Consider the following 576,716-nt stretch of genomic DNA (forward strand, 5'->3'; position numbering starts at 1 on the left):
CTAGCATAATCAGTCCCCTTACCATATGATACACTGCATCAGGACTCCAGAGAGTCTCCACTAGCAAGAAGACCCTCACCAGATGTGGCCCCTCTACCTTGGACTTCTTAGCATCCAAAACTGTAAGAAGTAAATCCCTCAGACCAGGTGTGGTGGCTCACGCCTACAATACTAACATTCTGTGGGGCTGAGACAGGAGAACTGCTTGAGCCAGGAGTTTTGAGAACAGCCTGGGCAACATGACGAGACCCTATCTCTACAAAAATGAAAGCATTAGCTAGGCACAGTGATGTGTTCCTGTGGTCCCAGCTGCTTGGGAGGCTGAAGTGGAAGGATCACTTGAGTCCAGGAGGTCAAGGCTGTAGTGAGCCATGTTTGCACCACTGAACTCCAGCCTGGGCAACAAAGCAAAACCCTGTCTCAAAAATAAATAAATTCCTCTTTTAAAATAAATTACCCAGTTTCAGGTATTCTAAGTAACAAAAAATGGATTAAGACAAGCTTGAACTGCTCATTATAAAGTTTCTTTTCAACCTTTAACCTAATAGTTGGACATCCAGTTCTTTTTTATAAAACTCCTTATGTGATTCTCATGTATAGCTAGGTATGAGAAACAGAGCCACTAATACCCAAATCACACCTACATTAATTAAATTGGAAACTCTGGTGGTGGAACCAGTAGTTCTGAAAGCTCCCAGTGATTTCAAATTGCAGCCAAGGGTGTGAACCACTGCCCTACAACCTAGGAGACTCTCACTTTTAAGAGGAAAAATGCTCTTTGCTAAGCATGAGGCAGGCAAGCCAAAGGCTAGGCAGGGAGGCAACTTTAGGAAATCCCATGAGAACTGTGGCCCCCAAACTGGTAAAACCTTATCAAGTGTGACAGTCAAGATTTAGCTAGTCTTTGGGAATTAAAGGTAGTACCGAGGTCCTACGTTAGGGTTGGAATTGGAAAGGAGAGAGACAAGCTCCCTGAAGTTTATAACACTGATGGTGGCAGCATTGCTCAGAGAGTTTCTAAAGATCATTCTCCAAAAGGAAACTAGGGTTCCTTGGAGAAATAGTTGATTCTGGGGTTAAAGTGGAGATAGTAAGAGCTGATCCTGGAAAATCTTGTGCCAAAAAATAAGGAGGTGTTTAAAAAATGATGAACAGCTGGGAAAGGTGGCTTATGCCTATAATCCCAGCAATTTGGGAGGCCAAGGCAGATGGATCACTGGAGCCCAGGGGGTCACGACCAGCTTGGGCAACATGGCAAAACCCCATCTCTACAAAAAGTACAAAAATTAGCAGTATCTAGTGGCGCACACCTGTAGTCCCAGCTACTTGGGAGGCTAGGGTGGGAGGATTGCTTGATCCCAGGAGATTGAGGCTGCAGTGAGCCGTTATCACAACACTGCACTCCAGTCTGGGAGACAGAATGAAATCCTGTCTCAAAAATATAAAAATGATGAAGGCATGTCAAAAGGATACAGGAGCCAACTAGCAGGAGTTACCAATGGCCAAATCTGGGGCAATTTGAACAAGGAATTAATGATAGTAGATAACAACTCATAAAATTCTTATTGATATGAACAATATATATATTTTTTAACACATGAGAAGGGCTAGGTCTTTCTTATAGTAGAATTTTAATAAAGTTAGGAGGAATTATGGAAATAGAAACAGTATTTGGCAAATTCCACAGTAAAAAATTTTAGTGGGCTGAATGATGGTCTCTAAAGACAACAGGTCTTGATCCTGGAACTTGTGAATGGTAACTTATGTGGTAGTTTTTGCAAATGTGATTAAATTAACAATCTTGAGATAAGTGGATTATCCTGGATTATATAAGTGGGTCCTAAATGCCATTATACTCACACCTTTCCTTATAAACAACAGATAGAGGGAGATTAGGCACAGTAGCAAATGTGAAAATGGAGGCAGAGACTAGAGTGATGTGGCTATAAGTTGAGGAATACGGGCTGCACCAGAAGCTGCAAGAGACAAGCAATGGATTCTCCCCTAAAGCCTTTGGAGAGAACATGGCCCTGCCAACACCTTGATTTGAGCAGAGTAGCTGATTTGAAACTTCTGGCATCCAGAATTCTGAGAGAATAAATTTCTGTTGTTCTAAGCCACCAAGTTTGTGATAATTTTTTATAGCGGCCATAGGAAACTAATACACAAGTGCTGTTGGCAAGACTCATCAAAGGATGCCAAAATTAGTGGCCAAAATTATGCTCAAAACCAGAGTATTTTCACAGTCTCAAAGTATCTCCCCACAAAACACTAATTACAAAAGAAAAACTAGTGACCAGGCGTGATGGCTCACACCTGTAATCCCAGCACTTTGGGAGGCCGAGGCGGGCAGATCACAAGGTCAGGAGATCAAGACCATCCTGTGAATGGTGAAACCCCATCTCTACTAAAAATACAAAAAATTAGCCAGGTGTGGTGGCAGGCACCTGTAGTCCCAGCAACTTGGGAGGCTGAGGCAGGAGAATGGCGTGAACCCGGGAGGTGGAGCTTGCAGTGATCCAAGACTACACCACTGCACTCCAGCCTGGGCAACAGAGCGAGACTCCGTCCCAAAAAAAAAAAAAAAAAAAAAGAAAGAAAAACTAGTAACATTACAGTGGAGAAACTAGGCAAATGTCACCTTAACTGCCTGATCAAAGTTAATATTACCAGTAATAAGTCATACAGACTCATGCCTGTAATCCCAGCACTTTGGGAGGCCGAGGCAGGTGGATCACCTGAGGTCGGGAGTTTGAGATCAGCCTGACCAACATGGAGAAACCCTGTCTGTACTAAAAATACAAAATTAGCCGGGCATGGTGGCACATGCCTGTAATCCCAGCTACTTGGGAGGCTGGGGCAGGAGAATTGCTTGAACCCGGGAGGCAGAGGTTGCGATGAGCCTTTGCATTCCAGCCTGGGCAACAAGATCAAGAGTCCGTCTCGAAAAAAAAAAAAAAAAAAAGTCATACTGACATCATGACCTACAGATAGGCACTGAGAAGGACACCTCACTTCCAAAGGTCACAAAGATCCTGCTAGGGCCTTCCTGACGTCCTTTTCAAGGATAGGGCACAAGGGCAACTGATGTCCAGTACTAAAGAGGCCAGAATCCTAGGGTATGGCAATGGCACATGAATGCCAATACAGACTCCAGGGCTTGTCTGGGGTCAAAAGGGTCAGTGTAAAGGTGTCAAATTATCCTCTCTTCTGAACGAGTCCTTTATTCTGAGATTATATCTTTCTTGTTTCTTTGAAGTTAAAATATACTTTATTTTATGAAATAACGATTTTGACAGGTGGTAGTTTATTGTACTTACTTTGCCAAAAGGTTGAAAAATCTATACCAGCCTCCAAAAAATATGTTGAAATTTACTGTCTGGGAATTCCAAACATCAAGTCCAAGCGTTGTCCAATAGAACATTCTGCCCTAGCTACCTATGGCTATTAAGAACTTGAAATGTGGCTAGAGCAACCAAGGAACTGAATTTTTCCTTCTACTTAATTAATTTAAATTTAAATAGCCACAAATGGGTAGTAGCTACTGTGTTAGTGCAGTTCTAGGTATTAGTGGGATTTTTTTTTAAATTATTAGGAGTCCTGCAGCCCACAAGGGATTCCCTCCCACTTTGTAAAGGTCAGAGGCGTTCTGATGTTTGACACCAAACAGCACAACATACAGTCATATCTGGCTGGATGGCTCAAGACAACCAGGGCCAGACAGTCACATTGGGAAGGAAGACACATGTCTGAGTTTCCAGGCTCCTGTTTCTGTGGCCTTTTCCCCAGTCCTGAGCCTGCTCTCTCCCCTAGAAAGCAATAAACTCTACTATAGAAACTATCTTTCAACTGATACCTACTCTCACCAACCTATGGCTTCTCCCAGATCATGCATGGAGTCTTTCAGGGAGGAGAAAGATCAGACAGAAGGCATCTGTCCAGGTTTGAGGTTAGGAATCCTCCCCATTGGCCCCACAGTCATTCTTAGGCTAATGGCAGCTCTAGGTTTAATATGACTTAGGCATATATGGTCCTAGAAGCTGAGGTAGAAGGGACCATTTAGTATCATCAATTTGAATGTTGTCTTAGAGAGTGGCAATGGCTAGGACAAGCCTGGTCCCTGGAGCTGTTGAGGGACAGCTGACTAGGTTCTTTAGCTACAGGATGAGACCCTGAACTTTGTATTTTTAATCATTGTTTCCCCAAATTCTCCCATGTGTAGCCACAACTTTTCTTGCTACTCAGTTGATCATAGCCTCCATTTTCTCCAGAGCCTAGATACTTCTCAACCTGCGGTGTAGGGTCCTAGAATGCAAACCATCTTCCCAGTTGCTCTGAGACTCTCAATCCTTACCAACCTTCTCCATTCTGCACCAATCCAGCTGGACCAGTCCACTTTTCCCCTCACACCCTGTGCAGATGGTGGCATGGCATCAGTTTTCCCTTTGCCCTTGCTTCTCCCTGAGTCATCAAGTCAACCTGAGTCTCTGGCACAAATGCAGCAGGACTGTCTGCCTCTCAGAGGAGATTCTCTGTAACCCCATGAGCAATGGAAGCTGGACTTGGCAGAATGGAAATGGTGACGGGCAAGGCAACAGGGAACTATGGCCTGGGCTTTGGGGCAGGTAAAGGATTTAAGGAATCCCAGCTGCAGGAGTATAAGCTTGGTGTCTTGACTTCTCCCTGTCACCTCATGTATCCAGTTACTGCTGTGCCTCTTTTGCAACTCAACATGTTCCCTGTCTGGCCTTGCAACTTCTACCTTTCTCTTCCCAAATATCATCCTATTTTACTGACCTGGAGAATCATCAGCCAAAGTTCTAGTTTTCTTTAGTAGCCGCTCCTATACAGTGAGAGGGTCTACAACAAATGACAGACATTTGGATTGGTTCCATTTTCTGGCTATAACAAATAAATTTGCTATGAACATTCACATACAAGTCTTTTTCTGAACATGTTTTCATTTCTTTTGGGTAAATGCCTAGGAGTTGAATATTGGATTGTATTGCAGGTATATAATCTTTTGAAAAACTGCCAATCTTTTCCAAAGGAATTGTACCATTCATTTTGCTTTCTGCCATCAGTGTATTAAAATTATTACTCTCCAAGTGGAGGCTCCATCTGTGAATAAGTTGTGAGATTTCAAGTTCCAATACTTACTATCACAGCCTTTTAAATCTGTAAGAATATATTTAAACTCATTTAATCCTTAGAAAATGTTCATGGTGAGGCATAATATAAATTATTGCATGTGAATTATAATGATATAATTAACATACGTATCTTTGGTGTTCAGTTTGGTAAGTTTTGACAGTTGTGTTTACCTGTGTAGTCACCACACAAACAAGAAACTACAGAACATTTCAATCATCCCAGAAAGTTCCCATGCTGAGTGTGTATTGGTAATTTATTTGTTTATTGCTGTGTAATACTTCATTATATGAATATAGCATAATTCTTTTTTTTTTTTTTTTGAGATGGAGTCTCACTCTGTTGCCCAGGCTGGAGTGCAGTAGCATGATCTCCACTGACTGCAACCTCCACCTTCCAGGTTCAAGCAATTCTCCTGTCTCTGCCTCCCGAGTAGCTGGAACTACAGGCACATGCACCACTACACCTGGCTAATTTTGAGATTTTTAGTAGAGATGAGGTTTCACCATATTGGTCAGGCTGGTCTCAAACTCCTGACGTCAGGTGATCCACCCGCCTCGGCTTCCCAAAGTGCTGGGATTACATGTGAGCCACCATGCCGGCCATGCATAATTTCTTTATTCACCTGTTGATAGACATTTGGGTTGTTTCCAGTTTCTCACTATTAGAATAAGGCTGCTATATACATTCTTCTGAAAGTTTATTGTGAACATGTTTTTATTACTCTTGGGTAAATAAAGACTCGAACTGCTGGATCATAGGCTAAATGTATGTTTACCATTTTAAGAAACTACCAAATAGTTCTTCAAAATGATTATACCATTTCATTTATTTATTTATTTATTTATTTATTATTTATTTGAGACAGGGTCTTGCTCTGTCACCCAGGCTGGAGTGCAGTGGCGTGATCTCGGCTAACTGTAGCCTCTGCCTCCCAGGTTCAAGCGATTCTCCTGCCTCAGCCTCCCAAGTAGCTGGGATTACAGCTGTGTGCCACCACACCCAGCTAATTTTTGTATTTTTGGTAGAAACAGGGTTTCACCATGTTGGCCAGGCTGCTCTCGAACTCCTGGCCTCAAGTGATCTGCCCGCCTTGGCATCCCAAAGTGTTGGGATTACAGGCATGAGCCATCATGCCCAGCCAAAATGAGTATACCATTTTAACTCCCATAAATAATGTTTTGAGAGTTCCAGTTGCCACACAAATTCACCAATATTTGGGGTTGTTAGTCTTTGTTTTAGGGACTTAAGAACATATGAAATGTATCTTGTTTTAATTTGCATATCTCTGATGACTAAAGATGCCATATTATCATGCACGGTTCTCCACAGAAACAGAACCCATAGATGGGGGTAGAAAGAGAGAGAATTATACAGATTGACTTTATTTTAAGGAATTGGTTACATGCTTGTGTGGGCTGGTGGCTGGCAAGTCCAAATTCTGCAGGGCAGGCCAGCAGGCTGCAGGCCCAGGGAAGAGTTGTTGCAGCTCAAGTCCCAAGGCAGTCTGGAGACAGACTTCTTTCTTCTTCAGGGGACGTCAGTCTTTTCTCTCTTAAGGCCTTTAACTGATTGGCTAAGGCCCATCCATATTATACAGGGTAATCTGCTTTACTCAAAGCCTACTGATTTAAATGTTAGTCACATCTAAAAACCAACATCTAGACTGATGTTTGACCAAACATCTGGGCACCATAGCTTAGTCAACTGGATACATAAAATTAACCATCACAGACACTGAGCATCATATTCATGTGTTAATGGCTAGTTGTATATCTTTGTTTAAATGTCTCTTCAAGTCTTTTGCCCATTTTTAATTGGGTTGTTTATATTTTTATTTTTCCTTAGTAGGAGCTGTTTATAAATCTTGGGTGCAAATCCCTTGTTAATATATCTGTTATAAATATTTTCCCCGGCCAGGCGCAGTGGCTCACACCTGTAATCCCAGCACTTTGGGAGGCCGAGGCGGGCGGATCACGAGGTCAGGAGATTGAGACCACAGTGAAACCCTGTCTCTACTAAAAATACAAAAAATTAGCCGGGCGTGGTGGTGGGCACTTGTAGTCCCAGCTACTTGGGAGGCTGAGGCAGGATCGTGTCACTGCACTCCAGCCTGTGCGACAGGGCAAGACTCTGTGTCAAAAAAAAAAAAAAAAAATTTCCCCAGCCTGTGGTTTGTCTGCTAATTTTCTTAAAGGTTTCTCTTAGTGACAGAATATTCTTCATTTTCATTAATTTATTGATTGTATGAAATTATATTTTTAATTTTATGGCTAATGTTTTCTCCTGTCCAACAAATCTTTGCCTACCTAATGTTTGCAAAAATAATGTTCTAAAATTTCATTTGGAGCTTTATGGTTCTGGGTTTTATGTATACATCTAGGATTCATCTCAAATGTTATTGTGTATTTCTTTTTTACAGAAGTCCTGGAGTATTATTAATAGTATCTCATTTCCATTTTACAAATAAAAGGGGGCAATGTTCAGAACTTTACCTAAGGCCATACTTCTAGGGCTCAAACTCTAGTCTCATTATAGCACATTTTCTGCATTCTCTAATATATGCCATGAAGCTTTGACTGAGCCACCATCAAACCCAATGCCCTACAGAGTTTTTCTGAGACAGAGTCTGACTGTCACCCAGACTCTAGTGTGGTGGCAAGATCACAGCTCACTACAACCTCGAACTCCTGCACCCAAGCGATCCTCCTACCTCAGCCAAACACTGGAATTACAGGTGTGCACCACTGCCACCAGCCTACAGATATTTTTATAATACCACCTTTACTACCCTAAAATGAAAATCCCAGGAAATACAAACCACCTACATACATACATTTTTAAAAATCAATAAATCACCTAGCTTAATATGAAAAAGTCCTAAAAACAACGTAATTTATAATAAAACGATACATATTTCAGTATGTACAGGCTTGGGCATGACCGCAATAGAACACATAGGGAGTAAAATGCTTGATCCTATGCAGAATCACTATGAATGTGACAACTACATTGCAAATGGATTCAAGTGTGTTATGCTGGTTACTCAAATAACAGTTGGAAATTTTTTATTTTCATTTTCCAATTTTTGTGGGCACATAGTAAGTGTATATATGTATGGAATAAATGAGATATTTTGATACAGGCATAAAATGCATTAAAATCACATCAGGGTAAACAGGTTGCTTGTTTGTTTTTGAGGTCTTGCTTTGTTGCTGAGGCTGGTCTCAAATGCCTGGGCTCAGTTGATCCTCCTTCCTCAGCCTCCTAGCTAACAGGTGGAAATTCTGTCAACAATGTGGGGTGAGTTTGAAATTCAAAAAAATTTTTTTGGTACCAAAGAATTGTTGAGCAATTGTTTATTTGCTTTACTGAGCACACCTCTCATCTATTGTCAGTAGGAGGATTAACTAAACATCTGGGAGGTCACAATCTCTATCAAAGCTACCAAGGCATACTTCTTCTTCTTCTTCTTTTTTTTTTTTTTTTGAGACATAGTCTTGCTCTGTCGCCCAGGCTGGAGTGCAGTGGTGCAATCTCAGCTCATTGCAACCTTCATCTCCCAGGTTCAAACAATTTCTCCTGCCTCAGCCTCCTGAGTAGCTGGGACTACAGGTGCCCTCCACCATGCCGGCTAATTATTTTTGTATTTTTAGTAGAGGTGGGGTTTCACTATGTTGACCAGGCTGGTCTCGAACTCCTGACCTCAAATGATCCACCCACCTCAGCTTCCCAAAGTGCTGGGATTACAGGCATGAGCCACTGTGTGCCCAGCCTGGGAATTATCTTATAAATATCTTGCACATGTGCCTAAAGACAAGGATGCTGCATATGCAGTTTTGCTTACAACAGAAAAATAAAAGCCATTAAATGTCCACCAATAGGGAACTAATAATGGTCTATTAAGACAATGACACATTGGGCAAGGGTGGGGGAAAGATCTTTATTTACTGATACAGAACAATCTGTGAGATGGAGTAGTCTTAAAAAAATGGACAACTGTGTATATTATGCTACCATTTCTTTAAAAAAGAAAAAAGAAAAAAAAGTAAAGAGAAGGAATCAAGGATTGAGAAAATAAGCCACAGCCTGGGAGGAAAATATTTGCAAAAGACCTATCTGATAAAGGTCTGTTATACAAAATATATAAGGAACACTCAAAATTCAACAATAAGAAAATGGGCAATCCAACTAAAAATGGGCAAAACCTCTAACAGATACCTCACCAAAGCTATACAGATGGCAAACGTATGAAGATGCTAAAATCGTATATTATTGGTGAACTGCAGATTAAAACAATGAATACCACTACATACCTATTAGAATAGTTAAAATCCGACCAGGTGTGGTGACTCACACCTGTAATCCCAGCACTTTGGGAGGCTGAGGCAGGCGGATCACTTGAGGTCAGGAGTTCGACACCCACCTGGCCAACATGGTGAAACCCCACCCCTACAAAAAATAAAAAAATTAGCTGGGTGTGGTGGTGTGTGCTTGTAATCCTGGCTACTTGGGAGGCTGAGGCACAAGAATCACTTGAACCTGGGAGGTGGAGGTTGCAGCAAGCCGAGATCACGCCACCACACTCCAGCCTGAACAACAGAATGAGACTCCGTCTCAAAAAAAAAAAAAAAAAAAGTTAAAATCCAGAACACTAATACCACAAAACGCTGGCAAGGATGTGGAGCAACAAGAACTCTACTTCATCACTGGTGGGAATGTAAAATGGTACAGCCACTTTGCAGGCATTTTGGCAGTTTCTTACAAAGCTAAACATACTCTTACCATACAATCCAGCAATTTCACTCCTTAGTAATTTACTAAAATGAGGTGAAAACACATGTCCACACAAAAACTTCAAGCAAATATTTACAGCAGCTTTATTCATAAATGACAAAACATGGAAGCAACCAAGATGTTCTTCAGTCGATGAATGGGTAAATATAGCACATCCATACAATGGAATATTATTCAGCACTAAAAAGAAATGAGCTGACCAGCCATGAAAAGACATGGGAGAATCTTAAATGCATACTACTAAGTGAAAAAAGCCAACCTGAAAAGACTACATACTGAATGGTTGCAACTATATGACATTCTGGAAAAGGCCAAAGTATGGAGACAGTTAAAAAGATCAGTGGTCTGAGAGGCCAAGGTGGGCGGATTACGAGGTCAGGAGATCGAGACTATCCTGGCTAACATGGTGAAACCCCATCTCTACTAAAAATACAAAAAATTAGCCAGTTGTAGTGGCATGCACCTGTAGTCCCAGCTACTCAGGAGGCTGAGGCAGGAGAATCACTTGACCTGGGAGACAGAGGTTGCAGTAAGCCGAAACCATGCCACTGTACTCCAGCCTGGGTGAGAGAGCAAGACTCCGTCTCAGAAAACAAAACAAAACAAAACAAAAAAAACAGTGGTTGCCAAGGGTTACCATGGAGGGAGGGATGAATAGGAAGAACACAGAATTTTTAGAGAAGTGAAACAACTCTTTGTGAAACTATAATGATGGATGCATATCATTATACATTGTTAAAATCCATAGAATATACAAAACCAAGAGTGCACCCTAATGTAAACTACGACTTTGGGTGATAATGATGTGTCAAAGTAGGTTGTACCACTCTGGTGGAGGATAGGCAGGCTTTGCATGTCTTGGGGCAGGGGATATATGGGAACTTTCTACTCAATTTCACTGTAAATTCAAAACTGCTCTAAAAAATAGTCTTTAATAGAGAGAAAGATGTTTGCTTAATTATACTTATCTTTGTAACAAAAACAAAAAACAGGTAATATTGGTTGTCTAGGATAGAATGAGGGGACAAGTGGGTGGCTGAGTGGAAGATTTTTCACTGTTCAACCTTTTGTATTTTTAGAATTTTAAGCCATAAGCTTGTATTATCGAGTCAAAAAGATGAATGAAATTTTAAAAATGAAAAGATTGTACCCTCTGAAAATCCTCAGGAAATAATTTTAAGATGGTAAAAATGTTATATACAAAGATATTTCACTGCCAAATTAATATTACTAACAGGAGCTCCTGACAGGCACCACTAGATTCTCTGATTTATAAGAAAAAAATATCAATATAAATATCACACAGATGGGGAACAGGTCAAAAAATTATGAACAGACCAATGAAATGTTGGGCAACCATTAAAATAAAGTTTATAGAAAGTCTGTAACATATTGCTAAATTGTTATGTTAAAAAGCAGGCGGCCGGGCACGGTGGCTCACACCTGTAATCCCAGCACTTTGGGAGCCCAAGGCGGGTGGATCACAAGGTCAGGAGATAGAGACCATCCTGGCTAACACGGTGAAACCCCGTCTCTACTAAAAATACAAAAAAATTAGCCAGGCGTGGTGGTGGGTGCCTGTAGTCCCAGCTACTCGGGATGCTGAGGCAGGAGAATGGTGTGAACCTGGGAGTCCTGGAGCTTGCAGTGAGTTGAGATTGTGCCACTGTACTCCAGCCTGGGTGACACAGTGAGACTCTGTCTCAAAAAAAAAAAAAAAAAAAAAGCAGGCTATAGTACTCTAATATAGTACAAGTATAATTACTGTTAAAAGGGAAGAAAAAAGAGCTATGCAGAAAAGAAAGGCTAGAATAAATACACTAAGGTGACTATTTGCTGAAACCATGCAATTATAATTTCTTTCATTTCTCTAATTTTATCAGTGTATTTCAATAAGTACACATTAAGCTGAAAAAGAAATGTCTTTTTTAAAAATGGTTTTCACAGATTTGGCATCTCACACCAACAGGAAGGTTCAATGGTGGGAAATTACCTGTATGTGACTTTGGTATTATATAAACCAGAACTGCAAATCTATAAAGATATAGATTTGAGATTCAATTGTGACATTACCTGCTTGACTTTGAGCAAGTCAAACATCTTCTCTTTTTCCTTGACTCTAGGATGTGAACAGTAACTCCTACCTTTCTTGCAAGGGTGCTTTTAGCATTAGAGGTGCTTGTTTACATTAAAGAGCTTAGCATAGCCTAAAGCTCCATCAAAAGTATCCTTTGATCTCTTCGCTTTTCTATGGCTTTTAACGAGCCATTAGGCACTCCAACCCATCAGCATCCCCAAGACACTGTTCTCCCCTTCCTTTGACAAGTGGCTAGTTGTTAGTCAGTGGCATCACTTGCTGGAACCTGGGATCTTACCATCTTCTACCCTCATCTTCCCTTAAGAGACCACATTTGGTGCTGTGCTCCTAGAACTCAAAATAAATACAGCCACATCCTCATCTACATGCTTATATTCTCCTCTATATTCCAGTCCTCTCTACTGTCATATGCCTTCTCCTAATCATCTGCTGCCAACCCTAAACAAACACAGAAGTCCCACAACATGAGGTTTTATTCAGTTAACGTCAGGGAGGCTTTCCGTTTAATGGAAAAGTGAAACTTAGAGCTTAAAGTCAAATTAGATCTAGTAATAGAAAGTATCAAAATTTAAATGAAGATCTTGAGGGAATCCAGAAATACACCCCACAACGTCCAATCAAATCCCAATCAGTACATTTTTCTTTGATTAAATCTGAAATTTCTCAAGGACAAACCAGTCTTAGATTGTATTATCCTATTTAAACCAAGACATTATATTTTAAATAGACGTCTGTAGATTAATCATAAAATCATAGCCCAATTACAAAATGTTCTTAAGAAATGATACATTATGAGAACCAAACAACAATACTGATTTACTTGTCAGATTTTGATATTGTAAATAAACTTTTAGAATGGCTAATTAATTAATGGCAGTTAACTGTCACACAGAACTCATTTTATTCTCAGGACAACCCTAGGAAATATCCCCATTTTTCTATTGGGGGGGATGGGGAAACTGAGGCTCAGAAGGGATAAGGCTACACCCACTGAGCAGCAGATAAGGCATCAAACTCCAGACTAGGACACATTAGGACACAACATTTCTTGTTCAAAATACAAAATATTCATACTAGCTACAGACTGAGTCTTACATTCCTAGGAATTTAGGAGAAAAAAAGGTGCTTCCATACAAATCTTCCCATACTCATTATATTCCAAATTTTACTCTCCAGCATGAAGCCTCTGATGTCGAAGAAGTGCTGAACTGTGCCTAAAGGATTTCCCACATCCAACACACTCATAAGGTTTTTCTCCAGTATGAATTCTGTAATGCTCACTAAGGTGTGCTTGTTTGCAGAAAGTTTTTTCACACTCACTACACTTATAAAGTTTCTCTCCAGTGTGAGTCCTTTCATGTTCAACAAGGGAAGAGCTCTGAGTGAAGGCTTTACCACATTCAGTGCATGTGTAGGGCTTCTCTCCTGAATGAATTCTCTGATGCTGCACGAGACATGCACTCTGATTAAAGGCTTTCCCACATTCATTACACTTAAAAGGTTTATCTCCAGAATGACTTCTCTGATGACGAGTAAGGCATATGCTCTGACTGAAGGCTTTGCCACATTCTGTACATTTATACGGTTTCTCTCCAGTATGAATTCGCTGGTGTTTAATAAGGGATGGGCTCTGACAAAAGGCTTTTCCACATTCATTGCATTTATAGGGTTTCTCTCCAGTATGAATTCTCAGATGCTGAACAAGAATTGCTTTTGTTTGAAAGGCTTTCTCACATTCATTACATTTATAAGGTTTCTCTCCGGTATGAATTCTCAGATGTTGAGTAAGATTTGACTGTTTACGGAAACAACTTCCACATTCACTGCACACATAGGGCTTCTCTCCTCTGTGAATCCTCTGGTGCTGGGTAAGAGATGATCTCTGAGTAAAGAACTTTCCACATTCACTACACTTTGAAGGTTTCTTCTGCATGTTAACTCTCCCATGTTTCATTTTGAGTGATATTTGGCTGGAATTAATGCTGCTTGTAACACCAAATTCATACTTACAAGTTTTTTTCCTCAAAGGTGATTATCATTAGAGTAATAAAGTCCTCCTAGGAAAGGTTACTGTGTGTGTGTGCTCACAAACATCACACATGCATTGTCCTCTCATTCATCCCTGCAGGATTCCCCTTCCTCTTCCTTGTTCAGCCTGCATTCTCAGCTTCTCCGAAAGTGAACCCCTGATGATCAGCCTCTCTGAAGAGACTAAGTAGTGAGAGGTATTAGGAATTCTATAAAATTCCATATCACAATTGATTCTGAAACAATCAAATACTAAAAACTAACCCAGGTAATTTGGGATCATCCAGATTTGCATCCACAGTGATAAATAACTGGAAAATATAAAAGGAATAAGTATCCTAGACTTGGGCATATAAGTGTTATGGAAACTTACTGTCCACTTAGTCTCTACTCCTCAAAAAACAGAGGAATAATAATTCTATTTCCTTAGGTTACCTATAATCATGGCAGACTAGTGATAAAGAGTTTCCTGTCTAAAACTTCAAACGTGATCCAGGCTGTAACTTTCAGTAGGCCATCTCACCAATCCTTTCTCATTCAGTCACCTTTACAGGTGCCTCATTGGATCTCTCTTTCTCTCCAAAACATTCACCATCTATAGTTCTCTCCCTAGGCCCAACTGGAAACCTATAGGTTTGAAAACTAAGAGTCCTGCTTCCTGAAAGAAAGTAAGATATCGCTGTTTTGTTTCAGGAAAATTAGAGAAGTGGTCCTTAAAGAAGAAAGTTTAATTGGACAGTAACTTGACTACAGCATCATGGTCCAGGTGCTGGCCCTCACCTTTGTAGCCAAAGAAATCTGAAGTATACTAATCAGATTTATAAGGGGAATGAGAGAGAAAATAAATGAGAGAATAAAATTCACTTCATTTATTTACAATGAAAAACTATGCTCAATATGGAGCTGGTTAACACATTCTCTGGACTTTAGAAAAACAGTATGTGAACCAAATCACTGTCATTAGAGCACTCTTTGGGAAACAAAGAACTGGAGAAAGAACAAAATATTTAATTGATCATAACTGAATGATTATCAAATTTTGAAACCCTGGTGCCCTAAATAAGCCACACAGAATTAAAGAATGAATATTCAGGTGCTGCACATCAGAGCAATCTCTTCCCTAGGTGGCGCAGGAGACACTAACACATTCTTCCGCTCTGAGGCCCATTTTTGTCTTAGTTTTCTAATCATGTAAATTACACAACTATATATCCTCACTTTAAAATATTTAGATAATATAGAAGTATATAAGATAGGCCAGGCATGGTGGCTCGCACCTACAATCTCAACACTTTGAGAGGCTGAGGCAGGAGGATCACTTGAGGCCAGGAGTTTAAGAGCAGCCTGGGCAACATAGTGAGATGCTGTCTCTACAAAAAATAAAAAATTAGCTGGGTGAGGTCATGTGCACCTGTAGTCCCAGCTACTCAGTAGGCTGAGGTGGGAAAATCACTTGAGCCCAGGATGTTGAGGCTGGAACATGCCATGATCATGCCACTGCACTCCAGCCTAGGATACAGAGCAAGACCCCTTCTCTAAAAGAAAATTTTTGTTAACAAAATAAACCTATTCCTTTTCCCAGAGATTATCACGTTTGAAGTATCTTCCTTCATTCCTTTTTTCTTCGTATTTTTCTATACACATATAGCACTTGACTCTCTTTACATAAATGAAATTGTTCTACAGGTTCTGCTCTGCAATTTGCTTTTATTTTCCACTAAAAAATGTGTCTTAGAGATCACTTCATGTTGGTACATATGGATCTACCAGGGCTGAGAGTCAACTGATACACACTGCTATATCTGTACAAATTGTTCACGACTACCTGCTTGGGCAATGCCTGTACCATACTGTTTGTTAAATATGTTGACTATCTTACCTAAATCTATCTTTATCTGATGTATTAACTTACAGCATGGATATGCTACATACAAAAACAAACTCCAGTTGGTTTAAGCAACCAGATGTAAAACCAAAACTCTAAGCACATTTTTAATTCCTTTACTCTCATTTTTCCAAAATAAAAAGGTTTTTTTCTTATCATACAAAGAATGCATGCTCATTCTATTAAATGGTCAGCTACTCCAAAAAGGAAATCATTTGAAACCCAGCCACAGAAAATAGAGTTAGTATTTTAATGGACTTTCTTCTAGGTATCTCTTGATGCATATAAACATAGATATGTACATAAGTGTACGTATATTATGCATACATATTAAACTAGACCAAATTCTTCAGGACACAGTCATATTCTCTTCACAGAGTTCCCATAACCTAAGAACACAATTTATCCAGAATTATTTTACTGAGTTTGACAGACACCCAGGCTCCATGTTGCCTTTTGATAGCCAGTGACAGTGTCAGTTGCAATAACTTAAGCTCTTGTTCTAAACACGGCCAGAAGCCCATTCCATATTCTCTGAGGAAATACCTAATCACATTTGCAATGGGTTTTCCAATAATTTACTACCCATATTCCTTGATCCAACCACTACACCATTAAGGCATCATACTGAGCAGTTCAGTAAGTGGTTTAAAGATGTGCTACCAGATGACCGTAGAGTCTTCAGTTCAGGTACTCTGATAAGAACTTAGTGCACTCTAGGACCTGTCCCATAACCAATTATCCCATAGCCTTTTTCACAGTGGGCCACTCTCACTGATTTGAGTAAAATCGTATCCATTTCTGTGTGGTTCTGCATTTTCTGCTGGGTCCACATTTAGTGGACATTGGTGGGTCCCACTATAGGTCTGCCATCACTTCTGATGGCCGTCTCACAACCACCACCATCCTGGGCTCTCTAGTTAGAGTTAACTTACCAAGAGACAAGTTGTTAGGAGCACAAGCAATACTGGCTTTTCTCCTGGAGGCTCTTCTCTTGAGGAAAGGCAGGAATTTGAGGCACTGAGGGAGGAAAAAAAGCCACTCATAAATTGCCAGCCTACTTCCTACACATTCTGGATTCGGGGTAACTCAAGAACATCCCATCTCTAACCAAATGACCACTTTAAGTTCAAATGAAAGAATATCGTTATTATCCTAGAGGAGCATCTCCAATGACAAAAATCAGTGAGTGGGCAGACTTCAGAGAGATGTAGCAATGCACAAAGAAAGAGGGCAGGTCCTTTCTAGGACTAAGCATCTGCGGGTAAAAATTTCTTTATAGGATATCAGGTTGGAGCCCAATGGCTCCCCTAAGCCTACTGGAAAAGCCATTGATGTCAAAAGTCAAAGGCTGCAGGGCTACAATAGAGGGCAGTAGGACCAGTAATGGACTCAGTCAAGAGGTGTGGATTCTAGTCTCAGCTCTGCCACCAATTTGTTCAATGACCTAACGCAGGTCACTCAGCCTCATCCATTTCTTATTTGTTAAATGAAATTGAAAAGCTAGATAATAGTTAAAGCTTCCTCTAATACCAACATTCTACGATGCTTTGATTCTATATACAGATGGGAAAAGAGCACAAACCTCAAATCAAGCCTTTCCAGTCCATCTTTGATTGAGTCTGTTTATTCATTTATCTGAAAAGTACTAAATGAGCTAGCAGTGAGGTGAGTGGGTCTTGTTAAGAACGGGCTGAATCAACAGCAAGGAAACTTCCTGTCAGTTATCCTCCTACAATAAGAATTGGGGGAATTTCTCGAAAGTAACAAGAGATTGCCTTTGTGTAAGGAGTATCTGCTGTAAGATGTTAAGGACTCTTCATAAGGGAAAGGTTTCAAGAACCCCTCCTAATGCAAAGAACACTGTATTCAAAGGCAGGAACCTGGTTTCCTGTCTAATACATCCCAATCCACTAGCACCTCTTAACTGACACTGAACAAACTGTTTAATTATTTTCAAACGTCTCTTTTATTTCCTCATTTGGTCAAATAAGCCAGCAATTATTTTCAAGCTTGCAGTCAACCTTTAATATTTAGCTCAAATGTGAAACTTCACACCTCTTCCTTGTGGGAAAATTTTGACTTTTCCAAGGCCCTTCCTCGTCTACATTCTCAAATAATTTTAGAACTTTCTACTGTAGGACTTTCTAGTCTGATTACATTCTGTCTTCCACCACCAAACTTACAAGTATGGCATGGGCTCCGGGACTAGGACTTTTGAACAAGTTACCTAACCTTTTTTTGCTCCAGTTTTTTCAACTGTTAAATGGAGACGATACCAGTAACTACTTTATAGGGTTGTCGTAATGAATAAGTGGGTTACGACATAGCAACTACTTAGAAGAATGCCAGCTGGTAAGCATTCAATAAATAGTGCCTGCTGTTAAAGTATTGAGTCTACATGTCTTCATACAGTACCTATTTTGTTGTTGTTAGAGAAGAATAAATAATAAAGGGAAGGCACTAATTCTTGCATATACTTATTTCAACCCGCACAACTTTGGGAAACGGCAAGGCAGGAAACAGCATTTACTTCTGTAAACCAGAAAACTAAAGTGCCCAGAAGTTCACTGACATGCTCAAGTATGTATAAATCGAACCCAGGTCCTCCGACTCCCAGCCTAGGGCTCTCGAACAGCCTCTCCTTTCTTCACGGCAAGTTTGCCCTAGGCCTCGGGCCTCCGCTCCAAAGGCCCTCCAGGAAGGAAGACGCCCTGCGTCCCGAGGGAGGCGCTGGAATCGACCCGCGGCAGCAGGGCACAGCAGAAACCGCTTACCATGCGCTTCCCGCGGCGTTCCCCTCTCGCACATTGCAACACTCAGGTCCCTGGGTGCTGCCCTGCGGAAGGGAGTAAGTCCCGGACGCGCCTAGCCGGCGTGACGTCAGCAGTCCGCGCCTGGGCTAATAACCACTACCGTCTCCTCTCTAGGAAGGTGGGAGCGGCTTCCTCTCGGTGGTTCCTCCCCGCAGGCAGCTACGGGTTTCGGTGCTGCGCCGGTTAAGCCCGCACCAGAAACAACCTGCGAACGCACCTGACGTGCATCTTCCAGCACAGGGAAACGGAATGCAAGTCAGAAGGGTCGACCACAAGGAGCTCTTACTGTGCATCAGTTCATCCTGCAGGTCCGCCACATTTAGCTTCCTATGTTACTGTCCTTTGGGGATTCTCAAGGCTTTTCACAAAACTGGCTTCCACCTTCCTCACACACATCCTCACCTGGAAGAAAACAGACCTCCTCACAGAAACCCCTGACACCTTACTGACCCAGGATCTTCGTTCAGGTGGCCAAAAGAAAAAGCTCTGCAGGCCAGGCGCAGTGGCTCACGCCTGTAATCCCAGCACTTTGGGAGGCCGAAGCGGGCGGATCACCTGAGGTCAGGAGTTCAAGACCAGCCTGCCCAACATGGAGAAACCCTGTCTCTACTAAATACAAAAATCAGCCGGGTGTCGTGGTGGGCGCCTGTAATTCCAGCTACTCCAGAGGCTGAGGCGCGAGAATCACTTGAACCTGGGAAGGGGAGGTTGCAGTGAGCAGAGACCGAGCCACTGCACTCCAGCTTGGGTGACAGAGTGAGACTCTGTCTCAAAAACAAACAAAACAAAACAAACACTGGTTTGGGCGCAAATCCCTGATTCTCAGTGTATGAACTTTGCAACTTTACCTCTCTGTGCCTGCTTCCTCACTTACCAGGTATAATAATGGTACCACGGGGTTGTTGTGAGGATTAAGTAAGGTTAATACGTGTGAATTACTAAGAACATCTAGTATTTTTTTAATCTTCAGTAAATGTTAGGACTATTATCTGTTTCTCAAATCCCAGCTCCAGTACCTATTGCTCTGCCTTGACTTCACTGACCTTTCAGGGCCTCAAGGTAGCACACCCATCCCTTTCTACAAAACTTCAGATCTTGCTGGCCCTAACTCAGGAAATATTTGCACACATGGGCTCATCTTGACAGGTAAAGTCCAGAGATAAAGGCATGAGTGGAGAGTACCTTATTCACTTCCAAGCATTCCTACTGATCTGCAAGCTCAGGACAATGGGGCTGTGTGCACACCATCATATCCCTAGTGTGCAGCATATAGTAGTGAACACTTGCTTTGTAAATTAATGAGATGCAGCGGAGAAATTATCCATTCCAGGCCAGGCATGGTGGCTCACGCCTGTAATCCCAGCACTTTGGGAGGCCATTGGCGGCAGATCACAAGGTCAGGAGTTTGGGACCAGCCTGACCAACATGGCGAAACCCCGTCTCTACTAAAAATACAAAAATTAGCCAGGTGTGGTGGTGTGCCCCTGTAATCCCAGCTACTCAGGAGGGTGAGGCAGGAGAATCGCTTGAACCTGGGAGGTGGAATTGCAGTGAGCCGAGATCATGCCACTGCACTCCAGCCTGGGTGACAGAGCCAGACTCCATCTTAAAAAAAAATTATCCATTCCAATCTTCAGATTGGCTGTTTTCCCAAAATGGAGTCCCTTTTGGACACAAATCAGGAATGGTGGTGCCACACACTGAGGCCATCGCTCTTTGGCTAAAAAGTGACCCTTTGTAAAATTGTCAGTTGACACGCCATGTAACAATAATGTTAAGTTTCCCCTTCCAGGTGTCACATTCTCAGCACTTATTTGGAATCAGATAGCAAGTTCTTCCCTCCAGCCCTAACATCTCACAGGCCAGACAGCCTAGGTCTAATTATTCATTCCCCAAACATTAGGCTTCAAAGAATCTCCAAATCAGCAGGGTGTAGTGTGTGGAGGACATTAAGTCTAGAGGGAGGTACCTGAGGTAGAGCAGGTTACTAGAAACTGTAATCTGGAGTTTAATAGCAGTTTGGGCTGAGCTTCTTTCAATGAGGTGGAAAACGGATGGTAGGGATGGACACCAAAAACATTCCAAAACACTAAAATAACCTTAGCCCTGATGTGGCCACTGGATAAATGAAACTAATGCCACGTATTGTCAAGATTAGGTTTCTGCCTTATGTAGAAAGTAGGGGCCAAAAGGTATAATCAACTTACTTGTCACCCTCACACTCAGGAAAGTGTGAGATTCTGAGAACAAAGAGCTTCTCAATCTTATACAAGTGAGCTCCTCACATCCTCAGGATAAGATTGGAGCACTAAGTGGTCAATTCTAGGCTGGATGCAGTGGCTCAGGCCTGTAAGGGAGTCCGAGTTAGGAGGACCATCTGAAGGCAGGAGTTTGAGATGAGCCTGGGTAACATAGCAAGAACCTGTCTGTACCAAAAAATAAAATAAACTTTTTTTTGAGACAGACTCTCACTCCGTCACCCAGGCTGGAGTGCAGTGGCATGATCTTGGCTTACTGCAACCTCTGCCTCCCGGGTTCAAGCAATTCTCCTGCCTCAGTCTCCTTAATAGCTGAGATTACAGGCAGGCGCCACCATGCCTGGCTAATTTTCATATTTTTAGTAGAGACGGGGTTTCACCATGTTGGTCAGGCTGGTCTCAAACTCCTGACCTCGTGATCCACCTGCCTTGGCCTCCCAAAGTGCTGCGATTACAGGCGTGAGCCACCGCACCCAGCCATAAAATAAACTTTTTAAAAATTAGCCAGGCGTGGTAGCTCACGCCTGTAGTCCCAACTACTTGGGAGGCTGAGGTGAGAGAATCGCTTGAGCCTGGGAAGTCTAGGCTACAGTGAGCTAGGATCACGCTACTGCACTCCAGCCTGGGCAACAGACCAAAACCATCTCAGGAACAACAAAAAAAAGTAGTCAGTTCTATAAAAAATAAAGAGGCATATGGAATAGAGGTATGACCAATACAGGGAAAAGTAAATGAAATGCAAGGACACTGCAGTTTAAACCTCATCTGACACTGGTTGTGTGGTCTTGAGCAACCCCAACCACATCTTTTCTCTTTCGTTTTGAGGATCGGATGTGGCTCCATCCGTGTCCTTCTGAAGTCATGAATTAAATTTCAGTGCACAATAAGCAAGATACTCAAATTCTTTATCATCCCAGGGCCCAAAATCTCAGGAAGTGCTTCCATTTTGGTACTTTTTTTTTTTTTTTTTTTTTTAAAGAGAGGGTCTCAGTCTGACACATAGGCTGGAGTGCAGTGGCATGATGCTAGCTCACTGCAGCTCCCAACACCTGGGCTCAAGCAATCCTTCCACCTCAGGCTCAGCATCCAGAATAGCTAGGACTACAGGCATGCACCACCATACCTTTTTTTTTTTTTTTTTTTTTTTTTTTAGAGACAAGGTCTTGCTATGTTCCACAGGATGCTCTCGAACTCCTGGCCTGAATCAATCCTCCCACCTCCGACTCCTGAGTAGTTGGGAGTATAGGTGCAAGCCACCATGCCTGGCCCAGTTTGGGATTTGTAAACTGCAAATGCCCTCCTGCTAGGCCAGCATTACTCTTCAGTTCCTGCTATTTCATAGGCATTCCAGTTGACACAGGTATGTCTCTGCAGTTGCATGCATTTTCCTCCTCCTGTTGACTGTGACATCAATATAATTGAAAGCGTTTTGTTAAATTGTGATAGGACTTTTAAATCTCTAATTGAAAAATACTGTTTCTTATGGGATCTTCTGTTTAACACAATCTTAGGGAAAGTTTCAGAACTGTTGCTCCTGGCAGACACTTCATGGACATGCATACTCACCATGCCTCCTTCCTGCTGACAACTGGGGACCTAAGTCACAACCTGCAGACTGGCACAGAGAAATGTCTGACTCTTCAGTTGAGTTCAACAAATGCTTATTGAGCACCTCCTAAGTACCAGGCACTGTTGATACAAAGGTAAACAAATTTCACATTGTTCCTTCCCTAGCAAAGCTGACAAAGGGAAGGATGTGTGAACAAACCATTATAATGTAACATAATAAAATGATGAAAAATACAAGACAGAATAAAAAATACATGAGGTTAGAGACAGCTTTGAGATATTGCCTGAGCACATTCCTAAGTGAAAAATGGGAGTTTTGCAGGCAAGCAGAAGCAGGGAAAAGGAACTGAGGCAATAGGAACACTATGTGCAGAAGTGCCAAAATAGAGTCCAGAGGTGATATTCCAGAATCACAGGAATTTGAACTATGGAATAGAACATGCCAGGCAAGGAATGGCAGCTGAGGATGGCAATTCAGGCATGGGCGAGATGAGGGGCCTCACCTGCCTCTTTAAAGAACTAGTGCTTTATTCTGAAAATAAGCAGCCAGTTATGCTTACAAAGATCAAGAAGAAATATGAAAGATGGCCTAGTGGGGCAAGAAACTGGAAGACTGGTAGATAAATTTTAAAATAGGAAGTCCAGGCACAGTGGCTCTTGCCTATAATCCCAGCACTTTGGGTGGCTGAGGCAGGCAGATTGCTTGAGCCCAGGAGTCCAAGACCAGCCTGAGCAACATGGTGAAACTCATCTCTACAAAAAAATACAAAAATTAGCCAAGGATAGTGGCACATGCCTGTAGTCCCAGCTACCTGGGAGGCTGAAATGGGAGGATCGCTTGAGCCTGGGAGGTGGGGTTTGCAGTAAGCAGAGACCATGCCATTGCATTCCAGCCTGGACAACAGAGTGAAATCCTGTCTCAAAAAAAAATTAAAATTAAAAATAAAATAGTCTGGAAAATAAACTACGGAGTAGGGGACTGGACTACAATAACTGCAGCAGAGATGGCTTCCAGAGACAGGAGATAACTTCAACAAGACATAGTGGTTGAATGGATATGAAGATCGAATAAGAGGGCGAGGGCAATGCCTAGGTTTGGGGCCACGCTGGAGTGACTAGGCTCATCACGGGCCAGCAACTGAGAGAAAATCGGGAGCACGTAAGTGCAAGTGTGAGAATATGGGGTCAGGGTAGTGGAAAGAACAGTAATTTACCTTTCTGTTTCCCCAGAAAGTAAAAACATGCCATGTTTTCTCAGCCTGAGAAAAATTCAGGATCAAGTCTGTTCCACTTGAGAAAATCTTTCCCACAACAACTTATAGATATCATGTTTTTGTTTTGTTTTGTTTTGTTTTGTTTTTGAGAAAAAGTCTCACTCTGTCTCCCAGGCTGGAGTGCACAGGCACAATCTCGGCTGACTGCAGCCTCCACCTCCTGGGTTCAAGTGATTCTTGTGCCTCAGCCTCCTGAGATATCTTTAAAGTTTTCTTGTTTCTTTCTTAAGAAAACTCTCCCTAATCTCCACTCATAATTCTCAAGATGGTGTACGAATATTGCTATAAATAACTATTCATCGGGAAGTTCCAAGAAAGGTTCTGTTGGGCAATGGTTGATATAATTCATGAAATAAATATTTACCAAACGTGTATTATGTGCCAGTAATTATGCAGTTTTTATCTAGGAGGTATAAATACATTTTTGCTTTTGGTAAAATAATATTTTCACAAACATATTTAGAAAGCTTTTACAGCATTATTTTTACCCATAATGTATTAATCTTCTCAATTATGACTTCACTGGTGGTAGGTTTTAAGAATATAATCTTCATAGAAAGTGAAAAAGATATATATTTATACCATATTCCCATTAATGGTAATTCATGGCCCAAACCTATCCCTACAAGGCAACTGCTCTAGAAAAAAAAAAAAAAAAAAAATCGATGAGTTCCAAATAACAAAGTATTCCAGAATCAACTTAATTTAGTGTTTTTAATAGCCATACTTTAAAAATGCTATAAGCTTCACAGCTTAGAAATTATTTTAAATACAAATCAAAGGCTATCCTCAATCTTCTGGAGCTCAATTTCTGGGTAGCAGTTAAGAACATGAAAGGAATTTGGCAAATAAAGGGAAAACTATGTCATTTCTCTCAAAAGAATAAAGTACTGTCACAGTCAGTAGCAAAATGTGCTATCCTGATTTTCAGGGATTTGAAAAAGATTCTTTTAGAAGTCTTTCCAAAGTCATTCCATGACAAATGTCAATACTTTAAGTGGCCCCAATGTCCAACCAACTGAAAATTCTTTCTTCTTTCATCACTAATGCTTTCTCCTAAAGACCAACAAACTAAGTATCATTTTGTTAGGACACTGTTAGTCCTAGTGGGTCTCTCCCCTCTGGTCTCTATACACCAACAGCCTAGGCAAACTTCCAATAGACAGGTGTACACCTTAGTACAGGCAGGGTTATGTAGGTGACTTGCTCAGTCACATGCAGACTTCTGTTCTGAGTCTTATCACTCTAGCAGACCATTTCTTTCCTAGGTAACCATTATTCCTCTGAGATAGATATTGAGTCTTCCTGGTTCTCTGAACAGGTATGACTGCCTTCCCATAAACCAACATCATGAATTCTAACTTGGTCTCCCGTTTCATTCTTAGCTCTGAGTCACCTCAAAGCTTGGAAGAATCAGGAAAGACCTTCACCCTGATAATGAAAGAAAGACCTTCTTTACTGGCAGATCTATAGAGGTCAGCCCAGTTGTTGCTTTATATCTCCTTATTTTTTTAATGAATGGGTATGGATTTTTTTTTTTTTTGGCTCTTGTTTCTGTCTCCTTTTCACAGGACGACTTCCACAGGTTGGGAGCCTCCCCCATGGTAGCATGGTCAGGGCTACCTCAAATCTGGAGGCTTCTTAGACTTAGCACTACATCAGAACTGTGCCACTTCACATTGACAGGCAGTGTTTAAGACAAACATCTCAATCTGCCAGCCAACGAAAATGGGTGACAAGTCAGAAGATGGGACAGGGTGTAGTAAAGTGAACAGAAATGCTAACTTAACAAATGCCTCCTCAAGCTGTAAGAGTCACACGGGGAGACAGTGGCAATGTGTAGGCTTTATCTCAAAAGCAGGAATTTCTTTCTACCCTGTATTCCCAGATGCCCACCTCAAGTAGGCTCTGCATTCCCTAAGCTCCCACCTCCATTTCTGGAAACATTCCTCTGAGTACAGTAGCCAAAGCTCCTTCATCCTTCCCTCCAGGAACTCTATCTGCCCCTCTACTCCCAGTCAGATTCGTAGTCATCCTCACTAGAGAAACTGTCATAACCTAAATGGCAGCATTAGTCACCACTGTGAAGTTTCTGATGTCTGAAAAGGACTGAACTATGTCTGAAGAACTTTCCACACTCAATGCACTCATAAGGCTTCTCACCAGTGTGAATTCTGTAATGTTCACTAAGGTGTGCATACTTGCGGAAGGTTTTCTCACACTCACTACATTTATAGAGCTTCTCACCAGTGTGAGTTCTATGATGTTCAGTAAGAGATGAGCTATGAGCAAAGGCTTTCCCACATTCTTTACATTTATAGGGCTTCTCTCCAGTATGAATTCTCATATGCTGAGTGAGGCAGGTGTTCTGATTAAAGCCCTTTCCACATTCATTGCATTTATAGGGTTTTTCTCCAGTGTGACTTCTCTGATGCCGAATAAGGCAAATGCTCTGAATGAAGGCTTTACCACATTCACTGCATTTGTAGGGTCTCTCCCCTGTGTGTATTCTCTGATGTTTAGTGAGTGGGGTGCTCTGAGTAAACGCTTTGCCACATTCCTTACACTTATATGGTTTTTCTCCAGTATGAATTCGCTGGTGTTTAATAAGAGATGGGCTCTGACAAAAGGCTTTGCCACATTCTTTACATTTGTAGGGTTTCTCTCCAGTATGAATTCTCTGATGCTGAGAGAGGTTTGCCTTTGTTTGGAAAGTTTTCCCACATTCATCACATTTATGGGGTTTTTCCCCAGTGTGAATTCTCTGATGTTGTGTAAGATTTGAGTGTTTTCGAAAAGAAGAGCCACATTCACTGCATATGTAAGGCTTCTCACCAGTGTGAATTCTCTGATGATGAATAAGGTGTGTATTCTGATTGAATGCCTTCCCACATCTATTACATTTATAAGGTTTCTCTCCAGTGTGAATTCTCTGGTGTTCAATGAGATGTGAGTGATTGCGGAAGGAATTCCCACATTCATTGCATTTATAAGGTTTCTCTCCAGTGTGAATTCTTTGATGCTGAGTAAGAAACGATCGACATCGAAATGTTTTCCCACACTGCTCACATCCATATGGTTTCAATCCAGTGTGAATTCTTTGATGTTGAACAAGGAATGAACTACGACTAAAGGCTTTCCCACATTCCTCACATGCGTAGGGTCTCTCTCCAGTATGAGTTCTCTGATGTTGGGTAAGGGATGAGCTCTGAGTAAAGGTTTTTCCACATTCATTACACTTCCAAGATTTTTTCTGTGTGCAGAGAGTTGGACATTTACTTTGGTCTGAAATATCATTGGTTTGTATATTACTTGTTTCCCACTGATGCAGACTCTCTTCTGTAGAAACCCTGAGACGTGTAACAAGGCTTGAGGTCAAAAGCAAGCTTTTCTCAAAATTATATCCTTGACTAATAATTTCAGGGTGTGCTTCTTTGTGGATGAAAGTTATTCCCCCAAAACCGCCTTCCTGGAAAAGGCATGATTCAGCAATCTCCCTAGGAGACTTTTCCTTCATGCCCTCACATGCATATTTTTCTTCAAATGTAGAATCTTGGTATTCATCCTCTTGGAACCTCTTTCCTGCTATCCCTGATGAGTCAATTTTACAGACATCCTGCTCTGGAGCAGGCTTGTTCTTGTTTACCCAGCCTGAAAGAAAACAGCAGAATGAATATCTCCTGTACAGGGCAGAGTGAAGACCCCTGAAACTGTAAGACCTTAACTTTTGGCAGACCTCAGTAATGGCCTATGACGAAGGGCCGGTAACAGCAAGTGTGGCAAGTAAGTTAGAGTTGCAACTGGTGGAAGAGATACGCATTAGGGTAATGTTATCACCATTAACAAGGAACTCCCACGGGAGTAAGTAGCTACAGACACCCAAGGAACAAGAGAATGAGACAATGGAGATAAATGAAAAACAACAACCAACACACAGGCTGAGATTAGGCAAGACAGGAAACATGAATGGTTTGTAACCAGAGTGAAGAGTGGGAGAATGTAAACAGGAAAATGCTAGAAATGAGAATGATAAAATTAGTACTGGGGAAAAGTTGGCCCCAGATATGTTCACCCACCCCTGTCCCCAACATCCCTATAAGAGACAGTTATTTTATCTCCTGAGCCTCATCCAGCTTCTCCTCTAAAATTTCCAAAGGCTTCCTGTTGGCTGGCTATTTCTCCCACTGCTTGTCCCTTGCACACTCACCTGGACAAGTCTCTCTTCTAATGTCTCTCTCTTCAGCTCCTTGCATATTCAGCATCCACAGATCGTCTCTTCGCTTTGACTGGAAAACACTTCAGGTCTGGAAAACTGGGCGCCCTGCTCATGGGGAAAAAATGTGCAGGGAGGGAGGGAATATTACTGTCCCAGTAAACAGAACAAAAACAAAGATCTGTTGCCTAGGGACACTATCTAATAACACACACAATAACTCTCAGGATAACAATGTGGAAGCATCCACAAAAATCAGCATTGGCTTGTAGCCTCCTAGGTTCACACCCCATTTGTTAGCTGTTCAAGAAGTGGTAACATCAGACTAACATACTATCAAATATTTAAGCACTTGATAAGTAAATCAGAATGTTGTTCATTACCTTTTTATAATGATAAAGATTAAATGAATAGGAATATGCACATCAATTAGTACACTCTGGCCATCATACAATAATCTATATGAAAAGCCAGTTAATATAGTTAAAAGTTGTATAGCAAAATGTCCTCATAGCAAAGCTTGTGCAGTAAGTCTGATTTACCCACTTCTACCAAATGCCAAAGAGCTGAGATAGTGTTAGGGAATGCTATCTACTTGATACAAACTAGAGACACACTAATTGTCCCTTCTTCAAGATGTCATATCAATTAAACAGTTTTTCTTCAGGTATAGCTCAGTGTCAGAGGATAGGCTGCAGTTAAAAAGAAACAGAAATAAATTTAACTGTGAAATAAGTTTTGACTTACAAAAAAGTTGCAAAAATACCAGTTTCTGTAAATTCTGCTTTTTAAAAATGTCAATACCAAAACTGTTCATTCAAAAATCTCTCTCCATTTAACCTTGAAGTGAGAAGCAGAACTGGCAGCATTATTCAAGGAAAAAGGGAAGATCCAGATATGATTTTACCAGAGTCAAGAACTTGGAAGACATGAAGGAATAAAATAAGTCTGCTCAAGTACATAAAAAGCTTGGTCTTGTGGACTTCTCAGTGAAGTCTGTGCTTCTCTGCATTGAGTTTTAAAGGTTTAAGAAGATCCTTGGCCGGGAGCAGTGGCTTACACCTGTAATCCCAGCACTTTGGGAGGCCGAGGCAGGTGGATCACCTGAGGTCAGGAGTTTGAGACCAGCCTGGCCAACATGGCAAAACCCTGTCTCTATAAGAATACAAAAATTAGTTGGGCATGATGGTAGGTGCCTGTAATCCCAGCTACTCAGGAGAATGAAGCGGGAGAATCACTTGAACCCAGGAAGCAGACATTGTAGTAAGCCGAGATTGCGCCATCGCACTCCAGCCTGGGCGACAGAGCAAGACTCCATCTCAAAAAAAAAAAAAAAAAAAAAAAAGGAGAAGAAGATGATCCTACCTGGTTTTCCTGATTCTCATTCACGGGAAGAACATAAAGGGACCAGTAAGCTACTATACAATCCTACAGAGACTCAGAGACTCATGCAAGCAGAGTGGCATTTGGGTGACTAATCAGTGCTAGACGCTGGAAAAAGAAGCCAGACCCCCTATCTGGCTCCAACTTGTGTCATAGCTGGACAAAGACATTAAATGAATCATTTCAAATATGGGAGTTACAAAACTGCAAGTATGGGGTGCTACAGAATGTAAAGCAGAGGGGACCTAATATAGTCTGGGTCCCCTTTAGACGTGTGAAAGGGAAAAGAGAGACAAAATGAACATACAAAAGGAATCAAGCTCAGTACTTTGGAGGAATAAAGGAGACATAGTAATGCCCAAGTATTAAACACCAGAAATGAGACATAAAGCCTGAGGCAAGCCAGTTCAAACAGAACCCTAAAAAACATTTTAATGACTTTATCCTAAAGTGAAGAGAAAGCCATAATAAGGATTTGAAAAAGTTTGATAGAATACATGACATGGTTAGATCCACTGTTTTAAGGAAACACATTCCTCTGTCTACAGCAACAGATAATATGCATAGTGGTGGGGAGTGGGAGGGCAAGGTGAAGGCTTGAAGATCCCTTGTGAGGCTATTTCAGTAGTCCAGTATGGGGACTGAATTAAGAGAAAGGATCAACCAGAATGAATGAATATTGGTGGGAGGGGTGAGAGAGGGAGATATCAAGGATAATTAGCCAGTTTTGGGTGACGACAGTGACCTTTAGTGACAGTGGTTACACTGGTCTGGAAAGGAGTAAGTTATCTTTAGTCTCAAATATCTAAACAGAAAGTAGAACAGGGCATACATAGCTGAAAGAGAGGAGAGAGGTGTGGCCTGAAGAGTTTTAGACATAAAAAAAGTACTTGAAATCACAGGAGTAACAGATAAAATCTTTAAAGCAATGTGGCTAGGAAAAGTCCAACAGTGAGTCTAAACACTTAAAAGATCTCCAATCCCAGCAAGGTGAGGTAGCTCACACTTGTAATCCTAGCACTTTAGGAGGCCAAGGTGGGAAGATCACTTTAGGCCAGAAGTTTGAGACCAGCCTAGGCAACATAGAAAACTTCATCTCTACAAAAAACACAAAAATTAGTAGGGTGTAGTGGTGTGTACCTACAGTCATAGCTACTAAGGCGGTAGGATCACTTGAGCCCAGGAGTTTGAGGCTGCAGTGAGCTATTAATACGATTGCCTTGGCCAGGTGTGGTGGCTCACACCTGTAATCCCAGCACTTTGGGAGGCTGAGGCAGGTGGATTACCTGAAGTCAGAAGTTCGAGACCAGCCTGACCAACATGGAGAAACCCTGTCTCTACTAAAAATACAAAATTAGCCAGGCATGGTGGCACATGCCTGTAATCCCAGCTACTCGGGAGGCTGAGGCGGAAGAATCCCTTGTACCTGGGAGGTGGAGGTTGTGGTGAGGATGGATTGTGTCATTGCACTCCAGCCTGGGCGACAAGAGCAAAACTCTGTCTCAAAAAAAAAAAAAAGATTGCATCACTTCACTCCAGCCTGGGCAACAAAACAAGATCCCGTCTCAAAAATAATTAAATAAAATATCTCTAATCCTCTAAGAGATGTAAATAAAAATAATTTAATATATGATAAAAGCAGCATTTCTAATCACAAAAAGATAATTCATAAATCAAGTTGGCACCATTGCTAACTACCTGGAAAAAAAAGTGCGATTACTATATCGCGCCACACACCAAAATAAACCCAAACCAATTAAAGGGTTAAATATAAAAAATAAAACCACAAAATAAAATATGACCAATAATTCGTTCTAGGGTTAGCACTTTCAAGCATGATGCAAAATGGATAGGACAAAAATTGATAAATCTGACCACATAAAAACAATACTCTGTATATCCAAAATACAAAGAAAATGAAGACAAGCTTTAAAAAAGTATTTTTCAGTTATATATCAAGGGATAGACAGACCTAATAAAGACTTCTTACAAATGAGTAAGAAAAAAAGATGAACTGAGAGAAAAATGGAAAATACAAAAAATACACCAAGAATTACAAAAGGCCAATAAACATATCAAAACAGTGTTCCATCTTTATGGTAAACAAGGAAATGGAAACTGAAAGAATGAAGAATCAATTTTTATATCAAACTGGAAAATCTATTTTTTTTTTTTTTTTTTTTTTTTTTGAGACGGAGTCTCGCTCTGTCGCCCAGGCTGGAGTGCAGTGGCGCAATCTCGGCTCACTGCAAGCTCCGCCTCCCGGGTTCACGCCATTCTCCTGCCTCAGCCTCTCCGAGTAGCTGGGACTACAGGCGCCCGCCACCACGCCCGGCTAATTTTTTGTCTTTTTTAGTAGAGACGGGGTTTCACCGTGGTCTCGATCTCCTGACCTCGTGATCCGCCCGCCTTGGCCTCCCAAAGTGCTGGGATTACAAGCGTGAGCCACCGCGCCCGGCCTGGAAAATCTATTTTTAATGCTACACTCAAGATTCACAAAGGTGCAGGGAGTTTCTCACACACCAGTGTGAATGTAAGTTGGTACCATCTTTCTGGAGCTAATCTGGCAACATACATCAGGTGTGAAAGTTGTAGCTTCAGTTATAGTTAGGATGCTGTGATCAACATTTTGTGGATACAAGAATTCAGAACAGAATGCTCATTTTGTATATACACGACTTGTAGTGTACCTCAGAGTCATCAGTATGCCATAAAAAATGACTATATTCAGCTAGGCGCAGCGGCTTACACCTGTAATCCCAGCACTTTGGGAGGATCCACCCACCAAGGTTGGTGGATCACCTGAGGCCAGGAGTTCGAGACCAGCCTGCCCAACATGGTGAAACCACGTCTCTACTAAAAAATACAAAAAAATTAGCCAGACACAGTGGCAGTCACCTGTAATCTCAGCTACTCAGGAGGCTGAGGCAGGAGAATTGCTTGAACCCGGGGGACAGAGGCTACAGTGAGCCGAGATCACGCCACTGCACTCTAGCTTGGGTGACAAGAGTGAAACTCCATCTCAAAAAAAAAGACTATATTCTTTGACCTAGTAATTCTATTAACAGAATTTTCTCAGAAAGAAGTAACTTTCCAGAGAGAAGAAAAACAGAATTTTTCTGTTACTTGTAAAAATATCCCCTGAAATGTACATGGAAATAAAAGTTTTTCTACTGGTGGACACTGAGGATTAGCAAATTATGGTACTTCTAGTTGGTGAAAATTATTTAGACATAAAGATAATTAAAAATGAAAACATGTGTTTATTGGGAAAAAATATTTATGCCACATGTTGAAACAACCCAGTATAGTAAAATTTCAAGTATTAATATAATGTAAAATATATGTTTGTTAAAATATACATGTGTCGTGCTTGTGGTTCCAGCTACTCAGGAGGCTGAGGTGGAAGGATCACGTGAACCTGGGAGGTAGAGGTTGCAGTGAGCTGTGATAGCACCATTGCACTCCAACCTGGGTGACAGAGTGAGACCCCTCTCAAAAATTAAAAATTAAAAATACATCTGAATAAGATCAAGAAGGAAAAATAATCATCACTGTGGTAAAATAATGAATTGTGAATAATTTTCCCAAATGTCCTCTATTATCTATATTTTGCTCTACTTTAAAAAAAAAAACTAACAAATCTATAAGAATATATAACAAATTATTTATTGTGATCATTTCTGAAGAATAAAATTATGGTAAACTTTTGCCTTAAGGCCTCTCTTTTTGTAATGTTTGAAAATTTTCCCATAGGAATAACTAACTTCTGTAATCAAAGAAAAAGTGAAAAAGCATAATCAGAGATGGCACAGAGATTTATGTACAAAGATCACACTATTACTACAATTGTTAAATAAACGGGCAAATAAACATTGATAGACTAGCAAAGATAGATTATGAAAGTATCAAAAATCATAATTTCAAAGAATATTCATGAGAAAATATAATATGTTAAAACAGGAAGATACAAAACACTAAAACAAAAACAAGAAATATGCACACATAAACTGGGATTAAGTAAGCACTCAATAAACAGAAACTATTGTTAATAAACAGATAAAACACACACATTTAAAAAAGACATAAAGAAAACCCGCCAAAATATTAACACACTTATCTCTAGATCAGTTAATGGGTCACTTTAGTTTGTCCTTTATACTCTTCTATATATTTTTACTTTTCCTTCAATAAACATATATTACTTTTATAGTTAGAAAAAGTTACTTTTTAAAAATCCAGAAATAAAAACAAAAACAAAATGCCAGATCCAATGGCTATGGTATTGGCCTCCCATTCACAAGATGATAGTAGACTGGACTGGGAGTCAGGAAAGTTTGCTGTGCCAATAGCGCATGTGAGTAGGGCCTACATGACAGGCTATTTATCTGAAAAGGGTGACAAATTAGACAATATTTATGGGTCATTCCAGCTCTGATAATCCGTGAATCCTTGATGAGTTAATTCACATAAAGCATTCAAAAAGATATCTACTCGATGGCAGGCACTCAACAGGGGTTAGATGCTATTATGGTTGATACTAAAACCTATGGAGAAGGAAAGACATCTTGGTGATGACCACATCCTTCCAATCATGGGTCATCTGAGCTGTCAGCAGCTTGTCAATGTCAAGGGTCAGCAAACATTTTCTGTAACAGGCCAGAAAGCAAATTTTTTTAGGTTTAATGGGTTAAATGGGAAATATAGTCTCTGTCTCAACTATTCAATTTTGCCTTTGTAGTCTGAAAACAGAAATAGACAATATGTACTGAATGAGCTTGCCTGTGTTTTAATAAAACAGTTTTACCAAAAAAAGTGGCAGACCAAATTTGGTCCGTATTTGCTGACTCCTAGGTCTATAAGTTGCCCAGAAAATAATATACAGGTGCTTCTACAAATGCCTATTGTGGAATAATCTGGCTGTTAGTGATTTTAAGACGCTAAAAAGATGCCTCTGCAGATCTGGGGAAAGCTGAGTATTACGAAAGGTAAAAGGAAACAGGCTCTTAATAGCCCTATCCTGCTAACCTACTAGAGAGCTGGCTTCCTCCCTCTACCTTGTAAGCTTTTTCCCAGATGCCACCTCCTTACCCCTCGATAATTAGCTAAAGGAATCTAGGCAAGCTAGATGAAGTTTTTCAAGAATTTTTAACAATCCCTCCAATGAGACCACATTGAAATGTACTCCTCTCTGCAGCCCTTCTTGGTCTGCATTTTGGCACCAAACAGTGCACTCACCCAAGCTGTGGCAGTACACTTTATCTCTTATGCAGCCTTGGGTCACTTAGCAATGTGATCTGGCACAAGTTTTCTATTCTCTCTGTATCTCAGTTCCCTCACTTAAAAACTACACATAGGCCTGGCACGGTGTTTCACACCTATAATCCCAGCACTTTGGGAGGCCAAGGCGGGCGGATCACCTGAGGTTGGGAGTTCGCGACCAGCCTGACCAACACGGTGAAACCCCGTCTCTACTAAAAATACAAAATTAGCCAGGTGTGGTGGCGCATGCCTGGAATCCCAGCTACTCAGGAGGCTGAGGCAGGAGAATCGCTTGAACCCAGGAGGCAGAGGTTGTGGTGAGCCGAGATCACGCCGTTGCACTCCAGCCTGGGCAACAAGAGTGAAACCCCCTCTCAAAAAAAAAAAAAAAAAACCAAAAAACAAAACCCTACACACAATACGCTGTTGTGAAGATTAAATCAATTAGTACAAATGCTTCAAATAGTGCCTGGTATACAGTAAGTGCTAAATATTTAAAATATTACCACCAAAATCTGCTTATGCACTTATCGTCCTACATAAGACTGGAAGCATCTTTACATTCGGCAGTCTCCGACGTCACTCTTTTGTAGCCTAGCCACTAAATTCGGGGTAATGTTTGGCATGTAATGGATAGTAACCCTTCATTGGGAGGCATTAAGGTTTGCATACATGCTATCACATACAAGCTGTCAACTGAGCTTTCTGAAGAAGCAAGGAACAGACTTTTAGACAGTGCTTTAGAGATTTCTGTACCCTCCAGAATTGTAACTCAGGTCTCAAGACTCCCAACGAGTGCGCTTTACACTATTTGCCGTCTCCTATAAAAACAGGTTCTGAACAAGTTTCGGAGCTACAGGATCAGCCAGGGGAAGAAACTGGTATCGGAATCGAGAATTCTGATTCCCAGGACCTCGTTTCCTGACATGGGTCCTAGGTCTGTCTTGATCGTCTATCCATCATTCACTCACTCAATGTCATTCATTCACTCCGCCATTTTCCTAGGCATCTCCTCTGTGCCGGGCACCGTGCTGGGCCTTGGGGTCTGCAGTGCTGAGGCTGCAGGCTGGGCGGGCCGAGCCGCTAGGAGTGCCCTAGGTCCGGGCAGCACGCGTAGGCAGCAACTTGGGGAGGACCGAGGCCGGGGCTGACTTCCCAGATGACCCTCCAGCCCGTCGCCCCAGCCGTGGCTCGCCGGGGTCCGCTCTTTTCCCTTCCCTGGGTCCCAACTCGCTCACTGTGAGATCCAGGGACTCTCCGCGGAGCGGCGCAGGCGCTCCCAGAGGTGGACCGGAGCCAGCACACCGGCCTTAACTTCTGAAACCGGAAGAGTGGTGGCGCGGCCGGTAGTGCGTCAGCAGCGGACTCGCGCATCCTTTCTCTGATTCTCTAGGAAGCAGGAGGAACATCTCTATGGGACCCTAGAAGAAGGCGTTCCCTCCAAGCCCAGCCTGTAACTCCAGCTTTGTTTCCCGCCAAGCCCAGCCTGTAACTCCAGCCTTGTTTCCCATTAAGCCCAGTCGCGTTCCTGATATCCCATTAGCAACTATCTTGGCCTGAAACACAGTGGCTACCTCAACCCTCAGGAAAACTGTAGAGGGAGACGTTGGGGATGGAAAGGATGCTGGGTAGGAGCCGGAATGGGCCATCTCAACAAGAAACTAGTATATTCTATCTGCTTAAAATAGTCTCTATTAAGAACCTTGAGTGATCCCCTGTTATGTTAGAATAAAGGACAAACTCCCAATCTAGGCCCACACAAACTGACCTCAATATCAACATCTCTTATTTGGCTATCATATACATTCTGCTCTAAAGTTACTGAATTCCCATTGGCCCCCTGAAATCCCTTGCCTGTTCCTGACTCTAGATCTTTTTCCCAGGATTTTCCCTTTGGAATACTCTCCCTTCCTTCTACTTGCTCTCCCTAACCTCAGCTATCTAATTTATCTTGGTTCTTCAAATCCCAGTGCCAATTCTCACTTGACCACCTAGACTGTTGCCCTTATGGGTCTTTACACTCGCATATCACTATTAGTTATTCTAGCTCTAGCTAACCTTCTATTCAGTGCCCCCTAAATGCATACACTTGTACTTCTTTCGTAGGTATTGTTAGGAAGATACACACAAGTAGCATCCCACCCAAGGACAACTGTGAAAGACCCAATCAGTTCATTTTTATACAACTCTACTCAGCTATATGGAGCTATTATTTATCATTATATCTCAATGTTTAGCACAATGATTGGTAGAGAAGGCATTCAATAAATACTTGTTGAATTCATTAATCAGAAACAGGTGAAATTTAGATTATTTGCATTTTTGATAAATTGAAAAATGAGGATGCCATAGATTAAATCCTGAAAGCAAGCTCTCTGCACATCTGAAAGGATGTACCACCTAGCTGGCATATTCCCATTTCTTTGGCTCACTCTATCCAATTGTTATCTCCCTTGGTAGAATGTAAGCTGTATGAAGGCAGGGGCCTTTTCTGTTTTGTTCATACTATATCCCTAGCACCTAGAGCACGGCTGACATACTAGGCATTCAATCAATATTTGATGGATGACTAGGTCACCATCAACTTCCAACAAGTACAGGAAATAGTTACTCCACATAGATGTATATTGCTTGTTTGAGAGCTAAAACTGCTGGAAAACTGTCTTTCTTCCCCCAGATTACCTAAAGTGTACATTCCAGAGATGAATGTTGCTTCCCTGTGAGAAATAGAAACTCCTTCTAAATCATATTTACCTGACCCCCCCCCCCCCCCAAAATAGATTATATGAAGGTATTTTCCATTCTGGGTGGGGGGGGGCGGCGGGTTAAGAGGAGAGGGGAGGGGAAACGGGTGCAGAAGGGGAGGCAGCAGGGAAGGTGGTAGGGGCCTGGTGCGGGCATCCGGTGGAGCTGGGGTCCCCAGGCTCCGTCCATAGGAAGCGAGGCTGCGCTCACTGGGCAGTCGGAGGGGACGGGACACACCAGAGGGTGGGTGGACTCGCCCTGTCGGTGACTGTGCCGTCCAGGCCCCTCCTGCCTGGCCTTAGGTGTCCTGGATGAGGCCGCCCCGTGCGCCCCCGATGATTTTATAATCAATGGATAAAGTGGGAAAAATGTGGAATAACTTCAAATACAGGTGTCAGAATCTCTTCGGTCATGAGGGAGGAAGCTGTAGTGAAAATGTTAACATGAACTCCGACAAATGTCTGTCTGTCAAAGAGAAAAACATCAGCAAAGGAGACTCAACTCCTCAGCAACAAAGCAGTCCCTTAAGAGAAGATGTTGCCTTACAACTGGGATTAAGCCCTTCAAATAATTCTTCAAAGAGAAATCAAAATTGTGCCACCGAAATTCCTCAAATTGTTGAAATAAGCATCGAAAAGGATAATGATTCTTGTGTTACCCCAGGAACAAGACTTGCACGAAGAGATTCCTACTCTCGACATGCTCCATGGGGTGCGAGGAAAAAACATTCCTGTTCTACTAAGACCTAGAGTTCATTGGATACTGATCAAAAGTTTGGTAGAACTCGAAGTGGACTTCAAAGGAGAGAGAGGCGCTATGGTGTAAGTTCTGTACACGATATGGACAGTGTGTCCAGCAGAACTGTAGGAAGTCGCTGTCTGAGAAAGAGGTTGCAGGATACTGTGGGCTAGTGTTTTCCCATGAGAACTTACAGCAAGCAGTCAAAGCCTCTCTCTTCCAATAAAAGAAAAATCCATCTTTCTGAATTAATGCTTGAGAAATGCCCTTTTCCTGCTGGCTCAGATTTAGCCTAAAAATGGCATTTGATTAAATAGCATACAGCTCCTGTGAGCCCACATTCAACATTTTTTGATACATTTGATCCATCTTTGGTTTCTACAGAAGACGAAGAAGATAGGCTTAGAGAGACAAGACGGCTTAGCACTGAAGAAGGGGTTGATCCCCCTCCCAGTGCACAAGTACATACATTTGAAGCTACTGCACAGGTTAATCCATTATATAAACTGGGAGCAAAGTTAGCTCCCGGAATGACTGAAATAAGTGGGGATAGTTCTGCAATTCCACAAGTTAATTGCGACTCGGAAGAGGATACAACCACCCTGTGTTTGCAGTCACGGAGGCAGAAGCAGCGTCAGATATCTGGAGACAGCCATACCCATGTTAGCAGGCAAGGAGCTTGGAAAGTCCACACACAGATTGATTACATATAGGTCTCGTGCCTGATTTACTTCAAATTACAGGGAATCCCTGTTACTGGGGAGTGGTGGACCGTTATGGAGCAGAAGCCCTTCTTGAAGGGAAACCTGAAGGCAGGTTTTTGCTCAGGGACTCTGCGCAAGAGGACTACGGGAAACTCTCTGAGTTTCCACCTCTACAATAGATCCCTGCATGCCCGAGTTGAGCAGTGGAATCACAACTTTAGTTTCGATGCCATAACCCGTGTGTATTTCATTCCTCCACTGTAACTGGACTTTTAGAACATTATAAAGATCTCAGTTAGTGCATGTTTTTTTGAACCATCGCTTGCTATATCACTAAATAGGACTTTTCCTTTTAGCCTGCGGTATATCTGTCGCGCAGTAATCTGCAGATGCACTACATATGATGGAATTGATGGGTTCCCTCTACCCTCAATGTTACAAGACTTTTTTAAAAAAGTATCATTATAAACCGGGCATGGTGGCTCACGCCTGTAATCCCAGCACTTTTGGAGGCCGAGGCGGGCGGATCATGAGGGAAGGAGATCGAGACCGTCCTGGCTAACACAGTGAAACCCTACTAAAAATAAAAAAAAAAAAAAAAATTTAGCCAGGCGTGGTGGCGGGGGCCTGTAGTCCCAGCTACTTGGGAGGCTGAAGCAGGAGAATGGTGTGAACCCAGGAGGCAGAGCTTGTAGTGAGCCAAGATCGCGCCACTGCACTCCAGCCTGGGCGACAGAGTGAGACTCCGTCTCAAAAAAATTTAAAAAAAGTATCATTATAAACACAAAGTTAGAGTTCACTGGTTAGAACGAGAACCAGTCCTGTCCCCAAAGGGTGTTAACTAGGTCCGCTTTCATGTGCATCAGACAGTACACCTACAGCAAACACACGTAGCAGTGTTAGGCTTTTTCATACAGTATGTAAGTTTAGTGTTAGTATCTGTCAGATGCGACCTGCTGTTCTTTATTCAGATAAACATGGTGCCTATTGGAACAACAGAGGATAAAGCTACAGGTGTTCAGTAAGACTACAAACACATTTTGCGGATTTCACCAACAATTTGGTTTTTAATGGCTGTAGTATTTGAGTGAGGCAACACTGGGGCATTTGTTATGAAGAATTCTATTTCTTACTGAAGAACAAATTATTAATATTGGATGAGTATTTCAACAGTGTGACTAATTTTGGAATTATTTTTTCTAAGAGTTTTTCTATAATCTTCCAAACGTAATGATGTTTGTATTTACTATAAATCAAGCTTTGGAAGTCAAAAAAATAAATAAATAAAAGACTGCCTTCATTTTAGAAAAAAATGCAATTTTCTGGCCACAAGGGCATAGTGCAGTTCACTTAAGTGTTGATGTAGTTTATAATCAGATGCCTTTTCTCTTCTGCAAAAGGTACTGTTAAGTAAACCAGATTTTCTAAATAATCATTCTTAAAATTTCAGACTTACAAAGCTAGTAGTAGAATTTTATTGAAAGGCCTTAGATTTTTTTTTAATGAGTGCTTTAATTTAAAATAGGCATTTGAAATACCTGCTGCAATGTAGTCTTGCGTGTGATTTTTTTTCAGTTGATGTGCAGTCTAATTGTTTCATAAAAGTTGGATCTTTCCTATTTCCAGGATGATTTTGTGAACTATGAAGTACATGAGACTAGAAGATGCCCAAATAAATCAGATAATAGTAACTACAATGGTTGCTGATGTTGAGGTTATTGTTGAACTGTAATTAATAATTTGGATGGCAGTATTTATCTCTTTTTTGTAAACTCTCGTAGCTGAATTGCTTAAATATAATTTATAGAATTTCAGTGCAGTTAATTCTTTTTTTTTTCTGAGACTGAGTCTCTCTCTGTCGCCCAGGCTGGAGTGCAGTGGCGCGATCTCGGCTCACTGCAAGCTCCGCCTCCCAGGTTCACATCATTCTGCCTCAGCCTCCTGAGTAGCTGCGACTACAGGCGCCCGCCACCGCGCCCAGCTAATTTTTTGTATTTTTAGTAGAGACGGGGTTTCATCGTGTTAGCCAGTATGGTCTCGATTTCCTGACCTCGTGATCCACCCGCCTCGGCCTCCCAAAGTGTCGGGATTACAGGCGTGAGCCACTGCGCCCGGCCCAGTGCAGTTAATTCTTTATGGAAAATCAGAAACCTAAATTGCAGATTTAAAAGGTACCGTACAGCCATTGTATCTGTAAATAACTTAGCACGTTTTTGTTACTTAGAATAATATGTGCTACTATGTGAGTGAGCTCTTTTGGAAGTTATATCAAGTTCTAGTGTTTGCTTCTTAATAACTGAACTGAATTTGCAGTTCTGTCCTAGACATTTTGCACTAAAGTAGCCGAATCCATTCTTGTGCCTTTTTGTTAATGTGGTCTGTACCACTGGTGAGTGCTTCATAGTTTCCTTACCTGCTGCTACAGAATGTTATTTTACATCCTTATGGCTATCGCCAAGGCTGCAAAAAAGAAAAGCTATATTTGTATGCAACACTAACCCTTTGACTGCTAATGTATGTTTCTGCTTGCTGTGCCTTGTTATGACTGCTTTTTTGTGCTAATAAAGTATGTTTGGTGTAAAAAAAAAAAGAGATTATATGAAGAATATGCCATAGGGAGGTTTGCTGTTTTTCTATGCAAGATGTAACTATTAGTAAGTTTGCATTTGCTTATCCAATATCCATTTCTCCCTTTCTAACATTCCATCACCATCTTACAGACAAAGGTAACAGGCTTATAGAAGTTAACTCAACCAGTGTCACACAGTTTGTACATTACAGAATCAGGTCAGAAAACTAGAACTTTGAATTCCAAGCCCAGTGTCCCTTGAAGGCTACAGCAGAAAATCCTCTTTCCTTTTCATCATTTCAGTTGTCCTTGTCTAAATTTTCTCCTTTTTCCCCACACCATCTGTAAGCGAGTCAGAACTATATCCATGAATTTTAGATCCACTGGCCACCAGTTTAACAAGGATATCATAGCAAGTACTGCAAGTTGCCCATAAAATATCTGTTCTCCTCATCCTCCTTACTAGCCAAACTGAATTTTGTTCAGAGTGGCACTGTGCGCAGATTTCTCAAGTTCTTTCTCAGCTAAAGCTGGCCATGTGATACATCTCTAGCCTAGAACATATAAATGGAGGGCCAGGCATGGTGGCTTATGCCTGTAATCCCAGCACTTTGGGAGGCCGAGGCAGGCAGATCACCTGAGGTCAGGAGTTCGAGACCAGCCAGACCGACGTGGCAAAACCCCATCTTCACTAAAAGTATAAAAATTAGCTGGGCTAACTGTCGTCCCAGTTACTCGGGAGGCTGAGGCAGGAGAATCACTTGAACCTGGGAGGCAGAGGTTGTAGTGAGCAGAGAATGCGCCACTGCACTCCAGGCTGGGTAACAGAGCAAGATTCCGTCTCAAAAAAAAAAAAAAAAGAAAAGAAAAAGAAAAAAGAAAGAAGGAAAGAAAGAAAGAAAGAGAAAGAAAGAAGGAAGGAAGGAAGGTAGAAAAAGAAAAAGAAAGAAGGAAAGAAAGAAAGAAAGAAAGAAAGAAAGAAAGAAAGAAAGAAAGAAAGAAGGAAAGAAAGAAAGAAAGAAGGAAAGAAAGAAAGAAAGAAAGAAAGAAAGAAAGAAAGAAAGAAAGAAAGAAAGAAAATATAAATGGAGAGCTTATAGCTTATAGATGGGCCCTCCAGGAAAGTTGCTTTTTTCCTAATTAGAAAGAACAGACTTAATTGGAAAATGTTTTTTGTCCTTTGCACTTCCTCCTTCTCCCTTTCTGGAACACACTTATGAGACTGCTGATGCAGCAGCCATCTTATAATCAAGCAGTGTCACGCATGAAAATACTAACCATATTATAAGGTGAAAGGACTTGAGGAAAAAATGAGCCTGGTTCTGGAGCTGCTATAGCAGCCCTTAACTGCCTCCCCTGGGAACATTGCTAAATAATAAAAAATAACCTTTGGACTATCCACCAAGTTGGTTTTTGTTACACACAGGTAATGCTTTCCCACCTGATCACCTCTCCAAAGGGAATATATAAAAAGGGACATTCTACAGACATGAAAGTTGTGACTTTAGGAGAGCTAAAACTGCTGATAGTTCGTCTTTCCAATCCAACCAGATTATAGGAAATACAAAATCCATATGAGTGAATTTCTCTTCTTTTCTTTTCTTTCTTTCTTTTTTCTCTCTATTTTTTGTTTTCTGAGATGGACTCTGGCTCTGTCATCCAGGCTGGAGTCTACTGTTGTGATCTTGGCTCCTTGCAATGTCTGCCTCCCAGGTTCAAGTGATTCTCCTGCCTCAGCCTCCTGATTAGTGGGGATTACAGGGGCACATCACCACACCTGCCTAATTCTGGTATTTTTAGGAAAGACGGAGTATCACCATGTTGGCCAGGTGGGATTCCTGGATGAAATGGTAGATTTACTTTTAGTTCTTTAAGAAATCTCCACACTGTTTTCTATAGTGGTTGTACGAGTTTACATCCCCACTAACAATGTAAAAGTGTTCTCTTTCAACACATCCACACCAACATGTATTATTTATTATGACCATTCTTTCAGGAGTAAGGTGGTATTGCATTGTGGTTTTGATTTGCATTTCCCTGATAATTAATGATGTTGAGCATTTATCCATATGTTTGTTGGGTATTTGTATATCTTCTTTTGATAATGATGTATTCATGTCCTTAGCTCACTTTTGGATGGGATTGTTTGTTTTGTTCTTGCTAATTTGTTTGAGTTCCTTGTAGATTCTGGATATTAGTCCTTTGTCAGATGAGATTGCAATGATTTTCTCCCACTCTGTGGGTTGTCTGTTTACTCTGTTGGTGAGTTCTTTTGCTGTGCAGAAGCTTTTAGTGTAATTAAGTCCTATCTATTTATCTTTGTTTTTGTTTGTTGTGTTTGCTTTTGCGTTCTTGGTTATGAAGTCTTTGCCTAAGCCAATGTCTAGAAGGGTTTTTCCAATGTTATCTTCTTTTTTTTTTTTTAAGACAGAGTTTCGCTCTTATTGCCCAGGCTAGAGTGCAGTGGCACCATCTTGGCTAAATGCAACCTCCACCTCCCGGGTTCTCCTGTCTCAACCTCCTGAGTAGCTGGGATTACAGGTGCACACCATTACACCTGGCTAATTTTTTGTATTTTTAGTAGAGACAGGGTTTCACCATTTCACCCAGGCTGGTATCTTCTAGAATTTTTATGTTTTCAGGTCTTAGATTTAAGCCTTTGATCCATCTTGAGTTGATTTTTGTATAATGTGAGAGATGAGGATCCAGTTTCATTCTTCTGCACATGGCTTGCCAATTATGCCAGCACCATTTGTTGAATAGGGTGTCCCTTTTCCACTTTATGTTTTTGTTTGCTTTGTTGAAGATAAGTTGACTGTAAGTATTAGGCTATATTTCTGAGTTCTCTATTCTGTTCCATTAGTCTATATGCTTGTTTTTATACCAGTACCATTCTGTTTTGGTGACTACGGCCTTATAGTATAGTTTTAAGTCAGGTAATGCAATGCCTCCAGATTTGTTTTTTTGCTTTTGTTTTTTGTTTAGTCTTGCTTTGGCTATGCGGGCTGTTTTTTTGTTCCATATGAACTTTAGAATTGTTTTTCTAGTTCTGTGAAGACTAATGGTGGTATTTTGATAAAAATTGCATTGAATTTGTAGATTGCTTTTGGCAGTATGGTCATTTTTCACAATATTGATTCTATCCATTCATGAGCATGGGATGCGTTTCCATTTGTTTGTGTCATCTATTATTTCTTTCAGCAGTGTTTTGTAGTTTTCCTTATACAGATATTTCAGCTCCTTGGTTAAGTATATTCCTAAGTATTTTTATATTATTTTATTGCAGCTATTCTAAAAGGAGTTGATTTCTTGATCTGATTCTCAGCTTGGTTGCTGTTGGTGTATAGCAGGGCTACTGATTTCTGTACATTAATTTTGTATCCTGAAAGTTTGCTGAATTCATTTACCAGTTCTAGGAGCTTTTTGGATGAGTCTTTAGGGTTTTCTAGGTATAAAACCATGTCATCAGCAAACAGCAACAGTTTGACTTCCCCTTTACCAATTTGGATGCCGTTTATTTATTTAAGTTTTTTCTCTTGTCTGGTTGCTGTGGCTAGAACTTCCAATACTATGTTAAAAAGAAGTGATGAACGTAGGCATCTTTGTCTTGTTCCATTTCTCTGGGGGAATACTTTCAACTTTTCCTCATTCAGTATAATGTTGGCTGTGGGTTTGTCATAGATGGCTTTAATTATGTTAAAGTATGTCCCTTCTAAGCCAATTTTGCTGAGTGTTTTTTTGTTTTGTTTTGTTCTTTTGATATGGAGTTTTGTTCTTGTTGCCCAGGCTGGAGTGCAATGGCCTGGTCCCGGCTCACTGCAACCTCCGCCTCGCAGGTTCAAGCAGTTCTCTTGCCTCAGCCTCCCGAGTAGCTGGGATTACAGGCGCGTGCCACCATGCCTGAATAATTTTTTTGTATTTTTAGTAGAGATGGGGTTTCACCATGTTGGCCAGGCTGGTCTCAAACTCCTGACCTCAGGTGATCCGTCCATCTTGGCCTCCAAAAGTGCTGGGATCACAGGTATAAGCCACCACGCCTGGCCTTGCTGAGGGTTTTTAATCATAAAAGGATGCTAGATTTTGTCAAATGCTTTTTCTGCATCTATTGAGATGATCATGTGATTTTTGTTTTTAATTCTGTTTATGTGGTGTATCACATTTATTGACTTGCTGATGTTAAACCATCCCTGCATCCCTTGTATGAAACCCACTCGTTAATGGTGGGTTATCTTTTTGTTATGCTGTTGGATTTGGTTAGCTAGTATTTTGTTGAGAATTTTTGCACCTATGTTCATCAGGGATATTGGTCTACAGTTTTCTTTTTTTGTTATATCCTTTCCTAGTTTTTGTATTAGGGTGATACTGGCTGCATAGAATGGCTTAGGGAGGATTCCTTCTTTCTCTATCTTTTGGAGTAGTGTCAGTAGAATTGGTATCAATTCTTTGAATGTTGGATAGAATTCAACTGTCCATCTTTCTGGTCCTGAACTTTTTTTTGTTGGTAACTTTTTAATTACCATTTCAATCTTGCTGCTTGTTATTTGTCTGTTCAGAGTTTCCATTTCTTCCTATTTAATCTAGGAGGGTTGCATATTTCCATTTCTTCCTGGTTTAATCTAGGAGTGTTGCATAGTTCCAGGAATTCATCCATCTCCTTGGTATTAGTCATAATATCTCCTGTTTTGTTTCTAATTGAGCTTATTTGGATCTTCTCCCTTATTTTCTTTGTTAATGTCACTAATGGTCTATCAATTTTATTTATCTTTTCAAACAACCAACTTTTTGTTTCATTTATCTTTTGTATTTTTTTTGTTTCAATTTCATTTAGTTCTGTTCCGATCTTGGTTATTTTTTATTTTTTCCTTAGTATTTATTGATCATTCTTGGGTGTTTCTCGGAGAGGGGGATGTGGCAGGGTCATAGGATAATAGTGGAGAGAAGGTCAGCAGATAAACACGTGAACAAAGGTCTCTGGCTTTCCTAGGCAGAGGTCCCTGTGGCCTTCCGCAGTGTTTATGTCCCTGGGTACTTGAGATTAGGGAGTGGTGATGACTCTTCAAGCATCTGTTTAACAAAGCACATCTTGCACAGCCCTTAATCCATTTAACATTTAAACATGTGACAGAGCACATGTTTCAGAGAGCATGGAGTTGGGGGTAAGGTTATAGATTAACAGCATCCCAAGGCAGAAGAATTTTTCTTAGTACAGAACAAAATGGAGTCTCCTATGTCTACTTCTTTCTACACAGACACAGTAACAATCTGATCTCTCTTTCTTTTCCCCACATTTCCCCCCTTTTCTTTTCGACAAAACTGCCATCGTCATCATGGCCCGTTCTCGATGGTCGCTGTCTCTTCGGAGCTGTTGGGTACACCTGCAGAAAGGCTGTCACTTCACACTTTGAAGGTTGCACAGCAGCCAGGCAGAGGCGCTCCTCACATCCCAGACTGGGTGGCCGGGCAGAGGCGCTCCTCACTTCCCACACGGGGTGGCGGGGCAGAGGCGCTCCTCACTTCCCAGACGGGGTGCCAGGCAGAGGTGTTCCTCACTTCCCAGACGATGGGTGGCGGGGCAGAGGCGCTCCTCACTTCCCAGATGGGGTGGCGGCCAGGCAGAGGTGCTCCTCACATCCCAGACTGGGAGGCTGGGCAGAGGCACTCCTCACTTCCCAGATGATGGGCAGCCGGGCAGAGGCGCTCCTCACTTCCCAGACAGGGCGGCCAGGCAGAGGCGCTCCTCACATCCCAGACGATGGGTGGCCAGGCAGAGATGCTCCTCACTTCCTAGACGGGGTGGCCTCTGGGCAGAGATGCTCCTCACTTCCCAGACGGGGTGGTGGCCGGGCAGAGGCTGTGATCTTAGCACTTTGGGAGGCCAAGGCAGGTGGCTGGGAGGCCAAGGCAGGTTGTAGCAAGCCAAGATCATGCCACCGCACTCCAGCCTGGGCAACATTGAGCATTGAGTGAGCGAGACTCTGTCTGTAATCCCAGCACTTCGGGAGGCCAAGGCAGACAGATCACTCGAGGTCAGGAGTTGGAGACCAGCCTGGCCAACAGGGCGAAACCCCGTCTCCACCAAAAATACAAAAACCAGCCAGGCATGGCGGTGCGCGCCTGCAGTCCCAGGCACCTGGCAGGCCGAGGCAGGAGAATCACAGGAGCCCGAGGCAGGCAGGTTGCAGTGAGCCGAGATCATGCCACTACACTGCAGCCTGGGCAACAGAGGGAGACCGTCTCAAAAAAAAGAAAGGAAAGAAAGAAAGAGAAAGGAAGGAAGGAAGGAAGGAAGGAAGGAAGGAAGGAAGGAAGGAAGAAGGAAAGAGAGAGAAAGAAAGAAAGAGAAAGGAAGGAAGGAAGAAGGAAAGAGAAAGAAAGAAAGAAAGAAAGAAAGAAAGAAAGAAAGAAAGAAAGAAAGAAAGAAAGAAAGAAAGGCGGTTATTTCTTTTTTCTGCTGGGTTTGGGTTAGGTTTGTTCTTGTTTCTCTAGCTCCTTGAGGTGTGACCTTAGATTGTCTGTTTGTGCTCCTTCAGACTTTTTGATGAACTTTGCTCTTAACACCACCTTGCTGTATCCCAGAAATTTTGATAGGTTGTGTCACTGTTATTGTTCAGTTCAAAGAATATTTTAATTTCCATCTTGATTTCACTGTTGACCCAACAATCATTCAGGAGCAGGTTATTTAATTTCCATGTCTTTGCATGGTTTTGTGGGTTCCTTTTGGAGTTGATTTCCAGTTTTATTCTACTGCAGTCTGAGAGAGTACTTGCTATAGTTTCGATTTTCCCATATTTGTTGAGACTTGTTTGGGGGCCTATTATATGGTCTATCTTAATGTTCCATGTGCTGATGAATAGAATGTATATTCTGCAGTTGTTGGGTATCTGTCAATATCTGTTAAGTCCATTTGTTCTAGGGTATAGCTTAAGTCCATTGTTTCTTTGTTGACTTTCTGTCTTGATAACCTGTCTAGTGCTGTCAGTGGAGAATTGAAGTAATCTCACTATTATTGCATTGCTGTCTATCTCATGTTTTAGATCTAGTAGTCATTGTTTTATAACTTTCGGAGCTCCAGTGTATATATATTTAGGATTGTGACATTTTCCTGTTGGACTAGTCCTTTTATCATTATAGAATATCCCTATTTGTCTTTTTAAATTGCTGTTGCTTTGAAGTTTGTTTTGTCTGATATAAGACTAGCTACTTCTGCTTGCTTTTGATGTACATTTGCATGGAATATCTTTTTCCATCCCTTTACCTAAGTTTATGTGAGTCCTTATGTGTTAGGTGAGTCTCTTGAAGACAGCAGATACTTGGTTGGTGAATTCTTCTCCATTCTGCCATTCTGTATCTTTTAAATGGAGCATTTAGGCCATTTACATTCAATGTTAGTATTAAGATCCAAGGTACTATTCTATTCATTGTGCTATTTGTTGCCTGAATAACTTGGTTTTTTTTCATCATGTTGTTGTTTTATAAGTACTGTGAGATTTATGCTTTAAGGGGACCCTATTTTGGTGTATTTCAAGGATTTGTTTCAAGATTTAGAGCTCCTTTCAACAGTTTTTGTAGTGCTGGCTTGGTAGTGGTGAATTCTCTCAGCATCTGTTTGTCTGAAAAGATTGTATCTTCCCTTCATTTATGAAGCTAAGTTTCACTGTATACAAAATTCTTGCCTGATATTTGTTTTGTTTAGGAGGCTAAACATAGGACCCCAATCCCTTATAGCTTTCTGTTCAGAAATCTGCTGTTAATCTGATAGGGTTTCCTTTATAGGTTTCTGATGTTTTTGTCTCACAGCTCTTAAGATTCTTTCCTTAGTTTTGACTTTAGATAACCTGATGAGTGTGTGCCTACGCAATGATCTTTTTGCAATGAATTTCCCAGGTGTTCTTTGAGCTTCTTGTATTTGGATGTCTAGATCTCTAGCAAGGCCAGGGAAGTTTTCCTCAGTTATTACCTCAAATATGTTTCCCAAGCTTTTAGATTTCTCTTATTCCTTGGGAACACCAATTATTGTTAGGTTTGGTCATTTTACATAATCCCAAATTTCTTAGAAGTTTTGTTCACTTTTTAAAATTCTCTTTTCTTGGTCTTTGATGAACTGGGTTAATTTGAAAGCCTGTCTTTGAGCTCTGATATTCTTTTTCTACTTGTTTGAGTCTATTGCTGAGACTTTCCAGTGCATTTCCAACTCTCTAAATGTGTCCTTGATTTCCAGAAGCTGTAATTTTTATTTATGCTATCTATTTCACTGGAGATTTTCCCCTTCATATACTGTATCATTTTTAAATTTTTTTAAAGCTGGACCTCACCTTTCTCTGATGCCTCCTTGATTGGCTTAATAGTCGACTGTCTGAATTCTTTTTCTGGCAATTCACAGATTTTGTCTTGGTTTGGATCCATTGCTGGTGAGCTGCTGTGAAAGTAGTGAAAGTACAGCTACACCATAGACAAAGTAGGGTGTCCCTGAAAGTAAGAGGAAGAAAGTGTCCACCCTAGGTGCAATGATCATATATACGGGGAGATGTGATCTGCTACAAGGGTTTGTGATGTAGGATTAATTTTTTAATTACTATATTTTGTAAGAAAGGATATTATTATTATTATTATTATCATTATTATTATTATTTTCAAGATAGAGTTTCACTCTTATTGCCCAGGCTAGAGTGCAATGGCGTGATATTGGCTCACAGCAACCTCCGCTTCCTGAGTTCAAGAGATTCTCGGCCTCAGCCTCCTCAATAGCTGGGATTACAGGTGCGCGCCACCACATCCAGCTAATTTTTGTATTTTTAGTAGAGACAGGGTTTCGCCATGTTGGCCAGGCTGGTCTCAAACTCCTGACCTCAGGTGATCCGTCCACCTTGGCCTCCCAACGTGCTGGGATTACAGGTGGGAGCAAGCCACCATGCCCAGCCTTTTAAGGGAAGGGTTTTTTTTTTTGGTTTTTTGTTTGTTTGGTTTTTTCTTTTTGAGACAGAGTCTTGCTCTGTTGCCCAGGCTGGAATGCAATGGTGTGATCTCGGCTCACTGCAACCTCTGCCTCCTGGGTTCAAGGATTCTTCTGCCTCAGCCTCCCTAGTAGTGGGACTACAGGCGCGCACCACCACACCCAGCTATTTTTTTTTGTATTTTTAGTAGAGATGGGGTTTCACCATATTGGCCAGGCTGGTCTGGAACTCCTGATCTCGTGATTCACCTGCCTCGGCCTCCCAAAGTGCTGGGATTACAGGCGTGAGCCACCGCGCCCACCAAGGGAAGGTTTTATGGCCTGCTTTAGGGGAGAATCATGGGAGAAGGTCAGAGAGACCATCTTGCTTCTGCTGTTTTCTCAAATGGCAAGGTGCCATATTTTATGATAGTGTGTCATGAGCCCTATCACAGCCAACAAAGAATAGAAAACCTAATTTTCCCCAAGAGTCTGATAATGTTAAACTTTACCTGAGCCTGCTCTCCTGGAAAACAGTGACAATTAAAAATACCCACACCCTTTAATGTTCTAGGAAATGACTTCCTGCAAAGAGCCATCCTTCCCCATATGACTTAGATGAGACTCACAGATAGCCCCACCCCCTTGTTTGTCTAGACACAGACCCTCCAGATGATTTGCTTTACAAGTGATTAACTGAACAGTTTGTACCCATGACCAATTTGGACAGCATACCTGATAATTTAACTTGACCAAGCTTTAGTTAAGCTCCTCTCCCTCCCCTAGGTCCTTAAGTTTTGACCTATCTTTGGCCCGAGCCAGTAATGAGATGTAGAACAACCCGTTCTTATTTTAAGAACATGTGATGGTTAATTTTAGGTGTCAACATGACTGGGTTAAGGAATACCCAGAAAACTGGTAAAGCACTATTTTGAAGGTATGTCTGTGAGAATGTTTCTGGAAGAGATTGGTATTTGAATCTGTGTTCTGAGTAAGGAAAATGTTCCCTCACACAACATGGGTGGGCACCATCCAAAGGGCTGAGAGCCCAAGTAGAGCAAGAAGAGAGAGGTGAATTCATTCTCTCTCTCCTGGAGCTGGGACACCCATCTTCTCCTGGATCTATGAGACAGGAGTAGCACTGGGTAGTCGCAGGAATATGGAAAAATCTGAACAACAGCTAAAATAAGAACTAGGTAAAGAAACCACAGGATAACAGAATACTCAAAATAAGGGAGGAAAATGGCCAAAACCCTGGTCAGGCTGACATGTCCATGACTCTTCTTGGCAAACCCAAATAAGGGAGAAAGGGGGTGGTAATGGGGAGATTAGGGGGCTGGGAGGAGTCTCTGAAATCCCTTTCTTTTCCAAAATACTGAATGATTATTCCACCCCATAATTAAATAAACACCCATAAAATTAGAAACTCATTGTGTGTGACTCATTCTCATGAGCACACCCACACTTCTCTCTTAAGTGTGTACTTTGGTTTTGCAATAAAAGCTTCTTGCCTTTCACTTCATTCTGACTTTTCCTTGAATTCTTACTTGCAATGGTGTCAAGAAGCTGGAGACCAGCTGGAGCTAGGGTCTCACCGGCATCTGGAGACCCTCCTAAGCCCTCCGGCAACACTAGGATGTTAGAACTCCAGGTTCTTCAACCTTCAGACTCTGGGACTTGCACCAGTGGCCCTCTCAGTTCTCAGGCCTTCAGACTTGGACTGAGCTATGCCACTAGTTTCCCTGGTTCTCCAACTCGCAGATGGCATATCATGGGATTTCTCAGCCTCTATAATCATGTGAGACAATTTCCTTAATAAATCCCTCTTATATATCTATATATCCTATTGGCTCTGGTTTTCTGAAGAACTCTGGCTTATGTGGTCACTGGTAATCAGCTGACTTCAAGGAAAGACATTTCCTGATTAACTATCCAATTATGACACTGGCTCATTCATTCCCTTACACCAGTCTGCTCTAACCTAATTTATTCCTACCTATCAGACATACCCACCAGTGTGTCATGTCAATTTACCATTGCCATGGCAACACCCAGGAGTTACCACAACTTTCCATGGCAATGACCCAATGACCCAAAAGTACTACTCCTTCCCTAGAAAGGTCTGCATAAAATTATTTTCTGCCTGACCTTTGAGATTGTGAAAGTTGTCAAAATCAAAATGGAGTCACTTGTGTCAAGCCCCAACAAAAAAATAATAAATAAATAAAACCAGAAGGTTAAGAAGGTCCTCATGCACATATGCCTATGTTATGAAATATTACAAGAACTTTCTATGCATAGATGCCCATAATAAGAACTTCTGACAAGGGCTTTCTAAGCTGCAGCTTGCTACATGAGTAAAAGGAAGCTACGTGGATGCACAAGAACACTTGCTTGACACACTCTCTCTGTTAATAAACTGGCATCAACCCCTGTGATAAGTCTTGTAACCAATATTCTCTTTGTTTCAAAACAAATTACCTATGTTTCCTTTTTGTCTTTAAAAACTTTCCCTTGCTTCAACTGATGTAATGCAGGTCTCAATTAATTGAATAACTGTCTTTGTTTTTTGCTTCTGTAATATGTTTTTCCCTGCACAGATTTTCTCCCACCCCACGGAATGCTTAAAAGGTAACTTAACACTTTGTTCAGGGCTCAGTCCTTTGGATGTTAATCTGACTGGGCCAGTGCACCTAAATAATAAATATCCTTCTCAAGCCCATCTGTCTCTCTAATTTTTTATCAATCCTGCTACACAACCTCTTTGGATATGCCAATGGTCTGCATAGCTCCCATATACTGGATTTGTGAATTCCCTGTGCACTCCTGAATAAACGCCTTATCTTTAGAGAGTCTGTCTGTTATTTGGGTTGACAAGATGTTTGTGGATCTTATGGTCTGAGCATTCTCTCTACTGCAATAGTCCTCCTCTCCCTATTGTAGTAGTACCTTTCTCCCATTTGCAATTGTCCTTTTGAATAAAGCCTGTCTTATCTATGTCTGAGTTTGTTTTTTATTTGACAACTCAAGTAGCTTCACAGTGATTCAAGGCAGGCAAGCCCCAAAGTGGAGCTTAGCCCACAAGGGTTTCTGGCTTTGCCTGGGAAAGACTTCAAGGACAAGCCAGAGGTAGAAGAAAAAACCCCTTCGAAGAGGCGGTGTTATAGCTCTGTAACTGCTCCTGCAAAGGAGGACTACCCTGTAGGCAGAGAGTAACAGCTCAGGGCAGTTTTGCAGTCATATTTATACCCATTTTTAATCGCATGCAGATTAAGGGGCGGCGTATGCAGAACTTCCTAGGGAAGGAGTAGTACTTTTGGGTCATTGGGTCGCTGCCATGGAAAGGTGCAGTAACTCCGGGGTGTTGCCATGGCAATGGTAAATTGACATGGCACACTGGTGGGTGTGTCTGATTGAAAGCTGCTTTCACCTGGCTCTGTTTTAGTTCGTCCTCAATTTGGTCGAGTGTCTGACCCGGCCTCTGGAGTCAAGTCCTGCTTGCTACCTCAGCAATTCCATCCCACTCCTGCTGCAACGGGTTGGAGAGCATTGACTAGAGAGACAACCTGAATTTTCTAACTTGAATCTTCTAACCTGAGTCGTATCTTCTATAAGCACCTCTCAAAAAAAAAAAAAAAAGGAGCTGTAAAGAGACACTTTTACATAGTAAAAGAAGTAAAAGTTAAACATGTCAATATCTAAGACTTTAATTTTTTCCCCAACATTCTCTGAGGACTTTCTGTAGATGGTAGATTGTGTTCCCACCCCCAAACACATTGCAGATTTTTAACTGGAACGGATAAGTCAGATGTAGGAGACCCAGATAAGGAGGCGTCGAGGTCAGAAGACCTCCGAGATTCCTAGAGCGGTCGGCGAGGGGCCTGCAAGGCGCCCCGGCCGCACTTCCGGGGCGGCCCACCTTCCGTGGGTACTGAAGCTCGCGAGAGGATCCTGGGGGCACGGGCGTCGCAGTGGCAGTGTTTCTTGGGTGTGCGGGGCCAGGCGCCCCGTAGCCTCTGGTGAGCGAAAAAGACCGGGGCCGAGCGGGCTCAGGCTTGCCGGGGCTGCGGGCTGCGCTGGCGGCGGGGCCGGCTGGCGGCAGTGGCGGGAGTGACGGGCGGGAATCCCAGCGGCCCCGGCGCTTGAGCTTACTGTGCACTTGATGTAAGGGGAAAGTCGCTCGTCAACTGCTTGAAGGGCAGTTTTGCAGTCATATTTATACCCATTTTTAATCGCATGCAGATTAAGGGGCGGCTTATGCAGAACTTTCTAGGGAAGGAGTAGTACTTTTGGGTCATTGGGTCACTGCCATGGAAAGGTGCAGTAGCTCCGGGGTGTTGCCATGGCAATGGTAAATTGACATGGGCACACTGGTGGGTGTGTCTGAAGAGCTTGTTGTTAGGGTGAACTGGGGACTAGAAATGGGATGCGAGCGGGAGGAAAGTAGTGTAGGTGCAGGTGGCAGTCATAAGTGTCCCATAAGTCTGAATGTCTGAACTGTGTAGATTTAAGGAGCATTAAAGACGCAAAATAATAGCAAGTGCTTATGTAATGCTTAGCATGGGCCAGACACTGTTCTAGATGCTTGTTTCATTTAATCCTGACAGCAACCCTATGAGGTAGGTACTATTATTCCTATTAAGAAGAAATGAGAGGGGTTAATCTGCCTAAGCGCAAACAGCCGCTAAGTGGCAGAGCCAGCATGGAAATCCAGGCCCTGAGGCTTTTTTCAGGCTGTGTTACCAGCTCTTCCTCTCAAAGACGACTTTGAAGAGTAAGGGAGAGAGAGAGAAGGCAAGGACTCTCTCAGGTTTCTGGCTTGTGACAGGATGGACGATAGTATTGTTAACTGAGATGAGAACATAAGAGGAACAGTGGGACGTTTTAGGAGAAAGATAATCAGCTCAGCTTTGAACATGGTCAGTGATGTCACGTTCCAGAAGACATTGGCTGATGTCTTTGGGGCTAAAGAAAAAGTTGATGAGATGTGAAATTTGGAAATCATAACTAACAGGTGATGGTTACGACCAAAAGAGTGAATGGCAGAACTTAGCACAGAGACCACAAACTAGATGCTCATGGGCCAGATCAGATTCACTGATGTGCTTTGTTTGTCCTGAACAGTAGTTTTGAAAAATTGAATTAGTCACCAGCTTTTCATCATTAGATGCTATGTAAAAATCTAGATTTGTGGGGTTTCTTGCAAGTCTGGAAGATTTGGCAACACTTGGCTTACATTCTTGTAAGGCATTAGGCTAGAGTGAACAGCAGGCGCCCCCTTAGAGGGGCATGCACACTCCCGTTCATCTCCCTCTTCCCTGTTGTTTAATATAGTCCCACTCATTTCATTCCTTTATATTCCCTGCCTGGTCCCCAAGGCATGAGTCTTTAACCTCTGCCTTAGATCTAGAGTGAGAGGAAGAAATTGGTTAAGATAGAGTCCCAGGGACACTGTCATTCAAGAATATAGAAGTCAATAAAGCAGTTTGGGGGAATATAGTGGTTTATATACTACATAAGAGTTAAATAGGGAGAACTGAAAAGCAACTCTTAGATTTGACGATTAGGAAAGAAAGCACTGGCATCTTCAGATTGTTTCTATAGAGTGGTTGGGACTAGACTGTGTGCAGTGGGTTGAGGAGTGCCTGAAAGATGAAGTACTTAAGTTTTTTTTTTTCTTCTAAGGTTTGGATGAGAAGAGAAGACATGTGGCCTGAGCTTGAGAGAAACAAGTGGTAAAAGAGGGTTGTTTTTAGAGTGCGTGAGGTTTGAGTATGTTTATAGGCAACCAGGAAAAGACTCAGGAGACAGCAAGAGGTTGGTGGTACAGGGCAGAGAAGAAGGGTGGTACAGGGCAGAGAGGATAGTGGAGTTTTCTGAGGAATCTGGAAGAATGGGATCCAGGGCTCCAGTGGGAGACATGGCTGTGAACAAGGGAGACACCTGCTCCTTTGAGAGGTGTGTTCTTATTCAAGACCTCTTCAGTATCTTCATTCTCCTTCACAGGTCGATCTCTACACACTACAGAAGTCACATGCCATGAGAGACCTCTCATCACTTGGGAGGGAACATAACAATAACACTTCTTTTTTTTTTTTTTTTTTTGAGACGGAATCTCGCTCTGTCACCCAGGCTGGAGTGCAGTGGCATGATCTCTGCTCACTGCAAGCTCCGCCTCCAGGGTTCACACCATTCTCCTGCCTCAGCCTCCCTAGTATCTGGGATTACAGATGCCGGCCACCATGCCCAGCTAATTTTTTGTATTTTTAGTAGAGACAGAGTTTCACTGTGTTAGCCAGGATGATCTCGATCTCCTGACCTCGTGATCCACCCGCCTTGACCTCCCAAAGTGCTTACAGGCGTGAGCCACGGCACCTGGCCAACAATAACATTTCTAACCAAATAGACACTGGACATAGAAAAAGCCACTGCTGGTAGGAACTTGAAAAGCAAAAGTGGGAGAACTGATGAGACAACTTCCTGTTTTTTTCTTGTGTTTTTTCTAAAATTTGCCTAAATATTCAGAAATTTTAGAGCCAATATGATTTCCTCCCCTAAATGTTCTGTGTTTTTCCCTCAGCCCTCCTCATTCCCCTCATCTCTGGTGGTAGTGACAGTGCCAGCTTCCCACAGTCACCTGTCCCTTGGCTCCTTATACCCAATGGGAGTAGGAACCAAAACAAGCTCCATCAGTGGAGATGAAGAAAAGAAACTCCCTGTCTGCTGTACTCTGGGACTTCCTGCCTGTCAGGCCCAGTGCATATCATTAAAGAAGATATGCAAAGGGTTCTGTCTTCCTAGAGTCGGGTTTTTTTGTTTTTAGAATTTTTAGTAGTCGTAGGGCTAGAAGAGACGTGAGCCATCATCTTGTCCAGCAGTGATGCTTTTGGACCCACTGGCAGGACTGTCAGGCAGCTAAGCAGGTAGATCTGGGGCCTGCTTATGTGTTCACCAGAGCAGCTCTGGATTTTATATCCTAGAATTTATAAAAGATTACCAGATTCATTAAAAAGAAAAGAGGTCTTCTGCTAAGCAAGGTTTTGGCAGACATCCCAGCAGTTTTGGCCTCAGACTCTCTTCTTAGAACTTGGGAGTCAAGGCCTGGTCTTGGATAGCTGGGCCAATTATGCTGGGGGCCCCCAGCTGGCCATTTCTCTTTGTCAACAGTGGTTTCTGATGTCTTCTTCCTTAGTTGACCACCCTTTGCCTGTCCAGGAGCCACAGAAGTTCAGGAGGTGTCCCAGGGCAGGCCCTCACCAGAGTGAGGGTAATGTTTACAATCATCACAATAACGGAAACCTTTTTCCTAGTGGCAGGACCAGGGACAGTAAAGGAGAAGAAGGACTACAGGGATGCCTGGAGCTAGGTGAAGACCCAGGCCAGGGTAACAGGGGGTGGGAGTTACCTCCAGACAGGCCTGTTGTCAATAGGCTAGGGAATACTTGACTTGCAGGAGGTGAACAATAGAATGTTGAGACACCAGAGAGAACATCCCTATGCGAATTCTAGACCTTTTAAATAAAGTGTGAAGGTTTTAGTGTGGCATTCCAGGCCCTACCTGATTTGACTTTGGTTTCCCTTTCCAGCTTTGTTTCCCACTACACTCCAAATGACACTGACAGACTTCTGCTTTTCCATTATTCTGCCTTTGCCCATCTTGTTTTCTTTACCTGAAAGAAAACCTCCATGCCCAACCTCCAAGCTTTATACCCTTTCAAATCCTAGCTCCTTTCAAGACCCAGCTCAATTGCCACCTCCCAGGAAGTCTTAGTCAATTGCTGTCATGCCCTCTTGAGCTATAAGTTGTCTTTTCCTCACCAGCCTTCTCTTAACTCAATTCGACTTGTACTTTAATTATCTCTTTACATAACTGTCACCCCACTGGACTTTTAGTTCCTGGGAGACAGGCAAGTCTTGGCTAGCTAATACTTTTTGTTAACCTGGATGAAAACTTGAGAGAGATGTCTTGACCTCCTTCCCATCCTCACCATTCCCTGGGGAAAGAGGACAGGGACTCCTTTCCCTGTAATGAAGTTTAGTCTCCAGTTTTTCTCTTCCTCTTCCTTTATTTCACAGTCCTCCACAGCTTGAGATAGGGCTGCTCTTGGAATTTTTTTCCTCAAACCTCATTCTCCCTGAGGATTTTTTTGAGGCTTGTTGGCTGATATGGCCCCTACTAACATTGAGGCAAGGAGCAGACATGGGCAAAGGGGTGGGGTGCCAGGATGCCTTAGGGTCTTGCTAAGTGGAACAGTCGCATGATGGAGATTTGAGGGTGTTATTATGAAGATCCCCAGGAAGGAGGAGACTTGGAGTCTGGGCCCAGCTCTGCTCCCTGCCTGCCTGCCATGGAATGTGGGCAGGTTGCTTCACTGCACCACATCCAGTGGTTAATCTGAAATGAAGGGAGAACATCAACCCTCCTCTTTGTCCCAGGCTCTTAAACATGGGAGTTGAAGGTGATTTGGTACCCACTTCTTGTCTTCTGACCCAGAGGAAGTAGCATCTCTCCTCTGGGGGTTAGCTTAGTTCCCATAGGACACCCTTAGAGAACCTGGGTCAGGGCGGCTGGGCGCAGTGGCTCATGCCTGTAATCCCAGCACTCTGGGAGCCGAGGCGGGCAGACCATGAGGTCAAGAGATCAAGACCATCCTGGCTAACACGGTGAAACCCCATCTCTACTAAAAAATACAAACAATTAGCTGGCGTGGTGGCAGGCGCCCGTAGTCCCAGCTACTCAGGAGGCTGAGGCAGGAGAATGGCGTGAACCCAGGAGGCAGAGCTTGCAGTGAGCCGAGATTGCACCACTGCACTCCAGCCTGGGTGACAGAGCGAGACTCCGTCTCAAGAAAAAAAGAGAACCTGGGTCAGGGCTGCTGGAGAGAAGTCAGAGGCAACAGCCTCAGAATTGAGCCTGGAATTTCTATCTCTATCTGGTGGCAGCAGCTCCTTACCGAGGCCCCATTTGGCACCTGCTCTGAAACTGGAACTGGAAGCTAGAATTTGGCGGGGATGACCTGAGTACAGCCCCGTCACCCTTGCCACTCAGGGCTGCCTTCTCTGCAGAGGCAGTGGGGTCTCTGCTGGCTCTCAGTGCTGGGGAGGGTCTGCAGTTTCAGGGATTTTACAGCATGGAGAGCCCTGAGGGTCTTTACACTTCGGTATAAGATACTTTTCAGTCAGCTCTGGACACGGTTGCAAAGTACATCTTCACAGCCCTGAGAACTCAGGAGGATATACTATATTTGGGAGTCTCCCCAAATTCTGAGGCTTACCAAGCCTGAACAAATTGTTGAGTGGGTGAGTGGCTCTCTTCAACAAGTGTAAGGCTGACCTCAGTGATGATGGCACAGAGAATTAGAGGTTATGAGAGTTTATTCCAAACAGGAATGAGAAAAGAGTTTATTTTAATTTATTTTTTATTTTTCTTGTAGAGACAAATCTTGCTCTATTGCCCAGGCTGGAATGCAGTGGTACAATCATAGCTCATTGCAGCCTTGAACTCCTAGGCTCAAGTGATCCTCCTACCTCAGCTTCCCAAGTAGCTGGGACCACAGGTGCACACCACCATGCCTGGTTAATTTTTATTATTTTGTGTAGAGACGGAGTCTTGCTATGTTGCCCAGGCAGATCTTGAATTACTGGCTTCGAGTGATCCTCCTGCCTTGGCCTCCCAAAATGCTAGGATTACTGGCATGAGCCAAGAGAAGAGTTTTAAAGTAAAAATAGAGATTAGAGGAGGAGTGGAAAGGATGACAGGAGTTGAGGAAGAAAAAGGGAGAAAAGAGGAGGAAAGCAGAAGGGAACAGGAGAAGTGAGGGGAAGGAAATAATGCATAAGAAATGGGAAAAGGAAAAAGGGGAAGGAATGGGAAAAAAAGCCCAGAAGGCTCTTTCCAAGCTCACTTTCAGCAGAAATATGAAAACTTTCCCTCAGGTCTGTACATCTTGAGTTCCCCATAATACACAGCCTCCTGAGCTCCACCTGGCTGAGAACCAAGCAGCACCCCCAAAGGTTGTGCAGCACTTTGAGGTGCAGTTTGGCTCAGAAACACAAGAACATGGATAAGGAAAGGTTTGAGCAGTCCATGGAATCCATTCCCTGTCCCAAATTGAGAGGTCTTTATAACCTACCAGAGCCTCACGCTGAGGAAAAGGAACATTTTCATCCTTTGCAGATCTGTGAATGCCAGACACTGCTGCCTCTCTCCTCTGCCCTTCCTGGCTGTTTGCTGACCTTTTGCATTCACACTGGGAGTGTACATGTGCTGTTGATATGTAAGCATCACAAATGTCTAGAGTATACATTAGTATCACTTAAAGATGTTTTGTCTCCACCATAGGAAACAGGTGATGTTTCTGTTTTCTGTATCTTTTGTTAGATTATGAAACCAAATCAGATATCAAGGAGTTGGTTCCAAAGCAGGAAGTATCAGAAGAAACAGAGATGCACTGAGCCACCTCCAGAGCACTCTGGAATAATGATTCCCAAGAATGCAAGATTGGAGCATTCAAAAATTGGGAAGACAGTTTGAATATTCATCAGAGAGATTCATCAGGGAGATGCTGAGGACGAGGACTAGAAATATAAGGCCAGCAGAAATCAAGGATATAAAAATCTCCCTAGAGAAGGAAAGCCAGAAAGGTAAAGAATTTGATAACTTCTTTAATCTAGGCTAAAAAAAGTATTTCACATTCGAGAATTCACAGGGAGAAGAACAAGGGGCCAGTTTCAGAAGTCAAAATACAAGTCACAACTTAGGAAAGGCTTCAGAGTGTAGCCCCTCTGGCAGCCAGGTTTAGAGAAGCCCTAGCGAGGAAGGGAAGTGCAAAGAGGCATCAGGGAAGCCAGGCAGGACCCAGAGCAAGGAGAAGGAAGAGAGTTTCCAGAGGTGTTGCCTTCAGAGACAGGAGTGCTCTTGACAAGAGGGCAACAAAACTACCCAGGAGAGAAACGCTTTATCTGTAAGGAGTGTGGAAAAGCCTTTAGTCAGAGTGCAAACCTTATCGTGCACCAAAGAATTCACACGGGAGAAACCTTTCCTATGTAATGAATGCGGAAAAGGTTTCAGACAGAGATCACACCTCATACGACATCAGAGGATCCACACTGGTGAGAAACCCTATGAATACCAGGAATGTGGGAAGACCTTCAGCCAGAGCTCAAATCTCATAGTTCATCAGGGCATCCACACTGGAGAGAAATGTTTTGAATGTGGTAAGTGTGGGAAAGCCTTCAGCCGGAGTTCAGGCCTCACTGTCCATCAGAGGATCCACACGGGGGAGAAGCCATTTGAGTGTAATGAATGCGGCAGAGCTTTCAGTTGTAGTTCATACCTTATTGTGCATCAGAGAATTCACACAGGAGAAACCCTATCAGTGTAATGAGTGTGAAAGAGCCTTTGGCCAGAGCTCCCATCTTATTCTCCATCAGGCAACTCATGCCCAGAAGAAACCTCAGCTGGCTACTTGGGTTAGGGCCCACTGTTAATGGGGCAGAGTTGAATGGTCATGTTATATGCTTGCCTTCAGCCAGGCCAGCATCTCATAAATACTAGGAAGTATGTGAGAGGTCATGGACTGTTCACTGCTGGAAATCTGGGTCCACAAACTCACTCTGCTTGTATGGTGTTTTATTCACTTGCCTTATTTTTGTACGTGTGCCTCCAGTCAGATTTGGAGTTCCAAGAGGTAGATGCCAGGTCCTGTCTTCCAGTGTGATTGACAGGAAACTGAGGAGCTCTTCATTTCTACAAAGTTGATTAAATTTTAATTCATTGAGAAATTCCTCGTATCAAGAAACTCTTAATCTGATAATCTTGCAAGATCCCACCTGCTTTGAAGATTTGTAATTTTTCCAATGTAACTCCAGCACATTAAAGCTTACTGTACTTTTCATTGTTATTTCAAAGCTTTAATGTGCTAGAGTTGGGAAGCTTAGAAGGCCCACTGTGAGCAGTACTAAAATTTAGAATGTCACATCCTCATTCAAATGTAGGCTGCCTTTAGGAATGGCCAAAACAGCGAAGGATATATAGGATGATAGAATCATGAATCAAAGGAACCCTACCAGACTGGAACTGCAGACCAAAGTTAACAAGATGAAGTATTAAACCCTGTCCATAGGGCTAAGGAGTCTGAGCCTCTCAGAACAGAAGTGTTCTGTCAGAAACGTTGCAATCCTTGACCATTAGACATGCTAGAGGGGTGTCTAAAAATATCCTTCTCTCTCATCTTCAGTTGCTAGCTGCTCAGGGATGAGATCCTAGTCTTAGGGCCTGTTCTCTTCTCTCTACACCATACAGCTTGACTTTTCCTTACAAGGAAATAAAACAGATCATGTGTGTGTATAAACTTAAGAAGTAATATCCTAATCATCTGCCACTTCCACAAAAAGAGATTACCTTTAGACTAAAGGAAAAATATAATAGGAATGCAATATGTCTCAGTATGTGCAGTCATGTGCCACATAATGATGTTTTGGTCAACAACAGACCACATATTTGATGGTAGTCTCATAAGGTTGTAATGGAGCTGAGAAATTCCTATGGCCTAGTGACACTGCAGCTGTCATAATGTGGTAGCACAATGCATTACTCACATGTTTGTGGTGATGCTGGTGTAAATAAGCTGACCATGTTGCCAGTTATATAAAAGGATAGCACATGCAGTTATGTACAGTGCATACTTGATAAATAAATGACTGTGCTACTAGTTTATGTATTTTACTGTACTTTTCATTGTTATTTCAAAGTGTGCTCCTTCCACTTATTTTTTCAAAGTTTACTGTAAAACAGTATGCTGTGTTTGACCAGCAGCAGCCTCATCTATCTCATGTTTACCACATCTCGACTGCATCATTTCCTCTTGTGCTTGATTTAATCTCATGTTTTGTTCATCACGTCCCCTAAGCATTCAAAATCCATGGCTAATTTTGCCAGTAAGAGGCCATGTTGAGTAATTGACCTGGAAACAAAAGTGATTAAGGACTGTGAAGGTGGAAAATCAGGGATGATTATTGCTCACCAGTGAGGCATGTCCCATTTTACCATAGCTGCCATCCTAAAGAACAAGAGCAAAGTGATAGAAGCTGTTAAAGGATCTGCTTCATTGAAGGCAATGAGACTAACAAAAATTTGAGAAGGGCCAATATCAGATATGGATAATATCTGATACTGACCTAGACTGAAGACCAGACACACAAGCATTTCCCTCAGCACCATGACAATCACAGCTAAAGCAATAAGCTTGTTTGTTACGTAGATAGAAAAGACTGGACCTGACTATATTGTTGGATTTATTGCTAGCTCTGGGTGGTTTAAACAATTCAAGAATTGTTATTCATTACACAATTGTGAAAGTGAGTGCCAAGTCTATGAGTGCTGATGTGAAGGCAGCTGAAGAATTTTTGGAAACTCTAGATAAGCTGATTGTGGAGGAAAATTACTTGCCAGAGCAAATCTTTAATATGGATCAAGCCTCCCTATTCTGGAAAAAGATGCCTGAAGGGACTTTCATCCATAAAGAGGCCAAGTCAATGGCAGGTTTCAAGGCTTTGAAGGACTGGATAACAATGTTTGGGGGCAATGTTGCTGGCCACAAATTAAAACCCTTTGTGATTTGACACAGCGAGAACCCCAGGGCCTTCAAGCATATCAAGCACACACTGCCAGTTTACTACAGGAGCAATAACAAGTCATGGATGACCCAGCTTCTCTTCCAATATGCCCTCCTGAATTGCTATGCCAGTGAAATGGAGAAGTACTGTTTGGAGAATAACATACCTTTCAAGATTTTGCTTATTGTTGATAATGCTCCTGTACATCCTTTTATTGGTGATCTTTATCTTAATATCAAACTGGTGTTTCTTCCTCTAAACATCAACTCTTTGATCCAACCAGTGGATCAAGGAGTTAGAGCAGTTTTTAAGGCTCAGTACTTAAGGAGGACGTTTCCCCAGGCTATTTCTGCTATTATCTGAGGGAGACACTGAGAAGACACTAATGCATTTCTGGGAGGATTACAGCATCTAAGACTGCATCAAGAACCTTGCTTGGGCTTAGGGTGATGTCACCAATGAGTGTATGAATGGCATCTGGAAGGAGACACTCGAGGTTTGTTCATGACTTCAAAGGATTTGCCACAGATGACCAGGTTGCAAAAATCCACAAGGCTGTGGTTGAGATGGCAAACAGCTTTAACCTGGGTGTGAATGAGGACGACATTGATGAGCTCCTAGAGGTGGTTCACTAATGAGTTGTGGGAAATGGAACAGGGACACAGCTGAAGAAGAGGCAAGAGAAAACAAAACTGCAGAAAACCACCATCAAGAAAATTCGCAGTAGGGAGTTTAGCAGAAGCTTTTGCAGACCTCAAGAAACTCCTCAAAAAGTTTGGGCCGGGCGCGGTGGCTCACGCCTGTAATCCCAGCACTTTGGGAGGCCATGGTGGGAAGATCACGAGGTCAAGAGTTCAAGACCAGCCAGACTGACATAGTGAAACCCCATCTCTACTAAAAATACAAAAAAAAAAAAAAAAAAAAAGGCTGGGTGTGGTGGTACGCACCTATAATCCCAGCTACTAGGGAGGCTGAGGCAGGAGAATCACTTGAACCTGGGAGGCAGAGGTTGCAGTGAGCCGAAATCATGCCACTGCACTCCAGCCTGGGCAACAGAGCAAGACTCATCTCAAAAAAAAAAAAAAATTGAAAACATGGACCCCAACACTAAAAGGTTTTCATTAATAGAGAGGAATGTTCATGGTGCATTATCTGTTTACTGGCAAATCTATGATGAAAAAAGGAAATACCAAGCAAACCACCATGGACATATTTCTGAAAAGAGGGACACCTCCTTAAGAAGAGTCCCAGGCAGGTCCTTGATGGGTATTTCAGAAGAGAGCATTGCTATCATAGGAGATGACAGCTCCGTGCATGTTACTGCCCCTGAAGACCTTCCAGTGGGGCACGATGTGAAGGTGGAAGATGATGATATTGATGATCCTGACCCTGTGTATGCCTAGGATAACATGCTTGTGTCTTAGTTTTTAACAAAAAGTTGAAGTAAATAATTTAAAAAGAGAAAAATGCTTATAAAAATAAAATATTTTTGTATAGCATTACAGTACATTTGTGTTTTAATCTAAGTGTTATTACAAAAGTCAGAAAATTTTAAAAGTTTATATAGTAAAAAGTTAGGTTAACTTATTGAAGAAAGAAATTTTTAAGTAAATTTAGTGTACTCTAAGTGTACAGTATTTGTAAAGTCTACAGAAGTGTACAGTAGTATCCTAGGCCTTCACATTCACTCACCACTCACTCACTGACTCATCCAGAACAACTTCCAGTCCTGCAAACTCCGTTCATGGTAAATACCCTATATAAGCATACTAGTTTTTATCTTTCATACCATATTTTTACTGTACCTTTTCTAAGTTATTTTTAGATATACAGATACCATTTTGTTACAATTGCCTACAGTATTCAGTACAATAATACACTGTACAAGTTTGTAGTCTAAGAGCAGTGGGCTGTACCACATAGTTAGGGTGTAGTAGGGTGTATATCATATAGCCTAGGACTATACCACAGAGCCTAGGATGTACTTAGACATGCCATCTAGGTTTGTTTGAGTACACCCTATGATATTCGTGCAACAATGAAATCACCTAACAATGCCTTTTTCAGAACTCCCCATTGTTAAGCAGCACAGGACTGTATTGTAATGCTGGTTGCTGCCCACTGCTATGAGTTTAGCCCTCCAGTTAAGTCAGGAACTGGTCCTTTCTTGGGTATGGATCTATAGTCCCCAACACTAGAGGGTCAATTTTAGAGATTTTTAACAAACTGGAAGGTTGACTTTCAAAATGTCTCCAGTTACTTCCAGGTCAATTCCAGGATGAGATATACTTTATCTTTCAATCACTAGTAGGCAAAAAAGGGGTGCTAGGAATCAGTCACTGGCTCGACTTCTGGCAACAAGGAAAGCCTGAGGTGAATTACAGTTGCAAATCTGTCAGCTCAAGCTGCATGGCGTCCGTCACAGGGAGTTGAAATTTCAAAGTATAATAATTTTTTAAGTATAAGAATAAAAAATGTCCATCCAAAGTATAAGAAAATCCTTATTTCTTGCCAAATCATCCTTCTTTTGGCAAACACCAGGACCCTTTCCCTTGTTAAAACAGCCTATTTTAACAAAGGCAAGGTGTAGGGTGTGCACAGAAACCCAGACATTCATGAAAGCAACTGCTAATCTTGTGTGTTTACACAATAAGCATCTGAAATGAGCTGTGTGACTCCTTGGTTTTGGTTTGCATGAGACTTAGCATCTGTGTGAAACTGCTAGTTGTCTCGGGCAGACACCTAAGGATTGCAGGCCTGAAAATGAAGGGAAGTTAATTTTTTACTAGAACAAAAGAAGAGTAAAAAGCGTTTTGCTTTGGACATAAGGGCAAAGCAGAACTAAGTGGTGAAAGGACCAAAACACCTCTGCCTGGATGGAGACGGTGGCCAGGAAAGTGACCACTGCAGCTGTGCATGGCTCGGTGTGGGCTACAGGTGGCGTATCAGGGAGACAGTAAATTGAATGGAGCGATGTCCACCCCTGGTGGGGGCTGTGGTGTCCAGACTCAGCAGCCACTCAATGCCTACAGCCCAGTCCCTTCTCCACTTACTGCATACCTACGGGCAAACTTCTTAACCTCTCTGTGCCTCACTGTCCCTGTCTATAAAATGGTGATATTAACAATCTATATAAGGGATGCAGTGAGGATTGAGTAAAACACATTAAGAAAAGCACTGCACAGAGTAAGTGCTTAGTAACTACTATATAAAATAAAACTATTATTAATTTGCTTTCCTGCTCTGAGACATGGCCTAACAGTACCTTATCTCTAGGGCAGGGCAGCAGGGGATAACCTGTACAACCAGATAAACTGAAATTACCAGGTTTCTCTGGGGGTGGGTGTTGGGGGCTGGGAGGTGGGAAGGGCCAAGGGTTTACTCTCCCACTCATTTTAGAGGAGCTGTGCCATTCAGGGAAGTGGCAGAGGTAGAAATTATAGAGTAGAGAGATCCATGTCCTACCAGAGGCCAAGCAGCTCTGGGTAGAGACTGGTCTCTGCCCCACAGAGTTATTCTTTGACTCTCCACTCCTCGGCCTGCATACTGGTTATTCTTGTCTGCACCCCAGATCCATCATCTACCTCTTTGCCCTGGGGCAGAGATCCCTGTGGCTGGCATCACCCTGGGTCCCTTACTTCTGGCTTCCTAGTGGGATACACTGGTATGTCAGAGGGAGGCATGAGAATGGGATGGGGTACTTCTGTCTGCTACCATGGTTCTGGCAGTGGCTGTGTCTCTCTAACCACAGCTGCATGGCTCCAGCTACACCATTTCCTTCCGTGCCCTTTCAAGCTAGGAGTGGCAGAGGCTCTAGTTCTTGCTGGTATCTGGTGTCTCCCCATCCCCTCCCCAAACCTCTGTAAATCACCCTTTCATTAAACTCTCTCCTTCCTGCCAGGTCCCAGCAGACTGATAATTGCTGGCAACTAGGGGATCTGGAGAGCTGCACTGTATATTTTATTTACTAGACCAGGCTGCATGACATTTTAAGCTAAGCACTGCTTAGTGATGGGGGAAGCACAAACCTGTTCTTTATTAACAAAATATCCACACTGTAAAAGGAGCCAGTGCTAGGAAGGGTTTCAGACTAGCTGTACCTTACATCTCACACAGCATGAACATTGGCAAGCACCCAGAGTGTCACTGGCATGCCTTCCATCTATCAAGCCAAGACAGTACACTGTTCCCAACATGCTTCATGCTTTCCAGACAAGTCCTTCTCCTAGACACAACTCCTCTCCCATCAGGTTTTGGGACTCCTACTCACCCTTTGAGGTTGGCTTGAATGCCACTTTTTTCTTGATCCACCCCAAATCAAAGCAGCATCCACCCTCATCTGAACTTCCCTGCAATTATCCTCAGCTGTCCTCCTGCTCAGCATGTTCTGCCTTGTGGTGGTCTTACTTCCCCTGCTGGATTGTGTTAAGAGAAGGACCAGGTCTCATTCCCTGTGGGCCCCTTAGTTCACCTAGCAAGGTGCCTTTTACATAAAAGGTGCTCAGTAAATTGCTGAATGAATGGACAATGACTAAAGAGCATCTTTGACCTACTTCAGCTGAGCAAGGTCACCTGTTGTAGGTACCAAAGTCTGAGAAGAACCAACTGGATTTCCCCACCTGCCTCCCACGTGGTCTCCCTTGTCTCCTTTTCCTCCTCTTTGCCCATCTACCCTGAGTTCTCCCAACTTCTTCTCCCATCGGCTTCATTCTCCCAACACTTCCCTCCTCCGTCTATTAGTCCTCATTCTAACAATGGATTCAAAGCTCTGAAATCACAAGTGGCAGAGAGAAGAGAGCTCAAAGTCCCTCATGTCCAACTCCTGTCCTGCACAGGTGTGGAAAATGATGCTCAGTGGCTTGCCCAGGGTTAACCTGGTACATGAAGCCCAGTACTGTGGGCAGGGCTTGGCCTTGGTTGGTACCACCCACACACCGGGGCTTTTGTCCTGAAACTTCTCACCTCCCCATGTGCATGTCAAGCCTGCCACTCCTAGTGACTGCACAGCCAGTCTCTCTCCTCACTGGGGCCCACCTGGAGGCATTCCTTGTTTGCTTAGTCCGCTCCCTAGGCTGTCCCATATCCACCCACTGCCAACCCATTCTCCCAGAGCTGGCCCACTAAAGCTGCACCCATTTCCCCTCCCTGCTGATCTTGCTATCTCTGCACACACTTCAGCACTTTAATCTCAGCTTGTCACCTACTGTCCTTTACTCATTTGTGTGTTTACTGTGTATGTATCTTGTCTCTCCAAAGACACTGGGAGGCCCTTACAGGAGCCTACCTTAGCCTGAGAGCTAGGTTGATGACAAGGGCTCAGCTTGCTCTCATGTGGATTCAGTGCTGGACCTGAAGCCCTGACCCATCAGCACTGGGCTCTCACCGGGGAAGTTGGCTGGTGTTTCTTCCAGGCATGCTGCCAGGTACCAGGCACTAGGCAACCATGAGGGACCCTTCAGGACATGCTCTGCCTCTGACTGGTTGGGTCATCTCAGATAATTTGCAAAACTCTGAGTTGATTTCCTCACCCTGGAAAGGTGGGGGCCCTGGCCGAAGGCCTTTCCATACTGGGTGCAGCAATAGGGCTTCTCCCCAGTGTTGCTCTACCAGTGAACCAGGAAGCATGAGCTGCAGCTGAAGGTCTTGCCACCCTCTGGGCACATGTGTGGCTTCCACCCTGTGTGCACGACTAGGCTTGGTCCCTGACTCAAGGCCTTGCCACACGTGCCACAGACAAAGGGCTTCTTCCCCATGTGTACCCTCTGGTGCTAGGTCAGGTGGGAACTCTGCATGAAGGCCTTGCCACACTACCCACACCCACACGGCTTCTCCCAGGTGTGGATTATCTGATGCATGATGGAAGTGGAGCTCCGGCTGAAGGCCTTGCCATACACAGTACATGCTTAGAGATTCCTGCTAGGGGCAGCCAGGCTGGAGTTGCGGCACACCTCTTTCTTGAGTTCCTTACCGTTCCGGCCCCTCTCTCCTGGGAGACATCTTTTCTTTTGTTGGGGCCTGCCTGGTGTCTGGCTTATCTCTCCTCACTTGCTTGTCTGCAGGCTGTTCTGAATGCCCTGTTCCCCTACTCCCCACTTTTCAAGCTTCCAGTCTTCCAGAGAATTCTCCTTTCACATTTGTTTTTTCTGGAATCAAATCTTCCTTTTCAACTTTGGTCTTGATATCTAAACAAGACATAGAAGATAACAGATATAACAAAAGCAAATAAAAATAGAATCAGCTTTATATTCTAGATGGGAAACATGAGACTATAGTGGGATTTGAGGGAATTAATAAGTAACACCCTTCTCTTCAGAGGCAATATAGCATTGAGACCAGGGGTGTGGTCTCTGGGGCCAGACTGTCTGAGACCAAATCCTGTCTTTGCCATGAACAGTTATGTGACCTTTCTGTGCCTCAGTTTCCTACCTGTAAAATGGGTTAATACTAGTACCTATGTCATAGTGATGTAAGAATTAAATAAGTCAATGTACATGTACAATGTACATGAGTCAAATAGAATGTACATGAAGTGTTTAGCTAGGTATTATCTATTATTATAATTTTATACTCAATATTCGAACCAACTGAGAAATAATATGGAGAGACCAACATATCACTTTTATTAGTGAAAGCCTGATATTGGTGAATGTGGCTGCATCTGCAGGCAAGTGGGATTATGAATCCCAGGATTAGGCAGCATTAGCCACCCAAGAACATAGTGCTGGCTGCCATGGGTTTGCTCCTGAAACACCTGCAGCACAAAGGGCCAGGGTGGAATGCATGGTTTCTGTGAAGATGCCAGACCCCAAGGGAGAGGTGGGAGGAGGACTGGCTTTCCAAAATTCACCAGTCAGATAAAATCCCTTTTTGCAGTGTGGCAAGAGTGCGTGAGGATCAGAGTGAGGCCCCAAGTGTTACACCAGTAAGCTTCCTGAAATATCAGGGGTAGGAAGCAGAGTACTTACAGTCATAATTGTCCTGTAGTATACTATGGTTTCAGAGCATGGGTAGAGAAAAAGAAAAGAAAGAGTAGTCAAAACAAAACAAAACAACAAAAAAAACATGCATTCTGGGAAAGAGCCAGGGATGGCACTGTCACCAAACATTTGTCTGGTGAGGGCAATGTCTGCACGCATGAAGACTGCCAAGCTGAGAGGGGGAGACAGAGGCACCTTGGAAACTGGCCAAGGCAGCAGGTGGTGGTCAGAGATGGGCTGGGCTGTGGACATGGCGTCCTGGGAGTCACAGAGCTTGACCAAGTCACCTTCCTGGCTGGAGAGAGGCAGGATGAGAACTTGTGACTCAAGAGAGAATTCAGGGATCTATCAGATAAAGTGGGGAAAGGGAGAACAAGGGTACTGCACAGAGGGAAGGGTGTTGAGGGCTGCCAGGTTTGGAGAGGCAGAGAGATGTGACTCCTTAGCCTCACAATCCACGAGCTCAGTCCAGGCAGGAAGAGAAAGCACAAAGCAGCAGGGCAAGCCAACCCTCTGAAGTATGGGGAGGGACACATGCAGGGCCCTTTCCTCCCACTAAGCTACAGGAAATACAGCAGGAAAGAAGGACCCTGTTCTAGGAGGTCCAGGAGGAGGAGCTCAGGCTTTTGCTTCCAGGAGGCCTGAAGAAGCAGAGGAGTGTGGAAATGCTAAATAGCAGAGCACTGTCCCAAGGGCAGAGATGGCCATGGTCCACTCTAGGCCCTAGCCCTCCAGTTAGATCTTGATATGATTTGGCTGTGTCTCCACCCAAATCTCATCTTGAATTGTAACTCCCACAATTTCCACATGACATGAGAGGAACCCAGTGGGAGGTAATTGAATCATGGGGGCAGGTCTTTCCCGTGCTGTTCTTGTAATAGTGAATAAGTCTCACGAGATCTGGCAGTTTTAAAAACGGGAGTTTCCCTGCACAAGCTCTCTCTTTGCCTGCCACCACCCGTGTAAGATGTTACTTGCTTCTCCTTGCCTTCCGCCATGATTGTGAGGCTTCCCCAGCCATGTGGGGAAGTCCATTAAACCTCCTTTTCTGTTTTTTTTTTTTTTTTTTTTTTTGAGATGAGTCTCACCCATCGCCCAGGCTAGAGTGCAGTGGTGCAATCTCAGCTTACTGCAAGCTCCACCTCCCGGGTTCACGCCATTCTCCTGCCTCAGCCTCCCAAGTAGCGGGGACTACAGGCGCCTGCCACCACGCCCGGCTAATTTTTTGTATTTTTAGTAGAGATGGGGTTTCACCATGTTAGCCAGGATGGTCTCGATCTGCTGACCTTGTGATCCGCCCCCCTTGGCCTCCCAAAGTGCTGGGATTACAGGCGTGAGCCACCACGCCTGGCCTAAACCTCCTTTTCTTCCCAGTCTTGGGTATGTCTTTATCAGCAGCATGAAAATGAACTAATACAGATCTTTTCTCCTATTCCCCAACCCTCTTCTTGGCTTCCTTGAGCTTTCTGGTTGTACTCATGCTCTTCAACAAAGATTTCCTATCTCTGTATCTTTCCTCTCACCTTCTGCATGGCTTGGAATACCCGATCCTTGTCCTCTAAAACTGCTCATCCATCCACCCACCCATTCAACCATCCATCCATCCACCCACCCACCCATCAGGCCTGGCACAAGTCACCTCTCCTTTAGGAAGCCTTCTCCCATCCTTCCCACAGCTCCCAGTGACTGCTCCCTCCTATCCTTGACTACCTCTGCCATCCTTCCCCATTTCTTTGGCAATGACCTTACATGATTTTTGGTGAATTAGATTTCTCTTTCCCATGTATCCATCTTATCTTCACAACTAGGCTGTGTGTTTCTCCAGGGCAACATCTGAATCCTATTATGGCCTGTAGCATTTTAATCTGGTGCACTTGTGCTAGTATCTGTGAAGGCACCATTCTGGTTGGCACAGTCCCTGCCCTCACATCTGCCAACAAATAAAATATGTTTATCCTTCCTCCCTTGGGCCCCAGAATTAGCACTAGTGCACATCTGGCAAAATGCTCAGGATGGCTCTGAATGACTGGTTTTGGCATGAAGGTCACCCTGAGGACCACTATGCTTGCCAGACAGCCACAGCTAACCAAGGGGAAAGAATTTTGGGGGGTTTGCTCTTTGGGGCAGTTATTACAAAGAATTTGGGATCATGACCCAGGAAAACAACCTAGGCAAGTTCTTTGTCTAATCAATGTGAAATTGTGGTGCCATGATGGGCTGGCAACGGGTGTTTGGTAGACAGAACCCTTGTGGCTTCCAGCCTGGCCTGGCATCTGCAGCCAGGTCTGCTTACAGAGCTGGGGGACACATTCTCTCTGGTGCTTTCCTCCACGGACAGCTCAGCACCTTGGAGTAATTCACAAAGAGATGTCTGCTAACTGACCAGGAGGGAAATGGCTTTTCCCAAGACATACAAAACCTGTTTGGCAGCCCTGGGGATGGCTAGGCCCTGAAGCCTGGGTTCTGAGAGGTGCGCTCTGCTGAGAGTATCAGAGGCCCACATTTCTGAGGTGTGGTGGTGAAGGCCCAGTGGAAAGCGGCCTTACCCAGGCTGGCTGAGGCCTCTCAATTCAGCCCTAGCAGCACTTCTCCAACAGTGGCCCTTGAGGCAGGAAACAGATGGGTCCCAGGTAGCAGGTAGCCTTAGAGGGCTGAAGTCAGAAGAAGCTCCGGCCCTACTTTCAGGGTGCCTTTCTTCCAGAGCTCATGCTATTGTCACCAGGCTAGTACTGAGACCTGGAAAAAAAATTATGGAGAAAAGTCCACTGATGGCCTTGGGAGGGGAAGCTAAAGAAGGTCACAGTGCTGACCCTACCTTCTCCTGCTCCTTTTGCTGGTGGGCAGTGGCGAGAACCCATAAGTAAAGGTAAACTTTCAGGGAGGGTCTGGTGTTTAAAGGCAAAAAAGACTGAGTTGTCATCTCCAGGAGGGGACCCTGGCCCCATGCAGCCCACAGAAGCATCCCTCCCAAAGAGCATCCCTTCTCTTCTTGGACAATGACCCCACCCTGGTTAATAACCACAGCGATTTCAAATGACTGAACTGTTTACAGCCCTGTCCTGTCCCAGTCTCCTTTAATGCATACCACCCAGTGAAGCTGGCAGGGCAGGAAATGCTGCTTCATTTGACGGGCAAGGACATTGACTTCTCTGAGGTGACCTAACCAGTCAGAAGCAGAACAGGTCCTGAAAGGCCCCTCTTGGCTGCCTGGTGCTTGGCATTTGGTAGCAGCTGGGCAGCTGGACACTGAGTGAATGAGAGAGAATGAAATTAGCCTGCTGCATCTCTCACAACTAAGGGCCATGCCTTACCTGGGAATAAAGAATGGCTTATGAGAAAAGTGGCTTATGAGTTGCAGCCCTACCCTGGCAACCCCTGGTCCTTTCACCACACTCTTCTAGGGCCAGCCATATTCCTACCTCTCACCTTTCGTTGTGGCCTACCAAGCTAAGATGGGAAATGCCAGCCCTTAGCCCTGGTGGGGATGTTCCCAAGGCAAGAGCCACTGGCCCGGGGCTGCTCCTCCTTCAGGCTTACAGGGCTCATCCTCATCTGTGTGTACCTCACTCTCATTCGAACCAGTGATGGAAGAGAGAAAACCCTTTGGGTATTTGGGATCATCAGATGTCACCTAAAGGGACAGTAAATACTGTTCGCCAGAGAGCTGGCCCATCCCAGGAGGATTATCAGCTCCTTAAGGAGGCAGGGGCATCTTGGGACCAGGCCCCTGTGAATGCAGTTCATGACCGTGGGCACCTGTTGTTTCAAAGGCCTAGCTTTGCCCACCAGGGTGGAAGAAGGAAAGGTGCTCCAGCCCACCCCAGCGTCTGGAAGCCACTCTGGCCTCCACAGCTGTCACGGACCAGAGACCATCCATCCTGCTCCTTCCTCACAGGGCTTGTGTTGGGGGAACAGGTGTGGTCCAGACCCTACCAGAGACTCTTATTTCCAGAGAAAACTCCCCATTGCTTCTTCTGGCCCAAGGGGTCACAGAACTATGTGGCTCCTTCTTCAACACCGTGGCCCCTTAGGCTCTATTCTAAACAGATTCTCCCCCTTGGGACCTGAGTGGTGACTTCACATCTCGCCTCCCTCAGACAAGGCTTCTGCTTACCATTCGCTAAGCATCCACCACAGAACAAGGCTCTGGAAGCACGGCTGAGGCCTATGTGTAAGGCAGTCAGGGGCAGGCGCCCCGCGTTGCACTATGAAAGTAAAATGTTTTCCAATCAGGTAAGGCTTGGTTTTCTTTTATCCATGCCTACCATGTCCTCCAGAAGGCCACAGCAGGCCTGTGCAACCAGGCAGCCTTTTAATTGTTACAAAGCCATTTCCTACCCCTCATTTCACCCCAGCCTCACAATGGCAAGAGAGGACTTACGTTAGAGAGCTTAGGGATCTGTCCTGGGTTGGGAGGTAACGAACAGGGCCAGCCTAGAATGCCCTCTTCCCCACCTGCCCTCAGGAGTATGGTCTGGTTTCTGCCCTGCCCACCTAAGGCCAGAGAAAGCAGTGGGCAGCACGAGGGTCCCAGGGTCCTGGAGGAAGCCGCCCTTTTCCTCCCTAGCTCTTCCCTGAACTGGGCTCCTCCTCCAGGCCACCACATCTGATCCTGACTCCCACCCTTGCTGCCCATCTGCACGTCGCTGCTCTTCTCCTTGCACATTCCCGATTCTTCCCCCACCCCCGTGGCTGCAGCCTCCTCCTTCGCCTCCCACATCTCAAGCTCTAGCCCCTCCTTCTCTTTCCTTCCCCCAACACGCCACCCACCCCAGATTTGGGCCTGTCCCTAGTCTCCAGGCTGCAGGTCTCCACCAGCCCCAACCCCACCCCATGGGAGGGTACAGGCCCTTCTGTTCTCCCTTTCTCGGACTGCCCATTCCTCCCTCAGCTTGCTCCACTCTTCGCTGGGCTCCCCGAACACCCAGCTTTTGACTGGCTCAATGAGTCTGGCGAGGGCAGAAGGCCCTGGTGCGAGCTTCTTGCCTGGCTGCTCTAGGAAGTTGGGAGATGTCTTCGTCTATATGTTTTTCCCGTTTGGTTCCTCCACCTGGGTGCCAGAGGAAAAGGGCGGGAGGCAGGGCCAAGACCTGACTCAGTCCTTATCCACAAAGAATTTCAAAGGGACCGATCTCAAAGGACTAGAAATCATGGGAGAACATACCATCTTGAGGAGGGGAAGTCCTGGATTTGATATTAAATTTTAAATATCCAAACAGCAAAATTAAGTAAGACAAACAATAAACCTGGGAAAATATTTGCAACACATATAGCAGATAAGGATAATTTCTTTATAGTTTGTACAAATTGATTATTAAAAGGATGAACAGAAAAACTGCTAAAGAACGCAAGTAAGCAAGTCACAGAAAATAAATACACATGGCTTTTAAACATGGGCTGTGGTACCCAGTTTCACTAATAGTTGAATGCAAATTAAAATATGAGAGCATTTTTCATTTATGAGATCAGAAACAGCACAATAGTTTCAGAGGATTCAGGGAAATGGGCATTTTCATACACACACTGGGAACTACATTTCCAATTTCTATCAAAATAACAAATGCACCTACCATTTAATTTCATCAATTTATCCAAGGACGGTGTGCGGGGATATTTGGCACTGTATTGTTTGTAACAGCAAAAGGCAGAAAAGAACCTAGAGGCCCATCAACAGGGGGACTGTATGAATTATGGTACATTCATACAATGGATATCACAAAGCAGTGAAAAAAATGAGGTAGATCTTACAGGCTAATAGCTATCTCCAAGATACTGAAAAAAGTAAGGTGTAGACTGTGTATCCTAAGCTTTGTTTTTTTGTGTTTCTTTAAGGGGGATACATAAGTTTGTAAATGCTGGGACTATCTTGAGGAAAGATCAAGAAATTTAAAAATAGCTACCGCTGGGGTAGGAGACTGGTTGTGTACACTGGGAGGGAGTCTCACATCTCTTTGTATGCTTTTGCACCACTGACCTTTTTACTACAGGCAAGAACTGCTCTTTCAATTTAACAAAAAACTCTTACACGTGGAGAGGAGTCCTTGGGGGTGCACTGAGAAGTTCACCTGGGAGACAGGGGCACAGACTTGTACATCAGAGTTGTTCTAATCCTGACCGGGACTACTGGCTTTGCAAATGGCGTAAGAGAACTTCCCTCCTCAGGTGAGGATTAAATGAGATAAAACACATTTGGCATTTAGTATGGTGCCTGGCACACAGGAACCCCTCAACTAATAGTAGTGATGATTACAACCTTGCTATTGGTTCATTAGGGGGACTTGCCTTGAGGGAACCCTAGTCCTTGGAGGGAAAATACCAGAGATTACAGGAATCCTGGAAAACCACACATGGTACAAGTAGGGAACCTAGTCAGTGTCAAGGTAGCCTACGATAGCCAGGTAGCATGCTAGGAGTTGGGTTGTCTCCTCCCTTGTCTCCAGCCCTTCCCAACATCAGAGAGGCATTAGCCACTGTGAAGACAGGGTAGCTCCAGAGAGCTGCAAGGAAAGCAGTGCCTCTCGGACCTGGGCCTGGCCTCATTTGTCATGTCGTAGGTCTCACCAGGATGTAGAGGCCCAGACTTCTGGCTTGGGAATTTGCTGCTTGATCTTCTGTGTCCCTTAAGGTCTGCTCATTTTATCTTCAAAACATCACATCTATTCCTTCTCCTCTGGCCCCCTTCTAGTGGCTGCGTCAGAATCCCACTGTCTCTCTTGGGCTCTGAAAAAAACTGCCAATACGGTCTCACCAGCTCAGCCTCCCCTGTCCAGCCAGAACAATGTCACAAATATATATTCCTCTGCTGAACTCCTTCACCTGGTATTAGGTTCTTGGTAACCATAAAATGCTAACAATGGATAAAAATAGGGATCTTATTTCTCCAGACCCTTATTCTATTATCCCCCACTACCCATTTCACACTTCACAAGAAAGTCTCACCACTCTGAACAAGCCATGATCTTTCTCTTTTATTAACCTTCCCCTCCTGATCATAAAATACAGGCTCATTGTAGAAAATGTAGACAATGCTGAAAATTTAACCACAGTTAACCCCCAAGTTCTTTCTTTCCTATGCACGTGCATCTTAGAAAACTCGGCTCTCTGTACAGTGTTTTATTTTGTACTTTGCATCATTTATTTAATATTACTGTGTGCTATTATCGTATCACTGTTCTTTTAATTATGACCTTTAGTGGTTACACAATATTCCATAGTATTATAACTTATTTAATCATTCCCCTATTGTTACTTAGGTTAGTCACTTTTTTGTGAAATGAGTAACATCGACATGTATATAAATCATTGTACAAACATTCATTCTTAAGATAGCTTTCTAAAAGTGGTACTGCTGTATCAAAGGATATCAACATTCTTTTAAAAATGGTTTAACTTCCCCTAAAATAAGAATGAATAAAAATGGTTAAAATGTGTAACGATGAGGCTGGGCGCGGTGGCTCACGCTTGTAATCCCAGCGCTTTGGGAGGCCAAGGTGGGTGGATTACCTGAGGTCAGGAGTTGGAGACCAGCCTGGCCAACATGGTGAAATCCTGTCTCTACTAAAAAATACAAAAAACAATTAGCTGGGAGTGGTGGCATGCATGTGTAATCCCAGCTACTCAGGAGGCTGAGGCAGGAGAACTGCTTGAAACCAGGGGGCAGAGGGTACAGTGAGCCAAGATTGCCCCATTGCACTCCAGCCTGGGCAACAAGAGCGAAACTCCATCTCAAAAAAAAAAAAAAAAAAAAAAAAAGTAAAACAATGAGATAAAAGGAACAAATTTCTAGAAGATGGAAAATGAATGATGTGGTAACTAAGACAGCTGGGTGGAGGGAGTAACAGCTTGGAACTCTTGCTGAGGGCTATCCAATGGAAGGAGGTAGCTGATCTACCCTGCCCAACCCCGGAGACTTGGAATTTTGAAACCCCAGGTACAATGAAGGCTGGGAGGCAGAAGTGGGTCTAAAAATAAGGGCATTAACTGGAAGTCTGTAATAACACTTGGCTTCCTTCCCTCCACTTCTACAAAAGCACTTAACAGCATCTAAACCCCAGACAAAAATATCAGAGGATTTTTGCTAATTAAATGTAAGAGCCCAAGGCAAAATATTCTGTATTCTGGCATTTAGGGTTCTCCAGGGAAATAGTGGGCAAATCTCACTCCTACACACAGAGGTCTCAATTAGGCTTTTAATTCACAGACACATGGGCACACACACACGTATATGGGTGTAAGAATCACAACACATTTGAGGAAAGTCTAATGAGAGTAAACAAGGTAAACAGAGGGAAAAAAGGACCCAGTGGCAGGGGCATGAAGGGAATGAGATAATTCATGTGACAGAAGACACTTTTAAGAAAAGGCTCTCAGAAACTAAACTAGTTATTGTTAAAATTATTATGGTTAAAAATATTATTCATTAGAAAATAATCAAGGTACTCTTCTCATAGTGGCATGATACAAAGAAATGGAAATAATGAATGCAGCTAAGGATCAATCCACAAGGTCCAACATTAGCAGGAACTCTATAAAGAGTAAAAACAGAAGGAAAAATAAACATGGAAACGGGGAATAGTCATATAAATAATGAGAAAATTTCCAAGAGTAGGAGTACCTGAGTCTGTAGATTGAAAAATTCCACTGGGCATTAGGGAACTGAATACATCAAAGATAAAGAAGAGACTTTAAAAGCTTCCAGGCATAGGGGTGGGAAAACAGATCACTGTAATATAAATACTATTTACTGATTGTCAAATAAATAAGTATCAGATTGGAATCAGGCATCTTATTAGCAGCAGTGGATGCAGTAAGTCAGTGAAGCGATGGCTACAAACTTCTAGGGAAATTTTTCAACCTAGAATTCCAGAGGCAGCCACACTACCATCAAGTGAGAGGTCAGAGAAAGACATATAAACACTCAACAACTTTGCCTCCCACGTACTCTTTCCTGACAGGAGACTTGACATGTACTATAATAAAATGATGAAGTAAATAAAGAAAAAGGAAGACACAGAATTCAGAAACAGTTGAGTCCAGTGTAACAACAGAATAATAAGCAGAAAGGGCATCAAAAACAGACTAGAGCAGGAGGCTGAAAGGGGAATATACAGAGAGAAAAGAAGTGAATTCAACAGAGTATTTAATTGAATGGAGAATTTGAAAATGACTGCAAGTGTGTGGAAAGCAACCAGTACAAGGTAAAAACAAAGGCAACTAGAAACTTCAGTAAAAACAAAAAGCTGATCCCAAAAGGAAATATAAACACAGTAAGCCAAGATCTGCAGTCAACAATATTCACATGGCTGTAATAATGTTCATGCTGTTTATTTTCAGCTTTTGAAATCAATCAATAAACAAACCATAAAATCCTAACTGGTTACAGAATAGAATTTAAGAATTATCAGACTTGACAATGTAAGAGACAATGATATGGAAAAGGTAAAGCGAAAGGAAGGGAAAGGTCCCTCCAACATACCACAAAATGGAGAATTGAGATATGGTTTATGGTTAATATAATAAACTAGATATGTAAATATAATAATTTATTATTTTTATAAAATTCTTGCTCCTTATAGAAATACAGAAATTGCTAAAACAAACAAAACCCCTCTTAGTAACCCATAATCCTATTATCCAGGGTATATGGGTTTGAATGTAAGCCTGGAATTAACTGTCTGTATGGCTGTAAGTCATTTAACCACTTATAATATTTTCTTTTTTCCTTCAGGTAGTTTATCTATATACTTTTAAATAGTATATAGAATATATAAAAGCAACAGTATATGGGAACTGTATTATATACACAATTTTTAATCCAGACTTTTTCACTTTAAAGCAAAAAGGTAAATCTCTGAATACATAGCATATCATGCACTTGTATATGCGTATTAATAAATATACTTCTGAATATGCCTTTGGCCATAACGCATTCAGGGGTTTCCCAGAGATGGAACTTGAACCAAATATTCAAAGAAACTAAGCTTGCAAAAGTAGAAAGGGACTGAAAGTAGTGATGAGGTATTATAGGCACTGAGAAAAGTGTGAGCAAAGGCACAGAGGAGAGCAAGCACGTGCCTCTAGGCTGCAGTAAAAGGTGCCTGAGAGTGAAGAGATGAGGCTGGAAAGAGATTATGAAGAGCTCAGTAAATCATGTTAGGGATCCTGATATTTTTCCCATAACAGACATGACAACAGGGATAGTGGACCAGGTTTGCTTTGGCACTACAGAATCTAGCACGACGTTCACCACAAGGGAACACAAAATGTTTTTGTAATGAATGATGCTTAGGAAGGCAGAAATAGCTTCTGGACATTCAACCTGGGTGCCCCAGGTGGTGGGGATAATGTCATTTGATAAGGGAAGGAATCTAAGAGAAAAACAAATTTTAAAGGCTTAAAGAATGTCTGGGCAACATTCTTAGTGATTCTGTAACCTAACCTCATTAAAAAAAAAAAAAATCACTGGTGATTATGTAATACATCCCCAGATTAGACTTTAGGCCCTAGATTTATGTATTGTCTTCAGGAAGCCTGCATAACCTCCAAGTAAGCACAAGATTTAATCTGTAACGTACATTTCTTAGGGGAAGAGGATCCACAATCTCCCCAGGATTCCCAAAGGGGCTGCAACCCCAGCAAGGTTGCAGTGCCTACAATGGATGAGCAAGTGGAGAGGTGACAGATGTGGGAGAGGGACAACTACCTGAGACAGGGAGGGGATACAGAGCAGATGAACAATTAGCTTTGTCCAGACACCTCTTCCTAAGCCTGGAGGAATTTATAGCTGTGTTTGAGTGTGTAACTTCGTGTTAGGGATTGAAGTCTTTCTCCTGTGCTCCCAGATTACTGTACGTGATTTCACCATCAGTTTTGCATCACTGTGCTCCATTTAATGCCTATCTGTTGGTCTCATTTGAGGATGAGGACAGATTTCCTGGTCCTACTCTTAATGCCAATCACTAGGCCTGCAACAGAGCTCTTACCCTGACAGCTAAAAGTCTGATAACTCTCAGCAACTTGGGAAAATGGGGCTTCAGAGTTCCCGACCACTCCTAGCAAGACTACCCAAAAAAGATGGGAGATGAGCCCAAATAGGAAACTAAGCAAACTGACAAAAGGTGGTCACTCCTCCCTTATAAACCATAAAGAAAATGGCAGGCTGCAATTTATTTTGAGGACTGGAATCAGGAGGCAGAGTTATTACCTGGGGAAGGATCTGATCTGTCTAGTAATCAAACCACTTGGCTCACATGATCTGTGCAGAATCAGAGGCCCTGAACCTGGATGCAGGTTTGTGGAAACTGAGATCTGAAGATGAAATACAAGTAGAAATGTAAAAAGTCATAATACATACCAAAAGTATGTTATGTAAAACTTGGTTTGCTCATATAAATGGTTGGTATATTCACTTAAATACAAATAAAATAAGTTAGGTGGCAGAATCCTCTAACATCCAATGGTTGGCAGAGGCACTGATGGACACCTAGTTCAGCTAGTGTAAAGTAAGTGTCCTGTTCTGCTAAAAATACATAGAATGCTTTGCACATACAGATCCTTATACTGGAGCACCCCCACCCCCTCCACCTTTAATCACACACATTCTTGGCCTGCAGCCTTTACTTTTTGCTACAGTGGCTCATAACCTTTGCTTGTCATTGTAATCCCCTCCAGAGTTTTAAAAAACACTGAGGTCTAGAAATGGAAATTTTAAAAAAGTGCCCAAGGTGATTCTAACATGAAGCCAAGGTTTAAAACCACTGCTTTACTGCAAGGTTGGGTCAGTGAATCTCAAACCTAGTTTTGCATCATAATCCCCTGCGTAGCTTTTCTGAACTACCTATGAGTGAAAATCACAATCATCCGTAACTGAATATTCAATCATGAGGATAAACATATGTGATAGTAGAATGGTTTAACTGTCTTAATGGTCATAAATCCCAGCGGTATTCTTTAAGCAAAGTAGTTTCGGTCTCTTGGTGGGTCAAGGTCACAGAGTTATCTCAAATCTTCAGACCTGCTCTCCTGATATTCTCAGCTTCCTAGTAAGGCAGGGGAAAAAAACTAACTTGTTCCTACTCTCAGCAGAGACAGGGAGTGGTTTATTTGGGTCTCTCCATTCCGTCAGGGAGACTGGAACAGTCACTGTTAGGATTGGTGAGGGCATGAGTATTTGATCCTACTTTTGAATACTTTTGATTTCTTTTATTTGTGTCTCTATGATTTAGAGTGAAACTGGGAAAATAAGTTGCATATGTTTTGAAAAAAAAACTAGAGGAGGGAGGAAAAAGGAAATTAATAAGCTTTCTTGTGTATGCCTTTTGTATGTGAAAGTGCACTGTAGGCCAGGCATGGTGGCTCATGCCTGTATTCCTGACACTCTGGGAAGCCGAGGCAGGTGGATCACCTGAGGTCAGGAGTTTGAGACCAGCCTGGCCAACATAGTGCAACCTCGTCTCTACTAAAAATGAAAAAAGGCTGGGCGCAGTGGCTTACTCCTGTAATCCCAGCACTTTGGGGAGGCCAAGGCAGGTGGATCACGAGGTCAGGAGTGCAAGAGCAGCCTGACCAACCCCATTGCTACTAAAAATACAAAAATTAGCTGGGGGTGGTGGCGCGCACCTGTAATCTCAGCTACTCAGGAGGCTGAGGCAGGAGAATCGCTTGAACCTGGGAGGTGGAGGTTGCAGTGAGCCAAGATCGTGCCACTGCACTCCAGCCTGGGCGACAGAGCAAGACTCTGTCTCAAAAAAAAAAAAAAAAAAAATTGGCCAAGTGTGGTGGCACGCACCTGTAGTACCAGCTACTCAGGAGACTGAGGTAAGAGAATTACTTGAACCTGGGAGGCAGAGGTTGCAGTGAGCCAAGATTGTGCCACTGCACTCCAGCCTAAGCAACAGAGCAAGACTCCATCTCAAAAACAAAAACAAAAACAAAAGTGCTCTGTCAACTAGAAAACACTATGTGATTAATATTTAGTCTTGCAGAAATGTGATAATAAATGCATGGGACTTCTGCATGAGAGGTGCATCAGGCTCAGCATTTATGATAAATGCTCTCGCATGCCCTGAGGCATTGGAACAGCGTGGAGGGACAGAGCCAGAAATCAGGAGACCCAAATTCTAGTCTTAGGTTTGCTGATTTCTGGTCACAGTGCCTAAGGCACACTCCAAAAATCTGTCACATCAGCTTCCTTACCTGAAAAATGGGACTACATACCCCTTTCTTTGTCTCCCCCACAGGTCTGCATGGGGATTACAGGTGTTTGGCAAGTGGCATGGCAGAACAGAGAATCTAGATTCAGGTCCTGGACTTGGATATAAGCTGTCACTTGTTACTTGGCCTTGCACTAAATGACCATTCTCAGGTAAATGGGCAACCACCTGTTTCAGTGTTCTAAGGACTAAGGTAGGTGATCTATGTGAAAGCGTGATGTATGTGCCAGGTATCATGATCAATACATAAAGGTACACAACAAAGAATAAAAGTTCTATATAAATACAGGCAATATTATTACATAACTCTACCTATTGCATAGTTTTATAAATCATTTTTCCAGGAGTAAAGGCTGAATGGTAACAAAGATATCTTACCTTAGCCAGTTTCTTCATCCTTCTAAAAGTTTTCATATTCCAATACCTCTGAATTTCTCAAAAAATCAAATTAAGACCTTAGGAATCTTACTTCCACCTCCCCTCTCCCTTCACTTTCCCTCTTTGGTCTTCTCAGTATGAGAAGAGCTCCACTATTTCTTCTAAACACCATCCAGAATGTGAGAATGAAACCCAAACTGAGACCCCTGGCTGGACTTGAGCAGAATGACAGCAGAGACAACTGGGGCATGCCTCTAGGCAAGCTTTATTCTTTGACTCCTTTATCCAGGAAGGGGCTGTTAGTTGCATCTCACCCAAGTGGAATGCGATGGGAATAGGGGGCTTGAGTTGTTTGGAGAAGGAGCTGTCGATCTTGGCAAATGAATATAGCTGGTGTGTGGTGTCCATCAATCCTTGAGTGCTTGGCCATGCAGACTAGGGAATGGTCAGAACAGACTCAGAGGTCCCCAGATCTTTACAATACCAAGGTTCAGGAGGTATAGACAGTAAGGAAAAAGTCCATTTCCTATTTCTGTCCATTTTCAGTAAAGTTTTTGTTTTGACTGGCTTTTAAAAAATTACCTAGGAAATGGAAAGCTTATAAACGTTCTTAAGTGAATTGTTGAACTGCTACCCCAAGTGGTTTCCTTACCTAGCCACCACTTAACCAGAAATATTAGAATACACGGTTCAACCAGAATTCAACCAGGCAGATAACCTGCCTGTTGCTCAAGCAATCATCAGAGTTTTAAAAAACAAAATTAAGCAAAAAAGACCTTTCCCCAAATAGCATCATTACTACTTAGCTTTGTATGACCCATTCCTAGGAAAGCCACATTCCACTTCAGAGAACATGACTGCTTAAGGTACAGTTAAAACAAAGTCCTTGCCTTTTAGGTGCTTACTTTTTGTTTTCTTTAAATTAGCCTCTGAAATGCTTTTCTTGTGTCTTGTGCTGCATTCCTGAAAACTCTAACTTTTAAGGACATAGCCCTCACTTTTATAGAGGAGGAAGAAAACAGCAGACGTGTCTCATTAGGGAGGTGGAAGGTTATGACCAATGCTGGAGGTCTTCCTCTTCCTTACTTGTTATTCAACAAGATGGGTTCTATGGTGTCGCATGAGGTGTGAGTTGGAAATGAAAGCTGCACCACACTTCTCACATTCATAGGGCTTCTCCCCAGTGTGGGTTCTCTGGTGCACAGTGAGGCTCGACCTCTGTCTGAAGGCCTTCCCGCACTCATTACACGTGTAAGGTTTTTCTCCATTATGAATTCTCTGATGAATAAGTAGGTATGAGCTACATGTGAAGGCCTTCCCACATTCATTACACACGTAAGGAAGATCTCCACTGTGAATTCTCTGGTGGACAATAAGGCAAGAGAGCTGACTGAAGGCTTTCCCACATTCGCTGCAGTCATAAGGTTTCTCTGCAGTGTGAATTCTCTGGTGCACAATAAGGTGTGAAAAACAACTAAAGGCTTTTCCACACTCTTTACACTCATATGGCTTCTCACCAGTATGGCTTCGTTGATGTACAATAAGATTTGCACTCTGGGTAAAGGCTTTGCCACAGTCGTTACAGGCAAAGGGCTTCTCCCCAGTGTGGATCCTCTGGTGGACAATGAGGTTTGAGCTCCTAGTAAATGTTTTCCCACATTCATTACATTCATAGCATTTTTCTGTAATGTGGACTTTCTGGTGCCGAGCAAGTTGTGAGCTGTAACTAAAGGCTTTCTCGCATTCATTGCACTTAAAAGTTTTTTCTAAGGAGTGGATTTTTTGATGTACAGTCAGATTTGAACTCTGAGTGAAGGCTTTCCCACATTTTGAGCAAACATAAGGTTTCTGTCCAGTGTGGATTCTCTGATGCACAACGAGGTTTGCACTCTGAATGAAGGCCTTCCCACACTCATGACATTCAAAGGGTTTCTCTCCAGTGTGGATTCGCTGATGCACAACGAGGTTTGCACTCTGACTAAATCCTTTCCCACACACGCTACATGTAAAAGGCTTTTGCCCAAGCTGGGTTTTTGGATTTTTAACAGTGCCAGAATTAAGGCTGTATTTTCCGCCAGATTTCTTACATTTCTGGTTTTCCTCTTCTTTGAAGCTTTCAGGTAAGTGACAGTCATTCACTATCACTTGTCTGAAATCTTTCTTTTCCCTCTTTATTCTCTGCCTCTTTAACATGTTTCCTTTTTCACAAGCTTCTCCTAACTCAGGTCCTTGAGGATCAGCTTTCTGGATTCTTTCTGATATGATGAGGGGTTTTTCAGACTCCTCACATATCTCAGTTTTTGGAACCAGTAACTGTAGGTTCTTGGTTTCAGCACCTGAACCAAGAAACAGAAAATACAAATGTTAGCTTTCTCTGGCCTAGAAAAAGAATAGGATCATCAAGTCATAAAAGGAAGTATGTGATTTCAGCACCTCCACAAAATGGCTTCATCAAAGAAGAGAATCCCATCACATGTTACCTCTCCTCTCTAGGTTCTTCAGCTAGGGCTTTGCCCTACCCTCTACCTACAGCAGAATCCACTGACTCATGGTCTTTCTAGCACTTCCACTTGCCTCCATTAGACACTTAACCCCACTGCCTCATACCAGGGAGGCCCAATCTCCAGACAGCGCTCCTCCTGGCTGTATGATGACTGCCCTTGCAATGAAGACCAGTTATGAAGGACACAAGCCTCTCCCTAGGCTTGCCTTCTTACCTTAGCTACTTAGTGTGGATTTGCTTGCAACCCACCAGTTAATTAGGGTGATTTGCTACCTGTAAACAAAGATCTAGCAACTGAGGTTTCTGTGTCTGAGGATGCTGGATATCAAAGGATAAGCATGGACAGAAAGGGTAACACTGGCTGCCAAGACAGCCACAGCAGCCAAAAGCATATGAAACACCGCGAGGTCTTGCAGCATACAGGTTAAGAACATGGATTCTAGAGCCAGGCTGCCTGGTTTCAAATCTCTGCTCTGACACTAACTAGCTCCATGACTTTGGGCTACTTAACTCCTGTGTGCCTCAGTTTCCCAATCTCTAAAACAAGGATACTAATAGTATCTACCTCATAAGGCCGTGAGTAGATTAATGGAGTTACTCTATGTCAACTACTCAGATATTGCCTGGAATACAGTCAGTGCTCCGAATGTGTGCAGCAACTTTCAGGCTGACTGATGATGTTGTGAGGGGCCAGAAGGAAAGATGAACCCTTAGGAGAGGGGAGTTGCTATGGTGATAGACAGCTACACTGGGAGAATTAAAAAAGAAACTGTACATGGCAAACTCTTACCCTTTTGTCAGGGGAACAGCTTAGCATTGTGTCAAGGAAAGCTGACCTTGTTGAGTTATGGCATAGCCTGCTCCACAATGCCAGAAAATATCATGAGAACATCAAAACACCCTGAAGCTTTATGACACTGATTAGTCTCTGGATGCTTTACATTGCTTCAGAACCTAATGGCATCAAAAAGGGGTCCTGCTATCAGTAACATCATAGTTCTTTATGTTTGCCTCCTCTGCACCCTCACTTTCCTTGACCTTGAAATGTGCACCCATGTAACCCAGTTTTGGCACAGTGAACCCTTAAGAAGTGTTTGTCAATTAAACCAAGCTCAAGAAATCAGGCAAGTGAAATAAAGGGTAACAGGAATGGGTGGCAAGCCTGTAGAGGAGGGAGGTATTCCCACTGGTGATGTCAGCTCAGAAATAAGCAGTGGTGCTGTGAGCTTCAGGTTATAACTGCTGCTACTGCACAAGGGAGAGACTAGCACCCATCAGAGGGAAATATCCTACAGGATGACCATCCAACCAATGATATGAGTGGGTGGGACAAGGATGTTGGGGTGGTACAAAGCAATACTGGGGGCAGGAAAACAGCCTGGTTTGAATGCCTGGTTGAGACTATGGTAATCTGAAATTCTATCACAATCATTCAGACAAGATGAGCAGTGTCAGAGGAAAGAAATGCCCAAGTGCTGGATACAGTAGAGCCCCAGATATGACAAACAATAAATATCTGAAATGCTGGCCAGGCACAGTGGCTGACGCCTGTAACCCCAGCACAGGTCAGGAGTTTGAGAACAGCCTGGCCAACATGGTGAAACCCTGTCTCTACTAAAAATACAAAATTAGCCAGGTGTGGTGGCACATGCCTGTAGTCCCAGCTACTTGGGAGGCTGAGACAGGAGAATCGCTTGAACTTGGGAGGTGGAGGCTGTAGGGAGCTGAGACTGCACCACTGCACTTGCACTCCAGCCTGGGGCAGACAAAGCAAGACTCTATCTCAAAGAAAAAAAAAAAAAAGCCAGGTGCAGTGGCTCATGTAATCCCAGCACTTTCGGAGGCTGAAGCGGGTGGATCACCTGAGGTCAGGAGTTTGAGATCAGCCTGGCCAACATGGTGAAACCCCGTCTCATACAAAAAAATTAGCTGGGTGTTGTGGCAGGCACCTGTAATCTCAGCTGCTCTGGAGGCTGAGGCATGAGAATCAATTGAACCCAGGAGGCAGAGGTTGCAGTTAGCCGAAATTGTGCCACAGCACTCCAGCCTGGGCAGCATAGCAAAACTCGTCTCAAAAAAAAAAAAAAAAAAAAAAAAAATCTGAAATGCTAAACTTTTTCTGGTTATTTCTATTCCTACGGTTCTGCTATCTCTCTCTTTTTAAAAATGTACTGTTTTTCTCTCTGTAGTTTACTTGCTTTTATATCTTTTCTTCTGCTGCTTATTTTTTCCTGCTATCTTGACCCCTTACTGACTCTTCATCTCTCTTCTCTCCTGTTTTTTAATTTTTTCTGTGAAATATTTTGAATTTTTCCATATACAGTTTCATGCCTCTTCTGTTTTTCTTTTGCTGACTGCTTTCTTCTCCTTATGTTCTCTATTGTTACTTTATCACCTACATCCCACTTTATTCTTCTCCCATCCAACGTCTCCTCCCTTGGTTCTTTTCACCTCCTCTTTTGCTTTAACTCCCCATCACTGACACCTGGGCCTCTCATCCCCCAGCTGGGCATCTCTCCAACAGAAACAGAGCCCATGAAAACTTTAGTTAATAGCTGCACTGTCTCCCTGACCTTCACTCCTACCCTCCTTACTGGGAGATTTAGAATGTTGGGCATGAAAAATGAAGATCAATGGGAACTACTAAACTGATTACAGCCAATAACGGAAACAATTCCTTCTATCTGAATAATGTCTCATGTCAAAACCATTACAAAACCGGGTTCAACTGTAGCCTAGAAGGTTTTCATGCAAGTGATTCATCACTGAGTAAAGTAAGACCTGGGGTCTTGGCAAGTGCCTAAGAAAAGAGAATTAGGGTCCATCTGGTGTAGTCAAGTTCAAATTTCTTTGGGTAAAAAGATTAATCAGCAAATAATCCGGGCGTAAAACCTTAGCTTATTTGAAATGGTATTTTTCCTTTTTTTAAAACACATGTAGGATTACTGTAGCTCTAGAGAAATTAAATTAAGTACAGAAATAATGAAAAACTAAACCAAAAACTAACTTGTGATCAACTAGAACACAGGCATAGCCATAGTTTTGAAATCAATACTCTTCTTTCACTCTTTTTTTTTTTTAAAGATACCTGAAATGCTACATGAGCCTGCCATCTTAGCTGGTGACTATATTCTGAGATAAGAAGGGTAATTTGATTTACTAAATTTATAAGTCCAATTCATTAGATTTATAACAGCTGTGTTTATCAAGATTTTATTTACAAGATTTGTAAATCTGCCCAGTTAGGTGTTTGGAATGTTTTAAAGAACTAAAGATATTAAATTTGCAATTATGTTTTATATAAAGAAATTTGATAAGCAGGTAGAATTAAATGTTTAAAAATTTTAATTAATGTATTTTTTTAGACAGAGTCTTGCTGTGTTGCCCAGGCTGCAGTTCAGTGGTGCAATCTTGGCTCACTACAACCTCTGTCTCCCGGGTTCAAGTGATTCTCCTACTTCAACTTCCCGAGTAGCTGTTACTATAGGCACGCACCACCATGCCTGGCTAATTTTTGAATTTTTAGTAGAGACAGGGTTTCACCATTTTGGCCAGGCTGGTTTTGAACTCCTGATATCAGGTGATTCACCCGCCTCCGCCTCCCAAAGTGCTAGGATTACAGGCTTGAGCCACTGCGCCCGGCCAAAATGTTTAAAAAATTTAATCTGTAAAATTTGAAGCTTAACTGAACATAAGTTAAAGAAGAAATACAAATGTTCTCACTTTTATACAAATATGTCTAGATGTATTGATGAAGTAAAAAGTTATGCTTAACGGCTTAAAAATTGGTTTTTAAATGAATAAACTTTAATAAATTCAACATTAATTAAAATATGAAAACTACAGTTAAAACTTGCTCTGACATTAAAAACCTAATAACACATCACAATTTCCAAAGTACTTTCATGTATATTATACAATTTCATCATGAAGATGAAACTGTTCTCCTTCAGCTAAAAAAAGAGCAAGGTTGTGTCTTATTCATTTCTGTATCTCCAGCACCTATCACACTGCCTGACACACAGGAAGGAGGCCGCCAACAAATCCTGTACTTAATGAATGAACACACCCAATTTGTAGAACAGGAAATGAAGGTCCAGAGAGAGAAGGGACTTACTCAAGGTCACAAAGTTATTACAGGCAGGGCAGCAACCCCACTCAGCTATCTCTCACAAGTACAGCTCAGTGTTCCCACCATCGCCTACTGACATTGCCATGGAAATAGTGTTGGCAGCGTTCCTGCCATCGCCATGGAAATAGCTGGCAGCGCAAAATGGCAAGTCTTGGGTATGAACATGGTCTTGAGGTAAGAGGCAAAGTAGGAAAAGGGAGCCCATTCCTGATGAGGTGCAACTGTTGGGGTTAAGACTATGAATGGCTGATAAAGCTAAGAGACAGAAAATAAGTGACATGCAGGGGAATGCACCAGAGAGAATGGAACAGAAAGCAGAAAGTGGGGTACAGAAGCTGCTAAGGGTTTGGGAATAATTAAATATGAGACAAGAAAATCTAGGTGGAGATCCTTGTCTTCCCCATAGCACTGGTTTAAGAAAGTGACTTGGTCCCCAGATGCCTGAGGAACTGGTTAGGGAGGAGAGTGGGTTCAAAGTATTCAATATCTGGCAGACTCATAAAAAGAATAGGGCTTGGCAATCAGCCAGTAAGTGCTTTGAAACACAGGACTCATGGCTACTGCATTCTTGACCCTCACTTATATATCACTCCTCCACAGGCAAGCTTCTGCCACTGCCAATGAGATCTTTAGAACATACTACCCTTTCTCTAGTCCTAGCTTAGAGAGAACAAGTTGATAAGCCATCAGTACCCTCCATGAAGACCTAGTTTTGAACATCATTATGGTTGACATAGCTGCTCAAAATCCTCTATAATTTGCACAAAGATCTATGAAAACAGAACATCTCCAGGGCATTTGCTCAAAATCACCACAAAAGTTGACTGTTCCTACCTCGGCTAGCGTCTCTTGCAGGCTCACCAACCTATGCTAACTACAAAGCATATAAAGAGGACATGTGCCTACATGTGTGCACAGAGATGAAACTCAATGAACAATAAATATCACTAAAAAGTGAGTTTGGAATTTGCCTATTGTATAGTAAATACACCTGATGGCAACAACTTATGCATACCCCGAGAATGATCCTGTATGGCAGACACACCTGAATATAGTTTGGAGTTCCAAGCAAAGGAATCCAGAAATGACCAACCTGGAGATCCATTCCTTATCCATTCCCCACCCCGTTCAGTGGAATGTGGGCCCTAAAGGGGATTGAGGCCCCTTGTTTTACGTTAAATTAAGGCTGCCAGGTGGAGGTCATTAGGGGGAGGGTGTTAAGTGAAAATGCGACATAAACTGCACGCCTTTTGCAAGCGGTTGCAGCTTTCCTGTCCAGCCTATGCCGCTGGGCCATGTGGTTCTCCTGTGCCCAGTCCACTGCCTCTAGACTGTCTACCCTGTACATAAACATCTAGTAAAATTCTATGTCGTTTGCTGGCTCTGGGTCTCTTCTTCAGCCTCTTGAACCTGGTACCATATTGGTGTTGATCAGGTTTCAGCACACCTATGTTTGTCTAGTGTCTTGAGCCTGTGTGCAAAATAAGCCACTTCACATGACAAATGCACAGGCATTGCAGCATTCCTCTTTCCAGCTTTCCTTGACACTTTCAATACCTCAGTACTCTGTTGGTCAACCTAGGAGACTGGATGCCCACCACAGTCTCTGAAAAGATTTTGAGAAACCCCAATGGTCAGATTCAGAATCAGGGAACTGAACCATACCTAGAAAGTTCATGGTCCCATGAGTCTCCAGTATCTCACTCTTGGCCAGAGTCCCTGGTAACGAGTAGCTGCCAAGGGGTGAAGCAGCAGGTGCCTCCTGAGTTGCTTTCAGGACTACCGCCATGTCCCAGGATATGTTCTGACCCTAGAGACAAGCAGGCACATGTTTAAGAGGGAACTGGTGGTAGGGGGTAGTGTGGTTACAATTTTGAGAATGAGAACATAATTATCTATTCCTGGAGGCCATAAAACAATTTTTAAAAACAGAAAAGGAAGCCAGAGTCTCCTCCAACCCCCAGGGTGAGTTGGGCAGAGAAACAAGCCAGCTACTTTCTTCCTTATTACTTTGATTGCACCTCACTGCTCACTCCAGAATCTAAAACTAGCTTACCAGTGAGTACATGATAAGAGGAGACAGCATATGGGAAGAATTTTCAGAGTGAACTTTTGTGGGATCTAAAGATCAAAGCAGCAAGGTTTTGATGATATTATTACAGAAAGGCTCTGGGGGACCCTCTGCCCTCATTTGACTAGTAATGGTAAGGGGTGTGTTTGAAACATTAAGGACAGCACAGTGTACAGCCTCATGAATCAAAGTGTGGTGCAAAGATCAGCAGCAGTATCTGCATCACCTGGAAGCTTGCAAAACAAACAAACAAACAGACAAAAAACACAGAATCTCAGACCACCCCCAGACATCCTCAATCAGAATCTGAATGTTAACTGTTTTAACAAGAACCTCCTAGGTGATTCCTATGCACATTAAAGTTTTAGAAGCTCTGGTTAGCACTGTCAAAACCTGACTGAAATCACCTGAAGAGTTTTAAAAAGCATGGATACCCAGGTCCCACCTTTAGATTCTTTTTTTTTTTTTTTTTTTTTTTTTTTTGAGACAGGGTCTCACTCTATTACACAGGCTAGAGTGCAGTGGCATGAATTCGGCTCACTGCAACCTATGCCTCCCAGGCTCAATCAATCCTCCCACCTCAGCCTCCCAAGTAGCTGAGACTACAGGCACGTGCCACCATGCCAAGCTAATTTTTTGTATTTCTGCATTGCAAAACACGAGGTGTGCAATGTTGCCCAGGCTGGTCTTGAGCTCCTGACCTCAAGTGATCCTCCTGCCTTGGCCTCCCAAAGTGCTGGGATTACAGGTGTGAGCCACTGTGCTTGGACCACGGATTCTGATTTAAGAGAATACAGCATGGACATCAAGATTTTATAAAAAGCTCTCCAGGTTCTGTGTAGCAAAATTTGAGAACCACTGGTTTATAGAAAGTACTGAAAGTCACATCAGTCAGAAGTGAATGTTTCTATCCTATTACAAGAGACTGGAAGCTAGAATCGCACCCAAGAAATAAGACTCTAGGTGTGGAAGTAGAGGGGCAGAGTCCCCTCTCAAACTGCTTGAGGTCTTCAAGTATCTCCTCCCCTCTTCGTCTCAGGCCCCCATTTACCTTTTCTTCCTCTTCTGATCCATCAAGGCCTGTCTGAAGACCCTGCACTGGGGCCCAGACTTTGATGTTCTCAGACTGCACTTGTTGGCTGGATGCCTGACCCGGGAAGTTTTCTTCTTCTTCCTCTTCCTTTTTCACCTTCACTGGGCCCCATGGGGCTAGGGCCATGGCTTCTCTCAATTCTGCAGTCATCTTCTCTGCTCAGCAGGAGAACTCCTATAGCCGGGAGCTGCCCAGCAGAGGTCAAACCCCATCTAAGCTTTATGTTTCAAAAGCTTCTTCTTGAGTTTCTTCCCAGGGCCAAGATGAGCACTGCCTACTGAGAAATCAGAAAACACTGTTAACACCAAGGAGAGATTTGCTGGATGCCACTTAGCAAATCTGCCGGATGCCACACCGGCAAATTTCACCAGAGCCTAGCCAGGGGCCACTGTAGGACATGGAATCCTCTATTCCTCCCTCATAGGATGAAGAGGTTGGACCGTAAATATGTAATGTCTTCCCATAATAACCACATTGCAAACAGCTTTATATAATGTTTATTGATTTTTTCCTGATTAAAAGTTAACATACTTTTATTGTAAAAACTTAAAAGCAGCAAATGATTAAGAAAAATCATCTCGGTCTACCTCCAAAGAGATAACCACTATACATTTTGAGATTTAAGATATTTCTTTCAAAGGAAAATCTCCAACCATACTACTAATAATTATGATTTTATAAATTCTTGTTTTTGACTATGGGGATACATAGTTTCACAATTATCATCATAGCATTGTTTTAAAAGGGATTTTACAACAAAAAGATTTTTTATTGCCAAGGATACAAAATAATGTGAACAAAGGATCCCAAGAAAAAGACTGGGAGTCTTCATACCAACGTGTTAGCAGTGGTTAGTTAACTCTGGATGGTGTAATTACAGGTAGTTTTAAGGTTCTTTTCATTTTTTTGTTTGATTTTTACATTTTCCATAGCTTCCAAATGTCCTGTGAGATAAAATATTACACTTAAGATTTAAAACAAGATTACTTTCATGTTGCCATTCTTCATGCTTATTTTAAATGCTACACAATAACTTATGGTGTTGATAAATCTTCACTCTCATTGAAAAAGGATCAATACAGAAATATATAGAATTAAATATATAACCTACACACACTACACACACATACACAAAGTACTTATCAGTTTAGATGGGAGTCCTAACCCATTTTCTCTGCATTTACATATTTATATGTACACCTTCACACATATTGCTTATTTTTCAAAAACATACTTTAGATCATCACAGTTATACACTGTTCAGCAACCTGCATTGTTTTTTAACTCAATTTCTGTACTTCACAATAGTCTTAACAATCTTTCAATACAATACATATAGAACTACCTCATTCTGGCTTAGTATTCTAATTGTGGCTATATTATCATTTACTTAATCATATTCTATTTATGAACCATGTATTTAGTAAAAGTTTATATTTCATTTTATTAATATTTAAAAAGTTTTTCTTTGTAAATAATTTTTTTTTTTTGCTGAATTATTCCTTTAGAATAATCAGAGAATTACTGGTTTCAGGATTTGCTGATTGACATGTACTGTCAAATTGCTTTCCAAAAGCATCATGCCAATTCACATCCCCACTAATTAACAGTAACCCTTTATCACAGCTAAGCCAGCAGGGTTTTTGTTTTTAACCTGTGAGCAAAATAACCTTACTAGTTTGATTGCTTATGAAGAGATTGAAATTTTTCTTTCTATCCCCCTTTGAATGTTTTACTGGAAAAGGGTGCGAAATCTTATTCAATCCCCTGTTGCAGCTATTGAAGTGATCATATTCTTTTCCCCATGTCAACTTACTGGCCACTTACTGTATACACTGAATTTATTAAGTAATGCAATACTTTCATTCCTCTGACAAACCTTAATTCTGGAGCACTATTCTTTCCATCACTATCCGAATTCAATCTGGTATGAAGGTCCTTAAGACTAGTTCCACCTTGTGTATGTGCAAGACTGCCTACTGTGAGTACTCTCATCAGACTTCTGATCAGATTCTGACGGACCGCCGGTCCCAGACGGCACAGGGCCCTCTATCAAAGGCTCCCTTTCAATGTCCTTTCTGTATTTCCAAACGTGGCAATCCATTCTCTCCACGTATAGGCTCCTCGCGGCCCTGTCCCTGGGACCTATCCGGCCCCTTGGCCAGTCTGTGTCCATCCTCTCCCGGGCCAGGCCCCAGGTGGGCGGCAGCCGGGATTCCGAGGCGGTGGGGAACTCACAGCCCCCCGACCCCGACAGACAAGGCTGGTATCCCCGGGGAAAGGACGCAGGGGCCGCTCCTAGGGCCATGGCCCCTGGGAGAGCCCTTTTTTCTCCCTCGACGTTCGTGCCCACCCCCTCCGACCCCACTCACTGTGCGCAGCTGAGAAGCCCGACCTGAGTTCACTGGCTCTGCAGCAGGAGGCTGGCTGACCGGGACCTCAGCTTCTACCGGCACGAGAACAATGACCGGACAGGAAGTGCCTCGGGATGGGCTTCCGGCTCCCCAAGTCGCCAAGCCGGCCTCTCTAGGAATCTCGGAGGTGCTTTCCTCTCGATGGGTGTCCAATGTCGCCCCAGACCAGGTATCGGGCAGAAGCGCTTAGGAGGATTGTGCGGTTGGAAGCTCTAAGTGAGCCTCAGGGAGGGGCGCATCCCAAGCAGGGATGGGACACTCAGGCGAGGCGCGCACCCAAGAGCCTGAAGCTACACAGCATTAATCTGTAGAAAGCCCTGATAATTTCCCCTCAAATGTTTTATTTTGAAAATATCAGAGTACAGAAAAGTTGAAAGTATGGCACATTGAATACCCGTATTTTCCATCTGGACTCAACAATGAACATTTTGCTATGTTTGCCTGATCTCTCAATACATACTTAAAATCATTTTTTTTTGAAAGTTGTAAACATCAGAACACTTCATTCCAAATACTTCAACATGCATCCCTTAAGATTAAGAATATTCTTCAAACTACCACCACCGTCACAGGTAAGAAAATTAACAAAAATTCCCCAATATCATCTAATAACCAGTCACATTCAAATTTCCCAACTGTCCTAAAACAGGTATTTTATAACTTTTTTTCAAATCAGTTTCACACACTTTAGTTGGTTATGGCTCTTTAGTTATGGGTTTTCGTTGTCATTGTTGGTTTTTACTTTTTATTTTGAAATGAGAGAATCACAGGAAGTTGCAAAGACAGCACCCTTCACCCACTTTCCCCTCATGGTTACATCTTACATAATATGAAAAAGGAAATCAACATTGGTACAGTATGTGTGTATAGGTATAGCACCTATAGATTTGTGTAACCACCACTACAATCAAAATACGCAAGTGTTCCATCACCACAAAGACCTTTCTGGTGCTACCTCTTTATAGTTACATCCAACCCTCTCCCCATTTTTCCTCCCACCATCCCTAACCTTTGGCAACCATTAATCCATTTTTCATCTCTATAGTTTTATCATTTTGAGAATGTTATATGAATATTTTCATACAGAATATGGCCTTTTGTGATTATTTTCACTCAGCATTAATTCCCTTGAAATTTATTTGAGTTGTTATGGATATCAATAAGTCAGCCAATTTTATTGCAGAGTAACAAGTATTCCATGGTAATACATAAACCACAATTTGTTTTAACCACCTAAGGAAGGATATATGGGTTGCCTACAGGTTTTGACCATTACAAATAAAGCTGCTATGAACATTCGTATACAGGTTTTTGTGTGAACGCGTTTTAATTTCTCTGGGATAAACGCTCAGCAGTGCAATTCCTGAGGCATGACATATACATGTTTGGTTTTACAAGAAACTGCCAAATTATATTCCAGAGTGGCTGTACCATTTTACAGTGCCAGCAATGTATGAAATCCTGTTTCTCTTCATCCTTGCCAGCAGTTACCACCATTAAAAAAAAAAAAGAAAAAAAGTCAAGCTATTCTGATAGGTGATATCTCACGATTTCACTTTGCATTTCCCTCATGCCTAATGATGTTGAACATCTTTTCATTTGCTTATTTGCTATCTATACTTCAGTGAAATGTCTGTTTTTTGCTTATTTTCTAATTGTATTTACTTATTACTGTTAAATTTTGAAAGTTCTTTATGTAGTTTACATACAAATCCTTTGTTGGATACGATTTGCAAATATTTTTTCCCAACCTGTAATATCTTTTCATCTTTGTAAAAAGGTCTCTTACAGGGTAAATTATCTTAATTTTGATGAAGTCCAATTTAAAATTTTTTTTCCTTCTAAGGAGCATGCTTTTGAGTCATCTGAGCCTTCTTAGCTCAGTCCTAGGTCCTGAAGTTGTTGGTTTACTGCCTATGGATATCCAATTGCTCCAACAGTATTTGCTGAAAATGCTATCCCTCCTCCATTGAATTGCTTTTGCTCCTGTCAAAAATCAATTGGCCATTTATGTGAGTCTATTTCTAGTTCTTAGTATCTAACGGCTTAGTATTATCTTTTAAAAACAAGCCTCCTCATCCATGTTTTAGACCTTTCATATCGAAATTTTCATACATACACAAAAGCAGAGAATGGTATAATAAACTCACAGCAGACTCAAGCCAGCTTGAACAATTTTCACTCCCCTCTCTTTTTCATCATAATAATATTTTGAAGAAGAATCCAGGGCAGCTTTCTTATACAATATTCCATGTTCTGGATGTGTCTGTTTCTCGTGGTGTCTTTTATTTGTTCCTCTGCCTCCTGTATTTCCTGTAACCTGGCAATGAGGTCCAAGAAGCTTGATTAAATTCAGGTTGAGCATTTTTCAGCTTATTACATCACAGAAGATGGCACGTTATGTGGGCTGTCTCAATCTAAGCAACGTGCCATTTTGTTACTTGGTGAAGAGGTAAATGACAGCATTCTCCATTGTTAAAGTATATATGTCCTTTGTAATTATTATATAAGCTGGGGTGATTCTTCAACAACATGGATGAAGCATTTTTATATTCATTATCTCATAAGAACTTTGTGAGGTAGATATTCTTCCTCCTGTTTAACAGATGAGGAATTCAAGGCTCCAAGAACTGAAGAGATTTTTTCTGAGGCAGATGGCAAAACCTGACCCCCATCCAGGTCTTAAGACTTTAAGCCTTAGGCCCCTTCCAGTTTGCACTCTTGGCTACCTTTCACTCTAATGAGGAACCAGCCCCCAATAAACCGTGGGGTTGAATTAATAACATTTATGATAATCAAAACACCACTTTAACATTATTAAAAAACGCAATCTTCACATTCAAGTATTATTCATAGTCCAGCTACATAAACAGAACTTTGAGAATTACAAATAAAAATTACCAACTCAAGAATATAGACTGAGTTAAACCCACAAATGTACTCAAGGGCACAGAATGGTTCACAAGGGGTAATGGGCACTGACTGCCCAAAAGTGGATTCTCCATTGGCTTAATCAGTGAAGAGCTTGGCTCCATGTGAAAAATTTACGTCCCAGTAAATTTAATGCTGGGACAGAACGTTGTTTCATGAGTAACAGGCTATCATTTGGCAGCAATGATGAAATACTGATTAGAATTCACAATGACTGTGGCAGGGATCATCAGCTCAACTGCTGGGTCAAGGATTTTTTCCCCTCTGAATAGGGAAAGCAGGGTACCACTGCTCTTCCATTTTGACACTCTCCGTCTGTTAAGTTTCAAATTCAAAAGCTGGAAAATAAATTGTTTTCCTTGGCATCACTGTTAATGGCTGGCCATAACATTTTTTTTCATACACATAAACTAGATATATAATCTATTAACTCCCTTAGATATTTTTAAAGGTAAATTTAAAAAATTATTCTTACAGCACTAAATTCCAGTTTGCTATTCACCATACTTCCTCTTATAAAAATGAGTATCTTTTAGGTTCATGGAATCCCCCATTCTAATATTGACTTAGTACACAAACTTACATGATCCCATGTTCTAAACTTTTACCATAACCTCTTTTATCCAAATTTATTCACAACTGAATGACTTCAAAACGTACTTTCACAAAGATCCTTTCACTTAACCCTCACGACAACCCTGTGAGGTAGGTATCATGTCAACACTTGACTGACAGGAAACTGAGGCTTTAGAGGCTGACTTAATAACATCGCATGGCCATTAAGGGAAAGCCAGGAATCAAAGGTAGGTCTTCTGATTTCCAGATCCAGTGCTCTTCTTAGGTTGTCCTCATCAGCAGACTCTTGTCCACCCAACTCCACACCTGACATTCTGGATCATACTGTCTGTTCAGGTTTTCTATAGCAGTGACACTATCTTTAAAATGCATACTATCTATACACATTTTAAAAAACAATGTCCACTTTTTATTATTAAATTTTTAATTTTATTAATAAATTTATTTTTATTTACTAAAGATGGGTCTCCCTGTGTTACCCAGGCTTGTCTCGAACTCCTGGGCTCAAGTGATCTTCCCACCTCGGCTTCCCAAAGTCCTGGGACTACAGGAGTGAGCCACTGCACCCAGCCCATGTCTACTTTTTAATACAAAGATATTGTTGCTCTCATTTACAACTATGTTATTAGATTTGGATTATGTTTTTGTAGACTTGAAAGTTGAGATGAACTTTATTTTTTCAGACAGAGTTTCACTCTTGTTGCCCAGGCTGGAGTGCATTGGCGCGATCCTGGTTCACTGCAACCTCCACCCTGCCGGGTTCAAGCGACTCTCCTGTCTCAGCCTCCTGAGTAGCTGGGATTACAGGTGTGTGCCCCCATGCCCGGATAATTTTTGTATTTTAGTAGAGACAGGGTTTCACCACATTGGTCAGGCTGGTCTCGAAATCCTGACCTCAGGTGATCCACTTGCTTCAGCCTCTCAAAGTGCTGGGATTACAGGCATGAGCCACCAAGCCCGGCCTATTAACTTTCTTCTATATGCTACTCATTTGTCTAGTAAAGAGTAAATAATAAACTTTTTCCTTAGAAGAAATATGTATCATTTGTCCAACAGTTACTTAAGTAGGCAGGGATTCTATTCCATTTTACATATGACACTAGATTTTCTGAATCTCAATCTTGGACTCATTGGTGTTTTGTAGCCAAGAGAATTCCCCAATGGTATGGATTTTCTGTTGAAGATGAAGGTTGGAAGTCTGAGAGAATTCTTTTTCAGACACATGACATTCACAAGGTTTTTCATCTGTGTGGATTTTCTGATGTACAGTAAGGTTTTTTCTTTGCCTAAAAACTTTACTACAATCATTACACCCATAGGGTTTCTCCCCTGTGTGAATTCTCTGGTGGCCAACTAAATTCCTCTTAGAAGTAAAGGATTTCCTACACTTCTCACACTCATAAGGTTTTTCCCCAGTGTGCATTCTCTGATGTACAACAAGGTTTTTATTCTGACTAAAGTCTTTTCCACACTCATTACATTTATAAGGTTTCTCTCCAGTATGGATTCTTTGATGTACCATAAGATTTCTACTAGAGGTAAGGACTTTCCTACATATATGACATTCGTAGGTTTTTTCTCCACTGTGAATTCTTTGATGTTCGATCAGGTTTCTGTTGTAGGTAAAACCTTTTCCACACTCATTACATGCATAGGGCTTCTCGCCAGTGTGGATCCTCTGATGGGCTATAAGGTTTGAGCGGTAACTGAAGACTTTCCCACAGTCATTGCATTTATAAGATTTTTCCCTCGTGTGAATTCTCTGATGTCCAATGAGGCTTTTCTTCAGAATGAAGCATTTGCCACACTCATCACACTCATAGGGTTTCTCACCACTGTGGATTCTCTTATGCTCAATGAGGTTTCTGTTTGAACTGAAAGCTTTTCCACACTCACTACATTCAAAAGGTTTTTCTCCGGTGTGGATTCTCCGATGTACAAGCAGGCTTGAATTGTAACTGAAAGCCTTCCCACAATCCTCACATTTGTAGGCTTTCTCTTGTGTATGGAGTTTCTGATGGACCATAAAACTTTTGCTCATAATAAAGGTTTTCCCACACTCTCGACATTCATATGGCTTCTCCCCATTGTGGAGTCTCTCATGGTCAATGAGGTTTCTGTTTGAACCGAAGACCTTACCACAATCTTTACATTCATAGAGATTCTCTCCAGTGTGGAACCTTTGATGTAAAATGAGGCTCTTCTTCAGAATAAAAACTTTCCCACATTCATTACATTCATAGGGCTTCTCCCCATTGTGGAGTCTCTGGTGATCAAAAAGGTAAGCACTTTGAGTAAAGGCTTTCCCACATTCAGTGCATTTATAAGGTTTCTCTCTGCTGTGCATCCTCTTATGGTCAATGAAGTTTGACTTAGAACTGAAAATCTTCCCACACTTTTTACAACCAAAGGTTTTCTTTTCTGTGTGGACTCTCTGATGTAAGAGGAGGCTTTTGCTTCGAATGAAAACTTTTCCACATTCTTTACACTTGTAAGGGTTCTCTGCACTGTGGAGTCGCTGATGGTCAATAAGATAAGTGGTCTGAGCAAAGGTCTTTCCACATTCATCACATTTATAGGGTTTTTCCCCAGAGTGGATTCTCTGGTGCAGAATGAGGCTCTTCTTCAGAATGAAAGCTTTCTGACACTTATTACATTTATAAGGTTCTTCCCCTTTGTGGAGCCTCTGATGGTCAATGAGGTAAGCATTCTGAGAGAAAACTTTCCCACATTCATTACACTTATAAGGTCTCTCCCCTGAATGGCGCCTTAGATGTATAATTAGGCCTGAGTGCCTATAGAAGCCCTTTCCACACTCCTTACACTTATAAGGTTTCTCCCCAGTGTGGATCCTCTGATGGTTTAGAAGGTAAGCACTTTGAGAAAATGCTTTCCCACATTCATTACATTTATAAGGTTTCTCCCCTGAATGGTTCCGTAAATGCATTAGAAGGCTCGAACGCTGAATAAAGCCTTTTCCACATTCCTTACATTTATGAGGTTTCTCACCAGTGTGGATTCTCCGATGGTTTATAAGATGGGAGATTTTATTAAAATGTTTACAACATATATCACATTTATAAAACTTCTTTCCTTCAGTACCTATTAAACTTTCAGAAACAGCTGAACTGAAAGTCAAGTTGTCTCCTAATTCCTTCCACTTTTGGCCTTGTTTCTCTGGTGGAGTCCTTTTCTTCTTGTCTCGTTCACAAAGGGAACCTTTCTTCACTGTATCTGCCCTTTCATCTGTTTCATTTCCCCACTGACTTGCCAAAACTTGCCATTCACACTCTTCTTCAAAATCAAGGACCCGGGGAACACTTCCTTGAAGTCTTTTTGATGTTCCTTTATGAGAGTCTGCTCTTTGAGAACTACTTGGCTTTGATGTCACCTCCTCATTCTCGGTCATGGTCTCCCATTCTGGTAAAAGGAATTAAAAATGCAAATGTTACCACGTCCCTGTGTTTGGAAGAACAGGATCTTCAAATGACTTTAAAACATTCTAGGAAGGCACACTTTGATATGCATACAAAAAGGAGAAACTTTTCATTAAATGAAGGTACAAAGAATAATGCTACACTGACAAGATGCTGTAAATGGATTAACATACAACTCAGGTTGAGACATTTTTAAGTGCTTTGTCTTCAGGAAGCAGATAGAAAAATAGAAATAATGCTGAGAAAACAGAAGCAAGGAAAACCAGAGAGAAAACATAGGATCTTATGGAGGTGGTTCATATCTAAGGAACTTGGATAGAAGAGCAAGAACCATTGGATTAGAAGTAACTTTCTTTATTATTTTCTTCATGTTAGAAAGATGGAAACTTTAAGGGAAGGAAAATACACGTAAGGGCTCTCAAAGGCAATTTTTAATTTTTGAAAAGTCAAAGGCATGAATACTTTTTAACTGGTTGAAAGCAATTAACCAACAGAAAAGAAATCCCTTGAAAAGCAACTTAATTCTTAGAATTCATATATAACTCCTACTCCGTTTAAAATTAAGAAATGGAAATTTTAAAATTCATTTTAAAAAGCCAGGTCTGTTATGAACTCCCTTAATTACACACAAAAGGTAAGAGAAGAAATACAGAAAGAAAAGGGAAAATAGAATAAAAGTATGAAAACATCTGTAAAATGATGAGGCTGAACTAATCTCCAAGGTTCCTATCTACTCCAATATTCTCAACTATTTTAAAATATGAACAGTATGAAAATGTTTTGGAAGTTTACTTTCAAACTACCCAAGTGTGAGAGAAATTATGAGCCAGTTCCCCCAAACTGTCTAGTAAGTAAAGTCATGTGAATAACAGTAACATCATCTTCTCTTTGAATATAACAATACTTTTCTTCTATCTAAACAGAGAGAGAAGAGAAGAGTGCAGCCATTTTATTTCATTACACATTTCTTTAAGATTATGAGAGGATGAGGATGGCAAAGATCCAACAAATATTAACTTGAACTACAGACATTCTTAGGTCAGGCCCTCATATCTCATCTCAACTGCCCTTCTCTCTAGGACTCAGGCAGGACTGCCAATCACACTACCGAACCACCTGGCTGCAGGGACGGGTATGTGTCTTAAGCCTATCTAATGCTGGTACTTCAGTTTCCCTATTCACAGTGAGGTTTCAAACATAAGGAGAGGCCGGGCACGGTGGCTCATGCCTGTAATTCCAGCACTCTGGGAGGCTGAGGAGGGCGGATCACTTGAGGTCAGGAGTTTGAGATCAGCCTGGCCAACATGGTGAAATCCTGTCTCTACCAAAAATACAAAAATTAGCTGGGCATGGTGGTGCACACCTGTAATCCCAGCTACTCAGGAAGCTGAGGCAGGAGAATCACTTGAACCGGGGAGGTAGAGGTTGCAGTGAGCCGAGATCACACCACTGCATTCCAGCCTGGGTGACAGAGCAAGACTCCATCTCAAAACAAAACAAAACAAGAACAAAACAAACAAAAAACAAAGACAAAGAGAATGCTGATGGAGTGGGGGGCTGCTTCTATATAATGAAACAAACTTTAAGGAAATTAAGTGTTACAAGTAGTTAATCTGAGATGGAAAATAGTTAAGAAATTAGCAACTCTTTTATCAGTAGCTAATTAGCTGGTTAAACTATTTAATGTTTTTAGCTTAGGAATCAGACTATATATGGGCCTCTTGAGCTTTTTAAGACTTTGTAGACTACAAAGTCTTAAAAAGCTCAAGAGGCCCATATATAGTCTGAAAAATGTCAGAATGATAGAGGGAGCTGGTTACTTTCCATAACTTTTGGTGAATGAAGCCTGCAAGAAAGAGACACAGGCTTTCCTACCACTAACACCCCCGCCTTTCATCTGCCTTAATCTATGCGTACCTTCTGTCAATGACCTTTCCAATAGGTAAATTTGATCCTGTCACTTACCTGTACAAAATACCTAACTCTTCATTGCCTACAGGACAAAGCAGAAATAACCACTGGAGTCAAAGAGATATCTTCACCCACTGCCTGTTTTTCTGGTATCAACTATTGTCAGTATCTCTTATGCCCCTAGACTCTAGCCACAGTGAACTACATGCAGCTGCCCAAACATGTCATTTCTTGCCTCTCTATCACTGCCCGTGTCCTTTCCTCTTCCTGAATTGCTCTTCCTCTTTCCAACTCACTACCCAAGCCCGTACCTACACCCTTTAAAACTAAGCTCTAAAGTCACTCTCTGGACATTAACATTGATCTTAAAAAAATAAAAAGGAGTATAAATGATACTATCAATGATACTGTGCCAATAAATTAAGACGACTTAGATGAAATAGGCAAATTCCTAGAAAGCCACAAATTACTAAAACTGACTCAAGAAAAAAATGGAAAATCTGAGTAGGTCTACAACAGGGAAAGAAATTGAATCAGTAATTAAAAAAAAAAATTACCCCCACCACCTGCCTGCACACAAAAAGCCCAGGCCCAGGTTGCTTCACTGGCAAATTCTAACAAACCTTAAAAGAATACCATTTCTTCACAAATTCTTCCAATAAACAGAAACATTTCCCAACTAATTCTATGAAGCCAGTGTTGCCCTGATAGCAAAACCAGACATAACCATCACAAAAAAGAAAACTATAGATAAATATAGCTTATGAATACAAATATAAAAATCCTCAACAAAATGCTAACTAACCAAATCTAGCAGGACATAAAAAGAATTATACACCATGACCAGGTGAGATTTATCACAGGAAAATAATGTTGGTATAACACTAGGAAACCAATTAATGTAATACACCATATCAACAAAATGAAAAACAAAAACCACATCATCATGACAATAGATAAAACACTCCATGGTGATAAAAACACTCAACAAAGTAGAAATAGAATTTCTGGCCAAGCACAGTGGCTCATGCCTGTAATCCCAGTGCTTTGGCAAGCCAAGGTAGGTGGACTGCTTGAGGCTGAGAGTTTGAGACCAGCTTGGGGAACATGGTGAGACACTGTCTCTACAGAAAAACAAACGAACAAACAAATAATTAGCTTGGTGTGTGCCTGTGGTCCTAGATATGTGGGAGGCTGAGATAAGAGGATTAGGAGGATTACTTCAGCCTAGGAAGTTGAGGATGTAGTCAGCCGTGATCGTGCCACTGCACTCTAGCCTGGGCAACAGAGTAAGACAGTGTTCAAAAAAATTAAAATAAATTATATTTCGTGGTGAAAGACTGAATGTGTTCTCTCTAAGGACAAGAACAAGAAAAGGCTGTCTGCTCTTGCCACTTCTAGTCAACATGTACTGGAGGTTCTAGCAAGAGAAAGAAATAAAAGGCATCCAGATTGTAAAGGAAGAAGTAAAATTATCTCTTTGCAGATGACAAAATCTTGCATATAGACAATCCTTAGAAATCACTAAAAAACTATTAAAACTAATAAATAAGTACAGCAAGATTGCAGGATACAAGCTCAACATATAAAAATCAGCCTGACATAGTGGCACACACCTGTAGTCCCAGCTATTCAGTAGGTTTAGGCTGAGGACTGCTTGAGCCCAGGAGCTCAAGGTCAGCCTGAGAAACATATAAAACCCCATCTCATTAAAAAAAAAAAAAAAAGTGGTAGTTCTATGCATTAGTATGAAATAATCCACAAAGAAAATTAATAAAACATTTATAATAGTCTCAGAAACAATAAGATTAGGATAAATTTAACAAAAGAAGTGAAAAACTTATATTCTGAAAACTACAAAACATTATTGAAAGAAGCTGAAGGCCTAAATAAATGGAAAGAAACCTCATGTTCAAAGATTAAAAGATTTAACATGGATAAATGGCATCAGACTGATCTACAGATTCACTGCAATCCCTACTAAAATCTCAGCTTGCTTCTTCAAAGATATTGACCAGCTGATACTAAAATTAGATGGAAAGTCAAGAGACCTAGAGTAGCTAAAACAATCTTGAAAAAGAACAGTTGGAGGACTCACACCTTTTTATTTCAAAATGTACTATGAAGCCAAAATAGTAAGAGAGGGTGATACTGACATAAGGGTAGATAGACATATAGATCAAAGGACTAGAATTGAGACTTTAGAAATAAACCCTGATATTTATAATCAACTGCTTTTTTAAAAGGGTGCCAAAACAATGCAATGGGGGAAAGCACAGTCTTTTCAACAAATGGTGCCTGGGATAAATGGTGCCACATGCAAAAGAATGAAGATGGATCCTTATCTCATACTATATACAAAAATTAACTCAAAATGGATAAAAGACTGAAATGTAAGAGCTAAAACTTAAAAGAAAACATAGACATAAATCTTCCCAGCCCTAGATTAGTGATAGTTTCTTAGACATGACACCAAAAGCAGAAGCAACAAAAGAAAAAAAAAACTGGAACTCATCAAAATTAATGACTTTTGTCCTTCAAAGGATACCATCAAGTAAAGAAAAAGTCACCAGGCCCAGTGGCTCATGCCTGTAATGCCAGCACTTGGGGAGGCTGAGGCAGGAAGATCGCTTGAGGCCAGGAGTTCAAGACCAGCTTGGGCAACACAGTAAGACTCTGTCTCTACGAAAAATTTTAAAATTAGCCAGGCTGGTGGGGTGCATTTGTAATCTCAGCCACTTGGGAGGCTGAGGTGAGAGGATCGCTTGAGCCCAGGAGTTCAAGGCTGCAGTAAGCTATGATCACACCACTACACTCCAGCCTGGGCAACAGGGCAAGACCCCACAGAATGGGAGAAAATATTTGTAAGTCATATATCTGTTACGGGACTTATATAGAGAATATATAAAGAACTCTTACAACTTAGTAATAAAAAGACAAATAACTTAGTTAAAATATAGACAAAGAATCTGAATAGACAGTTTTCTCCGAAGACATACATATAGTCAATAAGAACATAAACAGTTGCTCGACATCATTAACCATCAGGGAAATGCACATCAAAACCACAGTGAGATATCATTTCAGACCCACTAGGATAGTTAAAATAAAAAAGACAGATAATAACAAGTGTTACAGATGATGTAGAGAAACAGGAACCCTTATACACTGCTGGTAGGAGTGTAAAATGGTGCAGTTGCTTTGGAAAACAGTCTGGAAGTTCCTCAAATGATTAAATACAGAGTTATCATAAGACCTAGCAATTCTACTCCTAGGTAGAAATGAAAACATATATCCACACAAAAAATTGTACACAAATGTTCATAGCAGCATTATTCATAATGGACCAAAAGTGGAAGTACCTAAGTGTTTATCAACTGATAAATGGGAGATATATCCATTCAATGGAATATTTGGCAATAAAAAGGAATAAAGAACTGATAGCTGATACAACATGGATGAGCCTTAAAAACACTATGCTAAGTAAAAGAAGCCAATCATAAATGACCACATATTGCATGATTCCATTTATATGAAATGTTTCAAATACACAAATCTACAGAGGTAGAAAGTAGATTGGTGCCTGCTAGGGCTGCATTGGAGGAATGAGTTAGGTGAAATGAAGGTGGACTGCTGAAGGGTTCAAGGTTCCTTTTGGGGTTGATGAAATTCTTTTTTTTTTTTCTTTGAGACAGAGTCTTGCTCTGTCACCCAGGCTGGAGTGCAATGGCATGATCTCGGCTCACTGCAAGCTCCGCCTCCCAGGTTCAAGCCATTCTCCTGCCTCAGCCTCCCAAGTAGCTGGGACTACAGACAACCGCCACCACACCTGGCTAATTTTTTTATATTTTTAGTAGAGACAGGGTTTCCCCGTGTTAGCCAGGATGGTCTTGATCTCCTGACCTCATGACCCACCCGCCTTGGCCTCCCAAAGTGCTGGGATTACAGGCATGAGCCACCACGCCGGCCGCAAATGTTTTAAAATTATTGTGGTGATGGTTGCACAACTCTGTGAATACACAATAACCACTGAACTATACACTTTAAATGGTGAATTTTATGGTATGTTAAATATACCTCAAAAAAACTGTTATAAATCTTTCCCTCCTGGTGGAGGAACTGGGAACCATCCACCTCCTCCTCCCACTGTCCCAATCCTTCCATCATTCCCAGGCTCCTATGGGCTCACACAAACTTATGCACCCTTTTATTATACAGAATGTGCCAAATTATATTCTAATTATAAGTGGAAATGTCTATCTCTCCAATTTGAATGTACTTTAAGGCAGGGGCTAAGCCTGACATGGGAGGTACTGAATATTTTTTAATACTTTCCTTCAAGTTTTAGTCCAATCTCCTAAATAAACATATATAAATATTTTACATACTGAAGTAGTATGTACAAGTTATCTTGGAGTCTGCTTTTCTACCACAGTTTATCGATGCATGAAAATTGAGTACACAGAGTTGTCATAATATTTGATAGTGTCATAATATACTGTTAGGTCAAAACACCATGCTCTGCTTAGTACTTTATCTTAGAGAATTTGTTTTGCCCAACTTTTAACCATCATAGTTACCTGGGACTATTTTTAGACATATAACTTTTATTTTCTCTTTCTGAACCATTTCTTTAATGTATCTAAAATCAGAGTTACTAAGTCAATGGGAATAAACATTGGGCATCTGCTTGCCCAAAGCCCCAACAACATTGGAGTGCACATTTTTAAAAAAAATTTATTAAAGTAGGTTCAAGTTTCTTTTTCTTCAAAGAGCTAGAATAATCAAGCAATTACATTATTTTATTTTATTTTTTTTTTTTTTTTAGTTTAACTCTTAGACCTATCTGGAATTTATTTTAGTGTACAGCATGAGGTATGGGTCCATGGTGAGTGTTCTTCATAAAATTAGCCAATTAATCCATATAGTCTATTTTAAAATTTTTAGGAAAGATTGATTATTGAGTAAATAGCTTTGGAACTACTGAAAGCTACTTGGGTTAAAAAACAAGCTTGGAGGGTGGTGCATGCCCAGAGTCCCAGCTACTTGGGAGGCTGGGGTGGAAGGTTTGCTTGAGGCCAGGAGTTTGAGGCCAGCCTGGGCAGCATAGTGAGACTGCCATCTCAAAAAACAATAAAACCCCTCCACAAGATGTCTATGTCATTCTATGTATCAAGATAAATTGATAAATATCAAGATGGATTAAAGCTTAAATGTCAGAATAAAATGATAAATAAGAAAATACAGCTGGGTATGGTGGCTCACGCCTATAATCCCAGCACTTTGGGAGGCCGAGGCGGGTGGATCACCTGAGGTCAGGAGTTCAAGACCAGCCTGGCCAACATGGCGAAACCCCGTCTCTACTAAAAATACAAAAATTAGCTGGGCGTGGTGGTGCATGCCTGTAGTCCCAGCTACTTGGGAGGCTGAGGCAGGAGAATTGCTTGAACCCAGGAGGCAGAGGTTGCAGTGAGCTGAGATTGCGCCATTGCACTACAGCCTGGCTGACAAGTGGAAACGCTGTCTCAAAAGAAAAAAAAAAAAAAGGAAAATATAGGTGGATTTACAAAATAATTTTATGCGGAAAAAGACCACTAAGACCATAAAGGAAAATACTGCTAAGTTTGACAACATAAAAGATTTTCTAAGGCTTAAAAAAAATTAATAAATAATACTGAAAGGCAAACAAATGGGAAAAACATATGCAACAACTGACAAAGCATTAGCAGTAGTTCTATATATAAGAAGTATATGAATAGGAGTAAAATGACCAATAAACATATGAAGAGATTTCAATCACACTAATAATGAAAACATGAAAAACAAACAAAAGATGGTATTCTTCATCTACCTAGCAAAGATTTAATTAAAAGACTGACCAAATCATGAGCATATCCAGGGGAAATTGGCTCTCCTGTGTGCTCTTTCTGTGGGAGTTCAATTCAAGTATCATTGGTAGAAAATAATTTGCTAATATGTATCAAAGTATAAAATCTACAGACTGTTTCACCCACCACTGCCACTACTGAGATACTAAAGGATACAGTCTCAAAAGTATGAAAATGTACAGTTTAAATTATTAAAGACAATAAAATAAAGTTGCTAGGTACAAAATTAACACACACAAAAAGTACTTTCATATATGCAGATGACAGTCAATTAGAAAATAAAGAAAAGACTCCAATTCCAAAGAATAAATATTACCAGAAATATGCAAGATCTAGGCAATTTTAAAACATGCCTGATGCATACAAAGGCAGTACAGAAAAAATGGAATGTTATGTAATGTTCTTGAATAGAAACATTCAGAATCATAAAGCTGTCAATGTAAAGCATGATACACAGACCATGCAATACTCTGCAGCCATTTAAACTGATACTGTAAATCTGTATTTCAGTCAAAGTTAGTTCCTGTGGCTGATTACCCAGTTCTGAACGTTGATTTCTCCAAAGAGAATTCTACTCTTTTCTTCAAGTTCCAGTATAAATGCTACCTCCTTTATGGCCTTTGCTAATCCCTAGGAATGAAACTGATTGCCCCGTTTTCTGCATTTTCATCACACGAGGTTTATGCCACTCTTGTACCAATTATTTTACTCTGCCTTGTATATTTAATATTTCTGTAATCATCTCCTAAACCATCGTAAGCTATTTAAGGGCAGAATCACATCATTTTCACAGCTGTACCATGATAGGTATTTAATGTTTGCTGGAAGCAAAAAAGGCTAAAAATTTTTTTGAAATATTCTTTCATTATTTATCAAAGAAATCTATTTTAGAATATATATTATAACTTTAAAAATATATTAGCAACAATTTAGAATTGTGGGATTACTCAGTACAAATGAAGGCAGAGCAAAAGGAGTGTTCTTATATACCACTTCTAAGAACTGAGAGGACAGGGATCGCTACAGAAAGTAATTTGGCAATATGAAGCAAGAGCCTTAAAGCCATTCAAACACTTATGCCCAGTAATTGTACCTCTAAAAATAATAAAACATTTTAGAAGGCCTTAGGCACAGGGACAGATGATTATTACAGCAATTATCCAAAATAAGGAATGGCTGACTGAATTATGGTACAAATCACATAGCCAATATAGATAATAACTGCAAAGAGTTTGTAACATGTGAGAACACACACAAGGAAAGCAAGCTATAAAACTGTGCAGACACACACATACACATGTTTGAACAATGTAAAAAACCCCTCAAACATACAGAAAAAACAGAAAGGTAATATATCAAAATGATAATAGTTATCTGGAAATAGCTCTGTTAAGGAAGGCTTTTTTTCTTCTTTGTAATATTCAGTGTTTTCCAAAATATGTATACGCTACTTTTATAATCAGAAAACAAATAAAGGCTGGTGAAATAAAGGTAAGCATCATAGAAAGAAGAATCCTTACCTAGGGAGGTCACATTTCCATAATTCTCCAGCATCACATCCCAGTACAAGGCCCTCTGGATTGGGCCCAAACATGCCCATTCCTCTGAAGTGAAGCATACTGACACCTCCTCGAACATTACCAACTCCTGAAATAACAAGTGTGTGTGAGATTACCAATGCCCAGGAACTTGCCTGTCAACAGGTTCCCTTCACTTCTGGGGAAGGGATATGCTGTGAGGCCATGAGTGCATAACAGACATCAGGGAGACATAAGGAGATCACATGTAAAGTCTGTCTTCCAATAGCACAGACCTTGATTTAGAAATGGGAACTGACTGGACATCGAAGCACAAGGATGAGAGAGGGCACTTCAGCCACAGTTACGCTGTGCAGATGGGAAGGAAAGAGAGTGCAAACCTTACCTGGGGCTGGGCTGTTAGGAGCATAAGTGCCATTAATTGATTTCTTGGGTTCTCTTCCTGGGAAAGGGCAGAAGCTTCAGGAGCAGGAGAATCTGAGGAAGGAGAAAAAGCTGCATATGGGACCTACAAACCTTTTCTGAGTGACCCCACTTGCAGAGCTGGAATAACACAAAGAGTAGCAATAAGAATGATACAAGGCAGGGCATGGTGGCTCACACCTGTAATCCTAGCGCTTTGGGAAGCTGAGGTGGGTGGATTGCAAAGTCAAGAGATTAAGACCATCCTGGCCAACATGGTGAAACCCTGTTTCTACTAAAAATACAAAAAAATTAGCTGGGCGTGGTGGCACATGCCTGTAGTCCCAGCTACTCAGGAGGCTGAGGCATGAGAGTGGCTTGAACCCGGGAGGTGGAGGTTGCAGTGAGCCGAGATTGCGCCATTGCACTCCAGCCTGGCAACAGAGCAAGACTCCATCTCAAAAAAAAAAAAAAAAAAAAAGGCCAGGTGCAGTGGCTCACGCCTGTAATCCCAGCACTTTGGGAGACCAAGGCGGGCGGATCACGAGGTCAGATCGAGACCATCTTTGCCAACATGGTGAAACCCCGTTTCTACTAAAAAAAATATTAAAAAACTAGCTGGGCATGGTGGCAGGTGCCTGTAGTCCCTGCTACTCAGGAGGCTGAGGCAGGAGAATGGCGTAAACCCGGGAGGCGGAGGTTGCAGTGAGCTGAGATCGTGCCACTGCACTCCAGCCTGGGCGACAGAGTGAGACTCCGTCTCAAAAAAAAAAAAAAAAAAAAAAGAATGTATACAAGGTCAGAGGGGCCCAAGAAAAAAGGAGAGAACAACAGAACAGCAGAAAGAAACTGGCACTGTAAGAGACTCCTAGACATGGTAGCAGAGGAAGCAACTCCCTGGAAGTAGGGGGATGAGCCACAGAAAGGGTCCTGGAACAGCCCAAAACCCAGAGCACTGAGTAAATACCATGCTGAGGATCCTGGAGGTTGAATGCCACTAGGTCAGTAGGAGGATGCAGGCAAATTTCAGCTGCTATGTGGCTGCCAGGAAGTACAGGAGGAAGTGTTGTTCCTGGGGCACTCACTGCCTTCTGGAGAGTGTCCTGATCCTGGACAAAGACTGGAACCTGGAAACAAGTAAAATAAGCTAGCTCTTCTTGTTCCTTAAGAAAATAGACTCACCTAAGCACTGTGGACCTCTTTCTGCCCACAATTTAGAACTGTGAGATCAGAGAGACCCACCTCAAGTATGGAGCATCAAAACAGCAGTAAAGCTTTGCATTGAGAACAATGGAGCTGCCCTCGAGCCCCACTCATGGCACTGGTGACCTCTCCCAGAGGAGACTGTACACAACGGTGGGAACAGAAGCCAGACCTGGGTGTGGGTTAAGGAGGGAATGGGAAGTAATAAGCAGTAATTAAGAGCATGGATTTTAGCTTCAGACTGTTTTAGATCGGACTTCAGTCACATCTCTTCTACTTATTTACCATCTACTTATTGACCCCTTTACCTAGCCCTTTGTGCTCAAATACAACTAACACTAAAATTGGCACCAAGATACTTGGTTTTGCGGCCAGCTAGACGTCTGCCTCAGTTTCCTTATCTCTCAAATGAGGATGTATTAGTAATTTGTAATGAAATATATAGCTCTAAAATTGTTCACGTTATGATTAAAACAAACAAGCCCATCCTTAATGCCACACCCAAGTTTGAGTTATGATTCAGACGTCTTATACAGAAATGTTTCTAGTGAGCTACAGATGTACAAAAAGAAATCTCACACACATGAGAGGCTACATTAAGATCCCAATCTAATGGTCAAGGATATCTTATCAGAAGCAAATATCTTAACCCAGTCCCTTGGCTTGCAGATCCCTAGTAGGGCACACAAGAGGAGATCTTACCAAGATTTGGAAAGCTTCATTCTTGTTATGCTACTGCCATTTTATTTATTTATTTAAAGACAGGATCTCACTCCATCACCCAGGCTGGAGTGCAATGGTGTAATCATAGCTCACTGCTGCCTCAACCTCCTGGGTTCAAGTGATCCTCCCACCTCAGCCTTCTAAGTAGCTGGGACTATAGGCACTCGCCACTACATCTGGCTAATTTTTAAATTTTTTGTAGAGATGGGGTCTTCCCATGTTGTCCAGGCTGGTCTTGAACTCCTGGCCTTAAGTGATCCTCCCACCTCAGCCTCCCAAAATGCTGGGATTACAGGCATGAGCCACTGTGCCTGGCCTGCTATTGCCTTTTATACTCTAGGCTTACATCACCATTCCAAACAGAATTATAGAAACAATACATACGCTTCTGTTTAGGGAAAAACTTATCAACATTTCTTCTTCAGGTTCTTGGTCCAAACTCAGCATTAGCAAGCATTACCCAAGGGACAAAACAGAGTCAATGTTTTTATGCTGCTTCTGAGTTGGACCCGAAGACCTCAACATAAATCCATTTCTCTACAGACATATTCTATGGTCTGAATACTCATGGACCTGCTTTAATTATCATTAAGGTTGCTAGTGTGCTATTAATTTTTAATGAGAATCACAAGATCACCCTCTAGCGTAGCCGCAATTCTTTCCTTCCTTTCAACCCAACACCCATCGCCCCTCCCAGTCTTTCTCACTTGTATTGCTGGTCCATCAAGGTCTTTCTGCAGCTCCTCCACCAGGGCCACAGCCTCCTCGCCACTTCCAGGGCGATGGAGCTGTACCCAGGTCCGAATCTCCCCAGGCAGGATGCTCAGAAACTGCTCCAGCACCAGCAGCTCCAGGATCTGTGCCTTGGTGCGTGCTTCTGGTCTCAGCCACCGGCGACAGAGTTCCCTGAGCCGGCTCAGGGCTTCCTGGGGTCCAGATGTCTCATGGTAACGTAATTGTCTAAAGTGTAGGTGGGAGGTCTCCCAAACAGAGGAGCTACTTCCTTGGAAGCTGGTTCCCCACTTCCAGGTATCATCCTTCCCCTTCACAAGGCCCTCTTGTCTCAGAGCATTGTGGGCCCAATTTTCTCTTGTCATTGTTGTTTTTTGAAAAAGGCTCCTCACCAGTCCAGGTCTCCTTAATCCTTGACTTCTTCCTTACAGCTTGGAGAGTATCATCTACAAGACCTCAAGAAATCATTGTTAAAGTTAGCCCAGAGAAACAACTGAGCTTTCCAGGCCCCAGTCAGCTCCCAGTAATAAAGAGAACCTTTGTGAGTGCAAGGTTCCAGGTTCTAGAGTGCTTCCTCTGACAGAAACCCCCTGCCTAAGGCTCTGGGACACAAAACACTAACGTTACCCATGAGACTGCTGAAACCAAACACATGAACTTCCTTTGGTCTTTGTTCACAGGATCCCTTCAGCTAATTACAATAGACTCTTTACCACTCTAACAATGAGCATCCTGACTACTCCTGTGTAACCTGGAACAATTACCTCACTTCTGAGCCTTAGTTTCTTAACCTGTAAAATAGGGATAGTAACAGTTCCTACCTTATGGGGTTGTCATGAGAATTTGATGTATAATACATTTCAAGTTTTTGAACAGTGCCTGGTATATGGGTTTAAATGTTACTTATTACCCTTCTGTAACTAGCACTCTTTCCTATGTTCTCCAGAGTTAACAAGTGATCATTAATCATGATACATATGAGAGAAAATCCTAACCACCTCCTCAATTAACAAACAAAGGATGAATTAAGTTCTGTGTAGTTTTGCTCTACATGCCTTTAATTCTCTGAAAATTGTTCTTTCTGTTAATCAAAATATTTGGATAAATTTGCCTTTTCTTCTTTTCCTTACACACCTAGTCCCGACGGATAAATATGAATAGGGTTTTATTATACAGAACTTAGACTTGCTCTCTAGAAATCATCTGTTCTTTAGAAATAACGTTTTTCTAATTATAAAACCAAAAATTTATAAAACCAGAAAACACGCAAAACCAGAAAACAATCACTGCTATTATTGTGAACTATGTCCTTACCATAGTTTAATTACCATAGATTAATTCTAACTTTCTGCTATTATTAATAAAGTCACAACGGCTGTCCTTGATAACAAATGTTTAGTTACATCTCTGCTTATTTCTTCAGGATAAACTCCTAGGAAAAAATTGTCGGGCTGAAGGATAAAAACATTTTTAAGCTTTTAAGGGTATAACAGTTATATCACCATCAGTGACATATGAAAACATCCTCTTTATTTGAACACATAGACCCTTAAAGAGAGCTTGCTTATAACAAACAGGGGAGCCAGAAATATAAACATAATTTCAATATAATGTTTAAGTACAAGTAATAGAGAACATAAAACTACAGAAAGGATTCATGAAAGGAAATTTTTTTTTTTTTTTTTTAAGATGGAGTCTCGCTCTGTCACCCAGGCTGGAGTGCAGTGGCGTGATCTCGGCTCAATGCAACCTCTGCTTGATGGGTTCAAGCAATTTTCCTGTCTCAGCCTCCCAGGCAGCTGGTACTACAGGCTTGTGCCACCATGCCCAGGTAATTTTTGTATTTTTGGTAGAGACGGGGTTTCGCAATGTTGGCCAGGATGGTCTCAATCTCTTGACCTCGTGATCTGCCTGCCTCGGCCTCCCAAAGTGCTGGGATTACAGGCGTGAGCCACCGTACCCAGCCATGAAAGGTACTTTTGGATTGGGCTGTTAAGGAAAAATAAAAGGATCATTGGACTACGAGGAAAGCCATTCCAGGAAGAAAGAAACTATTTTCAAAAGCAAGGAAGGGCACATAACTCTGTGAAGGAAGACCAGAGAAGGAAAGTAAAATAAACTTCAGAGGCAAGAGTGGAGGAGTAGAGCAGAGAGACGAACAGAAGTTAAATTCTAACTACTGCTCTTGAGAGGCAGTATTCTGAGGAGATGATCCTGTCCTGTAAGTGAAGTGATTTTACTTACATTTCAGCATTAAAGAGGTTTTACTTTACATTTTTCCTTATTTTTAAAAATAGTAATATATTCACTTGGTTCAAAATTTAAAATTATAAAATGCATACTGTGTAAAGTTTCCTTCTCCGTTAGCTTCTTTTCTATCTTTCCAGTTATTTCCGCATATGTGTGTGTACACATATTGTTTTCTAGTTCCCTTTTCACAAACGGTAGGACACCATGAATGATGTGCTACATTTTCCTCTTCTCAATAATAATATGTCTTAGAGATCTTTCCTGTCAATACACAGCCCCTCTCTGCATTTTTATGGATGCATAGATATATCATAATTTATTCATGCCAGCACTGATGGAATGTTTGGGTAGTTTTTCAATCATTTCTTATTACCAACAATATAATCATGAATAATCTTGGGCATACATCAGTTTGGATGTGTGTAGGCATATATAAGAAAAATTCCTTGAAACAGAATTGCTGAGTTAAAAGGTATATGCATGTATAATTTTGATATTGCCAATTTGACCTCATTAGGATTGAACCAATTTAAAATTTATACTCCCATCAGAAACAGCTGTATGGGAGTGCCTTTCCTCACTTTCACCAATATGGTTCTCAAAGTTGGTGCTCTTCACCAAATTTTTAACTTGCATTTTGAATGAATTAATATAGTCATTTGTATATTTTTAAAAGTAACTATTAATATATTTTGCCCATGTTTCTATTGAGGTATTGGGTCTTGTTAATTTGTACACACTTTTATCACAGGAAAACTAGTCCTTTGTTTACAATGGCAGCTGCAAATTTTTCTCAGTTTGTCAAGTGTCTTTGTGACTATATATGCCATGTGACTTTGCTTAAAGTGTTTTTTGCCATGCAGTCAATCTTTTACGACTTCTGTGTACTGTACCACAATTAGAAAGACCTTTTTCACAATGAGCATGAAGAGAGTCTTAAGTGGTGTCCGGACTCTATTAGTGAGAAATGGTGGGGGTGGGAGGGCTGGGTATCAAGAAAGGTCAGTTAGGTTTTTGTAATAGTCTAAACACATGACTTAAGTTCTAAACGAAGTAGGAACTTACTTATCCCCCAGTAGGGATAAGGCAATTGAGAAAAACTTGGCAGTCCTTGGTAACTGATCTGGGGGTGATGGAAAGGAATTTTTAAAAAGAATTTTGAATAATTTTCAAATAACATAAAAATAACAAATTCTTAAACATACATTTTATTTGTTTCTCACAAAAGGTTTTCAAAGCAAAAGTTAAAAAGAACAAAAGGATCAGAGGAGCGAATCCACTCAAGGCCACTTAGCTAACTGAGACATGGGAGCAAATTCTGAATTCAGGGATTCTAATTCCAGAAATCCAAAACAATTCCATCTACGAAGAAACTTATGAAACCCAAACAACCCAAACTGTTCTAAAACAACAGTTTCCAAACACCAGTCCACGACAAAGCTTTAATCTGGTAAGCTGCAAAAAGAGAAAACCAGTAACAATCGTCCCTGACAGGTTGGCAATGAGTGTGTGTGTGTGTGTGCGCGCGCAAAGGCCAGCATTTATTCTGAGTTTACGGTCTTAGTACTTTGTGTTAAAACGTATTGCCTGAAGTAATGTTGGTATGGGTGGTTTCAAGTTTGAGTTTTTCAAGTTTGATTTTTAAATACCATTATATTACAAAACTAAAAGACTAAAAAAGCTAAAATCGTTCCACTCCTTAAAACAAACAAAAAAATCCGTCCTCAAGAGTCTGGGCGCCACCGGTATAAGGAAACCTCAGAATGTTTCTGTGGATTAGCCTCAGAGAAGACTGAGGAAAAGCAGAAAGGCCTGAGCTGGGGGAGCAGGCTACTGAGGCAGCTCCTCCTCAAAGCGCCAGCGGAGTCCGTTAGACGGGAGCACCGGTCCACAAACATACACAGACTCGGAGCTGCTGTCCTCAGTACCTCCCCCGGGCCGGCTGCGTGCCCAGCCGAGACCACGACGTCGAACCCCAACACGGAGTTGGGGACGGACCATGCCGGGGGTCAGGGCCCGGGAGGGGCTGCCGAGGGCTGTGCAGTCCCAGCAAGCTCAGGCCCGCGTCGCGGGCCGCCTTCCCTGCACGCCCACCCGCCTCCGAGCCCACCCCGCTCACCGGGGGCTCCCGCTGCTGCTCCAGCCTTGGGTACAGCCGCCTCGGCGCCAGGCCGCTAGGAGATGACACAGGAACGAGCCCTTGCGGCAGCCGAGGCACACAATAATGGCCGAGCCGAGGATACTGCGACTTCCGGTTGCACCCCGCCCCTCATCCCGGATCTCTAGGAAGCCACATCTCTATGGTTCGTTTCTTTTCCCAGAGCTGGGGAAGCGAGGAGGAACTCCTGAGCCCTTGGGTACTAGTGTTCCTTACATCAAACAAGAACTGGCCGCTGTTTCAGACCGGAAGGGTGCAGAGATGAAAGACAGGACCCAGGGTCTCAGGATGCTTGTTGCCTCCTAAGAGAGTTGGACATTTCTGTTTTGATTTGCATTTCAACCGAGGTTGATAGGGAGTAACCTTCACGTCTGAATGACCTGGTAGGTGACTTTTCTGGTCTCTTCTTGAACTTACGCAATTCTCACTATAAATAATAACATGGCTTATAAATCACCCTCTTGTGAATTCGCTTACTGTGGTGTATCTCTTGCCCACATGATGACATATTGGAGCTATGATATTAAATAGTAATCAAGTTGAAGGTGCAAGGTAATGTGCAAATGGTAGGGACATCTCTCCCCTGAAAGAGGTTATTCTAGCTGTCCATCACCCTGGGTAAAGTCAGGTGTATATAAAGGAAACTGTAACTCTGATCCTCTCTTTGGTCTTCAGTCTCTTAAGTTTGGACTTCTGGAATTGACACCCTTATATGGGACTATGGCTGGAACAAGTCTCCGAAAGGGCAAAGGCCATGTCTGCATGGATCCCATGTATTTAGCACCTAGTACAAAGCCGAAGCCATATAGGTTGTAGATGAATGTTTATTCAATGAGCAAGGTTCATGTTATTCTGTTTGTCTTTTTTTTTTTTTTTTTTTTTTTTTGAGATGGAGTTTCACTCTTGTTGCCCAGGCTGGAGTGTAGTGGCGCAATCTTGGCTCACTGCAACCTCCACCTCCCGGGTTCAAGCGATTCTCCTGCCTCAGCCTCCCGAGCAGCTGGGATTACAGGCACGTGCCACCATGCCTGGCTATGTTTTTTTGTATTTTTAGTAGAGATGGGGTTTCACCATGTTGGCCAGGCTGGTCTCGAACTCCTGACCTCAGGTGATCCACCCACCTCGGCCTTCTAAAGTGTTGGAATTACAGGCGTGAGCCACCGTGCCAGGCTTATTCTGTTTATTTCTTTATGTTCTCTCTTGGCATTCATTAAACAACATACTTAAACTTCAGCCTTGATTCATTCATTCATTCAACTACTGAGTACTTACCATATGCCAAATACTGTTCTGGGCACTAGGGACATAAATAAAGAGGTAAAGTCTCTGTTCTCATGGAGCTTACATTTCTAGTGGGATAAACAGAAAACAAATATAAAAATGTGTCAGGTGGTGGTAAATGCTAAGAAATGTGAAAGCTGATCATAAGAATTGGGTCATTCTTGTCATATCTAATAAAATAAAGTTGAGAAATTAGCTGGGGGAAGCACTCAGGGTACAAAACATTGCTCCAGGAATGTTATTCTCTGTGAGCTTGACTGCTGAAACTGCTTATTATAAGCCAAAACCAGTTTTATCTATAGCTTCTGAGATAAGTTGCTGCAACTCTAGGACTAATTTTGCCCACTGCAGTTGCTCACCAATTGGAGCTTGCCAGCTCCCCACACCCTTACTAGTGCCAATGAACTTTCTCAAAGAGCAATATGTAACATTCCTCCTTTTTGTAAAACCTCTAACCTTCTCTTTGTTCTTCAGAGAGAGCACCACTTTCAGTTCAAGCCAGAGACTATCTCTCCGAGTTTGTAAACTGATGTTGTGAATAAAACTTTCTTTTCTTTCTTTCTTTTATTTTTTGAGATGGAGTCTCACTCTGTCGCCCAAGCTGGAGTGCAGTGGCGCGATCTCAGCTCACTGCAACCTCCGCCTCCCGGGTTCAAGTGATTCTCCTGTCTCAGATTCCTGAGTAGCTGGGATTACAGGCGCACGCCGCCAAGCCTGGCTGATTTTTTGTATTTTAGTAGAGATGGGGTTTCACTGTGTTGCTCAGGCTGGTCTCAAACTCCTGAGGTCAGACAATCCACCCGCCTCGGCCTTCCAAAGTGCTAGGATTACAGGTGTGAGCCACTGCGCCGGCCAACTTTCTTTTCTACTATCTAGCCATCCTGGTGGTCCTTTGGATGACATAAAAAAGGGTAAGGAGGACCCAACAAAGGAGACTGAGAAGCAGCAGCCAATCAAGTAGGAAGAGAAGAAGGAAATAGTACTTTATGGGTCTCAAAGCATGAATGAGTAGATTTTGAAATATTGATCAATGTGATTGCTGTTCCCCCTACACTAAATTATAATTTTACTTGTAAACCAAGGCTCCCTTCTCCTCCCCTGCCCTACCTAGGTAGACAGGAGTTAGACACTATGGGACTGGAAACAAAAGGGACAAAAATTATAGTGAGTTAGGCCATTAGAAGCCTTTAGTAAGGTGAAAAACATTCTTGCCTTGCTGGGAAAGAAGAAAGGAATGGGAGGAGCCAAAATGACCAACTAGACTATGGACCACTGACCAGTGAGCCTGTAATCATTCACTCTCCTACTAAGCAATGGTCTGGAAGCATGTAACCAAAGAGTTGTCAGCTGGTAAGGACCACCAGTTGCCAGTGGCCAGCTCAGAACCTCAGTTTTGTCACTCAGTTTGTGCCCTGAGATTCTGCCCATCTGACAAAGAATTTGAAGCACCCTCCCCACTGCCCCAAGATGAAAGACTTGGTAACCTTGTGGAATGATGGTGATAGGAAAGGAACACCGTATGTTTGACCAAGGTGTAACTATACAAAACCTGTTTAAAGTGGGCCAGTGCTCTGGGACAGTGGTATAATACAACACACAGCCTTTGTTTTACATACACACACATTCCTGGTATTTAAAATTCCCAAATGTACAGGTGAAAAAAACTAAGCAAACAAGAAATAAATGGGTTTGAGATAGGCATATGAGAAGAGGCTGGAAGCAGAGGACTGACATTTCAAGATGGGCTAAGATCTTAGACTATTGATCAACTAAAATGGAAATCCCAGTCTGAATGGAAAGTTTGTATTTCTCATCTTTCTATAAAACCCCACTTTGCCAGAGTTGTTTTTAATGCAAATTGGAATGTGATTGACCTATGACCAAGGATTATATGTATATAATATATATGGCTAAGAAATCTCAAGACATGCAATCTGAAGACCCAGGAGAGCAGAAGGTATAATTGTAGTCCAAGAACTATAGGCCTGAGAAGCAGAAAAGCTGCTGGTGTAACTTCCAGTCTGAGTCCTAGTCTCAATCCAAATGCGTTAGTCTGTTCTCACACTGCTGTAAAGAAATGCCTGAGATTGGGCACTTTATAAAGAAAAGAGGTTTAATTGGCTCACAGTTCTGCAGGCTGTACAGGAATCATGGTAGCATCTGCCCCTGGGGAGGCCTCAGGGAGCTCCTGGGGGAAGGCAAAGTGGGAGCAGATGTCTTATGTGGCAGCAGAAGGACCAAGGGTCTGGGGAGGAGGGAGGTGCTACACACTTTTAAACAACCAGGTCTCACTATCTCAACACAGAGCCAAGGGGTAAAGCCATCCCTATGATCCAATCACCTCCCATCAGGCCCCACCTCCAACATTGGGAATTACAGTTTGACATGAGATTTGGGCGGGGACAGAGATCTAAACCATATCACCAAAGGTGGGAGAAGACCAATGTCCCAGCCAGAAGACAGGCAGAAAGAGCAAATTCTCTCTTTCTCAGTCTTTTCCTTCTACTCACATCTCCAATGGCTTGGATGAGGCTCACTCATGTTAAGGAGGGCAATAAGTCTACAGATTCAGATGTTAATCTCATCCAGAAATACCCCCACAGACACTCAGAATAATGTTTAGCCAAATGTCTGGGCACACTATGGCCCATTCAAATTAACATGTAAAATGAACTATCACATATGGATTCTTCCAAATACAGTTCAGGGCATTTGTTACTTAAAGATTTTCTAGGTGCTGAAGGGCATCCACAGTGGTTAGATTAGGCCAGTGTCACTTAAAAGGATCCATTTCAGATCCGAATGTCTGTCTTGGACAACCTCACCCCCTTATCTTTACATCCTCAGAGAGGGATCTTGTAGAAATGAGGGAGTAACAGCGAACAGAAAGTTGGAGAAGGGGACAGGCCACCTGTGAAAGGCCAACCATGCTGGGAGCAGAGAGGGGTAAATCCAGTCCAGACTGGAAAGCTTGAGGGAAGACAGAACAGCCATATTATTTGCGATTTGGAGGGAGGTAGAAATCCCATTGCCTATCCTTTTACCCTCATCAGAGGCTGACCTGGAGAGGCTTTAAAAGGCACATAGTCATTGGTAGGAGTAGAGGGATCACAAAATCAGAGGACCTGAGCTTGGAGTGCCTATGGCTTTGACGGGAGCTTTAGAATCTGAAAGGCTAAAGGGGCTGTTATGGCCCTAGCAGGAAAGGAAAGGAAGTGGGATACTAGGGGATCTGCTTTGGTCTTTCTGTAGCCTTTCTCAAGGGCTAGATGAAAATGAAAATCTCAGGTTGTTCCGAATTGGTTTCTAGGCCAGCCCTGTATTACTAGGCTGGTGATGCTACAATGAATCAAAAGATCATTGACCCCTGATAGAGGTCTTTACTAGTGCCAAAATCCACCCAGCTGCACTTTCTGCATCCCACCGCCAACACACACACACACACATACATGCACACACACACAGAGACTCAATTTTCAACAGTATATAATTGGCAATCACAGAACATTTCAGTTGAATTAAGCTAGAGTTCAAACCAGACAGTGAGGCAAAGCTAGAATATTAGAAAACAAAATAAAGCATATAAAAATGACTTGCTATGTGTCAGCCTCTTTCACATGGTTAATTTCATTTACTCCCTTACATGAACCCTTTGAGACAGATAATATTGTGACAGTTTTGATGATACTGAAACTAAGGGTAAGTTTAAGTAATTTGTTAAAATACCTTCCTAATAACCAGTGAGGCTTTGAAATCCAAGGCAAATGCTGTTTCCACCACTATATTTAGGCTTTTGTACACCCAGAAGCAAGAAAATCATTCAGGAGACTGAGGCAAGACACAGGTAGGGAAAAGGGGGAGAAAAGTCAGGACAGCTAGCATGAAGAGTGTCTTCAGCCTCCTGAATACTTTAGCTGTGGTCGGGCCTTGGACATCTCATGCTAATTTGAATGCAAAGAAGCATTAATATGTTGTGTTCACTGGGAATGCATCTAAGGCTTTGATAATCGTTAGAGGTGGGAGGCAGGGAGGCCTGCTATCTTGGCTTATACCCACGTGGACTTTTATATAGAAAGTCATGACTCTTGAATACATTCTGCTCTAGAGAGGCCCAAAAGTGGTAATTCTAAAGTCAGTCTAGTATCTCCTAGCCTTAGAGGTGTCTGGGTGTCTGGGGAGTAGAACAAATGTAACTGAGGCCCTTCCCAGTCCAAGGTATTCTGCAGATACTTTACTTTTGGGTATTGGAAAACAATGGAAGTAGTTACTACACAGGTAAAGGGCATATTTTAAAACACTAAAATTCTTTGATGCTAAAAGCATAGTAAAAGAAGCGTCTGCTTATTACCTAAAACAGATGTTCTTTGTATTCTCTACCACAGTCACCTCTGCCCACCTCTGATTTTCGTGCAGCTGTGGGAGAATGGATGTAGCCATCCTGACAGAGTCCTGTCTCAAGCACACACCATAACATCTTAGGCTATTTTGTTGAAGGCTTCCTCTGGAAGTTCAGAAGGCTGTTCAGCCAGGTCTTAGGCACAAACTGGAAGAAGTGGATGAGAATAACATCCCCTCAGGCAAACCTGAAAGAATGATAAATAAGAATTGGTATACAAATGCCCCAACGTCCTGTCCTTTGACAAGAAAAGTCTGAGCTATGTTCTACATGGGCCCTTAGAGGGCCCCTAGTGAAAATGAGCCTCAGTTGCCCACAGTGGATCCAGCTCAACTCATTCTTTGTTGGCTTTTGACTTTCCGTGTCTTACCCTTCCTGCTCACTCCCTCTTGCTCCTTAAGATCACCTTCAAAATAATCTACTCCACCTACATCCTTGTCTCAGGCTCTGCTGTTGGAAAAACCTAAACTTATAATCAATCTTTGAAATTTAAACAAGGTTGGGGGATTTGACAACGCCCAATTTTGTGAACACCCATTTATTAGTCTGAATGAAGACTAATGGCTCCTTTTTCATTTTTTATTTTATTTTAGTCTTCTCTCATTTCTTTGTTTAGTCTAGCTAACGATATCCAGATCACCTTTTGGTTCAATGATTCACAAGATTCAGCATAGATTCATACTCATAGCCATGATTTGCTACATCAAAAGAATTCAAAGTAAAATCAGCACAGAGAAAAGGCTTATAGGGTGAATTCCAGAGAGTACCAGGTGTAAGTTCCAAGATTCCTTTCCCAGTGGAATTACGAAAGACAAGCTTAATTCCTCCAGGAACAAACTGCTACAAGTGTAAAATGTTGTGTACTAGGAAACGGACTAGAGATTCAATGTGAGAATTTTTAGTGTGGGCTGGGCACACATGCACACTCTGCCTGGCATGTACTAAAATTCTAAACTCCCAGAAAAAAGTAGGTATTCAGCATAAACCATATTGTTTGCACAAACAATTTAGGTATAGTGATCCATTCTTATCAGGGAATGGTGGAAAATCTCTCAACATCCAGGTTCCCAGATGCTGACCAACCTTGAGAGTAGACCTTTCTAAGGATAACAGTCGCAGGCATACAGACTTCACCATTTTAACTGCACAGGGTCAGGCTTTTTCCTGTGTCTTTGCATGTCTCATCATTTTTTATTGGAAATAGAACATTTTAGATAACATTATAGCAACTCTAGGTACTGCTCCCCTCTTTCCTGGGCTTTGTATTTTCATTTGCTTGTTTATTTATTTAGTGACTGGCTAGATTAATTTAGTGAAGTCCATCCCCAACACTACCAAATGTGAAGCCTCAACATTGCTCCTTAGAGAGCTCAGCCTTGGGAATACACAATGTCACCCCAAAAAGAGAGTGGATTTATCAAGATTCACATTGTCTCTTTCCCTTATCAAACCCAGCTATTAAGCACCACCAATTGCCAGATGATTGTTCTGTTGTTTTCTACAATATCCTGAGGCTAAAATTGCTCCACAGACTGATCTAATTAATTTGGGGTTCCTTTGCAAGAATAGTTTTTTTTAAAGACTTTAAATTTTAATTGTGGTAAAAAATGCAAAACATAAAATTTACCATATTAATTATTTTTAAACCTACAGTTAAGTGGTATTAAGTACATTCACAGTGCTAGTCAATCTCCAGAACGTTTTCATCTTGCGAAACTGAAACTCTATACCCATTAAACAACTCACTATTTCCCCATTCCCCAAGCCCCTGGCAATCACCATTCTACTTTCTGTTTTCATGAGTTTCACTACTTTAGATATGTCTTAGAAGTGGAATCACAGTCTTTGTTTCTGTGTGACTGGTTTATTTCACTTAGCATAATGTCTTAAGATTCATCCATGTTGTAGTGTATGATAGAATTGCCTTCTTTTTTTTTTTTTTTTGAGACGGAGTCTCGCTCTATCGCCAAGCTGGAGTGCAGTGGCAGGATATCAGCTCACTGCAGCCTCCACCTCCTGGGTTCAAGCGATTCTCCTGCCTCAGCCTCCTGAGTAGCTGGGTGTGTGCCACCATGCCCAGCTAATTTTTGTATTTTTAGTAGAGACAGGGTTTCACCATGTTCGCCAGTATGGTCTCGATCTCTTGACCTCGTGATCCGCCCGCCTTGGCGTCCCAAAGTGCTGGGGTTACAGGCGTGAGCCACTGTGCCCGGCCGAATTGCCTTCTTTTTTAAGGCTGAATAATATTCCATTGCATGTATATATGATATTTTGTTTATCCATGCATCCATTGATGGACATTTGGATTTCTTCCACCTCTTGCTATTGTTAATAATGCTACTATAAAAGTGAATGTGCAAATATCTCTTAGAGATCCTGTTTTCAATTCTTATGAATATATACCTAGAAGTGGGGTTGCTGGATTGTATGGTAATTCTATTTTAATTTTTATTTAATTAATCAATTAATTTTTTATTGAGACAGGGTTCCACTCTGTCACCCAGGCTGAAGTGTAGTGGTGTGATCCTGGCTCACTGCAGCCTTGACATTCCAGGCTCAATCAATACATCTCCCTCAGCCTCTTGACTAGCTGGGACTACACGTATGCGCTACCATGCCCAGCTAATTTTTGTGTTTTTTATAGAGATGGGGTCTTGCCATGTTGCCCAGGCTGGTCTTGAACTCCTGGGCTCAAGCAGTCCAACTGCCTCGGCCTCCCAAAGTGCTGAGATTACAGGCATGAGCCTCCGTACCCAACCTGTTTTTAATTTTTTGGGAAATTGCTATTCTGTTTTATGTAGCAGCTGTGCCATTTTACATCTGCACCAACAGTGCACAAAGGTACCAATTCTGCACATTCTCATCAACGCTTATTATTTTCTTTTCTGTTGTTGTTATTATGGTTTTGATAATTGCTATCATAATGGTGTGAGATGACCTCTCATTGTGGTTTTGATTTTTACTTCTCTAATGATTAATGATATTGAGCATTTTTTCATATGCTTGTTGGCCATTTGCATATCATTGGAGAAATGTCTATTTAAGTCTTTTGCTCATTTTTTAAGTTTTTGTTATTGAATTGTAGGAGTTATTTATATATTCTGGATATCAACTACTCATCAAATGTTTAATTGCAAATATTTTCTCCCATTCCATAGGTTGTCTTTTCAGTCTGATTATGTCCTTTAGTGCACAGAAGTTTTAAATGTTGATGAGTATACTTTATCTATTTTTACTTTTTTTTTTTTTCAAGACGGAGGCTCACTCTGTTGCCCAGGCTGGAGTGCAGTCGCACAATCTCAGCTCACTGCAACCTCCGCCTCCCAGGTTCAAGGGATTGTCCTCCCTCAGCCTCCTGAGTAGCTGGGAGTACAGGCACACGCCACCATGCCCGGCTAATTTTTGTGTTTTTAGTGGAGATGAGGTTTTGCCACATTGGCCAGGTGGTCTCAAACTCCTGACCTCAAGTGATCCAACCTCCTAGGCCTCCCAAAGTGCTGGGATTACAGGTGTGAGCCACCGCACCTGGCTTTACTTTTATTGCCTGTGCTTTTGGTGTCATAGCCAATAATTCATTGTCAAATCCACATTTAACTTTCTAAACAACAGCCAACCTGTTTTCCACAGCTGTTACACTACTTTACATTTCTGCCTACAATGTTTGAAAGTTCCAGTTCCTCCACATACTTGCCAACATGTGATGTGAACTATCTTATTAATTTTCATCATTCTAATTGGGGTGTAGTGGTATCTCCCTGTGGTTGTAATTTGCATTACCCTAAAAACCAGTGATATTGAACATCTTTTCCAGTGCCTATTTGCCATCTGAATGTCTTCGTCAGTGATGTATCCGTTCAGATCTTTGCACATTATTTTACTGGGTTATTTGTTTCCTTATTGTTGGATTTTGATACTTTTGGATACAAATCCTTTATCAGATATATGCTGTATTCATATTTTTCCCAGATCATGGCTTGTTTTATAATTTTCCTAACAGTACTTTTCAAAAAACAGATCTTTTACTTTTGATGACATCCATTTATCAAATTGTTCTTTTGTGAATCATACCTTTGGCATCATATGTAAGAAATGTTTGTCTAATGCAAGATGACACAATTTCTCCTGATTTATTCTAGAATTTTCATTGTTTTAGGTTTCCTACTGAGGTATACTATTCATTATTAATTTTTAATATATTGGGAGATATTGATCAAAGTTAATATTTTTACATAGGGATATCCAATTATTCCAATATGATTTGTTGGAAAGATACCATTTATCCACTGATTGCCTTTGAACATTTGTTGAAAATCAGTTGCTCATATATGTGTGGATCTATTTCTGAATTTTTTATTCTCTTCTATTTATCTATTTTTCTATCACTATGCCAAAACTACACTGTCTTGACTGCTGTAGTTCTACATACGTTTTAAAATCAGGTTAGCCCTCCAAATTTTTTAAATATTTTTCTGATTTGTTTTGGCTACTCTAAGCTCTTTGCATTTTCATATAGAATTTAGAGACAACTTTTTAATTTTTACAAAACACACACACAACTACTAGGATTTTGATTGAGATGGATTTGAGTCTATAGTTCAGTTTGTGGACAATTGATATATTAACCATACTGCATACTCTGATCCATGAACAAAGTGGATTTCCATTTAGTTAGGTCTTCTTTAATTTCTCTCACCAAAGCTTTACAGTACTTAATATACAGATATTTTGCATTTTTGTCATATTAATTACTGTATTTCATATTTTAATGCTATTATAAATGATATCATTATTTAAATTTTGATTTCAAATTGTTCATTGTTAGTATATTAAAATCAAATTGATTTTTATAAAGTTATGTGTCCTGCAACCTTCCTAAACGCACTTACTAGTTCTAGTAGCTTTTAAAAGAGATTTTTTTTTTTTTTTTTTTTTTTTGAGACGGAGTTTCGCTCTGTCACCCAGGCTGGAGTGCAGTGGCGCGATCTTGGCTCACTGCAACCTCCTCCTCCCGGGTTCACGCCATTCTCCTGCCTCAGCCTCTCCGAGTAGCTGGGTCTACAGGCGCCCGCCACCATGCCCAGCTAATTTTTTTGTATTTTTAGTAGAGATGGGGTTTCACCGTGGTCTCGATCTCCTGACCTTGTGATCCGCCCGCCTCGGCCTCCCAAAGTGCTGGGATTACAAGCGTGAGCCACCGCGCCCGGCCTAAAAGAGATTTAATTGGATTTTATACATAGCGAGTTGTGTTGTCTACAAAGAAGGACAATTTTACTTTGTTCTTTCCAACCTGTATGCCATTTATTTATTTATTTATTTACTTATTTTGTTCAACTGCCCTGGCTAGAACCTGCAGTACACTGTTGAGTAGATGAAGTGGTGAAAGCACCTTATCTTGTTCCTGATCTCAGGAGGAAAGCTCAGTCTTTCACCACTAAGTGTGATACCAACTATAAAATTTTTGTAGATACTTTTAAATCAGATTTAGGATCTCGTTTACCCCTAATTGGCTGAGGGGTTTAAAATTTCAAAATCAAGGATGGATGTTGGATTTTGTCAAAAGCTTATTCTATACCATTATAGTGACCATGATTTTTCATTTTTAGCTTGTTAATATGGTGAATTACACTGATCAATTTTCAAATATAAAGTCAACCTTGCATTTTTTGAAAAAATTCCTTTGGTCTTGATGTATTAACCAATTATTGGATAGTGATTTACTAAAATTTCATATTGTTGGCTTTAATTTGCTAAAATTTCATTTAGGATTTTTGCATTTAAGTCTATGAAGGCTATTGCTCTGTACTTTTATTGTAACACTTTTATTGTATTGGATCTGGTTAATGGCCTCACAGACTAAGTTGGAAAATATTTCCTCATATTCAATTTTCTGCAGGAGCTTGTATAAAGTTAGTACTATTTCTTCCTTAAACATCTGATAAAATTTACCAGTGAAGCCACCTAGGTCTAGATTTTTTTGAATTTTGAATTTTTGTGGGTACATAGTAAGTGTGTATATTTATGAGGTACAGGAGATACTTTGATACAAGCATGCAATGTGTAATAATCACACTGTGGAAAACGGGGTATCCATCCCCTCAAGTATTTATTCTTTGTGTTATAAACAATCCAATTACACTCTTCTAGTCATTTTAAAATATGCAGGCTGGGCGCAGTGGCTCACGACTGTAATCCTAGCACTTTGGGAGGCTGAGGCGGGCAGATCACGAGGTCAGGAGATCGAGACCATCCTGACAGGTGAAACCCCATCTCTACTAAAAAAAATTACAAAAAATTAGCCGGGCATGGTGGCGGGCGCCTGTAGTCCCAGCTACTTGGGAGGCTGAGGCAGGAGAATGGCATGAACCCAGGAGGCGGAGCTTGCAGTGAGCTGAGATGACACCACTGCACTCCAGCCTTGGCGACAGAGTGAGACTCCGTCAAAAAAAAAAAAAAGCAATTAAATAACTATTGACTGTAGTCACCCTGTTATCAAATACTAGGTGTTATTCATTCTTTCTATTTTTTAAATACCCATTAACCATCCCCACTACCCCCACCCCCCACTACCCTCCCCAGCTTCTGGTAACCATTCTTTTACTCTCTATCCCCATGAGTTCAATTGCTTTGATTTTTGGATCCCACAAATAAGAACATATGATGTTTGTCTTTCTTTACCTCGCTTATTTCACTTAACATAATGACCTCTGGTTCCATCCATGTTGTTGCAAATAACAGGATCTCATTGTTTTTTATAGCTGAATAATATTCCATTGGGTATAAGTACCACATATTCTTTATCCATTCATCTGCTGATGGACACTCAGGTTGCTTCCAAATCTTGGCTTTGTGAACAGTGCTGCAACAAACACAGTAGTATAGATATCTCTTCAATGTACCGATTTCCCTTGTTTTGGGTATATGCCCAACAGTGGGATTGCTAGATCATATGGTAGCTTTATTTTTAGTTTTTGTCAGAACCTCTAAACTGTTCTCCATAGTGGTTGTACTAATTCACATTCCCACCAACACCGTATAAGGGTTCCCTTTTCTCCACATCCTCACCAACATTTGTTATCACCTGTCTTTTGGAAAAAGGCCATTTTAACTGGGCTGAGATGATATCTCATTGTAGTTTTGATCTGCATTTCTCTGATGATCAATTATGTTGGGCACCTTTTCATATGCCTTTTTGCCGTTTGTATTTCTTTTTTTGAGAAATGTCTACTCAAATCTTTTGCTTATTTTAAAATCGAATTATCAGATTTGTTTTCTATAGAGTTGTTTGAGCTCGTTATATATTCTGGTGATTAATCCCTTGTCAGATGGGTAATTTGCAAATATTTTCTCCCAATCTGTGAGTTGTTTCTTCACTTTGTTGCTGGTTTTCTTTGCTATGCAGAAGCTTTTTAACTTGATGTGATCTTGGGCCTAGATTTCTATGTCCGTGGGGAAGTGTTTTAATTATTTTTTATGGTTATAGCACTATTCAGCACTATCTATTTTTTTCTAAAGTGAGTATTGGTAGTTTGTGTCTGTCAGGGAACTGGCCATTTGATCTAAATTATCAAAGTTATTGGCATAAAGTTGTTTATAGCATTCCCCCATTATCCTTTAATTGGTGTAGAATCCATAGTGATGTCACCTCTTTTAATCCCAATGTTGATACTTAGTGTCTCTTTTCCTTTTTTTCCTGATCAGTCCTACTAGAAGCTTATGCATTTTATTTATTTTTTAAAAACCACTTTTGGCTTTTCTCTATTGTTTTCTTGTTTTCCATTTTATAGGTTCCCATTTTGATCTTTATTATTTCTTTTGTTCTGTTTACTTTGGCATTACTTTGCTCTTTTTATTCTAGTTTCTTAAACTTTACTCTTTTCCTTTATTTTTTTTTTAACACTGAGATAGGGTTTCACTATTTTGCTCGGGCTGCATTTGAACTCCTGGGCTCAAGTAATTCTCCCACCTCAGCCTCCCAAGTAGCTGGGATTGTAGGCATGCACCACCACACCTGTGTGTGTGTGTGTGTGTGTGTGTGTGTAGATACAGTCTAAGATACAATTTTCTAATGTAGATATTTAGTGCTATAATTTCCCTCAGCTAATGTTTTAACAACATTCCATAATTTTTTTTGAGATGGAGACTTGCTCTGTCACCCAGGTTGGAGTGCAGTGGTGTGATTATAGCTCACTATAGCCTTGAACTCCTGGGCTCAGTGATCTTTTCATGCCAGCCTCCCAAGTAGCTAGGACTACAGGCATGCACCCCATGTCTAGCTAAATTATCTTTTTTTTTTTTGTAGAAACAGGGTCTCACTATGTTACCCAGGTGAGTCTTGAACTCCTGGCATCAAGCAGTCTTCTTACCTTGGCCTCCCAAAGTGCTGGAATTATAGGTGTTAGCCACTATACCTGACCATAACATTTTTTTCTTTTCTTTCTTTCTTCTTTGTATTATACTGAGACAGAATTTTGTTCTGTTGCCCAGGCTGGAGTGCAGTGGTGTGATTATGGCTCACTGCAGCCTCAACTTCCTGGGCTCGAGTGATCATCCCACCTCAGCCTCCGGAGTAGCTGGGACTACAGGCATGTGTCACCATGCCCAGATATATACATATATATATAGTATTTTTTTGTAGAGACGGGGTTTTGCCATGTTGCCCAGGCTGGTCTCGAACTCCTGAGCTCAAGTGATTTGCCTGCCTCAGCCTCCCAAAGTGCTGGGATTACAGGTGTGAGACACTGTGCCTGGCCAATAACTTTTTTGATCAGCTATAATTATTTTTTTTTTAATGATTGCTTTAGGATTTACAGTGTATGTCTTTAGGTTATTCGTCTACCTTCAAGTGGTATTATACTACTTCCTGTACAGCAGTGGCATATAGCAATGGTTCTCATTTGGGGGCAATATGGACAGATATTTTTAATTGTCATGACTGGGGGTAAAAGCCATTGATGCTGCTAAACATCCTAGAATGCTAGGACAGCCCCCACCACAAAAATTATATGGTCCAAAATGTCAATAAGGCCAAGGTTGGGAAAAATCCATATTTCTATCAGGTGTCATTTTGCTTTTGCCTAAAAGACTTACTTTAACATTTCTTGTAGTGCAGGTCTGTGAGTGATCCATTATTTTAGCTTTTTAATGTCTGCAAATATGTTTTGCCTTTGTTCTTGAACAATATTTTCACTGGTCTGGAATTCTAGTTTGGCTTACTCTGTTGTCCAGGCTGGAATGCAGTGGTGTGATCATGGCTCACTGCAGCCTTGAGTTCCCGCATTCAAGTGATCATCCCACCTCAGCCACCGGAGTAGCTGAGATTACTAGTTTTTTTTTTCTTTCAGTACTTTAAACATGCTGCTCCACTCTCTTCATGGTTGCATTGTATCCAGTGAGAAATCTATTGTGATCCCTGTCTTCTTCTCCATACATAATGTCTTTGTCCTCTGGTCATTTTATTTTTGAATGTTTTGAGCAATTTAATTATAGAGTAGTTTTCTTCAGATTTATTTTGTGGCTTAGTGTTCTTCCCTACTGAGACAATCCCTTCTGAGTACTCTACCTAATGCACAAAGCAATGCAGTGTTTTCAGTCCAGCTTGTGAGAACAGTCACTATTCCTGGCCGTATTTCTATGCCTGGCACCATTCCCTCTAATCCTTTGGGATGGTTCTTTCTTTGGCCTCAGAAAAGTTTTCCTCATATGCCAACCAGTAATCTGTGGAGTATCCTAAGGGACCCTTCAAAGATCCCCAGAATTCTCTGTGCAGGTCCCTCTCCTCCAGAATTCTGTCTTGTGAACTCTGTCTGCCTTGGTCTCCTTAGATTCTCAGTTGTCTCTTCAACTCAGACAGCTACACCTGGGTCTCCCATCCCTGTGCAGCTGTCTGGTAACTCTCTCAGGACAATAAGTTAGGACATTTGTAGGGCTCATCTCATTTGTTTCCCATCTATCAGAGATCATCATATTTTGTTGTTGATGCCCAATGTCTTAAAAGCCATTATTTCATCTATTTTATTTGAGATTATTTCAAGCAGGAGTGTAATTCTGGTTCCTGTAACTCTTCTATGACCAGAAATAGAAGACTGTCCTTCAGTTTTCTTCATGTCTAAGTATTTTTCCTTTTTTAAATTAAGTTTTCTTCTTAACCTAGGAATTCTTTAGAAATGCATTAATTTCCAAATGTATTTTAATTTGACTTCTATCTTAATTACGTCATGTTCTATGCAGAGGGCATTGTGCTGCACTGTCTGGATTCGTCTTCAGATTTTCTCCCAGCAACCACCTCACTAGAGGGGCAGGCCAAAAGCCCTCAAATGTCAGCCTTCTCCAGGAACTATCCTCATCTTTAATCTACCTCACCCACTTAAAGCACAGGACAAATCCCACAATCCTCCTTGCTGTCTTCCATTGCTGCTGGCTGACTTTTTTCTAATGCATACTTTCACTGAGGGTGTAGCCCTGTAAGCATCTGGGCTTCTTGTGGAGACCTCAGTTCCAACTTTCCACCTCTTGCAAGCCCAAGGACTCAAATCCTCTTCTTGCATGGCTGATAAAATTCAAGTCCATTGGATACCAAATCACCAAACTGCCTCTTGGCAACCAAAGACACTATCCACAAACTTACCTTTCTAACTTCCATTTCGTCTTCATTTTTGGCTCTAAGGATTTATTTCACTTTCTTGAAAATACTTTAAAAGGATATTTAAATTTTATTCAGCATTTCTGTGTGTTTGTAGCCAAAGGGCTCTATGAATACCCAGCTTGCCATGTTGTTTTATTCTTTTTTTTTTTTTTTTTTTTTTTTTTGAGATGGAGTCTCACGCTATCACCCAGGCTGGAGTGCAGTGGCGCAATCTCTGCTCACTGCAACCTCTGCCTCTTGGGTCCAAGCGATTCTCCTGCCTCAGGCTCCCAAGTAGCTGGGATTACAGGCATGCACCACCATGCCTGGCTAATTTTTTTATTTTTTTAGTACACGGGGTTTCACCATGTTAGCCAGGCTGGTCTCAAACTCCTGATCTCAAGTGATCCGCCCACCTTGGCCTCCCAAAGTGCAGGGATTACAGGCGTGAGCCACCACGTCTGGCCTATTCTACTTTTTAAAAACATGCTAAATTCTGTGGTTAAACTAACTGCAAATGTGACAGCACTTTCTTTCTGACTCGGTTAACTGCTAATTTGTCATATGATTGTATAAGCTTTGGTATAAGTCTCAATAATTTTGTAATTTGTCATAAATCTTCTGTGGGAAGAGTCTTCTGTTCTTCCAAAGGAAAATGGATAATCAGTATAAAAACAGTCAACAGTCATGTAAAGAGTCAAGGCTCCTGGGCTGGACACAGTGGCTCATACCTGTAATCTCAGTACTTTGGGAGACCAAGGTGGGAGGATTGCTTGAGGCCAGGAGCTCAAGATCAGCCTGGGCAAGGCAACATAGTGAGATTCCTTCTCAACAAAAAAAAAAAAAGAAAAAGGAAAAAAGAACAAAAACCTTAAGGCTCCTAATGGAAAATTTTCTCTGATCCCCATTGCAAAGTTTTGTTTTATTCCAAGGCTCCACTATAGATATGCTGATTTGGTGGGCCTGGGAAATTTATCTGTAGGTATAAAATTACCTCTTGTGAATCCCAAACTTGGAGTCCACTAGCCTTGGTTTCAGAGACTGGTTACAGCTTCTGTTTGTCTGTAATCCATATAGTCAAATTGTGCCATCTGGATTTGAAATAATCAGAGAGAGGAATGGGAACTAGTCAGGTCCTGTAACTATGCTGCACAGAAAGGAGTCTGCCATCTCTTTTTTACCCTCTCAAACCTACCTTCTGGAGCAGAGAGGGACTTCAGAGAACATGGCTGGTTTTTATACAGCCATCTGAGGTCTGCATAGTAGTAGGGGTATGAAGCACGTGTGTGGCCAGAGAGAGGGTATGGCACATAGCCCTCTCAAGAAATAACAGAAGGAAAATTTCTAATGGCTACAGAGTGCTTACTTATGTATTACTAGTGTGAAAATTACAAACTTCTTTTAGTGTTTGAATGAGAAACCAGCCAGAATCACTTCTTTATTCTAAAAACAGCCACTATTATGGTTAATATTAGGTGTCAACTTGACTGGATTCAGAGATGTCTAGATGGCTGGGGAAGCACTGTTTCTGTGAGTGTCTGTGAGGGTGATGACAGAAGAGGATGACATTTGAGTCAGTGGACTGGGAGAGGAAGACTCACCCTAAATGTCAGTGGGCATACCTAATCAGCTGCCAGCACAGCTAGAAGAAAGCAGCCACAAGAAGGGGGATAAGAAGCTTGCTGGGTCTCCTGTCTCTTCCCATGCCAGGTGCTTTGCTTCCTCTCTTCCTACCCTTAGACATTCTAGGTTCTTCAGTCTTTGGACTCTGGGACTTGCACCAGCAGCCTCCTGGAGGTTCTAGGGCCTCTGGCCTCAGCCTGAGGCTACACTTTAGTTTCTTTGGTTTTGAGGCTTTCAACTTGGACTGAGCCACTCTACCAGCTTCTTTTTTGCCAGCTTGCAGATGGCCTATGGTGGGACTTTGCCTTAAGCCAATTCTCCCTAGTAAAATCCCTTTTATATATACATACATCCTATTCCATCCCTCTGGAGAAAGAACCCTAATATAGCTACTTAAAGCAAAGCAGATTGAACTATTTTTTCCCACTCTGAACAAAGAAAGTAAGCAAAAAGAAAAAAAGTGATATTTATAAGAATAGCAGATGTTTATTGAAGGAATTATCACTATTTCCTGCGAAACAATTTCATGACTCCAGTTTTATAACATCAGAGGCTATTAAAGACAGTCTGGCGACTAAAAACAACCTGACAATATGGGGATCTTTTAAATTTTATATTAAATGGAAAAAACAATCAAGAAAGGAAGTCTTGCTGAGGGTACAGAGCTGCAATGAAATTTAGTCTTAAGGGATTTAGATTCAACAGCTACTAATTAATCCTAATTACTCAGTTACTTACAGCTGTTTTTTACTTCAATTTTCTTCCAAGTAAGACCTAACACAGGACACACCATCTATGAAAAAAGATTTCTAAGTCCAGGGTGACACTTTCCTCTCTAAGCCGAATTTTTTGTCTTACATATTGCCCTCTACTCAAGGCTATATAAAATGAGATTTTCGTATTTTCCTCTCAACTAAAAAGAGCATATATATTTTTATTCTACACAGGAGCAATTCTATATAACCAGGATGTCTGTGGCTAAAATTATTGCCTCTTTATATTCCTCAGGAATATTCAGGGTACTAAAACTGTAAGTGAATAAATGTGAGTAGACAAGAAACCAAATAACAAGAATGAGCAATACACAGTAGTTTAGTGATGTATATTGCAAAAGCACTGGGTTGGGTTTTTGTGGGTTTTTGGTTTTGTTCTGTTTTGTTTTTGAGACAGGGTCTTGCTCCGTGGCCTAGGCTGCAGTGCAAAGTTGTGATCATAGCTCACTGTAACAGTGAACTCCTGGGCTCAAGTGATCCTCCCACCTCAGCCTCCTGAGTACCTAGGACTACATGTGTATGCAACCATGACCGACAGAGCTGAGTTTCTGATGGAGAAGAGAGAAGAAATGGCAGTACAGAAAAGTACATGAGTTGAGAGACACATAAACTAGCAATTTAGGAATGCAGAGTAAACACTGCCCTTGGGGAACAGCCAAGTTTCCATTGGGACAAGAATGTGAAGAAAACACATTCATTCAAGACCAGCCTGACCAACATGGCAAAACCCCGTCTCTACTAAAAATACAAAAAATTAGCTGGGTGTGGTGGCAGGTACCTGTAATCCCAGCTACTTGGGAGGCCGAGGCAGGAGAATAGCTTGAACCCAGGAGGCAGAGGTTGCAGTGAGCCAATATCGCGCCATTGCACTCCAGCCTGGGCGGCAAGAGCAAAACTCCATCTCATAAATAAATAAATACATACATAAATAAAGCCAGGCGCGGTGGCTCATGCCTATAATCCCAGCACTTTGGGAGGCCGAGGCAGCTGGATCTCCTGAGGTCAGGAGTTTGAGATCAGCCTGGTTAACACGGTGAAACCCTATCTCTATTAAAAATACAAAAATTAGCCGGGCGTGGTGGCAGGTGCCTGTAATCTCAGCTACTCAGGAGGCTGAGGCAGGAGAATTGCTTGAACCTGGGAGCTGGACGTTGCGGTGAGCTGAGAGCTGAGATCACACCACTGCACTCCAGCATGGGCAACAGTGCGAGATTCCGTCTCAAAAAAAAAAAAAAAAAAGAAAGAAAGAAAAAGAAAACACATTCAAAGAGACAGTTCCTGGTTTCCAGAGGGTATTATTAAAGGGCTTGAAAGGATGGTAAGAGCTGCATGCCTAAACTCTGACTGAGGTAAAAGTTGGTAACCCTGGGAGACTCCTGGAGAAAGGTGGGTGATCAGTTCAAATTACAGCTGAATGTTTATCTGAAAGGATGCAGGGACCCGTTGTCAAATGTTTATTCCTACAGCTCAAGGCAGGTATTAGCCTAGAAGATGGGTGATGGCCTCCTCAAGGGACTATAATCCTCACTTGCCTGGGGCAAGAAATATGAAGCTCTCCTATATTCAGATCTCTGGGTATGAGATGGCATCATATCCTTCCTTGAAGATATATACTCTTGAAGATCATAGTCTTCTAAGACAAAAAAGAAAGCCTATCTAAAGAAAGAGTTTTAGGCACTATGACATGGTGATGAAAAAATGTTTTGGTCAGAGAATATCTGCTCATCAATATATAAAGCATCAACAATTCCACTCAGGAATGATATACCAGGCTTGTCCCATGAATGCTGCAAATCTGTTCCAGGCCCTCCAAACCCTGCTTGGAATGACCACGCAAAGGACTATTATATCACAAATTATGTGCAAACCACTATCCTATCAAAATAGGACAAAATCAGTAATTTTTTTTCACACAAATATACAACCTTCACCCTTCACTTCTTTCTTTCCAGTAACAGCAAGAAAGAAATATATATGCCTTAAAACTAAATTACGAGGTACAGAGATAGGCCATAAACCTCATTCACAGAACACTGACAGCATCTTCCCTATAAAACCATGGTCAAATATCAAATAATTGTGATACAATCACCTTTCATACAGGCAGCTACCCGGGAAAACGCCAGCTGGTCTCCTACTCACATACAGAACCACCATGGTGGGCAGAGACACTTTGGTATAATGAAGAAAGCATGAATTTCAAAGTCAGATCTGAGCTCAAATCCTGGCTCCGACAACTTACTAGCCAGTCACCTAACCTCAATGACACTCAATTTTCTTGTATAATAGTGGGAGGACTAAATAACATATTATCAAAAATTCCCCAAACACTAATTCACTATGTGCATAAGACAGATAGCAGTGGGCTTAGGGATTCACTGTATACACAGAGGAATGGCTGAGTTAAAAATAGGGAGATTCTAAGTGTTCCAGATTGACTTTGAGCTAAGCACTTAAAAATGTTTTAAATATTGGTGGAAGATGGGCTAAGACCCTCAAGGAGGGCTGGTCGTAAAGAAAGGCAGAGGAAGATAGAAAACATCTGTTGTATTGATTGCTCAACACCCCTCCCTCCCTTCTTCAGGGAAAGATTTTTCTCAGTGACAAAAGGAAGAAACCAGATGAGAAAGCCTCAGCTCCTTTTCCACTTCCCAATTTGAAGGAGTTGTGTGAAGGCAAGATGCAGCTGTGGCCACTGTCTTGCCACCATGAGGTTATGAAAAATGAAAGTCAATATGCTGAAAATTATGGAGTTAAGAGAGAAGTTTGATGAAGTGCTGAGTTGCCAAACCAAACATAGCACTGCTTACCTCTAGATTTCCCCTTAAGCAATCCATCAATGTTCTTAAGGTCTAGGCTGCTAGTACTTGGTATTCTGTTCAATACATCTGAAAATATCCTAAGTACTACCTTACACAAAAATTCTCTTTAATCACTCTCCCTAAAGTGTTTAGAAACACTGCTCCAATGTCCTATACTTAAGATTTTATCATTTACCATGTGTCTGGCTTATCATATATTTCATGCATTACTCACTTAATCCTCACAACAACCTTGTAAGGTAGGTAATTATTCCTTTTTTACACACAGGTCTGAGGCTCAGAGCAGTTAAGTGATTTGTCCAAAACTGACAAGCTAGTTCATGGTAGAACTGGGGTTAGAACATGGATCTCTCCAACCCCAAGGTTTGTACTTTTAGCCTTTAAGCTCTATATACCATGTGAAGGCAGTCTCCTACTAGTTTTATATTAATTGGTGACTGTATCTGAAGTTTTTGAGTCTACAATTGTTTCAATTTCATTTTTTTCCGGTTGTGTAGACATAATTGAAAAGACGAAGCCTAGGTAGTTCTCCATCATCTGCAGATCCTTCCAGAACTGTGGGAAAGGAGGGTTCAGTGAATTTTTGCTGAGTTCTTTTAACCTAACAGTGTTATTATATATTTTGTTGACAACTCTAAAGTCAGCTTGTCTTAAAACTAAAAAAGACAATGGATCAGTGTTTATGATTTTACTAAACAGGAAACATGCTCTAAAAGGAAGGGACTTGCTCGCGGTTCCACTGCTGCTAAATGCCAGTGTCAGGGTGCAATCCCAGGGCTTCGGGCTCTATATACTATGTGCCTTTCATAACACTGCTGAGTGAAAATGAGCATGTCTTCATTGCATTTAAAAAATACTGTGCTTTTTTTCTTGCATATAAAATTAGTATATTCTCATGTAGAAAATCTAGAAAGCATAGAAAAGTATACAGAAGAAAATAGAAATCACCTATAATCCTATCGCCCAGAGATGATCACTGTTAACATTTTGGTTTACTTCCTTCTCAATTTTTCCTATGCATAAATATTTTTTTAAATTTTGGATTGTATATCATTATCTTCCATCTTATCCAAATCATTTCCCCATGGCATTAAATTGTCTTTAAAAATGTTTACAATGGCTGCAGAACCATCATATGGATAGCTCACCATTCATTTCAACCCTGTAATGTTGAAAATCTAGTTTCCTTCTTTCAGTCATATATGATGCTGCCACGAACATCCCTTTCATTAATCTCTGTCTACTTCTAATTATTTTCTTAGAAGTAGAGTTGGTTGATACTAAAGAACTACTTTTTAGAAAAGCAGCAGTCAGCCCTACTACCCACAATATTTGTTATTTATGAGGTTTCTTTCTCCTCATTATGTTTCCTCTGGTGTTGAATAAGCTGTGAGCTATACCGATAGGCTTTCCCACACTCACTACATTTATAGGGTTTCTCCTTAGTGTGGGTTCTCAAGTGTAGAATAACTTGAGAAGTCTGCCTGAAGGTTTTCCCACATTCGTTACATTTATAGGGTTTCTCCCCAGTATGAACTCTCTGATGATCAACAAGGTTTCGATTAGAAGTAAAAGCCTTCCCACACTCATTACATTTGTAAGGTTTCTCTCTACGATGAAGTCTCTGGTGTTCATTAAGGGTTTTCCTTAAGATGAAAGCTTTTCCACACTCATCACATTCATAAGGCTTCTCTCCAGTGTGAATTCTCTGATGGTCCATAATCTTTGTATTTGAACCACATGTTTTCCCACACTCCTTACATTTGTAAACTTTTTTTCCTCTGTGCATTCGCTGATGTTGAGTAAGGTTTGAACTACGGCTAAAGGCTTTCCCACATTCAATACAAGTATAGGGCTTCTCTCCAGTGTGAACTCTGTGATGTGATATAAGGCCCGAACTCCGACTAAAGGCTTTCCCACACTCTTTACATTCATAAGTTTTCTCCCCACTGTGGATTCCCTGGTGCCGAATAAGATGTGACTTTCCACTGAAAGATTTCCCACATTCACTGCATGTATAGGGCTTCAGTCCAGTGTGGATTCTCCGATGAACAACAAGATTAGAGCTATGACTGAAAGCTTTTCCACACTCCTTACACTTATAGGGTTTCTCTCCCGTGTGGATTCGCTCATGTACTGTGAGGTTTGCACTCTGACTAAAGGCTTTCCCACACTCAGTACATACATACTGTCTCTTTTCAGCCTGAACTCTCCCATTTGTTGCAAGGTCATAGCACTGACTATTGTCTTTTTCAGATTCTTGGTCACTCCCTTCTGTGAGTACTTTATTAACTGTCTTATGTTTGAAATTTCTTGTCTTTCTCCTCATTTTCTCCTGCTTGGAACATACCAGTGTCCTCTCTAGTCTTCTCTTTCCCTTCAGAGGAGCCTTCTAAATTTTGACTTCCTGGGCAACGTCTCTGTGGAATTCTCTTGAAAGTATGTATGATTCTGATTTTTCAGGAATGATGCTTTGGAATTAACTCCTCCTCAGTCCCAGTTTCACCATCTGACAGGAGAAACAGAAATTGCACATGTCACCTATTCTCTGTACCAGAGGAAGGAGAACTATCCACGGACAAGATGTGGTAAGTGTTCAAGGGCAGGGGAACAGATCAAAAAGATGACAAAAATGTAGTTAAATATAGAGGCCAATGTAAAGGCTTATGGAAAGCCAGGGGCTGAGGGGAGCCCAGCAGGTCCAGCATCAGAATAAGCAATGAATCATATAAAATCTACCCTAGTTCCTTCCTGCCTCACCCTCTACTCCCTGAATTGGAGCTATCTAACTCCTTTTTTTTTTGAGATGGAGTTTCACTCTTGTTGCCCCAGCTGGAGTGCAATGGCACGATCTCGGCTCACTGCAACCTCCGCTTCCCAGGTTCAAGTGATTCTCCTGCCTCAGCCTCCCTAGTAGCTGGGATTACAAGTGCCTGCCACCACGCCCAGCTAATTTTTGTGTATTTTTAGCAGAGATGGGGTTTCACTATGTTGGCCAGGGTGGTCTTGAACTCCTGACCTCAGGTGATCCACCTGCCTCAGCCTCCCAAAGTGCTGGGATTACAGGCATGAGCCACCGCACCCAGCTCAGAGCCATCTAACTCCTAATGGCAGGCTCAACTATAATCTGGTCCTAGAAAAGGTGAACTGAAAGATGACTAAACTTTAGTTCAGTTTGGCTTTTAGTTCTTGCTAACCTATTCCCCCAGTACTAGTGATATTGTGGCCAGTATGTAAAAGGTGCTCAAAATGGTATTATAGAATAGCAACTAGGATTCTGTCTTAGGTTGTGAGTAGGATTTCGTCTTTTGCTCAAGGTCCAGGTACTAGACCCCAGTCTACATCCTTGCATGTAAACCCTATCTTGTTAAGTGGTGACACAATTCTTCCACTATTGAGCCTAGTCACATCATAGCCTACTTCATAGGGGCTGGCCTGTAGTTGGATCCAGTTTTTTTTCTTTTTTTTTTTGAGACGGAGTCTTGCTCTGTCGCCCAGGGTGGAGTGCAGTGGCATGATCTCAGCTCACTGCAAGCTCTGCCTCCCGGGTTCACACCATTCTCCTGCTTCAGCCTCCCGAGTAGCTGGGACTACAGGCACCCGCCACCACACCCGGCTAATTTTTTGTATTTTTAGTAGAGATGGGGTTTCACTGTGTTAGCCAGGATGGTCTCGATCTCCTGACCTTGTGATCCGCCCGCCTCGGCCTCCCAAAGTGCTGGGATTACAGGCGTGAGCCACCGCACCTGGCCAGTTGGATCCAGTTTTATATGCAAGTTTAGTCTGTCTGCTTTTCACCATGCTGTCACTCTGACAGAGACTACTTAAGGGGTGAGTCTGAGAGGCTAAATTGGGAAATAAGGTTAGTTAAATCATGGCAGACGAAACTCTCACCTTGCATGGCATAATAGTAAAGTATCTAATGATGGCAAAAGCGTCAGAGTAGGGGCAGCATAACCAAGGGTGCCAATACACAAAACCAAACATCAGAATAAGCAGGAATTTCCCAACTGGTTTGACGTGAAACTCTGTTCATACAGGTAACCATGGCAAACCTTAAAGGGAGTTGGGATGTAAAAGAAAGCAAAAAGATAACTACATGATACTAACACATGACTATCCTCCTTTATAGACTTGCCCATATGTATATTGTTAGACAATTAAATATATGGTAGATATTATTTTGCATCCTACTTCTTGCAGTTCATTTCATTTATTTTTTAGTTGATAAAAAAGTATATATATTTATGGCATACAACACGTTTTGATAAATGTTTACACATGGAACAGGTAAATCAAGCTAATTAACATATATATTACTTCACATACTTATTATTTTTTCATGGTAAGAACATTTAAAATCTCTCTTAGCACTTTTCAAGTCTAAATATGTTGATATTAACTATAATTACCATGTTATACAATAGATTTCCTGAAATTATTCCTCCTAACAGAATTTTTGTATCCTTTGACCAACATCTCCCTAATCCCTGCCTCACTTTTTTTTTTTTTTTTTTTTTTGAGAAGGAGGCTCGCTCTGTCACCCAGGCTAAAGTGCAGTGGCACAATCTCTGCTCACTACAACCTCTGCCTCCTGGGTTCAAGCAATTCTCCCTGCCTCAGCCTCCTGAATAGCTGGGATTACAGACGTCTGCCACCACGCCCGGCCAGTTTTTGTATTTTTTAAGTAGAAATGGGATTTTGCCATGTTGGCCAGGCTGGCCTTGAACTCCTGACTTCAGGTGATCCGCCTGCCTCGGCCTCCCAAAGTGCGGGATTACAGGCGTGAACCACTGCACCCAGCCTCCATTTAATTTTTTAATGCATGTTTTTCCACATTGCTATTTAATCTTCATATGATCATTGAATTCTTTGTAATTTACGTACCATTTTGCCAGCGTTGGACATTTCTGTTGTTCCTTGAAGTTAACTACAATCAATAATGCTATAATAATCTCCTTATACACACAAAATTTTCTTCCTATTAAAATATATTCCCAGGACAAAAGTTCCACAAATGAGTTAATTGGGTCAGGAGTGCAACTGTTGTGCAGTATTGCTTGTTGCTATTCAAAAAAGTTTGATGGGCTGAGCACGGTGGCACATGTCTGTAATCTCAGCACTTTGTGCTGGGGCGGGAGGATCACTTGGGCCCAAAAGTTTGAGACCAGCCAGGGTAAGACAGGGAGACTACATCTCTACAAAAAATTTAAAAATTAGTTAGGCATGGTGGTGTGCACCTGTAGTCCCAATTACTCAGGAGGCTGAGGTGAGAGGATTGCTTGAGCCCAGGAGGTCCAGGCTGCAGTGAGCCCTGATTATGCCACTGCACTTCAGCCTGGGCAACAAAGCAAGACTGTCTCAAAAAAAAAAAAAAAAAGTTTGACCGATTTCCATGTCCCATAGCTTTCTGATAAATGGAGCCACACTTTCTGGAGAAGGGAGATAGCAAATGGTGGTACTCGAGACTGGCAAAAAGATAACTGCACATATTCGAGTTCACATCTCAGAAGTGCGGGTGGCCACTGATTCCATACACAGGCACATACACACAAACTCATGCCCAAGATATGAAGGGTAGGAAGAGAGAATGGTGAGGGAGGGTGGATTCTTGCCAGGATCCTGGCCTCACTCACATCCAGCTGCTGCTACCTCTCCTAATCATAAAGGATGAAGCAGGTGGAGAAAACAGTGCAAAGCCAGGGGACTGCAATGTAGAGCAGTGGAGCAAGTGAACTCACCTTCAAAGTTCTGTGAGAAAGTTGACAGTTTTTTCTGAATTTCTTTTCAATTTCTAATCTTCTCTGGAACTTCTCTTTTCTTCATACATTTCTTAAACTCTTAACTAATGAGCACCCTACTCTGTATATATCCCTGTTCTGGGTCTGACACAGGGAAAATTTAAAGAAGCATTGTTATGGACTGAATGTTTGTGTCCCCCTAACATTTGTGTGTTAAAGCTCTAACCCCCAATGTGACTGTATTTGGAGATGGGGCCTCTAAGGAGATAATTAAGGTTAAACGAGGTCATAAGGGTGGGCCCTGATCCAACAGAATTAGTGTCCTTATAAAAAGAAACACAAGAAAGTTCTCTTACATGCTCTCCCTCTCTCCACACACATACACACAAAGGCCATGAGAATACCTAGCAAGAAGATGGCCAGCTACAAGACAGGATGAGAGCCCCCTACCAGAAACCAAAATGGCAATGCACATGGATCTCACACTTCTAGGCTCCAGAACTGTGAGAAAATAAGTTTCTGTTATTTAAGCCACTCAGTTTATGGCATTTTGTTACAGTAACCCAAGCAGACTAATATAAGCATGAAATATCATACTTCCCTTAAAGAGCTTATGATGGAGTAGTATGGCAAAACAATAAGAGAGCAAATTCAAATTTACAATTTACCCAAGCAGAAGATGAAGGGGGCTAGGGGAGGGAGGGAGCAATTACTAAGGCATGGAATGATGGAGAAAAGCATTTTAGAAAGGCAGAATTTAGGCTGAGCCCTGGAGAATAAGCAGTGTTTTCTCAAAAAAAAAAAAAAAAAAAAAGGGCACAGGGTTGGTATACATGAAAATAAATGGGAGATCATAATATTATATAAACTTCAGGTAGGCAGAGATTTTGTCCATCCTGCTTACCCTGTATTCCTAGCACTACCACAGTCCCAGGCACATGGTAAGCACTCAACATTTTTTGTTGTTGGAATGAACAAATGAAGAAAGAAGCTGCCTGAAGTGATTCCAACCAGAATACTGAAATTACAAGATGAAAAATATGGATATAAACTGATGGTCAAAGGGAAACCAGTTCTAAACAGAAGAGTGAAATCTATCCTTAATTTTCTTTCTCCATTCTATATTCTTTTTTGTACCTTGCTATTTTCCATTCTTGTTATTTTCCTTCTTTTTCTCACTTAACAATACAGTTTTTCAAGCATTACCATGCACTTCCCCTAGTTCCCATAGTTCCTCCTCTACCACCTCCCAGAACATTCATGTTTCTCTCAGCTTAATGAAATGGAAAACAGAGGAGAGAAGCAGCCGGGATAACCCATGGGGAGTAAATTGAGGGAAACAGAAAGTAAAGAATCCAAGAGATGTCAAGTAGGGCAATCATATATCCTGGTTTTCCCAGAATAGTGCTAGTTTAAGCCTACTATCCCAGCATCATATTTAATAGTGGCCCCCTTAACTCACAACAGTATCCCTGTTTGGACAATAAATTTTGCATTACCCTACCCAAAAGTGAAATTAGGATAAGAACTCTTTAGGAAGATTAGCCCAGATGGATTAGAGGGGGTTAAAAAGAAAAGAGGAAGGGAAATGAATTAGGAGACAACACTAGTAATGCAGTACGGGTGAATACTGGAGGGTCTGGCACATCGTAGGTACCCAATAAATGTTTGTTGAATGAATGAACAAATGAGTAAGATAGCAAGACCCTAATCCAAGATGAGGGAACAGAGAACAATGAAGTCTAGCTATTTTCAGGAACGCATCCAGATGTATAACGCACACATCCATATTCCTTTGAATACAGAGGATGGACTGAAGGAAACAATCCAAGGTCATCAGATCCATGTCTGAATACCAAGAATGGTAGTGTCACTAAGCAAGATGGGGACATGCAGAAACATTTTAGACAAGGGGAAGAGGAATATATCATGAAGGCAAATTTGAGAATGATAAGACAGAGAAGACAGAGGGAGTCATGAAAATGTGTAAACTTACTGAGGGTCGGGCACAGTGGCTCACTCCTATAATCCCAGCATTTTGGTAGGGTGAGGTGGGAGGACTGCCTGAGCCCAGGTGTTTGATCGGCCTGGGTAAAAAAAATTTTAAAAAGTGAGCCAGGTGTGGTGGCACATTCCTGTGGTCCCAGCTACTTGGGAGGCTGAGGGAGGTCGAGGCTGCAGTGAGCTATGATCACGCCACCACACTCCAGCCTGGGAGACAGTGAGAACTTGTCTCAAAATAAATAAACACATTTTAAAAATAAAAAACAGATAAGCTTACTGAGAAAGGGATTTGGGTTAGAAGAGTGATATCATTTAGATGTTCCTTCCAAATTTCACATTGAAATGTAATCTTCTATGTTGGAGGTGGGCCTGTTGGGAGGTGACTGGATCATGGGGGTAGATTTCTCATGAATGGCTTATCGCCATCCTCTTGGTTCTTTCCTTGTGATAGTCAATTCTCATGAGATCATGTTGTTTAAAAGTGTGTGATATCCCTCCGCCTTGCCTTGCTCCTACTCTCACCATGCTCTGCCTCATCCTACTTCACTTTCCACCATGAGTAAAAGCTTCCTGAGGCCTCCCCAGAAACTGAACAGATGCTGGCACCATGCTTCCTGTACAGCCTGCAGAACAGTGAGTCAATTTAAACTCTTTTCTTTACAATTTACCCAGTCGCAGGTATTTCTTTCTTTTTTTTTTTTTTTTCTGAGACAAAGTTTCGCTCTTGTTGCCTAGGCTGGAGTGCAATGGCATGATCTCAGCTCACCACAACCTCCACCTCCCAGGTTCAAGTGATTCTCCTGCCTCAGCCTCCCGAGTAGCTGGGATTATAGGCATGCGCCACCACGCCCAGCTAATTTTTTGTATTTTTAGTAGAGACGGGGTTTCTCCATGTTGGTCAGGCTGGTCTCAAACTCCCAACCTCAGGTGATCCACCCATCTCAGCATCCCAAAGTGCTGGGATTGCAGGCGTGAGCTACTGTGCCCAGCTGGTATTTCTTTATAGCAACACAAAGGGGCAGGTAGAGAGAAAGAGAAATGCACAGCGATGCACAGTAAGAAAGCCCAGGGTGGTGATGGAGGAGCTGAGGAGGAAGCAGGACCAGACAGGAGATCAAAGAGGGCCAAATGAGGAGAGTTTGATCAAAAAGAAACCTATTTGCTCCCTTCTGCCTGATTGGATAGGAAATTCCCTCAAATCCTGGAAGAATTCCTAGGTACTAAGGAAGTAGGGTCTTGGCTGGAGAAGTTTGGAGGGAAACATGAGGCCATGGGCCAGTAGGACACTAGGGGTATCTAGGCAACTGTACAGAAAAGCAAAATCTCAGACAGCCAGTGAATGTATGAGGACTGATAAGGCCCTGCAGATCTCTAACCCACAAATCTCTGAGACTGGTAGGTAAGTGTTCTAATCCTAGGACCACTATCCATTTCAGGCTGTGAAAAATACATAAAGGGTAGAATCCTATTGAGAGAGAGAGAGAGAGGCTTTACTTGGAGGCTGTCTTCCTTTAATTCACCAGCATCATCTGCCTGTTCAAGTCCCTCTAAGCAATGGTTACATGGTTCTTGGTTATTGATTAGGTGCAATGGAGTAAGGAATAAGAGGAAATACCTGAAAATAAATTCAAGGGATGCATAAGTGAAATGTAAACATTGAAAGAAAAGAAAGAATTAGAAGAAAATATCAAGGGACTACTTGATCTCAAGCATAAAACAAAGGCTAACACCATGTAAAAAAGCTGATATATCTGACACATAAAAATTTCTGTATTCCAAAAAATGCCATAACAAATCTATAAAATAGAGTTTGCCTTATACTGGAATTGCTTGTATGTCTGTGTCCCTCCTCACATGTATACATTAAGCTCTGTGCCCTCAGAGAGCAGATCCCATGAGATTTGCCTGTAGATACCACACTGTCTGACACAGAGAGGGCTCAGTCAGTGTTGTTTGATTTGAAATGGTAAATTAAACAAGTTTAAGATTCTAACACCTGGAGTGCACATAGGGATGCTGAGAGCCAAATCCACACATCACTACTACCATCCCTCCTCTACATGTTTGTCCTTTTTGTGCTTCATATTATCTGGGAAACACCATAATGGTGTATTTGCATTCTTGGCAATTCTGTCTCTCAGGGACTAAATTCCCTAAGAGATTGACCTGGTCCCACTATTCAGAGACTCTCAGTATGTCAGAGCTGGAAGGAACCTCCCAGTCTATCCAGTCTTATATCCAAATATACAGAAGGAAAACTTGGAACTCAGAGGAGGGCTGGGACTCAAATCCAAGTCCCATGACACCCAATTTTGAGTTCTACTACATCACCCTTATTCCCATCTGAAACAAAACTCTACTCCTCCAGGTCCAGAGGCCTCCTGCCCACTTCAGTGCTTTCCTACTGTTTGATAAATACCACTGAAAAAAGCTCCTTTTCAACCCTGGTGCCCACAAGCAGGATTCCTGTGCCCAGACCAACTTCACAATCTAGGCCTCACCTGCCCAGGAGAGAATGGAATGACTCACCCATATTCCTGTGCACAGCAGCCTCAATCCAAAGGATCTGCCCAGCACAGATCTTGCCTGATCTCCTCCTTGAGTTCAGTGAAGAAGTTCCTAAGAGGGTCTTGAGTCACTGTAAACAGATATAAATGACTGAGTTCGCTGTACCCGGAACTCCAAGTGGACACTCAGGGCAGTGTCCCATCTTTGGGTAACTTTCCTTCCTATAGAACTGTGGGCAGTAAGAAGGATCATTTCCAGTGTAAAGATGAGGGAATGAAGCTCCCAGGGATTGAGTGACTTGCCCAAGGCCCTATAGCTAGTAAGTGATTAAAAAGCCTTCTGTGTCTTCAGGAAATCCTAATTCCATCACACCACAGCCTCCCCTTTTCACCCGATCCATTGATATCTAAAAGCTTCCATATTCTCATCTAACTGCAAAATACAATGCAGTGGAGAACTTCTTTGCAATCCAGCTTTCCACAGAAAGTCTGCACAAGGGGGATGAGAGGGAGAACTTTGCTGAGTCAAGTGTCTTTAGGAAGACAGAAAGAAACAAGGCTTTAAAAGAGCACTAGAAAAAGAATGTTCCTTTTTTCTGTTTACCCATTTCTTAGGATTACTAAGCCTCAAATATATTTTGTGTTTCCCCCTCCAGATCCCCAGGCTCTGCTTCTAACCCTTCAAGTTTGTTTCATTTCTCCCCTACTAGAATTTAGTTCTGCCCTGTACACAACCAAAACCCCAGGACCTAGCACACTACTGGGTTAGTGCTCAATAAATATTTGTTGAATGAATGAATGAATGAATGGGTAACCTTGGGCAAGACTCCGCCCTCCTCTCTGGGCCCCAGGTTCCTCACTGGTCACGGGAGGGATATTGGACTGGTGATCTGAGTCAAATACTCAGGGGCTGTGGAGTCCTCCGACAGCCTGGGCCGGACTCGACTGCTATTACCCGGACGGCCCACTGCCTAGGAGCGGGGACGACACAGTGCTGTCACCACGGCCAGCCTGGTCCAAGCGAGCAGCTACGAGGAGTCGGAGACTAGACCCAGGACAAAGGGGCAACACTGAACGAGAGAAAGGGGAGGCCCACAACGACCCCTTGGCTGCCGCGCCCATCTCAGCAGCGGGCAGCCGCAGAGGAGCCCTCGCCTCCTGACCTGCGTCTCCCACACGCTCCCAGAACCCGGCCCGAACCCCCACACCAGACTGTAGAGCACCCCTCACCGAAAGCGCCAGGCCCACATCTTGAACAAAGCGCAGAAGGAACTGCGTCAGCAACTCCCAGCTAACTCCCAGCCTGTCCCTCCGGCCCTTCTAGGCTTCGTGAGGTTTCCACATCTCTGTGCCCGCGGGCGGAAGCCCCGCGCGGTCCGCAGACGCTCTGGCCCTGCCTCCCTTCCGGGCTTTGCCCTATCATTGGAGGGAAGGGCTTGGCGACTTCAGCCAATGTGAGTAGGGCCCTGGAAGTGGTGGAAGCTGGGCAGGGGGCTTGGTTAGGGCGGAAAGAAACCGAGCAACTGGGTGGCCAGGCTGCCAGCCTCAGGCTGAGACTCCCTGAAGTTACACCCCTAGCTCCGGTTGCTGAGCAGAGAGGTCATCTTTCCTTCTACAGATCTGGGTCATTCAGCCTCAAAGCCAGGATCAGCTGTGGTTTATTGGCAGCATATGAAAAGACGTTTTGGGTGCGTACTATGTCACTCACTGTTCCAGGCGCTGCGGATACAGTAGTGAAGAAAATGAACTCTCTGCCCCATTGGGTTTACATTCAAGTCAAGGGAGACAATGATAAATAAATATGCAGAACGTAGTAGTAAGGGGAGAGAGGGAGTAAGGGGAGAGGGAGATAGTGGTGGGACTATTTTATAGATGACGGAGGGCAGAGACAGGAAGTGGGCAATTGAAGCATGTGGCTATCTGGGGAAAGAGTATTCCCATAGTGGGCCATTAGGAGCAAAATTCTTTAATCAGGAGTGGGGTGGAGAGGCGCACATTTAGGACCTTGTAGGCTATGATAAGGGCTTTGGATTTGCTCTGCATAACAGTTGGAGGGCTTGGGGACAGAGGAACGACATGATCTAACTTTTTTCCCTTACCACATATTCAAAGACTTGTTAGCTATGAGACATGAAAGAAGCCAAGAAGCCTGTTACTATAAATTCTGTGAATTCTTTGCTGCCTGTCCTTAGCCATTCTAACATAAACCTTGCATGAGTTTTGCTCTTTGACTTGTATTTTTAGTTTGCATGGGCTGTCCTGTTGAGAATGGTCTGAAGGTGTGTAAGAGTAGAATCAGGGAGATTAAGAGGCCATTACAATATTCCAGATGAGGAATGATAGTGGCTTGGACAGGCTTAGAAGTGATGGAGGTAGTGAGAAATGGTTCTGCATATATTTTGAAGCCATGGCCTGCATGATTTGCTAATGAATTGAATGTTGGTTACTGATGACTCCATGGTTATTGATCTGAGCAACTAGCATGGGATGGTCTTTTAGAAATGGAGTAGCTTGAAAGGAACAGGTTTAGGGAGAGGGATTAATAGTTTTGTTTTGGATGTGTTAAGTTAAATTAAACATTCAAGAGGAAATGCCAAACAGGCAGTTGGAATAGGAGTCTGGAGTTCCGTGAAGAGATCACAGCTAAAGATGTAAATTTGGAAGTTGTCAGGACAGGATGAGACAATCTACGGAATGATTTATCTAAGAAGGAGTCTGAGAATCAAGCTTTTGAAGTACTTCATCAATTGACAAATATTCAATATTTAATATTGTTGAATACTTAAAGTATACCAGGAGCTTTCTTCTCCATTGGCTCATGTAGGTGGCACAACTCCACCACATTGTATAGAGACTGAAAAAGAGATTCGGACATAAGTCCTCCACAAGTTTACACCCTCAGTTGATGTGGGACGTAGAACTCAGGACACTGCTGAAGAGCACAAGACTATTACCACTACATCAAGAAACTTAAAAAGAATAGGCTGGGTGTGGTGGCTCACGCCTGTAATCCCACTGCTTTGGGAGGCTGAGGCGGGTGGATCACCTGAGGTCAGGAGTTCGAGATAAGCCTGGCCAACATGGTGAAACCCCGTCTCTACTAAAAAATACAAAAATTAGCTGGGTGTGGTGGCAGGCACCTGTAATCCCAGCTACTTGGGAGCCTGAGGCAGGAGAATCGCTTGAACTCGGGAGCCGGAGATTGAAGTAAGCCAAGATCACGCCATTGTACTCCAGCCTGGAAGACAAGAGTGAAACTCAGTCACACACACACACACACACACACACACACACGAATATTCATGTACATTAGGGGGGCTGTAATCTTCAACTTACTTAGTCTTCCCTTTCACCTACTCTTTCATTTGGGTGGGTGGGGCCATTCATTCTGATTCAAGCTGCTAAGCCCACATCTGGTCCCAGGGAGGAATGATTACTCCGTAATATTCTAGTCCAGTAATTCTCAAATTTTAGAGAACATAAGGGTCACTAGAATGTATGTTAAAAATAGATTCCAGCCTGCCTGTATCCAGCTTCTATTGCCCTTATCCACAAGCATACTTTTTCCTACAAAAATCTATTCATTCAGTCAAGTATAATGTCACTGCTCAGAAATCAGGGTGTTTTTTGTGTGTCATAATTGCCTAAATACTCAGCAATTCCAATCTTTATTATGACATCTATCTGCCAAAGAAATTCTAACTCATTTGGGTAAATGAAATCAACATCTAGTTGGTCAGGTCTTTATAAGTTTGTGGACTAGCCCATCTAAGGGGAAAAAATATTGTAATTTTAGTCAGTTGACAATTCTTAACCAGGTGTCATTTCAGGAATACCCATAGGCCAGAAAGGTGGGCCGTCATACATTGCTCTCCTATTGTGTTTTCATGTAAAGCACTCACATGCCTTAAAAGGGAGTCTGCATCTCACCCTACTTGGCATCCACCTGGGTAAAGTGACCCTGTGCATATATTAGTGGAGGACTGTTATGGTTTGGTGAATAATAAATCTAAAATGTCCTATCCTGGATCAAGTACTAGCACCACTAGGTGCTTGTGGAGCCAGCTGTAATCATAACACCTTCCCTGTATCCAGCTGTGGCAAATTCTACTGGTCCCCATCAGGGCAGAACATGACCTGATGTTAGGGATAGGGGATTTACTTTCAATTTTTTTTATAGTGCCACCATGTGCATATTCACAATTGACAAATTCACAATCTGTCCCTAACCCCTAGAGGTTTTCAGGAATGCATGCTCTGTAGTACTCCAGAAAAAGGTCAACACCTTGACAGAACTGTCTCCCAACATGGGACAGTAAAAGAACATATGAAAAAGAATATTCAAGAAAAATGAAATTTAAAAAGAGAAACAAAATACACTGCCTTTGGTAATCCTGAAAGTAAAAAAAAACTGAAAGGAAACCAAAATGTAAAACATCATACAGTTGGCCCCCTGTATTCTTGGGTTCTGCATTCACATATTCCAAGGATATGGAGGGCTGACTGACTGTAAGGGAGCATCTGAGGGCTTCAATATCCGAGGTAGGGGCATCCTGTGACCAATTCCCTGTGGATATGACTATATATGGGAAAGGAGCTCAATTACATATACAAAACAGAGGAAAAGAATCTTACAGAATATTAGGTGTAACTTTATGCCAATGTTTGACAGAATAGTAAATATTATTTCCAGATACATATTTGAAAAATTTACACAGAAGTAGAAAACCTGAAGAACAAAACCATTGAAAAAAACTGCAAGGATGCTAAAATAAGTCCCTTTACCCTGCCACATCCAAACACCAGGAAAAAAAATTTATATATATATATCAGAATGCATCATTTCTAGCTAGCCTTCAAGGAATAACTGCTATATTATGCACACTGTTCGAGAGTAATAAAAGAAAAAAAATCTTCCAAATTCATTTTGCACAGCCAGCAAAATATTGGCAAATTGAATCTACTTCTGAACTTTAAAAAATAATAATAAGGCCAGGCGCAGTGGCTCATGCCTGTAATCCCAGCACTTTGGGAGGCCGAGGCGGGCGGATCACCTGAGGTCGGGAATTCGAGACCAGCCCGACCAACATGGAGAAACCCTGTCTCTACTAAAAATACAAAATTAGCCTGATATGGTGGCACACGCCTGTAATTCCAGCTACTCAGGAGGCTGAGGCAGGAGAATCACTTGAACCTGGGAGGCGGAGGTTGCAGTGAGCCGAAATCACGCCATTGCACTCCAGCCTGGGCAACAAGAGTGAAACTCTGTCTCTAAATAAATAAATAAAATAGATTTATCCCAGGAATACAAGAAAATTTCAATTATTTGGGAACTTTTAGATTTTTTATAACTTGATAGAACTTCGCAACTATTCCTAATAAAACTTTAACATTTATTATAGTGTATACTATGTGTCAATCACTGTTTTAAGTACCTTACTCATACTAATTCAATCCTCGCAACCCTATGAAGTAGCTCCACTTTAGAGACGGAAGAGCTGAGACACAGGAAAGCTAGGTGATTTTCCCACAGTTACACACCTAACGAAGTGGTGGACATGCAGATTATTTTTTTAAGACAGGGTCTCACTCTATTGCCTAGGCTGGATTGCAGTGGTGCAATGATAGCTCACTGGAGCCACGACCTCCCAGGCTCGGGCAATCCTCCTGCCTCAGTCTCCTGAGTACCTAAGTCTAAAGGCATGCACCAATACACCCAACTATTTTTTTTTATTTATTTAGGGACAGGGTCTTGACGTGTTGCCCAGGCTGGTCTCAAACTCCTGACCTCAAGTGATCCTCCTGCCTTCACCTCCCAAAGCACTGGGATTACAGGTATGAGCCACCACACCTGACTGGACCCAGAATTTGAACCTAGGTTGCTAGGCACAAACATGTGTTTTTTTGTTTGTTTGTTTTGTTTTGTTGTTTTTCTTTTGAGATGAAGTCTTGCTCTTGTCACCCAGGCTGGAGTATAATAGTGCGATCTTGGCTCACTGCAGTCTCCTCCTCCCAGGCTCAAGCAATTCTCCTGCCTCAGCCTCCCAAGTAGCTGGGATTACAGGTACCTGCCACCACACCCAACTAATTTTTATATGTTTAATAGAGACGGGGTTTTGCTATGTTGGCCAGGCTGGTCTTGAACTCCTGACCTCAAGTGATCCACCAGCCTCAGCCTCCCAAAGTGCTGGGATTACAGGCACATGCCACCGTGCCCAGCCCAAACCTGTGTTGTTACCTACTATATTACCCTGCTTCCTCTAGAAATAAGATTAGATGCTAAATGACGAGTTAATGGGTGCAGGAAATCAACATGGCACATGGATACATATGTAACAAACCTGCACATTGTGCACATGTACCCTAAAACCTAAAGTATAATAAAAAAAAAAAAGATTAGAAGGAAACTTCCTAAATGCAACAGAATATTTATCAATATCCAACAATGAATGCAAATGAAAATGTGAAATACTAAAAACATCCCTCCTGAGATTTAAGAACAAGACATAGAAGACCTGTTATCTACTACTCAACATTTTTGGAAGTTCTTGCTAATGCACAACATAAGTGGCATAAGATTGAAAATAAGACCAGCTCACACCTGTAATCTCAGCGCTTTGGTAGGCCAAGACAGGCGGATCGCTTGAGCCCAGGAGTTCAAGGCCAGCCTAGGCAACATGGTGAAAACCCATCTCTACAAGAAATACCAAAAAATTAGCTGGGCATGGTGGCATGCGCCTGTAGTCCCGGCTACTTGGGAGGCTGAAGTGGGAGAATCACCTGAGCCTGGAAAGTTGAGGCTGCAGTGAGCCATGATCACATCACTGTACTCCAGCCTGGGCAAGAAAGTGAGACCCTGTCTCCAAGAAAAAAAAGAAAATTTTAAGCTAAAGGAGCCATTAATTAATTATATACCTAGAAAATGAAACTAAAAAACCGTTAAAACTAAAAATAATTCAGCAACATAACAATCCAGATTTAAATTTTTTTAAAGGTTTATACTAGAAATAACCAATAGAATTTGAGGTATGGCTTTCAAATGCAGCCAATTTTCCTCCATTCAAAAGCCTGAGGCTTTTAAGGATGTCAAGGCACACACTGGTGTAGAATTCCCTACATCTACTCTTTTTTTCCCTACTATTCCCACCTTAGTTATGAATAGTGCAGGTTCCCAACCTCTAGAGGGTTAAGTGTGGTAGGCGATGAGCAGACAAGAACCAGAAGGTAAAACTGCAACATCCAATTAGCAGGATCGTTCTACTGAAGACTTAACCAGAAATGTCCAGCTCAGGGTACAGGGCTGGACCCATGTGCTCATATAGGGTTGGGCTTGTCTCTGGGATCTGGGAGCTTCCAAACTAAAACAATGAAAAAGTCCTATCTGCATATCTTCTAAAGGAAAATGGAAACACATACTAAATATAAAGTTGAAAACAAATTTAAAATATATATTCATAAGTGGCAAATTTTCAGTTCTGTCCTGGGTTCAATGTTTTCAGGATTCCTATTATTCTTTCTAAACTTGCCTGAGATATGTCCCTAGAATCACATTGAATCTTATTTTCTTATGCCTCAACTCCACCCTTTCTTCTATGTTAAAACATACACCACACCTCAAAAAATCTCCCCTCCAGATTATATAACTCACATGGCTCCTCTAGCCTCCTCCGGCCTCCTCCTCTACTCTGTCATACTGCAGATCCTCTAAACCTGTTAAGTTTAGGGGATGGAAAGAGAAGGGGGTGAACAACAGAGGCAAAGGTCCCCCAGATCTGGGCCATATTGCAAGGGTGGAAGGGAAAAGTTGTTCAAGCTCATGGACTGAAATGTGATGGCAGAAGGAGAGAAAATCTTCTGAGATTTCTTTTCTTATGTCTTCGGGGAATGAAAGATGGTCCAGAACACAATTACTATAATTAAGGGTACAGCTCTTTAAATTAAGATGGCACTTGTAGGTAGATAGGACTAGTTGATAAGGAAAACAGATTACTGTGAATCTATTATCTTGCCACAAGCCTGTCATAGTGAATTCCAAGCATCAGGGGATGCTGCTAGCTGGATTTTCAATAATCTGTACCACTGCTATGAAAGTCTTCTGTGCAGCAAATTTTGATACAGTTCTTTTTTTTTTTTTTTTTGAGACAGAGTCTCGCTCTGTTGCCCAGGCTGGAGTAGAGTGGCGTGATCTCGGCTCACTGCAAGCTCTGCCTCCCAGGATCATGCTATTCTCCTGCCTCAGCCTCCCGAATAGCTGGGACTACAGGTGCCCTGCACCACACCTGGCTAATTTTTTGTATTTTTTAGTAGAGACGGAGTTTCACCGTGTTAGCAAGGATGGTCTCAACCTCCTGACCTCATGATCCGCCTGCCTCAGCCTCCCAAAGTGCTGGGATTACAGGCGTGAGCCACTGCACCCAGCTGACACAGTTCTTAATCTGTTGATTTAGGAAGCAGGGTACAGTTAGTAAATTCAGAACTAGAATCAGCATGTAGGGGAAAGTCTGTATCAGTGGGATATGACTGCCCAACCCAATACCTAGATACATACACATTCACACAAACACACTCTCTCTCTTTCTCTCTTTTGCATACATACACACATACACAAAAAAAGAATCCATTTGCATTTTGAGGCTGAAGTAACAGTAGTAAGACTTCCAGGAGTATATGTAAAAGATATCAGTAAGATCTCTGTATGTGATATTCTATGATGAGATGGACTTCCATCTTTAGAAGCAGCTGGTCTAGCTGGGGAGGAGAGAAAGATTGTGCATACTTTAAGGATAATTCAATGTGAGAGTTGAGATTTTAAAAATTATTTATTTAACAACTGGTATGCACAAAATACTATCTATATGGGAAAGAAATACATACCTGACCTCAAAGAGCCTACAATAAGTTGGTATAAAAGTATACAGACATGCAAAATTTACAAGGCAATTTAACAACAGTTACACATTGTAGCACCAGTGAATTCAAAGCAATGAGGTCAAATCAAGAGAAGCTGAAGAAAAATAAAAAAGTACTTAAAGAAGAAAGTATTTCAGTGATGAGATGGATTTCAAAAATTGTGAGGGACAAAGATTAGCAAACAGAAGAAAATGTTTTCTAGATAGGGAACAAAACTGATGAAAGGCTATAGAGTAAAGTTTAAAGAGTAGATAGGGAGGGCCATAGCCAAGAGGCAGGAAGGCATGAATCAGCCTTGTTGAATGACTTTGTATAAATGGTGAAATGGAGGAAGTAGAATAGAATAGAGAAGATATTATCTCTGTCTTTGAAAAGCATGGAGTCTGATTATGAGATGCATAACTAAGAAATGAAATAGATTTTAAAAGTTAAAATTTAAAAGTAACGAAAAAAAGGAAACCTACAATTAAATGACATGTGCAGTCCTTACCTTCCTAATAATGGGTAAGAACTGGAATAAGTTACTCCTACTGTCCCCTCTTAGTGATCCAAGGGAAAGCAAGTAGGGAATGGTCCACTGTGACTACTGGCTCCGGGAAATCACTACGAGCATCCTGCTTATAAAGACAGCTTAACTCAAAGGTCCTTGCTCTCTGTCTCAGAGAACCATACCTTAAGAAACTGACCAAGCCAGACCTGAGGACTTCTCTCCAGTGTGAGTTCGCTGGTGGTGATTAAAAGTGGAACGCTGACTAAAGGCTTTCCCACATTCACTACATTCATAAGGTTTCTCTCCGGTGTGGACTCTCTGGTGTACAATAAGCTGTGAGCTGTCACTAAAAGCTTTCCCACAATCATTGCATTTATAGGGTTTTTCCCCAGTATGGGTTCTCTGATGTACCATAAGGCTGGAGCTATAACTGAATACCTTCCCACACTCATTACATTCATAGGGTTTCTCACCAGTGTGAATTCTCTGGTGTATAATAAGGTGTGAGTTTTGATTGAAGGATTTTCCACACTCATTGCATTTATAGGGCTTTTCACCTGTGTGAAGTCTCTGGTGCCGAATAAGACATTTACTCAGACCAAATGCCTTACCACACTCGCTACATTCAAAAGGCTTTTCTCCAGTATGAATTCGCTCATGCTCAATGAGTTGAGAGTTCTGATTGAAGGCTTTCCCACATTCACTACATTTGTATGGCTTTTCCCCAGTGTGGAGGCTCTGATGTCGAATAAGACATTTACTCCGACTGAAGGCTTTGCCACATTCACTACACTCATAAGGCTTCTCCCCAGTGTGGATTCTCTGATGGTCAATGAGATTTCTATTGGAACAGAATGCTCTCCCACACTCGTTACATTTGTAAGGTTTCTTACCAGTGTGCAGAACCTGATGTCGAGCAAGACTTTTGCTTCGAATGAATGCCTCTCCACATTCATTGCATTCATAAGGTTTCTCCCCAGTATGGGTTCTCTGGTGGTCAATGAGTCGGGAACTCTGAGTAAAGGCTTTTGCACATTCATTACATTTATAGGGTTTCTCCCCATTATGGAGTCTCTGGTGTTGAATGAGATGGGAGCTGTGCCTATAGGCCTTTCCACACTCACTGCATTCATAGGGCTTTTCCCCTGTGTGGGTTCTGAGATGAACAATGAGCTGGGAGGTTTGTCTGAAGGTCTTCCCACACTCATTACACTCATAGGGTTTCTCTCCAGTGTGGATTCTCTGATGGCCAATAAGGTGAGAACTCCGATTGAAAGCTTTGCCACATTCATCACATCGATAGGATTTCTGTCCCTTTAAAACTCCTTCATGTTCAACAGGACTGGAAGACAGATGTGGATGTTCCCCAACTTCCTTATATTTGTCGTATCTGTCTTTTGTGGATTTTTTCTTATCTTCATCTGTTATTTCCAAGAAATCATTTTCTAGTCTGCTCCCTTCTTCATCTGAGGTTTGTCCTTCTAACTCCTTGAAAGTATCTTCACAAACATCTCCAGTCTCTGCTGCCCCAGGAACCACCCCAAAGAGTCCCCCTGATGTCCTGTTAGATGATTCTGATCCTTTAAAAATTTCCTGCTTTGGAGTCAACTCTGAACCCTTCATCATGTTCTCACCTGCTGCCCAAAGAAAGAAGACAACAACTTTTACCCATTTCTTATTCTGTTTAAGAAAGAGGATCATTAAGAGCTAACACACCTGAAAAAAAAGTCACATTATGGTTAAGAAATGAGATGACACATTGAGAACAAGAGCAAAATGGGAAATATTAATAGCTCAATTTTTTTTTCCCTAGGGACAGAAAAACAAGGAAGGGGAAGGTGGTCAGTGAAGACAGGTGGAAAAAAGATACTAAGCCAGCACAACCGAGTCAGAAGGGCCACTGGAAAGCAAAAAACTGGATTGCAAAGCATGCTGCGATCTTACAGAAGTTACTCTCGTGCTATGTCTCCTTAGTAAAGTGATGAACTCTAAAATCCCTTCCAACCATAACATTGCATGGTTCCATTGTTCTCAGAAAACATGTTGGGAGAGAGGAGGCTGGCAAATACCTCAAGCCAAACATAAGAAAGAGACAGGGAAAAAAATGAGAGTGAATTGCCTGGAAATTTGTATTATGGAGGTATGATAAGGAAAGTGTACAAAAAGAACAGATCTTACATGATAGGACAGTAAAAAGACTGCCCTAAACTCATCAACCACAGGATCTGCCCTTCCAAGAAGCCCTTTCAGGAAACTGCTCTGCCCCAGTGTTTGCAGAGAGGGATGCTTAGACAACCATGCTTGGTGCCAAGTGACCCTGAGCATCCCATGATGGGCCAAAGGTGATTGGACCGGCACCAGGTACTAGACTCAAGGGCAGCTTATCTGTAGGTTAGGCTTCAGCCTCTGCTGTGGCCTGGGCCAAAGCCCTGTGCCCAAATGAGATGATGGGTAATGGCTATAGCAATAGAAGTCCATCTCTGAGGAAATTTGGAACTGGTGGTAGGGCAAAATTAAGGCACTTACGAGTAGCAGTGGAAGCTGAAGTGGCGCAAGGAGAGAAGCCAAGCCATTAGGAGACACAGCAAGCAACAAGTATAAAAGAACAGAAAGTACAATTAGGAAAGAGCTATGAAAAGGACAAAAGATTCACAGTGAAGAAAATGGGCAGCAGGAGGAGGACAAGCAGAGAGAAAACAAATACACTGCGAGCAGCTGCATTACATTCACACCGGAACACAGGCATCAACATGCATTTGCTTTTGCTGCTCAGGCTCCCAGGTCAAGGCCCTGCTTCCCACAGTCTGGTCTAGCTCATCAGTTTCTTCCTGGTTCTCATTCCTTTAAGCCTATGACTCACAGCTCCTTACTTACAATAACTTGAGTGGCTCTCTATTCCTTACAACTAAGAAGCCCTATCTAAACCACACTATATCAATTCATAATGAGGTGCAGAGTATGCTGATCACTGTTGAATCTCAGTGATGAATGCAGAAAGGGTCCCTATATTATTCACTCTAGTTTAACTATGTTTGGAAATTTTCAGGGTAAAAAGTTTAAAGAGACAAGGAATATGGAAAAGAAGAGAATGTGCAGCATGCAGACTCTAAGTGACTAGGAAACAGAATCATTACCCAAGGAGGCCATGCTACGGTCATTTTCCGGCATCATGTTCCACTGCAGGGCTCTCTGACTGAGTGGGAGATCTTTCCATTTCTTCTGAGTATAGTCTACAGATAGGTCCTCATATGCCACAGCATCCTGGAATGACAAGGTCCGATCGCTCAGGAACATTCACAGCCTGAAGGGCAGAGTCATCAGGGGTACAAAGGGCACAGGGTATGGGCTCTTCGTGGGCAAAAGTATGGGAGAGAGGAGCTGAGATGACACCTCGAAAAGGACAAGTCCAGGGCAAGATAGAGTCCATTACCTCCAGGGGAAGCAATGAGGCAGGAGAGCCACAGGAATAGTCTTAGATGGGGCAGAGTCCTGGGGGTGAGACCTCTAGCCATTCCTGGACCAGACTCATGGGGACATGGTAAAAACACAAAGAACCAAGCTCACCTGGGGCCTGACCATCCGAAGTACAGTTGCCCCTGCTTGGTCTCCTGAGTTCCCCACTTGAGGAAGGGTAGGAACTGGAGAAGCACATTGAGCTGAGGGAGGAAAGAAAGCTATGAGTGGGACAAGCCCTGCTTCCGGCTCCCATAAGCTCTATATTCCCAATAAGTGGATTCAAGAGAGCCCAGGCACCTACACACACACTGACTCTTAACCTCTTCCATAAGGCATTATCCCAAGAGTGCTGTGAATTTTCCCTGGAGGGCACAGTACAAGGTCCCGGATCAAGCTGAGAACTGGGTGTTCCTCCGAGCCCTCACTCTCTTCAACCTTTTTCAAGGAAACTATTCTGGCCACACTCTCTCTCCCATGGCTTCCCTAGCACCAGGCAGCCCTGATTTTCCCCTCACAGTTGTGGTTCCTCATGCCTTGGTTCCTATTCCTGCACCTGCCCTCTCATTATGGACCCCTTAAAACTCAGGCCCTAGTGCTTCCCTGTTTTTTCCGTCAGCAATCTGACCAACTCTCATTGCTTTAATACTGCTCTCACAGTTCTTACTTCTCTCCTAGACCGCTACCACATGCCTCCTGTTGCCTATGGGACATTTCACTCGGGTGTCCTGCAACACCTTAAGTTCAGTGTCTAGAATGAATGGATATTCTAGGCTAAGGTGGGAGGCTGGCTTGAGGCTAGGAGTTCAAGACCAGCATGGACAACATAAGGAGACTTCTTTTTCTCCCTTCCCTTCCTTCACTCTTCCCTTCCCTCTCCCTTCCCTTCCCCTCCTCTTTTCCTTTCCTTTCCTTTCCTTTCTTTCGCTCCCTCCCTCCCCTCTTTCTTTTTTCTTTCTTTCTTTTTCTTTCTTTCTTTTTTTCTTTCTTTCTGTTTCTTTCTCTCTCTCTCTTTCTCTCTCTCTCTTTTTTTTTGAGACAGAGTCTCACTCTGATGGGAGTGCAGTGGCATGATCATGGCTCACTGAAACCTCTGCCTCCCAGGCTCAAGCAATTCTCATGCCTCAGCCTCTGGAGTAGCTGGGATTACAAGTACCTGCCACCACGCCTGGCTAATTTTTGTATTTTAGTAGGAAGGGATTCATCATGTTGGCCAGGCTGGTCTCAAACTCCTGACCTCAAGTGATCCACCTGCTTTAGCCTCCCAAAGTGCTGGGATTCCAGGTGTGTGTGCCACTGCTCCTAGTAGGAGACCCCATTTCTATAAAAAGTTAAAAAAAAAAAAAAAAAAAGAGCTGGTCATGGTGGCATGCCTGTAGTTCTAAGAGGCCATGGTCGGAGGATTTCTTGAGCCCAGGAGTTCAAGGCTACAGTGAGCTATTATAATTGTGCCATTGCACTCCAGCCTGGGTGACAGAGTGAGACCCTATCTCTCTTAAAAAAATAAATAAATAACATTAAATAAATAAATAAAATGTTCTTATCACCTTTCTTTCAGATTTCTCAATTTCCCTCAATGATTCCATCATTGGCCAAAACATTCTAATTCCCCTGCCTCTCCTTTCAAACTGAAGTCCCATGGATGTTTCCATGATAACATTTTTCAATTTTATCCTTGCCTGTTCCTCTGTTTGTACTTCAGGCATTAATCACATCTATTCTACTGCACCAGCCTTTAACTAAGGCTCCTTCCCCTTCAATCCATAATGCTCACCTGTGCCAGAGTAATCCTCCTGAAATACTATTTCTAACACATTATCCTCTGACTCCCAAAATCTTCCTCCTCAATCTCAAGGTCCTGTAAAAACAAGGCCCAGGTTCCCAAATACAGTCTTCCCTGACTCCACCTCAATCAGGGCTCAAAGAATCTCCAGCTTAGGGTCTTTGTTGTATCTTCTAATGGCATGCCTACTACTTTTTTCTCCCCTTCAAAATTCTTCCACATTTTTACTGCCCAATACTCTGCTACCTCCTTCATGAAGCATCCCTCACCAGTTCCAGCCCACAATGATCTTGCTTTTTACCCAATGATCACTTTTTCCAATGCCCACATTGCTCATTTGTGACAGGATCAAATGCGTGAGGACAGATATCATTCATGTGCATTTTATGAGGTTGCCTCTTCTTACACATGACTAACTCATCCTACCACCTAGAAAACAAGCTCTTTGAAATCAGTGACAATAGATGTACTACATCTCTCTGGTCTCTGGCAGTGCCTTTCCTATGGCATGTCCTTGATGAAAACTTACTAACTACATGAATGATTAGAGAATAAGCAAAAGGAACAAACAGGGTCACCAGGGAAGGAGGACAGACAGCAGAGCAATGAGGGATTCCATGGAGTAGGAGATGGGCAGATAAAGGAAAGGAGACTCCAGAGGAGAGAAGGGAGGCATGACTTAAGGCCAAAGCTGGGGAGGTAAGTACCGAAGTCCCCATCGGAGAGGTGGTGCGTCCCTGGGTCATAAGGAGGCTCCAGGTCAGCTCCAGGGGCTGAGCCCCCACTGAGGGGCGATGTAGGAGGAGATTCCTTTGTTGCACCCAGAGCTGTTGTCTCCTCCAAATGCATTTCCTGTTTCTGTGCTGGGGCTGAAACCTAGAGATAGGGAAATACAGTTGGGTTCAAAAGAGCATCCTTGAAGGTACTGAACCCAAAACCTCTAAGCAGCCCCCTCCAGAACGAAAGCCAGGGAAAAGAAGAGCCAGAGTGTCCTTCCAGCCCCACCACTACAGCCTACTGGGGGAAAAAAACTGTGAAAGCAGAATCTAAAGCTTGCAATTGGCCGGGCGCGGTGGCTCACGCTTGTAATCCCAGCACTTTGGGAGGCCAAGGCGGGCGGATCACGAGGTCAGGAGATCGAGACCACAGTGAAACCCCGTCTCTACTAAAAATACAAAAAAAATTAGCCAGGTGTGGTGGCGGGCGCCTGTAGTCCCAGCTACTCGGAGAGGCTGAGGCAGGAGAATGGCGTGAACCCGGGAGGCAGAGCTTGCAGTGAGCCGAGATCGTGCCACTGCACTCCAGCCTGGGCGACAGAACAAGACTCCGTCTCAAAAAAAAAAAAAAAAAAAAAGCTTGCAATTCTACCTGCCATCCCTCTGTTGACCCTCTTGGTAGGGGCTTGAGGACCAGATTCTATAACCATTTCTACTCTGTGTCAGGTCTTCAGACACATATTTTCTTATGAAGAACCATTTAAAAAGGGAGCCAGGAGAGCAATTCAGTACATTCTCTAGGGCCTTGGCTGACAGAAACGAACAATCAGTAGTACAAAGGATAGGCCGGGTGCAGTGGCTCACATCTGTAATCCCAGCAGTTTTGGAGGCCGAGGTGGGTGGATCACCTGAGGTCAGGAGTTGGGGACCAGCCTAGCCAACATGGTGAAATCCTGTCTCTATTAAAAGTACAAAAAAATTAGCCACGCGTGGTGGCACGCAGCTGTAGTCCCAGCTACTTGGGAGGCTGAGGCAGGAGAATCACTTGAACCTGGGAGGCAGAGTTTGCAGTGAGCCGAGATCACGCCTCTGCACTCTAGCCTGGGAGCGAGACGCCGTCTCAACAAGAAAACAAAAACAAAAACCAAACAAACAGAAAAAGAAGTATAAAGCACGTAAAAAAAGATAAGTGTGGGTATGTGCATGTGCACAAATAATGCTACTGGCACTAACAGCTGAAGCAATACCCAGAACAGTGGCTGGCACACCAGGAGAGCTTTTCCAATTTCTCTGAGCAAAAGTGTCTCCTCTTCAGAGAAGCTTTCTCTGAGCACACTGACAAAGCAGGGATAGTCAGACTCAATTAACCAATTATAATTTCTAGATTGCATGTATTAATCTTTAAGTAATCTTACTGACATCTTTATTGTCTATGTTTCCCCAACAGATTGTGAGGTTTTGAGGGTAAGAACTTTTGTCTTGATCACTAGTTCCAAAACAACATATAGCCCTACAATGGTGTTCAATTAATATCTGCTGACAGACTTCCTGTTGATATTTTGCTAAAAGACTTTAAGGTTATCTGCAAACTCAGTTTTCAATATGTACTACTTCTCCCCAATAATTTATATTTTAAAAGCCAAATAAGATCAGACACACTAACCTGTAGAGACCTTGGGAATACCTCAGAACATAGACATTTTATTTCTAACCCTTGCTTATTGTCATCAAACCAGCTCCTCACAATCTCGTGGTTGCTCCTTTTACCAGCATGTAGGGCAGAAAACCTAAAATATTATCTAAATAAGGCACATTTTAAAGTTCACTTGCTCTGGTATGTACATAGCACAGCATGAGGTAAAAATAACTTCTCCTTCAATAAACCACACAGGATTCGCCCTATTAGGCTACATCTGCTGAGATGTTAAGGGACTCTCTCCTTTAATATATATTTCACCAGTGTAGTGGTAGGACCAGCAGGGTCCCTGGATTCTGTAGTTCCCAAGCTCTCCTACTGAAAGGTTCTTTAAACTGAAAGACTCTCTAAAATGGAAGTCACAGCTCTTCAATACAGGAGCTTTGGGTACTGGCGCAGAAGATAGAACTTACTGCACTGTGATAATTCAACTTTGTAATTCACTAATAATTTAATCCTGGTAAAGTTCCTGTTCATTATCTAGGACTTTGATATGGTTTGGATTTGTGTCCCCACCCAAATCTCATGTTGAATTGGAGGAGGGGCCCAGTGGGAGGTGACTGGATCATGGCAGGGGGTGGGGGGGGCGAATTCCCCATTGCTGTTCTTGTAATAGTGAGTTCTCATGAGATCTGATTGTTTAAAAGTGTGTGGCACTTTCCTCTGTGTGCTCTCTCTTTCCTGCCACAATGTGAAGAGGGTCCTTGCTTCCCCTTCACCTTCCACTATGATTTTAAGTTTCCTGAGGCCTCCCAGTCATGCTTTCTGTAAAGCCTGCAGAACTGTGAGTCGATTAAACCTCTTTTCTTCATAAATTACCTAATCTCAGGTAGTTCTTTACAGCAGTGTGAAAATGGACTAATACAGAAAATTGGTACCAGAAAGTGGGGCACTGCTATAAAGATACCTGAAAATGTGGAAGCAACTTTGGAACTGGGTAACAGACAGAGGTTGAAACAGTTTGGAGGGCTGAAGACAGGAAGATGTGGGAAAGTTTGACACTTCCTAGACACTTGTTGAATGGTTTTGACTAAAATGCTGATAGTGATATGGATGATGAAGTCCAGGCTGAGGTGGTCTCAGATGGAGATGAGAAACATATTGGGAACTGGAGCAAAGGTCATTTTTGCTATGCTTTAGCAAAGAGACCGGCAGCATTTTGCCCCTGCTCTAGAGATCTGTGGAACTTTGAACTTGAGTGAGATCATTCAGGTTATCTAGCAGAAGAAATTTTTTTTTTTTTTTGAGACAGAGTCTCACTCTGTCACCCAGGCTGGAGTGCAGTGGCGCAATCTCAGCTCACTGCAAGCTCCGCCTCCTGGGTTCATGCCATTCTCTTGCCTCAGCCTCCTGAGTAGCTGGGACTACAGGCACCCGCCGCCACACCAGGCTAATTTTTTGTATTTTTAGTAGAGATGGGGTTTCACCATGGTCTTGATCTCCTGACCTCATGATCTGCCTGCCTTGGCCTCCCAAAGTGCTGAGATTACAGGCATGAGCCACTGCACCCAGCCCTCCAGCAGAAGAAATTTCTAAGCAGCAAAGCATTCAAGAAGTGACCTGGCTGTTTCTAAAAGTGTCCACTCATATTTGTGAACAAAGAGATCTGAAACTGGAACTTATATTTAAAAGGGAAGCAGAGCATAAAAATTTGGAAAATTTGTAGCCCGGCCATGTGGTAGAAAAGAAAAACCCATTTTCTGGGGAGAAATTCAAGCCTGCTGCAGAAATTTGAATAAATAAAGAGGAGCCAAATTTTAATGGCCAACACAATAGGGAAAATGTCTCCAGGGCATTTTAAAGACATTCATGGCAGCCCCTCCCATCACAGGCCTGGAGGCCTAGGAGAAAACAATGGTTTCATGGGCCAGGCCCAGAGTCTAGCTGCTCTGTGCAGCCTCAGGACATGGTCCCCTGTGTCCCAGCCACTCCAGCTCCAGCTGTGGCTAAAAGAGGCCAAGGTATAGCTCAGGCTGTGGCTTCAGAGGGTGCAAGCCTCAAGCCTTGGCAGCTTTCACATGCTGTTGGGCCTGCGGGTGTGCAGAAGGCAAGAGTTGAGGTTTGGGAACCTCCTCCTAGATTTCAGAGGAGGTATGGAAACACCTGGATGTCCAGGAAGAAGTCTGCTGCAGGGGCGGAACTGTCATGGAAAAACCTCTACTAAGGCAGTGTGAAGGGGAAATGCAAGGTTGGAGCCCCCACACAGTCCTGCTGAGGCATTCCCTAGTGGAGCTGTGAGAAGAGGGCCACCATCCTCCAGACCCCAGAATGGTAAATCCACAAACAGCTTGCACCACGTGCCTGGAAAAGGCACAGGCACTCAATGTCAGTTGGTGAATGCAGCCATGGGGGCTATACCCTGCAGAGCCACAGGGGCCAGGATGTCCAAGGCTTTGGGAACTGATCTCTTGCATCAGCATGCCCTGGATGTGAGACATGGAGTCAAAGGAGATTATTTTGGAGCTTTAAGACTTAATGACTGCCCTGCTTGGTTTTGGACTTGCATGGGACATGTAGCCCCTTTGTTTTGGCCAATTTCTCCCATTTGGAATGGGAGTATTTACCCAATGCCTATATCCCCATTGTATCTTGGAAGTAACTAACTAGTTTTTGATTTTACAGGCTCATAGGTGGAAGGGACTTACCTTGTCTCAGATGAGACTTTGGACTGTGAACTTTTGAGTTAATGCTGAAATGAGTTAAGTCCAGGGGACTGTTGAGAAGGGATAATTGTATTTTGCAATGTGAGAAGAACATGAGATTTGGGAGGGGCCAGGGGCAGAATAATAGTGGTTTAGATTTGTGTTCCCACCCAAATCTCACAACGAATTGGAGGAGGGGCCTGGTGGGAGATGACTGGATCATGGGGTGGATTTCCCCTTGCTGTTCTTGTGGGTTATCATAAGATCTGATCATTTAAAAGTATGTGTCACTTCCCCCTGCATTCTCTTCTGCCACAATGTGAAGAAGGTCCTTGCTTCCTCTTTGCCTTCTGCCATGATTGTAAGTTTCCTGAGACCTCCCAGTCAGGCTTCCTGTTAAGCCTGTGAAATTGTGGGCCAATTAAACCTCTTTTCTTCTTAATTACTCAGTTTCAGGTAGTTCTTTATAGCAGTGTGAAAACGGACTAATACAGAATCATAGCTTTCCTTTCCTTGAAGACATGAAAACCTCATTCTAATATGGCATTCCACAGCAAGACCCCAGAGAAAAGCTGTGGCCTTAGAAACTAGGGAGATGGAAAATCCTGGTCCTCACACTTGATGGTAATCAGAAACAAGCACACCTCAGCTAAATCTTTTGGGCAAGGGAATGCTTACTCCATGTGCTCACTTCACTTGTCAAATGGAGATAATGATTACTGCACTGCCTGTTTTGTAACCCTGGCAGGAGAGGAAAAAAGATACAGGAAACAGGCCAGGCGCGGTGGCTCATGCCTGTAATCCCAACACTTTGGGAGGCCGAGGCAGGAGGATCATGAGGTCAGGAGATCGAGACCATTCTGGCTAACATGGTGAAACCCTGTCTCTACTAAAAATACAAAAAATTCGCTGGGCGTGGTGGCGGGCACCTGTAGTACCAGCTACTCAGGAGGCTGAGGCAGGAGAATGGTGTGAACCCAGGACTGGCGCTTGCAATGAGCTGAGATTGTGCCACTGCTCTCCAGCCTGGACAACAGAGTGAGATTCTGTCTCAAAAAAAAAAAAAAAAAAAAAAGATGCAGGAAACAAAAGAATTCTGCAAGTTGCATGACTCTGCAGCCCAGCAGGGATCACTCTACAACCCTTTCCCAGCCACAATGTGCACACATGTACATGCTCCTTCTGCAGCAATAAAGTGGCTTGCTCCTGATAAGCAAAATGACTCCAATTTACCTGGACCCTCCTTAATCTCCTCTTGGCAAACTTCCATGGAAAAGCTTGTTTATTCATTTAGCCATTCTGTAAACATTTTCTGAACCCCTGCTGATGAAAGACAGTCCTGCCCTTATGTCTTCATGTCAGAAAACGTAACACTGACAGTAGTGGGAGAGTAAGAAATGGACTCCAAAGACCATACACCCAGGCTGGAGCCATGAGCATTCAGCTGCCTCACCTGTCAACTGTTAGGCATTTTCTTGGGTTGTGACTCAACAGTCACCCTTTTCTGAGGCTAGCTGGATAAAGCACTAAAAGTTTTAATGGAGGAAGCATTCACTTCTTAAGCAAAACCAAGCAGGAAATAGGGAAATTTTCCTTCTGCCACCCTCACTAAATGGTTCTCTATATATGTCTTCAGCCACCTGTCATTGCCATGGCTGGCCCAGCTGCTCTCTAGACCCTTGTGATGGTTGATTTACTCGTATGTGCTTACTCGTTTACACAAAGAAAATGATGGTTGATAATGACAAATGTGTACTGCTGATAATCCTGGAAAAATGTCTAGCCCCAGGATCCTGATCAACTAGAACTGATTCCCTAGTGATATATAATCATTTTTTAAAAAGCATTGAATAGGCTGAGCGTGATGGCTCACACCTGTAATTCCAGCACTTTAGGAGGATGAGGCAGGTGGCTTTCTTGAGCCCAGGAGTTCAAGACCAGCCTGGACAACATGGCGAAAGCCCATCTCTACTAAAAATACAAAAATTAGCCAGGTGTGGTGGCTCACACCTATGGTCCCAGCTACTAGGGAAGCTGAAGTGGGAGGATCACTTGAGCCCAGGAGGCAGAGGTTGCAGTGAACCAAGATTGTGCCACCACACTCCAGCCTGGGCGATAGGGTGAGACTCTCTAGGAAAAAAAGCATTGAATAAAATGATATATTGGGTACTTGGGAAATTCTCTATACTGTTTTCTCCTGATAAAGTACAAAGGGGTAGAGGGGACCTCTAGTTCACCCTGCTTCTATTATAGGGGAACAATTTGAAACTCATTAGGAAGAACTAACTTATCCATGGTGTGATGATCTTTTGATGTGTCAACTTGGTACTAATCAAACATCAATCCAGGTGTTGCTGTAAACTATTTTAAAAATGTGATTAAAGTACATAATAAGTTTAAGTAAGGGAGATTATACTAGATAATGGATGAATGCATGAGCCTGATTCAATCAGTTGTAAGCCCTTAAAGGCAGAGCTAAAAGTTCCAAGAAGAAGAAATTCCAGACCAGGCATGGTAGCTCATGCCTGTAATCCCAGTGCTTTGGGAAGCCAAGGCAAGAATATCATTTGAAGCCAGGAATTCAAGAACAAGCCTGGGCAACATAACAAGACCACATGTCTACAAAAAAAAATTAGCCTGATGTGGTGGCACATGACTGTGGTACCAGCTACTCAGGAGGCTAAGGTGGGAGGATCACTTGAGCCAGGAGGCTGAGCTTGCAGTGAGCCATGTTCATGCCACTGCATTCTGGCCTAGGCAACAGAGCAAGACTCTGTCTCAAAAAAAAAAAAAAAAAAAAAAAAAAAAGACGGAGAAGAAAGGAGAAAGCAGACGAGGAAGAAAGAAGAAGAAAGAGAAATAGAAGGAGGAGGAGGAGGAAAAAGAAGAAAGGACAAAGAAGAAAGAAGAAATTCCACCTGTGCACTGCAGCTTCAGCTTGTGCCACTGTTTTGGGCTGCCCTTGTCGATGGCCTGCCTATGGGTTTCAGACTTGCCTAGCCAGCCTCACAATTACGTAAGCCACTTACTAGCGCAATACATCTCTTTTTTTCTTTTGAGATGAAGTCTCGCTCTGTCACCCAGGCTGGAGTGTAGTGGCCTGATCTTGGCTTACTGCAACCTCTGCCTCCTGAGTTCAAGTGATTATCTTGCCTCAGCCTCCCCAGTAGCTGAGATTACAGGTATATGCCACCCTACCTAGCAAATTTTTGTATTTTTAGTAGAGATGGGTCTTTGCCATGTTGGCCAGGCTGGTCTCAAACTCCTGACCTCAAGTGATCCACCCGCCTCGGCCTCCCAAAGTGCTGGGATTACAGACGTGAGCTACCATGCCCAGCCACCAATAAATCTGTTTACACATGCACATGCATGTGTGTGCACGCCCCCCTCCCCCGCCCACACACACACCTCTATCCTACTGATTCTACCTCTCTGACTGAACCCTGACTGAAACACATGGGCACAGAGCTAGTTGGCTCTATGGTCCTAGAAACCAGATTTTCCAATGTGTCTTACTGCTCACTCTTCCCAACTATCCCTCTAGTTTAAATTACCTTGGTATTACATTTGTGAGAACTCCAGGAAATAGGGAAAACTTAAATTAGAATTAAAGATGCAAAAAGATCCCAGTTAGGTTTGGAGAGCTACCAAAAGGAACAAATAATTACAAGGCCCAAAAATGTCACCTTTCAAGGAATCAAAGAGGCAGGAAAAGAGAAAATTGACTCTGAGAAGTCCAAGGAAGTGAGCAAAGAGAATGTCTCAAATGAAGTCTTGTATTATCAGCATACCCAAAGGCCCGCCTTCCCCTGATCACCCTATTCTAACCAGCATGCAGATCCCCAGCCTGCCAGCAGTACCATGAGAATCTCCAGGATGAAGCTAGGCTCAGAACACAGTATTTCACAAGGTGAATCACAGAGCTTAGCTGGGATGTGCATTTGTGTTTATGGCTTGGAGCACAAAACTATTTTCCCTCTATCCACAGGACAAGTTCAGGAACCCTAAAGGCAAACTGGCCTAGGGCCTGGGAAGTGGAGAATGCCTATTCCTAGGCTAACCCAAGCATTAGAGAAGCATCAGGCCGCCATTCTAGATTCAACTGCTCACCTCCTCTGGTCCACTGAGGTGTCTCTGGAAATCCTCCACCACAGCCACAGCCTCCTCACCACTCTCAGGGTGATGCAGCTGCACCCAGGTCCGGAGCTCCCCAGGGAGGATGCTCAGGAACTGCTCAAGCACCAGCAGCTCCAGGATCTGCTCCTTGGTGTGCACCTCTGGCATGAGCCACCAGCGGCAGAGCTCCCGGAGCCGGCTCAACGCTTCCTGCGGCCCAGACATCTCATGGTAACATAATTGCCTGAAGTGTAGCCGGAAGATTTCATAGACAGGAGGATGGTTCTTTTGGAGACTGCTGCCCTGTCCCCAGGTCTGGTTCGCTGGCTCCTGCTTCACAGTCGGGCGCCCCTCTTGCTTCTGGAAAGCAGTGCTCCTGGGGATGAGGCCTAAATTTCCCCTGCCTGCAGTGGTCATTGTGACCCCAAAGAGAAGCTTGTTCCAGCTGCAATTGGTCCGATTAAAATGATGGTCTATAGTTCAGGTCTCAGGAGCTGTTTTTCAGGGTTGGAGAAAGGGGTGATGGTAATGTTGCCTACAGAAACAAAAGTGAAATCAGAGTTCTTGGAGTATTCAGCCCCAGGCTAATGACAATCCTCCACTGAGTTAAAAAACAAAGCTCCAGGAAAAAAAGAACACAACCAGGCATTCTTGCTAAGCATCTCTCCAAATGATGCCCTTCTTAAAGTTTCAGTGGCTCCCATTACCTACAGGATAAAATCTAAATGTCTATGTCTTGCATTCACAGCCCTTCACAACCTGGCCTTACCCCCTTCACAACCAGCCACACGCCCTACCACTCACCCCAAATACCCATGCTAGAAAGACAGCAATGGTCTCCAATGTGGGAAATGCAGGATATCCCAAAGGGTGCAAGAGAAAATACTTAGTTATTTAACTCCTATTTAATGTATGTTTTATAATGTGCATTACAATTTGTATAGTAGTACTCATGTTTAAAAGACAAACCAATGTAGGGAGTAGGTGATCAAACCTCTTCTACTGATAGAAATGCAAAATAAAGAAAGTTTGGAGCTGAAGCTCTAGAGACAGAGCTAGAAGCCACACATACTCTTTCTTTGCATTTTTCTTCAACTTTTGACAAATTTGTCTGTCAAGACCATGAACAAAGGCAATTTTTTCTTGGTTTTCCTGATTGCCCCATCAGGAAGAGTGCTGGTAGCTTCCCTTTGTGTACCTCTCACTATAACCCTTTAACTGGCTTATGCACACCACTCTCACCCTCCAAACTGCTGGATGGCCACCAAAGGAAAGGAACCAAATGGAATCAGAAAATACCAGACATTTTTTTACTCAATGCACCTCCCCTGGAAAGCCTTCCCGATCACTCTAGGCTTAGAGGGGTGGTTATTGTCTCAGTGATCCCAAACTATCTTTTTCATTCAAACCTCTAGTAGAGAATTCTCACACTGTAATCGTTTGTGGTTTACACGACTGTCTCCCCTGCTTTCTGGGAGGATACAAAGCGCAGAGCTGACTTCCAGTCATCTTTATACACGTGTGTACGTGGCACACATAATTGGGAAATGAATGAATATGATACATTTAGCTGATACTGAAGTGGAGGAAAACTTCGAACGTTTGAATATCAGCACCTTACTGGTAACTAGGGCATCTGTGCTGTGCTTCCAATTCACCAAGCGCCCCAGATCCCTGTGTCTCAATCTCTTTAAAAAGACAAAGAAGGACTTTAAAATAATCTGTGAACTCTGCTCTAAGATCCCATACATGTAGAAAGTTCAGGCCATTCTCCCGCTCCCATAGTGTTCCGAATGCTCGGCACTTTAAAATCTCAATTGGATTTTTGCATTTCCAAGTCACTCTCCACGTTCGCGATTCTGAGCCTGGGTCTGACCCAAATATGACGGTTCATACAGTTTCCTACTGAAACAGCTGGGAAAACAGCGATCTACCTTTCGTGTTAAACCAGGCTTCAGCAGCGCCGCTCACCTGGCCACGTCTGCCCTGTTCATTGCTGTACCCGCAGATACCCGGCTCCGTGCCACGCACGAATGGTCAGGGGTATGGGACAAAGAAGCGGCTCTACATTGGGCGGCTTCTGAGAGTCACGGGGACCGCGCCGCCTGCCGCCGGGAAGAAACGCGGTTCCGGCCAGCGTCGGCGACCCGAGCTCCGGCCGCGCCTCCCTCCGCGTCTCGGCCCACTTGCGGTGGCACTCGGCACCGAAGCCGGACACCTCTACTGCCCGTTAGAGCAAAAACAATGGCCGAGCCGGAAGCGAGACAGGCCTCGACTTCCGCCCCCTCCGGGATCCCGGAAGTCTCGTTTGCGAAGGTGGGCGCGCGCGTCCCCGCACCCGGGAGAGCTGTCAGGGCTTTATTCTCGGCTGTGCCCGGCCACCTGCCGCGGGCGGGGGCGGGGTCTCGCGACGGCTCAGGCCACTCACATCCCGCTCTCAGGCCATAGTCGGGGGATCCAGACGCGTCCCAGCTCTACCCCCTCTCCTCCAGGTGTCCTTCGGAAAGATACCCAACCTCCAAGCCTGTTTTCTCATCTGAAAAAAATGCAGAGCATAATGCGTACCTCACAGGGCTGGGAGCACCGAATGAGGTAACATATACTACATAGCAAAAGGCCTGGCATATCCTGGGCGGTTATACCATGTGTGATGCCCAATCTGAAGTCTCAGTGAAGGGAGCAGCAAGCATCTCCTATCTTAAAAATGAAGAAGCATGTCTAGAAATTGTGATATTTTGGCCCATAAATGTGGTTAATATTTCGTAAGACAGCACCAGCATTCTGGTGTCCACATAGAGGTTCCTAGGGAGACCAAGGAGCAGATAAATTGAGAAGGTGTGGGGACAGTTTGTAACCTAGGAGGCAGTTGTCTAGCCTCTGGGTGGCAGGTGGTACCCAGGTGACCTTCACTTTGAAGAATAGTTTGCATACAGAAGTAGGATATGAACTGGTCCTTGTTACAAACACGATTGAGCAGGCCCTGTGTGTTAATGACCATGGGTGAAGGGCAAAGGGTGTGATGAAGTTAATTGTGTATCTTTATTATAGTGCAGGAGATAGATCCTTTACAGGGCCCAAAGTAAACAGTCTCCTGGACTGTCTAGGGATGGCAATATTTAAAAGGTGTCCTGGGCCTAACCCTGGCCCTGACATATGTTCCTCATATATCTGCATGAGCCAAGATAGAAACAAAGACACCGGAAGTCCTGCTCCAGAGTTTCCACAAGCTTAAAAGTAATCTCTTGGAACAATCTTTGTCCATTGATCCTAATGGGTGGTTTCCTGTCATCAAGGTCCCCCTCTCCATTTGGAAATCTCACAAGGAGATTTTGGCTATTTAAAACCAGGAACTGCAGCCTCTGCCTGACATTGATGCTAGACATTGCCTACTGGCAAATCAAGGCCTCAGAAGCTTAGGATTCTTGAAGTGGAAGGCAAATCAAGGCCCCAGAAGCTTAGGATTCTTGAGGAGGAAATCTCCCAAGGCCAGGCTAAGTGCTCTCAGACCTGATTTTCAGGTCTCCTTGACCACATGTTGTCCTGCAGTCCTGGCTTCCTACTATAGGAGACGCAAGGATTTGGAAACCAAGATTGGGGTTTTTTACTCTTCAGAGCTGTTTCATGCACAAGTGTTGGCTTTCATTGGCTGTAAGGACCAGGCCCATCTGAGCAGTGTGTTTAGAGTTCAGAGGCACTTCTGTGACCAACACTGTGGGCCTGGCCTGATCTACCATGACTGGATTGGGCCCCAGTGGGCAAGACACTCGATGATGCCTCGATATAGCACCTTAGGACACCTACCTTTGGGCCAAAGACAACCACAGAAGGCCTTTAGGAATTCTGTACTCCAATTCAATCTCTCTTGAAATTCATCACCCAAGCTTTGGTATGAGAGCTAACAAATAGGTAACTTAAGTTCTACATGCCTGAAATGAAACTTACCATCTATCCACAACCCTGAAGCTCCAACTCATGTTCCCATCACTGTAAAAAGTATTATCATTCACCCAGGGACCCAAACTAGAACGCTGGGTGTCAACCCGTGAGCTGAGTGACCATGGACAAGTTACTTAGCCTCTCTGTGCATAGCTTCCTTATTTGGAAAATGGGGATAATAATATACTTGAATTGTAGAGTTGTTGTGAGGATTGGATGAGATAAAATACATAAAGCACTTAGAATGGTGCCTGACACATTGTAAGTATTATAGGTGTTTTCTAGTATTGTGTTTACTATCCTTGTTTCCTCTCAGTTCATCCCCTTTATCCATATTAATGTTAAGGCCTGCCACATTTGCCCTATATGTATGTAATAATAAAAAAAGAGAATATCTATAGCAATTACTGTGCTGCTCTGCATCATCACTATCACTTCCCGTGTTAAATCCTGCTTGGAGTGAGGGCAGCTGTGAGAAGTGTGTCCCCAGGAACTTCCTGGCTTTAAGACCACAAACAGGCTGGGCACGGTGGCTCATATCTGTAATCCTAACACTTTGGGAGGCCAAGGCAGGTGTATCACTTGAAGCCAGGGGTTTGAGACTAGCCTGGGCAACATGGTGAAACCCTGTCTGTACAAAAAATTTAAAACTCAGCTGGGCTTGGTGGCATATGCCTGTAGTCCCACCTACTCTGGAGGCTGAGGTGGGAGGATCACTTGAGCCCAGGAAATTGAGGCTGCAGTGAGCAGTGTTTGTGCCACCGCACTCCAGCATGGGCGACAAGACCCTGTCAAAAACAAAACAAAACAAAACAAACAAAAACAAAACAAAACAAAAAACCCACAAAGAGAGGAGCACAGGTCTGGAGAGTCTCTGCCCCCAAACCACTCAGACATTCTGACATCATCTGTGTGGATAGTCCCTTTTCAACAGCCAGAACACTCCTACACACCCTGAAAAGAAGTTGGGGCCCTAGACACATGGGGTAGGGGGACTTGCCATGATACGGGAAGAAAACCCCAGCCCACTGTGAATGGGAGTGAATGGGGCCCAAGCCCTAACTAAGAGAATGGAGAGACCCTCCTTTCACCTTGAAAACTCCTACTTATCCTTTAAAACACTGCCAAGAAGCCCTTTCTCCAGGAAGCCTTTTCTGCACCATACCTAGATTAGGTGTGGCTTCCTTTTTGCTCTGGTGGTGGCCTGCAATGCTATGCTATTGCCATAACCAGTAGGTTATGGTCCCTATTGGACATACTGCATTAACACTGTCTACTTATTGGCCTCCCTACTGTACTGTAAGCCCCATCTTGGCTGACACCATATCTCTCTGGTTCACAGTCGAGTCCCCTGACACTAACTCTTGACGTGGCTGTTTCCTTAGCTGGATGTGAGTGCCCTATGATCAGGCCACCATTGTTTTCGTGGCATCCAACACAAAGTCCAATCTAGCTTCTAAGAAATGTCTCCTTGATCCAGGTTGCTGTGGAAAGCTTTTAACAGGAAATGAGCTGATCAGTCTAGGTTGTAGAAAGTTGCCTGTGCTGGCCGACTGTATTGAGGGGCTTGGAGGGAATGAGACACAGACATCCCTTATAGCTGCTTATCTGCTTTGCACTCCCAGTGCCTCTACAACAGTATCATAGGATCATTAGTTTGCAGATGAGGATCCTGAGGCTTGGCAAACAGCCTAGTAGCTGAGTAACATTTTACTGGCTGAGACAGGTAAGTTAGGCTTTGATTTCTGGTCTTTAGACCATTCCTCCTCTTCTTTCTATTGCAAGATGCTTTCTCTGACCTTCATTCATTCCTGTTTCTTAATTCCTGTCAGGCTTCTTCCTGCCAGTGGTGTGCCAGGCCCTATTAGGAGAGTGGGGAGGGTCAGTGATGGTCACCAAACATATCCTTGGGGGTGACTTGGTGAGAGGAAGGGTTTTCTCAGTGCTGGGGTCTCAGGGACTCCCTCGGGGAGCTGATCTCAGGTGAGTGAACCACCAAACCCCACAGGTCTCTGAGCTACCTAGAGGGAAATGGAAGTTGTTCCAAGTGTGCAAAGACCATGGAGGGGGTGGTGATATGGTTTGGATTTGTGTCCCTGCCCAAATCTCATGTCGAATTGGAGGAGGGGCCCAGTTGGAGGTGATTGGATCATGGGGGCAGATTTCCCCCTTGCTGTTCTCATGATAGTGAGTGATGTCTCATGAGATCTGATCATTTAAAAGTGTGTAGCACTTCCCCCTTTACTCTCTCTCTCCCCTGCTACCATATAAAGAAGGTACTTACTTCCCCTTCGCATTCTGCCGTGATTGTAAATTTCCTGAGACCTCCCAGTCATGCTTCCTGTTAAGCCTGCAGAACTATGAGCTGATTAAACCTTTTTTCTTGATAAATTACCCATCTCGATAGTTCTTTATAACAGTGTGAGAATGGAGTAATACAAATTGCTTCTGGTGCTCTTTAGTTCAGGACTTGTCCCAGGCAATTGCCTGTGGGCAAGCCATCTGGGACTCCAGCATGGGAGCTGTGGCCCCAGGCTGCCCCTACTTGCCATTGGCACTGGTATGGATTCTCCCTCATGATGAGAGGTGAAGCCAGCTGGACTTCCTGGGTCGAGTGGGGACTTGGAGAACTTTTCTGTCTAGCTAGAGGATTATAAACACACCAATCAGCACTCTGTGTCTAGCTAAAGGATTGTAAATGTGCCAATCAGCACCCTGTAAAAATGCACCAATCAGTGCTCTTTATCAACTAGAGGATTGTAAATGCATCTATCAGCACTCTTTAAAATGGACCAATCAGCACTCTGTAAAATGGACCAGTTAGCACTCTGTAAAATGGACCAATCAGCAGGACATAGGCAGGGACAAATAAGGGGATAAAAGCTGGCCACCCCAGCCCTCAGTGGCAACCCACTTGGATTCCCTTCCATGCTGTGGAAGCTTTGCTATTTTGCTCTTCACAATAAATCTTGCTGCTGCTCACTCTTTGAGTCCATGCCACCTTTAAGAGCTGTAACACTCACAGCGAAGGTCTGCAGCTTCATTCTTGAAGTCAGCGAGACCAAGAACCCACCAGAAGGAATCAACTCCAGACACATCTTGTTGAACATGAAGGGACTATCACCAAGCAGTGAGTACTATTGGACTCCTTTCACTTGCTATTCTGTCCTATTTTTCCTTAGAATTCGGGGGCTACACGCTGGGCACCTGTCGGCCAGTTAAAAGCGACTAGCGTGGCAACCAGACTAAAGACACGGGTTTCAGGCTTTCTGGGAAAGGGCTCTCTAACAATCCCAGACTCTTCAGAGTTGGGAGCGTTGGTTTGCCTGGAACCCGCTTCCACTTTTCCTGTACTTCTGGGCTGAGCCAAGGGTTGACAGAGAGGAAAGCCATTCAGCTCCAGAGTCCTGACAAAAAGTTAGTTGACGCTGTAGCCATGAGTGGAACTCTTAAAGTCATGTCGCCCAAGTGAGACTTGCCCATCTATCCTATCTACCTTGACCCTTGTCTTCTCGGTTCTAATGCCTGTCAGACAAACTTCCCCCTGCCTCTCTTCTCCAAGGCTAGTCCCGCTTCTAAAAACCACTCCCTGTCTCTGGTGCTTTTCTAGTTTCTCCTATAAGAATGATTTCTAGTATAAATTTTGGGACTTTGTTCTTTTCTTTAGGCACCTGGCCTCAACAATCAGAAAGACATAATTTTTGCCCAAAGCCCCATCAGTTGGGGGGGACTATCTGGAATTTTAGGATCCCTCCTCTGACTAGCAGGCCTAACAAAAGCTATTCCTGAAGCTAGGATATGGGGAGCCTCAGAAATTATATCCTTCCTATTTGTATGATGAGAATTGAGGACAAAAGGCATCACTCTTCCAATCCTGGAGATCCCTTCCCTCCCTCAGGGTATAGCCCTCCACTCCATTTTGAGGCATAACATCTTTATAGGACAAGGGTAAGGTCCCAATACTAACAGGAAAAAATGCTTAGGACTCTAACAAGTTTTCAAGAATGTGTTGGTAAGGGCCAATAAATCCAATTTTTCTCGGTCCTCTTTGTGGTCTAAGAGGATAGGCAAGGTGCAGGTTTTCGAGAATGTGTCAGTAAAGGCCATTAAATCTGACTTTCCTCAATCCTCTTTGTGGTCTAAGAGGAAAACTAGTGTTTCTGCTGCTGTGTCAGTGAGTGCAACTATTCTGATCAGCAGGGTCCAGGGACCGTTTTGGGTTCTTGGGCAAGAGGGGGATCTGGTGCTGCGTGGTGAGCACAACTATTCCAATCAGCAGGGTCCAGGGACTGTTGCAGGTTCTTGCAGAGGGGGTGGGGGGAACAAACAAACAAAACCATGGGCACTTTTTTATTTCACATGGGAAACAGGCGTCAACAGGCTTACCCTTGAAATGCATCCTAAGCCATTGGGACAAATTTGACCCACAAACTCTGAAAAAGAAGTGGCTTATTTTTTTCTGCACTATGGCCTGGCCCCAATATTTTCTCTCTGATGAGGAAAAATGGTCACCTGAGGAAAGTAAAAATTACAATACTATCCTATCCTGCAGCTTGGCCTTTTCTGTAAGAGGGAAGGCAAATGAAGTGAAAGGCATTATGTCCAAGCTTTCTTTTCATTGAAGGAGAATCCACAACTATGCAAATCCCACAGGAGGACCTCTCAGCTTATCCCCATATACTAGCCTCCCTATAGCTTTCATTCTTATTAATGATAAGCCTCCTCTAGTCTCCCCAGCCCAGAAGGAAATAAGCAAAGAAATCTCCAAAGGAGCCGGGCGCGGTGGCTCAAGCCTGTAATCCCAGCACTTTGGGAGGCCGAGGTGGGCGGATCACGAGGTCAGGAGATCGAGACCATGGTGAAACCCCGTCTCTACTAAAAATACAAAAAATTAGCCGGGCGCGGTGGCGGGCGCCTGTAGTCCCAGCTACTCGGAGAGGCTGAGACAGGAGAATGGCGTGAACCTGGGAGGCGGAGCTTGCAGTGAGCCGAGATCGCGCCACTGCACTCCAGCCTGGGCGACAGAGAAAGACTCCGTCTCAAAAAAAAAAAAAAAAAAAGAAATCTCCAAAGGACCACAAACCCCCCCGGGCTATCGGTTATGTCCCCTTCAAGCTCTAGGGGGAGGGTAATTTGGCCCAACCTGGGTACATGTCTCCTTCTCTCTCTCTGATTTAAAGCAGATCAAGGCAGATCTGGGGAAGTTTTCAGATGATCCTGATAGGTACATAGATGTCCTACGGGGTCTAGGGCAAACCCTCGACCTCACTTGGAGAGATGTCATGCTATTGTTAGATCAAACCCTGGCCTTTAATGGAAAGAATGCGACTTTAGCTGCAGCCTGAGAGTTTGGAGATACCTGGTATCTTAGTCAAGTAAATGATAGAATGACAGCTGAAGAAAGGGACAAATTCCCTACTGATCAGCAAGCCATCCCCAGTATGGATCCCTACTGGGACCTAGACTCAGATCACGGGGACTGGAGTCATAAACATCTGCTGATCTGTGTTCTAGAAGGACTAAGGAGAATTAGGAAAAAGCCCATGAATTATTCAATGATGTTCACCATAACTCAGGGAAAGGAAGATAAATCCTACCGCCTTCCTTGAGCAGCTACAGGAGGCCTTAAGAAAATACACTCCCCTGTCACCCGACTCCCTTGAGGGTCAATTGATCCTAAAAGATAAGTTTATTACCCAATTAGCCCTAGATATCAGGAGAAAGCTCCAAAAGCAAGCCCTGGGCCCTGAACAAAATCTAGAGGCATTATTAAACCTGGCAACCTTGGTGTTCTGTAATAGGGACCAAGAGGAACAGGCCAAAAAGGAAAAGCGAGATCAGAGAAAGGCCGCAGCCTTAGTTGTGGCCCTCAGACAAACAAACCTTCGTGGTTCAGAGAGGACAGAAAATGGAGCAGGCCAATCACCCAGTAGGGCTTGTTATCAGCATGGTTTGCAGGACACTTTTAAAAAGATTGTCCAATGAGAAACAAGCTACCCCCTCGCCCATGTCCACTATGCTGAGGCAATCACTGGAAGGTGCACTGCCCTAGAGGACAAAGGTTCTCTGGGCCAGAAGCCCCCAACCAGATGATCCAACAACAGGACTGAGGGTGCCCGGGGCAAGAACCAGCTCATGTCATCACCCTCACTAAGCCCTGGGTACTTTTAACCATTGAGGGCCAGGAAATTGACTTCCTCCTGGACACTGGCATGGCTTTCTCAGTGTTAATCTCCTATCCCAGACAGCTGTCCTCAGGTCCGTTACCATCCAAGGAATCCTGGGACAGCCTGTAACCAGGTATTTCTCCTACCTCCTCAGTTGTACTTAGGAGACTTTGCTCTTTTCATATGCCTTTCTTGTTATGCCTGAAAGTCCCATACCCTTATTAGGGAGGGACATATTAGCCAAAGCTGGAGCTATTATCTGTATGAATATGGGGTACAAGTTACCCATTTGTTGTCCCTTGCTTTAGGAGGGAATCAACCCTGAAGTCTGGGCATTGAAAGGACAATTCAGAAGGGCAAAAAATGCCTGCCCAGTCCAAATCAGGCTAAAATACCCCACCACTTTTCCTTATCAAAGGCAATATCCCTTAAGGCCTGAAGCTTATAAAGGATTACAGGATATTGTTAGACATTTAAAAGCTCAAGGCTTAGTAAGAAAATGCAGCAGTCCCTGCAACACCCCAATTCTAGGAGTACAAAAACCGAATGGTCAGTGGAGACTAGTGCAAGATCTTAGACTCATCAATGAGGCAGTAATTCCTCTATATCCAGTTGTATGCAACCCCTATACCCTGCTCTCTCAAATACCAGAGGAAGCAGAATGGTTCACAGTTCTGGACCTCAAGGATGCCTTCTTCTGTATTCCCATGCACTCTGATGCCCAGTTTCTCTTTGCCTTTGAGGATTGCACAGACCACATGTCCCAACTTATGTGGATGGTCTTGCCCCAAGGGTTTAGGGATATCCCTCATCTGTTTGATCAGGAACTGGCCCAAGATCTAGGCCACTTCTCAAGTCCAGGCACTCTGGTCCTTCAGTATGTGGATGATTTACTTTTGGCTACCAGTTCAGAAGCCTCATGCCAGCAGGCTACTCTAGATCTCTTGAACTTTCTAGCTAATCAAGGGTTCAAGGCATCTAAATAGAAGGCCCAACTCTTCCTACAAGTCAAATATCTAGGCATAATCTTAGCCAGAGGAACCAGGACCCTCAGCGAGGAATGAATACAGCCTCTGCTGGCTTATCCCTGCCCTAAGACATTAAAACAATTGCAGGGGTTCCTTGGAATCACTGGCTTTTGCCAACTATGGATCCCTGGATACAGTGAGATGGCCAGGCCACTCCATACTCTGATCAAGGAGACCCAGAGGGCAAATACTCATCTAGTAGAATGGGAGCCAGAAGCAGAAACAGCATTCAAAACCTTAAAGATGGCCCTAGTACAAGCTCCATCCTTAAGCCTCCCCACAGGACAAAACTCTTTATATGTCACAGAGAGAGCAGGAATAGCTCTTGGAATCCTTACTCAGACTTGTGGGACAACCCCACAACCAATGGCATCCCTTAGTAATGAAATTGATATAGTAGCAAAAGGCTGGCCTCACTGTTTATGAGTAGTTGTGGTGGTGGCCATCTTAGTGTCAGAGGCTATCAAAATAATACAAGGAAAGAATCTCACCATCTGGATTACTCATGACGTAAATGGCACACTAGGTGTCAAAGGAAGTTTATGGCTATCAGACAACTGCCTGCTTAGATACCAGGTGTTACTCCTTGAGGGACCAGTGCTTCAAATATGAACGTGTGTTTCCCTCAACCCTGCCACTTTTCTCTCAGAGGATGGGGAACCAATCGAGCATGACTACCAACAAATTATAGTCCAGACTTATGCTGCCCAAGAGGATCTCTTAAAAGTCCCCTTAGCTAATCCTGACTTTAACCTGTGTACTGACAGAAGTTCATTTGTGGAGAATGGGATACAAAGGGCAGGTTATGCCATAGTTAGTGATGCCACAGTACTTGAAAGTAAGCCTCTTCCCCCAGGGACCAGCGACCAGTTAGCAGAACTAGTGGCACTTACCTGAGCCTTAGAACTGGGAAAGGGTAAAAGAATAAATGTGTATACAGATAGCAAGTATGCTTATCTAGTCCTACATGCCCGTGCTGCAATATGGAAAGACAGGGAGTTCCTAACCTTTAATGGTGGAACCCCCACTAAATACCACAAGGAAATCATGGAGTTATTGCACACAGTGCAAAAACCCAAGGAGGTGGCAGTCTTACACTGCCGAAGCCATCAAAAGGGGGAAAAAGAAGGGAGAACAGCAGCATAAGCAGCTGGCAGAGGCAGAGAAAGTCAAAGAGAGAAGGAAAGAAATAGAGACAGAAAGAGAGAGAGAGAAAGAAAGAGAGAGCGAGGGGAAGAGACAGAGAGGGGGGAAGAGTCAAAGAGAGTCAGAGAGAAAGAGAGACAGAAAGTCAAAGAGAAGGAAAAAGAGAGAAGAGACAGAGAGAAAGAAAAGTAGTAAAGAAAAACAGTGTACCCTATTCCTTTAAAAGTCAGGGTAAATTTAAAACCTGTAATTGATAATTGAAGGTCTTCTCCATAACTCTATAACACTCCAATATCACCTTGTTGTCAGTGTAAACAAGGGTGTAGCCCGAAAGCACTGAGGCCACTGATAACCCATAGCCTTCCTATCAAAAATCCTTAACCCAGCAGGTTTCCTAACAGGGGATCTAAATCTTAATTAATTACCATACAAAGGTCCAAGCAGACCTAGGAGGAACTCCCTTCAGGACAGGAAGATAGATGGTTCCTCCTGGGCAATTAAGGGAAAAAGACACATGGGTATTCAGTAAGTGATAAGGAAACTCTTGTAGAAGCAGAGTTAGGAAAATTGCCTAGTAATTGGTCTGCTCAAACCTGTGAGCTGTTTGCACTCAGCTAAACCTTAAAGTACTTACAGAATCAGGGAGGAGCCATCTATACCAATTCTAAGTTAATATGGACTGAATGAGGTCTTATTAATAGCAAAGAATAATTGAAATCCCAAACTTACAAGGTTTTCAACAAAAGTAAAGTTTGCTGAAAGTTAACAGTGTAACATGTATTATCCTACTACCACACACTCTCAAAGGATTTCTCAGACAGTTTACAAGAAATAACAAAATCTATCCTTATTCCACAATCCCAAATAGACTCTTTGGCAGCAGTGACTCTGCAAAACCGCCGAGGCCTAGACCTCCTCACTGCTGAGAAAGGAGGGCTTTGCACCTTCTTAGGAGAAGGGTGTTGCTTTTACACTAACCAGTCAAGGATAGTATGAGACGCTGCCTAGCATTAACAGGAAAAGGCTTCTGAAATCGGACAATGCCTTCCAAACTCTTATACCAACCTCTGGAGTTGGGCGACATGGCTTCTCCCCTTTCTAGGTCCCATGACAGCCATCTTGCTATTACTCATGTTTGGGCCCTGTATTTTTAACCTCCTTGTCAAATTTGTTTCCTCCAGGATTGAGGCCATCAAGCTACAGATGGTCTTACAAATGGAACCCCAAATGCTCAACTAACAACTTTACCGAGGACCCCTGGATCGACCCACTGGCCCTCTGACTGGCCTAGAGATTTTCCCTCTGGAGGACACTACCACTGCAGAGCCCCTTCTTCACCCCTATCCAGCAGGAATTAGCTAGAGTGGTCATCACCCAATTCCCAACAGCAGTTGGGGAGTCCTGTTTAGAGGGGGGATTGAAAGGTGAAGCCAGCTGGACTTCCTGGGTCGAGTGGGGTCTTGGAGAACTTTTCTGTCTAGCTAGAGGATTGTAAATGCACCAATCAGCACTCTGTGTCTAGCTAAAGGATTGTAAATGCATCAGTTAGCACTCTGTAAAAATGTATCAATCAGTGCTCTCTGTCTAGCTAGAGGATTATAAATGCAACAGTCAGCACTCTGTAAAATGGACCATTCAGCAGGACATGGGTGGAGACAAATAAGGGGATAAAAGCTGGCCACCCCAGCCAGAAGCAGCAACCTGCTTGGGTCACCTTCCATACTGTGGAAGCTTTGTTCTTTCACTCTTCACGATAAATCTTGCTGCTGCTCACTCTTTGGGTCCATGCCACCTTTAAGAGCTGTAACACTCACTGCAAAGGTCTGCAGCTTCATTCTTGAAGTCAGCAAGACCAAGAACCCACTGGAAGGAACGAACTCTGGACACAATGACAGGTGGACAGACAGGCCTAAAAAACAGCGGTGACCTGCTGGGGACTAACTGCATTTGGGATCCTGTGGGCCTCTGCTTCCTACCCCAGTACTGCCCCTGCTCTAAGTGCTTCCTTCCTGGGGGTTCTACACATTGTTCTTCTGGGGGTGGGGCGAGGAGGGTAGAGCCATCCTACTTCTGGTACTCTGTCCTGACTAAATCCCTGTCCTGGGGTCTGTTGTCCCTTTTCCAATCTCCCCACTGGCCCTAGAGCTCGGCTTCTGGCCCTTCCTGCTACAAATCTGTGAAGGGAAAGGAGCATTTTCAGGCCAGCCTACCCACAACTCCCATATACCAGTTGTTAGCATGCATGCAGGGAGGATCCTTAGAGTTGCTAATCCAGTCACTACCTTCCTATTTTACAGGTGAGGAAACAGGTCCATGGAGCGATAGGGACCTTGTCTCTTTTTGGGCCAGAATTCTGTGAGCTTGCTTCTCCAAAGGCACAGTTTTTTTTTTCTTGGAAATAATAAGCTTGACATCATAGGTTGTAATCTATCCGTTTCTGGGTTTTGTCAGACCTCAGATTTGAAATCCAGATTCTTCCAGAAGGGTCTCAAACATACACTGGAGTTTCTTTCCAGCCTGTAAATATGGCAGAATCTAGCTCTGCCACATACCAGCTGGGATTGAGACCTTGAGCAAGTTAAATATACACTCTGAGTCTTAAGTTTCTTTATTTGTGAAATGGAAAAAATATCCATGCCTGCTACCCTCTCAGAGTTGGGAGGATTCAGTGAGGTAAGGCGAGAGCTTTGACACATCCTGTTAAGCACTATACATCATCACTTACTGAAGACATCTATGCAAAAACTGTTTTAATTCTAGGGAGAAGGCCGTAAGCCCTGGACCTTGGAAATATCAAGGGCAAGGGCAGGTAGATACCAGTGACTCTAACAAAGTCGGTAGGTGATACCCAACATAAGAGAAGTTCAGAGAGCCAAACAAGGGATTAATCTAGAGGAAGCTTAAAAGGGAATAGCACTGAGTTGGGCCTTGAGGAAGAGGGAAGAGCATTTCTGGCAGAGGGAACAACATTATCAAATTGCTGGGTGGGGGTGGGAGTCATTATTTCAGTACAAATTGTTTCCTGTTATAGGCTGTAGGAAATTAACAAAAACAGTGATTCAATCTCTAGATGCATACAATTTGTGTGCCCTTAAGCCACCATAATGTCCCCAGGTGATCTGGTTCTCCCATCGATTTAGAAAAAAAATTTTTTTTTTTTTTTTTTTTTGAGACAGAGTCTCGCTCTGTTGCCTGGGCTGGAGTGCAGTGATGCAATCTCGGCTCACTGCAAGCTCCACCTCCCAGGTTCACACCATTCTTCTGCCTCAGCCTCCCGAGTAGCTGGGACTACAGGCGCCTGCCACCACACGTGGCTAATTTTTTGTATTTTTAGTAGAGACGGGGTTTCACCATGTTAATCAGGCTGGTCTCAATCTCCTGACTTCGTGACCCACCCGCCTTGGCCTCCCAAAGTGTTGGGATTACAGGCGTGAGCCACCGCGCCCGGCCCATTCATTATTTCTTACTTGAACAATGGACAACAGCCAAGGAGAAGCTGATACCCTAGTGAATTTTTAAATTCCCTTCACCTATGAGGCCTCCAGGATGCCACCATATGCCCTTAGAATTCTTCTGTGGCTAAGCCCATATCTTCTAATAGTATCTAGAAGATTACCCCGTGCCCAATAACACCAACCCTCCACACACAAATGTTTCTACAAATTAAGTGTGCAGAACTCCCAAAGTGAGGGGACGTTTCATCTTCCCTCAGTGTAGGCATTCTGGAGGGCCAGGCTGGTTTTCCTCAATTAGAGGTGGGCAGGAATATTGTTTCCTTTTTCCTTCTTCTAGTAAGACCTGGAACAAACCTAGCCCCAGGGTTGAGGTTGAGCCTGTTCCCCTTTCACCCTAATTTCCTGTCATTTCTGGCTTCTTTCACCCCAGAAGCTGTCAGAACTTGGAAAGGTGATAACCGTGAAGAAACGTGATAACCGTGAAGAAAGGTGATAACCATGAAGAAAATTCTGTGATATTTCCCTAAGTATTGTTTAGGATTAGAAGAGACTTTTTTTTTTTTTTTTTTTCAGTCATTGGTATCAAGTTTACTGAGAGGGATGAAAAATAACGCTTGGAGAGTAAAGCTCTAGTAGAAACTACTCTATGTGAAAAGGTCAGTTGTGTATTGGAATTTGTCGTGTTTCCTCTTTGCTCCTTGGACTAGGATAAATGCTACAACTCTTCTCTAAAAGAAACGCCCCTGATGACTTTATGTATCCTTTCTTTTAGGACTTTTCTAGGCCTATCACTAGAATTCTGTTTCATCTCATTAATCGTAGTCATCCAACCCATTCTAAACAATTCTGCTCTGCTGTGATACCCTCCAATCTCAAAACCCAAGGCAAACACCAACCTCTAAAAACTTCTGCAAGCACTATTTGGAAAACAAACATGTCGTAGCTGGCTTCTGTCTGCGGCTTTGGATTCCTTCCTCCAGTTTCCATTATACCAAGCAATTTCTAGAGTGTCAGCTTCATTAGTTCAGCCTGTTATTACATACACATATTTGTATTAGGGTTCTCCAGAGAAACGTCATATATAGAACGTTTGCATATTATATACAAGACAATATGTAATAATATGATAAAGTTATAAAGTTATATAATATATTATAAAAATAAAAATATATATGATATATGCAAAATAAAAATATATGTACAGGGGAAGCCTTCACTTAAAGTCATTGATAGGTTCTTGGAAGCTGTGACTTTAAGTTAAATGACATATAACCACCAATTTTGCCATAGGCTAATTGATATAAATGAGTTAAGTTCCTACAGCATATTTCTGGTCACAAAAACATCACCAAAATTTTAAATAAAGACCCCAAACATTGCTAATATTAAGCATTGAAAAAAATGTGAGTTATACATACATTTTAAGAGATTATTATTTGAGTGGGGTGCAGTGCCATGCACCTATAATCTCAGCTACTCTAGAGGCTGAGGCAGGAGGATCACTTGAGCCCATAAGGCTGCAGTGCACCATGATTGTGCCTGTGAATAGCCACTGCACTCCAGCCTGAGCAACACAGCAACACCCCATCTATAGACATTTTTTTTTAATTAAAAAAAAACTATTCGGTAAGAGATGCCTCACCAAGGACTTTCTCCTACACATTAGAACTGTGCATTTGGCCACTTCTAGTTCTAAGGGACTCTGGGAGACCATTTTAGGTTTCCAACCTCTAGAGCAGCTTCGTCCAATAAAACTTTCTGTGATGATGAAAATGTTCTATACCTGTTCTAATAGAACAGCTTCTAGCCACGTGTGGTGACAACACTTGAAACCTGGCTAGTATGACTGAAAAGCTGAATTTCTGATATTATTTGACTTAAATTAATTTGAATTTAAATAGCCATATGTGGCTAGTGGCTACCATATTGGACAGCCACACTTTTTTGGAGACAGGATCTTGCTCTGTTGCCCAGACTGGAGTGCAATGGCATGATCAGGGCTCACTGCAGCCTCGACCTCCGCAGCCCAAGTGATCCTTCCACCTCAGCCTCCCAAGTAGCTGAGATTACAGGTGTGTGCCACCATACCTGGCTAATTAAAGAAAAAAAATTATAGAAATGCAGTCTCACATGTTGCCCAGGCTGGTCCCAAACTCCTGGGCTCAAGCGATCCTTCCACCTGAGCCCCCAAAGTGCTGGGATTACAGGCGTGAGCCACCGCACCCAGCTACAACAGCTACACTTTTGAAATGAAGGAAGTTCAGGAGAAAGAGGGTTAGAAAAGATGTTGGGTGAGCCAAGCTATGGTGCTTGTCACAGGACCACTCTTAATTTATTGCACTTCTCTTCTGTCTTGACTTCAGTAATAACATACTTTGTCAGTTCTACTTCTTTGAAACAACTCTCCTAATACATAGCATCAAACATCTGGGCTCTCAAAATGGGCTGATCTCTTCCTCCATCCACCTCTTAAATGTTAGTGTTCCCTAGGGTTTCACTGACCTTTTCACTTCACTGTTAACACCCTCCCTCTCTAGATGAGCTCACCGACTCCTTGCTTCACTCACCTCTCATAAGCTGTTGACTTCCACATCTGTATATCTACTTCAGTGTACTCCAACTCCATGCATCTGTCTCCCTACTTGTCTCTCCCTAGATGTCTCACAGACACCTCAAGCTCAGCACATCTCAAGTTGTATAGATACTGATGGAACAAATACTCATTTTGCACCAACTGAATGCCAGGCAGTGAATTAGATGCAAGTAGGCTAGACATGAGCCCTTTGGGTGTTTGCAGTTTAGCCAGTCCAATAGGCAGGTTTTCTCTACTATACTGGCTTCAAACTGTCTTCTTCTGGTTCCGTTCATTCTCACCCAAGTGCAGAGTTGGTAATTGTTGTTGTTGTTGTGTTTTTACTTTCACAATACTGTCCTTCTAGATCAGAGGTTCTCAAGCTCTTTAGTCAAAAACTCTTTTTTTTTTTTTTTTTGAGACGGAGTCTTGCTCTGTCGCCCAGGCTGGAGTGCAGTGGTGCAATCTCGGCTCACTGCAAGCTCCGCCTCCCGGGTTCACGCCATTCTCCTGCCTCAGCCTCTCCGAGTAGCTGGGACTACAGGTGCCCGCCACCACGCCCAGCTAATTTTTTTGTATTTTTAGTAGAGACGGGGTTTCACCATGGTCTCGATCTCCTGACCTCGTGATCTGCTCGCCTCGGCCTCCCAAAGTGCTGGGATTACAAGCGTGAGCCATGGCGCCCAGCCCTCCAAAACTCTTGACACCCCTAAAAATTATTCAGGACTGCAAAGAACTTATCGGTGTTGACTTATAAGTAAGATAGACATTTTAAAATATCTGTTAATTCATTCGAATGCAATAATAAATTCATTATATGTTAATATTTACATTATTTACAACATTTTAAAATGAAAATAACTGTATTTTCCAAAACCAAAGATTAGTTAGAAGAGTGGTACCGTTTTACTTTTTTGTAAATCTCCTTAGAGACTGGTTAATGGGAGTTGGCTGGATTGCTATATATTCTTCTGCATTTAATCTGTTGGGATATGACAAATATGTAGCCTCTATACACTCATATGAGAATGAGAATAACAGAGGAAAAGAAAATCTTAGTTCTTTAAGAAAATAGTTTGTGAAATTATTGTGAAAATAGTTTGGGCTTCACGGAGCACCTGAAGGGGTTCCAGGAGTCCCCACATCATATTTGGAGAACTGCTTGCTCTCCAGAACACCAGGGCCACTTTCTTATTTTAGGTTTGCAGATGACCTAGACTGTTGTAAAAGTGGTTTGTCACACAGGGTGGTTTGGTTGGGCTGTGCCTACCTCAGGTCATAGATGAATTCTCCCTTGCTGGTTGACCTAGGGCAGGCTGCAGGTAGCTGTCAAAGGAAGACCCTCAACAGATGGCTCCTGGCCACAGGAGTGTGCACTTGAATTGCAAGGGGTGGTCTTGGGCCACTGATACAAACTCGTGAACTGGTGACGATTATGCATGCACATGCGGGAAACTGGACACACTCCACATCTGTGTTCCACCTCCTCGCTTTGTGGTCCCCCCCAGTTCGAAAAGTCCTCACAAAGGTCCTCCCTCCTCATGCTTCCTCATTTCTCTTGTGGTCCTCAGGTCTCTCCCCAGTCCCAGACCGCATCCCCTCTTATATTATTTTCTTTCCATTATAATGTTAATTTTAAAAAAAATCACTTGTTCCTTTTATTGGCTTTTGTTAATCAACATCTTGGTTTTAAAAACTTATTTCTGATGTGCAGTTTTAGGAATCTTATTTGGATATCAGAACTAAATATTGTTTTATTCTCCTTGCGTTCCTGCTGTAACAATGCCAAATTCTTCCTGAACTGCCTCTAACTGAACAGGTAAGGGACACCTACATGGCAGGACAGAGGGAAAAAATTAAGTCAATTAACATTTCAACTGATTATCCGCCAAACAGGGAGTTGCAGACTTCATCTCCCTGTCCCCATAAACCTATTCCTCCTGGGATCCCCCCTCTGATGGATGGCCCCAGTGTCTTTCCACCCAAACAGTGGCAACAAGGAGAATAGAAGCCAGATCTCCATTCATTCATTCATCCTCTCATTTAGCATAAGAATACTTACTATGTGCTGGGGATAGAATGGTGATGAAGAAAAACACAGGCCTTGTTCTCATACAGCTTACCTTTTAGTGGAAGAGACAAACAATAAACAATTTCCATTATTAAAGATACTGTGAAGAAAAACAGATTATAAGGTCAGAGATGGCTGATGCCAGTGTTGGAGTGTTCTCAGTACACTTATAGCTCTCTGTAGCTCCTGATACATTGCCTGGCACCAGTGGTCATACATTGAATGAAAGTACAAGAAAAACAGATGAGCTCATACAAGTACGGGTTAGTGAATGGGCCTCTGTGGCTGAGCTGTGTTTACCCCTTTACTCCTGTACAAGCTGTTCTTTTCTGACCTCCCTTCCACAGAAAACCTCCAGGTTTCTAGAATGGGATTCCAACTTAATGGCCTATGTAATTTTCAAAATCAGAAAAAAAGGAAGGGGTTCATTGTTTTGGGCTAACTTCTAGGTCCAGGAGTGGTGAAGATGTAAGACCTTGTTGAATTTTGGAAACTAATCTACCATTATTGAGGTGGTTAATTTTACATGTCAACCTGACTAGGCAGAGGGTGCCCAGATATCTGGTTAAACATTACTTCTGGATGTGTCTGTGAGAGATTAGAATTTGAATTGGTGAGCTAAATAAAGCAGATGGCCCTCCCCAGTGCAGGTGGGCATGATCCGTTGAGGGCCTCAATAGAAAGAACAAAAAGGCACAGGAAGGTTGAGTTCTTGCTCTGCCTGACTGCTTGAGTTGAGATATTGATCTTCTCCCTCCCTTGGCACTCCTGGTACTCAGACCTTCAGACTCAAACTGGAATCCACACCATTGGCTCCCTGGTTTTCTGGCCTTCAAACTATGCCACCAGCTTACCTGGGTCTCCAGCTTGCAGTTGGCAGATTGTGAGATTTAGCCTCCATAATTTCATAAGCCAACTTCTTAAAATAAATTTCTCTCGGTGCATCTATATCTATATCTAATCTGTTGATTCTGTTTCTCTGGAGAACCTTGACTAATACAACCATCCTTATGAGATTTTTGAAAAGATGTGGAGATGTGGCCGAAGGTCACTGAAGGCTTCTGATCTCCTGCATGGTTTCTGTGTAGGTGGAATAAAAAGAATCTAGAAGCTTGGGAAGGTGGCGAAAGAGGAGTTTTGGTGTTGCATTCTCTTCCTGGGAAAGCTCCTCTAGCCCCAAGGTTATGAGAGAAGTTACTGCCTCAGGGTGATGACAGCAGCTAAGGAATGAAGCAGGCCCTTCCAATGTGATGGCTGAGCCATGGCACCTTTGTGTGGAGCTGGCAGTGTTTAGACCACATAGCAATGTCACCACCTCTGAGATGATTCTAGTAAATAAGAACAACCAGCAGGGCTGTCCAGCCACAATGACTGGGCACAAGCTGGACTTGGAAGGTGCCAGGGACCCAGCACTAATGAGACTAAGGAATCCCCAGAACAGTTTCCTCTTGAGGAGAAACTGTAATGCATCTTTACAGGATCATTTCTCGATGCTGTAACTCCTAATGTAAAGTTTCCTAATATTAGGAAGTGTGTGATCTTGGGCATGGGGAGTCATCTCTCTGAGCCTCAGTTTCTTCTATCTGTAAAATGGGCATAGCTATACTTAGGTGGCCATGAGGAATAAATGGGATAACAACGCCAAGGAACCAAACACAATGCAAGGTGCACAGTAAGATTCTCAACAAATGTTGTTCTTTTCAGTTTCCCTTGTGTCTGCAGGCAGATGAACCCCATGCCAATTTCATTCAGCTATTGGAATAGATACAGCAACCATGCTTTTAAGATCTTGAAGTTTGAACACCAAAGAGCCCTGAAGACCTCCCAGCTTCCCAAAAAGAGGGGGCAATGTTATTAGTGGGTTAGCAGGGTTATGTGCATGAATTGTGGTTGGGCTGGTGCCAGGCCTAAAGGGGTTGTCCTGGGAGGGTTCCATTTTTGTGGGGCTTGGGGGTGAGTGGTTCTGTCCAACTGGGAGTAATGCAGAGGAGGGGGCAAGGAAGATCCCAAGTGAAAGGGGATGGGAGGAAGTCCCACTCCTCCTGGGAGCACTTTTATAGCTGCTTGGTCTGGCTAGTCACAGCTGGAGGGAGGACAATTCAGTCAATTTGACATTAATTCACATCTACCAGGCCTATTGGAAGGGAACATCTATTAAGACCAATTTGTCCTGGTCTCAATCACAGAAATTTAGTTTGCCCACACTAGAAAAAAAGCAATGAACATTTTGGATTATCCCCAGGAAGATTGTCTGTGATTTGCAATAACAACATAAGGAAAATAATTTAAAAATATGGGCCCGATATGTTCTTTATTTGGCTCCCCTATGAGTCCTCAAACAGAAGCACCCCTGGGTGGAGTCAAAAGAGGGAACAAAGGAAAGGAGGTTTTGGGTTTGTAGAAATGCCTAAAGTCGTCCTGCTCCAGTGCCTGGAGGGCACTGCAGAATCACTGGTGCTGCTGTTTAATCTAGTGCAGAGGACAAGTTATGAGAAAGCGTATTTATGTTGCCTTATCTGTTACAGTGATTGTTGGGGAAACCAGCCCCACAACACCCGGCAGGTACCCCGAGTCCAGCGGAGACAAAGGAGTTAGAAAGAGACAGAATAAGTATTCAAAAAGCAGGTCCAGGGAACCTGAGCATCGGAGGCTTGCTCATAGCCCAGGCTCCGCCTAATTTATTGGTTTACAAGCTCTTTGTTCTTAGGGCAGATGGGAGGGGTAGGAAGGGATGAGGAAAAGGATTAATCAGTGAAGGAGAACTCGTGAGTCATTCAATAAGATGTATAGCAGTGGTGGTTTCTGTGACTTTCCTTTAGCAAAGGCATGTGTCTAAACTACTTAAGATCTTTAACTTATAGGGACTGAAATGGGTGGGAGTGGCTTTCAGGAGAGGCCAAGATGTTTGATTATACTCCACTGCTTCAAGGGAGTGTTATCTCCCTGAGCAACCTGTGGAATGCTGCTGAGCGGTTATGCTCTCAGGGCATAAAGACATGAAGGCAATAAAAAGAATTTTCTCCTCAGAGGCCGTCCATGGCTCCCCATGGCTGTCTCACACAAGGAAGACCAACTCAACTGGCACCCCAGAAACTCTCTTGCCCACAGTGATCAGCATAGCAACCCAAAAGATACTGTGGATGGAGGGGCCAGCTGCCACATACCCTCCGATGGAAGTACTGAGTACATTGGCCTGAGACCGGAGTCCTCTCCAATAGCCCACTGTCCAGCCCCTGGCCTTACCAATGCTCAGGACAGATTAGAAATGGACCAGAAGTCAACAGCACCCTCCTTTCCTCAACTTGCCACTGGGGTGGGCATTAGCTCATCCAAAGAATTTGATTTGGCAGATACCATGCTTCTTTTATATCATTTCTTTGCCACCTAATTTGTACTTATTATTGTAGAAATATAAGAAAATATAAATAAGTAAAAGAAGAAAATAAAAAGAAGTTATATTTCAAAGATAACCAGTTAAGCTTTGGTCTTTTTTTAAATAGACATTTAAATTAAGTAGTGCTAAAAAAAAATACATAGAAGCATATACTTTTTTTCCTTACAAAACCAGATGGTGGTAGAAATGAAGCTCTGCAGGGCATTAAATCAGATCTTCCTGTCACTTTATTGTAGAGTAGCCTCCACTGCAGGGAGATAATTCAGCCTGGCATGTCACCTCATGCTATGCAGTGAACCCTGCCCCTCACAGAACACAATTCTGGTCACTCTGGGTGACAGAAGGGGACTTGTAGTCAGTTTCAGCTGCAGAAGGGGTTACTAGCCATGTATAGAACTTTTTTAAGTCCAAGAAGTTATGATTTTTAGAATAACCCTAAACAGGCTGGGTGTGGTGGCTCACACCTGTAATCCCAGCACTTTAGGAGGCCAAGGTTGGCGGATCACCTGAGGTCAGGCATTTGAGACCAGCCTGGCCAATATGGTGTAACCTTGTCTCTACTGAAAGTACAAAAACTAGCTGGGCATGGTGGTACAGGCTTATAATCCCAGCTACTTGGGAGGCCAAGGCAGGAGAATCACTTGAACCTGGGAGGTGGAGATTGCAGTGAGCCAAGATCATGCCACTGCACTCCAGCCTGGGTGACAGAGCAACACTCTGTCTAAAAAAAAAAAAAAAGAATAACCCTAAATATAATCCTAATGTTATGCACCTTCCTGTCACCTTCCATCTTGGTGTGCACTTAACACCCCTGAACAGGTTTGACCAGCTCCTTAGAACCATAGTAAAATACTTTACAACTTGAGAAGGGAACATAAAGCAAAACTTAATCTCATTTATCAAAGTAATACATATTAATCGTGAAAAAATAATTCAGAAATACAGAGGATAAGAGCACTCATTCTACTTTTGCATTTAAGAAGTTCTTTGTTGTTTTGGGTTTTCCTAGTATGTTTCTAAGGGGTGTGGGTTTGCCTCACACTCGTCTCTTTCTTTTAGTAGACCCATTTGCCTTATATATTTTAAAGCTGTGCTGATAGGTTCATGTTGCATGTAAGTTTATGACAAATTATTCAATAGTTACGGAACGTTTACTATACGCCAGGCACTGTCCAGGGTCCTGAAGAGTCACGAACAGGATAGAACAGAATAGAAGCGCCATCCAGTGGACATAAAACAAGTAAATATACTTGTTTTATACAAAATTTAGCCGGGTGTGGTGGCGCACGCCTGTAATCCCAGCTACTTGGGAGGCTGAGGCAGGAGAATCGCTTGAACGCGGGAGGCAGAAGCTGCAGTGAGCCGAGATCGCACCACTGCACTCCAGCCTGGGCGACAGAGCGAGACTCCGTCTCAAAAAAACAAAAAAGAAATAAATTGGACTATTTGAAGGAGAATCCTTAGTGTTCCCCCCACCCCCATTTGCTCTCGCTGTCTCTGAGACAGGGTCTTACTCTGTCGCCCAGGCTGGAGTGCAGTGGTGTGATCATAGCTCACTGCATCCTCGACCTCCTGGGCTCAAGCTGTCTTCCCTCCTCAGCTTTCTGAGTAGCTGGGACTGCAGGCGTGTGCCACCATGTCCAGCTGATTTTTGTATTTTTTTTTGTAGAGATGGGGGTCTCACTATGTTGCCCAGGCTGGTCTCAAACTTCTGGCCTCAAGTAATCCTCCTGCCTTAGCCTCCCAAAGTGCTGGGATTACAGGCATGAGCCACTGTGCCCAGCCTCTCAGTTCTCTGTTTTCATCATAATTCAACATTTCACAGATTAATGTTAGTAGTCTATGTCATAAGAAGTTTATTTATAAAGGTAACAAATAGGTTGGAAGACAATTACAGTAATTCTTATGCTCCTCTATTAACAAGTGTTGAAAAATTTCACCCTCCTTTCTTAGGGGGTGCCATTTAAACTAACAAATGAATTTTAAAGGACTGCTATGCCCCTGAAGGTGTGAGAAAGGAGCATTCTATGCGGTGGGAAAAGTTGCTGCAAAGGCTCAAGATGTAACTGATTGGGCTGATCAGGTGACAGAAGGGAGGCCACTGTGCCTGGATGAGAGTCACATGTCAGAGGTGCAGTCAGAGTTGGGCAGAGGCCTGCCTGCTGAAGACCACGTTGGCCAGGTTAACCAATTTGAAGTTGCTTGGGGGAGATTAATTTCAGTGTCAGGAGGTCAGTTAGAGCACCATTGCAGGAGTACATTTGAAAGAAGATGGTGGCCAGGACCATGGGTGAGGTGCTGTGGAGATGGAAAGAAATGGGTGGATTTACAATGTATTTTGGAAGAAGAATAAACTGGACTTGCTGATGTTTTAGATGTGAGAGGGTGGAGAATTAAGAGCAACTTCTAGACTGGGCGTGGTGGTTCACGCCTGTAATCCCAGCACTTTGGGAGGCCAAGGCGGATGGATCACTTGAGGTCAGGAGTTTGAGACCAGCCTGGCCAACATGGTGAAACCTCATCTCTACTAAAAACACAAAATTAGCCAGGCATGGTGGTGAATGCCTGTAATCCCAGTTACTTGGGAGTCTGAGGCAGGAGAATCGCTTGAACTCAGAAGGCAGAGGAGGTTGCAGTGAGCCGAGATTGTGCCATTGCACTCTAGCCTGGGCAACAAGAGCGAAAGTCCATCTCAAAAAAAAAAGAGTAACTTCTAGGTTTCCTGACTTGGACATTGTTCAACAACTTAGGGATTGATTGTTCATTTTTTATCAACATGAAATATTCCATTCTATGCCCATTAAATGCTTAGCCTTAGAGTCTGTTTTGTCTCATATTAATAATTCTACACAGCTTTTTCTCTTGTTGTTAGAACTTGCTTGGTATACCCTTTTTCCTTCCTTTCTTTTCAACCTTTTCTATTGTTTGGTTTTATTATAGGTAAATCTCTTGTAAAAAGTCTCTTCCCTTCTCTGTCTCCCTCCTTCCTTTTAATGAGGAAACATAACATGTTTGTAGACATTGTGATTAAAGATAGACTTGGACTTTGTAACACTATATTAGTGTCTTTTATGACCCATGCTTTCTCTCCTAGATTCCTCCTTGTCTGCTCTTTGGTGCAGTAAAAATTGAGTGGAAAAACCAGAAACAGGGAGACTTAGTAGGCTTATACCCGTAGGCACACTGGGTCTTTCTAGAGTCTCCTTCGTCTTTTCTGGGCCCACCTCACGGGCAGAGGGTTCTGGTTTAGGACACAGCGAGATAGCTCTCTCTTCATGGCCTCTACCCACTCCCCATTGAAAGCATTGTTTCTCATTCTTTCAAAGACTGTGTTCCTTTTGAATTTTTTTTTTTTTTTTTTTTTCTGAGACAGGGTCTTACTCTGCCACCCAGGCTGGAGTACAGTGGTGCGATCTAGGCTCACTGCAACCTCTGCCTCCCAGGTTCAAGCGATTCTCCTGCCTCCGCCTCCCGAATAGCTAATTTTTGTATTTTTAGTAGAGACGGGGTTTCACCATGTTGGCCAGGCTTGTCTCGAATTCCTGTCCTCAGGTGATCCACCTGCCTCAGCCTCCCAAAGTGTTAAGATTACAGTCATGAGTCACCACGCCTGGCTTGAATGTTCTTATTTCCATCCCTTGCCCCCATTTAATTATTGGGCCTCCCAGTCCAACAGAGAATCACTCCTCTTGTCCTGTATTAGAAATGAAATATTCTGACCAAGAATCCAGGAAGACTGACTCCTGCTCTGCCAGTCCCACTTGCTCCATGCTGAATTCCCAAAGGAGATCCATGCAAGGAACAGTAGCCTGTTAGGAAATGGAACTTACCAACTGTATCTCGTCATTACTGAGCCGGCGCCTGTTTCCCTAATTCAGGCCCTCTGCTGAAGATGAGTTTGATGACATGACTCTTGGATGACCATAATTTATTGTCCAACCTGGGAAACTCTGTAGAATAAAAATATGTGAATGAAAGGGTCTGCCATTAATAATCGTACCAAGAAATCATGAAGATCAGTTTATGCTGTCCTGCTTTTTAGATCAGACTCAAGTAAGACTTCTACTGCCCTCTGGAGGCTGCAACTAAATCTCAGGCTATTACCCTCTGCCCTGTCCCATAGTAGAAGAACAAAGTCACAAAAAGAGAGGGCAGTGAGGGTCCCAGCTTTAAAACAAACATTTATCATGTCCACTAAATAAGGTTGGCCAGCTGACGTCTGGGACTCTGACTCATCCAATTAGCAACGGCCCCTCTTTTGCTGGGGAACTTTAGAAAGGGGGTGGGAAGGGCAGTTGTCAAAGTAAGCTTTCTCATCAGGAAGAGAAAACAGAGTTTTCCTCCCTGTACAGTTCTCTACTGTGAGAGTTCCTGTCTTGGCTTTCCCTCATCACCTGCTAGCCTTCCCTTGTTTGCTACCGAAGAGTTCAATTCCTTGTAGTTGGTTTGCTGACCCCATCTCCTTGGTGTGCTCTCAAGACATATTCCATTCATTCCATCTTCTCTGCACTGAGTCTCACAATGGTCTCTGACCTACTCTGTCAAAGGGCCCCACTAGTGTTCTAGTAACTTTCCTGTATGCCTCTAGTATTTGCCTTTTCTATTCTTGGCAGAGGGTTAGAACAGAACTCAGAGCAAGATGTTGATTCTGGTTCAGAATATGATGATAAATTCACTGACATTAATATCGGGGAAAAACAGATGTTTGAATCTGGAGCAGCCTGTGAAATGAAAAAGAACTTAGAAAAGATACGGGGAGGCCGGGCGTGGTGGCTCACGCTTGTAATCCCAGCACTTTGGGAGGCCGAGGCGGGCGGATCACGAGGTCAGGAGATCGAGACCGCGGTGAAACCCCGTCTCTACTAAAAATACAAAAAATTAGCCGGGCTTGGTGGCGGGCACCTGTAGTCCCAGCTACTCGGAGAGGCTGAGGCAGGAGAATGGGGTGAACCCGGGAGGCGGAGCTTGCAGTGAGCCAAGATTGCGCCACTGCACTCCAGCCTGGGCGACAGAGTGAGACTCCGTCTCAAAAAAAAAAAAAAAAAAAGAAAAGATACGGAGAAATCCTTTAGGACAGAACATAAATAGCAAGAGATCTCATGTGAAAACAACTAAGGATTAAAAACAAAAATCTCCACAAGTTAGGGAGGCCAGAAATATAAGGGATTTGGACAAAGATTCAGTTCCAGCTCCAACTTAGTTAAACATCACAAGGTTTCCATAGAACAGAAAGCTGTAAATATGATGAATGTGGTAGAGTTCCCCTGCATCTAGCTTTTCATTATCAAGAGAGAATTCACAGTGGGGTAAGGTTCTGTCAATGTGAGTGTGGGAAGTCCTTCACTCTGAGCTCTATCCCTCATGACCCACCAAAGGAGACATTGTGGGGCTAGAGTCCCCTGAAAGATTTGCCCAGCTGTGGAAAATCTTTCAGCCAGATTTCAGATCTTAGGCAACATCAGCAAGTGCATACTGAAGAAAAATCCTATGTATGTAATGAGCATGGGCAAGTTTTAACCTGGAGCTCAGCTGTTGCTGCCCATCAGAGAGTCTACATCAGGGAGTGTTCAGTAGGGCCAGGGGTCTCATGGTGTAACTCAGGGCAGGGCCAGAGAAGCCCTTTGAGGGGCATTGAGTATGGGAAAGGCTGAAGTTGGCACCAGAGGCTGTGCCTGCATCAGCGACCACACTGGGGAGAAACATGTGAATGTGGGGTGTGGGAAAACCTCAGCTGGAGCAGAAATCTGACAAGGCACTCACACTGGGAGAAGCCCTAAGGAAGAAGTGGGTTATGCCTTTGCCACTCTCCCTGCAGGCTTCTCCCCACTGAGGCTTCTGTGATATGAGAGGAGACCTCCGACCCAGAGGAAGGCTTCCCCACACTCACTGCACTGAGTGCTTCTCCCCAGGGGGATTTGCTGGTGGGCACCAAGAGCAGAACTCAGAGTGAATGAATGTTTGCCCACCTTCACTACACACATATAATTTCACTCCAGTGCATGATTTCTGACATTTCCTAAGGCCTGAAATCCACTCTAAAGACTTCCTATAACCAGAACAGGTATAGCCTTCTCCTCTGAGTGACTTCATTGGCGGGTGAGCAGCAGGCGTGGAGCGGAGGAAGAAGGCTTTCCCACACTTGCTGGAGGTTCTCTCCAGTGTGGAGTTTCTGATGCTGACCCAGGCTTGAAATTTGACTGAGAGCTTTCTCATGCTCCTCACCTACATAGAGTTCTCTGTGGTATGGATTTCCCGATGCCTCAGGATAGATGAGCAATGAACAGAGGCCAAGGTCTTGAGGTATCTGCAGACATCAGAATTGCTCCGATGCCCAGAGGTAGTTCTAAGACAGCCTGCTTGAAATCTGACCAGAAATGCCTTATTGGAAATGACTAGCAAAACCATGCTTTGGGGGTTTGCCCTTCTTTTTTGTCAAGAGGTTATTTGGTCTCCTCACTATAAAAACTGGTTCAAGAGTCATGTTGGCTGGAAGAAACAAAGCATTTTGATCACATAAAGACGGTATATCTCTTTCTCACTTTCCCATTAAGCAGTTGCTTAAATGCTAGCAATAAAAGGCCTTTCAGAGTTGACTGTGGATACAATAATATGGGTTTTTATTTTTCTTTAAATTTTTTTTTACAGACAGGGTCCCACTATGTTGCCCAGGCTGGTTTCGGACTCCTGAGTTCAAGAGATCCTCCTGCCTCAGCCTCTGAGTAGCTTCTGAGTGCTAGCTGACTACAATGGCACCTGGAGCCCAGCACAATAGTAACTTTTAAAAAATAGCTTGGGCCAGGCGCAGTGTCTCATGCCTGTAATCCCAGCACTTTGGGAGGCCAAGATGGGCAGATCGCCTGAGGTCAGAAGTTCGAGACCAGCCTGGTCAACATGGTGAAACCCCATCTCTACTAAAAATACAAAACTTAGGCAGGCCTGGTGGCAGCTGCCTATCATCCCAGCTACTTGGGAGGCTGAGACAGGAGAATCGCTTGAACTTGGGTCGGGAGGTGGAGGTTGCAGTGAGCCAAGATTGCACCACTGTACTCTGGCCTGGGTGACAAGAGTGAAACTTCATCTTGGAAGAAAAAAAAAAAAAGCTTCCCCACTCCAAGCTTTAAGCTCATTGGCACTTCTCTGTCACAAACAAGAAACTTCAGAACTCTGAAGCATGACACCAAAGCCTCTCCGTGCTCTGATTCACACCCTCTTTTCTGGCCTTCTACACCCACTGCCCCTCACTTTGTTCTCAGGGCAAACCTATCCACAGGAGATGAAATCTCACCAGAAGTTCCCATTGGAACCGCCAATCTGCCTCTGTCACCCATGCTTAACCGAGAGGAAAGCAGCAACCACTCTTTCTGTACCTTGGGCTACATTTATAGGGCCCAGTCCTTTTACATCCCCTGGTTCCCACTAACAATCCTTTTTGTTGTTGTTGTTGAGATAGGGTCTCACTCTGTTGCCCAGGCTGAAGTGCAGTGGTGTGATCACAGCTCACTGCAGCCTCGACCTCCTGGGCCCAAGCGATCCTCTCATCTCAGCCCCTCCAGTAGTTGGGACTACAGGCATGTGCCCCTATGCCTGGCTAATTTTTGTATTTTATGTAGAGATGAGGTTTCGCCACATTGCCCAGTCTGGTCTTGAACTCCTGAGCTCAAGCACTTCCAAAGTGCTGGGATTATAGATGTGAGCCACTGTGCCTTGTCTGGTTCTTAACATCTTTAATGTCAATGGGGTAAAGAAGAGATTTGGTCCTTGTTCCTCCAAGCGTGGCCCTCAGACTAACAGCTCTCCATCACCTGGGAGCTTGTTGGGAATGCAGGCTTGTTGTGAGACATTGAGGATGAAAAATAAAATTTTAAAAAGATAATAATACTAATACTAACAAGAAAAAGAAATGCAGGCTCTCAGGCCCTACCCTAGTCCCACAGTATCAGAATCTTCTTCTTAACAGGCTCGCCAGGTGATTTGTATGTACCTTCAAGTCTGAGAGGCACTGGTCTGGATGAAAACTTTTATTTATAATTCCTACTCCATCTCTAGGATCCCTGATAGTCCCAAGGAGGAGAGATTGAGAAGCAAAGGGCACATAATAGGGTTAACATCATCTCCTTCACAGCAACTATCAGGTCATGCTGGAAGCTGTGGGCTCTAAAATCCCAAGGCAAAGGAGAAGGAAGCTGAAACCAGTGGAACCATTGGCCAGCCTTGGGGCCAAAGATTACTGGGAGTGGAGCAGTTTTTTGTACGGCCCCACTCTCCAATCAGGCAGAGGCCAACCTTATAACCTTATTGGTACAAACTGAAGAGGAGGCTTCTACTACCTTTTTCATAAGAAATCAGTTGGAAACCTTTCCAAGAGGCCAAAACAAATTTAGAGCAGTGCTTCTCAACTTTAATGCATGGAAGGACCACTTGGGAGCTTTGCAAAAATCCAATGCCTGAGCACCACCTACAAGATTCTGATTTAATCAGTGTGAAATAGGGTAGAGAATTGCATTAAAAAAAATCTCCCCATCTCTGCAGCCCAGGCATGGCCAGTGTGGGCACAGCACCCCAGCCCTGGGAGTGCCCCGGTAGAGCGGGCTGCCTGGCACAGAGGAGCCAACTGGGCCCGTGGTGGTGGGCGAGGGGCCAGGCTGGAGCCGTGGTGGCAGAGCTGCGGGGTCCTTCATGATGAGAGATTGGGGGCACTTCTATCTCCTCCGCATAGTTGATAGTTTGGGTACTGACAACATGGCTGACAGTGTCAAAACCTTTCTCCAGGACCTTCCCAGGGGAGTCAAAGACTCCATCTGGGATATTTGTACCATCTCCAGCTAGATGCTCCAATCCATCAAAAGAGAGGAGCAGTGTGGAAGAAGGGCAAGCATTGTCCTGGCACAGAGAATACCCCAGAGTATAGAGCGGGGGCAAGAGAGTGAGCCAGCAAGTGGTAGAATTTTCCAGTGTTGTGCTTGGGGTGGTGGAGTGCTCTGGTTCAGTCTACTCTTGCTTTATCCAGTGTTTGTTCCTAGGCTTCAGTGAGTAACAGCGTGAATTACTTACGATCCAACACTGTGTGGAGATGCTTGGTCATGGCTGGAATTTTTCCTCATATAAATTTCCAGGGCTTTTCAGGTGCTCCCCTTGTTCACGCCTAGCAAAGTTGTGAATGCCATTTGGTTCCAAGATACAGCTGACCTGGTATTTGAAGCATCAGGGAAGAAGCCTCACCCATTCCCTAGTGTCCACAAAATAACTGCCGACATGCTTTCCAATCTTTTGCTGCAGGCTCTTTTCCCCATTCAGGGAATGTCTGTGAGTCTCTTTCCCACCCATCTTGTTGGTCAGCTGGTTACTCTCCGGCATTTGTCTCTTCTTGACTCATTCTACTGCTTCAACTATGGTTGGTTCAATAAAGGAATTGAAATGCACCAGCGGTTGTCTAACATAGAGAGGAACTGGCTTTACTGCTTTGGGTTTGGTTTGCCCTTGGCTTTTCTCACAGCAATGCAGTCCTCATATATTATCCATGGCTGCCTTTTCTCTATCCTCTTTCCTTTATTCATTATCAGTGCAACGAGGCAAAGATCCCCGGCCAAGCATACCTCTTCGAGTTGCACCTCTCCTCCTTCATGGTCTTCTTAAGCAACAGACTCTTCCACAAGACTGTCTCACCTGCAGTCTGCCTTGAGCAGCTCAACCTCTGCAGAGAAGTTCCCTTCACCACATACATCTTCACCCAAATTGAAGGTTACTGCAGGCCTGAGTCACCTGCCATCGAGGGGATGGGTGGGATTGGAAGGAGGCTGTGGCAGCTCTTTTACCAGTTCACCTCCCCCTGCCAGGGAAGGCATGATTCATTCTGCCAAGAGCCCTCTGCATATCCCCTCTCTGAGGAATTGGAATCTTTATCTCTGGTGCACGTAAGGTAGAATCTTCCTGACACCAGTGTGTGGATTTTTAACACCACTGAGAGTCTGAAAAGACCATAGTTTTTTTAGTTTTTTTTTTTTCTACAGCTATTTTTCTAGCATTTGCCATCCCTATGGCTGGACTGATTTGAATATTTTGTTTTTCTCCCTGTGCCATTTACCTTCCCACCTTTCCTTCCTGCTGAATGAAATTTGTAATTCCAGCTGTTGCATTTTGTGGATTTGTTATTTTTGTTGTTTTTCTGTGAAGCACAAACACTGGATGTGGGAGGTAAAGGAGTGTCCCAGTTGCTCCTGGTCACTCCCTTTATAGCTATCACTGTCTTGTTTCTTGTAACTCAAGTTAGGTTTTGGTCTCTCTTGCTCCACTGCCAAAAAAAAAAAACAAAAACAAAAAAAACAAAAGTCTGAAGAGATGGGGACAGGAAGAAAGACCTCACAGCCAGATCTTCAGACCTTCTGGGTTTTGAGGAGTGATTTTCTTTCTTCCCTTTGAAGGAGAAAAAGCTATTTTCACTGGTACATTTAAACTCCCCCAACTAGGCAGAGGTACCAATTCTGGACAAGTGCCACTGCAACACAATGCTCAGAGAGCTTGAACTTTTCATCTCTGTTGTGGGGTGCGGGGTAGAAATTTACTGTTGGCCACTGCCGGGTCTGTTTCATATTTCAAAGGAATATTGGGTGCTGGGGGCTACAAAGAGGAACTGAAGGGGTAAATTTTTTAAACTAATTAAACCTGTGATTGGTTGGTGTTTTCCTGTCGTTTTAAGAGACTAAATGTGAGGGGCAGATGTCAAAATACTTGTACAATTTCAAAATGTCACAATGAAACTTGAGCTGGTTACACACACACATATTTTCCGTGTTTCTAAGTGCAGCTAAGGTTGAACTACCAATTTAGAAGTCTCCGGAGTGGTTCTCCAAGCATGGTGCCCCAAATGGCTGTGTCACCTGGGAACCAGTGATAAATGCAAATTCTCAGGTCCCTCCGTAGACCTACTCAATCATAAATGTGAAAGTACGGCCCAGTGATCAGGGTTTTAACACGCTCTCCAGATAAGACTAATGTGTTTCTGAACCATGTCATAAAGGCCAAAGAAACACACACAGGATGCAACTTGAAGGTCCCTTTTGTGGATTTCTTTAATAACCTACAAGTGTTATTGAACCCTGATATTTAGATCCTTGTACCTGATGTGCAGTAAGCCAAACACTGACACATCAGCACTTAGGAGCAGAGAAAGGTTTATTTAATTTGACCAAAGAGAGTGGGTGAGAGACCCTCAGAACCAAGTCTTATGTTCAAAGACTTCCCTTTGAACATAACTGGGGGCTTTTCTGAGTAAGGTAGGTAAGCAGGAGGTGGAATGCCCGACAATCAAAGCTGTTTGCGTCTCTTGGTCTGATCAAACTTCTGGATGCCATCAAGAAGGTCTGCATCACCTAAGACTCATTGTGATTTATTTATTGTCACGTGTGTCCATATAGAAGACCACCTAAACAGGCTTAGTGTGAGCAACAAGGCTGTGTATTCACTTGGGTGCAAGTGGGCTGAGCCCAAAAAGAGTCAGCAAAGGGAGATAGGAGAGGGGCAGCTTTACAGGACTTGGGTAGGCAGTGGAAAGTTAAGGTTGAAGGTGGTCATCTGTTGTCAGCAGGGGGAGGAGGTCACAGGGTGCATGGTGGGGAGATCATGAGATCCATTGTCCTGGAGAAAAATGTCATAAGGTTGATTGATCAGTTAGGGTAGGGCAGGAACAAGTCATAATGGTGGAATGTCGTAAGGTTGGTTAATCAGTTAAGGCTGAAACTGGCTGTTTCACTTCTTTTGTGGTTTCTCGGCTGCTCCAGACTTCTTGGCTCCTGCAGGCTGTCTGGATGTATACGTGCAGGTCACAGGGGTTACAATGGCTTAGCTCCGGCTCAGAGGCCTGACGTTTATTTGTTTGTTTATTTTTAGAGGCGGGGTCTTGCTCTGTCACACAAGCTGGAGAGTAGTGGTGGAATCATAACCTACTGCAGTCTGCAACTCCTAGGCTCAAGTGATCCTCCTGAGTCACTGGAGCTACAGCATATCTAGCTAATTTTTTTTTTGTAGGGAGGGTCTTCCTCTGTTGCCCAGGCTGGCCTCAAACTCCTGGGCTCAAGCAATCCTCTTGTGTTGTCAGCCACCCAGAGTGCTGGGATTACAGGTGTGAGCCACATGCCTGGTCTCCTTGTTCTTTAAAAGAAAAACAAGGCCAGGCGTGGTGGCTCGTGGTGGCTCATGCCTGTAATCCCAGCACTTTGGGAGGCCGAGGCAGGTGGATCATGAGGTCAGGAGTTAGAGACCAGCCTGACCAACATGGTGAAACCCCATCTCTACTAAAAATACAAAAGTTAGCTGGGCGTGGTGGTATGAGCCTGTAATCCCAGCTACTCAGGAGGCTGAGGCAGGAGAATTGCTTGAACCCAGGAGGCGGAAGGTTGCAGTGAGCCGAGATCTCACCACTGCACTCCAGCCTGCGTAACAGAGCGAGACTCCGTTTCAAAAAAAAAAAAGAAAAGAAAAGAAAAGAAAAAAAGTATATCAATCTTGCAGGTAGCCACAGGGGTTAGGATATGAAATTAATCAATTACTAGTGACTACACTCTGCTGAAGTGACTATGTGCAAGCATGCATGGTGGAAGGAGAAGGACCAAAACAACAACAAAAAGTAAAACAACTTATGATTCTTTTAATACAGGCTTGGTTACATATGTTCTAAAAAGAACTTAAAGAGCTTAATCTAAACTCCAATTTGTTTAATGCCATGGCCAGCAAGCTTCATAGGGGATTTTGAAATCTGCCTTGGAAAGGTCTCATAAAACTTGTTTCAACCTCTTGAAGAATCTTGATAAAGGTATTTTTGTTTGTTTTTTGGTTTTTCTGTTTTTTGTTTTCACAGGAAATATGCCAAGTCCAAAAGGAGATCCCCCTACCTCCTTCATACCCATTATATCCATTTTCTCTTCAGTGAGACCTTCAGGACCTGAACTGCCAGCCTTCCATTAGCCCTTCATTTATTCTGGCCCCTCAGTATTAGTCACTCCAAATCCACTGTGTGGAGTGAGAACTCCAGTTGGCTCAGGAGGCTTATTTCCTCTTCCCTCCCCCTTTTCTCCCTTCTTGGAGAATTGGCTCAGCAGATCTGAATGGGCTTAGCAAAAAACAGGCTGATACCAGCCTTGAAGTTGAGATTCTGCTAACAAAAGCTGTAACTCCCTGCAGGAAGCTCCCATTTACATAGGCGAGCACCTTGCTGGTGCCTGTGGGTGATCCCTATTGATACACAGACCATTGTGGAATGGCACAGTACCTTTCTGGAGCCCTTTCCATGATGGGTGGAATCCTGGTATTTTTCTTCACTCTTCTCTGGGGGATGATGGGAACTCGGGAGCTCCTGTAAGGTCAATTTCTTTATTTGTTTGTGCCTCGTTCTCCTGCTCCTGAACTCTATAGCAGTAGTGGTGAGGATGTCTGTGCCACTGAGGGACTGTCTCTCTTCTGTTGTGTGTCCCCACAAGGAAGCAGAACAGAGCCTAGACCTGGGCACTGCAGGTGTCTGGAGTTCAGCAGTGACACAGGCCAAATGTCCCACTGTGCCTCTCTAGAATGTCTCTGTCCTCTAAAAGAATTAAGATAGGCTGGGCTCGGTGGCTCACGCCTGTAATTCCAGCACTTTGGGAGGCCGAGGTGGGCAGATCACGAGGTCAGGAGTTAGAGACCAGCCTGGCCAATATGGTGAAACCCCATCTCTACTAAAAATACAAAAATTAGCCAGGCATGGTCGTGCACGCCTGTAGCCCCAGCTACGCTACTTGGGAGGCTGAGGCAGGAGAATCACTTGAATCCGGGAGGCGGAGGTTGCAGTGAGCCAAGATCACACCACTGCACTACAGCCTGGCAACAGAGCGATACTCTGTCTCAAAAAAAAAAAAAAAAAAAGAATTAAAATAGATTCCAGTTTTCCTTTCTTCAGAACTTTGCCTCTTTTCCTTTTTTTTTTTTTTTAAAAAAAAAAACCTTCTCCCCTGCCTTTGTTGTCTTTTCATTTCTTTTCTTTTTTTTTTTTTTGAGGAAGTTTCATTCTTGTCACTCAGGTGGAGTGCCGTGGTGCGATTTTGGCTCACTGCAACCTCCGTCTACTGGGTTCAAACGATTCTCCAGTGTCAGCCTCCCGAGTAGCTGAGATTACAGGCGCTAATTTTTGTATTTTAGCAGAGACGGCGTTTCACCATGTTGGTCAGGCTGGTCTCGAACTCCTGACCTCAAATGATCCGCCCGCCTATCCCCCCACTCCCCTGAACCTTAACTAGCATTAGTTTATAACAGACGACCTGCAAAACTTACAAAGATAGCTCTCCAAAGAAGTGTCCTGAGAGTTGCCAAAAAGAAATTGCACCAAGGATCCAGAAAAACAGGCATTAAAAATCAAACACATGCTTCCATTCCAACCCTAAGCTTCACAGCAGTTACACATAAAGAAAACTGCAGCCAGAAGCAAGAGCACAATCTGTAGCCTTCTCTTCTCACCTTACAAAAACTCCAATGTTTCTTTGGCTCAGAGATTTGCCTAATTTCGAGGTGCTCACTGATACACACATAAGCTGAATACAGCCTTTACCAACTATTTTATGCACTTTAGTGTGCTTTTTTTTTTTTTTTTTTTTGAGACAGAGTCTCGCTTTGTCACCCAGGCTGGAGTGCAGTGGCCACGATCTTGGCTCACTGTAACCTCTGCCTCTTGGATCCAAGCAATTCTCTGCCTCAGCCTCTCGAGTAGCTGGGATTACAGGCGCCCACTACCATGCCTGGCTAATTCTTGTATTTTCAGTAGAGGCAGGGTTTCACCATCTTGGCTAGGCTGGTCTTGAACTCCTCACCTTGTGATCCATCCGCCTCGGCCTCCCAAAGTGCTGGGATTACAGGCATGAGCCACCGCACCTGGCTAGTTTGCTTTCTTGACAGTAACATTAGACTTGGTGCCAGAAGGAACTTGGAACATAATTCTGTTCAACATTCTTTGGAGAACAAGAATCTCAATATAGTTCCCTGCATCCCAGGTAAACTATCGCCCTCTCATAACCTATAAATTGATAATAAAGGGGTATAACTGCAGCTGACACAGACAGAAATAGGGAGCTACCAGAAGCTGTAGGCAAGCAACACTGAGGTAATGAGTTCAGGGTTTTCCAGATAGCAGAAAACGAAAACCAAGCCAGGGTACGGTAGTTCGTGCCTGTAATCCCAGCACTCAGGGAGGTGGAGGCAGGAGGATCGCTTGAGCCCAGCTTGGGCCACATAGTGAGAACATTCCTGTTCTCCACAAAAGGAAAAAGAAAGAAAAGGAAAAACCAGCTTTGAATGAAGCAGTGACTGACAGTGCAATTTTATAGTACAAGTTAAATTTATATCATTGTAATTTTACCCTAAACATATCTTTAACAAATATGAAAAAGGTAGCTATTGGTATGTAAATGTAAGGTATTTTTATGACTAAATCACGTGCTCTTCTCACTTCTCTGCTCTCTATGCGGAAAAAAGGTTACTTATAAAGGTCACACCTATGAAGAGCTCTTGGACTCATAATCGCCTCAGAGAACCATTGCTGTTTTTAGTTTTGACAATGCTGAATTTTACCTGAGCCCTGTGATCCTGGTTAACAGTGAAGGTTAAGAAATCTCCTCATTCTCAGCGCCTCTGCCTGGCCGCCCCGTCTGGGATGTGGGAAGCGCCTATGCCCGACCGCCCCGTCTGGGAGGTCTACCACGGAGGCCAGAAGCAATGTGGGGGCTGGACGTGGTGGCCCACGCCTGTAGTCCCAGCACTCTGGGAGGCTGAGGCGGGTTGATCACTTCAGGCTAGGAGTTTGAGACCAGTCTGGCCAACATGGCGAAACATATGAAAAATACAACAGACAAACCAACCAACCAACCCGGTGACAACAAAACAGGTCTACCCTGGAGTCATACTCTAATTTTTTCTATTTTCCTCCCTTTCTGATCCTTTATCCCACTTTCTTTTTCTTCCTCTTCCTTCTCATTCTTCTTTGTCAAATAGAGGATTGAGTTATTATCACTGATCCATATAAAGTCCCTCTCTCATTTATTTTCTTTAATTCCCACTCCCCATTTCTATTCCCCGTCTTCCCATGTGCAACCTTCCTAATATGTTTGATACGCATCTTTTTGTTTGTATGTATTTTTAGAAAATGTTTATTGTTTTGTGTGCAAAAAAATTAATAAAAAAAAAAAAGAAATCTCCTCATTCTCCTGTGTTCCAGAAAATGACTTTCTACACAGAACCACCCTTCCCCACGTGACTTATGTAAGACTCCCAGATACCTCCAGTTTACCGATGACAAGGCCAGTAACAGACCCTCCAAATTCCCATACTTTGCCCCGTGAATGATTAGCTAAACTGCTTGTCCCCACTGATCAAGTGGAACAAAATACCTGAGAGCCAAACTTTCCTCAGGCTTCTCTCCTTCCTATGGGTCCTAGAATTCTGCCTGACTCCACACCTAAGTGAATACAAACAGTGGAATAAACCCCCTTATCAGCCTCTCCTGGGAACTGGCAGACCACAGGAAGATACCGTCCTGTCAGACCTCACTGGTTATTTCCGTTTGCTTGCCCAACTTCCCCTCAAAGATTCTGCTTATCTCTATTTACCTCCTCCTTGCCCTATACAAGAGAAACTTCTTCCTTTTGATTTGGAGATACTTGCATATCTTATGGTCACAGTGTGGAGTGTGTTGGGGTGTGGACTTAATCAGATGCTCAAAAAGAGGAACTGATCAGCTTCTAGCCAGGGTCTCAAACTGAATCAAAGCAGCATTTTAAAAAGCATTTGCGGCTGGGTGCGGTGGCTCACACCTGTAATCCCAGCACTTTGGGAGGCCGAGGTGGGCGGATCACCTGAGGTCGGGAGTTCGAGACCAGCCTGACCAACATGGAGAAACCCCGTCTCTACTAAAAATACAAAAAATTAGCGGGGTGTGGTGGCGAGTGCCTGTAATCCCAGCTACTTGGGAGGCTGAGGCAGGAAGAATCACTTGAACCCGGGAGGTGGCTGCAGTGAGCCGAGATCGTGCCATTGCACTCCAGCCTGGGCAACAAGAGCGAAACTCCTTCTAAAAAAAAAAAAAAAGAATTTGCTTGCCTGGCAGGCACAGTGGCTCATGCCTGTAATCCCAGCACTTTGGGAGGCCGAGGTGGGCAGATCACGAGGTCAAGAGATCAAGACCATCCTGGCCAACATGGTGAAACCCTGTCTCTACTAAAAATACAAAAATCAGCTGGGCGTGGTGGCAGGCGCCTGTAGTCTCAGCTACTCGGGAGGCTGAGGCAGGAGAATCGCTTGAACCTGTGAGGCGGAGGTTGCAGTGAGCCAAGATCGCACCACTGCACTCCAGCCTGGCGACAGAGCAAGACTCTGTCTCAAAACAAAACAAAACGAAAAGCATTTGCTTTTTAATATTATATTTATGTTACAAGCAGCACCTTCGGCAGAACCAGCAGCACGCTTATGCTGGGAACATCAGTGATGTGTGTATTTGTTAATGGCTGCCAGTGTTGAAATGATACTTTGCTGTGACCCCCACTTCAGGAGTATGGACTGCTATGTCTGTTGGGGGAGGAATGGAACAATGAAGCAAGTAGCCTAATTATCAAACTATAACTGGGGATAGGTGCCTGTTTCTGGTCCCTGTCAATCTAAGAGGAATGTTGACAAAAGAAACTTTAACCAAAAGAGACTTACCAGGCCTGGACAGGATGCATGAGAAAAAACGTTGATATCTTGCAATTTCACTACAGTGTGTCTAGGTGCAGATTTATATTTATTTATCCTGTTTAGGATTTATTGGGCTTTCTGAATCCAAGGATTTTGGTTTTCCAATAATTTTGGAAAATTAACAGCTATTCTATCTTTGAATACATATGGTTAATTTTTTTCTTTTCTGGAACTCCTAACAGCTGTATGCAAAACCTTGTAATTTCTTCCTCTATGTCTCTTAGACTCTTTCATATTTTCTTTTTGTGTGCATGAACCTATGGATTCTATTGAAATTTTCATATTTTAAGTCTCTACATCTCTGTGCAGGAGAGTTTTCAGGTCATCTAATATGCAAAATTACTTGAAACAGAAGTCCTGTCCACAACTGTTGATTGGTTTTGAAATGGGCACGTAACCGGCCGGGCGCAGTGGCTCACGCCTGCAATCGCAGCACTTTGGGAGGCCGAGGCGGCGGATCATGAGGTCAGGAGATCGAGACCATCCTGGCTAACACTGTGAAACCCCGTCTCTACTAAAAATACAAAAAATTAGCCAGGCGTGGTCACGGGCACCTGTAGTCCCAGCTACTCAGGAGGCTGAGGCAGAAGAATGGCGTGAACCCAGGAGGCGCAGCTTGCAGTGAGCCAAGATTGCGCCACTGCACTCCAGCCTGTGCGACAGAGAGAGACTCTGTCTCAAAAAAAAAAAAAAAAAAAAAAATAGAAATGGGCATGCAACCTCAACTGACCAACCAAAGCCTTTTCCTGAGATTGTTTTGAATTAGAACTAAAGGCAAAGCTATTAGATGTGTTCTAACTGACTTTCTAGTCTCTGGTTTCAGGGATTTCTAAGATCCAGCTGCACCCCTGCTGCTCAAGTGTTTATGTAAGACATTTCCTCTTACAACTAGTTTGACCTGTGGCTCTTACGTATGATGAAGAGAGTCCTAACTAATGCATAGGATTATTTCAAAATTTCCAAGTACCATTTCAGAGAGCGAGTGAGGAACTGCAGACAAAGGATGATGTGGGAAATTTGAGAGACTTTTAAAAACTTTGTATATTCATTATCTGTGTGTTGCTATATAACAAATTATCCCCAAACTTGTGGCTGAAACAACAAACATTTCCTGTATCACCGTTTCTGTGGGTCAGGCATTCAGCAGTAGCTTAGCTGATTTGTTCTTGCTCAAAGTCTGTCCTGAGATTTTAGCTGTGATGTTGACTGGGGTTGTCATCATCTTAAGTCTTGACTGGCACTGGAGGAGCCACTTCCAAGATGGTTCACTAATGTGACTGTTGAAGAGGGGCCTGAGTTATTTGCTAGCTCTTGGCAGGAGTCCTCAGTCTCTTGGCACGTGGGCCTTCCACGATGCTGCTTAAGTGTTCTCAAGGCACGGCAGCTAGCACTCTTTAATGTGAGTGATCTCAGAAACAGAGGACAAAGGAAGCCATAGACATTTTATAACCTAGTCTTGGAAGTGACCCATCATCACTTCTGCCTTATTCTATTTGTTAGAAGCAAGTCACTAAGTCCAGCTCCATCTCTTGAAGGGAGAAGTAGCAAAAAATTGTGGACATATAGTTGACCCTTGAATAACTTAGGGATTAGGAATACTGACCCACCATGAGTAGAAAATCTGCATATAACTTTTGCCTCCCCCCAAATTTAACTACTAATCATCTACTGTTGACCAGAAGCCTTAGAGATAACATAAACTGTTAATTAACACATATTTTGTATGTAACATGTATTATAGACAGTATTCTTATAATACAGTAAATTATGAAAAGAAAATGTTAATGAGAAAACTGGGCAGGTGTAGTGGCTCATTCCTGTAATCCCAGCACTTTGAGAGGCCCAGGCAGGATTGTATGAGGACTGGAGTTCAAGACCAGCCTTGGCAACATAGTGAGACTCCATCTCTACAAAAAATTTTTTTAAAAATTAGCTGGGCATGGTGGCATGCACCTGTGGTCCTAGATACTTGGGAGGTTGAGGCAAGAGGAACCCTTGAGGCCAGGAGTTTGAGGCTGCAGTGAGCTGTGATCATGCCACAGCCTCAGCAACAGAGTGAGATCCTATCTCAATTAAAAAATAAAAATCTTCTCATACCTGTAATCCCAGCACTTTGGGAGGCCAAGGTGGGAGGATGACTTGAGCCCAGGAGTTCGAGAGCAGCCTGGGCAATATGAAGAGATCCCATTCCTACAAAAATTTTGAAAATTAGGCCTGTGTGGTGGTGTACACTTGTGGCCCTGGCTACTCCAAGGCTGAGATGGAAGGATTGCTTGAGCCAGGGAAGGTGAGGCTAAAGTGAACTATGATTGTGCCACTGCACTCTAGCCTGGGTGACAGAGCAAGATCCTGTCTTTAAAAAAAAAAAAAGTCATAAGGAAGAGAAAATATATTTACTATTTATTAAGTGGAAATGGATCATCATATAGGCCTTCATCCTCACTGTCTTCACATTGAGTAGGCTGAGGAGGAAGATAAAGAGTAGGGGCTGGTCTTGCTGTCTCAGAGGTGGCAGAGGCAGAAGAAAATTCATGTATAAGTTGACCCAGGGCATTCAAATTCACGTTGTTCAAGGGTCAACTGTATTTGAAAAATACCATGTCATTCCTCCATGGGTTATAAAGGTCACGTTAGCCCCAGTGCCCCATCCAGACCACCATTCCACCTGAATTTACAACCTTCCTTCTTGGGAGGATCCTGATGTCAGTCTTTACGCACTCACTACTCCTCATGTCAGAAACTACACCCATGTTTGCCAGTCACGAAATCTGCATGTTGGCCATGGCCAAGGCTGGAAGGCCTGATGAACTGTAACATTTCCTCCAGACCCCAGACAAACCTCAGATGGGTTGCCCCAGACCTCATCACTGACCTACATCCTTCACATGATGGCAGTAGATAGTATGCGCACACTTCACAGGAGTCCCTCGTTTACACCAGTCACGGTGTTCAGCAGGGAGATGCCCTGCCCCTGTGACTACCCAGCCATTTGATTTCTGTCTACTGTCTGCAGTCTGTCTCCTGATTTGGAAGGAACAGTTGAGGCATTCTGACTCTGTAACATTTAACTGTTCTCTGCCACTGTCCACTGATTGATGACTATACATAAAGTGTCAACTGGATACTCAATGGTACACATCTTCCTACTAACAACTCCCCTAGTCCTTTCATCTTGCCTTTTATAAGTCTGCATCGAATTTGTTACACTCTAACACCCCAACAGAACAACTATGGTTTCTGTATCTCCCTGCTTCTCTGCACCCACTTCCTCCACTAACATCCTAGCAGCCAGGCCATACAAGATAAACTATTTTCTGCTGGTCTTGACATTAAGGTAACCAGAGCCAGGCCATGTGGGAGATCATAAGCACAGGACACATCCAGCTCTCCTTTTAGCAAGCAACCCACTCATCTCCAACCCACTCAGAGAACAACGACCTAGGCTTGTTGAGAATAAAACAGGCCCTTAACCCCATGGCCCTCTGACACCAGCTGTCCCCACCTTGTGAATCCACCTCATCTTTCTGACAGCAAGGCCAATCCTGAATCATTCATATGGTCCAGCAACTAAAGGGTTAATTTGGTGATCGGGGAGGGGCTAAAGGAGCTGTTTTTCCACCTTGTCTCATTCTACCTGTGAGGAGGCGCTGCAGGAAGGGAAAGAAATTGGCCTCCTCAACAACTTCCTTCCAGTTCACAGACGGAACTGAAACGGTTACCAAGGTCTCTTTTCTTCTCAGGGATGATATTTAAAAGATTAACAACCAGTGGCTGGGCGCCGTGGCTCACTCCTGTAATCCCAGCACTTTGGGAGTCCTAGACAGGTGGATCACCTGAGGTCAAGAGTTCAAGACCAGCCTGGGCAACATAGCAAAACCCCATCTCTATAAAAAAAAAAAAAAAAATTATCCGGGTGTGGTGGTGTGTGCCTGTAGTCCCAGCTCCTCGGGAGGGTGAGGTGGGATGATGGTCTGAGCCCAGCAGGTGGAGGTTGCAGTGAGCCGAGATCCTACCACTCACTGCACTCCTGCCTGGGTGATAGAGCCAGACTGTCTCAAAATAAACAAATAAGCCAGGCACAGTGGCTCATGCTTGTAATCCCAGCACTTCGGGAGGCAGAGGCAGGCAGATCATCTGAGGTCAGGAGTTCAAGACAAGCCTGGCCAAGATGGTGAAACCCCATCTCTACTAAAAATACAAAAATTAGCCGGGCATGGTGGCACGTGCCTGTAATCCCAGCTACTCAGGAGGCTGAGGCAAGAGAATTGCTTGAACCCGGGAGGCAGAGGCTGCAGTGAGCCAAGATCGCGCCACTGCACTGCAGCCTGGGTGACAGAGCGAGACTCCATCTCAAAATAAATAAATAAATAAATAATTATAAATAAGGCCGGGCGCTGTGGCTCACGCCTGTAATCCTAGCACTTGTGGGAGGCCAAGGCGGGCGGATCACCTGAGGTCAGGAGTTCGAGACCAGCCTGGCAGACATGGCAAATCCCGTCTCTACTAAAAATGCAAAAATTAGCTGGGGATGGTGGCCTGTGTCTGTGGTCCCAATTACCGGGCGGCTGAGGCAGGAGAATCACTTGAACCCAGGAGGGGAAGCGTAGGTTGCAGTGAGCCGAGATCACACCACTGCCCTCCAGCCTGGGTGACAGAGGGAGGCTCCGTCTGAAAATAAATAAATAAATAAATGAAGGAATTCCTAATGCTAAATGCCACATAATCAAACTGAAATTTTATGGAAGTATGTGAGTCCCCTAACAGACCAGTTTTTCCTGCAAACAGGAGATTCATAGCAACCATTCAGAAACAGCCCAGTTAACCCGAGTCAGCACCCCTCTGCTTTAATCCTTAAAAGAAAAGTAACCTGATGTTAATCTATTTTTTTCTGTTGTTTGGTTTTCTTGTTCCTACCTTTAAAAACCCACTGTTCTGCTACATGCTGTTAGTCTATTTTATAGAAGTTCTTACTATTTTGTACCTGCTTCTCCAACTCATAATGTTATGCAGCCTCTCCAGGTTGTAGCCCAAAAAGCAGCCTGCTCTTTCTCGTTCTTTCTCTCTCTCTTCCTTCTCTCTTTCATTCCTTTTCTCTCTTTCTCCCCTCCCCTCCCCTCCCTTCCCTTCCCTCCCTCGCTTCCTTCCTTCCTTCCTTCCCTGGGTCTCGCTCTGTCGCCAACGCTGGAGTACACTGCCCCAATCATAGCTCACTGCAGCCTCGGCCTCCCCGGCCCATGCGATCCTTCCGCCTCTGCCTCCACAGTAGCTAGGACTACAGGCGCGCGGCACCACGCCCAGCTAATGCTCTTTCTGGTATGAGTTTTGATCCTCATCCCAACCTGTTGTTCTTTGAGTACACTCTGGGCCTTGATGCGTTGGGTCATTCCTGCTTTCCCAGGTGGTAACCGTTCCTGGGCAGGGATTTTAGTTTTCCTTGGAATCTTGCCCTCTTCACTATCCTGCCCACAACCTTCTATCCCTAGCTTCTGGGATCCCAGCTAGGAGCCATGCTATCCCCAACTCTCCCTCTACAGGGACATGGGACGGGAGAGCTTTTATGAAGCACCTTAGTGAAAAGACCAAAAGATTTGGATTCAGTGGCTATTCCAGTTACTGACTCTATTTCCTTGGGCAACTCAAATCAATGCATGGCAGCCAGTGTGTTAGGAGCTACCGGAAGTATACAGAAAAGTACCAGAAAAAATACAAGCATTATCATCAGTCGCTCTCAATTAAATAACTCTGTTACATTTCAACGCAGTGTTCATAACCACTTGACATTGATGTATTTGTGTAATTTCTATTATCTGTTTTTCCCACAAAGCTGCAGCTCCATCCAAAGTGGGCAATTGAGCGTCTTGGTCAGTCATGTGCAGCCTGATAACCCTTGAACAGTTGCGAAAGTGTGCCTAGGGATTGTAGCATTTACTTAAAAGGGGATAATGAGCTCTCACGGCCAGTGCTGGGCTTATTGCCTTGTTTGGGAATTTCCCCACTCAAGGGTTTTATGTTTGGGGATTTTCTGGCCCTATTTTTTTGTTTGTTTGTTTTTTGAGACGGAGTCTGGCTCTGTCTCCCAGGCTGCAGTGCAGTGGCACGATCTCGGCTCACTGCAATCTCCGCCTCCCAAGTTCAAACGATTCTCCTGCCTCAGCCTCCCAGGTAGCTGGGATTACAGGCGCCGCGCCACCACACCCAGCTACTTTTTTTTTATTTTTAGTAGACACGGGGTTTCACCGTATTAGCCAGGACAGTCTCGATCTCCTGACCTCGTGATCCGCCCGCCTCGGCCTCCCAAAGTTCTGGGATTACAGGCGTGAGCCACCGCGCCAGGCCGCTGGCTCTATTTTCACTGCTAGCTTTGGATCCCTTTGTTCCCTGAAGGGAAAGAGGCCTCCAGGGCAGCGGTGCAGACCCGATGGGAGGGATGTAGGATAATACGCCAAAGCCAATAGAGGTCTGGAGCGCACCTGGGCATCAGAGGGTGGAAGAGAAGTGTCCAGCGGAGGGAGGCGAGGGATGTTGGCAAGCCCCGCCAGCGGAGGGAGGCGAGGGATGTTGGACAAGCCCCGCCGCCCGCCGCCCGCCTCCCGCCTCCCTGGGGCCAGGGAGAAACAGAGAGGTTGGCCCTCCCAGTTTCCTAGAGAGGCCGCGGAGGGCCCGGGAAGGCAATGCGCGTGCGCAACTGGGGCAGCCGGGAGGTAGGCGCGGGGCGGTCGGCTGCGGCGGCGGCGTTTGGATGATTGTCTCTTGGCGGCGGAGTCGGTGAGCGGCCCGGCGGGGCGCGGGGTGCGGAGCGGGGGCGGCTGTGTGTGCGACAGTGGCAGGCGAGGCCAGGCCTGGAGGCTGCACTCGGGGCGGTGGTCTGGCGGTGGATCCCGCCCCGCCACGCCGAGGGCGTACCTCTTCGCCCCTCGGGCGTCTGGCGCAGAGAATCTGGAAGAGTCCCGGTTTCTCCTGCCTTTATCTTTTCACTCAATTATGCGAATAAAGCGTACTTATTAGAGACAATTAGATAAGTGGAAGAAAAGTGAAAGTAGCCACCGTCCGGAAATCTTAGTCTCCAGGTCTCCTGACATTGAAAACATCTGGCATAGACTTCTCCCTTTTTCTTGTCTTATTTCACTTCCTGGCACCTGTCGCCGTCTAACATAGCACGTATTTGTTTATTGGTTGATCTTCCCATAAGCCCCTTGCCAGGGCAGTGCTTTTTGTTTGCCTTATTAACTGCTGTTACCTTAGTGTGTAGGAAATAGTAGGTGCTCCTAGGAGGTGTTTGTTAAATTAATGAAAGAAGGAATATCTAAACTGGGAGATAAGAATTGACAGTTTTTAACGTCTTTTTTTTTTTTTTTTTTTTAATAGGCGATTGCCAAGTTAAGAATGTAAGTGACATTGAGCCTGTAACATTTCCTTGCAGAGTTAGAGCCCTCACAGCCTGTGCTGCTGCATTTAATGCCTTGTGTCGTTCACTGTTTCTGGCTTCATATGTACTCCTTTGTTATGTTTAATCTCTTAAGTCAGTGGCCTTCATTCATTCTCTCAGCTTTCTGTATTTCACACCCCATAGGAGTGGGGAGGGTGGATTGAGATCTTTCTTCCTTACTAAGTGGGGTGTGTGCATCACACCAGCCCTATTGCTGTGGAGTGGATCTGCTGGCTGTGGGGGATCTTGGCATTGCAGGAGCCTGGATCTTGTTCCCTGTTTCTCCTTTTGCTGTAAGTATACACTGTACCTCTTGGGGCCCGATGTGGTTGGTGTCTGTCCTCAGCGACCTCAAATCATATGCTGCGCCTTCCTTGGATGGCCTTTTAATCTTGGCAGCACAGCCTGACCACCTGGTGAATAGTGGAACAGTCATGGTGATGCATAAGGATCTAGTATGTTCCTTTTAGGTGCTGTATGGTATTTCATCCTATAAAAATGCTACTTTTATTTAGCCATATTGATGGACAAGTAGGTTAAATCCAGTATTATGTTATTACAGAGAATATTCTAGTAAATACCTGCGTAAATGTCTGAATACCCGTGCAAGTGTTTTTCAGGGCAAATTCTTACAAGTTAAATATCTGTAGCGTAAGGAATATGTCTTTTTAGTTTTACTGTGGACTTTCAAACTATCCTTCCTGTTGGCTATTACATTTCCACTTCTATTAGTGGTTTGTGTTTGGTGTTTTTTTCTTTTGCTTTTCTTTTGGACAGAGATTTTTTTCATATTGATGTATTCAAATATATTCACTCTTTTCATTTTGTTGTCTTAAGAAATTCTTGCTTACACCAGGGTTCTTAGAGTCTTTATGGTTTTTTTTTTTTTTTTTTTTTTTTTTTTTAGCTTTTAGCTTTTTTTTTTTTTTAACGGAGTCTCACTCTGTGTCACCCAGGCTGGAGTGCAGTGGCACGATCTTGGCTCACTGCAGCCTCTGCCTCCCGGGTTCAAGCAATTCTCTGCCTCAGCCTCCCAAGTATCTGAGATTACAGGCGCCTGCCACCACATCTGGCTTTTTTTTTTTTTTAAGTAGAAATGGGATTTCACCATCTTGGCCAGGTTGGTCTTGAACTCCTGACCTCGTGATCCACCCACCTTGGCCTCCCAAAGAGCTGGGATTATAGGCGTGAGCCACCGTGCCCAGCCTTTTAGCTTTGTTTTTTAGGTTTATTTTTTGTGTGATTTTACTTACTATTTTTATTTGCCTAGCCAATTGTCCCAACACAATTCATTGACTAGTTTAATTTTTCCCACTGACTTGTAATGCTACTGTTACCAACTCTCAAGGGGAGTCGTTTGACTTCAGTGGGTCCTTTACCTGCCTGGTGGTGTTCATGCCAATAAAATGAGACCAAGTTTCGTTAAGCAGTGCAGAAACTTTGTTTGTTGATGAAGGAATGGAGAAGGAAAAGCTCATGCTCAAAGTACCCTCCTCTGCGTGTGGTGAAGAGGGATTTTTAAGGTCTCTTAGGGCATGTAGTGGGGCAGGGATCCTGGAAAGAGGTGGGGCCCTATGGGAAGAACTGGAGTGTGCTCAGTCTCATTCTTTTTTTTTTTCTTTTGCAACGGAGTTTCGCTCTTGTTGCCCAGGCTGGAGTGCAATGGCTTGATCTTGGCTCACCGCAACCTCTGCCTCTCAGGTTCAAGCAGTTCTCCTGCCTCAGCCTCCCAAATAGCTGGGATTACAGGCATGCACCACATGCCTGGCTAATTTAGTATTTTTAATAGAGACGGGGTTTCTCCATGTTGGTCAGGCGGGTCTTGAACTCCCGACCTCAGGTGATCCACCCGCCTTGGCCTCCCAAAGTGCTGGGATTACAGGTGTGAGCCACCGTGCTTGGCCAGTCTCATTGTTTCTTTTGTACCCAGCACTATATGTGCCTAGCAAAGTGTATTTCTCCCTTCTAGGTGGAGATTTTAATATGGTAATGAAGCAAGGATTCAGGCCCGGGTAGCACTGCTGAGCTAAGTTCTCCTTTGTGGTCACAGATATTTGGCCTTTGTCTCTCTAAGCAAGCACAGCTGCTGGCACAGGTTAATTTTACAGGTTCTGGGGCTCTTTTTAAAAAAAGGTCTGTAAGTAAGACAGAGAGGGCCTCCAGGGATCATAGGAATTTAATCAACTTGAGCCTGTAAAAAATCAGTTTTACAGCCTCCTGCCCTGCAGCCTGTTTCTTCCTAAACCCTGTGTGGATTGCAGTCACCTAGTTAGTTAAAACCAGCCCCAGGCCGGGCGTGGTGGCTCACACCTGTAATCCCAGCACTTTGGGAGGCTGAGGTGGGCAGATCACAGGGTCAGGAGATCGAGACCATCCTTGCTAACACGGTGAAACCCTGTCTTTACTAAAAATACAAAAAAATTAGCTGGGCGTGGTGGCAGGCGCCTGTAGTCCCAGCTACTCAGGAGGCTGAGGCAGGAGAATGGAGTGAACCCAGGAGGTGGAGCTTGCAGTGAGCCGAGATCGCGCCACTGCACTCCAGCCTGGGCGACAGTGAGACTCTGTCTCAAAAAAAAAAAAAAAACAGCTCCTGACAGACCCCAGCACTTATAGATGAACCTGAGTGAACTTTTCTCATTACCATGCTAAAGTCTCCACCTGGGGAGTAGCTATAGCTTCATTACCATAACACGTGACTTACGTGCTGGCCTAATGACTCACTGCGTCTGTACCACTGGGGCCCCTCCTATACATGGGATGATGTAGCCTCTTGCCTTCCATTGCACCATAAAATTCTCCTATTTCCCTCGGAGAGACGCTGCTTTGGAAAGTACTCCCAGTGTCCTCCTTACTTAACACCAAGTAATAAAACTCCTATTGATCCAAACTTGCATTCTCACAAACAGTCGTTTGTTACTCGCCAGGTGAATGAACCCCATTTTTTTGTTTTTTTTTTTTGTAGGTAACACTGTGGTGACACTATCTCTGTCATACATCAAACTTACAAAATTGGCTGGACATGGTGGTGCATGCCTGTAATCCCAGCTACTTGGAAGGCTGAGGCTGGAGAATCACTTGAATCCAGGAGATGGAGGTTGCAGTGAGCAGAGATTGTACCACTGCACTCCAGCCTGGGCAACAGAGCAAGACTCCATTTCCATAGAAACAAAAAAACAAAACTTACATATGTGTATAAGCCTGTCAGGATTCTGTACTTTTCCTTTTATCTACAGTTTGCATATTTATATTTCTTCAGTAATACACGCTGTTTTAAGTACTACAACTTTATATTAAGCCTTATTGTCTGGTAGAACAAAACTTTCCACATCTAAAAAGTTTTCTTAACTATTATTTTACTCATTCATTTGAATTTTAGAGTATGCTTATCAAGCTCTGTGAAAAATTACATTGTGGTTGGCTGGGATTTTGTTAACTTTGCATGTTAATTTAGAAAAAACTGACATCTTGAAGGAGTGTTTTCCCATACAAAATGTATTTATATCTGTTATGTCTTTAGGCAGAGTTTTCTATTTCTGCACTAAGGTCTTGTACATTTTTTATTGGCTTTATTTCTGAGTACTTTATATTTTTGTTGCTATTGTATTCATTTTCTGATTGGTTGCTATTGTGTTGGAAAGTTATTGAGTATATATTGATTATATATTCAATCTCTTGAATGTCTTATGACCTGTTTTTTTGGTTCATTCTGTTTAATTTTTTAGATGATGTTTCATATCATTCATGCGTATATTTGCTTTGCATCTTTCTTGTCTATTTTCTGCATTTTTTTTCTGGTCTAATTACATTGTCTAGGATTACAATGTTTGATTGTTCTTTTTTAATTGCAAAGCTTTTTATGTCTTTACCATTTAGTGTCACGTCTGTTGGAGATTTCTTTTGTCTATTCTGCATGTCAGTTTAAGGATGTGTCTATTCCTGGATTGTTAAGAGTGTGCACAAAAAGAAGATATAGTTATTTAATTTTAAGAGAATACCAATACTCTAAATAGCTTTATGCCAATAAATATGAAAAGCTAGATGAATACTTGGATTGTTTCTTCCTTTTTACTATTATGTATAATGCTGCTATGAACATTTGTGTATGAGTTTTTGTATGGACATCTATTTTCTTTTATCTTGGGTATATATATATATATATATATATATATATGAGTAGAATTGCTAGGTCAATTAGTAAATGTATGTTTAACTTCGTGAGGAACTGTCAGACCGTTTTCATAAGTGTATGGATCAATTTACCTTTCCACCAGCAGTGGATAAAGTTTCAATATCTCCACATTCTCACTGATTTTTTATTTATTTTTTTGAGACAGAGTCTTGCTCTGTGCCCCAGGCTGGAGTGCAGTGGTGTGATCTTGGCTTACTGTAGCCTCGACCTTCCAGGCCCAGGCCATCTTCCCACATCAGCCTCCTGGGTAGCTGGGACCACAGGTGCGTGCCACCAGGCCCGGCTATTTTTTTGTATTTTTTGTAGAGAGAGGATTTTGCCATGTTGCCCAGGCTGGCCTTGAACTCCTGGACTCACACAATCCACTCACCTTGGCTTCCCATGATTGCTTGTTATTATCGGATTTTTGTTCTAGCCGCCTTACTGGGTGTGAAGTACTATCTTATTGTTCGGTTAATCTGCATTCCCTGATGACTATCCTGTGTACTTATTAGACATTTTAATATTTTCTTTGGAGAAATGTCAATTCAGACCCTTTGGCCATTTTCATTTTTATTTTTGAGATGGAGTCTTATTCTGTCACTCAGGCTGGAGTGTAGTGGCGCAATCTCAGCTCACCGCAACCTCTGCCTCCTGGGTTCAAGTGATGCTACTGCCTCAGCCTCCTGAGTAGCTGGGATTACAGGTGCCTGCCACCATGCCCGGCTAATTTTTGTATTTTTAGTAGAGACGAGGTTTCACCATGTTGGCCAGGCTGGTCTCAAACTCCTGAGCTCAGGTGATCTGCCTGCCTTAGCCTCCCAAAGTGCTGGGATTATAGGCGTGAACCACTGTGCCCTGGCCCTATTTTAAAATTTCTTATTTTTTGCTTTTTATTACTCAGTTATATAAAGAATATAAATATATATTCTCTATATAAAGAATATAAATATATAAAAGAATATAAATATATTATTTATATATTCCAGATACAAGTTTTTATCAGATTCATGATTTACCAGTGTTTTCTTCCAGTCTGTGGATGCCTTTTCACTTTCTTCTTATTTTCTTCTATGCACAAGAGGTTTTCCTTTTGGTAAAGTCCAATTTATTTATTTTTTTATTATTTTTTCCTTGTTTTAACATGATTTTCGTGTTCATGAATCCATTGTCACAAAGGTATAAGTCACAAAGACTTATACACAGGTTTCTTATAAGAGTTTTAGAGTTTTCGTTCTTTTTTTTTTTTTTTTGACCTAGAGTCTTGCTCTCTTGCCCAGGCTGGAGTTCAAGTAGCTGGGATTACAAGGGCCCACCACCATGCCCAGCTAATTTTTTCTATTTTTAATAGAGATGGGGCTTTGCCACGTTGGCCAGGCTGGTCTCAAATTCTTGACCACAGGTGATTCACCCACCTTGGCCTCCCAGAGTGCTGGGATTACAGGTGTGAGCCACTGCACCTGGCAAGTTTTAGTTCTTATATGTAGGTCTTTGATTTTTTAGAAGTTATTTTTATAGATGGAGTGAGGTAGAGCACCATCTTCATTATTTTGCAGGTGCATATCCAGTTGTCTCAGCACCATTCGTTGAAAAGATCATTCTTTCCACTTTGAATGATCTTGGCACCATTGTAAAATAATGACTAAAGATGTATGAGTTTATTTCTGGACTCTTAATTCTAATCCATTGAACTATATGTCTATTCTTATGACAGGAATACAATAAATTGAAGACTGTTGTTCTGTAGGAAGTTTTGAAATTGAGAAGTTTGAGTTCTTCAACTTTATTCCTCTTTTTCAAGAAGAATTGTGACTGTATGGTTCTCTTGAGTTTCCACATAAATTTTAGGATCAGCTTTCGGCTTCTAAAAAGATGCCCCCTGGGAATCTGATAGGGATTGTGTTGAACCTGTAGATAAGTTTTGGGAGTATCCATGGGACTTGTGTTTGAAGAAGAGAGAGGAATTAAAATGTTTTGGCCAGTGCGTGAATTCATTGACATAACTTGGGAAATCCAGAGAGGAAGTTAGTAAGAACATGCATTTTAGACACTGAACTTAAGGTGTTGCAGGACACCCAAGTGAAATGTCCCATAGGCAACAGGAGGCATGTGGTAGGGGTCTAGGAGAGAAGTAAGAACTGTGAGAGCAGTATTAAAGCAATGAGAGTTGGTCAGATTGCTGACGGAAAAAACAAGGAAGCACTAGGGCCTGAGTTGCAAGGAGTATCCATAATGAGAGGGCAGGAGCAGGCATGAGGAACCACAACTGTGGGGAAAATCAGGGCTGGATGGTGCTAGGGAAGCCATGGGACAGGGAGTGTGGCCAGAATAGCTTCCTTGAAAAAGGTTGAAGGGAGTGAGGGCTCGGAGGAACACCCAGTTCTCAGCTTGATCCGGGACCTTGTACTGTGCCCTCCAGGGAAAATTCACAGCACTCTTGGGATAATGCCTTATGGAAGAGGTTAAGAGTCAGTGTGTGTGTAGGTGCCTGGGTTCTCTTGAATCCACTTATTGGGAATATAGATCTCATGGGAGCCGGAAGCAGGGCTTGTCCCACTCATAGCTTTCTTTCCTCCCTCAGCTCAATGTACTTCTCCAGTTCCTACCCTTCCTCAAGTGGGGAACTCAGGAGACCAAGCAGGGGCAACTGTACTTCGGATGGTCAGGCCCCAGGTGAGCTTGGTTCTTTGTGTTTTTACCATGTCCCCATGAGTCTGGTCCAGGAATGGCTAGAGGTCTCACCCCCAGGACTCTGCCCCATCTAAGACTATTCCTGTGGCTCTCCTGCCTCATTGCTTGAGGTGTCATCTCAGCTCCTCTCTCCCATACTTTTGCCCACGAAGAGCCCATACCCTGTGCCCTCTGTACCCCTGATGACTCTGCCCTTCAGGGTGTAAATGTTCCTGAGCGATCAGAGCTTGTCATTCCAGGATACTGTGGCGTGTGAGGACCTGTCTGAGGACTATACTCAGAAGAAATGGAAAGGTCTCCCACTCAGTCAGAGAGCCCTGCACTGGAATGTGATGCTGGAAAATGACCGTAGCATGGCCTCCTTGGGTAATGATTCTGTTTCCTAGTCACTTAGAGTCTGCATGCTGCCATTCTCTTTTTTATATTCCTTTTCTTTATAAACTTTTTACGTGAAAATTTCCAAACGGAGATAAGCTAGAGTGAGTAAGAGTCAGTGTGTATGGAGCTGCCTGGGTCCTCTTGAATAGGGACCCTCTCTGCACTCAGCTTGAACAATGATCAGCATTCTCTTCACCTCATTATTGATTGACATAAGGTCGTTTAGGTAGAGTTTTTTTAGTTGTAAGGAATAGAGAGTCACTCAAGTTATTGTAAGTAAGGAGCTGTGAGTCATAGGCTTAAAAGAATGAGAACCCGGAAGAAACTGATCAGCTAGACCAGACTGTGGGAAGCAGGGGCTTGACTGGGAGCCTGAGCAGCAAAAGCAAATGCATGTTTGATGCCTGTGTTCCGGTGTGAATGTAATGGCAGCTGCTCCCAGTGTATCTGTTTTCTCTCTGCTTGTACTCCTCCTCCTGCCCATTTTCTTCACTGTGAATCTTTTGTCCTTTTCGTAGCTCTTTCCTAATTGTACTTCCTGTCCCCTTATATTTGTTGCTTGCTGTGTCTTCTAATGGCTTGGCTTCTCTCCATGTATCACTTCAGATTCCATTACCACTCGTAATTTTGCCCTACTTCCAGTTCCAAATTTCCTTAGAGACAGATTCCCATTGCTATAGCCATTACCCATCATCTCGGTTGGGCAGAGCTTTGGCCCAGGCCATGGCAGAGGCTGAAGACTAATCTACAGATAAGCTGCCCTTGGGTCTGGTACCTGGTACTGGTCCAATCACTTGCAGTCCATCATGGGATGATGTTCAGGGTCACTTGCCACACAGCATGGTTGCCTGAGTGTTCCTCTCTGCAAAGACTAGGGCAGTGCAGTTTCCTGGAAGGGCTTCTTGGCAGGGCAGGTGCTGTGATTGATGTGTATAGGGCAGTAGCCAACTCTGGAAAGGGTGGGCTTAGGAATCTTTCACCCAGACATCTTAAACTTTCCATAGGCTAACTGACATGATGGCTGTGGCCCCAATTCAGATGTGATTGAAAGGAACCTACATTTTGGTGTTTTTCCATGGCCATGATTACTCTGCCTTCTCCCAGACTTTGTATTCAGAATTCCAAAAGGCAAATATTTACCTGTTCATTTCCTTTATATTCTAGAGAATCAAAGACATTTTAATTTATATTTCAAATGATTGATGTCCCTGTTATCTTTTCTGGGAGTACACAACTGGTTCCTACCAGGCCAGTGCTCTAAGGGCCAGTGGCATCCCCATTTTTAGAACTCTGCTGTCTCCTTCAATACAGCTGTCCAGCTTTTCTCAACTGATAGCTTCTCCAAATCTTGTTACTGTCCTGTCATACAACATCTCTCCTTTTTGTACGCTTTCCTAATCATACACTCATAGTAGAAATTTCTCAACTCATTCCCATCTTTTCCTTGTCTCTTTCTTATATTTGACTTGAGGTATTTGCCAGCCTTCCCTCTCCCAACATCTTTTCTGAGAACCACGGAACCATGTAATGTCATGGTTGGAAGGGAACTCAAAGTTTACCATTTTGCTAAAGAGACATAGCATGAGAGTGACTTATATAAGATCACAGCATGCTTTGCAATCCAGTCTCTTGCTTTCCAGTGGCCCTTCTGACTTGACTGTGCTGGCTCAATATCTTTTTTCCACCCTCCTCCACTGACCATCTTCTTCCTTGTTTTTCTATCCCTAAGATACAATTGAGCATTTTGCTCTTGTTCTCAATGTGTCATCTCATTTCTTAACCATAATGTGACTTTTTTTCAGGTACATTAGCTCTTTATGATTCTGTTTCTTCAACAGGAAAAGAAATGAGTAAAAGTTGTTGTCTTATTTCTTTTGGCAGCAGGTAGGAACATGATGGAGAGTTCAGAGTTGACTCCAAAGCAGGAAATTTTTAAAGGATCAGAGTCATCTAATAGCACATCAGGGGGACTCTTTGGGGTGGTTCCTGGGGGAACAGAGACTGGAGATGTTTGTGAAGATACTTTCAAGGAGTTAGAAGGACAACCCTCAAATGAAGAAGGGAGCAGACTAGAAAGTGATTTCTTGGAAATAGCAGATGAGGATAAGAAAAACTCCACAAAAGACAGATATGAGGAATATAAGGAAGTTGGGGAACATCCACATCTGTCTTCCAGTCCTGTTGAACATGAAGGAGTTTTAAAGGGACAGAAATCCTATCGATGTGATGAATGTGGCAAAGCTTTTTATTGGAGTTCGCACCTCATTGGTCATCGGAGAATCCACACTGGAGAGAAACCCTATGAGTGTAATGAGTGTGGGAAGACCTTCAGACAAACCTCCCAGCTCATTGTTCATCTCAGAACCCACACAGGGGAAAAACCCTATGAATGCAGTGAGTGTGGAAAGGCCTATAGGCACAGCTCCCATCTCATTCAACACCAGAGACTCCATAATGGGGAGAAACCCTATAAATGTAATGAATGTGCAAAAGCTTTTAATCAGAGCTCCAAACTCTTCGACCACCAGAGAACCCATACTGGGGAGAAACCTTATGAATGTAAGGAGTGTGGGGCAGCCTTTAGTCGGAGTAAAAATCTTGTTCGACATCAGGTTCTGCACACTGGTAAGAAACCTTATAATTGTAATGAATGTGGGAGAGCATTCTGTTCCAATAGAAATCTCATTGACCATCAGAGAACCCACACTGGGGAGAAGCCTTATAAATGTAATGAATGTGGCAAAGCCTTCAGTCGGAGTAAATGTCTTATTCGACATCAGAGCCTCCACACTGGAGAAAAGCCATACAAATGTAGTGAATGTGGGAAAGCCTTCAATCAGATGTCTCAACTCGTTGAACATGAGCGAATTCATACTGGAGAAAAACCATTTAAGTGTAGTGAGTGTGGTAAGGCATTCAGTCTGAGTAAATGTCTTATTCGGCACCAGAGACTTCACACAAGTGAAAAGCCCTATAAATGCAACGAGTGTGGAAAATCCTTCAATCAAAACTCATACCTCATTATACACCAGAGAATTCACACTGGTGAGAAACCCTATGAATGTAATGAGTGTGGGAAGGTCTTCAGTTATAATTCTAGTCTTATGGTACATCAGAGAACCCATACTGGGGAAAAACCCTATAAATGCAATAGTTGTGGGAAAGCCTTTAGTGACAGCTCACAGCTTACTGTGCACCAGAGAGTCCACACTGGAGAGAAACCTTATGAATGTATTGAGTGTGGGAAAGCCTTTAGTCAGCGTTCCACTTTTAATCACCACCAGCGAACTCATGCTGGAGAGAAGCCCTCAGGTCTGGCTCAGTCATCTTCTTAAGGCATGGTTTTCTGAGACAGAGAGCAAAGACCTTTGAGTTAAGCTGTCTTTATAAGAAGGATGTTCATCATGGTCTCCTTGGAGACCACTAATCACAGTGGAGACCATACCTACTTGCTTTTCCGTGGGTCACTAAGGTGGGAGAGTAGGTGCAACTTAGTCTGATCCTTACTTAGTAGTAGGAAATTGGGGATTACATCTGTCATTAACTTGTAGGTTTCCTTCTTTCTCTTAAAAAACTATTTAAAACTCTATCTTGTTAGTATGCATTCCATAATCAGATTCTGCATTTCTCAAGAACAGCAGTTATATTACCTTTATTCTATTGCAGTTCCTCCACTGAACAATTTACGTAAAGTCACTTTTTAAGTCATTCTGCAAGATTATTCTTCCCTGCTGTTTGGCTATCTCCTTCCACAGCTACTTTAAAAATTCGTACTGTAAGCTACATCCTCTCATCATTTTTGTGTTTTCCAACTAGAAAACTTTTTCTTCCTGTTTGCTAATCACTTCCTTCGCAATGTTCAAGATTTATGCCATCTCTGAAAGACTTTCTTCTTCAAATAGTTTTTCGTTTCTTTTATACTTCTATTGATTTGGCCTTAATGCTATAAATTAACTGGTGCTATGATGTGTAACTGTTAAATGTTTTTGTAAATTGTTCTCAACTTACAAGGTGATATGTGTATCACATATGTACAAAGTATGCACATATATAGTTGTGTATGTGTATACTTTCTTTTTTTTTTTTTTTTTGAGACAGAGTCTCAGTCTCCCTCTTGTTGCCCAGGCTGGAGTGCAAGTGGTACAATCTCGGCTCACCACAACCTCCGCTTCTCGGGTTCAAGTGATTCTCCTGCCTCAGCCTCCCGAGTAGCTGGGATTACAGGCATGTGCCACCATGCCTGGCTAATTTTTTTTTTTGTATTTTTAGTAGAGATAGGGTTTCTCTATTTTGGTCAGGCTGGTCTTGAACTCCCAACCCCAGGTGATCTGCCCGCCTCAGCCTCTCAAAGTGCTAGGATTACAGGTGTGAGCCACTGCACCCAGCCTCATACGTGTATACTTTCATACCAGCTTGTAAGCTTCTGAGATCAGGTATGGTATCTATTTCTTTATATACATAATAGTTTGAATATGCTAGTTCTTAAGTTTTAACATTCAAATTGAGCCATCATAAACGTGGGCACAGGCTCCCGTCTCCCTCCCATTACATCCACCGGACTAGAAGCTTCTAAAGAAGGAAGTGGCATCACAATATATCATATATAAAGGCTCATTGATATCTTCTACTTGTAGCCCTGGAAGTGTTACTACTGGTACTTCAGTCTTGAAGAGCTAATGGATTTGTGTGTGAATGAGTGTCTGTTTATCTAGGTATTGGGTTGGGCAGTCATATCCTACTGATAACATGCTTTGACCTGCACACTTACTCCATTTCTGAACTATTTGACTGCATCCTGCTTCCTAAATAGAAGTTATAGTCGGCTGGGCGCAGTGGCTCACGCCTGTAATCCCAGCACTTTGGGAGGCCGAGGTGGGTGGATCACTTGATGTCAGGAGTTCGAGACCAGCCTGGCCAACATGATGAAACCCCGTCTCTACTAAAATACAAAAATTAGCTGAGTATGGTGGTGCGCACCTGTAATCTTAGCTACTTGGGAGGCTGAGGCAGGAGAATCGCTTGCACCTGGGCAGAGGTTGTAATGAGCTGAGATTGTGCCACTGCACCCCAGCCTGGGTGACAGAGTGAGACTACATCTCAAAAACAACAAACAAAAAAAAACCTTACAGTCAAAATTTACTGCAAGAAGACTTGACTTTCATGGCTGTAATATAGATGATTGAAAATTTCAGCTAGCAGCATTCCTGGATGATTGGAATTCAGAGTGATGAGGTTTTTGGTAAAATAGTAGTATCAAACTAATCTGTTTTCCGTATCAGCTAGTCCTTTCTCACTACAACTGCTGTCTTAATTTCAGAATGAGAACTGTGCCTTAATTATCTTCCAGACCATCTTTCCTTCTGCAGTCATATGTCAGTCCATGAGCTTGAACCACCTTTCCTCCCACCCTTGCAATAATGGCCCAGTGCTGGTGGACATTTTACTCTAATGTTTACCCTGTTCTCTTTCCATCCCCCAGACTTCTTTTTTTTTTGAGACGGAGTCTCACTCTGTCGCCCAGGCTGGAGTGCAGTGGCGCGATCTCAGCTCACTGCAAGGTCCGCCTCCCAGGTTCACGCCATTCTTCTGCCTCAGCCTCCTGAGTAGGTGGGAGTACAGGCGCCCGCCACCACGCCCGGCTAATTTTTTTTGTATTTTTAGTAGAGATGGGGTTTCACCGTGTTAGCCAGGATGGTCTCAATCTCCTGACCTCGTGATCCGCCTACCTTGACCTCCCAAAGTGCTGGGATTACAGGCATGAGCCACTGCGCCTGGCCTCCATCCCCCAGACTTCTTAACAGGCTGACAGGATCTGCCGTATGACAGAGGTGGAGGAGGAGGCTAGAGGGGCAATGTCAGTCATGTAACCTGGAGAGGTGATTTTGTGTGCTGTGGTGTATGTTTCAGACAATGCAGAAGAAAGGAAAGAGAGTTGAGGATCAAGAAAATCAGAATTAAATGTGATTGTTGGGGAGATGTCTCAGACAAAGTTAGAAAGGATTACTGGGGGCCTAAAGTTTTTCAGGGCCTTTGGAATTTCTAAACTTGGCTGGGCACAGTGCCTCATGCCTGTAATCCCAGCACTTTGGGAGGCTGAGGCGGTCAGATCACTTGAGTCCAGGAGTTTGAGACCAGCCTGGCCAACATTGTAAAGCCCCATCTCTACTAAAAATACAAAAATTAGCTGGGTATGGTGGTGCATGCCTGTAATCCCAGCTACTCAGGAGGCTGAGGCAAGAGAATCACTTGAACCTGGAGGGCAGAGATTGCAGTGAGCCAAGATCACACCACTGTACTCCAGCCTGGGCAACAGAGTGAGACTCTGTCTCAACAACAACAACAAAACAACAAACCGGAGCTCATGACACAGCTGGAATTTTACCATTTGTGAATATGTATTTTAAATGTTTTCAGCTTGTTTTTTTTGTATTTTTTTTCCATTTTCCTCTAAAAGATATGCAGATAGGACTTTTTCCTCTTTAACTGTCTTATTTTGGGAGCCCCCAGATTTCAGGGAAGAGCCCCACACTATATGAGCCCATGAGTTGGACATTTCTGGTTCCCCGCCCTGAGTTGGACATTGCCAGTCATGTCTGCAGAAGAACCATGCTGCCTGTTGGAAGCTGCAGTTTTACCTTCTGGTTCTTGTCTGCTCATCCCCTACCATACTAAGCCTCTAGAGTGTGGGAATGTGCACCATTTCCTAACTATATTAACTCACTACCACCAGTCTGGTGTGGGTGCTCAGTACAAGTGAATCCTGAAAAAGCCTCAGGCTCTTGGATGGAGGAAAATTGGCTGCATTTGAAAGCCATACTTCAATTTCTATTGGTCATTGCTAGTATAAACTTTAATTATTGATTTAAACAAATTTTATCTGGATCCAATTATGTTGATAAATTATTTTTAGGTTTAATAACTTGTTAGATTCATTTCCTAGCTTTTCTAGGTTTATAATAAATAATGATATATTTGTCTTTTAGTTTGATGTCACTTATGTTGTGCATTAGCAAGAACTTCAAAAAACATGGAACAGTAGATGTCTTTCTCTTAACTCTCAGGGGAATGGTTTTAGTATTCTGCAGTTTCATATCATGTTCATTGTTGGATTCTGATGTTCTGTTGGATTTAGGAAGTTTCCTTCTAATCTTATTTCTAGAAGAAGCAGTGTAGTTTAGTGGTTAAGAGCACAGATTTTGTTCCCAGTGCCCTAGGTTCAAATCCTGAGTCCACCACTTTGTTAGGTGTGTGACCCTGGGCAAATCACTTACCTTCCTTGTATCTTAGTTCCTCCATCTATAAAATGGAGCTACCTCATAGGGTTATGAGGAATACATTATTGTAACAATGCTGGGCCCACAGTGCACAGCTTCCCAATTATAATTATACTTACAGTTTTGTTTTCTGTTTTTTTTTTTTTTTTTTTTTTGACAAGGTCTCCCTCTGTTGCTCAGGCTGGAGTGTAGTGATGCGACCATAGGTCACCTCAGCCTTGAACTCCTGGGCTCAAGAGATGCTCCTGCCTCAACCTCCAGTATAGTTAGGAATACAGGCATGTGCCACCATGCCTAAGTTTTTATTTTTATTTTTTGTAAACATGGGGTTTTGCTATTTTGCTCAGGCTGGTCTTGTGGTCCTGGCCTCAAGCGATCATCCTGCCTCAGCTTCTCTAAGTGCTGGGAATACAGGTGTGAACCACCGTGCGTGACCTATACTTAAAAAGTTTTTACTAGGATTGGTTGCTATATTATATCAAGTTTAAAAACTCCATCATTGTAATTTTATGAGTTATTTTTTTTTGTAATTCATTTTCTTGACAAGTTTGCAAATATTTGCAATTTCTTTGTACTTTTCAAGTAAAATCTATTTGTTCATAGTGAGTTTTTATTAAGTACAGAAGTAGATTCAATTTGGTAATGCTTTGCTAGCTTTGCAAAAGAATTTGGAAAAAGTTTTGTTTATCTTATTGCTATGGAGAGTTTGTATAACATGGGAATTGTTCCTTGAAGTCTTGCTAAAAGTAACTGGGCCTGGTTCTTTGGGTGAGGGGAAAAAATTTTGTTTATCTTATTGCTATGGAGAGTTTGTAACATGGGAATTGTTCCTTGAAGTCTTGCTAAAAGTAACTGGGCCTGGTTCTTTGGGTGAGGGGATTGGAAGGGATATATCTTTAGCAACTGTTTTAGTCAGTTTGAGCTATTATAACAAAATACCATAGAGGATGGCTTAAACAACAGACATTTATTCCTCACAGTTCTGTAGGCTTCAGAGTTCAACATCAAGATGCCAGAATGGTTGAGTGCTGGTGAGGGCTCTCTTTCTGGTTTGCAGATGGCCCCCTTTTTCCTGTGTCCTCAAATTTCAGAGAGCAAGAGCACTGGTGCCTCTTCCAAGTCTTTTAAGGGCATTAGTGAGAATGAGGGCCCCATTCTCATGACCTACTCCAATCCTAGTTAGTTTCCAAAGGCCCCCCACCCCCAAATATAACATTTGGGGTTAGGGCTTCAACATAAATATTCATTCTATAACATTCCACTCCTAGCCACTCTCTCTATTCATATCCTTACATACAAAATAAGTTCATTCCATCCTAACAGCCTCCAAAGTTTTAACTCATTCTAGTATCAACTAACATTTAAAGTCCAAAGTCTCATCTAAATATCTAAATCAAGGCTGGGCATGGTGGCTCACGCCTGTAATCCCAGCACTTTGGGAGGCCGAGGCGGGTGGATCACGACGTCAGGAGTTCGAGACCAGCCTGACCAACATGGCGAAACCCCATCTCTACTAAAAATACAAAAATTAGCTGGGCGTGATGGTGTGCGCCTGTAATCCCAGCTACACGGGGAGGCTGAGGCAGGAGAATCGCTTGAACCCGAGAGACAGAGGTTGCAGTGAGCCGAGATTGCGCCATTGCACTCCAGCCTGGGCAACAGTGAGACTTTGTCTCAAAAATATCTAAATCAGATATGGGTGAGACCCAAGGTTTAGTTTATCCTGAGGCAAAATTCCCCTCCTGCTGTGAACCTATGAAACCAGACAAGTTATGTGCTTCCAAAATACAATGATGGGATAGGCAGGATTAGGTATTCCAATTCCAAAAGTGAGAAATTGGAAAGAAGAAAGGGATGATGAGGCTGGGTGTGATGGCTCATGCCTTTAATCCAGCACTTTGGGAGGCTGAGGTGGGAGGATTGCTTGAGTCCAGGAGTTCGAGACCAGCCTGGGCAACATAGGGAGACCTTATTTCTACAAAAATAATAAAAATAATTAGTCGGGCATGGTGGCTTGAGCGTGGGAGTTCGAGGCTCCAGTGAGTTGTGATCGTACTGCACTCCAGCCTGGATGACAGAGTAGTGAAACCCTATCTCAATAAAAAATAAAAAAGGATGGGGGAGCAGGGGGATGATCGTCCTATGCAAGTCTAAAACTTAGCAAGGCACGTTTCATGAGATCTTAGGCTCATGAATAATCCTCTTTGGTCCTATACTGTCCTCTCCAGGACCCCCTGGGCAGTGGTCCTGACCCGATAGATCTGCCAGGCAGGGGTGACTCCCCCATGGCTTTTGTTGGAGACCATCTGGCCTGTGGAAACTGGAGCAGTATCCCTCATGATCTCTGAATAGCCAAGAGAAGAGTCATTCTTGTATGGAACAATGGACATTCACAGCCTTCCTCATTCCTGGCTTTAGGACTTCAGATACAATCATATCAGAGCTAAGGACTTCAGCATATGAATTTTGGGGGCACAGTTCAGTCCATAGCAATACTTCCATTCCCCTGACTTGCAACGTGTCCAGTTACTTCTAAAAGTACTTGTCATCCACTATATTAATAACGTGCTCATTGTCAGCCTATGAAACAAGTTGACCACTCCATACATAAGGTCATAGATAATATGACACATGCAGGTTGAGTTGTCAGCCCTGATAAGATCCAAGGACTTGCCCAACAAGTGCAGTCCCTGGAGCTACCTGGTCCAGTAATTAGAGGAGTATTCCTGATAAAGTCAAAAATTGTCCTTGGCAGCCCCCACCTAAAAGAAGCTCAATAGCTGGTATGCCTGTTTGTCTATTGGAGATAACATGTATCACATCTAAGTATTATTTTGCCTCCTTTAGTTAAAATTATCCACAACACAGCCACCTCTGAATGGGGCCCTCAACAACAGCAGACTCTAGAGGCCTACTATGCATTAACATGGGCCTGCCATTAATGTAGGCCCATGGAACTACAGGTCTCATTGACTCCTACCCATACAGATTGGATACTGTGGCAACAAGAGACTGCTATCAGGGTGCACCAGGCCCTTGGGTTTTGGATATATAAATTACCCAAGATGGTTGCCATATACATTCCCTTTGAATGGCAGCTACTAGCCTGCTATTGGGCTCTAATGGAAACAGAACGCTTGACCACTGAAGCACTGTATGTGACCTTAAGACCTGAGCTGCCCATCTCATGCAGGTATTGTTAACGAAAAATAAAAATGGAAGCCCCAGTTTAGAAATACCCTAAGGCTGACTACCCGCAACCGTGTAACCAAAACAAATCATTCTGATTTTCCTGAAATGCTGTCTCTGATCATAAATGAAATGCAAAATGTAAGCTTTACATCCTTGCCAGCATGATTCACGGAAATTAAACCAATCAACTATAGACCAACAAGCTTAAACAGCTCAACTTGCCCTAAAAAGAATGTATAGCAGCCAATTATAAAAAAGGTCAAAATATTCCCCCCCTTTATGCATTATAAACCATGTTCTAACTGCTGTAAGATTAATTTCTTACCACTTGATTTGAGTCTTCTAGATTGTGGTCTGTACTGATTGTTTGAACAATAAACTTTTAAATTTTTCTTTATCTGATTTTATTTTTTTCACAGTGCTCACTAATCCTAATAAAACACAACAGGTTCGGCCAAGTACCATCATTAAATGGAAATGTTACATATAAGGTGGAGGCTGATTGGGCTCCCAGGGGGTCTGCCAACTCCATGAAGTAACTGTCTTGCCAGAGGACGCCGAACAGCCCATAGGGGATGTTCCCTTAGCTAGGTGCAGCCCATGGTTCAAAGATGTTCCAGCTGATGGTATGAGTTGGCTCACTGAGGGAGCTGTGAAACTCAAAGCTGATAAACTCTAATGGTCTGCTGTAGCTGTCCATCTTGCTATGGATTGAATGGTTTTGTCGCCTCCAAAATGTTAAAACTTAATCCCCAGCTGGGTGCAGTGCTGCCTGCTTGTAGTCCCAGCCATTCAGGAGGCTGAGGTGGGAGAATTGCTTGAGCTCAGGAATTCAAGACCAGCTTGGGAAACATAACAAGACCTTGTGTCTAAAAAACAAAAAATCCCCAATACAACAGTGTTGGGAGATGGGGCCTAAGGGAGGTGTTTAGGTCATGAAGGCTTACCCTCAGGAATGGATTAATGTCCCTATAAAAAGGGCTTATGAGAGTGGGTTTGCTTTCCTCTGCTCTTGTGCCATGTGAGGAACAGTGCTCTTTCCCTCTGGAGAGTGCAATGTTCAAGGCACCATTGTGGAAATGGAGACTTTGATTTTGGACTTCCCACCTCCAGAATTGTGAGAAATTAAATTTCTATTTATAAAATTACCCAGTCTCAGGCATTCTGCTATAGCAGCACAAGTAGACTAAGACACACCCTAAGGATAGTCATCTTTTGACTGAGACCAGATAAGGATACTCTGCCCAGTACTCTGGGTGAACTCTGTGCTGTGGTGATGGCTGTGCAGGAAAATATAACAGCAATTCTCTGCTACACATTTACAGACTTATGGGCCATTACAAATGGACTAGCCATATGTCCAGTGACTGGCAGATTAATGATTGGATCATTAAGGGCTCCCCTGTGTAGAGACAAGGACTATGACAGCAGTTTGTGAACTAGGAAAGAGACCTACTTGTCACTTATGGCATAGGACCATTCAAAAGAGAACATGAACTCACAGGCTGATCTAGTATGTGCTCAGAAAATGGCCAAAATTATCCATTGGATCTACCACAGAATGGGACATGGAAGTCCACCTCAGATGCAAGAGTGGGCCACATCACGAGGACTTGCCCTAAAAGAGATGGAAGCCAAAGACCCAGTACAGTAATGTGAGGCCTGCCTTTAGCCCAGGCCATACAATGTGGTGAACTGGGACACATCATCTGGACAGAGGGCCCATGCCAGTGTGATATTGACCACATTGGACAGCTAGCTCCCAGACATGGATTCTGGTGAAGGCTCACTGCCATGGGTACACATTCTGGAGATGGGGCCACCACTCCAGTATGCCACGTAGATGTGGAAACCACTATTATGGCTTTAGAGAAACACCTCTGTTGTATTCTGATATCTGGCAGGATTCCAAGCCAATCAAGGCCACCACATTTGCTGCCACACAAGCTACACAGTAATGGGCATTTTCCCATGACATATGATGGGACCTTTTATACTCCCTAACATTACCTGGTGAATGGGTTGATAGAATGATGGAATGGGAGAACTTGAAAAAAAAAATCAGGAAGAAAAAAAATGATGGAATGAGTGGCTCAAACAACAACTATGCAAAAGCCATTAGGGAGAACAACTTAGTGGGTGGTACCCCCACCTCACAAAAGCCATCTGAACACTAGACACTGCAGTGGAAGAGAAACACATCACTGCAATGCATGTTGGGAAATACTGAACTTGGGGCAGGTGGAGGACCAGGCAATCCCTTGATGAGGCTGAGCCTATGAAATCCCAATCTGAGTATACCCCGCCATTCTTTTTTTTTTGATGGAGCCTCACTCTGTCACCCAGGCTGGAGTGCAGTGGCACGATCTCAGCTCACTGCAAACTTCACCTCCTGGGTTCAAGCGATTCTCCTGCCTCAGCCTCTGGAGTAGCTGGGATTACAGGCGCATCCCACCATGCCCGACTAATTTTTGTATTTTTAGTAGAGACGGGGTTTCGCCATGTTGGCCAGGCTAGTCTCGAACTCCTAACCTCAGGTGATTCGCCCACCTCAGCCTCCCAAAGTGCTGAGATTACAGGCGTGAGCCACCACATCCAGCTCCAAGCCATTCTTTTTCTCCTTTCTTCCTGCTGGAAATCACTATCCACTAGAGCCACCAGTGAGCCTCCTGATTTAAATCTGGAGGCAATGGTACCTTTGGGCATTTCTCTCTTGTGGGACCCCATGGGGACAGGGAAAGGGCTGACAGAATATTGAGGAACTAATGTTCCTCCAGTTGTAACCAGGACTTCTGATCCCAAGGTGGGCAATATTATAAGATACGCCGAATTTCTTCAGAATGTGATCTCTCTCCCCAGGTTGGATGACCAAGGCTGAAGGTTTAGGTCAAGTAACAGGGGTGATGGATCCCTGCATAAGTTACAGCCTCAGGAATGAGAACACTCGCCCCATGTCATTGGACAAGAGCATCTCTGGCTGGGGAGTTTCATGGGGTGGGGCGTGTGGGATCATCAATCTTTACCTTGCTCAGTCTCACAGAAGACTCTGCCATGCCTGGCATGACAACACCTGGATAAGAAGCAGTACAGCTGTGGTGAGAAGGAGGCAAGCAAACAATGCTGGAGTTGTTACTGAAGTCTCTTCTATCCTATAATTCCATTGTAATGGCCTGGCTGTTACCCAATGTCTCGGACTTTCCTCAAGCTATCACGCCTGGCCCAGTTCACATTCTAAGCTATCAGTGGCTGAAACTGCTGAGTGACTCCCTTGAAACAAGTCCGCATGCAGGCATACTCTAGAGTATCCTGCTTTAATATGGTATGACAAAAGGACTCCCATATTGGCGTGGGCATACTGACTTATATTGGCACTTCAGACGTGGATGTACCACATGTAGTTTTTCTCACCCTGTAACTATGGGGCAAAAACAAGCTGAGACTGTATATAAATGGACTGACCAGGACTATAACAACAAATGCCTAACAGGTGTCACTTGTGCCCTTCTAGGTTATGAATTCCTCTGTGGGCCTCAGTGTCTACCTCCAGAAGGATCTTGTTGCCTTAGAGTCCTAGGGCCCACTGTCCATGTCAACAACCATACAGAGAGCTAGAAGGGACCTGCTCTGCTAACCTGCCACAGAATGACTTGTAGCATTCTCCCAGGAGAACAAACCAACAGCTGGTTTCATTCTGCAGTTTACATTCTTTTTTTTTTTTTGAGATGGAGTTTCGCTTTTTTTGCCCAGGCTGGAGTGCAATGGCGTGATCTTGGCTCACCACAACTTCCGCCTCCCAGGTTCAAGTGATTCTCCTGCCTCAGCCTCCCTAGTAATTGGAATTACAGGCATGTGCTACCACGCCTGGCTAATTTTGTACTTTTAGTAGAGACGGGGTTTCTCCATGTTGGTCAGGCTGGTCTCAAACTCCTGACCTCAGGTGATCTACCCGCCTTGGCCTCCCAAAGTGCTGGGATTACAGGCGTGAGCCACCACACCCAGCCATTCTTCTTCTTTTTTTTTTTTTGAGACAGTTTTGCTCTTGTTGCTCAGGCTGGAGTGCAATGGTGCGATCTCAGCTCACTGCAACCTCCGCCTCCCAGGTTCAAGCAATTCTTCTGTCTCAGACTCCCGAGTAGCTGAGATCACAGGTGCGTGGCACCACACCTGGCTAATTTTTTGTATTGTTAGTAGAGATGGGTTTTGCAGTGTTGGGCAGGCTGATCTCAAACTCCTGACCTCAGGTGATCCACTTCGGCCTCCCAAATTGCTGGGATTACAGGCGTGAGCCACCATGCCTGGCCCAGTTCACATTCTAATACCAGGCATCAGCATATAGACTCTTGAAAAAATAGTGCACAACCTGTCCTTAACCATGGTGGAAATAACTAATGCTGCTGCCCAAGCTATCCAAGACCAATGAGTCTCACTAAACTCACTAGCAAGGTGGTAATGGACAATTAAACAGCTTTTGATTATCTGCTAGTGGAATCATGCTATTGCTAAAACCTATTGTTCTGTGTATATTAATTCAGAGAAAGTAGAAACTGAGCTACAGAAGATCTATGCTCAGGCAGGATAGTTATCTGCTCTATACCTGCAGTCCCCTTTAGACTCATTTGTTGAATTCTTCAATTTCAATTGCCTTATTCCAGGCACTTGGGTTACTGGCTGAGCACCATCCTTTAGGGAGGCCTGGTCATCCTCCTAGCTCTGGTTCTCCCAGTGATCCTGTGAAGTGCTGTATTAAAGTGGCAGGGATTCTCAGCAAACTAGGAATAGACAGCAACTTTCTCAACTTGATAGAGAACATCTACAAAAAACCTACAGCTAACATTATACTTGATGAGAACCTAGAAGCCTTTCTGCTAAGAACAGGAACAAGATAGGGATGTCCCCTCTCACCAGTGCTTTTCAGCATAGTACTGGAAGTCCTAGCTAGTGCAGTAAGACAAGAAACGATAATAAAAGGTATACAGATTAGGAAGAAAGAAATAAAACTGTCTTTTTTTTTCCACTGATAACATGATTGTCTATGTAGAAAATCCGAAGAACAAAAAAATCCTGAAACTATTAAGTGATTATAGCAAGGTTGCAGGATACAAGGTTAATGTACAAAAGTCAGTCAATTCCTGATACATCAGCAATGAACAAGTAGAATTTAAAATTTAAAGCACAAAACTCCGTCTGAAAAAAGAAAATCATACAAAATTAGCCAGGCGTGGTGGTGCATGCCTGTAATCCCAGCTACTCTGGGGGCTGAGGCAGGAGAATTGCTTGAACCCAGGAGGCGGAGGTTGTGGTGAGCCAAGATCATGCCATTGCACTCCAGCCTGGGCAACAAGAGTGAAACTGTGTCTCAAAAACAACAACAAAAAATTACCATTAACATTGGCACCCGCCAAAATGAAACACGTAGGTATAAATCTAACAAAATATATACAAGATCTATATGAGGAAAACTACAAAACTCCAATGAAAGAAGTCAAAGAACTAAATAAATGGAGAGATTTATATTTAGATGTTCATGAATAGGAAGCCTAAATGTTGTCAAGATGTCACTTCCTCACAACTTGATCTATAGATTCAATGCAATCCTGATCAAAATCTAAGCAAGTTATTTTATGGATATCAATAAACTGATTCCAAAGTTTACATGGAGAGTAGACCCAGAGTAATCAACTTAGTATTGACATAGAAGAACAAAGTTAGAGGACTGACCCTACTTGACATCAAGACTTACTATAAAGCTATAGTAATCAAGATCACGTGGTATTGGTGAAAGAATAAACAACTGGACTAATGGAATAGAATAGAGGGTGCAGAAATAGTTGCACATAAATATAGCCAACTTATCTATGGCAAAGTTAGAGTAAAGGCAATACAATGGAACAAAGTTGTCTTTTCACAGATGGTGCTAGAACATATGGACATCCACATGCCAAAAAAAATTTGAATCTAAGGCCGGGCGTGGTGGCTCACGCCTGTAATCCCAGCACTTTGGGAGGCTGAGGCCAGCAGATCACGAGGTCAAGAGATCAAGACCATCCTGGCCAACATGGTGAAACCCCATCTCTACTAAAAATACAAAAATTAGCTGGGTGTAGTGGCACATACCTGTAGTTCCAGCTACTCAGGAGGAACTGAGGCAGGAGAATTGCTTGAACCCGGGAGGCAGAGGTTGCAGTGAGCCAAGATTGCACCATTGCACTCCAGCCTGGTGACAGAGCGAGACTTCGTCTCAAAAAATTAAAAAAAAAATTTGAATCTAGAAACAGATCTTACACTCTTCACAAAAATCAAGATGAACCATACACCTAAATGTAAAACAAAACTAGAACACTCCTAGAACACAGGAAAATATCTAGATGACCTTGGATAGGTCTAATGACTTTTCAGATACAACACCAAAGGCACAATAATGTAAGAAATAATTGATGAGCTAGGTTTTGTTAAAAACTCTGCCCTGCAAGTTACTGTCAAGAGAATGAGAAGGCAAGCCCCAGACTGGGAGAAGATGTTTGCAAAAGACATATAAAGAACTGTTATCCAAAAAATATGGAGAACTCTTAAAACTCAACAATAAGAAAATGAACAACTCAACTTAAAAGATCAACAAGGCCAGGCGTGGTGCCTCATGCCTGCAATCCCAGTGCTTTGGGAGGCTGAGGCAGAAAGATCACTTGAGCCCAGGAGTTCAAGACCAGCCTAGGCAACATAGTGAAATCTCCCATCTCTAAAATAAATAAAGAAATAATTTTAAAAATCACCAAAACCTGAACACGCACTTTGCCAAGAAGGTATGAAGATGGCAAGTATGCATATGAAAAGATCTTAAGCATCATATATTGTTAGGGAATTGCAAATTAAAATCACAGTGAGAGTAGACACTGTGACACACCTATTCTGAATCTAAACACTGACAATACCAAATGCTGGTGAGGATACTAGCAAATAGAAGCTCTCACTCATTGGTGGTGGGAATGTAAAATGGTACCATAACTTTGGAAGACAGTTTGGCTGCTTTCTTATAAAACCAAAAATACTTCACCATCTGATCCAGCAGTTGTACTCCTTGGTATTTACCCAAATGAATTGAAAATTTATGTCCACACAAAAACTTGCACACAGATGTTTATAGCAGCTTTATTCATAACTGACAAAAGTTGGAGGCAACCAAGGTATCTTTCAGAGGCTAAGTGGTTAAATAAACTGTGGTATATCAGGCAATGGAATATTATTCACTGCTAAAAAGAAATGAGTTATCAAGTCATGAAAAGACATGGAGCCCAGCCTGGGCAACATAGTGAGATCTCATCTCTACTAAAAATAAAAAAATAAAATTAGCTGGGTGTGTTGGCATATGCCTGTAGTCCTAGCTACTCAGGAGGCCAAGACAGGAGGATTGCTTGAGTCCAGGAGATGGAGGTGGCAGTGAGCTATGATTGTGCCACTGCACTCCAGCCTGGACAACAGAACAAGACTCTGTCTCCCAAAAAAAAAAAGACACAGGAAAGGTCAATCTGAAAAGATTGCATACTGTATGATTTCAACTGTATGACCTTCTGGAAAAGGCAAAACTATGGTAAAAAGATCAGTGGTTGCCACAGGGAGGAGGGAGGGATGAATAAGGAGAGCACAGAGGATTTTTAGGGCAGTGAAACTTTTCTGTATAATACTATTTTATGGCTATCAGTAAACTGATTCCAGAGTTTACATGGAGAGGCAAAAGACCCAGAGTAGTCAACTCAGTGTTGAAGTAAAAGAACAAAGTCAGAGGGCTGACTTTACTGGACTTTAAGCCTTACTATAAAGCTATAATGATCAAGACCATCCTCCTGCCTCAGCCTCCCAAGTAGCTGAGACTACAGGTGTGCACCACCACACTATTCTGGAAACTATTCCATATGACACAGAATACATGTATGTGGATACATGTATTTATACATTTGTCAAAAACCATAGAATGTATAACACCAAAAGTGAACCTCCATATAAAGTCTTGGCCTGGCGTGGTGGCTCACGCTTGTAATCCCAGTATTTTGGAAGGCTGAGGCAGGTGGATTGTTGAGTCCAGGAGTTTGAGGCCAGCCAGGGCAACATAGCAAAACTCTGTGTCTACAAAAATACAAAAAAATTAGCCGGGTGTGGTGGCTTGCACCTGTAGTCCCGGCTACTCAGGGGCTGAGGTGGGAGGATCGCTTGAGCCTGGCAGGTTAAGGCTGCAGTGAGCTGTGTGATTGTACCACTGCACTCCAGCCTGGGCAACAGAGTGGGACCCTGAAAAACCAAAACCAAAACAAAACAAACACACAACAACAACAAATATATATATATATATGTATATATATGTGTGTGTGTGTATATATATGTATGTACATACATATACATATTTGGTTGTAACTAATGTACCACTGTGGTTTGGGATGTCTATGGGGGAGGTTATGTGTGTATGGAAACAGAGTGAATTGGGAACTCTCTGTTCTTTCTGTTCAATTTTGCTGTGAACCTAAAACTGCTCTAAAAAATCAGGGTTGTCCAGGTGTGGTTGCTCATGCCTGTAATCCCAGCACTTGTGGAGGCTGAGGAGAGTGGATTGCTTGAGCCCAGGAGTTTGAGACCAGCCTTGGCAACATGGTGAAACCCCATCTCTACCAAAAATACAAAAATTAGCCAGTCTCATAACCTGGTCTCAAAATAAATAAATAAATAGATTTAAAAAATAAGGGTTATTAATTTTAAAAAGTGACAGGAAGATTCTGTGAGCAAACCTAATCCATAGGGGTTGTTCAGGCCCCATAAGACCCAGCTTTGCCTCCAAATTCAGGGCGGATGGTGGTCTGCTAGATTCAGTATGCTTTATCTGCTATTTCAGCAGCCAAGCAAGGGTCAGTGGGTAGACTGCAGGGAAAGAGTCCTGCACAGCCTGTCAACCCTTGCAGTTTCAAAGAATGTGCCTCGGGCTTGGAACTTTTACTTACATGGTGATAAAGAGCCTCCACACCCTGTGCTGGGCTCACTGCCCTGCTTGGGAATATCTTTTCCTGTTCCAGGTTTGACATGTACTTCTTTGTTCTGCTTAAACATGTGCATCATATGGCACCAGCCCAACCCCACTGCTATATCCGTTCTCAGTGGGAAGGGAATGGGGTTCCTCCCAGGCAACACACAAAGAGTGTATGCAGACCATCTGTCTGTCTTGGTTGCAGGGCAAGTCCCACTGGCCATGGGGAACCAATGCTCCCTATTGAAGCTGATCTTACTCTGTCTCTTCTCTGTGTGAGTAAAATGTTGTTCCATCCAGTGCTTGTGTAAGTCTTGTCTTTCTTGACAACCCCCAAACCTGCAAACCCTGCAGTGGCTTAACATCGTAGGACTGCTGCTTTTGGTGGTACTCATTTTTATGCTCTGCTGTCCTCTACCCAGTGGGACTCGTCTGTTGGAGGTGGAAACAGGTGTCAGTTGCTTGACACCTGGTGACTGATATACCCCAGGTCTGGAACAGTATCTAGCACATAGTGCATAATCAGTAAATTCTTTGTGAATGAATGAGTGAGTATAGATAGATGTGGCTTCCAGTACCTATACTGACACTTCCTACTTCTTCGTTCAGATAGAGAATAAGGAAAGCAGGAGGAGCAGGTTTGCCTGGGGCACAGGTGGTGAGTGAGTTGTTGGTGCCAGTGGAATGATAACACATCATGAACTAATTCTATCAGTTGTCTCAAGTCTTGGAACTTCCACCTCCAGACTTTTCTTTTTTTTTTTTGAGACGGAGTCTTGCTCTGCTGCCCAGGCTGGAGTGCAGTGGCATGATCTTGGTTCACTGCAAGCTCCGCCTCCTGGGTTCATGCCATTCTCCTGCTTCAGCCTCCTGAGTAGCTGGGACTACAGGTGCCCGCCAACACGCCCAGCTAATCTTTTTGTATTTTTAGTAGAGACGGGGTTTCACCGTGTTAGCCAGGATGGTCTCGATCTCCTGACCTCGTGATCCGCCTGCCTCGGCCTCCCAAAGTGCTGGGATTACAGGTGTGAGCCACTGCACCTGGCCTCAGACTTTCTATAAGAGCTTTGCTCCCTCATGGGCTCTTGTAATGCCAAAGCTTTGCTTTCTAAGCCTGTCTGTGATACAGGCTTATTACAGAAATCAAACACTAACATGACTGTTTTCTTTCCCCTTACATTCTTTCTCTAATAAGGCCAGCACCCTCTCCTCTCTTCCTGCTTCTCTCTCTCTCTTTCTCTCTCTTTTTCTCTCTCTCTCGGCAATGGGTGTCAGTGAACAGGAGGAGGATCACTTCAGGGCCCTGAGGAAAGATAAAATTTTGAAGATTATTTAGTGATGTGATAAAAAACACTTGACATTAGAGTGGCAAGTGAAAAAAAGGCAGGACAGAAGCAGTTGTCAAAAGATGAAATTACAACAAATTTAGTTTAAAGACCAAATTCGGCCAGGCGCAGTGGCTCACTCCTATAATCCCAGCACTTTGGAAAGCTGAGGCGGGTGGATCACCTGAGGTCAGGAGTTCAAGACCAGCCTGGCCAACATGGTGAAACGCTGTCTCTACTGAAAATACAAAAATTAGCTGGGCGTGGTGGTGGGCGCCTGTAAACCCAGCTACTTGGGAGGCTGAGGCAGGAGAATCACTTGAACCCAGGAGGCAGAGGTTACAGTGAGCTGAGATCGTGCCACTGTACTCCAGCCTGGCAGCAGAGCGAGACTCCATCTTATAAATAAGTAAATAAATAAATAATAATAAAGACCAAATTAGGTTTTGTTAGTGATTCTAGATTCAGGCAACATCTCATTCTATAAAATAGAATGGGTATTCTGATAAGCTGAACAGAGGAGATTGGCTTTATAAGCAGAAAAAGGCCAAAGAAAGCAAAAATAGGGAACCAAAGGCAGACTGGTTGGCATTAGTTATTTCAGATTACTTTCCTTGTAAGGGTTAAAGCAGAGGGGCCTTGGTTATCATGCCAGCTAAATCTGGCCTGTTTGAGGATTTGGCTATTATCACAACAGAAAACTCCTAAGGGCCTGGGTTAGATATAGAGAAGATTGATTAGTCAACAAATGTTTATTGAGTACATACTATGTAGTCAGTGCTGTTCTAAGTACTTGAGGTATAGCAATGCATAAAAACAAAGATTCCATAGTTTTTCTTCCTCATGGCTATGGCCTGACTCAAAGATTCTTTTACCCCCTCCATTACCAGTAAAGTTTAAATTCGTGTATATTCTCTCCTGGCTTCCTGATCCTCTCTCTCTTTCTCTATGTTTATGTTCAGATGCAAGGAATATCCTCTGCAGAAAAAGATGGAGGGTGGAGGAGGGAGTTGAGTTCAATTTTTCATTTTAAGTCCTTCATTAGTACTACTTAATGCATCAGTATTTCTTTGATATAAATGATAATTTTAAAATTCATTTAAAGTTGGATCACCTTCTAAAATCTCATTAAAATGTATTTTTCAATATCTTAGAGGCAGAAGGGGGAATTCAGAGAAAATTAATTATATGATGTAATATAATATGTAATATATTTCAAATGGCCACAATTACACATAATTTAACTGTTTAAACATTTGTTTTATGTTTTTCTTATAGGAGAGTACACTATTCCAATGGATCACAGTAATCACCATCCTCAGATACATTGCTTTATTTTATTTTCATCCTAATATTTCAACCTGCCTCCCTCAAACTACAGAGAAGGAGCTGAGTTTGAGGCCAGAAAAGGAGTGAAAATCCTACGAGGCCAATTTGTTTGCCCACAACTGATTCTTAGTTTTAACATCTTATCTCTTTTCTCAAGTCACATTCCAGATCCCCATCTCAACACCCCAATTTTTTCTTCCCCATTTCAAAATAAGAAAAAAATCAAGGGAGAAATTTCCCCCTTATATTTGAAAGGCGGAATCCTGACGCACTTTAAATTCCAAAACAAAGAAGCAAATGAACATACAATCCTTTAGCATGTGGTTTTTACATGTAGCAAGGAATCAGGGTAAAAGGATAATTATCTACTCCCAGGTTCTCAAGTGTTGGAATCATCTGGGGATTTTAAAATCTAGGCTTGTCAGTGTCTCACCCACAAAGATTTGGATTGAATTGATTTGAGGTATGGACTTTTTAAAAGCTCTAAGGAAGATTCTAATCTGCAGCAAAGTTAAGAACCACTGATTTACATGCACAGTTCTTTGCTGCTTCAAGTATGGTCCAGGAACTGCAACATGGGTACACCTGGAAGTTTGTTAAAAATATTCGTTGGTCCCTCCCCAGACCTCCTGAATTTGAATCTACAGTTTAACCAGATCCCAAGTGATTTGTATTCATATGCACCTGAGAATTTGAGAATCTTACCTAGGGCCTTTACTAAGCAAACTGCCCTGATCTGAAAGAGAGTACAGTGCTCAGGAAGTACAGCTAGCAAGAATATGCCTCCTACCAGAAAAGTGAAGAAACCTCATGGTTATAGGCTTGAGTGTTGTGGCACTCAGAGAAATCAGATATTAGTAGAACTTTGAGATTCAAGAAGATGTATAGGTCTTAAAATCAGAGCTGCATTCCCAGTGGCTGCTCCCCAAACTTTGCAAGTGCTAGTGAAGCCAATCTGGTTGATCTGTTTGATCACACTAAATGTGGGTGCTATCCATGCTAACCACCTATCATGTTGAAAAACATCCAGTGAGTACATCCCAAACACAGAGAACCTGCTCAAACTCTTCTATGATGGGAAAATTTTGTTCTCAAGCAAAACTTGAAAACTCTTCTCACCACTATGGGTGGTTCTGAATCACTCAAGAACATTATATCTAGTGGATATTAATGGACAAATTAGGCATTGACAAGCAGTTTCTATTTTCCTTTTTGCATGTGTTGGATATTTTCCAATTGCCCCTCCATATTCAGTCTCAGTCCTCAACCCTGCTGTGACACTTGGGAGACTGAGTTTCCTGGATTGCCCTCTGGCTTCCGGTTGGGTTGGGCCAATGGGAAGCCCTGACAGGAGATCAGAAGAGAGCTGGGTTCAGGTTATTTATTACCCCAGCTTCCTTTGTGCTGGACTATGGCTTGGATGTAGCCCTCAACTGAAAGCCACAGTTTCTCTCAGGTGGCCTGCTCCCAGGGGTGAGAATAGCTTCTAAATGTTGCTAGCCATGGGATTCTGCACCACTCCGTGTTGCATTTCCTTAACCCTGTCCACTTTGTGTAAATCGCCCCTTGTGAACTCTCCCCACTTACCTTGTTTGAATGTGCCATCTGTTTCTCTATCACCTCGTCACCATCTCCCTGGTGTTTAGGATCTATTCTCTGTTTCCATCTTTGGTGACTGGGGCATTAAAAAGGGGTGGATCAGATGAGTAAAGCAAAGCCTCAGGGCACAGATGGGCATCATCAATGCCCATCTGAAAGATCAATTGGCAACATGTTGCAGCCTGCCACTAGGAAGCACAAACCAGAGGACTACCAGGACAGCAGCTTGTATCATGCCCTCCAATGGCAGCAGATAGCCTTATGGCTTTGGCTCTGCACCTTCAAGGTTCTCTGGCACTGGCAATAGATGACATTTGCTCCTACAGGGGGTGGGCAAACTCTCCATGTTGCTTCACCTCCTCTTCAAGCAGCCCCTCCACGCCCCCCCAACCTACTCCTCCCAGATTCCACATATTATTGGGCAATGGCATCATTGTTCACTCACCAGGCGAGCCTAGTTAGAATTCACCCACAGGAGAGAACAAGTGAAGGCCTTGGGAAGCTAAAGTATGGTGCACCTCTGGGCTGGCTATGAACAAGTATTCCTGGTATGGTGATGATGGGGATGATCTCGTCTTGGAAAGGCAGGAGTTCTGGCACCTAGCTTCCCGTAGGATCTGGTTCTCCTCTTTGAAGGGTACCCAGGTGAAGAATGAGTGGCTCCCTTAACCCCTTCTCCTGGCCAGGACCAGTCTGCTAGATATTGCTGGCCCTATTTTCACCCCTAGCTTTGGATCCCTTTCTTCCCTGGAGGGAAGGAGGCCTTCAGGGCAGCCCCGCAGACACGACAGGAGGGATGTAAGAAAACAGGCGCTGCTGGGCATCCGAGCGTGGAAGGGAAGTGTCCAGCGGAGGGAGGTGAGGGATGGTGGACAAGCCCCGCCGCCCGCCCCACTGGAGCCGGAGAGAAGCAGAGAGGTTGGGCCTCCCAGTTTCCTAGAGAGGCCGCGGAGGGCCCGGGGCGCCGACGCGCGTGCGCGACTGGAGCCGCCGGGAGGTAGGCGCGGGACAGGCTGCTGCGGTGGCGGCGGGTGGACCGATTGTCGCTCGGCGGCGGGAGTCGGTGAGAGGCCTGACGGGGCGCGGGGGTGGGGGTGGCGGCATTGGGGGCGCGGGGCTCCCCGAAGGCCGCGGCATCCTCGAGCCTGCCCGGGCCGCGGACGAGGCCCGGCCTGGAGGCTGCGCTGGTGGCGGGGGTCTGGCGGTGGATCCCGCCCCCGCCACGCTGAGGGCGTATCGAGAACCTCTTTGCCTCCCAGGCGTCCGGGGTAGAGAATCTGGAGCCCAGGTTTCTCCGGGCTTTCTCGTTTCATCCAATTCTGCATATAAAGCGTATTTATCAGAGACAATTAGATAACACGGGAAAGTAGAAGAAAAGTAAAAGTAGCTGCAATCCTGAAATCTGTCTCCAGGCCTCCTGACATTTAAAATATCTGTGCATAATTTTGCACACTGACATCCATAAATATATATTACGAAATGAGAGCGTGCTCCTGCTTTTTAAAAAACCTGTTAGTATTATTGTGAGGAAACAATATTGTGCCAAAATACACATAACATTTACCATACAATACATAAACGTTTACCATTTAACCATTTGGAAGTGTATAAGTCAGTGACATTAAGTACATCCATACTACCGCTTTTTAAAAATTATAATCTCCTGAATTTGTAGAATGCATTTGTTCTTATTTTGGCTAAAATTAGTGCTGGCATTATGACACCACTAAAACATTTTTTTTTTTTTTTGCGAGGATAATTAAGAAATCGTGTTTGCAGTTTGTTTTCTGTAGGAGACACATTTGCATGAAGCTCTAAATGGTGAAGTGACATTTGTGCAGAAAAATAGCAAAATCTTGTTTGTCAGGGTGGTTATCTTTCACAATGAAATAACCAGTATATAAAATGCAGTTTTTAAACAAAGGCAGAGCTCTAACCTGCAGCGATTGTAGCACATTCTGACTTGCACAGGCCTAAGAGATCAGAGTATTGTTTCCTTCCGAATTTAAAAGTGGTGGCCAGGCAAGAATGTTATTCTGTTTCAAACTGCTTGTAGTGCAAAACGAAAAACTCAGTATTAGGTTGGTGGTTTTGCAAGGAAGTGCCAGGGAGTGGTTTAGGCAGTAATTTGATTAAGCAGTTTCAGAGAGCCTCCATGTGTTGTGTGTGTGTCTGCGTGTGTGTGTGTGCATGTATGTGTGTGCATGCATGTGTGTGCATATTCAGGGACCAAATAATTAGGCTGCTCTTTTATGTTATCTTAATGAAAGGCAGACACATTTTGGTTAGAAAAAAAAAAAAAGTCTTACTGTAAGCCGAAAAGATGAGAATGTTTTGAAGATAGACCTCAGTATGCACTTAAAAAGGAAACTGACAAAAAACATGAAAAATGGCAAGTATTCCACCGGTAGGTTTTCTGTGGCTTCTGGTATCCAGGAAGAATTAGTGCATAAGCAGTCTACGATGTCAGAGAGTAAACTATAGTAAAACATAACACTGTATTTTGCAATTTTCAAGATTTTGTATTAGAAACAATGTGAAAGAGTACATTTCTGTGACTCTCGGGCGAATTGTTAGGTGTTCTGTAAGATTGAATTTATGAATTTATTTTTTTCCTTCCTAATCTTAAATTTCGTTTCTTTTTCCTTGTTTATTTTATTTATTTTATTTTTGAGACGGAGTTTCACTCTTGTTGCCCTGGCTGGAGTGCAGTGGCGTGATCTCGGCTCACCGCAACCACCGCCTCCCAGGTTCAAGTGATTCTCCTGCCTCAGCCTCTCAGGTAGCTGAGATTACAGGCATGTGCCACCATGCCCGGCTAATTTTGTATTTTTAGTAGAGGCGGGGTTTCACCACGTTCATCAGGCTAGTCTTAAACTCCCGACCTCAGGTGATCCGCCCACCTCGGCCTCCCAAAGTGCTAGGATTACAGGCATGAGCCACCGCGCTGGCCTTGTATTTGTGTTTTTATAAAGTCCCTCAATTTGGTTGCATCTCAAGTTTTTTGTCAAGTGTTACCACTGGAACCTTACTGTCTTTCTCCTAGTCATCAGTAATTACTTGGGGGAAGATAGTTTACTACTTTGCATATGAGATACTGTTTTTCTTTGAACTTTGGTCTAAGTAGCATTCATTGATTGATCTTGCCTGCAGCAATGACTGCTGTGGTGTTGGGATTTGACTTTCTCTTCCCTTCATTCCTTCTAGGCATTCACTGGATACTTACATACAATTCTCATTCATTCAAAGTATTCATTGGAATCTTTGTGAGGAAGAGCTATCCCTTCTCCAGTTATTTATTGATTCAATCAGTTATATTATTGTGTGCTTTGGATACTTATTTTATTCTTTGCGCTAGAATGCATACTATTGTTATTTTATTGCTGAAATTATTGTAGCTCTTTGACTGTTGGGAGCTGTGTCTGTTTGCCTCGATTTTTTTTTTTTTTTCAGTCCTTCCCTAGTTTTTGTTTTCTGGCACCCAAAACCCTTATATTTTTCCCTCCCCAGCCTGGCATCAGTCACTTCTGCAAGGATCCTGTTTGTTGTTGTTGTTTGTTTGTTTTAATTGAAGAATAGTATAGTATTTAGAAATCAAGTTTTGGGCACTCCCATTATTAGTTTATTTCTTAATTGGTAAATGAATATAAATATTATTTTAAGGCTTTACATACATACTGAAAGCATTTTTTTTTTTTTTTTTTTTGAGGTGGAGTTTCGCTCTCGTTGCCCAGGCTGGAGTGCAATGGCATGATCTTGGCTCACTGCAACCTCCGCCTCCTGGGTTCAAGCTATTCTCCTGCCTCAGCCTCCCGAGTAGCTGGGATTACAGGCATGCAGCACCACGCCGGCTAATTTTTGTATTTTTAGTGGAGACAGGGTTTCTCCATGTTGGTCAGGCTGGTCTCGAACTCCCGACCTCAGGTGATCTCTCCTCAGCCTCCCAAAGTGCTGGGATTACAGGCATGAGCCACCGCGCCTGGCCTGCATTTTTTCTTAAGTTGTGATTATCTTAGAAACCTGTTTGCTTAGTATCAGTTTATATACCTTCTATACACTTACACTGATAGGAAAACACAAAAATAAGAGACTAGCTCATGGGGACATTAAAAGGAAAACAAAGAAATTACATTGGCCATGAGGTGAAGAAACAATGTAACAGAAGAAAATCTCCTTGAAAAACATCAAGATCTTGGTTGGAAGTTTCCCTGTTCTTTTCAAAGCCATTTTCTTTGTGGGAATGAAACTGGGTTAAGCTATAAAGCTCTGGGGGGAGAGTCCTGAGAATAAGACCCAGCTCAGGTTCCTTCCCAGTCCTGAGTGTAATTGTGATATAATCTCAGCAAGAAGATAAATGAAGCTTTTCTTCTGTCCTTAAAAGCTAGTTGGGACTTGGGAGAAGCCTGTGGCATTAAGATACCTGAATTTCATTGGCAGGCTCAGCTATCTGCTGGGGTAGCTGTATGTTCACTATGCTCTGGGTCTTTCATTCAGAGTTTGAGAGGCCCATGAGGTCTTAACTTTATTCGTGTTCATGATTGCAGAGGCTGAGCTAACCTTTCTTTGACTCAAGGACTGGAATCCTCACTATAGTCACAGGCATTCGCCCTGAATTTTCTGTCAGTCTTCTCATCACCTCTTTACAAATACATTACTGCCAGGCAAGGTGGCATGCGCCTGTGATCCCAGCTACTCAGGAGGCTGAGGCAGAAGAATCGTGTGAGCCCAGGAGTTCAAGACCAGCCTGGGCAATATAGTGAAACCCTTGTTCCCCGTCACGCTCCAAAAATCTGGAAGTTAGCTGGTGTGGGGGGGAAAAAAAAAGTCACTGACCCTTTTGGACATTTGTGCAGCAGCTGCTTCAGAACAGTCCTGCTTGGAGACTTATTTTTGGAGCTAATTTGACTGTGGGTGTCAATTTCCTGAGATTGGTCAGTGCCATTTATATTTTTCACTGGGTACATTTCTTAAAAGTGTTTCTCTCTGGCCTCAATTTCTTTCTCTTTAACTTAATTGCCATATTTATCTTCATTTTTAGCAGCATTGTGGTTCTTTTCATACTTTGGTTTTCTCTCTTCTGTCTGTTCTGCAGGTTTGGCCATGAAAGTCTCTCTCCTTTTTCTGTTTTTCAGCTTTCTCCTGACCAGGTGTTTCTCCTTCCCTTTTGTGCTGCTGGAACGCACCAAGGCTGGAGCCTGCTCCTCTTGGTCCTGAAGCTCCCATGCTTCTCAGTCTTCGAGTCTCCTTTTATAGGCCTTCATTTATTTACTTTATTTCTTCTTTCATTTCCCCCTTTTTTTTTTCCTTTGAATGCTTATTCTTACTCCACTCCCCTTTTTCACAGCAAGGCTTCAGTTCTCTGCCAGAACTGTAGCAGCTTCCTCAGCATGTGTGCTCCCTAATGTAGCTCTTTTCTTGCCTCTTCTTGGCCCTTAGAGTAGGGCTGTAGTTTCTTTTTTATCCCTGGATGATTGCATGCCTTCTAGTGTGAGTCTTCTTTACATCTTAGTTTACTGTCATTTCTTTTGACAGTATTAGCAGCACTTGCTGAGAGCAGAGGGCATTGGATAGGTATTAGTTTAGAGCAAATGTAGAAGGTGGTGGCTCTGTTTTAATATCATAAGTGTCACTCCTTTTACATTTGCTTCACAGTGGTGGGAGATGGAAGGGGTCAACATTTTCAGGGGATATGACCTTCATCTGTGACTTTGTGCACAGGGTAGTGGGGCCACTTTGCAACAAGTTCTGAGACCTGTTGTCCATCTCACACTTTTTGTAGACTCTCCAGTTCTTGTCTCATGAGTCTTCAGTTTGTTAGTTCAGTGGCTATTTATGGGCATTTTTGGATCCTGGAGTAGATTGATGGCTGTTACTGATGGATCTTTTCCACCAATAATGTCTGGGTACTTTTACTCCTAGTTAAAGAAGCTTTTAGGGGCAAGAAGATACTGATGAGATTGCTCTCTAGACTGAACCAAGAGTCATATTAGAGAAATTCTGGATGCAGGTGATCCGTACAGAGTCAGCTGATCCTGTGTCTGTGGAACATTAATGGCAGCACTGCTTGTATTTCTCTTTTTCTTCAACTTTTATTTTTTTTTCTTATTGTTGCTGGCTACTACTTTTCTTTGTTTCTGTTTTCTTTCTGGTTAGGTTTTTTTGTTTTTGTTTTTGTTTTGCATGTTGTGTTTTGGTAGCATTTTGCTCTTCTTGTTCTCTACCTCACTTGCCTGTTTTTTTTTCTCCTTACATCTGTTTACCTGGAGAACTTCCTTTTGTAGTTGATTGAGCTGAAGCCATGGTTTGTACTCAAGTCCCCCCTCAAGAATGTGCTGTCCCTTCTGCTGTGCATCTGCCATCTTCAATCCTACAAGTTGCTGCTCATTTGCTTTGCTTCTTAAGAGAATTATTGATCACTTTGCTGTTTATAAATGTAATGGGTAACAATTTAGGCAACATAGGCAAATAAGGAAGGAGAGCCCTCTCATCCCACCTCCCAGAGGAAATCATGGCTAAAAATACTTTGGTAGTGAGGCTTAGGAGCTTTTATGTGCATATGTAAACTGCTTTACTTTTCATTTGCTTTAAAACGTAAATGACAGTATAACTATGCTTTCTAATAATTGCTTTTCAATTTACTTTTCTTTTAGGAAATAGAAGACAAAAAAATATAAAGTTGCTTTTAAATGCAATTCTCTACCTTCCTACCCCTAAGAGATTTTGTGAATCCTTTCAGGCTTTTAAAATTTCTTTGAGTAGTTACAGGTACTTTCACATACATGCGTATACAGTCACACACACATGGTTATACATTTTTTTTCACAATTCGTATTTAGGATGTGCTATTAAACTTAGCACATATTTTTGTTATTGTTGGGAAAAGCAGTCATGCACAGTTTCTCTCTCCTTACTTGGCTGTGTAGGAGTGTCCTTGGACGCCAGGCATTGTGGCTCGTGCCTGTAATCCCAGTGCTTTGGGAGGCCAAGTCAGGAGGCTCTCTTGAAGCCAGGAGTTTGAGACTGGCCTGGGCAACATAGTGAGACCCTATCTGTTAAAAAAAGTCAGGCAGAGTGAGGGTGGCACATGTCTGTAGTCTCAGCTATTCAGGAGGTTGAGGTGGGAGGATCACTTGAACCCAGGAGTTTGAGGCTGCAGTGAGCTATGATCGTGCTACTGCACTCCAGCCTGGATGACAGAGTGAGAAAAAGAGTGGTCTTGGGCCCGAGACATTTCCTTACAAGAGTGAAAGAGTCCTCACAACCTTTGCTGGGTTTAACATCTTGTGAGGGACTATCTTGTTTTTCTGCACTTGATATACTCCTTTGTTCTGTTTTTTGTTTTGTTTTGTTTTTGTTTTTGTTTTTATTTTAAGATGGAGTTTTGCTTTGTCACCCAGGCTGGAGTGCTGTGGCACGATCTTGGCTCACTGCAACCTCTGCCTCCTGGGTTCAAGTGGTTCTCCTGCCTCAGCCTCCTGAGTAGCTGGGATTACAGCTGTACGTCTCCACGCCTGGCTAATTTTCGTATTTTTAATAGAGATGGGGTTTCGCCATGTTTGCCAGGCTGGTCTCAAACTCCTGACCTCAGGTAATGCGCCCGCCTTGGCCTCCCAAAGTGCTGGGATTACAGGTGTGAGCCACCATGCCAGGCCTCCTTTGTTCTGTTTCTAAGTGCATGAATCAGCCGCCCTCATTCATGCTCCTAGCTTTCTGCGTTTCAGACCCCACAGAGGAGGGGTTAAGGTCTTTCTACTGCATTATGAAGCGTGTATACACAGACCACCTGTGTAGACTGTGGAGTGGTTCTGCTGGCCACGAGGGACCAACACATTACAAGTGGCTGGATCTTGGGCACCCTCTGTCTCCATAAGTACACATTGTACCTCTTGAGCTTGGTGGGGGTGGTGTCTTTTCTCAGTGACCTCAAGTCATACACTGTCTCTTCCTTGGGTGACACCTAGTTGCCTTGTAACTTTGGCTACAGAGCCTTATCACCTGGTGTACGGTGAAGCAGTTATGTTGATATATAACAATTCTAGTACATTCTTTTTAGGTGTGTGTATTTCATCCTATAAAATGCTTTTTTTTTTTTTTTTTTTTTTGAGACCAACTCTCGTCTCACTATCCTCCCAAAATATTGGAATTACAGGCATGAGTCACTGCACCTGGCCAAATGCTACACTTTTATAACCTCCCAAGCGGTTCACCTTGCCTGCTGCCTAGACAGAGCTAATTCATCAAGACGGGAATTGCAATAGAGAAAGAGTAATTCACGCAGAGCCGGCTGTGTGGGAGACTGGAGTTTTATTATTACTTAAAGCAGTCTCCCCCAGCATTTGCAGAGCAAAGTTTTTAAGGATAACTTGGTGGGTTGGGGGAAGCCAGTGAGCCAGGAGTGCTGATTGGTCAGAGATGAAATCATAGCGCGTCACAGCTGTCTTCTTGTGCTGAGTCAGTTCCTGGGGGGGAGGCCACAAGATCAGATGAGCCAGTTTATTGATCTGGGTTGTGCCAGCTAATCCATCAAGTGCAGGGTCTGCAAAATATCTCAAGCACTGATCTTAGGAGCAGTTTAGGGAGGGTCTGAATCTTGTAACCTCCAGCTGCATGACTCCTAAACCATAATTTCTAATCTTGTGGCTAATGTTAGTCCCGCAAAGGCAATCTAGTCCCCGGGCAAGAAGATCTGCTTTGGGAAAGATCTGTTACTGTCTTTATTTAAACTATAAACTGTAAGTTTTCCCCAAAGTTAGTTCAGCCTGTGCCCAGGAATGAACAAGGACAGCTTGGAGGTTAGAAGCAAGATGGAGTTAGTTAAGTTAGATCTCTTTCACTGTCTCAGTCATAATTTTGCAATGACAGTTTCAGTCCCGCCCTTTGGGTTTTAGAACACCTTAATAAGGTGTAGGCTATGAAGGTGGGAAAAGGCTGTTGATTGCTCTGGCTTCTTCCTGCTGACAGGGGACATAGTGGGAATGGGAGTGAACCCCAACATGAAAAGAGTGGAACTGCTTTGCAACTGTCTGAGTGTACTCATGCAGGCCTGGCCGGGCGTTCATGGCTTGCATGGCTAGAACATTAGTATTTTCATCTGTAATTTTACTGCAGTATTTAAGTGAAACAGCCTACTATAAGGTAATAACGAGTCCTAGGATGAGGAGTACAATTCCCAATTTTAAAAGCAAAGATTTGAAAGTATTAGTTTGGGGACTTGTAACCCACAAAGAATTTAGAATTTAGTTTAAACTGCAGAAAAAAACCTCAAGAACAGCTACAACATTGTACTATAGATTTTCTTTTGAAGCATAATTTTGTCTTTCCAGTCCCCATTTTTATTAAAAACAAATCATGATAGAACTGATTTGTTTACAAAATAAACTTTAGTCTTACTGTGCATGGCCTGATTATTTGCATAAAGTGCAGCAAGAATAATTATTTTATACTTAGGCTTTTTAAGTTGGCTTTGATAGAACTCTGTTCCATGAAGAATCTCAGATAAGACTTTTTAAAAGCCGAGCCCAGCCGTGGATTTGTACTCTCAAATACCTATGAGTTGGGCAAAGTCCTCTCCTCTTGAGGTCCCAAGGTAACTTGGGGTTCCTGGGCCTGTTAGAAAGTGACATTCTTTACTTACCACAGGTCGTCAGGAAACTTGTACAGAGACTCTGTGTGGACAAGGTATGAGGCCAGATTCCCCAACAGGCTTTAATTGGCTCTATAAGTCAACTTTGATTCTTTAAAGGAAGCATGATTTCTCCAGCTGTGTCCTGTTACAAAAGAGAACAGATTCTTATTGCACTTACGCAATGAACTATACTGCCATAAATTGAGAATATTCACATATAGTTTCCAAATTCTGGAATAAATCAGGTAGAAAGGAAGCAAATATCCTCCAAATTTTGTTCACAGGATTACATTTTACTCGTTAAAAGTTGCAAATAGCTCTAAAGAAATAAGTTCTCTTAACTCTGAAAACAAAAGGTTTAGCAATGTTTAACACATTAGCGTTCCATGAGAGTCCTAGAAGCTTGTTTTATTCTCTATTCCAATAGCACAATTTTTAAAATTATCTGAGACCGGCACTTAGAGTCCTATATCTGATTATAAACTGACTTTTGAAAAGGACCAAAGCAAGACAAAATATCTGTGGATGACAAAAGTCTGTAGCCACTATGAAAGCTACAATTGACTAGGAATTTTGGTTACTTCTGTGGCATACAGCAATTTTACATAACAATTATAATAATGTACACTAAATTATGTCAACATTATAGAAGTTTCCCATAATTTTGGAACACATACTGATAACATATTTAAACAAATACAGTCCAAAGTAAACCAAACACCATTCATTCTTCTATTTGAAAGTGTTTATCTCATTGTGGTTTTGATTTGCATTTCTCTGATGGCCAGTGATGACAAGCATTTTTTCATGTGTTTTTTTTTTTTTTTTTTTTTTTTTTTTTTTTTTGAGACAGAGTCTCGCTCTGTCGCCCAGGCTGGAGTGCAGTGGCGCGATCTCGGCTCACTGCAAGCTCCGCCTCCCGGGTTCACGCCATTCTCCTGCCTCAGCCTCTCCGAGTAGCTGGGACTACAGGCGCCCGCCACCACGCCCGGCTAATTTTTTGTATTTTTAGTAGAGACGGGGTTTCACCATGGTCTCGATCTCCTGACCTCGTGATCCGCCCGCCTCGGCCTCCCAAAGTGCTGGGATTACAAGCGTGAGCCACCGCGCCCGGCCTTCATGTGTTTTTTGGCTGCATAAATGTCTTCTTTTGAGAAGTGTCTGTTCATGTCCTTTGCCCACTTTTTGATGGGGTTGTTTGTTTTTTTCTTGTAAATTTGTTTGAGTTCATTGTAGATTCTGGATATTAGCCCTTTGTCAGATGAGTAGGTTGCAGAAATTTTCTCCCATTCTGTAGGTTGCTTGTTCACTCTGATGGTAGTTTCTTTTGCTGTGCAGAAGCTCTTTAGTTTAATTAGATCCCATTTGTCAATTTTGGCTTTTGTTGCCATTGCTTTTGGTGTTTTAGACATGAAGTCCTTGCCCACGCCTATGTCCTGAATGGTATTGCCTAGGTTTTCTTGTAGAGTTTTAATGGTTTTGGGTCTAACATTTAAGTCTTTAATCCATCTTGAATACCATCTCACACCAGTTAGAATGGCCATCATTAAAAAGTCAGGAAACAACAGGTGCTGGAGAGGATGTGGAGAAATAGGAACACTTTTACACTGTTGGTGGGACTGTAAACTAGTTCAACCATTGTGGAAGTCAGTGTGGCGATTCCTCAGGGATCTAGAACTAGAAATACCATTTGACCCAGCCATCCCATTACTGGATATATACCCAAAGGAGTATAAATCATGCTGCTATAAAGACACATGCACATGTATGTTTATTGCGGCACTATTCACAATAGCAAGGAGTTGAAACCAACCCAAATGTCCAACAACGATAGACTGGATTAAGAAAATGTGGCACATATACACCATGGAATACTATCAGCCATAAAAAATGATGAGTTCATGTCCTTTGTAGGGACATGGATGAAACTGGAAAACATCATTCTCAGTAAACTATCGCAAGGACAAAAAACCAAACACCACATGTCCTCTCACTCATACGTGGGAATTGAACAATGAGAACTCATGGACACAGGAAGGGGAACATCACACTCCGGGGACTGTTGTGGGGTGAGGGGAGGGGGGAGGGACAGCATTAGGAGATATACCTAATGCTAAATGACGAGTTAATGGGTGCAGCAAAACAACATGGCACATGGATACGTATGTAACAAACCTGTATATTGTGCACATGTACCTTAAAACCTAAAGTATAATAATAAAAAAATAAAAAAGAAAGTGTTTATTCTAATGTTACAATCTCCAGAGTTAATCAGAATCCTGCATTTAAGAGCACCTGTTAAATTTTATACCTGATTATAAAACCATCTTTTAAAGAGGACCAAAACGAGACAATTGTCTGTGGATGACAAAAACATTTTAGGGCAGCCACAGTTAAAGACACGATTGACAAGGAAATTTGCCACCTCCATGGCATACAGTGTGTTAACATAATTATAATGATTACTGATAACATATACTGAGTCATATTAGAATTATAGGGGTTTTACATAATTTCAGAACATATACTAATAACACACTTACACAAATATAGACCAAAGAAAGCCAAATAGCTTTCTATTTGACAATGCCTCCTGTATGACTTTTGTACCAAATAAGCCAAATGTCATTTTTGGACTTTAGAGGACCTAATATCTAAAATATTAGGTTAGAAAGAGACATAATTTATAATTTTATTTTGGAAAGTTTGTCAAGTAGCAAAGGTTTAAAACACTGGATATCACAAAATAGAATCCCAGGTCACCATAAATCATTCTTTGGCCAAAATGATAACTCCAAAAAAAAAAAAAATTTTAAAAAGAAAAACCTGGCCGGGCGCGGTGGCTCACGCTTGTAATCCCAGCACTTTGGGAGGCCGAGGCGGGTGGATCACGAGGTCAGGAGATCGAGACCACGGTGAAACCCCGTCTCTACTAAAAATACAAAAAAAAAAAATTAGCAGGGCGTGGTGGCAGGTGCCTGTAGTCCCAGCTACTCGGAGAGGCTGAGGCAGGAGAATGGCGTGAACCCAGGAGGCGGAGCTTGCAGTGAGCCGAGATTGCGCCACTGCACTCCAGCCTGGGCGACAGAGCGAGACTCCGTCTCAAAAAAAAAAAAAAAAAAAAAAAAACCTTTACTCTGATAGAGGAGGCTTAGCTTTCCAAAGAAGACCCAATGAAGATAGCATGAGGCCAACTGAATCTCTCTTCTCACTCTCCATTTTTTCCCTGCCATCTACCCAAAGGAGAAAACAAAACCCTTTTATTATCTTTTAACGTTACTTAAAAATCATCTTCAAAAGAGAAAACCAAATTTCATGTTTGCATTAATGCATCTTTAATGTTAAAGCTAGTTTTTTTGTTTGTTTTTTTTTTTTTTAGACGAAGTCTTACTCTGTAGCCCAGACTGGAGTGCCATGGCATGATCTCGACTCACTGCAACCTCTGCCTCCCAGGTTCAAGCGATTTGCCTGCCTCAGCCTCCAGAGTAGCTGGGATTACAGGCGCGCGCCACTGCACCTGGCTAATTTTTTGTATTTTTAGTAGAGATGAGGTTTCACCATGTTGGCCAGGCTGGCCTTGAACTACCGACCTCAGGTAATCCTCCCGCCTCAGCCTCCCAAAGTGCTAGGATTACAGGTGTGAGCCACCACGTCTGGCCTAAAGCTAGTTTTTTAAAATAAAAGTTTATATCTCTATTCAGTTTTAGTTAGTTTGACCATAAGGTAAGATTTTCATAAACTTTTTAGACCCCTTTACAATTTTCCATCAAATAGCAGATCAATTTTCTAAGAAAACCCTGTTATTCGGACACATGGGCCCAGATTTTGGCCCCACATCAGTATCATTTTAATTTTTTAATCTATGGAAAACTAAATAATTTCTTCTGAATCTTAGCCAACTCATTTATACCCACATAATTTTTACAAGATCAACCCTTTACAAACCCCATTCACTTTGCTTAAACCTTCAGTTTTGTTCCATTCCTCTTTTAGGTTAAGACAATCCTTAAAACCTTCTGAAATAGGCAAAATTACATTCCCTTTAACAAAAGCCATATTCCCATGCCTTCTTATAATCTTTTACCAAAAACATTTCCTACACACCTTGTATGTAAAACTATTTCTTCAGTGGTCTCAATTAAATGTTACAGTGTTAAGTCTTAGCAAATTTTATTTTTAGTGAAAAACCTGATTAAGTAAGCGATTTTTTTTGGGGGGGGGGGGGTGCGGAGTCTCGCTCTGTCGCCCAGGCTGGAATGCAGTGGTGCAATCTCGGCTCACTGCAACCTCTGCCTGCCGGGTTGAAGCAATTCTGCTGCCTCAGCCTCCTGAGTAGCTGGGACTATAGGCGCGTGCCACCATGCCCAGCTAATTTTTTGTATTTTTAGTAGAGACGGGGTTTCACCATGCTGGCCAGGCTGGTCTCGAACTCCTGACATCGTGATCTACCCACCTTGGCCTCCCAAAGTGCTGGTATTAGAGCCATGAGCCACTGTGCCCAGCTTGGGGTGGAGCCTAGGATATCAGACAGAAATGATGATAAGGTCTGACTCTTTTTAGCATAGCCAACGGGCGTGGCTCTCCATATGTCCCAAGGCCTTATCTATAATCTAATGCTCTAAAATTGGTAAATTGAACAATTCTCAGAAGTCAAAGAAACAATTTGACCTTAAAGCATTTGGCAAATCTGATATCTTAATTTAGACCAAATGTTTCCATTTTCAAGACATTTTATCAGTCTTTAAAACTGTCTTTATTTCTAAAAGAATACTAAAGCCACGTGAACAAAAAGGCATTAAAGGTTTCTATTTTTCTGACAGAATATTTGATTTAAGCATTTACTTTCCTAAGCCAGTCAGAGCTCTTTTGTATATAAACATACAACATATAGAAATACACAGAAGATTCAGCCCTTGTAAGATTTTTCATTTGCCAGTTTCTTAATTGGATTACTGGCTTCAGAATTGAGCCCTTGGAGGAACAGGGCCAGGAAAGCATGTATTTCTAGGGCCACATAAAGCAGCAAATAAGCAGCTGAAGGCAAAGACAGATCCCCAAGATTAAGGGTGCCTTTTTATACTGGATCCTGGATCCCCAAAAGGAGGGAAATATTACAGAAGAAGACAATGCAGTGCTGCTGCTGCTTTTTTTTTTTTTTTGAGATGGAGTCTCACTGCGGTCCAAGCTGCAGTGCAGTGGTATGATGTCAGCTCACTGCAACCTCCACTTCCCAGGTTCAAGCGATTCTTCTGCGTAAGCCTCCCAAGTAGCTGGGACTACAGGCACGCACCACTACGCCTGGCTAATTTCTGCATTTTAGTAGAGACGAGGTTTCACCATATTGGCCAGGCTGATCTTGAACTCCTGACCTCAAGTGATCCGCCCACCTCAGCCTCCCAAAGTGCTGGGATTACAGGCATGAGCTACCGTGACCAGTTGACAGTGCAGTGCTTCTACCCTACATTTCATTACAAGGCAACCCAAACCCAATTATCCCATTTTGTAATCAGCCCATCTCTCGTGGGAGTCTCATCTCCCAGTTCGGGGTGGGGATGTTTCCTTATCTTCCAGGTGGCCAAGAGCATGCTTGTCTGATCCAAGTGTGCAGAGTCAGGTATCCCTCTATAACTACTCTTAGCCATCCCTTAAAGTATATTTCCTACCTAGTTATTACACACCAAAGCTCTCTCATAATGTGAAGTAATTTCTGATACCCCAAAACTCAAAACCGTCAGATAACACAACGCAAAACAGAACAGAGCCTTTGATTTTGAAAGGGATCTATCAGTTTTTAATTCCTGTGGTTTCATGAGGAAAACAGAGGTGGTTGGTTGGTTTGTTTCCCCCAAAACGGGGTCTGTGGTGCCTCCTCTGTTTTTCCCAATGAGTTCCAGGCTACCAGAAGTTATCTTAGGGCCTCTCATCTGTGCATTAAGAGTGGCAAGACAGGCTGGGCTCGGTGGCTCACACCTATAATCCCAGCACTTTGGGAGGCTGAGTCAGGCAGATCACCTGAGGTCAGGAGTTCAAGACCAGCCTAGCCAACATGGTGAAACCCCATCTCTACTAAAAATACAAAAATTAGCTGGGTGTGGTGGCAGGTACCTGTAATTCCAGCTACTTGGGAGGCTGAGGCAGAAGAATCCCTTGAGCCTGGGAGGCAAAGGTTGCAGTGAGCTGAGACCGTGCCATTGCATACCAGCCTGGGCAACAGATTGAGACTCTGTCTCACAAAAAAAAAAAAAAAAGAGGAGAAAAATAATTCAGTCAACTGAGAAGAAAAAATCTTTTTCCAGAAAAACAAGTTCCAAGAAGAAAAAAAAAAGGCCTTTTAAATATACCTATAGCTTGTTTATCCACTTTTAGTTAAGCTTTTAACCACAGCACTCTTAAAAAAAATTCTTTAAAATTTTTTTATTACCCAACTTTAGCCATACCAAGCGGCCAATATTTTTGACTTTTGAATTTTACCACAGGTAACTTCCCACATGAAATTAATCAGTTTTCACTAAGGTTATAACTTAGCCGTGGACACACAGGTGTCTCAAAGAGATGGTAAGCAGTTTCTTTTCTTTTTTTTCAAGATTTAGAATCTCCCCCAGGGTAGTTTAGAGAAAGGAAAATTTAAGATAGGAAATCAGAAACTATCCATGAGCGGGTGGGGAACCTCAATAAATGGCAAAGTTACATAAATAAAATACCAGAAAGGAATCATTCCGGAAGCCAAGAATAGAACCCAGGCTGCCACTGTCAAAAAGCAAAGCCTTAGCTACTGAGTTAGAGCAATGAGCAGTTTCTGTGGTTCTTCCCAGAAGGAGCCTAGAGAAGCCAATTTCAAGCTTGCAAAGGCTTTTAACTACTCAAGATAATTTTTAGGGCTACCTATGACATGAACCTCAAAATTCCTGTCCTCTGGATGGCGGAAACCAAGAGAAGGTATCCCCACATTGTCACAAGGTTAAGCTCTTAAGGACAGAAAACAAGACAAATAAATTTCATACAATATTGGTTTCGGAGACCTGTAGCAAAGTAACTGTCCAGCCTGCTAGGCTGGCTTGAAAAGCGGGCTTATAGGGGTCCTAAACCCACATTCTATCCTGTGATAGTCCTTTCTCCATTACAGAACACAGAAAGACAAATTCTTAGCACAAAGTACACCAGATTTGCTACCGCCTAAGACTAGTTTCTATTAATCAAACCCTTGCAGAGAGACAAATAGTGACATTTACCATTTACCCAGACAGAGAAAGAGAGAGACCAGAAAGTTGGCTGGTAAGCATTTCTTACCCTTTTTTGCCGGTATACCAGGTTTCTGGGCTCCCTTTCTCTGCATCTTCCAGAAGAATGGAGCAGGTTCTGATGACCCTGCTCACTGCGCCATAGCTGTGGGGTTCAAGCCACTTTACAAGAGAAAATCACCCTTTTCTCTTTCCTGAAACCATAGGCAAGATTCTTAATTTGCCCAACAGGCTGCATGGGGAACTGAATTAACATTTTCTATCCCAGCAAAACACACATAACAAAACAAACATGAGTCATCTTGTTCAGCACCCAAAGTCAACCTGACAAAGCTCAAACTTTTTCCCATTGGTCCTTGTTGTCTTTGATCCATACCAGATGGGAAAGGACAACCTATGAATGGTAATTCACAATGGGGTCTCTGGGCAAGGGGAAGAGCAGATAGTCACCCCAAGAGACAGACCTGTTGAGCGTTGAGCCTTCTTTAGAGCTCATCGAATGTGACCAGACGAATAAGGAAGGTTCTTGGAGTTAGGCCTGCTGGACTTCCATCAGCAACCCCTCTGAGATCCCTTCCACATAAACACACACAAAGATGAGACAGACAGAATGCCTTCTAAATCAGATCCCTAACCAAGCTATCCTCCTATTCTCGGTCTGAGAAACCTCCTCGAAATCTTCCTGATTGAGTAGAAGTCTTCCAAACCAGGACTCTTCCTACTGGTTGGAAGGAGCACTTCAGGAGCTGAACAGACACCCGGCAGTGGTGCTACAGACACAGATACCCCATGGTAGAGCTACAAACAGACACCCCATAATGGGGCTACAGACACCACACCATAGGGCTACAGAAGCTGGTGGGAGAAGGAAGGAGGCATTGGCAGCACCTAGGATACTCACCAATGCAGACACTCTGCAGTGGGGCTACAGACAAACACCCTGTGATAGGGCTACAGTTAAGGGATGTCCCCCCAGGACTATTTCTCCATTGCTATTAAATCTGTGCACATTGGGTCAGCAGTGCCCCGCCAGTAGAGAGAGTACCGGAATCAGCCCCCAGTTCCAAAAGAGCTAGGTGGCTGCTTGGGCTGTCTTCTGGATCCATCACTGGAGGGGGGCCACTGAACCATGGGCAGTCCCAGACAAGCCCCCAAATTTGTAACCGTGCAAGGAGTAAACTTTGCCTGCTGCTTAGACAGAGCTGATTCATCAAGACAGTGGAATTGCAATAGAGAAAGTAATTCACACAGAACTGGCTGTGCGGGAGACCAGAGTTTTATTACTCAAATCAGTCTCCCCAAGCATTCAGGGAGCAGAGTTTTTAAGGATAACTTGGTGAATGGGGGGAAGCCAGTGAGCCAGGAGTGCTGATTGGTCAGAGATGAAATCATAGCGAGTCACAGCTGTCTTCTTGTGCTAAGTCAGTTCCTGGGTGGGGGGGCCACAAGATCAGATGAGCTAGTTTATTGATCTGGGTTGTGCCAGCTAATCCATCAAGTGCAGGGTCTGCAAAATATCTCAGGCATTGATCTTAGGAACAGTTAGGGAGGGTCAGAATCTTGTAGCTTCCAGCTACATGACTCCTAAACCATAATTTCTAATCTTGTGGCTAATGTTAGCCCTACAAAGGCAATCTAGTCCCCAGGCAAGAAGGAGGTGTGCTTTGGGAAAGGGTTGTTACTCTCTTTGTTTAAACTATAAGTTTCTCCCAAAGTTAGTTCCGCCTATACCCAGGAATGAACAAAGACAGCTTGGAGGTTAGAAACAAGATGGAATCAGTTAAGTTAGATCTCTTTCACTGTCTCAGTCATAATTTTGCAAAGGCGGTTTCACTTGTGTTTAGGCCTATTGTTGGGCAAGTAGGTTGTTTTCAATATTATGTTACAGAGTGCTCTAGTGTACACTCATGTAAATGTCTATATACCGTGCATATATTTTTCCAGGGTAGATTCTTATTTTATTTCATTTTTCAATAGAAGCGGAGTCTTGCTGTGTTGCCCAAGCTGTTCTTGAATTCCTGGGCTCAAGTGATCTTCCCATACTGGCCTCCTAAAGTGCTAGAATTACAGATGTGAGCCACCACGCCTGGCTCTCAGGGTAGATTCTTAGAAGGAAAGTTCCTGGGGCATGAAGAATGTGCCTTTTTAGTGTAAATCTTTAACTAGAATTCATTTTTTTGGTGTGTGATTTTATTTGTTATTTTAATTTGGCTAGCCAGTTGTCCCAATGCAATTCATTGAATAGTCTAATCTTTCCCACTGATTTCTAATGCTGCCTCTATCATAGACCAAATATATATGTGTGCATAAGCCCATGTCAGGATTCTGTATGTACTGTTTCTTTTATCTACTATTTGCGTATTCCTTCAGTAATACTCAGTGTTTTCATTAATGTAGCTTTATAGTAAGCCTTAGTGTCAGGTAGAACAAATATTTTCACCTCTAAAAAGTTATCGTGGCTATTCTTGGCCTTTTACTCATTTGCTTGAATTTTAGAATATGCTTATCAAGCCCTAAGGAGAGATAGTGGAATTTGGTTGGGATTTATTAACCACACATTACCTTAGGAAGAATTGGCATTGTGAAAAGATTTGTCTTTCCATACTTAAGATTTATTCAGGTCTATTATGTCTTTTGTTTATCTTTTAAGATCCTGTACATTTTTTATTAGCTTTATTTCTGGGTGTTTTATTTTGTTGTTGTTGTGTTAATTAATTTTCTGATTGTGTCGCTCAATTTGGCAGAGCAGCTCACAAAACTCAGGGAAACACATTTATCAATTTATTATAAAGGATATTTTAAAGGATACAATAAACAACTAGATGAAGAGATACATAGAGGGAGGTCTAGCAGTGTTCTGGGTGCAGGAGCTTTTGTTCCTGTGGAGATGGGATGTGCCACTATCCTGGCACATGGATGAGTTCTTGTTCACCTTCCTGCAAGCCTCCACAAGTGCAGTTGTCCATAGCTCTCTGTACCCCATCCTCTTGGACCTTTTATGGAGACTTCATTGGATAAGTGTGATTGAAGCGTGGACAACCATGTAAGACGTGACTGGACAAAAAGAGTTTGATCTCATATTAATAGACGGAGTGGGGACATTCAGGCTGTCAGTTCAAATTCTTCTTGGCCTCTCTGTACAGCATTTCTACTTACTGAGTATGAGGTAGGACTCCTGAAATGGGTATCTTATGACTTACAATCAGATATGATAGGTCAGAGAATTTATGGCCAGCAGAAAGACAGAAAAGTGGGAAGATGACTATATTTTTAGTTTCTATGGCCTGCCTTGGGGAGAAAAAGGAGCAGGTGAAAGGAGGGCAAGAAAAGGTCAGAGAGAGATGTTCTATTTTCTGAGCCCTACTTCTGAGGCCTAAAACGCACCAATATTATAACAAAAGGCTGTCTTACCTTTATCACTCTGAAGTTGCAAAGCTGCTTTGGGAATCAAAGACAAAAGCCAAATAATTTAACAAAAGATATGCTTATTGCTTTAGTCACTTGGGAAATAAGGGCTATGGGAGTTAGGAGCCATGAACCATGGATAAAAATCAATGTGTGTATATATCATAATATCACAGGTATCAGGCGTAAGAACTATTTGCCTCATCCTAGATCCTAAAGGTTTTTTCCTATGTTCTTTTTTTTGAGGTGGAGTCTCACTCAGGCTGGAGTGCAATGGCATGATCTCGGCTCACTGCAACCTCCGCCTCCTGGGTTCAAGTGATTCTTCTGCCTCAGCCTCCCGAGTAGCTGGGACTACAGGCGCGTGCCACCATGCCCAGCTAAGTTTTGTATTTTTAGTGGAGATGGGGTTTCACCATGTTGATGAGGATGGTCTCAATCTCTTGACCTCGTGATCCGCCTGCCTTGGCCTCCCAAAGTGCTGGAATTACAGGTGTGAACCACTGCGCCCAGCCTCCTGGATTGTTTTCTAAAAGTTGTATAGTTTTATGGCTTATATTTAAGTCTGATCCTTTTTTTTTTTTTTTTTTTTTTTGTGACGGAGTCTTATTCTGTTGCCCAGGCTGGAGTGCAGTAGTGTGATCTTGGCTCACTGTAACCTCTACCACCCAGCTTCAAGTGATTCTCCTGCTTCAGTTTCCTGAGTAGCTGGGATTACAGGCGCATGCCATCACGCCCAGCTAATTTTTTTTGTATTTTTTGTATTTTTAGTAGAGACGGCGTTTCACTGTGTTGGTCAGGCTGGTCTCGAACTTCTGACCTCGTGATCCACCCACCTAGGCCTCCCAAAGTGCTAGGATTACAGGCATAAGCCACCACACCTGGCCAAGTCTGATCCATTTTGAATTCAAGTGTACAAGAGGTGAGGTTTTGGTCAGTTTTCCTTATTTTGCTTATAGATGTCCAATTGCTCCAGCAACATTTGGTGAGAAGATTACCCTTCCTCTTTTGAACTGCTTTTGCATCTTTATCAAAAATTGATTGGGGGTCAGGCTTAGTGGTTCATGCCTGTAATCCCAGCTACTTAGGAGGCTGATATGGGAGGATCGATCACTTGAGGCCAGGAGTTTGAGGTAACATAGCCTCATCTCTAAAAATAATTTTTAAATTATCTGAGTGTGGTGTCACATGCCTGTGGTCTCACCTCCTCTGGAGGCTGAAGCAAGAGGATCGCTTGAGCCCAGGAGTTTGAGTCTGCAGTGAGCTGTGATCACATCACTGCACTCCAGCCTGGGCAGCAGAAAGAGACCCTGTCTTTAAAAAAAAGGAAAAAAAAAAAAATCAGTTGGGCGTATTGCAGGTGTGGACTCCTCTACATAGTGATGTGATTTGTAGCACAAGCTCCTTCCCCGGGTATGAAGAAACAAACATTCCTTCAGAGCCCAAAATACACTCCAGATAGTCTCTTTTTTGAGATGGAGTCTCGCTCTGTTACCCAGGCTGGAGTGTAGAGTGCAGTGCCACGATCTTGGCTCACTGCAAACCTCTGCCTCCCAGGCTCAAGCAATTCTTGTGCCTCATCCTCCCGAGTAGCTGGGATTATAGGCACATGCCACCATGCCCAGCTAATTTTTTGTATTTTTTGTAGACCTGGAGTTTTGCCATATTGGCCAGGCTGTTCCCAAACTCCTGACCTCAGGCAGTCCACCCACTTCGGCCTCCCTGAAAGTGACTTGAACCCTTGGACACCACATCTTATGATGAATTATAAAAAGAAATACAAGAGTTGAGTGGGAAGCTGGATTAGTAGTTTTCAAATTATAATTTGTAACCCAGATGAATTATAAAAAGAAATACAAGAGTTGAGTGGGAAGCTGGATTAGTAGTATTCAAATTATAATTTGTAACCCAGATGAATTATAAAAAAAAATACAAGAGTTGAGTGGGAAGCTGGATTAGTAGTTTTCAAATTATAATTTGTAACCCATTGTTGGGTCATAAAATCAACTAGGGGATTGGATTCTCAGGATTTTTTGTTTTTGTTTTTGAATTGCTCATTTGAGATATTTTAAAATATTATAATAGCAAAATCACATTTGGTATTTAAAAAGTCAGTTGGGCATTCTTGTGTGGTTCTGTTTCTGGTTTTTCTTTTTTATTCCATTGACCTATGTGTCTCTTCCTCCACCAATACTACACAGAATTGATTAATGTAGCTATAAGTCTTGAAATCAGGTAGACTGTTTTCAGACTGATCCCTCCCAATTTATTCTTCTGTGTCATAATTGTTTTTTGGTTTTGTTTGTTTGTTTGCTTGCTTGCTTGCTTGCGTGTTTTGAGACAGACTCCTGCTCTGTTGCCCAGGCTGGAGTGCAGTGGCATGATCTTGGTTCACTGCAACCTCTGCCTTCTGGGTTCAAGTGATTCTTGTGCCTCAGCCTCCCGAGTAGCTAGGATTACAGGCACGTACCACCATGCCTGGCTCATTTTTTGTATTTTTAGTAGAGATGGGGTTTCGCCATGTTGCCCAGGCTGCTCTCGAACTCCTGAGCTCAGGCAATCTGCCCACCTCTGCTTTCCAAAGTGCTAGGATTACAGGTGTGAGCCACCATGCCTGACCTGTCATAATTTTAGCTATTCTAATTCCATTGCCTTTCCACATAAATTTGTCTATATCTACAAAAAAATCTGGTTGAGATTTTGGTAGGATTTGTATTAGACCTATAGATCAATTTGGAGAGAATTTACATCTTTACTGTGTCACATCTTCTAGTACATGCATATGGTATGTCTGTTCATTTATTTAGATCTTCTCTGACTTTTTTCATCATCCCTTTGTGTTTTTTACAAAGTTTTAATGTATAAGTTCACTATATGTTTTATCGTGGGATATTTTCTTAGCTTACTCCAATAGGGGACAACCTAGCTCTGGTCTACTTGATACTGGCATATACCTCTGTGCAAATGGTCTTCTTATACATACAAAGATAATCCCAACCAGCAGAATCCAACTGCACCATGTATAATGGACATTATTCTCTCATCCCCTCCTGCACAGAAATGCTGGTTATTTCGGTCACTTGCCGATGACTTCTGATGTCCCAGCAAATGGCATTGTTGACTGCTGAGAAGATACTTCTGAGGACCCACGTCTAAGGTGGACTTGGCTCGCACTCTTCTGGTTAGTCCCTGAACAGGAGTGATGCCTCCAGGCAGGTGGCATGCTGTCTATCCAGCTCAGGCCCAGTCTTCGAGGGAGCGAGGGCGGCTTCAGACAGTAAAGAAGGAAGAAGAGGATGAAAGCTATACTCCAGTGCAGGCTGCCAGACCACAGACGCTCAACCGCCCTGGCCAGGAGCTGTTCCGCCAGCTCTTCAGACAGCTTCGCTACCATGAGTCTTCGGGGCCCCTAGAAACTCTGAGCCGGCTCCGGGAGCTCTGTCGCTGGTGGCTGAGGCCTGACGTTCTCTCCAAGGCACAGATCCTAGAGCTGCTGGTGCTGGAACAGTTCCTGAGCATCCTGCCTGGGGAGCTCCGGGTTTGGGTGCAGCTCCATAACCCTGAGAGTGGCGAGGAGGCTGTGGCCTTGCTGGAGGAGCTGCAGAGGGACCTTGATGGGACATCATGGAGGGTGAGTGTGAGCAAGTGTGTGGTGCCCAGGGAACTCTACCTGCTGGTGAGCCAGCTTGTCTGGGTATGGGGGTGGCCCTCTGAACTGTCAGTATAAAGGAGTGCAGAGGAAGCCTTCCCTTCTTCCCATGGTACCTGAGCAGCTGAGAACGGGACCCTGAGCCATGGACACAGGTATCCTTTCCTACCTTCCCAGAGGAATATCAGCTCCAGATAGGGTCAGCAAGTCTCCATAAATAACAGTAACTTCTGGGCACAGTAGCTCACACATGTAATCCTAGCACTTTAGGAGGCTGAGGTGGGAGGATTGCTTGAGGCCCAGAGTTCAAGCCAGCCTGAACAACATAGGGAGACCCCCCTACACTGTCTCTATACATAATTTAAAAATTAGGCCAGGCATAGTGGCTCACCCTGTAATCTAAGCACTTTAGAGTCCAAGGTGGGCGGATTGCTTGAGTGCAGGAATTTGTGACCAGCCTGGGCAACATGGCAAAACCCTGTTTCTACAAAAATTAGCTGAACGTGGTAGCATGTGACTGTAGTCCCAGCTACTTGGGGGACTGAGGTGGGAGGATCACTTGAACCCAGGTAGGTCAAGGCTGCAGTGAGCCGTGATTGCACCACTGCACTCCAGCCTGGGTGACACAGCAAGACCCTGTCTCTAAACAAAAAAGCCCAGTAACTAGTCTTTGGACACAGTGGCTTACAGTATACAAAGTCCATCTCCACATATTATCTAATTTGACTTGAGACTAACCATAGCCCTGTAAAGTGGCGGGTGTTGGGACAGCATTTAGGGTTAGGGCTCTTAGCTTCTCAGTGGGAGAGTACATGTTAAAACTCAGAAGAGTGCTCTGCAGGCACCATGTAGCTTCCTTCTCAGTAAGCTTTTTTTTTTTCTTTTCTTTTCTTTTTATTTTTTTTTTTTTTGAGGTGTACCCCACCACTCCCAGCTAATTTTGTTTGTATTTTTAGTAGAGATGGGGTTTTACCATTTTGGCCAGGCTGGTCTCAAACTCCTGACCTCAGGTGATCCATCTGCCTTGGCCTCCCAAAATGCTGGGATTACAGGTATGAACCACTGCGCCCGGCCCTTCTCAGTAAGCTTTTGAGGACCTTTTCTATGTGTGTGAGATGGGAGGCAGGGAAGATGGACATGAGTGCTGAGGGGCAGTGCTGGGCTGAGAAATAGGAAGACCTCGATTTTAGACTTCATTCCACAACCTCAACATCTGTGGCCACTTAGTTGTACCTTTCAGAGCCTCTGTTCATTGAGAAGAAAATGCAGAAATGGTCTAATCATGAGAATTTGTTCAGTAAATATTCAAGTGCTTATCACGTGCCTGGCCCTGGCAGAGTTGGCAGTCCCAGGCCTGGCAGGAGAGTGGCAGCTGGTCAGTTCAAGTGCGTTCTTCCTGTCCTTCTGCTGCACACAGGGGAGCTGATGCTTCCTGTATTGTTACAGTTTTTTATAAAAGCATTTATCACTTTTTTAAGGCTTCTTTAAAATTTTATTTATATAAAAATACATGATTCTGGCCAGGCGCAGTGGCTCACGCCTGTAGCGCTAGCACTTTGGGAGGCCAAGGCGGGCAGATCACTTGAGGTCAGGAGTTCGAGACCAGCCTGGCCAACATGGTGAAACTCCATTTCTACTAAAAGGGCAGAAATTAGCCAGGTGTGGTGGTGTGCACCTGTAGACCCAGCTACTCAGGAGGCTGAGGCAGGAGAATTGCTTGAACTTGGAAGGTGGAGGCTGCAGTGAGCTGAGATTGCACCAGTGCAGTCTAGACTGGGCAACAGAACAAGACTCTGTCTCAAAAGAAATTAAAAAAAAAATACATATATATATATATATATATATAGAGAGAGAGAGAGAGAGAGAGAGAGAGACACATTCATACATATACATATATGACTCTGCACACATAATTCATGTATGAATGAAAGTTGTGGCTTGGCGCGGTGGCTCATGCCTGTAATCCCAGCACTTTGGGAGGCCGAGGTGGCAGATCACAAGCTCAAGAGATCAAGACCATCCATGCCAACATGATGAAAACCCATCTCTACTAAAAATACAAAAAGTAGCTGGGCATGGTGGTGTGCGCCTGTAGTCTCAGCTACTTGGGAGGCTGAGGCAGGAGAATTGCTTGAACCAGGGAGGTGGAGGTTGCAGTGAGTCGAGATCACGCCACTGCACACCAGCCTGGCGAAAGAGCAAGACTACGTCCGAAAAAAAAAAGATTTCTGAAACAAATTTGACATACTTGTCCGTAAAACTTTATTATAAAAATTAAATCGAGTAAGACGTCAGGACATGGTCTACCAGCAGTAAATGGTAATAAATAGACACAGGGTATAACTATTAGAAAATGTTTTTGCACAACATGGGGTACTATTTTAAAAAATTTAAAAGAACATTTGTTATTTTTACGAAAACAATGAAATGTTCAAAAGGACCTGGTAATAATTTATAAAAGGAAATAAGGTACACAGTAGTTACAAAATCATGGCTTGGTTATATTCAGCTCATTTACAGCTAGATGTAATTTTAAAAATCCATGAAAACATTGCCACATGAGCAGAAAGGGCCTACCTGGTTGAAAGCTACTTAGAAGACAATGGGGGCTGGGAGAAGCCCCTGAAATTTGCAAAATGAAGAGAAATGCTTTAAGATATATGTAAAGTCACAGAATTGTTCTGTGGTTCAGCAAAATTATCACAGTGTGAAAAACCAGGGCCCGAGAAAGTTTGTTCTTAAACTCGTTTTGCTATGCTTCCATATTCTTTATTTTTTTTTAATTCTTCCTTTATTAGAAGAATAAAAAATGGGAGATAAATTATTGTGGTCAGTTCGTCATCTTTAGTGTGTATCTCTGTATCAGATGATTAATGGCCTCGGGCTAAGATTTGTCCATATTGGTATAGAGACTATCTCGGCCACAGGACCAGAAAATCTCAAACTGTAGTTTCCTGTACTCATCTCTATATGAGGGACAGCCTTGCCTCAGAGACCAGAGTTATTTGAAGTCTCAGGGCAAATGCTTCCTCTTTGTTGGTCTCTACTTAGATGGACACTGCCATTTTTTACACTGGAGACTTTCTTCTATGGTTCCATGGCTGACTCTCATGATTAGCATTGCCTCTATATCAGTGTTATTATTAAAAACAAGTTTACAATTTGGGAGCTAGCCTGCCTCTTTGAGTTCACTTTGTACATCAGTGCCTAGAGCAGCACTTGACAGTAGATATTACTTGACTGTATCTCCACTGTGAACCATTATGAGTTTAATTCTCAGAAACTAGTTCCTTCTCTCTCATTTCAAAGTTATAGGCCTGTGGCGGGAGCTGAGGGGTAGTGGGAAGGGGGCACTGTGTCATCTGAGGCCTGACAAGAGTGCTGTACTGAGTTACCATGTGCTTCCTTGTGTTGAGCTGGAGTCTGTCTCTACCTGAACTCTCCCATGACCCTCATTAGAGTCCAAGGAGGCTGAGGTGGTTGGAGGTACCTCCCTGGGCATTATTCTTGCCCTTTCCTCCTGTCTGGAAGTAATAAAGGACCTGGCTTACCTATCCCTCAGCCTTTGTCCTTTAGAGATTGGTCATGTGGTCTCTTCTCTGAGTTTGCTTTCTGATTCCCAGAAAGATCCTCTCACAACATTTTCTTCTTGCCAGGACCCGGGCCCTGCCCAGAGCCCAGATGTGCATTGGATGGGTACAGGAGCCCTGCGATCTGCACAGATATGGTCCCTTGCTTCACCTCTCAGGAGCAGCTCTGCTCTGGGGGACCACCTGGAGCCTCCCTATGAAATAGAAGCACGTGACTTCCTGGCTGGGCAATCCGGTACTTGCTGCCTGGCCTTAAGACCCCAGCCTTATGCCACACTTCTTGCATTTCCTGTAGTGTTGTCTTTCCACATCTGTCCTCTCATGAGAATCTCCTTCTGTCCTGGCCCTTAGCTCTCTGTCCTCTCCATGCATTCTATAACCCATATGTGGCTTGCTCTTCCCCCATTACACCCCCCATCCCACTACCCCTTTCCTGGCCCCAGTAGACTGAGGACATGTGAGATGGGTATTTGACAACATTCTGTACCTGCTCATGGGTCCAGGAGTCCTCTACTGGGGGGAAGAGTGGGCTTCTCAGTGGGCTGTCTGGAGCTGAGCTGCTCTCTCATGGCTTTTTCTCCTTCAGATACTCCTGCTGCCCAGATGCCTGCCCTTTTCCAGAGAGAGGGGTGCCCAGGAGACCAGGTAACACCAACCAGGTCCCTGACAGCCCAGCTCCAGGTGAGCCACAGGACATTTGGTCCTTCCTGATGTCCCCACGTCGCTGCCTAATGGGATAGTGCAGTTCCCCCATCCTGGGTTTCTCTGTCTAGTAACCTCACATCCAAAGACCCGTGTTCCAGAGACCAGATTATCCCCCTCAAGCCCAAAGGTCTTCTGCTGGGTGATGGTCTCCCCTCTCACCTTTGCCAGGTCCATCCTGCGCTCCCACAGAGCCAGTTTATTCCCCTTCTCTCCCATTCCACCTCAAAGCTGGGAGCTGTGGACCAGCTCTAGGGCACAGTGTTTTTTCAGGAGACTATGACTTTCAAGGATGTGGAGGTGACCTTCTCCCAGGACGAGTGGGGGTGGCTGGACTCTGCTCAGAGGAACCTGTACAGGGATGTGATGCTGGAGAATTATAGGAACATGGCTTCCCTGGGTAAGTAATCGATATCCTCATGCTTCTATCTGTCTTTATTTCTGCCTTCTTGGGTTGTTCTGTGCTGCATAGAAAGGTACCTGACCTGGTTTTAGATCTTGGCTCTGTAACTGCTGACCAGATCACTTAATCTAGCACCTTGGTAGCCTCTTTTGAAAAATGGGGAGAATAATGCCTGCCATTCTGGATTATTGTAAAGATTAAAGGTGGCTGGATGTGGTAGCTCACACCTGTAATCCCAGCACTTCGGGAGGCCCAGGTGGGAAGACTGCTTGAGCTCAGGAGTTTGAGACCAGTCTGGGCAACATAGTGAAACCCCATCTCTACAAAAAATACAAAAATACAAGCATGTGGTACGCACGCCTGTAATCCCAGCTACTTGGGAAGCCGAGGCTGGAGAATTGCTTGAGCCCAGGAGGACGAGGCTGCAGTGAGCCAAGATCGCGCCACTGCACTCCAGCTTGGGTAACAGAGTGAGACCCTGTTTCAAACAGACAAATAAAAACAATGGATTAAAGGTAATATGTTTTAAGTTCCTAGTCCGTTTAGACATTCAAAAAATGTTGGCTGATGTAACCAATTAAGTAGATGTGTGGTTCTCACCTCTGGAAAATTCTAGTAATCCTTTTGTGGGCAACTTCTGTCAGTCTCTCTTATCTCTGCCCAGGGCTATTTGAAATGACTGGGCCTCCTTCGCTAGCTTCTGCTGCCTGCCCTCCTGACCTTTCCCACCTTCCCACCAGGACTTCAGGCCCAGAGGTCCTGAAGAGTAGTTCTGTGTCATCCATCTCCCTTCTCATGCCATTCCCTTCTCTTCTGCAGTGGGACCATTCACCAAACCTGCTCTGATCTCCTGGTTGGAAGCAAGGGAGCCATGGGGCCTGAACGTGCAGGCAGCTCAGCCTAAGGGGAATCCAGGTGCTGCCCCTACAGGTGAGTTCCAGAGAACCTGCCACGTCCTGCTCCTTCTGCTTTTACTTTTCTCTTTCTTAAGGTCAGTTACATCACTGGGAATTTACTCCATTGTTTGCTGGAAGGAAGATCTTTAACAGTGTTGGTAAGGGTGCTTGGGCCACTGGGTCTCTTCCATCCTGGCTGGCCTCTGAGAGGTCATTCATTTCCGGCGATGTCTATTCGCCTGTTCCCCTCCCCCAGCAGCCCTCTCAATAATAGTTCTTGCCTGCTGGAGGGCTTCACTGTTCCTGTCTTTCACTCACTGATGCTCCTCCTCACTCCTGGCCTGCACTCCTGCTGAACTCCTGTACTCACCCCTTCCTGCTCTTAGGAGCCCTCATCCCACTCCTGTTCTTTCTTTTCTTGGTCCTTCTTTTTGTAATAGGCTGATCTCCAGCCCTTTCAGCCAAGTGCTCCTTGGAGCCCCACTCCTTGGCTTTTGGGTACCTTTCTGTAATGCCATGATTCTTCTCCCACTCTGGCTATTTAACACTTTCTTCTTAATCCTTTTTATTTCCCTCCTGGATGTGATGTCTGCATATCTCTAGCTGCCCTGCCCATCTTGCTTTTCTCCTCCCTTCCCTGTAATCTGGGATAATCTTCCATGTTTTGCCTTATGTTTGACTACTTTACAAAGGTATTGGCAGTCAGGCAAAAGCCTCGCCACCCAGACATTTTATTGCCCTTTTGTGCTTTCTGCAGTTCCAAGTATGGGAAAAGAATACATTCTCTTGTGTTATATTTTTTGTCAGGAGATGACCTCCAGATTAAAACAAACAAATTCATCTTAAATCAGGAACCTTTGGAAGAAGCAGAAACCTTAGCTGTGTCATCAGGATGTCCTGCAACAAGTGTTTCTGAGGGAATTGGGCTCAGAGAATCTTTTCAACAGAAGAGCAGGCAGAAGGATCAATGTGAAAATCCCATACAAGTAAGAGTTAAGAAAGAAGAGACCAATTTCAGTCAAAGGACAGGAAAAGACTCTGAAGTATCAGGAAGTAATAGTCTTGACTTAAAACATGTTACATATTTGAGAGTTTCTGGAAGAAAGGAATCCCTTAAACATGGCTGTGGCAAACACTTCAGAATGAGTTCACACCACTATGACTACAAGAAATATGGGAAGGGGCTCAGACACGTGATTGGGGGCTTCAGCCTACATCAGAGAATTCATAGTGGACTGAAAGTGAACAAAAAGGACGTGTGTGGAAAAGACTTCAGCCTTAGCTCTCATCACCAACATGGGCAGAGTCTTCACACGGTGGGAGTGTCATTTAAGTGCAGTGACTGTGGAAGGACTTTCAGTCATAGCTCCCATCTTGCATATCATCAGAGACTTCACACTCAAGAGAAAGCATTTAAATGTAGGGTGTGTGGGAAAGCCTTCCGGTGGAGTTCCAACTGCGCGCGGCATGAGAAAATTCACACTGGAGTGAAGCCTTATAAATGCGATTTATGTGAGAAAGCTTTCCGACGTCTGTCAGCCTACCGTCTGCACCGAGAAACCCATGCTAAGAAGAAATTTCTTGAATTGAATCAGTATAGGGCAGCTCTCACCTACAGCTCAGGGTTTGATCATCATTTGGGAGACCAAAGTGGGGAGAAACTCTTTGACTGCAGCCAGTGCAGGAAATCCTTCCACTGTAAGTCATATGTTCTTGAACATCAAAGGATTCACACCCAGGAGAAGCCCTATAAATGTACCAAATGTAGGAAAACCTTTAGGTGGAGATCAAACTTTACTCGTCATATGAGGTTGCATGAGGAGGAAAAATTCTACAAACAAGATGAATGTCGTGAAGGCTTCAGGCAATCTCCTGACTGCAGTCAGCCCCAGGGTGCTCCCGCTGTGGAGAAAACATTTTTGTGTCAGCAGTGTGGGAAAACTTTTACTAGAAAGAAGACTCTCGTTGACCACCAGAGAATTCACACAGGTGAGAAACCTTACCAGTGTAGCGATTGTGGGAAGGACTTTGCCTATAGGTCAGCCTTTATTGTTCATAAGAAGAAGCATGCCATGAAAAGAAAACCTGAGGGCGGGCCATCTTTTAGTCAGGACACAGTGTTCCAGGTTCCTCAGAGCAGTCACTCCAGAGAGGAGCCCTACAAATGCAGCCAGTGTGGCAAGGCCTTCCGCAATCACTCATTCCTCCTCATCCATCAGAGAGTTCACACTGGAGAGAAGCCGTATAAGTGCAGGGAGTGTGGGAAGGCCTTCAGATGGAGTTCCAATCTCTACCGACATCAGAGGATTCACTCTCTTCAAAAACAGTATGATTGCCATGAGAGTGAAAAGACTCCAAATGTGGAGCCGAAAATCCTCACTGGTGAGAAACGTTTTTGGTGTCAAGAATGTGGGAAAACCTTTACACGTAAAAGAACCCTTTTAGATCATAAGGGAATACACAGTGGAGAGAAGCGCTATAAATGTAATCTGTGTGGGAAATCTTATGATAGAAACTATCGCCTTGTTAACCATCAGAGGATCCACTCTACAGAGAGACCTTTCAAATGTCAGTGGTGTGGGAAAGAGTTCATTGGGAGACATACCCTTTCCAGTCACCAGAGGAAACACACCAGAGCAGCACAGGCTGAAGGTAGCCCGCCTGCGCGGTCTTCCTCTCAGGACACAAAGTTGAGATTACAGAAGCTAAAACCACGTGAAGAGATGCCCCTCGAAGACTGCAAAGAAGCTTGCAGCCAGAGCTCCAGGCTCACTGGACTCCAGGACATAAGCATTGGGAAAAAGTGTCACAAATGCAGCATATGTGGGAAAACTTTTAACAAGAGTTCACAACTCATTAGCCACAAGAGATTTCATACTCGAGAGAGGCCCTTCAAATGCAGCAAGTGTGGAAAGACCTTCAGGTGGTCTTCGAACCTGGCTCGGCATATGAAAAACCATATTAGAGATTAGCCTGGGACCTGACAATGACAGTGGGGGTGGGTTCTCAGTCCCCTGCTAGAGAACCCTTAATTATAGGCAGTGTGGAGTAACTTTGATAAAGGGCCCAGCCCTTTCTATTTTGGAAGCTAGTGACAGAATGTCAAGGATTTAAAAGCTCGGGGAGTCCCCAGCCTGCCTGCTAGGATGTGACTCTGGGGAAGCGCAGCACAATGTTCTTTGGAGCCCTTCTGGAGACTTGGGCCCCTAGGAGTGGCCTCTGCACCATAGCCTGCGGCTCCCCTATTCAGGTCTCCTTCCACAACTCTGAAGAGAGAGACCACTGCCCTTTGTGGTTGGACAGAATATCTGTGGCATCATGGGCTATGGCTGCTGGAAAGGGGCCAGTGGGATCCTAGATTTATCTTCAAGTTTGGCCTGTGGCCATGCCTATTCTGTTGACTTTAAAAGCAGCAGCATCAAGAACTCCTAGTCTTCCCAAATGCCCCCTGGGGAGTTCTGGCTGGGGCTTCAGCCTTTCTGGCTGGCTTTTGGATATCTGCTAGGGGGTTAGAGTGGTCTCAGTGGCAGGTGGAGGAGAGCAGGATGCTGGGCTCAAGTGCTTGGCGTGTGGAACTCTACCAGTACCCTGTTGCCATCCCCATCCCACAGGCCTGCATAGGCAGCAGCGATCCATCTGTTTAACAGAAATGTGCTGAGCACTCCCATACACCAGGCACTGGTGTGTTTGCCAGAGACCCAGCAGGGACCAGAACAGATGAAAATCCTGCCATCTTGGATCTTTACAGATGACAAACAAATGGGATATGCAGTATTCTGGATGGTGGTGTGTGTAGTGGACAAAGTGGATCAGAGAAGAGTGAGAGGGAGTGCTGGATTGGGAGATCAATTGTGATTTTAGATAGTCTGGTCAGGGAGGGCCTCAACTGAGAAGGTGAAATTTGAGCAAAGACCTGAAGGAAGCCAGGGAGGTAGCAGGTAGCTCTCTAGGGAGAGTTGCAGGTAGAGGAGATTGGGTCTTGACTGGTGTCCTCAAGATAGCAAGGAAGCCCCTGGGATGGAGTGCAGGGAGCCAGCTGGAAGGGAAGGAGAGGGGCCAGGGAGGCCATAGGCCCGGCCATGTGAGCATCATGGGTCATTACAGGGGCTTGAGCTGCCTCAGAGGGAGGCAGGGAGCTTTTGGACAATTTTGAGTTGAGGAGTGATGTGGTTTGAATCTGAATTATATTTTATAAGGGTTAACCACAGATCCAAGGACTCAGTAAAATGGAATGGGTGAAAGGTTTCTCATGCAGTTACCCTTGCTGCCAGTTGCCATAAGTCAGACTCCTCCCCACTCCATTTCTGAATTTTCTATAGGATCCTCCGCCTCAGCAGATGTAAATGCTTACCATTGTTGTGTTCATGTCTCTAGCCCCTGCACACTGCAGGCCCCTCTCAGCTTCACATACCCCTCTCCATGTATGAGATCTGGTGCTAGCAATCAGATTCAACCCGAAGGAACAAGTGCATGTGCCTGCTGCTCTCAGGAGAAAAGGTGGCCTGTTCTGGGAGGAGCTCCCTCACTGGCCCACCCACTTGTGTTAAAGCAAAAAGCAAGAATCAATTACTTAAAGGCAAAGGAGTGATATTGCTGAAGCATGTGAGTAATCATTGCTTCTGATTATTGAAGAGGTCAGATTATAAATGAAAGGATAAAATGTTTTAATAGTATAGCAGTGTCCCGACTGTAGGGGCCCATTCACGGAGCTGGTCATTTCTTGAAATGAGAAGAAACCAACCTGGAAGATGTCTTTTTCAGTAGAGTATGGAATAATCTTATCTGCTCTGGATTGCCATGAGCAGGTGAAAATGAAGGCTCTGATACTGTGTGGTGGTGTCACGGGATGGTAGGGGCGAGGCAGAAGTCTCCTGTTGGTGTTCTGATGCCTGTTCAGCTTTGTCCTCAGGAAGGTTTGGTCATCTTGGTTCTGTCATCCTCTTGCCTTCCTACGGCAGCAGCTGTTCATGGCACTGAAGGTGTCCCTTCACTGTCCCAAAACTGGCACTAGAAGTGGCTGGGCAGGGGGGCCAGAGTCATAGGAAGGGTCTTGGAGTCATCGGATCTGGGTTCCAGGCATGGTGTGCCTTTTCTTGGCAGGATTGATCTTGAGCAAGTCAATGAACCTCTGCATCGATTTCCTCATGTGTGAAGTTAGAGTGCTTGGCTGTGCTACCTGATTCCTGAGACTGGTGAAAGAGGGCTTGGTTTACCAAGGATCTCCATCAGGTGGTTGACCTCTAGGACCAGGGCCCTCTCAGAGGTGCAGCTTCCATGTCAGTTGGTCTTACAACCATGGAAATGTCCCTTTCCAATCACATTTTTAGCACCCCTTTCCCTCCCATCTCTGCTCCCTTTGCCACAGGATACCTTGTAAAGTTCCTGCCCCAGTACAGGGGTATTTTTACTGTCTTTTTTTTTTTTTTTTTTTTTGAGACAGTGTTGCCTAGGGTGGAGTGCAGTGGCAGGATCACAGCTCACTGCAGCCTTGACCTCCCAGGCTCAGGTCCCACCTGAGCCTCCCGAGTAGCTGGGACTACAGGTGCGTGCCACCGTGCCAGCTTATTTTTTATATTTTTTTTGTGGAGACAAAAGTTTTATTTTTTTTTCCCATGTTGCTCACACTGGTCTCAAACTCCTGGGCTCAAGCAATCCACCCACTTCTGCCCCCAAAGTGTTGGGATTACAGGTGTGAGCCACTGTGCCTGACCTGTCATTTTTATAGAATGAAATGTGCTTATTTTTAAACATTCTAATCAAATTTTAAAATGTGCAAAGAATGAAGTGAAAAACAGAATTTTTTTTTTTTTTGAGATGGAGTCTCACTCTGTCGCCCAGGCTAGAGTGCCGTGGCGCGATCTCCACTCACTGCAAGCTCCGCCTCCCAGGTTCACACCATTCTCCTGCCTCAGCCTCCTCAGTAGCTGGGACTACAAGCGCCCGCCACCACGCCCGGGTAATTTTTTGTATTTTTAGTAGAGACGGGGTTTCACTGTGTTAGCCAGGATGGTCTCGATCTCCAGGATGGTCTCGATCTCCTGACGTCGTGATCCACCCGCCTCGGCCTCCCAAAATGCTGGGATTACAGGTGTGAGCCACTGTGCCCGGCCAAAAAACCAGAAATTATTTTATCCTGAAGTAAGCTGTTTATATTTGGGATAATACTGATCCTGTTTGTCCAATAACCTGAGTTTTCAAATAATTTTAGTTCTATAAGTACTATAATTATATAAATATTAATGAATTCAGATTAGCTGAAAGGAAAAAAAGTAGAAGCCTGACTGACTCCTTGGTGCTAACTACTAAAGATTTTGGCAGAATCAGTGTTGGATTTGGCTTTCCTGTCCCTTCCCCACGCCAGCCCCCCAGAGTGTTCTGCCTTGTGCTGCCTCCCTTCACCTGGAGTGCCACACCCCTGTCTGTGCCGGTTTAGCTCTTCATTCTTCAAGGCCTGACCTTGTCTGACCCTTGTGCCTCTAAACCCGTGGCCCCACCTCTCTTGGTGCCTATGTCAGGTGATGTTTGTGTTTTTGGTTATGTCCATCTCCATAGCCAGACCAAGCACTCTGGAAGCCAGGGTTGGGTGCTTATTTATCTGTTTGCCATGCAGAAAAGATCTTGCACAAAATTACCTCTGTTAAGGAATCTGGAACTGAATTTAGTTTGGTTGAGTCAGGGTTGGGGTTTTTTTAAGGGGCTGTGGGGTGAAATGTTGACTGGAAGCCACCCACAAACACACACCTGCTGGTTAGGAACCCAGCTGTGGGTGGTTCTGAGCTGTTCGGCTTCAGTTGACAGTTTCTGATTGCCCTAAGCACCAGGTCTCATCTTGCATCTCATCCTGGCCTGGAGAACATTCAGGTTCCTTCCAGCCCTTCCCACCTTTCCCCCACTCCCTTGGAGGAACTGAAGTTGGGGTTGAGGAGAGCCAGATGGCTGGAGTGGGTATTTGAAGGTCTTTCTGTCACCTGTTCAGTGTGGTCTGCCCCACCCCTGCTGACCAAGACTGACCGAAATGTAAAATAATACAGAACATCTCACACTCAGAAAGCTGGCACATTTTGAAAGCCCAAGTGTGGGTAAGTGTGTGGAACAACGATAATTCACACTGCTTTTAGAAATTGTGAGAAATACTGTGCCAGGCAATTTGCAAAATCTTGGAAGGTTGTGTGCACTTAACCACCCAGCAACTACTCCTGGATGCATCCTAGAGAAGTGCCATGTGAACAGAGAATGATTTTAAGACTTCACTGAAGTATTGTTTAGGTAGCAAGGTTGGGAAAAGCCTGCATTTCATCAGCAGAAGAATGGATAAATAAATGGGTTGGTTTTGGTCCTTGGAAAATGAATATGAAAGAGTTACGTCTCAACACAGATAGATGAAAAATTATGCTGAGAAAGTTGGTGAAGCTACGTACAAGGTACTGTTTGTGTAAAGTTAAGCATACTGTGTACCTGTGGGCACGTTACTTCAACTTGTTTTTCACTTTTTCTGTAAAATGGGATAGTAGTGGCAATCTCACAGGGTGATTGTGGGTGGGGGGTGGTCAATGAAGTAATGCATGTAAAATGCCTAGAATAGTGTCTAGCATGTAAGCATTGTGGACATATAGAAAGTGTTATTGTTTTGCACAGTAATCTATTTTCTGTGGATTCAAATAATATGAAATGAGTATAAAATCATGTATTGGAACGATGTGTGCAAGTCACCATTCTGCCTTCCTAAGGCAGGAGACCTGATGGATTTGGGGAGGGTACATGGGGACTTCAGTTGTGTTTTCTTTGTTTTTTTTTCTAAAAATTGATGCAGAGGCATCAGAATGTTAAGATTTTAACAGGATAGTGTGGTGGGTACTTTTTAACTGTTTGCTTAAAGTGTTTCAAAGTAAAAATATTTCTTAAGCATGGTCTCTGACATCTTATGACTTTATAGAAATCCCTGCCAGGTACATGATGTTACTTAAGAGTGAGCCAATTAATCTTTCAAGGCTTCCATTTCCTCACTGGCAAAAATTGGGAGTGTCAGAGGCGTTTGAACCAGAGTGACTCCATCTTGAATAGGGAACTGGGTAAAATAAGGCTGAGACCTACTGGGCTGCATTCCCAGGAGGTTAGGCATTCCAAGTCATGGGATGAGACAGGAGGTCAGCACAAGATACAGTCATAAAGACCTTGCCAATAAAACAGCATGTGGTAAGGAAGCTGGTCAAAACCAAGATGGCAATGAAAGCGACCTCTGGTTGTCCTCACTGCTGTAATTATACTGTAATTATAATGCATTAGCATGCTAACAGACACTCCCACCAGTGCCATGACAGTTGACAAATGCCATGGCAGGCCTGGCATGATGGCTCACGCCTGTAATCCCAGCACTTTGGGAGGCCAAGGCGGGTGGATTATGAGGTCAGGAGATCGAGACCAGCCTGGCCAACATGGTGAAACCCTGTCTCTACTAAAAAATCAAAAATTAGCTGGGCATGGTGGCACTCGCCTGTAATCCTAGCTACTTGAGAGGCTGAGGCAGGAGAATCTCTAGAACCCGGGAGTCAGAGTTTGCAGTGAGCCAAGTTGGTGCCACTGCACTCCAGCCTGGGTGACAGAGTAAGACTCTGTCTCAAAAAAAAAAAAAAAAAAAAATGCCATGGCAATATCAGGAGTTACACTACATGCTCTAAAAAGGAGAGGAACCCTCAGTTCTGGTAATTGCTCACACCTTTCCAGGGAAACTTATGAATAATCTACCCCTTGTTTAGCATATAATCAATAAATAACCATAAAAATAGGCAACCAGCAGCCCTTGGGGCTACTCTGCCTATGGAGTAGCCATTCTTTATTTCTTTACTTTCTTAATATTAACTACTTTCAGTTTGTGGACTCGCCCGAATTGTTTTCTTGAGCAAGGTCCAAGAACTGTCTCTTGGGGACTGGATCACGACTTTCTGGTAACAGGAGCAATACAAATGGCTATTAGTAAACGAATGCTTAAGTAACTCTAGTACATCTATGATAAAATACCAGGCCACAGTTTTTTTTAAAAATGAAGATATTCTCTATATACTGACGCACAATCACCAAGACATGCACTTTATAGGAAGTTATAAACTCCTCCTTGCCTAAATCTCCTTAATTTTGCTTAATAACAAGTGAAGCCAGAAGCCATGAACTCATAATTTTAATGAAGAAATGGGATCCAGAGGATGGAGATGCTTTTCATTCTACTTTATTAGATGAGGAAAAGGAGAGTAAATACTTGTATGCCAGCTACCACACCTTTTAAAGTTAATGCTAACCCTGCTAAGAACAGCAAGGAGATTTTATATCAGCCAGATTTTAGTTGCCAGAAACCACACCAGTTATTTTAGCAAAGAACTTAAAAGAAGCGTACTATATTTAAGTAGCTAAAAAGGCAAGAAGAAAATGTCAAGGTGTCTTGGAAAAGGCAAGAAGAAAATGTCAAGGTGTCTTGGAGGTAGTAACTGCTAAGCAGCCGCCACCCCAGGACTGGGGGAGCTGGAATAGAGTCCCTCCATGTTTGATGTTTGTCTGCTAACAGCTTTCAAGCTCTCCCCCTCAATTTGCCCGGATCTGGACAAGCTGATAAGAAAGCCCAGGCACTTCCTCTTTGCGCCAGATGGGAAGTTCAAACTCTGCAAACCCTGACTGTCAGAAATGCACTGAGCTCTCATAACTACAACAAAAACCAGAGCCACCTGCCCCTCCTTTTCACTGAAGCCCAACAGACTGGCATGGGTGCCTGCTTTGCTTTCCCTAGAAAGCCTCATGTGAATAGTAAACTTTTTCATAACCTCTTGGTGTCTGCAGTATCATCAGTTTCAACATCCGAACCAGTTTTGAGTGATAGTAGTTTGTTGATCCTACCTCATATGGAGCAAAGTGCAAAGCAGGAACAAAGAGACGTGGCTAGAATTGTTGAAAGGTGGGAGATTGAAAGAGGGACCTTGTGGAGCTGAACTTAGACCTATGGAGGAGGAGTGGACTGCTGGGCTGACATAGTGTCTGTGCTCAGGGAGGGGCCCTGTGGCCTTTGGATCCGTGCTTCTGTGGAGAGGTCCCAGCTACTAATGCTGGGGCAGGGAGTAGAAGGGAGGGTCACAATGAGACTGAATGTTAGTTAACCACCTTTTGCCTGAAGAACATGTAATGGCCTTCCCTGAGGCATATGTCTTCCAAAAGTCCGCTGATGTTGCTCAGGACCTATGCCCACCACCGCTTTGCATTTTGCTTTTATTTATTTATTTATTTATTTATTTATTTATTTATTTATTTATTTATTTTTGAGACAAGGTCTCTGTTACCCAGGCTGGAGTGCAGTGGCACGATCTCAGCTCACTGCAACCTCCACTTTCCCAGGCTCAAGCAATTCTCCAGCCTCAGCCTCCTGAGTAGCTGGGACTACAAGTGTGCACCACCACGCCCAGCTAATTTTTGTATTTTTGTAGAGACAGGGTTTGGCCATGTTGCCCAAGCTGGTCTTGAACTGGCCTTAAGTGACCCACCTGCCTCAGCTTCCCAAAGTGCTGGGATTACAGGTGTGAGCCACCGTGCCTGGACTCCTTTTAAAAAAATTATTTTTTGGCCGGGTGCGGTGGCTCACGCCTGTAATCCCAGCACTTTGGGAGGCTGAGGTGGGCGGATCACGAGGTCAAGAGATCGAGACCATCCTGGCTAATGCGGTGAAACCCCATCTCTACTAAAAATACAAAAAATTAGCCGGGCGTGGCAGCGGGCGCCTGTAGTCCCAGCTACTCAGGAGGCTGAGGAGGGCAGATCACGAGGTCAGGATATTGAGACCAGCCAGCCTGGCCAATATGGTGAAACCACATCTCTATGAAAAATAACAAAAATTAGCTGGGTGTGGTGGTGCATGCCTGTAATCCTAGCTACTGGGGAGGCTGAGGCAGGAGAATCACTTGAACTCAGGAGGTGGAAGTTGCAGTGAGCCGCGATTGCACAACTGCACTCCAACCTGGGCGACAGAGTGAGACTCTGTCTCAATTAAAAAAAAAAATGTGAAGTGCAAAATGTGACTGAGGAGATACAATACTCTCCAGATTGCATAATTTTGCCAATTTTTACAGAAACCTGGGGCATCTGTAGAGATATCGTCAGAAGCATCGGAACAAGAGCAGCTCCATGTTGAACAGGGGCTGGGTAAAAGTGTCACAGGTGTTTGAACCAGAGCGACTCCATTTTGAGTGAGGGCTGGGAAAATGAGGCTGAGACTTACTGGCCTGCATTCTCAGAAAGTTAGGCATTCCTAACCTCTAGGATTGAATTGGGACCCCTTTCCTGTAACATATTTCTGGTGACCACAGAAGGGACTATAGTGCAGAAACGTTGACCCAACGACTACCTTTGCATGTTGGGGTCCTGTAACATATTTCTGGCAAACCACAGAAAGGATGATACTGAAGAAATCCCCAGAACCCCAAAGAAATAGACTGCAGCACTGATACTGATTGGACGACTTTGGGTAAGTGATGGGGTACCCGAGTAACAAATGGGATTGGGTTAGAGGCCCAACTTAGGGAGTTGGAGTTTCTCCTAAGACAAAGTGGGTTAGAGGCCCCTCTTAATAAAAGGCAAGGACACTTGACTGACCTCAGGTTAGAGGTTACTCCATCCTACTCTTGTCTATGGAGTAGCTGTCCTTTCACCACTTTACTTTCTTAATAAACTTGTTTTTGCTTTGCACTGCGGACTTGCCCTGAATCCTTTCTTGCACGAGATCCAAGAACTCTCTCTTAGAGTCTGGATCAGGACCCCTTTCCTGTAACAAAATGAGGCTGAGACCTGCTGGGCTGCATTCCCAGATGGTTAAGGCATTCTAAGTCACAGGACGAGATAGATTGGTACAAGATCCAGGCCATAAAGACCTTGCTGATAAAACAGGTTGCAGTAAAGAAGCCAGCTAAAACCCACCAGAACCAAGACGGTGATGAGAATGACCTCTGGTCATCCTCACTGCTACCCTCCCACCAGTGCCATGACAGTTTACAGATGCCATGGCAATATCAGGAAGTTACCCTATATGGCCTGGAGAGGGGAGGCATGAATAATCCACCCCTTGTTTAGCATATCATCAAGAAACCATAAAAATGGACAACCAGCAGCCCTCGGGGCTGCTCTATGGAGTAGCCATTCTTTTATTCCTTTACTTTCTTAATAAACTTGCTTTCTCTTTATGGACTTGCCCTGAATGCTTTCTTGTGTGAGATCCAAGAACCCTCTCTTGGGGTCTGGATTGGGAACATTTTTCGGTAACAAGGGTGCAGGATCATCGTGGAAGGAATATAAAGTCAGATCAGGCTGAATTCTTTGATATGGGATAATTAAGCAGAGATTTGTGGTTCATTGTTTTAACTTGAGAAGCTGAGAATGGCTGTCTTCATTTGCTTGTGAGTTGTTGAGATATGGACCCACTGTAATCCCAGCTTGGGAGGCTGAGGTGGGAGGATTGCTTGAGGCCAGGAGTTTGAGACTGGCTTGGGCAATGTAGTGAGAACTCGTCTCCAAAAGAAAAAAAAAATACGGATCCAAACATAACCTGCACTAAATGAGTTGAAATGCAAGAACTTCGTTGGTATACTGTAGAGGAAGATAGTAAACACTTAGGGAGATAAAAATGCTTGAGTATGTATCATGTAAATACCTGCTAACCCACCCAGGGAGGGTCCAGAGGATACTCTTTTCATTAAGACTATGAGAAATAAATTCATTTAGAGAGTGCCAGATATTCTACACAGGCCACATTACAGTAGGAAATGCTCCCTCAAGTGCAGTGGGGCTGATGGAATCCTGAGGAGGCAGGGACCATATGGTAACACTTAGTCACCAAAAACATGATTGGTGTGGTGACTGCCATGGACAGTGCAGCTAAGGCAGGATCCTGAATGGTCTGACCCACAGAGATCTGTGATGTCTGCCTGCTGATCATAGTGTCCTGAGAACTGAAATGGATGGGCTGCCTACTAAAGTTTTACTTGATCCGAGTAAGTAGGAAAGCTCCAGGTCTGGTGAATAGAGAAGTCTGACCTAAATTACCAACACAGAGTTACAATCCCTCAAACAATTCCAAGTCTTGATCTAGTTCACAGACCCACAGCTTCTTGAATAAAGGATAGGTCAGGTCCCTTTGAGGTAGGACCCTGCTGCACTGACAATAATTTATACTTTTTATCTTCCTAGGCCTCCCCAAAGGCACCCAAGGCCATTTATCAGGGTGATTGTGCATTGGGAAGGGCAAATAATTAGACTTTTCTGGGATAACCAGCCTCTAGTTCTGAACTAGCAGTAATTACAGGAGACTCAAAATGCTACCATGGTTCCTCAGAGTATGAGTGTATGGAGGTCAGGTGATCAATGGACTTTTTGGCTAAGATTCATCTCACAGTAGATCTAGTAGATTCCTGAACCCATCCTATGGTTATTTCCCTGGTTCTAGAATGCATAATTAGAAGAGACATAGTCAACAATGGGCAGAATCCCACACTGGTTCCCTGATCCATACAGTAAAAGTAATTCTGGTAGAAAAGGCCAAGTAGAAGCCACTAGAGCTGCCTCATTCACAAAAATATTAAAGCAAACTAATACCACATTCCTAGAGAGACTGTCGAGATTAGTACCACCATCAAAGACAGGAACACATCCCCACTTAGCTCACCTACTCAGCCTGTGCAGAAGACAGATGGATCTTGGAGAATGACAAGTGGATTAATTGTAAATTTAATTGACTAGTGACTCCAAGTGCAGGTGCTGTTTCCACATGTGGTTTCAGTGCTGAGCAAACGACACATCTGACAACTGGTTTGCAGATGTTACTGAGCCAGGCCCAGGTTTGTTCTGTTCTCACACAGTAAATCAGTCACTGTGACATGGGTTTTGCAAAAGAGAGAAGAATTATTCACGAGGCTGTCCAGTGAGGAGATGGGAGAATGGCTCTCAAATCCACCTCCCCAAAGATGAGACTTAGAGAGATTTATAGGTTAGAGAAGTAGGGTGGTCTAAGGCATGGGGAAAGGTGATTGGCAGTGGGGAAAAATGCAGTCATAATTGGGGTTCATATGACATGTACAGAAAATGGTGGCATTAACATGATCTGAGGGTGGAGTTTTTGGCCCTCTGATGTCAAAAGGCCACCTCTTGGGCATGTGTACAGGCCCAGTTGAAGGGTTGGCGGTCTCAGCTGGTTTGAACTGGACAGGATCTGCCCCAAGTTCCTGAAAAATAACTCAAGTGATTGTTACGGTGACTTACAAATGTTATCTATAAGGTAGCACGTAAAAGTTGAGTTACAGTGTTCAATAGCATAGCCTTCAGCTATCGTGGCCTTTGGCTTCACAGAGAAAAAAAATAACGAAGAGCAAGCAACCAAAAGCAAGCGGGGCAGGCAAAGTGTGGCACACCCGATCTGATTATCCCCTTGGCTGCCCAGTTACCCATCTGGTGAATGTTTCTTTTTCTATACCTGTGAGTAAAGACCATCAAGAACAGTTTGCTTTCAGCTAGATACACCTTCACCACCCTATCTCAAGGCTACCTCAACTCTGCAGCCCAGCTCATGATCTAGTTCCCAGGTCCTTTGAGAACCTTTTCACCCTCAGGACGACACACTGTTCCATTATATTGATGACATTATGGTCACTGGACCTGGTGTGCAGGGAGTAGCAACTGCTCCAGACATGTTGGGAGACACATAATATGACTCAATGTGGGAAATAAACCCGCAACATGGCTAAGGGCAAATAATGTTTCCAAAACTACTTTCTCTCTCTCTTTTTTTTCTTTTTTGAGACAGAGTCTCACTCTGTAGCCCAAGCTGGAGTGGAGGCAATCTTGGCTCACTGCAACCTCCACCTCCTGGGTACAAGTGAAGCTGCTTCCTCAGCCTCTTGGGACTACTGGTGTGCGCCACCACACCCGGCTAATTTTTTTTTTTTTTTTTTTTTTTGGTAAAGGCAGGGTTTCACCATGTTAGCCAGCTTGGTCTCGAACCCTTGACCTCAAGTGATCCGTCCACCTCAGCCTCCCAAAGTGCTGGGATTACAGAAGTGAGCCACCAAGCCAGGACTTTTTCTCTCTTTCCAATAGTTATGTTCTATATGTTTAAAAGGGACACGAGACAATTTCATATGTGATTTTCTGGATCACATGATAATTCCACATTTAACATTTTGGGGAAATGCCAAACTTTTCCAAAGGGGCTGCCTGGGAGTCTCAGCTCTAGTTCTCAGCCCTCAGCAGCCATTCGTTTCCTCAGGGGGGCCTCAGTGCTGCCTTCCAAAGTCCAGGGCTGCCTTGAGACCTGATCAGGACCGGCTATTTTGCCAGGTGCAGTGCATGATGTTAAAGATCATTCAGAATTTCAAGACCCTGACAGCAGAGCAAGATAGCAGGCAGAGGCCATTCTAAGTTTGGGGCCCCACAGGGCTGCCCAGGCTGCCTGCCTGTGAAGCCAGCCATGCCTGATGGAGATGCTTTTGCCATGGTGAGAGGGAAAGTGAGCTGATGGTTCTCCACTTTCCCACTCTATCTCTCCAGGTCTGGCTCCTCTAAGGGCAGAAGCCAGAACTTGTTCCCTGAACCTTCTGCAGTCTCCCTCCCTGGGCATTTCTCTCATAACCTCATCAGACCCCCCAGGAATGGCCTGACATGGGTTCTGGAAATAGAACATGGGTTGTCAGAATGGCTCTCTGAGACTTCATTGAGTTGTCTTTCCTATTTCTTTCCTCAACAAAATGTCCACATCCTCAATCTCCTCTTCTGTCTCAGCCGGAAAGATGAAAAGAACAATGAGGCTTAGGCCAGGCGTGGTGGCTCACACCTGTAATCCCAACACTTTGGGAGGCCGAGGTGGGCAGATCACCTGAAAGTGGGAGTTTGAGACCAGTCTGAACATGGTGAAACCCCGTCTCTACTAAAAATGTAAAAAGTAGCCAGGCGTGGTAGCGGGCACCTGTAAATCCCAGCTACTGGGGAAGCTGAGACAGGAGAATCGTTTGAACCTGGGAGGCGGACGTTGTGGTGAGCCGAGATAGCGCCACTGCACTCCAGCCTGTGCAGCAGAGCGGGGAAAAAAAAAAAAAAAAAACGATGACCCTTAGCATCCCAGGAAGCTTTGGGTGGTGAGAGATGGAGAGTTTCTCCTTCCTGTGGTACTTCAGTTTCCCGTCTCCTTGTTAGGATGTTGCAAAGCTGGTCTGCTGAGGTCTTCTGTGATCTCCTGTGCTTCCTACACTTCCACCTGAAAATGAACCTACTGCAGGGATGAATCCATGAGCAGAATTTTAATGAAAAGGAAGCAGACACAAAGGAATCCATGGTGTGTAACTCCACCGACTTAAAATGAAAAACACACACAACAAAGAACAAGCATGATGCTGATGCTGCTTCGCCAGCTCGTTACCTGTTGGGTTCTGCCATTCAGGGATGTAAGAGGGAAGCTGGGATGTTGGAGGACTGGAGTGTGAAGGTAAATTTTAGGTGTCAACTTGGCTGAGCCACAAGGTCCCCAGGTATTTGGTCAAGCGTTATGCTGGGTGTTTCTGTCAGGTTGCTTTGGATGAGATTAACGTTTAAATTTGTGGATTTTGAGGAAAGCAGATTGCCCTCTATCATGTGGGTGGGCTTCATCCAATCACCTGAAGACCTGAGGAGAACAAAAAGTCTGGCTGCCCCAGACTGTGTCTCAGGCAAGAGAGAATTCTTCCGCAGACTGCCTTCAGAGTTCATGCACACCATCCACTAGTCCTGCTCCACAGCAGGTGCCACTGGGCTCTCACTGGAATATGTATTCTCCTGGATCTCCAGTCTGCTCATCCACCCTGAAGATTTGGGAATTGCCAGCCTCCATAATTCTATGAGCCAATTCCTTATCATAAATTCATAAATCCCTCTCTCTCTCTCTCTCCCTCCATACACACACACACACACACACACACACACACACACACAAATGAGTGTAGATGTGTTCCAATAAAACTTCATTTAGGGACATTGAAATTTAAATTTCAAGGGCTGGGCATGGTGGCTCAACGCGTGTAACTTGGCATTTTGGGAGGCTGAGGCAGTCAGATCACTTGAGGTCAGGAGTTCGAGACCAGCCTGCCCAACATGGTGAAACCCCGTCTCTACTAAAAATACAAAACATGTAGCCACGTGCAGTGGCTCATGCCTGTAATCCCAGCTGGGAGGCTAAGATGGGAGAATCACTTGAACACAGGAGGCAGAGGTTGCTGTGAGCTGAAATGGTGCCCAGGAGACAGAGCGAGACCCTGTCTCAAAAAAATAAAAAATAAAAAATAAATTTCATATAATCTTCAGGTATATTAATGCATTTACATATTGTCTGTGGTTGTTTTAACCCTTCAGGTCAGAAGTAGCCCACAGCCTTTACACAGTATTTACCACTGTTATAGACATCTTTAAATATGGTTCACTTTTGCCTGTTTTTGTACTTTATGGAAATGAAGTAATAAAGTATTGTCTGTCTTGCATTTTTTGTTCAAAATTATGTTTGTCAGTTTTATGTATGTCATTGCATGTGATGATGCTGTATTTTCATTATATCATGGTATTCTGTGTGTGATGATACCACCGTGGAGCTCCAGCTCACTCTTTTTTTTCTCTTTCTTTCTTTTTTTTTTTTTGAGACGGAGTCTCACTCTGTCACCCAAGCTGGAGTACAGTGGTAATATCTCGGCTCACTGCAACCTCCGCCTCCCAGGTTCAAGTGATTCTCCTGCCTCAGCCTTCCAAATAGCTGGGATTACAGGCATGCACCACCATACGCAGCTAATTTTTGTATTTTTAGTAGAGACGGGGTTTCACCATGTTGGCCAGGCTGGTCACGAACTGCTGACCTCAGGTGATCCACCTACCTCGGCCTCCCAAAGTGCTGGGAATACAGGCATGAGCCACTGTGCTCAGCCATCCAGCCCACACTTTATGGACATTGGGCCCTGCCTAGTTTTTGTCCTGGCTCACTGGGGATGGCCTATGTCCAGCTCTATGAAATTTGTAGCCAGCCTTTGAGTTCCTTTTAGCAATGCTTGATTGTGCCAGATCGCTCCATGTTCGCTAATATCATAGGCTTGCTATGAAAAGCAACACCCAAAATCTTGTCTTTGCTAGCAGTACCAGGGCTATCTCCTACAAAGACTGCCTCTTCAGAGCCACAGCTCACAACTGCCTTGGCTGGGGTGTATGAGTGGCTGAGTTTTTCAGACTTGCAAGGCACCAAATTATTCAGTTTGTGTGTGGCAGGCCAGTCAGGGGTTCCCTACATTAGCAACACTCTGGGTCCTTCTAGCTCTCCTTGCACACTGGCAAACTCCAGCCAGAGGCCACTTTTCTCACAGGAGTTTGTTAAAAGCAGCCAAGGAGGAGCCAACAAAACCAGCATTCTGGATTCTCGCCGTTTTCCTAATGCCACAGATTTGGTCAAATTATGATCCACCCTCCAAGCTAACACAGGCTGCAACCTGGCCAAACATTTTACATGAGGTGCCAGCCTCCCCATCTCGAGGACAGGGATACTGCTAAACATTCTACACTGCCCAGTGCTGTCCCAACAACAAGGAATTATCCAGTCCCAAATGTCAAGAGTGCCAAGATTAAGGAACACTGCTTTATTTTATTTTTATTTTTTTTTGAGACAGAGTCTTGCTCTTTTGCCCTGGCTAAAGTGCAGTGGTGCTATCCTAACTCACTGCAGCCTCAAATTCCTAGCCTCAAGTGATCCTCCCACCTTAGCCTCCTGAATAGCTAGGGCTACAGGTGCGTAACACCACACCCAGCTAATTTTTTAAAAACTTTTTTGTAGAGATGGGGGTCTTGCTAGGCTGGTTTGAACTCCTGGCCTCAAGTGATGCTTCTGTCTCGGCCTCCCAAAATGCTGGAACTACAGGCATGAGCCACAGTGCCCAGACCGAAACCATGCTTTAGAAAGACATTCCTTTAGTCCATGTCTGCTCCTGGTAAACATTTTATCTTGAAAGTCTTCATAGTTCCCTAATTGTTGAATAATTAGCTGAACATACAAATCTGAGATGTCTGATTTTTTTCAGTATGTTAATATTATTTCATTAAACTTTATCATTTTTAATTTCAAGTCATCAGGTATTTTCCCTAGCAGCTTTCAAGGTTTGTCTTCAGTGTTTCATGGTTTTGCTACAATGTAACTAAGTGTGGATGTTTTCAATTATCCTCTGTGGGATTCAGTGGCATCCCTCACTCTGAGAATTCCTGTTTTCCATCAATTTTGGGAAATTCTCAGCTTTATCTCTTGGATGTAGCCTCCCCTTTCCCTGTGTGATCTCCTAGAACCTGTCTGTGCTCTGTTGGAACTTTTCCTTCAAATGTCCTGTCACCCATCTCTGGACTCCTTAAGGAAGATTGCACTTCAGATCTTGTTCGAGTTCACTTGGCCCCTCTGCTACCTGCATCTTATCTTTTTTTGTGTGTGGGTGATGGAGTTTTGCTCTGTCGCCCAGGCTGGAGTGGCGTGATCTCAGCTCACTGCAACCTCTACTGCGCCCGGCCTGCTAACTGCATCTTATCTGATGTTTAACCTGTCTGTTGAGTTTTTATTTCTAATGATATTTTTCATCTCCAAAATGGGAAAAGCACATGTTAGCACAAATAATGAAACATTGGATATTGTTTTCTAAGGAATTTATTTGAAAGAATTATATCTATGGAAAATAAATATTCCAAAAAAGCTCTGAATTTTAGATGTTGAGATATTTCAAAGGTCAAACCAGGCCATGATTTGTGCTGGGCTGAAGGCCTGTGAGGACCCCATGCAGGACCCCAGTGTGACGGTCACAGACTGGAGGATGACCTTCTGGGGGCTGAAGGACATCACCTTTTTGGACAAATCATAAATGTAGGAAAGCTCTGGGGCTGGGCGGGGGTGGCTTGGGGGATGGGAAATGTGGGGCTCAGTGGCATAGGGAGTGGTACCTGTGGCCCACACTTTCGGGAAGGGTCTGGGAGAGGGGAGTGCAGGATGCTTGTGTCAGGCAGTGGCAGAGGGCTCCTGGCTTCAGCAGGCACGAGGTCAATGCTTCTTGGGCCGATTTCTCTTAGGTAAGGCAGCAGCAGGGGGTGTCCCTGGACTCAGTGCCTGTGTGGGAACATGAGATGGGCCTCTGGGACAGGGAGGAGCCACCTCCCCAGGCCCACATCCAGACAGGGGTCCACATTGCAGGCTCCGCAGAAAAGCAGGAAATGGTGCAGGAGGATCTAACCTGGATGCAGGGTAGGTTATTTGTTCTGTGACTTCATTTGCCCACGTGCATGTGAGTAGAGGCTTGTTCCTTGACCCCAATTGACTTGTAGACATCTGAAGGAGAGGAAAGACAGCCTAAGTGAGTTCTCCATCAGTGGGCAATAGAGGAACACATCCTCATGCTGCACACCTTCGAAGAAACTGTGTGGTCTGTGGACTTCAACAAACTAACCCATGCTCCAGGGGTACAGACTTTGTCAGACACTTTAAAAGCTTTTCCAAGAATAGGAGAGGACTCATAAGCTGTCCCAAGTGAATTTGTAGGTTTGAACAAACCTTCAGTAAGAAACACGGTGGACACCTCCAAGTCATCCTCTCCTGACACGTTTGTCAAAGTCCATTTCCTGTGAATTTATAGATTCTATTAGTTTTTATTTATTTATTTATTTTTTGAGACAGAGTTTCACTGTTGTCGCCCAGGCTGGAGTGCAATGATGCAGTCTTGGCTCACTGCAACCTCCACCTCCCTGGTTCAAGTGATTCTCCTGCCTCAGCTTCCCAAGTAGCTGGGACTACAGGCGTATGCCACCACAACTGGCTAATTTTTTGTATTTTTAGTAGAGGGGGGTTTCACCATGTTGGCCAGGCTGGTCTCGAACTCCTGATCTCAGGCGATCCACCCGCCTTGGCCTCCCAAAGTGCTGGGATTACAGGCATGAGCCACTGCGCCCGACCGGTTCTATTACTTTTATAAGGTATGAAGAGATAATCCTTCCTGGTGAAATCTGAAAGTCCTTACCTTCTAGGTTACTGAGGTTTCAAGGTCTGAGCAGCAGATTGGCTGTTTGATGTGAGGTGGAGAAGATGGGCCTGGTCAAAGGGGCAGCCTTTGGGTTGGAACTGGATGCCCAGTGTGTCTGGGAGAAGGAAGGCAGTGAAGGGAAGGACCATGAAAAGGAGTGGCGGAAGACTGGCAGTCCCTTCACCCCACAGCCCTCTGCTTCATTCTCTGGCAGCTGTCCCTGACCTTTGTGACATCAAGGTCCCAGCCAATCACGGCGCTCACTCCTGCTCTCCCAACAGCCTCCAAGGCAAATCCCTGGAGACTCCACCCACTGAGCTCCTCCCCTGGGGTTCTCTAAGCACTCTGAATTTGTGGACAAAAGCCCCTTTACTACCAGCATAACTACATACTTCACTTGCACAAGTTGGCATGCCTGGGTGAGGGCAATTATTTTAGTCATATGAGCTTCGATTTCTGGAAGAGTCAATTCAGTTTTTGAGAGTGCTCTATATTTCAAGGGTGAATTTATACCTGTTATTTTATTTTATTTATTTATTTTTGAGAAAGGGTCTCGCTCTGTCATCCAGACTGGAGTGCAGTGGCACGATCTCGGCTCACTGAAGCCTCTGCCTCCTGGGTTCAAGCGATTCCTGTGCCTCAGCCTCCCGAGTAGCTGGGACTACAGGCATGTGCCACCACGTCCAGCTAAGTTTTGTATTTTTGGTGTAGAGATGGGGTTTCACTATGTTGGCCAGGCTGGTCTCGAACTCCTGGCTTGAACTGATCTACCTGCTTCGGCCTCCCAAAGTGCTGGGATTACAGACGTGAGCCACCATGCCTAGCCAAAATTTTTTATTTTAAATAAGTTATGGAAATGATGAAAATATTTCATTTATAAAATAAATGTGGGCCGGGTGCTGTGGCTCACGCCTGTAATCCCAGCACTTTGAGAGGCCGAACACTTTGGGAGACCTCAGGTGGATCACCTGAGGTCAAGAATTTGAGACTAGCCTGGCCAACATGGTGAAAACCCATCTCTACTAAAAATACAAAAAATTAGCTGGGCATGGTGGCACACACTTGTAATCCCAGTTACTCGGGAGGCTGACAGGAGAATCGCTTGAACCTGAGAGATGGAGGTTGCTGTGAGCCGAGATTGTGCCACTGCACTCCAGCCTAGGGACAGAGTGAGGCTCCATCTCAAAAATAAATAAATAAATAAATAAAATTAATATAGGAAACAGGAAGCTTGAATTATGAGAAATCTAATTTTGGTCTGGAATAAGCCAAAATATTGTACTAACATTTTTTTTAAAAAGATAAACTAATAATTAAAGAGTGAATCATGCTAACGTTTTCCTTTATTTTGAAGTTGGCGTCTTTTCTTATGTCGTAGCTAGTTTAAAGGGTTATCAGGGAAATACATTTTCTAGTGTCCATAAAAAAATAGTTCAATAACTTTTTTCTTTAGACAATTTAGACTTTACCTGAACTAAAAATTCCTAGAATATATGCGTAACGGCTGAATGTAATTTTTGTTAAGTCTTTCATGTTTTCAAAAGAGGGAAAAGGAGAGGAAGTGGGATAGAAAAAAATGAGAGGGAGCTGGCTTTAGACAAATAACTGATCATTTTTCTCTGTAAGAAGAGGGATGAAAGTTTAGACATATATACAATACACACACGAGAGTGTCCTATATCTGGTTTTGACATAATTTCAGTTCGTGACAATTCTATCAAGCCATACAATTTTTTAAAAGACAGAATGTATTAATCTCCAATGTATGGAAAGGAAGGAAGTGATGCCTCTCTGTGAAACAAAATGATCTGTCATTTAGGCAAACAAGACAAAGATTTTCTTCATGAGGGGTCTTTTATTCTTGATATCCAGAGTCTCCTTAAAATGTTTAGCTAAGGCCAGGTGCGGTGGCTCATGCCTGTAATCCCAGCACTTTGGGAGGCCAAGGCCGGTGGATCATGAGGTCAGAAGATCGAGACCATCCTGGCTAACAGGTAAAGCCCTGTCTCTACTAAAAATACAAAAAAAATTAGCCAGGCATGGTGGCGAGCACCTGTAGTCCCAGCTACTCAGGCGACTGAGGCAGGAGAAAGGCGTGAACCCGGGAGGCGGAGCTTGCAGTGAGCCGAGATCGCGCCACTGCACTCCAGCCTGGGCAACGGAGCGAGACTCTGTCTCAAAAAAAAAAAAAAGTTTAGCCAAATATTGATGTTTATACAATAGAGTGATTTGCAGCCAACATTTTTGTTTACCCAACATAATGACAGTTTTGGACCTGAAGCCTTTCACAAAATGTGGAAAGGGCATTGGAAATGTCAACATTTAAAGATGCTTGGTCGGGCATGGTGGCTTATGCCTGTAAGCCTAGCACTTTGGGAGGCTGAGGTGGGTGGATCACTTGAGGTCAGGAGTTTGACCAGCCTGGCCAACATCGTGAAACTCCGTCTCTACTACAAATACAAAAATTAGTCTGGCGTAGTAGCACATGCCTGTAATCCCAGCTACTCAGGAGTCTGAGGCGGGAGAATCACTTGAACCTGGGAGGGGGAGTTTGCAGTGAGCTGAGATGGTGCCATTGCACTGCAGCCTGGGCAACAGAGACTCCATCTCAAAAAAAAAAAAAAAAAAAATGATGCTCATGAGGGAAAAGATGCTCCGATTTCATATTAATTATAGCTAAAGAATATTTTAGAGAAGCATTTTTTGAGTCCAAATTGTGTTTAGGAGCCTCTTCATACCAATTAAAGACAGCAGACCATTGGATATTCAGAATTTTGCTTTGTTTTTGTATTTTATATATCAGAGTTTCCCCAAAGTGATCACTATAATTCTAAATTATCTTTGGGGAAATTGTGCCAGTTAGAAAGCTATGCACATAAGGGGAGCCAATGTTTGGCCTGAAAGAGGCTGAGTTTTCGATAGAAAAGACTCCATGGGAACTTCAGCATGTCCACAGGGTGGTACTTGTGTGACACTGCGTCTTGGAGCCAGCCAAAGACTAACCGGCATTCAGGGTTGTCCAAGGCTTGGAAGACAAAGCCCTCAGAGCACACTGATCAAGAGCTGGACGCCATGGTGGGAGCAATAAGCTCTTAAGCTTGCCAATATTCACAGCAAGGGGGTTTCCAAGATCAGCTGGGGGAAGGTAATGGAGTGAGTTAGAGTTTCCTGGGGAAACCGCCCCTGTGTGGACCGAGGTGGAGAGGCCCTGGGGAGGAAGGGAGGAAGCACACCCGGCCTCACCAAGCACAGTGCCGGAGCAGGCGAGCTGAGCCAGGGAGGGAAGAGGGGACAGAGCCTTCTCCTTCACCTTAGCAATGGCCTCAAGCTACGGACAGGCCTGCAGCAGTCTCTGGGAAGGCCCAAGGCTACTAGAACCAATGGGGAAAGGCTGCTGGGCAAACCCCTGGGGGCTGGGAAGGGATTCATTTCTCACTCAGCTCCAGCAGCCCTATGGACTGCCCCACATCGGGTGGGCACCATCAGGCAGGTGAGGAGAGGAGAAAAGCCTGCTTGGGTGACCTGGGGCCAGTCCAGGAGGACGACTGTTCTATCTTCTGCCAGCACCATGGGCTGGCTCCATGGGACACACAGCAGCCGCTGAGTCCACAGAGTGGGGAACCTGGTGAGGATTCAAGGTGGGCCTGGGCTGGGCGGTCCCAGTAAGCAGCTGGTGACATGGGGAGCTGCATCTAATTCTCACGGAGACCAGGGTGTGAAGAGGGTGTGAGGCTCAGCAAGCCAGACCCAGGGGAGTAAGGAGCGGATCACAAGATGTTCCTAATCCAGGTAGCCCTGGCTACCATTATACTGAACACAAACCAGCCCTGTCAGAGGACATTGCCCTTGTTTGTAAATTTGGGCTCTAGAAAAAAACCCCGATGTTGTTTTTGGAGCCATGTGATGGGATGCTGGAAATCAGGTAGGGAAAGGCAATGGCAGGCACACTTCCAGGTTGGGGGCATCAGGCACTGTGACAGCGAGGACGGCGCAGGGATGAGTGGGGAGCTTCCCTGCAGGGATCTGAGATCGCCAGGCAGAAGCTAGGCTGGGATAGGGCGGCATTACACAACAAAGATTAGATTGCAGGGGGCCCAGAATTCTAATGCTCCTCCTGCTCTCTGAAGCTCCCTCCACAGACTCCTCCCCAGAACCTTCCGACAGGTAAGCTTCAAATCCTTTATACCTATCCGGTTCCATAGCTCCTGGCCAGCCTCTAACTGTTGAGCCCCCAAACCCCCTGTTTCCAACCACCCTGAATCAGGGGTTCCCTGCAGGTTGTGCTGACTTGTGTGCCTTGTGGCCACCAGGGGATGCTGGGGAAATCCTCTCTGCCTGAGCAAATCAGAACTTCCTGTAGGACGCAGGTGTCAGGATCAGCTTCTGATTCAGCTGGTTGATATTCTAGGTAGCCCACCTTGAAGTTTCTCAGGATTGACAGTCATTGTGTCCGTTCTAAAGAAGGTGAAAGAATTTGATGGAAAGAAAGTAGGAAGAGTCACCCAGGCTGGAGTGCAGTGGCGTGATCTCGGCTCACTGCCAGCTCCACCTCCCAGGTTCACGCCATTCTCCTGCCTCAGCCTCCCAAGTAACTGGGACTACAGGCCCCCGCCACCACACCTGGCTAATTTTTTTGTAGTAGAGACGGGTTTCACCGTGTTTGCCAGGATGGTCTCAATCTCCAGACCTCATGATACACTCGCCTTGGCGTTCCAAAGTGCTGGGATTACAGGTGTGAGCCACTGCACCTGACCAGGAAATGACTTATTCTTACAAATGACCACAGGTATGGCTGCTTGATACAACATCCATTTATTTATTATTTATTTATTAATTTATTTAGAGATGAGGTCTCCCTCTGACATCCAGGCTGGATGGAGCGTATGGTACAATCTCAGCTCACTGCAGCCTTGACCACCCCGGGCTCAAGCAATTCTCCCACTTCAGCCTCTTGAGTAGCTAGGACCACAGGTGGATGCCACCACACCTAGCTAATTTATTTCTATTCTTCTTCTTCTTATTATTATTATTTGTAGGGATGAGTTCTCCCTATGTTGCCCAAGCTGGTCTAGAACTCCTGGGCTTAAGCAATCCTCCCACCTCCCAGTGTTGGGATAACAGGTATGAACCATCGAACCAGCCGCAACACCCATTTATTATCTCATACCACTGAAGTCCCTAAGTCAGAAAGCATGGCTCTGTTTAGGGTCTCCCAAGATTAACATCAAGGTTTTGTCTACCTCCAGCTTTTATTGGGAGCACTGGGGAACATCCACTTCCAAGCTTGTTTTGTTGACACAATTTCCAGTAAGCCCTTTCCATTGTCAAGCCAGCAACTGTGGGTTGAGTCCTTCTCATGCTTAGAATCTCTCTCACTTCCCCTGCTGCTGCATCTCTGTGATGCCAGTCAGAGAAAGCTGTCTGCTTTTTAGGGCTCGAGTGATTAGATTGGGCCACTTGCATAATCCAGGATAATATTTCTAGTTTAAGATCCATAATTTTAATTACATCTGCAAAGTCCCTTTTGACATATAATGAAACACAGTTGTGGGTTCCAAGGATTAGGGCAGGGCCATCTTTGGGGGACCATTCTGCTGACCACACATGGTCATGTTTGTGTAAAATTTGCCAGAGTGATTTTTTTGGTCTTCTTTTGTATCAGATTCTCCATCCTTCTCTTAATTGAAGACTGTGTTTTTCAAGCTATGGTTCATCATTGCTGCTTTCCTTACAAAATGAATTCGAACGGCAATCAGCATTTTCTTAAGGAATGTAGTAGATTTAATTACATAAAAAGAACTGAAGATATCAGAGACTATTGTACATAACTATTTACATTCCATGAAATTATTAGTATACACACACATCTCTGAACTAGGTCAGGACGTAAAGTATACTTAGTATACTTGGTTAAGATGAAAATATTTTGAAAAGACCATTTAAGAAGAAAATGACCCTAGAATTCATCCGGAGCCTCCAGTTAGGCCTGTGCCTGTCCCAGGAAGGCTTGGTGCTCCGGGACAGAGAGTGAGTCCCCTGGTGAGAGGTTCAGGCTGAGGGAAGCCCAGGCCCTGGCAGTTCCCCCTGACCCTCCACCCGACATATGGAGGCTGGAAGGCCCACCTGTGTTGCCTCACTTTTCTCCCTTTTAGGTATGTCTAGAGGTCAGTTTGGACAGGGGCAGGAACCTCTAGACATGTTTTTCTGGGTGAACGAGATAAGCGGAGAAATCACCTACCCCCCGCAGAAGGCAGATGCACCTGCTGTTTCTCCTGAGAGCCCACAACAGAAGCCCCCATCTCAGCCCAGGAGTATGCAGGGGGCTCCTTGCAGTCCCCAGGGCCCGCCTGCACAGAGGCCTGCCCCTGCACCTCCATCTAAGGCTTCTCTGAAAGACTCAGGCCCAAGAAAACCCTGCCCATCTGCACCAACCTGGGGCCAGGCCAAAGCCGGAGGAGCGAGGAGCCCCCCACCATTCTCAGCAACCCCTGTCATCATCTCATCACCAGGAGTGACTCCGCCCGTACTCGGGCCCCTGGGACCAGCCCCTCAGCCACTGGTCTCGACCTCTCCTCTCAGCCCTTCTGCACTCTGGGCCTTCACCTGCAAGCTGAAAAATGTCCTTACTGGGAATAACTGGTTTTCTTTTTGAATCTTAAGGAAATTTGTCTGGCTACACTCTTTAAGCACCTTCCTGAGCCACCCGTGGCCAGGCTCTGCAGGCTGCATCTGCCTGGCCCCATCTGCCTTCCCCAGAAGCACAGGACTCACCCCACAGGTCTCACAGGAACATGTCCAGTGCTTTCAAACCCAGTAAAATTTTACTTAGATTTTGACATAACGTTTCCTAGAGCTTCCTTTACCTTCCTTTAAAATACCAAGCCGTCTTGGTATTTTACTCTTAATTCTTTGGGCTTCTGACATTGGTGTCAAAGCAATATGTTTAGTTTCCAGTTGGAGCCAGGAGACCTCCTTGGGTGGGGATGGGAACAAGCCAGGATGACGGACCTGCAGGCCCAGTGTCCCTGGGGCACAGCCTGGGGCCTCCTGGGCTTGAGGACAGCACTCAGGGCAGGGAGGGGCTGGGACCCTGCGTGGAGCTCCCTTTTGAGACAGCCTGAGGCTGGAGGAAGCCAGCAGTGGACACCACACTTTTAGGTAGGGTCACCCCCATCCCCAGCTCTGTGTTTTCTCTGGGTACTGCCTTTCAGCCCTCCAGGCATGGAGTGACTCAGGCAGTGTGGGAAGCAGCCCCGTCACAGACCTGGCCCTCCTTGATCAGGCCGGCTGAGGGCTGGAGGAAGCCTCGGGGGTACAGGAGTGCATCCTGGGGGAAGGACACAGACCTGGCCTGGGCACACAGAGTGACCTGGTTTGAGGAGCTGCTGGAGAAGCCCCACTAGTGTCTCTGAACAGGTGCTAGGTGGCTCCAAGTTGTACCGGAGCAGCTCCAGGTGAAATGTGTCATCAGGATGGCCTTAAGTACATCAGGAACACTAAAGAGGAGTGGGGCATGCAGAGCAACGTCAGGTAGGTGCGGCCAGAATTGGACGTGTCAGCCCGGCCAGCATCTCTGAGCCTTAGCCAGCCTTGCGGTGCATCCTTGGCTTTGCCAGTGGAGCACTGTGCCCTGCTACGAGAAGCTTGAGTTGCTGGGTACCAAGGAAGTGGACTTCTGAGGGCGAGGAAGAACAGAGCTACCTAAAAGAGGAGACCCTGGTGCTCCTGGCTCATGGGTGTCTAACCACAGAGTCCTGGTGGAGAAACACCCTCCCCTGCCCCTCAGCAGGCTGCACCAGCCCAGCCCTGGAATCATCACACCCAGGCGGCTCCCAGGTCTCATCTGATTCTTGGCCGGACCCAGGCCTCCAGAGCCTTTCATCCTAGGTAGGGCAGGTCAGAGGTCAAAGGTTAGGGTGTGGCTCCGCGTCTCTTTCCGACTAGGGCTTCTATGTTATTCCAGGAAATGGGCCCATGGAGGACCCTGACCCTTCTGAGAGTTCTCTGAGCTGGGGGCAGGGGCCTGGGATCCAACCTCAAATCTGCAGCCACTACATCCTGTGACGTCGGCAGGATTCTGCCTACCTTGGCCTCAGTTTCCCTCCCTGCACAATATGGGAGTGAGCAAGCCAGTCTGTCAAGCCTGCTCAACCTACAGGCTGTGACAAACACTGGGAACACGAGGTAGCATGGAGGTCAGCCCCAGGCTGGGGTCAGCTGATCCCGAGGGCCTGGCTGCTTCTGAGGGTGGCAGAGGGCAGGGCCCATCAGCTCCACAGGGTGGGCAGGAGGACTGGTGTGCACTCCCTGTGCCCCTTGCAGGGTGGCCTTGATGAAGTCCTTGGTGTCACTGCTGGTGGGCACTCACGAGGTGTTCCAGGACATCCACTTGTGCGTGGCAACATGGCCAGCAAACAATGGAGAGCAGGCCAGGCTGGAGGGCAGAGGGAGGGCCGGAGCCTGCAAGGTCATCTGGGCCCCGGGCCTTGGAGGGAAAGGTTGCCAGGGCAGGGGCTGTGGGTCTCTCGGGCAGGGTGACTGGGACCAGGGCCTCCAATCCTAACCTGGCATGGGCTCTTAAGCCTCATGCTCCTCCAACCCACAAGAGCCCAGCAAGTGTCATAGAGATGCCCAGAGAGATACAAGCCCAGCCTGCAGCAGGAATCTGAGTTCACCCTGGGGTGGGGATCAGGGCTCAATGTACACCAGCAGAGTCTCCAGGGCAACAAATCCCCTGGACGAGCCACCATGCTCTGCCCTGTGGCCTGGCAGGGCCACTTCTGCTGACAGTGGATGTATGAAAAAACCTGGGCAGCAGTTTCCTATCAAAGTTGGCCTTGTTGCCCATTTCCAAGACAGTTACCAGTTTGAGCTCTCAGAGTCTCTAATCCGGAAAGGCAACCGACAGTGGGTGTGGCCCCCCCTTCACGTGGGCTTGGTGCCCTGTGTTGGGTGACGGGGGTCTTGCAGTTAATAAAATCAGTAACTTCACCCCAGGCCAGGATATGTTTGTGTGTGTGGTAGGGAAAGAGTAGGGGGGATGGAAGTGGGATGAGTAGGGATCTGTGGGTGATCTCATTCTTCCACTCCCTGAAAGATGAGGAGATGGAGGGTCAGAGGTGGAGAGACTCTAAGCCACACAACTGTGAGGAGAGGGGCTATTTGGTCATGGAATTCACATTCTGCCCCCAGTGGCAGGAGTGGGAATTGGGGGGATCTTGGGAGTCAGGTGTCCTTGGGGATCACAGACCATAGAGACAAAAGCTGTCAGGCCTGGGCAGGGAGGGTGCCCAGGCTATGCATTCAGCTGACTTGCTCCTTGGAGGTTTGTTCTGAGATCCCACTCAGGTGAGCTGAACTTGCTGCATTGTGGCTCTGATAGGGTGATGTTTTGAGTAAAGCCCAAATCTCAGGTTTTCATGTCTCCCAGGCAGAATTTGTGTCAGGGGGTGGTGGCCTGTTTGGGGCAGAGATGAGGGAAGGGTGAGGGGGTTCCAGGTCTGTATTAGTCTGTTTTCACACTGCTGATAAAGACATACCAAAGACTGGGTAATTTACAAGATGTTTAATGGACTCACAGTTCCACGTGGCTGGGGAGGCCTCACAATCATGGGGGAAGGGGAAAGGCACACCTTACATGGTGGCAGGCAAAGAGAGAGTGAGAGCCAAGTGAAAAGGGAACCCCTTATAAAGCCATCAGATCTTGTGAGACTTACTCACTACCACAGAACAGTATGGGGGAACCACTCCCATGAGGCAATTATCTCCCACCAGGTCCCTCCCACAACACATGGGGATTATGGGAGTGACAATTCAAGATGAGATTTGGGTGGGGACACAGCCAATCCATATCAAGGTCATCTGAGGGTTGTGCACCAAGGAGGTGATTCCTGGGGAAGAGCTGAGTGTCCTGAGACTGCCAGGTCTGGAGGAGGAGACACAGGGTCTAGCAGGGGCTATCCCGCAGGGACTGTGGGGTCAGTGGAGAGCTCAGTGGGGAGCCCCAGGGGCAGATTTCAGTTCCATTCGGAAGAGGTTTTGCTTGTTCAGAGCTGCACCCCACCTTGTGAGCTGCTTGGTAAGTGAGTGAGCTCTCCATCACTGCAGGCATGCAAGCAGAGTCTGGGCAAGCCCTGCTAGGGCCTCCCAGGCTGCAGATGGCTACAGGGTCCTACTGACCACACACTCTTACCAGGACTGGGAGTGGCCTGAGCCAAGCACTCTCCTGTCCAGGGGCATCCAGGCGCTGTCCTCCCCTTCCTCCCTCAGCTACTGGGTATGCGTCTTCAGGTGTGGCTAAAGGACGGGGTGTTCAGGGAGAGACCCAGTCCTCTGTCCCCAGCCACCTTATCTGCTCACTCACCATCTCTAGTGCCTTCTGACTCAAGGACTGCTCTCACATCTGCTCTTTCCCAGCTCTGTGCCTCTCCCCCAGCCACTCAAGTGGCTTCTCCCATGTGAAATGCTCCCTCTTGCTTTCCTTTGCAGGCCTGGAGTCAAGTACAAGTCCCCCTGGGTCAGAGCTCCGTGCGATGCAGTTGCAGAGTTTGTATGCCTGGCTCTGAGGGCCAAGGTGAGGCACAGGAGGAGCCACTGGGTCCTGAGGCATGGGGAGGGCATCCTGGAGGGCAGGAACAGCTTGAGCAAAGCTATGGAGGCGGGAAGCTGAAACAGAGCAGGTCAGGGCGCTAGCTGGCCCAGCAGGTCCAGCTGCAGATATGGGCAGGAAGAGGTGAGGTGTGAGTGGGAGGCTTTTAAGAGACCCATTGAGGAGCTACGACTGTTTCTTCCTTCCTGGAGAGCCACAGAAGGTGTTTGAGCAGGGAGTGCAGTTCTGAAAGTGTGAAGGGTGGGCAGGGGAGCGCTCAAGGGCTGAGATGGTGTAGATATCTGCAGGGACAGGCCATCTGCGCAGGTAGATAGAGTGGGGGAGAGAGGGTGGGAAGCTGGGGCAGAGTTGACATGGAGGCCTGGAGTGATGGGCAGGGAGCAGGATGGAGAGGGGTGGGGACAGTCTCCTTGGCTTCTGTCACTACACTCTTCTTGAACAGGCCCTCCAGCAGCTCCTTTGACACTGGGGCTCTGGTGGAGGAAAATATTGGTGTGGCCGGAACCTGATCTGGTCCCTGTCCTTCAAACACCTGTGGCCTACGGTGGGCAGGCCTCGGAGTGGTCTTTGCTGTGGGTGGGGGCTTTGCTGGGAAGTTGGTGTTCAGGTGCCCGGTGGTGGCCAGGGAGGGGCACCAGGACAGTGGACCAGGAGCCCCTAAGGGGCTAGCCCTAAGGACTATCAGCACCCTCAGCTTGGAAGTGGGTCTTGTCCCCCGAAAATGAACTCCGCAGGGCAGGGAAACTTACTTCCGGGTTCTCTGCTAGAAATTGAAGGTGCCCGTGACCCTCCCATGACCCTTCCCCAGTGAGGCTTCCAATGCCTGCTGGACCAAGCCAAGAGAAGACATTCAGAGGGTCCTCGACAAAGGATGTTAAGGGCCTCCAGAAGACATGACTCCCCTTTGACCTGCAGGGCCCCTATTCCTATCTTGTGCCAGGTCCCTGTGGGCTGGAGTTTGCTTTAGTGATGGCCTGATGCTGAGCCATGCTCCCTGGACCTGAATGTCCCCATCGGTGACCTACATGGATGGAGGTCCAGGAATGGGGGGGTTAGAACCCATGAACTTGGGTCACTTGGATACCAACCTCATGGACAAGGGCAAGTGGCCCTTGGGAGCCTGTCATAGCCCTCAGGCACACTGATCAAATGAACCTGTCTCACATGTTTGCTGAGAACCTACTACATGCTGGAAAAATAAGGCCAGAGACATCCTCATGTGCCCAGCTGGGTGGCCAGGGCACATAGGGCTCTCACCTCTAATCCCAGCATTTTGGGAGGCAAAGGCGGGTGGATTGCTTGAGCCCAGGAGTTTGAGGCCAGCCTGGCCAACATAGTGACCCCGACCCTACTAAAAATACAAAAATTAGCTGGCTGTGGTGGCATATACCTGTAGTATGAGCTACTCAGGAGGCTGAGGTGGGAGGATTGCTTGAGCCCAGGAGGCAGAGGTTGCAGTGAGGTGAGATCGTGCCATTGCACCCCATTCTGGGTGACAGAGGGAGACCTTGTCTCAAAAAAAACAAAAAAACAAAAAACCAAAATAAAAAAAAAATCCTGCACTTCTGGGTAGGGATAAACGTGAGGCACCAGGGCTGGCACTTACACAGATTATCCCTGCCTCCCAATCACACAGCCCCTCCTGAGGCATCTCTGCTGTCCTGCTGACCTAGAAGTCTCTGGCTCATGTAGGCGGCCAACAGGTCTAGGCCAGTGCCTGTGGTAGTGACAAATGAGAAAATGAAAAAGAAAAACTGACCGCCTCCCACTCCTGAAGATTGTGAGGGTGAAAATCTGATGGCCCTTTCAGTTTGGGCAGCACATTCTGCTGAGCCACTTTCTCCCGAATGAGTGGCGTGGTGGGGACTTTTTGAGACAGGGTCTCACTCTGTTGCCCAGGCTGGACTGCAATGGTGCAATCATAGCTCACTGCAGCCTAGACCTCCTGGGCTCAAGTGATCCTCCTGCCTCAGCCTCCCTAGTAGCTGGGATTACAGGCATGTGCCACCATGCCTAGCTAATTTTTCTTATTTTTAATAGAGAAGGGGTCTCACTATGTTGCTGAGGCTGGTGGTGGGCACTTTGGGGCAGAGGTGTGCAAACGTCACTCCGAGCATGACACTCCTAGGCACCTTTGTGGTCCCAGGGCGCCCCGTGCCCTGGCTGGAGCAGAGGGAGAATGAGGCTCCCTGAGCAGCTTAGCTGGTGGGAGGTGTGAGGGGCGAGGCCTGCCAGGATTCCCATGGGAGCAGTGGGGAGCAGAGCTGCAGGGTGCCGCCCTGACCCAATCTGCACAGCAGTTCTGTAGAAGCAAGTTAGGCCCTCTCAGCTGCTGGCTCATTCATTCCTACCATCGTGCCGGGACTGACATGCCTGGCCACCCAGGGAACATCTAGGGTCCCTGTGTGTCTTTCTCTGCTGTGATCCTACCCTCCTCCCAGATGGAGCAGTGCTGCTCTGAGGTCCCACGTGGTGGTGACCCTAGACCTGGTGCTGACCTCATGGTGGGCTTGCCCAGAGCTGGGGGTGCTTCTGCCTGCTCAGATCCGTCCAGCCCCTGGGACACCTGGATTCTAATCTCACCTCTCCTGCCTGCAGCAGGCAGAAGGGCCTTGGACAAGTCTCTTCCCTAGTCTGGGCCTCAGTCCCCTGATATGTAATATCTGTCAGCTTAGGGAAAAAAATCCCTAAACAAACTCCATATAACAGTTCCCCATGAGGGAAAGGGTTTTGTTTTGTTTTGTTTTGTTTTTGAGACTGAGTCTTGCTGTGTCACCCAGGCTGGAGTGCAATGGTGCAATATTGGCTCACTGCAACCTCTGCCTCCTGGGTTCAAGTGATTCTCCTGTCTCAGCCTCTCAAGTAGTTGGGATTACAGGTGTGAGCCACTGCACCTGGCCTGAGGGAAGGGTTTTGAGCAGTCAAGAGAACCAGGTTGTAGTAGCTGAGACTTGGGAAAAGAAGGGTCCCACAGCACCGATGCAGGTCTCATCTGTCTGGGGCACTGGCTGCTCCATTTCTTTCTTCTTGTTCTTGCCCAACTGCTATGGAATAAGGGGTACTTAAGCTGGCCAAGGACCACCCATGGGAGCAGTCTGGCTTCCCGGGACAGATTTTCTCAGGGTGGCGAGAACCTCTAAGAACATGCCTTGGTGCCTCCTTTTATAGGTGGGGAGACTGAGGACAAGTGAGGGTGGGTCTTGCACCCAGGGCCACTTAACATCTGTGGCCACTGGGACTCCATGTCGGGGTCAATTTTCACCCATGGGATGGGACCTGTTGTGACCCTGCCATGTCAGAGGGCTCGTGGTTGGGATCTTTGGCCAGGTGGCACAGGTAGGAGTGTGGTCTTGGAACAGGGTAGGCACTTCCTGGTTAGCCAGTTGCCAGGCCTCACTGGATGCCTCTGTGGCTCCTATACCTTGGCCTGTGAGTGGGAGGTTGCCAGGACCATGGTCCCCTACAGAGGAGCCTGCAGCCTTGGGGCCCATCAGTCTCCATGGGACTGATTTGATCTGCTTCGTTTGCTCCAGGGAAGCCTGGGCAGAATTCTCTAGGGCAGCTGGGGGTGGGGCGGCAGACTCCATGAAAAAGGTCAAGTTAGTATGGCGGACACAGGGGCATCAGGTTGCTGGGACAGTGACCTGAGCTGGAGGGGGTTAACTCCAGGGTCCTCTACCTGGAATATACACTTACTCCCTAGAGATGCCAAAGGTGAGCTGGCCCTTGAGACAGCCCTGGTCCCTTTTGTCTCACCTGGCCACTTCTGAAAGCCCACCACCCTCTCATTAGCTCAGGAAGGCCCCCTGGAGGTGCAGTCCTTTAAGAGAAAGGAAGAAGTAGGGCCTGGTAAGAAGCTGTCCTAGGGAAACACACATGCCTTCCTGCCAGGACAGCCTGGGCAGAGGAGTGCAGGCCTGTTTCTCCCTTGGGACAGGCCTAGCCCTGAGCTGGAGCTCAGGTCCCTTTGGAGACCACTTCTCACCTGAGACTTCGTAGAAACAGTGAGGGGGGCCTGCTCCTGTGCCAGCTTTCAGTGGTGGGACATAATTTTCTTTTTCATGTTAGAGTGGGAGAGGAAGTCAAACAGGCATATACAAGTACCAATTTCTTCTCATTTCCTATTAAACTGCAATAGTTCTAAAACTACTAACAGTTGGGTAACAAGAAAAAAACAGTTATCTGGTTGATGTATTATTTATTATGTAACAATTAGTTCTGAGAAAAAATCCAATTCAAAACATATTACAGAGGATTCTATATTAGTATATTTTAGAAATGGTATAATCCAAAACTGATTTTCTGATATGTTTTCTTATATAACACTTAAGGAATTTTTCACTCCCAGTATTTGGCTCTGGAAAATCTTATAGGAAACATTTGTTTGTTACACTAGAAAACAAAATTTAAGTATAGTTGTTAGGCACAGTTAAAAGGGATGATACACACAAACTATAATAATTACAAATCAGTACTTCTTTTGAATACACATTTGAATGTAAACTTTTAAAATAATCAGTGTTTTAGATAAATATAAAACATACTTCAAGAACTTATTTTAACATCTCCTTTACTTTCTAATGCTCTTCAGAAAAAATTCCTTTCTGATTCATTCAGCAGCAAGAGCCCAAAAATGGTGTTCCAAGCCAGGATTCACTTTGTCCTCTTCAGAAATGACCTGAAGAGCTTTTGGATTGGTTAAAAATATTGCCCGGGCAACAGCGAGACTCTGTCTCAAAAAAAAAAAAAAATATATATATATATAGCCCGAAGGTATCTTAGAGTAAACTCGAAGAGCTAAAAGCACTGAATCCAGAGATCAGGTCTCTCGGCCGTGCTGGGGACACCATCAACCACTTGGAGTTGAATTGTATTGCTATGAATGAGAGGTGATTCTGAGGGGCTTTAACCAGGCCGGGGCTAATGAGAGGGTTTCAAACATCAGTAATAACAGGAAGATCGGGGTTGAGAAGAGTGACAAGAAATCCTGAATGGTCTGAACCATTTTACACTTGATTCTATTTCTTAGAGCTCTGTGGGAAACAGATAGTGTCTGCCCATGAAACAAATGAGTCACCTCACTAAATGATTCAAAAACATTTCCTGTTGGTTTCATACTACCAACAATTATAATATTTTAATGGATAGGAGAAATTATGAGTTTAAAATTAAATTCTCTGTTAATGCACATGTTTTAATAAACTGGTTATCAGACTGCTTATGACAATGTCAGTACCATACATTCAACTGCTTTTAGTCCTTCTAGTCTTTCTCTTGGGCAAAATCGGTGGTTATCTAATTTTTGCTACCTATCAATCACCTGTTTTGGACATTAACTGTCAATTACTGGCTGCAAAATACGTGTGTGTATATTTACATGAGATGTAACTATACAGATGTATGTTGAATCGTAGACATGAGTTCTATTATTTCAGAGCTATACTCTGAATGTGAGACCTTTATATTTACACACACATACCTTTCCAGCCCAACCCAACATTCATTCATATAAAAATATATGACTATTGTAGAATCCTTCATTTACATGTCACTAAAAATATGTTCTTTCATTCTAACATCTTTTTATCTAGCCTTGCCAACCAACATCATAAGACTGGGATATAAAATCTTTTTATTAGTTATTTATTTTAAATTATTATTATTATTTTTTGAGACAAGGTCTTGTTCTGTTGCTCAGGCTAGAGGGCAATGGTGCAATCTGGGCTCACTGCAGCCTTGGCCTCCTGGGCTCAAGTGATCCTCCTATCTTAGCCTCCCTAAGTAGTTGGGACCGCAGGCATGAGCCACCACGCCTGGCCTATAAAACCTTTCCTAGCAGAAATTAATTTTCTTTAAAAAGTCTACTTTTAAAGCAGCAGTTAGAAACTTTGTTCTTATGATATGTAAATAATACTGTTATATCAAATTGTGGATTTAAATATTTTTAATTTAAGTTCCTTTCTTATCTCTTAAAAAAATAAAACAGATTTCTGTGTTACTTAATGGCTTCTCCATTCTTCCAATTCCAAGGAATACAAAGGTCTCCATCTTGCATAACAGAGTAAAAATGTGAAATGCAGAGGTGCATCCCATGTAGGTAAGGCAGTGATTGTTCTAGAAGTCTCTTACAACAATCCACCATTTGTATACTAGAAATGCTGGGCTCTTTATATAACTTCTCCAAAGAAAATTTCTTTGTTGATGCCTGTATCAATTCATTTTCAATAACCTTTAACCTATTATATAGAAAATAAAAATATTGTCATAAGCTATAACCAAATAAAAGAACACACAATGTAAATATATTCTTACCTACTGGGGCCCTAACTGTGCACTCACAACACTGAAAACGCCACCCACAAAGGCCGAATTATGCGTTTGGAAGACATGCCAATAGCCATCGCGTGTTACATCTTTTCAGTTACTGTCACATGGATCTCTAAAAGTATTTGTTAATGTTTTTAGCAGTAAAGGGCTAAAAATAACATAAAATTTAAAAAGCTCTTATATTGCCTTACCTAGCAGCTGTTAATGACTGAAGGAAGCAGAAAATGAAGAATATAAAAGCCCTAGTTTTAGGACCCACCTAAAATTTAACCCTTGGACAGTAATGCTGTCTAAAGATTTCCCAGATAAAAGCAGGCTCACAGAAAACCAGGATCCTGAGGAGGACAGGTCCTCTTCACTCTTACTCTCCTACCTCACCAGCCCCCTGTCTGTTCCCTCCCCTCTGCCTGAGGTTACAACTCTCTTATTCCATCAGGGGCTTCAGTTCAGGTCTACAAAGTATACAACTCTAGGCAGAACTCAGTGTCTCAAATACTTTCTCCCACAGGTGGCAAGTGCTTAGGGATACGGTGTTTTGATAAGTGGATTCAATGTGATACATCTAGACCAACACATGAGTTACTCAGCAAGTCCATTTAACAATGTGAATAAAGCAAAACTGACATGGTCGCGTCCCTGAGCCAGTCTATTTAAAATACTTCATTGGTTTAAAATGTCCAAATATCTTATATTTAATCACCCTTAAACTCTGCACAGAAAAGTAGGTACTATAAAATTTCCATAAACTAGACAGTAAAAAACAGAAATGGTCATAGCAGTTAGTTATCCTGGCCTATAATACTGATCACTTTCTCAAGTGCTGTTTGCTTTTTCTGTAAGATTACTCTCCTACACAGTGCTGCTTAGAGATTCAAGCAGACAGACAGCAGTCAGGGCTGATGGTTCTGAAAATGTTTCACAGCTGGGCCTACTTCTAATCTCTCCAGGATTAGACAGAAAGAACCCTTAAACTTCTATCAATAGCAGGGGATGAGTAACTTTTTCTGTAAAGGGATTTTTCAATTGTCAAGAAAAGACATTAACAACTATGCTTGGAAGTGAAAAGCCTTGTAGTGTGACTATGTTGCTGCATAGTTCTCCAGCAATATATCTTTAAAACCTGGGCAAGACTCTCATTCTCATTCCTTTTAGGAGAAGCCTACAGTCTCATCCCCAGGTTTCCCAGACCCATGGGTCACAAGCTTTGTATCAGGAAAACCCATCAGTTCTTCTGAGGTACAAACTTAGAGAAGCATTGGGAAGGCAGCCCTTGTTAAGGTTCCCCAGGGTTGTCCCCTCAACAGGAAAATAACGTGTACCAGCCTTTCCTCATCCTTGGGTGCCTCTGCAGTCAGCAGGAGATTAATTTTTTTTTTTTTTGAGATGGAGTCTTGCTCTGTCACCCAGGCTGGAGTGCAGTGGTGCGATCTTGGCTCACTGTAACCTCTGCCTCCCAGGTTCGTGATTCTCCTGCCTCAGCCTCCCAAGTGGCTGGGATTGCATGCATTCACCACCACGCCCGGCTATTTTTTCTATTTTTAGTAGAGGCAGGGTTTTGCCATGTTGGCCAGGCTGGTCTTGAACTCCTGACCTTAGGTGATCCACCCACCTCAGCCTCCCAAAATGCTGGGATTACAGGTGTGAGCCACTGTGCCTGGCCTTGAGATAGGGTCTTGCTGTTGCCCAGGCTGGAGTATCAGTGTCGTGACCACGGTTCACTGCAGCCTTGACCACCCAGGCTTAGGCAAACCTCCTGCCTCAGATTCCCAAGTAGCTGAGACTACAGGTGCAAACCACCATACCCAGCTAATTTTTAAATTTTTTGTAGAGACGAGGTCTCACCATGTAGCCCAGACTGGTCTTGAACTCCAGGGCTCAAGTGATCCTCCTGCCTTAGCCTCCCAAAGTGCTGGGATTCTAAGTGTAAGCCACCATGCCCAGCCTTTAGTGATTGTTTCTACTACATGCAAGTATCAGAACTACTTAAACATTCTTCTATTACTGTACATTTTGATTGTTTCCAACTTATCTAAGTGATTTTAAAATTTAAAATATATGATATAGAGTAAAAGGAAACATCTGAGTGGGTTACTATAAAAACATAAAGTGAGGAATGCCCCTGCTAGGGAGAGCTGGTTGATTCTCAGGTGCAGGTTACTCTGGGTTATTACCACCCTACAGAGGAACTGTGAACTAGGTTATCACCAGCCTCCAAAGGACTGGGGGTTCCACAGGCATCAAGCACTGTCTACATGCCAGCCAGGCAATGCCAAGAGAGAGGAGCTACAAGCCACACAGTTTTGGGATGGTCATGTGGGTTGTACATACTAGCTTAGAACAGTGTGGGTTTTTTCCCTTTTTTTAACTGTTCAGCAAGCTGAGGGTCCTGCAGAGCTGCTACTCTGAGGACCCTGTGAGCATGGGTGGCCTCTGGCTCATTTTCTTTTGAACTAGAACAGCTGAGAGCTTTAATCTTTTTTATTAGGTTGGTACAAAAGTAATTGCAGTTTTTTGCCATAAAAAAAAAAAAAAAAAAAAAAATGGCAAAAACCGCAATTACTTTTGCACCAACCTAATAAAAATAAACTATGTTTCCACTTAAGAATCCACCTTATAAGTGAAAAAGTATCTGAAAACCACTCTCTAGGAACATGCTTCATTGAAGGAAAGAAGTTAGTCTTCATCACTGCTCTGCGAATATAATGAAGGTGTCTTACTAGGGCAGGGACAGCAGAGCAAAGGAAGGAAAGAAGCAAAGGCGAGGAGAGGCTCCTGGGCCCAGAGTCAGGGGCATGAAGATGATGACTGAGCCGGAAGGGAGGTTGGGACCAGTAGCAAGTGCTTCCTCTTCTTGGGGGCTAAGTATAGGGATGAGGACTCTGGGGCCCAGAGCCAGAAAAAGGCTAAGGAAGCAGGTGAAAGGTCAATGGGTATTTCCTGAAGGCCCCCTGCGTGCCAGGCACCCATCCCAGTTGGCACCGGAGGGAACAAAATAGACTGAAGTCTGCCCTCAGCGGGCTTACCTTCTGTTGGGAAGGAGAGAGAGAGAATAAATACATTAATAAGGAAACAGCAAATTTGCTGAGGTGGATGGAGAAAGGCAGGCCAGCTGGCGTGGAGAGGAGAGTGCAGCAGAGGGTGGGGGCTCCATGCTGTGAGTTGTGTAGCCAGAGAAGGTGGAATGTGAGCAGGGCCTGAGGAAGCTGAGGTTTCTGAGGAAGGAGTGCCTCAGGCTGTGGGAAAGCACACAGGCCCAGGAGCGGATACATGTCAAGAGTGCTCGAGGAGTATAAAAAGGCTGGAGCAGAACAAGTGAGAGGAGAGTCCTAGGAGCTGAGCTGAGAGAAGCAAGGGAGTGGGCAGAGTGTCTGTGGGCATTGGGCAGAGGAGTGACAGCTCTGACTAGGTTCTCACTGCTGCTCTGACGAGAGTCCGCTGCGGGTCGGGGAGGTGCTGAGTGTGGAAGCCTGAAGACCAGACAAGAGGCCATCACAAAATGATGGAGGCTCAGACCAGGTGCAGCAGGAAAGGAAACGAGAAGAGCTGAGTTTCTTTCCACGTCTGCTCTGAAGGTGGACTGGGGTAGGGAGTGAGACAGGGGAGAGGAATCAAGATGACTCATGGGTTTTTATTCGCCTGAGCAACTGGTAGGATGGAACATTCACAAATTTTTTTTTTTTTTTGAGACGGAGTCTCGCTCTGTCACCCAGGCTGGAGTGCAGTGGCGCGATCTCGGCTCACTGCAAGCTCCGCCTCCTGGGTTCACGCCATTCTCCTGCCTCAGCCTCTCCGAGTAGCTGGGACTACAGGCGCCCGCCACCACGCCCGGCTAATTTTTTTTGTATTTTTAGTAGAGACGGGGTTTCACCGTGGTCTCGATCTCCTGACCTCGTGATCCGCCCGCCTCGGCCTCCCAAAGTGCTGGGATTACAAGTGTGAGCCACCGCGCCCGGCCGGAACATTCACAAATTGACCTATTTGAATTTTTTACTTTTACTTTCCTTTCTCACAATCTAATAGCATTACTCCAAAGCTATAAAATGGCCATAGAGAAAAAGCAGCTGATAGGTTATAGCAAACAAAATCATTAGTCCTAATGATCAACAGTTGGCTAGAATTGCTCTTGAGGGTTAAAGCAGATGTCAAATTTAGAAAAGAAATAGCATGAACAAATACTTAACCAATCAAGAGGTAGGGTGTGATAGGATCTGGCCTACCCAGTTGTCATCAGTTCCATAAGGAAAACAGAGATGCTGCTCCTTCATTTATTTTATACATAAAATGATCTCACCGTCTCTTGCTAAAAGAATGGCTTCCATGGTTAGTTGCCATCCCTTCTATTTATTTATTTTTCTGAGACGGACTCTCGCTCTGTCGCCCAGGCTGGAGTGCAATGGTGTGATCTCGGCTCACTGCAACCTCTGCCTCCCAGGTTCAAATGATTCTCCTGCCTCAGCCTCCTGAGTAGCTGGGATTACAGGTGTGCGCCACCACGACCGTCTAATTTTTGTATTTTTAGTAGAGACGAGGTTTCACCAGGTTGGCCAGGGTGGTCTCAAACTCCTGACCTCAAGTGATCTGCCCACCTCAGCCTCCCAAAGTGCTGAGATTACAGGTGTGAGCCACCATACCTAGCCTCTTTCTATAGTTAAGATTCCTGGCTTTTTAAATGAGCACTTTGTGGAAACTGAGCCTCAAATCAACAGTAAGGCAGGAAAACTGCTTCCACTGACACCCTGCTAAACAACCAGGTCCCATCACCCTGTCCTCCTCTCTTCTCCTTGAAACTTCCCTCCATGGACATGTGGAATGGCATTCTCTCCAGCTTCCATCCTGTTCCCTGCTGTTGCCTTCCCTTGTCCCCTATGCTACCAGGGTGTCAGCTTTGGCTCTTCCCACTTGACTGTGCTCCAGCTACCACTGGCAAATTTACAGCACTCACATCTCCTACTAGAAACAATTCCAGGAGGCGGAGATCACGTCTGAGTCTTTCTATCAATGGCATTGATCTCAGCTTTGGGCACATAACAGTCACAGTAAATGCTGGCTAAGTAAATGACCTCATTTCTTCACAGGTGATACATAAAACATTATCAAGCAATATCTTACCACCTACAAAACAGGAAACTGTTGGCTATAATAGGACTCCTTCAAAGATACAAACAACATAAAAACAACACTGCTTAGGAACTAAAATGACACATATATCTTTTTGAGAAAGGATTTCATTACGTCACCCAGGTTGGAGTACAGAGGTGTGATCACAGCTCACTGCAGCCTTGACCACCCAGGCTCAATCAATCCTCCCACCTCAGCCTCCTGAGTAGCTGGGATACAGGCATGTGCCACCATGCCTGGCTAATTTTTTTTTTTCCCCACCATATTGCCCAGGGTTTCACCATGTTGCCTAGCCTGGTCTTGAACTCCTGGGCTCAAGTGATCTCCTTGCCTTGGCCTCCTAAAGTGCTGGGATTACAGGCTTGAGCCACTGTGCCCGGCCTAAAATGATTTTTTGCTTTAAGGTTTCTTCTCAAGTTAATTAAAATGCAGATAAAGTTTTCTTTATATCAATAGTTAAAAGGTTTTTTTTTCTTTTTCTCGCTCTTTCCTCCAGGCTGGAGTGCAGTGGCATGATCTTGGCTCACTGCAACCTCCGTCTCCTGGGTTCAACCCATTATCCTGCCTCAGTCTCCTGAGTAGCTGGGACTAGAGGTGACCGCCACAACACCTGGATAACTTTTGTATTTTTAGTAAAGATGGGGTTTCACCATGTTGGCCAGGCTGGTCTCAAACTCCTGACCTCACAAGCGATCTGCCTGCCTCGGCCTCCCCAAGTGCTGGGATTACAGGCATGAGCCACCGCACCGGGCCTAAGATGATTTTTTTACTTTAAGTTTTCTTCTCAACTTAATTAAGATACAGATAAAGCTCTTTTTATATCAACAGTTTGAAAATTTTAAAACAATAAAGATTCCTGTTAATCAAGAAATAACCAATATTTTTCCTTGTTGTCAGTCTTTTCCATCTGGAAAATTCCTTGCTGATATTCTTATTTTTCATTCTGTTCCTGAATTGACTTTTATATTAAGAAGCTGTACTCCTCAAACTGAGGTCCATGGTGGTAACATAATTTAGGTAGGGAAGAAATAAATATGGAATATCTAATAATTAGTCAATTTCCTAAGCTTCATACTGTTTCCAGGTCCCATATTTATGAGTTCCAAATATCTGAAGTTTTCAGTTAGACTAAATGATCTGACTTTACAGAGGACTGGCAGTACTTACTCTTCCTTTCTTTTCATGTTATCTCTTGCCTGCTGAGCTTTGGTGAGAATAAACCACTGGAGATTTGCTGGATCACAGAGTGTTGGAATATTAAAATGCCCGAGTTCATGCAAGCTTGGAGCATATCTGTCACTGCAATAAAATATACATTAAAGGAAAAACCACTGACCCTCTCCCCCACCAGAGAAAATGTTTTATTAGTCTTCAGGAAAATAAAAAAAAAAAAATCATCAAGAAAAGCCACCTCAAAAGTACAGCAACATTGACTTAAAGCTTTGCTGCCCCCAAAGACACACTTCTTCAAGATCACGACCTACTTGCAAGCCCTCTGACCTTCCTTATCTGTCACATGCCAGGGGTGACCTGCTGCACAGTGAGGTTGTGAGAGCTAAAGACAGAATGCATATAAGTACCCAGCACAGTGCTCGGCAAACAGTGTATACACCACAGATGATGGCTACTGATTTACTATTAATCTTATAATGTTTTCCACTGGATTGACTTTGCCCAGTAAATCTGCTCAGCAATATATTCAAAGAATGTTCTAGACATTAAATCCTTCAGTCCTCCCATGCTGGCTTTTCTAGTGTGTAGAAGAGGGTTGCTAACACAAGTAGTGGCATTTTTCTTTAATTCCTAAGAACTACCTATTGAAATACAAAACAATTTAAGGCATTTACACACACAACCCACCTAGACGAAGGAATAAAAGTCATCCTTCTATCTTAGATATTTACCTGTTAAGGATCATTTGTAAACCACGCAAACTTCGAGGGTGAAATGGTATTCTACTTTTCAACAGTCTATTATAAAACACATCAAGAAGAGAGTAATATTCTTCAAGTGTCAATACTGGCTGTAATTCTTCAATATAAACAACTTGTATGCCACCTAAAAGATAGCTTATTTGGTCTTCTAAAATCATCAGCCTCCTCTGAAGGTCAAAATAACTTGGCAGTCTTTCAAAAAGCTACAGTGTTAACAAAGGGAAAGAAATAGTTTTATGTTACTATAATAATTTAATTTTAGAATTCCAATAAATGGCATTAAGACATTTTTAACAAGAAAATGATTTTCATTGAAGGAAAGTTCACATAAGAGATAAAAAAAAACTTAATGTAATGCTGGAAATATTAATATTCAAAACAAGCCACTGTAAATCTTTGGGATTTTTAGATGGGAATTTGTGAGGTTCCAAAAAGAAAATATGCTCCAAATAAAAGTAAGTCCTAATCCTAAGCACTAGTATATTTAAATATTTAGGTAAGAATCTTAAATTAGTTTAGAATTATTAAATGGCATAAAGAAAGGTTTTAGAAATAAAGTGTATGTATTTCAACTTAGTCTATTCCTTCAAAATTTACTTTAAAGCAACTAAATACAATTAAGTGCAATAAATATGATTGCACACCTACCATATACGTAAGCACTGAGCTGGACATTTCAAGTGTACAGATTATAAGAGTTTGTCCCTGTTTGGCTGGGACTCACAGTTGGGGTACAAGGAAACAAAAATCCGAATTTAGCATACTAAATGCCAAATCAGGGTGAGTGGATACAGAGGAGGTTCAGGCAAAGGTTTCTAAGGGAGTCTAATTTGATCAATCTTAAACATTAAGTAAGATTTAGAAATGGCACATGAATGTAAGGGATGCTTTGGGGGAAGGAAAAAGAGCATGTGCAAATATGGAACCATGAAAAGGAACAGCATATTTGGAAACAATAAGGAGTTTGGTATGGCTGGCATGTGACCTGCTGCAATTGAGTGGAAAGAGAAGGGCTGAAGGGGGACGTGGGGGCTGGGTCAGGGAAGGACCACTAAGGACTTAAGATTTTCTATTAAAAGCCAGGGCCTTTTAGAAGAATTAGAAGGCATTAAAAACTCTGCTATAATAAAAGCAATAGCTATGTAAAAATTCTACATATTATTTATAATCTACTTTTAACATCTTGTGGAAAATAATTTTACTCCCTACTTTTCAATTTTTCTCTGGGTTACTCATGTATATATGGTAACTACATTTTAAAAGCTTTTTATTTTGAGATAATTGTAGATTCATATACCTTTCACTTAACAGTACATCTTATACAATTATTGGCATAATATCACAACCAGGAAATTGACATTGATACAATTCATTAATCTTACTCAGAGTTCATCAGTTTTACTTGCATGCATTTGTGTATTTTTCACATGTGTATTCATTTTATTATATGTGTATAGAGCCGTGTGACACTGCCACAGTCAAAACACACAAGAGTTCCATCACAGGGATCCCGTTTATAGCACTGACATCTCTGCTCCCCTCTCTCTACTTCCTGGCAACCACTAATCTTTTCTTCCTTTCTATCATTTTATTATTCCAAGGGTGTTATGTAAATAGAATCATACAGTTTGTAACCTTTTGAGACTGACTTTTTCACTCAGCACAATGCCCTTAAGATCCATCCAGTTGCTGCATGTATCAATAGCTCATTCCTTTTCATTGCTGAGTAGAATCCTATGGTATGGATGTACCAGTTTGTTTAGCTATTCACACACTGAAGAACATTCATTTTTTTCCTAGTTTTTGGCTATTATAAACATTCATGTAGGGGTGTTTGTGTGAACATAATTTTTCATTTCTCTGCTGTAAATGCCCAAGGGTGACTGCTGGGTCATATTTAGTTTTGTAAGAAACCATTATAGTCTTTTTCCAGAATGCCTGTACCACTTTACATTCCCATCAGCAATGCATGAATGACCTATTTTTTCTGCATTCTTACCAGCATGTAACTATTTTTTATTTTAGCCATCCTGGTGTGTAGTGATAATGCACTATGGTTCTATCTATATCTATCTATCTATCTATCTATCTATCTATCTATCTATCTATCTATCTATCATCTATCTATCTATTATCTATCTATCTATCTATCTATCTATCTATCTATCTATCTATCATCTATCTATCTATCTATGTTTCTATTTGAGACACAGTCTCACTGTGTTGCCCAGGCTGGAGTGCAGTGGCGCAATCTCGGCTCACTGCAACCTCTGCCTCCCGGGTTCAAGTGATTCTCCTGCCTCAGCCTCCCAAATAGCTGGGACTATAGGCGCCTGCCACCATGCCCGGCTAATTTTTTTTTTTTAATTTTTAGTAGAGACAGGGTTTCACTGTGTTTGCCAGGCTGGTCTTGAACTCCTGACCTTGTGACCCACCTGCCTTGGCCTCCAAAAGTACTGGGATTACAGGCGTGAGCCACAGTGCCTGGCCGATAAACATGTTTTTATGTGCTTACATGTCATTTGTACATTCTCTTTGGCAACATGTCATTTCATGTCACCGTTTTTGGTTGGATTGGTTTTTTTAGTAGCCTTTTTTAGTTGTTTTTTTTTTTTTCTGCTGAATTTTGAGAGTTTTAGATTGCCCTTTTTTAGTTGGATTGGTTTTTTCTTTTCCTGCTGAAATTTGAGAGTTTTAAAATATATTCTAGATATAATGTCTTTGTCAGATATGTGGTTTGCAAGTATTTCTACCAAATAAATATTTGATTTGAACAGATGCTTCACTAAAGAAGATATGTGGATGACAAATAAGCACATGAAAAGATGCTCACCATTATTTATTATTAGAGAAATGCAAATTAAACACTGAATGAGATTGTACCACAGAGCTATTAGACTAAAATTAAAAAGATGAACATAGTTAAGTGTTGGCAGTTTTTTAAAAAGTTAAAATACTCTACCGTATGATCCAGCCATTCTATTCTAGGTATTTACCCAAGAGAAAGGAAATATATGTCCATATATTTGTGCACAAATGTTCATAGCAGCTTTATTTGTAATAGTCACAAAGTGATACGACCCTATGTCCATCAACAGGTGAATGAATAAACAAACTGTGGTATATTTATACAATGAAATAGTACATAGTAATAAAAAGGAATAAACTCTCAATACATGCAACAGCATGGATGAATCTCAAAATGAGACAGTGAAAGAAACCAGACACAAAAGTTTGCAAGCCCTATGATTCCACTTATGAAAAACTCCAAAACTAATCTATAGTAACAGAAAGCAGACCAGTGGTTGCTTGGAGAGGGGGTGGTGGGATAGGAGGGAGTGTTTACAAAGGGCCATATGCTCACATATATGCCCAGTTGTTGGATACGTTTGCTATCTTGACTGTGATAATGGCTTCATGGGCATACATATATGTCAAAACTTACCAAATAACACACAAGAAACATGTGCAATTTATTAAATGTCAGTTATACCTCAATAAATCTGTTAAGAACAAGTAAAACAAAACAACAGAATATAGGATTTCAGGCTGTGCTTCAGAAAAGAATGTAATATTATCAGATAAAAACTGCCTTAAAAATCAGTCTTCCCTCTTAAGTATTTTAAGTACATGGTATTTAAGCATCTGATCTGAAAACAGCTGACACTACGATTAAAAACATTAAAAAACAAAAACAAAAACAAAACAAAACTTTTTTTTAGTTCATTAACATTATAGCATTGTTGGAAATGAAAGTATATGAATGACAAGGAGTTTTTAATTTTAAGGCTCTTTCTTACTTTTGTCCAGTGGTGATGGACATCCATTGTTCCTAGCATCACATGGCCCACTGCACTCATGCCAGAACGGTCTGTAAATATGATTGTACACCCTGATGATAAAACACAAAACCTCTGGTCATGGACGAGGTGCTTCATTCTTTCAGCATTGTGCAAATAGTGTATAAACCCAGGATTAAATTCCGTAGAAGCTTAAAGGCTAATTTTATGCCGCTGCTTTATTCAAAGAACAGATTTAAAAGTTCAGCTGTGATAAAGTTATTTGGTTTTTCCATTAAAATTTATAGATGTACATAGCAGCTAAGTGATTTTTTAAAAGAAAATGGAAAATGTTTACCTTTTGCTTTTTTAAGTGTTTCCAAATTCTGCTGTGCTAAGCGGCTTAAACTATGCAGCTGGCTACAGCGGTGGGCGATGCCCCAGCTCCTCTGCCACCTAGGCCAACAGAGCACACACGCATGTTAACAAGTGGCACCCCGAAGAAGGAGTGAGCACTCACCACAACTACTGGAGTCCTTGGGAAGCCAATGAGCCTCTTTTGAAGCAGACACATAACATGTTTGATTGATCATATGTTTCTAAGCTAGCTAATTTTTAAAAAAGCAACCAGATGGAAGATGAATTGTTTACCAGAGCGCAGAAATATTACTACTATGTTCAGGTATCCAAAGATTTAAAATAAGCAAATATAAGATGTTTCTATTTAAAAATAAGATGATGAAATGAGAAAACTTTGAAAAAAGTGTTTTTCTTTTTCACATTGTTACAATGATGATGGTTTTGTTTTAGATTCAAGTTCCAACTGGGAATTCCAGTTAGGTTTATCAGGTTCTCTTTTTTGTTTTTGAGACAGGGTCTCACTCTGTCGCCCAGGCGGGAGTGTGGTGGTGTAATCACGACTCACTGCAGCCTTGACCTCCTCTGCTCAAGAGATCCTCCTACCTCAGCCTCACGAGCAGCTGGGACTAAAGGCATGTGCCACCATGGCCGGCTACTTAAAAAATTTTTTTTGTAGAGACAGGGTTTCACCATGTTGCTCAGGCTGGTCTTGAACACCTGGACTCAAGTGATCCACCCGCCTCGGCCTCCCAGAGTGTTGGGATTACAGGCATGAGCCACCGTACCTGACCTCAGGTTCTTTTTATCTTATTCTAGAGAAAGTGATTCTGATGAAATCATGTAATCTGCTCATTTTATAAATTAATATTAAACCTCAGTGACACATGGAACCTGACATTGACACGATGTCAGAGGCCCTGCTGTGTAACTGTGAAGAGCACTGGTCTCGAGTGGTGTCAGAAAACTCACCTTGGAATTCTAATTCTGTGGTTTACTAGCTCTGTGACCTTGAACAAGCTGCTTTTAGCCTTCCTAAGGTTTTCACTTTCATGCATGCAAAGTGAGGATGTTTCCTGCTGCACAGATAGTAGACATCAAATGAGGTAATGTGTGTGAAGGAGTCAGGCATTCAAAACAGGCGCTCAAGAAACGTAGGTTCTTCTTTTATCCTAATACTAATTCTGATGAATGTCATTTCTGATAAAATGAAAACTTGTTTAAAAAATTGTTTTTTTCTTTAAACTACAATTTAAAAAGTAAAATAATTTGAAAGAATATTAATTTTTGGTTATTTGAAATTAAAAATTTAAGTGACAAAGGTAGTAAATGCTGTTTTCGTTAAAAATGGTGTTTTATATAGGCTGTTTAGAATGAAAAACAATGTCATTAGTTAATCTTTGTTTGCTGGAGTTTTGGCTAATTTTTTAGCAAGTAAAGAAGCCCTCATATGTTATGGTCTCAGGGACCCTTTTACACTCTTAAAAATTGAAAACTCCAAAGAGCTTTTGTTTATGTGGGATATATATATATATATATATATATATATTTTTTTTTTTTTTTTTTTTTTTTTTTTGAGACAGTGTCTTGCTCTGTTGCCCAGGCCGAGTGCAGTGGCGTGATCTTGGCTCACTACAGCCTCTGTCTCCTGGGTTCAAGCAATTCTCCTGCCTCAGCCTCCTGAGTAGCTGGGACTACAGGCACGTGCCACCAGGCCTGGCTAATTTTTGTATTTTTAGTAGAGATGGGGTTTCACCATGTTGGTCAGGCTGGTCTCGAACTCCTGACCTCGTGATCTGCCTGCCTTGGCCTCCCAAAGTGCTGGGATTACAGGTGTGAGCCACCATACCTGGCTGGGTTATATCTATTGACATTTACCATAATATAAATTAAAGCTGAGAAATTTCTCCATGATACTGTAAAATAATGTTTATTTCTTTTTTTGTTTAAGAAATCCTTTCATTTTCCTAACCCCAGTCTGCTTTGACAGATCTTTTAAAATTTCTATTAGAAAAAGTTATTTGCATGCATCTTAATTTATTTATCTTATAAACTTTTAAAAATGATCTTACTATTTTTAGTTAGAAAAGTTTATGCTAATAGACTATGGAATGGGAAGAAACCCCTATAATAAAGTTTAATTTGAAAATGATTAGTGTGATGATAAAATAACGGATATATGCATACATTCAAACATTCCACACATGGAAGTCTAAAAGAATGCTTTGAAATTCTGAATTATCTTATGATGATTTGATTATACAAGAACAGAACATGTAAATACTATCTGTACTCTGTAAACACAGGAAAAAAAGGTGTTTTTATGGTACCCAAATAGTCATTTGTTTTTTTTTTTTTTTTTTTTTTTGAGACGGAGTCTCGCTCTGTCGCCCAGGCTGGAGTGCAGTGGCGCAATCTCGGCTCACTGTAAGCTCCGCCTCCCGGGTTCACGCCATTCTCCTGCCTCAGCCTCTCCAAGTAGCTGAGACTACAGGCGCCCACCACCAAGCCTGGCTAATTTTTTGTATTTTTAGTAGAGACGGGGTTTCACCATGGTCTCGATCTCCTGACCTCGTGATTCGCCCGCCTCGGCCTCCCAAAGTGCTGGGATTACAAGCGTGAGCCACCGCGCCCAGCCCATTTGTTTTAATATAAGAAAAAAAAGTCCTAATAATGAGAATTGAAAACAACAAAACAGGCTATAGCAAAAAGTAACAAAGATGTTTAAACATGAAGACTGGATGACGATTTTTCTGAGTTCTAGTGATGGGAAGTCCAATGACTGAATGACCTGACTCCTCCTTTCCCCTTCCTTACAGTTTTAAGAACTGTTAAATCTATTCCGCAATAAATTTCAGCATGGATCTTTATATAACTGCAATTTCCAAGTTTATGAAAACTTACTTAAAAAGTCCTGCTATATAACATGGAACCAAGAATACAACATCCATTTTCTCTCTCCCCTCCTCTTTTTAAACTCAAATACTAATCTTTTAAAACACTTATTATTATTTAGAGATGGGGTCTCGCTATGTTGCCCAGGCTGGTCTCAAACTCCTGGCCTCAAGTGATCCTCCTGCCTTGGCCTCCCAAAGTGCTAGAATTACAGGTATGAGTCACTGTGTCTGGCCTTAAATATCTTACAAGATGGGGGCATAATTATTTTTTATATATTATGTGTATAAGGAAGAGGGTATTTTTCTTACAAACTTATTATGTAAAAAAGTTTATTACACCAAAAATGTCAGTACTTAAACAAACCTTACTTCTTTATCTATATATAGAAGAAAGAAGTAACATATATATAAATTGAGATGAAGTCTTGCTCTATCACCCAGGCTGCAGTGCAGTGATGCAATTATAGCTCACTGCAGCCTCAAGCTCCTGGGCTTAAGTGATCCTCTTTTTTTTTTTGAGACGGAGTCTCGCTGTCGCCCAGGCTGGAGTGCAGTGGCGTGATCTTGGCTCACTGCAGGCTCCACCCCCGGGGTTCATGCCATTCTCCTGCCTCAGCCTCCTGAGTACCTGGGACTACAGGCACCTGCCACCTCGCCCGGCTAATTTTTTGTATTTTTAGTAGAGATGGGGTTTCACTGTGTTAGCCAGGATGGTCTCGATCTCCTGACCTCATGATCCGCCCGCCTCGGCCTCCCAAAGTGCTGGGATTACAGGCGTGAGCCACCGTGCCCGGCCTTAAGTGATCCTCTTGCCTCAGCCTTCCAAGTAGCTAAGACTACAGGTGCAGGCCACAGTGCCTAGCTAATTTTTTTTAAGTTCTTATAGTGATGGGGTCTCCATATGTTGCCCAGGCTAGTCTTGAACTCCTGGGCTCAAGCGATCCTTCCACCTTGGCCTCCCAAAGTGCTGGGATTACAGGCAAGAGCCACTGTGCACAGCCTCACTTCAATATTTAAAATAAGAAATTAATAAGAGTTTTATTACACAGATGAACATTTCATGATGTTCATAAAGATAATTGAAGAGTACTCAGTTATCAGAGCAATTAAAGTTAAAGATACAAATATTTAGCTGCTGAAAAGCTTATCAGTTGGTAATTCATATTCATTTTAATTTCTAAATTAGGTTCTCTCTTCTTTATTACCTGATATCTGAGAGTTGCAATTGATGAGACAGTTCATCTTTTAAACGATCTAGTTCTTTTCTAAGTGGCAAACTGTTCTTTAGCTTTTTAACAGCACTTTTCCCATTGTTATCTAACCAGGATCTAGAAAGAGAGAGACAGAGAGATACATACTTTACAATACTAACTATAATATAAATATTTTTACTATTAAAAGACACATGCATGCACTTGCATATTCACAATAGCAAAGACTTGGAATCAACCTAAATGCCAATCAATGACAGATTGGGTAAAGAAAACGTGGTACATATATATCATGGAATACTATGCAGCCATAAAAAAGAATGAGTTCATGTATTTCGTGGGAACATGGATGAAGCTAGAGGCTATTATCCTTAGCAAACTAACACAGGAACAGAAAACCAAATACTGCATGTTCTCACTTACAAACGGGAGCTAAATGATGAGACCACATGGACACAAAGAGGAGAGCAACAGACCCCGGGACCCACTCGAAGGTAGAGGATAGAAGGAGGGAGAGGATCAGTAAAAACAACTATTGGGTACTAGGCTTAGTACCTAGGTAACAAAATAAACTGTACAACAAACCCCTATGATGAGAGTTTATTTATATAACAAACCTACACATGTACCCCGAACCTAAAAGTTAAAAAAAAAATTGTACTCAGAAAAAAAGGACACATACATTACCTTAAAGCAGCCCCAGTGTTAAATCGAGTTTTCAATCAAACCTTTACTTCTACCTATTCTTTTTCAGAAATACCTACTTTTAAAATAAGTTGCTTGGAGAACTGCCAACACCTGTCAAATCATATTCTAGTTATGACAACTTCCTTTGCATATTAAAAAATTAAATTTTAATTATATCAAACCTGTCACTAGATTCCTGGAGACAGAATAATTTTTTAAATTAAAAATACTTCAAAGTATGTTTATTACAACCTTCAGTAAGCTATACTAGATCTTCACCGATGTCAGTCATACACATCTGGGAGGTAGAACTGATACTAATTATGGAGCAAGTGAGCAAATATTATAATAGAGCTAAAAAGGTGTAAAAGTCAAACTCAACAGACATATCCAATGGGACTAGTGACAATTAAGAGGCAATGGGTCCTGATGAAGGAATAGGAAAAGATTACTTTGTGGATTCTGGCTGGGTGGACTCCAGTTTCTCCCTTTATTTTAGTCTTGGATATTACTACCCTGAGCTCCCAATGCTTATTCTTTCATCCCTGTAACCTAGTCCCTCCGACTGGTCAGACCTTACCAATCTAGTCATTTTGCCACACCCTCCTTCCAGGAGGACCTCTTCACTACCCTGGTGCTCAGTGACACCTCCATTCCTTTCCACCCAAACAAATGTCCAGTTTCAGTTTCATCTCAACTATATCAACTCTATAATAAGCTCAGCAGAAAGATGTTCTCTAAACTTGTATTTCTTAGAATGTTTACCTCAATAGTCTTACAAGAAGAACTAAATATCAAAAATGCTTTGGCCGGGTGTGGTGGCTCAAGCCTGTGATCCCAGCACTTTGGGAGGCTGAGGTGGGTGGATGATGAGGTCAGGAGTTCGAGACCAGCCTGGCCAACGTGGTAAAACCCCATCTCTACTAAAAAATACAAAAAAATTAGCCAGGCGTGTTGGCGCACATCTGTAATCCCAGCTACTTAGGAGACTGAGGCAGAAGAATCGCTTGAACCCAGGAGGCAGAGGTTGCAGTGAGCTGAGATCACGCAACTGCACTCCAGAGCTTGGGTGACAGAGTGAGACTCCATCTAAAAATTACAAAAAAAAAAAAAAGACTTTAAGGATTAGAAGGGATAGCTTTCAGAAAAGAGCTGAAAGCCTGTGTGGCCTTCTAGAGAGCAGCACTGCCTCTGTAGAAACTCTCACTTGGTGCTATAATCATGACATAAGGGTGCTTGTTAGTGGTCAGGGTCACTGGCTACCCAAGGGAAGTCCAGAGAAATGACTGACCTGGATGGAGTCTTGGGAGGCTGAAGAGCTGCTGCCGGAGTGGGTTGTGGGGGGGAGGGAACAGAATGGTAAAGTGACTCTGGGCTGAGGGGAACATTTCAGATTCGAAAACAAACTGGTTGTGGGTGGGCCCCAGGCATTACTATGCAAGAGAAAACTCCAGGAAAATCAGAGGTTCCCTTTTTTCTTATTATTTTTTTGTAGAGACTAGGTCTCACTTTGGTGCCCAGGCTGGCTCCAAACTTCTGGGCTCAAGTGATCCTCCCACCTCGGCCTGACAAAATGCTAGGATTATAGGCATGAGCCACCATGCCTGGCCATTTTTTCTTAAAAAATTTCTTTTAATTGGCTATGCTAATCTTCTCTGTATTGTTCCAATTTTTTTGAGATGGGGTCTAACTATGTTGCCCAGGCTAGAATAGACTGGTGTGATCATGGCTCACTGCAGCCTTGACCTCCTGGGCTCAAGTGATCCTCCAGACTTAGCCACTCTAGTAGCTGGGACTACAAGCATGTGCTACCATGCCCACCTAATTTTTTAAATTTACTATTTGTAGAGATGAGGTCTTGCTATGTTGCCCAAACTGGTCTTGAACTCCTGGGCTCAAATGATCCTCCCGTGTTGGCATCCCAAAGTGCTGGCATTAAAGGCGTGAGCCACTATACCTGCCCTCATTCCATTTTTAGTATATGTACTGCTGAAGCGAGCGCTAGGTTCCTTAATATTCACTTTAAATGTTTTAGATGTTGTGATCTAAAGCATTTAAAAATTATCAAGTTTAGAATATTGAAACTGACAAATCATTATGCACCTATTAAACACTTATACTGAATGCCTGACATTGTGTTGTGTTGGGATTACAAGGAAGATAAAGTCCCTGTTTTAAAGGAAGACACATTTAATAAGGAATATAGAGATAAGCAATTAGAATATAATATAAGAACTATTATGAGAAAAGAAGAAGTAATTCTTCCTGGAAGATTCTGTAGAACAGGTAGTATGTGATCTGGAACCTGAAAGATGTATCAGATCTTTCCAGGTAGGTGAGAGAGAATGGCATGTCAATCATATTAGTGCATAAAGATCTATGAGATGAACCAATATGCCCAGATGACAGGATGCTTAGAGGGAGAGAAGGGCATAAGAGACTGGAGAGGGACTAGGGGTGAAGTGGGGTCAGACTGTGAAGGATCTTACACACTGAGAAAGGGAACTGGAAGCTTATCCTCTAGGTGAAAGTGTTCAATGTTTTTTTTTTTTAATTCACTGACTTTGCATAGCAATTAATAATCCTTCCTATACCCTCTTTAAGAATATTGGTAAACATTTTATCACTTCTGCATGGTGTGTGATTAAGCAGGTAAATATATCTTAATTTACATCACTACTATTGGATATGGCATTACAATTTTCCAACTTTTCCACACTTACTAAGTAACACATGTTGTTCAACTTACTTTAAATTATGTAAGAGAAAGCATGATTTATTGACATATGAATTATCAAATGACACACCATGTTTGGTTTGGGGCCCAAATGTTTTGCAACATAGATTCAAATATGATCTTACAGATTCATGAATTGATTTTTGGAATTCTTACATTTAATGTATAAAAATCAACTGGTCTAGCTTAACAATATTTGTGTTTTGTTTCTAAAAACTGAAGTAAAAACAAAGACTCTCAACATGGTTTCTGTTTTATTTTATTATTATTATTATTTTTTGAGACAGAGTCTCACTGTGTCACCCAGGCTGGAGTGCAGTGGCACGATCTCGGCTCGCTGCAACCTCTGCCTCCCGGGTTTGAGTGATTCTTCTGCCTCAGCCTCCTGAGCAGCTGGGACTACAGGTGGGCACCACCATGCCTGGCTAATTTTTGTATTATTAGTAGAGACGGGGCTTCACCATATTGGCCAGGCTGGTCTCGAACTCCCGACCTCGTGATCCACCCACCTCGGCCTCCCAAAGTGCCAGGATTACAGGCTTAAGCCACCGGCCGGGCTTTTAATATATACAGATATAAAGATACATGTTTGCTGGCTCTGGCCACTGAGAGGATTAGTAGTAACTGAGCACATGTAGCACTGAGATGTTGGCGTCTACAAACCAATTCCCACTAGAAAGAGCAAGAGCTTCCTGGCAAAACTGCTGAATCAAACTTTGGAGCAGGAACAGTCCCGATGAACCTGGAACAACTTGGTGAACCAGAAAGTAAGGGAGTACTCAAGGAAAGATGGGGACATAGGCACTTCACATAGTCCCCATATGAAGAGATGATGAAATGAGGAAATCAACATGTGGCAACCAGCAGAGTAATATGTGATTCAAGCAAGAATCATCAATGAATATTAGAGCAAGTGAGGAAGTAAAAATCTAATGAGTAAAAGGATATTTATATAGCCCTAAATATCTCCTTAACAGAAGCTAATTAAAAGAAAAAAAATCATAACTTCCTGGAAGAAACTAGTATCATTAGCAATGGGTTACATAAACCTCACATGTCTCCTATGTAATCCACTGAAAACAACACAACGTCACTTGAGGGGTAGGCCTGCAAAAAACTCTAACTGTAATTATGAGGAAACATCAGATAAACAAATGGAAAGACATTCTACAAAATAATTGGCTTGTATTCATCAAGGTAATGAAAGACAAGAAAACACTGAGGAACTGTTCCAGATTAAAGAAGACTAAAGAGATTTGACAACCAAATGTGGCTCATGATTTGGGATTTTCTTTTCCTAATAAAGGGCAGCAATCAGAAAATGAGTGACATTTGAATAATGTCTCTGGGTTAGCTAATAGTATTGTCATAAGAGTTAACTTTTTAATTTTTATTATTTTCTTATATAAGATAATGTTTTTATATTTTATAAAAGTACAACCTAGGTATTTGGGGTAAAGGGACACTGTGCAACTTACTCAAATGGTTCAGGGAAAAAATGTGTATAAATATACATATATAATTTCAATATTTAAATATATATATAGAGAGAATAATAAAGCAAATGTGGTACAAAGTTAACATTTGAGGAATCTGGGTGGAGGTTACATGGGACTTCTTTATATTATTTCTGCAAATTTTCTTTCTTTTTTTATTTTAGAGACAGGGACTTGCTCTGTTGCCCAGGCTGGAGTGCAACAGCACAATCATAGTGTCATGGGATCCTTGGGGTGTCACTTTTCCAGCTGGAAACCTCTGTGGTTGGTAGTGTCTTTGCCCGAGTTTGGCTCGGGCCCACTGGACTCATTCTGCCCACTTGGCCTGGCAGGCTGCACTCAGCTCACACTACTGGCCCAGATCCCACGTCTGCCAAGGGCCAGCCAGGCACAGAGTGGCAAGGGGTGTGTGAGTGAGCGCAGGGTCCAGCCACTGTGCACAGCCAGGCGTGTTGACTGCAGTGGAGAGCGGACAAACCCATGCACCAGCACAGGCACTGGCTCCATGCAAGGCTGCAGCTGACCAGGTGTACCACTGTGGGAACTGAGGAACGTGGTGGTTCCTGGAAGCTTGGAGACACCAGGAACCACGGGGCCCCAAAGAGGGTGTCACAGCCCTGGTTTGGGGAGCCCCTAGGTCTGGGCTCCCCGAAGGGCTGCAGCTTTTCTCTCCTTGTGACTCATAATGTGGCGAGCAGGGGGTGTCTTTCAGCCCTGTTTGTGTTACAGCTCTTTAAGTCCCACCATTAGGTGTTCACAAGTTCTTGTCCCATGTCCAGGAAGAATGAGGTACGTGGACAACTGGAGGGTGAGCAAGTCAGAGAGGAGCTTCATTGGAGTGATAGAACAGCTCTCAGGAGACCTGGAGTAGCTCTTTTCTGCCAGCAGGTCATCCCCATGAATGTCCAGCTCTCAGCAGAGAGGAGACACACAGTGGGTAGCTCCTTTTCACAGGCAGGCTGTCTCAACATTGAGGAGACCTGAAGTGGGTAACTCCTTCCCGCAGCTGGTAGTCCCAATATCGGCATGAGTCTGCCTGAGTGTGGGGTTTTTATGTGCTCAGAAAAGAGGTTTTTCCTGGTGGGCCTGGAAAAAGCACCATCCAATTGGCTGAACGGTCATCAATGAAGTCTTCACTCTGGGCCACGGACTTCACCTGGAACTGGCAGCCCAGTCCTCACACTTCAGGCTCTTCCTGGCTTGAAGGTGGGGTTTCATCAGGGACCTGGCCCTTTCTGCCCAGGAACCTATCTGCCTCCTGCCATCAACATGCCATCCATGGTGCCCAGGCTGTTTGTGCTGAGGGGCTCTTGCAGGCCTGGGCCAAGCTGCCCTCAGCCACCCTCACCATGCCTCCCTCCCGTGCTCGTCAGTGCCCAAAGTCCGGAGGGACAGAGACAGCAGCGGGCTGGTGTGTCAGCACCACCCTGGCCAGGTTGTGACAGTGCCCAGGCTCTGCCACAAGTTTGCTCTGCACCTGAGTGGGCACTGGGAGTGGAGAGAGGCCAGGGAGTGGGAGCAGGTACTTCTGAGCTGACAGGGGTGGGGGTTCCCAGGCCCCTGAGAGCCCAGAGATGTCCCAGTCCAGAGTGGGTGGCTGGGCAGCTGCAGCTGCACCAGGGAGCATGGGGCTCCCCTCCTACCAATTAAGTAGGAGGCGGGGCTCCTGCCTGTTCCCAGCCCACACCAGCTCTGTAGAGCATGCAGCCCCAGCCACATCTCTCCTGCTGCAGCTGGTGTCTTAGCAGTGGCTGCTCCAGATGGGCTGCTGCTGCCATCAATAGCTCACTGTAACTTTGAACTCCTGGGCTCAAGCAATCCTCCCACTCTGCCTCAGGAGTAGAAAGAACTACAGGTGTGGCTAATTTTAAAGTGTTTTTTTTTTTTTTTTTGGAGCTTCTGGCTCTGTTGCCCAGGCTGAGGTGCAGTGGTGCAATCTCAGCTCACTGCAACCTTCGCCTCCTGGGCTCAAGTGATTCTCCTGTCTCAGCCTCTTGAGTAGCTGGGATTATAGGTGTGAGCCACTCTGCCTGGCCCTATTCCTGCAAATTTTCTATGGGTCTGAAATTATGTCAAAATTAAAATTAAAAAATAGCTTAAAAAAAAAAAGAAAGTATAAGTTGCTGGCTACTGTTTGTAAGCATTTCTCTAGAGAAAAACAATAATTGTAGAGAATGTCTTTATTCCTGAATATGTGAAAAACAAAACTGAAAATAAAGTCAACAAAAGCATTTTCTTTTTAGTTTTGGTGCTTATGTACAAGAGACACCATCGTGTGTTTCTGAATTTTGATCAAATCGATGCAACTAACAGGTCAGGTGAAGGTAATCAGAGACAAATTTTCAGATTTTTTTTGTTTTTGAGAAGGAGTCTCACTCTGTTGCCCAGGCTGGAGTGCAGTGGTGCAATCTCGGCTCACTGCAACCTCCGCCTCCTGGGTTCAAACAATTCTCCTGCCTCAGCCTCCCAAGTAGCTAGGACTACAGGCGTGCGCCACCACGCCTGGCTAACTTTTTGTATTTTTAGTAGAGACGGTGTTTCACCACATTAGCCAGGGTGGTCTCGATCTCCTGACCTCATGATCTGCCCACCTCGGCCTCCCAAAGTGCTGGGATTACAGGCGTGAGCCACCATGCCTGGCCTTTCAGAATTATTTTTTATGCTCATTAACTTTTTCAGGATCAGCAGTCCCTGTATTTTTCTTTAAAACAATTTAAATAAGTATATGGATCTATTTTTTAGGGTAAAACACTCTGCACAAAAGCATCTTCAGTAAAGTGAGGGTCTCTCTTCTCAGCTCATACCCATCAGGACATTTTCTCAACCATGTCCTCCAATCTTCTGTAAACATGATAAGAGACTTCATATCCTTGTAATTTATTTTCTACCTACATTAGATAGGGCTGGTTTCTTTTGTTGGCAATCAAAAACTCCTGACTAATAAAATTCCCTTTGATTTTCTTAGTGACAAGCGTAAGTAGTGCAAGTGTATCTCTGCCTTTCCAATATTTACATATCCCATTTCTGTTTCTTATTATACATTGGCTGGGCTCTCCAGGACTAATACATTGTAGAGGTGATAGTAGGCATTCTGGCTGGCTTATTTCTCCACAGTTCTAAGCTCATCTGCTTTCTATCTTTCAAAAATTCCTAAAAATGTGTCTATTAGTATTTTCTTATTTGTCAAGCTCCATGAAATTTAATAAATGCCTGTATTTGCAGGCTACCAACTGGGATCTCCTCTAAACAATGCATGAGCTATTAAGGGGAATGATGTGACCAAAGCCTTTGGTAAAGTTGGGAATATAGAAGGAATGTAGAACCCAAGTTGCAGGGAAGAGAAACTGGTGGTAGAAAGATCCTTAGGAAGTTATTCCAATAGTCTAGAGAAAAATGAATGTGGCAACGAAAATTCCCATTAAACAAATTTGAATGATCTGTTCCCACATCAAGCAAAAACTATGAAAACTGGAAGTAAGCCAAGAGCTAGATTTACTTGAAAATCTTTCTGCGCTCCCTAATATATGTCCTGTGATTGGCTGTAATACTTGTTCAGTATTCTTTTTTGGACCAATCACAGCCTGTTTGTATAATAATTTATCTCTACATGTCTTACGTCCCCCATTATCCTATTACTCCCATGAGGGAAAGATGAGTCTTTTATTATCTAATGTGTACTCAATCTGAATGTCATCACAGCGAGATCACTAGACAGCATGAAATTTGACTATAAATTAAACCATAAGGCAAAGAGAAAAGAATACCTTCCTGATCAATGTGGAAACACACGGTTACCTTGTCTAACCATACTTTAGGTCAGAAATAAAGTTCTAAATTACTCTCTAAATGAGAATACTTTATTGGATTTTAAAAGGATCATTACTGCCTGAATTTGCCACATAAATCATTTTAATTCTTAGCTTAATTTTATAATCACAGAGATTTAAAAATTCAGAGCCTTTGTTTTCAAGGTTGAGAAGTCCAATTAATTACTATTGAGATAAAAGAAATAGAGAAATCTCATATTTATTCCATAGTAAAGTATCAAGTAAGCCAGACTGTTTAACCTCTACTAAGCAAGAACTTTTTTAAAATTGCTGATTTTATAAGAAATGAAATTACCTATAAACAAGTAAATACTAATTAGTAATCACTAATATATTTTTCCTAACCTTATTATTTTTTTCTTTTTTTAAAGACAGGGCCTTACTCTGTTGCCCAGGTTAGAGTGCAGTGGTGTGATCATGCCTGGCTAATTAGCTTGGCTAATTTAAATTTTTTTTTTTTTTTTGGTGGAGACAGGGTCTTGCCATGTTGCCCATGCTGATCTTGAACTCTTAAGCTCAAGTGATCCTCCCACTTCAGCCTCCCAAAGCGCGGGATTACAGGCATAAGCCACTGCACCCAGCCCCTTAACCATTTTTAAGTATACAGTTCAGTGGTATTAAGTACGTTAACACTGTTGTGCAACTATCACCACCATCAATTTTCAGAACTCTTTTCAACTTGCACAACTCAAACTCTGTACACATTAAACACTAACACCCCCTTCCCCTCCCTCCAGCCCCTGGCAACCACTGTTCTATTTTCTGTCTCTATGAATTTGACTACTCCTTGTACTTCACATAAGTAGAATCATACACCATCTGTCTCTTTGTGACTGGTTTATTTCATGTAGCATGATGTCCTCAAGGTTCATGTGTTGTAGCCTGTGTCAGAATTCCTTCCTTTTTAAGGCTAACATTCCACGGTACGAGTATATCAAATTTTCCTTATCCATTCATCCACTGATGGACACTTGAGTTGCTTCCACCTTTTGGCTATTGTGAATAATGCTGCTATGAACATGGGTATACAAATATCTATTTGAGACACTGCTCTCAATTTTATGGTAAATCTATAAAGTTTTTGAGGAATCACCATATCATTTTCCATAGCAGCTGCACCATTTCACATTTCCACCAACAGTGCATAAGGGTTCCAGTTTCTCCACACCCTCATCAACTCTTGTTATTTTGTTTTTTGGATAGTAGCCATTCTAATGGGTGTGAGTAGGTACCTCACACCATTAGTTTTAATTTGCATTTCCCTAGTGATTAATGATGTTGAGTATCTTTTCATGTGCTTATTGGCCATTTATATACCTTCTTTGGAGAAATGTCTATTCAAGTCCTTTGCCCATTTTTGAAATGGGTTGTTTGCCAGTTGGTGAGTTTTAGGAGTTCTCTATCTATTCTGGATATCAATTCCTTTATCATATATATGAGTTGCAAACATTTTCTCTCATTTTGTGGGTTGCCATTTTACTCTGTTGACACTCTGAAAGTGTCTTTTAGTGCACAAACTTTAAAAATGTTCATGAAATCCAATTTGTCTATTTTTCTTTTGTTGCCTATGTTTTAGGTGTTATATCCAAGAAATCACTGGCAAATCCAATGTCATGAATCTTCTGCCCTATGTTTTCTTCTAAGAGTTTTATAGTTTAGGTCTTACATTTCAGTCGAAGATCCATTTTGAGTTAATTTTAGTATAAGTCAGTGTCCAACTTCATTCCTTTGCATGTGGCCAGTTTTCCCAGTACCATTTGTTGAAAAGATCATCTTTTCCCCATTCAGTGGTCTTGGCATTCTTGTTGAAAATCAGTTGACCATATATGCAAGTATTTACTGCTGTATTCTCTATTCTATTCCAGTAGTCTATATGTTTGTGTATTTTTCTTTTTATAGAGATTAGGGTCTCACTATGGTGCCTGGGCTGGTTGGACTCAAGTAATCCTTCTGCTTCAGCCTCCCAAAGTGCTGGGATTACAGAAGTGAGCCACTATGCCTGGCCTATATGTCTGTTTTTATGACAGTATCACAATGCTTTGTTTACTATAGCTTTGTAGTAAGTTTTGAAATGAGGAAATGTGAGTTCTCCAGCTTTGCTCTTCTTTTTCAGGATTGTTTTGGCTATTTGAGGTCCCCTGAAATTCTAATTTTAGGATGGGTTTTTCTATTGGTGCAAAAAATGTCATCGGGATTTTGATAGGGATTGCATTAGATCTGTACATTGCTTTGGGTATTGACATCTTAATAATATTATCTTCTGATCCATGATCATGGAATGCCTTTCCCTTTATTTATATCTTCTCTAATTTCTTTCAGAAATGTTTTACAGTTTTCATTGTACTACAAATCTTTCATCTCTTCAGTCAATTCCTAAGAAAGTTTAATCCACTTACATTTAAAGTAATTACTTATAAGATAGGACTTAATTCTGTCATGTTGCTATTTATTTTCCGTGTGTCTTATCGCTTTTTTGTTCCTTATTTCTTGCATTACTATCTTCTTTTGTGTTTAATTGATTTTTTTTTTTTTCTGGCAAAACACTTAAATTCCTTTCTCGTTTCCTTTTGTGCATATCCTTTAGGTATTTTCTTATGGTTACCAGGGGGGATTACATTTAACATCCTAAAGTTATAACACCCTAATTTGAATTTATACTAGCTTAACTTCAATAACAAAAACTCTGCTCCTTTACTAGCTCTCCCCAACCCTTTCAGTTGTTATCACAAAATTATCTTTATACATTGTCCAAAAACATAAACTAATAATAATTTTAATAAATGTATTTTTTAGAAAGAGTAGTGATAATTCTTTTTAAAAATGGCTTTGTTGGAATACAATTCATATACCACACAACTCACCCATTCATCCATTTTTAGTATGTTCACAGAAGTGTACAACCACCACCACAGTCAATTTTAGTAAACTTTCATCACCTGAATAAGAAATCACATACCCATTAATAGTCCTGCTCTCCAGCCCTACCAACCAGTAATCTACTTTGTCTCTCTAGATTTGCCTACTCTAGGTATTTTACATAAAATGGAATCATACAGTATGTGGTTGACTGTAATCAGCTTCGACTTAGCATGTTTTCAAGGTTCATCCATGTTGTAGTATCAGTACTTCATTCCTTTTTCTGGTTAAATAATATTCCATTATATGGATATGTCACTTTTTAAAAATCCATTTATCAGTTGGTAGACGTTGGGTTATTTCCACTTTTGGCTATTATGAATAATGTTGCTATAAGCATATTTTTGTGTGAATGTCTGTTTTCATTTCTCTTGAGTGTATACCTAGGAGTGGAATTCTTGGGTCACATAACTCTGTTTAGTATTTTGTAGTATTGCCAAACTGTGTTCCACAGCAGCTGCACCATTTTATATGGAGGAGAGTTCCAATTTCCCAACCTGCTCACCAACACTTGTTATTCTCTTTTAGAATATAGCCATCATAGTGTATGAAGTGGTAACTGGTTGTGGTTGTTTATTTGACCTTGGCCTGTGCTACAGTTTAAATATTTGTCCCCTCCAAATCTCATGTTGAAATTTAATCCCCAATGTTGGAGGCAGGACCTGGTGGGAGGTTTTGGGTCGTGGAGGCAGAACTCTCATGAATGGCTTCATGTCATCCTCACGGTAATGAGTGACTTCTCACTATTAGTTTCCATAAGATCTGATTGCTAAAAATAGCCTGGCGCGCCTCCTCCTCTCTTTTTTTCCTCCTTTCTTGCCACATGATGCTTGTTCTTCTTTCCCTTCTACCATGAGGGGAAGCTTTCTGAAGTCCTTACCAGAAGCAGATGCTGATGCCATACTTCTTGTACAGCCTGCAGAACCATGAGCCAAACAAACCTCTTTTCTTTATAAATTACCCAGCCTCTAGTATTCCTTTATATTGTAGCAATGCAAAATGGACTAAGACAGCTTGATTAAAAATGATTTCATTATAATTGCAGCAATATATATAATACATATATTACATGTATTGTTATAAGATCCAAATAAAAAGAAAAAACTGATAATAAAATGAAGCCAAAAGAACATTAAAAGGTACATAAAAATGAATGCCAGAATACCATGTACAAGGACTAATGCTAGACTGTGAAATCATTTGGTTTAGTTCCTAGGGTCATGATGCTTTTGAAATAAAAATACTTTAGTAACTCAAGCGAAGCTCAGTTTTCCATGGATTTAAGAGATGAAAAAGGAGAGCCATGATCCAAATTACAATAAAGTTAAAATTGCATACATTTTACACTCCTAGGCTTCAAACTGTATAAAACAAAGGAGTTTAGACCAATAACAGCCTTTATTTTATTTTCACTGCCTGAAGTTCATAGCGCAATAGTTTTTTTATTTTTATATATTTTTTGGAGACACAGGGTCTCACTCTGTCACCCAGGCTGGGGTGCAGTGGTGTGATCATGGATCACTGCAGCCTCGACCTCCTGGGCTCACGTGATCCTCCTGAGTAGCTGGGAGTACAGGCACATGCCGTCACACCTGGCTAATTTTTTAATTTTTATTTTTCTAGAGACAAGGTCTTACTAGATTGCCCAAGCTGGTCTTAAACTCCTGGCCTCAAGCAATCCTCCTGCCTTGGCCTCCCAACGCGCTGGGATTATAGTTAGCAGCCACTGCACCTGGCACCAAAAGCTTTTTATATTTCTCTGATGGCAACACACGGTGAGAAATATTTCACATAGTGAACCAGCATATACACACACACCTGTATTTACGTGTATGTAACTAAATGAAGTATTTTGAGAAATAATACTTAAACTTACTACTAGAAATGCATTCACAATATATAGTTAAAATAAAAAAAAAAAAGAAAGCAAAGCAAAACAACTTTGCTGGTCCTGAGTCACTAAATTTTGCATTATCACTTGTAATTTTAAAAACAGTGACTTAGCCTATAAACAAGGGGAAGAGTAAATAAATGCATGATATGAGTTAAATCATGACTATCAAATCCCAAACATTCTATAGAATAGTTCCAATGTTGTAGGTGTCCAATATGGTATTTCATGAACACAAAAATTGATTCAAAGTTTAGACACTGAAAGTGAAATGTAAATATATTTGAGCTAAGGTCAAATAGAAAAAAAGGAACTCTGGGCCGGGCGCGGTGGCTCACGCTTGTAATCCCAGCACTTTGGGAGGCCGAGGCGGGCGGATCACGAGGTCAGGTAATCGAGGCCATCCTGGCTAACATGGTGAAACCCCGTCTCTACTAAAAAATACAAAAAATTAGCCGGGTGTGGTGGCGGGCACCTGTAGTCCCAGCTACTGGGGCAGCTGAGGCAGGAGAATGGCGTGAACCCGGGAGGCGGAGCTTGCAGTGAGCCGAGATTGCGCCACTGTACTCCAGCCTGGGTGATAGAGCGAGACTCTGTCTCAAAAAAAAAAAAGAAAAAAAGGAACTCTGACATTCACTGGTATCTTAGTAGCTGTAAGAATAGTATTTCAATGGTCTTTTTCTAGTTCAATGACATGTTTGTTCAGTGGGATAGACATTTCATATGGAATTGTTTTGTTTATATAAAATGGATCTGGTTAGCTCCTCTCAAATAAAAGCTATATAATTAAAGTACATTTTTGTTTTAACATAATTTGATAATCAAAGAATATACCCAAAATATAGAAATACAAAAATTGACAACACAGAACAGCATTTCCTAATTTTTTTAGACTGGAACATTCCTTTTATTATTTTATATAATTTTCAAAAACTACTTAGGTTATTAAAATTTTCTTTTCTTTTCTTTTCTTTTCTTTTCTTTTCAGACAGAGTCTCACTCTGTCACCCAGGCTAGAGTGCAATGGCACGATCTTGGTTCACTGCAATCTCTGCCTCCCAGGTTCACGCAGTTCTCCTGCCTCAGTCACCTGAGTAGCTGGGACTACAGGCATGCGCCATCACGCCTGGCTAATTTTTGTATTTTTTTTTTTTAATAGAGATGGGGTTTCACCATGTTGGCCACTATCTTGACCTCAAGTGATCTGCCCACCTCAGCTTCCCAAAGTGCTGAGATTATAGGCGTGAGCCACCACACCTGGCCTAAAACTTTCATTTTATCATTTTTATATGGTATATAACAAAGGAATGTTGAAGTAAGATAAAATACAATCTGCTGAGAAATTCAAAATTACAAACCATGCCCTAAAATATACATTAAAATGTAATTACTGGATATAATATAAAAGTGGGTTAAATAGAGTTTTTATGACCTGATAAATCTCCCATTTTGTGTTTTTAAAAAACTCCTCCAGCCTGGGCAACCAAACAAGACCCTGTCTCAAAAAATATTAAAAAATAAAAATAAAAAACTCAACTGATTTATTTTTATGATTTCGTATTTTAATTTAAAAATCCTAGGACACAATTTTACCCTGCACTTCTCAGCAAAAGCAAAAACAGATAAAATTATTTTGAAAGTTAAAGTCTATACTAAATAACACTGTAATTATATTTTCTCATTTAACATAGTGCTCAGAAACATTAAAACCATCTTAACTTGCTTTCAAGATTTAATTAAAAAGAAAATTTTGGGCGGGGTGCAGTGGCTCACACCTGTAATCCCAGCGCTTTGAGAGGCCAAGACGAGTGGATCATGAGGTTAGGAAATCAACACCATCCTGGCTAACACGGTGAAACCCCATCTCTACTAAAAATACAAAAAAATTAGCTGGGTGTGGTGGCAGGCACCTGTAGTCCCAGCTACTTGGGAGGCTGAGGCAGGAGAATGGTGTGAACCCGGGAGGCAGAGCTTGCAGTGAGCCAAGATCGTGCCACTGCACTCCAGCCTGGGCGACTGAGCGAGACTCTGTCTCAAAAAAAGAAAAAAAAAAAAAAAGAAAATTTTGATCCAATGAATATAATTTGTAAATTAGGAGATCAGATTGATATAAATGTGCAGAATTACCATTTTTATGCTAATTCTGAACTATATAATTCAGCATGTGTTCCTTATGATTCCTCTCTATAATCTATATATGTAATGAAGATGAATTAAACAGTACGTGAATAAAAATTTAAACTGCATATGGCCAAAATGACCATGGTGGCTAACAGGTTTTAGTAGACTTATAGGCACCATGAATCTCCCTACTAGGCAGTCACTTGATTCACATGATTTGAAAGCTCTGAAATGGTTCAACAGTTTTACAATTATTTGTATAATAATTACAGATATAAAAAAAAAATCAGTACAGTTTTCTCTTGCTATACATGAGGCATTAGTTCCAAGACCACCCACGGGTACCAAAATCTGTGCATACTCAGGTCCTGTAGTTGGCCCCGCCAAACTTGCATATACCAACAGTCGGCCTTCCCTATACATAGGTGTCACATCTTGCTAATACTGTATGTTTTTTTTCTTTCTTTCTTTCCTTCCTTCCTTCCTTCCTTCCTTCCTTCCTTCCTTCCTTCCTTCCTTCCTCTCCTTCCTTCCTTCCTTCCTTCCTTCCTTCCTTCCTTCCTTCCTTCCCTCTCTCTCTCTCTCTATTATTATTTCAATAGTTTTTGGGGAGCAAATATGGTATTTTCAATCTGCTTTTGGTTGAAAAAAATCCGTGTAAGAGTGGATCGGCACACTTCAAACACACATTCTTCAAGGGTCAACTGTAATTGAAATGAGAAATTGATAGAGATACCATTCTGGCTTTTATGATATAAGCTCCTGGAACCCTTACTAGGAAAAACTACCATATATTAAAACATTGAACAAACCCTCAGCAGAGGTTCCTTCAAACTGGGCAATGCTCATGCTCGGGGAAAGGTCAACAGGCTCTGGGCCTATGTGAACATGCTAGAATTGGGAAACCAGGTTATGTTAGGGAGATAAGAGATAAGAAACCTTTCAGATGAGTGCAGGTATTATAATGCTGCATCAGCACTGTAAGACGTGCTGGTAAAGGGATTTAGCCTACACTGCATTTCACTCTTAATGGCCCAATGAGCAGTATTCCTTGTCTTGTCTTGGTGCAGTGTAGTACTGTCCTCTCTCTCCTACCCAGCCTGGACTTTTTGCTCTAAAATTACACATTCTTAAGCTAAACTCAAACTCCATGAGTTGTGATGATCTGGTTCAGGTAAATCAATAAGATGTCAATGCTTAAGAAATATAGTCTAGCTGGGCATGGTGGCTCATGTCTGTAATCCCAGCACTCTGGAAAGCTGAGGCAGGAGGATCACTTGAGCTCAGGAGTTTGAGACCAGCCTGTGCAACACAGTGAGACCTTGTCTCTACTAAAAATAAAAAAAATTAGCCAGGTATGGCCAGGCACGGTGGCTCACGCCTGTAATCCCAGCATTTTGGGAGGTCGAGGTGGGTGGATCACCTGAGGTCAAGAGTTCCAGACCAGTCTAGCCAACATGGTGAAACCCTGTCTCTACTAAAAATACAAAAATTAGCCAGGGGTGTGATGGTGTATGCCTGTAATTCCAGCTACTCGGGAGGCTGAGGCAGGAGAATGCTTAATCCGGGAGGTGCAGGTTGCAGTGAGCCGGAGGTTGCAGTAGTCGAGATAGTGCCATTGCACTCCAGCCTGGGCAACAGAGTGAGACTCCATCTTTAAAAAAAAAAAATTAGCCAGGTATGGTGGCACATGCCTGTAGTCCCAGCTACTCTGAAGGCTGAGGCGGGAGGATCACTTGAGCCCAGGAGTTTGAGGCTGCAGTGAGCTATGATCATGCCACTGCACTCCAGTCTGACAGAGTAAGACCCTGTCTCAAAAAAAAAAAAAAAAGAAAGAAAGAAATTTAAAAAGAAATACAACCTAAGGCCCTTCAATATAAGCATTAAAAACTAAAAAAAAAAAAAACCTATCTACTGTAATGCTATGCCATTATTAATTTCACTTTATGAAGCTAAAAAAAGAAAGGCTCTAACTGCTAAATAATGGGTTTACTTTAATTTCTGTAAAGATAAAATAGCTATTGACAAGATGGATAATAATAATCAGTGATTTAGAAAGCTAAATTTCCACTGACTTCAATTTCTAAAACAGTGGGTTGTTTTTTTTTTGAGACAGAGTCTCGCTCTGTTGCCCAGGCTGGAGTGCAGTGGCGTGATGTTGGCTCACTGCAACCTCCACCTCCCCGGTTCAAGCGATTCTCCTGCCTCAGCTTCTTGAGTAGCTGGGACTACAGGTGCCCGCCGCCATGCTAATTTTTTGTATTTTTAGTAGAGATGGGGTTTCACCCGTGTTAGCCAGGATGGTCTCGATCTCCTGACCTCGCGATCCGCCTGCCTCGGCTTCCCAAGGCATTTTTTATGTTGCTATCCTCTTAAAGGGTAGACAAGTCAGAGGGACTTGTTTTTTGAGCTTGTCCTCATAACTGTCAAAATGAAAGCTTGAATTTAAGACAAAGCTGACTTTTGAGGAAATCAAGAATTCACAGCAACATAACTTACCTATGCATAGAAATTTTCCTTAAGACAATGTGTCTTTCACTAAAAATAGCAGATTTTTTTAGTTAACATTAATGAAATTAACAGAGGCAATTTAAGAAAAAATGGCCCTCTACATTCATTGCTAAGTGACTTCTATTGCTACACTATGTATGTTACTTTGCATTCCCATATTAAAGCCTGAGTTCTTCATACTGAGCCTCTAGCACATCATATTTAGTTATTCAACAATTCTCTAGTTCAGTTCAATGAAAATATTGGATGGATTCTATGAATCTACGAAGTAGATTAGTAGACACAGAGATTATCAAAACATATTCCCTACTCTTAAGAACTCATATAGTCTAATGTAATATAAGAAAGTCTCCTTTTACTAAAGACTAAGGAATTTTATTGGATAAATGAGATACAAATAAAAAAATTATAAATACTGAGCTTAGATAAGGAACCCAGTTGAATACCACTTATCTTGTTGAGTTGGCTTTCCATAGTTTCAATATATTTTCATTACTTTGCCGGGTGTCTAAGCCCAGTTCTAGGTCCTTGGGGCACTCTTTTCATGATGGCTGCACATCCAGCTCCAAATAAAAACTGTGTTCTACGAAATACTCAACTGAACCACAGACCAACTGCTTCTCTGAAATCCTTTAATACATTATTCTTAAGCCCTTTTAACTTGAGTGAAGTCCAAAAACTGTTATTTTTGCTATTTTGGCTTGATGTATTCAATTTCACTGTTTTCTGTACCCTTTAGGCCAGTAATCCCCAACTTTTTGTTCATCTAGACACAGCACAATATAAGTACAACAATATTCTCCTGCGGGTGTAAGCAGAAGTTGTATGTGCTATATCCCACATAAAACTTGAAGGCAAGGCTGAGAACCTCTCTTCCAGTTTGTGCTCAGAGAAATCTACTTCAATTCCCACTGTAGCCTCTGTGTGCAATTAACCTTAAATTATCTCTTCTGTTTTTCTATACCAAAATTTTCAATTCAGCAACCTCTACGCCACCATGACTCTACTTTTTATTTATTTATTATTTTTTGGAGACAGGGTCTCACTTTGTCACCCAGGCTGGAGTGCAATGGCACAATCATAGTTCACCACAGCCTCAAACTCCTGTGCTCAAGGGATCTTCCTGCCTCAGCCTTCCAAGTAGCTAGAACTACAAATGTGTACCACCATGCCTAGCTAAATTTTTGTATTTTTTGTAGAGATGGGGGTCTCACTATGTTGCTTAGGCTGGTTTCGAACTCCTGACCTCAGGAAATCCTCCCACCTCGGCCTCCCCGAATGCTGGGATTATCAGCATAAGCCACAGTGCCAGGCTCTTCATTTTTTACCTGACTTCTTACTGTGTCATTACTTCTGGTCCATCATTAAATTGTTATTCCCAAACCCACATTTCCATCTCAGAAGAGAATCTGAACAATTAAAGTCTTCATATTTAGGGAAGTGATTTATCCATCAGTTATGCATATAGACAAATATCATAGACTATCACACATAGGTACATACATACACGTCTTCAGACACATACTTCTGTACTTTTCTGTACTAGACTCTGCTACCTTCCTACCTTTTCAGCCTTATTTAGAATCTAGCTAGGTAATAAGGAGCAATCCCTTAGTATAGATAATCCACAAAGCAGATATTATGCCAGTGGATAATGAAGGATCATTTACTATGCCATAATGAGAGAATCCTCTGATAAGCCACTGGACTTTTTAGATACGATCATAGGAAGAGAATGATGGGTCTTTATGAAATCCAAAAATGACTTAAAAAACATTAAGGTGACTTTACAAATAAGGCATGTCAAATAATAGAAAACATTTTATATATGGTTTTTATAATTTAAAAAGTAACTCTTTAAAGCAGCTATTCTAGATGATATTTAATAATTTTGTCACCATGTATTTTTCTTATGTATGGATTATTACACTAAAGTCCATCACTACTGAACTATCTGTTAGAAATGCCTAACACATGAAGAAGAGTAAAAAATATTTGTATAGTCTTAGGTATAGCCTTTCTCCATGTACCGGGGGTAACTTGAATAGAATTTTTAAAAGTTAAACAAAACAATCTCCTGCATGTGTTTGGTATCAAAAGACCACAACTTTAAATACAGTTGGAAGTATTTTGGCAGCCTTAAGAAACATGAAATATATTTTTCATAATGATTACTGGATTAAAAGACTGATAGTATTACTTTTCCTGGAAAATTAGGCTTTAATTTTAAATGTGAACTACACTTTTTATTTATAAAAAAAGTTTTTGCCATCCCAATAAATCAGTGTCATAAACACAAACTACAAATACAGTTTAGTTAGATAAAAACTTTTACATACGTGAGAGTTGTTTCCACTCTCGAGACTTGTTCAAGGTCTTCATCAGGGTCCTTGAATCCAGTAAAGGAGTAATAAGACTTGTCCCATTTGATGGGCCTGTCAGGCATCCTTTTAGCTTCTTTGAGAGGCTGGGTATGCACATTAGTATTCAAGCTTTGGATATGTTCAACAGATAAACTGCAGGAGTTGAGAATATATAATACTGTGCTTAGCAGATCTCTGGTGTGCAAAGTAAATTTGACTGCTCGAAATCCTAGAGAATATAATTCCCCCAAACAATTAATACAGATGATTATTTGCTTTATTTCAACATATATAAAATCAAAATCTTTTAAGACATTCTATTACTGATTTAAATTCGTCCTATTAGCAAATCACCTGTAAATGGAAAATGACTTCCTTTCTCTAAAACTATACCACACTATTTTTACCTTCATGAATTACTTCAATCATCAGCTCCATTTTCTAGTTTGGCTCCAGTGACCAAACCCATCCCAGCCCAACAAGGGGATTCAGAATATTCTCAATTCTGTTGATAAATCTGGTCTCTTAAGAGACAGAAAAGCTCTCCTATAAGCAGGTGTCCACCAAAGATAGTTTCTAGTGGAGACAGGAGAATACAAGTGTACACTGTGACAGCAGTTCAGATAAGAGGGGCCATATAATCTAGTCTCAGTGGTCACAGAAACCCATCTTGAATTTTCTCTATGATTGAAGGAGATGGTCCTCATACTTGCTCACTCGACTAGGTAGTAACCCAATATTTTCAGGAGTGATTTAAAATTCTCTAGCTGTTTAAAAGTTACTCCTGTAATCCCAGCACTTTGGGAGGCCAAGGTGGGTGGATTATGAGCTCAGGAGTTTGAGACCAGCCTGACCAAGATGGTGAAACCCCATCTCTACTAAAAATACAAAAATTAGCCAGGCGCAGTGGTGGGTGCCTGTAATCCCAGGTACTCGGGAGGCTGAGGCAGGAGAATCACTTGAACCTGGGAGGCGGAGGTTGCAGTGAGCCGAGATTGTACCACTGCATTCTAGCCTGGGTGACAGAGCAAGACTCTGTCTCAAAAAAAAAAGTTACTGATTTTGATGTTGGGTAATCATTGGGCTAAGGTAAGTAATCTAATTGATGAAGTCATCAATAAAAAATCCACTGGTTTTGTTTTTTTTCTTTTCTGGGTGTTAGGCATGGTTCCAGCTTAATTTACATATCTTTTCAATCAACACTACCACCAACTATGCCATTATCATTTCTCTTGTCAAATGTGAAGGAACATAGATTAAGAATGAAGCCAGGGCTTAAATCTGAGTTGACACCAAGCCAAATATTTTCTCCACTACAACATGCTGACTCTTTGCTTTTTTAAAAAACTATTTTTAATTAGTTTTGAAAATTAAAAGCAAAAGTCTCCTGTTAGCAGGCATACAACTTTACCATCTTTGCTTGAGGTAATCACTATTAACAGGTACATATTCTTCCAGACCTGCTCTATCCAAGATGGTAGCTACTAGCACACGTGGCAATTTAAAATTAAATTGATTGAAATGAAATAAAAATTTAAAATTAAGTTCTTTGGCCACATTGGCCACATTTCAAGTGCTCAATAAACACACGGGGCTAGGGCCTGCCATATTAGATGATGCAGATATGGAACATTTCCCCCATCACAGAAAGTTCTCTTGGGCAGCACTGTTCTTTGACCTTTTCCGTCTATGTGCTTGTATGTGTGTATCATGTATGAGGCCGGAGCAGTGGTTCATGCCTATAATCCTACCACTTTGGGAGGCTGAGGCAGGTGGATCACTTGAGGCCAGGAATTCGAGACCAGCCTGGCCAACAAGGTGAAACTCTCTCTACTAAAAATACAAAAATTAGCGGGTATGGTGGTGCACTCCTGGAATCCCAGCTACTTGGGAGGCTGAGGCAGGAGAATCACTTCAACCCAGGAGGCGGAGATTGCAGTGAGCCGAGACTGCGCCACTGTACTTAAGCCTGGCAGCAGAGCAAGACTCTGCCTCAAAAAAAAAAAAAAAAAAGTATTTGCAACTGATGACAGACACCACAATTTAAATCATTGTCAGAGATACACATTCTACTTGCCACACCAACTTATGAGATCCAGAACATGCCAACTAATAAATAGTTTTTTTTAGTTCAATAATTTGGGTAAACTTAGAACTACTGGCAAGGGAATTATTCTAGTCAGTGAAGGAGGAAAGGAAAACCCAAATTGCTGCACTGGAGGTTAAGAAAAAATAGCTCATCCTCAGAAGTGCAAAGTCAAGGATTAAATCTGTTTCCATCTCAATTTATCACCTCATTATTTAATCCAACTTAAGAGCTGCTATATAGTGAGGACTGCCTGTACCATACTGCAAATATCCTTTACTGGTTCCTCAGGATACATTCCAAGAAGAATTTTGTGGCTTTGGGGAGAGAATTCCAAGCTGCAGAGTTTGTAGTTTGCACTAATTTGTATACCCATCAATAATGTGGGAAAATGTATTTTTACCATTTATGGGTATTACCAGCAAAAAAAGAAAAAAATTAATGGGCAAAAAATCCTACCTAATTATTTCAGTTTACGTTCGAATACTGAGGCTAAATAATTTTTTTTTTTTTTTTTTTTTTTTTGAGACAGGGTCTCACTCTGTCACCCATGCTGGAGTGCAGTGGTGCCTGCCATCTTGCCTCACTGCAACCTCTGCCCCCCGGGCTCAGGTGATTCTCCTACCTTAGGCTCTTGAGTAGCTGGGACTAGAGGCACATGCCATCACGCCTGGTTAATTTTTTGTATTTTTAGTAGAGACGGGGTTTTGCTATGTTGCCCAGGCTGGTCTGGAACTCCTGGACTCAAGCAATTTGCCTGCCCCGGCCTCTCAGAGTGCTGGGATTATAGGTGTGAGCCATCACGCATGGCCTAAAGATTTTTATATACTTAACTGACATTTATATGTGTTATTTCTTGAACTGTCTATTTATTGTCTTTCTCCATTTTTGGAATGGAACTACTCTGGTTTATTTTTAATTTGTAAAAACTCTTTATGTATTAGCATCATCTTTTTGTCATATAAGCTATATCTTTTCTCCCATTTCTAGTTTAATTTTTTCTGTAACCTTTTACATTTTTTTTTTTTTTTAAATGATAGTCTCGGCCAGGTGTGGTGGCTCATGCCTGTAACACCAGCACTTTGGGAGGCCGAGGTGGGCGGATCACGAGGTTAAGAGATTGAGACCATCATGGCCAACATGGTGAAACCCCGTCTCTACTAAAAATACAAAAATTAGCTGGGCGTGGTGGCACTTGCCTGTAGTCCCAGCTACTCAGGAGGCTGAGGCAGAAGAATCGCTTGAACCTGGGAGGCAGAGGTTGCAGTGAGCCAAGATAGCACCACTGTACTCCAGCCTGGCGACAGAGTGAGACTCCGTCTCAAAAAAAAAAAAAAAAAAAAAAGTCAGTCTCACTGTGTTTTCCAGTTGTCCAGGCTAGCCTCAAACTCCTGGGCTCAAGTGATTCCCCCACCTCAGTCTTCTGAGTAGCTGGGAGTACAGGCTTGTGTCACCATGCCCAGCTATAAGCTATTTTTGTTTAAGAAATCATTCAAAGTTAACCATTAACTGAAAGTAAAGGATTCTGCTTTTACTCAACCAGAGGTGGCTACAGCTATTTGTCTTAGCATTAATTCACAGAAAGCTCTCAGCAAATCTTTAACTTGTTTTAAAATTTATTCTAATAACAACATTTACTTCCTCATGAACCACCAAAAAGATACCGAGCTGAAGAAATAATTTCAGCCTTTAAGGATTTCAATGTATTAATAATGCTAAAGGCTCACAAAATTTCAGTAATGAAAATCACTAGTAAACATTTTACCTTATTACCATCTTAATTATCCAAAGCTGATTAATGATTTCTAGTGTTCTAGAAATAAAAATTTTTAAAAAATCTACTTGATTTCAATTTTATAATCAGGTAAAAATGTTACAAAAGTAAAAATGTTTTAAATCTTTGTCAGAGAACCAATCTTTGTTATAAAGGCAAAAGGAAAAATGATTAATTACAATATTTTAAAAGAAGAATTAATAGATAATGTGGTATACAAACCAAAACACTGGACTAGGAATAAGGACACATTAGTTCTAGTACCAGCTCTGTCCCTAATTTGCTGTGTGAAACTTTCTAAGTTTTCCACTAAGCTTTTAAATTCAGTTTACTCTTTAACTCCATGTATATTCAATATTTAAGACAAATCCAGCTGACAGTGGTAGTAGAAGCAGTAGTTGTAGCTGTAGGAACGAGCTTGACTCTTTCAACCACATACAAATAAAAACAGATTGATGATAATATTTTTATTTTAACAACTATAAAGGATATAATCTACCTCTAAAATTCCATCTGTCCTCCTGGAGAAATCATGAAATCTAAGTAGACCACTACATATAACTAAGATGTTATTTAATTCCTAGCCTAATCTTGACCCTAACAGGAGCATATATCTATTAAAAATATTTATGAATATTTGGTTTTACACTAGTAACAATGTATCTCAGTTGCTTATGAGACTCTCATGGCTAAGAACAGCACATTCATAATGTATTTAAACTTTCAAACAGAATTGTGTCACTTAGAGTGATCAACATGCTTATTATTCATTATTTACAGCATTCTTCAGTACAGCTGTTCCTTCACAAAAGGGCTATGAGTTGACTTTCTGTCTTTAAATATTGAAGAATAGGGCTATTTTTAATAAAACTCTAAGTCAGAGGTAGATGGAGAAACTGCCAAGAAAAGGAATTTGTGACTCCTGATCTCCCATATTCAATTATGAGAAAATAAAAGGTAAGAGATCGTATACTATCAAATACTAGTCCCTGGAGAGACTGGGTGAGGAGTTGTCTGCAACACACTTCAGCATTCTTCAGATCAAGCTCTTCCTCCTTCCATTTGAAGTCCTGAGAGCCGTGGGAGGGTGAGGTGTAAATTAGGGATCTTCCATGTGAGTGGCCTCTACACAGTTCACCAACTCTTTCATTTTAATAAATGAACACCCAGAAGTTAAAGGTCACACAGCTAGGTCACTGGCAGAGCTAGAAACAGATTTTAGATCTCAAAGACCTATCAAATTCTGAGTTTTATAACAGTTTGTTTAAAAAAAAAATTACAGTGTATCCTGTTTTAGCCTTAACTCACAGAAAGCACTCAGTGAATCTTTAAATTGTCTTAAGTTCATTCTAAAAATATAGTTATTTCCTCAAGGATCATCAAAAGCATGTATAATTAGAGAAATGATAGGCCTTTAGTGATCTTTACCTAAATATTTGTCCTTAATTTTAAATATGGATAAGCAGTAACAAAAAGTAGTGAAAAGGTGGCTGTCTGCTAAGATTAATTGGATTTTAGCAGCAGCATAAAGTTGGAGTTAAAAGACCTGGGTTCAAGACTTATATTCTTTCTCTCTGGTCTTGGGAAAGGCACTGAACATCACTAAGTTATAATTGGGTAAATACTACCAGCCTCAGAGTATTCAGAGGACTAAATAAGAGAATGCAAGCTGTAGTTTTTAGAAATACATATTGTTTGGACATGTTTAACACTTAAAATAACACTGAACTGGTAAGGGAACAAATAGGAACACTTTAGTTTTAGAAACAAAAAAGTTTAAACACGCAAAAAATCACTTGTTCAAACATATGCAGCTAGGAATAGAATCTAATTCTAGGAAAACAATCAATTAAATGCTATTATTTTTCTATCACCAAAGTTTTGATCCAAAGATATTCTGGCAATGTCAAAATTAATGAACACATTTAACATGAAGCTTGCAAGGGACACACCAGAAATAAAAAACGTACCGGAAGTACTAAAAGTATCCTGGCCATCGGAGGAACTCTGGTCTGTTTCTCTTACATAAAATGTAAGCTGAGTTGGTTTCAAAGACTTGAAGCCTGGTTTCTGGAGGTTTTCTAAGTAGACACTTAACCTTTTAAGAGAATTTTCATTGATTTCCTGGAAAAAAAAACATTAAGGGCATTTACATACAAAACAGAACAAGGAAATATCAGAAATGATATCTATCTAACCTTTTAAACACATTGAGAGTATTAAATAATTTAGTATTTAAATACTAAGAGTATTAAATAATTCAGTATTTAAAAATGTTGGGATTTCATAGCTCTTTGGTAAAAGATAAAATTGGATCTACATCTCACAACATGTAACAGAATGAACTCCATATGGGTAAGATGTAAAAAGATGTAACCATATAAGGAATAGAAGAAAACATGGTTGAATTCTTTATAACCTAAATGTGGAAAATGCCAATGACTAAATATCCTGAAGTAATAAATGATTGTTTATTTAATTTATTCTAATATGATGTTCTTAGCCATATGAGTCCTGTAGGCAAGTGTGGGATAATTATTGCCATTGTAAGACTAAATCTTCATCATTTTTTGATAAATATTTCTATTTTTGCTAAAAAGCAACACAAGAAGGCTGGACGTGGTGGCTCATGTCTATAATCCCAGCACTTTTTGGGAGGCTGAGGTGGGCAGATTGCCTGAACTCAGGAGTTTAACAGCCCAGGCAACATGGTGAAACCCCGACTCTACAAAAAATTCAAAAATTAGTTGGGCACAGTGGTACATGCTTGTGGTTCCAGCTACTCAGGAAGCTGAGGTAGGAGGATCACTTGAGCCCAGGAGTTCAAGGCTGCAGTGAGCCCCTTAATGGTGCCACCACACTCCCCACCTGGGTGACACAGCAAGACTCTGTCTCCAAAAAAATTAAAAAAAGATTATGTATAGGAAGTGAATAGGAATTGGGTAAAGGAAACAGGAATATAGGAATGAGACTTCTCATTAAACTTTGTATTTAGTTTTGATTTTTTTTAAACCCACAATGTTTTGCAGATTTTTAAATTAAAGAGGATTAAAAAAAAACCCCAAAAATCCTGTGCATCACTGTGAAACCCTGGACTTTGAGTTCGATGCTATGAACAGACGGGACTTTAAGCCAGTCTTCCTAAGAAAAGGGGCAAGGGTGTTCTCGAATAGTAGGAAGAAGACTGAACTGAACATGTGGTGGCAAGAAGAGTGACAAGAAGAGTGAACAGTCTTCATGGAGCTTGCATTTTAGTGAGGGGAGAAAAATAAACAACAAACCTAATAAATAAAGAAATAGGGTACATGGAAAGGAAAACAAAACAAGAAGTACTGCAGGGTAAAGAGTTGGGGGAATGCTAGGAAGGAAAGCAGAGATGGCAATTTAAAATAGTGTAGTTTTAAAAACAAAACAAAACAAAACAAAACAAATAAAAGTAATAGTGTAGTCTGGGAGAGCCTCACTGAAAGGTGACACTTCAGTGAGAAAGTAAAGGAGAAGCCATATCTGGGATATCTGGGAAAAGGATGCTCTAAGCAGAGGCAGCAGCTAGGGCAAGGGCTTGACACAAAGGAGGAGTCAATAAATACAAGTTTAAAGATAACATGAAAATGTAAACTTATCAGAACCATTAAACTCTAGGCACATTGTGTCAGGGGTCCCCAAGACCACTCTCAGGTTCAATGATTTACTAGAAGGATTCACAGAACTCACACAAGCTGTTTTATTCACCATTATGGTTTATTACAACAAAAGAATGGAGATTAAAATCAGCAAAGGGAAAAGGTGCATAGAGCAGAATCAGGAGAGACCACGTGCAAGTTTCCAGTTGTCATTTCACAGTGGAGTTTTATAGACAGTGCTTAATCCCCCCAGCAATGGTGTGTGACAATACGTAAAAGTGTTGCCAACCAAGGAAGCTCATCCAAGTCTGGATGTCCAGAGTTTTACTGGGGGTCAGTCAGGTAAGCATTTAGTGCTTATGTGACTCACTTTAGCTACTCAGTCTCAGCTCCCCAAATCCCCGAGGTCAAATGAATACAGTGCAGCCCAGGGTCTTAGACACAGGAAAACAGGTATTCACTATAAATCATATTGTTAGCATAAACTATCTGGCATGGTCTAAGGCCTCAGGCAAACAGAAACATTCCTATCAGGTGGGATATTCCAGGGGCTCAGAGCTCATTTCCCAGTAGCCAGTCAAAGGTCAGCACTAAGGTCAGACCTTTCTCTGGAATGTGCAAGGTTTAAGCAACCCAAGCTTGCTGAGTTAACCCTTTACCACACGTAGAAGTTTTTGTTGTTTGTTTTTTAAATTTAGGAGATGAGGTCTCACTATGTTGCCCAGGCTTGAATTCCTGGGCTCAAGTAATCCTCCTGCCTCAGCCTCCCTAGTAGCTGGGACTACAGGTGTGTCACCATGCCCTGCTGCATACAGAAGTCTTAATTTAAGTCTTAATTTAAAAAAATACATTGGTAGAATAACATTAAAGTATTACTAAGCTTGATTTTTCTATACATTTTGAATTTAAAAACTTTATTAATGCATCCCCAAGGTAATGAATATTTTTCTGTTGATTCAATTTACTGGTAACTTTGAAAAGTTCTGACTTTGACTAGCCAACATATGTATCAAATATCATAATCAGAATATTTTCCTAGAAGCAAAAAAGCAAAATAGATTTTCCATTGCAAGTAGAAAAAAATAATAATGTTCTAAGTTTCAAGATTTCAAGTTCCTTTTCATATTAAACTAGATATCAGTGTTAATGAAAATAGAAGGAACCAATGAAGTAATTCCAAAGCACGTGGCTTTGTAATATATAGTAGTCCCTTGGTATCCACGGGAGATTGGTTCCAGGACCTCCTGTGGATACCGAAATCTGCAAATGCTCAAGTCTCTCATATAAAATAGTGTAGTAGTTGCAAATAACCTATGTATATCCTCCCATATACTTTAAGTCATTTCTAGATTACTTATAATACCTAATATAATGTAAGTGCTATGTAAGTAGTTGTTATCCTGTGTTGTTCAGGGAATAATGACAAGAAAGAGAAGTCTGTTCATGTGTAGTACAGATGTATTTTTTTCCCCTAATATTTTCAGTCTGAGGTTGGTTGAATCCATGGATGTAAAACCCATGGATATGAAGGACTGACTGTATTTTCTAATGTTAAAATATATGGACTGTCTTAACTACATCTACCATAAGTCATTTTTCATATCAGTTTGTATTCCTGGAGCACACATTAACTGGTGTTGTAGGGGAGTGGTCCAGCAGCATGCATCATAAGGAAAAATCACTAGAGCATTGAAAACTCTTCCATGTATCATCCTTTAAAAAAAAAAAGAGAGAGAGATTGATCATGATAATAGAGGTCTCAAGTTTTCTTTCAAATCCTTAACTGTACTTCAAAAATTGGTACCAAAAACATGATTACTAGTACTCTAAAGAGTTTAAATGACAGCTTTATCGCCTGCACAAAACAATGACAGCTTTCATAAAAAAAGCTCTATTTTCAATTTTCAGTATCTACATTTCAAATTAGTTCAAAGCATTGATTATATCACCACAACAGAATAATCCACATTTATAGAACTCTATGTATTATATTGTATCAAAGGTAAATAAGCAGAAATGTACACTAATGGTTTAAAAATAAATAAATGTTTACCCTTTCTATGGGGTGCTGTCCAAAGAAATCTGGATGTACTGCAAAATAGAAAGGCCTCAAGGCATTGACTGCTTCAGCTCCTGATAAAGCTCTTGAATAGGGAAACCAATGTGGAAATATCTTCTCTAGACATAACCTTTTAAAAAGATGTAGACTGGTTATTCATTGAGGCACTCTCACACACACAAATCCTCAATGTATAAAGTGACAATAAAACTAAACATACTATGCACAGCAGAAACAAGATAGATATTTTGTGGTTTTCTGAAATCTATTAGTTTTACAAGCGGTGAGTACCACGTGTTTTCTAAAACAGTGGTTATAAATTTTTCTGGTGCAAAATGAGAAATATTAAATAATATTACAATTTCCCCTCAATACTCCACTTTGAAATTCAGCTGACTTCACTGCAAATGATAACAATTTTCTTTATAAGTTTCTTATTCAGATCAAAAAATCTTAATATCCAAAAGTGTAATTCTTTCTATATATATCTCTCTCTATATCTATCTCTTTCTCTCTTTCTTTCTTTCAGACAGAGTCTTGCTTTGTTGCCCAGGCTGGAGTGCAGCGGTGCGATCTCCGGGGGTCAAGTGATCCTCCCACCTTACCCTCCCAAGTAGCTGGGACTACAGGCATGTGTCACCACACCCAACTAGTTCTTTTGCTGATCTCAAACTGCTGGCCTCAAGCAATACTCCCGCCTTACCCTCCCAAAGCAATGGGATTACAGTCATAAGCCACCATGCCTGGCTCAATTTCTTCTTTATAGTAGCAAACATTTTGATAATTATTATACTTAAAAAGAGATACAGATGTCTTTTAGTTCATTCCCTCATTATTAGCATGCTAAAATTATACTAGTTGGATAACTTGATATTCTCATTCTTTTTTTTTGAGACGGAATCTTGCTCTGTTGCCCAGGCTGGAGTGCAGTGGTGGCACGATCTTGGCTCACTGCATGCAATCTTCTGCCTCTCGGGTTCAAGTGACTCTCCTGCCTGAGCCTCCCGAGTAGCTGGGACTACAGGCATGTGCCACTACTGCTGATTAATTTTTTTTTTTTGTATTTTTAGTAGAGACAGGGTCTTACCATGTTAGTCAGGCTGGTCTCAAACTCCTGACCTCAGGTAATCCACCCGCCTCAGCCTCCCAAAGTACTGGGATTGCAGGCATGAGCCACCACACCCGGCCGTGATATTCTCATTCTTAAGTTTTGTAACCCACCTGGGAGTGTTTTTTAAAAGTACAGTGTTTAAATCCAAACGAAATTATTTGCAGTTTTTTGAAAGCACTTCCACAACACCTGTTTTTAAATGTTATAATTTACCTTTTCCATCCTAAGCTTTTTTTTTTGAGACAGAGTCTCACTGTTGCCCAGGCTGGAGTGCAGTGGCACGATCTTGGCTCAACCTCTGTCCCCTGGGTTCAAGCAATTCTCCTGCCTCAGCCTTGCAAGTAGCTGGTATTACAGGTGCATGCCACTGTGCCCAGTTAATTTTTGCATTTTTAGTAGATATGGGGTTTCACCATGTTGGCCCGGCCGGTCTTGAACTCCTGACCTCAAAGGATCTGCCCGCCTCGGCCTCCCAAAAGTGCTGGGATTACAGGCGTGAGCCACTGTGCCTGGCCCAACCTAAGCTTTTTATAATGAAGTCTCTAAACATTGCACATGCTTTTGTTCTCTTACATTAGGTGTGCCAAGTCTTTAGAAAAGTTTTATGTTTTTAAAATGGTAGAGATTGTGGAATCATTTCTGGTGATTTTTAAACAATCTGGAGACCACCAACCTATTTGCAGATTATCTTTTGTTTCTCCCATATATTTGAACCTTCTACAAAGTCAATATATGGATTTGTACATCAAAGATTAGAACAGGAGTTTAAAGTAAAGGAAACAATCAGCCAGGATAAATATGAGCTAGTCTAAGTAAACCACAGTGGCAACTCCACTTATCCCTCTGAGCTTCCGTTCTCATTTCCCAACGTCTGACATACACTTAGCTCTCCTGCCAGCTGCTCAAATTTTACATATCTAAAAAAGGAGTACGAGTCATTATTGTCTTTCTAAATTCAGCCTGGTTACAGAAGGCCAGGGAGCAGTTAGCAACTCAATCCAGGATTATCTTCCTTATTTTTGTTATTGTGGTACCACCTTTCTCAATGTTGCAAAGCACAAAACCCAAATTAGTTCACTACCCCACTCGCTATCAGTTAGTAAAGTCTTCTCACTTTACAATGTTCAATGAAATCATTCCTTCTTTCCACTTTCTCTGCTATCAATTATCATCACTACAAAACTGGACTGTACAGCCTCATAATTAGTCTACTCTGCTGTCCGTTTCTCTAACCATATTGGGTATCACCAACAGATTAACTTTCTTAAAATCCCACCACCACTGTATTCCTTACTCAAACAGCTTTGGTGGTGCCCTAATTCCTGCAGAATAAATCCACTCCTCAGTCTGGTATTTGAAACCCTCTTTCATTGTTTCCCCATCTATCTTTCCAACTTGATCTCCAATCACTCATTATAGAAACCCTCAGTTCCAGCTCCCAAGAATCTTCCTCATTCTCCCCTTTCTGTCCTTCATAATTTCTAAGCCCTGACGCATCCTCCCTGACCTGCATTTTTATCTATCCAAATTGAACAATTACTGCACACCTGCCATGCGCCAGGAGGCATTGTATCTATTCCCCCAGAACCTTCCCTTTTGTATTCTCATTAGTCTCTCCCTCTTTTAAACTCTAAAGAAAAGAAACTGTGTGCCCTAGATGCTTGAAACATAATACCATAAAGTGAATTGTGTTAAGAGGAAACTTGATCTGTTTTTCCTTTTAAGCTTTTCACACCTAACTATTCCGAAGCACAGTATTCTTTTCACCTTCTACTCTGAATATACTCTTGGAGGACCTGTCTTCTCATATAAATTTTCTTTCCTTTTTTGTTCCAGCTTTCCACCATAATATAACTTCAGAATTGGAAAAATAATAACAAACTGAAATAAACCAAATGCATAACAGACCTCCCCCCGCCACAATACTAATTACAGATTGGACCACGATGCTTACCTCCTCATAGGTCTCAGGTGGCAAAACATTTCTGAATATATATGTACGTCAACTTCCAGGCATCCATTAATTGCTTAAAAGTTAAGCAGATATCACAAATGAACAAGTAGAATTTTAAATGTAAAACACATTATGATTTATATTATCACCCCAAAATATGAAATACTTAGTTATTAATCTTATAAAATATGTATAAAATCTAGACAAGGAAAACTACAAACTCAGATGAAGGAAATAGGAAGACTAAATAAATGGAGAGATACTCCATGTTCATGGATAGGAAGACTCAATATTGTCAAGATGTCATTCTTCCCAACTTGATCTATAGATTCAATGAAATTCCAATCAAAATCCCAGCAAGTTAGTTTGTGGATACTGACAAATGGATTCTAAAGTTTATAAAGAGAGGCAAAAGACCCAGAGAGTAGCCAACTCAATAAGGAAGGAGAACAAAGGTGGAAAAATGATACTTTATTTCAAGACTTACTCTAAAGCTACAGTAATCAAGACAGTGTGGTGTTGCTGAAAGAATGAATAGATCCATGGAACAGAATAGAGAGCCCAGAAATAGATTCATACAAATAAAGTCAACTAATCTTTGGCAAAGGAACAAAGGCAATCCAGTGGAGCAAAGATAGCTTGTTCAACAAATGACACTAAAACAATCATACATCCACATGGGAGAAAATTAACCTGGACACAGACCTTACATTTTTCACAAAAATTAACTCAAAATGGGTCATAGACCTAAATATAAAATGCTGTAAAACTCCTAGAAGATAACAAAAGAGAAAATCTAGATGACCTTGGGGATAGAAATGACTATTTAGTTATAACACCAAAGGCACTATCCAGTTTAACTGGTAAAGCTGGACTTCAGTAAAACTGAAAAATTCTGCTCTGGGAAAGACAATGTCAAGAGAATGAGAAGAAAAGCCACACACTTGGAGAAAATATTTGCAAAAGACACATTTGATAACAAACTATTATCCAAAATATACAAAGAACTCCTAAAGCTTAACAATGAGAAAACAAGCAACCCAATTAAAAATGGGCAAAAAACCTTAACAGACACCTCACCAAGAAGACATACAGATGGCAAATAAGCATATGAAATGTGGTTCAACATCATGTGTTGTCAGACAACTGCAAATTAAAACAGTGAGATGCCACTGCAAATCTATTAGAACGGCCAAAATCCACAACATTGACAACACCTGCTGGTAAGGATGTGCAGCAACAGCAACTCTCATTCGCTGCTAGTGGGAAGTGAGAATGCAAACAGGTGCAGCCACTTTGGAAGACAGTATGGCAATTTCTTACAAAACTAAACATACTCTTACCATACTACACAGCAGTAGTAGTCCTTGGTAATTTACAAAACAAACTGAAAACTATGTCCACACAAAAACTAGCACACAGGTGTTTATAGAGGCTTTATTTATAACTGCTAAAACTTGGAAGCAACCAAGATGTCCTTCAGTAAGTAAATGGATAAACTGTGGTACATCCAGACAATTGCATATTATTCAGGCTAAAAAAAAGTCAGGAAGGAAACTTAACTGGATACTACTAAGTTAAAGAAGTCGGCCAGGCACAGTGGCTCACGCCTGTAATCCCAGCACTTTGGGAGGCCGAGGCAGGCAGATCACCTGAGATCAGGAGTTTGAGACCAGCCTGACCAACACGGTAAAACCCTGTCTCTACTAAAAATACAAAAATTAGCCGGGTGTGGTGGTGGGCGCCTGTAATCCCAGCTACTTGCGAGGCTGAGGCAGGAGAATTGCTTGAACCCAGGAGTCAGAGGGTTGCAGTGAGTCGAGATCACGCCTTTGCACTCCAGTATGGTCAACACGAGCAAAAACTCTGTCTCAAAAAAAAAAAAAAGTCAATCTGAAAAGGCTGTATACTGTATGATTCCAAGCATATGAATTCCAAGCAGTCTGGGAAAGGCAAAAAGTCTGAAGACAGTATAAAAAGATCTGTGGTTGCCACGGGTTAATCGATAGGGAGCAATGAACAGGCATAGCTCAGAGGACTTTTAGGGCAGTGAAACTATTCTGTATGAATGATACTACAATGGTGGAAGCATCATTTGTCAACATTTGTCAAAATCCTTAGAATGGACACCACCAAGTGAACCCTCAGGTAAAACATGGACTTTGGGTGATAAGGATGTGTCAATGTAGATTGACTGTAATAAATATACCATTTTGGTGTGGATGCTGACAGTGAGGGAGGTTATGCATGAGTAGGGATGGAAGTATATGAAACTCTCTTTACTTTCTGCTAAATTTTGCTGTGAACCTAAAATTGCTCTGAAAATTAAAGTCTATTTTTAAAACAAGCTAGGGAGATAAAAGTGGGGGAAAGGATTTGAATTACATGAACTTTTCCAATAATTTAGATCTTTAGCAAGATATTCGAATATACTATGGTCTCCATATCAACTGACAAATGATTTTTAAAATCCTATGAGCAGTACCTTATTAAAGTCTTGCAAGGCCCTATTATTCACATAATAACCATCAGGTAAAAAAATTCTTTTTTTCCCTATGTAATTGAGCTCTGAGCTTTTTCTGTTTTCCATTATTCCATTCTTGTGGAGAGCTGCTGAGTAGCACGTTCTCTCAAAACAATCACCACATGGCTAAAGTCCTATTCTGTCACATCTTAAGCACCAAAATGTCTTATATATATAATATATATATACACATACATATATGTAACTTTATAATACATATATAACTAACATAATATATACATAACATATATATTAGTGAAGTGGTCAATATATGTGAAGAAATCTAATGAAGCATAACTGTTATTAATAGAATCATAGAAAATTTTAAATGAAAAATCAGGAATTATCTTTTTTAAAAGTACATTCTTAAACAAAAATAGATACTTCAATTTATTTCCAGGTTGACTGATGTGGCAAGAGTTTCTTGGAGACAGAATGCATTTATAGGTATCCATTTAAATATTAAAAAGGTGGGTTGGGCGCAGTGGCTCACGCCTGTAATCCCAGCACTTTGGGAGGCTGAGGTGGGAGGATCACCTGAGGTCAGGAGTTCGAGACCAGCCTGGCCAACATGGCGAAACCCCATCTCTACAAAAAATACAAAAATTAGGCAGGTGTGGTAGCAGGACCCTGTAATCCCAGCTACTTGGGAGGTTGAGGCAGCAGAATCACTTGAACCCGGGAGGTGGAGGTTGGAGTGAGCCGAGATCATGCCACTGCACTCCAGCCTGGGCAATAGAGTGAGACTCTGTCTCAAAAATAAATAAATAAAATAAAATAAAATAAAATAATATTTAAAAAGGTGATTTTATTTAACCATGCACATTGATATTTTGTTTGAGACAAATACAAAGATACAGAAAATACTTCTGCCACTTCAAAGATTTCTGAGATCAAATGGAGATACAATGAGGAAAAAAAAAAAAACCATGTGGGGCTAGATGCAGAGGCTCATGCCTCATGCATGTCCTCCTGCTCTCTGCTCCATAAGAAAGATCCACTTACGACCTTGGGTCCCCAGCACTTTGGGAGGCCGAGGCAGGTGGATCAACTGAGGTCAGGAGTTCGAGACCAGCCTGGCCAACATGGAGAAACCCTGTCTCTACCCAAAGCACAAAAATTAGCCGGCCATGGTGGTGTGTGCCTGTAGTCCCAGCTACAGGCAGAATCGCTTGAACCCGGGAGGCAGATGTTGCAGTGAGCCGAGATCGCACCATTGCACTGCCTGGGCGAGAGAGTGAGAGACTCCATCTCAAAAACAACAACAACAATAAAAAACACAAAAAAACATTTGGACTATTTGAAGGTTCAATGTTACCTGTGAGGGACTAAATTCTCACCCAAACTTCATCATAAGATGAACAAAATAACCTAGATTTAGTTAAGACAGCACAAGTGCCAGACTCCAAGCTTGCAAAGAAAAAAAGACCAGAAAAATATGCAATCTGTAACAATGGCTACCTCTAGGTGGTAGGATATTAAATGTTTTCATTTTGCTTCTTATTTTCTATATTATTTACAACAAACATGTGAAATATGTTCTTAAAAAAATCATCTGCATATGATGGTCCCCACTTGTAATCCCAGTAATTCGGGAGGCTGCAGCAGGAGTATTGCTTCAGGCCAGGAGTTCAACCAGCCTCTGGGCAACATGGTGAGACCCTGTCTCTAAAAAACAAAAAAGTAGCTAGGTAGTGTTGTTTGTCTGTAGCCTCAGCTACTCAGAAAGCTAAGGTAAGATGGCTTGACTCTGGGAAGTGCAGACTACAGTGAGCTGCAATCGTGCAGAGCAAGACCCCTGCTCAAAAAAAAAAAAAAAAAAAAGAAAATGAAAAAGAAGGAAGTGGGGCTTTTGGGAGGTAATTGTCAGGCCTCTGAGCCCAAGCCTGCACATACACATCCAGATGGCCTGAAGTAACTGAAGAATCACAAAAGAAGTGAAAATGACTGGTTCTTGCCTTAACTGATGACATTACCTTGTGAAACTTCTTCTCCTGGCTCAGAAGCTCCCCCACTGAGCACCTTGTGACCCTTGCCCGTGACCGCAAGAGAACAACCCCCTTCGACTGTAATTTTTCACTACCTACCCAAATCCTATAAAACTGCCCCACCCCTAACTCCCTTTGCTGACTCTCTTTTTGGACTAGGCCTGCCTGCACCCAGGTGATTTAAAAAGCTTCATTGCTCACACAAAGCCTGTTTGGTAGTCTTTTCACACGGACGCACATGACATTTGGTGCTGTGACTCGGATCGGGGGATCTCCCTTGGGAGATCAATCCCCTGTCCTCCTGGTCTTTGCTCTGTAAGAAAGATCCACCTATGACCTCAGGTTCTCAGACCAACCAGCCCAAGGAACATCTCACCAATTTTAAATCGGGTAAGTGGCCTCTTTTTACTCTCTTTTCCAACCTCTCTCACTATCCCTCAACTTCCTTCTCCTTTCAATTTTGGTGCCACCCTTCAGTCTCTCCCTTCACTTAATTTCAGTTCCTTTCCCTTTCTGGTAGAGACAGAGGAAACGCATTTTATCCGTGAACCCAAAACTCCGGCACCAGACACAGACTTGGGAAGACAGTCTTCCCTTGGTGTGTAATCACTGCAGGGACGCCTGCCTGATTATTCACCTACATTTCAGAGGTGTGTGATCACCACGGGGACACCTGCCTCGATCCTTCACCTTGGGGCAAGCACCACCTCCCCTGGGGGGTAAGTACCCCCCTGTCTCTGTGTCTCTACCCTCTCTTTTCTCTAGGCTTGCCTCCTTCACTATGGGCAACATTCCACCCTCCATCCCTCCTTCTCCCTTAGCCTGTGTTCTCAAGAACTTAAAACCTCTTCAACTCACACCTAATCTAAAACCTAAACGCCTTATTTTCTTCTGCAATACCGTTTGACAATAGTTCCAAGTAGCCAGAAAACGGCACTTTCAATTTATCCATCCTACAAGATCTAGATAATTCTTGTCGTAAAATGGGCAAATGGTCTGAGATGCCTGATGTCCAGGCATTCTTTTACACATCGGTCCCTTCCTAATCTCTGCTCCCAATGTGACTCATCCCAAAGCTTTCTTCTTTCTCTCCTGTCTGTTCCTTCAGTCTCCACCCCAAGCTCTGAGTCCTTTAAATCCTCCTTTTCTATGGACCCATCTGACCTCTCCCCTCCTCCCCTGGCTGCTCGTCGCTAGGCCGAGCCAGGTCCCAATTCTTCCCTAGCTCCACTCCCCAACCCTATAATCCTTCTATCACCTCCCCTCCTCACCCCTTGTCTAGCTTACAGTTTCGTTCCATGACTAGCCCTCCCCCACCTGCCCAACAATTTCCTCTTAAAGAGGTGGCTGGAGCTAAAGGCACAGTCAAGGTTAATGCTCCTTTTTCTCTAACAGACCTTTCCCAAATCAGTTAGCATTTAGGCTTTTTCATCAAATATAAAAACCCAGCTCAGTTCATGGCTCATTTAGCAGCAACCTTTAGACGCTTTACTGCCCTAGACCCAGAGGGGCCAGAAGGCCATCTTATTCTCAATATGCATTTTATTACCCAATCCGCTCCCGACATTAGAAAAAGCTCCAAAAATTAAATTCTGGCCCTCAAACCCCACAACAGGACTTAATTAACCTTGCCTTCAAGGTGTACAATAATAGAGAAGAGTTGCAATTACTTGCCTCTGCTGTGAGAGAAACCCCAGCCACATCTCCAGCATACAAGAACTTCAAAACACCTAAGCCACAGTGGTCAGGCATTCCTTCAGGACCTCCTCCCCCAGGATCTTGCTTCAAGTGCTGGAAATCTGGCCACTGGGCCAAGGAATGCCTGCAGCCCAGGATTCCTCCTAAGCCATGCCCCATCTGTGTGGGACCCCACTGGAAATCGGACTGCCCAACTTGCCCGGGAACCACTCCCAGAGCCCCTGGAACTCTGGCCCAAGGCTCTCTGACTCCTTCCCAGATCTTCTCAGCTTAGTGGCTGAAGACTGACGCTGCCTGATCACCTTGGAAGCCTCCTGGACCATCACAGACACTTTGGGTAACTCTTACAGTGGAGGGTAAGTCCATCCCCTTCTTAATACAGAGGCTACCCACTCCACATTACCTTCTTTTCAAGGGCCTGTTTCCCTTGCCTCCATAACTGCTGTGGGTATTGACAGCCAGGCTTCTAAACCTCTTAAAACTCCCCAACTCTGGTGCCAACTTGGACAATATTCTTTTATGCACTCCTTTTTAGTTATCCCCACCTGCCCAGTTCCCTTATTAGGTCGAGGCATTTTAACTAAATTATCTGCTTCCCTGACTATTCCTACGCTACAGCCACAACTCATTGCCGCCCTTTTCCCCAGTTCAAAGCCTCCTTCACATCCTCCCCTTGTGTCTCCCCACTTTAATCCACAAGTATAGGACACGTCTACTCCCTCCTTGGCGACCAATCATGCACCCCCTTACCATCCCATTAAAAACTAATCACTCTTACCCTGCTTAAGGCCAATATCCCATCCCACAGCATACTTTAAAAGGATTAAAGACTGTTATCACTCGCCTGTTACAGCATGGCCTTTTAAAGCCTATAAACTCTCCTTACAATTCCATTTTACCTGTCCAAAAACCGGACAAGTCTTACAGGTTAGTTCAGGATCTGTGCCTTATCAGCCAAATTGTTTTGCCTAACCACCCCATGGTGCCAAACCCATATACTCTCCTATCCTCAATACCTCTCTCCACCACCCATTACTCTGTTCTGGATCTCAAAACATGCTTTTTCCACTATTCCCCTGCACTCCTCATCCCAGCCCCTCTTTGCTTTTACCTGGACTGACCCTGACATCCATCAGTCTCAGCAACCTACCTGGGCTGCCACAAGCCTTCAGGGACAGCCCCCATTACTTCAGTCAAACCCTTTCTCATAATTTACTCTCTTTCTGTCCATCTACTTCGCATCTAATTATTTTGACGACCTTCTACTATATAGCCCCTCCTACAAATCTTCCCAACAGGACATCCTCCTACTCCTCCAACATCTATTATCAAAAGGATAGCTCGTGATGTCCTCCAAAGCCCAAATTTCTTCCTCATCCATTACCTATCTTGGCATAATTCTTCATAAAAAACACGTGCTCTCCCTGGTGATCGTGTATGGCTAATCTCCAAAACCCCAACTCCTTCTACAAAACAACAACTCCTTTCCTTCCTAGGCATGGTTAGGTACTTCCGCCTTTGGATACCTAGTTTTACCATCCTGACTAAACCATTATATAAACTCACAAAAGGAAACCTAGCTGACACCATAAATCCTAAATCCTTTCCCCACTCCCCTTTCCATTCCTTAAAAAAACAGCCCTAAAGCTGCTCCCATACTAGCTCTCCCTAACTCATCTCAACCCTTTTCATTACACACAGCCGAAGTACAGGGCTGTGTGGTCAGAATTCTTACACAAGAGCCAGGACTGCGCCCTGCAGCCTTTCTGTCCAAACAACTTGACCTTACTGTTTTAGCCTAGACCTCATGTCTGCACGCAGCGGCTGCTGCTGCTCTAATACTTATAGAGGCCCTCAAAATCACAAACTATGCTCAACTCACTCCCTACAATTCTCATAACTTCCACGTAGGTTACAAGCCGCTAGCTTGCCTCTTAGAACCTCTCATTTCCTTTCCACTGTGGAAATCTATCCTCAAGGAAATCACTTCTCAAGTGTTCCATCTGCTATTCTACTACTCCGCAGGGATTGTTCAGGCCCCTTCCCTTCCCTACACATCAAGCTCAGGGATTTGCCCCTGCCCAGGACTGGCAAACTGACTTTACTCACATGCCCCAAGTCAGGAAACTAAAATACCTCTTGGTCTGGGTAGACACTTTCACTGGATGGGTACAGGCCTTTCCTACAGGGTCTGAGAAGGCCACCGCGGTCATTTCTTCCCTTCTGTCAGACACAATTCCTCGGTTTGGCCTTCCCACCCCTATACGGTCCGATAATGGACCGGCCTTTACTAGTCAAATCACCCAAGCAGTTTCTCAGGCTCTTAGTATTCAGTGGAATCTTCATACCCTTTACTGTCCTCAATCTTCAGAAAAGGTAAAACGGACTAATGGTCTTTTAAAAACACACCTCACCAAGCTCAGCCTCCAACTTAAAAAGGACTGGACAATACTTTTACCACTTGCCTTTCTCAGAATTCGGGCCTGTCCTCGGGATGCTACAGGGTACAGCCCATTTGAGCTCCCATATGGATGCTCCTTTTTATTAGGCCCCAGTCTCATTCCAGACACCAGCCCAACTTGGACTGTACCCCAAAAACTTGTCATCCCTACTATCTTCTGTCTAGTCATACTCCTATTCACCATTCTCAACTACTCATAAATGCCCCGCCCTTGTTTACACTGCCAGTTTACACTTTTCCTTCAAACCATCATAACTGATATCTTCTGGTTTTACCTCAAACCACATCCTTAAGTCTCTTAAAGTGGATAGATGATCTTTGCTGACAGGGTACACTCCAATACTTTCACCGTGATGAAGTCCTATTCTTTACTTTTATACTCACTCTTATTCTTGTTCCCATTCTTATGCCACCCTCTACCTCTCCCCAGCTATCTCCACCACACTATCAATCTCACTCACTCTCTCCTAGCCATTTCTAATTCTTCTTTAACAAACAATTGCTGGCTTTGTATTTCTCTTTCCTCCAAAATCACGGAGGACTCGTACTTAGTTACTGTTAAAAAAAGGGGACTCTATGAAATGAAGAGTATTGTTTTTACCTAAATCAATCTGGCCTGGTGTATGACAACATAAAAAAACTCAAGGATAGAGCCCAAAAACTCGCCAACCAAGCAAGTAATTATGCTGAACCCCCTTGGGCACTCTCTAATTGGATGTCCTGGGTCCTCCCAATTCTTAGTCTTTTAATACCTATTTTTCTCCTTCTCTTATTTGGACCTTGTGTCTTCGGTTTAGTTTCTCAATTCATACAAAACCGTATCCGGGCCATCACCAATCATTCTATACCACAAATGCTCCCTCTAACAACCCCACAATATCACCTCTTAACACAAAATCTTCCTTCAGCTTAATCTCTCCCACTCTAGGTTCCCACACCACCCCAATCCTGCTCCAAGCAGCCCTGAGAAACATCGCCCATTATCTTTCCATACCACCCCCCAGAATTTTCACCGCCCCAACACTTTACCACTATTTTATTTTTCTTATTAATGTAAGAAGACAGGAATGTCAGGTCTCTGAGCCCAAGCCTGCATGTATACATCCAGGTGGCCTGAAGTAACTGAAGAATCACAAAAGAAGTGAAAATGGCCGGTTCCTGCTCTGATGACAATACCTTGTGGAATTCCTTCTCCTGGCTCAGAAGCTCCCCCACTGAGCACCTTGTGACCCCTGCCCCTGCCCGTAAGAGAACAACCCCATTTGACTGTAATTTTCCCCACTACCTACCCAAATCCTATAAAACTACCCCACCCCTAACTCCCTTTGCTGACTCTCTTTTCGGACTCAGCCTGCCTGCACCCAGGTGATTAAAAAGCTTTGTTGCTCACACCAAGCCTGTTTGGTGGTCTCTTCACATGGACGCGTGTGACAGTAATAAGGTCATTAGTGCCCTTATAAAAAGTCCTGTCCTCTGATCAAAACTATCAGAAAAAAGGAAAATTACAAAAAAGGAAAAAGAAAAAAGCCCCAGAGGGCTGTCTTGCCCCTACCATGTGAAGTTACAGCAAGACAACAAATCTGCAGACTGGATATCCCAGACTCCAGAACCGTGAGAAATTAATTTCTGTTGTTTTTAAGCTATCTGGTTTATCATAGTTTGACACAGCAGCCGAACAGACTAAGATAGTATCCTTAATGACTTTTAATCATGGAGGATAAAGTATGTTGTGTGTAAGATGGAATTATGTAGCACATTTTAGAAGCATTCCTGAGGCTCAGTATGGTGGCTCATCCCTGTAATCATAGCCCTTTGGGAGGTGAAAATGGGCAGGAGTTCAAGACCAGCCTGGCCAACATGGCAAAACCCCATCTCTGCTAAAAATACAAAAATTAGCTGAGTGTGGTGACACACGCCTGTAATTCCAGCTACTTGGGAGGCTGAGGCCTGAGAATTGCTTGAGCCTGGGAGGTGGAGTTTGCAGTGAGCTGAGATTGCACCACTGCACTCCAGCCGGGGCGATGGAGTGAGACTCTCAAAAAAAAAAAAAAAGCATTTCCATCAAAAATAATCAAAGCAAAATAAAATTTGTGTAAAGTACAGGGTCTTTAGTTATCCAGAAAAATAAATTCATCCACTAGTCCCTTTGTAATCATAGAGTATAACTAAACTACTACTGAGAAATGACTAATAAAGGACATTAGCACTTGGAAATGTGACAATAGATTTTCCCAACAAAAATAAAATGTTATCAAATACAAATCTAAACACTAAATCACGGTTTCCAGATTTAGAGAGCATTAAAAAAAAATGACAGGTCCAGAATTAGGTGTTTCCTATCTGCTTATTTTGTGAGCAAGCTATTTCCTAAAAAAGTTTACATTTCAGTAGAGTAATAGAATTACAATCTAGGCCTCTGCTGTCTAAAACAGTAGGCAGCCACTAGCCACATGTAGCTATTGAGCACTTGAAATGGTTAGTCTAAATAGAGTTGTGTTAAGCTTAACGTACCCATTGGATTTAAAAGATTAAGTACAAAGAATGGAAAGTATCTCAGTAATAATTTTTCATATTGGTTATGTGTTGAAATTATAATTAAAATTAATTTACTTTTAAAAAGTAAAACATCTAGTTTTTAGAGAATTTTAAATTATATCCGAGGCTTACATTCTGTTTTTATTGGACTGTGCTGATCTAATCACTTTAAGTGAATGTGACTGTCAAAGTAGGTAGTTTGCACAATGGTTAGGAAATAGAGGCTAGGGAGCCTGAGATCTGTATTCAAATCTTGACATCTTCAGTGACTGTGTGAGCAAGGGCAAGTTACGTTACCTTCTGGAGTCTGTTTCCTCATCTCTTAAATAACACAGATGGTTAAGAAAAGTCTGTTGTAACACCAAAACATTTCTTTTTTTTTGAGACAGAGTCTCGCTCTGTCGCCCACGCTGTAGTGCAGTGGCATGATCTCAGCTCACTGTGACCTCTGCCTCCCAGGTTCAAGCGATTATTGTGCCTCAGCTTCCCGAGTAGCTAGGATTACAGTCACCTGCCACCACGCCCAGCTAATTTTTGTAGTTTTAGTAGAGATGGGGCTTCTCCATGTTGGCCAGGCTGGTCTTGAACTCCTGACCTCAGCTGATACTCCTTCCTTGGCCTCCCAAAGTGCTGAGATTACAAGCCTGAGCCACTGTGTCCAGCCTCAAAACGTTTATTTAATGTGAATCAGCTTATGTGCAATTGGTCAATAGGGGAAAGACATATACGCATTTTACCCCCAACATATTACTGATTTGAAGTGATCAGAGGTAGGCTTTCTACAATTAAAAAAAAAAAGGCTTTAGTGGTATGTAAAGACCTTAAGGAAAAAAAAAATCTCCTGGTAGTTCTTTCTTTTGGTTTAAGAAGCAGATGTTTAGTGGGTTCATGTCTGGCTACATTTTCCACTTCATCAAACCATCTGGCAGTGTGCTAGGATAAACGAAAAAGCTAGAGATTTCCAAGTTTTTTTTTTTAAATTTGATTGATAAATAAAGCTACTCCTAGATTAGAATGTTAATCTTGATGAAACTGGTCTAGATTTAATTGTACTAGTATGTTTATTAGGGTTAGGGTTTTTGTTAGGGCTCTTATAAAATTTTGTTCAATTTTGAGTGGTGTGTGTTTTTTCTCCACAAACTGTTACTTTTGCTTATTGTTTGGCAGCATGTCAGGATTTCCAGGAATGCAAGTATGGCATTACAGCAGAAACATGTGGATATATATAAACATTCTGTCCCCACTCCAAACTGCCTTTTAATTCTGAATCTTAAGTTTTCATTAACCGAGAGAATACTTTGAGCTAACACAACGCTAATCTGCTAGACAGGAGTACAATTTAGTCAATGAAATTAGTGAATATTTTATTGACTTTTGTCTTTATTTTATAAAAAAGAAAAATTACAATTCTAATACTAGTAATAAAGAATATGAAATGAAATACAAATGAGAAAACATTATCTATATTGATATTTGGTCTGTATCTGATGCTCACTGAACTGAAGTTACCTGGACAGCACATTTAAGATAAAATGGTGGAAAGACACAGACAAAATGCTAGAAATATTCAATAAGACTTTTCTAAAAGGTGAAATCTAATTTAGAACCTAAAAATGATGTTTAAGCGCTCTGGATGTGGAATCCCACATCTGACTTTGTATACGTGTTTTCAGGGGTACATCACTTAATGAAAGTAGGGGCTATCTTTTTCATAGAACTTTTGTGAAGCTTAAGTAAAATAATATGCATAAGAGATTTAGCCACATTTAGTAAATACAAAATTCATTAAAGTTGCAACTATTATTATGTCAGTGTATTAAAAAATGGCATAATTCTTTTTTCCACCTAGTGTTGGATAACAGATTGCTCAAACATACAGTTCAATACAACATTTTATTTGAAAACAAATTTTGAAAAACTTTGTTGAAAAACTCAGAATTATCACAATAAGGAGTCAATGTTTGAAGGTCTTAAAAAACACAAGGTAGTAGGCAATTTTACCAAGGCTACATACAGTTCAAAAAGTACAAATGAATAATCTAATTTCACAAATTTTTCTCTAGAAAAATACTTTTAATTCATCAGTATTAAAAAATAGCTAGCTGTTTATATTTTTACCATTTGAAGACAAAGGTAGCACTTGCTAACCAATAAAAACACAAGTTTTGATGGAAGTAGCATTTCTCTCTTCAAAATAAAAACCTAAAGTGAGTATAATAAAGTTATCTTGTGCTGTGGGAATTGTCTTTTTATGAATTAATACTGACTTTTTAAAGACAGTGTTCTGGGGCATGGAGAAACAATGAGAGAGCAATAGGGGAGAAATGAGAGGGAATGTGACTTTTCCTTTTTCCAACAATTCTCTCTCCCACAATGGTAGCCAATTCATATTTCTAGAGGAAAATGCCTATATACATAAAAATATATTCAGTTAATAATTCTGCTATCCATTCAAAAAAATTATTGCTCTAAGATGATCACTTCCTATACAAATCATTGGAAAAAATTAAAAATATATTTTCCGGTTCTGTTTAAGAATGAACAACCGAGTCCTCTGAGTCTTTTGAGTATTTCCTATAAGCTCTTTTGTAAGAATGGGCTCTGACGACTAAGTGACAGATAAGGATCCAGTTTTGGAAAAGAGGAAAGGGACAGGGTAGGAAGGAGAGAAATAACTCTTAGGTCAGTGGTTTTCAAAGCAGCAACGGCATCCGTGAGAAATGCAAATTATCAGGTCCCATCCTAGTCCTGCAGAATCAGAAACTGGGTGGGATCCAGGAATCTGTTTTAACACACTCTCAGGGATTCTGATGCACACTTAGGTTTGAGAACCACTGTATTAGGGAATCCTGATTCTATCACCAAAGAGGATTCTGGGGCATCTGTTAATGTTTAAGCTTTAATTCTTTAAAAATAATTATTTAATACAAACTTGGATCTTTAGCTACCCAATTTATGCTAAAAATCAAAGGAGGATTTCAAGTTTTTGCTTGAGATTAGTTCTTTGTTTCCTGTATGGTTTATGTACTTTTCCGATTAAAAAAACAAAATTCTAAGTAGAGACAATGTCCAGCAGGTTGGCAGGCATGGCTGCTTGCCTCTTCATAATGCCGAGATCTTGGGTTAGTCTTCAACCTTGTAAGAATAGAACCCAATTTTATCACTTCAAGACAGAAATACGCGGGCCGTGGGAAAGCTAAACTAGAAGGCCTGATAACTAGAATGTCAATCTGTAAATTTACTTTGAGATTATAACTGCTAAGACAACTAGAAGATTCAGATCTAATGTTCTTTCTCTTTCAGGACTAGCTACACAGAAAATCCAATTACTCAGCTGACTGAAGACACATTGCTTCAGAGTAGAGTTGGGTGCTCTCACTCAGACACTAGCTCCAAAAGTCTGGGACATCCACATCAACTGCAGGCTTCTCGTCTTCAGACAAATTCTTACATAGGTGGTTCCTGTCCATACTGCACTTAGCCCGCTATAACTCCACTTGGAAAATGCTATAAAGTAACTATAAAGAGGTTGCACTGTCTTATCAGACCTGGGAGGCATACTGAGTCTTTAACTCACCCATTCATCACCACTTACGGGCCAGGTCCTGCGTAAAGCATTGGGACTAGAAAAATATTAAGACAATTCTAACATGAGAAAGACTTTTAGAGGGAGGGGGGGAGTGTAAAAACAGACACAAGCAGATAACTATAAAACAACGCAGTAAATGCAATAATACAAACATGCACAGAGTATGAGAAACTCCCAGATGCTACACTTAGAATGGGGCAGGGAGCGCTCAGGAAGGTCTTCTCTAAGGAAATGGTGCCTTTCCTGCAAGAGGGCAGAGGACCGGGAAGGATACAATTTATTTACACACCATTGTAAATGACTACTTTAATCTACTTAATAGTAATATTAGCTTCTGTTTCATAAAATGAAAATTTCTAATTTTACCTAAAATCTTTTCTGAGGCATTAAATCTGTGCAGCTTCAAACCAAATTTGGTGGAAAGATACGTAAATCGGTGAAAAATCCAAATTATGTAACAGTACACGAAAAATGGTTTTGTTTTGCTTACATTCAACTAACACCGAAAGAATAACAGTGTGTGCCAAATAGAGCTCCCAGGATTGAGCTTTGACCATTTGGCACAACTTTTATTTGAAAGTAATTTATTTTAACAAAATTGGTATCATGCCACTCTCATTTGAACTGTGACTTCCCTTAGTGACTATCTTGTAAGGTTTCTGAAAGCAGTTTGCTATATCAAGGAGGGATAAAAGCGGTAATTTTCACGGCTTTTCAGCTGAATATGTACTTAGAGTAGGGGAAAACGGCAAAGAAAAAGAGCAAAAGCAGGAAATGCCATTAGATAAATTAGCCTAGATTCTGTAGCTTCCTTTTCTAAATCTCTTGCTATATGAGATTTAGTACGTAACAATTTCCCGTAAATCAAAGACCTCGGTAAAATATAAGTCGGAAACAATAAAACCTAAATCATCTTTGCGTTCTCATTTCAAAGCGAATTAAAATGTAGATGCGATGCGGATACTTCGGCCCCTGGCACTGCCTCAATTCAAAAGTTAGCATGTTGCGCTAAGGCGGCTCTGAGCACTCCCCTCCGACCCCGCTTCCCCCCAGACAGGAGCATGAATGCACCACCGGAGCCCCTCCCCTCTTGCTCCTTACAGTTCTGGCAAGGGTCCGACGCGAGGGCTTTGTCCGACCAGTTCCACCTCCCACCCAGTACACCAGGAGGGAGGACAATCGCTCCGCCCGCAGGGCTGTTCGGCCGCGCATGCGCACTGGGGCGTCAGCCGGCCAACCAGCGCGCGACGCACGGCCAGGCGCTCCCACCTGCCCTCGCCCCACTGGGCGACAGTCTCTGACGGGCTCCTATCCGCAGTGCTCTCTGAGCCCCCAACCCTGAATTCTCAGCTGGGCCCTCCCGGTTCCACCTGCCCCCAACACCCTGCCAGCTCCGGTGGGAGCAGAGCGCTCGAGGCAAGCCCCGGCGGGGGGACGGGCTGCAGGTAACGCCCTGGTTGGCTAGAGCGTGCCAGGCCTTCCCCCTACGGCGCCTGCGCACAGCCAAGGCGTGGATTCAACCTTCCGCGGTGCCCTGCCTCTAGCTGACGTCAGCACCCTGGTGACTGCTGCACCTTCCCCGCGCGCTTTGAGGCCCCCGTCCCTCCGCCTTCTTACCGGCCGCCTTGAGGGGTCTCTGCGCGCTCGGCTGAAAGCTTTAGGAGGCGCGAGCGAGCACTCAGACTAGGCCGGAGGCACTCGGAAAATGATGGGCCGGCAGGTGGTGGGTCCTGACCCAAGGGCCTGCAGGGAACGGAGAAGGGCAACCGAGCACGCGCTGGATCTTGGGGAAGAAGGGGAAAGGGGCTGCTGGAGGATGCGCGCATGCGCCGTGCGGTCCTTCGCCCCGGGCGCCCTGGCAGGGGGTGAGGCTCTGCGGAACTCCCGGAGCTGGCGCCAGGGGACGAGTCTCAGTGGAGAGCCCCGAATTTTAAAAGTCTCATTTAAGTATCTCTTTTGGTTTTCCTTGTATAAGTATAGCTAACTTTTAAACATTTCTTTTCCGGCTTGCGTTGTTTGGCTTTGGCCCCTTCAACACCTATTTTTAAACGTTAAGCATTCTCCAGTCAGCATGAAAGTTTTACTGTTTTATTTTGTTCCTATAACTTTGAATCCCCCCCGAGAAACTGCCACAGATGAAATCAAGCAAATAGAATTGAGAGCAAAGATCACCTGGTGGCCATGAAGCAGACCATCTTTAGGCAGAAACTCCTTACCTGAGGAATTTAGAAGTAACTAGACTTCCCTGTTACCTAAGGCCAGCGTCTGGTACCAGACTTCTTCCCTCCAAATTTAAAAGTAACTAGAATTTCCATACATCTCCGTAATGCACGCATGTCAAAACTCATTCTGCACCCCTTGCCATCTGCTCCATGCCCCAATCAACTTCTGCCCCCTACCATCCAGATACTTTATCACCCTCACATACTTGCACAGGAGTTACATATGTCACTAGTACAAAGTCCTCAGAAAATCCCCCAAGTGTTACGCCTCTCCACAAGGTGGCAAACGGAGATTTGGGAACAATTTGAGTTCATGTCCCTTTTCCATTGTCTGATCTTTGGCAAATTCAATCCAAGTTGGGTTCATTTAGCCAGGATCCCTCTAAGTTCATTCAAGAATTTTGGGCTTTATTGCTTTTGATTTAACCTGGCAAGACACATTTGTGGTATTAACTATTTGCTGTTCCCACGAAGAAAAATCACGGTCTTTAGCTCGAATTCGGGCAGACGAAGCTCATGTTGGCAATCCTAATAATAGAGCCGGGGCAGAAGCTGTCCCCAACACAAAACCCAATTGGCAATACCATGCTGCCAATGCCAGCCCAAACAGAGACAGGGGCAGACAAGATTATATGATAACATGTTTGTTGGAAGGAATGAAAAAGACTGTAATAAAACCTGTTAATTTTTCTAAATTATGAGAGATCACTCAGGACCAAGGACCCTTCCCTCTTCCAAGCTAGACTGATGGAGGCCATGCATAAATATACAGATTTAGATCCTGAAAGCCCTGAGGGCCAATCCCTTCTGGCCGTACATTTTATAAGTCAGGCTTCCCCAGACATCAGACAAAAACTCCAAAAATTAAAGCAAGGCCCACAAACTCCCTTTTGTACTTTACTAAAAGCAGCCTTTAAGGACACTGAAGTTGAGAATGTCCCAAACCTCCAGGTTGCATGCCATCCCTGGGACCCTGTCCTCACTGCAAATTGGAAGAGTGAGTGTCCCTCCCTCGTGAAGGGGGGCCACCTCTTCCTTCTAGGCTATGACAGCCACAATCTCACCAACCTACCTGACAAGGGGATTCTGCAGAATGAGGGTGACGGTGAGGGCGAGGGCAAGGGCAAACACCTCTAATTCTATTCGTGGATTATGATCAAGCCTCTGAAATGTCAGTCATCCATCCTCTAAATAGGGCCTTGAAGCCATTCACGGCCCTGTCTTTTCCATCTCTGTGGATGAGCCCAGGGCAAATCTGATTGTGGCTGAACAACATAATGTTACTCATAGATACAAGGGACAGTTATTCAGCTTTATAAACATTTACTATGGCCCAATGTGCCAGTCCTCCATTTTCCTCGTGGATATTGATGGAAAACCCCAATGAGGTTGTTTCACACAGCCACTCCCTTGTAAAATGAAAGGCTATTCCTTTACTCCTTTTTAGCCAAGCTGCCCTGTTCCATTAGGTTGTGATTTACAAAATTACAAGCTAATTTACTGCTAAGGCCCCACCTTCTAGCTGTGTTAACACTTCACCAAAAGAGCCCCTGCGGCTTCTCCCAGATAGCAATCTACTTCAGTACGTGGATGACTTACCAATCTGTAGTCCTAACAAGGCTGTTCGAGACCAAAATACAGTATTAGTATTCAACAAACTTGCTAATTGTGGGTACAAAGCATCTCTTTCTAAAGCACAAATATCCACACAAAGGGTTCAATTTTGGGGTCTTATTTTAATTCCCAGTGAGAAAGCCTTTGTAGTGCTTGTACAGATCTTAAACGTGACAATTGTGGTAACTAAACAACAGCTTCAGTCATTTTTGGGTAAGGCTGGGTTTTGCAGAATATGGATTCCTTCCTTTGAGTTAATAGCAGAACCATTATATGAAGCCCTCAAGGGAACTCAGGAACAGCCTCTATCCTGGACTAATGATATGAAGCATGCTCTAAACACTTGAAAACAGGCTTTAATCTCAGCCCTGACCTCAGCCCTACCAGATCTGACTAAGCCTTTTTGTATGTACATGAACAAAAGGGAATAGCTTTGGGAGTCTTAGCCCAAGATTGGGGGGCCCTCTAAGTGCCCTATAGCATTTTTTTTTTCTTTGAGATGGAGTCTTCTCTGTTGTTCAGGCTGGAGTATAATGGCATGATCTTGGATCACTGCAACCTCCGCTTCCCAAGCTCAAGTGATTCTCCTGCCTCAGCCTCCTGAGTAGCTGGGATTATAGGTGTGCACCACCGCACCCAGCTAATTTTTGTATTTTTGGTAGAGACAGGGTTTCACCATGTTGGCCAGGCTGGTCTCGAACTCCTGACCTCGTGATCTGCCTGCCTTGGCCTCCCAAAGTGCTGGGATTACAGGTGTGAGCCACCGTGCCTGGCCCCTATAGCATATTTTTAAAAAAACTTTAGACCTAGTATCCCAGGGATGGCTTAAGAGCCTTAGCAGTGGTGGCCCTTAGTCCAAGAAGCCTCAAAAATGTATTACCTGCCCCTCCTGGACTCTTATGGTTTTGTGGCACTGCTATTAATTATTTAAATCCTTTTCAAGCTTTGGCCTTATCCCACCTTGTTAATTGTCTTTGTTGTGATGATTGCACCCTGGGTACAATAGCTCCTGCCCAAATCACTGTCTTAAACATAACTTCTAATCTAGAATCCCATTCTAGAAGAAAAAGGGCCCTAGGACTTATTGTTGGAGTTGTAGGAATCATCACAACTCTCACCCCTTGGGAAGGTTGTACTTATCATGAAATCACACTATGGGAACTTGCTGCCTCCCTCGAAATAGCAAAAACTAGCACAAGTCTATCAGCATTAGAAAAGTCTTTAGCCTCACTAGCAGAAATGGTTTTTGATAACAGAAGAGCTCTAGATTACCTCCTAGCTGAACAAGGAGGAGTCTATGCTGTCATTAACAAAATGTGTTGCACCTATATTAATGTGTCTGGAGAAGTGGAAACTGATGTCCAAGAAATTTTCAAACAAACCAAATGGCTACACACACCTTCTCAAAGTAACCCAAACTGGGCGAAAATCCTTACTAATTGGTTTCCAAAAATCACCTGGCTTCTCCCATTCCTTGGACCTTTATTCCTCATTATTCTTCTAATATTTGGTCCCTGCCTCTTTAATGCTCTCATTAAGTTTCTATCTTCCAGATTACAATGATTCCACCTACAGATGATTATGTAATCCCAATACCAGCCTGCAACAGCAACTTCCACTTATATGGGGCCTCTTGATGGAATCTGGTGTCTCCTGTCCCCAGTAAGTTTTTCATAACCCTTCATGACAAAGAGCAAGAAAGGGAAAAATGTGACTTATCCCCTCAATGCTCCCTTTCAGCAAGAAGTAGCCAGACAGACCTGACAGCCCTCTTCACTGTGCTGTTTCCCCTTTCTTGAAACCATAATAGGCAGAAGGTACACATGAGCACGGGGGATTAGAAAGGGTCAAATATTTGACCAAGGTATCTGTCAGGGGGAAAATGAGGAGAGCAAAGGTCACCTGGTGGCCATCAAGCAGACCATCTGCAGGCAAAACTCCTTACCTGAGGAATTTAGAAGTGATTAGACTTCTCCATTATCAAAACCTGGCATCTGGTACCAGGCTTCTTTCCCCCAAATTTGTAAGTAACTAGAATTAGTATACATCTCCAAATGCATGCATGTCAAAACCCATTGTGCAACCCTTGCTAACATCAAGGCACCAAAATGTCTACAAATATAATCATTTATCATTACCTACATGGCTAATATGGTCTAAATTACCCTTAAGCTCCTGCTTTAAGGTCTATACATACTCCTAAGGAAAAATCCACTGTGGTGAGCTCAGTCCTCTCTTGCTGAAGCGCCCTGCTGCATCCTCCTGCATCCTTCTATCTAATGAAACTTCCTTTTCAAACCTATACTGTTGTCAGTAAATTCTTCTTACTACCCGAGAGCCAACACTTTCTGTTGTCGGGGCTTTGACCCCTCACCCAGCAACGATTAACGCTCCTTTCCCATCTTTTGGCACTGTTGACAGGCAAAAATGCCTTTATTTGCTCCAGCAATAAGGCTCTTGTCATTAGAAACTAGTCTAGATACTTGTAAACCATTCCATCCAATCCCATTTTTCCTAAAACCTTAATTTATCATCCTTTCCCTCCTGCATCTTCATCCTAATACATCTTTGCCACCAGCATCTCAGTGGTCACATATTTCTCTAATTCCTTTCTTAGGGTTTCAGTTATCATTTGTAGAAATGACTAATTTACAAATGCCCACTTTCTATTCTCCCCTTGTTTTCAAAGGTGCCTCAAAATGATCTCCAAACCTAATTCATTTCCTAGGTGCTCCACTGAAGTAATGGCAGGTTACAGTCACCCAGTTCCTTCACACTAAGGAACTGGGTATCCTTCTTGACGTCACCTGCCTCACTTCCCCATATCCCATTTGTGATAGTATTCATTCTACATTTCATCGATAGTAATCAGGCATTTTGGCAAGAGCTAGGATTTAACCTTCCTAGTCTTGTGATGTTACAGACTTATTCCAATGATGCTATTTACCATATTTTGTGAACTCCCTTAAGAAATACTTTTGGTCCAGCTGGGCACGGTGGCCCATGCCTGTAATCCCAGCACTTTGGGAGGCCAAGGTGGGCAGGCAGCCTGAGTCCAGAAGTTTGAGACCAGCCTGGGAAACATAGCAAAACCCCATCTCAAAACAAACAAACGAACAAAAAAACCCCCAAAATTATCCAGGCATAGTGGCGTATACCTGTAATCTCAGCTACATGGGAGGCTGAGATGGGAGGATTGCTTGAGCCCGGGAAGTTCAGGCTACAGTTAGCCCAGATCATGCCATTGCACTCCAGCCTGGGCACAGAGTAAGACCCTTTCTCAGGAAAAAAAAATACTTTCAGTCCCCTTAATTGCAACTTATTACTCACTTCATTCACACTTTATTAAATCTAAACAATTTTAAATTACAGTTTAAAGTATCAAAGATGAGGACTACCACCTTGGAGAATGTGATAGATTCTAAATATGACTTCAGAAGAGTTTTAACTTCCTAAATTGGTTTGGAAGGAAGAATCCTTGTTTAGATAATTAAGTTGTGGGTATATTTGTGTCTTATCTAGTGTAATGCACATAAATTTTCAAAACTCATCTAGTATTCTAAGATACACTAAAGGAAAACCATTCTGAGGGTAATTTAAACTTTTTGGTACAATTCAGAAAGTATTCTGAATTTTTGTGTTCATTTTCAATATTATTTTATTATTCTGGATTACAGATGTAGTATAGCTTTAGAGACTGCACTGAGTACACACTAACCCTATTTCATACCCCTAAATGTTTTCCTGAAAACCCCAGTTACCTGCTTGCATATTTTCCCTGTCATGTCTCCCTCTTATTAAATGCTGCAGAGTATTCAGTTTTGGATTTCAGAATAAAGTGGGATTTACCATGCTTAGTTTCTTTTAAAGTCAAAAAGTAATCTGAAAAGTCACTTTTCTGTGTGAATAAAATCACTGAAAATTACATATCAATAAAAATTTTTAGTGCTTTAAAACTATTAACTTGCTGTAAGTCAATAAAGTCAAAGAGCTGAATATAGTGAAAACTGTCTATTTTTATTGCCTTTTATTTTCAACAATGATTACTTGAACTAAAAAAAAAAAAAAAAAAGAGCAGACTTTATTAGCTAATGGTTACTGAAAAGCCAAACCTTTCCAGCCCACTTCATATTCTCTTTTAACCATTTCAGGGCAGAACAATGTTCCAAACTATAAACCTGTTCCTTATTAACATTGACAGTCATGTGTTTAACGAAAAGCTTTGGATCTGATATACGAGCAGCCATAATTAACCTTTCTACTGCAGCTTGATAATCATCATTGCTCCGAGACTGGTTGTCTTCACACCTATAAAATGAACACCTCATAAAGTCAGAAACTCTTAAAAAAGCTATATAGTTTCTTCAAAAGATAGCCATTTACATTTACTGGTACTAAGCTATGATAGTCTTCTCACCATATTCTTCTAAAAGTGGCTTTCAAACTTTTTTGATCATGACCCACAGTAAGAAAGGCATTTTGGCCAGGTGTAGTGGTATAATCCCAGTGCTTTTGAAGCTCAGGTTGAGGGGATCGCTTGAGGCCAGGAGTTCAAGATCAGCCTAAGCAACACAGTGAGACCTTCATCTCTACAAAAAATTTAAAAACTAGCTGGGTATGATGACGTGCGCCTGTAGTCCCAGCTGCTCAGGAGGCTGAGGTGGGAGGATGCCTTGAGCCCAGGAAGTTGAGGCTGCAGTGAGCTATGATTGCACCACTGCACTCTAGCCTGAGTGATAGAGCAAGACTCTGTCCAAAAAAAAGACATATTATGGCCCAGTATATACCTTCATACATAAAAAGTAAATTTGACAAAACAAGACTTACCCTGATGACAAAAACCCTGATTTTAAAAATAATGCTGGTTGTAACACCCTAAATTGATTTCACCACACAAATAGTCTGCAACCCAGTTTGAAAAATACTGATTTAGAACACAGCTAATTACCTATATCTTTGTATTTTGAAAGTGAATAACTACAATTATTCATGAGAATGCATAAAATACTAAATGTAATCCAGTTTAGAATTAACATTCACATGTTAGTTTTACTTTGATATTGACTATTTTTACTTATAAGCAAATACTTAATATGTAGCTAACGTTTGGTAACAAATTGTATAGCTATAGGGGCTTTATTATATTTCTGGTTATTTTCTTCAATATTGATTTAAAGTGCTTCCTTAAGTGCCAGAATTAATTTTTCTAGTAATTTTTCTACCAGCGCCATCTGCAATCAACTGTGACTGCATTGACTTGCATAAAATTCACACCTTATGTCAGCTTTTTCCTCTGGGGTAGGGAATGGGAACTATTTAAAATAGAGGTGTGGCTGTTACATTAAGCATCACTTTTTTCTTTGTGTTCACTGCCTCCTACTCTTGGTACCTATGGGGCCCAGCAGCAAGTTCTGAGTAGGAGCCTATCTGCATTAACATCACAGTGTGGTCTAGAGTGACAGGAGTGAGGACTTGCACTTGAAACAGGAACCAGTGGTCACAGAGAGGAAACACTGGTCAGGTACCTTCTAGTACATTCTAGCTTTGAAAGAGGTGCCCAGGAATCTGGTAGGTGGTGCAGATGCCAACTATGTGCAGTCTTAAAAAGTCTAAAGATGAATAAAATTCTGTCTCATAGAGAGAGGTAAATGTAACAAGGCAGGGCTTAGCATGATAATGACAATAGAGAAAATACATTGGCTTGGACAAAATCAAAGGTTTAGGTATGTCACTAGTTATGCACTATGGTTACAAATACCTTCCAAATTCAGTAAGTAAATAAAGAAGTTGCATGTCTGTGGGGAATAGAAAGCTATGAGAAAACCATGACCTCATTAGGATGACGGGGAGCCTAGATGCCTTATCCACCATAGTGCACAGTGGTAAATAAGGAAGCCCTCTGGAAAAAAAAAAGAACTGTAAGAAAAAGGGCGAATTTTAGTGGGTTTTTTTGAAGGTGGAACTAAAATAATTTACTTCCTAATTCTCCTCCCCTTAAGTGTGGACTGGACCAAAAGACTCACCTACAAAAAAGGAGAACAGAAGTGACAGTATGTAACTTTGGATACTAGGTTGTTGGATAACAACTCTCCATGGGTCTCTTGAGTTTGTGAAGTTTTGCAAGAGTCACTGCCTACCCTTTGTTCTAAATTACAAGGATTATATAGTGAACAACCTTGAAAGATAAAGATAGTTTCTTCTTCTGGAGCAAAGGGCAGGTTTGCTCACAGTCTTAGATGATGGAGATAGTACCTCCCTGCAAAGCAAAGGGCAGGCATGCTTGTTACTCATAAAAGATATGGGTTTCCTAAGCTGGGTACTCCTCTCCTGTTACAGAACTCATGGCATATGTAGGTATCCATGTGGGCCCATCTATGGGACTTAGGAGCAAGAGGAAATGATGCAAATATGTAGATAATCATGCTGTTTGGTGTACTACAAAGTCCTCTGTCTCCAACAAAGGAGTCTTGTGTCTTATGCTACCATCTATGAAACTGTGGCAGATTAGCTTGTAGCTTGCAATAGGGTAAAATCTCAGACTCTTCACAGTTCTTGCTTGATATAGGTCACAAAAGACCCTGCAGCTTCCTCCTTGCTTTTTCTTTCTTGGATCACTCATTCTGGGAGAAATTAGCTGTCAGTCATGTCATGAAGACACTTAACCAACCTATGGAGAGGCCCATGTGGTGAAACTGAGGCTTCCACCCAACAGGTATTTGAGTGAGCCATCTAGGAAAAGGATCCTCTAGCTCCAGCAAGCTATCACGTAGGTGACTAAAGTTTCTGACAATATCTTGACTCCAACTATGTGGAAAAACTCTGAGTCACATGAAAATTCCTGAGCCAGGAACATCCAGCTAAACCTCTCTGAAATTTCTGACCCACAGATATTAATATACTATTTGCTGTTTTAAGCCATTAGGTCCAGGGATAATTTATTCCACAGCAATAGATAACTAATGTAATATTCAACCAGAGGATCTGGTTTGTCACACCAGTAAACTGAAGCAAAATTCTTGTCAAGAAGCTCTAAAACAGGATTCCCAGGAGATCCTTATATTGCAAGTTTCCTTGATAAAGCTGACAAGAAATCATATGGCATACCACCATTTAGGCACACCATCTACTGTATGCCTAAATTCTAGGATTCCAAACAAAATTACGTGAAAGGGTGCCACTCTGGTACAGTACCTACTTTATAATATTTATGCATATATAGCATTATAAAATACAGAAACTAGGCTGATGGCTTTATTTTCAATGGTATTCTTGGCTGAACCTAATAAATGATCACGTATTTCCCTTTTAGACCCTAGTCCTTTGATCTTTTGAGTTGACTAGAGATAAAGATTTTTATAGGTACTGATCTGTAAACACAAGAAAGGTTGGTACCTAAAGAGGATCCATCTCTTTGAACATGTAACTATATCTTTAAAGTTGCTAAAGTGTTTACCAAATGCTACTAACTTGTTTGGTTTTAAACCTCAAACAGGTCTAATCCTTTCTCAATTTAAATGATACCAAAGTTTGCAATACACACACACACACAAAGTACATATATAAATATATACATAAATATATATGTATATATAAAAACACATAAAACATTTACATCCTAGGGTAGGTGTGGGGAGTCATGATCTACATTCAGAATGCAGTTAAAGTTATGTCAACCAACCTTTTCAAAACTATCTGCAGTATCTGTGTAGAAGTTCCAGGACTCTGAATACTACTAGCATTAGATACCATGAAGATTTCAATAGCTAAGAGCATTTCAATCTCAGATAAATGAGATGGAATTAGAAGAAGTTTTCGGTATAAATTTCCTTCCAATGGTGGGTAGCACCCCAAGGAAAGAGCACCTGAAAAATCAAATAATAGGTCAAACTTTACTAAAACCCAATAGGTAAAAACCTAGATTTCTGAAATACCTACAGGTGATAATTACACAGAATAAGTCTTCACATTAGAAGTAGATTAACAAATTACATGATAGCTTATCCAAGTATATTTGACATTATTCTTTGTATAGTGCTTTTGAAACATTAAATAAAAAGTGAGAAGGGCTTGGTGTGGTGACTCACGCCTGTAATCCCAGCACTTTGGGAGGCTGAGGCGGGTGGATCTCTTGAGGTCAGTAGTTCAAGATCAGCCTGGCCAACATGGTGAAACCCCATCCCTACTAAAATACAAAAATTAGTCAGGTGTGGTGGCGGGCGCCTGTCATCCCAGCAACTTGGGAGGCTGAGTCAGGAGAATCACTTGAACCTGGGAGGCAGAGGCTGCAGTGAGCCGAGATTATGCCACTGTACTCCAGCCTAGGTGACAGTGTGAGACTCCAACTCAACAAAAACAAAAACAAACAAAAAAAGTGAGAAACATTAAAAAAAACACTCTGAAAAATGACTTTTGAGCCTTATCATGGCAAATGACATTTATTTCAAGCCATAGTAAACACAAGACAATTTCAGAATAACTATTTTTGAGCACAGTTATTTATAGTACCATTATAGTTTATGCAATATTTACTGTTGCTACTAAATGTCTGGCATTGTGCTAAGTACTAGGCATAAAATACATTTCCATCCTGTAGGTGATCTGTGTGTTGTAGCTACATTCACCAATTCATGTTTTTAAAACTTCACTTTTCAAGAGAAGAGATTTAACTTTTAAATTGTTTAGGTGCTTATTAGGAGTGATATATAGGGAAATACCTTTAAAACTTCTAGAACATCCAAACTATATACAGGCAATTTTATATTATTATATTTTACTGAAACCAATTTAAGTCTGTATGTAAATTTTGCTTAAAATGTTTTGTTTTGTTAGGATGAGTTTCTTCAAGAAATCTTTCTAATGTGGGTAATGGCTAATCTTTGAAGACCTGCTATGTGCCAGGTACATGTGCTAATAAACAAATGGGTTTTACCTCATTTTAACTTGACAATATGCTACCTTTGAAATTAGGTACAGTTACTCCCATGTTATAGATGAGGGGCTTTTGGTAAGCACTCAGGCTCTCTAAGCCTGCATGGGGTGCCCACTTTCTGGCTCCAGATTTTGGATTCCTAACCACTAGGTATTCCCACCTCCCTAGGTCACTGCCAGGAGCAACAAACTGTTAACTCATTAACTTTACTAGTTTTTGGTAGGTATAATTTACATGCATTCTTATTTAACTTTTCTTACCAGAATTAAAAAACAGAAAATAACAAATTAACTAGAAATCTACTAATACGATTTTTTTTTCACTCAAAACGTGAGAAGAAAAATACATTTGATTTTGGGGGGAAAGTAATGGAAAGATACAATAATAACATGTGTCTCTTGACTTCTCAGTTCTGAGAGAAAAGCAGTATTTTTAGGACAAGGGAGAACAAATCAGGAGCATGAGAAAGGAAACTCTGCTGTCCTTGGACAACCTCCTCCTGATTAGTCTGGCATGAAAGCAAGGCAAAGCCATCAAGAAAGTAACAGACAACTCACAGGATGGACAAAATATTTGTAATTCATATATCTGACAAGGGATTTGTATCCAGAGTGTATATAAATGCATATGTACATGTGTATGTATGTATGAATACTCTTACAACCAAAAAAACCCAATCAAAAAAAACGGCAAAGGATTTAATAGACATTCTCAAAAGAAAATATACGAATGACCAATAACTGTATGAAAAGGTCCTCAACATCATTAGTTATTAGGGATATGAAAACCAAAACTGTAATGATACATTACTTAACACCCACTAGGAGGAGAGCTAAAATAAAAAACACAGTAACAAGTGTTGGTGAAGATATAAAGAAACAGGAAATCCCGTACATGGCTGGTGGGAATATAAATATAAAATGACGCAGCTTCTTCAGAAAACAGTTTGGCAGTTTGGCAAAAAGCTAAATATAGATTTACTGTATGAGTCAGCAATTCTCCCAAGAGAAATGAATGCGTATATACACATAAAAACTTATGTGAATATTCAAAGTAGCACTATTCACCATAGCCAAAAAGTGAAAACAACTCAAATGTCCATCAACCAATGAATAAACAAATTCCATTCTATAGAATATTGTTTAGCAATAAAAAGGAACAAAGTATTGATACATGCTACAACACTGAAATTTGAAAACACTAGGCTAAGTATAAGAAGCCAGTCATGGCTGGGCGCAGTGGCTCACTCATGTAATCGTAGCACTTTGGGAGGCCGAGGTGGGTGGATGACCTGAGGCTGGGAGTTCAAGACCAGCCTGGCTAACATGGTGAAACCCCATCTCTACTAAAAATACAAAATTAGCTGGGCATAGTGATATGCGCCTGTAATCCCAGCTACTCAGGAGGCTGAGGTAGGAGAATCACTTGAACCTGGGAGGCGGAGGTTGCAGTGAGCCGAGATCGCACCATTGCACTCCCGCCTAGGTGACAGAGGGAGACTCTGTCTCCAAGAAAAAAGCCACTCACTAAAACACATGTATTGAATGAATCCATTTACGTGATGTGTCTAGACTGGGCAAATTCATGGAGACAGAGAATAAATTAGTTGTTGCCAAGGACTAGGGTGGAAGAGGAGACAACCAGGGAATGGAGAATAAATGCTAATGTGTACAAGGTTTCTTTTTCTGGAGGTGTTAAAGATGTTCTAAACTTAAATGGTGGTGATAGCTGCATGACTCTGTGACTATACCAAAAATGAATGTATTATATACTTTAAGTGAATTAATTTCATGATATGTGAAATTATCTCAATAAAGCCATAAAACTATTAAAACAAAAAAAGTTTTAAAAAAGTCAAAACAAAGGCACTGGCACCAAGTCTTAACAGTGCCTTGAATAAAGTCAGCCTTAAGTCCCAAATAAAGTACTACTAGACACGATTATACACCATTGAAAGGCTCTTCTTGCAAGTGTTAAGCTATGTCTGAAGATAAATCCAAAAGGAGTTCCAAAATAATTTTAATGTCAATGTTGTTAGAAAATGAGATGTTTTGAAGACTGATCAGTGGCTATAAATTACTCATTTGGCTGTAAATTACTCATTTTTATTCATGGTTTTATAATTCAGGTACATTCCTTAAAGAACAAAAATACTCTTTACCCCGTAACCTCACTTGCATAAGTTTCAGAAGTTACACTACATATGAAATAAGGAACACATGTGATTAGATAAAAGGAAAAGTTCCAATAACAAAGGTACTGTATTGTACACAGGCATTAATTGCCTTAACACACTGCTAAAAAAATCTTTAAAAGTAATTCTTACTAGGGCTGAATAGATTTGCGGGAATGAGGAGTGACTGCCACTGGATATGAGGTTTCTTTCTGGTATGAATAAAATACTCTAAAGTTGATTATGGTGATGGTGCACAACTCTGTAGATACAGTAAAACCATTGACTTGTATACTTTAAATGGGTGAGTTGTATGGCATTTGAATTATACTTCTATAAAGTTGTTAAAAATTTTTAAAGTAAATGATTAAGTCTAGATGCTTTAATATAAAATTTTATTTCCAACTAAAAAATAGAAATAGTTATAAAAATCTCATTTAAATGTCTGAGCTTATATTTGTTCCTGTGGCATATAAACACCTTCTGATGGCATCTCCCCCCAGTTGCACAGTTATATGAAATTAAATTATTCCCATTAACTTCAATTCTAGAAACTAAAATCACACACACACATATATGTGTGTGTGTATGGTTTCTAGAAGTCCGAAGGTAAATAGTATAAAGAGTTGAAACATAACCACACAATTGAAACTAGGTGTTATGAACAATTCTATCTTTCCTCTAAATTTATGATCAACCTTTTTAAGAAAACTCAGCTTTCAAAACTTCTTTTGATTATAACCTACAAGAAACACATTTTACATAATGACCCAGTATACATATGTGCATACATGCAACTGAAATGAAAATTTTATCAAATAATTAAACTTACTACCTGTAATGTACCCTAATATTTTCTTTCCCATTTTGTTGGGGGAAAAAAGTTACCACCTGCTACACTGATCACAGCTGGCCACATGAAAAACACTTCCAGCTTAGGTAGTAGTGGCTAGGATATTTGACACATCTGGTACAGGGTGACACAGAGGGGCACTCAAATATTTGTTATATACATGATAGTGGTAGAAATGGTAGTTGAAGACAAATTACTGCATGAAGGCAGAAAAAAATTCTTTTCTAGATCTAGAACGTACATGGAATTACTTTCTAATTAAAATACCTGCCAGGTGGCTTGGACTAGAGAAAGCACTAGTTTTCCAGGCTTATTTGTTAGAAAACAACAGCTGTAAGTAGATTAACAAAGTTCTATTACTAAAAGCCATGTGAAAAACATATACTATGCTGCATTGTTATGACAGCCTTTATGCTTCTGATGTGACCTGCTATTGAATATTTTTAGTTATGACAATTGGGGATATAGCAGAGATAAATAAAAACATAGATATTCTTTAAACTTCATTCTACCCACTTGTTTTACACTTGTATTATTTATAAGATATGCCAAACTGGTTCTATCCTGTCATTTGTTCCCTTTGCTCGCCCTCTAGCGGACAGGCTACTGTGCAAGAAATAAAGATTGGAAACTGGAAACACTGGAAATAAGGAAAGCAACTGGAAACAGAAGAGAAACAATAGGTTTCAAAAAAGAGCACAGATCTGTTGAGACCACTACATTTGAATATGTATTACTGCTCTTTTAATACATATAAATATCTCATCTTAAATATTATAAATTCTGGGTTAGAGAATACAATTATAAACCAATATATTAAAACATTTTAAATGTAACTTACTTTTGTAGTGGGCTCTGGCTTTCAGCCATAAATGACTCCTTCCTAAAGAAGTAATTAATCTTCTGAGAAAGGAAAAATCAATAGGGATGCTCTTTGAAATCATGAATTCTGCCACAGAGGATGACATACCAAGACTACTGCTTTCTATACATGAACCTAGAAGCTTATTAAAAAGAAGGCTATATTGTGAGACTTCCACAGTTTCTGGAATAAAAAAAAAGATATAATAAAATTCATTTATCTTAAAGTGTCTCAAACCTCCATCTCATACTCCTTTTTCCTTCTCCTCCCCTTGACCCTTTCTTACCCATTATAGGAGTCACAGTCACTAAAATGCAATCATTTTATATATTCTCTTTATTTTTCTTCTCCTTTTTTGAGACAGAGTCTCACTCTGTCGGCCAGGCTGGAGTGCAGTGGCATGATCTTGGCTCACTGCAACCTTCACCTCCTGGGCTCAAGTCATCCTCTCGCCTCAGTCTCCTAAATAGCTTGGACTACAGGTCCACCAGGCCTGGCTAATTTTTATATATATATATATTTTTGCAGAGGCAGGGTTTCACCATGTTGCCCAGACTAGTTTCAAATTCCTGGGCTCATCTACGGCCATACGACCCTGAACACGCCCTTATCGCCTGATCTCAAATTCCTGGGCTCAAGTGAACTGCCTGCCTCAGCCTCCCAAAGTGCTGGGATTACAGGCATGAGCCACTGCGCTCAGCCTATCTTACATATTCTCTAAGTCAGAAACGAAAAAGCATTTGACAAAAGAAAAACCATTAACTTCCTTTGCAATAGAGAAGATAAAAAGAAGCTTGACAAAAATTTCAGAGGATGCATTAAGACCTCTGTATTTGATTCCCACATGTAACTCTGTATCTGCAGTGTCTTGAATAATTTCTCAATTCTGTTTGTATTATATCTACAGTTCAGACCTTAGCCTTATATATATCCCTTGACTAAAAATAAATGATTCCCTAATAAATATTTACTGCCAAATTTAAAACAATCCTTTAATGGGTTTTCTATTCCTTCAGTCATTCTTAGAAGAAAGAGAAGTCATCTTAGAGACGTCTCTTTTATTCCCTATATTCAGTCAGTTGGGTCTGTGAGCTAGACTGTAGTTCTTTACTGCTTTAGAATCTTTTAGTTATCCAGGCCTTATCAGGAAATTAATCTCTCTACTTTTAGTCTTTTCCTAAACACTACTGCCAGAGGAACTTTCCTGAAACACCAACTTCATTATATCACTCCCTAGACCCAAAACTCTAGTGATCTCTTTTTATACACAGAGAAGAAAACTCCTTTAGCCTGACATTTAGGGTCTTCCAAAATCTGGCACAACTATCTGTCCAATCTCCCTATTACTACTTTGTTTCATTACCAACTAATTGTATATTAAGAGATTGCTAGATAGCAGCCATTGTGTCAGGAATACCAAGGTAAAGAAAATAGTACCATCTTGACTGAGCTCACTTTGTATAAGGAGAAACAGATAAGAATGCTCATTACAATACAGGAGCACAGTGGAATTAGGTGGAAAAATGAAAATGTATAGATAGTATGATGAAAGTACTGAGGGGAGGCCCTCAGGTTAACATTTTCATCATCCTCTGAACCTATCACATAGCTCATTCTTGACCCAAAGCTTTTTCTCATGGACACCCAACATTCAAGAGTACTAACTACCATTTCCCACATTGGTGTTTGAACTTGGCATCTGTTTCACTTCCTCCATTTCTTTCAAGTTTACCTGTGTTCCTAGGTAATGTAAACTAAATTCTATATTTATTCAGTGATAAGAGAAAAAGCTTGCTTGGGGCATTTAAACATATTGTTTACTGATGACTTGACAGAAGTAGGGAAAAGGGAATGATAAAAATGCTTGTCTTAGGAACTGCTGACAAACAACCCAAAGATAAGCATCTCAGATTTTTTTAAACCATCAGGAAAGCATATTCAATTTGCAGAGAACACATTTTACAGAAAACTACTTCATTAAAAAATATGCTGGAATATAAAACTCAATCAAAACAGGTGGATAACTGTTTCTTATTAACAGTTAAACACCAGATGGGCAAGAGATAATTAAGATAGGCTTTTATAAAACATACCTTGGGAATTCTGAAAACCTGGTAGATTCTGCAAAACTTCAAATGTCTGTCTATAAAGGCTCTTGGCTAAGATTTCATGTGCAATTGTACAGAGTAAATTATGTCGATTAAGCACATCCAGTCTATCACAAGGCCACAGAGGCGTATCGATTATCCATTCTGACTCTTCCAAAAAGAAAAAAAAATGAATAGTTTATACCATGAAAATAACACTTAACAGTATAATCACAACTAATGTTTCAAAATATCTTTTGGAGAAATAGGCAAAACTTAAATATATGTACTCAGAGAAGATAACCATGGCTCAAATTTATTAGAAATAACTTATATAGTGATGATCATCATCTGAAGAAGATGCAAACAAATGGCCACTTTATTATACTTATTTTTAATTAATTCTTCATCTAAGTGTACTAGTCAATTACTAATTTTAAATGTTTATTTTTTATACAAAAAAGTTCAGATTATCACGAATATTTGCTTTAACATAAAATATTATTCATGTGGACAAGTTTAACAGTTTCATAATAATTAATTTAATTAGTTTTTGGTATTACTGGGGAATAGCTTTTCTTTTCTTTTTCTTTTTTTTTTTGAGATGGAGTCTCACTCTGTCACCCAGGCTGGAGTGCAGTGCAGTGGCGCAATCTTGGCTCACTGCAACCTCCGCCTCCCAGGTTCAGGTGATTCTCCTGCCTCAGCCTCCTGAGTAGCTGGGACTAGAGGCGCATACCACCACACCCGGCTAAATTTTTTGTATGTTTAGTAGAGATGGAGTTTCGCTGTGTCAGCCAGGATGGTCTCAATCTCTTGACCTCGTGATCGGCCCACCTTGGCCTCCCAAAGTGCTGGGATTACAGGCATGAGCCACCGTGCCCGGCCAGCAAATAGCTTTTCTTAACAATTTCTGTCTATTTTAAAAACAATTTCTATTATGAAATCGTTGTTGTATACAGAAGAATATCTAAGATATGTTATGAAAGCATAACAATAAAATTAACTCCTGTGTACCCATCACACCCACCTAGGACCCTCAAACCAACAGACCTCAGACCCTCGTTAAAAAAAGAGAATATCACCTACAATGCTGAAGTTCCTTAATTTCTGCCCTGATTTTCACATTGAGAAAAACAGTGGGAGACCGTAGTACAGAACAGTGAGGTACTAAAATGTTAGAAATGTCAATATTTTATCATTTACCTAATTTACTCAATCATTATACACATAGTGAAACATTACTATATGTAACATTCAAATCATATTTTGGTGCTCTTTTTCAACTGGACTAAATGTAGAAGTAATCCTTTTATTTTGTGGCCTTCCCAGCACAGTGAATATTAAAAGTATTGAAGAAAAAGTTGATAATTCAAACATATCATGACAAAAGAAAGCTTTCAGTATCCAGTATAAAGCTTTAAAAAGGAGCTTTTCAATTACTAGAGCCCATGTGATTGACTGATTGACCTAACAGAGTTACACTATGTGTTAGGAATGTTCTAAGTGCTTTAAGAATATTAACTCATTTAGACAGACACTTTTATTAATTTGCTTCTACATTTGCTGACATTTTAATATAGAGAGAAATGTAAACAAGCTGAATATCTTCAAAGACTGTATGATCATCTGTTAAACATAATTCCCATTAAAAGTAAAACTGTTAGTTCACCATTCCTTACAAAGTGAATTTTACTTTGACTGAATAAGTTCAATTTTTTTTAATCTGTTAGATATATCCCATGTACAAAAAGTAGACTATGTAAATCTTTTCTCATAAAAATTGCATTGCTTTTCTTTATTTAGTACTTATTCTTTATATTTAAGGTAGGGTAATGGCCACATTTTTTGGAAAGTATATATGGCATTTTATGAGATTCATTTAAAATTTTTATCAAACTGTTTAGGTAAATAAAAAAATCTGACCTAGCATGCTCTCTCCCCACATCATCTCCCTGTCTGGGTTTTTGGGTTTTTCTGTGTTGTCATTTTTTTTTTTTTAAAACCTGTTCAGTGCTGCCAATCAACCAACGGTCTGTGAGGGGCAGCATGGGATCAGGCAGCAGGGTTCTTCCCCGCCTTGCCTTGGTTCCTTTGCAGGATTGAGCCACCTGGCCGTGGGGGAAGGGGTCAAGCTCTATCCCAATAGGTGTAGGGTGATGATCCCTCCTGGCACATCCAGGTTGTGGGCCGAGCTGTGCTGGGAAGAACAGACCTGGGCATGGAGGGGAACCGCTCCCCAAAGGTTTCCGGTTGCCTCTCCTCTTCCCACTTTTGTCAGCCGATCAGTTTGTGGTTTCTGTGCCCACAAAGACTTCAGGAAGTATTAACAAAAGAAAAAAATATATATAAAATATATATTTACATATATATTTTATATAAAGGTATACATTTAACATAATTATATATAAAATATATATTATATATAAATAAAAAATATATATTATATATAAAATATATATTATATATAAATAAAAAATATATATTATATATATAAAATATATGTAATATACATTTTTTTCCAAGGAATGGGGCAGGGACAATGGAGATGGTGCTGGGAAATGAGTCCCCTGGGAGAGGGGGCCTGGCCACGATGCTAAAGTATCTCAGGCTTCTGAATGGCTGGATTTCCCTAGGACCCTCAGAATAACAGACCTCAGACCCTCAGACCTGCCCTGGGGCCTGGTGGTTAAACTGAGGCCCGTACAAGGCAGTGGAATTCTGAGTTGTTGGGACTAAGCCTGACCCCCTCTCTATGCAAACCCTCCCCTGCCCCACTCTCCCACCCCCCACCGTGGCCCTCAGTAGGGTTTTGTTTTGTTTTTTTGAGATGGAGTCTTAGTCTGTCACCCAGGCTGGAGTGCAGTGGCACAACCCTGGCTCCTCACTGCAACCTCCGCCTCCCGGGTTCAAGTGATTCTCCTACCTCAGCCTCTTTAGTAGCTGGGACTACACGTGCCTGCCACCACGCCTGGCTAATTTTTGTATTTTTAGTAGAGACAGGGTTTCACCATGTTGGCCAGGATGGTCTCGAACTCCTGACCTCAGGTGATCGACCCACCCACCTCAGCCTCCCAAAGTGCTGGGATTATAGGCGTGAGTCACCATGCCCACCCCTCAGTAGGTTTTAAGGAGCCCCAGCCCTTCTTCTCCCCTTCCTGGCCTGACCAGCTATACTGCTTCGTCACCCCTGGCCACAGGACCCATCAAGTTCTGCACAGGGATTCCCCACCCAGGGGCCCTGCACCATGAAATAATGTGAAATACCGACTGTGGACCAAACACAATCAAACCTCTGTTTTTAAGAAGAAAAAAAAATCTGAGTAAGCTCATTATTCTATGTATCAAAATTGATAGAAACTGGTAACTGAGAAGTCACTTAGAAATTAATAGCTTTAAATTTAATCTGGCTAGTTCACAATTCTACCAACATAAATACTTTTATGAATATTTTATGAGAACTCTTATGAGAATTAAATTCCCAAGAATAAGAAACAGTTTACTAGTGGGCTTAATACTAGTATTATAGCAGTAAAAGTTGTTATAGCATTCATCTTCATGTTTTTCTCTGTTTCATATTTGGGAAATATTTTCTATTTGTCTAAAATCTCAGAATCAAAGGGAGAGCATATTTTCCATAATAGCCTGTCTTTATCCACTTACCTTCTGACATATGCACATTCAGTCATTACTCACACAAGATTTTGAATACACACACTGAGAACATAAAACTATTAAATGAATTTCCAGGCTTGTCAGTGAGACTATCAAACAAATAGTTATCCTTTACAACAGTGAATACTAAAATGGGGGAATATCTAAAGATACCTATTTTTCCCTTAAGGTATACATTTATTTTTATTTATTTTTTTGAGACCGAGTCTTGCTCTCTTGCCCATGCTGAAGTGCAGTGGCGTGATCTTGGCTCACTGCAACCTCCGCCTCCCGGGTTTAAGTGATTCTCGTGCCTCAGCCTCCAGAGTAGCTGGGATTACCAGAGCCCACCACAACGCTAGGCTAATTTTTGTATTTTTCTTAGTGACAAGGTTTCACCACATTGGCTAGGCTGGTCTTGAACTCCTGACCTCAAGTGATCCACAGGCCTTGGCCTCCCAAAGTGCTGGGATTACAGTCGTGAGCCACCAAGCCCGGCCAAGGTATACATTTGATATAATCCCAATCAAATTTTCTACAGGACTGTATTAAAATCTGATTCAGTAATTCCGAAATTCATTCGAAGAATAAACAAGAATAGCAAAGAGCAATTTAGAAGAGGAGTGAGTGTGGATAGACAAATGGAGACAAGTGGAGAGAGGATAGACAAATATCACATATTCTAAGATTATATTAAATAAAAAGAGCATCGTGCTAGCATAGAAACACAGAGATGCTTGGGAGAAAGGTGCAGAAACAGACCCAACAGATTCAAGATTCTAATATGTGATAAAAATGGCATTTCAAGTAAGTGAGTAAAGGATGAAATGGGAAAACATTTTGGGGAAATAAATAAAATTAACTTCCCATCTAATACCAAATTTAAAACTAATAACAAATGAAAAAATTGGAAGAAATATGGATGAATATGTAACTTTGAGGTGACTAAGGACTGCCTAAAAGCATGATACAAAACAAAAATTATTAAATATTTAAAAAGCAGCAGTTTATATTAAGTAGAAAAATGTCAGTAGGCAAAAGAAAACAAAAACTGCAAAAAAAATCATAAAGTTAAAGAAAAATGAAAAGCTAGGAAAAATATTTGTAAATACCCAACAGATCAAGGACCAGTATCTTTAATATGTAAAACTACTGCAATATAAAAGGGACATTATTATACAGTGTGATATTTCCTAAGTGTGATATACACATCACTGATGGTACCTGAAAATTTTAGGTGTTACATTAGAATTTTAATAATTGTATTTTAATATTTAAAAAATTTAATTTTAATATTTAAAAATTATAAAGATACATTAAATATGCAAATCACAGTAAGTCTGTGATTTCACAAATATTTGGATGAGGCTAAGTTGCTTGATTGACTTTAAAAAAATGTTTATTTTTTTTGAGACAACTCTGTTGCCCAGGTTGGAGTGAAGTGGCATGATCACTGCTCAATGCAGACTCGACCTCTGGGGCTCAAGCAATTCTCCCACCTCAGCCTCCTGAGTAGCTGAGACTACAGGCGTGTGCTACCATGCCTGGCTAATTAAAATTTTTTTTTTTAAATTTCATAGAGACAGGGTCTCACTAGGTTGCTCAGGCTGGTCTCAAACTCCTGAGCTCAAATGATCCAACTGCCTTGGCCTCCCAAAGTGCTGGGATTATAGGCGTGAGTCACTGTGCCTGGCCTTAAATGTTTATTTTTAAAATATAAATGTTTACTATAAAAAACTCAAGCAAAACAGAAAAGTACAAAGAAGTATTTTAGAAATAATTAAAAATCCCATGACTGCAAATAACCAGGGTTCACATTTGGTGAAAATTATTTGAGAAAGAGGTGTTAATGACCTAAGTAGTAGGTCTTGATGAGTAGATGTAAGTGGAACTGTGGTATTCAATCAGACTAAAGATGGCCTGGTCTAACACAGCTTTGTGCTGGGAAGATCCATCCACTGATTGAAAATGAAGATGCTGGGCGTGATGGCTCACACCTGTAATCCCAGCTCTTTGGGAGGCCAAGGCAGGCGGATCACCTGAGGTCAGCAGTTCGAGACCAGCCTGACCAACATGGAGAAACCCTGTCCTACTAAAAAAAAAAAAATAGCCGGACGTGGTGGCACACACCTGTAATCCCAGCTACTTGGGAGGCTGAGGCAGAAGAATTGCTTGAACCCAGGAGGCAAAGGTTGCAGTGAGCTGAGATCATGCCATTGCACTCTAGCCTGGGTGACGGAGCAAGATTCCATCTCAGAAAAAAAAAAAAAAAAAAAAAGAGAAAGAAAATGAAGACAACACGTTTTTTCTGAAATGATTTTTCTTAAATATTAACATTGTTTATATGCTTATATTAGTACTGTAGTCACAGGCACTGGCCCACATGTGTGTGCTAAACTTTATGTTAAATTTCATAGTATAAACACACACACACATACGTTCTTTCAAAACCTCCAACCATTTCCTCTTTGGAAGGTATAAAGATACATAAATGAAGAAAATCCATCCATTCATCCATCCATCCATTCACATCAACTAATATTTACTAAATATTTACTCTGTGTCAGGTACCACCACAGGTGAAATACTATAAATGTAATTAACTTTCAAAGAAATAAAAATGGTAGTATTTATAGCCGTGGTTAAAGAATGCAGCGGGGGAGAGACCTGAGGGGGTATGGTTTAGGAACACAGGTAAGGTATGAGAAAATGTCACTATGTGAGAGTGGTGTAGGGCAGTGGTCTTCAAAGTGAGGTCCCCAGATCGGCAGCATCAACACCTAAAAACCTGACAGACATGCAGATTTTTAGGACCCACCCCAAACTTAATGAATCAGAAAATTTGGGGGTGGGCCCAGCAATATGTGTTTTAACAAGCCCTCTAGAGAATTCTGATGATCAAGCTTGAGAACACCTGTCTTAGATTTACCAAAAACAAGCTCAGTACAACCATTTTGCTCAGGAGGTTGACTATCTTAGGTTTGGATCTGTTTGTGTAGTTTCTGCTTCTGATGTAGTTGCAATTTTATGAAGTCTATTTAGAGGAAAAACTAGGAAAACAATAGTACTGGTGTAGTAGTTAAAAATATGGACTTTGCAGTCAGACAGACCTGGATTGGAATTCCTGCTTTAAACTTATTTGTTGTGTGATCTTCTCTGAACCTCAGCGTCCTCATCTTGGGATACTGTTACCTACGTTATGGGGTTAGTATTGATTAGATGAGATGACACAAATAATACACTTAGCACAATGCTTGGTAGATAGTGAATACTCACATTATTATGAAACCAATAATGAAGAGAAATGCTAAATTCAGAAAACAGACAAAGAACATAAACAGGCAATTCACAAAAAAGTAAGGTCCAGATGGGGAAAAAATTTCTTTAATAATTAAATGCAAAGTTGGCCGGGCGCAGTGGCTCACGCCTGTAATCCCAGTACTTTGGGAGGCTGAGGCGGGCAGATCGCAAGTTCAGGAGATTGAGACCATCCTGCCTAACATGGTGAAACCCCATCTCTACTAAAAATACAAAATATTAGCGTGGTGGCGGGCGCCTGTAGTCCCAGCTACTCGGGAGGCTGAGGCAGGAGAATGGCGTGAACCCGAGAGGTGGAGCTTGCAGTGAGCCGAGATCACGCCACTGCACTCTAGCCTGGGCGACAGAGCGAGACTCCATCTCAAAAATAAAATAAAATAAAATAAAAATGCAAAGTAAAGCTGTGAATATAACTTTTACCCTATCAAACTAGCAGAGATAACAAAAATAATAATACTAATTGTTGGCAAGGGTATTTCATAAGCTGCATCTTCATACACTGTTAAGAAGACTGTAATTACTACAATCTAACTGAAGGTGTAGAGGACTTTTATAGTCTACTCACAGAGAAAAGACCTGGAATGGAATGGAATGAATAGCTAGATTAGGGTTTGCATAACCTGCAATGTACCAGTCTGCCTGTCTGATAACCAAAAAACATAGTATCAGGCACTAACATCTGGAATTGTTAACTAACATCTGCACCTGTGATCCCTAAAAGGACATGTTTGTATAGAAGCTATATCTAAAGGAAATAACTCTCTAGGATTTTCTAATAAAGTGGGAGGATTTCTTTTTTTTTTTTTTTTTTTGAGACAGAGTCTTGCTTTGTCGCCCCAGGCTGGAGTGCAGTGGCATGATCTCGGCTCACTGCAAGCTCCGCCTCCCAGGTTCACGCCATTCTCCTGTCTCAGCCTCCAGGGTAGCTGGGACTACAGGCGCCCGCCACCACGCCTGGCTAATTTTGTTTTTGTATTTTTAGTAGAGACGGGGTTTCACTGTGTTAGCCAGGATGGTCTTGATCTCCTGACCTTGTGATCCACCCGCCTCGGCCTCCCAAAGTGCTGGGATTACAGGCGTGAGCCACCGCACCTGGCCCGGGGGAGCTTTCTAATAAACCTGAAATAACATCTGCAAATCTGAATAGGGCAAATTTGTTGACATTTACCAAAAAGCTTTAAAATGCCTTTACCCTTTAACACAGCAATTGCATCAGAATTTATCCTAAGGAAAAGTAAGATTTAGTGGTGACGTTTAGCAGGAATTATTGTTTACAACTGAAATCTGAAAAACAAGCTAGTTCAGTAAAAGTGGATTCATGGATCAAAAGACGGATCTATCCATCTGACTATTTATAAGATAGAAAACCATGCAGCCCAGTAAGTGATGCTGTAGAAACATTTTTCACTGAAAGGCTACTGCCTGAAAACAAAATGCAGAGTATAAAAGTGTCTGTATAACAACATTAAAGTGGATAATAGCAATTTCTAGGTGACCAAATGATAAGGGAATTTTATCATTAGTTTTGCTTATCCAGCTTTCCATATTTATTAATATGTATTACTTATACAAAGCCAATAAGTTATTTCAAAATTCAAAGGCAGTTTCTCAATAAATGGCATAACTTTTACAAAATTTGATTATAGAGAGCTAAGATACTTATTTTTCAGCCTCTGAACAAGGATTATAAAATGATGGTCTTAAAACCATTTTATATTTCAAGACTTTTTTATATTAGTATTAGGAGATGGCGTGGTAGCAATCTGTTGCTCATTTGCAGGATAAAAAGCACTAGTATGAGAAAGAGTTTGAAATGTCAAAGTGAAATGCCAAAACAATAGATTTCTTCTCGCCATCAAGTCTGCCGCCCACCAAACAAAAAAATGTGTGAGATATTCTGCATTTCTCAAACTTGAGCAATGCATGTAACTCTATCTTTTGCAAATTCGGTAGGTAATAAAAGCATATTTTTAAAAAGGAAAAATATATGTAAAAGGTTAATCTGCTACTCTGTCCTCCAAGCACTCAATTTCTCCTCCCAGAGGCAGAGTCAGCCACTATTACTAGTTTCTTGTGCATCCTTCTACACACATTTTAAGGGTATATAAGCAAATATGTATTTATCCACTGTATTATTATTCTTATTCAAATGGTAGCAACTGCTCTGTACATTCCTTTTTTTTTTTTTTTTTGGCTTTGCAATAGGTCTTGAAGATCATTCCAAATGAACACTTACAGATCTGCCTCATTCTGCTTTATCATATGGCTATAACACAGTTCAACTGGTATTCTCTTAATGAGCATTTAAGCTACCTGGAATTCTTTTACCATTGTTGGTGTAACAAAAGATTCCAGATAATTTAATATGCATACCTTTGTATACAGGTATAAATGTGTGTGCAGTACAAATTCTTAGAAATGGAATTAGTAAATGAAAAAAATGTGTTTTAAACTTTTGACATTTATTTTGCCAAAAAGCTCCTAAAGACAACCTCTGTGAATGTCTATTTCTCTATACCCTCACAAAAAGCATATCACCAAACTTTGATCTTTGATAGTCTAATGGGTTCAAAATGGTGCTTGTAATTGTAATGTATATTTGTCTTATTACAAGTGAGTATTAATCTCACTTATTATCAGTGAGATCGAGCCATTTGTATTTCCTTTCTTGGGAATGGCCTGTTCACTATAGAGCCCTTTTAAGAATTAAAAAATTATAGTAACAACTGAGCATACTTCTGTGGGCTCTCCTTTTGTAGAAATAAAATTTTACTTATGAAAATTACTTTTAGCTGAAACTGTCACTGCAAAAAAAGAATACTGCTTATAATTGATAGAAGTTTAGTTAGTCTAAAACGGAAACCTTGAAATTTAAAACAAAATCTCCAAGGATCACTCCACATCTCTCCCACAAACTCCCCCAGTTTCTAGTTTGAGAAAGACTGGTTTTGCCACAAACTTTTAGACAGGAGGTTCCTATCATAAGGTGACTCAAGTTCATTTTTATAAACGATTTTCCCCTTCCCATTTCTTGCCACATCGCTTCTTTCCTCACAGAGCTTGTGAGCTCTGGCTTATATTTCACTAATTTCTATTTTTGTATTTTGGTACTCTTCCCACTTAGGAAACCTCACTGACTATGTTTAAGTTGAAGAATACCTTTACAAACGAGCTTTTGAATGAAGCCTACTCACAACCTCTGTATTAAACCCCTGTATATTAAACATATACAAGATATTTTATATACATATATTTCCCATATATGAATCACATGTATATGAATATATATATATGTGCTAGTGTTTGTGTGTTTTACAGTTCTCCATTTGCTTTATTTATTGATTCTATCTTCTCACCTAAACTCTTGAGATCCTTGAGGTTTCTTCGTTCTTATCCCATTTTATCAAATAAAATCTGCCTGATGGTCCGAATAGCCAGAGCTATCATTGGCTTCATTAGTATCGTAACACTATTGTGCTCTTTTTAATTTTTCTCATACCAAACTAACCTTATTTGTTCCTGCTGGCTTAATTTCACTGTAATTTCTGCTTAGAAGAATTGCCTTATCAAGGAAAGTAAGCTCTACTCATCTTGGTTTGAAGTCATGTTTGCCCATACATATGAAGATAGAGTTTATGCATACTGCAATCAGGATTTCCATTTTACACAGCGGCTGAAGCCTGGGCTCTGAAGCTGGATTGTCTGGATTTGAATTTGGCCTCCATTCCTTACTTGTTATGTCATTTTGGGCAAGTTGGTTAATATCTCTGACAGCATTTTCTTATCGATAAAATGGGGATTTTAATAGTTCCAAATTCAGGGTTCTATGAAGATTATTTGGGATAATTCAGGGAAAGCATTAATATGGAGCCTAGGCCATAGCAAGAACTAGGTTTTTTGTTGTTGTTGTTGTTGAGATGGAGTCTCGTTCCGTCGCCCAGCCTGGACTGCAATGGCGCGATCTCGGCTCACTGCAACCTCCGCCTCCTGAGTTCAAGCAATTCTCCTGCCTCAGCCTCCTGAGTAGTTGGGATTACAAGCGCCCACCACCATGCCTGGCTAATTTTTGTACTTTTAGTAGAGACAGGGTTTTGCCATGTTGGTCAGGCTGGTCTCGAACTCCTGACCTCAGGTGATCCACCGCCTTGGCCTCCCAAAGTGCTGGGATTACAGGCGTGAGTCACCATACCTGGCCCAGCAAGAACTAGTTTTTAAATGAACAAAGGCTCACATAATTTCTTCTTTAAGGCTAAGTTAACTTTCCCCTTTCAGTTTACATAACAACCTTTCCTACTCACATGTTCACCAGGTTTTAGACCAAACTATTAACCACAGTTCAATATCAACTTAAGGTAATTACATAGACAAAAATGCATGACAAGTATAATGAATTATTTTATGCTTGCATATATCAGGACTTACCCCTCATTACCCAAATGGCACCATCTAGGCTTCCACTTTTTAGAAAAATTTCTGCTGCAACATTCACAATTTGACATCTTGATGCTAACTTCTCAGGCCCTATAAGTCCTTTTAAACTTGTAAAGTGTATTTTTAATTCATATAGTTTATCTAAGACCTTCCTTCCCTAGAATAAAAATAAAGAACACTAATTGGGTATCAATCATTTACAAACACACAAAGCCATTGATAATTATTCACAAGCCAATTATCCAGTTTGAATCATCATACTAGACTGTTGGCTGTTAAGCTGCTCCAAGACTCTTTTCTTAAGCCCCTTCCTGTTCAGCCATACAGAAGAAAGGGAAAGAGGAACAAGCAAGGCTCTGCCTCATATTAACCACCTCTTCCCACCAATACCACCAGATCCCCTTTATCAGAAGCCTTCTTTTTATTTGTTTTATACACTATACTTCTCCTTAAGATTTCATTTGATGAAAGTCTTCCATGATTTAGCATAGAAAACTACTGATTATATGTTTTTGCTCCTCTTCTGTTGGTCAATCTGGGATCCAGGAGGGAGAGACAGTAAAAATGAAAATAATTTGTTATCAAATTTAAACATACTCCGGAGGAGGCTGAGATGGAATGATCACTAGAGCCCAGAAGTTTGAGACCAGCCTGGGGAGTGTGGTGAAACCCCTGCCCTGCCTCCCAAAAAATTTAGACACAAGAATGATAGTGAAAAAAAGGATAAACTTGTTAGCTAAAATTCTTAATTCAGTAGACTAATTATTTCATGTATTCTACATGAAAATTACCTTTGGTTTGGACATCAGAAATTGGACATATATCATTATTTTATACCATGAGTCAGCAAGCTTTTCCTGTAAATGGCCAGATAGTAAATAGCTTAGGCTTTGCAGGCCACAATTAGTCTGTTGTACATTCTTTTTGATTGTTGTTTTTTAAATTTATTACTCTTTAAAAATGTAAAAAACTCTTAGCTTGACGGCTATACAAAAACAGGCTTTGGGTGAGTTCTGGCCCATGGGCCTTAGTGTACAGACCCTTATTTTATATTCTATACTATTTGAATTAGATGCTTATTATGATGTCAAGGTACTTTCAAGATGACTGTATAAACGAGTGCATTTTTAAAGGGATATGTTTAGTTTACTGTCAATGATTTTATTTTTATATTCAAAAAGGAATAGGTTTCATTAAAAAATTCAAACTAATAAAATAATTTTCTAAAGTAGTTAAAATTTTTAATTAAAATAGATAAAATTCACCAATCTACCAATGTCTTAAATAATAACCAAATAAAATTAAAATATACTCTAAAATTTCAGCAAAATCAGTCTAAGTTTCTCTTTTTTTAATTTGAGATGCAGTCTATAAAGACACATGCACATGTATGTTTACTGCGGCACTATTCACAATAGCGAAGACTTGGAATCAACCCAAATGTCCATCAGTGATAGACTGGATTAAAAAACTGTGGCACATATACACCATGGAATACTATGCAGCCATAAAAAAGGATGAGTTCATATCCTTTGTAGGGACATAGATGAAGCTGGAAACCTCATTCTTAGCAAACTATCACAAGGATAGAAAACCAAACACCGCATGCTCTCACTCATAGGTGGGAATTGAACAATAAGAACACTTGGACACAGGGTGGGGAACATCACACATTGGGGCCTGTCATGGGGTTGGGGGAGGGGGGGAGGGATGGCATTAAGAGATGGAGTCTTGTTCTGTCACCCAGGCTGGAGGGCAGTGGTGTGATCTTGGCTCACTGCAACCTCCGCCTCCCGGGTTCAAGCAATTCTCCTGCCTCAGCCTCCCGATTAATGCCACCACCCCCTGCTATTTTTTGTATTTTTTAGTAGAGATGGGGTTTCACCATGTTGGCTAGGCTGGTCTTGAACTCCGGACCTCAAGTGATCCCCCCCGCCTCAGCCTCCCAAAGTGCTGGGATTACAGGTGTGAGCCACCGCTCCCAGCCCAGTCTGAATTTTTATAAAGGATCTTCTTGTTAGGTAGTCCTCAAATTCCCAAGCACTAAATAGTCAAGAAATTAATGCTATGACCAACCTTAAGCTCGATTGCGAGAGCAAACACAAGGTACACCTTGCCTACTCCAGGCCTACCACACAATAAGAGCTAAGCTTCCTGAAGACTTTTGAGCCTGGAGACCTACTATACAACCGTTCTAGGTTAAAAATTTTTTTCTTTTTAACTCATGAATTTTGTAGGTATACAGGTGACCACATGTTATTGAACATATATATTCAATTGTGAAATAACCTCTTTATAAAAGTAGCAAGTAACAAAAGATATACTTTATTAGTTAATTCAGTAGTGACCACACTCTCTACTCCACTCTCTATGTAACTCCATCCCTCAGCACTTCCTCCCTATTTTGGATTTCCTGTCCTCTACTTGAACTTTATTGAGTCTATAACTCCACCTGCCACCTCAGGAATATGTGAAGAATGGTAATACAGTATGGTCCTGAGTCACTATACCACCTCTATGGTAAGCTAAGCCTCAAAGTTAGACATCAAGATATATGGTATATAGTGTTCCGAAGTATTCTAAGTGGTGATTTTTAAGAAGTTCTGTTAATTGTGAGTATTCTGAGTTCATCTTAAGAAACGTGTCTTGGCTGGGTGTGGTGGCTCACACCTGTAATCCCAACACTTTAAAAGGCTGAGGCAGGTGGACCACCTGAGACTGGGAGTTCGAGACCAGCCTGACCAACATGGAGAAACCCTGTCTCTACTAAAAATACAAAATTAGCCAGGCATGGTGGCATATGCCTGTAATCCCAGCTGCTTGGGAGGCTGAGGCAGGAGAATCGCTTGAACCTGGGAGGCAGAGGCTGTAGTGAGCCAAGATTGCGCCATTGCACTCCAGCCTGGGCAACAAGAGTGAAACTCCATCACAGAAAAAAAAAAACACAAAGAAATGTGTCTTGAACTCTTTTAAAATTACAATACAACTGATACTCAGGTGTTGGCAAAATAATATGAATTGAAAGTTACTTCAAATAAATATGACATTTAGCATGGGTTTTTAACCCATTTATGCCTAGTGTTACATTATTGGAACACTAAGCTTATGGGAGTTATTTATATCCTACTGCTCAAGGTCGTCACCAAGGTCTGATTTTTCACAAAAAACACTTGCAATCTCTGGCATAAATGGGTTAAGAGTTCTCTATACTGAGATTTTATTTATTTTTATAATAAAAATTATTTTTTAAAGACGGGAATCTGTCCATGTTGCCCAGGTTGGCCTCGAATTCAGCTTCCTGAGTAGCTGGGACTATAGGTACATGCCACTGCATCCAGTTTGAGATTTGGAATAGTAGCCATTTGCTTAATATACCATCTAATAAATCACTCACTAGTCTGGGTCCCATTTTATCAATTGTAATGATTATTAGCAAACTCCTAATTTGCAGGGTTAACTTATATTCTGTTCATAATTTTAAAACTAGTACTCTCTATACCACACCAAGACAAAAACTTAATGAAGTACCTTGGACCACTGCAACAGCTTGTGATAGAAGTACATAGCACTGATTCCAATTCTTCCCAGTACACCTTTATCTACTTTACTGTTTTGTGGATCTTTGCTAACTGAAACACAAATAGGCATACAAAAGAAAATAAAATAGTCACTTAAAATGACAGAAGAGGCAAACTAATACAGAATTATTGATACTACCATAAAGACCAGGTGTTGGCAAACTGTGCCCCGTTTTTGTATAGCCTATGAGGCAACAATGGTTTTCCTGTTTTCAAAGCATCGTTTAAAAAGAAAATAAAACTATGTGATAGAGATCACATGTGGTGTGTTCAAAGCCTAAAATATTTACTATCTGGCTTTTTACAGACAAAGTTTGCCAACCCCTAATAAAGGCTACAGTAGTAAAGAGCTCAGGTCAAAAACAAAACAAATTCAAAACTATATAAATTCTGTTGACTTGTAATAGTAAAGAGAGTAACAACTTAAATAATTCAAAAATTCAGGTGCTCCACTATAATTTGTTAGCAATAGTTTTACCAATCTGAGTGAAAAGAAAAATAAGAATATGAAACATTTCATACTAAAACACCAATTCTTGACCTTTTACCATAATCTAACTTAACAATAAATAGATGAAAAAATTCAGAAAGAGAAGGAAGAGTATCTAAAGCCTGCATTAATTTATCCACAACATGGAAAATATTCAAGAGTTTTACATTCTTTTTTTTTTTTTTTTTTTTAGTTTTACATTCTTCTTAAGAACACTGCCACTGGCCGAGCTATGACTTATGTCTGTAATACCGTGCTTTGAGAGGCTGAGGTGGGAGGATCCCTTGAGCACAAGAGTTCGAGACTAGCCTGGGCAATGAAGCAAGATTCTGTGTCTACAAAAAATAAAAAAATTAGCTGGGTATAGTGATATGTGCCTGTAGTCCCAACTACTTGGGAGGCTGAGGCAGGAGAAGTGCTTGAGCCCAAGAGTTTGAGGCTGCAGTGAGCTATGACTGCACCCCTGTACTCCAGCCTGGGTAACAAAGGAAGACCCTGTCTCTAAAAAACAAAAAAGAAAACTGCACCATCCTCATACATAGTATTCAGGCCAATAGTTACATTTTACCTGTTTCAGCAAATTCACAAAAGGGAATATCTGGTCTTTCATCTTCATAGTTTTTTGTGAGTGTTTCAGCAATGCAAGCACAAAATGTCTGGAAATCTGCAAATTTTTCACAGCCCATTTTTACGTTAATGTATAATTTTCCCAATTTGGTCCAGTCACCTTTTTCTTTACAATGCTATCAAAATTATTAAAAACAAAACAAAAAAAAAAGAAAAAGAATGAAAACTATGTCATTTATGCAAACATGTCTTTAGGGCCAAGCACGTTTAGGCATTAGATATACATAAATTAATAAGACAAAATGCAGATCTTATAAACTTACTAACAGGCATCACATCAATAACACACTATTGTAACTTTGCTTTTCTGGCTATAGTAAAGCCTCTATAAATTCCAAATAACAATGCACATTTGTTTTAATTATCCAGGTCTTAAAGTATTTAACTGTATTCACTCCCAAAACTGAACCTGACCGTGGAGATGGATTTTACGGAAAACAGATGATAAGCAGCATAATTTGAACTGTCTCCATGGCAATGCATTATTTTATTACTTTTAGAAAGTGCATTTTAATGTTATCTGGCCATTTATAATTTGGGCCCACATATCGTTTTGGACACAACATTCTACAAAAGTGGCCACAAAGTAAATTTCAGTCAACTTATTATCTTTCTACAATTTCTGTTATAAACTAAAGAAGTTTTTCACATCAAGAAAGAAGTTGTCTTAAGAATATAAAAGTACTAATTAAAACCAGAGCAACAATTACTACATGAATACAAAAATGATATTAAATTTAAAAGTAAAAATCATCCTGAAGGTCCTCATTTCTTATACTCTAAATGGTTGGAGAGTTCAGTGTGACCTGGGCTTTCTCCCACCATTTCATGTACTGTAGCCATCCATGACAAGTACCTCAGCTTTCTTATGCACTGAGCGAGTCTACCCAGCCTCAAGAATTAAAGACTAAGCTTTGAATTAATTATTTTACTTTAATATAATTTTGAAACTGAACAATTTTTAGAATTATTTTTAGTAAAGTCCACAACTCTAGAAATTAAAATGTTTGCCTTTCAAAATATTAACTTGTAAGAAAAACAAAACTTCCTTTCCTTGAGCATTTTCTCTGTATAACAGCCACATTTCTAAAACTTTTCATAAAATGGGGTTATTATTCAAACCTTTTTTGTTGCTATTGATTTTCGGAGATCCCAGCAATGTATTTAAAATAATAAATGTCATACCTCTAATTTATTCAAGGCTGAATCTAAATCACACTTCCAGTTCTTTTTAAATTGCCTCATCTGTAACCTTTAACAACAGAAAAGAGTTAATTATACTATATTCACCCCTTAAAAGTCACTGCTGCTTCTAATTAATCTGTCCTATGGTTTATAAGAAACCGGAGGAAAAAATGAATGTATATAATATGCTATAAACATTCTTCAGAGCTGAAAAAAAGGCAGCTATATGGACACCTACTTTATACTATTTCCTCCCTAAAACAATAAGAAGGAAAAAGCCAATTCCACATGAAATCATACCTTCAGCCTAACTTGTAGACAGAGGATGTCAAAACTTCAAAATAACTGTGACTAAAAGGAGAAAAAAAATACCAACTCCTGGCACATGATCTCTACTGCTCCTACCCTACCCTTACTGCTCCACAGGATTTGTGGCAATCAAAGACAGATCAAAACAAAAACAGAGCAAATAACACACAACCTGGCGGGGAGAATTGAAGAGGGAAACTACCAGAAAGATCTAACATTGATTTAAAAATACTGCTACAAAGACTAAGTCCACATTAAGTCTGAAAATGCTAAAAAAAAAAAAAAAAAAAAAAAAAGCAAGCATCTGGGTAGATCAGAACCACGAGGAAGGATCTTAAAAGTCTGTGATTTAAAGAAGGCAATTTTTGAAATGCATAGTTTTTGGAAAAGAAAAAAAGACAAAAATGAAAGAAACACCCTTTGGCAATTGGAAGAAAATTTTAAAAAGGCAGCGGGAATAAGAAGGTGCCATTGAACTAGGAGTATTATTATGTAATACCTAACTATGAGTTAATCAATTTTGGTAATTTATCTAGAGCACTAAGAAGGAAGAACATACTATGACATTTGGGATTAAGAAAAAAAAACAATTTTCTAACTCCTTTTATGAAGCAAGTATAACTGATATTTAAACTAGATAGCCTGTGTGAGGTGGCTCACACCAGAAATTTCAGCAATCTGGAAGGCCAAGGTGGGCAGATCCCTTGAGCCCAGGAGTTTGAGACTAGCCTGGTTAACATGGTGAATCCTACCTCTGCAAAAATTAGCTGGGTGTGGTGGCACGCACCTGTAGTACCAGCTACTTGGGAGACTGAGGTGGGAGGATCACCTGAGCCCAGGAGGTCCAGGCTGCAGTGAGCTGTAACTGCACTACTGCACTCCAGACAGGGAAACAGAGCAAGATCCTGTCTCAATCCATCAATACACAAACAAAAAACAATAGCTTTTATAAATACAAAAAAACCCATAATAATACAGAAAACCTCATTTACAATAGCATCCAAAATATTAAGTACTTATACAAAGAAAATTATAAAACACTCCTGAAAGACACATTACTACTACATGGAGTTAGGAAGTTGATACTAAATATATGGAGAAGCATAAATGCAAGAAGATTCAGGAAAACACTGAAAAACTATGAAAAAGAATTATCCCTACCAAATATTAAAACATACTATTAAGGCTTCTATAGTTACTATAGTGTGGTTCCAGTGGAGGAATGGGCAAACAGTCCAGTGGAGTAAAATACAAAGTCAAGAAACAGACCTCATTGTATATGAAATTTAGTATATGATGAGGGTGGCATCTCAAATCACTGGAGATAAAGATGGACATTTTATTTTATTCATTATTATTTTTTGAGATGGAGTCTTGCTCTGTCACCCAGGCTGGAGTGCAGTGGTGCTATCTTGGTTCACTGCAAGCTCCGCCTTCTGGGTTCACGCCATTCTCCTACCTCAGCCTCCCGAGAAGCTGGGACTACAGGCACCCGCCACCACGCCCGGCTAGTTTTTTGTATTTTTAGTAGAGACAGGGCTTCATCATGTTAGCCAGGATGGTCTCGATCTCCTGACCTCGCGATCTGCCCACCTCGGCCTCCCAAAGTGCTGGGATTACAGGTGTGAGCCACCACACCCAGCCAAGATGGACATTTTAATACATATTGTTGGAAAAGTTGGATAATCATTTGGAAAAGATAAAACTGAATCCATTTCACATAACATACCTAAGAGAAAAAACTCCACGTAGATTAAAAACCTAACTGTAAAAATGAAATCATACAAATAGTAAAAGAAAACATGTGCCAGTTTGCCCAAAACCTTCATGTAGAGAAATGATGACTCAAAATCCACATGCAATAAAACATAACCTTGACTCAAAACTGAGAAAAAAGATTGAAATATAAGATTGCATAGAAATAAAACTTTCTGCAAGGTAAAAAACACCAGAAGGTCAAAAGACAACTGACAAACTGGAAGAAAAATTGCAATATATACTACAAAGGCCTAATACCTGTAATATATCAAGAACTCTAAAAGTTTAAGAACCAAAGAACCAAAACCTAATAGAAAAAGGGGAAAAAAAGTGAAGAGTTCACATAAAACATGTAAAAATAGCCCTCAAATATATGAACAGAAAATGATCAAATTCATTCACGAGAGAAATGCAAACTAAAACATCATTTGTCATCTAATAGATTAGCAAATATTAAAAAACATTCTAACACTATGTTAGAAAGCTAGGCTGAAATAGGCAGTCTCATATTTCTGATGGGAACACAAATGGTAACAAGTATTCTGGAGGAAAATTTGGCAATACCTAACAAAAGTTATATATACTTATCTTTAAAAGTTTTAAGTTATATACTTATCTTCACAATTTTTTGACTTTTAAACAGGCTCACAGGAATTTCCAAAAATAGTATACTGTGCACTCTTCACCCAGCTTTTTCCAATAGTGACATCTTATATACCAACAGGAAACTGACACCGGTACAATATTGTTAACTACAGGCCTTATTCAGTTTTTACCAATTTTTATATATATTTTTGTGTGTGTATGTAACTGCAACTGTTCCTTTTCTACAAAGGAACTTTCTCATGGTACCCTTTTATACTCAATCCCCTCTCCACTGTCCCTGACCCCTGGCAACCACTAATCAGTTCTCCATTTCTTAGTTTTGTCATCTCTGGGATATTACATAAATGAAATGTATGCACTGTGTAGCATGTAGCCTTTTGAGATTAGCTTTTAAAATTCAACGTAATTCCCTTGAGATCAATCCAATTTGTTACACATTTCAGTTTCTCCCCCTTTTTCCTGAATAGTATGCCATGGTATGTACCACAGTTTAACTGTAACTATTCATTCACCTATTGAAGGGTATCTGAGTTTTTTTTTTTCCCAGTTTCAGGTTATTACAATTAAAGCTGCTAAGAACATTTATGTATAAGTTTTTATGTGACCAAAAGTTTTCATTTCTCTAGGATAAATGCGAGGAGTTCAACAGCTGCCTTTGGCATGTGCATGTTTAGTCTGTAGAGAAACTGTTGAACTGCTTTTCAGAGTGGCTGTACCCTTTTATATTCTCACCAACAGCATATGATCCAGTTTATCTACACTCTCCCCACCATTTGGTGTTAACAACATTTAAAAAAAAATTCTGTTATTCTGATAGGTGTGTGGTGATATCTCATATGGTTTTATTTTACATTTCTCTTATGGCTAACAATGTTGAACTTATTTTCATGTGCTTAGTTGCCATCTGCATATCCTCATTGGTGAAATATGTTTATGTCTTTAGCCCATTTTCTTTTCTTTTCTTTTTTTTTTAAGACGTCTCACTCTGTCGCCCAAGCTGGAGTGCAGTGGCACGATCTTGGTTCACTACAACCTCCGCCTCCTGGGTTCAAGAGATTCTCTTGGAGCCTCAGCCTCCTGAGTAGCTGGGACTATAGGCATGTACCACCACGCCTGGGCAATTTTTGTATTTTTAGTAGAGATGGGGTTTTACCATGTTGACCAGGCTGGTCTCAAACTCCTGACCTCAAGTGATCTGCCCACCTCGGCCTCCCAAAGTGCTGGGATTATAGATGTAAGCCATGGCACCCAGCTCCCATTTTCTAACAGTATCATTTGTTTGTTTACTATTGAATTTTGAGACTTTCAAAATATATTCTCAGCTGGGCATGATGGTTCATGCCTGTAATCCCAGCACTTTGGGAGGCCGAGGTAGGTGGATCACAAAGTCAGGAGTTTGAGATCAGCCTGGCCAACATGGTGAAACCCAGTCTCTACTAAAAATACAAAAATCAGCCAGGTGTGGTGGCACGCATCTGTAATCCCAGCTACTCGGGAGGCTGAGGCAGGAGAATCACTTTGAACCCAGGAGGCGGAGGTTGCAGTGAGCTGAGATTGTGCCACTGCACTCCAGCCTGGGTGACAGAGCAAGACTCTGTCTCGGGGAAAAATAAAAATATAAAAATTTAAATATATATATATAAAATATATACATAAAATATATATAATATATACAAATATATAATATATATAAACATATATATATAGGTTTCCAAATTTTTCCCTATTTTTTCCTAAAAGTTTTTTGTTTAAATTCATGATTCATTTTGAATTAATTTTTGTATAAGGTGTTGGGTTTTGGTCAAAGTTTTTTTTTACTATGGCTGTTCAATTGCTCCAGCATCATTTGTTTAAAAACTAGCTTTCTTTCATAAAATTGCTTTTGTACCTTATAAAATCAATTGAACATATTAGTAGTGGTTTATTTCTGGATTCTCTCTGTTCCTTTGACCTATGTCTCTCTCCCTCCATCCAATAACATACTTTCTTAATTACTTGATTACTGTTAGTAAGTCTTAACATTAAGTAGAGTGAATCCTTTTACTTTACCCCATTCTTTTTCTCTTTTTTGAGACAGGGTCTCTATCTGTCACCCAGGCTGGAGTGCAGTGGTGCAATCACAGCTCACTGCAGCCTCTACCTTTGGGGCTCAAGTGATCCTCTCATTTCAGCCTCCCAAGTAGCTGGGACTACAGGTGCGTGACATCATGCCCAGCTAATTTTTTGTAGAGATGGGGTTTCACCACGTTGCCCAGGCTGGCCTCGAACTCCTGGGCTTAAGTAATCTGCCTGCCTCGCCCTCCCAAAGTGTTGCGATTACAGGTGTGAGCCACTGCACCCAGCCTATTCTTTTTTAAAAGTTGTCTTAGCTATTCTTGTCCTTTTACCTTTGCACATAAATTTTAGAATATACGTTTTTATACCTACAAAAAAATCTTGCCAGAGGGATTCTGATAGGAATTGAGTTAAACCAATGGATGAAATTGTGAATTGACACCTTTATTAAGTCTCCCAGTCCATGAATGTAGTATGTCTATTTATTTAATCTTTCAATTTCTTTTATCAGCATTTTGTAACTTCCAGCATACAAGTTTAGCATGTGTTCAGTTAGATTTTTACCTAATTTTTGTTTTTAGCCATTGTAAATGATATTGTTTTAAATGTTGGTTTCCCCAGTTCGTTTTCAGTATATAGAAAATGGTTGATTTGTGTGTTGATTTTTATGCTGCAACCTTGCTGCACTCATTAGTTCTAGGAGAGTGTTTTTTTATTTTGGTACATTCCTTGGCATAGATGCAGAAAATGTCATCTGCAAATATGGACAGTTTTATTTCTTCACTTCCAATCTGTATGCTAGCTATTTTCATTTCTTGCCTTACACTGGCTAAGATTTATCATAGTATGTTGAATAAGAGTGGTATCAGTGAACATCCTTGCCATGTTCCCAATCTTAGGAAGAAGCATCCAGTCTTTCATCTAAATGTAATATTTGCTGTAGGTTTCTTACAGATACTGTTTGTGAAGTTAAAGAATTTCCTCCTTTATTCATAATTTGCTGAGTTTTAAAAATAATGCATGGATATTGAATTTTGTCAAATGCTTTTCTGTATTAATTGAATAATCATGTGGCTTTTCTTCTTATGCTGTAGATATGATGAATTACATTGATTTTCAAATATTGAACCATCTTTGCATTCTTGGAATAAACCCTATTTGATCATGGTGTATAATTCTTTTTACAAATTCCTGGATTCAATATGGTAGTATTTTATTGAGAATTTCTGCATCAAAGCTCAGGAGAGATAATACTAATTTGTAATTTTCTTTTCTTTTCTTTTCTTTTCTTTTTTTTGAGATAGACTTTCACTCTTGTTGTCCAGGCTGGAATGCAATGGTCCAATTTCGGCTCACTGCAACCTCCGCTTCCCAGGTTCAAGTGATTCTCCTGCCTTAGCCTATCAAGTAGCTGGGATTACAGGCATGCACCACCATGCCCAGCTAATTTTGTATTTTTAGTAGAGATGGGGTTTCACCATGTTAGTCAGGCTGGTCTCAAACTCCTGACCTCAGGTGATCCACCTGCCTCGGCATCTCAAAGTGCTGGGATTGCAGGTGTGAGCCACCACACCTGGCTGTAATTTGCTTTTCTTTTTTTTTTTTTTTTTTTTTTTTTTTGGTATTCTCTGTGTCTGGTTTTGGAGTCTGGGTAACACTGGTATCAAAATATGCTGGTAAATCTTCCCTCCTTTAGGTTTTCTGGAAGAGATTGTGTAAATCCGTGCTGATTCTTCTTTGAATGACTGGTAGAATCGTCCAGTGAAACTATCTGGCCCTTGAAATGTCTTTTTTGGAAGCTTTTAAATGACGGATTAAATTTCTTCCATAGTTATAACACTATTTAGATGATCTAGTTCATATTGCATCAACTTTGGTTTTTTTTGTGGTTTTTAAGAACTTACTCCATTTCATCTGTGTTGGTGAGTTTATGTCAAGTTGTTCAAGGCAATCCCTTATGATTGCTTTAATGGTTGCAGTAACTGTACTGATAACCCTGGTCTCTTTCCCGGTATTGATAATTCATGTCTTCATGTCTGCTTTTTTCTTTTTTTTTTTTAGTCTTGCTAGAGGCTTGTTAATTTTATTGATCTTTTCTAACAAACAGCTTTTTGTTTCATTGATTTACTTTTTGTTTTCAGCTTCATTGATTCATATTCTTAGCTTTATTGCCTTTCTTATGCTTGCTTTGAGTTTATTTTGCCCTTATTTTTCCTTGTTTTGTGAGGTGGGAGCTTAGAATATTGTGTAATGGATTTTCCTCTCAGGATTGCTTTAACTGCATCCCCAAGTTGTGATATATTTTCATTTTTATTCAGTTCTAACAGTTCACTTAGTTTTGAGACTTTCTCTTCACACGTGGATTATAGAGAAGTGTGTTGTTTAATTTCCAAGTGTTTGGAGATTTTCCTATTATATCTCCATTGTTGATTTCCAGTTTGATTCCATTACAGTCAAATAATGTACTCTGTATAGTTTTAATTGTTTTAAATTTTTTGAGGTTTATGATCCAGGATATGGTCTACCTTGGTGAATGTTCCATAGATGCTTGAAAAGAATATGTATTCTGCTGTTTTGGGGTACAGTGTTCTATAAATGTCTATTAAACCCTGTTGATTGATGGAGGTGTTTAGTTCTATATCCTTGCTGATTTCCCAGTATTTCTATCAATTATTGAGAGAGGGATATTGAAGTCCCCGACTATAATTATAGAATCGTCCATTTCTCCTTTCAGTTATATAATTTTGTTTCATGTATTCTGAAGCTGTTTTTTGGTGCATATACTTTATAATTGCTATGTCTTCTTGGCGTATTGATCATCTTATTATGTAGTGTCCCTCTTTGTACCTGTAGTTTTCTTTGCTCTGAAGTCTATTTAATTCATTATTCATATAATCACTCATGCTCCTTTTAAAACTAATGTTTGCATGGTATATTGTTTCAACTACCTCTATCCTTATAATGGAAGTTAATTTCTTGTCAAGGGCATATAGTTATACTTTTATATATATTCTGCCAACTGCAATCCTTTAATTATTGTATTTAGAACATTTACACAAACAGTATATCTTGGATATCACTCTAAATAAATTCATAGTGAAATTCTTCATTTTTTAATGGCTGCAAAGGACTTCATTGTGTGGATATACTATATTATTCATCTACTGTATTGGTATTTAGATTGTTCCTAATATTTTGCAAGTATAAACAATGCTGCAATGAATAACCTTGGGTGTGCATATGTTTGTATTGATAGAGGTGTGTTTTCAGGGTACATTTGTAGAATTGGGATTGCTGAGTCAAAAGTAAGTGCACTAGAGCAACAACTAAAAAATATATATATACAAAGAGAGATACTCAAAAACTATAGTTAATCAGAATGGAATTCTAAAAAATGTTCAAGTAATCTCCACAGGAAAATAGAAAAAGGGAAAACAGGAGATAAACAAAAAGTAACTAATAAAGTTGCAGACTTAAGCTCCAACATTTCAAACTCACTTTAAATGTGAAAGTTTTAAAATAATCGCTGAATGTTAAGAAATTTCCTAGGTTATAGGCACATATAAATTCTTACTAATGTCCTGAATATAAATGTTAAAATTCTTTCTAGCAGCCTTATCTTCTGTGAAAGTCTTTCAAATGAACTCTAAACTAGCTAATTAAAAATATAATCAAAATCAAAATATAAATGTACATTAAAATTCACTTGACTATTTTGGGATGCTGAAGCAGGCAGATCACTTGAGCCCAGGAGTTCGAGACCAGACTGGGCAACATGTTGAAATCCTACCTCTGAAAAAAATACAAAAAAAATTAGCTAGGGCATGGTGGCACGTGCCTGTAGTCCCAGAGAGTTGGGGGGCTAAGGTAGGAGAATTGCTTGAGCTCGAGAGGTTGAGGCTGCAGTGAGCCATGAGCCATGATTGCACCACTGCACTCCAGCTTGGGAGACAGACGGAGATACTGTCTCAAAGAAAAAAAATAATTGCCTAGTGTAGAATAGGGTGATTATTTCAAAGAGTCAAGAAAATTCAAGTATAAAATAATATACTATTTTTTTCTTTTGGCTTGGAGCTGGGTTCACATGCTCAATTATGATCTAAACTCCTTAACTATCCAGTTATTATCCTACTCTCTCAAAACTCTCTCCATCATCAAATAGGTCACCAATGTTAGTACCTCTTAAAGAATACTATATACAGTCATGCATCGTTTGGTGTATATATGTCTTTTTTTTTTTTTTTTTTGAGACAGAGTCTTGCTCTGTCATCCAGGCTGGAGTGCAGTGGCACGATCTTGGCTCACTGCCACCTCTGCTTTCCAGATTCAAGTGATTCTCCCACCTCAGCCTCCTGAGTAGCTGGGATTACAGGCGTGCACCACTACACTCGGCTGATTTTTCTATTTTTTGTAGAGATGAGGTTTCACATGTTGGCCAGGCTAGTCTCAAACTCCCAACCTCAGGTGATCCACCTGCCTCAGCCTCCCAAAGTGCTGGGATTACAGGCATGAGCCACTGTACCTGGCTGGGGATATGTTCTCAGAAATGTGTCTTTATGTGATTTCATCTTTGTGTAATCATCATAAGGGTGTACTTACACAAACCTAGATGGTACAGCCTACTATTCACCTAGGCTATATGATATAGCCTATTGTTCCTAGGCTACCAACCTGCACAGCATGTTATTGTACTGAATACTGCAGGCAACTGTAACACAAACTGTAGACTTTACAAATACTATATACTTAGGCTACACTTAATTTAGAAAAAAAATTTTTCTTTCTTCAATATTAACTTTAACTTACTGTAACTTTACAAATTGTTTTTAAACTTTGACTCTTTTGTAATAACACCCAGCTTAAAACAGAAACACACTGTATATCTGTACAAAAGCATGCTCTCTATATCCTTATTCTATAAACATTTTTCTATTTTTGAAAATTTTTATTTTTATCTTTTTACTTTGTAAACTGTTTTGTTAAAAACTAAGACACAAATACATGCATTAGCCTTGGCCTACAGAGAACAAGGATGATCAATATCACTGTCTTCCACCTCCACATCTTACCTCCCTGGAAGGTCTATGGGTCAATCACATGTATGGAGCTGTCATCTCCTATGATAATAATGCCTACTTCTGGAATACCTTCTGGAGGACCTGCCTGAATTGGTTTTAAACTTAACTTTAAAAAAATATAAGTAGGAGTACACTCTAAAGTAATAATAAAGTACAGTAAATACATAGACCAGTAACACTAATTTATTATCATTATCAAATATTATGTACTGTACGTAGTTGTATGTGCTATACTTTTATATGACTGGCAGCGCAGTAAGTTTGTTTACACTAGTATCACTACAAACATATGAGTAGTGCATTGTGCTCTGACATTATAACAGCTAAGATGTCACTAGGAGATAGGAATTTTTCAGCTCCATTATAATTTTATGGGATCACCATGGTATATGTGGTCCATCATTAACCAAAACATCATTATGGGGCACATAACTGTAATGGTTTGAAGTGGGAGCACAGAAAGGGGCAGAGGGTATAAAGATACAGTTTTCAAAGTTATATACTGTAAAACAGACTAAAAATATTCATGATTGTGTTGCTTATGTTTGAAAGCACAATAGGGCAACTACAGTTAACAAAAATATACAGCATATTTCAAATAACCAGAAGAGAAGCTCTGGAATGTCCCTAATACAAAGAAATGATAAATGTTTGAGGTGATGAATATCCCAGTTACCCTGATTTTGTTATTATACATCATATACATGTATCGTTAAAACTCATGTACTCTGTAAACATATACAACTATTACGCGTCAATAAAAAAAGTGAAAAGCTGGATTGTTCTGGGGTCTTCCTATATACTAACAGGGTTTGCTGTCAATCACTGCATGAAGGGTGAAGTTTAGTAGCTATTCAGGGCACCAGATACTGCTATTCTCTTGAGCCTTGATGCATACACTTTCCCTGTGCCAACTGCTACTGAATCTGGTGGGAGATTAACATCTGTTAGTCATGTGAGCTCTCTGCCATAGCTGCCACTGCCCAAAATGGGAAAAGTTTTTCACATATCACTCTGGGGAAGAATGAACTCAATGACTGGAAGACAACATCAATGCACCCTACTTAAAAACAAATTGGACTCCAGAACTACATGCTGGATGAATTATACTTTTCTTACAAAAATTTGTTTCCTAGGTAGTCCCCAAAATCTATGTAGCCTAAACGGTGTTACAATTTTTATGGAAAACATGAATATTGTTAATTATCAGTAATTAAATTAAAAAATCATAGAACTTGGAAAACTCAAATTAATTTCAACGCTAGTGATTGAAGGGAAGTAGTACTACTTAGAGCTGCAATTCTTTTAACTGCACCGAGGCATCTAGGGCACAATGGCAAACTCCCCAGGACACCATAGGTTATTTTAAGTTTGTTAAATAAGCCTATGTTAAGGCTGACATCTGTCAGACACTGAACAAATTACTACTATTAACTTGTTTGGACCTAACTAGTTAATAAATGGGACAGTTAACGTCTTTCTTTTGGCCTAGGGACACAGAACCAAGAAAGTTGGGGAACCTCTGCATTAGAGGATAATGAGAAATGAGATAAAAATAGCGATGGAAGCTCCATATTGGAGATTTCTGGGCATTCTGAAGGATTTCAGTAGTTGATTTGCTCTTTATCAAATCTAATTACATTTAAAAAGTTATGATTCATTTAAACACATAATTTATATCTTTTTTTCTATGTATGTTATACTTTAATTTTTTTTTTAAGTCATGGCTTTCCTTTTTCTTCGTATAAGTATATTATGGTACTACTTGTATAATTGTGAGAGTTTTTTTTCAGTTTTTATTTATTTTTGAGATGGAGTCTCACTCTGTTGCCCAGGCAGTGGTGCGATCTCGGCTCACTGCAACCTCCGCCTCCCAGATTCAAGTGATTCTCCTGCCTCAGTCTCCTGACTAGCTGGGATTACAGGCACGCGCTACCATGCTCAGCTAATTTTTGTATTTTTAGTAGAGACGGGGTTTCACCATGTTGGTCAGAATGGTCTTGAACTCCTGACCTTGTGATCTGCCCGCCTCGGCCTTGCAAAGTGCTGGGATTACAGGCGTGAGCCACAGCGCCTGGCTTTTTTTTTTTTTTTTTTTTTTTTTTAAAGGTCTTTGGAGGCCCACAAGCTGAATAGAGAAAGTAAATAAGGGAGGGGTACTAAAGTATTTTATTAAGCTAACAACAAAAAATGAGTCAAATAGAAAAAAGAATTAAGGTAATTTGTACACATATAAGAGAGTACATTAGGTGTAATTAAGTGGTGAAACAGAAGATAAAAGACACTCTTTTTACACTTGATGAGCAGGACATTGAGAGGAAATGAAGTACTAAGAAAAATAAGGTGAGGCTGGCCACAGGCAGCTTGACTAAAGTAGGTCATAGCCAAGAGACGGGAGAAGGGTTTATGACAGGCTACTATCTAAATGTTTGGGCATACAAACAGTTATTAGAGCTTTGCCTTCAGCTTTTGTAAGTCCCCACCAAGACACATATATTTTGGCTTAAATAATAATGATTTTTCTCACCTGGATTTCATTTCCAGAACTGCAGTTATTTCTTGTTTGGAAGCTTGTACTTGGTATAAAAGCTTAACAATATAGTTAAAGTGCTCTGGGTCAAGCACCATCCCGGCTTCAACAAGCTGTAGAAGAGAAAAGAAAGAGTGGTTATTCTTATAAAAATGTGACAGAATTGAGGAGCCAATGTGTGTGAAACAACTAAGACACTGGAAGAAGTGAAACATGGAGACAAGTGGAATAAAACTCATTTAAAAAAATGGAGGCACAGAACTACAAAAAGATATCCTCAGAATTTAAAGCAAAAATGAAAATATTAAGTTTTTGAATTTTCTTCCTGTTCTCTAAGTTATCTCAACCACTTTATCATATATACCTCTTATTTAGTACTCAGTCTGTCTTCTAGTCTAGGACTGGTATTCATACCTCATCCCTGATTATAAACTTCCTGAGAAGTATTGTTCCTGTGCCTCACATAGGGCCATGACCAGAGAAGAATCAGTGATTCCTTGATAACTTAATCACTCAGGTGGACCAACTGCCCACATGTAAAATAGCATTTAATTAAAAAAAAAATCAATTCAAAGGCTTTATCCGTCATTCACATATGACTCATTTCCTGTCTTCTTCATGAGCCTCAACTCTAATGAAGAGAACCAACAAGGGAATATCTGGATACTTCTAGTGTGAGAATAGATGAATGAGAGGCAGGCCTTTTCTGACAGCTCTTCTACATGACATTATCCTGGAAAAGTGGGAAGGTACGAGGTTGTGAGCTGGCAGTCTTATTAGTTGCCCCAGCTCAAATGATCCTCTTGACCTTAGTTCAAAGATATAATGACTAGGACCTCCAATACCCCCATAATACCTCAAAGGTATTATGATGACTAGCTACCCTGGACAAGGATTTAGAGAGTTAAGAATGACTCAACTGAGTGGTGTTTGAAATTCTCTGAGCAATATTTTTGCTGATAATTTTATATAGTTCTATTCTGGTTTTCAGAAAAATTCCCCTTTTAAGAAATTACTTAAATATCAAAATATATTTTGAATGTTTGGGAGAATGTATGCTTTGTCTCCAGTATAGATCTAAGGGAGTACTAGGAAATAAGAAATTGGGGTAGGATAACAAAACAATACCAGGGGTAAGTGGAGAAGCTACCTGTTTCAAGGTATAATGTGAGATGCTGTAATTTGGCTACTAGAACTTACAATTATATATTTTGAGATAGAATTTCTTTTAGTGAAGGATAATAGTAACAAGCTGCTGAGAGATTTTCCCCACCTTTGAACTCCAAGGAAAATTGTCTCAAATTTAGTGGTACTCGGCCCCCTTTGAATGGGTCCTAGAAATGCTACCCTAAGACATGTTATTAAACAACTTTAACTAAAAATAGTTTTGGTAAAAAAATTCTGTAAAAATGACTGTTTAAAGCCTGTTCTAAAGATTAGGCTCTAATCCTTAGCTCTATTAGCTCCTCTGGATTCAAAGCATGCTCAATTTTATTTTAAAAGAGGAAAACAGCTCCTCTCCTAAACCTACCAATCCACTACCTTAACAAATAGTTTTCCAAACATCATGAAGTAAAGGAGTGGACATCATGATTTTTTTACTGTTACGCTCTATAACATTCGAAAGGGTCACTGGTGGTCTAACTGTATTCACTGACCTTGCAGTGACTTTTGACTAAATGAACAAGGCCAACTATAAACAAACCTGCGAGAGAACAAATCAGTTATCTGGTAACTGACAGGCTTTAAAAACTCTGCCCTTTAACACTGCTTAAAAACCAGGGTAAATATAAATTGTTTTGTAACAGACTAGGTAACAATCTAAGGCAGGACAAAAATAAGATGTTAATTATCTTTTCTCAGTGATATTTATGTTAAATACATGGAGTATGGTATACTGCTAGAATAAAGAGGAGGAAATGCATCTTTCTCCATGATGATATTATGGTGTTATTACTGAACCCTGAAATACTCTTAACAGGGAAATTGGTACTGGTTTTAAACAACTTCCAGAAATGATGGCTCCATATTAGCCATGCAAAAATGAAAATCATTGTCTTTGTTAGATATTCTCCACTAAGGGTAATTTTATTTAGACAGTCACTGGGGGGTACATTTTGCAGAAAGCCAAGTTATTCAGTATCAGACAATTTATGGAATCCTTACTGAGATTTTCTACAACCTCTGTGGGTTATCAGTAACTTTTTTTTTTGAGATGGAGTTTTGCCCTGTTGCCTAGGCTATGGCGCAATCTTGGCTCACTGCAACCTCCGCCTCCCGGGTTCAAGCAATTCTCCTGCCTCAGCCTCCCGAGTAGCTGGGATTACAGGCATGCGCCACCATGCCCGTCTAATTTTTTGTGTGTTTTTAGTAGAGATGGGGTTTCACCATGTTGGTCAGGCTGGTCTTGAATTCCTGAACCTGTGATCTGCCTGCCTCAGCCTCCCAAAGTGTTGGGATTACAGGCGTGAGCCACCGCGCCTGGCAATCAGTAACTTTTGATTCCAAACATTTCTAGGCAAGCAATTGTCAAGTTTTGTAATGTGAAATCTGAGGTATTCACTCAAACATCTGTTCTTTTGCTTGAGTTCTTTCAATGTTGCTTCTGAAAGAAAACTGGCAGTTTTCCTATCAGGCCTATTCTGAAGTAGATGATTGAGTAGTATCAAATATTAGGAAGTATTTAACAAGAGTTGAATTTTATATTTTTGTAAGTCTTTTCTGGTTTGTTTATTTCTGTTGTAAATGATCTCAATTCTTTTAGAGAAAGAAAATTTTATTGAATCATCCTTATGGAGTAGAGACGAAGACAATTCATACATCAAAAAGCAATAATCTGAGTGTCTAAAACTATTTAAGAGGAAGGCTTATCAGCCACTTGGTCTTTTTTTATAAACCCTATTTCAAGAGAAAAAGAATACTTCTGGAAATAGAATTCTTTGGCATCCAGAATGTGAATAAAAGGCAGCTCAAGGGTACCCCCTATGGAAACAATTATTTTCTTGGTTACTCGCCATCAGAGAATAAAAGAGAAAATAAAACCATACCTTGCAAAAGATATCAATTAAAGCAGGTACAGCATTCCTTAATTTCATAGTTGCCACATGCTCAAATATGTTTAGTAATATTTTCAGAGAAGGCTAGATAAAACAAAAAAATTACACTCATTTTCAGATCTTCTTTTAGTACACCTTAAATTTCTCAAATTCATTTATGTTGAAAAACACAAGTGGTTTCTAGGAAGTTTCAACAAATACAGAAATTCAACTGCTAAGTTCAAACAATGAATATGACAGAGAAATTAACATAAAATATTAAAATAACATATATTTTCAGGCTACTTACCAGTATTTTAACCATTATGCTGAGGTTCACTATCTGAAATACTTCTTTCAACAAACAATGTTTGAGTAAAGAATTTAGAAGGTCATTTAGCACTTGTAAATCAAAGTATACACCTGGGGGAAACTTTCTGTAGTACTCCATAAATATGTTTACTGAAAATGAAAATATATATACTAAAGTCATTTGCTGCTTCAGATATCCGTATTTCTTAAAGTTGATAATTTTTCTATATATATAAAGATAAAATAATATGAATTCAATGTAAATTCTTGAAAGGTACAGTTCTAGTATTAGAAATAGTGGATAAAAATTAAAGCAAAAGTCAAAATGGAAATAATATTTGAAGTCAACCAAGCATGTTCAGCATGGAGTAACTCATGTGCTACCTGCAAAGACTAGGTCCAAATTGCCATTCCCATACATCATAGTGTCAATACGAACTCCTAGAGAGTCAAGCTCCCAGGCAGTCTTGAGGCAGTAGCCTTGGTACATATGTGAGGTTGTATAGTTTGGTGATGGATGCAGACTGTTTTGACACGTACCCATTCTTGTTGCTTTAAACCCACCAACATGTTGACATTATTTTTAACTTCTCCCTGCCTTGTCATGGATGGGGATATTTTTTATTTCAGTTTGTGATTGTGGAACATTCTACTAAAAATTACAACAATGCTGATTAGTTTTCTTTGAGGAAGTACTTCCTTCATGCCCATCCAAATCCTTAATTTTCTATGTAACATGATGTTTCCAATTTTTCCCCATTAATTTTACTAAAATTATTTACATTGGGATTCTTTCATTGATCATTTTTTTCTTCATTCCAAAATTTCCCAGGTTAAAATCTATATACCTTAACTACCTTAGTAAAAATACTTTTGGTTTTATTTTGTGTTATTTCTATTAGAAATATTTATTACTAGCTGGATTACCTGGTATTGTTTAGGAAAGCCAGTAGCTACTGACAAAGTTCAGTGGCACAAGTGAAAAATTAATGTTAAAGTTTTAATAATTTTTAAAACTTTAATAATATGGTATAACAATATTCAAATTTCTTGTAAAGCTTTTTTATATACTACAATTATTTTCCCTGGACACATACAGATAAATTCTTGCTGCTATACTTTTGGCAGTATTTATATAGTCACCTATATAATAAGCTGATCAACTGATAAAACAGTAAACTCAGTATTATTATAGCTTATTAATAAAACTGAAATTGCAGACATTCAAAAAGGTGCAGTTAGTCTATGTTAGCCAGTGTGTAAATAGTCCACTAATTGACATGCAACCTTCCTCCTTTTTGTCATTATTTATTTTTTTGAGACAGGGTATCGCTCTGTCACCCAGGCTGGAGTGCAGTGGCATGAACTCAGGTCACTGCAACCTCTGCCTTCCAGGTTCAAGTAACTCTCCTGCCTCAGTCTCCCGAGTAGCTGGGATTACAAGCATGCACCACCAAATCTGGTTAGTTTTTTTTGCATTTTTAGTAGAGACGGCATTTCACCATGTGGGCCAGGCTGGTCTTGAACTTCTGACCTCAGGTGATCTGCCCACCCTGGCCTCCCAAAGTGCTAGAATTATAGGAATGAGCCACCGCACCTGGCCTCATTAAGATATTTTTAAACTGTTAATATATTTTCTGCGTTGAAAATAATGATCCTCTCGGCCGGGTGTGGTGGCTCACACCTGTAATTCCAGCACTTTGGGAGGCTGAGGTGGGCGGATCACCTGAGGTCAAGAGTTCGAGACCAGCCTGGCCAACATGGTGAAACCTTGTCTCTGCTAAAAATACAAAAATTAGCGGGGCATGGTGGCACAGGCCTATAGTCACAGCTACCCAGGGAGACTGAGGCAAGAGAATTGCTTGAACCCAGGAGGTGGAGGTTGCAGTGAGCCAAGATCGTGCCACTGCACTCCAGCCTGGGCGACAGGCAGAGACTCCGTCTCAAAAAATCAAAACAAATAATGACACCTTCTTGTTAAACTGTTGGGTGGAAACTGTCTGAACATTTTAATACATTTTGACACAAACTGCTGTATCGTCTTTATTTTATTTATTTATTTTTGAGACATGGTCTTGCTCTGTCACCCAGGGCTGGAGTGCAGTGTTGTGATCTCGGCTCACTGCAACCTCTGCCTCCTGGGCTCAAGCGATCTTCCCACCTCAGCCTCCCAAGTAACTGGGACTATAGGTGTGCTCCACCATGCCTGGCTAATTTTTAAAATTTATTTTTATAGAGATGGGGTTTCGCCATTTTGCCCAGGCTGGTCTAAACTCCTGGGCTCAAGCAATCCACCCACCTCAGGCTCCCAGAGTGCTGAGATTACAGGTGTGAGCCACTGCACTCGGCCTACATTGCTTTTTAAAAAGGTTTGTCAATTCATAATGCTACTTTACCAATTACTCACCACAATCAGGTACTTTTACTCCTTTCTTTGGTTAGGAATGCATAATTCTAGTGAATCATTAACCACTGGATTTTCCTCTTGAAATGTTTCTAATTTTCACAAGAAGAAACAATATTCATGTCTTTCTAAATAGCTGATTGGACTAATTATTCTTATATATTGGAATATTTTTGTATATTACCAGTGGTAAATCTAAAATATTGAAGATAATAGCTTTTTAGTTCAAATTTATGTGATCAAATTTGTATCTTCTATACTCCCTTTGATTACTTTAAACCACAGAAATCGTCATCTTTCTAAAAATCTGATTTAAAAGAAAAGACTTTTTCTACTGAATTGCTAACTGCTATACTTCATTGATTCATTCTGGTATATGCTAAATAGCAGTTGTTTTAAAATGTTTTTGGCCATAAAACTTCTGGAAAGGGAAATTTTATGTGGAAATTCAAATATAAAACAGATAAAACAGGACCTATAGTTTTACTCTTAGGTATATACCCGAAAGAACTGAAAGCAAGGACTCAAGGTAGATACTTGTATGTCAAAGTTCACAGCAACATTACTCTAACACCCAAAAGGAGAAAACAACCCAAGCGTCCATCAACAGATGAATATATAAACACAACAGGATATTATTCAGCCTTCAAAAGAAAGGAAATTCTGATACATGTTACAATATGGATAAACCTTGAGGACATTATGCTAAGTGAAATAATTCAGACACAAAAGGACAAATATTGTATAATTTTACTTATATGAAATACTTACAATAGACAAATTCATAGAGCCAGAAAGTAGATTAGAGGTTATCAAGGGCTGAGAATGAGGGTAATGAGAAGTTATTGTTTAATGTGTACGGCATTTCTGTTTGGAATGAGAAATTTCTGGGAATGAATAATGGTGATGGTTACACAACACTGAATGTACTTAATATGCCAGTGAATTGTACACTTAAAAATGTTAAAAATGGTATATTTTATCACATATGTACTCCCAAAATGTCCGAGACAGACGGTGGAAATGTTCTAGATTAAAGGACGCTAAAGAGTCACGACAACTAAATGCACACCTGATCCTGGACTGGATCCTAAACTAGAGGGAAAAATGCTATAAAAGGCCATAATTGGGTCAAGTGACAAAATTTGAATATAAATAATAAATTAGACAAAACTACTGTAACTCATGTTAAATTTACTAATGTGGATAAATGTACCATGGTTATATAAAAGGATAGCCTGTTTTTCGGAAATATGCATTAAAGTATTTGGCGGTAAAGGGCCATGATGCGTGCAACTTAACTTCAAGAGGTTCAGGGAAAAACGTGTATATGTATGGCCATGCACATATGTGCACATGTGTGTATACACAGACATATATGGAAGGAAGGAGAGAGGGAACAAATGAAAATGATAAAGGATATGACTATTGTTTGTATTTTTCTATTTTCACAGATTTTTGTAAATTTAAAATTTCTAAATAAAAACTTAAAATTTAAAAACTTCTCAAAAGAATTGTATGTGGAAATTCAAATATAAAATAGATAAACAAGAAACTATGGTTAAACAGGGGGTGGGGGGGTCCACTGACTCAGCTCCCTCCCCTTGTGCACCAAAATGGTTCCTGAGGCCTCTCTGTAGAGCCTGAGTAGCTAAATCCATAACTTATTTACACCAGTGGTATTCAGAGCCTCTTTAATTTGCTATCTAGTTATCTTATCATTCTTAAAGTGATTCCTCTTGTCTCAAATCCTATGGTCTTTCTAAACACTAAACCCCTCATATGTATCAGGTCTATTCTGAGCTATCTATTATTTCCCACTGATCTAAGTTCTTATTTCTACACCAAAAAATTTCCACAGGTTCTTGACAACTTTCTACATTTATTCTTTGCTACAGGCACTTATTTTTGTTCTGTATTCATTGTTTTAAAGCAAAATTCAGATGTATTTTTCCTGTGACCATATTGGATCTTTATACAGTCAGACTTACATTTTTGGGAGTTTTGCATCTTTTTCATGACATCCTCTTTTCTTCCACATCTCATGTTATGGAATTATTTCTGGAATTTAAAAGTTCATCCATATCTAACCTATATAGCTTCTCCTCCTTGGCTATCAAAATCCCTCAGGTCACAAGTATATTCCCATATAGGTATCTATTACTTCACCTTAACTATTACTTCTTTGTTATAGTTATATTAAATTCAGACTAGTAATTCGTTAGGTGTTTCCTCTAATCCTTGGGGAGATGGTATCACCAGCAAAACAAAACAATAAACCTGTCAGAGACTTTTTTTTTTTAGCAGAATGAGATCTCAAGCAGAAATATATGAAGTGAAAGTGCTCTATTACCACATCTACTATGTGGCTTTGGTGGTTGTGTCAGGGTGACAAATATAAATAAATTAAGCATGGTGTCTGTCCTCTTGCAGCTCACTATTAGTATGGGGAGAAGGTGGCAAAGAATGGGATGGGGTGGTGGAATCAGATAAGGGCCTAATAGAGGAGGTAATCCTATTTCCTATGACCTAGCCTTGAAGGCCGAATAGCCTTTCCTTTGCCGTGAGGAAATGGTATGGAACTAGAGGCATCCCTGACAGAGAGAAGTGGTAATAGTAGCCTTGAAGTTTGAACACAGCCTGGAACGTATAGGGAACTGCACAGAACTCACTGGATGGTACACTGGCTACAAGCGGTAAATGTAAAAAGAGAAGAAGGATGAAGAAGTAGGAAAGAGTCAGCTTCTGAAAAATCCCTTTAGATAAAGACTAATTAACAATACCACTTTCTCCATCTTACACTTATAAATAAAATTTGTAAGTCATGAAAATATTAATGTGTAAGGGAATGACAGTGTTAGGTAGATTATCTTTTTTTATTAACCAAAATATCTCATTTATTTTCAGTCCTTTCTTAGGCCAACAGAGCTACTCCTGGGTAAGGCATTCAGTTTTCAAACTTACAAATTATTGAATTTACTTTTAAACTATTTTCAAACAACACATTAATAGCTTCATACTAATTATTTGTTTCATACCTGCACGCTGTAGCAAACACAGTTCATTGATATTTACATATTTCTTAAACACATCTGTGCAAACCTGCAAATTCATGAAAAATGTAAAATTACCTTTTTTAAATATTCTGTAAGAACTATACACATTTCAATCCTATCTTTTTGCTTATATTGAAATTTTTAAATGATCTCAAAGGATTGGAATAAAAAAGCTGATGTTTGGTTAACTCACAGATTTGAAGTACATATTGAATTCATTACAAAAATCTTACGTTATTTTTTAAATAACCATTTCCTGGTGCAAGGATAAACACATTGACCAATGTATTAGAACACTGAGCCCAGAAACAGACCCACTCATATACAGTCAGCTGATTTATAACATGGTATCACTGTAGTGTAGTGGGGAAAAGATGGTCTTTTTGATAAATGGTAACATGTCACCTGAAGATCCACATGGGAAAAAATTGTACCTTGATTCTCTTCTTACATCATAAACAAAAATCAATTCTAGCTGATTTAATTCTGCAAAAGGTAAAACAAACTTTTAATGGAAAAACATAGAACATCTTCATGATCTTGGCAAAGATCTTCAACAGGATGCAAAAAGTTAATACTACAAAAGAAAATGAAAAATTAGACTATAAAAATGAAGAAATTCTATTTCTTAAAAGATACTTTTAAGAGGGTGAAAAGGGGTTTCTGACTACCATAGCACTGCAGTGGGTAATAAATGCCTGAAGACCTGGCCTTGGACCAGCCATTTCAGTGGAGAACTGATGGAATGGTGAGCCAAATGGATGAATGCAGTTCAGTGGGATTTTGCTAGAAAGTAGAAGAAAATGCATTTGCTTAGTTTGTCTGTCTTATACAGAGAAAGAATCTCATCAGGATTAAAACCTACTAGTGGAGTTAGAGAGGCTCCCTAATACAGGGAAAGCGTAAATGAGAGACCCCCAGTGGTCCACACTCCGGCTGCAGACTCCTATAATCCTAGCCATGACAGAGTCCCTTGGCCCTTGTGGGTCCTGAGACTAACGTAGGGGGTTGCCTGGAAAAGCAATGCTCCAGAGAGGAAGAGCTCATGCTCAGTCTCCTAAGTAGCTGCTAAAAAAAGCTGCTAATTAACAACACCCTGGTGCCATTTTGGGAGCCCAGCCCCCACAGATTGTAACCCTGCCCTGGAGCCCAATGGAAAATCCCTGGAGCCCCACTGACATTCCTGGCCTGCAGCTGCTGCTGCCAGGGCTAAGGTAGGAGCCAATAGCAGTGACTCAGCACCCCCACCAGAAAGATAGCTATACATTTTCACATGCCAGAAGGACAAATTCTACTGGTTGCAACCATCACTGCTGTGGGCTGCTAAAATAACTTTTGAAAAAGAAGAACAGGCTGGGTACAGTAGCTCACGCCTGTAATCTCAGCACCTGCCAAGGCGGGTAGATTACTTGAGTCTAGGAGTTCGAGACCGGCCTGGGCAACATGGTGAAACCTCAACTCTACTAAAAATAGAAAAATTAGCTGGGCATGGTGACGTGCCTGTAGTCCCAGCTACTTGGGAGGCTGAGGTGGGAGGATCACCTGAGCCCAGGAGGCAGAAGTTGCAGTGAGCTGAGATCACACCACTGCACTCCAGCCTGGGCAACAGAGAAAGACCCTGTCTCAAAAAAAGAAAAGAAAAGAAAAGAAAAGAAAAGAAAAGAAAAGAAAAGAAAAGAAAGACAAGGAAAGGAAAGACAAGGAAAGGAAAGGAAAGGAAAGGAAAGGAAAGGAAAAAAAAAAGCATCTAGTCACTTATAAAGAAATCTCCATCAGACTAACAGTGGATTTCTCAGCAGAAACCTTACAGACCAGGAGAGAATAGGATGATATATCTAAAGTGTGCTAAAAGAAAATATGGATATTAATTGATATTATACTCAGCAAAGTTAGCCTTCATAAATAAAGAGAAATAAAGTCTTTCTCAGACAAGCAAAAGCTGAGGGAGTTCATCACCACTACACCAGCCCTACAAGAAATGCTTAAGGGAATCCTACACCTAGAAGTGAAAAGAATGATATCTACCATGATGCAAATATAAACACTACTGATAAAGCAGAGCATACAAACAAGAAAAAGAATCAAATGTTAGCACTACAGATAAGCAATAAGAGAGAAAGAAAGGAACAAAGGATATACAAAACCAGTTATCAATTAATAAGATGACAGGAATAAGCCCTCACACATCAATAATAACCTTGAATGTAAAGGAGTTAAACTTTCCACTTAAAAGATACAGATTGGCTAAATGGATTAAACAAACATGATCCAATGATATGCTACTTACCAGAAACTCATCTCACCTGTAAAGACACATATAGATTGAAAGTAAAGGGATGGAAAAAGGTATTCCACGCAAACAAAAGCCAAAAGCAAGCAGGAGCAGCTATACTTATCAGATAAAACAGACTTTAAGTAAAAAAATAACAAAAAAGATAAAGTCATTATTTAAAGACAAATGGATCAATTCAGCAACAGGATATAACAAAGCACATGCATCTATCAATGCAGCACCCAGACACATAAAGCATATATTATTAGATCTAAAGGGAGGGACAGATTCCAATACAATAATAGTTGGAGATTTAAACACCCTACTCTCAGCATTAGACAGAACATCTAGACAGAAAATTAACAAAGAAACATTAGATTTAAACTGCACATTAAATCAAAGGACCTAACAGACATTTACAGAACATTTCATCCAACAGCTACAGAACACACATTCTTCTCATCAGCACATGGAACATTTTTTAGACCATATGTTAGAATACAAAACGAATCAACAATTAAAAAAATCAAAATCATATCAAGTATCTTCTCAGATACAATAAACTAGAACTAGAAATGAATAACATGAGGAACTCTGGAAACTATGCAAATACATGTAAACTAAACAACCTGCTCCTGAATGACCATCGGTTCAAGAAAGGAATTAAGAAGAAAATGCAAACATTTCTTGAAGCAAATGAGAAAACAAAATACCAAAATATATGAGATATAGCAACAACTATTCTAAAAGGGAAGTTTATAGCATTAAATGCCTATGTTAAAAAAGTAGAAAGATTTCAAATAATCACTCTAACAATGCATCTCAAGAAACTAGAAAAGCAAGAACAAACCAAACCCAAAACTAGTAGAAGAAATAAGATCAGAGCAGGGCTGAACAAAATAGAGACAAAAAAAAGGAGGATCAACACAATGAAAAGTTGGTTTCTCAAAATGATAAACAAAATTGATAAACTGCTAGCTAAACTAACCAAGAAAAAGAAAAGACCCAAATAAACAAAATCTGAAATGAAAAAGCAGACTTTACAATGGATACTATGGAAATATAAAAAGATCATCAGAGACGATTATGAACAACTAACTATACATGAAAAAGTAGAAAATCTAGAGGAAATGGATAAATTCCTGGACACATACAACCTACTGAGGTTGAATTAGGAAGAAACAGAAAACTTGAACAGACCAAAAACAAGTAATGAGATTGCATCAGGACCAGATGGCTTCACTGCTGAATTCCAAACTTTTGAAGAACTAATACCAATTTTCCTCAAACCATTCCAAAAAATGGAAGAGAAAGGAATTGTCCCTAACTCATTCTGTGATGCCGGCATTACCCTGATAACAAAACCAGACAAGGCTACAACAACAACAGTAAAAACTATAGGTCAATACCCCTGATAAACTCAGACTCAAAAATTCTCAACAAAATATTAGCAAATCGAATCTAGCAGCACATAAAAAAAATACATCATGATCAAGTGGGATTTATTCTAGGAATGTAAGTTTGGCACAACACACACAAATAAATAAACGTGATATATCACATTAACAGAATGAAGGACAAAAACCATATGATCATCTCAATAAATGCAGATAAAGCATTTAATAAAATTCAATATCCATTCATGATAAAAATCTCAATAAACTAGGCACAGGAGGAATATACCTCAATATAGTAAAGGCCATTGTATTATTAGGTCATTCTTGCATTGCTATAAATAAATATCTGAGACTGGGTAATTTATAAAGAAAAGATGTTTAATTGGCCCATAGTTCTGTAGGCTTTACGGAAAGCATGGTGCTGGCATCTGCTCAGCTTCTAGGGAGGCCTGAGGAAGTTTACAATCATGACAGAAGGTGAAGGTGGAGCAGGCATATCACATGGTGAAAGCAGGAACAAGAGAGCAAGAGAGAGTGGAGCAGAAGGTGCCACACACTTTTACATGACCAGATCTCATGAGAACTCACTCACTATAGTGAAGAAAGCACCACGCCATGAAGGATCCACCCCCATCACCCACACACCTCCCACCAGGCCCCACCTTTAGGATTGCAGATTACAATTCAATGTGAGATATGGGCAGGGACAAATATCCAAACTCTATCAGCCATATAAGGCAAACCTGCAGCTAACATCATACTGAAAGACCAAGACAAGGATGCCTACTTTCACCACTCCTATTCAACATAGTACCAGAAGTCCTGGCCAGAGCAAGCAGGCAAGAGAAAGAAATAAAAGGCATCCAAGTTGGAGAAGTCAAATTGTCACTCTTTGCTAATTATATGATTTTATATTTAAAAATAACCAAAGAATATACCAGAAAACTCTTAGATCTGATGAATAAATCAGTAAAGTTGCAGGATACAAAATCAAAATACAAAGATTAATAGTGTTTCTATAAACCAATAATGAACTAGCTGACAGAGAAATCAAGAAGGTATTCCCATTTATAAAAGTTACAAAAAAATACTTAGGAATAAATTTACCCACGGAGGTAAAAGATCTCTACAAGGAAAACCAAAAGGCACTGATGAAAGAGACTGAAGAGGGCACAAACAAATGGAAAGACATCCCAAGCTTATAAATTAGAAGGATTAATGTCATTAAAATGACCATACTGGGCCAGGTGTGGTGGCTCATGCCTGTAATCTGAGCACTTTGGGAGGCTGAGGCTGGCAGATCACGAAGTCAGGAGAGCGAGACCATCCTGGCCAACATGGTGAAATCCCGTCTCTGCTAAAAATACAAAAAAATTAGCTGGGCGTGGTGGCATGTGGCTGCAGTCCCAGCTACTCAGGAGGCTGAGGCAGGAGAATCACTTGAACCCAGGAGGCGGAGGGTGCAGTGAGCCGAGATCTCACCACTGTACTCCAGCCTGGCGACAGAGCGAGACTCCGTCTAAAAAACAAAAAACAAAAAACTGTCCAAAGCAATCTACAGATTCAATGTAATCTCTATTAAAATACCAATGTCATTTTTCACAGACATAGAAAAACAACCCTAAAATTCACATGGAACCAAAAGAGAGCCAGAATAGGCAAAGCAATTCTGAAAAAAAAAAAAAAAAAAAAAAAAAAAAAAAAAAAAAAAGAACAAAGCTGGAGGCATTAAACTACCTCACTTCAAAATACATTATAAGGATATAGTAAACAAAAAAGCATGGTATTGATATAAAAACAGACATATAGACCAGTGGACTAGAACAGAGAATCCAGAAGTAAATTTATCTATTTATAGCCAAATGATTTTTGATAAAGGCGCCAAGAACATACATTAAGGAAAGGACCCTCTTCAATAAGCGGTGCTGGGAAAATTAAGATACCCATATCCAGAAGAATGAAACTGGACCCCTATCTCTCACCATACACAAAATCAACTCAAGATGGATTAAAACTTAACACCTAAAACCATAGGAGAAAACATAGGGGAGATACTATAGGACATTGGTCTAGGCAAAGATTTTATGGCAAAAACTGCAAAAGCAAAGGCAACAAAACAAAAAATAAGACGAATGGGACTATATTAAACCAGAAAGCTTCTGCACAGTAAACACAGTGAAGAGAACCTGTTGAATGAAAGAAAATATTTGCACACTATTCATGTGACAAAGGACTAATATCCAGAATATACAAGGAACTCAAACAATTCAACAGCAAAAAAAGCAAATAATCTCATTAAAAAGTGGGCAAAGGACATGAACAGACATTTCTCAAGAGAAGACATACAAATAGCTAACAGGTATATGAAAGAATATTCAACATTACTACGTATCAGGGAAATGCAAATCTAAACCACAGTAAGAAATCATCTTACCCTAGTTAGAGTGCCTATTACTAAGAAGACAGAAAATAACAAATGTTGGTGAGGATGCAGAGAAAAAAGAACTTTTATACACTGTTGGTGGGAATGTAAATTAGTGCAGCCTCTGTGGAAAACAGTATGGAGATTTCTCAAAAAACTAAAAGTAAAACTACCATATGATTTAGCAATCCCACTACTGGGTATTTATCCAAAGGAAAAAAAATAGTAAATTAAAGGGATACCTGTACTCACATGTTTATTCCAGCACTATTCACAATAGCAAAGATACGGAATCAACTCAAGAGTCCATCAATAGATCAATGAATAAAGAAAATGTGGTATATATATATATACAATGGAATATTATTTGGTCATAAAAAAGAATGAAATCATGTAGTCTGCAGCAATATGGATGAACTAGAGGTCAGTATGTTAAATGGTAACAAGCAGGCACAAAGACACATATACCATATTCTCACTCTTATGTGGGAGCTAAAAAAGTTGATTTCATTGAGGTAGATAGTAGAATGATAGATACAGAGGCTGGGAAGAATGTGTAGGTAGGAGAGGGAAAAAGAGTGGTTGGTCAAATAGTATAAACATACAGTTAGAAGGTATAAGTTCTAATGTTTGATAGCAGTGTAGGATGACTATAGTTAGCAACAATATATTGTGTATTTCAAAGTAGCTAGAAGAGAGAATTTGAAATGTTCCCAATTCATAGAAATGTTAAACACTCAAGGTGATGGATACACCAAATACCCTGACTTGATTGATCATTGTGATCTTGATTCACAATATTTTACATATTTATGGGGTATATGTGATATTTTGTTATATCTATGCATGTAAACTGTGTGGAAGTATAATAATACATTTTACGTATTTATGGGGTATGGGATATTTTGCCACATGCATAGATGTACAAAATATCACACACATAGATGTAACAAAATATGACATATGCCCCATAAATATGTAAAATATTATGAATCAAGAGCAATTAAAAAAAAAACCTACCAGTGGAGGCACAAAATAAGAACTGCCATCTCTCACTTAAAAGAATTAAAAGTGGCTGGGTGTGGTGGCTCTGTAATCCCAGCCCTTTGGGAGGCCAAGGTGGGCAGATCACCTGAGGTCGGGAGTTCGAGACCAGCCTGACCAACATGAAGAAACCCCGTCTTTACTAAAAATACAAAATTAGCCAGGTATGTTGGCATGCGCCTGTAATCCCAGCTACTAGGGAGCCTGAGGCAGGAGAATTGCTTGAACCTGGGAGGCGGAGGTTACAGTGAGCTGAGATTGTGCCATTGCTCTCTAGCCTGGGCAACAAGAACTCCGTCTTAAAAAAAAAAAAAAAAAAGAGTAAAGGCTTTACTTCCATTTTGTGCCTTTTCAGTGCTTAGCATTGTGCCTGGCATGTTGTAAATATTCAATAAATGGTAGTTATTATTATTATGTTTCTTTTACTTAAACTCTTTTTGACTCTCATTTTCTTTTCTTTTCTTTCTTTCTTTTTTTTTTTTTGAGAGGGAGTCTTGCTCTGTCACCCAGGCTGGAGTGCACTGGCGCAGTCTCGCCTCACTGCAACCTCCACCTCCTGGGTTCAAGCAATACTCCTACCTCAGCCTCCCAGGTAGCTGGGCGCCCGCCACCATGCCCAGCTAATTTTTGTATTTTAGTAGAGATGGGGTTTCACTTTGTAGGTCAAGCTGGTCTCGAACTCCTGACCTCAAATGATCTGCCCGCCTCAGCCTCCCAAAGTGCTGGGATTACAGGCCTGAGCCACTGTGCCTTGCCAAAAAAAAAAAAAAAAAAGAGAGACAGGGTTTCACAATGTTGGCCAGGCTGATCTTGAACTCCTGAACTCAGATGATCTACCCACCTGGGCCTCCCAAAGTGCAGGGATTATAGGCATGAGCCACCGTGCCCGGCCTCTCATTTTCATCCTCAAAGAAAATGGGGATTAAATCAGTTAATATACGTAAAGCACTTGAAACAGAATCTGACATATATGGTAAGTGTTGACTATTATTCTTTCACCCATGAATATCTTTTGATTTTTTCTATGAAGCTTCTTCTGATCTTACTTGTTTGAATTAATAATTTGCCTATCTATATTCTGCTCATATTTTATAACACATCCTTTATATTAAATAACATTGATTTGTTTGCTTGTGTGTCTCTCTGCCAAATGGGATTCTTGATAGCTGGGACCTATCTTACTTACCTTAGTGGTCTCAGTGCATAGTCTTTTCTTGACACATATTATTGTGGCTTTGAGCTGGGTTTTAAAGGATGAAGAGGATGGTGTGATTGGAGCATGGGGGGTGGTACTTCAGTGGGAAGTGAAATTTGACAAATACACTGACAAGTGATTGTAAGTTGTTGAATGCCAAACTAAATAATTTGAATTTATTTTGTATACAGAAGGGAGACTTTTTTTTTATTGATCAGATTAATTCCATATTTTAGGAAGATAATTCTGAATGCGGAGTAGAGAATATAGTGTAAAGAGGAAAAGAGATTGAAAACAAAAAGAAGATGTAAGAAACTCTGGCTCTTGCTATATTAGAGAGTTATTTTAGCAGAGGTCTTCTAGAATATAGCCTTTTATCATCATGTAACCTTTTAAGCCTTATCACAGAAAGGCTTCAGTGTGCCCTGCTAACTTTGTTTTGACTTCGGTTAAAAGAAAAACTTCAGAAAAAATAAATTTAATAGAGTTTATTTGAGCATTAAAAGATTCACAAATGGGGAAGCACCCCAAACAGAGGTTCAGAGAGCTCTGTTTCAACAGTGTGAACAGTGGGATTTCTTATAGACTGAATGTGGAAACAAAGTAGAGAAATTACTTGAATGGCTATAGCTAGGTGTTTGCCTTATCTGGGCACAATCTGGTGGTAAGCCTCTCGTTAGAGGATAGTTGTTGGTTTGGTTAAGATTAAGTTTTGACAACCTATAGATTGGGAGAAAATATTTGCAAGCAATACATTTGATAAGGGGTTAGTATCTAAAATATAAAAAGAATTCAAATAACTTTATAGAAAGAATACAAGTAATCCAATTTAAAAATGGGCAAGGGAGGCCGCATGCAGTGGCTCATGCCTGTCATCCCAGCAATTTGGGAGGCTGAGGTGGGCAGATCACGAGGTCAGGAGATGGAGACCATCCTGGCCAACATGGTGAAACTGCGTCTCTACTAAAAATACAAAAATTAGCCGGGCGTGGTAGCACAGGCCTATAGTCCCAGCTACCAAGGAGGCAGAGGCAGAAGAATCGCTTGAACCCAGGAGGTGGAGGCTGCAGTGAGCCAAGATCGTGTCACTGCACTCCAGCCTGGGCAACAGAGCGAGACTCTGCCTCAAAAAAAAGGGCAAGAGAGCTGAACAAACATTCCTCAAAAGAAGACATATAAATGGCAAATGTATGAAAAAAGGCTCAACATCACAAATCAGAGAAATGCAAATTATAAACCTCAGTGAGATATTACCTGACATCTGTCAGAATGGCTATTATCAAAAAGACAAACGATAACAAGTGCTGGCAAAGATGTGGAGAAAAGGGAATCTTTGTATACTGTTGGTGGCAACGTAAATTAGTATAGCCATTATGGAAAACTGTATGGTCATTCCTCAAAAAACTAAAAATAGAATTACCATATGATCCAGCAATCTCACTTCTGTGTATTTACCCAAAAGACTTGAAATCAGTATGTTGAAGAGATGTCTGCACTTCTATGTTCATTGCAGCACTATTCACAATAGCCAAGGTATGGAATCAACCTAAGTGTCCATCAATGGATTAATGGATTAAGCAAATGTGGTATATATACACAATGAAATACTATTCAGCCTTATAAAAAGAAAGAAGTTTTGTCACCGTAACACAGATAGACTGGAGAACATGCTAACTGAAATAAGCCAAGTACAGAAAGACAAATGCCATATATGTTCTCATTTACATATAGAATCTAAAACTCAAAGAAGCAGAGAGTAGAACAGTAGTTACCAGAGGACAGGGGTAGAGGGTGGTTAGCGAAATGGGGAGATGATGGGCAAATAGTACAAAATCTCAATTAAACAGGAAGAAAAAGTTTTTTTTTCTTTGATATCTATTGTATGGAGTGGTGACTATAACAAATAATAATGCACATTTCATAATTGCTGAGAGTAAATTTCAAATATTCTTACCACAAAAAAAGATAGCATCTTAGGTAACAGATATGTTAATTAGCTTGACTTAATTATTCCATATCATATTCATAAATCAAAACATCACACTGTACCCAATAAACTAGTTTTCAATTTGTAGTTTAAAAATAAAAATTAAAACAAAATACAAAAGGTGAAAAGGCAACTTCTAAAGTAGTAAATGATTTTATATATATAGATACACATACACACACACAACCAAGAACTTGTATACAGATTATATGATGAATTATTGTAGACAGAGAAGAAAAAGAATCCCATAGAATATAGGGAAAATATCTGTATACTTCCAAATAGAGCATATCCCATTAATGCCCAATAAACATTGAAAAGTGCTCAACTTCATCAATCATCAGGGAAGGTATCACTACCTACCCACCAGAATGGCTACATGCAAAAGGCTAATAATATCAAGAGCTGGTAAGGATGTGAAATAACCAGAATTCTCAGACATTGCTGGTAAGAGTGTAATTTGATAAAACCCCTCTGGAAACCTGTTTGGCTGTTATCTACTAGGGCTGAATATATGCAGACCCTATGACACAGCAGTTCCAGTTTTAAGTATAGCCTATCAGAATGTATACATATGTTCACCAAAGACATGGGGAACACTGACAACATCACAATTGTAATATCCAAATCTGCTCCACCCAATATTCCATTTTGATATACTCACAAAATGGAATATTAACTATTATAGGACAATGAGAAACATCTACAATAGGTGTTTGCTCAAAAATATTGAGCAAAAGAAGACAAAAGAATACACATATGATTCCATTTATATAAAGAACAAAAGCAGGCAAAACTCACATCTATGCTATTAGGAGTCAATGAAAATCTAAATTAAAATGCATGACTGAGACAGTTATTAAAACAATCTCTACTTTAAAGACTTTATATGTTTTACCTTTTCATCCCCTTGTTCAGGCACATGAGCAAACTTGCACAGTGGTCGCTCACAGCCACGTAATGTATTAAAATGAAATTTGCAATATTTATAGGGTATCATCAACCCTAGCTGGAACACCTAGAAAATTAGAAAGATTCACTATCTGTATTAACTGTAAAGCACTTACTGCAGTTAAGCAAGACAGCATTTGAAGCAACATAAATAACATACATTCCAAAGAGTATCAAGATAACTTGTTTGCTAATTTGATAAGAAAAAATAAAACTTCAAACAATTTATATTTTCAAAAATAATAAGAAAATCATTTCAGAGTGATTTGTCTGGATTTTAAAAAATTTATCTTTGTGTAAAATATTCCATCAAGGTTAGTCTCTTTTATGTCTCATTTTTTAAGACTGTTTTTTTTTGGAGCAGGTACAGGTTCACAGAAAAATTAAGGAACAGAAATATCCCATGGACTCCCTGCCCCCACATACTTTACATATTTAAAAAAATGTACACATTCCTCCTCCCTTTCATGTACCTGTCTCTGCTTTTACAAAAAGTTAATTCTATTATAATATACACTATATTTCAGATCCATTTATTAGATCCAAAATTCTCCTTAGTTTTTCTAATTAATAGAATAAGGCAAATGACAGAGTTAAAGCTTTTTACAACAAACTTTCCCCATAAACTGCTTTATATCAGCAGCTTTCTCTTTCATCACAGAAAACTATTCAGCCTGTTTTTTCTGTTTTGGATGTTCTCCCTCTGCTGTTTTCAACCTCTTACGCTATTTGTGAATATCCTCTAAGTCACTACTTATTTTCTACCCCTTACCACAAACCTCCATTCAAAATCCATATAATATCTGGAACTGCTTAAAAAATGATGATAGGCTAGGCATGGTGGCTCACGCCTGTAATCCTTTGGGAGCCCAAGGAAGGAGGATCACGAGGTCAGGATTTCGAGACCAGCCTGGCCAACATGGTGAAACCCCGTCTCTACTAAAAATACAAAACTTAGCCGGGCATGGTGGTGGGCGCCTGTAATCCCAGCTACTCAGGAGGCTGAGGCAGGAGAATCTTGAGGCTGAGGCTCAAACCCAGGAGGCGGAGGTTGCAGTGAGCCAAGATCATGCCATTGTACTCCAGCCTGGATGACAAGAGCAAGACTCCGTCTCAAAAAAAAAAAAAAAAAAAAAGATGATAGGGAAATACAACCAAAAGGTCCAAAGTATTGGTTTTATGAAATTATTTTTTTAACGGGAGGGTAAAAGAGGGAGTGGAGGAAAGTGAGGAAGAGGACAGAGGAGAAGGAAGAGGAGGGGGAAGAGAAAGAGACAGATTATTATTTTTTTTTAAAGTAGACTTACCCCCACATTTTTTTCCCTCTTAAATATTTCACAAGTTTCAGGAGTCTGCAGCTTTAGGACAGAATGTTTTCCCAGAAATCTGAAATCTAGAAATGATTTAGAGTGGCATTACACACCAATATGTTACAACTTATTTTCTTCATAACAATGAAATAGATGATCACTACTATCTGCTTTAAAGTTTCACTTTGAAATATTCATATTCAATTCACAGACTGTGCTGCCATGTGTGTTCCTGTGAAATATAGTATGATTTACATCTTAGGTACCCTCAAGTATTTCTAGACCTGAATTTAAAATTTTAAACTATAAGCTGCAGACAACTTTCTTAAAAATCTCACATAGCAGCATTGGGCACTGTATTCAAATGATATGTCTCTAAGTTAAATAGGCAAATATTATACACAATAAACATTTCTAAGGGAAGAAAACTAGTGACAAATCCAGGTGCCATGGACTGAACTGTGTCCCTACAAAATTAAAATGTTGAAGCCCTAACCCTCAATATGACTATATTTGGAGATAGGGTGTTTATAGAAGTTAATAAGGTTAAATGAGGTCAAAGAGGTGGGGTCCTGAATCAATGGAATTAACGTCCTTATATGAATAGGCACCAGCCTGGTGCAGTGGCTCACACCTGTAATCTCAGCACTTTAGGAGGCCCACGTGGGCAGACTGCCTGAGGTCAGGAGTTTGAGACCATTGAGACCAGCCTGGCCAACATGGTGAAACCTTGTCTCTACCAAAAATACAAAAATTAGCCAGGCATGGTGGTGCGCACCTGTAATCCCAGCTACTCGGGAGGCTGAGGCAGGAGAATCGCTTGAACCTGGGAGGGGGAGGTTGTAGTGAGCCAAGATCACACCACTGCACTCCAGCCTGGGCTACAGAGTGAGACTGTGTCTTAAAAAAAAAAAAAAAAGAATAGGCACCACAGAGCTTACACTCTTTCCTCGCACACACCAAGGAAAGGTTATGTGAGGACTTAGCAAGAAAGTAGCCATCTGCAAGCCAGAAAGAGAGCCCTCATCAGAAAATGAACCCTTCTAGAACCTTAGTCTTGAACTTCTAGCACTGTGCAAAATCAATTTCTGTTGTTTGAGCCCTTTCATCTGTGGCATTTCATTATGGCAGCCCAAGCAAACTAATAAACCAGGCATCATATCCCTTAATGTTGGTCTTTTAAAAAGAGAACTAGGGCATTTAAAAATGTTCTTTTCTAAAGATAAAAATAACAAATAAAAATAAAAGTATTTTTAATTTTAAATCATTTATTTTTTACTTTGGCAGCATCCAGCTATAATCTGAAACAAGCTGAAGTTTCTGCTGCATAACTTCACAGTAATTTGCATTATGAAAACTGTAAGACTTTTTAAGATAAAACACATGACCATCATGGGCTTGCTGTTATAGTATACAACACGAGGCAGCATGAAGTCAGTACTGGGTAGGTATAGAAAAGTTAGGTGTGCGCTATACAATGTGATTTTACAGATTCTAAATTCATCCTTTAATGTAGTCTATTTTGTTCAAAATATTGTTAATTATCAAAAAACTGACACAAGTTCTAAAATACATATACAAACACACTCCATCAAAATATATTTTAGATATAACCTGTAATTTACTTGCACTAACACTATCACATAAATACAGCTATTTCACATGTTGTTCCATCAAAAGTACTAAGTAGGCTGGGCGCCATAGCTTACACCTGTAATTTCAGCACTTTGGGAGGCTGAGGTGGACAGATTATAAGGTCAGGAGTTCAAGACCAGACTGGCCAACATGGTGAAACCCCATCTCTACTAAAAATACAAAAAATTAGCCGGGCATGGTGGCAGGTGCCTGTAATCCCAGCTACTCAGGAGGCTGAGGCAGGAGAATCGCTTGAACCTGGGGAGGTGCAGGTTGCAGTGAGCTGATATCGTGCCACTGCACTCCAGCCTGGGCGACAGTGTGAGACTCTGTCTCAAAAAAAAAAAAAAAAAAAAAGTATTAAGTAAAGGTGCACAAACCTTCTAATTTTAACATATTCTATATGTTTCCATTTTTCTTTTTTAATCGTTTTTTGTTTTTGGTAGAAAAATCTCCTAGTTTCTATATTACCAAAAGCCAACAGGATTTCATTAAGAAAACAAATAGTACCATTCATCCAGGAATTCAGTATTGTGTCTTCTTGACGACCACTTAGACTCAAAGGAGGTACTAATAAACACAGAGGTTTTGGGACTGGTGCTGCAAATTGACATTCGCCAACCATGATGTCTGCATTTCTAGAATCTTTGCTGTGTGAAAGGAAAAATTAACATCAGAATTTAAATGTATTTTTAAACATTAAAGTAATGCTTTGCAGATATTTCTTTTTTTTTAAAAAATTTTTTATTTTTGTACAAATTGAAGGACTGTGGCAACCCTGAGTTGAGCAAGTCTAATTGGTGCCATTTTTCTAACAGCATATGCTCACTTATGTCTCTGTGTCACATTTTGGTAATTCTCACAATATTTCAAATTTTTTCATTATTATTTTATCTGTTATGGTGATCTATGATCAGTGATCAATGTTACTACTGATATTGTTTCAGGGCACCATGAAAACTAAGCCCTTATAAGAGGGTGCACTTAATCAATGAATGATGTGTGTGTTCTGACTGCTCCACCAACTAACTGGCTGTTCCCCCATCTCTCTCCCTCTCCTCAGGCTTCCCCATTTCCTGAGACAAAACAATATTGAAATTAGACCAGTTTATGACCCTACTATGTCCTCTAAGTAGTCAAGTGAAAGGAGGAGTATCACATCTATCACTTTAAATCAAAAGCTAGAAATGATTAAGCTTAGTGAGGAAGGCATGTTGACGGATAAGATAGGCCAAAAGGTAGGCCTCTTGTAGCAAATAGTTAACCAAGCTGTCAATGCAAAGGAAAAGTTCTTCAAGGAAATTAAAAGTGTTACTCCAGTGAACATACGAATGAAAAGAAAGTGAAACAGCTTTATTGCGGAAATGGAGAAAGTTTGAGTGATCTAGATGGAAGATCAAACCAGTCACAACATTCCCTTAAGCCAAAGCCTAATATAGAGCAAGGCCCTAACTCTCTTCAATTCTGTGAGGGCTGAGAGTGGTAAGAAAGCTACAGAAGTATGAAGCTAGCAAAATTGGTTCACGAGGTTTAACGAAACAAACCATCTCTGTAACATAGAAGTGCAAGGTCAAACAGGAAGTGCTAAAGGAAAAGTTGGAGCAAGTTATCCAGAAGATCTAGCTAAGATAACTGATGAAGGAAGCTACAACAAACTGATTTTCAATATAGACAAAACTGCCTTATACTGGAAGAAGATACCATCTAGGACTTTCATAGCTAGAGAAAAGTTAATGCCTGGCTACAAAGATTCAACGAATAGACTGGCTCTCTCTTGTTAAGGGATAATGTAGCTGGCAACTGTAACCATTCCAAAAATCCTAGGGCCCTTAAGAATTATGCTAAATCTATTCTTTCTGTGCTCTATAAATGAAACATCAAAGCCTGCATGACAGCACATCTGTTTAAAGCATGGTTTACTGAATATTCTAAGCCCACTGTTGAGACCTATTGCTCAAAAAGATTCCTTTCAAAATACCACTGCTCATTGACAATGTATCTTGTCACCCAAGAACTCTGCTGGACATGCTCAAGGAGAAGAATATTTTGTTTTTTTTTTCTGTGTTTGCTTTTTAAGATGGAGTCTTGCTCTGTTACCCAGGCTGGAGTGCAGTGGCGCGATCTCAGCTCACTACAAGCTCTGCCTCCCGGGTTCAAGCAATTCTCTGCCTCAGCCTCCTGAGTAGCTAGGATTACAAGTGCCCGCCACCACGCCTGGCTAATTTTGGCATTTTTAGTAGAGGCAGGGTTTCACCATCTTGGCCAGGCTGGTGAACTCCTGACCTCGTGATCCACCCACCTTGGTCTCCCAAAGTGCTGGGATTACAGGCGTGAGCCACCATGCCCAGTCTGAATGTTGTTTTTATGCCTGCTAACACAACATCTATTCTGCAATCTATGAATCAAGAAGTAATTTTCACTTTTAAGCCTTATTATTTAAGAAATACATTTAATTAGGCTCTATCTGCCATGGATAGTGATTTCTCTGATGGATCTTGGCAAAATAAATTGAAAACCTAGGAAGAATTCACCATTCTAGGTGCCATTAAAAACATTTGTGATTTATAAGAGGTGGTCAACATATCAACATTAGCAGTCTGGAGGAAGTTGATTCCAACCCTCATAGATGACTTTCAGGGGTTAAATACTTCAGTGGTGGAAGTCACTGCAAATGCGGAGGACATAGCAAGAAAACTAAAACTAGAAGTCGAGCCTAAAGTTGTAACTGAATTGCTGCAATCTCATGAAAAAACGTGAATGGATGAAGAGTTGCTTCTTATGGATGAGCAAAGAAAATGGTTTCTTGAGATGAAATCTAATCCTGATGAAGAAGCCATGAACATTGTTTAAGTGACAAAGGACTCAGAATATCACACAAACTAGTTGATAAAGCAGAGGAAGAGTTTGAGAGGATTGAGTCCGATTTTGAAAGAAGTTCTACTGTTGGTAAAATGCTATCAAACAGCATCACATGCTACAGAGAAATCTTTTGTGAAAAGAAGTGTCAACTGATGCAGCAAACTTCACTGTTGTCTTATTTTAAGAAATTGCCACAGTCACCTCAACCTTCAACCTTCACCCCAATCTTCAACCTTCACCCCAATCTTCAACCTTCACCCAAATCTTCAACCACCCTATTCAGTAAGCAGCCATCAATATCCAGGCAATTATGACTCACTGAAGGCTCAGATGATGTAAGAACTTTTTGGCAATAAAGTATTTTTAAATGAAGGTGTGTACATTTTAAAAAGACATAATGCTATTGCACACTTAATAGACTAAAGTATAGTGTAAGCATAACTTTTACACGCACTGGGAAACAAAAAAATTCATATGACTCATTTTATTTGCTTTACAGCAGTAGTCTGAACTCAAACCTGCAATACCTCCAAGGTATACCTGTATATATTACAATTCTTCAACATCTCCAATAGGTTGTTCCTGCCTTCTTAACTAGAAAACCAGCACTTCTTCAGTGGTTGGAGTAGAGGAAGGAACGGGGTGGTGTGGTTAAGATTAGAGCAAAATATTTTTGACCATGCCAAACAAAAGGTCTGAGGAGGAGTTAGGTTAGTGCTCTAATCGGAAAAGTTCATTAAATTATTCTACTGATAATGTGATTAAATGAATTATAAATTATTCTTCAGGAAAAGTATACACAATAAGCCTATAAAGGTATTTGAGCGCTTTCTCTGGGGAAAAGGTATTAAAAGTGTTATTGTTCCAGGGTGGCTGATTTAAACAGCTTTAATTGCATTCTAATATGTGAGATCCTACATAACCAATTTTACAAAAATTTAATTTGGACACTACTTATCTAGAAAAATAATTTAAGCAAGGGGAGAGAGAGAAGTACTTCAGAGCTGATTAGTAAATACAAATGCATTTACTTTTTAGGAGAAAGGTTTACACCAACATTCAGATACTATAATCTTTACCTTAAAAATAATTCTAATAAGTTTTTTCAGCTTGTGTTTTCTGGGCCAGAGGAGAGTAAAAATAGCAAGAAGAGGGACCCGTATTTATGAGTTGAAATTTAGTATCATTGATAGAATTTAAGATTTTCACACAAAATAAAGATATTCACTTCTCTCCCCAACTTGGGATGTCACTTAATATGTATTATCAGTATGTCCTCCACAAATAAAACAAAAGCAGCAACATAAACAAAGAAATAGAAATTATGAATTCTTATAGATGGAAGAGATTATCTATGTTTTATTTTTGATCAGATGACTGAAGCCCATGGAGATGTAATGACTTAACCAATCAATGTCACACTGGTGATCACTATGCTAGAGTCAAGTTGATAAACCTTCGCAGGCTGCAATTGCACTATCTTAGTTTGTAAGCAAAATGATTTCAACAGAAAAAAAAAAGTTAACCTTGTTGCTTTTTCTTTAGTATCTTCCTTTTTCTTTAGTATCTCCAAATGGTCATGAACTAAACTAAACCTTCTATGCCAATTTAATTCTTGCCTAGCCTTTCCCTTAACACAGTTCTCAAACTTGAGCATGCATCAAAATCAGCTGGTGGTCTTGTTAAAAACAGATTGATAGGCCCATCCCCAAAGTTTGATTCAGTAGGTCTGAGATGGGAACCAATAATTTCAATTTCTGACAAGTTCCTACATGATGATGCTTCTCCAAGGATCACACTTTGAAAATTACTGCCTTAACATTAAAGGCCTCAAATGTATCCATCACTGTCCTGGGTGAGCCTTGCCTCAAATGCAAAATGAGGGTGGTAGAGGATGGATCAGATGATCTTTAAGGTGTCCTCCAACTCTAAATGTGGTGGTTTTATATGTTCCAGTGAGTGTGCTATAACTCTCAGTATGAATCACTGCATCCATGTAAGATCCTTGCAAACTGCAATGTGAATCTGATTTCAGCCACTCATCTTCATAAAAGTCAAACATACATCATTTTTTCTTTTTATCACTACTCCTTATCTTTCCTCAAAAAATATTTTAATGGCTCAAAAAACTTAGTGGCAGCTTTAAGGTAATTTACAATACCCCTTACACCTGAGTACATCTGACACATTAATTAAATTATACCTATATATGGCTTATGGCATATAGCCCAAGCATATAAACAGCAGAGAATAAAAAACATACTCAAGATATAAATTAGATGAATGACTATTTTAAGTTATGTAATTAAGAATTATGTTACAGACCTTTTGCAAACTTCATAAATATTTTCTTTTTCTTCTTTGGTAATCACTTTGTCTGAAAATCTATGCTGTGAAGAGATTATGGTTAAATAAGTACAAGTGAATGTATTACATACTAAGCTATGAGGCTTACTGGATTTATTATAATGTATTAGATGTTAATTAAACAACTAGTTTATGGCCAATCCCTAAAAACAATTCTATTCTACATAATTTAAAATACTGAATACTGACTTTAAAATTTCCACTGCTGCTTAAGAGAAAAATTAATATAAGTCAAAATATTTGTCCAGGTTTTGATATCACCTTTAATTACCCAAGTCGCTATTTCAAATTATTAGGTAAAACTAAAGTTGAGTTTCTTTTTATTCAGAAAAAAGCTTGAGCTTTGAGTTATTTTAAAGTGGTATTTATGAACATAAAATTTATATTTCATAAGAAATATTTAAATGTGTTTTAAATATAACTATACTTACATTTCACAAGTAGCTCTTTTGAAATCATGATTTTTCAGTCATAAGAAGGTTATACATGTTCAAATATTAAACTTTTGAAAAAACAGGCATCCACTAAAAGAATAAAATACCTAGGAATACAGCTAACCAGGGAAGTGAAAGATCTCCATGATGAGAATTACAAAACACTGCTCAAAGAAATCAGAGATGACATCAACTAATGGAAAAACATTCCATGATCATGGATAGGAGGGAGCAATATCATTAAAATGGCCATACTGCCCAAAGTAATTTATGGATTCAATGTTATTCCTATTAAACTACCAATGACATTCTTCACAGAACTAGAAAAAACTATTTTAAAATTCATATGAAACTCAAAACGAGCATGAATAGACAAGGCAATCTTAAGCAAAAAGAACAAAGCTGGAGGCATCATGTTACTGACTTCAAACTACGCTACAGGGCTATAGTAACCAAAACTGCATGGTACTGGTACAAAAACAGATATACGGACCAACAGAACAGAATAGACAGCCCAGGAATAAGGCTGCACACCTACAACCATCTGATCTTCAACAAAGCTGACAAAAACAAGCAATGGGGAAAGGACTCTCTATTCAATAAATGGTGCTGGGTAACTGGCTAGTCATATGCAGAAGACTGAAACTGGACCCTTCTTTTCCCATATGCAAAAATCAACTCGAGATGGTTTAAAAACTTAAATATAAAACCCGAAACATAAAAGCCTTGGAAGACAACCTAGAACTCTTAGAAAACTACAAAAATCAACTGAGAAACATAAAACATAACAAACTGAAGGACCTACCATGTTCCTGGATGAGAATACTAGAGTTAAAGATGCTAATTCTCCCCAAATTAATTTATACATTAAAAAAACTACAATGTGAGTTTAAAGCACTCTTGAAAAAAATACATGAGAGAGAACCACCAAAAAATATTTTACTATTTAATATTTTACTTACTATTTTTCAAAAAATTGACCGTATGCTATTGGTGTAAGGACTAGAAATCAATGAAACAAATGAAACAGATCTATACATAAAACTTTGAAAATATTAAATATGGCACTTGAAATTTAGGAGGAAATGATTCAATAAATGGTAGAACAACTGGCTAGTTAATTGGATGGAAAATAAGTGTGCTCCTAACTCACCATATGCCCAAATACCTTTTAGGTTCATTAAAATTTCATTAAATTAAAAATAAATTCTAAAAGTAGCAAAAGAAAATAAAATAGCAAAACAAATCAAATATATAAATGAGTATATAATTTGGAGGGTTGGGAAAGCCTAAGTGTGACACCAAAGGCAGAAACCATGAAGTAAGATATCAATAGGTTTGACTATAAATATTTTAAATATTTTCATATGTTAAGAGAATAGAGTACAAAATGCCATCTGCTAAAATAAGGAAAAGTTACATTATTTCTATATTCCTTCTCCTAAGATAAATTTTAGTTTGATAAAAAATTTAAACATAATAAATAACACCAAAAAACCCTAAAAGAAAATATGGGAGAAAATTTTTTTTTTTTTTTTTTTTTTTGAGACGGAGTCTCGCTCTGTCGCCCAGGCTGGAGTGCAGTGGCGCAATCTCGGCTCACTGCAAGCTCCGCCTCCCGGGTTCACGCCATTCTCCTGCCTCAGCCTCCGAGTAGCTGGGACTACAGGCACCCGCCACCATGCCCGGCTAATTTTTTGTATTTTTTAGTAGAGACGGGGTTTCACTGTGTTAGCCAGGATGGCCTCGATCTCCTGACCTTGTGATCCGCCCGCCTCGGCCTCCCAAAGTGCTGGGATTACAAGCGTGAGCCACTGCGCCCGGCCGAAAATTTTAAATGTTGAGATGGGGAAGGGTTTCTCTAAATGTGACTTGTAACTCCTATTATAAAAGAAAACTGACATATTTGATTAAATAAAAATAAAAGGCTTTTATAAGATGAAAAGCTCCTAAACTAAGTCAAAACAAATGAAATCCAGGAAAACGTATAGCCACATATGACAAGAACAGATATGTTTATTTCATGAAAAGTTCCTACAAGTAAAAAAGATCAAATCCGGAAGAAAATGGGCAAATGGGCATGTATTAATCCATTTTCATGCTACTATAAGGAACTGCCCAAGACTGGGTAATTTATAAAGGAAAGAGGTTTAACTGACTCGCAGTTCAGCATGGCTGGGGAGGCCTCAGGAAACTTACACAAGGTGAAGGGGAAGCAAGGCACCGTCTTCACAAGATGGCAGGAAGGAGAACGAATGCAGGAGGAACTACCAAACGCTAATAAAACCATCAGATTTCGTAAGAACTCACTATCACAAAACAGCACGGGGGGAGCTGCCTCCATGATTCAATTACCTCTACCTGGTCTCTCCCTTGACATGCAGGGATTATGGGGATTATGTGGATTCAAGGTGAGATTTTGGGTGGGACCACAGCCAAACCATATCAGGACATAAACAGCAAGTTCATAGAAAACAATATAAATGGCTTCTAAAGATGTTTAACTAGACTCGTAAGAGAAATGCATATTAAAACTAAAATAAAGCCATTTATAAAAATAAGCAGATGGACAAAAATTAATAATGAATTAGTGTGTGGGGAGAAAATGGCACTCTCACACAATATTGTTGAAAGTATAAATCAAAGCAATCTCTATGAAGGACAATTTGACAATTCCACTTCTAGGAATTAATCCAAAAATGCTTGCACATATGCAAAATGCCTTATGCTCAAGGATGCATAATGCAGCAATATTTAAATAGCAAAAAAATGGAAACAAACCAAGTGTCCATCAATAGTGGGACTTGTTAGATTATATTCATATAGTAGGTAATTATACAACTATAAAAACAAGACATCATTACATACATTGAAAGGAAAAACATCTCAAGCAAGGTAAAGAACAGTATGCTACCATCTGGATGAAATTCAAATGAATTCACAATGGGTGTACTTTGAGAAATGGCAGAGAATCTCCTATTGGGGTAACTCTTCTGCAGATAACAACCATAAACCCTGGATAAAATATTTTTAAACTACCTGAAAAGCCTGGAGAGATATGAAAAGCAGGCAGAACCTAGAGGGAAGTCTACACGCAAAAAGATGGAATGCCACTGGGTAAATGTCTTGCTTTTATGGCTGTATACCCAAGGGCAGGCCCTAGTTGGAACCACTTGGGGAGGACAACAATTTGCCCTACTAACAAAGAACCAGAAGAACAGAGTTTGGGGTAAAATCACAAACTGGAAAGTGAGGCTAGGAATCTGGGAGAAAGCCTAACAGACAAAGCCCCCAAATCTACTTATAACTTGGCCCAAATCTCTAGCTGATCTCTGAACTATATGTATGTAACATGGATTCCAAAGAGCCCAGCTAAGACTCAAAGAACTGAACAAACATTTCAACTGACTCCAACCACAGGGGAGTAATCTGGAGGATGAGTTCACCCAAGTCAAAACCTAACATGCGACTACTATATAGCTCAGCAGTTACAGCCCATTTATCCCAGAGAAATTAAAACACATAGATACACAAAAACCTGTATATGAATGTTTATAGATAGCAGCTTTATCCTGTAACAGTCCCAAACTAGAAACAATCTAGATATCCATCAATGAGCAAATAGCTAAACAAACTACGGTACACTCATACCATGGAGTATTACCAAACAGTAAAAATGAATGAACTATCGATACATGCAATGACTTGGTTGAATATCCACAGGATTATCCAGGTGGAAAAAAAAAAAGAAACCAATCTGAAGAGGTTACATACTGTATGAATCCATTTATATAATATTCTTGAAATGACAGAATTATAGAAATGCAGAACAGATATGTGGTTGTCCAGGGTTAAGGAATGGGTGATGGAGGAAAGAGAGAAGAAAGTAGGTATGCGCTATCAAAGGGCAACATGAGGGATCCATGTGGTGACGGAAATGTTCTGTAATATCTTGACTGCATTAATGCCAATATTCTGGTTGTGATATTGTACTAGGTTTTGCAATATATTACAATTGGGAGAAACTAGGTAAAGGGTACATAGATATCTATGTATTATTTCTTATAACTGCATGTGAATCCACAATTTATCTCAACTAAAAGTGGGATGCTGCTGAAACAGTATTTATGGATACATTTATAGCACTAAATGCCTCTATTAGAAAATAATAATGGTTTCAAATCAATGACCTCGGCTGCAACTTTAGGAAGCTACAGAAAGTACAAATTAATCCAAACTAAGTAGAAGGAGGAAATAACCAAAGCAGAAATCAGTGAAACTGAAAACAAAAAAGCAACACAGGAAAAAAAATCAGTAAAACTAAAGCTGTATTTTTTTTTAAGAATTATCAATTAATAATCCTCTAGCCAACATCTTATGAATCTATATTTTAAAATGCCAAAACTATAGAAATTATTGGGGGAGGGAGAGAGGTATGACTGTTAAGGGGTAGCATAAGGGATATCTTTGTGGTGATGGAATAGCTCTTTGACTGCAGTGGTGGTCACATAAATCTGCATATTTGATAAATGACACTGAACTACACAAACTTTTTTATCAATATCAAATTCCTGCTTCTTATACTTTAAGATGTAATTATAGGGGAAAACTAGGTGAAGGCAACATGGGTCCTCTCTGTACTACCTTTGTAACTCCCTGTGAATCTCTATTTCAAAATAAAAAGTTAAAAAAAGTACACTAGTACTTTATCAGGAGCCCAACAGTAGAATCATCAAGTAATTACTACTATGGTAAACCTAAAAATTGACAAGTAATACACAGGAGAAAAGAAAAGGCCTCTGGAAAAGAATCATTCACACACACACACACACACTATATATATATATATATAGTACACACACACATAATTTTTATATATATATATATATTAGATAGACACAAACACACACACACCCCTACCTTTTCTTTTTTGAGACAGGTCTTGCTTTGTTACCCAGGCTGGAGTGCAGTGGCCCGAACATGGCTCACTGCAGACTTGACCTCCCAGGCTCAAGCTATCCTCCCACCTCCACCCCGCCAAGTAGCTGGGACTACAGGTGGATGCCAGCACTCTTGGCTAATTAAAAAAAAAATTTTTTTTTGTAGAGACAAGGTCTCACTATGTTGCTCAAGCTGGTCTCAAATTCCTGGCCTCAAGTAGTCCTCCCACCTCAGCCTCCCAAAGTTCTGGGATAACAGGCCTGAGTCACTGCACCTGGCATATTGATCTTTTATTTCCCAATATACATGTATGTACTTGTACATACATACATACTTGTACATACATACACATATAGTGGAAGTAAAAGATCAATAAGGAAGCATTTCTAAAAATTTACAGCCAGCCATATATAAAAGCAGAAAAGAAGTAGGCCAGGTAAGTCAATCTATTTACCCTCTAATGTTCCTAAAATGTAAGGTAAGAGAGAGATGAAAGCAAGTTTGTTAATTCCCAAATTTGGGGGCCAGATATCTTAAGAGCAAATATTACTGACTAATATTTGTATTACTGACTAATTTTGTAAAGGGTTAGTACTTTGAAGCCTACCATGGTATTAGAAGGATAAATATATAATCCCCCTTCCCTCAAACAAAACAAAGAAATCATCCCATACTAGGAAGCATGGCCCTCAGGTACTATGCTACCTGAAAATTAAGGAAGATCAAACGATTTTCAGTACTTCGTGTTTTCTGAGGCAGAAAAATAAGTAATATCTTATTTAGAAAGACTTTCATAGATTTGTGACAAACTTCAGATACTAAAAAGCTAACTACAGTATGTAATTAAACAGTACATCCCATTTTCCCAGGCAAGGAAGATCTTTTTTATACTATGCTTACACCAAGTATCAAGGGATACATCCCATGGCTAGAGTGACTTGATTCTTTTATTCAATAAAGGGAGTTATACTTGCCACCCAATAGCACTGTTAAGATAGATTTATACATTACCACTATTTAAGACCAAGAAATAAAAAAACACAAAAGATCCTCTAGTACCTTTTCATCCAAGTCTGAACCTTTTATTTGTTCACCGAAGTCTCCCAGTGTTTCATTTTCAGAGGTCTCATTAGCAACTTCTCCTAAGGAAGTGTTTGCATCTTTGGGATCATGTTTTATTTCACTTGCTGAAAAGAAATAATATTCAACTATAGAAACTTTAAAGACAAAATAACTGCGTTATTCAAAGGCTGTTCTAAAAAATGCCTTAGAATTCAGAGGCTCTTTTCAGGTCTAATGTGACAAATATGAAGCAGAGTTTTCAGCAAATTATACAATAATTCCTCTCTATCAATATAACTCCATTATATTATATAAAAAGACAGATATTTAAGAATTTTTCTTGATCATCTCAAGAATTTTTAATTTTAAATATACTTATTTTAAATATACTTACATACTTTTAAATATACTTATAAAATAAAATGTATTTTAAATATACTTATAAAACTTGAAAGTCAAAGTAAAATTAACTTTCATACTAAATTATGCCCTGTGAAATAAAGATTCAGGTAAACTTTTGACTAGCTGTTAACTATATATATATATATATATATATATATATATATATATATTTTTTTTTTTTTTTTTGAGATGGAGTCTCGCACTGTTGCCCAGGCTGGAGTGCAGTGGCGTGATCTCGGCTCACTGCAAGCTCCGCCTCCCAGGTTCACATCATTCTCCTGCCTCAGCCTCCTGAGTAGCTGGGACTACAGGTGCCCGCCACCACGCCCAGCTAATTTTTTGTACTTTCAGTAGAGACAGGGTTTCACCGTGTTGGCCAGGATGGTCTTGATCTCCTGACCTCGTGATCCACCCGCCTCAGACTCCCAAAGTGCTGGGATTACAGGCATGAGCCACTGCCCCTAGCCAACTGTAAAATTTTTTTAAGCAACTGAGATTTAAAATGTGATAAAGCTTAAATATATATTTCAATTTCAAAATAAGATGACAAAAACTGCTGAGGTCAATTACCTATCTTTTGTAGATAAAGCCTAACAAAGTTATTTATTAAATAATCAAACAGAAAATATCTCAATCTGATCTTCCAACCAGTCAATTAAAACAGGAAAATTGACAAACTATAAAACATATGGTTAACAGACCCTAAAATGAAAAGCTTCCTGTTCTAATGAATTCATCTTGACTAGGCCTGAATGGAGATATAAAGAGATGCTTCAATATTGCATATTCTGAAAATGTCAACTTTTACCTGCTGAGTTGGAAGCACAGATGTCTGGCTTTATCGATCCACAGTCCAGTACAGGAAGTTCTCTATTATAAAGCAAACAGAGCTTAAACATTATAATAGATTCTTAGCAGAACTATCCGCTTCTCTAAACATTATATAATATTCAGTTTAGCTGCTGGTGAACATCAGCTCAAGTCCTCCAGGGCAGAGTACTTACTATAATGAGACTCAGAATCCAGTGCACCTGTGTGGATTTTTTGTTTGGCTCTTTAATCACATATGCCTCAACTGTTAGGGGGTGCTGCCACACAAACTTTGTTACTGAGAGCTTGACAAGAATTCAAAAAAGTATTACACCAATACAAGATAGTGTTTAACTTCTACTCTTTTTTTTTTTTTTTTTTTTTTTTTTTGAGATGGAGTTTCACTCTTGTTGCCCAGGCTGGAGTGCAACGGTGCAATCTTGGCTCACCACAACCTCTGCCTCATGAGTTCAAGTGATTCTACTGCCTCAGCCTCCTGAGTAGCTGGGATTACAGGCATGCACCACGACGCCCAGCTAATTTTGTATTTTTAGTAGAGACGGGGTTTTGCCATGTTGGTCAGGCTGGTCTCAAACTCCTGACCTCAGGTGATCCATTGGCCTTGGCCTCCCAAAGTGCCGGGATTACAGGCATGAGTCACTGTGCCTGGCCAACTTCTACTCTTAAGCATGTATATGTATGTCATACGGTCAATGTCAAAGGAAGACAGCTTGAAAGCAGCTTAATTTTTTTTGGTAGTCCCTAAAGACAACTTAGAGTCTAAAGACTAAGAATATGTAGAACAGAGTTAGACCAGTCTCGGTTCAAACACTGTTCTGCTACTTGCTGAGTAAACTGTGGCAAAACTACTTAACTTCTTTAAGTTTAACCATATCTGTAAAATGAGAATACCACCTAACCACAAGGTATTGTGAGGATTAAATGAGATAAGATGTCCTTAAAGCCAATAGTATAGGCCCAACAGATGAAAACTACATTTATAGGAGCCACTCAAATACAAATGGCCAAACACTATTCCATTTTTAATCACTTAGACAAAAATTTAAAACACATAAAAGTACACAGAATAAAATAAACACTGATAATCCCACCATTTGTTCATTTAACAAGTGGATAAGCATATCCTTCAGCACTGCGACTGCTCTTGGTTCAGAATTACTTCCTAGCCAAGAAAGACGAAAACTAAACAAAACATTTTGTATTTACCATGCTTTGAAGTTTAGAAAACAAAGTATTTTTTCCCAACATAAACCCTAGAAACAATGAGAAGTATAGTTTAAAGGATGGGGAAATAATACAAGCAGAAAACATAAACAAATGCAAATCTTTCTCTAACCTGGACCTTTCTAGATTCATATCTAGCTATCTACTAGAGTATTTCCATCTCAGTATCTCAAAGGCCTCTTCAACTCAAAATGTCTAAATTTGACCTCCCCAATACAGCTTTTTTGCATGGGAGATGGACGGTAATGTTCTTCTCTAAGAGAGAAACCAGGTATCAACCTTAACACCTCCCTCTGCCTCACTTCCATCTGATGAACCAATCAATATTCACTTCTTAAACCTCCCTCAAATTCACTCACACTTCTGTGTAAAGTCACCACGTTCTTTCGGCTTATTACAATAGCTCCCTGCCAGTTTATCCTCCACACCACAGCTATAATGATTTTTAAAAGTAAATGTGATCAAATTATCTCTCTTATTTAAAAGTCTTTCCATGAATTCCTATATGGTTAGCATAAACTTCACACTCACCATAAATTCTAGTTTGCCTAGGATGGTCTGTTTACGCCTGTTGTCCTGGCATATTGTTAACAGCTCCTCATGTCCTTCTCAAAAGCTTTATAAACCAGAAGGTAAATTCTATGGTCATTTGACTCTCACAGCCCTTCATGACAGCTTTTGCACATTCTGTAGCTTCATTTCCTGCCATTTGAACACCAAGCCATGGGACATTATTTTGGTGTCTCAGTTTTCCTCAACAATTAGCTAATTCCTACTTATCCTTTAGTGATCATTTTAAATGCCACTTTCACCAGGAGGCATTTAACATCTTGCATTTCTCCTATCATTTTATGGTACATGCTTATTTGCCTCCCTAAAAGCACTGTGAGGACAAGGCTTATATATGTCTAGTTGTTCTCCACACATGCAGCACCTAACATATTCCACACTAAGGAGACCCAAATGAAGATGCCTCCCTCCTTTCTAGCAATTCCAGTACAAGATGAGGCTCACATACAAGCAGACATAATATACTGAGATACATGCCAAGAGAACTACTGGAACAAATCCCTGGAATAGTATCTCAGATGTGATTGATGGACAACTGAATGCAAAGAAAGAGACTCAGATAAACATATGCAAAAGGCCTAAAGTACATGGTGCATTGTAGAAACAGTGAGCTGCTTGCTATGTTTATCTTTCATTAGCCTTTCACCCCACTTTCCTCCCTCCAATACCATAGTTGCCAAAGAGGGAATGGATACAGATCCACTAAAGAGCCTTAAAAAGCCATGCCAAGCAATTTAGACTATCCCCAGGTGGCTGAAAGCCAGTGAAACACTCTCAACAGTTACTGGCAGATCAATTTCTATTCCGAATATCACTATGACAAAAGATATATTAAGAGAGTTTAGGAAGATTAACCAGGAGCTCATTACAATAATCTAGGAGAAAAATAAGAACATAGAGAGAATTTAGAGGAAGGAACAGCCATGAGAGATATTGAGGTAATAACATGAACAGAACTAAGTGACTCAATAGAGAACTGAGGGATGCTTCTGTGGCCTCTAATTATCCCGAAAGTTCCATTCATAAATAGGTACAACAAGTATATTAGCTTAATTTCCAAGTATTACGATAGTATTTATAATACTGCTAGTATAATTTATATAGGTATGGGAAACTTTTTACTATGAAAATAGCTAACTTACAAGGAAGGTAAAATTACACATGCAAACTCTTGTAAGAAACAGTTTATTTTTGTCTGGAATTTGAGAGACAAAAAGTTAAATTCACCTAGGTGAAAAAAAATTATAAAGTGAGAAAAATTATAATTTACACAAATATTTTACAGTTTTGCATTGGTGGAGTGTAGTCACAGTTGTGAATTGGTGAAATAGAAAAGGGAAAAATGAAGGGAAGAACAACAAAAGGAGATAAAAGAGATTTGGATGAGGCTACAGAAATACAGATAAGCAAAGAGAAGATCTGAGTAAAAAGGAGAGGAAAGAGTAAGACAGGTTTAAGCCAACTCTGAAGAGCCATACAGATTACATCAAGCTTATTCTCTACCAGAGCACTTTTCATGTGGATAATGAAATCTATTTAGTGGGTCCCAACCAAGAAATTTTTTAATGAAATCGAATATGAAATATGAGACTATATCTGTTGTAGTAAGGAAAATAATTGTTTTCGTAAACCTATAATTTCATATCTTTATAAATATGTACCAGATTGTAATATAAAACAGATCTTTATTGTGGGTAATTGGCAAAATAGCTGGAAGATGATTGCTTTAGAATAATTACTATCAGAAAATGTTTGAAAACTATTGCCCAAGGAAAAAGTTTAGGGCTTAGCATAGTGGCTCACACCTATAATCCCCACAATTTGGGAGGCTGATGTGGGAGGATTGCTTGAGTCCAGGAATTCAAGACTAGGTTGGGCACCACAGTGAGATTCAGTCTCTACAAAAAGAGGAAAACATTAGCCAAGTGTGGTGGCATGCACCTGTAGCCCCAGCTACTTGGAAGGCTGAGGTGTGAGGATCGTTTGAGCCTGGTAGGTAGAGGCTGCAGTGAGCCATGATGGTGGCATCACTGCACTCCAGCCTGGGGAACAAAGCAAGACCCTCTCTCTCTCAAAGAAAAAAAAAAAAAAAAAAGAGAAAAAAATTCAGAATGTCACTGCTTCCTTCCGAGATGCTAATTGTGGTCAGTATTCATTTATTTACAAATACCCATATTCTGTTTCGGGATAGGACTGCTACAAATTTACTGGGGCAATTATTATGCAAGTAGTAGTGGCCCTAAGCAGATAAATATTATGGTATCCAATTCATCAAGGCAGGGGTTCCCTAGCCTGATGCCACACTATACTGTTCGGTCTCCTGATATTACAAATGTTCAATCACGTACAATATTGTTTATTCTAGCAAAGACAAAGACTAGTTTACGTGGCCTGAAAGAGAAAAGAAAAAAAATCAGAATAATGTTTCTTCATAGTCCCCACCTGCTACTTTAAAGAGGAAGCAGAGATGAGAAGAAAGGGACCTAAAGTGAAATAATGTCCTGCGGTAGTTTGCAGAGTAATTGAATTAAATATATAGGAAGAACCAAAATGCTGCTCTTCCAGTGTGCTGTTTCGCAGAGCAGGAACAGAGTTTGGAGCAGGTTGCCTTGAGTTCAGATGTCAGCTCTGATACTTGCAAGCTGGGTCCTTTAGACAGTTAATCATTTTGATTTAAGTACAAAAATAGGATGAGTTTCAACCTCAGAATTGTTTCACTAAATAAAATAAGTAATGTATCTAGCACAGGGTAGACATTAAATATCAGTTCTTATGATTAAAATTTAATAAAAATTTAATAAAAATTTGCAGTAAAGTTAGAGCACATTAGATTCTCAGTGGAACGGGACAATGAAGAAAAGTAAGTTTCTTAAAAGACAATGAATCTCAATATATAAGGGAGAGAAAAAATGATCTTTATTTTTGGCGGAAACCTGTTTTTTTTTTTTTTTGTCATTTGATGGTAAAATTGGTAATAAGACCACTCTACTCTAGAAGTCCTCTCTTGGGGAACAAACTGGGATTAAGTCAGACTCTGAGAAAGTAAGTTACTTGAGACAGGATATAATTTGCCCGGCATAGATCCAGGCTAGGCATGGGTCTAATGAGACTCAAATGCCTGGGCAAAAGTGGTAGGGTTTTATTTTCTGTGGATTGATACCAGATATTTATACCTCAGAAGTTTATTATTTACTGGCTGCAGAATCTACAATGGCTGCCTATGGATTTGAGACCAAGTTGTGAAGGTGGTAAATAACTGATCCCCACTGATCACCAACATCAATTCCATACTGAATTCAAATTTTTGTGCCTAACTTTCGAACCTCCTTAATCTAGCATCACCCTACTTATAAAATCTTATTTCCCACTATTGTTCAATGTCTACTTGCTTAAGAAAGGATTCACTGTCTCCATTTACATGTAATCTAATTCAAGTGCTTCAGAAATGGCCTGCAATATTCTCAAATAGGAATTGAAACCTTAATTCTCTTTCCCATCTCAATATATGAGGGACTGGACTTGCAAATGAAGGTAAATAAGACATGGACATTTCCTACCCTCAAGAAATCCAACAGTTTAGCAAGTGAGAGATTAAATTATTCCACCATGAAATCAATGCCACAGCTGAGGTAGCATAAGGTGCTATGGGAATGCATAAGGGATTCTACCTCTGCCTGATGGAGTCAGGAAAACCTTTAACCTTCTGTACACAATCATGTTTATATGTACTTTTACCCTTCTGCCCACATATTCCTCATTATTTCTCCTTCCCTACCAAACTTCTTTCCTTCTTCTCCTTTGTTAATCTAAAATCCAAACTTCAAGGATCAATACAAATTTTTGCTTTTCGAAGATTTCTTTCATTCTTCTCTTTTCTAAACTCCTACTGCTCTTAGTACTTCAGTTTATATACTTTTGTTTAAAACACATTAGTCCCCCACTCCTCCCCCTTCCCCCCTAGCTATATAGTAATTCCCCTGAATTTTTGGCAGACTGTTAAAATCTCAGCAATCCACTGTATGGTATCATTCAACTGATATTTTAGCATATAATAATCCTATGTTCTAGTACAGATTAACTGTCCAGCACTGACTATTACAGACATCCTCAGATCATTTCCAATGATACAGGCTATTTCAAACGTTTTACCAATTTCAGCCATTACACATTTCCAAGCAGACCAGTTCAAGTTTTAGCGAATGAGTTCTAGTATGCTTCTAATGTTTTAGATTTTAATATGGACTTTCCCCACTGTGGAGACTAAAAACAAATAAGCATTCTCTCATGACTTAGACACCTTCCAAATTCTCCCCAATCTGGTCTAAGAATATTTTCCCCAGTGATTAAGTCAGCTCAGGTTTGTCTACTTGTTTTACCAAAAGGGGCAGTCCAGAGTTTCTGACAATATATGGGCCTCATCCTTTCATCTTCTACTTTTATTCCTGTAAAATAAAAAGTCATTCCAGCAGGCTTCAGCCTCTTAGTGTCTTAGAAGGGAGAAAACGGAGCATAAGAACTAGTAACTGACTGGTAAAAGGACATAGCTGAAATTTGAAATTATATTTTAAGCTTCATTTAGTTCTAGAACCATTAACAAGTTTCTGTGCAACTACTGCTAGATTCTCTGGTTATCAGGTCTTCATTTCTCCCTGTTAAGGTTTATCCTAGTACTGTGGATGACTACAAAACTAGTATTTCCAGTGCAGAACAAATATAAAAATATTAAAATAATACTGAGAAAATGTTCAAGTTTGTTTAAAAACAGAAACTTTAGAAGTAGATAAAAGGCAAAGAAGAGCCAATAAAAGTATAACTGGTGCTTTTGAAGTGAAGAAAAATGAAGTTCAAAGATAGTAACAAAAAAGCTATCTGAAATAAACACTTGATACTGCAAACCAAAATGGCTAACCTTGTCTCAGGAAAAAGTGATTACCATTCCCAAGGTGGAAAACAAGACCAAAAAATAAAGGCAGTTTAAAGTGGAGCAGTGGGAGTATTAGTTTGGCCTCAAAGATTTTTACTACAACACATAATGTCAGAAAGCAGGAGAGCAATGTCTACATAGTTGTGAGGGGGAAATATGTAAACTAAGAATTTTACACACAGACAACCTGCTCTTAGACAAATAATTATCATGCACCCAAGATTTTAGGGAACACAGTAATCGTGAACTCATCTTAAAAAATTTCTTTGCTCTGAAATCTAGCTAACTAAGCGATGAATCAAAATAGTCAAGATTAGGCCAGGCACAGTGGCTAACGCCTGTAATCCCAGCACTTTGGGAGGCCGAGGCAGGCAGATAGCTTGAGGTCAGGAGTTGGAGACCAGCCTGGCCAACATGGTGAAATCCCGTCTACTAAAAGTACAAAAAAAATTAGCCAGGAGTGGTGGCATGTGCCTGTAATCCCTGCTACTCAGGAGGCCAAGGCAGGAGAATTGCTTGAACCTGGGAGGCATAGGTTGCAGTGAGCTGAGATCCGCCACTGCACTCCAGCCTGGGCGACAGAGCAACACTCCCTCTCAAAAAAATAACAAAAATAGTCAAGATTAGAGGAAAGTAAATAGGACTGGTGGTAGGGACTGAATCAATTTAAATAGATAACTAATAATGAGGATCTTTGGAGTTCAGTTTATTGAAGGAATGTACATGGCACAAGGCTTAGTAATATAAAATAAACTTTAAACAAAAATGTGGGGTAGGCAATATTAGGAGAAAAAGTGTGTACAAATACACTCATCTTTCATATTAAGAAAGCAAACACTGCTGTCTAAAGTTGGAAAACAATTTTTATAAGTGAAGCTAAAACTCAAACTTTTAAATAAGTTTCCTTACTAACTTGAGAGAGAACTTCAAGAAACTAATTTCTTGTGGTAAAGAAGTATATTAATTCAGCAATCCATTTCATTCCACTTTCATTTCTCTGCCTCTTCTGGTTAAGTGTAAATGAAATTTTCTTTAGCGTTTTTACTAAAAAATGGCATGATCCAATTTTTCTAATATTATATCCACTTATATGTATAGATACATGTCTGGAATGATGCATGCAAATAGCAATTATTTTGTTATTTGGGTGGTGGAATTTCCCCCCCAACACCGCTTTTTACTTTAATGAACATGTATCATGTTTTAATATCAGCCATTATTCTTTAAAAAAGAATAAAGAACAAAGGTCCTGCACTTTAATTCACAACATTTATCTTTCTAAATTTGGCTTAGCTCACTGTCAACATCTTGTCACTCAACAGAGAAGTTTGCTCTTGAATGCAGAATTTACTCTGATTTTCCTTTGTATTCCTCCAAGGAAGTATGGTATAACAGTTAAAAATGCCAAAACCTTTTCTATTCATTATTTAATTTAATCCTCACAACTCTGAGGCAAGTACTTTCCCTTTTTACAGAAAGACGAAATAATTTGCCTAAAAGGTCACATAGTTGTTAGGTGGTAATAAGAAGATTCAAAAACCAAGGTCAGACTACAAAGACAATCACTAGGTTTAGAGTAAGACAGGGCTAGGTTCAAATTCAGATTCTGTTACTAGGAGTGTGATCTTGGGCAAGTGACAAATTTATCTTCATTTTTTTCCATCTTCAAAACAGGCAGATTACCAGGCTACCTCATTACATGGTTAAAAAAATCAATAAAACTCTTGGTTCTCCATTTGGCACACAGCATTATATGTGGTGATAAGTTTCAAGTTCCTGTAACAGTAAGACCATCAAGAAGAGTATGATACCACAAAGGTAACTGCAAATAAATGGCAGAGAAACTTAAGTCATGCACCACTGAATCTTAATGAAAAGTGTTTTCATTTTTCTTTGAGTCTGTTCACAAAATATTATGATATTCAGGTATTATATAAATAACAGCTTCAGGAATTATAAAATTAAGTAAAATATGACATAATATTAAATCAATTTGGGGCCAAGCAGAATAGATTAAGTTCCTGAGCATGAAGGTTACTACTTGGCCCCATTTAAGGTTGCATTAGGCAAACTAGTCCTATTTGAGGGAAAAAAATCATCATTTAAAACCATTGCCTTAAAAGTAAAACCACAAATAAATTTTATGCTGTTTATCTCTGAAAATTAGTTTAACTTCTGACTCTACTTTCAAGCCCTAATTACTTCAAATAAAAATTTCCAAGCTGTCTCTGTCCCCTGAAAAATGAACTTCTTATTGAACAAGGAGGCTATGAAAAATGGATTAAAATAGATAGCACTGATCTTAATAAGTAACCTGGCTGAAGTAAAAGTTTATCTGCATATTTATAATAATTAAAGAACATTTGAAAATAAACTTGGGCCGGGCGCGGTGGCTCACGCTTGTAATCCCAGCACTTTGGGAGGCCGAGGCGGGCGGATCATAAGGTCAGGAGATCGAGACCACGGTGAAACCCCGTCTCTATTAAAAAATACAAAAAATTAGCCGGGCGTGGTGGCGGGCGCCTGTAGTCCCAGCTACTCGGAGAGGCTGAGGCAGGAGAATGGCGTGAACCCAGGACGCGGAGCTTGCAGTGAGCCGAGATTGCGCCACTGCACTCCAGCCTGGGCGAAAGAGCAAGACTCCGTCTCAAAAAAAAAAAAAAAAAAAAAAAAAAAAAAAAAAAAAAAAAGGAAAATAAACTTAACTTTTGAAAGAAGCAATCTCCATCACTTAAAAAGCTACTCTATGGGCTGGGTGCGGTGGCTCATGCCTGTAATCCCAGCATTTTGGGAGGCTGAGGCGGGTGGATCACGAGGTCAGGAGATCAAGACCATCCTGGCTAACACAGTGAAACCCCGTGTCTACTAAAAATACAAAAAAAAAAAAATTAGCCGGGCGTGGTGGGGGGTGCCTGTAGTCCCAGCTACTTGGGAGGCTGAGGTGGGAGAATGGCGTGAACTTGGGAGGCAGAGCTTGCAGTGAGCCGAGATTGCGCCACTGCACTCCAGCCTGGGTGACAGAGTGAGACTCCGTAAAAAAAAAAAAAAAAGCCACTCTGAACCATAAATTCTGAACAGCTAATCTTTTCTATCTTCCAAGATACATATAATTCATTATTTTGACTCTAAGTTTTAGCATAATGACATTTCCAGGTTATCAGCAGTAATAATGGTATATAACATTTAATAAATAACTGCGTTAAAAAATACTGGAGCTTCAATATCACTGAATACATTAGTGAAACTTAAGAGACTGCTTTTCTAACCCCCAACAATCTGCACTAAAAGGCATACTTGAACATGCATACCTTAAGTCATCACTTGGTTCTTTTTTTACTGGAGTTTCCATGTACTTGGAGTCTGTTGATTGGTGCTCTCCAGCAACATTGGGCTCCTGGCTTCTCCTGGGGACCCCTGAAGTAAATGAGAGCTCCCCTTCATTGGAGACTCCAAAGAGGTCTGGGTCATCTTGAATTACATCAATTAAGAGGACATCATCTTCATATGCTTTAAGAATATCTGGAAACCCTACTTCTGAAAAATTCTTAGTTATTTTTCTACCCCTAACTTCACTGGAAACTGGTCTGAATGTTTCTTGTTCTTTACAGCAGAAGGAAGGACTTTTCTCTACGTACCCAGGATCACAAGAAAAAGCATTATTTTCAACTGTGAGAGAAGCAACTTCTTTATTAGAAACAATATTGCCTGGTTCAGAGACGTGATTAGATGGTTTGCTATTGTTACCTTGCTTTGTAAAGCTTGGAGAAATACTATAGGAATTCTTATTGTAGAATGAGTCAGAACTAACTTGCACTGGAGTTACACTATTTCGTATGCTCAAAGTTTGAGGTCCTAACATTGTCATGGAGACATTTTCTTTACTCCTATTCTGTCTTACATCTGCTCCAGATAAATTGTCCAGAAGTTCTAGAGGACTGTAAGCTTCTCTCTCTGATGACTTGGCATTTACTTCTTTTCCTTTTTCTATTTTATTCTTAAGTAAAGGAATTTTAAAATTAGTCAGCCGTCCTGTGTTCAATATTTTAACCAAGTCTGGAACTATAAATGTTTGTTGAGCAATGCATGCTTTTCGATGAATAGTTTTGCCTGTAGAGTTATTTGCTTCCTGACCATCTTTGGAAGTTGCTGTCAAATTAAGTTTTGTTAAATTTCCTCTATGTTTTCTTTTATTTCCTGTTAAGCTTTGAGTCTTACTGGTTAATTGAGTATCTTCAGTAGTGTTAGAAATTACCTCTGACCCACTTCTGCTCAGTTCCTCTGATTTTATCTTTTTATCATCCTTGATTATAGGTTCCTTTATAACCATTAAAGTAGGTTCTACTGCAGAAACTGAAGACAAACAATTCGAATTAGAATCTAATTTTTCTTTACTTGAAGACTCAGTGTTTGTTTCTGTTAAGGAACTTTGTAATAATAATTTGGAGTCAGTTAAGTGGGTCTGGTTTGTTTGGTGTTTAGGGACATCAACTTGCCTACAACTTTCCTGAGACCCAGGGAGAAAGTAACCTGATTCTGGCAAGGAAGCCTTTTTCCAACACCAGGCAGATATTCTAGCACATGAATAATAGGGCCAAGTTCTTTTACCAGTCATAGGTATTGTCCTCTGACAGCTTAACTTCAATTCTTCAGATGCACTTCTTAAGTCTTCCCGTGAAGATCTCCTGTCAATATGGTACTCATTAGGTGATTTCCCTATGAAGCTTTTCATCGATTTAAAATCCTCTTTCGACGCCATGCTTTCATATCCTAAGGGCTCTGAAGCATTCTCTGTTTCTTCTTTCAAAAGTGGTTCAATGGTTTTCTGAAACACAGCATTTACATGATGTTCAGAACTTGTTTCTTTTTCTACTGTTTCTGGGACACTTAATAAATGATCCATCAAAGAGACTGTATTATGGCTTACTTTTCTCAAAACATTTAAAGGACTTTTAGTCTCTGCTTCTTTACCATCAGCAATCATTTGATTTTCTTGCAACATCAACTCGGACTTGTTATACTCATTAGAGAAGTTCATCTCAGTAACTGTTTCATCTGCTTTTTCAGACAACTTCATCCTTTTCCTGGGTTTTTGCCCAACACTGCTCTCCTCTATTGAATATTTATTTTTTTCACGTTGAAGGCAGGAAAGCAAGCCATTGGTTTTATTTTGGTATAAATCACTCTCTTCTGGTAGTAACTTATTTACTCCTATTACATTTTTTTCGGTTTCTAAGAGCTGAGGAATACTATTTGTGTCACTCTTCTCTGCAAGACTCCTAAGGTTTTCTTTCTTTGAGAAATTGTCTGCTACATGCATACATCCACCATCAGGCTTATATGGCAGGTTGTTTTCATCATTACAACCCTTGGAATGGGGGAAACAATTGCAATCACGTAATTTTAAAACAGAATTATTTTCTACTTCAGGTGACAAGATGTTACAAGAATATTTTGGAGTATTCTTGTACAGTTCATCTTGGAATTCAACCATAATATTTTGTGTAGCCTCATTTTCGGTTATTTTGAGAGGTGGGTTTTCTAAGCTTTTAAGTTTTTTATTTCGAATTCTTCTTTTAATACCTTCTACTATACTTTCCTTACCCAAAGACTGCAAGCATTCCACTGTTTGGAAAGATTCCGAACTGGTTAATGATTCCTTTCTTACCAGGTCAAGCCCTGGCTGTGGATCATCACTTGAGGCTTCAGTAACTTTTCTTTTTTCCTTGGCTGATCAAAACAACAAAATATATCAGAAAAGATTTTATATTGAGGAGGAAAATGCAATATCATTGAAATTAAAAATTGTGAGGCTATCGTTTTTATTTCCCTGAAGAGCTGTATGTAAATATACATTTGTTTTTAACATGAAAGCCTTAATTTCTGTTAAGGAATTACATATAAACCTGTGTAAATTCTAAAGCAACTGAATAACTCTTATAACATCGTCATCTCATACTAGCCAAAATGGACCACAAGTAGGAATTCCTCCTATCATAATTCTGACCAAGGACTCCTAACGGGGAACACCCCTTTTAAGGAAATCAATTTTTCCCATCTCCTGGTCAACTATGTGCATCAGAAATAACCATGCAGGTTCAAGTTAAAGACTAGTGGTAAAACAAAGATGGAGCACGCTGAGGTGCAAGGGCTAAATGTTAAGCGATCGTGGGTGCTTTCTTACTGTGTCTCTCCGTTTGCAAGGGGAGTTCAGCCTCCTTTGCTGCTTCTAGGCCTCGCCGGTCTGACGAGTCTGACGGGCTCACCTGGCCCCTGCGCCCCTCCACCCGACGCCTTGCGGCCTTTCCAGCCCCCGATGCTGCAACCGACTTATCACTTTCCACCTCGCCTCTCCCAGGGGTGGCCCGGGCCACCATTTTCCTCTTTTGCCTATTCTCCCCGCGCCCCCCGGCCTCAGGGCCGCAGCCTCCCGCCGCGCCTGGCCCTGGCGCCTGCCGCTTCCGCAGGTTTCGCACATTGCCTTCGGGCCCTGCGGCCGTCGTGGGGCCCAGGGATGGAGGTCGTCGCATGTGCCCCGAGGCTGGCCCGCGAGGGCCCCTCTGCACCAGCTTGCAGGAAGCCACCGCGGCGCAAAAGATGCTCCCACCGGGAGGCACCTACTGCCCTCTGACCCACCCCACACCGCCAGTCACCACAGCCCAGGGCCGGAAGCGGAAGTTGGGCGGGTAAGCGGAAATGGGGCCTCGTGTCTGGGGCCCCGACTGGTGCTTCGGGATCCAACGGGCAGGAGAGCTGCGAGTTCCGTGCCAGCGTCTTTCTGGAGGGCCTCTCGCGGAGCCCCGAGGGAGGCAGTGGCTGCTCCCGATTTCATTGCGAGGGACTGTAGTGGGGCTCATCATATCACAGACCTCCGTTGGCCCTTCCACTAGGCTGAGCTTCCTGGAACCGTTCAGGGCTCATTCTCCCAGGTGCTGCTCCTCGCACCTTGGCTGCTCGCAAAGGCCACTGTCAGCCAGTGGCTTCTAACTCCACACCAAGTCTCCTAGAAGCCCCTGTTTAACTGCCTTCCTGATATATTCACCTGGATATTCCACAGGCACCTCACACTCAGATGGGCAAACCAGCTCATCGCTCCTCACAAGCTTGCTCCTTTCACATAGGTGGATGCGCCACCATGCGGCTAATTGTTTAAGCCGGAAACCTAGAAACCATCACAGACAACCTTCTTTCTACTTCATCCCTCACATCCACTTTCACTAGATCTACTTAACTGTATTTTGTTTGTCAGCCACTCTCCCGCTTGCCATTACCGTGGCTCTGGCCCTCAGACTTTCTTGACTGACCTACTGCATCAAGCCTCTGAATCCATCCTTGAAATATTCCAGTCAAACGTCCACCTCCTTGCCAGGCCATGCCTCTCCGATGAAAGGAGATCCTAGCACTTCTCAGTTTGACCCTTCATGAACTTCTTTTGCTCAAAGACTAAAACTAACAGAAATCCAAACTCTAGTGTGGTATCTGTGACCCTATCTGATGTGGCCTCTGAAAAATTAACTAGTTTTCTCTTACTGCCCACTGTAGGGTAAAAGTTGTGCTTTGATGGAAAACTACATAGAAGTCATCCTTCTGAATTATCTGATTCTGATTCTATGAGAGTTATTTTACAACTCTGTAAATTATAGATAAGCGATAGCAACACAAAATAATGGTCTATAGAAATCCAAATTCTGTCCAATAGAAGTTTAATTGACTTCCCATTTTCACTGTGGAAGAAGCCAGTTTTGCCTCCATTTCCACATTCATTTCATTCCTGGTCTAGAATGTTTGTTGTTTGGACTTATCCTTTGAACCAATGTTTATAAAATCTGCCTGATGAGAGAATATAATCTTTAATACATGTTCATCTATGACAGCCATTATTTTCTCTTTTTTGAAAATTATCTCTTATCACCCCACATAGCCTGCCCATAAGCCACTTTAGACTACTACCTGAAGTTCCCCAGATTTCATATACTTTTGTTATGCTTGTGCTTCTGTACCTGACAGTCCTGAAAAGTCTTCCTTTGCTTGTCTGCCTGGTGAACTACATATTTCCCCTTCAAGATTCGTGCAAGGATCACCCATCAAGGAAGCTTTCCTACCATGTTCTTGCACTTTGAGGGGTAAAGTGTTCCTTCCTGTCTGCGAACACACAGTTCAACTATTTACTTGTGTGTCTCCCTTAGTAGCTTCCTTCCTACCAAGTGCAGATACCTTCCATTAATCTTTGCTTTCTGTGTGTTTAAAGAAGGACCTGGCGAATTTGAATACAGTGCATTAAAGAATGGTAGGTATGATGCATAGAGTGTGACTAATATGGCAGTTTGATGAGCAGCTCAGGTCAAGTATCCTGAGGAGCTTTTATAAAATAGAATTTAAATAAAAGGGGTGTAAAAGATACAGAAATTATCCTTGTTTCTTTCTCCTTGTAAATACGCTTAGTAAAAGGAAAATCAGTTTAAGACTAGCAGAACTTATAAAAAGTTACCATAAGCACTTCAGGCTCATTCCACATTCACTTTATGCCTCACTTTATATATCAGTTTCCTCATCTGTAATGAAATAGTATGTCCTCAGAGTTCTCATGAGAATTAAATGTGCCAATATTTGTAAAGCAGTTAGAATAATGCCTAGTTGATTATAAACATTAAATAGATTTGTTAAGTAAAAACTTCAGCGCACACACACACACACACACACACTGAGTCAGAGTCTCACTCTGTCACCCAGGCAGGAGTGCAGTGGTGTGAACATGGCTCACTGCAGCCTTGACCTCCTGGGCCCAAGTGATGCTCCCACCGTAGCCTCAGGAGTAGCTGGGACTATAGGTGTACATCACCACGCCCAGCTCATTTTTCTTTTTAATGGAGATAGAGTCTCCCTATGTTGCCCAAGCAGGCCTTGAACTCCTGGCCTGAAGTAATTCTCCCACCTCAGCCTCCCAAAGTGCAGGGATTCCAGGTGTGAGCCACCAGACCTGGCCTCCATATATATTAAAAGGTAGACTCTATAGAATTCTGACATTTACTACCTTCAAAATAAACATTGCTACTAGGATGTTAGTAAAATAAAGATAAAAATTCAAGAGTCCGGCCTCTGGTCTGAATCTGGAGCCCACTGGCAGGCACCCACTGCCTTCGGCCCACTTTAAGGACAGATGGTGTTAAAGTTGATTATAGGCCCAGGAATTTGAAACTTTTATGACCCATAACTGTTGAACAATTTGTAGAACAGGAATGAGAAGAACTTAGTAGCACAGGAAATTCCAAAATCAAGTGCAGTCATCCCTCCCTACCTGTGGGTTCTGCATCCGCAGATTCAACCAACTGTATAACAAAAATATTTGGAAAAAAAAAATGAATAAAAAATACAAAATTAAAAAACAATGTAACAATTATTTACACTGTATGAGGTATTGTAAGTAATCTAGAGATGATTTAAAGTATACAGAAGGATGTGTGTAGGTTATATGTAAATACTATAACATTTTATGTAAGGAACTGAATCACAGATTTTAGTATTGAGAGAGGTCCTGGAACCAACCCTCTGTGGACATTGAGGAAGGACTGTATACTTAGGGTTCTGCATAGTAAAATTTTAGTCTTCATTACAGCTTTTAAAATCCTCATACCAAACTGCTTTCAAACAGAAAACTTGAGGTTAGATGTCTTTATAAAAAGTTTCCATGGATCTTCTGTTCTCTTCTGTGAAATGATTATCGTAATTTTACTTATTATGCATGGCAATATCTGGAAAGGGAAGGCATTATCATTTATCAAAAAAGATTGTCTTCCTAGTGGGAGACCTCACATACTTGGGAAACCAGAACATGGAGCAGAATATTTACTCATAGCTATTGGGTTGCATCTCAGTCCACACAGAGATGAACTTCTATGGGTGCCTAAGAGTCCCTTCTCTCCTAGACCTTTCCCTTTTCCTTTTCTACCCATGTACTCTTGTCCCTGCATCCTGGCTGACAATATTGCCCAGCCCTTGAAGTCAACTTCAGGGTCACCACTTCTCCAATGTCCTAGTTCTATCCAGAAGAGAGGACAGCAGAGCTACATTCTCTGCATTCCACAACTCTAAGTTGTAGATTACTGATCCTCTGGACTGGCTACGTAATTTATGGGCCCCATTGCAAAATGAAAACTCACACAGCCCTTTGTTCAAAAATTAAAAAGTTTCCCCATTTCTTTGGGTCTTCATTTCTAAAGGCTTCTGTGTCATGTAAAACTTAAGGAAGTTTGTGAGCTTTTGGCCGGGTGTAGTGGCTCACACCTGCAATCCCAGCACTTTGGGAGGCTGAAGCAGGAGGATAGCTTGAGCCTAGGTGTTCAAGACAAGCCTGGGCAACGCAGTGAGACCCTGTCTCAAAAAAGAAAAAAAAAATTAAAAACTTTCAAGACAGTGACAGCAGAACATTAAACCAAGTATGGAACCCTATGCAGCTACACAGGCCATGTCCCCATAAAGCTGACCTTGTAGATTCATGTTCTATTTGTACAAACATCTATAAGACTAACAGTCCTCTCTATTGCTAATATTTGTCAACTCTAACATCATAACTTCTATCCTTATTATGCCAGTCCTTGGCCAGTTTGCAGTTAGAGCAATTCCATACCCTTTTTCTGCCCTGCTATGACTCACAGGGGCCAGCTCCTGAATCTGCATTTTCCACATTCCTGGGTCAGCTGGCTTTGGGTGAGACTCGGCCAATAGAGAACCCTGGCAGAATGGAGAAGGGAGAGTTTTCCCACATTGCTTCTGCCTTGAACTGCCTAGCAGACCACTGGTACGTCTCCCCTGGGGCTCCATTTCTTGCTGGAGGGGCTCTCTGTGGGGGCAGCTTCGGCTATGTGCCTTGAGGTCCCTTTGCCCCTCCAGCTTAGAAGTGGTAGTTGCTTTCTGCTGTTATTAATATCTGGGCACCACAAACCTCATTTGAGTTCTCAGTTCTTCTATCCCATTCTCTGCAGTACACGCCTGTTTTGTTGGGAGTGATGAGGTTCAGAACATGCTACCCCAAAATATGGCACCTTGGCATTTGAGAAAACAGGAGAAGCAAGGTCACTTTCACCCTCCCCTGCCCTTTTGCCCCAAAACAGGCCATAAAATCTAGCTGACTTTTTCTGAAGTAAGCCATAGACCCTCATTCCAGAGGTGCCCTTCCTATTCCTTGAAGAAAGCAATATCCTTATCTCTGAAGACACAGGGACACAGAGAAGAACCTGAACAAACAAGTCTTGCTAAGCTCTCCCCAGTTTATTACCATTAGATCACACTCCCTTTGTCCAATTATACTTCTGCACAATTGTCCACTCTTTAAGCATAAAAATACACAAGTTTCTTCATTTCTTTGAGTCTTCATTTCTGAAGGCTCCTGTGTCATGTAAAACTTAAGTTTGTGAGCTTTTCTCTTGTTAGTATGTTTTTATTATAGGTGCCTCAGTCATGAACCTAGTGATGATTATGAAAATAATTATCTTCTCCCCTATGGAAGGAAATATTTTTTCCGCCTTTGATTTGGGTCCAGTGTTTGGGGGTCTGCAAATTAACTGACAGTAGACATATTAATAGGAGAAAAGACAAAATTTGTGTATTCACTCTGGATCCTTTAGATGAAATGGCTACTCAATCAGCCAAAGATAGTTTATATATCCACTGAATAAGGAGAAAGGCGGGGGAGAAAGGGCTTCTGTGGAAGAACGAGTGGAAAGTTTGGTTCAGATAAAGTTTAAGCAATTACTAATTCCAGTGATAATTGTCTTTTTTTCCTGGCTGTAAATCATTCAGAGAGGGAATTATGGTGGCTGGTATTTTCTGGGAGGTCCTGCTTAACTCAGCAAAAGAAATTTAGATAAGATCCGCCCGCCTCCTGCCCTCATGGCTGCTGTTTGTTCAGATGGTTTTAGCTTAAAATAATCTTTATACCACTGAGGGGCATTTTAGATTCCTACAGTTTAAAATACTTAATTTCTTTTTGCCTGGTAAGAGAGCCCCCTCTGTAACTAAAGGAAGCTGGAAGACACAGTATGAAGGCAAAGACTTGTTCAGTCACAGTGGCAGAAGATGTTCTTTCACTGGCTTGAAATTAGAATTTAAATAATGCAAGAATAAATTCTGTGTTTTCCCAAAACATGGTCACTTATCTTTTCTGCTAACCCACATTTTCTCCAAGTTTGGCTTCTTATTCAATTTCTGATTGTAAATCATCTGCCTAGGAATATTATCCAATCCAATGTTCAGCAGACTATAACATATCGGTATCTCTCACATGTTAAAAAAAATTAATGATCCTATTTTACCTTGGGGAAAAATGAAAGGTTTCAAAACCTACCGCTTGTCTCAAGTAATTTTACGTCTTGAAGTCCAGACTTCGGAATCTCAATTAACTTTCTATCCACTAGAGGGCCCCAGATCAGAGCCACCAACGATGACTCACCCTCTTTCCTCAGGCTGCAGGAACTCCAGGCTCTTTAATCTTAAGAGCCTCTCTGATTGTGTCATTGAATCGGAAGAACTCAATTACTCAATGTAATAAGTCCAAAATGGAACACAATAGGAATCTGTGAGCAGAACAGGACCTTGAAATAATCTAGTCTAACCTCTCCGTTTTGCTCCTGAGAGGCAAGAGCAGCTAAGCAATTTAAAAACGCGGTGAATCAATCATTTCCTAAGCGTTTCCTCTTGGTTGCTGCCTAGCCGCCTGTGCTTCCAAACTGACCATTCTCCAGGAGACAAGAACCTCTGGTCTGAAAGAGAGATGGGAGCAAGCTTATTCTACTGCTTCTGCACCCACCCCACACCTAAGAATGCCTAAGGTGGATGTGCCCATATTCTGGCATCTCTGGAAAGGATCTTATAATATTTATCCCTCTCAAATTTTCAAGTTGGGGCCGGGTATGGTGCCTCAGGCTTGTAATCCCAGTACTTTGGGAGGCTAAGACGGGTAAATCACCTGAGGTCAAAAGTTCCAGACCAGCTTGGCCAACATGGTGAAACCCCATCTCTACTAAAAATATGAAAATTAGTCCAAGTGTGGTGGCTCACTCCTATAATCCCAGCACTTTGGGAGGCTGTGGCAGGTGGATCACTTGAGGTCAGGAGTTTGAGACCAGCCTGGCCAACATGGTGAAACCCCACCTCTATTAAAAATACAAAAATTACCTGGGCATGGTGGTGCACACCTGTAGTCCCAGGTACTAGGAAGGCTGAGGCAGGAGAATAGCTTGAATCTGGGAGACGGAGGTTGCAGTGAGCTGAGATGGCACCACTGCACTCCAGCCTGGGCGACAGGGCGAGACTCCATCTCAAAAAAAAAAAAAAAAAAATTCAAGTTGGATTAGGGCCATCATTTCAGTGTATTATTTTGTTCGTTTGTGGAGGAGTAAATAAAGCTAGACAAGATGAGGTATGGGGTAGTGGGGTGTTCCAAAGAGTGGCGTGTTCCAAAGAGTGGTGTGTTCCAACAGGAGATCACAGAATGTTTGACCCTGAGGCCAGCCTCTTCTCAGGAGGGGCTGTATATTGAGCCAAAGTTCAGGGACCTGGAGGAAGGAGAGGAGCTGAACCAAAGTGTGAAACATGCATTTTGTTCCAATTGGTCAGTTGGGACAAATAGTTCAGCTAATGATTTAAGAAGCAAAGGAAGATCGGTGTCTGGCCTCGTCATAGATAATTAAGGTGAGTATCTGTGAGTCTTATCTCAGTTACATGGGGAAAGGTGGTTCTTTGCAGTAAGCTGTTTTTTGGAACACAGAGGGCAGGGAGATATTTTATCCTTCCCGTTTCCAGGGTCACAGGGCACAAGTAAAATTCAATATTGCTACCACTCTACAATGGAAGTTCCCTCCCATGCACTTTTCTGGTTTGATTTTCCTCACGACACTTTCAACAGTGCCATATTGTGTACTTGCTCATTTTTAGTCTTCCCCAACCCTCAGCTAGAACAGGGCCTTTTTTCATGCCCTGCTATATCTCTATTAATGAAAATAGTGCCTGGCACACAGGTGCCAAGTAAACATTTGTTGGCTGCATGGGGCCTGTAATTTTTTTGGAGGGGTTGTGGAATAGCAGGACTGTCAGGGTCATGGCTCAGGAAGCTGATCTGGAAGGAATGTGCAGCATTGTAGGAGGAAACCAACTTCCTTGGGGGACCCTCTCCACAGTCAACATGGGAAGGATGAGGCCTGTGACAGAGTGAAACACTGACAAATGAGGTTACAGATTCAAGGGATCCTTAGGAAGAAAAATTTCTCTTTGAGAGCCAAGACAGTCTTATTTCAATCTCTTAAAAATTGATAAATAATAATTGTACGCACTTCTGGGGTACAATGTGATGTTTTGACATATGTATACATTGCAGAATGATTAAGTTAAATCAAGCTAATGAACATATCCATCGCCTGATATATTTCTTTTTGTGGTATGAAATCTACTCTTAGCAATTTTGAAATATACATTATTACTAACTATAGTCACCATGCGGTGCAAAAGATCTAAAAAACTTGCTCCTCTTAACTAAAACTTGGCACTCTTTGACCAGCATCTCTCCATCACCAACCCCCTAGCCCACCATTGTAATCTTTGCTTCTGTGAGTTTGACTTAAAAAAAAAAAAAAAGATTCCACATATAAATGAGATCATGTGGTATTTGTCTTTCAAGAGTGTCATATTGATCTCTCTTCTCTCAGCACCTAGCATGATGCTTTGCCACTGGTCAGTCCTTAAAAATAAATGTCAGGATGTCTCCATGGATATTCAGAGGAGTGTTGGGAAGAGTTTGTATATATCTATATTGAAGAACATCAAGACTGAAAACAAGAGCAAATGTGCATCTTAAAAAGGGTATGAAAAGGAAAGAATTCCCAGCCCTGGCATTGTCTTCAATACTTACTTTCCTTTGAAGGAGAACTGTATTGACAGAAGAACATCAAATATTTGGTGGCACCAAAGAGCTAGATTGCTTTCTTCTGTTTCTCTAAGATCTATCTTTCAATAGCCACTGCCCTGTAGCCACCCCTTACCCCCACAGCCTGGTCAAAAGCACTGACACTATCAGGCAACTTATAGTCCTAGGCCTCATTTGTCACCCCTCAGGATACATGCCTTCAACAGTAATGGTTGTCTTAGACTTGGCACACATGGAAGTAGTGTAGACTGTGGGCTCTGGTGCCAAACAGCCTGGATTCAAATTCTGGCTCCAGCATTTACCAGCCCTGTGACCTTGGGCTAGGTATATAATCTTTGTGACCTTGGGCTAGGTATATAATCTTTTTTTTTTTTTTTTTTTTTTTTTGAGACGGAGTCTCGCTCTGTCGCCCAGGTTGGAGTGCAGTGGCGCAATCTTGGCTCACTGCAAGCTCTGCCTCCTGGGTTCACGCCATTCTCCTGCCTCAGCCTCTCCGAGTAGCTGGGACTACAGGCGCCCGCCACCACGCCCGGCTAATTTTTTTTGTATTTTTAGTAGAGACGGGGTTTCACCGTGGTCTCGATCTCCTGACCTCGTGATCCGCCCGCCTCGGCCTCCCAAAGTGCTGGGATTACAAGCGTAAGCCACCGCGCCCGGCCGGTATATAATCTTTATGCCCTTGTTTCCTCCTCAGTAATAGTAATACTTACCTCATCCAATTGTCTTGAAGATTAAATGTGAATGTAACAATGTTTGGCATGAAGAAAGCACTAAATGAAGCGTTAGCTTTAGGAAATCCTCTTTTAATAATTGTACTGTGTATCTCCAGTTTACTAGTGAAGTTCTATTTATATTCAGTACTCTGATCCATGTCCATGCCAAGAGATTCAGCAAAGGGCTGAGAGAAAACACTGTCTTGTATGCATTAGTTTCTAAGATTTTACATGATATGCCAGCATTCATATCTTGACACACTGTAGAATGCATACCTGCACCCCCGACCCCAGCCCCCAACAACATTCCCTGGTCCTTTTATCTAATTCACAGTCTCTGGTATGGACTTTTTGCGTGAAACACAAGGCGTAAGTCAATGGATGCTGACTTGGTGGGAGGGAGAGCTTCCTACTTCTCAACGCTTAAAACCTGGAACACCCAGTGATGTTAGAAATTTGTCCTTTCAGTCAACATATACTTATTAAGCAGCTATTATGTTCTATATCCTGTGCCCAACCTAACCCTTAATGCAACATAGTTCAGTAAAGAAAACAGATAACGAATAACTTCACAAGGTTCCATCCCACACAGAGTTGAAAAGAGGGCTTGCAGGCTGATCCAGCACTTTTTCTCACATACTGCCTGGCACCTATTGATATAATGTGGCTTTGATTTATCCAGGAAGTGGCTAAGCCAGCATTAGGTTGAAAAGGGTTACATGTTCATGAGGCAATTCAAACTGTACAGAGGCACATAAATTAAATTAAAAAGTGAAAGTCTTTCCTCAGTAGCTTTTCCCAGAGGTAACCACTCTTAGGTTGGGTGTCCACTTCTCCAGATTTTCTATAGACGTACAATTAACATATATATATGAAACATGTACAATATTTTGTTTGGATATAAACTTTCCTCAAAACAAAGCAGTTTCTATTGTTGCTCAACTTGTCTCAATTTGTCTTTTCCCCCAGTATATTTTGTGATTTTTTTTCAGATATTGATTTACAAGGTTTTCATAGAAATTGTAGCCCTCTGTTCCATGACCCAAGCAAGTACTATGTGGAATAGTGCTATGTAAATAAAGATTTTTGATAACCAAGGGAATGGAAGGAGCAGGGAAGATATACAACATTTTTACTATTTTTCTCATTGCAGGGATGACTAATTAAAAAGTTAGAAATAAAATTAAAATATAATTAAGTTTGAATTCATACTTAATGATTGTGTTCCTGTGTTCCTGATAGTTCAATTTTCAGTTTTATCCATTTTTATTATTAATTGTTTAGGATTCCTATATCTTCCTAAGAAATTTGCCATTTTATCTTTATGAAACATCCCTCTATTTCTGGCAATACTCTCTGCCTTGATACTACTTAGATTTTTTTTTTTTTTTTTTTTTTGAGATGCAGTCTCGCCCTGTCACCCAGGCTGGAGTGCAATGGTGCAATCTCGGCTCACTGCAACCTCTGCATCCCAGGTTCAAACTATTCTCCTGCCTCAGCCTCCCTAGTAGCTGGGATTACAGGCATGTGCCACCACGTCCAACTAATTTTTGTATTTTTTAGTAAAGATGGGGTTTCACTATGTTGGCCAGGCTGGTCTCGAACTCCTGACCTCGTGATCTGCCCACCTTGGCCTCCCAAAGTACTGGGATTACAGGCGTGAGCCATCTACTTAGATTCTTAAAAATAGCCCCCTGGCATTCTTATGGTTAGTGTTGGTATATAGTTTATCTTTTGTTATATTTGTTTCTGTCATTTCCCTTTAACCTGTCTGTAGGCCTCCTGTAATAACATATAGTTGGGTGTTGCTATTTTTTTTTTTTTTTTTTTTACCTAGTTAGACATTCTCTTAACTTAATCTCTTGAGGATTTAGGCTTTAGGCTTTATTTATATATTTTTAGACGGAGTCTTGCTCTGTCATCCAGGCTGGAGTGCAGTTGCTCAGTCTCAGCTCACTGCAACCTCTGCCTTCTGGGTTGAAGCAATTCTCCTGTCTCAGCCTCCAGAGTAGCTGGGATTACAGGCATGTGCCACCATGTCCAGCTAATTTTTGTATTTTTAGTAGAGATAGGGTTTCACCATGTTGGCCAGGCTGGTCTTGAACTCCTGACCTCAAATGATCCGCCCTCCTCAGCCTCCCAAAGTGCTGGGATTACAGGTGTGAGCCACTGTGCCTGGCCTTAGCCATTAATATTTAAAGTAATTACGGATATGGTTGGATTAAATCTACTGTCTTGCTGTTTGCTTTCTGTTTTTCCCATCTGTTCTTTTGTCTCCTTTTCCTGACTTAAGAAAATTTTTTTTAGGAATTTAGATATATTTTATTATTTTATATCCTTTTTGCCTGCAGTGGTGGAGGTAGTAACCGGTTGTTTTTAGTAACCAGAAATTATATGTATCCTTCACTCATTACATCTGCCTTAAATTGGTACTTTGCCATTTCCTGAATCATATAAGAACCTTTAACAATGTAATTCTGCTTACCATCTCTTGCTCTTTATGACATTGTCATATTTTACTTATACATGTTATACCTCCTTACAATGCATTGTTATTGTTGCTGTAAATAGTTAGCAATCTTTTATAACATTTTAAACAGTCATTTATATTTGCCCATTTATATTTCTTAACATTTCTTGGAGTGAGAGTACATGGGGGGAGAAATTCTTGTTGTTTTATTTGTTGAAGAATGTCTTTATTCCACTTTGTTTTATAGAATATGCTTTCATTGGGGATAGAATTACAGGCTCGATTTTATTTTCTTTCTTTCCCCTTTAGGCACTTTAAAGAAATAGTTCCATTGTCTCTGGCTTCCATTTTTTTGTCGTTGTTGTTGAAAAGTCACTGTTATTCTTATTGCTGTTCCTCTGAATGTAATGTGTCCTTTTTTCTGACAGTTTGAGATTTTCCCATTATTTTTGATGTACAGTAGTTTAACTCGGTGTAATTTTCTTTATATTTGTCTGCTTGGGGTTCACTGAGCATCTTGAATCTAGGAAGGGCTTGTTCCCTTCTCTGGTATTTCCTCTAGATTTCTTCTCCATTGTCTTTAAAAAATATTTTAAAAAATTTTTGGTTATTATGATAAGAGCAATGATTTCTTGAAACTCCCTAGGATGAAAGCTGAGCGCTCTGCCTCTGATATTTAATTCATCTATTCACAACGTAATTTAATGGGTAGTCAACTAAGCTTCTTTTACTATATTGATTCAAACCTGTCAAAGTAAAACAATGCTCCTTCACCTGAATCAATAGCACACATGCATGTACACACATATACACACACTAACCTTTTCAGTTCTAGGGTATATAGCTGGTTATTTGCTTCTTTACAGATTTTACTCTATTATCATTTTTTGAGACAGGTTCTCTTACTCTTTTGCCCAGGCTGGAGTGCAGCGGTGTGATCATGGCTCACTGTAGCCTCCAACTCCCAGGCTCAAGTGATCCTCCCACCTTAGCCTCCTGAGTAACTGGGGCTACAGTAACTGCACTACCATGCCTGGCTAATATTTTAAAATTTTTCGTAGAGGCGAGGTCTCACTATGTTGTCTAGGCTGGTTTTAAACTCCTAGCCTCAAGCGGTTTTTCCACCTCAGCCCCACAAAGTGCTGGGATTACAGGCGTGAGCCACTGTGCCCAACCTTCTTTGCAGACTTTAAAATGTCACTTTTTGTTTCAGGAACCTGACTGAAATTTGTTTGGCTTTAATCTGCATGAGCGTAGGTGTTTGTACATTCATCTGGTAATTCTACTATCTGTAGCAGTTGTGGGTCTGTCTCTGTACTTGTTTCTTTCATCTGTGCTGGGTCTTGGTCACATTTCTTAGCTTCTTGTGTACCTGGTTATATTTGACTATATTGATTGTTTATGAACATACTTGAAAAAATTCTTTATAGATTTATAGAAATATGTAGGATGATATTATCTTCCCCCAGAGAAGATTTTTCAATTGTTTGCTTCAGGCACCCAGCGGCACTAGCAATGTGGGACCACCTGTATCTAGCATTAACACAAGATTTTCCTGACCCCCAAATAAGTCTTGGAGTTTATGCAAGGGGTGATTTACTTATAGTTCACTTTCATTTCTAGGGTTCAGCCTGTCAGGCTTACAATACTAAGTGAGGAATTTTTTGCTGCTGCTTCCCTCTCTTGATCAGCTCTCAACTTCACATTTAACCCCATAGCCTTGAGAGGCTGTCAGAGGTATGACTCAGTCTCTCAGTTCCTCCACTTATGCTTTCTAGATTTAGCAAATAAAAATGCAGAACACCTAGTTAAATTTGAATTTTAGATTATCAACAAATAATTTTTTAGTACAGATATATCTCCTACAATATTTGGAACATACTTATACTAAAATTATTCATTGTTGGCTGGGAGCAGTGGCTCACGCCTGTAATCCCCACACTTTGGGAGGCTGAGGTGGGAGCCTGAGCCCAGGAGTTTGAGACCAGCCGGGGCAACATGGTGAGACCCTATCTCTACAAAAACTACAAAAAAAAATTAGCCGAGCATGGTGGTGCACGCCTGTAGTCCCAGCTACTCCGGAGGGTGAGGCGGGAGGATCGCTTGAGCCTGGGAGGTAGAGGCTGCAGTGAGCTGAGATCACACCACTGCCACTCTAGCCTGGGCAACAGAGGAAGACCTTGTCACAAAAACAAAAAAAAAAATTATGTAATTGAGATTGTCTATGGCTAAAAGCCATGGAGGAATTATCTGTAAGTGACTAGAAGATTCTTTAGCTTGCCCAAGTCTTCATCTAGGATCAGGAGATTATTCCTTACTACAGAAAATTTACAGGGCTAGAGGAACACAAAAATGAAGTTTAGTTTTGGTCAGGTTATGCATTTGTTAAAACATAAAAAACCTACTATTCATATTTGAGTGTGTTCTATAAGAGACGTGGCATTTAGGCCTCCTACCAGCTCTATGAGGATGGGCTTGTTGCCAGGACACTCAGTTAGGGACACTGAGACTCAGAGGAGTGTCCTCCTCCAGCAAATGGGAGCAGGGTGAACATTTACACCCATTTGTCCAACTCCTTGGCCTGTGAAGTTCCTCACTGCATTACAGGGCCTCCCATGAGTGTATTTCTCTAGTGCTTCCTGGGGATTAAAGCATCAGTATATTTTATTTATCCTTCTGGTAATGCCATGAAGTGGGCCAGTGGGTGGTGGTAGCCCCAGTTTTACAAAGGAAAACTGTAGAGATTCCAGGCCTTGCTCATGGCTACTGGTTCTGTGGCCTGTTTTTTGATTCTTGCTCTGTTGGTCTTTCTCTCTATTTCTCTAGCGTGCCTTTCAGAAACTAACTTCGCTGAACCTGAGGGTTATGCTTACAGAAATTTTCTATTGACTAACTTTTGAAAAGTTGTGAAATACACACACACAGAAAAATATATAGAACACATGTTCAGCTTAAGCAAAGGTCTTTGTAGACATGAGCAACTCAAGAAGCAGTATGTCAGCACCCCAGAAACCCCATGTGCCCTGACCACAATCCTGCCTCTTCAAAGGTAGTGCTGTGTCTTTCATGGCCTTTCTTGCCTTGCTTTATAGTTTTACCAGCTACATGTACTTGTATGTCTCTCAACACTATAGTACGGTATTGTTTTCAAACTTTATATAAACTGAGTTGTATTGGTGTACTATTTTGTGTTGAACTTTTTTTACTCAACATTGTTTTAAAGGTTCACCTATATTGCTATACATAGCTCCAGCTTGCTTTTATTACTGTATAATAAATTTCACTGTATGAACATACCAAAGGAATGTGTTTATTTACTATTGGATAATAGGATTGTTTCATGTTTTGACGATTGTAGACAATATAATGTTTCTGTATTTGCCATATGAAGACATTTCTGTAGGGTGGCATGGAATTTCTGGATCATTGGGTTTGGCCATGGTAGTATGTGTGCTGGAGCTTCCTCAGGCTGTCCCCCAAGAGCCACTTGTTAAATTTTCTGAAATTTTATGAGCAAATTGTTAACACAGCTATTAACAGTTGAATTATATAAACTTATAATTAAAAATTATGTTAAAAATAAAGGTGACACATATTGAAGACTCATCACTTTCTAGTTATTTTACAACATTTATATTATTATCTATATTTTTGAGATTCCTTCTGTTTATTGTATCTATATGGTGGAAACACTGTATAATGCTGTACTATTGTGCATCTTTTCTCAGTTCTGCATTCAGTAATGTCACTTTGGTAGCTTGAAATCAGTCATAGTGGGAGTATTTACACAATGGAAATAAGAAAACACTACAAGGCTTTCCCTCTGGAGAGCTGGTTGTTAAAACATTTGGCAGCCCACCACTGGATATGTGTCGTCAAATTTATCAGAAAATTCCAAACTGTTTTCCCAAGTTGTACCAATTTGCATCCCTACCAGCAATTTCAGAGTTCCTGTAGATCCTTGCCAACACTTACATTTGATTCTGCTGGGCAAGTAGCAGTATCTAATTGTGGTTTTCATTTGCATTTTCCTTCAGCACTTGTCTTGTTTATTGGCTATTTGGATTTCCTCTTTCTGTGAAGTGCTTCTTCAAGTCTTCTGCTCATTTTTCTATTATGTTGGCTGTCTTTCTTATTATTTTGTAGGAGATCTTTTCTCTTACAAAGGTTATGGACCCTTTGTTGATTAGGTACATTGCAAATATCTCTTGCGACATTTCATTTTTTCCTTTCTTGTTGTAAAACAGGCACAAAAAACCACATAAAATGTAGCTTAATAGATTGGTATAAAACAAATCCCTCGCAATCACTACCCAGGCTGAAAAATAGACCTTTGCTGACCACTTCGGAGGTAGTGCCTCTGTGCCAATCACAGCCTTTCTCTCCTCCCTAAAAAGACTATCCAGATGTTGACAGTCGTCATTTCCCACTTTTCTTTGTAGTTCTAGCTACAAATGTGCATCCTTATGTGCAATAGTCTAGTTTTGCTTTTTTAAAGATAAATGTCTTAGAAGTCTCTTAATTTACAGGTTCTCTCCTCTCTTTCTTTTTGCAATTTGAAGACATCAAGTCATTTGCCCTGTAAAGTTTCCCATAGACTGGATTTTGATGATTGAATCCCTATAATGTAAGCTATCATTTTCTAATATCTTCTGAATTTTCTGAGCTTTGATCCATTCAGGTTTTTTTTCCCCAAGGTAACTTTGTAGATGGCAATGTGTTTTTGCACTGGGAGGCACTTAATGTCTGTTCCTCTCTCCTTCTGTGATACTACTAGCCCCTGATGTTCAACACCTACATTCATGAATTCATTAGGGAGTGCAAAGTGGGGAGATTCTAAATCTATTATTCTGTCATATATTTGTTCAATTTACTTTTTTGAAAGAGTTTGTTCTCTATCCTGATCCAGAAGTGATTTTTTTCTTTTAGTAACATTTCGCGATGCATTTACTTATGACCTATGTATTTGAGTATCTGTCTACCACCCTTATCTTTTTATGGCTGTGCAAATTCTCTCATCTCTGGTTGTGGGAGCCTCATGAAGAAACACTACGCTGTTAGTCTTTGATAGCATCCCTGTTTTCTGATATGAAAAGATGTTACAGGCTCATCTTGGTCATTTCCTATTCTGGCCCTGGAATAATTCATTTCTCCAAGGAGCCCTAGTTTCTTTTAATAGGAAATGGTGTTTCAAGACCATAGTCTGGGTGCCAAGGTGCTCATTGTTCACGGGATACTCATTGTTTCTACATCTCTTCAGCAGACAGTGCTAGGAAGCTAAATGAAAATAATGTGAGTTCATGCTGACACTTCTATTTCATATTCATGACCACAGGATTTTTACTTCTTTTGCCTTATCTCTGTTATTTCTATCCTTCCACATAGAAGATCTTGGTTCTCAAGGATACAGGGGATAATAGACTGTCCCGTAATTACACATTTGCTCTCCTCCATCATACACACACTACACTCCCAGAGCTGCAAAACCAGTGACCATCACAGAAGTTACTGAAGACAGCTACCTTGTCCACACTCTGTCTATTCTCTTTGCCTTGTTAAATTGTGTGCTATATCTGTATTGCCAGAGTGAATAGCAATTACATGTTATATTTCCTCCCTTATACTCTCAATTCCTCATAAGCAGGAGTTTATACAGGGATGCTTAGGCAACACTGACACTTGCAGCACATCTTTACATATTTAAAAGAGCAGATTTTAAACAAAAGAGAAGTATACTTGACCAAGGTCACATATTATATATCTTCATATGTGAACATGTACACTCTTCCCTCCTTTTAACTGATGTTTTGGGTTATGCAATTAATTCTAGCAATCTCACTAGATGATTTTTTAGCATAAAAAATGAGAGAGAAGTTAACAGTCATGGCTGTTTCCAGATTTACGGGCATAGAAATAACAGATATACAAAAAGTTTCTGGCATTTGAAGGATTAAAAAGAAGGGCAATTCCTGGTGAAAGTAGAATTTATTTTCAAAACTTTCTTTTCAAAGTTAGTATCTGTATCTTTCTGGAAAAAAAATACATGCCTTTGTTAAAAACTTCATCAATATAGAAACATATTTTAAAAGCCACCTTCCTTTAAAAAAACCACTAAAACTCACATTACCCACAGGGAGTTCCAAAGTTGGAATTCCATATTGTCAATTAAAACTTTAGTTCTGATTATGTTACTTATCATAACTTCTGCCAGAACTTCCAACATTCTCAAAGTCACTTTAGATAAAGGGAAGAAACAAACAAGCTATACTTAGAATCATGAAAATGCAACTCAACTGTTTTGATAAATATAGTAGTACATCCCATAAGTTGAAGCTGTCAGGATATTACTAGTGTATTGTAAGTTGTACGATTGTGGTCATTAACTGCAAACTCTACCTGTAGAGTTGCAAAGCAGCAATTGCCCCACAATATACTTGGCTATGCAGGTGTAAGTGGTAGGAAAGCAGGTAATCAGGTTAAGGAAATAAGATTAATCATGCACAACTTCTCTATTTACCTAAGATATATTCAGCTCCATGGTGCTGACCTACGTACTTCAATTATATCATTAATACACTAATTAGACAAAGCAAACACCAGCTTAGTGGCTCTTATTTTTAAAGACTAGCTACAATGTCTTAAGTACCTGCTCTGGCTTTCCCAAAAAGTTGTTTATTTGAAAGCTCAGCAATTCTAGTTGGAGATTAATAAAGAACTTCTGACTTAAGGCAGACACGATCTCAACTTACATCCGATGCATTCACAATAAGGTTACAACACAATTGGTTTACCTCTAGAGAACTAGATCTTTGTTAAACCTAAAGTCATCTACCTATTGTGAAGGAGTGGATTCAGGCAACGTAATGGTCTTCAGAGGCCCTAAAAATTGGTAAGAAACCTCTATTTGCTTGCAGCCCTACCTAAAGCATTTCCTAAACTACTGCCCCTTCCTATGCACAGTATTTCTGCCAGGGAGAAACATCTAGAAACATCCCTGACCTACAACACCAATTTCCCAAGACAACTTATTAGAAATGCAAATTCTTGGGCCCTACCCCAGACTTCCTGAATCAGAAATTGGCGTGGGGCCTTACAGTCTGTTTTAACAAGCCCTCTGGGGAATTCCGATGCAAGTTCACGTTTGAGAACTGTGGTCTAAGATCCGAGTGACAAATCACTTTCTGTGTGCTTTGTGAAATTAAATAAGTCACGATTCTTTGTGATGCTTGGCATAAAATATGTCCCATAAGCATTTGTTTACCTCTCTGAGCAGCATCCAGGGAGAGTTTTTTAACTACCGCACTGGGATAAGATAATTCACACTTTGTGGGTCCATGGTTTTTTTCCTGAGATTGGCTTGGACCCCAGTCACTGCCACCCACCGCCCTATGATTCACCTTGAAGTCAGCTGAGTCATGACTAGAGGAAAACACAAATCAACCCTAAATCATTTAGCAGCTGCCCCCCTTTTCATAGCTTACCCACATAGACAGGAGACTCCTGCTAAACCGTGTAACCGGTTTCCCCCACGGCCACTGCAACCAGTCACATCCCTCAGTGAATGTCTGCCACCTGATACAGCTGCCCCCAAAGCCCTGACCAAATCAGCATAACATGTCCAAGCCTTTAGCTTCAAGTAGTGAGACAAGGAGCTTTCTAAGTTTGGGGGAGCACTAATTACTGCCAGAGAGATGAATTTAATGAGAAACCAGCAGAGGAGCACCTGGTCTTACTGCTCTTCATGCTCCGTTCATGAGCTACATCAGATGCGCTCCCTGAGCTCACCAGCTGTGCCTTCTCCCTGACCAGTTTTGCTTCTGGGCCACTTCAGGCGGGAAGCAGACTCAGCAGGGAAGCAACTGCAAAGTTGTTATAAACTGTGTACTTTTCTTCCTATCTCCTGTAATTCCCAAGTGGTTACCCTAAAGTTACTTTTATTGACCTCTTTATCTTGCCAATAAGAGATTGGTAAAAATTTGGTGGAGGGCAGAGATGCATGGGCAGCTAGGAAGCTTTGTGACCTGAATACATCAGCATTAAGTACATGTTCCTACATGTCAACATCAACTTTTACATCCCAGCTTTCCAGCCTATACCTGCTGTCTGTCCTTTCCACGGTCATCTGCCTTGTAGTCCTCTCTTCGTTGGCATCTCCCAAAGAATGACGAGTTAGGATCCAAATGGGAATAACTTTGAGGTGCTCAGTTGCTTACATTTTTCCTTCCTCTCCTTAGAAAACCTTAGAAGTAGTCTCTTTTTGCCAGTTTTGCCCTTTGGACTGCTGGGCTAGACTAGAGTTTATTCATGGAGCAACTGGCTGCTTGAGGAGGGCAATCACTCCTTGGTTCACTGTCTCCACCTGCCATTCTGCGTCACCTCCTCACCCCGCCCCTACAGGTCTCGAACAGCTAGATTTCTTAGCCTCTGATTCAGCATAGCTAAAGAGTACAACATTTCAGGTAGCCCTTTACTTCTTTCTCCCTGGAAATTCCTGAATTAAGACAGACTTCTCACTAAGAATTGACTTTTTCCCTCCCAGAAAAATGAAACAAGAGTTCAGACCTGTGGCTGTTTTGTGAAGGGAAGATTTTGTGAAGGGAAACATTTTAGGAAAAGATATAGTTAAAAAATATTGACTGTTATATTTATAAGCTTGGCAAATCTTACTGCCAACGATCTGATGAGGATCTAAAATCTCCATGACTTCCTCCGACTCCATCGCTTTTGAGAATGTCCCCTCTAATGAAATGAGACCATCGTATAAAGGCAGTAAGCAGCCAGGCGCGGTGGCTCACGCCTGTAATCCCAGCACTTTGGGAGGCCGAGGCGGGTGGATCACGAGGTCAGGAGATCGAGACCATCCTGGCTAACAGGTGAAATCCCGTCTATACTAAAAAATACAAAAAATTAGCCAGGCGTGGTGGCGGGCGCCCGCAGTCCCAGCTACTCGGGGGGCTGAGCCAGGAGAATGACGTGAACCCAGGAGGCGGAGCTTGCAGTGAGCCGAGATTGCGCCACTGCACTTCAGCCTGGGAGACAGAGTGAGACTCTGTCTCAAAAAAAAAAAAAAAAAAAAATCGGCCGGGCGCGGTGGCTCACGCTTGTAATCCCAGCACTTTGGGAGGCCGAGGCGGGTGGATCACGAGGTCAGGAGATCGAGACCACGGTGAAACCCCGTCTCTACTAAAAATACAAAAAATTAGCCGGGCGTGGTGGCGGGCGCCTGTAGTCCCAGCTACTCGGGAGGCTGAGGCAGGAGAATGGCGAGAACCCGGGCGGCGGAGCTTGCAGTGAGCCGAGATTGCGCCACTGCACTCCAGCCTGGGCGACAGAGCGAGACTCTGCCTCAAAAAAAAAAAAAAAAAAAAAAGGCAATAAGCACAGAAGGGTAAAAATGGGACCTTGTCTACACCCATCACTGTCCAGGTACCCTTTTGAGAGAAGGTGAAGACCTTTAACTCAAAAGGAACAATCAGTACGTTTAGAGCAAGACCACACTGTCAGTGGGAGATAGGGCAGAAGGTGGCCTAGATAAATGATTCCCTGTGGTGCATAGAGCACTAGAGAAGTCTGAAAGGTAAGTCCTCACACTAGTGTTAGCTCTCCATTCAAGATAACTTGGTAAAGAGATGGCAAATTCTTAAGCCCAGTAGATTGCCAATCCCCAGATCAAAATCGAGATTGATTTATTTTTGCTCATAAACTTTTGACCATTTTCTAGGGTTTTTAATAGACGTCATCTGGGTCACTGACCACTCTTGGAGGAATAAGAGAAGTCTTAGACTACAAAGAGCAAAGTCCATTAAAAGAAAGAAGTATTATTTATATCATAATAGCCCAACCAAGAAAACAGCTGGGCATTGTGAGCACTGATTGAAATGACTAAGAATGACGGGAGTAGGGGCTCTGTACCCAACCCCTTAGCACACAAAGAGCCTTGCAGTATAGCTAGGATCTCTCTAGAGCCACTAGGTTTCACCTAATGCACCACACCCTTTGTAAGGCTGCAGCCCCTTTCCCGTACAGGCACTGAGAAGTCTCCTAATTTCTGGACTCAAGCTTTCCGGCCCCTCTCCCCAGGCCTGACCACACTACATGAACCTGTTCAAAGAACTAGCTTCTTGACAGTCCCACGTACCTACACCTCCAAACTCTTGGGCTCAGCCTTCCTCTTATATCACCTTCCTGCTTGTTAGCTGAATCAGATCACCTGGGTAGGTAGCAGCATGGCGCCTGTTAGCACTCTGGTGTCAGCTGAATTCTGAGCCGATGTCTTTCTTTCCCCTCCTCCTGCCCTCAGTGTTAATTACCCACAAAATTGAATTGTGTTCCATTGCTTAATATTGACATTCTCATAAAGGTAGAAGGACTGATTTCCACTTGTAATAAACAGTTTCATGTAAACACCTAAAAGTAAATCTCATCAACTAGTTTAGAATACAAAGGAGAACCAAATTTGTATTAAAAAAATTTTTAATAGTTTTTAACTGTAGGCTGGGCACGGTGGCTCACACCTGTGATCCCAGCACTTTTAGGAGGCCAAACCAAGTGGATCACTTGAGGCCAGGAGTTCGAGACCAACCTGGCCAACATGGCGAAAGTCTGTCTCTACTACGAGTACAAAAATTAGCTGAGGTGGTGGCAGACGCCTGTAATCCAAGCTATTCAGGAGGCTGAGACACGAGAATTGCTTGAGCCTGGGAGGTGGAAGTTGCAGTGAGCTGAGATCGCACCCCTGCACTGCAGCCTCGGCAACAGAATGAGACTGTGTCTCAAAAAAAAAAAAAAAGTTTTTAATTGTAAAATATAGAATTCATAGATAAAGCAAATATTTTCGTACCTAATATTTAAAGCCAACATCTGTGTGATCACGATCACGTGCCAAGAAATGGAACATTGCCCGATTATGAGATGCTTCCCCACTTCCATCCCTTCCTGCCTCTTGTGATAACCATTTCTTGTTCTTCTTTGCAGTTTTACTACTTATACATCTAACCCTAAATGACCTAGTAAAGTTTTGGCTCTTTCGAGCTTTATTTAAATGGATCATACTGTATGAATTTTTAAAAAATCTTTCTCTTTTTGAGCTTCTGCACAGCAAAAGAAACTATCAACAGAGTGAAAAGACAAGCTACAGAATGGGAGAAAATATCTGCAAACTGCATCTGACAAAGATCTAATATCCAGCATCTGTAAGGAACTTAAACAAATTTACAAGAAAAATATGACCCCATTAAAAAGCGGGCAAAGGACATGAACCGACGCTTTTCAAAAGAAGATATACATATGGCCAACAAGCATATGAAAAAAAGCTCAACATAGCTGATTATTACAGAAATGCAGATCAAAACCACACCATCTCACACCAGTCTGAATGGCTATTAATAAATGTCAAAAAATAACAAAAGCTGGCAAGGTTGCGGAATAAAAGAAATGCTATACACTGTTGGTGGGAGTGTAAATTACTTCAACCATTGTGGAAGACAGTGCGATGATTCCTCAAAGAGCTAAAAGCAGAACTACCATTTTACCAGCAATCCCATTACTGGGTATATACTCAGAGAAATATAAATCATTCTATCATAAAGATACACATGCATATGTATGTTCGTTGCAGCACTATTCACAATAGCAAAGACATGAAATCAACTTAAATATCTGTTAGTGGTAGGCTGGATAAAGAAAATGTGGTACATATACCTCATGGAATGCTATGCAGCCATAAGAAACCAAGATCATTTCCTTTGCAGGAACATGGATGGAGCTGGAAGCCATTATCTTTAGTAAACTAATGCAGGAACAGACAACTAAATACTGCATGTTCTCTCTTATGAGTGGGAGCTAAATGACAAAAACATATGGACGCATACAGCGGAACAACACACACTGGGGCCTACTTGAGGGTGTAGGTGGGGAGGAGGGAGAGGATCAGGAAAACTAATGGGTACTAAGCTTAATACCTGGATGATTAAATAATCTGTACAACAAACCTCCATGACACAAGTTTACCTATATAACAAACTTGGACAGGTACACCTGAACTTAAAATAAAAGTTAAAAAAATTCAAATCCAGACACATATTTAAAAAATCTATCTCTTTTAGTTTGCTATTATTTATCTATTTTCCTGCTCAAGCTTGGTCATTTTCACTGCTGCATAATATTTCATTATAATGTATCCCAAGTTATTAATTTTTATTGTTGATTAGCATTTGCATATAGTTTTAGGTTATTATAAATAATGTTTCTATGAACATTCTTTTATGTGTATGATGGTGCACATATCTACAAATTTCTTTAGGATCTAAGAGTGGAATTTCTGGGTCATCAGGTTTATACATCTTCCAGATTATCAGATAAAGCCAAACTTTCAGTGGTTGTAAACAGAACAAAATGGTTATGCCAATTTAAGCTCCCACCCAAAAATATGAGTTTCCATGATAACACATGTTCAGCAACATTTAGGATTGTAAGACTTCCCATGTTTTGCCAATCTGATGGGTTTACAATAGCATCTCATTAAGATTTTAGTTTATGTTTCCCTGATTATTAATGAAGTTAGGCACTGTTTTCTATTCATGAGTCAGGCACTTTTTTCTATTTATTTGCTATTTGAATATCTTCTTCTGCATGTGCTTGTTTAAGTCTTATAGCCATTTTTACCTTATTGGTTTGTAGGACTTGATATATTCTGAGGTTGAGTTTGATGGCTTACCTTTTCATTCTCTTTATGGTGTTTTTTGATAAACAAAGTTGTCAAATTTAATGTAGTAAATTTACTAAGCCTTTCCTTAAAAGTCACTGTACTTTGTATTGTTTGATAGATATTTTCCTTCCCCAAGGTCAGGACAATATTCTACATTATCTTCTGAAAACTTGGGTTTGCCTTTCACATTCAGGTTTATAATATAGAGGTTTCAGCATTAGTTTTTCCATATGGGCACTCAGTTGTTTTTAGCAGCATTTGTTTCAAAACTCATCCTTTCCCCAGTACTCTGTGATACACTTTCATTATAAAGTGTCCTCATTTTTGAGACCGTGTTTCTGAGATCTTAATTCTTTCCATTAGTTTATTTGTCTAGTCCTTGTATCAATACCAAAAGTATGACAGCTTTGTATAAATAATTGATATCTGGTAGAACAAGTCCTCCCAACACATGCTTCTGCTTTAAGTCTGTCTTATATCTTTATGGTATTTACATTTTCATACATTTTATAAGATCATTTAACAAACGCTTCTTTTGAAATGATTACATTTTTCTTCTTTAATCTATTAATGTGATCAGTTAAATTAATTGATTTTCAAATATTGAAATACACTTACATTCCTGGGATAAACCAAACTTGGGCATGAGGTAGTGTCTTTTTCATATATTCTTTAATTTGTTTTGCTTGTAGTTTATTTGAGATTTTTGTATCTGTGTTTCACAAATGACTCGCAATTTTCCTCTTCCTTTCTTATATAGGCCTTGCCAAGTTTTGTTTTTTTTTTTTTTAGAAATAGAGTCTTGCTCTGTTGCCCAGGCTGGAGTGCAGTGTCGCAATCTAGGCTCACTGCAAGCTCCGCCTCCTGGGTTGACGCCATTCTCCTGCCTCAGCCTCCCGAGCAGCTGGGACTACAGGTGCCCGCCACCTCGCCTGGCTAATTTTTTTGTATTTTTAATATAGACGGGGTTTCACGGTGTTAGCCAGGATAGTCTCGATCTCCTGACCTCGTTATCCGCCCCCCTCGGCCTCCCAAAGTACTGGGATTACAGGCGTGAGCCACCACGCCCGGCCCAGGCCCTGCCAACTTTTGCTGTCAAGTTTATGCTTGCCTTATAAAATGAGTTAGTCACTTTCTTCTCTTTTCTATGCGCTGGAATAATTAGGGCTAGATTATAATGATTTCTTCCATAAGATTTGAAAAATTTCATGGGTACATAGAAGGTGTATATATTTGTGGGCTACATGAGTCACTTTGATATAGGTACACAATGCATAATAATAACATCAGGGTAAATGGGGTATCTATCACCTCAATCATTTATCCTTCCTATTATGAATAATCCAATTATATTGTTTCAGTTCTTTTGAAATTATGATAAATTATTTTGAATATAGTCACCCTGCCGTGCTATCAAATCCTAGATCTTATTTTTGTACCCATTAACCACTCCCACTTTTCCTCCACCCCTCACTATTCTTCACAGCTTCTGGTAATCATCATTCTGCTGTCTATCTCCATGAGTTCAATTGCTTTAAATTTTAGCTCCTACAAACAAGTGAGAACATGTGAATTCTATCTTTCTGTGCTTGGCTTATTGCACTTAACATAATGACGTCCAGGTCCATCCATGTTGTTGCAGATGAATAGGATCTCATTCTTTTTTGGCAGAATAGTACTACATTGTGTGTGTGTACCACATTTTAGAAAATCCGTTCATCTGTTGATGAACACTTAGGTTGCTTTTAAACCTTGGCTATTGCGATGCTGCAATAAACATGGGAGTGCAGATATCTTTCTGGTATACTGATTTGCTTTCTTTTGGGTGTAAACCTAGCAGTGGGATTTCTAGATTATATAGTAGTTCCATTTTTAGTTTTTTGAGGAACCCCCAAACTGTTCTCCATAGTGGTTTTACTAATTTACATTCTCACCAACAGTGTATGAGGGTTCCCTTTTCTCCACATCCTCACCAGCATTTGCTATTGCCAGTCTTTTGGATAAAAGCTATTTTAACTGGGGTGGGATGATATCTCATTATAGTTTTTATTTGCATTTCTCTGATGATCAGTGATATTGAGCACCTTTTCATAAGTCTGTTTGCTATTTGTATGCTTTGAGAAATGTCTATTTAGATCTTTTGCCCATTTTAAAATCAAATTATTAGATTTTTTTCTTACCAGATAGTTTGAGCTCTTTATATATTCTGGTTGTTAATCCCTTGTCAGATGGATAGTTTACAAATATTTTCTCTCATTCTGTGGGTTGTCTCTTCACTTTGTTGATTGTTTCTTTTGCTGTGCAGAAGCTTTTTAACTTGATGTGATCCCATTTACTCATTTTTGCTTTGGTTGCCTGTGCTTGTGGGGTATTACTCAAGAAATCTTTGCCAAGAGCAATGTCCTAGAGAGTTTCTTCAATGTTTTCTTGTAGCAGTTTCATAGTATGAGGTCTTAGATTTAAGTCGTTAATCCATTTTGATTTGATTTTTGTATATGGCGAGAGATAGTGTTGTAGTTTCATTCTTTTATGGATATCCAGTCTTCCCAGTAACATTTATTGAAGAGTCTATCCTTTCCTTAATACATGTTCTTGGTCCCGTTGTTGAAAAGAAGTTCACTGTAGATGTATATGTTTGTTTCTGGGTTCTTCATTGTGCTCCATTAATCAATATGTCTGTTTTTATGCCAGTGCCATGCTGTTTTGGTTACTATAGCTCTGTAGTATAATTTGAAGTCTGGTAATATTGTTACTTGGCTTCAGGTAACAATATTTTTGCTAACAATACTTTAACCAGTTTTTTTCTTTTTGCTCAAGATAGCTTTGAGCTAGTCTGTGTCTTCTGTGGTTCCATGTAAATTTTGGGATTTTTTTTCTATTTCTGTGAAGAATGCCATTGGTATTGTGACAGGGATTGCATTAAACCTGTAGATTCCCCTGGGTAGTATGGACATTTTCACGTTATTGATTCTTCCAATCCATGAACATGGAATATCCTCTTCAATTTCTTGGTGTCCTCTTCAATTTCTTGCATCAATGTTTTATAGTTTTCATTGTAGAGATCTTTCTTTGGTTAAGTTTATTCCTAGGTATTTTACCTTATTTGTAGCAATTGCAAATGGGATTACTTTCTTGATTTATTTTTCAGGTGGTTTGCTATTGACATATAGAAATGCTGCTGATTTTTGTTTGTTGGTCTTGTATCCTGTAACTTTACTGAATTTGTTTATCAGTTCAATTAGTTTTTTTGGTGGAATCTTTAGATTTTTTCTTCCACAAATTTTTGGTAAAACTTAGTGAAGCTATTTGAGCCTGGAATTTTTGTGTGTGGGGAAGGAAGATTTTTTTTTTTTAACTAAGTCAATTTATTTAATGCTCATAGTACTATTCAAGTTTTCTATTTATTCTTCAGTAGGTAAATTTCTGGAAATTTGTTCATTTAATTCAGATGATTTGAAGCTGGGCTGCATATCCATGTGGTGGCTGGTTCATTCTTACCCTTAGGGTGTAGACTATTTATATCAGTGTTTACAAAAAAAATTTTGGAAGCACAAACATTAAGATAATTGGTTGGGATCTTGTAGATTCTAGGATTTTATTCTTTTTATGACTGAACAGTATTCCTTTGTGTATATATACCACCTTTTCTTTCTTTTTTAAGACAGTGTCTCACTCTGTTGCCCAAGTAGGAGTGCAGTGGCATGATCATGGCTCACTTCATCCTCAACTTCCTTGGCTTAAGTGATCCTTCTGCCTCAGCCTCCCAAGTAGCTGGGACTACAGGCGAGTGCCACCATGTGAGCTATGTGGTTTTTTGTTTTGTTTTGTTTTGTTTTACTTTTTGTAGAGATGGAGCCTTGCTATGTTGCCCAGGCTGGTCTCAAATGCCTTGCCTCAAGCCATCCTCCTGCCTTGGCCTCCTGAAATGTTGGGATTATAGGTGTGAGCCACTGCAACTGGCCCCACATTTTCTTTATTTAGTCATCTGCTGATGGATGCTTAGCTTGATTCTGTTTCCTGGCTATTGTGAATAGTGCTGCCATAAACATGAGAGTACAGATCTCTCTCTATCTCTTAAATAGGGACAAAGTCTTGCTCTGGCACCCAGGCTGGAGTGCAATGGCATGATTATAGCTCACTGTAGTCTTGACCTCCTGGGATCAAATGATTCTTTCGTCTCAGCCTCTGGAGGAGCTAGGATTAGCCACCATACCTGGCTACTTTTTTTTTTGTAGAGACAGGGTCTCACTATGTTGCCCAGGCTGGTCTCAAACTCATGGGCTCAAGCAGTCCCACTGCCCTAGCCTCCTGAAGCATTGGGATTACAGGTGTGAGCTTCCATGCCTGGCCCAGATATCTCTTTGCCATACTAATTTCATTTAATTTGGATATGTATCCAAGAGTTGGATTGCTGGATCATATGGTGGTTTTATTTTTAATGTTTTGAGGACCCCCAAACTGTTTTTCATAATAGCTGTACTAATTTACATCCCCACCAACCATGTATGAGTTCCCCTTTCTTGACATCTGTGACAGCATTTGTTAGTTTTTGTCTTTTTGATAATAGCCATTTTAATTGGGGTGAGGTGATACTGTGATTTTGATTTGCATTTCCCTGATGATTAGTGATGTTGAACAATTTTTCATATACCTATTGGCCATTTGTATGTCTTCTTTTGAGAAATATCTACTCAGGTCTTTTGCCCATTTAAAAGTTATTATTATTATTATTATTATTGCTATTGAGTTGTTTGAGTGCTTTATGTGTTCTGGATGTTAACCTTTTGTCAGATGCATAGTTTGCAATTATTTTCTCCCATCCTGTAGGTTGTCTTTTCGCTCTGTTGATTGTTGCCTTTGCTGTGCAGAAGCTTTTTAGTTTGATATAATCCCATTTGTCTATTTTTGCTTCTGTTGCATATGCTTTTGGGGTTTTATCTATAAAATTTTTACCCAGACCAATGTCATGAAATGTTTCCCCTATCTTTTCTTCTAGTAGTTTTATCATTTCAGGTAATGAAATGTAAATTTTTTTATTTCTGTGATTTCATTTTTTTGGTAATTTTTTTGGGGGGGTCTCTGGCTGAATGTTCTTCTTCCCTTTTCTGCCTGTATTATTTCAGCTCAGTCTTACACGTTCTGCTCAAATGCCACCCCTTCTTGAGACTGTTTTCTGCTGGGATCCTTCTCTGATTTTCCAAATCTCTTTCATAAACCTACTTCACTCTGCTTTGTATTCAGTTGGTTGCTGGTATGTTGATCTCTGTCTCACTCTAGACTATATTTTAGGTGACTTTTTATTCATTTTGGTATCCACTATACTGTCTGGCACTTTGATTTGTCTCTAGTAGCACTTGATAAATACTGGTTGAATAAATGAATAAATAAGCTCATGAAAAGATTTTTAAATTTCCTTTGTTTTAATGGGGATGGAAATTAAAATACTATGTTCTTAGTGTTATTGTTAATATTTTTATTTTTTTATCTTCTGATAGGCGAAAATAGCATATTCTAGATCTAACTTGTACTTCACTGAATATTTTTGAAGTCCAGTATACTTCTGTGTATTTATTATTTGTGTTTTTTTTCTGCGCATTTGTGTTTACATCCTTTGCCAATTTTGAGGCAGGGTTATCCTTTTTCTGTGGATTGTAGGCACTCTATATTATGAATATTATCTTCCTGATTATATGCATGACTAATATTTTCTCCCATTGTCTTTTAATTCTGTCATATCTTTCATTAAACAAAAGATTTGGATTCTTACATGTTCAATCTGTCAGTGTTTTCCTTTCCACATTTGGTTTTAATAAGAGCCCCAGTTCTGTAAGAAGCAAGGTCTTGAGGAAAAAGATCCCCCTTCTAAGAGATAACCATTTTGTAGCTAATAAAGAGACCCTTAAGTAGATTGGTGACATCTTCTTCTATATTTTAATTCAGAGGTCCAAATTCTCATATGCATGCTACAGACACACAATAGCATATCAAGTTTTTTTTATGTTTCTATACATGATTTTAAAAATCATTGCCTGATATTAGCATTCACCATGTGGTTTTTCAGTGCGCTGAATTTTTTAGATGGTTTAATAATTTCTATCTGAATCAGTAAGAACTTCAGAAGTAACGCCTTGAGGGTGTATAGTCTATCAAATTCTCTCTGATCCTTCAACTTTCAATATACCCAAACTAATCAATATTTACAGAGAAATATATAGGGATTCATGATTATACTGCAGTAGGACTGAGAGTCCTACAATAGGGTGGGCTTTCATATGGACTGTTGTCATTCAATTTTTACAGGTAGAAATCATTGTTCCCAGGACCTAACAGCATAATGCCATGATGTTTTTAAAAATAATCTTGCTGTCAAGCTTACTTTTCTTCTCTCTCCCCAGTGGCCTTATAGGTCAGGAATAGCCCAGCAGGACTTGAGCTCACAGCTCTGGTACTTATGGACTGCATCTTAGTGATGCTCATCTTAACCACAGTATGAATAGGTTATTGGGAAGCACTAATGGGAAAAACAGTAATCAGTGAGCTGTTCTAAAAGTGTGATTAATTGTTCTGTCATCAACTATAGTCTTCCCTACACATTCCTAACAAGCTTATTGCCATATTGGGAAGGGCGCAAATTATGTTCTTGTCCTTTGAGTTCATAGATCATTTGTGTGTTTCTGAAATCTGAATTTGCATAAAGATATAACCACTTTGAATAATACCTGTTAGTTGTTTTCTTTTGTACTTAACTTGTTTAAATATTTAACCTGAAATGGATACTGGGCTTTGAAGTTAGGAAGTATCCTAAGGATTCTTCTCCAGTGGTGAAGTCTACCGTGGCATAAGAGGGTGAGTCTAGCTTGTAGTTGATTATCACCTTCCATTTGAGCTCTTTTTTTTTCCCTTCTGCGCCAATCCAGAGGAATAAGGAATTCTGATCATAAAACCAGCAATAACTTTCATATTTTGAATCTAACTTAATAATATTAGCAAATGCTTATGCAATGTGTACCATGTACCAAGCTCTAAGACTTTATATGTAATAACTCACTTAATCTTCACAACAACTCTCTAAGCTCACTACTACTATTATCCCCACTTAACAGATGGTGAAACTGAGGCTCAGAAACATTATAGGGTAATAACTGAACCAAGTTTAAAATCTAGATGACTAGCTCCAGAATCAGGTTCTTAACCACTATATTATGCTGTTCGATTATTATTTATTTAGAAAAATTAGAGTATGACTTTCATCAGGGTAACAGGAGACCCATAAGCTGGTGGCCAACACACTGGAGTGGATCCCTCTAAAATTTGTTCAAAGTAAAATCTAGGATGTGCTATAAAATCATAATAGTAATAGTAGCGAACACTATGATAGCTAAATATGAGCTAGTGTTCTAAAGCTCTTAACATATATTAATTCTTTTAATCCTCACGCCAACTTCATAAAAAAGGCACTTCCATTATTCCTACTTTACAAATGGATGAACTGAGGTGCAGAGAGGTGAAGTAATTAGCCTAACAACACACAGCTTAAACTACTTACTAACGATTTCCTAATTACTTTCAGCCATCTGTAGAGACAAAAGAGATTCCATCTTGGATGTGAATCCTCCATGTTAACTTCTGATTAGCCCTAGTCCCATGAATGTGTCCTAATTTCTACTTAGTGTCCCTAGTGTAAGAACATGTACTCCTGCTTTTAGGTCAAAGAAATGTTGATGTTATTGCACAAATCATAAGCTATGACACACATAGCATTCTGGCCTGTTCTGGAGGGTTGCCTCTCATTGTCTCTACAGAGCACATACCCCTTTCCATTTGGTATATAAGCCCTGGTTCTGGGGAATAATGGTGTGGAGATCTACCTGTCTTGTGGCCACCGAAGACCATGCTTTTGTCTGTAAGTTCCCCAGTTAGACACCCTATACCAACAAACTGGATTTGCCTGCCCCCGTCTTTGGTTTCTCTGCTCCTTCAGCATTTGGGGGTTGCTTTGCATATATAGCCCTTTCATGGAACACCATCAAACTATTTGTTCTCTATAAACATTCAAGGTTTTTTTTGAATGTTTTTCACATGTATTAGTCTCATTTTATTCTCAAGATAATAGTGTACCAAACTGTTCAGTAAGTCAGGTTTCAATTCTTTTAGCATTTAAAGTATTTTCTATTTTAGGTCATTAGGAGATATTAAGAGTACTCCAGCACTTGAGATAAAACTTAATATCATACTGTTGAAATGGAATCATGGCAATCAATTATTAGCAAGAATCACAATCCAGGGTTGCAGGACCTGGGAGGGAACAGATGGAACCCCCAGATGGTCAGTACAGACTCAGGAAGTAAATAGAAATGCTTCAAACCCAACAGGGAGGGAAGTTGGGGTTTCAGATCCACAGCCACCCATTCTGCTCCCGGTTATGGCCTTCTTTTCTGTGCCATGCATGTCAAAAAATTGTTTAGAGAATTTAGGTGACTTGAGCCATTTGAAGTGGGGGAAGAATTAGTAGAAATAAAGAATACAAATTCTATTCTATTAATAGAGCTAAGCTGCACCCTTGCAGTATTGTTTGATTGTTGACCCAAAGAAGGGTCAAGGGTGCAACTCAGCATGACTTTCCCAGGCTGGAAAGCACACAGTCTGAGCTGGAGTTCTCCCTGGGCAGGGCTGCTATGTATTGCTGAGTAGATTGTTGAGTGTACCTGCCCGACAATACACAGTGGCCTTGCTTGTATGAAATGCACTTGGAAGAATTCCTTATTGAATAGATTTAATTATAATCTAATCTGCCAAAAAAGATTTTCAAAATATAGAAAAACTTTGTTCCCTTGGATCTTCTCTTGTCAGTTTTATTGCGATGGTTTTTTTTTCAAATAATAGCTTCATTGAGATATGATTTATATACCATACAATTAACCCATTTGAAATGTATAATTCAATGGTTGTTAATGTATTCAAAGTTGTGCAACCATCACAATAATCAATTTTAGAACATTTCATCATGCCCCAAAGAAACCTCATACTCATTAGCAGTCACTTCCCATTTCCTCCAACCACCCAGCTCTAGGCAACTAGCAGTCTACTTCTGTCTCAATGGATTTGCCTATTCTGAACATTTCATATTAATGGAATCCCACAGTATGTGGTCTTGATGTCTGGCTTCTTTCACTTACCACGTTTTCAAGATTCATCCATGTTGTAACATGTAATAATCATGTATATTTTTTATTGACAAATAATATTCTGTTTCTAGAATATACTACATTTTGTTTTTTCATTCATCAGTTGATGGACATTTGAGTTGTGTCCACTTTATGACTATGATGAATAATGCTGCTATGAACATTTGTGTACAAGTTTTTGTGTGGACATATGTTTTCATTTCTCTCAAATATATACCTAGGAGTGAGATTGATGGGTTATATGTAACTCTATATTTAACCTGTTGGGGAGTTGCCAGATTGTTTTACAGAGCAGCAGTACTGCAGTGTATGAGGGTCCCAATTTTTCCACATCCTCACCAATACTTACCTGTCTTTTTGATTCTAGCCATACTAGTGGGTGTGAAGTGGAATCTCATTGTGGTTTTAATTTCATTTCTCCAGTGGCTAATTGTGTTAGTCATCTTCCTGTGTGTATTGAACATTTGCATATCTTCTTTGGAGAAATATCTGGTCAGACAGTTTGCCCATTTAAAAAATTGGGTTATTTGTCTTCTTACTATTGAGGTCTAGAAGATTTTTTTAAAAACATATTCTAGATATGTCTCTTATCAGATATATGATTTTCACAAATTTTCTTTCATTCTGTGGGTTGTCTTTTCATTTTCTGATGGTGTCCTTTGAAGCACAAATGTTTTTAAATATTGAGTAAGCCCAATTTTATTTTTTCTTTTGTTTCTTGTGCTTTCAGTGGCATATCTAAGAAATCATTGCTTAATCCTAGGTCATAAAGATTTACATCTCTGTTTTCTTCTAAGAGCTTTGTGGTTTTCACTTTTATACTTAAGCCTTTGGTGGCTGCAGTGTGGAAGACAGCCTTTTCAATGTGGTATCTCTTTGCAATGCACATTCTGTGCAACCTTGTATGGTAGCCCTGACTTAGGAGAACCTAGTATCAAATGAATTCTATAAATAGTTGTGGTTTGCCTTTAATGAGCAAGACACTGCATGTGACTATGAGTGTTAGGGCAATGATTAGGGGATGTGCAGTTGCAGCAATTGATTTTAGTAACTAGTTATTGAGCACCTTTTGTGTGGAGTCCTTGCTGGGGACACTAAGGTGAATAACACACAGTTCTTGTCCTCAGTGGGCCTAGAAGAAAGTGGGCAAGGTGAATGCATTGACACATAACTAGTGTATAATTCATCCACCTTTGTGGCTACTTGCATTTCAATGATAAAGTCAGGGTCCTTTGCCCAACAAACAGCATCACCCCTCCTCCCAAGCTGTCTCTGCTTCCAGCACCCCTAATCCCTGTCCTAGGGAGAGGTTCTGGAATGACCACTATTTACAGCACACACACAGGCTTGAAGTTCATTTGAATGTACAGTGGTATCCCACATAAATCATACAGCAGACAACCTGTTTTATTGAGTCATGGAAGAAATACCCTTGGAAATGCAAGACCCACCTAGGATGCACAGGACTTGGGCTACTGGCTAAGGATTTGCATCATGCTCCATCTGGTGTGTAGGTCACGGAGCATTTACGTTGTTATCAGCTGTGTGCTTGATACAAATGTAGATTCACAGACCACTGACCCAGAATCTCTTGGGATGGGGCCCAGGAACTTGCACCTTACTAAGCTCCCAGGGGTGACCCATGTATAATGACAGCCACCTACTTAACCCATTGTAAGGTACATGGATGTACTTTGGTCAAGGAATACGCCAAAGCAGACATTCAGGCTAGAGTGACTCAGCGAGTTTAGGGTGCAAGTGCATACTCCACTTGTTATATAACCTGTTGTGTAAGTTCATAGTTGACTCAGAGCCACTATTGTTTGGAAAAGGTATAACTGCCCTGCTGATGTTGTACATGAGCATCAGCCCAAGAGCTCAACATGGCTTTTGGGCTGGGCTCAAAGTGGTTCCTGGGCATGGCTCAACATGGCTCTTGTGCAGGTGCTGGTGCCCAGAGAGTAAAGCTACTGAGTGCTGTAAGGGAGAATGAACATCTGGGAGATGGACACAAGGGAGCCAGGATACGGCTTGGCTTGTGCCCAAATGGAAGGAGTTAAGTTGATAACCCTAGAGCTGGCCTTGCAGGCTGGCTGTGCAGCTGTGTGTGGGAGCCAGCTAATGAGAGGAGCCACGGAGCCGGAGCAGACAGTCGAGACAAAGGCAAACAGTGTAAAGAGCTAGTGTGAGAGAATTGCTGATGAGAGAGCTGCTGAATAAAACCATATTCACCTGCCTATGGACCCCTGAGTGTTCTTTCAGTTATCTGCCCATCCACCCACTCCCCTCGGACCTCAGCATGGGGTGGAACCTAATGCTGAGCATGACATTGGGCGTAGTTGTGGCCCTGGTCTGACACCATGCTTCCAAATGCTGTTTGGGCAGTAACTTCTCCCAATGACACATCAGACTCTGGGGAATGACCCTGTACTTCCAGAAAAACATAGCCGCCCCAAGTTTTTTGAAGAATCTACCTAGCATATTCTTTGTAGGCATAAGAAGTGTTGATTGAAGCCTTGCTCATATAAGGCAGCTGAGTGGAATCACAGTTTTCACCTGAGCAGGAGGCCCAGGCACAGGCCATAAAAGCTGTAGGCCAGCAACCTCTTCCCTCGCAGACAGAGTAGGAGTCAGTTTGTGTCAAGTCCTCTGTGAAACCTGCTTCTTGGGTAGCTGTGATGAGAGCTTTCTGACCTCTGGAATTTGAGCCCCTGGTGAGCAAGCGGGTCTATAGGAAGAGCCAAGTCTCCAGGAGAGGAGGAGAACCAAGGTCAGCTTCGTGTCTCCCTGTATTGATAGAGGTAAAGTCCTCTGTACACTTAGTCTGCTCTCTGGAAAGTAAGGTCTCCAAGCTACCACTTCATCTATCCAACCTTTGCTCTGAAGAGCCATGGCTTTCTATGCAGCTAGGAGCAGTGAGAACAGGATTGAGTCAGCTGTTGTTGTTTTGGTGGGGTGTCTGAGGAACACACTTTAGGGGCCTATAATTCTGAAGTGGAGATTCTTTAGAATCTCAGTGAATTCCATTTTGGTTTCAAGCAATTCTTTTCAATTTTAGCTTCAAGCTTTTCTAAAGTTACTGATAGGTTGAACTTTAGTTTTGTTTTAAATTCCTAAGTAGAGACTCCTGCATCTAACAGTAGGGCTATTCCTAGAAGGGTGTAAGGCCTGGGGCAATTTAACCCGGGTAGCCTGCCCAAGATGAGGGCAATAGAAAGGAGGCTGGGCTAGGCATATTTCATGGAAACTTCAGGATTTGTTTAGATATGGAAATTTGAACTGTGACGATCAGAAAAAAAGGAATAAAGTGCAGGACCACGTAGGGTTCCCAGGAACTGCCTTGTTGCTCCTTCAAAGGACAGGCCAGTCTAAAATGGTAATAATTGAATCATTATGGCAACACTACCCAGTCATTTAGATGTTGGCTGTAGCTGTGAAGAGGCCAGATAGATCTTATTTTAGTTGATAACAAGTTCCTGGGTTTCTGTTTTTAACTCAGTTCAGGTGTTGTCTCAGTTCTTTTTTGGGGCTATAATTTACCTAGCACAAGCCAGGTCTGAGTTCGTCAAGTGTGAGCAGTGCTGAACAAAGGATAATGCTGCCTCAGGTGCCTGTTCTGGTTTGTTAGCCCTTTTTACAAGCTACTTCTTATTAGCCTGGAATACTCCCCTCATTGGCTACCCAGCTTAAGTCATCAATGTAGCCTGCCAAAGCACCAAGAACAAAACGGCACTGTGCATAGTGCAAGTCTACCTAGCAGTTCTGTCTACACGTCAAGACCTCACTGGTTGTTTCTTATTCCCTTCCATGATAACTCAATGCTGCCCTGAGGAAAATGTCCAGGGAGGGAACCTCATTGATTTTGACCCGCAAATGTCCTAGTGCTTCCTCCCCAGTAATGGGTTGGCTTATGAGGGTGCACCCAACCTAGGGAAGAGCAGGTGAGCATGAACAGCCAGAGAACTTGATTTTCCCATGTCTGCTTGGGATGTGGGTCAAAAGTCTTTAATGCTGAGTTTGGCTTTTGATAAGGAGAATTATTTTTCAGTTTCTGAGCTATAGTTAATTTCCTCACTGTGACTCTTCTATCAGATGGCCAAACACTGATGGTAAAGAACAGGTCATGTGTTCATGTGACTTGCACTGAATTAACTCAATGCCTAGTGGGAAGTAGGTACTTGAAAACTGTTGGTTAGAAATAAGATGTGGATTCTGTGGCATTTGAAGTTCTTCACCAGCTGGGTGCTTGAGATGCTAGAGATGGTAGAGAGAAATTGAACTGAAAGGAGCTTAGTAATTTGGTCTACCCTTCCACTCTTCAAATGGTAAGAGTACTTACACCCCACACTCTTACCCCACAAAATGGTAAGAGTAACACTTTCCCTTTATAGACTATATGGTTGAAACTGAGATATCGAAATTTTCCATAGCCAGTTAATGGTAGGGCAGTATGGGAGACTGGACTGATATTGATCATATTGCTTGTCCCATCTAATCCACTTTCCTATGGCAGAGACAGCTGTGGTGAGTTCACCAAATGGGTCAGTGTGTCTACTTCACATCTTCCTTCAGGTGATTGCTAGCCTGGACCCTGGGAACAGTGATCCTTTTTGGTACTTCCAATACTTAGTATAGATGCTCTTGTGTTCTTGAACAATCAGATGCTTCGTGCACAGATAGAGCTAGCAGGGGCCCAAGTCGCCAGTTTATTTTTCCAGTCTTTCCATTTTCAGAAGTAGTCAATTCCTTCTGGCCATTCTCCAGCTGTGGCTCCATCTATCTCTCTTGTCTCCACCTGGAACAGGTTCAGAAAACCCTATAAGACTCCTGTGCAATCCCAGAGACTGTGTTGGTGGAAGTGCCCAGGTTGGTCTGTCCTTCCATGTTGATTAAATTGTTGCTTTTGGCAGAAAGCATTTGACCATGTTATTGGCATTGGTCCCCAACAGCCAGTTGGCACACTTAAAGTTAGAGCATTGAGTGGCACCTCCATGGGGAAATTCACTCTCCCTCCATCTCTTAATTATAACCTTATGAATTATGCATTCCTGAAGACAGTGAAACATTATGTGTGAGCCGTACAGTTTTTCTCCATCCAATTTTCTGTAATATGGAACTAGTAATGACAGGGGTTCCCACACTTCCTTTTTTATTGGATAGACTCCTTGGTATCTTTTCCAGATGGCTGTAGCTATTCAAAAGGCCATTCTGAGTAGCTAGAGTAAGACTATCAGAGGCAGGTTATGGAGGGGAACTCTTTGCTTACTACCTATTCTGTGCCAGTAATATGTTAGATACAGTTTATTTAATTGTTATAACCCTGTCTGAAATGTGTTCTCAATTAAAGGTCATAGAGATTTGAATCATTCAGACTCAAATTCTTTTCATTGCATTCCTCTAGAACAATGTTTTCCTAAGTAATGTTATATATACATTTTTGCATATACATAGTCACTATATTTCTAAAACTAATTACGGGAAGATGTTGGATTACTACTACAGCACATAAAATAGAAGCCAATTTTTACCTTCATCTCCTTTTACTTAAAAGATACAATGTTAGGGTCTCTGGTTTTAAGGTTGAGTTTATCGGAGATCTGTCCACCAAAGGGTGGACTTAAAATTCTTAGCTGTGGTTATGTCAATCTTGAAATAGAGTTACAGGGCCTGTATATTCCATTTAGGTCAAGACTAAGTTGAGTGAACTTTGAGGCTTGGCAAAACTAGAATTGCCCATCTGTGGAGTAGAGGCTACTAGGGTTTGTAGTGAACTGGTAAGTTACTGATACACTGGTTAGCTCAATTAGCTATGCACTGGTTAGCTCATTTACTGAACACATATTTTGTGGGAAAGCCTGGAGCTATGAAATCAAGACCATCTCACCAGTAAGATGCTGAAAGCCTGATGAAAGATGGATTTGTAACCAAGCATACCCCAGAAGTAGGTTGCATATTCACCTCTTCCTTTGTTCTCTTTCCCCCTTATTCCTCTCTTCTGCCAGTAGCACCCACACCACTTCTTTGGTTCCACAGGAAGCCTCCAGGATAAAGACACTTGTTGAGTGGGAGTGCTCACATACCAGCAGTTACTGTGTCCTGGAGGATGCCCTCAGTGAGATCTGGCAGCCAATGCCAGAGAATACAAAGCCACGTTCCTTTCTCCTGTCCAGTGGGCAGGCTGCTATATTTCATGGCTAGCCAGCAATCTAGTCACTTTATCAGCAGTTTGCCTATGATTCCTTTAGATATTATCGGAATTTATAGAACATGAGACTGCATTTTGAGAATTTAAAAGGTAGGCCGGGCATGGTGGCTCACGCCTGTAATCCCAGCATTTTGGGAGGCTGAGGTGGGTGGATCACCTGAGGTCAGGAGTTTGAGACCAGACTGGCCAACATGGTGAAACTCCGTCTCTACTAAAAATACAAAAATTAGCCTGGCGTGGTGGTGGGCACCTGTAATCCCAGCTACTCGGGAGGTTGAGGCAAGAGAATTGCTTGAACCTGGGAGGCAGAGGTTGCAGTGAGCCGAGTTCATGCCATTGCACTCCAGCCTGGGTGACAAGAGTGAAACTCCATCTCCAAAAAAAAAAAAGCATTTAGGCATCTGTCAATGACTGAAATTTTATTTCATACCATCAGATTGTTTCATCTTTGGGGGTTTTGGATCTTTTCAATGCTCTTACAAATATGAATCACCTCTTCTGCAAATAAAACGTGTGGATATTTTCTGTATACTGTTGACCACCATGGCCCTTGCCTTCCCCTATATGACTAGACTAAGAAATGGATTAGAATAAGCATCCTTGTATCTGGTCGTCTTTCTTCGTTCCTCAATTCTGCAATCCTAGGAAAACAACCCCAGGGCCACAGTGAGATAGCAAGGGTCTCATTATTCTAAAGACAGTGAAAATGACTTTTAATCTAGGAAACAATAGAACTGTTTCTTCTGAATTCTTGAGGCCTTTCATTCAACAGATATGTTTATCCACCTGGAGCAAAGTCTATAGGAGTTAAGTAGTAGCAAATGTGGGAAGACTGCTTAGCTTATGAATAAGCTAGGTGATTCCTGTCAAGTCCAGATAAACAATGTGTGCTATTGGCCTCTCATGAAAAATCAACCGTAGACAAGAAAGAAGGAGGAGTGTCATCTGGGAACTTAAACAATTGAAGCCTCCGGTGAGAGGCAACCCCAGCTGCAAGTGTAGGGTGGCTGAGGGAGGTTTTGAGAAGAAACTCTTTGGTTCTGTTCATGCCTCTCTACCGTATTGCCCTAAGACAGTCACTGCCTGCTCCTTCCCTGTTGGAATGGAGAACAAAAACCCAGCTCCCAGTGAGGGCCGGGTAACATCAAGGTAGCAGCAAAATAGGGGAAAAAAAAGCCCTACTGCTGTGAGGAGTTGAGGAAATAAGGAGGGGGCTGCCTAGTTACCCACAGGCAGTTCTGGGTCTCCCCTTCCACCCCCAAGCCCCAGGGATAAGGGCATTACGGTAGCTCATCCCAAGGCTGCATGCTAGGGTTGAAAGGTAGGAATTTCCTGGTGGAGAGATGGAAGGCAGTTCTCTGGAGCCTGTAGTTCAACTCCTGCCCACCCCTTAGGCTCACCAGGACTGAGACAGAGGAGAGCCTGATTTCAGCCATTCTCAGGTCCTATTACCAGGCAGAGGAGCTCAGAGCCCCAAGGAATAGCTCACAGGCTCAGTAACTAGACACTTGAAGAGTGCCACAAACTGAACAGTTGACCCTCTGAAACAAGGATTGGACCAGATATAACAAGGACTTACAGGGATGATCAAGAAACTTGGAATGAGGAATGGTGTTGGCAGCATGAAACAAGAAATCAAAAGACCAAGTATGAGAAGAATGCAAATGAAAAAAATATATATATAGGATAAACAGTAGTAGGCAAAGCAGAATAAATTGGTGAGGTGGGAGATCAAATGAAGGAAACAGAAAAGTATAAAGCAAGCAGGAAAAAAGATATGAAAGATGGCTCTGTCTAGGAGACCAAAGGGAAAGGTGGAGACTATAGCTAATTAGAGATGACTAGACTTAGGGTCACATGGTCATCCACAGAGGCACTGTTTGGCTTGAACTGAATTTAGAGAAATTGAGACCAAAATTATAAAATAAAATTTAAGCTCCTCTTGGAGGAAAAAGGAAAATCAACATACTTCTATTAAAGCCAGCTTTCTTCTTCCTGCTTCATCCACTGTCCACCTGGGTATGTGATATACTTGACCTTGGAAGTATGCATGCTTGACTATGCATATCCCTCATCCAGAACAGATAATGTCTCTTTGAAGTTATTGAACTATATAAAAAAGCTATGTTAAATGACATCCTTAAAATCACAGCGAACCATGTACAATGTCCAAGACTGCCGAAGGAATACTGCAATCCAACAAACAGCTTCCATGGTTCAAGAGTGACTGGTGATGGAGTAAGGAAAGCCTTGTGGTTTCCAGTGAGCAAAAGCTTAGGTCACCCCCTAACTTAGGCACTTCTTTAGTAGAAAGTGTGACTTTTTATGAAGATAAGGGTAACCAAATCTGCTGGCCACCCTGGACAACTGTGTTGTGGTGGTGGTAGTGGTTGTTTAAAATCCTGAGTTGCCTGTCAGATATCTGTAGTCTTTTGTTGTCAATGTATTTTACATGTCTGTCATCTTCTGCTTGTAGCTATATACTGCCCAGGGGCAGCCCTGATGTACCTTCTCCCGTTTGGAGAAGGGAGACAGTCAAGCTTGAACTACCTGAAAGGCTTCTATCAGCCTTTCCTCAGTGAGCAATGCTCTCTTCTCTGCAAATTGTGATCAGCTGTGCATGCAGCAAGATGAACAAATGGTTTTGACCAAGCTGGCCAGTTTGGAAGTGAGATGTGAACTCACTTCATTAAAATTCAAGGACACTGGTTTTCCTTACTAGGAATCTGGGACTTTCATATGGCAGTGGGCGCAGGGGAGGGGTGGGGGTAAGGGGGGAGGGGCGCGGCGGGTGCGGGGGTATGGGCAGCAGGCGGGCGGGCGGCGGAGGAAGTGGGAGGCCTGTATTTGGATTTCCCTTCTCTGATCTTTGGAAATTGCTCTTTGTGGCATGAAATGCTTTTCTTTGTGTCTGTTCTTGACATGCTGAATTACTTTGAATGAAAGAAGTGGCAAGCCCATCTCCCCTAGGGCAAAGATGAGAACATGTATATGAGGAGGCATGTTGACATGTATGTGACATGTGTTCACATGTCACTTCCCCCAATGCTGGAAGGAAGGGGCTGAAAAAGGAGTTGGAGGGAAAATCCCTATGCCCCTGTTTCCAGATGACCTGCAGTGTCAATATGAGGTAGTATTAATCTTTTGTTCATAGGAATAATCTTTAGGGGTTAATGAGCACCCAAGATCAAATGTAAGATTTCATGAGCACACTTGTTTGAGACGGGGTCTCACTCTATTGCCCAGGCTGGAGTGCAGTGGTGTGATTATGGCTCACTTCAGCCTCAACCTCTTGGGCTCATGTGATCCACCCACCTTCCCAAGACTACAGGCACGCATCACCAGGCCTGTCTAATTTTTGTATTTTTTTTTTGTAGAGACAGGGTTTTGCCACATTGCCTAGGCTGGTCTTGAACTACTGGGCTCAAGCGATCTGCCCACCTCGGCCTCCCAAAGTGGTGGGATTGCTGGCGTGAGCCACTGCACCCAGCTCATGTGCACTTTTCTAGAGAGCTCATATGTTTTATCAGATTTCCCAAAGGTGTTATATGAAACCAAAAAAAAGGTTGAAAAAGCAATTCTGATGGGAGGTCATGGAAAGAATAATGGTCCTAAAAATAAGGAAAAGAATGGAAGTCTTCTACTTAATAGACTTTTTGCTCTTGCCCAGTGGAAATGCCACTGCCCCTGCCACTGCCTTTGGCCACCTACCTTTGTGGTAGGTCACTGAGGTCGGACAGCCTGACAGGCCTAGATGGATTGGCTTAACTCTAAGGAGTGGCGAGTGAGTTTTTAAATGTAGGAATGTCATTGGTTCTAACACTGGTTGGTGTAGATCTGAGTGCTCGCTCTATACCAGGCATGGTGGTTAGTGCTGCCAGTGTGAGTCACTTTTATCTTCACAATAACCTTAGGGATAGATGGTATTATCCTCACCCACGATGATGAAAGGTATCAGAATTCAATCAAATGAAAGCAGAATGCACTACCATTATTAGAGTCCGGTGGGCGTTCTGCTCTTCAGAGAGGTTGTAGAATGCAAAAGAAGTTCCCGACTGCGTAAGCTACTCCTTCTTCCTCTCCAATGAGTTTGAAGGTGGGGGCGGGGAAAGTTCTCCTTTGCTGCCACTAGATGGCAGTGTGCCAAAGGCTATTTCCTACCAGAATGCTAAACTCCAAGGAATGCACCTGTTTTGTTCTGGGGTGTAAAAAAAAAAATTTGCCTGAGTTTGAAAGAAGAGTTCTAGGAATGAGGTAGGAACCTCCCCTAACCTATCCCTCCCACACATCCCCACCTTCCCCCAGAACACTTTAAACCGAATGTTTCATATTTGGCTAAATAGTGCATCTCTTAAATAATGCATCCTACCTGCCTCTGTCCCCTGGAGTAATTCTGCATTTCCATCTGCAGAGCGTCTGCAACCGGCATGATGACTGCATTCTCAGCATGTCGTAACAGTTCTGCAGTGATAAGGGCTTCCATCTTAGTCTTTACAGAGTTCTCCTTATGGTCCTGATTCTAATGCCTTGGAATCTTGAGACATACAGTAGTGCAAAGTCCACAAGCATGTGTTGAAACATTTTGCTGCTGAGGTCATTAATGACTCAAGAACATTATGATTCTTTACATTTCCCCCATCATCTACTTTGTCCTGGTAAATGAAATCCTGCTTGGGTATTCTCTGATGTTATCAATACTTTCAGACACCTTCTCAAATGTATGCCTCTTTGCCAAATGTAGGCAGTCAAAAGATATATTTTGTATCACTAGGAGCTGGCCTTTTTGGAGCCATATTTTAGTACTACAATGAGACCAAAGTAAGTAATCTTATTCAATTAGGAGTTTTTCTTTAATCAGTAGTACAACTTTAATGGCTGCTGCTATTCTGCAGGGCTGTAAATGTATTTTTATTGCACCCTTTCCAGCAGTTAGACGCTGAGACGAGTCTCTTATCTAAAGAGCTTCATCTAAAATCATATATAATTCACTTACTAAATGGCTAAACTGGAACTGTGCCTCTTCTCTTGCATAGGAATCTAAAACATAGAATTATTAAGCAGTAGGATCCTCTTCCTTCTCAGATGTGCTTGATGAAAATGTCCTACCCTAAGCTGTTTGTTTCAGAAGAGAATTAAGGGCCAGGTATGAATCCTTGCATATGATATATGTTCAGTGATCTTTGCAATTTCTTTAACAGATCCACAACAAAGATTTTTTAGTTAAATGGAAAATAGTCTTGATTTGTACTAATTTGCATGTTCTGTTTTGTGGCTCCCATTAAGAGTACCTGCATTATCAGATTGCTGTTTCTAACAATTTTCCTTTGAAATACATAAACACTATTATGACTTATGATATTTTTGCATCTATCAGAAAATATATGCCATCCAATTTTGCTAGTGCTAAAATAAGTATCAAAGTGCTTTCCTTAAATATACTTTTATTTGCTATTTCTGTGAAGCAAACTGCTGTTGGACTTCCCATTAAACAATGTCTAGAATCCTTGCCATTGTCTGTCTATGCTAGTCACACTTATAGCACCTACTTTCAGACTCCTCATCTTTCAACCTGTTGTCTCCTTTCAGTTGCTGGATTAAGTATCATTTGGGCTACATGTTTCCCCCTTGTCCCTAAAATTCCTTCCCATTCCACCCCAGCTATTCTAATGCATTTAATAATATGTCTTTAGATATGTATGATTTCTTCAATGTACAGTGGAATGTATTCCAATTTACATAAATCGTTCTATGTTATTTTCTGTCATGGCCCCTCAACCAATTCCAAGTTTCACCTTATTGATCTCATTCTTTCTTTCCACTCAGTGCTTAAGATGTGTGTGCAACTATGAATGTATCCTATTCATGGCATTTAACTGCAGAATGGTGTTCTAGTATTCATCTGAATTTCCCTTATCTGATCCACTAGTGATGGTCATTGTATCAATTAAGGTAATGTTAGCTAATGGATCAAACACGATGAATTTACTAATAGGAGTATCAAACAGTCATTTCTGGCTGGATGCCATAATGAAATCCTATCTCTACAAAAAATTGAAAAAAAAAGCTGGGCATGGTGGTGCACACTGGTAGTCCCAGCTACTTGGGAGGCTGAGGCAGGAGTATCACTAGAGCCCAGGAGGTTGAGGCTGCAGTGAGCTGTGATTGTGCCACTTCAGCCTGGGCAACACAGCGAGACCCTGTTTTTTTCGTTCTTTTCTTTCTCTTTCTGTTTCTTTCTTTTTCTTTCTTTTTTCTTTCCTTTTGAGACAGGGTTTTGGTCTTGTTGCCCAGACTGGAGTGCAATGGCGCGATCTTGGCTCACTGCAACCTCTGCCTCCTGGGTTCAAGTGATTCTCCTGCCTCAGCCTCCCAAGTAGCTGGAACCACAAGCATGCGCCACCATGCCTGGCCAATCCTGCACTTTCAGTAGAGATGGGGTTTCTCTATGTTGGTCAGGCTGGTCTCTAACTCCCGACCTCAGGTGATCCTCCCGCCTCGGCCTCCCAAAGTGCTGGGATTACAGGCGTGAGCCACTGCACCCGGCCTATAATTGGTTTTTAAATGTTTACCGTGTATCCTGTGACCTTACTACATTTATTAGTTATGGTAATTGATTTGTAGATTATTTTAAATTTTCTCTATAAACAATCATGTTGTGGTGGCAATTTCTAGTATACCCTGTTAATAGAAGTTGTGACAGTAGATATCGTTGCTTCGCTACTGCCTGTAAGGGAAAAGCCTTCGGCATTTCACCATTAAATACGATATTACTTATAGGTGTTCTGTTGATACATTTCATCAGATCGAGGAGTTTCTCTAGTCCTAGTATGCTGAGAGTTTTATCATGAATAGGTGTTGAATTTTGTCAAAGGTTTTTTTCTGCATCTATTGAAAGAAACCTATGATTTCCCTCCCCCTGCCATATTGTTAATATGGAAATTATTTTTTTCAAGCCTTAAATCAACTTTACATTCTAGGCACAAGCCCCACTTGTTCACAATGTATTGTGTTATTAGTATTTTTCTAACAATTTTTGTATGTATGTTCATGAGCAATATTGTTCTGTAGCATTCTTGTATCATCTCTGCGTGGTGTTGGTATTAGGGAAGTGCTGGCCTTGAACTATTTTCTGAAAGTTTATATAAGACTACTGTACATTTTTTCTTGAATATATTAGTAAAACCATCTGGGTTTGGAGTCTTGTTTGTGGGAAGGATTTTAAAAACAGTCAATAATTTCTTTAATAGGTGTAAGCATTCTTATTTCTAGACTTCTTATTTCTTTAATAAGTTGTATAATTCAAGGAACTTGTCCATCTTATCTAAATTGTTTCGTTTACTGTTGTTCAGTCGTTCATAATATTCACTCATTCTCTTAATATTTTTTACTCCTGATATTGGTAATTTGTATTTATTTTCTTGATTAGTATAGCCAGGGGTTGATCAGTTTTGTTGATCTTTTATTAGAACAAATTTTTGACCTTAATTTTCTTTTTTTCTCTATCTTATCAATTCTTATATATATCCTACTCACTTTGGGTTTACTTTACTTCTTGTTGGAGCTAGTACATGGAACCTCAGATCCCTGATTTAATATATTCTTTTCTAAAATCAACACTTATGACTATAATTTTCCTCTGAGCATTTAAGCCCTGGTTTAGCTGCATTCCATGAATTTTAGTGTTTTATTTTAGTTATAGATCAGTTCTAAATATTTTCTAATTTCCTTTGATTTCCCGTTTGTCTTGTTAGAGGTGTATGGTTTAATTTCCAGATTTTTTTTTTCTAGAGCTCTTAGGGGTTGATCTTTGATTCCATTGTGGACAGAGACCATACACTGTATGATTTCAAACTTGTGGGTTTATTGAGACTTGATTTATAGCCCAGAACATGATCTATCTTGATGAATGTATCATATATGTTCTGAAGTTTGTTGATGAAGTGTTCTATAAATGGCATTTAAGTCAACTTGGCCAAAAGTATTTTTCAAATCTCAGTCCTGTTTAAGTTTTAAATCTTGTTTTCTATCAATAACTGTGTGAGGAGCATTTAAAAAATCCAACTATGATTATGTATTTGTTTTTCTTTCTTATACTTCTATCCATTTTTGCTTCTTGTACTTGTAAGTTCCGTTATTTGGCTTATACCTATCTATCATTGCTTTGACTTCCTGAGGAACTGACTCTCCTATAATTCTAAAATGTCCTCCTTTATTGATGGCAGATCTTTTTGGAGTACCTTTAACCAGTCTTAATGTAGTCACTCTAGTTTTCTTAGGCTTCCTATTTGCATGGTATATGTTCTTCTATAGATTTACTTTAAACCTATCTATATGTTTATACTTAAAACATTGTCTCTTGTAGATAGCATGTAGATATGTTTCGCATTTCTTAACCAGTCTGACAATCTCTGCCTTTAACTGGAGCGTTTAGTCCATTTACATTTAATGTAATTGTTCATATGGTTAGGTTTAGGCCTACCATTTTGCTATTTGTATTCTGTTTTTCTTATTTATGTTGTGTTTCTCTGATTTTCCTTTCCTATCTTTTGTGTTTATTCTTTAAAACTCCATTTTAGGCTGGGCGCGGTGTCTCACACCTGTAATCCCAGCACTTTGGGAGGCCAAAGTGGGCGGATCATCTGAGGTCAGGAGTTTAAGACCAGCTTGGCCAACATAGTGAAACTCCATCTCTACTAGAAATACAAAAAATTAGCTGGGCGTGGTGGTGGGCATATGCAGTTTTAGCTACTCAGGAGGCTGAGGCAGGAGAATTGCTTGAACCCAGGAGGCAGAGGTTGCAGTGAGCCAAGATCATTAAAACACACACACACACACACACACACACACACACACACACACACACAAATTAGCTGGGCAACCTGGGAGGCTGAGGCAGGAGAATCACTTGAACCCAGAAGGCAGAGGTTGCAGTGAGCTGAGATGGTGCCACTGCACTCCAGTCTGGGTGACACAGCGAGACTCTGCCTCCAAAAAAAAAAAAAAAAAACTGTCTATTTTCATCTAGCTGGCTTTTTCTTTTGGTGATTGTTCTAGGGATTACAATGTCCTTTTCAGTTTACTTTGAGTTTATATTATACCGTCTCACCTAAACTGTACTTTGTAGCCATCTACTTCCATACCTACCTCATACTTTATACAACAGCTGTGTGTATATATGATATTATCCACATATAAGCCCCACAATTCAGTGTAATAATTGTTGCTTTAAAAGTCATATTTTTAAATTAAGAAAAATATACTTTATGTTTGCCCATATATTTTCTATTTTCGGTTCTCTTCATTCTTGAAAATCCAAGTTTGCATATGATTTTTCCTTCAGTGTGAAGAATTTTTAGCATTTCTTGTAGAATAGGTCTACTGGCAATTTTCTTAGGTTTTGTTTATCTGAAAATGTCTTCATTTTGCCTTCATTCTTGAAAGATATTTTGGCTGTATATAGAATTCTGGGTTGCCTGGGTTTCCCTGCTACCTCCAACCCCAACACTTTAAAGATGTCATTACACTTGACTTTTTGCCTCCACTGTTTCTGATGACAAGCCAACAACAATTCCTAATTTTGTTCTACATATAAGATTTCTTTGTCTAGCTGCTTTCAAGATTTTCTCTTTAATTTGGATTTTTAGCAGCTGAGTGTGGTGTGCTAAGTTGTGGTTTATTTGTATTTATCCTGCTTAGGACTGACTAAATTTCTTTAATGTGGAAATTCACATTTCTCATCAAGTTTCGAAAATTTAGACTATTTGAATATTTTGTGCTCTGTCTCCAGCTTACCTCTTTCTGGGACTCCAATTATACCTGTGTTAGATCTTTTGATATTTTCCCACAGGTCATTTATTGGTGTGGGGGGGTCAAATCTGCTTTTAAGCCCACCCAGTGAAAAGCATGAATTATTCTGATACCCAAATCTTTTTAAAACACTATCCTTACTATGTCAGTATTTTAAGAATCTACAAGATGCGTGTAATGATGATATATATATACATATATACATATATATACATATATACACATATATACATATATACACATATATACATATATACACATATATACATATATACACATATATACATATATATACACATATATACATATATATATATATATATATTTTTTTAAACGGGTTCCTTCCTGCCTATTAAATACACACGAAGTGTGAATGATTGCTATGATTGGCAGGCAGATCAGAGCTACATGGCCGGAGTAATTCTCAAGGAGAGGAGAGGGGTGATTACTTGTGACCAAATACTAACACCCACTGTTTCCTCCTTGACAACTGCCACGTCGACTGGTCTGTCCATGCTTCCTGTAGTATTCTTTTACATCATGTTTGGGCTCTTATACAGAGTATGTCTGTGTCCTTTAAAGTCTGACATGAGAGCGTTTATTTCCCCCAACTAAATTTTAATCTCTGTAACAACAAGGTTATAAACATGGAGAATACCAACAAATTCTGGAACAGATATAAACATGGGTGTTTCCTAACACTCATATCAAACCTAAAGTCAGATGCAAGATGTTTTGATGTGTGTGGCTACTTGAAGACCTCTTTTCAGGCAAAAGAATGATGGGAAGGAAAAAGTGTGCTTGGTTGAAGTAAAGGGTGACCATGATGGGCAGTTTCTGACTTTAGCACTGGATTAGGCTGTCCATTCTGAGTTACTACCATGGTTTGTCAATGACAGTTCAGCGGTACAGAGACTACTGCATACTTTTTCTTTTCTTTCTTCTTCTTCTTTTTTTTTTTCTTAACAGGGTCTTGCTCTGTCACCTAGACTGGAGTGTGGTGGCATGATCTCGGCTCACTGCAGCCTCCACCTCCCAGGCTCAAGTGACCCTCATACTCAGTCTTCCAAGTAGTGGGGACTACAGGCATGCGCCACCACACCTGGCTGCATTTTGTATTCTTTGTACAGATGGGGTTTTGCCATGCTTACTAGGCTGGTCTCAAGCTCCTGGGCTCAAGCAATCTGCCCAGCCTCCCAAAGTGTTGGGCTTACAGATCTGAGCCACCGCACCTAGCCTACCTTATAACTTTTGCATATTCAATGCATATATGACATGGATATTACACTTTAATAGCTACCATCTTAAATGTCTTCAGACCCATTAATGCTATTTGAATTACTATCATTGTTCTTATAGAAAAAAATATTACAATAGCTCACCTTCACTTAATGGACTTGAGAAAAAATGGTTAGCTGGTTAAGGTTTATTTTAGACTTACAGAAAAATTTTTAGATGCTAATAAAGTATTTAGTGACTGTGAGAGTCAGCACTACAAGATTAGTAAGAGTGAATAACAAAATTAATGTAAATTTAAGTTTATAAGAAAAGAAACAAACCTCAAACTTTTTTATTCATAATTTATTTTCACACTTTGTTGATGATAAAATACTTTCAGGTATTGTTATGTAAGTGTAATCAGCATTTCCCCTGGGCTTCTTTTTGCTACTACTTCATATGCTGGCAATTTTGATAAAGGGCATTGCCCAGGAGAGGATGGGGAGATGTCTTCAAACCTATTTGGAAATAAAGCAAATAGTTCTGATAACTATACAGAGCTGAAACATATCAAGAAGCACTTCAGGTTATCAGAATAAATGTATCATTCATGCCTTTGCCCATGTAAATGTCATAGGTGAAGTCGGGTACTTTGCTGCTATCAAGGTAGCAAACACAGGGAAGGACCCTGTGTTGTGCCTTGGTCCAGCCACATCTTTACTGGGATGTCCTTGAGGGAGCTCCCCACACAAGAAACAATAGAACGCAGAACAGCATGTCACTCTAGCTAAATCTGTGATACACACTCCCCAGCCCTAGTCTCCTGAGAGGCACAAAACTAGTCTCCTGAGAGGCACAGAACTAGTCTCCTGAAAGGCACAATGTGTACAACCTCTGTGGCAGACCCTGAGTTTTATAGCCACCAAACCAACCATTCCTGCCATCATGAGCACCAGACTAGATCTGCAGGTCCCTGCTGGCAGCTGAGCCCAGAGGCACCACTTCCCCGAGCAGAGCTGAAGAGCCCCCTGCAATTGCCTATCATTCTACCAAAATGGACAACAGCGTGGGCAGCAATCCAAAGGGGACTTATTTGGCCACTTTCAAAAATACCATTTAGTGTTACCACATGGTTTCTAACTTGGTTCAATGGAACTCTGAGCGCTGTGTCCCCTTATTTAATCAAATGTGCAGCTTTTACCTGTTTTATACATATAGGGTTCTTGTAACTTTGCCTTTAGAATAAATGTAGAAACCACTACTCTGAGGAAATGAGCATCTTCAAGGGTTGAGAGGCCATGGAAAGAATATCAGAGGCCCTTGAAAGCATCTTTTCAGGTGTGTGGTTAGCTGTGGAGGGAAGAGGCCCACTGAGATATTATCACCAAGTAAGACTTAAGATGGTCCATGACCTCTGATAGCATGGCCAAGCCTCATGCTAACCCAGTGCCACCTCCCTCATCCCCATGGTAACCTTAAAGAAACAGAATACCAATACCACACAAAATGATTGAAGGAAATGGAGAATTAAACTTCCCAAACCTTATGATCCTAGGCTTACTCCAGTGATATGAAACCTTCCTATTTGTCTTCGAGGATGAGACAGAAACTTTTTTCAGATCTTTTGCAATGATTCTAATTCTGAGTGGATCAAGAATCTGAAAAGACCAATGTGCGCCAGTCTCAGATTGGATTCCATGGGAAGCAGATAGAGTTAAGGATGCAAACGGTTTTGGGAATTTCCCTTCCTTGAGGGGCCCGAGCTGTACTTTGTTCTGCTGAGAATGGCCTTCTCCAACAGCTGTGTCCCACTCCGTTTCCTGGGCCCTGAAGCAGCTCTTTGTGTCCAGAGTGTCCTCAAGCTTCTCATGAGCTGCTCTTGTTGGTTTTTATGCCTCTATCCACAGGTGCTCAAATCTGATACAAAGGGCCAGGAGAAAAGCTTTCTCCACACTGACCCAAGCTCCATTTTGGTCTACTTTCTGTTCACTCCTTCTTGCCTGTCCGAACATCTTCCCTTTCTTACAGTAAGGAGGCAAAAGCCCCTGTAAGTCAGCAGGTGCAAAGAGACTGAAGGTACGGAAAGACCTTGTCCATCAGCCCAGCTCAGCCCATCCAAACACCCAGAGATAAGGGCTACTTGTCATTCACATGGACCTTTAGGTAACCCTTGACAGAGGGAACTCATCACAAACTCCCCTTTCCCTGATACCACAAGCTCACATTCAGCACTTCCTACATTTCTAACTTCCAGATAAGATAATTTAAAAGCAAATTCAGGGCCTTGCGTGGTGGCTCACGCCTGTAATCCCAGCACTTTGGGAAGCTGAAGTGGGCAGATCATGAGGTCAAGAGATTGAGACCATCCTGATCATTATGGTGAAACCCCGTCTCTACTAAAAATACAAAAATTAGCTGGGCATGCTGGCACACACCTGTAGTCCCACCTACTCAGCAGGCTGAGGCAGGAGAATCACTTGAACCCAGGAGAAGGAGGTTGCAGTGAGCCGAGATCGTGCCACTGCACTCCCGCCTGGCAATAGAGCGAGAGTCCATCTCAAAAAAACAAAACAACAAAAAAAAGCAAACTCAGTCTTTGGTAAATGGATGCCTTGCCGTAGGTTAAAATGAATCATCAGAGTGAAGATGCTGTGAATTCTTAAGAGAAAGCCCTGTGCTATTGTAGAGAAGTCTTTTTAGGTCTCAGGATCCAAAGTGAATTTGTTTAGGATTATAAACTTTTCTAATGGAAATATATAGTAGTGGTGGGGCTACCTACCACCTATGCTTTAGGGAAGCCACTGGGGTCATTCTGGAAGCCTCCTCCCATGGGATGGCTCCCAAGACATATGTGTCTGCATGGGCAAAGACGTTAGGTACTGAAAGGAAAACCATGGAGATCTCTCTAAAGAGGGCTGGATTCCAGGCTTTCCCACCCTAGCTTTTCTCCTGGTCTCTAGGGTGTCTGGGTTGCACCCATAGCTTTGTAGACCACAGATATCAATTGTAGGTAGGTAGAGATGAAGCACTTTGGATTAACCCAACATTCCAGTTTATAATGGTTTCTGGCTTGTCCTCATAGCGAATGTGGAGCTAAGTGATTAACAGCTACTTTGAAAATCAGCACCATGTTACTCAATTCTCAAATGACAAGGGGGCAGATGCTAAGGCTCTAGGCTCTAAAAAAAACAGCAAATGTTCCCCTTCTGTGGGGGGAAAAAGAGTGAAGAAAGAAGTGGTTTGCAAAGGTTTGCTAGTTTTGAAAATTAGTTTTTACCTTACATCACCCAACTCAAATTCCTGTGCTGCTCAGCCTGTGGGTAGGGCTTTGGCTTGAAGCTGCCAGATTACCTGGGAACTCAGCTTCTCAGCTGCTGTAAGCTGTGATGGCGGAACTCTCTCTTCTGACACATGATTTCTGTGCAAAGTTTGTTCTGTAATGCCCAGGAGTGCCTAGTACAGAGTGTGGCTCAGCACCTCTGACTATTCACTTGACTCCTGTCTCCTGAATCAGCTCCCCCAGCAGAGGGTTGGTGGCATCATTTGACGGAAAAATGGCAAAGCTTCTGTACTTTGCTCCTGACGAGTCATGTAATTCTTAATTTACTAGGTTCAGTATCGCCTTCATATGTTGTTGTGGGGGTGAATTCATTTTCTATTGCTATGTTATAAATTACCCCATAGCAGCTTAAAACATCAAACATTTATTATCTCACAGAGCTTTTGTGGGTCAGGAATCTGGGAGTGGCTTGGCCATTGGGCTCTGGCTCAGAGCTTCTCATGAGCCTGCAGCCACACTGTCACCTGGCGCTGTACTCATCTAAAGCCTGAAATGAGAATGGAGTCTGCTTCCAAGTTCACTCACCTCGGCATTAGCTAGGCCTCAGTTACTTGCAGGCTGTTGGACTGCAGGCCTCAACTCCTCACTTGTTGTCTGGAGGCTTCAGTTCTTTACCACTGGAGCCTATCCAGAGCTGTTGACTACATGAAAGCTTGCTTCTCCCAGAGGAATTGATTCAAGAAAAAGAGTGAAGGACAGAAGCCAGTCTTTTTATAACCTAGTCCCTTCTGCCATATGCTGTCAGACACAGACCAATCCTGGTACAATGTGGGAGGGGATTTTGCAAGGGTGTGAATACCAGGAGGTGGGGATTGTTGGGGACCATCGTAGAGACTGCCATCCACAGTGGCCATTGGAAGAAGAGCTTAGAATCAAATTCAGACACTGCTGTTGACCTGTCTTCATCTTTGGTGCCTCTCTAAAGTAGCCAGTGTGAATCTCACTCTACAAACCCAGGTATATAAAAATGAAACAGCTTTCATTTTGAGCCTTGCTGCCACTGGGCTTTAGGAAACTGTAACTTCCCTTTTTCTTGGGGGAGCCAAGGTATTGGGAGGGCTCTCCCTGGCTATGAGCATTTGTTAACCCATTTTTCTACTGTGATAGCTAGTGTCCTGGGGGCTTTCTTCTGCTTTCAGGCTGTAGCTGGGAATTTATCTGCACAGCCATGTAGTATCTCATCTGCCTGGATGTTCCACAGCCCTTTCCTTTCTGAGGTCTGGCTGCTTCTCAGATGGTTTTTCCTGGGAAATGGAAAACAGGTTGCCTCCACCATGGGACCCCCAGCCGTCTTTGCTTGTTTTTACTTCCACATCCCAGAAAAACCCTTTTTAGGCTATTTCCTTCCTTTTCTGATCAAAATGTCTTTCTTGAGAATTCTACCCTGACCCCAGGGATTTAAACTTTAGAAACAAGCCCTGTAGAGTCCTAGGTTGCTGTGACTTCTGTCTTGAGGCAATGAACATAGGACTGCCTACGTTCTTGAAGGGCCAAAACACAGGAAGAAAAGAAGATGAAATATCCTGCCATGCCAGCATGCTTTCTGTCCTTCAGGTGGCTGGACTGCACATTGCCTGGAGCCTCACCATCATGCCTTTGCTGTGCCGGCCCCAGGTTCGGCAGGCATGTACACACCTGCCTGCATCTCTGAGTCATGTGCTTCAGCCCCTCTCTTGATCTTGAGACTTGTCTCCTTTCTGACACCTTTATTCCCTGACCTCAAGCTCCAGAGATCATCATTCCTCATCCAGCATTTTATAGAACTCCCTTTCCCTCATTGCTTATTCTCTTTAACCTGCTCAGTGTCAATTCAGAGATCACAAATTGACAGCCTATTTGCTGAATCTGTCCTGAAGATATAGTTTGACCCATGAAACTTCTTGTTTTTGATTTGAATTCATTGTCAGCATTTAAAAACGGGCATTTCACATAAACTTGGGCTTCTGGTTTGCACTGAAAAATCATATCTAGGAACAACAGACCCACATTCCCATGGAACAATAGTTGGCTGGTGCTGCGCAGCAGCTGCCTTCCTTAGTTGGGTCCCGCTGTCGCCAGCTTGGCACTGTCTGCACCTGCCTGCTTTGCTCTTCTACCTGCTAGACCTGAGTCTGAGCCCCTTGCTCTAGTTTCTTATGTAGTCACCTCGCCTCTTACAGGCTGATTGTCCTGGATGCTGCCCCTTTCAATCTAATGATTGCCTTACACTGGGCTGAACTGGATACAAAGAGAAGGAAGTGAAAACCATGTCATCTACGTATTAAAAACTAGAAAGGGCATTAAAAAGCAATTGGCCCTGTCAGCTAATTTCATCTAGAAATTTTCTGCTAGAAGTTCAATTTATTGTCCAATATTTATCTGATTTAAGGAAGCAAGTACAAAAGCCCTGGGGCAAGGGTGTAGGAGGGGGCAAAGTAAACAAGAGAGAAAGTAGTAGGAGATGAGACCAGGGAGTTCACAGGAGGCTGGGGTGTGACTGCGCAGGTGAAAGGAAATGGTCAAAAAGATTGGCATTTCCATGGGCTCCATGAGAATGAGGTCTCCCAATGCATTCTGCACTATGGGGCTGAACGGGGACTCCTGAAGCTCACTTTTGAGAACACTCGCAGGAGAAGATGTAAGCCCACCTTTGATTTCCCATGCTTCCCAGTCACCCTTTCGCAGAACCTGTGATCTGAAGACTCAGGAAGCTGAGCAGCATGCCTGAAGTCATAGTCAGCATATCCAGGTTTAGGCCTTGGCATCCAGAATACAGAATTTCTGGACTCTCCAGGGATGACCTTTGTCCCAGAAGCTGCCCAGGATCATTAGAGAATTGCAAGACCTCTGGGAGTTCTTTCCGTGGAGTGAGGTCTTTCTCTATCTCTCAGTGGCTGTTCAGGGCAACCTGGCAATTGTATAACCCATTTTCTTGACTCATAGCCCTAAATTTCCTTCTGCCCGGTTCTTTCTGTACCTCCTAGTTTCTCCTCGTGACATCCCTCTGTCTAGAATGGCTCCAGTATGAGCAGATTTGGCTTTGGAGGCTGTTTTGCAAACCAAAATGAAGAGCCTGCTTTCACGTGGCTTGCAGGAACACCCTGTGAGCGAGCTTCAGCAGCAGCAGTTGCTTCATTCAATCTTAGGATACAACAAATGCTCCAAACAGGGCCACACATGCCTAGAAGTGCAGCCCGTTTCTCAGAGCCACCCAGCAAGTGGCCATTTAATCTCAATTGCTCCCCAACAGCGTGTGCCAATTAAAGAGGAAGCCAGCAGGGCAAGGATCACTGGCGAATCTTTTGAGGGAAGGAGACCCCAGGGCTGCCTAGCCAAAGGCTCTCCCCCTCCATTCACACACTGTGCAAGAATGCAAACGGTGGGGCTGCCAGTTGGATCGAGGGCTGCCCCAGAAACGGGAGCTGAGATTCAGTCCAGATGGCAGCGAGAGTGGCAGCGCCACAGAATAGTATCCCCAGGGCTCGAAACTTCCAAAATGAGATTTACAGTTCTGGCCCGCCCCCTTTCGGGAGGAAACACCTGCTCCAGCAGCTTTGGGAACGGCCTCTTATTATCAACTTCTGTGCAGGGATCAGATTTTTGCAGCTAACTAGTGCCTGGTGTGAAATAAAAGCTATTTTGAGGTGGGAGGAGTTCTCAACCTTTCCTCTTGGAATTTTATGTCTTGATTAATTTCTGTCTCATCCATTATTTCCAGGTCTCCTTTCTTCCACAATTCTTCCTTCTCTAGCTGCTTTTCCTTTCTAAAATTTCAGAACCAGTGCTTTGGAGACCAAACTTGGTAGTTCCCAACACTTCCTGCCCATCAGAATTATCGAGGGCATGCAAACGTTATGCCTGGGCCACTTCCCAGCTCACTTAAGTCAGAATCTTTAGGGGTAGGTCCCTGGCATAGAAATATAAGTTCCTTAGCTGATTCTAATATGTATCCAAGGTTCAGAACTACAGGCTACACAAATGATGCTTAAGAAGTAAGACAGAGTTGGACAGTCCTGATGAATTGAGGTTTATCTTAATACCTGTCTGCAAGTCTCTAGAAGCAGGATTTAGTCCCAAAGATGAGCTGTGAGGCGCTGGATTATTTTTTCTTGGCTTTTCTCTTGTTATATGAATGATACATGTTCATTGAAGACTTAGAAAATGCAGAACCAGAAAAATCTATAACCATTCAGAACTACAGTTAATATTTTGGTGTATATTTTAATGTATGCCTCTTTTAAGCTGGTTTTTATGCATATGTACAGAGCTGCTTGAATGAAAAATGGGATCAAGCTATGTACCCTAGTAACACTTTTAATATTAAGAATCACTTTCTATGTGAGTAAATACAACATGGAACACAATCTAAATTGGTGGGGTAGCATTGTTTAATTGGCCTTCTATTAGTAGATTTTAGGCTATTATTCTCTTACAATAAACACCATAATGTCTACTCTTGTAGCCAAATCTTTGCCCACGTATCCATGATATTTTTCTGATCTTTTCTCTCTGCTCATTGACTGGGTCATCTTGCCCAGTCCCATAGCTTTAAATATACTCCAAATTCTAATATGACAAAATGTGTAGACAATTCAAAAATATTTTCTTCAAAAGGAGTTATTATGATACTCCTCTGGCTGCCTATACCTCATTTCCTATCTTCTTCTTGTATGTTTGTTTTTTTTTCATACCGGAAATCTAGACATCACCCTCCATTCTTCCTTTACTCCCACAGCAGAATCTTTCCCCATCAATCCCTGCACAGGACTTGTTGGTTCAAACTCCACATTGTCCTGAATCTATCTACATCTTTGTATCTTCTGTCATCTCCTACTCTAAGCCACCCTCGACTCTCATTTGGACTAAAGTTTTCACTCTTGACCGTATATCTTTTCTTCATATTGCTGCCACAATGATCTCCCTTAGGCCTAAATCAGATGATGGCATTTCCCACTTTGCAGAGTTTCATGGCTCTCCATCTTCTAGAATAAAATTCACGACTTTGTATCATGATCCACAGGCCCTGCAGATCTAGCTCCCGCTTATCTTGCTAATCTCATCATTCTACTTCTCCCCTTGATGACTAGTACTTGTATTCCTTCTGTTCTTAAGCATGCTAATTTCTTTCCCACCTTGGGACTTTGATACTTGCAGTGCAGCATCCACCTAATGCAAGGGGAACCCGTGCAAACATGAAGCTTATGTTTCTTGTTGTTCCACGAGTAATTAAATCCTTTGATCTAGGAATACTTTGACCATGGTGGCAGGCTAATTTGTTAACTCGAAAGTAGGGTAAAATCTCAGACGCTTCACAATTATTGACATTCACCATGCCAGTGTTCTTGGGAGGAAACCCTACCTCAGAGGAGGCCAAATGTGCCTGGCTCTTTACTGAACACATTACTTTTGAACAGACCTGGCAACTCACTTCTCAAGTACTATAGCTTCCCCCATCCCCTTCCCCACTATACCTACTTTCAACTGACTATTAAACCATACTGCACTAAAAATTTCAGCTCTAATCAATGGAAGAAGCAGGAGTGATAATCTCTCAAAGCTCATAGCACTCCTATTTGGCCTATGAGTAAAGTGGGTGGCTCCTGGGGACAAATGTTGGCAATCATGGCTTTTCACCAAACTAGACACAGTGAAAACTATTTAGGAAGTGCAACAGATTGAAAATGTGACAGATTTGACGAATGCTTGCTTTTCTGTATGAATTTCAAAAGGAAGACAGGCACAATTCATTTTCTTACGGGAAGAAATGCAGTATGCATTTCTGAATTCTCCAATGTATGCTCACAACCTGGTGAGAAGCAATTTGGATTTGGTTACTATCAAAAGTTGTTTTTCACATTGGTGTTATGATGACCTCCTTTTCAGAAGAAGCAGGCAGGGAAGAATGGAGAACTCTAGTAGCACATATGACCAGCTGAAGATGGTTAATTCACTTGTTCCTATCAGTTCAATTAGGGGAAATAATTTGGGCAAAGACTATGCAGACAGGAAACATTACTGCTCAGGGTACTATTTGTTTCTTAGAATTTTATCGTGCTTTTTAACAAAGACAACAAGTGCGAACTGGTGACTTTACCTCGTGTGTCTAAACTAAGACTGCCTCTAAATGCTGCCCAGCTGCCTACATGTATAGTTCCATAATCCTTGGCTTGTCTGACCCCCTGCCTCCTCTTTCCTGTGATTAGACAAAAGAAAGACAATATGGCCAGCCTAACCCTTCTGTCTGCTCTAGGGTGGGCAGTGTGGCTGAATCCATGGATCTAAATTCATTATCTGGTTTGAGACAGACAATGAATGGGCAAAAGGGGAAATCGTGACAGATGGCGATAGAGCACAAAAATAGATGGTGATGCCAGGAAAGGATGTCACTATCTTCTCAAGACTGCATCTTGAGCTAGGTGCGGTGGCTCATGCCTGTAATCCTAGCACTTTGGGGTGGGTGGATCACTTGAGGTCAGGAGTTTGAGACCAGCCTGGCCTACATGGTGAAACCCCATCTCTACTAAAAATACAAAAATTAGCCCGGCATGGTGGCAGGTGCCTGTAATTCTAGCTAGTTGGGAGGTTGAGGCAGGCAGGAGAATTGCTTGAACTTAGGAGGCAGAGGTTGCAGTGAGCCGGGATCGTGCTACTGCACTGTAGCCTGGGTGACAGAGTGAGACTCTGTCTCAAAAAAAAAAAAAAAAAAAAAAAAAAATTTGCATCCTGGAACAAGAGAATAATACAGTTAGGTGTTTGTGGTGCCAAACCATGGCAGATTCTGGGAGAAGCCCCTGGATTTGCTTTCCCTTGAGAAAATTTGGACTGAAGCTAGAATACAAGATTTGCTTATTACTTGCTTGATTGATTGACAGGGTTTCACTCTGTTACTGGGGCTGGAGTGCAGTGGCGCAGTTAGTTCACTGCAGACTCAAACTCCTGGGCTCAAGCAGTCCTCCCATCCCAGCCTCCCAAGTAGGTGGAACTACAGGATCATGACTGGCCCAAGGAATAGTTTAGAATTCTACTAGGTTGATTAGATAAAATATACCAATCAATACCCCTTTGGTCAACCTGAATGATAGCGGGCTGGATCATTATTTGGGTAGCTTTTGTTTGTTTTGGTTATGTTTGTGATATTGGTTCTTTTGTAGCCCTTAGCTTTGAACTTGCATGTGCCTGGCAGCTGATACATTATATTGTTGTAATTCAGGGTGGCATCTAGGTAAAGATATAAAAAGAGTTGCATCTTACTGCTTACACAGTGTCTCAGAATTCACTTTGCTTTTTGACTACACCAGATGTGAATGTGGATGAAAACCATGCATTCAAGCATTCAGGAATCAGAAGGGTATCCATGAGGGTGAATATCTATGTGATATGGTCTCCCCATCCCACTGGCTCCCCTGGAACTTTGGGATGGCAGATGGGTGGTGCTGTATAGTGAAACCTGGAAGCTTGGATTTGTGAGAACTTGTTTCTTGGTTGCAAGGGCATGATCATGGCCTGGGACCAGTGGAACTCGAAGTTTACTGAACAGTGGCCTTTAATGACCACCTCAATTAAGAAAAATAAGTGGTATTTGAGACAAACAATGTTTTTGCTTGGAAAGTTGGGGAAATGACACCATTATATTAACTGATGTGTGATGTAGTAAGCATTACTTTAGTCTCTGTAATCATTATAGAGTATAATAAAAGATTTCTAGCTTCATATATAGAGCTAAATGAAAATCAAGCCAATGTAGCAGATGATCTCCAGGATGAACAGGATGAAAAGATGTTTCGGGAAGTAGTCTTAAAACCTCCAATTGATGTAATTCCCATCAAAACTTGCCAAAAGACACCATGGAGTTGAATGCTTCTATAGACATCTATTAAAAATGTGCAAACGATGGGTGGGGAGCGGGGAGAATACAGAAGGGAAGAGTGGAACAATTGGTACCGTATTATATATCAGAACATTTGTGAATGGGGCACAGTGTTGTTAACATGCTTTGCAGAAATAATCCCAACTCTTCATTGGAGGATATAGATCTTGGTGGTTGTCTGTATTTTAGTATATTTATTTTGTTGTACAACAAATATGGTGGAAATTACTATATTAAGAATAAGAAAATACCTCAAACATGTATCAACATGTTTCAATGGGGATCAGGAAGTGAGCTGGAAGGAGGTTAGCAGCTGCTTCTATAGTATTTCCTTGAGCCTCAGGGATAGCTGAGGATCTTCTTGCAGCATTAACTCAAAAAATTGTTGGGATGATATGCTACTGATAACATAAAATCCATCTGAGGATTATGTACAGGTGTCTAGACGTGTGTGTTGTCAAAATTTGTTATTGAATGATGAATAATATTTAGATGCAGCTGCCCTAAAGAATCAAGACTAGTCATATGCCTGAGGGGCTATAAGGCCAGCTGGCATAAAGCCAAAAGAGCTTAGAGCCCATGGCTTCCCTGAGCTGGGGTCAGCTGCAGTCACTCAGTCTTGTCTCTTATGACCACACATGTTCCAAGTTCAGAATGGCTGGGACACCAGCAGCTGTGCCCAGGAGTCACAGGACCTATGCTGTGCCATTGCTGTGCATGCCAGGATATTTCATGCTCTCTATCCTTTATTAAAGCTAAATACACTTGGTGCTAGTTGAGGCCCATTGTGTCTTATGAGATTGTCTATCTGAACCCAAGTCTGCTGGGGCTAGTAGAATAGATATTGCAGTGACTTTATTATGTGTTTTATATTGTTTTATTCTTAGTCGTAGTATTCATAGCCACAAGGAACAGTTAATGGAAAGTAGAAAGTATGAGGAAATTGATTTTGAAATATATGTTTAAAAAGAAAAATGATAATTCCTCAAATTTGCTTCAAGATGCTCTGCCTAGAACTGTAAGTTGCACTTATCTGATCAAGATCTTTATATAGCAGATCAACATGTCTCTCTGCTTAAGCAACCAGTGCTAAAAAGGAAATATGGTGAAAATTACTCCAATTTGGCTTTGTATTTATTGGGAATAAATACTATGCACATCTGTAATATGGTAGTCATAGAGATATACTTGCAAAAAACAGCCTAAAACTTTCACTCAAATCTTGTCTGTCATTTAGAAAAAAATCATGAAGGTTGTGATAAATATATATTTGGTCTTACACAGAGGAAAACAACACACAGTTGGGCCCATGGGAAGGTGGAGTGTGGAAGGAGGGAGAAGATCAGAAGAAATAACTAATGGGGTACTAGGCTTAATACCTGGGTAATGAAATAATCTGTACAACAAACCCCCATGACACGTTTACCTATGTAACAAACCTGCACATGTACCCTGAACTTAAAAGTTTAAAAACAGGTAATATATTTGATTTTTCTCCCTGGTTCCTGGCACACAGCTCCTAAAAACCCTTGGAATTCCCAGAGTGATAGGAGTACCTTTACTAGGCTAATGAGATGACACATGTCTAAGGGGCTCACAGATAGCTTTAAGATGGAGCTGGTTGTGGAAAGAACAACTGTGTGATCAGAGGGCTGGAACTTTCAGCACCACCCCCAGCCCTCCAGGGCCAATGATTTAATCAATTATTCCTATGGCAGTCCATTAAAAGCTCCTTAATGACAGGTTTGAGAGAGTTTCCAGGTTGGTGAATGTATCTATGTGCTGGGAGAATGGTGCACCCCGGCTCCATGGAGACAGAGCTCCTGTACTCGGGACCCATCTGACCTTGTTCTGTATACCTCTTCATCTGGCTGTTCATCTGTATCCTTTGTAATGTCCTTTAGGGTAAACCAGTGATAGTAAATAAAGTGCTTTCCTGGGTCCTATGAGCTGTTCTAGCAAATTTATCGAACAAAGAGTGGGGAGGGTTTGTGGAAACCTTTGATTTGTAGCTAAGTTGAACAGAAGGGTGAGTCACCTGGGGACTCAGTACTTGCAACTGGCACCTGAAGTGAGGGCACTCTTACGGGACTGGGCCCTTAAACCTGTGGAGTCTATTAACTACAGGCAGCGTTAGAATTAAACTGAATGGTAGGACACCCAGTTAGTGTCTGGAGAGTTGGGTAATTTAGTGTAAGGAAAAAGCCCACACATTTGGTGTCAGAAGTGCTTGTGGGTAAAAATACCCTAGAATCTTATAAAAAGAAGTCAGTTGATTTTATCTCAACACACAATAATTCTAAACATCTAATATTGACTTCTATTCTTCACTAACAAAGATCATCCAAAAGTACTTGAAGTACTGAACATGAGTCACGAAACATCATGAAACATTCTGAGAGAGCAAAAATGATTTCATTCAAGTCCCAGCTCAGTTGTTACCTCTCCAGGGCCGGCCTGAATGACTCTGTCTTCTCCGGGCTCCTTCCCCTTGGTTATCTTCCACTCTAGAAATTGGGATTCTTTTTCTCATTACCCTCTTCTGTTTTGTGGCTTATCACGTTCCCCCTCTAGAATGTGAGCTTCATGTGGGCAGAGGCAATCTCTCTTGTTTCACCACTGTGTCCCCACAGTGCCTAAGAATATTGCCTGCAACATGATAGCCGTTCAATGACAATTTGAACATATCAAATATATCTTAATCCCCCCATAAAGGTAGTTATTTTGTAACAACAAAAATGGAGTATGATATGCATTTTTCCTGTAACATGGTATCTAAAAAAATGATGGCGTAACACCAAGTATTTACATAGTCAGATCATATATACTATGCTTTGCCGTTAGGCTACTTATGGTTCCATTTCATTGATTTAAACATATACTGGACTTTAAAACCAAAGGCTGTGGAAACACATTGCTCAGATCTCCTGCTGAGGGGAGTGTAGCTGACTGACAGCTCTAGCTACTACTTCTCTGGACGTGCCTCTGTGTTTGGAAAGAAAGCATGCTCCCAGCCAAAGACCAAACATGACAGGATCCTAGGGGGCTTTTCTTTCTTTTTCTTTTTTTTTTTTATAGATGCACTGTCACCCAGGCTGGAGTGCAGTGGTGCAATCTCGGCTCACTGCAACCTCCACCTCCCGGGTGGGGCAGGATTCTCCTGCCTCAGCCTCCTGAGTAGCTGGGATTACAGGCGCCTGCCACCATATCCAGCTAATTTCTTGTATTTTTAGTAGAGAAGGGGTTTCACCATGTTGGCCAGGCTACTCTTGAACTCCTGACCTTGGGATCCACCTGCCTCGGCCTCCCAACCTAATGGGCTTTTCTTTTTCTTTTCTTTTCTTTTCTTTTTTTTTTTTTTTTTTTTTTTTTGAGACGGAGTCTCGCTCTGTCGCCCAGGCTGGACTGCAGTGGCGCGATCTCGGCTCACTGCAAGCTCCGCCTCCCGGGTTCACGCCATTCTCCTGCCTCAGCCTCTCCGAGTAGCTGGGACTACAGGCGCCCGCCATCACGCCCGGCTAATTTTTTGTATTTTTAGTAGAGACGGGGTTTCACCGTGGTCTCGATCTCTTGACCTCGTGATCCGCCCGCCTCGGCCTCCCAAAGTGCTGGGATTACAAGCGTGAGCCACCGCGCCCGGCCTCCTAATGGGCTTTTCTAACTGGGAGTTTTGCTTGAGGACTCCTCATTGACTGAGTTGAAAGTTTCTTGGAATAGCACTGCAGTCTTCTACTCTTCCTACCCAGTTTCTTTATTCTCCCTGAGAAATTCAGCAATGGGAGACATTGGCCAAAAATTGGAGGATAAGAGGAAGGGAAAGAAAGGCCAAATGTTCCTCCTCTGCTCTGTTTCCTGTAGCACCTCTAGCAACATCTGTATCTCCTCCAGGGCTCCATCTCCCTCTGTGGTCCCGCACTCAACTAAGCTCTCCCCATCGAGTGAGCCTTTAGCCCCATCCAATGGTCACTGTAGTCACATTTTTATTGGCTTAGGGATTGACAAACATACAGTGGAACAGAAGGGAATTCAGAAAGAAATCCTTCTTTAGGTAAAAATTTAACATGTCAAAAGAATTAATAGGTCTGTAAGAGATTATATAATATAGTTACTCATGCTGGAAAATGCATGTAGACTTATCTTACTCCATATAAAGGATCAAATAGATTCAAGTCTTAAAATGTAGTTTTTTTAAAGTAAAAAATCTTGCAAGCAAATGTAGGAGAGCACAGGTGCAATTTGGGATACGGAATGGTTTGTAACTATTGCTGTGTAACAAATTAGTCCAGAATTTTAGCAGCTTAAAACACCAAGTGTTTATTACCTCAAAGTTTTTAAGGATCAGAAATCTGGGAGTGGCTTAGCTTGGGGGCTCTGGTTCAGAGTCTCTCATGAGGTCGCGGCCAAGCTGTGCGTCAGGCCTGTAGTCATCGCAACACTCAACTGGGGCTGGAGGATTCATTTTCAAGCTCACCCTTGGGGTTCCTGGCAGCTTTCAGTTCCTTGCTGGCTGTTGGCAGGAGGCCTCAACTTCTCACCATGTGGACCTCTCCATAAGGCTGCTACCATTATGGCAGCTTTCTTCCCCCACAGTGAGAGATAGATAGAGAACATGAGCGAGCATGTACCTAAGATGAAAGCTTCAGTGTTTTTTGTCACCTAACCTTAGAGGTGACATCTCACCACTTTTGCCATGTTATATTCATTAGAAACAAATCACTACATCCAGCCCACATGCCAGGGGAGGGGAATTAAGCCGCACCTGATGGAAGGAGTATCAAAGAATTTATAGGTACCTCTTCAATAGCACCACTAAGAAGAGAATCTCAAAAGCAATAAAAGAAAAAAAAAACTGATTATATGAAAAATAAAACATTTAAATCGCAAAATACTATAAAAGTTCATAGACAAGAGACAGCTTGAGAAAATATTTGCAGTGCAGATAAGGGTAAATCTCTACAATATATAAAGAGCTCGTAAAATTTGACAAGAAATAGACAACCTGCTAGACAAATATGCAAAGGATATCAAATCATTTAGGGATTGTGCTTGACTGCTGGTGACAGAGCTGTGCCTGTAGTGGCTTAAAGACTTGAGGGTGTGTTTGCTTTTGTAATAGGTCCAGAGGGAGGAGGTTGCTGGCATTGGTTCAGGTAACCAAATAATTTCTATTAGCTTAGGGATTGACAAAGAGAACTCAGAAAGAGATTGTGTGTGTGTGTATGTGTGTATATATATATATATATATATATGTATATATATATGTATATATATGTATATATATGTATATATATGTGTGTATATATATATGTGTGTGTATGTATATATATATACATACACACACACACCCAACCATCCATCCATACATATATATATATACACATACACACACCTCACATGTCAAATTATTGAATCGTCTGAAACCCTAGTCAATGACTTCTGTTTACATCCTATCCAAAAATCTAGAACTAAGCAGAGAATACTTTTCATCCAAACAATAGAAAACCCAATTAAAAGAAGATAAAGAATGAAGAAAATTCTTTACACAAAAGTCCTGAGGTTAGAAAGGTCCCAGTGTTAATTCAGTGGCTCCCTGCCAAGATTTATCCCAACTATTTCTATTTTTGGCTTTGCCTTCCATTGAGTACTTGTTTTTTGTTCCTAGGTATTCCCTCATGGACACAAGATAGTATAGCTGCAAGCATCATTTATCTAAACAGCAATACCAAGGGCTAGAAAAGGCAACTCTGTCTTCTACACTGGAAGCAGTTGTGACAAGGGTAACGGAATTATCATGACTGAGTGACTGCATAGACCGGAGAGTCTCAGTGGGTGGGCCAGTGCTGGAAGTGTATGCAGTTCTGAGAGTTTGATCCTCTTGGTCCTAGCCTGGGTGGGACTTGTGGTGCGTGGAGCCTTCTAGTCTAGTTGCCTGCTAGGATAAATGGAAGCATTTAAAAGGTGCCATATAGAAAGTATATTATGTGTGCGGCCTTGTTATGAAAAAGGATGGGAAGCAATGGCTGAGAGGTATCCACAATTCACCCCAGGGTGAGAGAAATTTATGGAACACTGGCCACCAGAGCTGGGACAATACTCTGGTCTTATTAGCAAGGAAAAGGAGGAGGCAATCAAATGTTTGCCATACCTACAAAAGGGCTAGAATCAGATCTAAATATTTGGATGAGTACCATTAGAAACAAGACAATAGAGCTATTGCTTCAAAGTGGTAAAGACCCAGAAATTTATCCCCAATAAAACTGTTGCAGGTTGATTTCACTAGAAAGCAGACACTGAGATGAAGATTAGCAGATGATGGTTTTATTAGGGATCAGTACATGTTGGGGAAGGGAAGGAAGCAGAATTAGGCAAAGATACAAGTTGGCCTGCAATACAACCCTAGAAAAGGCTTCAGTGGACCTCAGGGGGAACTCTGAGGTGGGAAGGCCCTATGGAGTTGTCCCACACTGCAGTGAAGGACTAGATCTTTATACTCCCATATGGGCCAGTCATTGGGTGCTACGGGCAATTTTCTAGCTGAGGGCAATTTCTGGGGAAGATATATTTGCCAGCAGCACTCCTAGATGCTAGGGGAATAAGTTCTTCAGTCTTGAGGGCAATCTGGGGGCCACATCTCAGCATCTAGCACAGAAACTTATTTATCCAACAAATATTTATTCAGTACCCACTATATGCTGCATAACCATCCTAGGCACTTGCCATGTATCAGTAAACAAAAGAAACAAATATTCCTGCCTTCATCCACTTATTTTCTACCTGGACAGATAAGTCATAAATGTAATAAATAAATTATGTAGTCGTGAGAGGTGACAACATGCTAGCAGCCCTCGCTCGCTCTTGGCACATCCTTGGCCTCTGAGTCCGCTGTGGCCGCGCTCGAGGAGCCCTTCAGCCCGCTGCTGTGCTGGGGGGAGCCCTCTCTGGGGCTGGCTCCCTCTGCTCCCTCTGCTCGTGGGAGGGTGTAGAGGGAGAGGCGCGGGCGGGAGCCGGTGCCTGCTGGGCTTGATTGGAGGCTGGGTCCCATGCGTGGACCGCCGTTCCTTCTTTGCGGGGTCGTTGGCCACGATGGCAGGTCTCCATCTCTTTCTCGCTTCACCTCTTTTCCTCTTGGTTGTCTGGGACGAGCTCCCTCTAGGCTGCCAGAGTGCCTGGGCTAGGTGCTGCAAAGTCGGGAGGCGAGTGCCAGTGAAAGGTGAAGCCGGATGGGCTTCTGGGACGGGTGGAGACTTGGAGAATTTTCTGTCTAGCTAAAGGATTGTAAACACACTAATCAGTACTCTGTGTCTAGCTAAAGGTTTGTAAATGGACCAATCAGCTCTCTGTCAAAATGGACCAATCAGCTCTCTGTCAAAACAGACGAATCAGCTGGATGTGGGTGGGGCCAGGTAAAGGAATAAAAGCAGGCCACCCAAGCCAGGATCGGCAATGAGCTCGGGTCCCTTTCCCGGCTGTGGAAGGTTTGTTCTTTGGCTCTTTGCAATAAATCTTGCTGCTGCTCACTCTTTGGGTCCGCCCCGCCCTTATGAGCTATAAGGCTTACCGCGAAGGTCTGCAGCTTCACCCCTAAAGCCAGCGAGACCATGAACCCACTGGGAGGGACGAACAACTCCGGACGCGCCACCTTTATGAATTGTAACAGTGACCGTGAAGGTCTGCAGCTTCACTACTGAAGTCAGCGAGACCACTAACCCACTGGGAGGGAAGAACATCTCTGGATGCGCCACCTTTATGAATTGTAAAACTCACCGCGAAGGTCTGCAGCTTCACTCCTGAGGCCAGGAAGCCCACGAACCCACCAGAAGGAAGAAACTCCGGGCACATCTGAACATCTGAAGGAAGAAACTCTGGACACACCATCTTTAAGAGCTGTAACACTCACCACAAGGGTATGCGGCTTCATTCTTACAGTCAGCGAGACCAAGAACCCACCAATTCCAGACACAGTTGCATGTCAATCAGGGTCTGGCCAAGAAAATCTATCCTAAAATCTTCAGAAAGAAGGTGTTATAAACATGGGATTAATACAAATGTTGAAGGAGCTGGAGAGCCAAGTGAGCAACAACTGGAAGCTGCTGCTATCTCTAGGGGCCAGAAGCACAAAAGAGGAAGGTTTACCAGAGCCAAGAAGTTAAGGCCATTGGAGGGGGCGCGAGACTCAGTCTGGAAGGCACTGGACCACAGAGGAAGGGGATACGTGAAGGGAGATTGAGCCAGGGAGGGGACATAGATGCTACTGGAAGTGCCACAAGAAGTAGAGGAGAACGCCGGGCGCGGTGGCTCACGCCTATAATCCCAGCACTTTGGGAGGCCGAGGCAGGCAGATCACAAGGTCAGGAGTTCAAGACCAGCCTAGCCAATATGGTGAAACCCCGTCTCTACTAAAAATACAAAAAAAAAAAAAAAAAAAAAAAAAAAGTAGAGGAGAGCAAGCACCCCAGCCTTCAGCCTTTCCCTGTCTCCCTCCCTTCAGTCTTCTGCAAGTGTCTCCCATTTGCTGAAGCTCCCAGAAGCCAGAGGGCAAGGCAGACTGAAAGATGTTCCCTGTGACACAGGTCAGGGGAAAGATGGGGACTCATCAGAGAACAAACCATCATTGAACAACATAGCACACTGAAGGGTGATAAGTACTACAGAAAAAAGAACACAAGTAATGTAAGGGAGCTGGGAGTGTTAGAATGGAGGGGAGCAGTGAGGACAGGGAAGACCTCAAAGTGACATTGAACAAAGAATTAGGTGAGGAAGTAGCCAAGTGATTGTCTAGGGGAAGAACACAGTATCCTGGAGAGAGAAGTGGTAGAACAAAGGTGTAAGGTGAGGTGAAAAGGTGCCACCCGCCCGTGTTGGAGGAAGAGTGGGGTGGGTGGGTGGGAGGGTGGAGCAAAGCCAATGAGCTGTGAGCAGCAGCAGATGTGGCTGGCATAGAATGGGAGCCAGCGAGTTAGTGGGGGCACATCGAAGTTTGACTTTTCTTCTGAGTAAAATCAGGAGATATCGCATGGTTTTAGTCAAAGGAGGGGCTTTCAAATAAGTGGTTTAAATGCAGATCTTTTTCCAAATGGGTGGATTGAAAGCATACCACCTACAAACTCTTACTAAAAAAAGACTACTAGAGACTATAATTTAGGAAAGAAAAAATTCAGGAGGAAGTGGAGAGCTGCAATGATGGGTAAACTCTAGAGTGGACTAGGTAAGTATTAACTGAAGAAATATTTTAAAAGAATGATCTGGAATTTGAATTCTAGTTGATTTCAATATGGAGGTACAGCAGCAGGTGGTAGAAGGACTAGCAAGGTATAAAAGCAGGTATGATTCTTGTTTTGGGGGGAAGATGTAGAAACAGGCCTCATTAGAAAAGTATATGTGGGTTAAATATTTAAAGGTTAAAAGCTTAAGGGTAAATCACTGAAAGAATCAACATAGAACTTTCTAATTTGTAGAAGAAACTGGAACTAAGGAGATCTAATTCAACAGGAAAGGAAAGACCTAATTCAACAGGCAGGAAAGAGGTGTGTGTGGGTGGTAGAACTGGTATAAGAAACAAAAAGCTTAGAAAAGAAAAACAACAAAATTAGAAAGAATGTTAAACATAGTTACCATTTGATCCAGCAATTCCACTCCTAGGTGTCTACCCAAGAGAAATGAAAACACATGCCCACACAAAAAGTTGTACACGGACATTTATAGCAGCATTGTTCATAATAGCCAAAAGATGGAAACAATTGAAATGTCCATTGATAGATGAGTGGATAAAAAATATATATACTGGAATATTTAGTCATATAATAAAGTACTTTAAAGAAATTAAGTACTGCTGCGTGCTACGGCATGGATGAACCTTAAACATTATGCCAAGTGAAAGTATCTAGTCACCAAAAGACCACATATTCTGTGATTCCATTTATGCGAAATGTTCAGAATAGGCAAATCTATAGAGACAAAAAGTAGATTTGTAGTTGCTTGGGAAGGGTAGGATGAGAGCCATGGAGGTGATAGTTAAATGGTAGAACTACAGACAGAAATGGACAGGACCACAATAGTGACAGAATGATTACTATCTCTGAGTTGCTCTTACTGTTGGGTGAGGTTCGTTCCCATGCATCTTTCACAGAGGCCTGACATAGGGCATTTTGCTAATTCCTTCATTAAACATTAATGGGGCACGAGGAAGTGCTGTGCACTAATGATGCAACAGTGAGTGTGATGGACCCATCTCTGACCTCGCAAGAGCACTAAATGGCTGTAGTCACTTGAAGTGTTCACTGACTGAGAAACTGAGGGAGATGTTTAATTAGAATGGATCTCCAATGCACAGGGTGTGTGGGGATGACCTGAGCAGAGAGAACGCCAGGCTTCCATTTTAATTATACGTTCAATGCTGGTGATGTGGCATGAATTCTCTTTATCTTTCAAAATGTTGCTGCATACTTCTTATCTTTTGTTTTACATTCCTTGAGATGTAGGCATTCTCAGTTACTTGCAAAATGTTTAAAAACAAGGGCTTTGGTGGAGAAACAAAGCTGACAAAGATTTCTCTGATTTGATTACTTGACCAAGATTTAGCCTATTTTGATTTATACTTGAAAATGCAGATTCAGGTGTCCAAAGGCTCCATCCTGGCTCTACCTCTGATTTAATTTCTGTGATTTTTGCAAAGGTGACAGTCACTCTTGGGTGCTGAAGGCTGTATCAGCTCCAAATATTTTTCACATCAAGTTGGCATCCCTTTAAAAATAGAAAACATGAAAACACTTTTTTTGATGGAAACAAGTTAATTGATTAATTTTCATTATTCCTAGCCCATAGTTTATAACCTGATCATGAAAATGAACCCTAGCTGATCTATTCTTTCTCGAGGGAGTCTGCTATTTATAGAGATTTGCATCCCTGTTGGGTTTTGGGGTTTGTTTGCCTCTCCTTCCTGTTAAGGGGAAGGCTGTTGCCAGTAACGTGCCGAGGGGCAATTGGGCATGTGCCGTGTTCTGTTCCATTTGACCTTACCTCTCTGGTCATAGCTGTCTGGACCTTGAGTAAACTGACCCAAGTGTAATCCAACCATATACTAGTCAAAGGCCTGAGTGACCTGGGTTGAAAGGATCAGCAGAGCCAATCAGATTCCTTTTTGGACGGTGTGGTGTTAGCTAATAGAGATGGAGGCAGACAGTAGGAGGAGGAAAGAGGAGAGAACATGCTGGAAAACTAAATGGCACCATGACTAGCAAAGCAATGCAGTTATGAGGGGGGAGAAAGGGAGGTGTTTAAGGGCAGTGAGCCAAGTGTCAGTCATGCTTAGGTGTATGTGTATGACAGTGTCGCTGTTGGCAGCCTCACTGCTTCCTAAGTCTCAGACCAAATTTGACCAAGTGTCCTGACTGTGCTAACAGATGTCTCCCAGCCTGTCTGGAGTGGGAAGAAGTCTTTCTTGCTTTCCCCTGGCAAGTCTATCAGTACTTGTATGAAAGGAACCCTCCCAAGCAAATGGGACATATTAAGGTTGGGAGATGGCACTATCCATTTTAAAACAGAGAACCCCCAGAGGAGAGATGTCTATCTACTGAGCACGGTGCCGGTGACATGGACTGTTGTGCTTTCTGATTTTAATGCCATCTTCATGCAAGAGTGGAAGGTCCTCTTAGAGTCCTCCTGACCTATCCCATTTTAAACACTAATACCCCCAATCAAAACCACTTCAGTTGCTAATAAACCCATCCTAAAATATTGATATAGATAAGATACACTTAGTTCCACACACATCCCAATCATAATGCTGAGACATTGCCAAGTCAGTCCCTCGAAGCACTATCACCCCAGCCTGTGTAGCAGCGCTGTGTAGTGCAGGCACGTGGCCCTTTGGGATTCCATTTTCTTTTGTGAGCATGCTCACCTTGTGCCCACCTGTTATCGCAGATCGTGCACTTTCATGCACATAAGTCCTTTGTGTTCAAGGGCAATCTATTGTGCTGCATTCAACCCAGGCTCATTGAGAATGCATTCTAGACCAGACACTGTGCCACAGAAGTCTATTTAAAGTATTCATAGCTAGAGGGAAGGCAGTCAATTAGTTGGTTTATTCCTGGTGGTGTGTGTCTTCCCATCTCTAAAACAAGGAGTGCAGAAGTGCCTACTCTTCCTCTATTGTATAATGGATGTTGTTTCCTCAGTATCCAAAGTGATAAAATATCCACTCAACATATTTCTTTTGCCTGTGCTAGGCTGGAAGTCTCCATAGTGGAGTTGGCTATTACAAACCAGGCACCCAACTACAGTACTTTAGAGTGGGCATTGGACTGCTCTGTCCTCTCTCCCTGGCCACCTCATTGCAAAAGAGGAAGTAAAGTGTTTAGAAAACAACTTCAAGTAAAGGGTGGGAGACAAGTACCTCCATGATGTGTGGACTGTCCTCACGGGGCTAAAGGTTGCTGCTCTAGGGATTCATTTGTTCATCAAAGGCAAGTGCTTCCATGGTGCCAGGTATAATTGCAGGGCTCTGTACATCAGTGAATGAGATGGACAGGTGCCTGCTGTCTTGGACCTTTCCTAGGGGGCACCTGGCAAACACAACAAAATGCTGAGTGTGGTGAAGTTTGCCTCACTTGCTGAGAACAAAACATGTTAGTATCTCCAGCTCTCCACTCTGAGGGACCAGCACTCATTGCATGCTTTCTATGAGGGGTCAGTCCAGTAGTAGGCCATGTCTCCAGCTAGAGATGGCATCTGGAGAGAACAGGGCTGGTGAGGCCCCTAACTTTGGATTTGGGTTTCTCTATCATCCAGGCTCTATCCGGATTATTTCCCAGGGGAGACATTTCCCCACCTAACCTGGACCAAGGGAGACAAACCTCCAGCTCTGCCCTTCCCAAGGGTGGAGCTGGGATATACCAAGGGTGTGGTCCCTCCGAGTAAGGCCCCTTCTCTCTCACACATGACAGTTCTTCATGGGTGTACCCATGGAGTATACACATCAAGGCTTCCCAGCCTGGGTCTAAAGCATTGAAAAAACTACACAGTTTTATTTCTACTGCAGCTATAGGTTTTTCCAAAAGCATTTATTCACTGCAACCTTGTGTGGCTTTCCTCTCTTGCGTTTCCCTCTTTAGGTCAGGCCCTTGTTTCTCTCTGACTGAGATGAGAGCGTCCTAGCTGGCCTCCACATCTAACCTGGTCTCCTCCACAGAGCTGGGAGAATTCTTACCCTTAGGCGTTCCCACACCGAGTTCTTTTGTGTTTCTGGGTCGCTGTGTGCACTGTTTCCTTTGGCTGAATGCTTTCCTTCACTTTCCATGCCTCTCTTCTACCCCCTACATCAGGGAACATCTTTTATCCTTCAAAATCTACCTCCATCCCACCTCCTTGGGGAAGCCTTTGCTGATCTTGTGACAAAGCTGTTCACTTATCAAGGCTGGTTCTTAACCCTAACACATTGCCACCCAGGTTGTGATGGTTTGGTCATATCCTTGAGGCAGGATTCACATCTGGCCCATCCTCATCCTCATCTGGCAACCCCATGGGTCAAACATAAAGAGTATTGTTTCAGTTCAGGCTCCTCCCCAAATCAGACCCCGAGACAAGGCTTCAAGTTCAAGTAGTTTATCTGGGAGGTGAGCCCAGGAGGCAGCAGGCAGGGAGCTGGGAAAACCAAACAGAGGAGGGGAGAAAGTCAGTGCAGGAGGTGTGATCAAGCCAGTGACAGCTGTGGGTACCCGAAGCTTAATCTCCTGCTGGGGAGCCTGGGGACAGTGCAGAATGCTGTGTCCATTAGGCTGGGTCATGGTACCCAGATGTTTGGTCAAACATTCTAGATGTTTCTGGGAAGGCGTTTTTTTGGATGAGATTAACATTTAAATTGGTGGACTTTGAGTAAGGCAGATTATCCTCCAACACGTGAGTGGGCCTCCTCCAATCCATTGAAGGCATTAATAGAAAAGACTTCCCAAGCAAGAGGGAATTGTGCCAGCAGGCCGCCTTATTTGAAGGCCTGCTCCTGGTGGGCATTGGTTTCCCAGCACTTCCAGCCTGCGGGACATGTGGACAGAGGGGGCTCTGGCAGTCACAGAAAGCCCTCAGGCAAATATTTTCAGGTGCTGGTGGTTAGAAGTCTGGCCCATGTGCTAGGAAAGCTGCCTCTGGAGTCTAGATGGGGCCCTGACAGACCTGCCATAGCCTGTTTATTGAGTGGAGAGCTTCTAACAGGGCATTCTTCCACTGCTCTATATGAAACTGTGATATAAGTCCATGGCCCGACTCTTCTTTTTTTTTTTTTTTTTTTTCTTTTTTTGAGATGGAGTCTCGTTCAGTCACCCAGGCTGGAGTGCAGTGGCGCAATCTCCGCTCACTGCAAGCTCCGCCTCCCAGGTTCACGCCATTCTCCTGCCTTAGCTTCCTGATTAGCTGGGACTATAGGCACCCGCCACCACGCCTGGCTAATTTTTTTGTATTTTTTAATAGAGACGGGGTTTCACCGTGTTAGCCAGGATGGTCTTGATCTCCTGACCTTGTGATCCACCCGCCTCAGCCTCCCAAAGTGCTGGGATTACAGGCGTGAGCTACTGTGCCCGGCCCATGGCCTGACTCTTGAATGTTGGCCCAAACTCTCTACCCTACAGCTTTCCCACCTCTGAAATAGAACAATATCTCACAAGACTGCTGGAGAAAGCAATGATATAATAAATGCAAAACTTATGCACAGTATTTAGTATATAGAGCACACTCCATAAATGATAACTACTATTATTAGCTACTGGAGCTTCAACCTCTTCTTTTAGACTGTGGTCTCTACAGCAGATGTTGGAACACTGGGTACTCACAGCTGTCCATTCCTCCTTGTGAACACAGAGACAGACACGTGGCAAGACTGGACATAAGACTAACATGACCATGGAGAGGCTCTGCCCTTGAATTTGGGTAGCTTTTCTGCCAATTTAAGGATTTCTCATCAGTTCTAATCCTTTCTGACTGCCCTCAGTTTTGCCATTTCAATGGCCGTTAAACATAATGAAAGATCATGCACTCATTGTCAAAGATATAGCTATGTGATGAGTGAAAAGAAATCGACTCAGGAAATGGAAATAAATTGGGGAGAGTGATGCGAGCAGCATGTGCCTCAGGGTTCATGAGCTAGAAGCCCAAAAGCTTCCATGCCCATCTCTGTGCACCCTGCCAGGAAGGAGAGCATTTGGTCCCCTTCTGCAGGCGTGAGAAAGGATATTCACATTTACCTGTCGGGAGGGTAAAAATTCTCTGCAGTCGTAACATAGTAAATGATTGGAGTGTGCCACCAGCATTTCAATAGGTGAATTGTAGGGCTTAAGGGTATTTTGAAACTGCCTTTTGAAAAAAAGAAAAGTGTTCATTATTCTAAGAAGTTGGGAGCCATCATTCATTCATCCTCAAATTCTCAGCCGTGGATCATTTCAGAGCAGTTCTATGTGTTTCTTTCTGTGGAATCAACCTGGTTTGTCTTCAGCTATAACTGCACCAAGGCCCACGTGGTGAAGCCAATGGAGCAGCAGGATGCTTGGCTCTCAGACAGCGGCTGCCATGTAAGGCAAAGGAGGTGAACTTAGGGAATTCTGCCTGCTTTCTGTGAGACAACTCAAGGTTTGTGTGGATGGAGAGCAGATGAAACCCTCACTACTACTCATGATGAAATCATTAGACCCCCGCAGGCAGGCTGGGATAGTTGATATCAAATGAGAACTGTAAAAAAAAAAAAAAAAAAATTAAAAAGTAAGCACACAAACCTATTTGAAAAGCTCCTGAAAACAAAATGCTTTTTATTTTGGAGGAGGGGATGTTGAAGGAAAGATTCTAAAATATGGACTTTCAGAAATTCCTATTTGAGACTTCAATATAAAGACAAGTTGGCTGGAAAATAATGTCCTCGGAATATTGATGGAAACATTCTCATCCTACAGATTTTAGATAATTTTGTTTGCAGCACACTTTAGTAGGCAGTGATTTAAGTACAATAACATAAATTGTCTACTATATTGACAATGTTCAGTTGTTCAGTCTTTTTTTTTTTTTTTTTTTTTTTTTTTTTTTTTTTTTTGAGACAGTCTCATTCTGTTGCCCAGGCTGGAGTGCAGTGGTGCGATCTCGGCTCACTGCAAGCTCCACCTCCTGGGTTCACGCCATTCTTCCGCCTCAGCCTCCTGAGTAGCTGGGACTACAGGTGCCTGCCACCACGCCCGGCTAATTTTGTTTTTGTATTTTTAGTAGAGACAGGGTTTCACCGTGTTAGCCAGGATGGTCTCGATCTCCTGACCTCGTGATCCATCTGCCTCGGCCTCCCAAAGTGCTGGGATTACAGGCATGAGCCACCGCTCCTGGCCAACAATGTTCAGTCTTGACAGTTCTCAATGTCACTGCTCATGCCATTTTGCCTTTCATAAATGCTTCCAGATATACTGAAAAAAGTCATCACTTCTCGTACAGAGGAAAACCAAAATGCCAAGCAAGTACTTCATTGCTTGTCTGAATTACAGATTGTCTTCTGACCCCAGCCACATGCACAATGAAGCCACACTCTCTACAGTGTAATTACTAAAAGCCGATCAACTTGATTTGTGTTATTCTGGTTCATTCCAAAGAGAATTTAACCCCAATATTGAAAACTACAAAGAAAAAGATCAGTCCGTGTATTGGCTGACACTTACATGGTCTGATTATCCACAGTGGAGCCTTCTTTAAGGAAATGGAGAGAGAAAAAAGATTGGTAGTCATTTAATCAGAACAGTAACCCCTGGGGTGAGTGGTACTCTTTCCATTTTATGATGAGAAAATAGTTTCTGAGCAGTTAAATATCTTGCCTAAAATCACTCAATAATTAATGAAGACAGGATTTGAACCCAGGTCTTACACCAGGTCTTACACCCCTCGCATGATTTTTTTCATTCCATACCTGTGCTGCCTCACCATAGTCAATTCCTGACTATGAGCACTTCTGCTCATTAAGGCAAAGATGTGGGTTTTGATTTCCTGGGAGATGTTGCTGTGGTTTAACTTTGAGCAAATTACAAACTTGACAATCCACAGCTTAGCTCAGTTAAGTAAAAAGAACTGTCCAAAGTAGGAAAGGAGGGTTAATGAGACATTATGGAACAGAGATACAAGTCTTCCATATTGTAAATCTTGTTTCAAAGTGTGTTTTGAAGGAATTGATATGGATTTCTGGGAAGGCCTCGTGTGTTTGAGGCAAAGCTGATCCAAGAAGAATCTGCGTGTGGCTTCCTCAGTTGGGATTCAGGAAGCATGTTGGCCAGTGGGGAAAACCCAGTACCTACACCACATGCTGGTACGGCTAGACTAACATCCATTCCTGTCACCTCCCATTCTTCCTATGTACCCAAAACCTTGTAGTGCTCGTACATCCCGAGTTTCAGTGGAGGCTGACCCACCTTGTCCCAAGGGGTGGGTTTGATTGCTGTAATGAGGAAACTCCTATTCCCTTGGTAGTCCTGTAATTGGCTTAGACAAGGGTAGATGATATAGTATAGTGAGTGTGAGGAATAGGCAGCCTGGGGTCTTTCTTGACAGGCATCTTCATTTTTTAAATTGCAAAAAAGAAGCAGATCCCCTTCTGCCTCTGTCCATTTGCATGTGATGCCTGAATGAACATAGCAACTGCAGTGAGAGTGTTAGGGTTGGATTGAATGAGTTGGAGGTGATTGAAAAAGCAGACCATGACCTGTCATCTCTGAGCCTATCCAGGAGCTGCCGTAATCGTTTTGGATTTCTTTTATGTGAGATAAATTTCTTGTCGTTGAGGCCAGTTGGGTTGGTTTTATGTTACTTGTAGTTTTCTTTAGGTTTTCTTCCCAGGAGCTGGGGAAGGGAATGAGGGTGAATCCCTGGTATTTCACAAGGGCTTTGGGGACAACCTTAAAACTTTAAAATGCACAGGGTTCAATTCAGCTGAGAAATTCTTCCAGACCAAATCCGCGCATTCCTATGGCAGCCTGTTCCTCTCTTATTGCACAGCTAATTGCCAGGAGGGCCTTGGAACCTTTCAGGTAGTTTTGTGGTGCTGTCTCTGATACTCCTAAAAGTGCCTTCGGTTAGAAAACACTGTTCCAATTACTCTCCATGTATTGGTGGCTCATGTTTTCTGATTGCACAAACTTTACACACTAATGGGAAAGAAATAAAGGATGTAAAAACAATTACTTGTAACCCTAGCATTAAGACAACTATTGGCCGGGCGCGGTGGCTCATGCCTGTAATCCCAGCACTTTGGGAGGCCGAGGTGGACGGATCATAAAGTTAGATCAAGACCATCCTGGCTAACACGGTGAAACCCCGTCTCTACTAAAGATACAAAAAATTAGCCGGGCGTGGTGGCAAGTGCCTGTAGTCCCAGCTACTCAGCGTGCTGAGGCAGGAGAATGGCGTGAACCTGGGAGGCGGAGCTTGCAGTGAGCCAAGATCGTGCCACTGCACTCCAGCATGGGCCACAGAGCAAGACTCTGTCTCAAAAAACAAAAACAAAAACTATTTTGGTTATATGTTAGGTTTGTGTGTTTCTAATTAATTTTCCCCTTTCAAAAATGTACTCATCATACTATATAATTTTATATCCTATGATTTGAACTCAAGACTGTAACATAAGTTCATTTTCCATATACCATTAAATATGTTTTTAAAACTTTGTCTTAATGATTGCACGTTTATTTATTACATGACTAAAATTTTATATTTTACATGAAGGACACAATTTGTGATAATCTTGCATAATTTAAGCTTTGCATAATTCAGGACAATTTTCTTTTTTATAAACCAATACTGAAGTTTTTCTGTGTTAATGACCAATGTCATTGACAGCCTACCAGATTCTTAAAATTTGGAGGTGATTTGCATTATTTTAAAAATTTCCAATAAATTCATTTATTCAAGAAACATGGGAGCATCGTGTGCTGCCACATGCCTAAGCTTTTGGGAATCTCCAAGGAAGAGTTGACCATTCTATGTAGATAATAAATGTTAATAGATTTACCTATTTATCACTTTTTTTTGCATTAAAAGATGATAGAAAGTATGGGAAAAAAGAAAAAAAAATTAGGGCAGGATGAGGAGATTGAGAGTTCCAGGAGAGATGGATGGGATCTAATTTAAATTAAAGTGAGAAGGAGAGAGAGTGAGCCATGTAGCTATCTGGGGGAAAGCCCTCTAGGTAGAGGGAACAGCCAGTGCAAAGGAGCTGGGGCCTGAGAGTGCTTGGTGAATATGAGGATATCAGCGAGGCTAGAGCAAAGAAAATGAGGAGAGTAGTAAGATATGAGACCAAAGCAGTAAAGAAGTCAGATCATGTAGGCCTTATAAGGGCCATTGTAAAGCCATTATCCTTTGTGCTGAGTAAATGAGAAACTATTGAAAGGTTTTAAGCAGAAGGAATGACATGATCTGACTGCAGGGGCTGTTCTTGTGAACACTTCAAATCCACTAGGTCCCACCTCTTATTCTACTGCTGCTGCAGTAACCAGTCATGGGCAGGCTTCAATAGCTTTGCATCAGGGCAACCTAACACTACCTTGTCATGGTCCCATGCAGTGTATCTCGTTTCCTTCCTTAGGGCTTCTCTGATGCCGAGATGTAGGGCTACTGTGGGAGTATACTTGGAATTCATGCATGCACAACCAGGAAGTGAAGGCGTTAATGCCCACATGGTCATGTTAGTCAATGGGGTGGGAGTTATAGATGAATTCCTGCCATTTTGTCTCTTTGGGGGTGAACTGAGATGCATTTTACAATTCCTCAGAGGTGCTGTGGAATTGAACTTCAGTTGCAAATAGTAGTGTTCCACTCGATAATATTGGCTCTTCCTTGTTCCCAGTTTCATTTCCCTCTCCCTCACTCTTGATTCCTAGGATCACAGGCTCACTGAATGTGAGACTGTCTCAAGCTCTGCTTTGGGAGAGCTCAGGGTAAGATGTTTAATCAGAAAGGTCAACCTTCAGAAAAGGTTAATGGTTAATTCATACTGATATAACAGCCATTTGACCAAGAAAGTGTGGGCAGAAGGAACTTCTTCTAGGTGGATGCCTTAGAGCTGGGGTATGATTTGCCTCCATTTCTCTTTCCTGCTTTGATACAGAAACATCTCTCTTGAGATGGAGCTTGAATCACCCCAGGCCCGTGAGTGACTGTGCTAAGTTAGAAACCTCTGCTGACCCACAGTGTATATGCAGCATGAGCAAGAAGCAAGCTTTTATTTTTAAGCTACTGAGATATTGAAAAGACTGTTTGGTATCACAGAAAAACCTAGCCCATCTTGACTGATACACTCAATATGGGTGTTGTGCTCAGAGGTACAAGTGTGTGAAACATTGGGAGGGCAAGGGCAACTTGGTAAGACCATCCTCAGAGTTGTGGGCATAACAGCCCTGGGTAGGGTTTGACAGCAAGGTCCCGGTCATCTGAGGACTTGGGTCCCTTCCAGTGGGGACCATTGCAAATCCCAGCACTGTAGTTCTCTGGCTCACAAGGATTATGCTGCAGTTTCCAGGAGCCTCGCTTGCTTCCAAAGGGGTGATCCAGGGCAGACTGCAGCAGCTGATGGGGAACTACACAGGCTTCGGTAGTTGGAAATCTTCTGCCAGCCTCTGAGCATGATTTGGAGTCAGGCATAGCTGGATCTGCAGACTACTGAGAGAACCGGATTGGTTCTTTCTGATCAGCAAAGTGCCTTGCTTTAGGACTGATGAAGACTGCATTGGTTTGAGGGGATTTATGGTAATGGTCAAAGAGCTTGGCAAGAGAGGTACTCAATAGATATATCCTTAATCAGTAGAGATGTTCTTTCTTTTTTGTAGTCATATGCAAGTTTATTCTAAAAACTTACAAGGAAAAACAAAAGCTAGAATAGCTAAAACAATTATGACAAAGAAGAATAAAGTGGGAGGGATTAGTCTACCTGAATTCAAGACTTCTTTCATAGCTACAGTCAACAAGACAGTGTGGTCTGTATTGCAGAGGGATAGACACACAGATCAATGGAAAGAATAGAGAACTCAGAAACTGCAATCTCCTTATGGCCCAGCAGTTACACTCTTAGGCATTTATCCCGGAAGAAAACTTAAGTTCACACAAAAACTTGTACGTGAATGTTCATAGCAACTTTATTTGTGATAGCCAAAAACTAGGAATGACCCAAGTGTCCTCCAATAGGTGAATGATTAATGAAATTGAAGTACATTTTTATCATGGAATACTATTCAGCAATAAAAAGAAATGTACTTTTGATGCCTTCAACAACTTGGATGGATCTCAGGGACATTATGCTGAGTGGAAGAAACCAGTCTCAAAAAGTTGTATTCTATATGGTTCCATTTATATAACAGTCTTAATAACATCATAATAATGGAAAATAGGTTATAGGTTGCCAAGAGTCAGGTAGGAAAAGGATGCACGTGGCTGTAAAGGGGTAGTACAGAGGAGCCCTTCGGTGATGCAACAGTTCTCTATCTTAATTGTGGCAGTGGTTACATGAATTTAATGTGATAAAATTGAATAGAACTATATACACATCATATACATTCAAGCAAATAAGTACATGTGTACCTAGAGAAATCTGAGTAAGTCCTGCAGACTGTACCAATGTCAATTTCCTGGTTGTGATATTGTACTATAGATATACCAGATGTTTCCATTAGGGGAAACTGGGTAAAGGGTACACAGGACTCCCCATTTTTTAACTTTCTGGGACTGTATTTCAAAATAAAAAGTTAAAAAATAATACGAACTATAGATAGGATCATGCAACTCTTCTGTTTATAACGCTTCATTGTTTTTCCATTACTCTCAAGTAATTTCTCACTGTGGCTTACAAGACCTTTGTGATCTGTCCCCTCCCTTATCCCTTCCCCTTACCATTCTCCTGTGACATAATTCATTTGTTAAATCCTGGACCATGCCAATAAGCTCTTCCAGTGCCCTTCTTTCTCTAGCCCCTTTTTAAAGATTTCACTTTAAATGTCATCTCAGAGAGCCCTTCCCTGACCATTCTATTCCTCATGGAACCACAATAATTTTATTTGTTGTGCTTATAACTTTTTGGGTTATTTATTTTTATTGACTTCCTGTCTGCTTTCCAACTAGACTGTAAGCAGCTCAAGAGCCAGAAATGTCCATGTCTTGTTCTATTTTACTCCAGCATCTGACATTCTGCCCAGCCCATGGTTTCAGCTGAATGAATGAGTAAATCCGTGAATTATGGGTAGAGGTGGATGAGCACTCTGGTCTCCTATCTTCTACTGCAACACCTCTTCTATAGTTCCCTCTGCCTCTCCTCAGCAGGTCACAACATTAGCAGCAACATTCAGTTCCCACAAACTTAGTGGCTTAAAACAACATAGATTTATTATCTTATAGTTGTAGAGGTCAGAAATCTGAAATGGGTGTCACTAAGCTAAAATTAAGATGTCAGCAGGGTTGTGTTCCTTTCTCAAGATTCTAGTGGAGAAATCTTTTTCTGCCTTTTCCATCTTCTAGAGGATGTACCCATCCTTGGCTCATGGCCACCTTCCATTTTCAGAGTCAGCAATGGCCTATCAAGTCTTTCTCATATTGTGTCAAAAGGGCTCTACCTCGCTTTTTCACATTTAGGGACTCTTGTGATTATATTGGTCTAGGATAATCTCCCTATTTTAAGGTCAGCTGAAAAACAAGCCTAATTCCCCTTTGCCATGTAACAGAACACAGTCATAGGTTCTGTGGATTAGGACGTGGACATACTGAGAAGCCATCATTCTTTCTACCACACCATTAGACTCCAACTTCCATGAGGAAAGTGACCCTTCTGTTCAGAGTTGGGTCCCTAGAGTCAGTCTAGCATCTAGTATCATTCAATAAATTGTTGAAACAAACTTAAATATCCCATGGAAAGCATTGATGTCCAGCACAGGACAGATACTCTTGCCTTTACCCACTGAAGGCCCTTCTTCTCAGGCTGTCTGTACTATATAAATGCAGCATATTTTTCAAGGCTTTGTTCAAAGCCGCTTCTTACATGAAGCCTCCACTAAGTGTGAACCAGTCATTCTCCTCATTTCTAAGGGGACAATTATGGGTTTCCATTGACACACGTTTTATTAGCCTGCTTCATTTACTGGATCATGAACCGCCTGGATAGCAACAGTTTCATTCATTTCTGAGCCTTCATGGTTCCTAGCATGTGGTTAGTCCTTAACTATTTAAGGGAAAGGGGAGGAACACAAGGGAAAGATGAGAACCAGCCAGCATGTGGGGGCTATGGGAATAAGGAGCCCCCCTCAGGGCCTTCCATTTCTTCTTACGGGAGAAGAACCTCTATTGTAAGGTAGCTAGATTGCTGACATTATAAACCTGTCTGTAGTAAGATGTTAGAATTGAATTCTTCACCCCACATTCCTTCTTGGAAACATTTAGTTCTCATGAATGCCAGCCATCCCAGAACCTACAGCCTATCTGACACCTGTCCTTTTGCTGACAGTGAAAGCAGCCCTGGCTGGTTTTGAGCCCATGATGATAGCTCTGCTTCCTGATCTGGCCATTTACTTTTGTGATCTCTCCAATGTTTTTGGGCATCTAACATTCTCCTTTGCCACCCTTTCGCCTCCACCATGTGCTTGGTATATAGAGTGTCTGCCCCTTGCCTGTTTTGAAGGTCATACCTGAAAGCCCACACATTGGCTGAATGCCTTTTCCCTTCCAGAAAGTGCAGAAGGTGACTTCCGTGCAGTTTTAAAAAGTGGGTGTGCTTTTATTTTTCTTTTTTCTTCAAAGACACTTTAAACTCTTTGGTCAACATTTTTCATCATTTTCCCTTTAGATACCCAAGGTCAAGTACTATTTTTAGCCATTGTTCTCCCCAATGGGGTTCTCCTCAGAGCATCCTGGCTACTGGGGCTGTACTTTTATAAGATTCTTCAAGGGATAATACACAGGTAGCCACATCTCATTTCTCCCCCTTTTAAGTAGGTTAAGTCTTCTACAGACCATTTGCTTGTCACACGTCTAGTTATTCTTGAATGACTTGGATATGGATAACTGACTGGAGGGATAAGAATAAAGAAACAACTTTCTTTGAGAGAGTATATTATTTACCAAATATTCTCTTGGGGAGAGCACTGGGTGTATTTGAAAGAAGTACTTTGTTAAGCCATTAGGACGCAGATGAAACCCCAGGTGGCCTTGGTGAGAACACGATGGTCTGTGAAAGAAAAGAGAAGAAATCTCAGGTTGATTTGAGTTTAGGAGAAGAGGAAAGTAGAGGTCAATGGAAGAGGCAGAGACAATGACAAAATAGCCAGCAAGATGGCCTAAAGGCCACCTGTTCCAAGATGTGACCCTTTGACATGGTCTCACAAATCCTTGGTGAGATGTAGCTAAGTCACAGAATACTTGACATGAGTAGTTTCTTGTGGGAATTGGTAAAGCCAGGTTGATGCAATGCAAATTTGGGACAACTTAATGCTGCTAGTTGAAAGCTGTGAGAGAGAAGAGAATATAAGCCACAGGAACTCATAAACACTGTGGAGAGGGCAAAATTAAAATCAGAAGCAGGTCTGCCTCAGTTGGCTCCAAATCCATGAATGAGAACTATTGTTCAGGGGTGGTTTGTTAAACCTCAGTTGTGCAGCAATAGCTGGCTAATACAACCCTTCTCCTGAGATGACAATTCATGGACCAGCTCTGCCCTGACTCTTCAAAAGCCTTCTCTTCTGCAGCTCATGTTCTCCATAGTATTCTGCTCCTCTAAAATTCTACTGCCTCTGTACCCTTTGCTATGTAATTTAGTGCTTAGAGTTAATATCTGTGTTAGTAAGAAGAAATTCAAAAACACAAAGTCTTCAGTGGATTTGTGGAAGTGTTATAGAGAAGAGATACTATAAATGTGTCAGAGATGCAAACAAGTGGAAATGGAACAGAATGGTCCTTGGTAGACAGTTGGTCCTTGGTGGCGATCTTGAATGCCACAGGCAGAAAGACCAATTTTCTGGAGGCAGAAATGGCAACAGTATGATTAGTTGTGATCAGCGTACAATTTATAATGTCCAAAGCTGGACAGTGGTGCTATAAGGTAGTCACTAAGTCGTATCTATTGCATGAATTTGGGCATTGTTCCAGGCCAAATAATCTTTTAGGCTAGATTCTCACTCTCCTTGGCATTCTTCAAGGTACTCAATATCCCTTTAAAAACTTATATCAGCCAGACTTAAGTTAAAACAACCAGGTTTTGTTGCTTGCAAAGAGTAACACAAGTTCCATAGCTACCTTAATGCTGTGATAAAAACACTTGAATGTGCATTCCCAGCCAACATCTTTGATTATTGCCCTGGGATAAATTCTTAAAGCTGGCTTTTAGTTTCTGAGTAAAATGAAGAAAGCACTTTTTCCATTGATCCGACTGAATATGACTTTAAAACCTGGGCAGAGTGTGTGGCATAGCTATTTGAAGACTTTGAAAGATATACAGCAGCAGGCAGATTGGGGAAAAACACCAGAAATCAAAGTACCATCAAACTACCAGTGAATTTACCATTTTCCCCCTCCAGTATCTCCCAGTTAAACGCAATTCAGCCAGAAACTCAAAAGTGAGCACCAAGGCACAGAAGGGCTCCAGGAGAATCCTTCTGGCTTGAAGAATTGGAAAGGGAACTTCTAACACACACAGAGCAGAAATCCTCCTGAATTTAGTCTTCTCTTCTCTGTATTCTCTCCAACCCCAACTCCTAGGAAATCATATAGTATAGAGGCAGTGGTATATCTTTTATACCAACAGGGTAGAACTAACCTTTGTTGCTTTTTAAAATCTGTCTTCCCACTACTTAGCCCAACTGTAAACCTAATCATGGAAGTGTGAGGCAGAGTAGGATAAGTACAGCCTCGTGTTTCTGACCTAAAACGGGGAGACCCAAGAAAATAAAGTATCAACTGCAGAGAAGGAGAAGCTCAAAAAGTGATTCTGTTTATGAATAGGGCTGTGATAAATAGTTGTTTATGAACTTCAGGTCTTACTCCTGAGACATGATGTGTGCATCTGATCATAGTTAGCATACTCAAGATCTGAAGAACTAAAGTATGGATAGCTTATCCCCTGGGTTCCACACTGAGTGGTACACAAATATGACAGATCTGAAGAGCATTGCCAAAGTTTGACAACTGAACTGATATTGGAAACATAGTCCTCATATTGGAAGTTTCAGCCTGAACCCAACCAGGCCCATTGCCTGTGAAAACAAAAAATATCAACATACCTATAGTATTTAAACAAGACCCAAAGTCTTATAACGTAATACTTAAAATGTCCAGGATACAATCCAAAATTATTCAGCATATGAAGAATTGCAAATATTTTAATGTGCATGGGAAAGTACAATCACAGCAACAACGCAGATGACAGACTTATCTGTCAGACTTCAAAACAGCTATAATTGATCAAATAAGCAATTGTGAACACTTTTGAAACATACTAAAAGTCTCAGCTAAGAAATAGAGAACATAAAGAAGACTTAATATAAATTTTAGAACTAAAAATTACCACAACCAAAATAAACTCAGTGGATGGACTCAATGATAGATGAAGGAAAGTCAGTGAACTTTAAGATAGATAAACAGAATGTATGTAAACTTATAAAGAAAAAAGTGATCAGAGCCTTGGGAACCTGTGAGATAATAACAAAAGGGCTGACAGATCAGAAATTAATAAAATTGAACACAAAAACAAATCAACGAAACCAATGGGTTATATTTTGAAAAGATCAATAAATTAATAAAATGCTATAAGGACTGACAAGGCAAAGAGAGAAGACATAAATTACCAGCATTAGAAATGAACAAAAGAGGAGATATCACTACAGATCCCACAAACATTAAAAAGCAAATAAGGGGATACTACAAACTACACATAAATTGGAGAATTTAGATGAAATGGACCAATTCCTCAAAATCCACAAACTATCAAACCTCTTAGTTAAAATGGGAAAGCTGAATAATCCTATATTTTTAAAATAAATTGAATTTGTTGTTAAAATCCTTCCAAAAAAGAAATCTCCAGGCCCAGATGGTTTCATGGATAAATTCCATCAAATACCAGTCCTGAACACTGTCTTGCAGAAAATAAAGAAAGGAATATTTCCCAGCCCATTTTATGAGTCCAGCACTACCCTGACATGGGTTTGAACTGTGCAGGTCCATTATACACAGATTTTCTTCTGCCTCTGATACCTCTGAGACAGTAGGACCAACCTCTCCTCTTCCTCTTCTTCCTCGGTGTGAAGACTATTATCTACTTCCACTTAATACTAAGTATGCTTTTCTTATGATTTTCATAATAACATTTTATTTTCTCTATCTTTAATAATATATAATATGTATAACATATAAAGTATGCGTTAATTGACTATGTTGTTAAGATTTCTAGTCAACTGTAGGCTATTGGTAGTTAATATTTTAAGGTTGTGGGGAGTAAAAAGTTAAATGTGAATCTTGACTGCACAGGGATCAGTGCACCTAATCCCCACCACCCTCCTGGCCATTGGTCAAGGGTCAGTCTTACCTACCAACATTGTTCATGTGTATAGATGAAAAAATACCCAATAAAATATTAGCAATGATAGAAAAGCAATATGTGTAAAGGTTAGCACCCTGTGACCAAATGGCATTTAGCCTAGGAATGCAAGCTGATTCAATATTCGGAAATTGATCCATGTAGCTCACCATATTAACAATCTAAAAAAACCTCATATGATCATATCAATAAATGTAGAAAAAGCTTTTGTCAAATTCCAGCATCCATTACTGATAAACACTCTCAACAAATTAAATTGAAGGGAATCTCCTCAATCTGATACAGAGCACCTACAAAAAAATACAGCTAACATCGTATTGGCAAAAGATTTAATGATTTCCCCCAATGTTGGAAACAAAGCAAGATGTCAATTTATCCACTGCTATTCAACACTATATTGGAAGTCTTAGTACAATCAGGAAAAAAATAAACACCCCCCCAACAAAACAAAAACTACACAGATATAATAATAATAATAATAATAATTATTATTATATTATTATTATTTCCTTTCATTGACAACATGATTTTCTGTATGGAAGGTCCCAGGAAATCTCCAAAATTCCTAGAACTAATACATGTTAGGCAAGTTTGCAGGATACAAGGGCAACATACCAAAAAAAATTCATATTTCTATATACTAGCAATGTACAATTGGAAAGCAACATTTTAAAAAATAATTTCCAATAGCTTCTCCCAAAATACACATAAATCTGACAAAATATATACAGGGTCTGTGTGCTGAAAACTATAAAACATTGATGAAAGAAATCAAAGATGACCTAATAAATGGAGAAATATACTGTGTTCATGGATTGGAAGGCTCAATATAGTGAAGATGTCGATTTTGCTCAAATTTATCTGTAGGTTTAATGCAGTACCAATTGAAATCTCAGCTGAGTTTTTGGTAGATATAGACAAAACTGATTTTATGGAAAGTAAATGAACTGGAATAGCTAAAACAATTTGGTAAAAGAAGAATATAGTTGGAGGAATTATACTAATTTGTCTCAAGACTTAACAGTAACCAAGAGAGTATGGTATTGGTAAAGGGATAGGCACATCCGCTGAACATAGCTTAGGGAGTACAGAAATGAATCCACACAAATATGCTCAATTGATTTTTCATAAAGTCTCAAAGCAATTCGATGGGAAAGAATGGTCTTTTCAGCAAATGGTGTTGGCGCAATTGAACAACCGTAGGCCAAAAAATAAATCTACACTTAGACCTCACATGTTATACAAAAGTTAATGAAAATAATTATAGACCTAAATATAAAACATTAAACTATAAAACATGTCGGAGAAAACAGGAAAAAACTTCATGACTTGAAGTTAGGTGAAGAGTTCTTAGACTTAACACCAGAAGCACAATCCACAAAAGAAAATACTGATAAGTTGGACTTTACTAAAATTTAAAACTCTTGATCCAGGGCTGGGTGGTGTGGTGGCTCATGCCTATAATCTCCCATCACTGGAGGAGGCCAAGGCAGGAGGACCACTTGAGCCCAGGAGTTCAAGACCTGCAAATAACACTGTTAAGAGAATAAAAAAACAAGATATAGACTGGCAGAAAATATTTACAAATCACTTATCTGACAAAGGACTTGTATCCAAAATATATAAAGAACTCTCAAGCTCTAACAATAAGAAAACAAACAACCTATTTAAAAAAGTGGGCAAAATACGTGAACATTTTATCAATGACGATATATATGGCAAGTAAGCACATAAGAAAAGTCCAACATCATTAACGATTAGAGAAATGCAAATTAAAAACATGATGAGATATCAATGCATACTTTTTAGAATGGCAATAATGACCAATATGATATCAAGTGCTGGAGAGGATGTGGAGCAACTGAATCTCTTGTACATTGCTGTTTGGAATGTAAATCTTGGAAATAGTTTGGCTGTTTACCAAGCAAATGGAAAGCAAGAAAAAAAAAAAAAAGCAGGGGTTGCAATCCTAGTCTCTGATAAAATGGACTTTCAACCAACAAAGATCAAAAGAGATGAAGAGCATTACATAATGGTAAAGGGATCAATGCAACAAGAAGAGCTAACTATCCTAAATATATATGCACCCAATACAGGAGCACCCAGATTCATAAAGCAAGTTCTTAGAGACCTACAAAGAGACTTAGACTCCCACACAATAATAATGGGGGACTTCAACACCCCACTGTCAGTACTAGATCAATAAGATAGAAAATTAACAAGGATATCCAGGACTTGAACTCAGCTCTGGACCAAGCAGACCTAATAGACATCTACAGAATCTTCCACCCCTAATCAACAGAATATACATTGTTCTCAGCACCACATTGCACTTATTCTAAAATTGACCACATAGTTGGAAGTAAAACACACCTCAAAATGCAAAAGAATGGAAATCATAAAGTCTGTCAGACCACAGTGCAATCAAATTAGAACTCAGGCTTAAGAAACTCACTCAAAACCACACAACTACATGGAAACTGAACAACCTGCTCCTGAATGACTACAGGGTAAATAACGAAATGAAGGTAGAAATAAAGATGTTCTTTGAAACCAGTGAGAACAAAGACACAATGTACCAGAATCTCTGGGATACAGCTTAAAGCCGTGTGTAGAGGGAAATTTATAGCACTAAATGCCCACAAGAGAGAAAGCAGGAGAGATCTAAAATCGACAGCCTAACATCACAATTAAAAGAACTCGACAAGCAAGAGCAAACAAATTCAAAAGCTAGTAGAAGACAAGAAATAACTGAGAGCAGAACTGAAAGAGATAGAGACACGAAAGACTCTTCAAAAAATAAATCTAGGAGATGTTTTTTTGAAAAGACCGATAAAATAGATCACTAGCCAGCCTAATAAAGAAGAGAGAAGAATCAGATGCAATAAAAAAAGATAAAGGGGATATCATCACAGATCCTACAGAAATACAAACTACCATCGGATAATACTATAAACAATTCTATGCAAATAAACTAGAAA

General features: G+C 41.7%; 12 protein-coding genes, 5 long non-coding RNA genes and 2 pseudogenes across 67 annotated transcripts; 8 read left to right on the forward strand and 11 right to left on the reverse strand.

The window, feature by feature from the left end:
* Positions 1-10,007: 10,007 nt before the first annotated feature.
* ZNF501 (zinc finger protein 501) lies at positions 10,008-18,867 on the reverse strand. Of its 6 annotated transcripts, XM_063611217.1 has the most exons (4): positions 18,737-18,867; positions 16,895-16,979; positions 16,287-16,348; positions 11,781-14,248 (listed from the first exon to the last, which is right to left on the reverse strand). In XM_063611217.1, exon 4 carries the CDS (start codon positions 13,998-14,000, stop codon positions 13,212-13,214), a length of 789 nt encoding a protein of 262 aa, XP_063467287.1. In that variant the 5' UTR covers positions 14,001-14,248; positions 16,287-16,348; positions 16,895-16,979; positions 18,737-18,867; the 3' UTR covers positions 11,781-13,211. The 6 variants fall into 6 exon arrangements, with proteins under 6 accessions (XP_063467290.1, XP_063467291.1, XP_063467287.1 ...); XM_063611220.1 differs by lacking the exon at positions 16,287-16,348 and having other exon boundaries at positions 10,008-14,257; XM_063611221.1 differs by lacking the exon at positions 16,287-16,348 and having other exon boundaries at positions 10,008-14,385.
* Positions 18,868-24,253: 5,386 nt separating this feature from the next.
* On the reverse strand, positions 24,254-36,067 carry ZNF502 (zinc finger protein 502). Of its 3 annotated transcripts, none has more exons than XM_055280685.2 (3): positions 35,706-36,067; positions 28,084-28,197; positions 24,254-27,527 (listed from the first exon to the last, which is right to left on the reverse strand). In XM_055280685.2, the coding sequence occupies exons 2-3, from the start codon at positions 28,136-28,138 to the stop codon at positions 25,948-25,950; spliced, it is 1,635 nt and encodes a 544-aa protein (XP_055136660.2). In that variant the 5' UTR covers positions 28,139-28,197; positions 35,706-36,067; the 3' UTR covers positions 24,254-25,947. The 3 variants fall into 3 exon arrangements, with proteins under 3 accessions (XP_055136660.2, XP_055136669.2, XP_055136650.2); XM_055280694.2 differs by having other exon boundaries at positions 35,973-36,053; XM_055280675.2 differs by lacking the exon at positions 35,706-36,067 and having other exon boundaries at positions 28,084-30,866.
* Positions 36,068-37,822: 1,755 nt separating this feature from the next.
* On the forward strand, positions 37,823-39,766 carry LOC129489011 (suppressor of cytokine signaling 5-like; annotated as a pseudogene).
* A 19,399-nt stretch (positions 39,767-59,165) lies between these two features.
* Positions 59,166-64,979, forward strand: LOC134731646 (uncharacterized). The gene is made up of 2 exons (XR_010114100.1): positions 59,166-61,063; positions 63,473-64,979. It is a non-coding gene; the product is annotated as an uncharacterized lncRNA (long non-coding RNA).
* Positions 64,980-84,844: 19,865 nt separating this feature from the next.
* Positions 84,845-97,056, reverse strand: ZNF35 (zinc finger protein 35). 4 transcript variants are annotated; one of them, XM_063611177.1, is made up of 4 exons: positions 96,797-97,056; positions 94,360-94,675; positions 92,903-93,047; positions 84,845-86,938 (listed from the first exon to the last, which is right to left on the reverse strand). In XM_063611177.1, exons 2-4 carry the CDS (start codon positions 94,549-94,551, stop codon positions 85,692-85,694), a joined length of 1,584 nt encoding a protein of 527 aa, XP_063467247.1. In that variant the 5' UTR covers positions 94,552-94,675; positions 96,797-97,056; the 3' UTR covers positions 84,845-85,691. The 4 variants fall into 4 exon arrangements, with proteins under 4 accessions (XP_063467247.1, XP_063467250.1, XP_063467245.1 ...); XM_063611180.1 differs by having other exon boundaries at positions 94,360-94,678; XM_063611175.1 differs by having other exon boundaries at positions 96,774-97,056.
* An 80-nt stretch (positions 97,057-97,136) lies between these two features.
* ZNF197 (zinc finger protein 197) lies at positions 97,137-153,682 on the reverse strand. Of its 10 annotated transcripts, XM_063611093.1 has the most exons (12): positions 153,563-153,682; positions 152,355-152,463; positions 144,431-144,589; positions 137,857-137,953; positions 132,917-133,097; positions 126,194-126,428; positions 121,837-121,913; positions 116,132-116,611; positions 114,466-114,625; positions 113,482-113,573; positions 113,079-113,205; positions 97,137-103,742 (listed from the first exon to the last, which is right to left on the reverse strand). In XM_063611093.1, exons 8-12 carry the CDS (start codon positions 116,519-116,521, stop codon positions 101,422-101,424), a joined length of 3,090 nt encoding a protein of 1,029 aa, XP_063467163.1. In that variant the 5' UTR covers positions 116,522-116,611; positions 121,837-121,913; positions 126,194-126,428; positions 132,917-133,097; positions 137,857-137,953; positions 144,431-144,589; positions 152,355-152,463; positions 153,563-153,682; the 3' UTR covers positions 97,137-101,421. The 10 variants fall into 10 exon arrangements, with proteins under 10 accessions (XP_063467163.1, XP_063467171.1, XP_063467165.1 ...); XM_063611101.1 differs by lacking the exons at positions 121,837-121,913; positions 137,857-137,953; positions 152,355-152,463; positions 153,563-153,682 and having other exon boundaries at positions 116,132-116,602; positions 144,431-144,570; XM_063611095.1 differs by lacking the exons at positions 121,837-121,913; positions 137,857-137,953; positions 152,355-152,463; positions 153,563-153,682 and having other exon boundaries at positions 144,431-144,570.
* LOC129483407 (uncharacterized) lies at positions 120,824-176,136 on the forward strand. The gene is made up of 4 exons (XR_008658039.1): positions 120,824-120,947; positions 144,544-144,668; positions 158,075-158,167; positions 176,011-176,136. It is a non-coding gene; the product is annotated as an uncharacterized lncRNA (long non-coding RNA).
* ZNF660 (zinc finger protein 660) lies at positions 141,791-144,432 on the reverse strand. The gene has a single exon (XM_063611207.1). It carries the CDS (start codon positions 144,407-144,409, stop codon positions 143,420-143,422), a length of 990 nt encoding a protein of 329 aa, XP_063467277.1. The 5' UTR covers positions 144,410-144,432; the 3' UTR covers positions 141,791-143,419.
* On the reverse strand, positions 155,061-178,413 carry ZKSCAN7 (zinc finger with KRAB and SCAN domains 7). 12 transcript variants are annotated; one of them, XM_055280645.2, is made up of 7 exons: positions 178,110-178,413; positions 176,133-176,673; positions 167,676-167,844; positions 165,297-165,388; positions 164,867-164,993; positions 162,626-163,366; positions 155,061-155,570 (listed from the first exon to the last, which is right to left on the reverse strand). In XM_055280645.2, exons 2-7 carry the CDS (start codon positions 176,553-176,555, stop codon positions 155,551-155,553), a joined length of 1,572 nt encoding a protein of 523 aa, XP_055136620.1. In that variant the 5' UTR covers positions 176,556-176,673; positions 178,110-178,413; the 3' UTR covers positions 155,061-155,550. The 12 variants fall into 12 exon arrangements, with proteins under 12 accessions (XP_055136620.1, XP_063467221.1, XP_055136628.1 ...); XM_063611151.1 differs by having other exon boundaries at positions 178,073-178,413; XM_055280653.2 differs by lacking the exon at positions 162,626-163,366.
* On the forward strand, positions 177,696-190,188 carry LOC134736625 (uncharacterized). Its single transcript, XM_063639013.1, has 3 exons — positions 177,696-177,761; positions 178,147-178,730; positions 189,597-190,188. The coding sequence occupies exons 1-3, from the start codon at positions 177,696-177,698 to the stop codon at positions 189,652-189,654; spliced, it is 708 nt and encodes a 235-aa protein (XP_063495083.1). The 3' UTR covers positions 189,655-190,188.
* A 6,314-nt stretch (positions 190,189-196,502) lies between these two features.
* On the reverse strand, positions 196,503-228,204 carry LOC129483422 (uncharacterized). Its single transcript, XR_008658043.2, has 4 exons — positions 228,081-228,204; positions 203,738-203,857; positions 197,368-197,593; positions 196,503-196,565 (listed from the first exon to the last, which is right to left on the reverse strand). It is a non-coding gene; the product is annotated as an uncharacterized lncRNA (long non-coding RNA).
* On the forward strand, positions 208,647-209,540 carry LOC129483402 (etoposide-induced protein 2.4-like; annotated as a pseudogene).
* ZNF852 (zinc finger protein 852) lies at positions 224,342-243,175 on the forward strand. Of its 2 annotated transcripts, XM_063611164.1 has the most exons (5): positions 224,342-224,414; positions 225,015-225,034; positions 231,825-231,916; positions 232,174-232,300; positions 234,197-243,175. In XM_063611164.1, the coding sequence occupies exons 3-5, from the start codon at positions 231,902-231,904 to the stop codon at positions 235,645-235,647; spliced, it is 1,593 nt and encodes a 530-aa protein (XP_063467234.1). In that variant the 5' UTR covers positions 224,342-224,414; positions 225,015-225,034; positions 231,825-231,901; the 3' UTR covers positions 235,648-243,175. The 2 variants fall into 2 exon arrangements, with proteins under 2 accessions (XP_063467234.1, XP_063467237.1); XM_063611167.1 differs by lacking the exons at positions 224,342-224,414; positions 225,015-225,034 and adding an exon at positions 230,269-230,339.
* On the forward strand, positions 224,377-295,349 carry ZNF445 (zinc finger protein 445). Of its 9 annotated transcripts, none has more exons than XM_063611053.1 (8): positions 257,004-257,095; positions 269,037-269,252; positions 279,359-279,931; positions 283,606-283,774; positions 284,126-284,220; positions 284,515-284,641; positions 285,464-285,574; positions 286,348-293,442. In XM_063611053.1, exons 3-8 carry the CDS (start codon positions 279,503-279,505, stop codon positions 288,510-288,512), a joined length of 3,096 nt encoding a protein of 1,031 aa, XP_063467123.1. In that variant the 5' UTR covers positions 257,004-257,095; positions 269,037-269,252; positions 279,359-279,502; the 3' UTR covers positions 288,513-293,442. The 9 variants fall into 9 exon arrangements, with proteins under 9 accessions (XP_063467140.1, XP_055136477.1, XP_063467123.1 ...); XM_063611052.1 differs by lacking the exon at positions 269,037-269,252 and adding an exon at positions 276,547-276,793; XM_063611073.1 differs by lacking the exon at positions 269,037-269,252 and adding an exon at positions 276,547-276,793 and having other exon boundaries at positions 257,008-257,095; positions 284,126-284,184.
* Positions 252,959-256,920, reverse strand: LOC129483418 (uncharacterized). The gene is made up of 3 exons (XR_008658042.2): positions 256,478-256,920; positions 256,021-256,108; positions 252,959-253,082 (listed from the first exon to the last, which is right to left on the reverse strand). It is a non-coding gene; the product is annotated as an uncharacterized lncRNA (long non-coding RNA).
* Positions 295,350-305,220: 9,871 nt separating the features above from the next.
* Positions 305,221-307,236, reverse strand: LOC129483430 (uncharacterized). Of its 2 annotated transcripts, XR_008658046.2 has the most exons (4): positions 306,594-307,236; positions 305,814-305,908; positions 305,527-305,689; positions 305,221-305,428 (listed from the first exon to the last, which is right to left on the reverse strand). It is a non-coding gene; the product is annotated as an uncharacterized lncRNA (long non-coding RNA). The 2 variants fall into 2 exon arrangements; XR_008658045.2 differs by lacking the exon at positions 305,221-305,428 and having other exon boundaries at positions 305,450-305,689; positions 306,594-307,234.
* A 2,813-nt stretch (positions 307,237-310,049) lies between these two features.
* LOC129483439 (uncharacterized) lies at positions 310,050-313,432 on the forward strand. Its single transcript, XM_063639020.1, has 2 exons — positions 310,050-310,221; positions 312,749-313,432. The coding sequence occupies exons 1-2, from the start codon at positions 310,050-310,052 to the stop codon at positions 313,246-313,248; spliced, it is 672 nt and encodes a 223-aa protein (XP_063495090.1). The 3' UTR covers positions 313,249-313,432.
* A 7,954-nt stretch (positions 313,433-321,386) lies between these two features.
* TCAIM (T cell activation inhibitor, mitochondrial) lies at positions 321,387-388,580 on the reverse strand. 11 transcript variants are annotated; one of them, XM_055280814.2, is made up of 12 exons: positions 387,881-388,270; positions 386,768-386,813; positions 371,985-372,057; positions 368,914-369,049; positions 365,208-365,361; positions 359,354-359,606; positions 338,823-338,945; positions 334,722-334,819; positions 334,385-334,476; positions 330,555-330,787; positions 329,818-329,949; positions 321,387-323,441 (listed from the first exon to the last, which is right to left on the reverse strand). In XM_055280814.2, exons 2-12 carry the CDS (start codon positions 386,769-386,771, stop codon positions 323,201-323,203), a joined length of 1,539 nt encoding a protein of 512 aa, XP_055136789.1. In that variant the 5' UTR covers positions 386,772-386,813; positions 387,881-388,270; the 3' UTR covers positions 321,387-323,200. The 11 variants fall into 11 exon arrangements, with proteins under 11 accessions (XP_055136789.1, XP_055136807.1, XP_055136816.1 ...); XM_055280832.2 differs by lacking the exons at positions 386,768-386,813; positions 387,881-388,270 and adding an exon at positions 388,397-388,580; XM_055280841.2 differs by lacking the exon at positions 338,823-338,945 and having other exon boundaries at positions 387,881-388,271.
* Positions 388,581-394,613: 6,033 nt separating this feature from the next.
* On the reverse strand, positions 394,614-484,465 carry TOPAZ1 (testis and ovary specific TOPAZ 1). The gene is made up of 20 exons (XM_055294766.2): positions 483,954-484,465; positions 481,081-483,499; positions 471,032-471,093; positions 469,819-469,946; positions 463,343-463,407; positions 458,669-458,808; positions 456,521-456,606; positions 455,161-455,280; positions 443,928-443,991; positions 438,484-438,635; positions 438,186-438,278; positions 435,136-435,251; positions 422,803-422,869; positions 421,559-421,733; positions 420,451-420,551; positions 416,914-417,079; positions 405,526-405,690; positions 403,412-403,615; positions 398,294-398,477; positions 394,614-394,923 (listed from the first exon to the last, which is right to left on the reverse strand). The coding sequence occupies exons 1-20, from the start codon at positions 484,297-484,299 to the stop codon at positions 394,704-394,706; spliced, it is 5,073 nt and encodes a 1,690-aa protein (XP_055150741.2). The 5' UTR covers positions 484,300-484,465; the 3' UTR covers positions 394,614-394,703.
* Between the last annotated feature and the right edge of the window lie 92,251 nt (positions 484,466-576,716).

This window comes from Symphalangus syndactylus, chromosome 1, assembly GCF_028878055.3.
Source record: "Symphalangus syndactylus isolate Jambi chromosome 1, NHGRI_mSymSyn1-v2.1_pri, whole genome shotgun sequence".
In the NCBI taxonomy this organism is placed as follows: Eukaryota; Metazoa; Chordata; class Mammalia; order Primates; family Hylobatidae; genus Symphalangus; species Symphalangus syndactylus.

What these genes read in the sequence shown, in the direction of transcription:
- ZNF660 (XM_063611207.1), bottom strand. Translation starts at nt 144,409, where the DNA reads ATGAGGAGAAAGACAAGAAATTTCAAACATAAGACAGTTAATAAAGTA.
- LOC129483439 (XM_063639020.1), top strand. Translation starts at nt 310,050, where the DNA reads ATGGACTGCCCCACATCGGGTGGGCACCATCAGGCAGGTGAGGAGAGG. An exon ending in TCCACAGAGTGGGGAACCTG is followed by an intron (nt 310,222 to 312,748) that starts GTGAGGATTCAA and finishes TCTCCCTTTTAG; the next exon opens with GTATGTCTAGAGGTCAGTTT.
- TOPAZ1 (XM_055294766.2), bottom strand. Translation starts at nt 484,299, where the DNA reads ATGCGACGACCTCCATCCCTGGGCCCCACGACGGCCGCAGGGCCCGAA. An exon ending in TTGTGAATTTGCTGAAACAG is followed by an intron (nt 420,552 to 421,558) that starts GTAAAATGTAAC and finishes TTTGTGTTTCAG; the next exon opens with TTAGCAAAGATCCACAAAAC. An exon ending in AGCTGTTGCAGTGGTCCAAG is followed by an intron (nt 417,080 to 420,450) that starts GTACTTCATTAA and finishes TTTTTATTCTAG; the next exon opens with GGAAGGAAGGTCTTAGATAA.
- ZKSCAN7 (XM_055280602.2), bottom strand. Translation starts at nt 176,555, where the DNA reads ATGACCACTGCAGGCAGGGGAAATTTAGGCCTCATCCCCAGGAGCACT. An exon ending in ACCTCAGTGGACCAGAGGAG is followed by an intron (nt 167,845 to 176,132) that starts GTGAGCAGTTGA and finishes CCCTATCTCTAG; the next exon opens with GTTTCAGCCCCAGCACAGAA. An exon ending in TTCGGATGGTCAGGCCCCAG is followed by an intron (nt 164,994 to 165,296) that starts GTGAGCTTGGTT and finishes TTGTCATTCCAG; the next exon opens with GATGCTGTGGCATATGAGGA.
- ZNF502 (XM_055280685.2), bottom strand. Translation starts at nt 28,138, where the DNA reads ATGCTGAATATGCAAGGAGCTGAAGAGAGAGACATTAGAAGAGAGACT. An exon ending in TAGAAGAGAGACTTGTCCAG is followed by an intron (nt 27,528 to 28,083) that starts GTGAGTGTGCAA and finishes GTTTTCTTTCAG; the next exon opens with GCTGGGTAAACAAGAACAAG.
- TCAIM (XM_055280814.2), bottom strand. An exon ending in CACCTGAGACCTATGAGGAG is followed by an intron (nt 369,050 to 371,984) that starts GTAAGCATCGTG and finishes TCTTTTTAAAAG; the next exon opens with GTTATGTCTAGAGAAGATAT. An exon ending in TTACAAATGATCCTTAACAG is followed by an intron (nt 329,950 to 330,554) that starts GTAAATATCTAA and finishes ATTTTATTGCAG; the next exon opens with TGACAGATATGCTCCAAGCT.
- ZNF197 (XM_063611093.1), bottom strand. Translation starts at nt 116,521, where the DNA reads ATGACAAGAGAAAATTGGGCCCACAATGCTCTGAGACAAGAGGGCCTT. An exon ending in TTGATGGACCAGCAATACAA is followed by an intron (nt 114,626 to 116,131) that starts GTGAGAAAGACT and finishes ACTTGTTTCCAG; the next exon opens with GTTCCAGTCTTTGTCCAGGA. An exon ending in TCCTAACAGCCCAGCCCCAG is followed by an intron (nt 113,206 to 113,481) that starts GTAAGGTTTGCA and finishes TTGTTATTTCAG; the next exon opens with GAGTTGGTAATGTTCGAGGA.
- ZNF852 (XM_063611164.1), top strand. An exon ending in CCGTAGCATGGCCTCCTTGG is followed by an intron (nt 232,301 to 234,196) that starts GTAATGATTCTG and finishes TTTTGGCAGCAG; the next exon opens with GTAGGAACATGATGGAGAGT.
- ZNF501 (XM_063611220.1), bottom strand. Translation starts at nt 14,000, where the DNA reads ATGAAACATGGGAGAGTTAACATGCAGAAGAAACCTTCAAAGTGTAGT.
- ZNF35 (XM_063611177.1), bottom strand. Translation starts at nt 94,551, where the DNA reads ATGACTGCAGAATTGAGAGAAGCCATGGCCCTAGCCCCATGGGGCCCA. An exon ending in GATCAGAAGAGGAAGAAAAG is followed by an intron (nt 93,048 to 94,359) that starts GTAAATGGGGGC and finishes GCTTGTCTCTAG; the next exon opens with GGTCAGAACATATCCTGGGA. An exon ending in TGGGACCATGAACTTTCTAG is followed by an intron (nt 86,939 to 92,902) that starts GTATGGTTCAGT and finishes TTCTTGGTTCAG; the next exon opens with GTGCTGAAACCAAGAACCTA.
- ZNF445 (XM_063611070.1), top strand. Translation starts at nt 279,503, where the DNA reads ATGCCTCCAGGCAGGTGGCATGCTGTCTATCCAGCTCAGGCCCAGTCT. An exon ending in TTGATGGGACATCATGGAGG is followed by an intron (nt 279,932 to 283,605) that starts GTGAGTGTGAGC and finishes TCTTCTTGCCAG; the next exon opens with GACCCGGGCCCTGCCCAGAG. An exon ending in TCCAGGTGCTGCCCCTACAG is followed by an intron (nt 285,575 to 286,347) that starts GTGAGTTCCAGA and finishes ATTTTTTGTCAG; the next exon opens with GAGATGACCTCCAGATTAAA.
- LOC134736625 (XM_063639013.1), top strand. Translation starts at nt 177,696, where the DNA reads ATGATACATTTAGCTGATACTGAAGTGGAGGAAAACTTCGAACGTTTG. An exon ending in TGAATATCAGCACCTTACTG is followed by an intron (nt 177,762 to 178,146) that starts GTAACTAGGGCA and finishes CTGTACCCGCAG; the next exon opens with ATACCCGGCTCCGTGCCACG. An exon ending in GGCTGGGAGCACCGAATGAG is followed by an intron (nt 178,731 to 189,596) that starts GTAACATATACT and finishes TGTTTCCTCCAG; the next exon opens with GATTGAGGCCATCAAGCTAC.